The sequence below is a fragment of the Hesperophylax consimilis genome, chromosome 15, assembly GCF_061612785.1.
Source record: "Hesperophylax consimilis isolate HC1 chromosome 15, BYU_Hcon_1.0, whole genome shotgun sequence".
NCBI lineage: Eukaryota > Metazoa > Arthropoda > Insecta > Trichoptera > Limnephilidae > Hesperophylax > Hesperophylax consimilis.
Window position 1 is genome coordinate 36,174,158 of NC_142850.1, and position 576,716 is coordinate 36,750,873.

Genomic DNA, 576,716 nt, shown 5'->3' on the forward strand with positions numbered 1-576,716 from the left:
CACTTGTATCGTGACTTCTGGACTGAACAGACACGCGAAAGCGTTCAGTTTGAGACAAAATTCAGGACATAAGGCTTCTGAAGATGAACAGTGAGATCTGTCCGAAACGTCAGGAATTAAAAAGTCTTTTTAAGGACTGCGTTACGCGGGTAAACCGAGAACATCATTCTACATCTTACACCCGTGAAAACCTTAACCATAACATATAAATATAAGTTATAAATAGTGAATATATGTATTTACTATTTATGACACGTGATCATTAATGGTAAAAAACTTAAAATATTATAATTCTTGCGTTCTCTCCCAGCCGACCTATATTTAGGTTAAATATATGGTAACATTAAAAAGAAAGGTTAAAATTGAATGCCTCCCAGTTTCCCATATAGTTCGGGCCGAGATGGGCGCAGGCAGCAGTCCGAGATAACACGCGAACAAAGTGCCTCAGCCATTTAGTCGCACCGACATTGGCTATAGGGGGCTACAATTTCATTTTAATATTTTTTCATGAAATTTAAAAAAAGTTAATTATTCAAATCAATTTTTCACAATTTAACATATTTTCAGCAGGAGCATAAAGCCAATTGTGAAGACGAGTTTATAGATGCCTAAAGGTGAAAGAAAAATAGCTAAAAACATTTCGATTATTTTATAAATGCATTACTATTTAAATAATTTATTTTAAAGAAAAAATATAATTGGGAGTGCATCAAGAATAAGGAATTATTATCAAAAGATAAAAATAATTAGAGGCGCTCTTCACTCTAAAATAAAATATACTAGGTACGGTGGGTTTGGACGTCTAGGAGGGATAGATTCGTGCGTCCTTCACTCCCGGACACATGATCCCTAGTTTCCTACCTACCCCTCATACTATTTTCCTTCCCAGAACGTCCTCTCCTTCTTTTTCTCTACAAATACCCTCCACACAGCATCCCCAAAGATGATATAGGCCCTGAGGAAAATAATTTCCCCCGAGGCCTCTTTTTTGGGGTTAATGACCAAAAAAAAAAAACCTACGCACGGGTTTGGGGAGGCGGATTTGGAACCATTTATGGGACAAACAACACCTCTGCTATAGGTCATCTAAGCAGCTTGCTATATTTTGTGATTTAGCAGGGGTGAAATATGTTCAGGATGCAGCTGCCCACCAGCTGCGTGGCATGCCAGATCGGAAGAGGCTGTTTTGAGGAGACCCTTTTACCTCTCTAACTGGTCTCTCGACCCATCGCCTTGCGCCGTAGTTGGAGGGATATGTTCATATGTCCGTCTCTCCCGACACACTGATCAATTCAATCAACTTAACAATTGACAAACATAAATATAATATCACACAGTCTTAACCTAACATCAATCACAATAAGGAAATGTAGTTTTATATTTTTTAATCATTAATGACCTTTATCTTAAATAGCAAAAACGTTTTTATCGTTATAATTAGTTTTAATAGTTTATTTTAAATGTTTTTTTCAGCCCTTAAAAATGAAATTTTAAAAAATTGCTGGGAAAGACAACGAAATATAGTACCTACGTTTTCACTTGTATAATCAAGAAAACTCAGAATCCCCGCATTGTTGCCATAAAATGGTTCTCCACCCAAAAACCCAAATCATAAATTTTCCCGCAATTCGGAGAATTCTCCACGAACTGGCAGACCTGATGTGGATATTGTAGGGGTTGTAATGAATCAGCAGATTCAGTCGTACCAACCAAAGGTTGTGTTTAATGTGACGGTGTTTTACGCGTTTTTAAATGACGAATGATAAATTCTATATATAATAAAATGTAATTAAACTTATGTATTAAGAATCAAAGTTTTTTGATTTATATGAATACAAATTTTTTAAGCAATAATATTTTTCACTGGAGTTGCTTATTGCATAAACTAAATATGTAGGCATAGGAATTTTGGTATTAAGGAATAAATTTAGGGTTTTAGGTCGAGACTGTAATTTTTTTTATGTTTTTTTATTATTTATGTGGACTGGAGATGCCATATATCTCTAAGGATATTGATATCGAAGCTAGTGGGCATAAAGCTTGTGGGTGTCTAAATCTAATTCTTTGTGAAAAGGGGTTACAGCGTTCACCCTTAACGTGACTAACGTGTAAGTGATTCATTCATGATAACGCGACTCCTAACTTAAAAGATTCCTTTTACAATCTAAAAATATGTAAATATGTATATAATAATAATAATAATAATAATAAAAACGTTTATTTGACAATAATTTTTTACATGTTTGCATATAGTTTGTACACATACATTTAGATGATTATATTGCCAAAAGGGCAACTGCTCAGCTGTACATTCCGGATTTCTCCGGGAATGTAGCTGGTTTTCAGCAGTGCCTTTAATATAATGTGTTATAAATCGATAAATACAAATTTCTTTAAAATAAAATAAAATATAAATTCAGGATTAAATTTACATAAAATACATAGATAAAATAAAAAAAAATAATAATCACAAGTAGGTGTCCCTTTCATTTTAAATTCGATCAATGATGATGTTGTGCGGTTGACTGTGCTGTCAGCAACCATTCGCTGCAGAGCTTCTTAAAGCACTGCAACGATGTTGTTGTTCGAATAGGCAGTGGTATTTTATTCCAAAGTTTTGACGATGAGTAGCTAAAACTACCCTCAAAAACAGCAGTTTTATGTTTGGGGAGAACAAGTAAATGGTCTCTTTGGCGTGTACTATGTGCATGTGAGTCACGGGACCACTGCAGTCTGTCAAACAGATAGGAAGGAACCTTTGAATTCATCAAGTTGAACAGTTGACACATTTGATGTAACTTCCTTCTGTTCGACATATTCAGTATTCGATGCCGATAGAGGTAAGGCGAGATATGCTCGCGTCTCGGGACATTATAGCAATATCGGACACATGCATTTTGGACTCGTTGTACTTGTTTTTGGGTTTTTTTCAATAAAGATGGACCGTAAACTGAGTCTCCATAGTCCAATATTGAGAGAACAAGACTATCAGTAATAATCTTGCGTAGTTTCACTGATATGTTATCTCTTATATTGTACAATAGACGAAGCCTCGAGTAGCACCACTGTGACCTGTTTTTAACATGTTCATCATACCTCAATCTACCGTCCACCATTATTCCAAGGTTGCGCGCAGCATCAACAAAGGGAACGGTGGTTTCATGTATTTTTACAACATGTCCTCCATTTTTTACGCATGATATTTTTTGCTTAGTTCCCATTAATAAAGCAACAGTTTTTTGAGGATTGAGAAGTAACGCGTGCTCCTTTGCCCAACTGCAAACTCTACGTAGGTCACCATTTACCATATCCACTGCCACATGAGTTTTACTTACGTCAAACGATAAATATAGTTGTGTGTCATCAGCATACATGTGCGAACCACAGTGTTCAATAGATTGCATCATGTCAGCGGTATATATAGCAAAAAGCAATGGCCCTAGTATCGATCCCTGGGGTACCCCTCTTGTTATTATAATGTCAGATGAATATTTTAGAGTCCCATTACTATCCTTGCAAACTGTGCGCTGAGTTCTATCTTTGAAGTAATTTTGAAACCATTTTATTGCTTCATCGTCAAAACCAAAGTAACGCAACTTTGCAATAAGTAATGGAATGCTCAGTAAGTCAAATGCCTTAGAGAAGTCCAGCAGAACTAGTATCGAGGCTTTGCCTGCATCAGTGGAGGCAAGAATATCATCTGTAATACATTGCAGAGCTGTTGTAGTGCTGTGGCCTTTACGAAACCCCGATTGATGACGAGGTATAATCCCGCATGTTTCAGCGTAGACTACTGTTTGCTCAAACACAACTTTTTCGAGTACCTTGGATAATGCTGGTAATATGCTAATCGGTCTGAGATCACTAATACTTGAAATTGGTTTCTTTTTCGGAATTGGTGTGACTAAACCATTTTTCCACAGTGCTGGAACTATACCTGTCCGTAATGATTGGTTAATAATGGTTGTTATAGTGCTGAGTGCATACGGAAGTATGAGTTTAATCATTGAGATACTTATTTTATCGCAACCGATAGCGTTTGATTTGATAGTATGAATGTGTTTTGATATTGTAGTTTCATCAACTATTTGAAGTGAAAATGATTTTGCTATAGAGTGATTTTGTGTATTATAATGGTTGACTAAAATTGGACTATGTTCTAGATTTTGACTGTGATTAATAAAATGATTATTTATGGCTTCTGGGTCATTTAAATGTGTTGGTATATCTCCGACTTTGTCTTTAACATGAAGGCAATTTTCTAAAGATTTCCAGAGTTTTTTTGAGTCATGTACATTATTATTGATGTTATATTCAAAAAATGCTTTTTTTTCTCTTTTCATGGAAGAGGTTACTAGATTTCGTAATTGTTTATAATAAGTGTAGTGTGAGTCTAATTTTGATTTTAGATACCTGATATACGCGCGATCTCGAATTTTCATCATATATTTAATGACATCTGTTATCCAAGGTTTGTGTTTGTCTTTAATGGTTATTGTCTGTTTTGGTGCATGCGTATCGTAGATATTCAATACGTACGCATTGAAGTGTGTGACCATACTGTCAACATCATTCAAAGCGCTTATGTGTTGCCATGGCCCGTTAGCCAAATCGGCATTTAGCCTATTCATGTCTATGTCTTTAGTGTTTCTGTAAGTTATTGTTTTTGGTATATATTTTGGTTTTGAAAATTTTAAGTCGCATATAACTAAACCATGGTCGCTTATAGTTTTATAATGGTAAATTTGTGTACGTGTAACTATTTCAGGTTTATTAGTGAATACCACATCTATAAGTGTCGAGGAAGTACCTGTTACTCTTGTTGGTTCGTTTACAGTTGGCGACATATTAAATGCTTGCAATGCATCTATTAACTTTTTTGCATCCGGTTCCTGTTTGTTTAATAAGTTTATATTTAAATCGCCAAGTAAAAAAAGTGTTTCACACTGAAACATGTGGTCAGATAAGTTATCACTGATACAATCGATTGCGTCATTGACGAGGTTTTTACTAGTTCTGTATGCTGTGCCTAAACATATATCGATATTCGGAGCCTTAATTTTAAGCCACATTTGTTCCAAGTACTTGTTTTCGTGTGGTAGTATAACGCTTGATAATTCACGACGTACATAGAAACCAACACCTCCTCCACGTTTAGGACGAGGGGAAAGATATAAGTTATAACCCGGAATTGCTCTATCAGTTGTACCTCTGCTTGCATCAATCCAAGTTTCGTTCAAGGCTAATGCATCGATTTCGTGTTCTCTAATATAGATACATAGATCATCAAAGCCTGTACCAAGCGATTGTGCATTTAGAAAATATAAATAGATAATACTCAAACAAATCGCAATCGAAATCGCAAAAATGGGCGATTTAGGCAGAAAAGTGGTTTTAATTTATTATGTGAATAATTTTTGGTCACAAGTTTAATAAACTTAGCTATTAAATAATATATCTTTAAAGATCCTTTTTGTATTTTACATTCATATTTTTTAAAATTAAAAACACATTTTTCGTAGTTTGCGTTTATATTTTTTATTGTTGAATTTTAATAAATTCTACTTAAGTGAAACTTATGGAAGAGTTTCAATTTATCGAAAGCATATTTTTGGTATTTGTTAAAAGCATTAACTTTGTGGTTCGTCATAATTTACAATAAAAAAAAACATAAATTTGATTTTGACAACTTTAATTTTATTTAAGCTCTACCGGTTTTGGAAGAAACCTTCCTTCATACTCTACCGAAAGAGTTTAAATATAATTAAAGTGGTCAAAAACTAATTAAAAATTTTCATTTTTTCGGTGTCATAACGAATTAGTAAAGATTTACAAAAAAATGATTTCATCGACAGCTTCACATTAAATGGGTCAAGAAAAAACACAATTAATTAGTATTCCAAATCATAATAATACTTTTAATTTAAAAACATCCTGTATGAAGAACTTTACACAATACTCTTATGTACGCACATTCGCATATATGTTTGTTGGCAACTTTTACAGGGAATGTTTGTAAAATCCGGACCGGGTCAGTATTATACTGAGATGTTGTCTGCGGCCAGCGCATGCGCAGATTGGATATGCGACTGGCCAAAATTATGTAGCATTATGCGCATTTATTAAAGACCCGAATTCCTTCTGCGAGGAATCTCTCCGATAACTCACTAACTCACGGGAGGCAGTGGAACGAACTGTACAGGAGATAAGGTTATTATCATTTCATACCCCATGTTTTATTCTCGAAAATGAAGGAAATTTTTACTCTATTTTTATAACGATTATAGTTTCTGTAACGATCTAAAATAAACCATTTGAATGTAGCGTTGTGACGTCGCACCGGCCAAGCTCGGTGATAGCCATCTTCCCAGCCAGTAGCGTTTTCTACGCCATAAATGACGTTGTAGAAAGTTGGTACTGTTTCGGAATTTGCGGTTTTAGATCATTTCTAAAATCAATAATTATAAAATAAAATTACATATTTTTAATAACTACGATGATCAGAATTAGAAAAAAAACTTTATATCTTCTCCATACTTTTAATTTACATTCACAGTTTATGAAAATAGGCGTTTTTTATACTTACATTAAAGTGTTTGAATGATGTTGATATCTATCAAATCATGCATTGATAATATAGTAGAAATAGCTTGACTAGAAGTCGAGTGGACAAATGCGTCCGGATCCCATCCAGGTGTCGTGGGTTCAATCCTTTGCTAACTAAGTCTTCTACCACACAAGTAAAATATTCCGTTTGTGATGTAATAAGGGGAATTCAAATATTTTTTATTCTCGTAACCCGGGAATAATTTTCGTTTTTTTTTTTAAACGTGGAAATCTAATTCTTGTTTTATATTGTCTTAAGGAGATGATTTTTAGAATTTTTTTTAAAACCACACATTAAATGCGCGTTCAAAGGTGAAAATATTTATTTAGGTAAGTCCATACAAAATAAAATTATTAAGTTGTTATCAGTGATTCTATACGCCCATACCAGATCGTGAAAAAATTCTTATGTTTATACCACACTTTTAGTCTGACGATGCCTATGTTGTCCATCGCTTAGTTAAAATAAAATAATTTACTTACATAAAACAGGCCAATGAAAAGAACGAGTAGACCAAATAGATTTCTAAAAGTAACTATAATGTTAGAAGCACTAAAATGGTTAACAGTGAAACAAATGCTGGGCTTGAATGTGATGATATTTGTACATAAAATAATAAACAACCCATTACAATTTTTTTTTTCAAATAAATTTATATAAAACAGGGACATTCACAGACATAACACAAGGAAGTGGAATGAAATCAGTCTACCAAAAAAGGTTAAAGAGAATACCCAAAATTGTTCAGTACAGAACAGGATCAGATCAGAACAGGATCAGATCAGAACAGGATCAGAACAATATCAGAGTGGAAGATACTACCAGTATCGCCCTGGTGTAAGACCACCATTCAGAATTGAAACGTTGCTCCAAATGGCTTTAGCCGTGTTTAGTGACTAGATCTGAATAGCCAGGTACTTCCCCACCTTCCTCTTTCCCTTCCCCACTTACCTTCAGTCTCACAACATCCCCCAATTGGGGATGCCATAGTCTCACTGGCTCCAGACGGGAGCAGTTGGGACTCTTGTGAGGTCTTTACTATAAAAAAATAAAAAAAAGGATAAAGTAAAAAGTATGCACCAATTGATAGATTCAAAAAGTATTGTAGGAGCCATATTAAGCAGGATAAAATGTAGTATTTAAGTTAAAATTAATTGTTAATTCGTAAAATTTGATCAACAAACTATAATATTAATAAAATAATAAGCGAATAGCACGAGGCGATAATAATAATTAGAAGAAAATAAAATTAATTTTTGATTTTGCTCTACAGATATTTCTGTAATTAATTTAAGCTTTTACTATTATTTTTGTAATGTTTGTAAAAACCCTATGGGCGTTCAGTAAATCAATAAAGTGTGATACAGAGGATCGTTTTCGACCTGGAACGAATTTTAAGAATGCACCTCTCGACAAATGAGTTTAGCGAACTGCTCTGAGGAGGTGAGGGGTGAGTTTTTTTTCTTCGTTTTTCCAAATTGTTGAAGTTCTTGAATATTTAACTTCATTTATTGCGTTTTACTTACTCTCGTTGATTTTTTAATTGGTGACCTTTGGATTTGAAGCTTCATTTGTCAAGTTTAATTCCTTTTCTGTCAGATTCCAAATTTATTTATTGAATTGGATTTAAAGCTTAATTTGTCAAGTTTAATTCCTTTTTTTGTTCAGATTCCAAACTAATTTATTTAAGAATAAATAAAAATAGTTCACGTTTGATTCAAAAGGGTTTTACCTTAACCTGCCTATCGTAATGTCAAACGTAATATATATTACTTTTGAATGTAGCTATAACTTTGTGGTTATCTATTATAAATAAATTAAACAATACTACTTTGTTTGAACCACAATATTTTTAAATCAAAATCGATCGGTTTCAGAACAACCGTTCCTTCTTCAGGGCAAAATATATACTAACATAACTTTACAATATAAATGTTAATGTGGGGGTGGAGGCAGACAGAGGATAAGTGAAGAGTGGGGGGAGGAGATAGAACATATCTAAGATGGGACTCGGCACTTCAACACTTATTAATATATATAGATATGAACATGTTCATCTTTCAATTATTTTGTAATGTAATGTTAGTACATACATATTTGGCACCGAGGAAGGAATGGTTGTTCAGAAACCATTCGTCTTTGATATATACAATGTTTTGGTTCAAATACAGTAATATTGTTTCAATTATCAATATTTAATTTGTTTTTATGTGTGTTACAGATTTAAACAATCCTATTACAATACACATGACATAATCTACATAACTTTTGATATTTGACAATAATATATTTTAGAGTCCTTGCCAAAAATGACTCTTGAAACCTTCGAGGACAATGTTGAAAATGTCAAGAGACCTAGGGATTATAAAACTATATTTGAAACATTTTTAGAATTTGTTCTAATAATGCTATGTATGATTGATGGTATGGGGCCCAAACAACAGAAGCGTATTCTAGTTTTGATAGTATAGTATAGTTGAACGTCGATTATTAAAACTTCTCTCTGATTTCTCTCTTAGTTACGACAATGTCTAATAGAAAAAATAGATCACAACGACCCTCTAAGCGACAGAATCAAAATTGGATCCGTGCTACCAACACTTCAGAACGATGCATCAAATGTGCCTTTGTACCACGGTGCGTAAATGAACACAAGCTATGTAAGATCTGTGATTATACCTTCTACCCATCTTCAGCCACTAGTATATTATAATTTACGCGTTGTGTTGCATTGGTTGGTTGCAGTAGCTAGTTGCGGGTTGTAGCTGCCAGCGTGTCTTGCATTACTTTAACTATATTGTGTATTTATTGCCGGCAACAGCAGGAACAATGGCATGTACCTACAGTGGCTGGAGAGGTGGTGACAGTGCGTTAACGCACAGAACGCAGCGTGGAGAGTGCAAACAACGCGACAGGCAGCTAGGAAACGAACGGATGTAGAAACATGTGCATGTGGCTGGAAACTTTTTTGTAGAAATATTTTGTAGAAATGTGCAGGTGTCTTTTGTACAAATATTCAAACCAATTTTGAAAGTTATTACCCTTGATACGTGAAAATTGCGTCATCGTCATTATCATGGTAGTTTTTTTAAAACTATTTTTTTTATATATGATTTAAGATTTTCACGGCCAAAAGTATTTTTGTATTTTTGTTATTTGTTTTTGGGGTTTTATGCCGTATTGCGCTAACTCCTTCTTTAGCCAATGTTTCGGACAGCATTGCAGTGTCCATCATCAGGGCAGATGTGTTATTAATAATTATTGTTACACTGCAATGCTGTCCAAAACATTGGCTAAAGAAGGAGTTAGCGCAATACGGCATAACACCCCAAAAACAAATAACAAAAATATTTTTTTATAGTTTAAATAAATATATTGCTAGACAGGATCTTGTCAGCTTCAGTTCCCTTAAGCTTCAGACCCTGTCAGTGTCATTCGACCAGCTTCAGATCCAGCAAGTACTAAGCAATGCTATAACTATAGCTTATATCATTTTTTAAATAAATCGTGTCGGTGGGAATGGAACCAAATCCATCCAAAAACTGCTTAAAGGGTTTTTATTTTTCCTTTTTATTTTACTTTTTAGTAGAATCATTTCATCTTAATCAAAAAGCCTGTTCAAATTTTTGAAAATCCGGTAAAAAACGGGATTTCAGGCCGTTTCCTGATAAAATATTAGTAAATAGCACCAGCACTTTCCTTGACAATGTTATGATTTTTATGAAAACGTATTCCAACATTATGATAGTACGTGCGTATTTTACTGAAAGTTTATTAGGAAACCTAATCATTCGTAAAATGCCTGAAATCCCGTTCTCAACCAGATTATGAATAATTTGAAGACATTCCTAGTTAATTAGCAATTGCAAACCCCTGCAATTGAAACCTTCACCAATAACAAGAACAAGAAGAAGAAATCACTAACCGTTTGAACGCTTATTGTGGGTCCCGAGAATCGATCCTTGTGGTCGTCTGCACTGACTTTAGAATTATTTAACAATCTATTTCTGTCTTTGTGGATTGATTGGATTTCTTGACCCAACTGTTCTCAATTGTCTGAAGCCACCGAGACTTTAGCATTTCCAATCGAAGTAGGTTGTGAGGGTAAAGATAGAGGGGAGGGGAAGAAAATCGGGAAGAGGAAGGTGGGGAAATAATCAGATCTGGTCACCGAATACGGCCAAAGCTATTAAGAATAACTTTTAAATTCTGAATAGTTGTCTTACACGGGGCGATACTGAGAGTATCTTCCACTCTGAAAAAAGCCGCAAATATATTATGTATTATGTTAAATGTTTATACTTGAACTGAGGGAAATTGCCTGCTATATGTATCGCTACGTATGTATTGCTAAATTCTTGAATCGATATAATGTGAACTCTGTGCAAACCTATTAAAGGCTGGATCCAAACGAAAGATCATCGCAAAACACAGATTTGCACTATCAGGTTCAAATTCAAAATTCTATTACGTAAAATATTATTTAAAAACTTTTTCGCTTGTTGCAAAATGCTTCTTGAAATAAGTTACCAGACTTACCGCCACCAGTATAACTCAACAACTCTGCCAGGACAGTAACGGATATAGCAACACTATACTAAATCATTGCAATGTCTCCTAAACAATAGAATATGACAGTCGCTTGTGAAATTTAATACCACCGCCGTGAATGAGTTCAGATACCAAACAAGTAAACAATAATAAAATCTAGGAAATTCGCCGTAAATTATTATACTTAGGTGCGCGCTTTACAACGACAATTACTTTACACATTACGCGATAAGAAAACAAATAATAATAACCGTTGATTTATGCGAGTTGTTCCGCAGCCAATAAACTGAAACAATGGCCAAATAAGGATATTGTTTTAACTATGTGGAAAATTATATTTGTTCGAAAGAGTTGTATTAAACTCACGACACGTTGAAAAACGTGAAAACATACTCTTATAAAATTAGTGTCTTAGTTTTTAAGGCGACACAAGACTCTAATAACGGGGGTTCGCTCGAGATTCACATTTTAATCAATTCCGAAGAATTCGTAACAATACTATGCATATTTTTTAGAGAGATCCCTACGGATGTAAGTTATATTTAAGATGAATAAAAACAGTACCTTACAATTATGATATTTTTTTTGTAAAACGGTTTCAATATTTTTTAAAACGTTAAACTATAGTTTTTTTTTTTTTTAATAGTAAAGACCTCACAAGAGTCCCAACTGCTCCCGTCTGGAGCCAGTGAGACTATGGCATCCCCAATTGGGGGATGTTGTGAGACTGAAGGTAAGTGGGGAAGGGAAAGAGGAAGGTGGGGAAGTACCTGGCTATTCAGATCTAGTCACTAAACACGGCTAAAGCCATTTGGAGCAACGTTTCAATTCTGAATGGTGGTCTTACACCAGGGCGATACTGGTAGTATCTTCCACTCTGGAACGTGCCGCAAATATACTATATATTATTTTAATTAATTAATTGTGAAATAACACAAATTAATCAAATAAAATTTATTTGCGCACGCCGGGTTCGAACCCGCGACCTTCGGAATGGCAGTCCAATGCGTTACCACTGGACTATGCCGGCCGTCAATAGTTATATTAGTTGTTATATTAGTTGTTATCACCAGATTTTGTTTATCTAGACGGTGAATTAGTAACTTTCAGAGGGATACATCTGGAAACATCTGATATCTTAGTAATACATTCATCAGAAATAATCATCAATTTTCTAGATCTGCTAGGGCAATTTCGACCAATGTCCGTGCATTACACCGGACCACGCAACGAATATTGTTTAACATGAATGTCGTTGAGATTCCCACATTATTTCAGACATTTTCTAGGGCAAATTCAACCGTAGATCTGTCCAACATACCAGGGCTGTGCATTTACATTTGTGAGCATGGTTTCTTAACTTACGTCGTTAATATTCTGATTAGGTACTTTCCCGTCTTAAGGCGATCCATCTCGGCGTATAAAATTCAAAATTCAGCGAAATTTGTATGAAATTTGTAAATGGAAAACACATGATTTAGCTTTAGGTACATTGTATTGCATCGCTTTATGAGCAAAATATTGCAAGCAATTCTGTATTCCAATTTTTTTTTGGAATAGGTAAATAACAAATAGTCTGATGATGTTTTTGTCTTGACCGAGCGTTGAACGCTTTCGAGTTCCCAAATAGAAGATGGAATTATTAAGATGAAGGTATTCTCTACTTTGGTCCATACTTCATTCAGTATTAAAGACATGTCTTTTTTATTGATTTTACTGTTCTTTCTGAAAATAAACTTCCCTTTCACCTTTCGACAGTCAAGAAAATTATCCCGATTAATAAGGTATATTTTTTCAAGCGTTTTGATGTTGCTCTTTTTAGTAGGCAGGTTAAAATTTTAAGAAAATTATTATTCTATCGGCACTTGAAAATCGAGAAAAATTTTCTCGAAATCGAACAGTTATTTTAGAATAATTAAGATAACCCAATTTTCAGGCGACATCACAAAAAAATGTATATATATCGAAAACTGACGATAGCCTCTTAAGATACAAGCTACAGAAATATTGAAGTTGTAAAAAATTTATTTAATTGCTATTTTAGAGGAGCAACAATACATAAATTTTGGTTTGTTTATTTATTGTTTTAAGATTGTAGGTACCTATATAGACATTTATAAAAATAAAATTTCGAATTGCAAAATTTTTCGATATTTATGTCCAGGTTCTCTACGTTTGGTGACTTAGTAGGGGTGCCCGGGTTCGTGGGGTTAAGTTTGTCAGGGTCTTGGCAGCGGATGCGTCTGCCAAGTAACTGCGTGGCAGGCCAGATCGGGAGAGACTGGTTGAGGGAGATCTTTTGACCTCTCCAAGAGGTCTTTCTCGCAACATCGCCCTGAACCGCAGTGGGAGAAAGTAGGATTCATATGTCCGCCCTGTTACTCCTAGACACACTAACCCCCAGATTCCTACCCACCTCTGATGCATTTTTCTTTCCCAGAACTTCCTCTCCTTTTCCAAAAAAGACCCTCCATACAGCATCCCCAAAGATGATTTAGGCCCTGAGAAGATTTTTCGTGTGGAGCCAATGTAAAGAAAAAAATAAGTACCATTTTTACTGAACATATGGAAGACGTTGCACCTAATTTCATTTAAGTTACTAATTTTAGTTCTAATTCAAGTTACAAAATCATTTAAAAAGTTTTTTATCCGTCCGGCTGCGAAGATTATATAGTACTTAAAAAAGCAAAATGCTTTAATTATGCTCACAACTAGGTCCGGTCAGGTCAGGGTCTTTTATTTAATTATTTTAAATCAGATCTAACCAACTTCTGACTCACGAAATGCCTCATACCAATCGTATAAAGATTTGTCTTTGAAATAAATCTCACTCCTGTTGGGTAACCGAATGCCTAATAAAATATATCTCGTATCGAAATGAAGTACCCTTTGTCACAGACTAAAATTAAACAGCTTGCATCACTTGAGTCGTTTGGCCACCAAAACGCATAAAACAAGTCACTCATATTTAAAGTTGTCAGCAAATGTAACTTTAACCAGATTTCGTTATTCGAGATACATTAATCATATTAATTTATTGATACGATTTATAGACCCGGCGCTGCGTCCGATTCATAGGAATTAGAGAATTGGCAATATACATTGCTTTATAAACGGCTTATAAATCAAATGAATTGTCTTGTTTATTTCATTAAAACTAACATGAAAAAACCTATGTTGAGAAAAATAACGAAAAAGTGTTTCAAAATAAATTACTCTCAGTCCAGAGTGGAAGATACTCTCAGTAACGTACAAAGTGGGCATACGAAGAAAAATGAGAACGGCGTTTTTATCAAATTTTGTTAAAAATGTGACTGATGCGAAAAATCTCATAACATATTCGTGCTTTACTGTTAGTTTGTTTTGAAATTCGTTTATTCATTCGTTATAGGCCCCAGTCCCGTTTTTAACAAGAAACGAATAATTTAATGGTTTATCAAAGACCCATCTATGTTGTATAATTAAAAAGGTAACGGTCCCAATGGTTTATCAAAGACCTATCTATGTTGTAAAATTCAAAAGGTGACGTTCCCAATGGTTTATCAAAGACCCATCTATGTTGTATAATTCAAAAGGTAACGGTCTCAATGGTTTATCAAAGACCCATCTATGTTGTATAATTTAAAAGGTAACGGTTTCAATAGTTTATCAAAGACCCATCTATGTTGTATAATTTAAAAGGTAACGGTTTCAATAGTTTATCAAAGACCCATCTATGTTGTATAATTTAAAAGGTAACGGTTTCAATAGTTTATCAAAGACCCATTTATTTATTTATTTTTCATGTTCTCCGTAAAACGGTTATTCACCAATACATTATGGAGAAGATTACAAATTAGACAAAAAGTATAGCAAAACACATAAAAAGGTCAGTTTCACTACTTTGTGACATACGTCAAAAAATAATTGTTAAACTGCCTGTAGGTTACGTTAAAAATGTCGATGGTCAATGCAGACTCGTTGAGCAGTTCAGTCGCTCTGTTGAGTGGGGCGTTCTGATAGGCAGAAGTCCTCGCTTTTGGAGCATAAAAAAGGGTTGTTGTATAATTCCATCTATGTTGTATAATTTAAAAGGTAACGGTTTCAATATCAAAGATCCATCTATGTTTACAATTCAAAAGGTAACAGTCCCAATAGCTTATTAAAGCCCCAGCAATTTTGTATAATTCAAAATGTAATGGTCCCAATAGTTTACCAAAGACCCATCCTAGTTGTATAATTCGAAAATTGAAGGACGAAATTCATAAAAACGATGAATTAAAAAAAAAAATTATCAACTCTACGCATGAGGCCCCGAGGAAAATAATTACCTTCAGGTTTGTCATTTTTGAGAATGCTCGATGGAGGGTCTTTTTGAGGAGAGGAATGAGTGAACATGGGTCTTGAATAGACCCCTATTGTAGGAGGGAGGAAATACATAAGCCGGCAAATCATTGAACAGCCGAGCTGTTGATCTCAAGAACGAGTCGTATAAATCAGTGCTCCGCAACCGGTGTGCCGTGGCACACTGGTGTGCCGTGAGCCGGACACAGGTGTGCCGTGAGCCGGACACAGGTGTGCCGTGAGCCGGACACAGGTGTGCCGCGGTCAAATTCAATGTATTTGACAATTTACAATATATCATTACGTATTTAATACACAGTGGCAAAATATTTTTCATAATATTTTCTATTTTTGATTGTCTGCCGATACTGTTAAAAGACGTATTCACAATATGTTCGGAACACTGATTAGAAAACTGTTATTGGCTGAAAAATTTGCGCTTCAGATCGATGAAACAACCGATATTAAAAATAGCTATTGTTCGTTTCGTTGACGTGGACTTTATTAAAGAACATTATTTATTTTGTAAGGAGGTTCAAAACGAACTACCGGTAAAGAAATTTTTCAAGTAACCGATGATTTCTTCCAAATATATATAATATTAAATGGAGCAATTGCATTGCTGTTTACACGGATGGCGCTACGGCAATGACGGGTAGTAAAAAGGGTTTTGTCTCTTGTGTAAAACAAAAAAATCCAACGTTACAATTTTCACACTGCTGCATACATCGCGAAGCATTGATGGTCAAAAATTTACCAGAGGAACTTTTGAGCACGATGAATGAATGCATTAAAATCGTAAACATAATTAAATCAAGAGCTCAAAACTCGCGAATCTTTGGAATACTCTGTGCAGAAATGGGAGCCGAATATGAATCCTTATTGTTTTATACTGAAATTCTTTGGCTATCCCGAGGCAAAGTTTTGGCTAGATGGTTTGAGCTTCGTCACGAGGTGCGTGAGTTTCTTTTAAATCAAAATATGCCCGAACTATATCAGCACCTCGATGATAATTACTGGATAGCCAAACTTGCATATATGGCTGATATATTCGAGCATTTGAATGAACTTAATAACGAACTATGGCAGAAAGAGTTGCAAAAAGGATGTTTGGAAATGTACCAAAAGACCAACCATAGTACAATTGAAAACAAACATTTAACTGTGGATCTGGCCCAACAATATTTAAGTATGCTTCAGCAGAAATTTGGTCGGTATTTTTATTCCATTAATACGGAACAATACGATTGGATTCGAAATCCTTTTGCAACCAATGCAATAAATTCTACAGAAGCACTGCCTCTGCAAATTTGAGAGAAATTTACAGATTTAAATAATGACATGACATTAAAACTTCACTTCTCCGAAGATCCATTAGATGTTTTCTGGATTTACGTAAAAAAAGAATATCCTCGCATTTCCGTCAAAGTATTCTTAACACTATTTCCATTTTCAACGAAATATTTATGTGAGCAGAGTTTTTCAACGCTTGTATTCATTAAAAATGATAAGCGGTCATGCTTAAAAGGTTTCGACCAAGAATTTCGACAAAAATCGAGCCGAATATAAAACTTTCGTGTTGATTGAAACAAGCGCAGGTTAATTTAACAATTGATCGCTCATTAATTATTAAGATTGCGTAAAAATAAATATGTTATAGTTATATGTATGTATGTATACTTTTCAAATAAAAAACAAGAAATTTTTGTAAAATTTGTGTATCAATTTAATACCTATATATTTTAGCTTTCGGTGTGCCGCGGAATTTTAGGAAGAAATTTAGTGTGTCGTAGGTGAGAAAAGGTTGCGGAGCACTGGTATAAATGAACCGTTCTCGGTGAGATTTGTTAACTGTGTGCATATGTTTCCTGACTATCTTTTACTCAGAGCATCTTTCATTGTAATACCGGTAGAACAAGATAAGTTTATCAAGATAGGGGAATCTATCAAAACGGCCGGCCGGTGTTGGAATGTAATTACATAAGTGGCAATATATCAGTTGGTAGAGATGAAAGTCCCATTAAGACCAGTGGATCCGAGTTCGAGTCTCAGTTGTAGATATATTTTTTTTATTTTCTGTGTCTTTATCTCATTCATTCTTTTTTGTGTGAATAACGCACAAGAGTCCCAACCGCTCCAAGCAGCTGGAACCAGTGAGTCTATGGCATTCCCAATTGGGGTAGTGGGGAGGAGAAGGATATGGAAAAAAGGAATATCTGGAAGTATTTGGCTATTCGGATCCAGTCACCAAACATGGTAAAGCCATTTATAGCAACGTTTCAATTCTGAACCATTCTTATACCACGGCAATACTGAGAGTATCTTTCACTGTAGAACGTACCGCAGATATTATATAAGTTACAGTGTAATATTATTTTTAATTACTAAATTGTAAAACAACACAAATTAATCAATAAAAAATTGGTTTCCTGATAACTCAATACAATGACAATTTAACACACATTTAAAAAGTGATGTAAAATCATTAAATCGATGATAAAAAGTAACATATAAACCTATCCTGCGATATCTGTTTACCCTAGTTTTTGTTTCAGCACTTTTCACAAGTTTATATCACTTTTTAAAGGAGTTTGTAAAGCTATTCGGTCCTCTTTATTTATGAATTTACTTGCGAACGCCGGGATCTGAACCCGTGACCTCCGGATTGCTAGTAGAGAGCTCTTTCCCTCGATCACGGAGGCCGTCAAAAGAGTTGTTGGGATATAATCTTCTTCAATGATTAAATATTACAATGAAGTTTACAAGCTTAAATAAGTTAACTCTAATAAAATTAATACAAGGACAGTGACGCAAGTCACTGAAATTCTGTAACATTGCGAAATTGCAAAATAGTTTTGGAAATTATACTAATGAGACAAATTTAGTTTTTTTAGTTTATTGGCCAAAATGTAAATTAAGAGTCACCTGAAGCTATTAGTTGGTGCACTTAATCATTAGGATATCACGGAGCGGCTCTTTGAAAAGTATGCTTTCGGTTAGTTATTAAACATATCGCAGTTTAAGAATAACTACTTATGTTTGATTGGTGCTGGTATTTAATGTCGTGGAGTAGCCGGTGATAAAATTAATAATAAAGATCAAAGAAATAAATTAAATTATAGTCGTACTTGCGAATGTAAATTATTAAGGTCCCATAAGCGAATTTCACCAAACACGAATATTTCAAAATCACGTAAAAAAGTTCGAAAACCATTACAAAATTTAATTTCCATATTCTAAAATAGAGGTTGTCCCAAAAGTCAACGTTATCCATTGTAAGGTTAAAAGGCCAACTAATGGCTGACCAGAAAATCAAAAAATGACTAAAGTAAAAAGTCTTTTCGGGATATTGACACTTTTACGAAATTCTTGAAAAAACACCTTAGTTCAGTTTTTCGTGTGCTACGGCTACAAAATTCGATACACTAATATTCTGTTTTTTATTACGAAACCTTTCATAATCCTGCTATTGATAACAGTCTAAAATTGTTGCCTGCCATTAGTTGGCTTATCAGCCTTACAATAGTAATCTACTACTTTTGGGACGTCCTGTGATAAGAGTGTCTGTGTGTTTGTTTTTTATACAAACTTACGATTTATTCTGTGATTTTGCATACTAGACCTTTAAAAAAAGAGAAAGGTTACTTACTGTCTATACGTTATTTTGAGATAGTGAGAAAAATCACACCATCCCTTAAATCAGAATAAAGCCCTAATATGCAATCCGCGTTAGCCGTTTTTGCTCTCAATATGATTTCGAACCCAAACTGAAGCCATATTTTAATTCTAGATGGAAGTCTTTTACCAGAGTAAAGGATACCGAAAGTGTATTTCTCTTTGGAACACATAAATAATTCTACTGTCCATCTAATTTATTTGGAATAAAATCTCATATCCACACATGGAGAAAAATGAGTATTGCTGATTGAAAACGGAATTGCAGGCCGTTTCCTATTAAACTTTTAATACATTCCTAATACATCAGAACACGTGTACCTATATGCTATTGCATTTGTCCTGGCCTGCGATTCTGGAGTTAAACGATCAATCGTTTTCGTATGCGCCGTCTTCGAGTGAAAAACTACTAGTCGTCGCGACTAACTTTTTCGAATGTTTCAATTTTACGTATTCTTGAGCGTCGAACGGTCGAAGTTGGTAGAAGAGATGATTATATTGGCACCCCTGTGAATATTGTCTATGTTCCTGATGTTTTTGGGATTTCTATGGTGTGACTGTCAAACAGACAACAGTTATTCGTTATTCAAAACAGAAATGACTGCGGGACATATTACAAATTGCCAAAAGCAACTCTTAATTGAGCTTGTAAGCTCCGATAAAGACTTAGTAAGTGGGAAATTTTCACCCACTTTTACATTTGTGGAATCCGCGCGGTAAAACAAAAATTGACAGCTAGACTAGATTTTGACAGCCAATTCCATAGAAACGCCAACAACCTACCACTCGCTGCCCTGTTTCTACTGGTTATACCCAGTAGTTGTTTTGTGGAATGACTTTTGACGTTTGGCGTCGAAGTATGTACCTTCGACAAATTTCGGGAATAGCAACGACGACCAACGTACGTACTTTCGACGGCGATTACGAGCGCCCTCGATTCAGGAATAGAGCCCCTGATCGTAACCAATGACAAAATGCAAATATTTTTATAAACAAATGAACCGACATCGCGATAACACATCGTGTTTTACTGAAAGTTTATTAGGAAACCTATCAATTCAGTCGTTAAAGACCTGCAATCCCGTTTTTAAATGGAATACAAATAATTTCAATGGATTCTTAATAAGTTAGCAAAATGTTATATCAGTAAGTTTTCTACGTGTACTTTTGAAAAAATAAGAATGTGAATCCCAAACTTTGACTTCTGATCTGAACTAAGGAACTTACCTTCATAATTTATTAAAATAAGTGGATGTTTTGTCTAGAATTCTGCATTCAAAAGAGCAATTGACTTATTCGTTGATATCGATCAAGCTGCCATCGTCAGTATTTATCACAAATTATTCAAAGCCTTAGTTGCGTCGCGGGTGAAAAATCTTGTCGGTAAAGTGGGCCAGTGCAGCGGAGCAAATGTGCAAATGTGCATAATGTAGGTAATGTGCAAGCTGCTAGGGCAGACGCAGGCATTAGAAGGCTTCTCTGGCTGTGAAGGCCCCACACTCATGGAGCTTCATAGAAAAATGGAGGCTCAGTATTACGGTATCCGCGATGCCAGTCGGACGTCTCCGCCGGCATTCGGCAGGCTCCGCTCGGCTTCGGCTCCTCTCGCCGCCGCGCCGTCCTTATCGAGTTCCGTTTTTAAAAACCGACGCCACAGAACCCAAACGTCAGGGTTTGACGTTTCCTTTTCCCGCGCACGTAAATAACATAATATTATGAGTTGATGCCATGTGATTTATTTTATTTTATTATTATTATTACTGTGAGTGGACGTATTTAACGCGAATAAAGAAATCAATATAAAAAAACAATTAATGTTTTACAAAATTTATAAAATTAACTTTTGTTTTGTTATTGGAGGTTTTTGACAATATTGGAAAATGTATAACTACACGGATGAACAGTAGGTTTTTAAACCATTTTTAAAATATTTTTATATTTATTCAAGATATGCGTTTTATTTTACAGGTCTTTGTTTGTTTTTTTTTTGCAAAACTGAATGGAACAAATATATCAATAAACTCAGAAAGGGTTTAAGAGATTATATATAATGGGTAGGTACTTCTTGAACTTTTAAATACTACCTTAACATAGCCATCAATTAAAATAACGTTGTTTGCCCAAGTTTGAGTGTATTAAATGCACAATTCAATCAGATTCTCAATGAATACAATTGTAACTTAAATAGTCATTAAGTTTTCATTAATATTCAACAGTTTTTAGGGATTCAAATTTAAGAGGTTTTAATTGGGGGGCTGTATTTTAGCATAAATATGTATTTGAAATGATGATTTACATACACACCTAATGTCTATGTTGGTATTTTACCTACATATCCGGAACGACAAATAAAATCTGAAATTACATTCAGTTTCTTTTCTAAGGGTTTTCTTTTTCAGGGATTAAAACAAAATTAACAGATTTATAAGGTAACTTATTATAGTTTAAGCGCGCGGTAAGGCACGAAACCCGTCGGCAATCGATTACTGACTGAGAGCGTAGTTAGTATTTAAAACTCCATTCTCACTCTTACTTTTAGTATCCTCTTAACTCTCCTAAGGCTTTAATCACAAGGAACACCTGGTTTTAAGTGGATACCAACTTTATAATTATACCATCAAAATAATTGATACGGATTACGTTTGAATACACAAATATATATCGTTTTAAATTAATACATTTATTTAAATGGCATCAAATACCAATTCCGAGAACGTTGAACTAATGTAACATTTGACTATAGAACATAACTACTGTAATATTTTTCATGTGTTAAATATTTTAACACCCCTATTTTTATTTATGCGTAGGTACTGATGGTTGTCAGGATTAAATTACATAGTTGAGATTTTCACATAGGTACCTACCAATAATAAGCTGCCAGAATTACACACGGAAGGTACGACAGATGAATAAAAATAAACATACTTAAATTATACTTTCTGAAATTATACACGTAGTAAAAATAACCTGATTAATAAAGGTTTATATTTTAAGGTGTTTGAGTGTGTGCCAAATGAAATTCATATCGAAAAAAAAAAGTTTGTTTAGGTTAGGGTCTTTTGAAATAATTCCAGTTGCAGTAATTTAAGTACCTAGGTAGGTGTAATTCTCTCCATGTTTAATTCTGGCATTGAAATTCCTGCCTCTGTAATTTCGTCCTAATGATATTTTTAACCTACATTTACGTAAATTAAGTAGGTATACAGATAGATAGGTAGACACATAGTATTAGGTAGGACCTTCTACTTTTTAAAAACATAGTTTAAAAAAAAAAATTCAAGATATTTTTTATGATTTTATTTTGAATTTCACGGAAGAGCTAAGCCTTTTTAAATGACGTGTGGTTTCAATTAATTACTCAGCCCTTGTTTTTTATTTTAAATGATTTAAAAAAATTATTAAGCACATACGAAGACTTTTTAAAAAATAGTTACGTTAAATTGTAAAAAAGTTTGTAATTTTTATTATAAATTGGTGTCAATTAACAAAAACCTACCTGCATTAGTACCTGCCAAACTTTCGTAAAAGATATTTCCTTCATGACTACGTATTTGTTATACCTAATGCCCTTCAAATAAAAACATTATATTAAACCTACAAAAGAAGAAACAGTCAGTTATGTTATTTCATCACCACGAGTAGAATTCACATAGCCACATAGAACACACAACATAGAACGGAGTTGTTACATAGTTGGTATCACCACCTCATCCGTCAAGCTGACTGACGAATGACAAGCCGGAATTATTTTGACAAGGGCTATACGTATCGTTACAAAATGACGTAATTTAATTTATTAGATTTGACTTTTCCTTTTTTGATATAACGATGAAAAAAAACATAATTTTTAAATGTAGATTTTTTAATGGATGATTTTGGAAAAAAATCTAAGACTTATGAATTTTTATTATCATTGATATCTACGAGCGGTTTTCTTCAACTATTATCTTGACTTGAGAATAAATTGAAACAAATATTAAAAACATTGTTTATCCTTTTAAATTGCTGTGGAAATCGAACCAACTCTCTTACTCCCAAATCTACTCTCAATATTTAAGGTTGTATACGCTATGGCAGAATATGAAAGCTTTAAGCGTCATAAGTGAGTTAAATACAGATTGATACAAATATTTTGCTTTTCTTAAGCAATAAAGTCGTCTTTTTAAACTTTTATGTAATATTTTTTAATTCACTTTTATAATTATTGTAATACAATGAGCTTTTACTTGATAAACGTGCCCAATTAACTGCGCTCTTTATAATACCCCTGAGAGAGGACAACTGTGACGTCATCTTTCTAGTATCTTCTGTCTTTTTTGAATTCATAAGATTTGAGAGATGAAAGAAGATGATCGTCGATGACGTACGTACGACCTCTTTTTGGGTTACTATATACGAGGGTGGTCTGAAAAGTTTCCGAACTCAATGCAAAGATGGCGGTACTCGTCAATAAAAGCTAGTGAATGTACTTTTGCATCTTTTGACAGTTACTCCTCACAGTTTGGGCATTTTGTATATGTTTTTAAAACAGTTGAAGGCATCGTTATGAAAGTCGAGTCTCTTTATTACTCGAAATTATTTTATTTTAAAAGTAAGGCAATACTTTATTTCAAATCGATTTGCAATTTCTATTCACAATATTGTGGCACCTTCCATTATTGTGCTGCATCCTCTTTGCATTAAAAATATTTATTTATATTTCTACTTATAAAATGAGCGCACAAAATAATTTAAGCAATTCGGAATTCAAGGAATTCTTAGTCAACTGAATGGTCTCATAGTTTCAAATACGCGTTGACTTTGATAGATTTTCCTCCCAAGACCCCCGCTGTATTATAAATATGTCGCGGAGACAAATATTAAAACATTAATTACTCATATTATCTTTAAATACCATCGTATTTTAATATACTAGGTGAGCCGAATTACCTAGTAAGAAATCAAACCAAATTGTGATATATTAAAGATATTTTAATGGAGTAATTAAAAATATCAGTCTTTAAAGTACTATGAATAAGTAGGGACAAAAACAACAAAAACCGAACTGTCTAATTTACTTGGAAAAAAGTGCTTCCATTGAGTAGCAGATAAGTAGAAAAACCTATTCATAAAAACAGGAATTCTTGTCGTATTGAGCAACATAAAAGTACCTTTTATTTTCTTAAATTAAAAAAGTAAGGTCTTTGGTTTATTATAAAATAAAGCATTTTATTTTTAAATGTTGATTAATTCCGACAGTTTTTATCAGAAGGTCGTCGAGGCGGAAGGAATGCGTCATGGGCACGAGAAAGGATGTCGGAAGTGTGAAAAAATTCAATTTTTCAGATTTTTTTTTCCTTTGTTTCCCAGCATCGGTAGGCAGAGAGGTAACAGACCACCAAACAACTCGGTATTGGCACACACTCCTTGCCTCGTTCAAATTCATACATCGTCGCATATACACTCGTATGTTATTCGAACTCTTGACATGGCCTGACTAGAGTATCTGGTTTATTTTACCGTGCCATGTCGTTCTCGGGCATCCCCGACTACTTCTACCATTTGTATTCGCGTCATATATTCTTCTCGCTCTTCTTTTTTTGCTTATTTGCTCTAAACTACCAAACCTTTCTTAATATTACTCATTACGCTTACATCAATACGGGTATGAGTCTAGTATGGTAGTTGAGAAAAATAACAATCGTACGTGGCTTTACCATACATATGCCTCAGTGATCCCATTTATGAAATATTCAGTATACTTTCATACATTTTTGCCAGTTCTTGCCCCACTACCATACATCAGGGAAAGTATTAGTAATCAATTATGGACTGCTAGCTTCGTTTACTAATCCAATGTAATATCTCTTGAGTACCGAAACGCGGTCTGTAACCCTGGTGATACTGGTAGAATCTTATGTTTGTAACAGAAATGCAAAATTATTAATAGTGATCATTAAATATACTACCTACTTTCCAAGTACAGAAACATGAACGCAACTTAAAATCACTTGGCTAGATTTGTGCAATGAGCCACATCACTGTGAATTGATTCCACAACTATTTAAAACATAAACCAAACCTTCGAGGAACCAAAAGTCTGGTTTGAAATATCCCAGACTGTTAATTTTATGAACTGTAGGTACTTCTTTGACAAATCTTGTGTTCACATCGAAAACCATAATGTAACATCTAAATACATTATATTTCCTAATTTAAAAACTCCATCTTCACTTAACGTATTTCACGTATCATTGCTTTTATGTTTTAATTAAAAAGACCTTTAAATCAAATAGCATTTTGACGTTGTTCATGAAAATTATTGATGATGATCATTTTATTTGACGCTTTTATATGTAAAACCAAAGTGTCGTAATGGTTTAAAAGATTATCAAATTCCTGCGATGAGAGTTTATTTAACAATCATCAATTAATTATAAATAATACATTTATTAACTATTATTGATAAATGGTAAACTGCTAACCAGTACAGATCCCTGGTAAATAGTTATTATATTTTATTATGTTCTTTGCGTTTGTTTTGAATTAAAAAGAATGATATAATTTTTTTCAAGAATAACAACATTTTAAAAGTAATGTGCTCGCTTTGTAAAAACAGTGGTCACAATAGCTGCTAAATAGTGTATGTTTTTTAAAGTCATATGATAGGTAAATATCTTTCCGTACAAAGAAGCTTTAACTAGTACTTTTGTGAACAGTAATGTAGGCTACTACGACTTAAAGCTCGGTCGCATCGCTCACGCGCTCTGGTGGAATAAATGATACTATCAAACACGGCTACCATCTTAATATGATTGACGGACACGGAACAAACACACAGAAAAAATGGTTCATAGTGTATGTTTTGGTACAACACTTCACATTTTAATAGAATCAGTTTTCTTTTAAATTTAAGTACAAATGAAAAATTTTATTATTTGATGAAAATCTTTAATCATTATTTAAACAAAAATATATACAATTTTCATGGCTTATTCAATTTGAAAATTTTAGGTTATTTGAACCTTTTTTAGTTCGAAATACCATTTCATTAATTAGTTAGATATACCACTTTTAAGTATATTTTAAACTGTCCACGAGGCATACCGTTAATATATTGAAAAAATAATAATTTGTTAAAATAAATAAACACGAGCGCTGAAGCTTTAACTTAGCCATATTAATATGAACTGGAACTATAATATTTTCTCACATTAAGTTCAAAAACTTATCCTGACAATTATCTAATTAACAACATTAAGAAATAATTAAGACAGTAGGCGAACCAAATCTATCATAAACTAACAAACGGTCCACGCATATTTTTTTAAACATTATGATTACATGCTATTATAAAAAAAACAATTAGAAAGGTTCCTACCTAATTAGATCCAAATCTGGTCTAACCTCTCACCTTACTGTCAAAATGTTGCGAAACACATTCCAGGTCACGCTAACACAACATGAATTAAACCATTCAAGGTACAAGGCTGTAGTATAACCATTCAGTAATCATATAATATTAAACAATCATTTCGTTAAAGTATGACCAACCTCACTGAATTAAATCAATTTGAAATTCCTTACATAAAATGACTCTGTAGTTAAAAATATTCTAGATACTTCCGTCAGGCTAAGACAGAAATTTGTAAATAAATATTTGTGATTAGCTTTATTGGTGACCATTTTATTTTTTTCCTTCTCAATCCTGTCAATACAACCCCAGTCGTGACCAGTTTCATGTTCTAGTTCGTTTGTGCTACACACTTCGTAGACAAAATAATAATAGAACTACATAACCAAGATGTAAAATAGCACATTAAAATACTATATTATTAAATGTAAACAATATACCTTAATATATGACTGATTATTTGACTCATGTTTTGGAGTTTAGAGTAGATAGCAAACTAGTCTACCGCATTTTAGGGAAAAATTAAAAGGAGTTCAACAGTTCGCATAATGCCCAATTTCATAATATTTCTCAATTATACAGTAATACGTTTACATGGGTCATTTTTAGAGGTGTTTTTCTCACTTGAAACTATTCCCACAGTAGTGTTGGCATAATAATATTCCAAGCCGTTTTATAATTATTCTATTAATATTATTACTGATATTAATAATTATCATTGATATAGGAAAGATAATGTAAAAATGATAGTTAAATAAACTAATAAACGAAAGGAAAGAAAAATATTATTATTATTATAAATAAAATCTTATGAACCAAACCGAAGTAATCTCTCAAGTTCGATGTGAGAGAATTTAAAAGTTTTGTTGAGTTCATAACGAGAGAAGATATTAGAGAAAATATGAATAAATAAATTTGTTTTTGACCACTTTATTTCAATTACACTCAACTGGTTTCAGATGTACCCTTTCTTCATCAAGAGAATATTAAAACTGTCAGTTTAATAGCGAGCCAAAAAGTTTATGCTTTTCACATATGTGGAAGATTTTAGAGATTTTCAAATGAATGAAGAAAAGTGTGCAAACATAACAAGATAACACGAAATTAAAGTTTAGATATCAAGGTTAGGTCAAACTTACTTTCAATTAAGCACAATATTTTGGTGTTTATTATTTTAACTAACACTCTAACTAGTTTCGATGCAAATAAGGGCTACAAAATAAAATATATATGGTTATAATTAAAAACTTTAATTCGAATAAAGTTCGTTAAATTTAATAACATTAAGTAGGGAAAAACATTTGACATAATAAGTAGTAGATCAGTAGTGCAAAAGTTTCACGACATGTGAACGAAACACATTGAAATAAAGACAATGCTTTTTTCATAACATCCTTTATTCCCAGCTGTTTTTTGTTGTTTTTTTAATAACCCGTTATTTTTAGGAGTTCCCTGGCAGCCTTAGGCTTGTTTTTATGGTTAAATTGAACTCTGGATCTTTATTTTAGATCCTCGGGTTTTTGCACCGCTGCCAAAAGGGGTGACATTTCAAAAGCTCTAGAGATTGGCAACTTTTTATTTAAGATTTTTTAAGGAATACTTGTAGACTCTCATCTATTGCTACATAAACGCTAATTATCAGTTGAAACTGTGCAAAGTAGATTTATTAACAACATTGTTTTCTTTGTAGCACATTAAACCTTTTTTTATTTATTTAGGAAAAATATATTTAAACATGTGAATTAGTTTTAATTTTAATATGGTGAATATAAAGTAAAGTTCCATTCACAACACTTTTTTTGTGGTTACAGATTAGGAAGCAAGTAGATATTAAAATTAATAATATTACAAAGAAAAAATATTAAAAATAATAGATAAACAATAAAGAAACATACTTAATGCAACATAACAAGTTATAACATAACTTTAGGGAAGAATTTGTTGAAAGATGATATTATTTCTGAATTTGAAATATGAGATCGAAAAATATGGCGTTCGGTAACTAGGTGCAAATTTTCGAGTAGTCAAGACGCTGTCCCGATAATACAAGAGATCCTTGGTTCGATTCTCAGTTGTGACAGTTATTTTTTTTGTTCTGTGACTTGTACTGTTTAATGTTTAGATTTATTAGAATTATCTTCTTCTTCAATAAATATTACATTGGTGGGTGTAACTTTCAAAAAAGTTTTTTCTGAATAAAGATATAATTGTTTTAACTTAAGTACATTGTAAAGTTAATTTAAATTTAAACATTTAAATATATGGTGGAAAATACCAATAAGATTTGCAAATACGCTTGTGTAGAGTTTTATGAGATTTTTGATTTTAAATGTTGTATACAAAATAAGGTATTCGATATGGTATTGCGATCGGGGCAACGAAATGAAATCCTTTCTAATAAAGGTGGTGAGTCAATAATGCAGTTCACACATAGAGAAAAAATAGTATTACTTATTTATTAAGAATCCCTTCAAATTATTCGTAATCTGGTAAAACACGGGATTGTAGGCCGTTTCCTGATAAACTTTTAGTCAATCCGTAATAATATCGGAACACTTGTTCACGCACCTGCGTTTGGCTTGATAACATATAATGAAGAAATGCACAAAGGATTTTTATGAACACGTGTTCCGTCATCGTGACAATACATTGGTAATTTATTAAATGTTTATCAGGAAACCTATTAATGCATTCGATAAGGGCCTGCTATCCCGTTTTAACCAGATTTCGAATAATTTGAAGAGATTCTTAATAAATTCCCAATAAATTTTATCAGTTTTTTCTCCGTGCAATCTTATACTGAAACAGAAGTAATAGGGTACATTTAGTGCTCCTCAGAAATTCCTTTCCAATTTAATACTTAGGATTTATTTAACGGTACGCATCAACATATTATTTGTCAGGGTTATTAATGTTTCGGATAAATGAAAGCTGATAACGCGACGCACCTGTGTTTATCTAATTTCTCTCTTTTTAAGTAGCATTACTGGTTTCAACAACGTTAGGATCAATTTAACCTATCGATCAAATACCAAATCTTTGTACCAAATCTAAAGATAAAATAAAAATTCTCAATACGCAATACACGTAGGATGTTGATATTATTTTAACGAATTAATTAAAAAAGCTTAGAGTATAACACTAATGACTTAATCGCCAATAATTTATGCATTTATTTAATACGAGTGATAAAGTTTATCTTTCTTTAATAATCATAGATAAGTCTTTTCTATTACTTATATAATAATAATAAATTTATAACAACACTAATCATAAGCTACTAGTTTTAAATGATTTCTTAAATGGGTTCTCGTATGAGTTTTCTTTTTAACTCTTTATTTTGTGTTCTTTATTTTAAGAAAAATTTGTTTTGAATGATAAGTTATACTTTTTTCGTTGCAAGCTTATTAGATGTCAGCCTTTGTTGTTTGTGGAATGTCCTTGAAACAATGTTACACTAAAACTGCGCCTTGAAAAACATCACCACAAATCGTCTTAGTAAATTGAATCATTTAGTGGTATTCTTATTCTTAAAACCAGTTTTATAACAGAACAATTCATCAAATTTCAAACATAATATTCAAGTTATGTAAAAGTTCTATTATTATATCAGTTTTGTGAAACTATTAAACCACTATATTATTCCCATAACGGAATATTTACAGAACTAGAATTTAACATTTACAGAACTTTAAAATTAATTAAGAAATTTGACGAATTTTTCAAATTCTGTGTAATTCGTCCTTAGGGTTGTTTCCTAGAATCTGAAAAATTCATCAAATTTCAAAGTTAATTTTTAAGTTCTGTAAAGGTTCTATTGAAGCTATTCTATAATATCATCTCATAGTGAAATAATAACACAAATTGAATATAACCCTTAACAGAACTTAAAATTAACCATGAAATATGAAGATATGTTTAAATTCTGTGAAACAACGTATCCTTTAGTGTTTATAAAAATACCTCGAAAGCGAGGGTCTATTATATTATTAAGTTTTAGAAAGAATTGCCTTCAAGAGCAATTTGAGCAACATCAATATAATATACATATTACGTAAGTATTTTTATAATAGAGTAATACTTTGAGACTTTCGAAACTTTCATTATTTTTACGCTCCCAATGGCAGAGTGGTAAAATCCTGTACCCAGTTTTAAACACAACCAACAGTTAATGCAGTTTTTTTCCTGGTAACAGAGACTTACTCTAAAACTAGATATGATTAGTCAGTTACTTCACAACCACCTTGTTCTTATTCCCATTACTACCTTGGTATTACTAAACTGGGGGTGCCAGAAACAACACTTGTAATATTCATCTAATGCCGAAACTTCAGCCGTAGCTGTCGCCACAACTTGTTTAAGATACCACACGGGAGAACAAATGCTCTAGCATAGCAAAACATGGTAAAAATAATGGTGCTATTAAATGAAATTTCCAAAACAGTAGATATATATTTAAGTACTCTTTATGTAACCTTAAAGACTTTTTGTATAGGTAGGTACTTACTATCCCAAATATCAAAATAAGAAATCTTGTCTTGAAAATGTGTTTTTCAATAATGAAAATACAAACATATTTTCAATAATTGAAAATATGTTTTTCAATAAATAAATTAACGAAATTATTATGCAACCAAAAAATATCTTTTTAGTGTTGCTTGGCAAACGAAAATTATATTTTTTGCTTCGTTAAACTTTAATTTAATTGGGTTTTCAGAATTAGCCCATTTAATGTACCTATCTAATACTATTCATCTTCCAGAATTGGGGTTGCTATAGTATAACCATAGTTGCCATAGTATAACCTCATAAAAAAGAACAAACAAAAGCTGACGTAACAGCGAGACGGATGTTCGTAGAGAAATACGTCGAGGCCACGCTCCCAACATATCCTAACACTATCACCGTCCAACAATAGGAGGAGGCTCGTCCGCCAAACCCAGGGGGCATCTGAATCTTGTATTTACATATCCGGCATTCAATATACCTACATATCACTTACGTTAAACTTTTATATCTATGGATATAGACGTAGATAATAGGTATCTATTATTATATCTATATTCTTCGCGGATAGTGCTATTCTTTATTTTTAACAGAGACCTGAGTTAAGAGTAGTATTGTGATCAAGGTAACCTACATTTTACTGACTTTAGATTTGAATGACGCGCACTTAAAAAGTTTTTTTAGTTTAATAATTAGAATATTATTTGGATTGATTTGTATAGCGCCGTTTTCACGAAAAATCACCTCAAGGGAGCAAATAATTTTTTCAATGTTTTATTACAAATTAAATTTGATTATATTATTTTAGAACAACTGCTGACTCTGTACAAATCGATAATGCTCGCCATTGTTGAATTTGGCAGCCACCTCTGTTCTGGAGCCCCAAAATACCTGAATAAAAACCTCGACTTTGTGCAGAAACAGGCGGTCCGTTTAATAGATTCTCCTCTTTTATTAACAGTCAGAATGCAATTAGGAGGGATGTCCTTGTTCTACTGGTATTGCAGTGAAGGATGCTCCGAAGAACAAGCGTTATTGATCCACATTGTCACACTTGCTTATTTCTACACAAAATATCACACTTTTTTATGTTCGAAAATATAACAAAATTTGACGATTACCAATAATAACATGTGTCGTACACCCCCGAAGAGCAAAAACCAAATTGAATAGAATCAAGCATTTAATAGTGCTTCTGAATATTGAAATATTATCACTTTTTGTCTTATTTTCGCCAATGATTTATGATTTTCGGAAGTTGTCAAAGTCCACTAGCTCCCTGGCAATGTTGAAGGTAGTGAAGATAGGTAGTGCCGGTAGGGGTGAGGTATGGCGCCCACCCGCATGGTCCTGCAGTGGCTCTCACGACCCGCGGCAGCACGACCTCCTCCCGAGTCCTACCCACCACCCCACCCCCTATCCCCTACCACGGCACTGCCTCTCTGCGATCATGCTACCCTGGTAGTCGAGCTGCATGCCACTAGGAGTTGTTTACTAATCTGAATCTGCTACCCTGTTACAGAAGGCAAGAGTTCACATCATTTTAAAATGCTGGTGGTTTCTAGAATCTGATTCTAAGGTATTTCTATCGTTTGGATGTAAGTATCATCTAACGTAATAATTACGGCGTGATTGTTTGAGCTCGTGAAATGTGTCAGTCAAATGTACTAAAGTTTGTTATGAATTAAAATTACAATTGGAAGCACCGAAATATCTAAAAATAATAGTTTATTATTTCGAAAACTTGGAAGTGATTTGTCAAGAATCAAGATTACATACTTTCCAGTCATTTTTCACTACGTCTGTCTGTTAAGCAATGTATTTTTTTTTCACAATTAAAGCAGTGTTTTTTTAAATGAACAAATAAAAAAGAAGAAAATTTCTTTGCCTTTCGTATAAACTTGAATGGTAACAAATTTGCCACTGACTTAGCACCTTTCGGTTCTTCGCCGTTTTAGACTCGGTCGATCTCTTTTCCACTTGCCTGAAATTGTATCCCATTTGAATTTTATAATCATGGTGAAATTTCGTTATGTGGTATGGAAATATAGACCAATATTGGTCTTATATTTGGATCACGAAACACACCCACAAGTCACTTCTTGTGTTATTCTTTATTCTATGTCTCCAAACCATGAAATATTTCGATGTCCAGCCGATTATTGTTAATATCATTCATTTTCAAAGGAAACGAAGTGACTAAATAAAGTATCATATTTCGTATTGTTTTTATTTTAACCGTTTAGTAATTTTATAGGGAAAACACTATGCAATTATTAATTATTACGCTAATCCAACATGCATTAAAAAGCATGTAATTTACACAATATTTTGTTTGAAATATTTGGGCTCCATCCATTCTCAAAGTTTGTAAGAATGTGTTTTTTCGTAAAGTACGTACCTACAAAATGATTTTAGTTTTACACAATTTATTTTTACTTACGTACCTAATTTTCTTTATTCCAAACAAACACTATGAAAATGCACGAAACCTCTTCAACTGAAAACACTAAAAGATTATTTCTACGTAATTTTTAAATACATTATAAAATATTTTCTGTACCTAAACATAGACAAATCAACAATCATTAAATCCGAATAACAAAAAACAAACTAAATACACTCAGTGATAAAGTATAATAGTGAACCGCGCCACGCATTAAACAAAACAAAACATTTTAAATTATTCTAATCCGATTTGTTTTATTGATGGTAAAGTTGAATGGTTGTGAAGTGAATAAAAGTAAGTGATTGTTTTCACGGACATGTGAGCTGGCCATTAATCAAGACATTACTCGTATGTACGTCGGCAGACTGCGAGTGTTACAAAATGTTTACAAGGTAAGTTCTCCACAGTTTCTAGTTGATACATTTTATTTAACATCGGGCCTTCTTTCTATCTTTAACACTGTTTAAGTAATTAGTCAGATATTATATTTTTTCAAAATTTACTTTTTATTTTTTAATTTATATTTTATATTATAGAAACAAACTGTACATGATTTACAGTGATGAAACGATATACAGGATTAAATATTTTATTTTGGGTACCTATAATATGTTTGCTTGTAATATCTGGTGGTGCTTGTAATGAAGTGGTATGCTTATTCCTCAATCATCAGGTTACGTGTGTAGTATATAGGTGTGTGTGTGAAATGTGTGTGTTTGTGAATGAGTCTCTGTGTGTGTGTGTGTGTGTGTTAGGGTGGGTGTGTGTGTGTGTGTGTGTGTGTGTGTGTGTGTGTGTGAGGGTGTGTGTGTGTGTGTATGTATGCGCTTTGAACACTTTATATTACTGACATGATGCCACGTTTGAATTTGGGCAGTGAATCCGAAAAAATAATAATACATGTGATTCATTTCACAGTGGGCATTCGAACTTATTTTGTGTAATGAGAATTTGATATCTCACCACTCCTTGTGCTATTTTCGATGTTAACGTTAACATGTCACCTGTAAATATAATAAAACATTGCTCATGTTTAATAATTATTTTTCATTATCTTTTGCTCGACCGTAGAAGGGTTTTTCTGAAACTTTGTGACAATTGAAATGAAATTATTAGCTTCATTGCAGCTAAAATATAACTTCTTGGTTGTCCTTTTGTAAGGTATTGTAATTATATACAATAGATTTATATGTACATATATTTCGCAATTGAGAAATTATTTCTCGTGTTTGAATTAGGAAGTGGCGCCAATATAGTTTATAAGGTGTTTGAAACAAATTACATTATTTGAAATACAAAATATTAACAAATAATATAAAACCTACATGATAAATTTAAATAAAATAATTAATTAAATGTGTTTAATGGCGTGCTGAACTTATTCTAACAATATAATAAATATCTCAAGGTGAGCAAATTATCCTTTTTTGTTAGTACCTTATTCAAGATTGCGAAACCTTTGGTATCGTTAGTATTGATATACTTTGTCGTGACAAGAAGAAGAATCAAATAAATGGTAGAAAATCAAAAAAAGTCGCAACCTAAATTTTGACACAATCTGGTTTCAGCATTTACAACAAAACCAAGAGACAAACTCCAATAAAATAATTGTTTAACCAGGATCTCTCATTGGTGAATACTTAATTCAATCATATCCACAAAGTTATATTATTTATTCGCAAAAAGCGTATACTTAGTGGTTTCCCATAATCTATTTGTGTATCTGAACAGATCTACATTTTTTTTATTGCGAGATTGATGAAATTTTGCACATTTGACTTTCAAAATAAATAATAAAAAATTTACCTTCATATCATACATAACTGGACTAATAATTTAATAATAACTACTTTTATTATTTAAATTTTTTGGTTTTATTCAATTTAATTTTAGTTCTCAATATTTCGTTTTAATTCGTTTAATTTAACATAATTTCAATACAGTCCATTTTATTTAGATACAATTTGTCACATTCAATTTTAAAATGGGGGTCTCAGTACGAGTAAGCGCCTAGTGTGTCTCACAGTACATTAAAAAAATAGTATTAATAATATTTTTTTAAACGAATGGATATTAGTGTATGCATCTGATTTCGAAAAACTCTATGTGAAGCCTAGATTTCAGCTAATTACAGTAAAAACATATGAATTTGTTTAAAACCACTAAACTTTATTTCGTATTAGAAAGAAGCATTTAGGAACTTTATGGTTTGCTATAATTAAAGTATAAACAAATATGTGTTATTTCGGTTTAACACAAAATTATGTTTTTATACTGTGGCAATAATACAATTTGTCAAATAGTGTGTTAATACTGTATTATGAAGAAGGATATTAGATCTAGAGCTTTAGTAGTAGTGCCTGCCCGCAGCACCCGAACATTACTAAACGGATAATATGACTCACGGGCGTGTGAACCGACAAAAAGCGAGTACAGGCGTACTCATTCAACGGCCTTCCAACTAAGATGAAGGAACTGCAAAGGAATAGTCAACTTATTTGTTTCGTAAAGCAACATTTTATCAGTTTGTTCCATTTTTAAGGAACATGATGAAATGAAAACTAACCATAAATTAAACAATTTATTTTCAGATGTGATATACCTACGTAACATCCTAAAATTTAAAACTACGATAGTACTTAAATTTTCAGAAAATTTATGTCGCCGTTCTTACAATAATTGATTGTTTATATATCGATCAGCGTAATTGCATTTTAAGCAGTTGATCGGGGTTCGATTCCCAACCGTGCTTTTATGTATTTTCTAACTTCATTTAAAAAAAGGATTTTCTTTTGTCTGCGCAGACCTTACGCTGACCGATATATAAACAATCAATTATTGTAAGAACGGCGACATAAATTTACTGAAAATTTAAGTATTATCGTAGTTTTAAATTTTAGAATGTTACGTATATCACATCTGAAAATAAATTGTTTAATTTATGGTTAGTTTTCATTTCATCATGTTCCTTCTGATAAAAAATAAACGAAATTAATACAACTTTTGAGAGAGTAAATATCTCTGCTAACTGAGCTACTCAGCCATTAGTTCTTAAAATAACCCTACTAAACTAAATAGTTTCAAAGATTTTCGAATTATCTCTTGAAGTAGTAATTCTATAATCTTTGATAACAGCGAATGAAGGTTGATTAGGGTTATTTCATTGGTATGTTTGGATTCGCTTGTTTCTCTGTTTGTTGATATAGTAGAAGAGGGGAAAAAAGAATCTGTCATATTCTCTGTTAATACTCTCTCTTCAATAATGTCATCGTTTTATTGCGTGCTCGTCATGTCTATAACCACTAAGTCTTCCTCCTACACCTTTATGTTTGGACTTAGAATCCATTTGTATGTTGTACTAAAGTCACCTCTGTTTCAGAAACCAGTGAAAGAACCTGGTGACAGGTATTAATTATTTTCAAGTCTTGCTTACATAATACGCCTCTTCTATTTATTTTTCTTATTTGATGACATTGTTTGGTGCCAGTGGAATTAAAGCAATCCAACTAGTAAAAGTTTCGAAACTCAATTGAAGATATAATTATTACGAAACCTATCTATGGTTATTTTTGGGTTATCTTAAACTGCACATAAAGGTAAAAAAATATAAAGTAGTTAGTTTAGATATTCGTATTTTTGTTTCGTTATTCTTCTGAAGCGAAACAAATACATAGTTACATGTATACATGGTATCCGGAAACTCGTGGTACAAGCGGAAAACTGGTGAATCTACGTAACACAGAAAACCCAAAAAAATGTTTTTTCCGCAAATAAATGGTTAAAAATCTTTTGAAGACATTAAAAAGTTGATAGTAAACTTTTACCTACAGGCCAATATTTACCTTGGTTGACTTTATTTAAATTTAGCCTAAAAATTATACCATAAAAGATTCACTAGTTTCCCCCTTTACTGCAATCTTCCATTCACCCTGTGTAATATATCTATTTTTCACCGATATAAACAATGTTTTTTTTCTTACCGGGACAACGCCTCAACCAACTCGATCATTGGGGCCTAATTATTTTAGGCAATTTTTTTCGATCTCATATTTCAAATTCAGGAATAACAATATTATCTTCGACTAATTTTTCCCATATTTTATGCTACCATCTTTTTGGGTGATTACAGAGTTCTAAAGAATTTATTTGTAACCTAGGTAGTATGTCAGATAAACACATCCGATATAATTAAATTAAATTTATTTCAATTTACAATCCAAATATATTAACACTGTTTGAAAGGTGAATATGGCTAAGCAATTTAAAACTATTAGGTTTATACCTATTTAATGTGCCACCCTTCAGGCGTAAATATGAGAGGCTGGAGCACTATTTCCTCGTTAGGTTAGCGTAACCAGTTTAATCTCATCCCATTATCTCTAGTGGCAATAATATTGCCCATTGAAAGGCATTGAAATATAATATTTCCATTTTGGATAGAAACGAAAATCCATAAAAAATATTATATTCATCGCACTTAACTTTTATTAGCAAGCTGCCGCAGGGATTTCATTATGAAAACATTTATATTAAGAACTTTCTTGAAAACAATACGATAGCGTTTGTTATGAAGCGGTGTTAAGTCTTATTTAAAAGTAATTATTTAAAACACCTCTTCAGAACAAGTACCATTCATAGCATTAATTTTGATTAAAATTATAGAGAGCACGGTCTGGCAACAAATAGACCGCCGGGCAGTCTATTGTTTGTTTCCGTTTCCTTTCGCTGGGTACTCTGGAATTGTGACACGAGCGGGACGGCCGTGTAATGATCGCACAGTCAATTAGATTATAATTCATTTTTACCCTGGATGGGCGATCGTATTAAAAAAGTGTACATCAGTATTCCTGATGCGGGTTATTCGGTTCTTTTTTACAAAAACCAAGTCGGTGCAGGCTCTATTAAATAAACGTCCGTATAATGGATGACCGTGTGTGTGTTCGTGAAGATCACAAATAATGTTCTACTGAAGTTTATATACGCGATCCCTTGTAAATCGTTATTCCGCGGACTCCGGGAAATGAAGCATTCACCTCAAGTGGCGCGATACAAGCCGTATTTTTCTTAATAAGATACGGATAATAAAATCACAAGCCCGGACGGCACCCGCTCAAGTAATCTGCCGATCAGCTCAATGGATGGATTCGCTCCATTAATGTTACATAAACGATAGACCCGATACGCTCCAGAACCGCTTATCAGCCACCTTGTCGGAGACGCTGGACCCGTCTCCTGGACCAAAGCCCTGATGGTGCCAGCTCGATCTGTCTGGGACAGACCACCGCCGGCCGTATGGAAGCTCCCCGCTCACTTTCCGTAATTAAGTGGTTAATCAGTTTTAGATAGAATTAAGAACCAATTTTTGATCCCTGGGGGTAAGTGCCGAGTCATAATATGTAACATGTTTACTTAAATATATTCTCCATGTTTTATAATGTGCAAAAACAAAACTACTGCTTTCATTTCACTACAATCAGTAGAACCTGTAATCCTTTGTGTGCCCATGCCTTGGCGACAGTTTCATGCTCTGCCCATCCCGAACATTACTCGAGGACCGAGTATTGGCGCGCAGAAAATCTGCAAAGTTCGGGATGGCATTTAATATAAAATATGGCCGGTAACAATTGGCGCCTCAACGTGTTTTGGCTCGTGGTGATTGCATGTTGTGCTGATTTTGGTGAAATGTTTCATGATTAATTGACATAATATTGTATCACATATGTCAAGTGATTTGAATATTGTTTCATAACCTCAAATACACTCAGTATTCTTGTAACGATAATTCATAATTTGCGTTATTCTATGGTAAAATCTTGCGTAAACTTTCATCTTTCATGAAATCTATGATTTATCTATGCTTTTGTAGCTGTCAAATTTTATGTCAACACTAATTGGTAAACAAGATGATTATATGGGAGGTTATGTCAAACTGTCTAATTCATAATTATTTACGATTATTTTACGATGTCATTCACTTGTTTGATCAAGGCATATTTGCGTTTTATAATATTATTAGATTTTTACGCTAATATACATAATATTAAAAACATTTATGTCGGCGTTCTACAATACAAATTGTAAGTCCACATTACAATCGATATGCGTTTTAATTACTCGTAAGTCAACAAACACTCAATATTATTTATATACATACCTACGTCATTTTTTTTCGCCCAAATTAAATGATATCTTTGATTGACAATTACATTAGGCCGACGTTTAATAACGTTTCACAATATAATAGGGTGGTCCATTTTTCGCAATTCTCATTAGGGTGGAGCATATTTTTTTTAACAATTTTTTTTTGTTTTTTTTCACAATTGTACAATAGAAGTTGAGCTAATATTACGTCTAATGATACTACAGCCGTCAATGAAGAGTTTCTTTTGTTTTATAAACAAAAAAAATTAAATATTTATTTTTCTCTTCTTTTACTTCTTTCTTTCTATCTGAACATCAAAGAACGTAATCATGTCTTCACCAATACCAATACCAAATATCAATGGGGCTTCGAAGGAGGTTCTCATTAAAGAACTTAAAGACAGGAATATTGATCCATCGTCGACTTCTCATGAGTTACGTTTACAGGCGCGCGCTTATAATAAAGAGATTAAAATACCTGCTATAAGTGAAGTGAATTCTGAATCATCGGATTCTGAATTAGACGACACAACCATTAAGAAAGCCCACATAATTAAACAAACGAAGATTATTTATAGGGACTCACACTCAAATAACGTAGACGGTTGGAAACTGAAATATGACGGAAAAAGTAGTGTAAGGGAATTCTTACTATTAATTGAGGAGAAATGTAGGACAAAAAATTTTAACCAGGATCATCTTGTACGCGTTTTTCCTGATCTTTTAGAAGGTTTAGCACTCCTGTGGTTCAGGTCTATTTACACTCAGGATTTGAAATGGGACGATCTTTCAAAACTTTTGATAAGACAATTTGAAGCAAACGACCTTCAAACAGATCTTAAGGTAAAACTATTTAACATGACACAACCTAAAGGTATGTCAGTGCTAGAATTCACTCTCAGAATGAAATCATTAAACAATATGCTTGAAGCTAAACTACCGGAATTAGAACTTTTGCGGTTGGCAAAAAAAGCTTTATTGCCTATGTATACAAATTTACTAGTCTCAAGAGATATATCGACATTCGAGCAATTGACTACTCATGCAGGCAACTTGGAATCTTATGCATCACTGTCGGATGATTTCGTATCTTTCAACGTTTCTCAACCAAAAGTAGACTTACCTGTCACTAATAAACCGGAGAAATTTGATAGTACTGCTAGACAAACACCTAATTTTAATAATAATAATATGCATAGACACCAAGGTTATAACCAAAATCAGTACAGAAAACCAAATAACAACAATTATTCCAACAACTATACTAAAGTTAGTCTTGGAAACAGAGATAATAATTATAAATACAATAAACCGTCTTCTTCTACTTCTAACACATATATAAAAACTGAACACGAAAATTCTAGAACGTTTTACAATAAACCATTCTGTTCATATTGTAAACTATCGGGACACGTTATAGAAGATTGCAGGAAGAAAAATTCAAGGTCTAACAATCCTAAAGTGGGAGCTATCAATGACAAAGCTCATAAAAAGTCAAAAAACTAGGTCGGAGTCTCTCTTGCTACAAGCCGTCCTTGGCGCAGAGGAAAAGCGAGTGGGAGAGTTGGCTCCGAATAGTTGATAAATTTCTTTCATCCCCATCAACCGGAACAGTGGGCCCGCTGCCACGGGAGATGGCTATTGAAAATGATAACCGTCCTTATACTTATGTATATATTATAAATAATTTCTACAGTGGAATGCTAGACAGCGGCGCTTCATTGTCATGTCTAGGAGGCAATAGTTATAAAATTTTTAAGGAATTAGGTATTAAGTTAGTTAAAGTTAAGTTTAGTGTTTATACAGCGGACGGTTCAAACCAACCAGTCTTAGGGACAATGTCATTGCCGGTCACGTATAAATCATCCACAAAGGAAATTCTTTTCTACGTCATCCCGACATTGTCGCCTTCAATTATTCTAGGAGTTAACTTTTGGAAGGAGTTCCACATCGCACCGGAACTGTTTTCGAAAGCTACTCTTCCTGTTTCGGAAGGAAATATTAGTGGGTTGCGGGCTATTCGGCCAGCCTCATCCCTAACTATTGAAGAGAACAGGGAACTCTCTAAAATAGTTAAAAAATTCGAGTCAATTTCTTTTGAAAAAAAGGGGTTAGGTCTAACACACTTAGTTAAACACAAAATAATTACAACAGGACCACCCATCAAACAGCGGTATTACCCTCTTTCACCCGCACGGCAGAAACAATTAGAAACAGAAGTTGATGAAATGCTAAAATTAGGGGTTATTCAACCTTCTCGTTCACCATGGTCCAGTCCAGTAATAATTGTAACAAAAAAAGACGGAACAGCTAGATTCTGCCTTGATTCTCGAAAAATTAATAACGTCACGGTACGTGATAGTTACCCTCTTCCCTATATTGCGCGTATCCTAGATAAACTGGGCGGTGCCAGATATGTTTCCTCGATTGACCTCTCCAAGGCATTTTGGCAAATAGCCTTGGACAAAAAATCATGTGAAAAGACAGCATTTGTTGTTCCTGGGCGGGGCCTCTTTGAGTTCACTCGCATGCCGTTTGGTTTGAAAAATGCTCCTAGCGAATTACAACGACTAGCGGATGCATTGTTTGGACCTGATTTCGATGATAATGTTTTTTGCTATTTAGATGACCTTATATTAGTATCGGAAGACTTGAAATCACATTTAAACTTGTTAAATCGGGTGTACGAACGTCTACGAGACGCGGGTCTCACCATTAACTTAAAAAAGTCAGAATTTTGTAAAGCCGAGCTTAAATACTTGGGCTATATGGTGGATTCCCAGGGACTTCGCACTGATCCAAGTAAGATAGATAGTATTAAAGATTTTCCTATACCGAAAAATGCTAAACAAATTCGGGCATTTGTTGGCCTGTGCGGTTACTTTAGACGGTTTATCAAGGGATTTTCAAGCATTGCAGCTCCTTTAACAAGTATTACTGGTTCAAATAAGGGAATTAGTAATTTTAAATGGTCACCGGAAGCTGAATCCGCATTTATTGCACTAAAGCAAGCACTTACTTCTGCCCCAGTCTTAAGTTGTCCAGATTTTTCGAAACCCTTCGCTATACACTGTGACGCAAGCTCCGTAGGCATTGGGGGGGTATTAATTCAAACTATAGATGGACAGGAGCACCCTATTGCTTATTTTTCGAGATGCTTAAACGTTCACGAACGTAATTATGGAATAACTGAGCGCGAACTTTTAGCCGTACTAGACTCCGTTACACACTTTAGACCATACATTGAAGGAACTCATTTTACAGTTGTAACCGACCACTCAAGCCTAAAATGGTTAGGTTCTCTGTCCAACCCCAGCGGTCGTCTCGCGCGTTGGAGTTCACGCCTATCCCAATTCTCGTTTGACGTAATCCATCGTAAAGGTACTCAACACATAGTCCCAGATGTCCTTTCGCGAATGGATCTTGCCGAAATCTCCATTATAGATTCAGGAAATATTCAAGATGAGTGGTATCAAAATATTTGGAAGGGTTGTCAAGAATTTCCCCAACGTTTTCAGAACTTCCAAATTCGGGAAAACGAACTATTTCGTCACACGAAAACTCGTTTAGCACTGTGTGAAGACACTGCGTGGAAAAAAGTAATTCCTCAAGAAAAAAGATTAGACATTTTAAGTAGTGTTCACGAGTCTATTCGATCTTGTCACCCCGGCGTTTTTAAAACTTATAAAAAAGCACAATTACGGTATTTTTGGCCAAATATGTACAGAGACATTAAACAATTTGTAAATCGCTGTACGGTCTGTAAGGCCCACAAAATCAGTACGGCCTCACCTAACGGTATTTCATCACATCCAAAAAAAGTTACACGTCCAATGCAAATGTTATCGTTGGATTTGGTAGGTCCATTACCGAGAAGTTACTCTGGTTTTACCGTTATTTTATCCTGTGTCGATGTTTTTTCAAAGTTTACCTGGCTGTTCCCGTTGCGCAAAGGTACCGCGCGAAGCATTGTGAAGAGTTTAGAAGAAAGTATCTTTCTTGTACATGGCGTACCGCGCACCATTGTTTGTGATAACGGCCGTCAGTTTGTATCCAAAGAATTTAAGGACTTATTAAATAATTATAATATACCTCCTCCGTTTTATAACTCTTATTATACCCCTCAAAATAATGTGGTAGAGAGATATAACCAAACTTTGGGCACCGCATTATCGATATTAGTTGAATCAGACCACCGTAATTGGTCAAAATTTTTACCACAAATACAATCAGCTATGAACAATTCCGTAAATTGCGCTACGGGTTTTACACCTTATTTTCTAATGCATGGTCGGGAGCAAATATTAGACGGTGATTTGCATCGTAACCCTATAGCTGATACGGAATCTAATTCACAAAATTGTACTAGTCAGAGAATCTACGCACAAAAAATTAGAAGAACTGTCATCAGTTTATGAGCAAGTCTCAGATGCTTTACTAAAAGCTTATCAAAAAGGAGCAAACCATTATAACCTGCGGAGAAAACATGTTAGTTTTCAAGTCGGAGACAGGGTTTGGCGTAGAAATTTCGTCCAATCAAACGCTTTAAATTACTTTGCACAGAAACTAGCTCCACGCTTTGTGCAAAATATAGTCGTGAAGAAAAAATCAGACTTAATCTATACATTAGCAGACCTCAAAGGTAAGGAAACTGGTAACTTTCACGTGAAAGACATCGTCAAGTCAGAAAATATACCGGATTAATATGTTTCTGATAGTGCTTTGGTGGGTCTGGCCACCCTACCAAGTACTCTCAATTAATTAATATTTCAAATATTTTTCAATGCACGGGAGCACAAAGCGGCTTGATCACCCGAGTTGGAGCGACCCAGCATTATGACAGTCCTTAGTCCTGTCCTAGTTAATTTTCTTTTAGAAAATATAGAAATTTCGTAAAATGGTTAGTATAATCGGTAAATAATAGAAAGAAACATAATAAATTTAGTATAACACTCTAGTATCCTACTCGAGTTTGTTACACGACAATGATGTTGTTCAGATAAGCTTATAAGACAATAATTAAAAAAAAAAAAAAAAAAAACGACGTGAAATATGGCTTTGACTAAACAAGTGAAAGTTAGGTAGCATGGGATATATAAACTGCCCAAATCTTGGAATGCACGGTGATACTTTCCCACTATCCCCGTATATTCTAGGTTTCTTAATATATACTTATGTGCATATTGTATACGTTCGCCCGTTACTTAGAAAGTGAAGATGTACCGGTCCAGTACATCTTTGTTTTCTAAGCAGTTTTAAAAATTTTATTATTAAGAATTGAATTTTACCAAATATATTTTTGTTTACTTTATTATAATTATCTTGTCATGTTTGGAAATGGTATACTTATGTTAGTACTCTTGATATTTTGTTTAATAATTTCATAGTAATTAATGATACAATTATAAGAGCTGGTTCAGCATATGTCTTTTCCTTAAATTCCTTCTATAACTTTAGTTATATTTAGTAAAAGTAAGTTTTATCTATAAATTAGTACAATAATACAATTTTCTACCAATTGCACCATTTACAACAATGGATGTATACAATTTTCGACCAATGGCTCCATTTACAACAATGGATGTATACAATCTTCGACCAATGACTCCATTTACAACAATGGATGTATACTACTACTAATTGCACCACATCTATAAGATTGGTTGTTGACAGTTCCACTCGATTAAACCACCTTACACACCTGCGTGTGTGTAAAGGTTAAAAGTTTTTTCTACTATTACGAAATAATGCTTTCCAAGGATGATTATTTTGTCTTATTGTATAAATTCTCTTCGAAAGACTTACCCAATAACCAGGTCAGGTAGAGTAGATAGAATTTCTTCGAAGTGTGTTTTATCTCCAACGGAGAAGTAGACTCAGTGAAAAGTGAGGGTTGGTTTACCTCCCTAAAAAAAAAAGTGTTGCCTGAGTGGCTTATCGCCCTATTAAAGGGCCAGTGAAGCTTTAACGCTTAAGTTGTTTAGATGTGTTGAGAAGAACAATAATATTTTTTTATATACCTACAGGTTTACCTACAATTTTGTTTAAGAATATTTTCCGTCACAGATGTAACGCTAACGGCAGTCTTCGACAATCGTCAATTTATCATCACCCGGTATTCCGATACTGTGGGTGCTTGCAGACTCCGTTCACGTAATATCTTCTAAAATTTGTAATTAAGTTACATTAATCTTAAGTTATCTTTAAGTTCTAGAATGGATGAATCGCAGGCTCAACCATCCGGCTGCACGCTCGATGGGTGCGATTGAAGCTGCGGCACACCCATTCATCATAAGTTTTGCTATCCAAATCGTAGATTTTGTCTTATTCCTTACTTATCTTACAAATTATGATGCTCATGTATAATTGTTGATTGTTTTTTTTAGAAACCCAGAGGATCTTTTCAAGCTTAGTTATTGCAGTTGTAGTTTTTTTTAGAGTTGTATTAATGTTTGGGGACAAACATTTGTGTGGCGCGGGGGGTAATGTTATGAAGCGGTGTTAAGTCTTATTTAAAAGTAATTATTTAAAACACCTCTTCAGAACAAGTACCATTCATAGCATTAATTTTGATTAAAATTATAGAGAGCACGGTCTGGCAACAAATAGACCGCCGGGCAGTCTATTGTTTGTTTCCGTTTCCTTTCGCTGGGTACTCTGGAATTGTGACACGAGCGGGACGGCCGTGTAATGATCGCACAGTCAATTAGATTATAATTCATTTTTACCCTGGATGGGCGATCGTATTAAAAAAGTGTACATCAGTATTCCTGATGCGGGTTATTCGGTTCTTTTTTACAAAAACCAAGTCGGTGCAGGCTCTATTAAATAAACGTCCGTATAATGGATGACCGTGTGTGTGTTCGTGAAGATCACAAATAATGTTCTACTGAAGTTTATATACGCGATCCCTTGTAAATCGTTATTCCGCGGACTCCGGGAAATGAAGCATTCACCTCAAGTGGCGCGATACAAGCCGTATTTTTCTTAATAAGATACGGATAATAAAATCACAAGCCCGGACGGCACCCGCTCAAGTAATCTGCCGATCAGCTCAATGGATGGATTCGCTCCATTAATGTTACATAAACGATAGACCCGATACGCTCCAGAACCGCTTATCAGCCACCTTGTCGGAGACGCTGGACCCGTCTCCTGGACCAAAGCCCTGATGGTGCCAGCTCGATCTGTCTGGGACAGACCACCGCCGGCCGTATGGAAGCTCCCCGCTCACTTTCCGTAATTAAGTGGTTAATCAGTTTTAGATAGAATTAAGAACCAATTTTTGATCCCTGGGGGTAAGTGCCGAGTCATAATATGTAACATGTTTACTTAAATATATTCTCCATGTTTTATAATGTGCAAAAACAAAACTACTGCTTTCATTTCACTACAATCAGTAGAACCTGTAATCCTTTGTGTGCCCATGCCTTGGCGACAGTTTCATGCTCTGCCCATCCCGAACATTACTCGAGGACCGAGTATTGGCGCGCAGAAAATCTGCAAAGTTCGGGATGGCATTTAATATAAAATATGGCCGGTAACACGTTGTAACAAATATATGTGAAAAAATCTATGGATGATACTATACATTCAATATCGATTTATAAAAGAAAGGATATACAATAAGCTGGAAATGTAAAAAAATGCAATGTGTACCTAAAGTATCGTGTGTCGATCTTTTTGGTGGTCATTTTGTAAATGGAGACTCAATTACACGTATTTATTTTAAAATAAAACTTTAATTTTATCGTCATATATGATTGAGATTTTCACGGCAAAAATTATTATTGTGATTTGATTATAGGATATTATGCCGTGTTTCGATAGACACTGATGATGGACGCTGTAATGCTGTGAGAAACTTTTGCTAAATAAGACGGTAGCGCAACACGGCATAGTACCCCAAGAATACATCACTAGGGCAGATGTTGGTACAGAATAAACTTTTGAACGTGAACAATATGAACGCCAAACGCGCGCCCAACATTTGTACACAGTTGACACTTGTCACATGAGAACGGGTCGCTTCTACGATTCGTTCTTAAGTTCAACAGCTCGGCTGTGGAACGAACTGCTGGTCTCTGTGTTTCCTCCCTCCTACAACATGGGACTCTTCAAGACCCATGTTCACTCCTTCCTCTCCACAAAAAGACCCTCCACACAGCATCCCCAAAGATGACATAGGCCCTGAGGGAAATTATTTTCTTCAGGGCCTCCTGTGTGGAGTAAATATAAAAAAAAATAAAACGATAAACATGCACACTGTAACTATAAAGGTGAACACTGTAACGTTTTTAAAAACATTAGCTAAAGAAGGAAGAAGCGCAACAGTGCATAACCAAAAAAATAATCATCGGAATACTTTTGGCCGTAAAAATATCAAATCACACCTTACTTTTAAATTGAAGTGTTTTGTTCTTCGTTCAAAAACATGAATTACAATATACTTATGTTTTTATTTCCAAGTATCCCCAGTACTGGAAAAAGCCCTCAGCAAATTTAATGGAAAATTATCATTATTCGACAGCCGGTAGACAGGTGTTTTTAGCAATCGGATGTATATAGTTCCCATCTCACATCATATGGGTACAAAAAAAATAACCCCTTAAATCTTTTTCTGAAGAGAACCTATTCAATTTCAATTGAACTGATTTTCTTTTAATATCCTTAATATAGTGAATAGAATTTATTTAAAACTTATAGCTGACACTGATTTGGATTTAAAAAACTGTCTGCGAAGGAGACATATATATAGTACTAAGCCCAGATTTTGCCATTTTTTGTTTTAAATTTCAATTTTATCTCGCTTTTAACATCGTTTTATAAAAAAATCCTAGAAAACTTTCTTAAAATACTTAATATTTTATGTATAATCACTAATGATAGAAATATGTTAAGCATTATTATAATTAATAAATGAAAAGGAAATACTTAGCTTTAAGTCCCTTTATTATATAAATATACAAACACGAGTATATATTTGTAAGAAAATATATCAATAAAGTGACTTAAAACCAAGTATTTTCGTTTCATTTATTTAAAATGTCAAGTAACAATGTGTTAGCTTCTTTGTAAAAAATATTATAATACCCACGCACAGGCTTTGCCTTTGTGAAATATTTTTTTACACAATTTTTTTAATATTTCCATGAATTTTTCTATATTTTAATTTATTTTATAACTGCCCAATGTAAAAAAATGTTCATCAAAATTGGAAAAAAAAATACCTCTGCACACAGTAAATCTTGTCAGTGCAAACTACTTTAGTTTGTTCTTTTACCAGTCCCTTTTTAAAAAATTGCACAAATTTTGATATTTGTAAACACATTTATTGGCTTTTAAAATAATCCATAGAATGTCCTTGAAATGAATGTTTGTGATATTTCTTTAAGGCGATGCGATGCGAAGTAATCCAAAAATACGCAAAAACACAAAGAAGAAAATATGAATTTATAAACGCCTTTTTGGAAATATTTTTATTGTATAATGTGGAAATTTAAGTCTTTTACAAAATGATCGAAAAACATTTTAATATTTGTGCCTGAACTTCAAAAACTAAAATAATGAATGTCGATCATAACTTAAAAGTTAAGACACTGAGCACTTTAACTTTGCCTTGTTATTCAAATGTACCATCTCATAAAAATACTTTTACCTCACTTTATCTGCAAGAAATTTCGCAATGCAGTTGTACAAATTTGTCTTTAATTATAAATTACTTTCAATTGTCTATTCCTAAATTTTCTTTTGTAACTCCAACAGCTGTTGGAGTTTGAGAGCCTACTTTAAGCCGCAAGAACAAAGGAGTTGTTCAATGATTGATATTTATATATGGCTAAAATACTGGCAATAAGATCTCTTTTGAGTTTTACCAAACCTAAAGCCATCTGTCAAAGTTCAACATTATTATCTACAAGGTTATTTACGCGGATGATCGAAGGAAAGTGTGCGCCATTTGTCTCTCTCGAGTGCCACCGATAATTCGTTACTAACTAGATACTTTCAATATAAATACTTCACATAAAATCCTGTTTTTACTTAGAATAGGTTAAGGATTCATATTTAGATAAATTCATAACAAATTAAAAAGAAAAGAAAAAAATTATCTCCTGCAATATGTACGATTCACTGCAAACAATGTATATTTTTAAGCCCATGGGGTTTAATAAAGACGATAATATATATTTTGCTGCTGATATGAAAAGATTTAACGTAACTTAAAAATATGACTGATTATTTTTTATGCAATCGTAATCTTTTTTAAATGAAAGAAGTGTACATTTTCTCAAATTTTATTCTCTGTAATTTTTTTCATAGGGTAGAATAAAAAATAATAACTAATTAATTTATTAAAAAAGAAAACACGATCCAAAGACATGCGAGTGGAAAAATATTGAATTATCAAAGATAATATTAGCGATCCTTAAGTTTGATTTTTCTGTTTCAAATTCTCGTTGAAGAATCCACTAAAATTGTTTTTAATAGTTAAATAATACAATTTTAGGTTTTACTCACTAAGCTATTCCAAAAAGATATTGTTTTATTGAGCTTATAAAAAACATTGATTGAATATAGGGGCCGTCCCCGGTCTCAAACCTCTTCGTTGCCTTCGGTACGAAACTATATAGTGATAATAAAATAAGTTTATCCAATACACGCCATGAAATAGAATGCTAAGAAAGATACCTACAAGAGATTTAGTTCCGGCTTCAGTGGAGCCAAGGTCATTGCAGTAGCAGTTATACAATTCAAATAATTTACTGTAGACGAAGTATTTCCTCATAAATGGCACATTTGTGTTACATAATAAGTATTCAAAGTTTGAGGTACCTAAGTTGCGTAATTATCAAATTTAATAAGCTCTTAATTAATATGATTTTAAATGGTTGGATGCAGAACCACAGTGAAAATAAAACCAATAAGGTTTGTGAAAACAGTTACTTAAGTATAAAACTAAAACCCGTAGATACTCTCGGGATCGCCCTTGTGAAACACCACCATTTAGAATCGAAACTTTGTTTGAAATTGCTTTAACGTGTTTGGTAACCAAATCTGTATAGCTAGGTATTTCGCCCCACTCTCTTAACCGTCCACTTTTCCTCATTTTTTTCAGACACACAGCGTACCTCCAATTGGGGGCGCCATAGTCCCACTGTCTCCGCTATTAAGGGAGCAGTAAGGATTTTTGTGCCGTATTGACATGAAAAAAATAACTGTCTTTTATTATTCTAAGGTTTATCAAACCCACAATTGTTTTTTCTGTCGTAATATAATAAATATTCATAAAAAACACACACGTACAAATGGACACACTTAAATAAACAGTGCGGTGGCGTGGCTACTAACCGTCTTAATTATTACTATGCGCCGGTTTAGTGTTGGTATTTTAAAAGTGGACTCAAGCCCGGTTGGAGGCCGTTTTGTCCATACATATGTCGTGGTAATAAGTGAAGATTTTCACTGTGCCGATCTTAGGCGCCGCATCATATTTACACGCCGATTATAAGTAAGGAAGGTTGATGTTACAAAAAAATTATGAAAAAACTGTCCATCATGTTCTGGCTGTCTGCATGTAAAACATGTCAAATATGTCAAACATTTCATTCGAGTCCAAATATATATCGCACCCATTAGATGATCGTAAGAATTTAAAAAAAATGTTTATTCACAAAATAAATTCATTCAACAATCTCATGCGAGGATATAAATCAACAAAATGAACTGAATTCATCAATCGAAAAACTCATATTATTATTCAAGTAACTACTTTACTTTGGTAGATAATTAGCGTGCATGAATTTCTCGTAGCAACACCTTTTTGTATCTGCAATCTGAAGAACCACACGGAGATAGATTATTATTGCTGATGTTTTAAAATCCTACCAAAAACGTGATAGGATGCCATCTTATAAACTTGTAGTACTTTCATAATATATTGGAACACGTGTTCATGCACCTGCGTTTGACTTAATAATACACAATGACGAAATGCGAAAATTTTAGAATTTTGAAAACATGTGTTCCGACATCGCCATAACACCTTCGTGTTTTACTGATAGTTTATTAGGAAACCTAGGTCATTCGTTAAAGGCCTGTAGTCCCGTTTTTAACCGGAATATGAATAATTTGCAGAGATTCTTAATAAATTAGAAAGGTATCAGTTAATTTCTCCGTGCACGGATTTTAGAAATGTGTTTCAATTGTTTCTCAGTCCGGGAATTGAATTTTTATTGAAAAAAAAATTTCTAATAATAACGTTTGAAAAATCTTTACTTATTTTTTTTCGGTTTGTTGAATATTTTAAAAGCTCCATAGTTTCTGAAATAAATGATTCTGTAAGCTGACAAAATATGGCTCAAAAATTGAAAAGTGATTAGTTTAAAATTTCGTGACGCCAGAAGTCATCGTTTGAAAGTTTTAATGATTATCTTGAATGTCATATTTTTTATATTTCAGAATTGGACAAATGTACTTAGTTATATCGCAGTGTTTAAATACCGGGTTGAATTTACTAGAGCAAAAAGGTAGCCAAATAATGAACTGCCTTACTGTATCATATCCTATTTGCTTTTATTATCTTGCAAAGCTGATTGCAAGATATAAGTTCAATATAATACACAGTTGATGATGGCATTTAATGATCAATGCTCAATACTCAGTCAATAAACTGGCAAGAAGCGGCCAATTAACTGACTATCGACGTTAATGACATTAATGATCCAAAGCGGGTAATAACGTATTCACGTGTGTGTTTAACGTTACGTTGGTTGGCTGGCGCATTTGAATCAGCAAAGAGTGAATACCAACGCGAAGGTATCAATGAATATAAAAATAATTAATTTAATTCACCAGAATGGGGCTAAGGGAACTGATAGTCCAAGGTCTCGAATTTCGAAATTAAAATAATGTAATGTTTGAAATTAGGCCAAAAAGATCACGTCAAAATGCTTGATAAAAGTTTTTATTCAGTTTGTTATAACGAAGACTTGTTGTTTAAAATGTATTTTTATGATGGCGTTTTGTTAGTGTTGGTGTTTTTGGCTTTTTTTATTTTTTTATGACATTATTTTATTATTTTTTTTTAAATTCTTTTTTTATTGCTTTAACATGTTATTTTCTTCTTTTTTTACAAAGAACACAACAAAATCAAAGTAAAATCAAAAAGAAAATAGAAGACATAATAAAACACAACCTCTTAAACAAAAACAATGTCAAAACGAAATAAAGTCGAAACTAGACACTCCACAATGCAGTTGGAAAAATAGAATGGAAAATTACAAACAAAATTTTCATAATAATATCTTAACTATAACAACAGCCATTTCTATGCAGGATTATGCGCTGACAGGGTGAAATACCATTCAACATTAACTCGATGCTAACGATATATATATATCCGTAATTTTTTTTCATCTTTAGGGATGCTATGTGGAGAATATTTTTACGGAAGGAGTTGAAAAAGAGGAAAATCTGTTAAGGAAGAAGGTATGAGAAGTGGATAGGAATCCCACTGCGGTGCAAGGCGAAGGATTGAGAAAGTCCTCCTGGATCTCACTCCGCCAGTCAAATCCAGCCCACCACAAAGAAGGACAGATGCATCCGCCGCCGAGACCTAGACATAAACCCGGGCACCCCTGATAAGTCAACAAACGTAGCGAACCACTTTGGCTGACCTATGGCAGGGGTGTTAGTTATCCAATGAATGGTGCCCGGGGTAGCGGTACCTATGCCCCTCTCAAAGTAGTTTAGATGACTTCTGATTGATTCCTCGTTTGATACACTCCTTGCTTCATATATATCGATATCCCTTTGTTTACGTAGTGTGAATTTCTAATACCCCTTACTTCATAATAAATCCTATACCTGGAAAATAAATAAATAATAAGACATGACGCGAAGTGAATCAAATAGAGTATTTGTGAAAGCGAATGATGCAATGAGTGTACACAAGGACAGAGTTGTGTGGTTGTCTATCCTCTCTGCCTACCCCTGAGGGAAATGGCTTGATTGCTTAGACAATTAGCCAATACTAATACTGTCCATGTTGTGTCTCAGAAAAAAACTGGTCGTGTTTTACATTGACCGTTTAAAATGTCACCTGTCTGTAAATTTGTTCATGTGTTTCGTTTCCAATTGGATACAACCTTTTCATACGAAATTATTATTTAAAAGTGAATAAAAGAATATATTATGGTTACTAATCTTATGTTTCGTAGGAAATTTTGGTTTTGATCTATTAAAGAAGAAAAACTTACAAACATAATTATTTGGATGTGAGATCTACTGTTCACGGAACTACTAGTTTATTAGGCATTTCGTAAAAAAAAACAATTAAGCTATTAAGTCACTTGAACATATTAAGAAAATTAATGAGATATTCAAGTCATTTTAAAAGCATGTTAACATAATTAATTCAGTCGGTAAACAAGGGTAGAACAAGACCACCTTCTTGTTTACATAAATTTAAATTACGTTAAAATAACAGATATTGTCGGCTGAGCGGCAGATTAACGTCAATCACCGTATTTACAGGTATAGCTAAGGTTGATTGACAATATATAATGAATACCTTTTTGAGATTTGAATCCTAATAAGGTCTGGGGGAATCCATCGTGTATTAAGTGAAGTCATAAAGCTGACTTCAATTTATGTCCTCATACAAACTTACAGGAAACAGTGAATTCTTCAGCTGAGGAATAGAGAGCATCTGACTGCGTTCGAATTGTTATCAACTTCCCACGTATGGAGGCTGTGTTTTGCTGACTGTTTTATTTAGAATCAATGAGAAATAAGGGTTTTCTCTTCCGTAGAACGTTAAAAAATTCCACTTCTACACCCAATTGAATATTTTATCGTTGCGCTGGTAATATTAAGCGACATTATAAAAATCGTTGAAAAGGTCATAAAAAACGGACGTTACTCTTTCAATTTATAAAATTTAAATGCATTTATTTTTTTATATTACATTTAATTTAGGGTAACATTTCATTACTCTGCTCACTTCTAAATGGGTTCGCCCCATAGACTAAATACAACTAGACTAGGTGTAACCAGTGAAAAATAACACCAACTCAATTTTGTTTTGGTTCACGTGCACATTTATGAAAAGGCGCACGCATTGTGTCGCAATGCGAAATGGGCACTGTGCATTGCGTTTTACCTTTTGTTGGTCTAGAGTTAAGCTATTTTGCTGGTCAGCTATGCTGGGCAAGTTCATTTTTTCAATCACAAAAATAACCCAGTTCCAAATATTTTAGATTGTACCTATGACGGACTTTATTTTAGAAAATGTAATCAGCTATCTGAATACAAAAATATATCAGTACCTTACAGATCGATTGAGGGCAGCGTATTAACAAATGTGAAAAATTCAACGAGATTAGATTTATTTCCGGCAAATTTGTGACGTCACATGCATAACACACCTCCAAGTGATTCGACCAATAGGGTGAATCAAGTTAATTATTATCACGTGATGAGAATACGAAAATCACGCAACCTACGCGTGATACTTATGGATGTATTAGTCGTCTAGCGTTGACACGCATTGAGAGGCGCGACAACTCATGTGTATGTGTGATTTATTTGGTCCGTGCGTTTTGCTAATCAGGGTTGTATTAAGTCGTCATTGCCTTTCGGGCTTCGCCTTTTCGATTTTTTGCAGAAGAATTGATAGAAATAAAATTGCGTCATTTAATAACTTCATTTATTTTTTGTGTATTTTCGCTTAGGTTTCCACATAAACCGGAAAAAAATGGAGAAATGGTTAGAAGCAATCCGCATTCAATTATGTGACAATAACTGGGTACCATCAGCAGGAAACCGCGTTTGCTCTAATAATTTTCACGCCAAACATATTTATTCAACTGCAAGCGGCTTCCGATGTGTAGACTGAAAAGCTTTGCCTGTTATTCCGGTAATTATTTGGTTTGATTTTCGTGTGAAAACTTAAGCAAGTTTATTATGTATTGATTGGTTTTAATTTTTAAGTTTTTTTTTTAAACAGGTTTTAATTGATAATGTCGTTGTTTATTGGACAGTTGCTGTCCACCATGGCCACAGGTCCTGCGAAAAGAGATACCGTCATTGTTTCTTCTCGAACAGGACTGGTTCTGGATCCTGCTGAAACTTCTTCTGTAATCGACAAGCCGGTTGTTCCTCTACCAGAATTGCAACAACCGATGTGCGTGAATGCCGTAAATAACACGTTAAAATTCTATTTAACGGGCGTAAATAAATAAATAAGTATGTATTGTAATCATGTAACCTCCACCCCCTCCCCCCTTACCACTCTCCCATACGATCCCTAAAGCTCTGTCCTCATCATTGCTGCTTATTCATTTGCGAACCGGAACGCGAGCCGAACTACGAATTATGGGAAAGGAACGAAGCAATCTTATATTTCTTAATAAGTCGTGGTTCAGCTCGCTTGTGAACACGCAACATTACTCTCTCTTTATGTTAATCTTACATTATGTTTAATGAAAAGTCGTTTAGTACTTAGGTTAGTTTTCAATAATGCTATCTTGAAGAAGGTTGATAAACTAGTTGACACAATGTCTCAATTCTAACAAAGTGGTTGAAGACAAAATAACTTTTAATTGAATGATAGTAGTATGATTATTTAATGCTACATAGTGTTGTTCTAGTCTCTATAATTTTTATGTTACTGTTAAAAGTTTTACTAATATTATTTTATATTCATCAGCTTTAATTATTTTGTATAATTTTCGATAGCTTACTAGATATATTCTGTATTAAAATGCATGCAAAAGCCCGACTGGGAATAAAACCAAAGAAAATAAAATGATGTCAAGTCACAAAGTGATTGCTTTCTTCAATATTTATATACTATTCTATATAAAAACAAAAATAAAAATTAAATAAAATTAAAATTAATGTAAATTAAAAAAAAAAACCTATGCACAGTAATAAAAATATAAACGTTTTTGGTTCTATAGGACCTGTATAAAATTCAAAAACACAAATAAAATAAATTAAAATCATTTTGTGTTTTTTATCAATTCTTTTCCTGATTCAGCCCTTATTCAGCACATAAAATTTGCTGTAAGTGTTAGTTTCTTTTTGGTTTTATGTCAATATTACAACACCTCTGACAACAAATTCTCCGTGCTTTCGCTTACGAGTTTGAACGGTTGTACAAAGAGTTTAAACAGAGTTGGGTTGTTAAGTTCATCTCCATATTTGTGACGTACGCGCTATGTGGGGTCATTTTTAAAATGGATTTAATATAGACAGGGCCAATCTAGTATAATACATCAATGGTTCGCCCAAATTATTAAATAAAACTTAATTTCCACTTGATTAGTACAAGAAACCTACATCTTACCCTATTTATGTCGGGGGAGGTGGAAAAACATACAAAATATTTTATTATGCTCATAGTTTCGGTTATTATAATTTGTCCGTTTTTAGATTGTAACGGAATCTTTCGACTAAAGGAACCTTTCGACAAACGACACATCGTGCTAAAAATAATTGAATTTGAATTTTGATAAAAAATGAAGTAATGCTCCCATCTCTTGACCTAATTGTTTTACTTTAGCTCCACACAGGAGGCCTTGCAGAAAATAATTTCCCTCAAGGCCTATGTCATATTTGAGAATGCTGTGTGAAAGGTATTTTTAAAGAAACGAAGGAGTGGAAGTTCTGTGAAAGATAAAGGTATGAGTGGTGCGTAGGGATCCGGGGGTCCGTGTGTCCAAGAGTGTCGTACATATAAATAGATACCTATGCGATGCAAGGAGATTGGTCGAGAAAGAGTCCTGCAGAAGACATCAAAAGATTTTCCTCAACCAGTCTCTCCCGATCCGGCCATCCACGCAGTAAGTGAGCAACTAGCAGGACCTTAACCTCGCCCCATGAACCGAGGCACCCCATGCATGCATTTACGGATGACGGGAAGACCTACGACAGAGGTTCCCGGGGCGGCGGTAAAAATTTGTTTCTTGTGGTAATTAGCATATTAAGAAAAAAGTGGAGTTCGGAAATTTTACTGAAATTAGTATACACAAAAAATATAACTGAACGATATCGCAATTCTTTATAGAATTTATTCCTCGAAAATAATATTTTGGACATCGTGTCACAAAAGATATTACCGGAGCAACGACGATTAGACAAGTATATTATTCTCTGATCAAAATATAGCAAAAGTCTCTACGTATAGGTGAGAAGAAGGTGAGCTTTGGCATCATTACAATAATTTATAACTTTTTAGCATTAAAATATCCATTTAACAGACACACATGGGAAAGAAGTTTATTGTATTCCATGTGTTTAACTATTTTGTTCAATAAGTAAAAAGATTTTCGATTGTATTACGCGGAGATAAAAAAAATCACCGAACGAAGAAGGTTAGTTTAGCTAGTATCCCATACAACGTGTTGTTACAGTACAGTTCGTTATATTAAATCCCTAAGGCGTGTGTGTGGTTAAGCCATGTATTACTATTTTATGATTGCGGGGGAACAGTGAATGGAAGAAGAGATCGGGGACGCCCCAGGAGGTTACTTGTATCGGGTCATGTCAAGATTTCTAATGACTAATGATAGATAAGTATGTGTGAAACATGAACAGAAATACTTCTCTGGTGTTGCATGGCGGAAGAAAACTAAAATTACGGCACCTATCTAAAGCAATTCAGTGATTCATCTTCCAATACGTACCGTAATATTTTTTAACATCAACTCCACACTGGTGGCTCTGAGAAAAATAATTTTTCTCAGGGCCTATGTCATCTTTGAGGATGCTTTGTGGCGGGCCTTTTAAAGTAAATTAAGGAGAGACATTTTTGGGAGGGAAAAGGTTATGAGGGGTGGGTAGAAATCCAGAGTTCAGTGTGTCCAGAAATAATGTATGTTTCCATCTCTCTCTGGCAAGAAAGGTAGATGGGTCTCCCTCAACCACATTCGCTACAAAACTGGACAAACTTCACCCATGAACCGGGACCCCTGCTAAGTCATCAAATGTATCGAACCGCTGGGGATGACTTATGGCAAAAATGTTGATTATCCAATGAATGGTTTTCGAGGCTGCTTTACTCATTCCCGCTTCCCAATTTCTTTCATCATAAAAACTTTAGGTAAAAAAATTCAAATTTTTAATTCAGCAATAAGACACTGTGTTATGTTGAACTAAAATATAAAACAATTTTAGTAGATCTTTTTGTTTACTTTTATGAATCATATCAGACAACGAACGGAGCGGTCCATCACAGATTAGAGCCGAGATAAAATAATTGTAAAGGAATAAAAAAGCGTTTGTTTCAACTGCAGCGCCGTTCACTCCATCAAATCAAGTTTTTATAATACTTCGTCTATGTCAGTGCACCTGAAACGGTCATCATTACAGTCTAGGTAATATGATAAATTAAAATAATACCAAAAAAATCGTCTGCTTTGGAGTACGCGTTATTTACTGTCCTTTTATAGTCCTTGTGAGTTTTATGTCCAACTGATGGACAGCTATCGCGAGTTGTTAAGTTTTTGTAACAGGTTAACGGAACCTGACAAAACATGGTGAGAAATCTAATAATTGACGAACCATGTGTTTTTTAAATATTTAAAGTAAATAAAAATTAATTATTTATTTATTTAGTTCTCTGCAAGTATTTTAGTTTCGGCAATTCACTCAAATAATTGGTTTTCTAAATATAGGGTTTTCCAATAAGAGGTGTTATTTTGATATTTAATCGTAAAATATCAATGGTTTCGTTGCTTGTGTGGCACGTAGCGCCGTTTTGATGAAATTAAACGTTGTCCAGATCAATATCATCCAATTACGACCATAAAAAAGCATTAATCATCTCTCGATAGCGATCCATTCACCGTAACTGTTGCTCTAGCCTCATTTTCGAAAAAGTAAGGTCCAAAGACTCCGCCAGATCATAAACCGCACCAAACAATCACACGTTGAGGATAGAGAGGCTTTTCATGCGACAATTTTGCTTGTTGACGAAGCCACCGAGGTGGAAATGGGCCTCATCACTCAAGATAATTTTTGCATTTGATTCACTCAAGTGAATTTTAATAATTTCAATGCGTTGTTGAAGTTTGTATCGTTCCATTTTTATTAATGGCGTAGTTTCTACTTTTCAAATGTCAAAAAATGACAGCTTCAAAAGTAACATCTAGCGAAATAGCGGGCTATTCAAAATAACATCTCTTGTTGGAAAACCCTGAATAACGGATTTTACCCAAAATATGAATAAATGTCTGTGAAATAGCGGAAGAGTAAAGAAAATCTATAAATAAGTAGTTTCAGAGTAGCTTAACCACATGTAGACAGTGAAAGATTGATTGAATGCCCAAACAGCTGTCACAATATTAAAATCTCAAATCTTTTATAGTTCAACACAATAACAATGATAAAAATATAGTCGATGTATTGCCTAAGAAGAAAATTATAATAATTCTATAAGAATTAGGGATGAAACTAAAAATGTAATTTTAAATGTATATTATTAATGCACATTAGTCCCGATTATTATCGTATTCAGTGGAGTTGAGAAATCCGCAATTTGATTTGTTATTGGGTTGCAAATTAAGGAAGAGTTGGTTGTAGGATAGAGAGATTGAAAGATTGGGATGACCTTATCATTCAGATCTGGTCACCAAACATGGTTAGCGCCAATTCAAGCACAAATGTGTAGATTCTGAATGGTGGTACCTCTCAGTGGCGACTAGCTCTAATGAGCGTTGGAGCAACGCACTCCCAAAAGTTCATTCTAAAAAAATAATTATCAATTGATAATAATATCATAGAAAATCAAAGCAAATAAGACCAATAAAAGTATTAAGTTAAATTCCACCGGCTCGAGTTTTTGTTCTTTGTATAACGTGTCGTAAGTCACGTGGTGCGAGCGAATTCCATATCGCTCATCGAGAAACGTCACCCGGGAACATCAATTATCTTTACGCGCAGAGCGTGGATGTCGACCACATTATTGAAGTTTCTCCGAAACATGAACGGCGCTCGCCAATGCCTCGTAAACTCTTCGGTGAGATGGCGCCACTTTAGTTTACAGTTCGCATAGTGAACATTCCAGTAGGTAGGGTTAGATTGAAAATATTTTTAGTGCACTACCCATATTTGTGAGTACAAGCCGTCACTGGTAATGACTGGTACCACCAGAGCGATACTGGGAGTAGTCTCTACTCTATCACTATGGAACATTGCAACATCGCGTAAGCAAAAAATTCAAGAATTTCAAGAATAGGATGGTTTTAGGAAGAAATTAATCGAGAGCTAAATCTAGATCTGCAAAACTTTCGTATGATTAGATAGGATTCGAAACTTTGACAGCAAAAGTATTAATCGTTATTAATTTTTGGGTTATTATGCTTTCTCCTTTTTAGTATACGTTTCGGACACTTTATCATCAGGGCAGGCATGTACATTGTATGTTCATGTAGGGCCGTTATTTTATTATAATATTAATTAATGTGATTTTCAGCGTTTGCTTTTAGAGTAGCCGTCAAGCACTGGATTATCCCACCCAAGCGTAGTGTGTTCAATTCCTCGACTGGCTAAGTCCTCCATCACAACAAAAGCAACATTTTCAGCTAACTGTGGTGGTAGTAGGAGATTTTCAAATATTGTCAGGTTATTCGTAACCCGGGAATATTTGTCTTTCTTTTAAAAAAAATAAATATTAATCTTTTTTGATTATTGATCGAATCATGACAATGTACAAACAGATTACTTACGAGTACCTTCAATAAACACACCGTGCCAGACGCAGTTGCTCGATTGTAGTTTTCTGTCCTGTGCATTTCTATTAAGAACTAGCTGTACCCCACCACGCGTTGCTGTAGCTCAGCCTGTCTGTGCAGATAGATAAACAATAGCGCGTGTTTGCTTTTACGTCCAAGAGATGGCGCTGTTTTTCAAAAATGCATCTTTGTCCAACATATGTTACAGGTGACATTACACGCAAAACACACGTGTATTTGAATGCAAAGTTGTGTCAAAATTTCAAAGCAATCAGTGAAGATCTTTCAGAGATTTAAGATTTTTAACAAACGACATTAACATTTTTACTTATATAGATAGATGGATTACCGAAGCACGGACATAATACAGGAATCCTTTAAAGGTAATTCTTCTTATGGGCAACAAAAGTCTGATTATCATCCGATGAATCCTTATTAGAGAGTGCAAGCTTATCATTTTACCTAGAAGGTGTAATTACAAATTTATGGAATCCGTCATCAAAAGTATTATAAATTGGCATTTTTTTATAATAACCATACTAAAAATACGTACCGAGGTAGGTACACTGTGTTGCAAACAGGAAACTTGCGGACCCAATCAATTCATTTAAGTTTAATCTCGCATTAAATGGTGGTATTTTATTTTATTTGATTTTACGCCCATCTAGGCTTTAAAATGGATTATAAAAACAAAAATATATCCTAGTGAGTATCGAAAATTGTACACAAAGTTTTTAATGCTTGAAATAACATCGAACCGACATTAAAAAAAAGTAACAGTGACATAAAATAAAACAGAAACTTAAACAATACTACATATAAGAAAAAATCACTTCAAGTACATTACCAAGGCTAATATAATGTGTAGGATTCAACCAAGTGCTCGTATAGACTATATGAACGTAGTCAGTAAAATTATAAACAGTACCCCCAAACTTTTATCCTAGATCAAGCATCCTATTGGTTAGTGAGTGTGTCAGTTAGTTGGTTGTGTGTATTGCAGAAGAGTGTACATGGAATTAAATAGTGGCTACGATGGCAGGGCTTTCATTTAAGTTGTTAATGACTCTGTGTAAAATACTACCTGGTCTGATATAAATAACATAAAATTGTCAATTATTAGTTATAATTTTTGGGTCCTTAAATTAATTCGAAGGTTTTATATGTTTCTTGACATCGAAATTCTGATCAGCTGCCGTAAACTAACTGAATAATTATCAGTCTTCTCTCCGAAGGGGATGGCAGCGCGGTTGAATCGAAACACAACTTTGTCCTGGAACACGCTTCCTGCTTCATTCACATTTATACACCGTATAATACACACTCATCTGTTATTTTGACACTAAAACATATAAATACGGTTTGAATGAATGAACGAAGTTAACTGATTTTTGTTCATAATGTAACAGGTATTTATCTATTAAGAATGACTTTTGTTCATGATGTAATAGTTATTCATTTATTAGGAATGATTTTTGTTTACGATGTAACAGGTATTCACGTTTTAAGAATGATTTTTGTTCATGATGTAATAGGTATTAATTTTATAAGAACGATTTTTTTTCTTGAATAGTAATACCAAATCTGTATTTTTTTTACAGACTAATAAAATATTTTATCCTTTTGGAAATATAATTTATTTTTGTTATTCTGCAATTCAATTTAGTTCACTCGATAACTTTCTCAAGCATAAGCTTCGGTTTCACAAGTGTTTATGTTCTAATATCCTTGAAGTGATTTTTCACATAAGCAGCGCTGTAAAAATTATCAAATTATTATTACATGTGCGTTTCTTTTTCCATTCTATTTCGATTGCGTCATTTTGCATTTTTACTGATGCCAACAAATATCAAATAATTCTCAGCTGAAATCCAGAAGCTAAAAAACATCTCGAACGGCGAGCTTTTGTATCAATAAATTCGCAGAGAAATTTTTGTCCGTAATTGTTGATTATTAATTTCAATTATTCATTTAATAATTTATTATTTTTTTCTCAATTATTTTCATTTAATTCAGCGTAATTCCTATTATGCAGCTTCGAAATATCTATATTTTAAAACTGTACAAAAAAAAGTTTAATTATTTTTAACTCGTTATAGGTAGGTTACAACGTAGATAACAAATATTTTGAATAAATTGAAAACAACACTATTATATCAGTCAGACTTCATATGTACAACAGTGCCACAAACCCATAGATTATCTACCACCAACGGCGCGAAGTTTTGTTCTGAGATTGTCCCTTTGTTCCGGGAAGCTAGGACCCTATGGGGTTTATTACAGACGTCACAGTTCCTGACAGTCGGAGAAGGGAACCCGACCACTGACCAGGCCGTGAGGAAGATGAATCGATTCATAAACTCGCTCCCAGCCAGTCCCAGGCCCCGAGAGACAATCAACAATCTATTCGATGATTAAATCATACGAGTATGAAGCTGTTTTGTTTGGATGCTGGGTTGTGTTGATCTAGATGGTTAATGAAGGAAAATCTATTTTAAATGACGTTGATCTGTCTAACATTTTAACAGGGACAAACATTATTTACTTATATCCTTGATAGTAACTTAATATATTTGAGTCCACTAATATCATTCATACGCTTTCCTTGTCTAGATTTTCGGGAACAAGACTGATAAGTCTTCAAACGCGATTTACTGCCCCGTTTTGTCATAACACTGCAAAACGCAGTGTCGATACCAGTGCAAACGCGATTTACTCAACTGCCCGGTTTTGTCATAACACTGCAGAATGGAGGGTCAATACCAGTGACAAACGCGATTTACTCAACTTCCCCGTTTTGTCATAACACTGCAGAATGGAGTGCCGATGCCAGTGGCAAACGCGTAATACTGCAAAATTGAGTACCGATACCAGTGGCAAGTAGTCCATAAAGGTTGAAAAGATGGGCCAATATAATGGAATTAATTTTTGATCGACTTCTTATTTTTCCACAAAATGTGGTTTTAAAATTATAACTTCTTACTAGGTAATAAAATAGCCATTTATAAATTACTTGAAAAACTTCACATAGCCTGTGTTTTTTTGGTCTCAATGAGCAATTCATGCCACTGATTGAATCCAACCTGGGTGCATGGAAATGGCAGAGTAAAGGGTACTGAATTCTGTTAATTAATGTTTTATCTAGTGCATATCTATTCTTAAACTACAATAAGAATATTTTATTATCTACGTACTAATATTTTGACTGCATAACATTGAAACAAAACCCACGAAAAACTACGAAAACTAAGACTAAGCAAATTCATTGAAAATAAAACCTTGCTCATAAATTTGTCTTAGAAAACCTAAAATCATTGCAGCTTCTGGTAGGATAGCCATGAACTGTACTATTAATACGACACTTTGGCACGTAGAGCGTTTGAGCAATTGGCTTGAAATGGCTTTAGCCATTTTTGGGGACTGAACAAATAGCCAGGTACTTTCTCACTCTTACTCTTCGCCGCTTTCCTTCTCTCGCATTTCCTTCCCTTCCACACTACCTTCATCCTCACATCCCTCACTGGCCCCAGACGGCTGTGAGCAGTTGGGACTCTTGTGAGGTACTCACATAAAAAAGAGCGGATAAACGAATGAAGGGGTGCAGGTTAAATAAAAGACGTGGAAGTGAATGGTAAAAGAAGTGTTTCGTGGAAGTGAATGGTAACGGGAGCGCCCGACGAATAATCAAATGAGTCGGGTCATGTCAACAGTCGGTATAACAGAAGATTAGTTTATCTATTTATTTATTGATATATTATAAGTTTTAATAGTATTATTTGGTAATGTTAACCTCACTAGGTGCTTTAACCGAGCTCAAGCCCTTATTTTACAATTAATATGTAAATTAAATGGACTGAAATGCATTGAAATTAAATTATATAAAACCTATTAATATGAAATATTTAGAGATAAAATAGAACAAATTAAGTAAATTGAATTTAAAAAATAATTATAACAATTAAGGGAGTTATAAAAATTAAGTAATATGTATATAATTATTGGTCCGGTTGTGTACAGTATGTTATGTATAATATAGTTACCCATTTATAAGACGATGTATGAATGAGAATGAAGCAATCAGTATGTGAGATAAATCGTATCTCAAAACATAGTTATGTGGCGGCCCGTCCTCTCTCTGCCTTTCCTTGCGGAGAAACGGCGTTATAGTTGGTTTGTTAATTACGTTTAATGTATTAAATATCATGTTTTAAGTGTGACTTTAATCCACTAGAAAGAAACAAATAAATTAATAAAGTTAATCCAGTCGCGATGTTTAATAGATAGGTTGGTTATTCCGCACTACTAGCGGCTACTTAATGTCACTCCTAGTTGGCAGTCACTTACAGTCGCAGTTAGCACGTCGCTGATAGTGAGGTATCTCTCGGATAAGCTGATGATCATATTCTAATTCCACAACTGAGGGGTGGATTATTTAGCCAGGGCTATCTAATGATAAATTATTGTAATTCATAATATTTGAAATCTGCGCATTAGGGTTTGAGCCGGGAGGTTGTGGGGTTTATTCCTACGTAGCATAAAATTTTATCGAAATGAGTATTATTATGGTCCGAGTGTAATAATTATGTTCATTACTAAGCATTATAATAGAAAATGTATGTAAATATTTTTCAATAGAAGAATATTTATACATTTACACAACAAAAAAAAACATTTTTTTGAAGTGAAACTTCTTTAGGCGCGTAATGAATTTTCGGGGACGGAGTAAAACCGAGTCACGATCGAAACGAAAATGCGGGTACCCCCACCACCGATTAAAGTTCATTTGATCTAGTCAAAGTTTTGAAGTAACATATAAATGCTTCTTAGCTCATCCCGACAACTGGCGTTGGTGGTGTAATGGTCAGCATAGTTGCCTTCCAAGCAGTTGATCCGAGTTCGATTCTCGGCCATCGCACATTATTTTTTTGTTTTTAACGCCTTTTTCATTCAATATCTTATTTTTTAGTAGGTCAGAACATTTTTTAAAAGAAAATAATATTGCAAAATAATAAAAACACTTATCTCACTGTGATAAAACATTACTCCGCTAGAGCGCGCTTTGCGTTATTGTGTTGGATTAAAATTATTATCTAATCCGTATATTATGATAATTGTATTACATTTATTTAATTAATTTATTTATTTTGATAATATGTAATAATTTTCAAAGTTTTGAAGTAACATATAAATGCTTCTTAGCTCATCCCGACAACTGGCGTTGGTGGTGTAATGGTCAGCATAGTTGCCTTCCAAGCAGTTGATCCGAGTTCGATTCTCGGCCATCGCACATTATTTTTTTGTTTTTAACGCCTTTTTCATTCAATATCTTATTTTTTAGTAGGTCAGAACATTTTTTAAAAGAAAATAATATTGCAAAATAATAAAAACACTTATCTCACTGTGATAAAACATTACTCCGCTAGAGCGCGCTTTGCGTTATTGTGTTGGATTAAAATTATTATCTAATCCGTATATTATGATAATTGTATTACATTTATTTAATTAATTTATTTATTTTGATAATATGTAATAATTTACAGAAAAAAAAATTAAAACTATCTCCCTCTGATAAAATATCCGTTCGCTAGAGCGCACTACGCGATCTTGTGTGGGATTCTATTTCTGTACATTGTACATTATTTTTAAAAATATATTATATTGAAGTGAAACTTCTTTAGGCGCGTAATTCGGGGACGGAGTAAAACCGAGTCAGGATCGACACGAAAATGCGGGTACCCCCACCACCGCTCACCGTTCACTGTCCCTCTCTCACCATATGCGCTTGTTGAGGTGGGGGAGCCGCTCACGAACGTTCTCTCTCTTCTCTTCTTTCCTCTCTCTCAGACACCAGCGAACTGCGCCACGCCAAGCATCAGCTGCTTGGTTAGTATACTGCGTCGTGAGTGTAATACGAGTGAAATACGTAATTGATTGTGGTTCATACGGTTTAACAAAAGAAGTTTCACTTCTGTCTTGCGTAGGCTTGACACACCCACTTTTTTTACCTAAAACCCCCTTAGAACGCTGGAATCTCAATAAAAGTTATTAATCTTTTTTAATGTACATTGTAGTATTTACCGCATTTTACCCCCGGAAACCTTTTATAATGAGTGTAGCATTTTATTAACGTATTTAGTTAAATGTTTCATGTGAAAATTTTGGAAAAAGTATGGTGATTTTGGAATAAAAGGCATTACAATAACGATTAAAAAACTTGTCCTTGTAATGTCTCGTAAATTAATATCTTGGAAATTTAAAAATAAAGTCATAATTACATAATAATATTCACATCAAACATTGGTATTGATTGTTAACTTCGAAAAAAAGTATTCTTGCGTAAGAAAGAGTGAAAAAGATTAATTCATTTTTTAAACCAATTTACCGAAAAGTCTCGATCAATTATTAGCGCTACTTAGATGAAATTATATCATTAACGCTTGATTTTAAAATAATGTATTATACTTTAATAATGATAATCTTTCATAGATTCGGTATTCAGCACCCTGGAGCGCCAGTTTACTTGTGTAAGCCTTTGCTTCTTTCATCGGCGATGAGTCGGCTATTTGTGACCGAAGGCTGTTGTAGTTGCTGAAGGCTGTGTAATACTGTGTACTCTAGGCTCTAGGCTGTAAGGAGCAAGTTTATAAGTTAGTGGATAGACTGTTATTCTTATGTCTGTAAAGCTGCGTTTCTAAACGTGTGGCGCACGCACCACCACCGAATGAGGGGGGGATTTAAACGTTTTAGTAGCAATGGGCAATAAGGCAAATCATAAATTATTTAGATTTTGTAACATTGCTTAGTTGAATTCGTCCAAAATATTTTTTACGTGGGTCTCTTACTACAATTTATGCCGCTATATAAGGGGCCGAAGACCGACAGGTTTCCCGGCGAATCATTAAATATCGTGGAATAATTAATTATGTACAGAAGCAGCCTTAAAGAGTCGGCGATTTATGAATGCGATGCGGTGCAGACAACCGAACATGTGGTCAACGAATGCCCGCTGCATTCATTCCCCGGCGAGGTTGATGAAGTCCACAAGGCGATCTGACTTCTGAGGCCCTAAGCTGGTCACTGACCTAGTTTTTTTTCCCTCTGACCACCCCACCATTCGAAAGAAGAAGAAGAATAGTGAAAAAATTAGCATTTTGCTAATTTACCTCAAACGTTGAATATCTTTTCACCTGCTAAGCATTTTGTCGGGCCCGACTTTCGATAAATTTTAAAGGCTTGCATTAAAAAAAAACTAAAATATTATTATAAAAATCGGCAGCATTGGTATTGGCTAAACTAAGAAAAAATTTCACCTGCGGCGCTTTTTTGTTTACCATATAATTATAATACCCATTATCATTTCAAGCTTTTTGAAATTCTGAAGCGGTGCACGGCATAAATAAGATTGAGAAACACTGCCGTAGAGTGAGTGTATTTAAGTAGTGCGTGACAGCGCTAATTTGTGTGTCACTCGTCAGAGGAGCTTTATTGGAAGTTGCATATTACTTGCTACTAATCTATCACAAAACATGCATGCTTAGTAATTCTTATTAGTTGCAAGGAAAATTCAGATGGTTTACTTCGCGTAATTGGTTTTATTTACTTGAAGATTTGTATTAAATTTAATACCTGTTAACTTCATTTCACTGTCAAATATACGGTATTTTTCTAACTGATGTAGGTACCTTAGGTAGGCTTACTGAAGTAACTTTTTTTAACATTATTTGTTGATCGTCAGTTAGAAATCTAAAGCAAATATAATAGAATTATTCGTACTTAAAAAAAAATCTATAATGTAGTTAGAAAAATTCTAATATCAATCTTAATATGGTACACATTTAACTACCCACAATCTTATTTTTGTAACAACGCGATAAATTGAATTTCAATCCATTGGGATTTTTTTATGATTACCATTTATGTTATGTGCATTTTTTTCTGTGATTTTAAATTCACTCAGAACCTTGTCAAAGTTGGTGCTTACATATTTATAACAATAACAATCAAACATAAAAATTTCGGCTGTCTATACGTGAAATCTGGTTCAATGAAATTTGCTTCGGTTATAAGAGTCATTTTCAAAATTAGAACTGATTGTGTGAAGATTCAGACAAGCGATAGAGAACCTATAATATAAAATTTTGACAGAAAAAATATTTTAAAAATTGCAACACATTTGTCAAGAATTCAGTTTTAGCCATAATATTTGGCTAGTTTATTTAGCGCCGTTTTCGCGAAAAATCACCTCAAGTGCGCTGGTGATTATGATTATCCCCCAGATAATTCAAAAATAAATCTAATCATTAAATACAACATAAGTGATTCCAAAATGAATATTTGAAACTTAAAAAAAATGATTCTCTAAATGCCATCGTATCTTTCTGTTTTTTCTGCTTCAAATTTTCATTTCAAAATTGCTAATATTGGTTTCATTGATAAAATATTACAATTTGAGATTTTACTCATTAAATTATTCCGAAAAAAATTGCGTATGTATGTTTTCTTAACTGTTGAAATAAGCATTAAATTTATATTTAATTATTTGAAAACATAAAAGAAGTAAGTAATAATGTAAAACAAGCAATAATAATTACAAACACCGCACAGATATTGAGAAATGAATAATAATAGAAACAAAATAGCTGGAGCACTCAAGACGCACGGTTCAAGGTGCCCAAAACCGAACCAATCACAAAACACTCCGCTACCACTTCTCAGTAAAGTGCATTAGAATAATTGATTCAATTGCTCCAATGACATAATTATTACAAAAAAATAATCGTAATCATGCATGATAAGGAAAAATTATACGTAAATCCCGAGTAAAGCACTCATGTAAATGTAGGTAGGTTGTCTGTTGTCATTAGGTTGATTGAATGATGCACCTAGTATTGACGTAATTACACGTAAGATTTTTATTATTATTTTAATAAAAACGAATATTTGCCAATTTAATCACAAATCACAGATTGAAAAAAAGCTATTTTCATTGTTTGTATGAAGGTACTATTATCATTGCTTTTGAACAACTGTGTTCGTTATGATTTAATTTCCAGAGTGAGGTACCTACTGAATCTTATATATCTAATCTACCCGATGAATTGTTTTTGAACCGTGTTCAGTCTCCGAGATAGAGGCAAATATACTATATATTATTCAAATTTTCAATTTGGAAGGCATATTTAGGTACCGCTGCCCCGGGAACCATTTGTTAGATAACCAATACCTCGGTCATAGGTCACCCCCAGTAGTGCGCTAAGTTTGGTGATTTAGCAGGGGTGACCGGGTTCATCAAGTGAGCGTGGCGTACCAGATCGGGAGAGGCTGGTTTGAGGAGACCCTTTGACCTCTCCAACTGGTCTCTCGACCCATTGCCTTGCGCTGCAAGGGGAGGGATATATTCTTATGCCCGTCATGCCCGCCGCTCATCGACACAATGATTCCTCACTTCATACCTTTTACCTTCCCAGAACTTTATCTGCTTGAAAAAGACCCCACAGCATCCCAAAAGATGACATAAGCCCTGAGGGAAATTATTTTTCAACCTGCGACATCCGGATTTGTGGCCATCATAACCACTCAACCACGGAGGGCTGACGTAAAATGATGTTCTACGCTTTGTAGGAATTTCACTCGTGAAATCAAAATATTTTTTTTAATGTTTATGTCATTTCTTTAATACCTACCGACTATAGTATTTGTATCAAAAACACTTCTCGGTGATGAAGTCAAAAACCACACTTGATAATCTCATTGAACCAATGACTTATTAAACCATCCCTTACCTGTTCTTCAATCAAATGACAGCGCATAAATGAGATGCCATTTGCTCGATGCGATAATTGAAAGCTATCCACCGGATATACCTTAGCTATCATTACCTACTCTAATCGTCATTCGTCTTGTTGTAAGTGTGTGCTTAGCGTGAAATGGGTTGCATCCGTTACTATGGCACGTGCCAATTGAAAAAATGGTGGAAGTGAGGAATAACAACATCGTTATTACCTAATGGACAGTCATTATATTAGGTTTTCATCCTGTTTAAGGTAATCGATCAATTCTTGCTAGGATAATGTTTAGCAATATAAAGCTAAGCAAATTATAAGCATTTTCCTGTCCCAGAGATTGTAAGCTGTCAATATATATTGTCGTTCTACTATTTTATGTCGTTCTGCTTATTTATTATTTTAAATATGATTTAAGATTTTCACGGCCAAAAGTATTTTTGTTATTTGTTTTTGGGGTATTATGCCGTATTGCGCTAACTCCTTCTTTAGCCAACGTTTCGGATATACCTTATCCGAAACGTTGGCTAAAGAAGGAGTTAGCGCAACACGGCATAATACCCCAAAAAACAAATAACAAAAATATTATTTTAAAGATCATTTAACATAGTGATAAAAACATTAGAGTGTATAAATTATTGGCATAATTTATTAATTATATATAACAATTGGCAGACTGTCAAAAATTTTAACCACCATAAAAGATTGCCAAGTATAGTTGTTCTTCTGTATTGTACTTACATTAAGTGTGATGTTGGAATTTTCTAATATATAAAGAAGTCTGTCTGTTTGTGGCGGGATTCGATTGGTTCTTCGAATTTACAGTTTTGTTTTGAAGTTGATGAAATTTTGCACACTTAATCTTCAAAACAAGAGGAAGGTCACCGACTACAAGAAATTTCAAAAAAATATTTGTGAAGCCTGGAAAACGCCGGAGAATCTAGATAGTTTTTACATATTTAAGGTCCATAAAACACATTCTCCCATTCTCAAAAAAAATAATATTGTTTTGTAATAAACTAAAGGAATTTGGCCACATATCTGCCCTGATGATGGACTTTGAAAACTTTGGAAACCTTGGTTAAAGAAGTAGGCAGCGCAACCCGGCATAATTTCTGAAAAATAATTCACTATATAAGAATTTGGTTTGAATATAAGAGTCATTTTCAAAACTGGAACTGATTATGTGATGAATTCAGATAAGCGATAAACCTGTAAATTATTTTTTCAATTATTTCAAGTGTTATTTTCAAAATTGGAACTGGTCAATAATTCAGACTATCCCGTGATTTTATACAGGTCTGCGCCAATGTTTAGTGTTTCTGGTTTGAAAAGGGTCTTTTTCAAAAAAAAGAAAGATCACTGAACAATCCATATTTTTAGAAGCTTTCGATTGACAAAATCTGAATAGATTACAGCCTTTTACATCAACCAATTTATTTAAACACTAACAAAGTAACTTTTAAAAACCAGTTCCCCCATTAACCCAACTACGTGCGGAAATGTTCAGGAAACGATTCGATTAAAATATGTATGTTTTAATTGAGCGAGTTAATAAAGTTTTGATTGGCGCCATCTCTCCGGTTCTTACTTCAAACCACTTACCTGTTTCATCTCTTCTATATTCCTGCTCGCCTGGCGTTTGGTTCACACATTAATCATATTTCTTTAACGCATCATGAATATTCAAAGAGAGTTTTGAATATTCAATATGTTCGTATTTCTGTAATGTCTCACGCCTGTCAGAACTTGCCTAACCGATGAACTTGGAATTAAAATATTACTCTGAATCATGCTTAAATAAATATGTTTTTATTGGTGATTTAGTGTCGCGCATTCATCTTGTTTAGAAAAATACATTTTACCTTATTAGAAAAACTTTAACAGATGTACATTTTAACCTTTTTAGAGTATTAAAATAAAGTATTCCTCATAACTCTGCATACATACATCTAGAAAGACCTACCGAATCTTTCATAAAATTAACGAAATAATTAGACGCAAAATTCTGTACGTAGGTACAGGTTTAAACTATTTGAAATCATGGAGCAAATAAAATATTTCCACATAAATACGTTAGGTCTGTATTGATTTCTAATCACCTCCTGAAACTAAAAGCTTTATTCGCACAGATATCTTTCTGTAATTCCCAAAGAGGGAAGACAAAAAAACTTTGCAAATTTTATGATGTAGGAACTCATTCCTGGGAAATTTTGTCGTGATAAATCAGATTTGCGTTTAGTGTTTTTTTTACTCCATTTTTTATAAAATTAATGATATTTTTATAATATTAAAAGGTTCTGCAATTTACAAGTTAAAATGGCGTTTGGGTCCCGCCAGGAGTAAGGTGTTCAATTCCTAGGCTGGCTAAGTCCACCATCACAACACAAGTAAAATTTTCCGCTTATGTTCGTCTTTTTAAAAAAAAAACCCACATGATAAATTTAAATAAAATAATATGAGGTTAACTATTTTTTTCCAAAAAACAGAATAGAAATATAATAAACTTCGTTAGGTGACATAATACAAATATCAGCATCAAACAGAAAGGTAATTATAAAACAACAACAACACAAAACAATTAAATAACAAAAATATCATTAGAATAAGAAAGATAATTACCAGCTCAAAATAAAAAATAACTTAAATAATACAATAAGAAACATAATAAATAAAAATAATTGTACTTATTAGGTGGGTACTAATAGAAGGTGGGTCCAAAGACAGAGCTGGCAATATTGTAAGAAATGGGTACATTAGAAATTGCAACAAAAATAAACGCACACTAATAAATACAATCATACATTATTGCTCCCAGTACACAATAGTAATTTTTTTTTTTATAACGTCACGAAAACAAATGGTCAAATTCTTTGAAAGCTAAATGAATGATACCTCAAAGCTGCGTTGTTCGTAATAGGATTACGCTGATAATTACAGAGTTGACATAGAAAAAAAAGATAGAAAAAGCTATAAAAAATATATAACCACCGTACCATACCTACCGTAACTATAGGTTTTATTTCATATTGATATTTAAATTAAGGTGATATACCACTCGTGAAACATTTGTAATCGGGCGCTAACAATAACACTTCTTATGTACTTGGCTATAAGTTTTAAATTCTCGCTTAACACTTACTTTGATTTATGCAATAAAAGTTAGTTTTATTTTATTTTGCCTAGGTTGCAGGTTAGTATACTTCCACTTGTCTGTCAAATTCCATTATTGTAACCCCAGGATTTAAAACACAAAATTACGTGAGCCAGAATCCTTGATGATAATGATAAAAATTGCTAAAAATTATTATGTTAAAACTAAAACATTCCTGAAACTGTATATTATACGTTCGTAAAATTGTATATTCTAATAATAATATATTTTATTTAATATTTTTATGTTGAAACTAAACCTTAAAAACTGTTAGATTATGCCCATGCTAGTATCACACCCACTACTGAAGCACATTAAGTTACCTCCGAACATAGGAATATTAAGTCTATGTATATATTAAAGGTAGGTACTACCTCCATGCTTTTTTCTGATACAATATCACACCATTGATTACTGACCGCGATATGGATAAGTCTAAAACAAAAGAAATATCAATATCTATCGTGCCGTATAACCACTTGTACATTTCTATATAAATCTCCGATTGAAATTTGGTAAAGAGCTCGTCGGTCTCGAAGAGGTCGGTTGGTACATTTAACAGCATCCAGCATCTAACCAAGTCATCTTTGTCAGATGAATCGCCTAGTCATGATCCGTAGTCGATTGATCTGCTTCTCTAGTTGTCAGTGAGATACCTCAATGTCAGTTGTCTGTATTTTAAGAAGACGATACAGACAGACCGAAAAGTTCATTACGTCAGAAGGAGGTCTATTTTTATTTCAATGTCGTAAGTCGCTTTACTACAGAGCTTTAATAAACGCTTTTATTAAAAATGTTATCATTATGAGTTTTGTGCGGAATTTGGATAAAATAATAAGTCAAGTGGCAATTTTTTAATTTTTATTTTTTCATCCGAGTTCCGCACAAGAGTCCTAACTACTCACGACCTCCTGGAGCCAGTGAGACTATGGCATCCCCAATAAGGGTATGTAGTGAGTCTGTAGGTAGTAGAGAGAGAATTATAAGGGGAAGAGTAAGGTGAGGAATTCAGATCTGGTCAACAAAGACGGCCTATCACCGGGGCGATTTTGAGAGTATCTGAAGAAGAAAGGATTTTCAAGAAACGATGGGTCAGGGACTCCCTGGAAGATACGGCACGATTAAGTAATGACCTTCGTGATAGATGAGTGAGGCTCCTGACTGAGAATCTGGAGATTGCGCGTTAAAATCACGGCATGCGCAAATAAATTTTGTATAATTTATTTGTGTTGCTTCAAAGACAATCCGCTAAAATAATATTTATTATTTTTGCGGCATTTTTTTAGTGTCTTAAAGCTTGGAAGATACTCTCATTCTCTCAGTATCGCCTTGGTGAAAGACCACCATTCACAACGTTTGGTGACTAGATCTGAATAGTCAAATACTTCCTCACCTGTATCCTCCTCATCTCCTTACCCTCTTCACTACCTTCAGCCTCATAAAATAACCCAATTAGGGACGCCTTAGTCTCACTGGCTCCGGTGAAAAATTGAATCACTCACTTGTGGTCATGTTGAGAGTTCGTATTACGAAAGAATTGTAATGGTTCTATGAGATGTACTATTGTGAATACAGAAAGGAATGTATTCTGAGATTGAGTTGTGTCGCATTCCATCCTGGAATAGCACATTTTTTAATTAGTTAGTAAAGTTACAGTCTATTACTCTATTCACAATTTCCGAAATATTTTATGATGAATTTCATTAAAATCTAAGTCTCTTTGCATTAAGATCATTCTCACCGTAGTGCCTACCTGTTCATGATATTTTAACCTGCGCCAACAATATTAAGGTACCTGAATAAATTTTACAGGTACGTGTGTCTATCTTTTCGTTGAACAAAAAATATGTTGCGATGTTCCTAATGTAAATATCATTCGTGATGAGTCAACATACTAAAGTGCGAGTTTGGTGTTAATGGATCCATAATGTAAACGCGTTACTTTTGTATGTATGTGCGAATTTAACGATTTATGTGAAGAAGCCTGCATGACCCAATCAGACTACTTTAAAATGTAGATACTATATTTATTAACTGACACTAAATAATCGGACTGTTTATTTAATGTGTTGATTACATATTGAAAAGAATATTAGAAGAGTTCATAGTATTTATCGCCCTGGTGTAAGACCACAATTCAGAAATGAAACGTTTTGTTTTAAATGGCTTTGGGAATGCTATATTCTCACTGCTATTCTCAATGCTATATTGACTGGGAATGCTATATTCTCACTGGCTCCTGACGGTTAGAAGCAGTTGGGACTATTGTGAGGTTTCGAATTTTAGTGGTACACACTAAAATAATGGTTTTTTGTTTGTATTATTACTATAAAAAAATAATATCACAATACTAATAAAAAGTAGTTCATAAATGCTTTAATATATTTTCATCAACACACGTTTACATCAATTTAGTTAAATGTTTAGTTTTAATGTTGCATTGTTTGTTTTGATATTCCATCCGAGGTTGCATTCTCAATCACCCATCTTGCCTTAATCTAAAAGTTACCACAGAAAGTACATAATATTAATTCTCTACAACCTTTTTATTCCAATCTTCCTGCAATGTTCCCTGCACGTACACTTGCCAATATCAAATATCTAGCAATCTCGTGTTTTTACGTAGAATCCCTCCGTAAACTGCAAGGAGCAAGGAGTAAGGAGTAGATTCTGCCAAGGAAACAACAATTGCCCGCTCTGCCGGTTGTAGACGGGAGGAATTTATTTCTTTCGAGGAGTAATTCTTGGTAGTTGCTGCTAATCTATACAAGAAATCCCGTGTACAAGTTGCTCTTATTCGCCCTATCGGAAAACAGAGAAACCATCTTAACCCTTCTTTACACGAACATTTATATTATTATTTGTTTTTTCAGCGAATTAAACTTAACTACCAACTAAAACTGAATTTCAAATTTTGAAACAGTTCATTGCGGAACATGCCAGTTATAAAGTGAAGCTGGTTTGGTCAAAAATAAACAAGTGGAAAAATAATTTACTAAAACAATAATATAACAGTAATCTTCTAGACTGGTAGACTAAAATCGGTAACGGTAAAAATTAGGGTTCAAAAAAAGTTTTTTTACATAAAACCCACATAGAAAGCCATGTGATGAAGGGTGTGTCTACCGCCTCCCGGGAACCATTATTGGATAACCAACACCTCTGCCATAGGGCACCCCAATCGGTTCACTCCTGGACACACTGGCCCCCAGATTCCAACCCACCCGTTTTTCCTTCTGGGAACCTAGTGTCCTTCCTTTCCTTAAACACATCCTCAACATACCAACCCCTAACACGACATAAACCATCAGGGAAATTTATTTTATTTACCTGTGTGGAGCTAATAAAAAGAAATGTAAAACGAATTTATTTCTTGTGGATTTCAATTACCTCTGTAATAAAGCGTGCTTGGTGCGTTTTGGGTCTTTTCCAACAATCTTCAATATGACATCTGCCCTGATGATGGATACTGTAACGCAGTCCGAAACGTCAATTATAGTTTTTTTAAATTTCCAACTTTTCATTAACTTAAGGGTTAAAATGCATTAACCTAAATAAGTGTTAGTAGGTACGCGGGTACAGGCGCCTTATAACCAACTCTTTTTTTAAATGAACAACACACGAGGCTTTGTTTTAATTTTACTCAAACAAGAGGTTTGTTTGAGAGATAATGTACCTTTCTACCTGCTTAGTAAATAAATACGTTATGAATAACTTTCGGAAAAACTTGTAAATTAATAAATAAAACGTAATGTAATAACTAATTATTTGTAAAATACTTGCGATTGATGCATTAAGGCGAAGCACTTCGAAGTAATGCAAAAAGTGTGTTTTTGGTTTTAAAATTTGATCGCTTATAACTATTTAGATGCTTTAATTAAATACCGCAAGTAGAAGTCTTTGTATAAGCCCAGAACGAAATAAAGTATCAGGCCTGCTTCTGCAAAAACTGCTTTAATGTTCAAAATCTCTTATTTACTTTACGAACCTCTTTTCGGATATGATTTTATGGTACAATGTGAAAAATTAAGTTCTTTAGAAAATGATTCTAAACCATTTAAATGTTTGTACCTGAACTTCTCAAAATAAAATAAAACACATTTTATAATGAACTCAGAAAACTGAAGGTATTAGAATGCAATGTAGGTAAATAGGTAATAATGAACTAAGAAAACTGAAGGTATTAGAATGCAATGTAGGGACATAGGTAATAATCAACTAAGAAAACTGAAGGTATTAGAATGCAATGTAGGTACATAGGTAATAGTGAACTAAGAAAACTGAAGGTATTAGAATGCAATGTAGGTACATAGGTAATAATGAACTAAGAAAACTGAAGGTATTAGAATGCAATGTAGGTACATAGATAATAATGAACTAACAAAACTGAAGGTATTAGAATGCAATGTAGGTACATAGATAATAATGAACTAACAAAACTGAAGGCATTGGAATTTAATGTACCTACATGTACCTACATAGGTAATAATGAACTAAGAAAACTGAAGGTATTGGAATGCAATGTAGGTACGGTTCCATGATAACTCAACACAGCGACAATTCAACACACTTTTAAAAAGTGATATAAAGCCATTAGAAACGATTTTTTTTTTAACATAACGTAACGTAACCTAACCTAACCTACTTAACCCAGTTAATAAATTTTTTGTTTCATCACTTTCCATGACTTTATATAACTTTTTAAAGATGTGATGAATTATAATTGTGATGATTTATCCGGTCACCGTGTTTTATATTGGTTTTGAGTGTTACGTGTAGGTTTTATTATTATATGTTGTGAAATTTTTGTAATATTTTTTTTTTGTTCTTTAATCCATTAATCACACTTCGTTTTTTTTTAAATGCCCCTTATATTCAAAACAAAATTCAACTCATTGAACGTGAATAATTTCACGCAGGAATAATGCAAATCACAATTGATGAAGTAAGTATGTTTGACTAGCGCAGACCTGTGGTTTGTTTTGAAACGTATCTAAAACTGTAAGTTGGTGAATTCAGAACTAATAATCGACGTTTTCCTACAAAATTGAACATCCCTATAAATTCCAATAGCCCCTTAAGATTCCCTCGAGGATTCCCTCCCGGACACGGTATTGCTGGATGGAAGGTAATTAGTTCCACGCCTCAAATAGCGACACGGTATGGCAACGGGCTACGAAGGCAAACACCTACAGATTGCAAGTTTTACAACGTAAAGCCAGGGTAGACAATGCCTGCGCTGAACCGGGCCCCTGTAGCACCTCAGGGTAACAGACTGCTCAAATGGACTGGGCATGACCAACTACTGATTTCTCAATTTCCAAACAAAATAAACATTTTTCTTCCCTTATCTCAGACAAATTACAATTATTTAAGTTCCACAATAAAACATTTTAGCTTTGTCGGTAAATGTAAAATAACTTTTAGGCACCATTATTAAATATTAATGTTTTTTTGATTAGCTCCACAAAAGAGACACTGAGAAAAATAATTTCTCTATGTCATCTTTGGGATGCTGTGTGGATGGTCTTATGAAATGAAGTAAAAGAGATTCTGGGAAGGAAAAAGGTAAGGAGGTGGGAATGAATCTAAGGATCAGTGTTTACAATCCATCCTTCCCTTTGCGATGACAGGCGACAGCTGGAGAGAGTCCGGCTGGAGACGTGAAATGGTCTCCCTCAACTGGCCTCTCCCGATTCGGCTCGTCACGCAGTTGGTGGGCAGACGCATCCGCCGCCAAGACTTGGACAAACCTCAACTCATGAAACCCGGGCACCCCTGCTAAGTCACCAAGCGTAGCAAACCTCTTGGGTTGACCTATCGCAGAGGTGATGGTTATCCATTGAATGGTTCCCGGGGCGGCGGTACCCATTCCCGCTCCTCAAATAATTTGGTTTTAACCTCTTTTTTTAATAAATATCAACATGTTTTAGAACCAATGATTCCTTTATCAGGATACGAACTAAACTGGAAATCAAATTACGTATATGTTTAAACAAAACTATAAAAACAAGTGGTGGGAGAAGATATTAATTGAGTGCTATTAATACAAAAAAATATTTTCAAAATAGTTAAAAAAATATTAACAAAAATGAATTCACATAAAACATGTGGATTTATATTTTTAAAATAGTGTTTAAAATATAGTAACTTGTTTTGATTTCATAACCACATTTTTGTTCTTAAAAAAATACCATTCCAATAAATGTTATTCAATATTCACATCACCTCTACAGGTTGTCACGATAGCTTTTTTTGTTTTATATTAACTCCACACAGGAGGCCCTGAAGAAAATAATTTCTAGATGCTGTGTGGTGGGTCTTTTTGTGGAGAGGAAGGAGTGAACATGGGTCTTGAAGAGTCCCATGTTGTAGGAGGGAGGAAACACAGAGGCCGGCAGTTCGTTCCACAGCCGAGCTGTTGAACTTAAGAACGAATCGTAGAAGCGACCCGTTCTCATGTGACAAATGTCAACCGTGTACAAATGTTGGGCGCGCGTTTGGCGTGTATCCCGACTACGCACCGGTGCCGAAGGGATCAATGACGCTAGTTCCTCAGAGCATCTTCCATAGTAATACTGATAGAACAATGACAGCATACCTACCTGACGCCTGTGCTCTAAAGATTGCAGTCCGTTTGTTAAGATTGGGGAATCTATCAAACGGACCGCCCGTTTTTGCACAGAGTCAAGGGTTTTTTCAGGTATTTAGGGGCTCCGGACCAGAGATGGCTGCCAAATTCGACAGTAGGGCGCACTTGCGATTTGTACAGGGTCAGCAGTTGTATAGCTTAAGGGTAATGGCAATCAATTAATATTGTGTGATTTTCGAGCGCTTTTAATTACCTTTTTTTTACATTTACATTGTTTGTTACAAGCACCATAAAAGTTTCCCAAATGCTTTTCCTTTAGTTTTAGAACCTTGGTTTGGACTGTCGAATTTTTGCGAAGTCAGTGTGATATAACACTTTACCTTCAATTTACTTACTATGAATTGGTATTTATAGGAGAAATTAAAAAGAGGTCCAGAAACTGAACTGGTAGAGTAGGTACCTTCTTTCATGGAGTTTCCAGGTTCAAGTACAAACCTCTCCATAATGTTAATAAATTAAGTTCAAACATATTCCAGGTAATGTTTGCGGGTATGAAAAAATATAAATACCCTTAATAGATATCAATGAGCGATATTTTAGTAAATTTTATTTTAGTAATTTGTTTATCGGTTTCTTGGAAACATTAGATACCTTACTAAAGCTCTCAGACGATTTGATGCACAATCTAATGTTCATATAAAAAAGTTATTAATCACCTGATGTGAAATAAAGTACTGTCAGGAGTTTCGATTAATAAAAAAGCGAACAGCCACAAGATGTCGCAGTAAATTTAGCAAACAGACACTTTGACTTTTGGTGTCCTATAATAAAATTTAAGTGTTGAAATGTTAGTGACAGTATTCAGTAGTAAAAGTATGTCAAAGAACGCCATAAAAAGGACAGATAAGAACTAATTTATGGTGTTTTTCTTGATACGGCAAATGCTTACTTGTTCTATTGATGTAAATGCGTGGTAAATTAAAATAGCAAACAGCAAAAATAAGACCTTAATGCGTCGTTTTTTTAATAGTGGGAAGTTCTCACTGCTCTGTTGCAAGTTGCAATCCATTTTTTTATTGGTTTTCCATTAGATTAGCATTTATCTCTTTTATGAATAAAATTAATAAATGATTAATAGAATTTAATACGATTTTTATAACATTAAAACACAACACTTCAAATCCGTCCTCTATCTATACACATTTTGGTTATGTGAACAAGAGTCCCAACTGCTCCCAACCGTCTAGAGTCAGTGATGCCATGGCATACTCGATTGGGGTATGTTGTGAGGCTGAAGAAAGTGGCGAGGGGAAGGAGATGGGATAGATGAAGGTTGAGAGTATCTTGCTATTCAGATATGGTCACCAAACACGGCTAAAGCCACTGCAAGCAACTTTTAAATTTTTAATGGTGTTCTTACACCAGGGCGATACTAAGAGTGCCTTCCAATCTGTAACGTGCCGCTATACCACAAGTTATTTTAAATGAATAATTGTGAAATAACACAAATTCATCAAATAAAATTTACCTCTGCACGCCGGGATTTGAACTCGCGACTTTCGGATTGCTAGTCGAGAGCCTTACCCCTCGCCAACAGAGGCCGTCCAGTGTTCCATTTCACGCGTTCAAACCGTTTAAGAGAAAGTGGCACCCTTTTAAAAACTTATTTATTATAGTGCCGTCTTTTCATAATTTTGTAATTCGTTCGAAAATATTTTACAAACAATAATGTTTTATTTATTTTTATTTAATTAAAATCAAGTATTACGTACCATCTCCAATGTTTGCATTAGTTGTGAATTAAAATGAGGTATATCTATCCACTTTTGGTCAAACAAAACATAAACATGTTACATTAAATCTTCTATGAGAAACTGGGAAACGTTCGGTTCGGCTCGACTTTTTACCGATAGAAAACATTACCACGCTACATATATTAGGCCGACAGTATTATGTAGCAATTGCAAGTAGCCCCACCTCCCAGCACACAGAATACAGTATACAGTACACAGTGTAGTTGAAAAGCAACAAGTCCTGATACTATTACTAGTGGGGTATACCACTAAGTGCGCATACCTGCAGTAACTACAGCATCGAAGTACACGTAAATCGAGCGTGGGAACAAACGATTTTTATCTACCGCTAGTGACTAACTACTCGCGGATACTTCGATACATAGTTACACGGGTTTGTATGGTTAACTGAAATGTTGTAGCGCTACTACTTACTATAATGGTAGAATAACTATCGATTGACTATTTTGCAAATAAAATAATACTTTCCAGAAAAGTTCGTCAATCGGTTTGAAGAAAATTTTATCATTTCTTCATATGAAGCGGTTACTTTGTGATGTGACATTATAATTTAAAATTAAACAATAACTTTGTAAACATCACTTATAGCCTATAAGTTATAGGTAAATACAAAATGCCGACCGGGTTTCGCTACAACCGTAGCTTCATCAGGACAGTATAATACTAAACATCTAAAATATAAATTAACATGTGTTGATATCACGGTAAGTAGACAGTCTGAGCTACAGTGGAAGAGGTAGGGATAGGTGGGAGATTGAGAGAATTTTATCAGTCCAGACATGTATAAATTAACCTAACCTAATGTAACTTTAAAGTTAATTAATCTTTAGTTTCCACAGTGGAAGGTTTCTTACTTACCTAACCTCTCTGACTAGATTTATAAAATGCTGCATGTGTAACATTTTGTAATTTTTAAAAACATTTATTTATTTATTATCCACGATATAAATATACCAGAAACAATAATTGCATGTCACAGAATACAAAAATAACCAAATATTAAAAAATACATATTTTAAAATAGCAATTAACTGTGGCATTGAAACGTTAAATGGTGCAAGTATAACATTAATATAAGCTCTAGAAGGGCATGTAAGTCGGAGTTACAAGTATATACAGATTAAAGTATACAAGTATAAGAGGTCTATGGTTCACTTATGTCGATTGAAAAGATATGATATTATAGCCTTATTGTACCTAAATTCCGTGCAGTCAAATAAATCAGACACAGCGAGTGTTTGAAATGCTCTGTTCTTGTATTGTTACTTTTAAAGTGGATTTGGAAACGAATGGCTCTCGTAGGTATGTGAAATTCAATGAGGTTAATTAAATCGGGGCTGTCTATAATAACAATTACAATTTTGAACATAAATATTTGTGTTATATATTTTTTTTATGTGTCACCTCACAAGAGTGTCCCTGCCTGTGCAGTGTACAGACAGGGGAACTATGTCACCACCCGGTTGGGCGGCGTTGTGAGGCGGAATAAGGTAGGGGCTGTAGGAAGGGATTTGTCAATGCGGGCCTTGAAGAGGCTCGGATTATAGGAGGGAGGAAAAACAGATGCCGGTAGTTCGTTCCACATACGAGCCGACTTACACAAAAACGAGTCGTAAAAACGGCCCGTTCTCATGAAGCCAACGTCAACCGTGAACGGATGTTCAGTTCGTGTCCGTCGAGTTTCGCGCACGTGCACCGGTGCATCAGGAATCAATGCTGCTAGCTCCTTGGAGCAGGCTCCATTGAAATACCTGTAGAACAGACACAGCATGCCTACATTGCGTCTATGCATTAGAGAAGGCAATCGGTCTGTTAACAACGGATTGTCAATCAGACGGATCGCTCTCCTTTGCACAGATTCAAGCAGGTTTATTAAGTATTTTGGGGCACCAGCATTGTAAAAGTATTGCATTGTAAAAGTACCAAATGTGCTTGAATTAAAAAATAAAATATTTGTATATGTTCTGAGGCTGAAGGGAAGGGGAGACGTGAAAGAGGGAGGTTGAGAGGGTTAGTCTCGAAGGTTACCGCGAATTTTCATTGGTTAGACCGTTCATTTGGATATGTAACCTTTTCTTCTTCGTTTTTCCATCATTTGCTTATTGTTTCTATACAGTTCTATAATCCGACTATCTAAATTCCCAACAAATGTGAATAGTAGTATCGTTGCGGTTTAAAATGCCAAACTGCTAAGGTGCCATTAAAGTATTAATGTCTCAAATGTCGAGGATACGAGTGTGTGTTCCTCGCCCGGCCAGAGCAAGGGTAAATGGGAAGTTAATAGAGGCAAACTGGAACGGAAGAAATAACAATTTATGGTTGGTGTAAAACCGTGTTAGAGTAAATGGTGCGGAATATTATAATGATTTATTGTATTGAGTTATTTGTAAAATCTAATGATGGAATAAATTAAACAGAGGTAATCAAATATTAGGCGTAACGTTATGGTATTGCTTTGAGATTAGTAAGGTATTTCGTTAGAGTTGTGAATTAAAATACTTATAGAATTTGTAACTCAATAATTCACCATTTTATTTCTTTTATTCCTTTGACAGAAGAATGATTTATAAAGGTATGTTAAGAAAACTGTTGTCGTCAATTTAAATAATACCTTTCAACTCCTAGGCCCCAGCCGGGCAAATTAATATGCTCAAAAAATTAATTTTATACTAGTAGTTTTGTGAACTGTAGACCTTCGCCCTGATAAATATGTTTCTAATTAAATTTCAAAATTCAAAAAAATATTTACTGCACAAAAATACAGAGTACAAAGGGTATAGCTTATAGGTTACATCCTATTTCTTCCAGCTAACCCAACAAATACACATTATATTACATAACCCAACAATTACATGTTAACAAATGTATGTAAAAAAAAAAAAAAACAGAGGTATTAAAATTTATGTAAGGTATTCATTTAAAGTGTAGTGACATTTGTTTAAAAGATTTTTTTTTAGTTATGATTTAAATTTAACTATGTTGGTTATTTCTTTGATGCTTATTTAATAAATAAAAACCAATTTTTTTAATAAATTAATACCTCCTTAAAAATCATAAGATTTGTAAGGAGGTATTAAAACCCAATATATTTTATGTAAAAAAATAGGGAAATATACAGTTTGATCAAAGAAACCACACTCAATGACAATCCATTTATAAAACTTTTTCCAGGCAGGTATTTAGGTAGGTACTTAGGTACAATATTGAAAAAATCGAATAACTATATAAATAAATTCAAATATAAAATATCTTTTGTACTGAACTATTAAACGGCCACCATCTTGAAACGGAACCGGAACGTACAAACGAAGATCTATAACACTCGTCAATCGGTTAATCTCTTAAGTGAAGTTGAATTACTAATTTTATCGCCAATTAAATAGCAGTAACGTAGTGATGCAGTAATGCTACGTACAAGAGTATGGTGCTGAAGTAAAATTTATTTATTTATTTTAAGGAAAATTAACAGTATTAATTTTATTTTAATTTATAAAGGAGGATGGAAAAGAAACGGACCAATTATAAATTTTCACAGATGTTTGAATTGGTAATCTAATTATTAAGTGAATCCAGACTAAAATATAGAAAGCAGGACTAAGTAACAAATTGAAATTGGGAACAAAAGGTGAAGGTTACAAAGTAGGTACCTATATATTCAAATCTGATTACTAATTACTTTAAAGATTGCTGTCTGTCACCTGGGCGATACTGAAAGTATTTACCATACCGGAACATTGTGTACCCAACATAAAATAGTATTATATATTTATTTATTCGTGAAATCTTCCCACGAACCCTTGACCTTTGTGTCAGGAGACAAGCTTATCGTCCAATGGCTGGAGTTCGTATACCATATAATTTCAAACAAACAAATAATTGTATTAACGGTCTGCACATAATATTATGAGCATCGAAGTACTTCCCTAGTAATGTGTATTTATTGTGAGTATTCCATTACGCATTTAAAGTACATCCCGGACCGTTCTAACTTGAAACAATGCCCTCGGGTAGATGCATATTTTCCAAATGACTATCCGGAGCACATGAGAAGATGGGAGATGGCGTGGAATATGACGGACTATGGAAGTCTAAGAATATAATACTGGGTAGGAATCAATACAGGACATGTTTAACATTTTTCGAGAAGATTTGCTCGATAAAACGCGCTACCAAAGTCTCCGCTAAAAAAATATGAATAAATTAACAGATGGCCCATACCTCCTGGAATGCTATAAGTTATTCGTACCAAACAACTACAGTTATAGACGGCACCATGATTTGCTATGAAAATGCCAATAAATAAATATTTATTTTATTTTTCTACTTTTTTAATGTGTTGTTTATGTTACATGTTCATTGGAAATGGAGAAAAAGTTTGTTGCAAAAAAAAATTGTTTCTTTCATCGTTTATCCTACTAATTTACCATTAATTCCATAACTACGCTGCGCGATGTTCATTGTTCTTTTCTTTTATTTATTTTTTGATCGCTGTAAATCTTTTCAAAATTCACTGATCTGAATTCTTTCTTTTTTTGTGTGATACTACTGACTGCCAGGAGCTACTAGTATTAATACAAATAAGTTTAATAAGTGATTTGGGAATTATTTTGGGAAGTGCTTTGGGAAGTGTTTCGGGAAGTACTTTTTGCAGTGTTTTGGGAAGTGCTTTAGGAAGTTCTTTTTAAAATGCTTTGGGAAGCGCTTTGGGGAGTGTTTCGAGAATTGCTTTAGGAAGTGCATTGTGAAATTCTTTCCAAAGTGCTTTTGGAAATGCTTTGGGAAGTACTTTGCGAAGTGTTTTGGGAAGTGCTTTGTAAAGTGCCATAGGAAGTTTTTTGGGAATTGCTTTGGGAAATGTTTTTTGCAGTTCCATATCAAGATACTGAGTTTCTTCTGCTATCGAATAATGTCACCGTCACAGATGTGCCAACGGAGAACTGATGGATGGACAATGGACAATATTCAGTTAACATAGTTTTCACTTATCCACATTCACCGATTACAAAATTCCTTCGAGTTCATTATTATATTATACATTCATAATAATAATAATACTCGTATGTTAGCACCATGATTTTGCGACATTCCTAACGTTTACATTAGTTAAGAATATTTATACTCGTGGCGAAAATGAAAATCACCCAGGAGAGCAAGACCTGCTCCCTGAAACCCTCTGCATGGAAAAGATTCCATTTCCCATTAGTTTCTATCACACTAATGATCCATTTTGATAGTTCTTGCCATTCGATTTCTCATAAGATATTTACCCGAGCATTTACCCATGGAGAATCGGACCACGGGTATGGTATTAGGTATTATGCAAATGACTTAATAATAGTGGACTTTGCTGAATGATTGTTTGTTGATTTTCGTTGCTTAGATGTTTCATTGCTTTGTTGTTTTGATGTTTCATTGATTTGTTGTTTTGCCATGCGGAAAATTGCTACGGTTTATAAAACTGTTGAGCTAAATATCAATGTTTTTAACTGTGAATAAACGTGAAGAAGGTATTTTAAAGAAACTATTTCAGGAAGGATTCATTTTGTAGGAAGGAGAAAACGCACTTGTTGTCAGGACGTCCGGGAGCCGAGTTTTATTTAATAAGAAAATAATAACATCAAAAACAAAAACCTATAACTCTATCACAAATATGAAAAACTTTTGACTTCAGTAAAATGCTCCAAGAGTTGGTAAATGGGAAAAGTCATACTTTCGTCACACCGTAACTTAATTGTTATTGGGCTTTAAAGTAAATTCTTCAAATGGATGAAAATAATTATTTTATGTAAATATTACTATTATTATTGCTGACTTGCGAAACCATTGAAGGCAAATTATTATCGGTCTATCTATATCATTCCATCTAAAGGCGATTGAATTAAATTATTGTGGAATGGGATTTTCAATTAAAATAATGATTTGCCCTCCTATAACACACCCACTGACGTGATAAATTTATTACACCTTTGTTGCATTAATTGATTGTTTAGAATTAATGGATTTATTCTTATGACCTAGTGAAAGGCTCACATATCTTCTTATGTGCAAAGGTATATAACGAGTTATCAGCTTTATGTTACTCTGAAGTGAGAACTTATGACAGAAGATTTAAAAAATATTACTGTATCGACAAAGTCGGTATACGACAAGTTAAAAAATTAACTATGTTTACTGGGAATATAATATCTTTAACAATTCATTGATTAGTATTACGAAAATAAAATAAAATTTTATTGTTTAAATAATTTTGTTTTCACCAGGTTTAATAATTATTATCAAGATGTTGCAAAACCTATGGTTTCATAAGGATACAAAAACGTACATAAAAAAAATCAAATGTCTTATCTCAAATAGATTGTGCTGAAGTAGACATTTTTGGTGAAATTTATACGGATTCTAAATAAAATTTCTGCAGTAAAGTTACTAAAAAATATATTGCGCTAATTATATTGTGTGTTACTTGTGTCCCTTTTGTCTCTTGCCTCTCTTTGTACAATTTGTCATTTGGGTGAGCATTTACATAATTTTATAATTTTGAATTTGTATTTGTTTTTAAATATTTATTTAGATGTATACAAATGAATAAATCCTATGTCTGAGTAGATTTTTGTAATTGTGTGTGCCTATTTGTGTAATAACTGGATTGTACTGACAAAAGTGAGATCACCAGTAAAAGTCCTTTGCAAATAAAATAGATAAACGTCTTACCTTTCATTAAATTTCAATAATAATCTTAAATAATCACAGTACATACCCCACAGATCATTTAGCCAGTCGTCCTACGGATCGGTAAGTAATCGACATAAACCAAATGCTGCAACCCTGCGCAGAAAAGTTCCCACTGAACTGCGCTGCAGACCGACACCTTACTATAACCAATTTGATTTTCTGAGCAGGGTCTTTGTCGATTGTTTGCTGATCCGTGGGTCGACGGACTAAAATAAATACAAATTAAAAAGCGCTTTTATCAAGGGAGAGAGAGGGATGTTAGAGCAGAGAGAGAGAGAGTGCAAAGGATGGGAGGGGGAAGAAGGCGATTGTTTCGCCTTTCAGTTTGGTAAGAAGTAAGAATATACTATAAAGGTGTAGGTTTACCAACCTTAGTTGACTTCATCACAGCACTTACACAGATGCATAACTTACATACAGCTTGTTTCGTTTAGACTTTAGACCAAAACATTAAATAAATTTATGATTATTTCTCATTTCAGACTTCAAAGCCAAAGCGTGTTGAATGTAAATTTTATTTTGGCAAAATATTGTTTTATTTTATTATCATACTGAAAGTAATTTAAATAGTTTATCTGAATGCGATAATCTTCAGGACTGAATTCGAATGGTTAATGGTAACATATCTATATTAATAGAAATATGCATTTATATTAACTGTTGTATTTATCTTATATTTATTAGTAGTCCTATTAATTATACGAGATAAAAAATAAAATAAACAAGCAGAAAAACCGATACAAATAAATGAATTAATTAATAACAATGCGGACTTAAAATAATGAAAACTAAGATAATTTCAGTGTGTAAATTTTTACTCTCTGTGTTGTGTACATTATAAGTAAAATAAAATTGATTTCCAATGAAGGTAAGCGTGTTTTTTAAGAGAACAATTTTATAACGATACGATTGCATTTAAAAAAATCGTATAAACGAATGTGATCTGATAGTCTTTTGGATATTTTTCCCAGGCGTTTAACCAGTTTAGTAAAAATATAATTAGTACGGTGTTTGTTACCATTAGGTGAGGCACAGTTTATGTGGTGATTAGATAAGGACCGCGATAGATCATGTAAGTCTCGGCTTTACTGGACTGTAAATCATTCGCGAGCCTGCAACTGGACCACTGTAGGTAACAACCGCTCAGGGTTACCAACCAATAAAGAAATCCACGAAAACCACATTTACAAGAGACGACAGGGCTGAGCTTTATATTTTTTGGTCTCGGATACTACACCAAAATTAAACTCCAAAAACCACATTAATTTATCTAATTACTGTACTAAAATCCAGGCCCCAAGAGGATTAACACGCGCGGCATGATCACATAAACGTACATCGCCCAGCGTCACATACACATTACAGCGCCCTTTAAGTAATTTTTCACAAAAACGACGCTATAAAAATTATCCAATTATTATTTTAACACACTCCACCACAATCTCAACGAAACGTTAGCTAAAGAAGGAGGAATCACAAACGGCATAATACCCCAAAAATAAATCAATCGATAAATATTTAATCTTCCGTCACACTCTTCTTACGCATTATTATCTAAAAAAATCGTACTTCCCTTCAATTTAATTACAGTAAGAAAAAAATCAAAAGTACTGGAAATTGAAAATAATATATTTAAATATCAAACAATCCATTAATATTTCAATTTGGAAGGCGGAAATGAGTACCGCCGCCCCGAGAACTCTCTCGACCCATCACTTTGCACCCCAGTGGAAGGGATGGATTCATACGTCCATCACTCCCCCCATATTAACCCCCAGATTCCTACCTGGTCTTGAGAGATTTTATGTCAGTATCATCAATTAGTTGGCAGTACCAACCATCAAATGCATATTTGAAAGTAGGCATTAGTTCTTAAAATATTCAAGATGGCGGCGAACTAGATGTAAAAAAATACCGTATAAATTTGAATAAATTGTTATTTAATCGAATTAATTTATAATTCCGGCAATTTTATATATTTTTCTAATATTCTCCTAAGAAAATATTACTTTGGGATTATTCGTATTCAGAGTATGGCGGAATAGTAAAAAGTTAACATACATATACGGTACTGATGCTAAAATTGTGTTGCCTCCAGAAGAGTTGCTGGAGATTCGCGTGAAACATCTTTGCAGCAAAATCGAAATTTCAAAGAAACTAAATTCTTCGGATGAAGTTACAAAACTATCTATCATCCAAGTTAGTTAACATTAGTTGGTTAATTCGCAAGACTGGATTTTTTTTTACAGTAAGTTGGTAACCCTGGCTTTGTTGGGAACCTAGTCGTCTGTGCTCAGTTCCCAAAGGCCTTAAAATTGTACTGTTTTATAACCGGATCTCGCTCATTTCCAACACAAGAACCATCCATTATAATATGTACAAGTAGGTATATGCCACGACAAGAATAACGGATTTCAGAAAAAGCTACATTACAAATTATAAAACTAATAACACGAAAAACATTTTATTTACTTGCATGAATTTATTTACGTGTGCATTATGAAAAATGAAGCACTCAAAAAGAAGAAGAAATCATATAGATATTTGTGGAAAGTTCGAGACACTATCTAGGTTACAAACCAAATCTTCAGATCTTAGGAATCATAAAAAAAGATAGCTGCCAAAAATATGGTAAAAATTATGATGCAAATTCTGAAATTTGAAATATGAAATCGACAAAAATAACATAAAATAATTAGGTCCCTTTGGTCGAGTGGTTAAATACATTGTTGCGCTAGAGCAGAGGTCCGGATTTCGATTCCTAGTTGAGACCGTTATCATTTTAATTTCCTGTGTCTTGTTCTGTGTCATGTATCGTTTAGATTTATTAATATTATCATCTTCTTCAACGAAGTATGTGAGTCAAATATGATTTAAGATTTTCACGGCCAAAAGTATTTTTGTTTTAAGTTTTAATTTTCGATCACATGAGCTCAGTCCTGATGAAGAAAGGGTTCTTTCGAAATCGTTTTTTTTTTATCTGCATACAGGAGATCCTGAAGATAAATATTCCCTCAGGGCCTATGCCATCTCTGGGGATGCTGTGTGGGGGTCTTTTTGAGGAGAGGACGGAGTGAACATGGGTCATAAAGATACCCATGTTGTGGGAGGGAGGAAACACAGAGGCCTGCAATTCATTCCACAGCCGAGCTGTTGAACTCAAGAACGAATCGTAGAAGCGACCCGTTCTCATGTGACAAATGTCAACCTTGTTGTTTTCCAATTATGCACCGGGGCCGAAGGGATCAATGACGCTAGTCCAGGATGACGATGGGTCCAACAACCAATTTAGTTATCCAAATAGAAGCATTTTTGTTATTTACATAATCAACTGGTGGTCTAGCCCAGTGAAATATATAACTTTATGTATAATATCAGATCGATAGGCATCAATATCAATAATTTTATACCCATTTCCCTTGCACCGCCGCGCTATGGGCAGCCAGACCGATATTGATAACGCAACAAATAATAAACCGACATTTGCCGGCAACACTGGCGCATATCTCCATGAATTGACATTCCTAAACGTCAGACGGTACGTAAAAGTTAAAAATACTAATAAATTAATCCCAAACCGCGCCATCTGACGAATCGATTAATTTTGAATAATTAATAAGGAACATTTTTTATTATTAAACACGGTACTTTCGATTGTGTGTATTTATTTTAAATTAAGTTTTTAATTTAATTTACAAAATATTATCATTGTGTCAAGAATTCAGACAAACGACAAAATACATTTATTTATTTTTCGGAATAACTTTATTGAGTAAAACCTCAAATTGTAATATTTAAATATTGAAGACAATATTAGTGATTTCCAAACGAAAATCTGAAACAGAAAAATCAGAAAAGGATACGGTCACATCTAAGACTCGATCCTGGGTTCGTATTTTTAAAAAATACATTTAATTTTTTTCTCTATTTGAGATGACCATTTATTTTGTATAATTTTCTAATCTTGACAAGTTAAGACAAAGTTCGTGATTTTTATGTGCTTTTTCCATTTTAGAGAAAACGTAATTAACTAAACAACTAGATTTACTAACATAATATCCAGTGATTTTTCACGAGTTTACAACACTCGTTTTAACTCAATTGAATATTGGACATTTTTAATTGGTGATTTCGATTTATGACATCTTTGAATGTGATTAGTTTTACTAAACATTAAGAAAAAAGTTATCTTAGTTTCACAAAAACAAAACATTTATAAATGATTCTAACTAATTTAAATCCAAATAACAAAGAAGTGACACATTGGTTCATTATATCCAAAGACGTAAAGCTTAGCACCACAAACTGATGTTTTTTTTATCAATGAGGATAATCGATGAAAGACGTTATAAAAGTTGGTTTTTATGGCTGAAGTTTTATGTAGTGAAGAGCAAAGGACACCTCCGTTACAGCCAGGTTTTAATGACATAGGTTCATTTAATTTATAATGTATTTGATAAGATATTGTTCCATCTCCCGAGAAGCACCTCATTAACGCTGTTACCCATATTTTACCATAAAATAATAAATGCTTCAACTGCTTTTCCAGATATTCTTGTACCAATAAATTAATGTCTGTTCGTTGAACCATGTTTCGTTACAGTCGTAGTACATACTTACCTGCTGATAATTATTTTATTTCATCCACAGAAATGAGAGACAAGAAGTACAAGTTTGATTACGACAAAACAACTTTAATACAATTCGATTTGAAAATTTTTCTCGTATTTCAATTCTTACACTTTAATGGTGGAACGAAAATTTTTTTTTGTTGAAATTAAAGAACTTTTTTTCGTAAATTGTGAGATGACTGAAAATACACAGGGTGACATAGATAAACCAAAGATCACAGCTCACTGAGAGAAGTGTTTTATTATTGACAAGTGTGTGGACTGCATACTTTCCAAATCAGTCTCTCAGAAGCTGGGCGAACTGTGCAGGGCCCGCAGATACTTTAATAGTATACAATGGCTGAACTTGTACAATTCGCATGTGTGCGCTACTGATCAATTTGGCAGCCACTTCTGGTCTGGGCCCCCAAAATACTCGTATTTGAAGAAAACCCTTGAATTTTTTCAGAAACGTGCGATCCGATTGATAATTTTCCGATTTGCAATCTATAGAGCACAGCTGTCAGTTGAGAATGCTATTTTTGTTCTATCGGTATTCTATCGGTAATGGAAGATATTCCGACGTTAACTAGCGTCATTGATCCCTTCAGAATTAGTGCATATTCGGGAAACAGGCCAACATTTGAACACGCTTAACAATTGTCACATGAAAACTGGTGGTTTCTACGACCCGTTCTTGAGTTCTTCAGCTCGGCTGTGGAATGATTTGCATTTTTCTAAATGAATACTAAATTTGATGTGTTTTTGTTCCCAGGTTCGACACCAATAAATCAACGAAGGGCGCCAGCAAGTTGAGAAGGGACCTCATCAACGCGGAGATCGCCAATCTGCGCGACCTGCTTCCCCTGCCGCCCTCCACGCGCCAGCGACTCTCCCAGCTGCAGCTCATGGCGCTCATATGCGTCTACGTCAGGAAGGCCAACTACTTCCAGCAAGGTAGGTTTCCGTCATCTTGTACTAGCTAGCTGTTGTCTTGGTGTAGCCACTGATAGAGGTGGGTCTTCAATGATTAAATATTATAACTTGAGGTTTTACTCATTGAGTTTTTCCACTATAAGGACAAAAATATGTCTGTGATATAAGTGATTCTTAATAAAGTGAATAGTCATATTCACGTTCAGAATGCTTAATGGTTCATTCACTTCCCCGGCAAGAAAGAGGTCCTGAGTTTAGTTCCTAGATACGACTATATCTTTTGAAGTGAAACTTCTTTAGGCGCGTAATGAATTTTCGGGGACGGAGTAAAACCGAGTCAGGATCGACACGAAAATGCGGGTACCCCCACCACCGCTCACCGTTCACTGTCCCTCTCTCACCATATGCGCTTGTTGAGGTGGGGGAGCCGCTCACGAACGTTCTCTCCCGACACGGGACAACAATCGATGCAGTTTTTGCACGATTCATTAAGGATTTAAGTGCTCATGTATATATCTCGCACTTTAGTTACCATAACCCAATTATCACGACATTAGGAAATGATATTCATGAAATTGACAATGAAAATGGCACATGATTGGTAAATTGTCATTGTAATTTCTTTGTAATTTTTAATTGTAATATTGTTATTTATGTAATATTGTATACTTGTGAATAAATTGAAAATTTTTGGAACTATACATTAATCGAACGTCATTCATCTATAAGAAAATATTAGAAAAAGCAAATCCATGCTTCGTCGTTGAATTATTTAACCTCTAATTTTCAAACTAACCTAAGAGAGAAAATAGAGATGATGAAATGAAAATAGAGAGAGAGGAATACTAGAAGTTTCACTTCTGTCTTGCGTAGGCTTGACACACCCACTTTTTTTTCTCTCTTTTCTGGTTCTTATCTTTCCTTTGAGAGTCGTTAATGTTTTACTATAGTTTTTTATTTTTTATAAGAAAGACAAACGTTCTCGGGTTAATAATCTGACAATATTTGAAAATCTCCTACTACCACCACAGTAAGTGGAAAAAAAGCGGAAAATGCTGCTTGTTATGTAACGGAGGACATAGCCAGACGAGGAAATGAAAACACCAGGCATGGGTGGGCCGCAAACGCGATGTCCACTCAGCCACCGAGCGGCTTGAATATTTTTATGTGATTAAATATACATACCTTAATATATATACCTTATTTTACTTGACGTTTTTATCGGATTTTTTTCTGAACCAGCGACTCTGAAAATTGCTACAAATAATTATACCCTAAGTCATGCGATTTTTCGGTTCCCAGGGATAATCAGTCAATCATGTCAATGATATTGGAAAGAGTAAATAAAATAGTCTCGCATAGCGCATTATTAACTCGAATCTGTGATTAAGGAGTTGAGCATTCTGAAGCGTTTTGTGATTAGCTCCTTCAACTAATGCGCAATGGCACTAAAAGCAGTCATTAAATATAATTTCACAGCGCGATTTTTATGCTCTAACCAATCAATCTTTCAATTTCTTCCGCCTCTTAATTTACATTTCGTAAGTTGTCCACATTTTACTTGTAAGTTTGTGGTCAGCGTAAACACACAGGAAGCAATAAATCGAATTATACATGTTTACACAGTCGATGTTTGCACATACGAATTATTATAATTATAATTTATATAGGTGCCTTTTTGTATACAAGAATAATGCTACACCTGATTTATTTTATTATCATTCTAAGCAAATATTAACGCCTTGTTGGAGTAGTAATTATTATACAAAATCGATAATTTTCTTAGATCGGCGCTGTGAGTGTTGATGAATGTTTTACGTACTGGAAGAAATTCACATTTTATTAAAAGAATCAAATATACCTAATTGCATGATGATTAGAGCTTGATAGATATCATGTTGTAGTAATACGGGTATCGGTTGAGATCCTTGAGGAATTTTGGAATCTTAATTTTATTCCCGAAATGAAATATTCAACATAATATGGAGAAAAAGCACCATTTAGACATCCTATCTTATCTAAATAAATTATATCATTTTGTATTCTCTCAGTTTTGTCCTGGTTTCGGTGTCATAACATTATATCCGAATATTTATATCTTACTTGCTTTCATTATCTAATTATTTCTATTTTCCTCATGTTTTTGTAATCTCGTAAGCATAGTTGGGAGTATTCGATCTGGTCATCACATCAACGAATTTTAATAAACAGATATGTTTTATTGTTTTTACAATTGAAAATAGCTTTCTACTCTAACCTGTGGTTACCCCTTCAAGTTTAAAACCTTTGCGTGACGTGTCTTGTGATATATCATCGTCAAAGGGGGCTACAGTTGGAAGGAGCGGCGAGTTCCCATCGGTTTTGCGAATTCCGCGCGTACATACTAAACACTCGCATTATTCAAATAAGGGCTACCCAAAAGGAACAAGTATGTGTGGGAAATACCAGACAACCTGTAAACCTGTGATGGGAATGAAATGTTTTACGGATTAAAGATTCTATTCGAGTTTGGTCTGTCTACATTTTTGTTTTTGTTTTTGGCGTGACTCGCAAAATGCTATCGACATTATAATTTTTCTGATAAAATATAGATGCTATCCCTTAACATACATTTCGAATGTATATGTTACAAAATAAATTAATATTTATTGCGTGATAAAATTTGCAATGAAAATTTGTATGATCGAAAGTAGAAATACCAGGGGAAAAATAATGGGAAAGGCGTAAAACATTGTCTAAAATTTGGTTCCAAATTGTTAATTTTAGCATCAATTCTTTGTTCCTGTTCACTAAAGTAACTGTAATGTAGTTCTAAGGAATTAGAGCTTTGACCCAGGATATAGGATCAAAATTAAGATGCACTTAAAATGCAAATAATATAATTTCTTATTATATTTATCAATCTGTGCTCAAGGGGGAAGGCTCTCGACTAGCAATCCGAAGGATGCGGGTTCGATTCCTGGCATGCGCAAGTTAATTTTATTTGATGAATTATTGTGTTATTTCACCATTTATTCATTTAAAATAATACAGGGCTTTCCAATAAGAGGTGTTATTTTGATATTCAATCGTAAAATATCAATGGTTTTGTTGCTTGTGTGGCACGAAGCGCCGTCTTGTTGAAAGTAAACGTTGTCCAGATCAATACCATCCAATTCCGGCCATAAAAAATCATTAATCATCTCTCGATAGCGCAATCCATTCACCGTAACTGTTGCTCCGGACTCATTTTCGAAAAAGTAAGGTCTAATGACTCTGCCGGACCATAAACCGCAATAACTCTTGGGTTTTCCAAGCCCCAGATGCGACAATTTTGCTTGTTGACGAAGCCACCGAGATGGAAATGGGCCTCATCACTCAAGAAGATTTACATTTGATTCACTCAAGTGAATTTTAATAATTTCAATGCGTCGTTGAAGAGTGTATTGTTCCATTTTTATCAATGGCGTAGTTTTTGCATGTCAAATGTCAAAAAATGACAGCTTCAAAAGTAACATCTACCGAAATAACGGGCTATTCAAAATAACACCTCTTATTGGAAAACCATGTGCATAGTATACTTGCGGCGCGTTCCAGAGAGGATGATACTCTCACTATTGTACTAGTGTAAGACCACCATTCAGAATTGAAACGTTGTTAGAAATGGCTCTAGCCCACCTTCCTCTTACCTATATCCTTCCCTTCCCCACACTTTCAGCCTCACAACATACCACAAAGGGGATGCCATAGTCTCAGAGCGTGCAGGCAGTTGGGATTCTTGCGCGGTATTCACACAAAACATAATTTTAAAAATATCACATGATCAATGATTATAAACGCCTATTATAATAAATACATAATATAATTATTCTCAGTCATTATTGTCAGAATAAATAGGTTTATTGTGAAATCAAAAGCTCTAAAACAATAAGTGTCTCAATATTGCAAGTACCACTGACGTTTTTGTTGATATCACTTTGAAGATTGCATTTACTGATTGCGAAATAATTGAAGAACAATGGGCTGTCAAGGGTTTATTTATGACATTTAGATTGTTCACCCATAGCCGCCCACAAATGGTTCATAGATCCGTGCAAATAAAGCAACTAATAATGTCCCCATTAGATGTGTATCACAAAATAATAACATTATTTTACCTCAAAACACGTTCATTAATCATGGATCTATTGGGCAATGGGAACGGTTATGCTAAGTGGTTTGGGCTCTTTGGTAAGCTTTGCAGGGCAATGAAGGTGTACTTCTGATAACATCATCACTTTATACTCTTACGACTCCGCAATGAAGAGTTACAGCCTTCTCGGGTGATACCCAATCTTGTTTCTACCAGAACTTGCCGCTATGGAGGTAGGTTCTATATTCTATTTCTGAACAATTATCATCCGCGTTGTTGTTATTTCATATACAGCGCCCTTGAGGTTTTTTTTTGCACAAAAACGGCGCTATAAAAGTCATCCAAGTATTATTATTACTATACTGTGTATAAAATTTAAGCAAATAGTTTGACAAACCTTGCTTATTGCAAGACTTAACAATATTAATGTGCATTTTGCAGTCGCCGTACTGCAAAAAATGAATCATAAATTGCGAAGTGATTTGTTTTGCGGGTATTATGCCGTGTTGCGCTACCTCCTTCTTCAGCCAACGTTTCGGGCAGCATTGCAGTGTCCACCATCAGGGCAGACTTTACACATCTGTCCTTGGCTGAAGAAAGAGGTAGCGCAACACGGCATAATACCCCAAAAACAAATCCCTATAATACTTTTGGCCGTGAAAATCTCAAATCAAACCATAAATGCGAATGTCATTAGTTATAAGTCTTAGATGTGTGTAAGTCACTAATTATACGTCTCAGTAGTTAATTGTTAGCTATAAGTTTTAGTTGTAAGTCATTAGTTATAACTCTTATTATTATGAAATTCAAACATGAATAGTAAAAGTTCGACACCCACATCAAAAGCTGAACACTGGAGATAATTGATACAATTATTATTTTTTCTTTATGTTTATGCTTTAGTGATACAATTATTGCTTAGTTAATCTGCTGACAAACTGCTCTGAATAATGAATACTGAGCAGGCGGATGAGGTTGTGTATTTAGGAAGTATGTTTACGGAAGATGGAAAAGCTGATAAGGATATTAAAAGAAGGGTAAATACAGGTAACTCCATTGATGGAAAACTGAACGCGGTTGGCGCTAACCAAAAACTGTCCAAAGAAGAGAAGCTAGGAGTCCACAATGTGGTGCTGGTACCTGCCCTGATGTATAGAAGTGAGGCATGGAGTTGGAGGAGGAAGGATGCAAGTAGACTGAATGCTGTAGAAATGAGAAGATGTATGAATGTGAATGAGGCAAGGCCAAGTCCGAGTAGTGTGGCGGTCTGTCCGCTTTCTAATAATTAAAAAAAATGTATATCATTAGATCAAAAAAACTGTTTTCTTTTGAAGTAGGTACCGGCAGAACAAACAGCATTCATTTAGGAAAGAAATGCGTAATTTTAACAGAATTTAATTTTTTTTATTCAAACTAGTGCAAGCATTATTTAAACCATTTAAACCAGTGCAAGCATTATTTAAACCATTTAAACCAGTGCAAGCATTATTTTAACCATTTAAACCAGTGCAAGCATTATTTAAACCATTCAAACCAGTGCAAGCATTATTTAAACCATTTAAACCAGTGCAAGCATTATTCAAACCATTTAAACCAGCGCAAGCATTATTTAAACCATTTAAACCAGTGCAAGCATTATTTAAACCATTCAAACCAGTGCAAGCATTATTTAAACCAGAGGTTCCCAAACTTTTTTGTGTCGTAGACACCTTGCCATGTTTTTCTGATTTTGGTAGACCCCCTACTTACCTGATATTGATTTTTTGTAAATTTCTAACTGTAGTGAAGTTTAGTGTTAAAAACTTAAAGTAAAAACACATGTTCAGTTTAATACATTTATTAATTGAATTTAAATTAAAACTACTCAAAATAAAATTTTGTATCTGTTATATAAAATAAACGTAGAATAAAATAAACTAAGCAATAAGTAAATGTTTTTAGTGGGAAGGATGAACCTGATGCTTTAATAATAAATTATCAACATTTGGCGTCAATTTTGTAAGGTTTAATCTTAAGTCTCCTCGGCTAATGATGTCCAGTCTGTTTCTTTTTTTCGTTAGGAGATTGGTAACAGCGCTGAACCCCTTTTCCACTAGGTATGACGATGGAAAGGAAATAATACGGGATAAGTAACGGGTACGTTTTTTTTGTAGCCAGAAGTGCTGATATCCGTGCTTAAACTGAACCTTAAGTTCTTCTTTTGTACTTATTTCAGTCAGTTCCTCTTGTTTTATGACATTCGTTTCTTCTAGGTCACCATATGGGTTAATTATCCACGGTGGTATTACCATAGTCAAAACATCCTCAAACCTAGTTTCAAAATCTGAATAGAGGGCATTTAAATGTTGAACGTAGGTTGAAACTTCGTCTTCCTGGCAGTTTGTCTGTGACAAATTGGGGAACTGGGAAAATTCGCCCCGTCCAATATTTTGCTTCATTAGTTTAACTCTAGCAAGAAACGCTAATAAGATGGACTTTGTTTTAATCAAATTTAGACTGTCGCCTTGTAACTGCAAATTAACCATATTAAATTTTGTAAACAAATCTGTTAAATAGACGATGTCTGTTTTCCACTTCATTAAATTGTCTTTTAAAATTTTATCTTTAGTATCCAGAAATTCTAAAATAGTCTCAAAAAGTGCACAAAAATCTTGTCAAACATAAGCCTTTCGACAGCCAGCGTACTTCAGTGTGAAGGAGTAATTGATGAAAGTGTTCGTCATTTTCTTCACAAAACTGCGCAAATAACCGCGTATTCAACGCGTTGCTTCGGATTCGGTTTACTGCATCAATGACTAATTGAAGAGATTCATGTAATCTAACACTCAAATTTTTAGCAACTAAATGTTTTCGATGGATGACACAATGTATTGCTAACACCCCTGGCACATTTTGTTTTAAATAGCTTATAAATCCACGATAATGTCCAACCATGGCAGGTGCTCCATATGTAACATTATATTTGATAAAGAGATTGCTTTTTCAATGAAGTAATCCTTCAAAACATGAAATATTGATTCACCTTTAGTGTCGGTTAAGTGTAAGTAAATAGGTACTATCAGTGTGTGTTGAGATCCACTATCGTGGACCCCCATTTTCATTTCATGGACCCCCATTTTTTTTTTTTCGCTGACGTAGACCCCTTGCAGGTTGTCATAGACCCCTGGGGGGTCGATATAGACCACTTTGGGAATCACTGATTTAAACCATTTAAACCAGTGCAAGCATTATTTAAACCATTCAAACCAGTGCAAGCATTATTTAAACCATTCAAACCAGTGCAAGCATTATTTAAACCATTCAAACCAGTGCAAGCATTATTGAAACCATTCAAACCAGTGCAAGCATTATTGAAACCATTCAAACCAGTGCAAGCATTATTTAAACCATTCAAACCAGTGCAAGCATTATTGAAACCATTTAAACCAGTGCAAGCATTATTGAAACCATTCAAACCAGTGCAAGCAATTTCCATTTATGAAGTGTTGTTTCGGGCCATGTCAAGAGTCAGAATACTAGAAGAGTATGTATGAGACGATGTATGAATGTGAATGAGGCAAGAAGTGTGCCTATCCCCGTTACGTTAGTTAGTTAAGTATTTATTTAAACCCTTTAAACCAGTGCAAGCAATTTCCATTTATTAAGTATTGTTTTATTTAGATCTTTGTGATTTTTTTACGGTTTCAACCAAAAATGTATCTTTCTCAATGGTGAAATATAAACGCCTTGGTTCTTTTTAATCCTTAGTTTGTCTTGTTCGCCTGAATATTTTTATCGTTTACCTGTTGAACAACGTTTCCTAACTGAAGTTTACAACAAGTGATTTGATCTTGATTATACACCGTTGTCACTGTGCATCTAATGATCACAAACCGCTGAATCTTTTGATTATCTTTAATAATATGTATTATATTAATTCGGTATTACTGCTTTGAGTCAGTGGCTCTCAAGGCTCGGTGTAGAAGGGGCCGTCCCGCGAGGAATGATGGCCCGGGGCCGCCGGGGGCCCGCTGCCCTAACTACTTATTTACCCGCAACACCGGTAGCCGTAGCCGGTAGCCAGTTCCCAGGCTGATCAAATCTGGCCAGAGGTTTGCAATTGGTCTGTAATTGGACACTAGAAAAAATGAATAAATTATTTATTTGAGTATCTATACCCTGTATGTAATATGCGCGAGTCGGTAGCTAAAATACAAATTATGACGTACTCTATTCAATGAAGTGCCGTGGTTGCCTCCAGGAGGTCTAGCACGGACGATCGATAAACTTCTGTCAATACGATATTGATGAAATCCGTCATCTATTGTCAGTTGTCGATATTTGCGAACACGGTCAGAATATAATTCCGGAAGTCAATTGACAAAAGCCGCTACTTTTAGTACGGCCTCCAAGGTGTCAGATAAGCTGTCAATATGCACAAATTCTTGGATAACGTCGCTTTTATGCAAAATAATTGGCTTATTAATTAATGGGAGTGAACTCACTAAGCTCTTAGAACTGAAAGAAATCGTAAACACGATTCATAGAATTTATTAATTCACTAAGACGCGATTAATTGATTCCGTTCCAGCTTAGCAAAACAAAAGTTGTAAGTTATGACTATGAGTGTTATGACTAATTATTTAACCTCATGAAGTAATTAACTCCCTTTTCAGTATCAAAACGTACTCGCGGACTGCCATTATCTGACTGGATTTGTCGAGAAGTTTGGAATATAGTTTACTAAGTATAAATCTACGCAAAAACATAATACTGGTGTCAAAATGCCGTGATTTCTTTCCAACACAGAAAATCGTAAAACTTTTATTTAAAGCTCATATAAAAGTGTAATTTGATTTGTGAATTCCACTCAAGAGCTCAGGACATTGAAAAGTCCTGTCGTGATCCGCGTTCCACTGGCACGAAGTCCAAAGCCCTTATGATCCCTTCTCTGAGATAGAGGGGAAATTGCTACCAACTTAGCACAAATTGCTCGCCCCGAGCCTCGGACCGCTTAGGCGACTGACAATCGTGTCCAGCCGAAATGGGGAACTAAAATCATGGATATTTGAGTTTTTCTCATTTTTTGAAGCCATCATTCCTAGCGATGCTGTATCTCAAAATAACGCCCGTCGGTCATGTTTTTGGTTGGTTAACTGAATTATCAAATTAAGGAGTTTTCAGACCAGTTTCAGGTTGATTCATATAGCCGGCGGTGATTTTGGCACCTTCACCTTTTCGGCATTCTTAATGCTTTGAAATCTGTTTTGTAAATGACCATGTATTTACGGAATTCTTAATGATTTGAAATCTGTTTTGTAAATGACCATGTATTTACGGAATTTTTAATGATTTGAAATCTGTTTTGTAAATGACTATGTATTTACGGAATTCTTAACGATTTGAAATCTGTTTTGTAAATGACCGTGTATTTACGGAATTCTTAATGCTTTGAAATCTGTTTTGTAAATGACTACGTATTTACGCTTCTGAGCTTTCAATGATAATGTACTTATATGATTTAAATGACTCTTCTAGTGAGATTTCTCTTAGATTATTTGAGTTGATTTCGCAGATCATACTTTTATTAACGAGTCTTGTTCATTTGTAAAGTTTTTTTTTAGTTGGTCAACTAATAATTGTATGTTTAGAAAATATAAAGCCAGTTTCACAAAAAAAGAGAATATTGAAAATTTCTCACACATCTTTGTCACAACTATAGCAATGTTGCGAATCATTGCTTTAATTGTGACCAAGTTATTAAAGCAATGTCGTAAATAGCTTAGTCACAATTAAAGCAATGTTACGAATCATTTTTTTCAACGTTGGATGCTATAAATTGTTACTTAGTGGTTGAAATCACTGTTATAAGTCCACGTTGAAACAAATGCTTTGATGAGGTACCTACTGTTTATAAGACTAGGCACCTTTCCGATGCAGAAAAACAGAATGACTTTCAATAAATCTCTGGGCGAGTGCTTTTTTTCAGCTTGATCAAACAATGCATAAAATCCTTCCGTTAATTGATTTAATTACCCGCCTGAGCTAATCGATTGTTAAATATACAATGCAACTAATTCAGGCAGCGATTGTTACAAGATCTGATTATAATAATTAGATCTGCGCGGCTCAGATCGCCCGCGGATTATATCCTGATATTAAATTGAAGTTGTAAACAGGATCCAATATCTGCACACTGTACAGCTGTTGAAAGGTTTAATTGTATTAATTATACTGTCAATTGATTAATGGGTCCTAGTATCATTAAGGCGTCGCGTCGCCTTCACAAAGTAACCGATATTACCGTGGTAAAGCACAGGTCTAGATTGAGACAATATGGTTTATGTTTCGTCTTGCTATGCGGTGCATTTGTAAATTATAGACTTCTGATGAACTTCATATCGTGAGCCTAACAGTAACGGAAGACTGTTGGAAGACTAAACTGTGGTTATTGTTAATTTTCCAAAGACACCTGAACTTTTAGCTTTGTTACCCAGCTTTATCCTAGAATCGACAATTTAATTTTCAAGAAATTCTGAGGCATCAGTTTTCTCAAACAGCTCAGCTGAAACCTGCGTTTCGGATCATATTCGGCTTTACTCTGTCGCATGTGCACGCGTATAGAATAACTATTTTAAATGGAGCTTATTATTATGAAATTTGTTTTAAAATTCGAAGATTTAAAATTTGTAATTTAAAAATATTATTTATTTTTGTTAAAGTTTATCGTTTAGTAATATTCGTTATTTTATTGCTATTTCAAACCATAAAGACTATTAAAGACTGGACTGATTTGTTTACTTTAGTCAGTGGTTCTAAGATCGTTTGTAATTTTTTAATTCCTTTAAATATTGCATACAGCTTGAAGAACTGTTAGATAAAAACAAACTAAAAACGCTACTAGTAAACCACTTTTCTCCTTTATTATTCATATATTTTATTTTATTGAACATTTTATTTAACACTAACTACTCGTATAATAAACTCTCGCATTTTTATCAATGAGAAAAGAAATTTCGGGGTAAAGAGGATAATTTTTTACTTTCTTAAATAAGTTTCAGATTTGGACAAAACTAGAACAAAAGCCGAAATTCGGTTCCGGTTTTTTACTATTTATTTCTTCTCACGCCTTCACCCGCTAACTAACCCCTTCACAACAGCCCCATCCTCAGCCTGCCTATTACCATGGTATCTTAGACAGCCCTGATTTACTCAGCCTAATTATCTTCAATAAATTAAGTAGAACTACTCCGTCAAAAATTATTTTTATTAAATTGATTTTGCAACAAGAATATCAGGACTGGGTCATGAAGATACTCGCTTTTACCCAGAATGCATGCAGTTAGCAATACATTCACAGATATACTAGATGTGTTCAACTGCACCAGATATGGTTACAAGAAGGCTATAATAATGTTTCTTAATAATAATTAGTATTTTAATAATCTTCTGCATGGGTCTTATAATATAATTTAATTGAATTTTACTTCGAACTTTACTTAACTAACGATTACGCCGTTTCCCCGAAGAAGTAGACTCGGTAAAACAAGTAAACAACTCGGTCTTGGCAGACACTTCTCGCTTCATCCGCATTCATAATTTCTGTTCCATTAAATTATTATATACATCATATGTTTGTAAAAGCCAACAATGACGAATAATATAAATACATAATTAATAAAATCACCCCAAACGGGCGATAAGACGAAAACAAAATCAAAAGAGAGGTGAGCTCTTACGAGATGCCACGTACAAGAAAAACATTATTTTATGATGGAAGAAAATAAAAATGGTAAATGCAAACTTATAATCAATAAAATAATTAATTAAGTGTATCTGTATTTGAGATTTGAATTCATGAATAAACATTGAAATAAAATAATGCAACGGAATTTGAAGATAAAATCAGTCACAAAGGTGGTCCAGTCTGTGAGTTCTCCAGCGAATGCCTCCCCTTGCGAGTATCTCGGGCATGCACAAATAAGTACTCCAATAAAGTGCCGAGATAAATTTTCCCACTGATCTGATTGATAATTGATAAGATAAGATCGTTAAATATTTATGTCCCGAGAAACACACGGATATGAAACATTAACAATCACTCGACACGATCCAAATTAATTAAACCATTAATGCTGACAAAACTATACGATTCATTTGCATAATACATTCTTTCTTAAATCATTAATCTCAATATTTTTACTGGCGATCAAATAATGTCAGTTCAAAAATAAAAGGCAGCGTTCAAATTAAGCAACCAAACACCGTTCTGTGTGTGAATATTTAAGAGCTAAATTTACAAGAGATTTGACAGTTAAAACGTAATAAAGGATTTATTGAGTTAACCTGAATAAAACCAATATTTCTGTGAACAGTAGACCTTGCCACAAAAAGACAGTTTTTAAAACAGCCACCATCTTAAACCGGAAAATGAACGTGCAAACAAATTAAAAGACAGATGAAATGGAAAACAGTCGAGTTAAACAGGACTTCGCTTCGCTGAATCAATTATTTACCTGAAATGAGACCTTGTGCTCTACAAAAAAGTCTACTTATACGTTTAACGTTGTAACTAACTAAATAACCATAGCGCCGTTTCCCCGCAGGGGTAGGCAGGTACGGTTTATATTTACACTTGCAGTATCGGCGAATATAAATGCCGATTGAATGATGATAATACGACAGAATTGTTTGACGAATGCCTTCAATCAAGAAATTTAAAAAGCTCTCAACTCTGTTTTATTGATCCACATATCCTAACGGACTAAATTTAATCTTTTAATCCAGATGTCCAGTTGGAATGCTGTGTTCGTTAGATCGATATCTCGATAGAAGGGGTGACTGACGAAGTAGTTTTTATTAAGATGTACATTGTACAAGTAAGTGTTTCTCAATTATTGAATATTTCACTTTTCTGTTCATTTCCCAAGAATGCATAATGTTTTATGCGCCATATTCTCACCAGCAGTGCACTATCTGGCCGACCTATAATCAATATGCAGCCATAATAACACGGCCGCTGTTGCGGGGTGAAAAAACAATAAAGTCTTGCTCCCAAGGCCTTAGGCCAGCAAGGGGCATCTGCGTCCTTGCGCTTTATAATTTTATGTACATTTTATACATCACCACAAAAGCTGCTGCTCAAGTATCTATACCCCACAAAGCATTTTGATGGATTAGAATTTTACTTTAATCGTCTTTATTTTATTTTATTACGGATATTTTTCTGATCATTTTAAATATATAATAACGTTAAAAATAATAATAACGTTATGCGTACCAAATTGTAAAACGAGACTTCCATAGTTATGTTATGAAATACATTAATATTTATTTTACATATTTTTCCTCTTTTTTACAAGATAGCTACTTGGAGAAATCAAATAGGATAGATTAAATATTTTAAAATATATAAGTACAACATCAGGTAAGAACATATTTTTGTAAAAAAAACGGCGATTGACTCTTTCCCCTGGCATTCCAAGGGTTTACCAGACAAATGTCCAACGTCCAAAGACAGTCTGTAGTATGTGCCGAAAATGATTGTACAGTTTGTATCCAAAATTATTGTCCAGTTTGTTCAGTAAATTGTCCATCAGTTACGCTCGTATTGTCAAGGGAGTTTATCGGCCAGTCGTGGACGCGTGCCCGACGCTCCGGTGTCGAATCCAAACCGGTTTCTCAACCGGGCGCCCATAAAGTGGTAATTTACCTGCGAGATTACGATCGAAATATTGTTACTCTAAGTGAGTGAGACCACTTCAAATTGATATCGAATTATTCAAATGTATTCTGATCAGTTCATTCATTTCAATAAAAAAGTGTTTTATTAATATTTTATAATTCAATCGGAATCATTGGTTTGTTGGACACATACGTGGGAAGTGTGAACAAGGTAGTGATAGAGAACTTTATGGGTTTTTTAAATTGTTGTTATTTATACTCTTTTATGTAAAATAAATTTGTGATTTTATTACCTTTTTTTGGTTTGATTCCGCATAATAGTGTCCACAAATCTTCCCAGAGTCAGTGGAACTATGTTATCCACTATTTTGGAAATGTTTTTAGAATTTGTTTGACCCGTCAATGACTGAGTTGGCATCACGTCTGGGTCCCACTCAGGCGGCGTGAGTCTTAATTCCTCGGCTGGCTAGGTACTCCAACACTTATCTATTAAATAATTAATGCCTAGTACCTACTTTTGCGGTAAATTCCAGAGGGGTAGAGGTTGTCAGTATTGACCTAGTGAAAGACAAACATTCACAATCGAAAAGTTACTTGGAATGGCTTTAGTCGTGTTTGGTGTCCATATATGAATAGCCAGTTCCTTCCTCTTACCCATCTCCCAAGTAAATATTAAATAGACAAGGCGAAACTCTGTTATTATCTCATCGTTATTATGCTGTAACAAATAAAACCGTATCACAAGTAGGAATTTAATGTCTCACGCATGGCAATAATTCAGCAATGAGAGAGGATAATTAATAACTCACGTGATGAAAAATCACGATGTCATTATATAAAGACATAATAAAAAGATAACCTGTGTTATCTTCCATTTGGCTATTTCCTTTTCCGTAAACTACAATAAATAACCCATAGCCGGGTGCATTTGAATAATTTATCCATTTAAAACAAAGCTACTTGTCGCATTGACACTATAATTTTGTTACCGCGGCTGCTAGAACCCACGATATTTATAAAAGGCCTGTGCAGATGGAAATTTTCTACTTGATACATGACATGCTCAGCTACAAAGAATGCCATAAAACATGGCATGCGAATAATATATGTCACTTACTTCATGAAATACATTAACATTTGACTGGAACAAAATACTTCCAATATGTTTGTCCCTGGTATTTACAGTTTTATACAAATGACATATGATGCACACGGTGGCATATAGTACATAAAGGCAGAAAAGCTGTGCCTACTCTAATATAAACGAACCAAAAAAAATGTTTTTTATAATATATATGTTTTTTACTAAAAGATGTATTTAAAAAATGGTTTGACCGAGAATTGAACCTTCCCCCTCGGAGACTGGAGTCGACCGCGCTAACAACTGAGCCAAATCCCATTTGGGTATGTCGAAAAGGGGGTTTATTTCGATTTCCAAGATTTCACTTCATTTCTACATTAAGTCATGAAAACAATGGTGAAATTCAAATGGATATATTTAAAATACATTCAAGAAAATTTGAAAAATGCAACAAATTAATAATAAATAAATTTTCTGATAAAAATTGGGGTTTTCCGTTAATTTTCTTTGTTTATTCTGTTGGTCATATAGTCAATGAAGTATGATTAAAAAATGGCCATTTTCAAATATCCAATGCGCAATAAATTCATACCTCAATTTCAAAAACTATATCAATAGAAAACACATACAGCATTTCCACCTAAATACACTCCAATGATTTCTCTTTTAATGATTACTGGTTGTTTTTGCTAAAAAGTATATATGTTATTTGTCAATTTTTTAGGGCGTCAAAGTTCAAACCCGCGAGACTTTTATTTCAAAATTATTAATTTTATTTATATAAATATATATACATGTTTTTTGTATAAAACTTTTAAATTATTATGGACTATCAGACTAGGTAAATGTCGGTATTACAGTAATCAAAAATTGATGTATTTTATGTGAGTAAATGCACGTTATACTCGTATATCATAAATATGTTATATACGCGTTATAAATATAAAGGTAAAGAGATAATAGAAAGATAAATAATATATAATAATAAATAATTTATTAATTTCTAAATGTACTTATTGTCTATACTGGTCTCTTTTTAAATCGTTAATTGTCACTATCCTGTCATTGGATTTGAAATATGTCGATTATTATTAATTAAAAGTGGTGTATACAAAGTATTTAATTTTCATCGAGGGCGCAATAAGGTTTTTGGGTTGTTGTGGATTCAATAGAATGCCAAGCACTGGTCTCCTAAGTTTTTATCAGTGTACATAATAATAATAGGTCAATGAAAGGCTTGAAAAACTCATGCCTAACAAATTAACAAAACTACAGTATTTAACAACGTCCTAATTACTTGTACAATACCATATGTAGAAGTATAGTATATCAAGTACATAATATTATGTATTATACAATTGAACTATTAAACCAGACTTTGAAAGAACGAAAGGCAGGGTGTTTAAATTATTTAGTGTTTTTATTTGTTACGGTACCGTAGTATTGCGTAACAATGCTTTTTGGAGAATCCATAGTGAGTTGATCCAGATATGATATAAAAATGATCTCAACTCTGCGGTAGGTAAGATGGTATCGGTGAATGCTGCAATACAATGAAGATCGAATACAAAAGGTATTTATATCATTGCGTTACCTCAAATCGGTTAATCAATCGATGAAGGATGATTTATTGCATGTTTTTCTGAGACTATCTAACGTCAAAATTAAAGAAACCTTTTTTTACCGCCAAAACAATAGCTTTAGTTGCCACTGATTTCTCAAACAATCATGATGCTACTACGTAAGTAATGTAGGTAATTTGTGTTTGGTCCAGTCACGGAGAATTCCGTTGTAACTATCTCTCTGTGATGAGTCGTTTATGTGTTACATTGATTATTTGTTAAATAGAAATATTTTTGCTATTTGTTTTTGGGGTGTTATACCGTGTTGCGCCAACTCCTTCTTTAGCCAACGTTTAAACGAAGAAAACTTAAAATAATAAAAAATTATACGTCAATGTTAGCTCAGAGGGTTGTAGCTAGCAACACGGTATCACAACCTCATACATAAGCTCACATTTTAACACAACCTCAAATAACACATCTGCCCTGATGATGGACACTGCAATGCTGTCCGAAACGTTGGCTAAAGAAGGAGTTAGCGCAATACGGCATAACACCCATAAACAAATAACAAAAATACTTTTGGCCGTGAAAATCTTAAATCATAGATAGAAATAGGTTACAGACATAGGAATTGATAGACGAGAAGATAATGGCGAGGGGTAAAATCAACTGTTGAAGAACGAAGGGCGTAAGACTGACTGTGATTCGTCAATAAATCAATCTGACAGTAAATAGGCATCTCGCATTATAATATCACCATTTAGTTCTTAAAAGTAAAATCTGCTTTTGAATGAATAGACATTTTTACATGGGAGCGCAAATTACTCGCCACGTTAAGAACTAATTTGCGAAGTCCAAATTCGGCAAAAAAAATCGGTTCTATTTTCAGAGTCGAATATTTCGTTTACGTATTTAGTTAAGACACTTTTATAAATGTTCATAATTTACTTCCCAGCAACCAACCAGCTTTGTGTTTCGCGTCCAGACGTTTCTCGATGTGATAGTAACAACTGATTCATATTATACGATGTGAATATGCTTAAAATAATGCTTATATATGGAATGTAATACGACAATTGGGTTTATTCTCTTTTTCACATCCATTTTTACAAGTTTTCATAGTACAAGTCAACATTTTGCCGTGTTATTTCCGTCCAAATTAAGTCCAAATTCGGCAAAGTAAATTTCCTCTGTTTGCAGAGTCGTAGTTAGTTTCAGAGTATTTAGTTAAGACACTTTTACAAATGTTTCATAATTTACTTACCCCAGTAAACAACGATGAGCACACTTGAGAATCGCTACATTGTGATGTGATAGTATATGTTTCAAAAACTGATCCATATAATACGGTGTGAATAAGCTTAAAATAAAGTAAAATAATGCTTACTTATGGAATGTAATACGACAATTGGGTTTATTCTCTTTTTCACATCTATTTTTACAAGTTTTCATATCACAAGTCAACATTTTGCCGTGTTATTTCGTAAAATGAACCGATGATGCCTCGACCATAGTTCGCACAAGAATGATGACGTCACGTTTTCAAATTTCACTTGAGGCCATACGCGAGCCCAGCCGGCTCCAATGGAACCGGTATGGGGAGTGGGGATAATACGCTTTTAATCACTTAGGGCAGGTCTACTAATATTCATATGTCTATGGTTACAAAATAATTACTCTTACTTTAAAGTTTACTTTATAAAACTTTTTTGGATCCATTGAGGCAATAATTGAAAGATTTTTTTAAAATTGCCTCAGGATCAATCTCTCCTCTTTTCAAAAACGTTCAGAAATTTACATTTCTATTGAACACAGTTAGTAACTAACTAACCATCACGCCGTTTCCCCGCAGGGGTAGGCAGAGAGGACGGACCGCCAAACAACTCGGTCTTCGGGGTTATTACTAACACAGTTAGTAATATTGTAAAATTACAACATCTATCAAAAAATTTAACAAAAGAAATACTCATTCCAAATACAGAATTATTAATAAAAATACATAAAAAATAGCATCCAATAAAAATTTGCGTTGAGAAAAATGAAGATATTGTAATTAATTCTTATTCGAAGTATAATGCAGTTAAATATGAATTAAAGAAATAGATTACCATTTAGTGGCGGCTCGTGATTTTTGGGTGTTCTAGAGTGCTAATATTAAAAAAAATGCCATTTTTATTAATTATTTTATCCTCCGCTGCTCATCTCACCAGGAAATTTCTGTGTCAAGATGGGTAGCTTTACAAAAAATATTATTTGTTATTTACAATAATTACTTATTTGATTGAATAATTATATTCAATCAAATATGACCGTATCTTTTTCTATTTCAAATTACGTTTAAAAATCGCTAATATTATCTTCATAATTTAACTTTGTCGCTTGTCTGAACATGTTCCGACATTCAGTGCCAACTTTGAAAATCAAAGTAAATACCAGTTCTAAAGGTCATTGAACCGGAGTTACACAGAGACACATAACCAAAATTGTTTTTTTTTTTAATTGTGGTTTTTTTTACATTGACGCAGGAGGCCCTGAGGAAAATATTTCTCTAAATTAATACTATAATTATCATCCTTGAAGATGCCTATATTGTAGGAGGGAAGAAATTGTTGAACTCAAGAACGAGGCGTAAAAATGACCTGTTCTCCTGTGCCAAATGTAAACTGTGTACAAAGGTTAAGCGCGCTTTTGGAGTGTTCCCGACTGCGAAGAAGTTTCTAAGAAGGAATAAACAAGTTATTATTATTGTGACTATTGCAGCGCCCTTGAGTTGATTTCTCACGAAAACGGCGCTTTATAAATTAGCAAATATTATTAAGTGATAAAAGTACCGAATATTTAGTTTTACCACATTCACCAACAGCTTTTATCTTTTTTCCAGAATTGAAGATATTCTCAGTATCGCCCTGGTTTAAGACCACCATTCAAAATTGAATCGTTGCTTGAAATGGCTTTAGCCGTGTTTGGTGACCAGATCTGAATATCCAGGTATCCAACCTTCCTATTCCCTATCTCCTTCCCCTCCCCGCTACCTTCAGCCTCACAATATACCCTTATTGGGGATGCCATAGCCTCACTTGCTCCCGACGGTCGGGAACGGTTTCACATTAAAAAAAATTACAGGCATAATATTTTGAAAAAAAATTATTCGAGTTGATTAAAATCCGTAACAGAATGAAACTACGTTATGTAATATAAACAATTTCACACTTCGGACGATTGCAAAAAATGATTACATACATTATTTTTGGCCACGTTACAGATGACACCGTTTCGGACATTAGCAACTTGTAAAAGCGGGTTTCCACTACTTAATTACGAAGCACCTACTCTATAAACATATAATTATATTATATCAACCGAATGATTCTACTATTCTAAGTCGGCTTTCCACCGATATCATAAATCAACTTCATTAGATGCTCTCCGAGAATGGAACTAATTAAATATTTCGTTTCTGTGCGGTCCGGCTCATTGGGCAACAACATGGACCTAGAAAAAAGGACGTCGCTTACCGTAAAACACTTTTTTTCAATATGTTATTATCTAATGTTATTGTCTTATCTACAACTTTATATCTAGTATAGTAATGTTTTTTAATTTTCATTAAACTGATTCGCATCGCATGGTTTTTAAAGATTTCTGGTCAGATCAAAACTTTAGCTAACGGAAAACTGTTAAATTGCAATATAATTTTTTATCCGTTTTGTACGTTACCTGAAGAAGGCATCAATTTTTTTTCACAATGACTCCACACGACGACAATAATTTACTTCACTGACTTTGTCATCCTAAGGGGTGATTTGTGTTAGTTCTTTTTATGGAAAGGAAGGAGAGGCAGTTCTGGGAAGGAAAATTTTATAAATGTAACTTATAAATCTGTGGGTCAGGTTCAGTTGGAGAAATGGTAAGAACCCATTGCGACGGGACGAGAGGGTCCGGCTGTAGAGGTCAAAAGGCATCCCTCATCCAGTCTCTCTTGATCCGGCCTTGCCACGCAGTAGGTGGGCAGATTCATCTGCCGCCGAGATCGACAAACTTCAAATAATCAACCCAGGCACCCTTGCTAAGACACCAAATGAGCGAATTATAAGACGTGACCTATGACAGAGGTGTTGCTTATTCAATAAATGGTTCCCGGGGAGGCGCCGGCAAAATGAATATGCGTGAAGACGGCATCGTGTCCGTAACACGTTGTTCTCAAACCCAAATAAAGTGGTGCTTGAAATAAAAACGGTTTTCTTTGTTCTTTGAAAATTGGTTCTCGTGGGTTGGTTTTCTTCCGTTGATTTATTTTGACACTCACCAGTTTCGATAAATCTAAAAATATATCAATGCTGACTCTTGGTGTTAAAAAATACCAATAAACATAGTAAATCTCAAAGTCCTTGTACTTAAAACTTCTTAGGTATTTTCGTGGCTAATTTTGAGTATAGAGTGTGGCGATTCTTCAATCTATAGCTTTAGTATTCGTCATCATGGCATCACAGGTGGTGCATTATGCGTACGTATGTAGATGTGAAACTTTAATGCAAGCGTTAATCCTCTTAACTTTGGTATAGCCGTCTAATACGTAATCATGCGTGCTCGATGCGTTTTGGGCCTTTACAGCACTTATAGCATACATCCAAAAATAGCCGGTTTTTGTTAAGTTCTCAGCAATTTTCGATTTGTATTTGCATGCTCGAAAATGTATTGACATCCTTTTGGAGATGTTCCGTTTGTCTGGCCATCTCAACTTGTCTCAAGAGAAAACTTTGTTTTTGTATACCTCAGAAGGTCTTGGATTTTCGTCGTTGTTCCGAAGGTAGTTAATTTGGTAGGTACGTATTAAGTATTTTTTACCGTTAGTCAAATTGTCTGCCTGGATGGTCACAATATTAGCCTAATGATTGCCAGTCAACCTATAAGAGTTCACCAACAGAAGATGAATAAGCTATAATGTTCAAAGACGACTTTTTACTTCTTTTTTTCAGCGGCTACCTGACGACTTCCATTAATTCTGACCTCCGGGACCAAGAAGCAACCAAATGCACGCAATTATAATTAACCGTTTAGTTCTCTATCCATCACTTAAAACATTCACGGATTTATCAATCAGCATTGACTTATTTATTTTCTTCGTGAATTCTATTCATTATGCCTTGTTGATTCTTTAATTGCACAACTTTTAAAATGTATTTTATCTGGGAAAAAATGATTCGTGCAAAGAATAAAAGTTGTACAAATACTAGATTCTTCACAGCTAGTTTTCCAATGCTGTAGGTACGGGAAAGTAATCTTGACTACGACAAGAATGCAAAAGATGTTCTCTCGAACGATGGGCTCCGGTATCATGAAAACTGCTTTTTACTTCCATCAAGTATTATGGATAGCGGTGATAGAAGCCCTGAGAAAAATAATTTCCATGTGGTCTTTGGGGATGCTGTGAGGAGGGTTATTTTAAGTAAAGGATGACGAAGAAGTTCTGGGAAAGAAAAAAGGTATGAGGAGTGGGTAGGAACCTGAGGGTCAGTGTGTCTAGGAGTGACGCATCAAACATTAATTATGGTTTAAATATTTTTACAATAAACTGTGAAATTGCCCATCTGGTAAAACATCTAATACTTATTTTTTTCATTAATTTTTGAACATTTTGTGTTTGTGTGTAGAATCACTTAGGACGAGTTGTTTCGGGGAATTTGAACAATTCATCAAATTTCAACGTTCATTTTCGGGTTCTGTGAAAGACTTATTCAAGTTCTGTTATTATATCATTGTAGGCTAGTTGCTTGCCAAAACTGAAATAAAACAGAACTTGAAAAAATCTTTCACAGAACTTGAAAATGAACGTTGAAATTCGATGAATTGTTCAAATTCTCCGAAACAACCCGTCCTTAATGTTTGTGATTACTCTTTTGTTTGCTTCACTCAAATGTAAATTGTTAACCTCGATACAGGCATAGTCCTAGTGAGGTTGATTTTTATGTGAAAAATAAAACGTGTTTTATGTATAGTGAGATGCAATAAATAAAGAAACCATCGCTCCCACTGCGGTGTAAGGTGTTGAGTCGAGAGAGTCTGGTTAGAGAGGTCAAATTTTCTCCCTCAACTAATCTCTCCCGATCCGATCCGCCACGCAGCTGGTGAATAGACGCACCTACCACCAAGACCGGGTCCAACCTCACTCAGTGAACGCCGAAACCCCTGCTAAGTCACCAAACGTTGCAAACCGCTTGGGGTGACCCATGGCTTAGGAATGATTCCAGCGCGGCAGTAGTATAGTTTGTTTTATAATTTTTATGTAATATTTTTATGTAATATTTTTATGTAATATTTTTATGTAATATTTTTATCTAATATATTTATTTTTTGTTGTTTCAGTTTTCAAAAGATTTGATATCAGTCACCAGGCGCCTACACCAAACATTGGATTTTCTAAGGTAATTTTACGTTTTGTAAATTTTACATCTCTTCTCTTCTTCATCGCGACATCTGTTTGAAATGTATATTACATTATGTACATCTTAAAACGTCAAAATTATGTTAGTAATTGAACGAAAAAATAGAAAATGCTCAATCCGTCAAAACCATGATAGTTTTCTATCTAGTTAGGCAGTCGAACATCGATACCAGATGTTCCGGTACCTTCATAAAGTATTGTACCTCTGAACTAAAGACCCTGAACTCTCCATCGCAGTGTGTGTCATTCAGCAGCCTTATAAGGACAGCCATCACTTCTCTTAGGCAGTCCATCAATCATAGGGAGCTCCACGAAGAATTAGGTTGATGCCGTTGATGGCCAACATGTTAAATGCTTTTTGAATGGTAATAATGTGACAAAAAGGGATAATACGAAATAGAATAAGACACAAAAAATAAAAAGGTTATGGTCTTGCAAAGGGGGCGGTCCGTCTCATTGACAATCCGTTGTTAATGGGCCGCTTACCATATCTGATGCACAGGCGCAATATAAGCATGCTGAGTCTGTTCCTTAGGTATTTTAATGGAGCGTGCTCTAAGGAGCTAGCGGCGTTGATCCTCCGTGCACCAATGAGCCAACATTAATAAATCCCTTCCAACAGCCCCTTCCTTAACCCGACTGGCGAGAAAGTTCCCCTGTCTGTATACTGCACAGACAGAAGCGCTGTTGTGAGGTGTATCATGTAGCTATGGCCCTGTATATCAGTCAGATCGTATCCTCGCCATGTACATTCCTCGCTCAAATTTAAGCCGGCTAAATCTACCGCTCAAGCGTTGATAAAATAGTACCTTTTACTATATCATCATAATTTACGTAAATTGCCTAATTTTAGCAGTATGAACAATGAGCAATGAGAAATGTTAACGCTATTAATGAATAATCAATCTAAAAAAGTCTGGTAAAGTATAATAAGAATGATTTGAAAAGTTTGAAGGTCAAAACAGTGTTATTAGTTCGTCGTAATTTCATGAAAAGTGCACTACTACAGCAAGTTTCATCGCATATGTCACCATATATTAATTGTAATATAATATATAATATCATCTCTGACCTTGTACTTTTAAATAAAATTATTATTAATTCCATTGACAACCCTGAAATTCTTGCCAAAATAAAATTTTACGTACCGACTAGAAATACGAGGCAAAGTGCTACATTTTTCTGTGACAATTTTAAAACCAACTATGAAGCTCAGACACCTATAAATAGACTACATCATTTTGGCAATAAATTTGGGAATATTGTAGACATGTTTAAAGATTCCGTATTAGTTATAAAACGAAATCTTTTTAATAATTTTACTGAGATGTATGAATTCACAACTCCGTAGTGAATACACTTTTGTTTTTATTTTATAGTGAATACACTTATGTTCCTTAATACATATTTAGCTTTACGTAATCCACACAATTAATTTGAATTTACCTTAATTTAATCAAAAATCATAATTTATTGTAAATTATGTAACACAACTGTATTACTTGTTAACTACTTTTGTAAAAGCCCATTAGGGCGTAAATAAATAAATAAATAAATATGGTGCCATATGCCCGCATAATAAACCCGCCAGAAAAAACAACGCCGTCTTTGGCATTTTGAATGTTCGCGATATTGCGATGACATTAGGGCGGATATATATACCACTCACGTAGACTTCAGTTTGGTTTTAGAATGAAAATTACACATGTTCCTCTATTAAAATCATAGATAATATATTTAATATTGATGACATATATGACTTACGTCCTATAAACAGATTATATTCGAAGCCGTGCTAAGCTCAACATTCCAACCAAGCCGAGCTTAAAATTCAACTGATACACCGGGCCTAAGACTCAAGTTTTTTTCAGGTACCTTCTAGAGGCCTCAAACCAGAGGTGCCTATTTAATTTATATATATAGCTACGTGCATGCCTACACTATTCACGTGGCTAATTAAAAAGTATAATTGTTTTGTCTGTTAATCCCTAAAGGCCTCATTCCTGAGAACACAGTGCTTAATAAGGTGCATTTCTTGTTGTTTACCATTTGCCATAGAATTATACTTATCCCGTCTGGCACAATTAAATCCCAACGGCCAGCGCCAGTATCGCACCTCGACAATAGATGGCACTGCCCTCGACCAACCAACAATATGGCCGCCGTTCAAAAGGTGTGTGAAATGTAAAATTGTTTTAACACACAATCCAATTAAAATTTAAATAGAGTACATCGCCTTATAGGAGATGCGGGAGAGTTGTGAGCGGACCCGGGCTCCGTACCAACTGCCCGGGCCTCGGAACACGAGGGCCCAAGGCGTAAATCACGCCGAGCGGGATTTCGACACGCGCAGGCGCATTGTAGGCTCACACTTTCCCGCGCTTTTTGCCACCTCGTTGCGACCGATATGTCAAAAAAAATTAGGCGGGAAAAATTGCATTATTCATGACATCATTTCGAATCTTTTTAAAATTTACCAACACGTTTTTCGGACTTGTTCCATAGGACGGGTTGTTTCACAGAATTTGAACAATTCTTCAAATTTGGAAGTTAAAATTCAAGTTCTGAGAAAGTTTCATCATGTGCCAGTTGTTTCACAGTACTTGGATAGCAACAGAACTTGAACAGTAGACTGTCAAAATATATTGACTGTTTTAAAAAAACATATTGTTCTGTTACAGTAAAACATTTACACCACACGGAGAAAAAATAGTGTTGCTAATTTATTAACAACCCCTTCAAATTATTCGTAATCCGGTTAAAAACGGGATTGCAGGCCTGAAGGAATGAATTGATAGGATATCATAAACTTTTAGTAAAATACGAATGTATTATCACGATATCGGAACACGTGTTCGTAAAAATGCTAATATTTTCGCATTTCGTCCTTATGTAATATTAAGACAAAAGCAGGTACATGAACTCATGTTGCGATTTATAAGGAATTCGGCTAAAAGTTTATCGGGAAACAACCTCCAATCCAGATTACGTAAAATTTGGAGAGATTTTTAATAAATCTGCAATACTCACTTGACTCCGTGCGTTCTATAGATATGAACAAATTCTCATAGTTTCTTTAAATACTATTTAACTCAAATGTAATTCTCATAGTTTCTTTAAATACTACTTAATTCAAATGTAATTTTAAATTAGTCATGTTTTTTCAAATATTTTTACAACACCCCTTATACTCTTTAATCATAAGCGTTTCTTTATAGTAGTGCGCTCTCCGTTTATTATCTTCAAACCACCTTCAGTAATCTTCTTCTTCTTTTTAATGCGTATAATAGAGCCTTAAAAATAGATAACCAGAAAAGACGAATTATTATTTCCACTGAATGATATCCATGCCTAAAGTAAGACTTTGTAATAAGACCACCGATCATTATTATAAAATCGCATTTAGGTCCTTCTAGTGACAACCCTTTCTTATTTTTTTGGTAATGTTTAAGACAAGACTTTTAATGCATAGCACAAATGGTAACAATTATTTTATAAGCAATAATTATTAGCCTGAAAAACTCATCCACATTGAAAAATCTCCTGATAAAAGATACATGTCCCGTTGGCGTCATATATCTTTTATCAGGAGATTTTTCAATGTGGATGAGTGTTTCAGGCTAATAATTATTGCTTATAAAATAATTACAACCCTTTCTATTCAATTTAATTCCCGTGTTTAAGTTTCCTATAGTGGATACTGTGAAAAAAGGTTTTTTACATTTTTTTATCAATAAAATTATTTATTTTATATTTATGGAATATTTTATAATTTTTTTTAATTCATTCTTATCATTACTTTTCTTTTGTTTCGAAGCAAACTATCAGTTTTCAGATGCACCGAAAGGGTTTTTTTTATTTTAAGGAATTAATAATATTTGGTGCGAAATTGAATCGATTGAATAAATTTCAATTCGCAATAATTGAAGAATATGGAAAATTGGGACGATGGCGATGTATGTATGAAGCCAGGAGTTTGAATGCGTCGAGATATAGTTCTGCGGCAGTTCTTTATATATATCTTTCCTCAGCGTTAGCATTACATAATATAGTATTAGTTATCAGATTTTGATGATAAAAATAAAGCATTAACTAATTTTATGATACCAGCCGAAATAGATTTAAGCTAACCCATAATATTATCGGAAGTTACTTTTGTTCTGGACCTAGAAAACGTGAACTAAATGTTTTCTATTGCTATAAGCTGTTGTGGAGTCCATAAATATATTAGCTGACAGTGGAGTGTAACAAATCGCACAGATCGTCCATCAGTGTAACGGACTGTAAATTGCAGTCACCTGACATCTTGCCATCTCATAAATTCTCCTCAAACGTTTTCTTCGCAAGAATTCTAAATGAAAGCGCTTTATATTATTAATTGTAAAATTCCTCAGAAATTGAAGCGCATCGACAAAACACAGAAAAAATTAAAACTTTTCCAAAATAAATTTGTTTGAACACACTAATTTACTAAATATAAATATGTATTTTTTAATTCAGTTTATTTATTAAAACAGTAGGTACGTTCCGTTAAAATAATAGTAATGGAACCTTAAAAACAGCATTCAAACACAAAATGGACACATTGATTTAATATTATATCATAAGAAGGTATTACACTAAATCCAAACGAAACAAATCAAAAAAAGACACGAAAATAAAAAATGTAATGTATACCGGGGATCGAACCCAGGACCTCTGTCTTACCTTGTCAACACTCAAACCGCTATTTTGTGTAATTTTTGTCAATGAAACCATGATAACTCAACACAGTGACAATTCAACACACTTTTAAAAAGTGATATAAAGTCATTAGAAACGATGATTTTTTTAACATAACCTAACCTAACCTACTTAACCCAGTTAATAAAGTTTTTGTTTCATCACTTTCCATGACTTTATTTAACTTTTTAAAGATGTGATGAATTATCATTGTGATGATTTATCCGGTCACCGTATTGGATACGTTTATCCGAGACAATTTCCTGGATGCAAACAAATTCTTTAGAACTTTGTTATCATTAAAAAATATAGCAGCCTAAAATATGTTAGAAATTAGATGAAAGATAATATTGTTAGTTCTGAATTTTAAATATGAAAACGATAAAAATTCTATAAAAATAATAAGGTCTCAATGGTCGAGTGGTTAGACGCGCTGTCCCTGTAAGACCGTTAGCCGTTGATTTGGATTCGATTCCCAGTTTCTATGTCATGTTCTGTTTCACGATTCGTTTAGATATATTAGTATTATCTTCTTCTTCAAACAAATAGATATTTAAAAAATTTGAGAATGGTCATCGAAAAAATAATTATTTAGTGTTTCCCTAAATTAAAGTGTTTAATGTTACGTATGTTGTACAATGTTAAACTTGAAAAAACATACATCATTATAAAACGTATTTGCTTTAACACTATTAAGTTAATCTATTTGGAGATAGTTTATTCCCAAATAGGTACGTACTTGATTCCTAGAACAAAATCCACCTTTGGAATTTTAATTCATTTTGTGCCGTTAACACAAAGCCTTTGAAATAGAAATTCCAAGATAACCAGTGCATTATTATACCGAGCAATATTCCATGTATATATTTTGGTGGGACTGGCCATTTTTTCTCAGGGGTCAGCCTGCCCCATAATTATCAAGTGTCGAGAACTATTTATTCTTCGAAGCCTTCAACAGCCTACTCTAAGGCTTCACCGGCGATCGCAGATAAGGCTGGGTATTATACCAATAATTGATTTCGAATTTGAAACCGGCAAACACCATCGTTAAAATGTATTATACTTGCTCATATTTTCACACCGCATGCTAAACAAATTGACGTTAAAGATAATTATAAATTTAAATTTAATTAAAACATAATTAGCTTTCTACTACTAGGACGCTGGTGGTGTGTAAACTTTTCCCAATACAAACTAGCCGAAAAATGAAATCAGAATGCCACACCAGATTTTCTTCCCCGATATTATTGGCAGAATAAATAACTCAAAATAAAGGTGCATGTGTGAATGGGGAGACCTAAAAGAAGGCTTAGCTAGTCATTTTTATAATTAGAAAAGAGACGCTTACATTATTTGGACAATCAAGTATAAGATATGCACGAAGAAACTACGATCTGGAGAACAATATGAGTGGTTTATTATGCAAGTTGATGGTAAAAGCATTCGTGGACGCCCAAGGAAGACAATTTGAACGTACATGTCATGTCAAGAGTCTAAATAATAGAACAAATATTACGGTGTGTGATACTATATACGATGTAAGAATTCTGTGCCAACAGAAGAGTTGTGTGTTCGGCAATCCATTCTGCCTACATTGCGGAGAATTCGCATCACAAATATTAAACGGAGAAACTAAATTCGAATTCGGAGATCTTATTAGATCGGAGATTTTTAATGCTATAAAATAAAGATTTCATGATAATTAGATATAGTGCATTACATAATTATTACAAAATACAATTAAAGCTTCGCTTTGATGTAAAATCTGGATCGTTAAACTTTATGTAAATTAGAACATGTAGTTTACTCATAGAAATAAATCAAATATGCAGGTATACGCAAAGCTTCCTTACCCTCATCTGTGTGGATGGTAGCTTATTGAAAGTGCATGCTACGCACTGCGAAAAAACGCATTCACATGCAGCAGTCGCACTGCACCGATCATCCAATTAATGCAGTAGTTTTATCCAGCAAAGATAATGCAGCCCGCAGTGCAGCCATACACCATATTGTCACTTCCTATCGTTGCCATTGGTAGCGGGAACGGTGTAGCCCCATATAAGCAGCTACGATTAACACGCTCTCAATGGCTGTTGGCTGTCTCCCGGCGTTGCCCGTACCAAGTATAGATGACTCTAATCAAGCCGTAAGTAGTTGCAGCAGCATCCATTCAATTCAGCAGCAATTAATTCACATATATACGGTGATTGTGGGCTCGGCGTTTCGTCACCCGGAGATTTATGGCGTTCGAGACACTATCATCTCTCACGCGTTGCATCTACCGATGAAACTGTTCGCTGTGTAATTATTCTCAGATGTGGCGTGCATATTTTGAGAGTGGAGAATAAAGATATCAATTTAAAGGCTCAGTGGAAGTGTGAATATGGAAGTTTTGGAATGAATCGTGACCTTATGAAATTTAAATGATAGGTTTCTGTGATTATATCTCTGCACATTTCTACATTAAAACTGCTGGAATGTGATCTACTTAATACATATTTGCAATAATTCGTGCTTTAATACAGGCTTAATAAGAACAACACGAATGGTTAGTTTTTCTATTTGCCATGAAGTGGGAATCATTTAAATTTACTGAATTTAACTCTACTGTCAAAGTAACTGTACTGATGATGTCAAAGAGGGACGAGCGTTACTATTTCATCACCGTTCTAATAATTTTTCAGCTTGGGTTGGTTAAAAAACTACTTATTAATAATTTACGGCCTTACCCAAAAATGTGGTGTATATATTACGCGGCGCGTAAGTTCAGAACAATGAAAAACTTGACTTACCATGGCGTTAGGTAGGTTAAAACGGTCTTAAACCATGCTCGATGCCGGTTTTACCACATTACCGTTGAACGGGTGTGTACGAATCAATTAATAAGAAAAGAGTACGTGATTAATTAATTAACAAAGTACATGTCGTATCACACTATTTTTCTTAAGAACCCCATGTCTATGTCATTCATGTTCGAAATTTTAATCGGTTCTGATATCCCTGTAGGTAGTCAAATACCAGAGATTCTTTAAAATAAACAAAATAACACCTGGTAAAGAATTTAGTACTTTCAAGAAGCTACGCGTAGGGCATTTCTAAGCAAACGTTGTCTGACAAATTCTTTTTAAGTGATTTAGTTACAAAATCTTTTCCTAGGGAACACATTATCACTATGCATATAACATTACGGAGTACAATGTTTACAGAATGGGTCAAAAGTCATGCTCCATATTTAGAATCAATTTTAACGTGTTCAGACTAGGGCGAATATTTACTGATAGTTAGGGAAGTAGATAAAATCAATTGATTTTTTTAGGCAGAATTTTGTAATCATTTAAAAAAGGCCAAACGCGGGAATTAATTATGGATAATCTTAGTAATTCTTAAACTTAAAAATGTGAGGTTGATAAAAATTACCGATTTAATAAAGTATAAATAGCTCAATTAGAGACGCCAGTTCCGTTAAGACTACACGGAGAAAAATGAGTATTGCTAATTTATTAAGAATCTCTTCAAATTATTCGTTATCCTGTTAAAAATGGGATTGCAGGCCTTTAACTAATGAATTGATAGGTTCCCTGTTAAATTATTTTTAAAACAGGAATGTACGAGTATTATCACGTCGATTTGTATTGTATTATCACGTTGTCGTGTTATGTTATCATGGCAAATATATTATCATGGCAAATACAGATTCATAAACACGTGTTGCGGTGTATTAGGAATTATTAAAAGTTTTTATAAAACGGCCTGCAATCCCGTTTTTAACCGGATTACGAATAATTTGAAGAAACTTTTGATAAATTAGCACAGTAGTGGATTTGGGTTCAAGTCCCAGTTTCGATCGTTTCCTTTCTGTCTTTATCTCTTTCATATTTTCATGGAGAGTTTTTGATATTATCTTCTTCGATGATTATTTCTAGCTGCTACTAAAATGTTTTATTTACTCTGATTCCGATATTTATTCTTTAATTGCGTTAATACCGTAGTGTTGCCACGTTGAATGGCCGAGCAGCAAAGTTGGCGCTGGCAACACCGGATTTTACACTTGCACCCCCATTGAATTCCGTCTTTAGCCACGCAAGTGATAAAAAGCCAGCGAGCCCCGTAATTGACTGCGAGTTTGGTTCCGAGCCTTCCAAGGAGGAATTAGTTGGCCCAGCCACCCATTCATAGTGCCAATGAATTTTAGATTTTCTGATTCCGATAAGGATATTGCACATTTGATAATGATGCTTAAATAATGTTTTTGTAAGGATTTGGCCAAATAATTGGATTCGAGGTCAAACATGTATGTCATATTAGGTACCAAGTAATGTTTTTCTAAGGATTCGACCAAATAATTGGATTCGAGGTTAAACATGTACGTCATATTAGATTCCAAATAATTGGATTCGAGGTCAAGCATGTACGTCACATTAGATACCAAATATTGGATTCCAGGTCAAACACACATTGAGTACCAAATGACCTTCACATTGAGTACCAAATGATTTTAACTCTCTTCTCCATCTGTTATTTTTTTGATTTAGTGATTTCGGCCATTTTATTTTTAATTTTATAATTTTCTGAAAAACTAATAGTTTACAAAGTCAATTACTATGTCTTTCTTGAGACAGCGTTGCTGAAAAAGAAATCATTACGTATTTTTTTTAAAAGTAACTCTTCAAAGCCTATGTATTTTGGAATGGGAAGACGGTGTAATAGATTAGGCTCCTTGAGAACTCGGGATAGTGTCAAATAAACACACTTTGTTAAACTTACTATAAAGTCATAAAAAGTGATGAAAAGGACTAACCTGTGAACCTAACCCAAAGTAGCAAAAATAAACACGTTTCTTTTTTCACCACTGAATTTATTTCACTCTTGTGTGCTGATTTGTTATTGTCCTGGGTTATCCGGTTGCCAAAATATTGATAATAATTAATGATTCCTAAAATTTACTTTGTACATACTATCGAAAGAGCGACACAAAGTAATTTTGATGACGTAAAATATATTTTTGAGACTTAAGGAGTCGAGTTGAAATCGACAAACTCATCCACAACTGCGGGAAAAATTTTTGTTGGTTTAGTAACAAGAATCATTTTCTAGACTCAAATGTTAACAATTAATCTCACTAATTTATTTACTTTATGCCATTAAAAACATAAATGATAATCGACAAATATATTTATGTGAAACCGACTTTAGATTTAGTGTGTGCCAATTCATAAGACACAACTTTTCTGTTATTTTATTTGTTAATTTAGGAATTTAGTAGACATTTGGCTTTCATCACATAATAATTGTTGCATATTCTACATCAAATGAAATTATATACTATTGAAGATTATTGTTCGGGCGACAGATATTATTACATGATCAATTGTTTCATCTCCCGGTGCATAATAACATGAATTTATTATAAATCTTGCAAGGTTTGAGATTTGCAATATGTATCTGTTGCAATAGCAGATATTTATTATAATTCTCTCACCTTAACGAAAGAGGATTTCATGGTACAACAAATGTAAGATTAACGAGTTTCACTTTTGCCCTTAAACGACGTAAGCAAGAAGTGATGTTTTGCGGACAGTGTAATAAGGTGACAAGTCTTCTATCACGTACATTATGTAGGACAGCAAACCTATATATTATTTTTATGAGATTCATAAAAAATACTAATTTCGGTTGTTTGTGATGTTAAGTATTCTGGCGTGAATTAATCACGTGAAAAATTATTTACATTCAATGTACTCAAATTCGCTTTCAATTTAGATGTCTACATGTAATCAGAACATTATTTCATTTTAATTAATTTATAAAAAATACATATTTGAAATGTGTATATCTTTTGTTTAAATTATTGACAGATTTTAAAGTTTTTTTAAAATAGTGTTCATTTGAAAGGCAAATTTCAGATTCACTCTCTAATCTGTCGACGAAAAATGTATTATGAAGAATTTTGACAATATTATTTGTTCCTGAAGTAAATATTTTATAAATACTTTCAGCTTCACAAATCCTACAATTATAATGTCCCAGGTCTGCGGTAGTAATATAATAATTTGATACGTATAATACTAAATAGATTTTCCAAGACGTTATTCTAATTCGTGTTGCGTAATTTTTCAATTCTCGTACATAAAATGTAATTTAACCGAAACATTTATTTCTAAGGAAATAATGATTTAATGACGTAGTTAACTGAGCGGGCTAACCAAAAGCTCCGAACGTGTTACCTACTTAAAAGTTCTACGTAAAGTCTTAGAGGCCATGTTACATTGACCGCTGGTTATGGAGATCGTTGGAGAAGTTATTACAACTATTAAGGATATTTTAATAAATGTATGTTATTATTTCTAAAGTAATAACTTAAATAATATACAAGTCTCTTTGAGAGATCATGTGTGACATCATCGTTCTATTATCTAGTCTTTTTCGTTTTTATGCAAGAAAGAGGACGAACGTCGAGCTCTCACTGGGAGTAGTTTATACATTTATTATGTATTTACACTCCCAATGGGATGTGTTGGAATGTACTAACTTTACGCAATCCGGAATAAAGAACTTAAAAAAACTTAAAGAACTTAAACTTTAACTTAACTTAAACTTAACTTAACTTAATAAACAACTATTTTATTATTATTAGAGCCATAAATAAGACAAATATTTTAAACATTTAATACTGGCTATTTCAAAGAACTTACATTTTAATGTATTTGTATACAGCGATGGTATTAAAATCGTACGTCAAATTGCTTCTAACTAATATAACTTTTTATTAAAAGAAATAATATTATATTGGAATTCCACCAATCAAATTCATGGAAAATGGTTAGAACTATTTTTTTAACTCCGGCCCGCAGTCCCCTCTTACCCTTCAGTAGTTTTACGATACACTTCACCACTACATAATTATATTTAAAATGATTTACTTATACCTAAAATGAATAAAAACACTCAAAAATCAACAGATAAGAGCAGGTGATTTTAAAGTTACTATTTGATTTATTGTAATCAACTATTGTACATCTAAGAATACTGGAGAAAAATGTGTTTAAACATCTTGTTTTTCCCAAATGGAGGTAATTAAGCCGCACAAAATATGGTTATTTTGAGAAATTTTCATACAGTAATTATTGTTGTTGCACTGCCAAGATTATTGACTACCTGTTTCAAGTCAACTCAGAACAGTGGCAATTCAACACATTTTTGAAAGGTAAATAAAGTCATTACAAGTGATGAAAAAAGACTCATACTTAACCTAGTTTTTTTAACAACTTTTCATGACTTTTCAAGAGTGTATTCAATTGCCACTTGCCACTGGGTTGTTTTACATAATTCGGACAAATCAAAAATTTTCACAACTTATTTTCAAGTTCTGTGAACGTTCTATTCAAGTTCTGTTATTACATCATTATGGGCCAGTTATTACACAGAAATTAAATAATAACAGAATTTTAATAACTTTAAATTGTTAACACCTAGCTAGTATACTTAAATACTTAAGCTATCGCATCCTCTACAGTTAAATATTCCTAAGTTACTTACATTTTATAGGCGCCATAGAGGTCCTAAATATTATTATTTTACACGGCCGTACACTTTATTACAACGGCTTGTTCCGACCATTATGGTTAGCTCCAACAACCAAAAAAACCCCATCTTATTAATTATCTAGAACGGGTGATCATCTTGTGTTGTGCTTTAAACTTTACAAGCAATGATATTAAATATACTAGGTGAGTCCACCACTAATGAGTTTAAATTATTAATTTGGGTACAAACTATTGTAAATATTAAATAAATGATATAATGCGGTCGAGTCATCGACAGAATATGCTTCTATTTGTAATGTGTATATACATGTTTTGGTAAAAATCCTTAAAAATGTTAATCGAATTAGATTTACGATCTAAATTCATTACCATAAAAGATTAATTACTTGCTATTCGATTATTTATTTGAAAGAAACAAAGCGCTTATACAATACAAAGATCTATAGGTACACCTGTTAATTAAAGTTAAGCAAAAAAAAATCTTATGCTAAAGTTGGCAAGAGTTACGAGTTTTATTGTGTTTTAAAACTAATTATTACGTAAAGGGGAGAAGAAGAGGAATATAGGATAAGGATAAGGATGATTCTGATACATTCCAAACTCACGTTTTAATTTATTGTCGTACACGTTACTTCTTTTTGATATTTCTGAAGGTTTATTTTATGATTATCTACGTTGTGAAATTTTATGTTTCACTGCACACATGTACATTACATCTATATTACAAGTTAGTGTAACGTCATAAACATGTGAAATTAAAAATTGATATTTAAATTGGTGGGTACCTAACTTAAACGTAAATACTGATTGAATAACATTTGTAGGTTGGAAATAGTTACATTTACCTCAAAATTGTGAACCGTAATTTACTTTAAATTTAACTATGCCACCGTTTAGCACACACGGATATTTTGATTTAAAGAAGTTTTAAAATAAATTCGGAAGGACTGTGACCATTACATTAACCTCTCGTGCTTAACACAACAGATATCATTAAAAATTTCCTTATTCTTGACATTAAATTACAAATAGATTCGCCGTTTTGGAATATATTCCTCAATTAACAAACCTTTTTTAATAGCAGATGAAAGACTCTTTCTGATTTTAATTTTACATACGAACATGTGTAATTTAAAATATTAAAATTTTGAACGCAAACAAAATAAGATTTTTTTAAATCGCTTACCGGTGGTTTTCTTTTAATAAACTGTATTTACCACCATCACGCCTTTTCCCCGCTGAGATAGGCAGAGATGACGGACCGCCCAACAACTCGGTCTTGGCACACACTCCTTGCCTCATTCACATTCATACATCGTCTCTTACAAACTCTTCAATTATTCTGACTCTTGACATGGACCGACTCAAGTATCTGATTCACTTGGTCGTCTCATGTCTTCTTCGGGCGTCCCCGACTTCTGCTACTATTCACATTTGCATCTATATACATTCAATAAGACAAAAGTATTATATAGGTTATTTAACTTTTTTTCGTTTTCTGTTTTATAGAATTATTTCATCTTATATTGGAATATGTATGATAAATGTTTAAATGCAAAAAGAAAGATTAGTGTTCTTTCTTTCTAAATCTGTTTATATTATTTGTCTAACTATAATGGTAAAGGAAATAGACCGTGATTAATGAGAAGTGTCATTTGGTGACTGCGTGGCCCGAGTAGTACACAAGTAAGTGATACGTGTTCTGACAATTTCTAATTAGTTAAATAATTATTTAGCAGTCGAAAAAGGCCAATCTAGTATAACGTTTTACATAATATTGTACATCAATGGAAGGTTATGTAAAACGTTAAGTTTCTTCAAAATCAGTGTGGGAACAACGATAGTTTAAAAATCGAAGCACACACTAACATATTTACAGGAAACTATAGCGACGCTGAATAAGATATGTAAACTCTTAATCAGATCATAAAATGTAGTGCATTTTATACTGTGCAAGATAATGAATAAGGTAATATTGTAATTATTATCAAACTGATCCATTCAACTGAGGTTTCAATAAAGTCAGATTGCATTATTTTTTAATCAATAATATTTGTTAATCCTTGGACAATGCAGGATTTATCTCTCTTCTGTCTGAAAAATTTAATGAATGATAGAATTATAATTTGCCTCAATGCCGATGCCATTTTTGGAAATGCTGCGTGGGGGTCTTTTGGAGGACAGGAACGAGTACACCTGGAATGAGAAATGAGGAATGAGTGAACCCTTGTTGTAGGAGGGAGGAAACTCAGAAACCACCAAACCATTCCAAAGCCGAGCTATTGAGCCCATTCTCACATGGCGAAGCATAGCTTTGTCCAGACTACAAGAGCTAGACAAGTGCGAACAGGTATCAAGCAATAGTTGAACACTAATATCCGAATATATAATTATGGTCACAAATGATTTCAAACACTTCATGTTGCCCCATTCACTGCGTAATTATTTATTTGCTAGTTGGGAACGCGTGACTTGCGTTATGTGGACTTATTGAACGATGCTACTCGTATACAAATGCTGGGGGTGAGCTTTGTATTTTTCTTGACTGTCCACCGGTTTCGAAATGATCAATTACGCAAATTCCTCGGAGCATCTTTTATTGAAATACAAGTAGAACAAATACAGAATTTTCCCCTGACATCAGTGCTATAAGACAACTGTTTGATTACGACAGGGAGTCTCAAACAGACCGCCCTTTATTGAAAAGAGTGAAGTGCAGTCAGAAAAAAAAGAACAAAAATACAATTAAATAAATTAAACGAAAATAGTCACTTTATTGATATATTTTATTGTCTAACGGTTTCGGTACCTCTGTACAATATCAGGAGTGTTATAAAAAAGTTATAACAATCCCAATGATGGTACGGAGGTACTGAAACCGATAGATAATAAAAATTATCAATAAAGTGACTTAAAACCAAGTATTTTCGTTTAATTTATTTAAAATGTCAAGTCACGTTGCTTCTTTTGAAAAAAAAATACAATTAGTCGTATAGGTAGGAAGTTAATATATTCAATAAAGTTGCAGAATTCAGCACCACGCTTGACTATGCAAACTTTTTTTAATTACTCGGTTTCAGCTTCATTACTTTCGACTATTTATTTCGGGCGAGATGTAAAATATGTATTAAAGTTCATTTTTCTTCAATCAACATTCAAAATTCCATATGTTTCGCATGGTTTCTTCACCATTATTTTCTTCTTGGTTAAACATTCGGACGTTTAATATGTTACGTTTGAACGTTAGGAAATACGGATACATTATTTAAATAATCCAAACTAAGAACCTAATAACATATTTGCGAATGTTTTTCCATCTCCCAGCGGCGTAAACAATTGTTTCTCGTGTAGTAATAAAGTTGAAACGAGGTGATATTTTATAAGCGATTATTCTGAAACTTCATCAAATATTCAAACTTGCATTTAGGTATTCTCGTAAGTGTTGAACACTGGACGTAATTTTATAACGTGGTAACGAAGCCTTCGTTGCGGATAAAGTGGATACGGTAGGGTAACGTGCCAGAGCGTTTGGTACGTCTTCTCCAACCGCTCCACAGGTCATAAACCAGCTTTGGGAGGCACCAATTTAATGAATTATTCCAACTCAATTATCCTGCAGGTTATACTTAGGCCATATACCTCGGCGGACTATCGATCAGGCGGGCTGATTACAGTTATCAGCTGCGACTGAAAAAACGCGTATTAATTTGAGGTAAACTTGCGTCCGACAGGGTGAGACACATCGGTTCTACATATCCTAGTACTTAATACATCTAGTTACAGCTAAGAAGTCCAGTCTAATTAAATAAATACACACATGTAAAAGGGGCTTCAATTCCCGAGAAACGGGTGATAAAATTAAATTGAAATATAAAAATGTTTGAAAAATATTACAAACATTAAGTTGAAATATTTTAATTAGAAGAGGAAGACATTAATTATCTGAGCCAGCTTTGCAGTTGTACTAAAGTTTATTATAACTATTTTTCAAAAATATGTTAATTATTTTACAAATTGTGTAAATTGCTCGTCCATCACAGTACGGGCAAATTAGTTTAAAGAGGTCGCATTTGAATGTACGAGCACAGCGATAGTCTCGAAAGTGTTAAAAAAAGTTTTTCGAACAAGTTTAGATCCCCCGTCTGCAGTCTTACCTCGAAAATGCCCAAAGATGCTGGGTGCGTAGCGTCGATCATCAATTAATTCCGTTTAAAATTCGACTGGTGATTCGGACTCGGAATAATTTTAAGAACATGACCATGAATACTATATTACCGTTTTTAAGTTTGCTTTAGTAAAGCGCACTTGAAGTGAAATGACACTAAACTGTGCTATATAAATTCTATATTATTATTATTATTAGACCATGCTATTTTTGTGTTTTTTATGTTTCAAGACTTCATGTCAAGGAGAATTTTTATCTGAATCAACACTCAGAAAAGTTTTTTTTATATAATTTATCGATTGACTGAAGCCTTTAAAGAAGTTAAGCCGTCCTCCACAGGGACTGGCTCTTAACTGTTGTGAACTTTTAAAAACTTGAAAAAAAGATTGAACCTTCCACGTCAGGGACCTCAAACTGATCAAATACTGAAACAAAAATTATTTCCTTAATAAAATTCAATAAAATTAAGCACTCAGTTAAAATTGTTTACTGTTAATATAAATAAACAGAGGCTAAAGTCAAATTCACCATTCATTTATCAGAAGCCATATATTTATTGTGTGAAAAAATATTAAAACTCTTAAAATTACATAATATTTTATTTTAATTTCACCTTAGAAGCATGGAGAATTGATATCTAGAAAGAAGCATACAAAGCTTACAAAGCTTTTTTCACAGAAATAATAACCGATACGTAAGATTAAAAATAGGCGTTATATCGTTGCGAATGGTAATTTTAAACTCTTCCATGTAAAATCTTACATACTTCTCGTTACCAAAGCTAATGTCTGACTCAATTATAATAAGAAACAAGTTTTTTTGTTATTTTTCATAAAGAACAAGTTTACGTAATGATTAAAGGCGGTATTTTGCCCACCCCTGGATGGGAGGATGTTTAGAGGCTGCATGGTCCATATTACATGGTTCTCACGGAACAACTGTAGCCAGGGCGGTCCGGCTACACCCCTTGAATAAGGCCAACCCCCAAAGAGGAGCACAGATTAAGTTGGACTTGTTTTAGGGGGATGCTAAGGTCATTAGTCATTAGCAACCCCTTTGTTTGGTGTTGGCTGAACATGCTTACCACTTAACTTACTAAGGGTGCAGTATTGGTGTATTATTAATTTTGATTAAAAATATCTGTCGTAGGAAGAAAGAGATTTTATTATTTTTTTAAATACGGTGCTTTAAGGTTACCCATCTTTGTTTTAAATTAAACACCCCTCTATGTTATTGATACCTCCAACAGTTTATTTTTTAAGAATGATCTTAAACAAAATAATACATCTTCCCAATTTTTTTTTGACTGATCGTAGTGAAGTCTTTTTTTAACTCAACCGTCTGGTTTTCATCTGTCTGTAAATTTGTTTGTGCGTTCCGTTTCCGTTTTCTAAAATCTGCTGCATCCACTTTAATATTCAAGCGAGCTTTACTTTGACTAGATGGCTAACTTTGAAATGTGAAAACTTTCCGCAAACTCGCATTTTTTCAATAGGTACTATGGAGCCTACTGCTTGGATAAAGTTTGAAAAATAATTGTCATTGAGATAGTTTTTGGAAAAACTTTATAATTAATTATTTGAACAAAAAAATGTAACATTAAATATATGGATTATAGGTATAGGTTGATTTCAGACTAGATAGTAGATTTTGGTTTTGATTTATTTAATAAAGGAATATTAGAAACATTTTTTTTGTTTGCGAGGTCTACACTATTCACAGAACTACTAGCAATTAAATCTCCCTACATAACATTGCACGACACACCCAAACACCGTCTATAAATATGTCTTGGTAAAATAATAAACTCCCTTTTAATAAAAACCTTCTCTTGTATTGAAGGTTTCTAATCATTTATTGGTTTTATTACATTAAAACAAAATAGGGGTTAAGGTCGACCCGCGCGGTCAGTTCCCACGGCCCGTTACGGATGCTACGGTGTGCGGTACACCTGTTTTTGTGAAAAAATGGACTGTTCATAAAATGTTATCCCGTGTAATCATCTGACCACGGCAGGTAAGGAGGATGGTGTTTATGTTTATATGAGCTATGGACCGAGAAAAGAGCCCGCCAAATAATAATGTTATAATGTGTGGGTACATCGGATGCGGGGTATGACGTCGTCTTAAAGGGTTGAGTGATTGTTTTAAAGTGTAATTTAGTTTTTGTTATTTAAAAAATATAAATGTTATTTTAAAATTATTGTACGGCTAATTAACGCTTAGATTGCTAGGTGTAAAATGACTAGGCTGGCTATGTTCGTAAAAACTTACTTGTTTTTTGCAAAATTATGTTTTTGTAAACTGTACCGTCTTACCGGGTGATATTTTTATGCAATTATTTAAAAAAAAATTATCTCTTCTGCTAAGTTGCCCCAGAATAGCTACTTATATTCTGATAAATGATTTTTTTCTCTCTAACGTGATAAAACCCAAATTGAAATTTCTTCACTTATTCAAATGATGATTGGACATTGTTCGGTTACTTCTCACCTTTTTAAAATGCATGTGCTTAACTTCTCAGATTTTACACTTTGTAGTCTAGATGAGGGAAATTTAGATCACATATTTTTAGTTGTCACTCTCTAAAGAAATTGAGGTATAATTCTAAGCTGATGGTAGTGGGGAGGGCAAGGGAATGGGAAAGAGGAAAGTGAAAAAGTGCCTGGCTATTTAATTCTGGTCACCAAACACAGCTAAAGCCGTTCCAAGCGACATTTCGTGGTCTTTCACCAGGGCAATATTGAGTTTACTCCGCTGTCAAAAAATACTGTTTTTGAGAATAAGGCTGAGTGATCTTAAAATTTTCGTCTTGAAAATCAATCTATTATTTTATTCACTGAATTCAGATTGCTAAACTTACTTATTATATTGTGATATAAACAGTTACACCAATTTAAGAATTACACAACTGAAATGAAAAACATTCCATGCCTATTTAAGAATTACATTAGATAAATAATCTTCAGAAAGGCGGGCCCGAAATACATACCGTATTTTGTACTTTATGAGTTAGAAACAAGAATACAGCTCAGCCAAATATTCGATTAAGATTTTAGACTAGGTATCATTTTCTTAATTAATGTGTTCATTTTTTTAAAGTTACTAAATGTGATTATTTAATGAATGGGTTTTAGTTGCTGAGGTATTGTTTGGCGTTCGACGGGATAGATTTAGAAACGCGATATCCATGGTTTAATGTGGAGAATTTATTGTTTTATAATTACAATCTCTTTGATCGTAAACCGCCTTCAGGCTGCGAACAACGCGTATTTAATGTTACATTTTATAATTTGAAGCAAGAATATTGTGGACTGATTTCAAATAAATATGACTTGATTTTCATCACTAGATAGTGTCAGTTTTTAGTGATTAATTCACCTAGTTCGCGGAACTATCAATAGTGGTTTCTATATGATCAAATATGTGGTGTTCTTTAGTGTTATACTGCACAAGAGTTCCAATTGCTTGGACCATGGGACTATGGCATAGCAACTCCGAGACTGAAGTAAGTGGAGAGGGGAAGAAGGAAGTTGGGAAGAAGCTGGCGTAATCAACGTAGGTCGTAGACTATATAATAATCAGGAACATAAATCTCTGATATGAAAGCAGAGTACAAAAGGCGTGAACGCACTTTATAGAATTGTATTCTATTCTAACGACAGTTCCTTTAAATGTATTTTATATTATTGTACCAGAACCAATACGAAACACCAAACATCATACCTCGGTATTTAGATCTCGTCACTCAACATACTAAATCCGTTTTAAGTTTAAGCAACATTTTGAATCTCAACCGTGGTTTTTCACCAGCTAAGGGTATTTCTCACTTTGAGTGGAGTACAATAGTGTGATTTATAAAAATACTTAAAAAAAATAATTATTTAATATTGTCATATTTAATTTGCAAAACTACATTTTAAATTTAAGTTTTCATTTCAAATATTCAATAATATTTGTATTAAATTTACAAAAAAAAACATTTCTGAACAATAGCTGTTTCACCTTAGAAGGCGATCAAGTGTAATAGTAATTACACAGCAAAACTTTTTAACAAGTAAAATGTTTTTTTGTAAAATGAATTATTGAATATATAAAAGAAAAACTTATGATATTGTGATTTGAATCTTAACTAGAGAGAAAAATATGTGTGAGGAAGTTATATACCTATCTACTTGGTGGGCGCATGATTTTTCGGTTCCTCGTTTCCTTCAAAGCTGTAGTGCTTTGTAAATTCAATATTTACCTGTAAAAAAATGAGACAGGACACCAATTTATTATGTTTTAGAAAGAAAAGTAAAATTCTTTGGCACTCTGGGTACCTTATACATTAGAATATAAAACGAAAACAGAGCTTTCTGCAAAAGCCTTCAAAATGAGGCAATTCTCTCCAAAGCTCGAGCTGAAATTCCCTTTATATATTGTTGATAATTAATATTTTAAATAACGAGTTTTTTTTTTGAATTACAAAACGAAGAACCGTAATAACATGCACATTGCTTACGTATTATGTAACATCCTTTCAGAATGTCTTTTTAATTATACATTCGAAGTTCTGCTAATATAATTTCTACTGCTTATTACATTCTCACAGTGTGTTAATGCCATGGCTCCATCTGAGGAGGTTCATTAAAACCCCGGCGAGTAAAACATGTGATTTGATTTGGACCAAAACATCCGGGAGGAGGGGCGGATTCGCACAACTCCAATACGTGGAATATATCCAGCTAATTTACGAACAAAAAAACACCATGGAACTGGTTTCTTGGGTCACTGGGGAAGCCATTGCACGAAATAAGGAACAGTTCGTATTATTATTGGTGAGTCAAAAACCTCCCGGCGTTTGTTTTTAGTTTTATAGTCTGAACTCTCTTGCTCGATCTCTTAGAAATAAGAATTAAAAAGCATGGTTAACGCTATGTCGCGGAGTGCGAGACGCATAACCGTTCCAATGGGATGTATCTCGCAACAAGACATATTCGACTGGTGAGGGTTAAAAATGTGTCGCAAATATTTTTAATTAGTTGTAAGAGTGTATATAATTTTTATCCGACAACATCTATCAACAATTTTGTGTAACTAAGTTTTATTTTTCAATAAATAAACTGTATTATATGCACCGTTGTTATAGTTTGATCTATTGTCATCGCTATATACTGTGTATATTTGTGTTATATTATTGATTTGAATTGGGTAAGACGCACTGTATGAGTAATCTTAAGAACTTGACCTTAAGTTTGTTATAGTAATGCACACTTGAAGCGAAATAACACAAAATTGAGCCATTTAAATGTTATGTTATTGTTATTATTACATGACATTTGTAAGGATACATGGGATGTGTTACAATATCGGATCGATAGGCGTAACTACCGATGATTTTATACCAATTTCCCGATCACGGTCTCACTGTTCATATTCAGACCAACGATGATAACGTCACAAATCAGAATTCAACAAAAGCTGGCAACACTCTTTGAATCGATATTCTTAAACGTCAGATAGCTACATAAACGCTGAAAGTTAAAAATACTAATCAATTGAAAATATCGAATTGAAACATTAACTTTAATATAAATTGGCAGTCTGTTTGTACTTTTGACACAAAAATGGAGTTAATTAGTTCATGAGGACATTAGTAATAACTTTTTCTTTCTCGATGCTGGAATAGAATCAATTGATAAATTATCTAAGTATGTGGATCGTGTATACGATTTCCATCAGTTCTAAAAGCTTAGTTAGTTCACCCCCAGCCAGTTAATAAGCCAGTTATTTTGCAAAACGAACGAAATTATCCACGAATTTATGCATATTGACAGCTTATCCAACCTCTTGGAAGCCGCGCTAAAAGTTGCGACTTTTGTCTGCCGACTGTCTGAAACATATTCTGACCGGTTCCATGATAACTCAACACAGTGACTATTCAACACACCTTTAAAAAGTGATATAAAGTCATTAAATACGATGAAAAAAAAATATTTAAACCTAACCTAACCTAACCTAACCTACTTAATCAGTTAATAAAATTTTGTTTCATCACTTTCCATGACTTTATATAACTTTTTAAAGATGTGATGAATTTTCATTTTGATGATTTATCCGGTCACCATTCTGACCGTGCTCGCAAATATCGGTATCTGACCATAAATGACAGATTTGATCATTATAGTATTGGTATAGGACTTTTATGATAGTCCGTGCTAGTAATTTAATATGAATACATATACATTGGCTAATCATGGCTGATATAAAGATTGCCTCGATAGTTCAATGGTTTACAGCAATTTAAAGCCTTTGAATTGAAGTGTTTGGTTTGAAGTGGTTGGTTCCTGAAAAATGTTTTTCCTTTGTTATATAATTACAAGATCTTAGATTCAATAAGATCTAACATAGTTTTCATAATGTTGTACTAATGGGTAACTAATGATCATATAAATGTGCAATTCCCAAAAACGAGGTTAATTTTTTTATTTCTTATATTATAAAAAAATTTAATGAACTGTTCCAGATTACATTCAAAATTCATTTATTGTCAAACTGAATCATTTTGTGCAAAATAGTCCACTGAGATTAATGAAATCTTCACAAAAAATCATGTAATTTAAGTAATAGCTGTGGTCATATTAAACGACTTATATTTGTTTATTTTTTACTTTGCAGGCCTTGAGTGGATTTCTAATGATGATGACGCAGAACGGAAAACTCCTTTATATTTCGGATAATGCAGCCGAGTACCTTGGACACTCTATGGTAAGCACTTTTATACAACTTTCAATAGGCAATAACAGGTATATTTAAATATTATTTATGTGTGTTATAAGCACGATTAAGTGAATAAAATAATACTTCAGTCGGGTTGTGTCAAAAATCAAAATAAAATATGTGAGTGTATAAATATGAATTAAGCAAATAGTATGTTGATATACAAAGTTTTGTGGCGATTTATCCTCTCTACATGTGGAACAGCTGATGGTTCGTTAACTATAATTTCCACAAACCACAATTTATATCCCGTTTAATACGTGTTTTCTTTTCTAATCGAGCAGCCTTTTCGCGTTACTAAAAATTATTGTTCAATCAAGGTTCCTTAGTATGTATTATTTTAATAATCATACTACGGTTTCAGGCTACAATTCTGTTATAAATAGATTTCACACCACTGGTAACTCGTATGTTATGTTAACTGATGTTTTTAATATGCCTTTGTCGAAATATAAATCTGTACTCATTAAAAATTTTGGCAGTGCTTATATTAATTAATAAGATCTTGGCATAACATGTTTTTTTTGTTTTTGTTTCCTCTTTATATATTTTAATAATTTCCTCTTATTGCGAATTATTTTATAATTATACTATATTATTTTATCTTTTTAACTTATTTAATCTTATAATTTATCCCTTTTTCCATATTTTACTATGACTGTCAATAACTTTCATGTATATAAATGTCACTTGTGCCGATAATTCCAAATAAATTAATAAATTATTGACATATATTTCGATGGCTGTAATTAAATAATTAATTCAATTGCTACATCTAGAATCTAGACTAAGGACGGGTTGTTTCGGAGTATTTGAACAATTCATCAAATTTCAACGTTCATTTTCAAGTTCTGTGAAAGATTTTTTCAAGTTCTGTTTTTATTTCAGCTTTGTCAAGCAACTAGCCTATAATGATATAATAACAGAACTTGAATTAGACTTTCACAGATCCCAGAAATGAACGTTGAAATTTGATGAATTGTTCAAATACCAAGAAACAACCCTTCCTAAGCTTCACAGCGCACCAAGCCGCTCACAAATAATAGCAAATCCAAAATTAAGCATTCAAAAGGCAAAATAAAGTGTTTGATAGAATTATTGTCACTAAAATAGTATATTCGGACCTTATTATCAAAGAATTTTAACAATATTGCTCAGTTTTAAGATAGCTACGTTAATAATACAAGTATATTCCATGCGCCCAGCAATTACTTGCGCATTGATAAAACAGAAAAAAATTATTAAAAGCACTTACCATAATTAATTTTCTATATTATTTAATTGTATGCCTTACATTACATACCACACCAGATGTAACCTGTTCTTAAGTAGGTGACAGGAATGTATAGTAAAAATATTATTGGCAGATTTAGGAAATGGAATGTTATTAGTGGAGAATATTTAATAATATTTGTCGTGTGTAAAAGAAAAACAAAAAATTTTATACATGTGTTTCAAAATACAACGATTAGGTAATATAAAAATAAATAAAATGAATTATTATCGCATATTTTGAAGAAAGATACCTACTAATATTTCGCACTTTCCAAAAGGTTTGCGGCGATCCACGGAGAGCGGCTCGCGATTACATAGTTTGTATTAAAAGAGTTAACATAACCAAAGCAAATAGAAGTATAGCACCCATAACAAGAAATAAATTAAAGTAACTTGGCTATTCAGATATAGTAACTAACCGTGCCGGAAGCCAATTTAAGTGGTGCAATTTAAAGCAATGCACTGCAAAAAAAACGTCTCCAAAATGTATTATTTAATTTACACGACTAAACCATCAGAACAATAATCAATGGTTACTACAAAGTAGCTTCACTACATACCACGTCAGCTCAAAGACAATTTTTCTTCCTAGCTCCTAAAATCTTTAACCTTATCCCTGAAAACCTAAAAACCGTGAGTCAACCCCATTCCTTTAAAAAACAAATTACGAAATGGATCCTTAAACACGGAATACATTATAACTACAATACCCATTCATTCTACACTCTATCAATTTAATCGCCTTTCAGGAAAGACATCATATATATAAATATATATTTTTTTTTTAAATTTCTTTATTTAATATTAAATTTACAGTTATATGTTATCACATTACATTTAGTTTGTTTTCTTTTTATTACAGTACATCGTGATTCACCTTTTTTTAGAGCAAATGCTCGTGTTAAAAAGGCGGAGAAACGCGTGTAAATAATAATTTAACATAGTTTTTCAGAGAGTGTAAAGATAGTGAAAAGAATTTTTATTTTTTAATATATAAAAATAAAAATTTTATATATAACAAAATTATATCAAATAGAAAAGAGAAAATGATGTAAAAGAAGGAAAGAGATAAGAATAAGAAAAAAGAGAAAAGGATTTCAATATAATAATAATTGAGAGATTATATTGTATTTTTAAGTATAAACGATTTATTGTATAATCCTTATTCCCTAACTTAGCGGTATAGTATGTAAATAATTAATTAGTGTGATCTATTTACATGCTAAATTTCAAATCCAATTTTTTTATGTTCTTGTAATTCTCTAACTTCTCCATCCTTTTCTTGCAACCCAAACTAGCTATTCATCATTTTTCTTATTTTTTTCTTTTTTATATTAAAGTAATGTATAGATTCTATGTCCGCAAACTGTAAAATTCACCCGCCATAACACAGGGTCATCCCTAGCATGGAGGGTGAAATATCACAAAAAACCACATGTACTCCCTAAATCATGTATCAATAAAATTAATAAATTTATGTTGGAAAAGTAAAATTTAAAAACAATTTTGAATCTTTTTCTTAAGAACTTAATTTTCCACATTACACAATAAAACCTTATTCTTAAAGGGGTTCTTAAATAGGAGATTTTGCATTATACGCAGTTTTTATGGGCCTGATCATAGACATATGAATATTAGTAGACCTGCCCTAAGTGATTAAAAGCGTATTATCCCCACTCCCCATACCGGTTCCATTGGAGCCGGCTGTGCTCGCGTATGGCCTCAAGTGAAATTTGAAAACGTGACGTCATCATTCTTGTGCGAACTATGGTCGAGGCATCATCGGTTCATTTTACGAAATAACACGGCAAAATGTTGACTTGTACTATGAAAACTTGTAAAAATAGATGTGAAAAAGAGAATAAACCCAATTGTCGTATTACATTCCATATATAAGAATTATTTTACTTTATTTTAAGCATATTCACATCGTATAATATGAATCAGTTGTTACTATCACATCGAGAAACGTCTGGACGCGAAACACAAAGCTGGTTGGTTGCTGGGAAGTAAATTATGAACATTTATAAAAGTGTCTTAGCTAAATACTTAAACGAAATATTCGACTCTGAAAATAGAACCGAATTTTTTTGCCGAATTTGGACTTCGCAAATTTGTCCATAACGTGGCGAGTAATTTGCGCTCCCATGTAAAAATGTCTATTCATTCAAAAGCAGATTTTACTTTTAAGAAGTAAATGGTGATATTATAATGCGAGATGCCTATTTACTGTCAGATTGATTTATTGACGAATCACAGTCAGCTTCACTCCCTTCGTTCTTCAACAGTTGATTTTACCTCTCGCCATTATCTTCTCGTCTATTAATTCCTATGTCTGTGGGCCTGATACTTTGTTTCTGCCTAGATGTGTTCTGCTTGCATTATTTAATAAAATCATCTGTAATATTTCTAAGCGACCAAATTTTCAAACCAAAAACATATCACAGTACAAACATATTTTGATCTACTCCTGTCAAAATTAGACATTTAAACTAATTACAGTGAATTATCACACATAAATATTATCGAATATAAACAAGCAGCACTTATTTACTAACATAACAGTATTTAGCATTGGAAGAACTTGTGTACTGTGTCAACAAAAGCAAAAATAAATCATCGACTCCCAACAGTGATAAGCAGTGAATAGTGAATTTTTAAACGTTTCACAATGGATGTGCAAAATTTCATCTCCAAAGCAGAAATAGCTGTCAATGCCTTAAATAAAGTACTTTTTGATCCGGCCAACAAATTTAACAAGGATCAAATCTCTAAAATTTCACCAATTGCATGTGAAATTTTAAGTGCCATAAGTACCATGTCTTCAGCTGTAGCATCCAAAACTGCTAGTTTAGAAGGTGAACTGCATACAAGGATATTAGAGCAAATCCTTCGCAAAACAACTTTAATATTTGCGAGGCAATTTCGGAAATGAATGAACAACAAGTGCGATCTAAAAATATTATTATTTGCAATGTGCCCGAAAGCATTAAAGCGACAGAAGCTGGCAGGATCTCGGATGACCAGGCAGCTGTCACCAGTATAATCGGTGTAATCGACAATTCAGCAAATGAAAATATTTCTAAATTTTATAGGGTTGGAAAATTATTAAATGACAAGCCTAGACCAATAAAAATAGAACTACAAAATTCAACACAATCCAGAAATATTCTAAGCAAACGAAGTCTTCTCAAGAACAATGTCAGAATTTACCCCGACTCAACAGCGGCGCAACAAAAATTTCTGAGCGATCTGAGGGTTCAGCTGGAAAAAAGGAAAAAAAAATGGTGAAGATGTCACCATAAAATACATTAACTCCACCCCCCGAATCGTGCCGAATCGACCAAAAAACTAGGAAGTTACAAAAATATTCAAGAAATCCCACCTAACCTAACCAGAACTATAAAAATCTATTATCAAAACATCCGCGGACTGCGATCAAAACTCGATGACCTACAAGCAACTCTACCTTCTCATCATCATGACATCATTATACTTACGGAAACCTGGCTAAACTCGGAAATCAAATCGACTGAACTTGGTCTTACTAACTACAAAGTATTTCGTTGCGACAGAAACGTCAGATCAAGTTTGTCAGCAAGAAAATTAACCACGAAACACAATAACATCGAACATATTTTTGTGCAAATAACGACTCCTCTCGAGAAAATTATATTTGGAACTGCCTATCTACCCACCACTTTCTGACCCTCAGTCATATAGAAACCACTGTCATGACATCGAAACAATTTCATCAAAATATCCTCACTCAAAAATTGTTATTCTTGGGGATTATAACTTACCAAACTTAATATGGAAAGCAAATAACTGTGGTCTCATCATAAACGAAAGTGAAAACGATCGTGCACGTGAAATTTTGGACATGGTAAACTTTCTAAACTTTCATCAACATAATTTTATATATAACAGTAACAATCGCTTATTAGACTTAGCTTTATCAAACTATCCTGAAATGTCTGTTGAACTCTCAAATGATCCACTTCTACTTATAGATAATCATCATCCTCCCCTATACATTAAATTAAATATGACATGTGATAATGAAAGGAAACCTTCACAAAGCGTCCTAAACTTTAAACCAGCCAACTTCGACTCAATTAACTCCCATTTCTCAAATACAGACTGGTCTTTTTTATCCGATGAAAGCGTTTATGAATCGTTAGATAAACTTTATTTATATTTTTCTAATACTATTGAATCTTATGTACCTTTTTACACACCAAGAAGCTATACCTACCCGGTTTGGTTTTCATCAGAGCTTACAGCCTCTCTTCAGCAAAAAAAGAGTCAACACAAAAAATTCAAACAAAGTAAATCCATAAATGATTATATAATCTTTAGCGAAACTAGGAAAAAATGTAAAGATCTTTCCAAACAATGTTACAAAATGCACATAACCTCTATCGAGGACACTGTCTTTAAATCCAAAAACCTTTGGAAATTTCTTTAAAAAATGAACAATGAAAACACAGACTACCCGCCAATATGAATAGAATCAGTGCAAACAATACACAGGATATTGTAAACCTTTTTTCGGACTTCTTCAAAAATGTATATGATGAAGACACTCCAGATGATAAAATACCCGAATACAAATTTAATATGACCACAAACTTAACAAACTGCCAAATCACACAAAAGTGTTGCGAACAAAAATTACTTTCCTTAGACACTGACAAATCCGCTGGCCCAGACAACATTCCACCAATATTCCTCAAAACATGCTCTAATACATTATCTAAACCACTTACATTACTGTTTAACCGTCTCTTGTCCCTTGGACATTTTCCTGACCGCTGGAAATCTAGCTTCATTACACCGATCTACAAAAAAGGAGACGATACTGACATAGCTAATTATTGCCCCATTTGTATACATTCAGTACTGCCAAAGCTTTTTGAATCATTGGTCCTTGATGAAATCTATCCCAAATTAATAAAATTAATTAATCAAAAACAGCACGGTTTTATCAAAGGAAGATCCACCGCAACTAACTTAACGGTATTTCAAAACTTCATTACACAATCATTTGCAGAAAATAAACAAGTCGACTGTATATATACAGACTTTTCGAAGGCATTCGACAATGTATCCCATAAACTACTAATCCAAAAACTATTTGCTCTAGGAATAAGGGATAACATGCTAAAATGGTTTAGTAGCTATTTGTCAAATCGTAAACTGTTCGTTAAAATAAAATCTTGGATGTCGAAAGCTTTCCGGGCTACCAGTGGCCTACCGCAAGGTAGTCACCTTGGCCCGGTTTTGTTCCTCATTTTCATCAATGATATAACCAATTGCTTCAACGATGTCGAGGTATTGCTCTTTGCAGATGACGTCAAACTATACGAGAAAATAACTGATATAAATCATTGCCATATACTACAGTCAAATATTAGTAAGTTTAGAGATTGGTGCGTTCAAAATAATTTATTTTTAAATGTAGTAAAGTGCAAAACCTTGACTTTCTTCAAAAACAAAAATCCTGTTTTATTCGAATATTCCATCAATAACATAGCTTTAGAAAGAGTCACGGAAATGAGAGATCTTGGAATTATTTTGGACGAAAAACTAAGTTTCACCAATCATATCCATCAAATTGTGAACAAAGGTATGAAAACACTAGGCTTCGTATTAAGAACAACTAAAAACTTTAATTCTTTGCAAGCCATTAAACTATTATACGTATCTATTATCTATATCTATATTATATGCAAGTCTCCCTAAATGTCAAATCAACAAATTACAATCCGTTTTCAACGCCGCGGCAAGGCTTATCACCGGAGTATCTAAATACTCCCACATTTCAGAGCATCTCAAAAATCTGCACTGGCTCAAATGTCCTGAAAGAATCCAGTTCAAGGTATGCTGGATGGTATTTAAGTCACTTAACGGAATGGCTCCAGCTTATTTATCAGAATTGTGTATTCCAGAAGATTCCAACTCCCGACAGTCAACCCTTAGGTCAGCAACGTCATCAGCTATCGGAAGGTTGAAGGAACCAAAGCGCACACCAGATACTAAGTTCGGTGAGCGTGCTTTTGCCGTGTCAGGACCTAAAGCCTGGAATGGACTGCCACATGATTTGAGAATGATCGCAGACTCGACAGAATTTAGGTCTAAACTTAAAACGCACCTTTTCAGACAGTCGTATCCATAATTTCAGAAACCTCCACTTTCACAGTTGACGGCAATTTAAATTTAAATTAACAAAATGTAAAAAATACTAAAAATAAAATAAAATAAATAAAAATAATAATTAAAAATAAATAAATAAAAATGATAACAACTAACAATTTGTAGGCTTTTAAGACAGTTAAAATACATTTAAATTAAAATAAAAACTATAGCAGACTTAAGATCATGCGACGACCAGTGTTTTTTGATATAGTGTCCTCTGCGTGCAGTTCTATCTTTTATAAGCATAAACTTTTTAATATAAGTGTGTTTGTTGGAAGTGACTTGCCAGGTAAGTATGTTTTGGTATCATTTCTAAATAACAAATGTAGATCCTAGGAAATAAATTGTACAGCGCCCTTGAGGTGATTTTTCACAAAAACGGCGCTCTACAAATTATCCAATTATTATTATTATTATTATTATTACTCTAGTAAGAAGTCTAATTGAATATAGTAGTTTGGTCTCCATCTTATACAATTCACATTAACAACATTGAGCGAATACAAAGAAAATTTCTACGTTTTATAAATTTTAAATGAAATATCCCTGTCGAAGACTTAAAATACAATTTCTTATTAAATACTCTAAAAATACATACATTAGAAGATAGACGTAAAATAAACGATTTAACGTTCTTATTCAAAATACTTAACTCTAAATTCGACTGTTGTGAACTCCTGCAACTTATAAACATACATACACCCACAGTAACAACACGACAAAATACAATATTCTACAGCAGCACACATAAGCGTAACTACATTGCCCACTCTCCGATACAACGACTTCACACCATGGGAAATCATTACTTGGGTGATGTTGACATATTCAATACCAACTTGGCAAGTTTTGTGGATCATTTAAAACATTTATTTCAACAATACTCCTAAACACATCATGTAAACCAACAAATAGCTGTAATTTTCTGTTTTTGTTTCTTGTGTTTGTATAACTTGTTACATAGCTTTTATCAAATGTAATTTTATTCTTATTTTTTATGTTTGAAAGTATTTGTCAAATTAAAATTATACTACCAACCATGTAAAAGCCCTCTGGGCGTTAAATAAATAAATAAAATAAAATAAAAATATGATTTTGGATTACTTCGCAGAGTAAGTTTTATAAAAAAGATTATAGAACTTAACACACCTTTTTAGGATTTTAAATCTATGACCTAGTCAAATCTCTTACCGCTCTGTGGTAATATTTCTACGAACATTTAATTTTCAATGAAATTGTTATTAAAAATGCCATTAGAACAAAAGCGCCGCCGAAAGATTTATTTTTGTAATCGGCCATTAGCCTAACCCACTGCATCACTCAGTAAAAAAACTCGGTTCAGTGTGAATTAATTAATGTATTTAAGTAAGCATGACTTAAGACGTCGTTTGGGGTTCAAAAGTGCCAAGTTCATACACATGTTATGAAAGATTTCTGCTGAAATAAATGCTCGTAAACTGTAGTTAATACTTTCGTGTAATTTGACGAATTGTCACTAATGTACCATGAGGATTCATTAAATAACATAAAATACTAATTTCGTAATTTCTAAATTAAAAATAATGGTACACCAACCAAATGATTTCGTAATAATTGTGAATAATGCCAGAGGATATACAATAAACATTAAAGCTCTACAAAACTAAATATTGCTAAAATAAGTTTTAAGCAAAGAAATAACTACTTACAAAATACCAAATATATATGTATTACCAAACGGCAGAACATATGTTCTAGCACAGCGTAGCATGACAAGAGGAATCGTGCTTTTAGGAGGGTATGGTATGTGTACCGCCGCAACGCAAACCGTTTATTGGATAACCAACACTTTTACTGTAGGTTCGCCTAAGTAGTTCGCTACGTTTGACGACTTAGCAAGGGTGCCCGGGTTCATCAGGTGTATTCAGGTCTTGGCGGCGGAAGGATCTCTCAAGCTGGACTCTCTCGACCCATCGTCTTGCACCGCAGTGGGGGGGATGGATTCGTACGTCCGTTACTCCTGATCACACTAAAACACTCACCATTCATACTTTTTTCGTTCGCAGAACTTTTCTCCTTCCTTTCCTTAAAAAGACCCTCTACACAGCATCCACAAATATATCATATACTGATGAAATATATTTACCTCGAGAACCTTCAATGTGGGATATTTTTTTTTAAATACAGAATTTTTGAACAGTGAAAATTTATATTTTCTCTTTAATTTACTTAAGTATTTTTTATTCACCTATCTTCCCAAATGTTAAAGGTGTTCCAATAAGAAATCTTGTGTGGTAAATAAATGATGAATCCGTCACCCAAATATATATTTTTTTAAATGTATACATTATATTAGACAAAATAAAAATATAAGCATGTCAATTGCTTTGGACTCTTCGATATAAAACTTATGTTGATGTTTAACTTTACGATTCTGAACAGGAAAACAGATTTTTTCTAATATACATAAACCGTTTTATTAACGTCTACTTATATATTATGGTTATGTTTTTAGAGACTTATATTTACATAAAGCATTATATTATGAGAACCAATCGATTTACCTGCATAATAACAATATTATTACACCAATTTAAATGTAAATTATGAGGTTAGCCGTAACATTTGGGCAATTTGGTGCGAGCCGATCCGGTTTTCTGCATATTTTAGGATTTTTTACCTCGCGAGTGTAAAGAGAATGATTGAATATGAACGTTTGGTAAATAAACCCCAGGCGACAATTTGATAAAGATTAAGATCACTGTGGAGATAAAGGGACGGACCCCCGGGAGATGAAAGATGAGAGAAATAGAGATCAGTCTCTAAACGGTGGGGCGTTGGTCCAATTTGAATATTTTTAACATTACCAGCCACGCCTTGCTTTTTATTAATAAGATAAGATTATTACTGGGAATTGATTTCGTAATAAAAAAATATGTTCTTTATAATTGTTACTAGTAGAACTATTAGTTTTTTTAGCAAGAACCAGAAACAAGTTTCATGGACAATATATTATCTCTAAGAAATAAATAATAATTTATCATAGACGATAAATCCATATAATAACGCTGCGTTGATTTTGCAACCTCGTAGTACCGACATAACTGTAATAACTTCAAATTATTATTATTATTTTTTAATATTATATTAGTAGCTCTGATACACTGCTTTAACATGTGACAGCCATTTCGCCTTTCGATGGCATTATAAAACTCAGGCATGACCTAATTCAGGGAGTGTAATTCATTGATTTATTATTCTTTATATTTAGTCGTGTAATTTATTGAAAACTAGCGCAAACCCGTAGAAATCAAGGGACAATCTGAATTCTTTACACATCAGTTCCATTTTTTTGAAAATAGGGATAAAAATAATGTTTATTAATCTTGTGGCTCGCCATAAATGACAATTTAAATAAATACCTTTACCTGACCTCTTTATTTTAATTACACTCAACCGGTTTCAGAAGTACCCTTCCTACATCAGGAGAATATTAAAACGTTTTAATATTCTTAGAATTAAGTGGTCAAATACTAATTTAGATGTTTATATTGTAAAATAATTTTAGTTTAAAAAAACTCCCACTTTTATATTCAATCAACAAATTAATTTAAGTGAATAATACTGTTTTGTAATGTATTTACGTGTGATATGAAAATTTAATTTTCTTTCATCTAGAATAAAAGCTTTAAAAAAAAATACTGCACATGGTTTTCCATTGTGCATTTATCAATGACCTAAAAAATACTGCACATGGTTTACCATTGTGCATTTATCAATGACCTAAAAAATACTGCACATGGTTTACCATTGTGCATTTATCAATGACCTAAAAAATACTGCACATGGTTTACCATTGTGCATTTATCAATGACCTAAAAAATACTGCACGTGGTTTACCATTGTGCATTTATCAATGACCTAAAAAATACTGCACATGGTTTACCATTGTGCATTTATCAATGACCTAAAAATACTGCACGTGGTTTACCATTGTGCATTTATCAATGACCTAAAAAATACTCCACATGGTTTACCATTGTGCATTTATCAATGACCTAAAAAATACTGCACATGGTTTACCATTGTGCATTTATCAATGACCTAAAAAATACTCCACATGGTTTACCATTGTGCATTTATCAATGACCTAAAAAATACTGCACATGGTTTACCATTGTGCATTTATCAATGACCTAAAAAATACTCCACATGGTTTACCATTGTGCATTTATCAATGACCTAAAAAATACTCCACATGGTTTACCATTGTGCATTTATCAATGACCTAAAAAATACTGCACATGGTTTACCATTGTGCATTTATCAATGACCTAAAAAATACTGAACATGGTTTTAACATTTTGCATTTATCAATGACCTAAAAATACTGCATATGGTTTACCATTGTGCATTTATCAATGACCTAAAAAATACTGCACATGGTTTACCATTGTGCATTTATCAATGACCTAAAAAATACTGCACATGGTTTACCATTGTGCATTTATCAATGATCTAAAAAAAACAAAAAGCATGTAGGTAATAGGTATCCACCTGTATTTTAGTTATATTAAATATTAATGATTTGATATGTGAAATGATCGTAGCATTTTTGAAAGCCTTCTCAGAATGTCTGAGATTGGAGCACTTTTATATAAATTCTAAACGAATGCATGCTTAGAGCACACTCCTAATGCATAGGTATATACGGACAATGGCATTATGAGATTTTTTGTGTTTGTCTTTATAGACGAGCATTCATATAAACTGAGCTCTTCTCTACAGGGTCACTAGAAGCTGTCTTATGTTTTTTTTTGTTTATTACAGAATTAGATATGTTCATATGAAACAGATTCAATTTGATGTGAAATTATAATATAAAATAAAACAATAACTTTTTTACCATATTTATTTTTTACTAGCTGTCCCCAAACCACGAGTTGCTGTGCAGATAGAGAAAAATGGCGAAATAGAAAAATATTTTGCTATTAGGTCCAATAGATGGCGCGGTTATTCAAAAGGGATGTTTTTACCTGTCACAGGTGGTCACACATATATAAATATATATAATTTATTTATTTGTAATTTAGGAATATAGATACTTAATGCCAAATTAATGGTTGCTGTTTAGTATTGAAACAGTTTGGAATAATACCTACCATTTTTACCATCATATACTATCATACCTAGTATCGATTTCCTTCCTTAAAAACAGCCTTACCCACATTGGGAAGAAGAGGATGATTTTTTTTTCACTGTAAATGCAAAAATAAAAAAAATTCGTTACAAACGATAATGTCAATACTAATTCGTTTATAGACTCTTATACTACGCATACACAGTTTCTTAGGTAACCAATTTGAAGAAGAAGTAGATTTTTTTTAATAGCACAGTTTGATAATGACTTCAGTGGGCGAAACTTGTAAATAATAAATAGAATATTAATATTACTGAATACATAAAAACTTTTTTTTAAATGTAATAAAGTTCTACAAATTAAACTTGATACTAAAATAGCACCGAAGAGATGTTTATTACACTGTATAATTATTTTCTAATCTTTTATAAAACAATGTTTTATTATGTGTTTTAAAGGTATCTACTTGTACCGTGATAAATATTTTTTATATAGTGGATCTGTCACTATATGAGAGATTGTAACTCATTAAACTCGGCTTTGTTTTGAATTTAAGTGTCCTTTTAAAAATTGGAACTGGTGTGTAAAGAATTCATACTATTCCTTGATTTTCCACAGTAGTGCCCAAGTTATTAATAAATACAACGCAAAAAATGAGTGCAATTATTCATTTTTATGTGCAGTTTCAATTTAAAAAATACATACATAAATAATGAACATATATATAATGAAGTTATGCCTGTTAGTTCGATCATCTCCAGAAAAGTTCCCACAAAAAAACTCAACACATAAACACGCTACAAGGTTTACAGAAAACTTATTAATCCCAAAAGCAAACAAAACTATATTTCAAAAAGGACCACACTACGTGGCCATTAAAGTATTTAACAACCTTGCACGTAGCATCAAACAAATAACCGACATACTCAAATTTAAATTATCACTGAAAAAATTTCTTTTAAACAAATGTCACTACACCTTTAATGAATACCTTACATAAATTAAATACCACTGTTTTTGTTATTTTTTATTTATATACATTTGTTAACATGTAATTGTATATGGGTTATGTAAAATAATGTTTATTTGTTGAGTTAGCTGGAAGAAATAGGATGTAACCTATAAGCTATACGCTTTGTACTCTGTATTTTTGTGCAATAAATGTTTTTTGATTTTTTTTAATCTGATTTCAATATCTTCAAACGGTTCGTGATTTTCTGAACCCCTTATACCTACGAACATTGAGTCATTCTAGCGCATTAAGCCTTGATGGTGTACGAGAGAAAAAAAACTACTCTTCCGACCTGTGGTCTCCTGTGCTTCTCTGTGAGCTACCGAAGTAATGTTGGCCCAGCGTCATCCCATAGTTTAATACTGGTCCAGAATCAAGCATGACGATGGTCTTTTACATCAAAGAAAACATTAATCATAATTTTCTAAACTCTAAACAGTACATACAACAGTAGCGGCAGACGTCTACTTAAGTGATTTTTTCCTAATGGACTCAACGCTTTGACGACCAGACTCGCCGCTTTTTTGGTAAGCCTAAAATTGTTTTTCTGAAACCACTCACCACAAAAAACAGAAAACAATTGCAAGCAGCATTTTTGTTCACTACATTATTGTTGTATGATCTTATTTTTAACGGGAGGTTGCTGCCATTTTTCAGAATGTTATTTGTTTGTTTTTTTTTTAAATTCAGAAGTGGTAATTTTAAACAATCTTGTCTGACTGTTTTCAGACTAGATAAAGGCGGTATGTGTTATGGAATGTATGAGTTATTGCTAGATACATATATTTTCATACACACAATAACCACTCAATCGATTGGTGTCATACATGGAACTAGGATTCAATCATACTCTTTGGTGTCATATATGTGCATTTACCATATTATTGATTTAATATCATTTCTCAAAATACTATTATGGAAACATATAAAACTGCTTACTGAGGTTCAAAGCCAATAAATTCACCTATATTTCAGCATTTATCCCATATTTTTAGGTTATACAAATTTGGCACATTATGGTAAGCGATCGCTAAAACGTTTTTGCAAACTTGGCATTATATAAGTGGATAACACGTGTTATATTCACTAACTGATGATGGGATATCATGGCTGAAGTTATTCCTATTTCAACGATATTATTTGTTTTATTGCAAACAATAATTCAACAAAATTTTCGTGAGTATCTATTTTCTTTTAGGCAGCAAGACTACTACATACATAATGAACATGAATTTACGATCTAAAAATCATTTGGTTACGTTCTAAATTTAAGACAATTTTTTTATATAATATGGTGACCTCAAAGTAATTTTTTGTAGTATAGTTAAGCATCGTATTCGCGTAGGTAATGTAGTTTAGGTTATTTGTCTTATTATGGTTATAGTTTATATTTGAATTTACGTTACCGTTACATGTTTCACTAATAATATATAATTTCAGTTTTACATTACAGCACGCTTTAAAAACTTTTTGTGTAATTTTCGGTAGTTCGATATATTCTGTTCGTATAATCTATGTCATTTACCATATCTATAGCCCAGCTGGGCGTTAACCCGAATAATAATACAAAATATACATTTTTAAACGGTGTTCCATTTACTTGTGTTAGAAGTACCTACCCACTAAGTTTCATTTCGTCATTTTTAGTTTTACTAAATGACTTTTGAAGCTCATACGTACGCATCAATTTAATATTTATTAATTGAAGAAAAATGTAATATTTATAATTTAAACGAAACATAAAAAAAAATAAAAAAACAGTCAGTAAAAAGGTAACTGACTCAACTGGGAATTGAACCCAGATTCTTTGTATCATCTAGAATCTAGACAACACTCTCCCAATCAAGCTATTGAGACCCAATTATGTATATTCGGTCATTTTTTAACGGTCACATATTTCAAAATTAATAAGTACAAACATAGAAATTTTAGTAAATTTTATACATAAGTAGTTTGGTAGTCAATTAATTAGAGATTTTACAAATAATTGAATTATGAGATCGTTAAAAATGACTTTGAAAAACTGTGTCTCAGTAGCTCAACAATTAGTAGAGCATCTATGTGTCTTTTTCTGTTTCTTTGAGATTTGTTGACATTATCTTCTTCTTAAATAATATTTTTTGCCAAGCTTTTGTATCAGCAATTCAGATTTTGGTAAACTTGTAAAGCACAGAAAACGATCTTAAAGGTAATACTCAAAAAACATAGACTGACTGATACAGACCAAATATTCAACAGCTGTGACCTACTAGATATACGCCAATTATACGTTAAAACACTACTAAACTACATTTTTGACAAAAAAAAAAAATTTCAACATACACAAAATAGCACTGACAGACCAGTTAGACAAGCGTACAAAGAAAACATAAAAACTCCGACAGTAAATTCAAGCTTTGGACAAAGACACTACCAATACCATGCTATAAAAGCTTTCAACAGTTTAAAACTTGAAATTAAAATTGAGGAAAGTAAAAATAAATTCACACACAAAATTACAAAATGGATTAAAGAACAAAAAAGACAATATTACCAAAATGTCATAGCATAAAATAAAAATAAAACCTACACGTAACGCACAAAACCAACATAAACACACATCACTCACAAACACACAAGATTATTTTCATTGTATTATTTTTTAATTTTAAATGTATTATTATGTATTTCGTATTTTTAATTTTAAATTTATTATTTTCTTTTCAAATTTATTATCTTCTCTTTAAATGTAATACCTATGTAGATTAGATTTTCATATTATAAAATGAAGGCCTCAGCACGGGCAAGCCACCCAGTGAGGCCTACATTACTGGAAAACATAAATTGTAACAAAATAATGTACCAAATAAAAAAATAAAAAATAAAAATAAAAAAGACTCTTCAAAAACATAACACTTGATTTCAACTTAAATATCTAATGGAGATAACTTTATAAGTCGAAGATTTAAGTAAAAGTGCATAAAATAGATTTTCAGGGTTTATTTTGGGATTTTTTAAGAATTAATGCATATTTCTTTACCTTCAAACTTTACTTTGATTGATAAAAATGGAACTTTAATGCATATTTTACCATCTCCATCCACAATCATAGTTATTTTTTGTAGAAATTAACTCGAAACCAAGTGTTATATATACTTTTTTTTACGTACTAAGCGTGCCACGGAATTCAACAAGTTTAATCAGATTTTATAATTGGATAATTTAAATTTCAAGATTTATACTACTCTAACATTAGAAGCGTTAGCTTGTGGATTTATGCATATCGACTGTGGCTTGGTTAAACCCTTCAAGCCACAAAATTAAAATTTTACAGAAGACGGATAGAAGATTAATATCTACAAATTCATAAAACTAATCATGAAGTTTATATGAAAGTGTTTTATTATTATTTTTTTATCTAAAGCGTTACATTGTATTTATAATCATGAGAGATTTGAAGGTTTAGTAATTTCATATACGGTTTACTGGAAATAACTTTAAAATTTTGTCCTTATAAATGAAGTTTTTAGTAGATATTGAAAATGCCATAATTAACAAAATTTACTTAACCGTGTTGTATTTAGAAAACTACTGAAAAGTAACATTCCCAAAAAATGTGGTTTGAAGGCTTTTAGTAAAACACAGTCGAAATGTTTAATTTCGTTCAAATAAATTAAGTCGAGATATTTTTTGTTGAATTGAATTCAAATGTTCTTGACGGTGTTCTTTAAAAAATAACTAATAATGGTAAAAAAATTAACATGGGATAAATCCGATATAAAAACGTCCTCATTGTGTCGAGCATCTAATGTGTTATCATTTTGACAATAGACAAAGCCTCTTATTCCCTTTGTCCGAGTAATTGTCTCCACTGGATAGACGTTAGACGAACAGCCACATTTAGTAACTACCGCCAGCCACTTCATGGATGGTGTTAGTGCTCTTAAACCTTGGAAATTCCATCTTTTTTACTAAGGTATATAATTATCTTATTTTTTAGACGTAATTAGATTATGAATTGAAAGCCGGTCAATGATGACAGGGAAAAATTAGAATTATGCACACACATGTATACAGCACTTATAACTGATTTTCTGTTTTTTTAATTAATTAGTTTGTGTAAATGAATATCAAACAAATTATCAAGCTCGATAATATGTGTGAGGAGGTCAATTAACGAGTTTTGGTGTACATGCACTATTGTTGCATTGATGAAGAGCTGTGCAGCTGACGAAGAGGTCGAGTTCAACAAAGAGCGATGGAGTTTAGACCAGATTCTATGACATAATATTGAGTTTAAAAGGAGAAATCTCGTCAACGGTAGTGGCGGAATGGGGCGTAATTTTAGCTCATGTTATTCAGCAGTTAAACAGTTGATTTTATTCGGTTAATATGTACAGTATGTACACTCTATGTAATCGACGTTTTATTATTTCTCTACGCCCCAAAAATGTTTACGCGTTAGCCAACCGGCTTTTGACGTCAGCATAATAAGTCATTTTGCCAAAAGAGAAGAAAGGGAGGAATTCAATGCAAACACTTCTTGCTTCATTAACCTTCCGACATACTATTCTATTATTTCAACAATTTGATTCACTCGATCGTTCCATGTCAGCCTAGGTTATCTCCGACGTCTTCTTCAGTCCACTTATACAGCAGACACTCCTTTTTCCTTCCATCCAGTAATTATATCCAATCCATGTATGATTGCATTATTTATATAGCGCCTTTTATTAAGAAAATCACCCAATTGATCTAACTTATCAATTAGACCTTTGACTTACAACTAATAACTTACAGCTAAGATGTATTTATAATAGTGACTTACAACTAAGACTTATAGATAGCAACTAAGTACTGTAAGTAAGTATATATACTCGTATAAATAAAACTAGTGACTTACAACTTAAACTTGTAACTAGGGACTTAAACTAATAGAAATTTATGACCAAGTGGGTATTAATATATAATACTATAATAAGACTTATTATTTGCATTAGGTTTTATATAATATTGTTTCCTTTCACATATTAACGCCAAAGGATATAATTTGATACAGCACTCAGTCAACCTACGTCCTTATTCTGCCAGTTCTATATTATACACCACGTTTTTTAAGCAAACTTCCGTGCCTTGGCCTAAAAGCACTTATAATTAACGCAAACCATAAATTATAATTTAAAATACAAGTTTTTAGATAATCAAACGCGGATTAACTTGCATTAATTAACATTGAAATAACAAAAAATTGCGTGCATATCTTTATGCACCGGACTTGCATTACCTTCTTAAATATGCAGTTAACATGCACGCTGACAGTACATTAATCTCTCCAACTTACATTAATAAAAAACCTTTGACATTTATCCATTGAATGAATAATAAATGACTAGATAATGGTAAAGGCAGCAACGTAAATAAAATTAAAAACTGACATATCTCAAACGCTGAAAAAAGATAGAAAATAATTAAGTGCATGGATTTTTTTATATCTAATTAGCTGAAAATTGAATACCCATTGATGAAGAGAATAATGGATGTATGGCAAGAAGATTATTTATTAAATTAAGTATTGAAAGATTAAAAAAAGGTTATAGTACCCATAATAATATAATAAGTGATTTGAACTAATTAACACGGGTATTTCTGGCGGTGTGTTTTTTAGTTACTTCTGTATCACAATGTATTTATACGTAGAATAATCATCTTGATTGAGAATGAATTCATGATTATGAAATCATTTAAGTTGCTTCTGTTGGATGTGAAGTTTAGTTATGGTTTCATATTAAGGCCACGGCCAACGGTTTATGCGGAATATATGTGCTTTTATTATTTCAATCCAATTGAACATTAAGCTATTCATGAAGGTTTTCTTAATTATAAATTTTATATAATATCTTTTTTTAAATATAAAGCGACCTTACTGGCAGAGTGGTAAGCTACATGGCTGTGGTTAAAGAGGTCACAGTTTAATTTACCTGCTTATCAAATTAACTCAATCAATTAACCATCGATATATTTATATAGGCTATACACACATGAATATTCCGTAAATCCACGGGAACAAATATTGCTTACAACGCATTTTTTGCCGCCAGCCCGCAATAAAAGATACTTAAATTAGTATAAGATATGTACTCAACTTGCAACTTCCTACACAATTCTGAACATCTACGTTTGCAAAATACATTTTTTATGGAACTGGTTGCAATCCTCCTAATTATGCAGGTGTATTTTTTCCATATTATTTTATATCATAAATATTATTTGTGTTGAAATGAGTTTAAATTACTTTCTAAATTAGTTTAAGTCTTTTCATAAAATTAAAAATACTTTCCACAAAACAATTAATGTACTCCTAGCATGGAGGACATTACACATTCTCTTGAATAATTCAAACAAGTCAATAAAAAAATTAGCAGCATATTCAATAGTGATATTAGTCTTTCTGAATTTTTGTTTTTTATATATCAGCATTCGGGAAGTAATGCTTGTAGGAAACAATATTTCACCCATATTTATATATGTACCACGAACTCCCATTCCAGAAACTTAATACCACAATCAGCCCTTAAATTACCACAGAGCCTTCAACCTTCAAAGGTTTCAGTCCTATATTTTGTGATATCGTTAAGGCCCCAGGGCGATCTGCAATCTGTCCACCCTCGCCCCCGCCCCCACCCTTGCCACCGCCCCCCAGTCAAATCCCGCCCTGCGCAGAACTGGCATAAGTGACCCTCCCACGCGTATTCAGACATAATAATATACTCACGTAAGCGATGCTTGAATTCAATTCGCGGTGCATATTTGCGAAGATAATCTTTTAAAAATGCTCCAGTATACAAAAATTCTGATACTGCAAGTAAGAATCACGAAACATGAGATATGGTATCTAATGGAGAAATGATACGCCTGTTAATGTAGTGCATTTACAGTGCCTACATTTTTAAAAAGTGTATCAGTCCGCATTGAATTTCTGATACAAGCTCTGGCAGAAGATGTAAGACCGAAAGCATTGGAAACAAATACAATATTGGATTAAATCACCGATACAACATTGTATCTGTATACCTTTCTTGAAAGAATTGAGTTTGTATATTTAATGTAGGACTAACTAATTCATTAAACAGCAAAACAAACACCAGTTAACTACCTTTAATCCCTTATTATTAAGTATATGTACCTACCTATTAAAGCTGATACATCCACATTTTGACTGCCCTAAAACAGGAAATACTCGTAGTTGTCAAAATATATTATAAATGTATAAATATTTATATCATCCTGTACTAAATAAATTAAATAAATATCTTGCATCATATAAGGATTGTTTACTATTGCAATTTTCAATTAAAATTGTGCAAAGCGTTAAAATTCATTATAAAGAAATTTTAATTAACTTTCATGTTCCATTTTCATTTGAAAACTGCAAACACAAAAAGTCATGTACCTGCCTTGTAGATTATCTTGTCACTATACAAATCATGTTCGTTTATTTATAAAATTAAGATACAAAAAATGACAATATTTTTTCCTGTCCAGTATTAACAAAAGGCTTCAGTTGATGAACATTTAAAGTTGCTTCAATTAAGTTTAATTAACTTCAAATACAAAAGGTTGCCTTCTTTATAAAAACCACGAACAAAGCGTTCATAATTCACCGGACAATTTTAATTAGTGTAAATTCAATTACAGTTTTATGAAGGTTTTCTAAATGTCGTTCTTTGCACAAAAAATGTCGTAATTATTTATGAAATTTAATTTAGCATGAATTAAGTGGTGACCGGATAAATTTTCAAAACGGTAATTCATCACATCTTTAAAAAGTTATATAAAGTCATGGAAAGTGATGAAACAAAAACTTTATTAACTGGGTTAAGTAAGTTAGGTTAGGTTAGGTTTAATTTTTTTTCGTCGTTTCTGATGATTTTATATCACTCTTTAAAGGTATGTTGAATTGTCACTGTGTTGAGTTATCATGGAACCGAATTAAGAAAGTGTCTTATATCAAAATCCGTCAAACTAAGAAAACAGAATTTGAAGTTTTACATTTTTATTTTGTGGACATATTATATTTCTGTATGCATACCTACATGATGAACCTCGACACAAGTTAATCCTAGTGAGGTTAAAACTTAAAATTTAATTAATTAATTTACTATTTGAAGAAACAATAAAAAAATGGGTCTTACTAATAAACGTGTTTTTAATTTTATAAACAAACATTGATTTATATCCATTAAAGTAATGTATAATGGATATATATCAATAAAAATGTGAATGGTTGTTTATCACTTGTTTGAGTTGGATGAATTGAATTGAAAACATTTTTACTAGGGAGGGAGGATAATTAGTAAATAATACATTTAGCCTGATGAAGAAACCATTGGCTATGAAATATGCCGATCCTTTTTTAATAAATAGTGATGAATACAAGGTTATTTATTTTATTTAAATATATCGAATAAATAATATTTTCCAGCTTTAAAAAATGAAATGACTATGTACTATACCTCTTTACCAGAATTCATAAAAAGGTGCGTGTAAATATTCTTATGGTCACCATGTTACTTTGAGATTTTTCATTTTTAATGGGTGTTATTTCAAAGGTTTTTTTTAAAATGTAAATACCGTACAAGAGTATCAACTGCTTCCAACCATCCGGAAATCCAGTCCATCCAGTGTAACTATGGCAACCCCAATTGTGATATATTGTGAGGCTGATGGTAAAATAAAGAGGAATAAGTTGGTCACGAGGAAATTGGGAAAGAACCTGATTATTCAGATGTGGATAATAAATACGGCTAGAGCCATTTCAAGCAAATTCCAATTCTTAATATTTTAATAAGGGTTTTTCACCTTGACGATACTACGAACGATCTTCCACTCAGGCTGTGTATGTATCATACTTATGGATAATATTTGACTGTTTTATTTCTTAATACTTTACATTAATTTAATATTTAATCATCCGACTGTGTATACGACTAGAATTTACAAATCTTGCAACTTCCGCAGGATTGCGGCATCGAATTTAAAATTCCTGCTGGATTCCGGGGATTTGCGGGATTTTTTTCATTTAATTGAAATAATTCCAATATTTCGATTATTATTTGGTATCAATTATCTTTGATACTAGTATATTAAAAAAGTCATTAAACAGGTAACATAGTAAGTCATTTAAGATGACTTTTCGTGTGAATCTTCTTCTTGGGTTTGGTATTATTAATGAAAAAAAAATATTGAAAAGGTAACATACCTAATAAGTATTTCAAGACGTTGATAAAAAATTAATTAATTAATTAATTAATGATTGTAACTTTTTTTAAATTTACTCACATAGAAGACCCTGAGGAGAATAATTTTACACGGGTCTATGTCGAACATGGGGATGCTGTGAGGAGTGTATTTTTAAGGAAAAGAAGGAAAGGAAATTCTGGGAGCGAATAAGGTATGATGGGTGGGTATAAATCTAGAGATCAGGGTGTCCAGGAGTGAAGGATGAATGAATATACACCGATTGCTACGACGCAAGCCCACTGGATCGAGAGACCAGTTCGGGAGGTAAAAGAGTCTCCTCAAACCAGCCTCTCCCGATCTGGCACACCTCCCTGCCGATGGGCAGGCGCATCCTGAACACACCTCACCCTATGAACCCGGGAACCCCTGCCAAATCATCATGCGTAGCGAACCACTATGCCGCAGGTGTTGGTTATCATATAAATGGTTCCGGGAGCGTAGGTACCCAAGCCGGCCTTCCGAATTGACTCTTACAGTACAGAACTCTCAGCAGTCATTAAGGATCTATCTTATTTGGTATTAGTAGTATTTTAAAACTACGTTCGAAAAAGTAACGTGATGATTATATTAAGAAGATTTTGTTAAAAATGTGATCGTTAAAACTTTGTGGGAAATGTTTTCTGTGCATTCTTGCTTTTGCATATTACTTGATTCTATTCGCAAGCGCGTGCAGATTAGATTGCGTTGTTTTTGGTATAAAATCCCACTTCACCGCAAATTCCACAATGCCGCCAATCCCACAATCACCCATGAAAATCCCGTAAATCCACGGGAGCAAATATTGCTAAAATCAAAACGTTTTCGACAGCAAATAATATCGAATGTAGTTGTAAGATCAATTACTGTCTTTGGCAATATATAATATATAAATCAATTATAAAAAATATCATAATCAGTATGCGTCATAAAAATGATTTAGTTCTTACCATACTTCACTGAAATTAATTTCATTTCAGTTCAGGAGTGAAAGGTCCAATGAAAATAAGTAAAATTAGCATATTGTCCGGAGGGAAAATAAATTCAAATTAACATAATATTTGCGTTGAATATATTTGACAGCAGTTCTGTGCGGAAAGAAATCATTCCTGACATAAGTAACAGCATATGATTAATGCAACGTCCAAGGCGAATTATGACATAAGGCTCAACTTGATTGGCATTACGCTGGAAAAACTATATGCTTATTTTCACGAAAGATTGTATAAGTGTAGTGGTTATGAAATAAATTAGAAATATCACTGAGAATATTTGTAGATTTTCCCCATCTGCCCTGATAATGGATAATGTGATGCTGTCCGAAATGTTGGCTAAAGATGGGGGTAGCTTAACACGGCATAATAATAATCTTAGATTAAATATCAATAAAGTTGGATAGAACAATGTATTTATTCATATATTTATTTTCAAAAACAGTAAAAACCGGTACATTGCAAATTCGGTAATTACAAAAAAGTGAATAACAAATACATTTACAGGTGGGACAAAAAAAAATTTCAAATGCAGGTTTACAATGTTAAGTTTTGAATAATAATATTTCACGTTTAAATACGTTGAAGGACATGTGGAAAATATACACATTTTCTGCGAGGCCGTTAATTAACCTAGTGATTCTTCCCAAGGGCATCACCATTGGTAAGTTAGTTCTGCACCTAGGAAGAATCAAAAGCCTGTGTTGTGTTGTATTGATACTAAACCGTTTAGAAGCTTATACGTCATCAGGAGTAATGCAACATACCTTCTGGAACTAAGGCTGCATACATCCAGCATTCCCGAGATACATTTTGTTGGAAACAGCCATCTGTAAAAACCAAACTCTCTCGTGTAGAGGTATCGTAAAAACTTTTTTTGTATGTTCTCGACCATTAGTACATAGACAGTGTCCTCTGGCCCCCATACCTGAGATCCACTCTCGAGAATGCTACGCACTAAGCTATAGTAAAGCAGCCTTATAACTGCGAAGTTGGTCAAGTATTTAGAATTGTATATGACAAAACCCAACATCTTAGTGGCTGATTTACAGATCTTTTCAATATGAACGTTAAATGTTAAGCGAATGTCGTACACAATTCCCAAGTCCTTGCAAGTTACCATGTATTTCAGTGACGTATCTTTCATTTTGTAATTAAAATATATGGTCTTGTGTGCCCTTGTAAAGCATATGACTAAACATTTTTGGAAGTTGAACCCAAGATTGTTTTCAATACTCTAGTCAATAATTGCATCGATATCTTCCTGGAGCTTTCTACAGTCTTCTAACTACCTTATTCTCAGAAAGAGTTTAATGTCATCGGCGAAAAGTAGATAACGTATTCATACACACGACGCCCGGACGACGCACTTCGCCGCTCCAAACTAGCTATTATATAATGAAATTAAGCAGTCACAAGGACAAAATCAATCGTGACTATAATAGTGCACTAGGGACTTCCCATTAAAGGTTCAACTCTTGACGGGATCACTCAGTTTCTCATGGGGTACGTTGTGAGGCTGAATGGGGTGAGGAAGTGAAGGATATGCGAAAGAGGAAGGTTGGGAATTGACAATTAAGAGTAAATACTGGATAAATATCCACCCGAAATTGATAAAATAGGGATAAGGTCAAAAAAATTAAATGGAAAATAGTCGTTGGTAATATTGGTACTAGAGGATATTTATATAATAATTTTAACCCAACCTTGAGTATTGTTCAGACATTGTCTTCCTGATGCATGTTTTGGGGGGTTCCAAGGCAATTCAGGACAGCACCGATTTAAAAAAGTGATATAAAGTCATTAAAAGTGATCAATAAAGAATGGCTTGCAAATCTTACCTAATATAACCTATTTAACCTAGTTTTTTTCTCTCCACTTTTCAAGAGTGTGTAAAGGGCATTGAATTTTTACGGTCCTGAGTTGCCCTGTTACCGTTTTTTGCAATTTGTCATTTTTATATTCAAGCAAAGTTAATTATTGAAAGCTTACCTGTGTTATCATTGAATTACTCGAAAAGTCTGTAAACTATTGTAATAATAGGTACATTAATAAATAACACAAATTCGCCATATTTAAAGATAGCTTATAGAAAAATGTCACTGATATTAGTGTTCTAAATATAGCTTAAAATAGACAATAAAATCGTTTAGTGTGGAAGGTAACGTACTACTTTCATAATGTATTTATTATCAATAAACGCCGGCAATGAATACATATTTCATAGTATGTAAAAGATCGCCACCTCTATGTTTTCATCATCATCGCTATTTAAATATTACTCGATATATTAAAGTCATAATTAGTGCTGCATCAATGTATATATAGCATCAAGTGTAAGCCACCCAGAAGAGCGAGGATTGTAGAGAAGCAGGCAGGATTCAGCATGCAGCATGCTGCATCCTGGGTTGTACCCGCTGCAGACGTCCAAATTTGATGGTAATAATGTATAATTATTTCTTCATTCCGTTTGCGTCTGCGAGGTGGAAGGCAGAAGAGTTCGCTGCGGGAGTACACGAATGTTTACATTCCTGGCAGATGAAAGCTCTTCATAAAGCTTTCAAATTACAGCCTAATGAAATGTGCATTTACTTCATGAATTTATACTCGTACCCATTTCAGGTTCATGTTACTACTAGTTGAAGCTCCCGGCGTTGCCCGGACCGAACACAAAGAGAACATAAACAGTGACCTTCCTCTTGTATTGAAGTTCAAGTGTGGAAATTTTCATCAGTCTCGGAATAAAACTGTAGATTCTGTAGAACTATAGGTTGGATTTTAGAGTTTCAATGCTATTACAGTGTTTAATTAATGAGTTTTGAAGATACCATTTGCATTTTTGTTCACAGGAAGACCTGTTGATCCACGGAGACAGCGTTTACGACATAATAGATAAACAGGACCACCAAGGGGTGCAAGGAGAGCTGTGCAGGACCCCGGCCGACGGGGAAGACCGCGTCTTCCTCTGCAGGATGAACGTCTCCAGGAACGCCAGGAGGCAAATGAGATTTGGAGATCAGAAGGTACAGTAAATTTTGCTTTCAATTAATTATTTTATCTTAATATTCCCCGAAAAAGTTTGGACTTACGCATCCAATTTGATCTTAAGGGATAAAGATGAATTGGGAAAAATTGTGAGACCATTGTAAGGTTCTGTAGACTCCAAAGACTAAGATGGGCTGGTCATGTGAAAATAATGCACGATGATAGATGGCCAAAAGTTTTGACCAATTGAGCGCTCTATGAAAAGTGACCCAGAGGGATGCCAAGAGATATTTGGGTTATTTATATTACCTACCCATAAATATTAGGAAAAACATAAAACATTTGACAAATGCAATAACAAAAAATCTAAATTTTAAGATAGGACTGAAATATAATTAGGTTTGGAACGCTTACGTCAAGTTATTATTTTTTTCATTTCTCAATAATTAAAAAGAACAATCAATATTCCCGAGTAAACCACAACTGAATAAAAATTGTTATATAGAAGTTTGAAGCAATAGGCATCTAAATATGACGGCCTCCGTGGTTGAGGGCTAAGGCTGTCAACTAGCAATCCGGAGATCGGGAGTTCGAATCCCAGCATGCACATTTAAATTTTATTCGATTAATAGGTTAATTATTAAAAAAAAATCATATAAAAAAACATAGTGGAGTGAGGGACACTGTCAGTATCGCTCTGGAGAAAAACCACCAAACGGATTTGAAAATGGCTTAAGCCGTATTTGGTGACGAGGTCCGAATAGCCTAATTTGTTTCCACTATTCCCTTCAGTACTTACCCCAATTGGGGAGTGCCTTAGTTTCGGACGGTTGGAAGCAATTGGAGCAGTGATGTATTCACTTAAAAAGGAAACAGATTATCAGCTTTATAAAATTTTATTGCAATTTATTAGATATGCGGTATAAGGATTAGATTCATTAAAATACATATACATATACATATATTTAATATTGTTGAGGAATTCTTAACGCATAATTATTTCCACGAATTGAACATAAAGTACACATTAAATCCGTGCATTAATCTGACTGTTATTGTGGCAGTAATTACAGTAAACATCATGAAGATGCCTTCTATGAAAATGGCAGATATCAAATTGGCTTATTTTATAGTCCATAAACGGTGCAATTGCTGCGATGAATTGTAAAACCGATCGTAATCTGAGACATGTGGAAAGGTTTATGAATTATCAATTCGCATCAATAATATTGTAAATAGTACGAACATAAGATACTTACCTATACTTGTGTATAGATGGGTATGTCTTTTATATGAATAATGAGAACCTCAATACATAATCAGAACCTGTACGCACTCGCATATAATATTATGTTTAAATAAGCAACATTTATAAACATATGCATTTCTCGATTTTTGTCTGTTTCATTATTATGCCGTATATTTGCAATGAAATGAGATAAGTTGTTGAATCAGAGAATATAATATCGTTTTTTTTTTTAATAATATCAATGTGGTAAACTTATTGGAACTTGACCTGTGAATCAGCGGAGGCCGCAATATTATATATTAAAAAAAAACTAAATTTACTGAGAAAAATAACAATTTTAAGGCGAAGCTTAGTGCTGAATCACTATTTTGATTAATCTTTATAACGAATTGGTGTACATTATGAATACCAAAAAATATGCTTCAGATAAATTGAAGGTTTTCCTATAGTTTTGCTTGAGTAGAATACAAATAAATAAAATATTACTCAATAAAAAATATAAATGTAAACAATTATTTTTATAAGCAATAATTGTTCGCCTGAAACACTCATCCACATTGAAAAAATAATGTGCTATGTGCTATGCATATGTAAATAAAATTGTGCTATGCATAAATAAAATCTTGTCTTTAAAACATTAATTTATCAAAAAAAATAATAAATAAATGTAAACAACTAAAAAAACATTTTTCAATAGAAATGTATGAACGCGTAAAGAAAACAACTTTGAAAAATAACAGTTTTATAGCTAAGATTATCTGTGACAGTTTCACTTGATTGACTTTTTTGCTTTCTTATAAAATTATTTACAAATTAAATAAAAGCTAGTTTTGTGCTTTGAATCGAACGTTTCTAGACTCCGTTTGTCAAGCGATTTAAATGCCTATTACCTACAATATAAGGTATACCAAGAATATACACATTTTTGTCTTGTAGCTTTCTCTTAATTGGCTCAGTTGCAACTTGCAACACGTTCAAATTTCGAACGAATATTGCGATACGTTCCAATATTAGTCTGATGCTCTTTGCTTTGAAATGTTCTACAAAGTTTCGTGTAAAAAATAGACGTTTATTCTAGGACAAGAGACAAGGAACTTAAAATACATAAGATTGCAAGAAAAAAATAACTTTTGTTCAGGTTCACGCGTCATTCAAGTCATGGTTGGTGAGAAAATCTGTAGGTACTATGAACATTTTTATTATGATGGATTATTTCTTTTTTGATGTAATTTTTATAATATCTTTACGTTATTCCATCAAAGAACTTCAAATTACAAAGCTAACCTTACGTGTATTTTATATTTATTGTGAGAATGGCTGTTGCAGTAGTTATATTACTACAGTGTTTTTATCGATAATAAAAATATTACATTTATGGATTTTTATTTACGATGCGTCAAAGAGAGAGGAAAAAAAGGAGAATGAGGAAAGTGATCGACGGTTATAACTTTATTTTATTTCTTGATACAATATTTTTTCTCGCGACTTTTCATAACCTACAGTCAACGGCTTAAAAATTCCACAGGATTATAAAAAAAATTTAGTAAATCAATCTTAGCTACATATTTTTAATAAATGCTACTATTGATAATAATATTATTTATTTTTTAAAAGAAATACAAAACATTATCGGGTTACCAATAAAACCATACCACAGTAAGCTAAAATTTTGCTTATGTTGTGATGGAGGACTTAGCCAGTCGAGGAATTGAATACACTACGCCTGGGTGGGATCCAAACGCGATGCAAACTCAGTCACTGACCGGTATTGTTCTGCGATGTTTCATTTATAATTCAACAGTTAGGTGTAATATTATAAATTCCCGAACGTGTGATTCGTCGTTTGCCTTAAGCCATTATAATACCAAGAAAAATTCTACCTGAAAAATTCAGGTTTCAGTGAGTAATTTTAACTCTCGAACGGTGAGTTCTGGCGTCAAGAAATGTATGCTGTTTTTTTTTCTGTCTAGAGTTCTCAGATCCATCACGGTCAAAAAATAAGACACAAAACGCCATTAATTTTTCGTAATATTTAATTGTTTAATCAGAAGAGTGTTATGCTTATGTCATGTTAATGTTAATTGAATATTTTGTATAGCGCCGTTTGCGTGAAAAATTACCGTAAAGGCGCTTTGTACCTCTTCTATAAGTACTGATTTTGTATTTTTCCATTTTATTAAAGAATTAAAAAAGTAGGTAGGTAATTACTTACTTTTACGAAAATTATTTATACATACATATGTAAAAGGAAATCTTAAATAAAGTGTGATATTCAGGTGGGTACTTATTATGAAACTGCTCCAGATGATATCTTTGGGCGGGCCCATGAATAAGCCATGTAGTGGATTCTGCGAACCAAGGGCTGCACCTCTGGGAGGCTGTGTGTGCATTGTGCAGGCTGCATTATCTAGGCTGTGTGAAGCCAGCGGGTGTTCTGTGCTCTTAATTAACGTGGCGAGTGACGTACTGAAGCTAATAATATTGATTCAAGTCGCAGAATTATAATGAACACATAGGTTTCGAGTTCCTATAACCTACTAAGGTAAAATAAAAGGCCTCCACGACGTAGAGGTCACGTTCACTGCCTTCGGGAGAAAGATTTTAGAAACAAATCCTTTAAAAATACTGAACTGCGTTATAAGTATGTCATTTTAAATTAGCGCCATCATGGGCTCGCAACGGATTTTGAAGAGTCTCGTGATCAAGTCAGTGCCATCGAGCAACGACATTTTGAAAATGACGGCGATTTTTGTTGATGCTCGTCGTTTCTGCTGATTTGTGTGATGTTTTACCGCAAGTATAGAAAATGAAAATAAAGAGTGATTAGACTATTTTCAACAGAGAAGTTAAACATTTACTATTAAACTTATTTTATCTTTATTTTTATTTTTTATTGTTTCACATACATACAAAACAGTGGATATATTTTATTGTTTGTAATGCTTTGTATGCTAATTCACTTGTTAAGATGTCTTCTTTAAGAACTAGTATATACCTTATTTTTTCTGTTATTTTAAAACTCTTACATATTTCATGCTTTAAGTTCTTGTATTGCATCTGTACAGTAACTCTTTTAAAATAACTTAAATTTATATTTGATATTGTATCTCCACTTAAACCATGGAAATAAGATAAAAATATGTATACATAATACCCACATTCAGGCTTCGCCTTCGTGGGATGTTTTATATTACGTACATTTATTACAATATTTTTATACCGTTTTCAATATTTTATGTAACTATCCACGTATGTTTAAAAAAATTCAATAATAAAAAATAAATAAAAAAATCTGACTGTAGAATAAACAGAATAAACTATCAAACGGTGAACGTTAGCATCGTGAAATTTGTACAGCTCCTAGTAGATATGTATTAGTTGTTTTGGTTACCACAACCACCTGTTTTGCTTTAAACGCAATTTCTGTCATGAGCTTTGGAGATTCAAAATAACTAAATATCAATGAGTATATATTCCATCCAATGCATGGTCCTTGGCATTATGTGCTATGGAGCTTTGAAACATCCTTTAAAAAATCAACAAATATGTCACAACTACCTTTTGTTATTTCAATATTGTTCAATTAGAAAAATATTTTGTTTAATTTTGGTCGAAACTAGCACGAAGCCGGGTAGTAAAACTAGTTAATGGATGGTGAATATGATAAGAATTTGAACGCGGCCAACTCTAGCAACACCATGACATCATAGCTCACTACTTAATTTAATAAAGCCACAATGACCATTGTATGAAAACATAAATTGTATGTAAACGACATCGCGATAAATTCTGAGATCAAATTACAAATGACTCTATTAAAGATTCTGGGACAATGCGTTGGCGTGAATAATGGAGCCGGTGTCAAAGCTCAGTGAAAATAAATCATCAATTCCGCGATTACCATTATTCTGGTGATTGCTAACGACTTAATAATGAACAACAGATAGGTAATCGGAAAAATCAACCACTAAATAATATTGCCATCGACTTAATAATTCGTGGAAATGGGAAAGTTTCTTCTAACCATGCTGCTCTAACCATTAAGCTACGTCTATTTATTATAAACCCGCTAAATATTTCAATACGTAGTAGTCTTTTTCATTCAACAATTAATGATTATTACATACATATTAAAACAATTATCTTTATTTTTGTAGGAAAGGGTTTGTTAGTGCTAAATTCTATATTATTTTAATGAAAAATAATAGTTCCGGTACGGGCTGTGGGCTCAATTCCCGTCGGGGGTATTTATTTTTTCTCGGAAGATTTTTCTCAATATATATATGGGTTTTTCAGGTAAATAATTATAGTTTTTAATAATGTGTTATCCTGCATTAAAACCTTGTCTTATAAACATTAGTTTATCATTGAAAACAATAATTCAATCATTGAAGTAGTAGATAATACTGGCAAATCTAAATGAAACATTAAACAGAACAAGACATAGAAAAATGAGAAGGTAACGGTCTCAACTAGGATCGAATCCGAACCAGAATCTCTGTCTTAAAACCAGTGCAACGCCTCTAATCACTCACTCAGTGGTTGATCTAATAATTTTATTTCATGTGATAATAATTTAATCACTAAACAAATCAAACTTAATCTCCATTCTCTACGGTTTTGTGATAGCACTGGTTAATTTCAAAATAAAGCTATTGGGAAATGTAACTTATGATGACAGTAATAATCAATACAGATTTATCTTATTGACAGCACAGCTAACACTTCACACTGGAAACTATGGAAATTCCAACTAAAATCCTCAAACACGTATTATCATGTCCGAAGCTTAATCGGACAAGATCAATAAATATTTACTTCTTAAAATATGGGAAAATTATTTACAACATGGGATGATTCACGAATTAACACGCCTCTAACCACTTGGTCATTGGAACTTTATTTTACGTCATTATTTTCGACATCATATTTCAAAGGAATTTATTTGTAACCTAGATAGTGTCTCGGATGAACATTTCTATAGGGCTGATATTTTATATTTTCCAAGGGGTATGGTGGATGTTTCCTCGATAATTCGGGTTTTTAGCTCTTCTTTGGTATGGGGGCGATGATTGAAAACTTTCTCCCTCAAATAACCTCACAGAAAAAATTCGCACATGCTTAGATCTGGCCATCAAGTCACGCATCAGAGACACAAGTCGAGCAGAGAAAATTTGTCTCAATTTAGCCATAGAAATTCGAGCTGTATGATCCCCATCTTGTTGAAACCTAAGATCTCCAAGATTAGTTTCTTCAATCGAGTGTTGCAATTTGTTGCTGCAAGAAAATCAGCCAAAAACTTCAGATGTGTACAAGTGTGTTGCTGCTAAAGGCCGCCATCTTGCTGAAGTGTTCTTTAAAAGTTAATAAAAATAGATATTATATATAAATCACAATAAGTTTTCTTTATACCTTCTCAAAACCGGGTCATTACTTATTTCCCATCCTGTAAATTAAGTATAATATTTGTTTTAACATGTATTTTTAACCATCTCAGTGTTAGCTGGATTGAAGTTGCTACATATTTAGTTTCACGACGTTTGGTCCACATAGGGTGTAGCCTGCCGGGCCGTGCGGCACCGCGGTGGCCATTTACATAATGAAGTCCTCACACCGCGCTAACAATGACGCTGACACCGAGGAATATCGACATAAATCACGCGCTATCGACAGCTTTCAGGGACTCGCCGCTGCGGTGGAGAAGCGACGCCAATGAGACAATCAGCCACGCTGTGAGACGAAATAATGACAAAAAATAAATCGAGAAACAATCAATTATTTTTTTTATGATGACCGTCCATTACCTCACAACATACCTCAATTGGGAATGCCTTTGTCCCCAGATGGTTGGGGCCTGTTGGGACTCTTGTGCGGTATTCACTTTTTTAATATTTTAAATAATATGATTTTTTAATGTGAATGTGGCACGAAGTGTTTGCCAAGACCGAGTTGGTTGGCGGTCCGTTCTCTCTGCCTACTCTGTGGAGAACCGGTATGATGGTTAATTAGTTAGATATGATTGTTTCTTCTCTTGTGGTACGAGAACTGATGAAATGCAGGAAAACCCTTAATTTTTTTCGCCTTTCAATTAATTAGGACTTAACAACAGTTTAAGAATTAGTGACAGGTCTCCTTAGAATTTATATAAAATTATTTGATTGATTAATTGATATAAAAGGGGCTATATTTTTTTTTCGATTAGCAATCATGCAAGGCCGACGCGTAACTGATTGTTAAATGTCACGTGATCAAGTCAGTGCCATCGAGAAACGACAGAATGGCAATAGTTGTTAATAATTTTACTCCTGAATAAACAGAGTGATTACACTATTATAATAGTTAAATTTACTTACGACAGAACTGACTTCTTAACCGGTTCAGTGCAAATCAATATCATGAACGAACCAATCATATGTTATTTTAATGGTAACAATAGCTCCTGGCAGTGAATGTCTAGTCTGTCTTGGCAATCGTAGAAAAGAAAAGTACGTACGTTTAGGGAATTTAGCTCCACAAAAACTATGTTTTTTTTAAGATTTCTTAAATCGTACTGGGTATGCGAAAATCTATCATCACACGTATTTTTTACTAGCACAAGCAGCATTTAAAATATTATTACGGAACGTCTACGAAAATTAGCATATTTAAGTCATTTAATATAGGTAATATTATGTCATGTAGATATAGGCATTTGATGTACGATGCAGCTATCTTCGCAATTCGTCATCACAGACTGCTGACATATTATAATATGTTATATTTTCAAGCGGAATATGCATGATATTTACAGAAATCATCATGATCAAACTCGCTCCGTACAAATACTAGGTAAACATGTACATATTTTGTTATAAGTTATTATTATCATTTCGGAATGCAGTCGCATGACTGTGACGACAGAATAATTGTTTATCTATTATTGGCAAACTTTGATTTTAAAATTAGCACTTTAGTATTATTTATAACATAACCAACACTTCAATGATTCTTATCTAGTTCAATGAAATGTATGACGTAGTTGAACAGTATTTTTTGTAAGTTTGACAAAGATTCCATGCAAGGTCAAAAGTTCGATATTTGGTGGCATACTTAAATTTTTTTTAACATAAATTCATATTTAATTATTGATTTTCACAAGTAAAACTTTATGTTTTAATCATCGGCACTTACACACTGAGAAAACTTACTGATATTATTACGAATCTCTTCAAATTATTCGTTATCCGGTTAGAAACGATATTGCAGGCCATTAATGAATTAAATGATGAATGAAAAATGACAATGTTTGGTCACAACATATCATTACGAATTTACTAAAAGTTTATCAGGAAACGGCCTGCAGTCCCATTTTAAACCGGAATTCCAATAATTTAAAGAGATTTTTAATAAATCAGCATACTCCCTTTTCTCTGTACATCATAATCATTGATCACCAGTGCCAAATTCTTTTCTGTGAATAAAAAATTTAAAAAAAAATTCTCACCTATTTTTATCGTCCAACGGTACGATGACTTTTGTAATTTTATTTGAAGTCAGTGCATTACATATAAGTGAAGCGTGATAGATTGAAGGTGATTTTTAAGCTACAGGTGTATCAGTACGCTTTCGACATGTGCTCAAACAATATGCTAATGAATTATCTAATCGTTGAGGTGGAAATATTTTATCTCATGAAAGGTTGAACATGTTTTTGATCTCCCCTGCCGGGGCAAGATTTTAACGTTTGTAATTGTTGACGGTAGAAAATAATTTACTTTTTATTGCTTTTTTCAGAACCACACTGATGTATGCCAAGTTGACGGCATGAATCGAATTCGCATGTCCAAGAAAAATAAAATTTTCAGTTAACTTAAATAGGCTTTATCACTTTACATTATTTATGTAGGTATATTAAATTGACTACATGTCAAGAGACATCTTAGGTCGGATAAGCAACAAACCCAGGCTACTAAAGCGCAAGAGATCGACACAATTCGCAATACGAGTAGATGCTTACATTGTATCTACGTTACTGGCGTACCAGCTACCTCTCAATGCGATTTCAGATATTGGAATTCAAAATTGATGCAAATTTATTCTCATCGCTAGAGGTGGTAGCCGTAGAAAAGTTCAGGGCTTCAAACTATGTTATGGTAGGTATTGTTCGATGCATACTCAATGTGAATTATGTACGTGGTTCTCAAATTATTATTTCCAACTAAATTAAAGCTAATTCTTGAGTACTTTTGTAAAGAAATTTTATAGCCTACATTAGGAATCGACTTAAACATGGTGTTTTTATTCCCACTCTCCCATCCATAACAAACAATCATCATTAAACAATTCTTAAGTTAATCTCATATATCCATCTATGGCGACTGCTAACTGTAAAAAATGCTGTCATTATTTCATAGGATTATTGAACAAGTCTAAATGGTTCTAGAATCGATATATCTGGTAGTCTGTTATGCCAAATCTCTTGTTTAGGAGGGCATCTGTGGTTGATGGTTACGATCCTTTGCAACGAATCCGGAGGTTGTGGGTTCATATCCCGGCGTGAATTTTATTTGATGAGTTTGTGCTATTTGTTTGTGCTATTTGTATTGTGCTATCGTATTTTGTACCAGCACAAAACACGATCACAAAATCAAATACATTTATCGTCATCTACTTACACGACCAAATTTGGAATTAACTCCTTACAATACATTGCACATAAACAATATAACGCATTACCTAGTAATTTAAAACTTCCGGCAAATAACAAAAAAACATTGACAAAAGCTCTTAAAAGATATTTTCTTAGTAGTTTCGTTAATGACTAACACAATCTTTCTCTGGTACTCCATAATAACATCTGTGTTTATTTATTTTAATGTATTTTATTTATTTGCCTTGTCCTTTCTAATGTTGTCTTTCCCGAAATGAGTTTTATAAACTCATTGGGAATAATACATTATTATCATTTTATAATGTATTATCTTGTAATAAATTTCGCAATTTATTAATCTAAAATAATTACTATATTTGCGGCAAGCTCCAGAGTGGTAGACAGTTTCTGTAATGCTCTTGTGAAAGATCTTCATTCATAATTGAAACATTTCTTAAAACGGCTTTAGCCACATGACCATCCCTGAATAGATGGGTACTTCCCCACCTTCCTCTCTCCTCTCTCCTCTCTCCTCTCTCCTCTCTCCTCTCTCCTCTCTCCTCTCTCCTCTCTCCTCTCTACTCTCTCCTCTCTCCTCTCTCCTCTCTCCTCTCTCCTCTCTCCTCTCTCCTCTCCATCCCCTCCCACTTTTTTCAATCTCACAACATACCTTGGGGATGCCATAGTCTTCAGACGGCTGGAGATGGAGTTGGGACTCCTGGGCGGTACTCACATTAAAAAAAAATGTAAAACATCTTCCCTTCAAATATTTGAACTCCATTGACGAATTTTTGAATGACAAAAAATCCTTATAACCTTTAATAAAAAACAAGTTTTCCAGAGAGTTTTGGAGGCTTTAGCACTTTTTGTTAAGATTAGAATTTAGTCAAAGCAGAATAATTTAACATGGATACCAACCGAACATCGTCACTGAAATTTCATCCACTTTCTTTCCGTTCCCGACTTCCAAAGACTCTGAAACAAAGAGTCGAAGCAAATGTGTGTTAAAATATCATTATTTTCCAAATTATATGATATTGCATGAAACCAACTATATCCAATATGCTAACTGGATAAATCTAGGCAACGATGGAGTTTTAATAATGTCGGGGAAGAAAAAAATAATTTTCGTTTTTTCGCCCTTTAAATACAATAAAAAAATTACCTTAACATTATTTAACACCTAGGTAATCATTTAATACCTAGGTAATCATTTAATGCCTTGGTAATAATTTAATACCTAGGTAATCAATTAATGCCTAGGCAATTATACAATACCGAGATAATCATTTAACACTTATTTCATACTCATCAAGTATAAACTTGTTTTACCATCCATTTTCTTAAAAACTGTCGTCCAATGATTGATAGACTATATGAGATAAGTATAAAAATTAGTTTCTTGGGTCATATATATATCCTGTACAAAAATATGAGAAAAAATGGAGGAAAATAATGTTTTTCAACAATCAAACTTATTTAGTATATTGTAACTGTATTTAGTAAATTATATATAACTTTTTATATGGGAAAAAAATCGAGAAAATTTGAAAATATGATAAAGGAGCATATGAAGTGTACAGTAATAGTATATCGAAGTTTTATTTTTATTTATTTATTTATTTTTTAATTTAATTAAAATCAAATTTAATACTATAATTATTAAGTTCTGTAAATATTTTTTGGTTTTTGTTATTGTTACAGCTGTTTCGGCTTTCAAGGCCATTTTCAAACTGTCCAGTTTGTAGAGAACTTAATAATTATATTATTAAATTTGATTTTAATTAAATTAAAAAAAAATTAAAAGGAGTTCTATAAATTTAACACAAAAACAATAAATATATCGAAGTTTACTTTTTTATGTGAATGTCTGGAGCCAGTGAGACTATAGCATCCCAATTGGGGTATGTTGTGAAGCTAAAGGTAGTGGGGAGGGGATGGAGATGTGAAGAGAGTGTACCTGGCTATTCTGATCTGGTCACCAAACACAGCTAAAGATATTTCAAGCAATGTTTCAATTCTGAATGATAGTCTTACACCAGGGCGATAGTAAGAATATCTTCTAGTGAGTACACTATATATTTTTTAAATTAATAAATTGTGAAATAACATAGATTAATATAGTAAATTTTACTTCTAGATTTGAACCCGCGACTTTCGGCTTGCTAGTGGAGAGTCTTACCCCTGGACCATAGTATCCATTTATATAAACTTTTCATTTTAGAAAATAGAAAAAAAAGTGTTTAAATATTATCAATTTCATTTGTCACAATCATAGTTTACGCCCCCTTTTTACCTCCCTTCTAGCCCCACCTATCATTTTACATCTCTAAGTCTATATTTGAAATTAAGTTTTAAGTTATCCCTAAAGAACTGGTTTTTTGGACAATAAGGGTGGTTAGAACTAAGTGTTGATTAGTTTTCTTATAAATAAGAACTTAAAACGATGCCATGAAATAAGTTGCTATGTAAAGAAGAAATACTAATATGATTCTTATTAAATAGTTAATTCACACTACAGTACTACTAATAAGTGCCTCTTACGTCCTACTATTTCTACTTACTTATGTTTATGTTAATTGCAAACATATTTTTTATGTTAATGCCGCACAAGATTCCCAACTGTATCCTGCAAATCGGAGTCAGTGAGACTATGGCATCCCAATTGGGGTATATTTTGAGGCTAATAATGAAGAATATGGAGAAGAGGAAAGTAGGAAAATAATGGTTATTCAGATATAGTTATCAAACACAGCTAAAATCATTTAAAGCAACGTTTCGTTTCTAAATGGTGGTCTTTTACAAGAGCGATAGTGGGAGTATCTACCACTCTGAAACATGTCACAAGTATATTATATATCAGTGGCGTGCAGTCCACAAAAACGCCTACCTTGAAAAACAAACCGATAAGAAAATAAAATTGTGGACTAAAACTTCAATAGTCTTCGTGGTAGGTTATTAGTCTTTTACTACTCGCCAAGACAAATACGCAAGCTCGCTCAGTTTTAATCTAGATTGGATACGGTAGTCTTCTGTTTCAGACGTCAGCAAAAGCATCTATATATAAATTCATTTTACCCGGTATAAAATAAGTATACCAGGAAAAGATGAATATAACGATTGCAAATACTATGTGATATTATACAGTTTTGCCATTTGAGTATCCTCTGGCTTTATCCATCTGTGGTAATCTGCAGTCACTGACTGAGGGCAGCGCTGTGCCTGTATTGTATAAACGGTTGTGTTGATTTACATAAATATGAGCGGAGCTAACTTGCCTGAGAACTCAGAGCCTAGAAGTAGGTATCGCAGGACTGCAGGCCATTCACAAGCTGGAGATTATTTAGAATTCGGGGAAACATCTTGTATACAGAAGGTTATTTAGAGTTTAATTTATCTATATGGATGAACTTTCGTAATACCTAGGCAACCCATCGCAATTCAAGATTTTAAAATGTGAAATTTACTTAGCGACAGCACCGACGTCGTAATTTGGCTTTCACTCTCCCAGGCCTGTACTCTAGTCGGCCACGACGTAGTTCTTTGGCGTTACCTGACGAATTTATTTATTACTTCGATATTATTTACCGGTCAGTAGTCGAATTGGCATCGTGTTTGGGTCCCACCCAGGATTAGACCTTGGCTGGCTAAGTCCTCCATCACCACACAAGTAACATTTTCTGCTTACTGTGGTGGTAGTAGGAGATTTTCAAATATTGTCATCAGGTTATTCGTAACCCAGGAATGTTTGTGTTTTATTCGAAAACTTGTCCATTTTCAAACGTTTTTGACGTTTTTTAACGCCTTCTGAAGATTTTTTATGTGTTTTGACTTCATTTGACGTAATTTTAAGTTTTTGACTATTTTGACGCGAGTTCAAAAGAAGTATATGGATAAATATTAAAATGATGTGAGTTTACACCTCGTTCCAGAACATAAAATTCTTCCAGTATCGCACCATTCAAAACCTAAACTTTTATTGAAATTCGTCCCATCCTTTCAAAGTGCCTTTAAACACATTCGTCAAATTCAGAATCCAATCCACTTCGTATCCGCACTTATTGACTGTGAAATAAACATTTTAAATGAATTGTAGACTTCTTTAGCTCCATTAAATGTGTTCCTAGTGGCCATAGCAACACACCATCCGAAGTTTTATTATCACCGTTCGGTAGTTAGTAGTTAGCAAAACAGTAATAAACCATTGCTAGTAGAAATATGTTCCAGATTCTAGCGCCAATGAAGTGTCGTTCTGAGCACACATTTAGTTCAGAGCGCACTGCTTTCAATAGCTGGTATTCCATTCATTTTGGTTAACCCCTCAAGTCTTATAAGGACATTTCAAGCCACAATATCATATTTCATTAGAGCCTCTGATTGACAGATCTTACCGGGGCGTCCATACATTATAAAAGTATTATTTATCGATGTGGAGATATTTGATTTGTTCTTCTTTTGAAAAGGATATTAACCCTTCATATTTTGTCTAAAATATTTATACGTGATTTCATGGATAAAATAAAAAAAAATTGTCAAAGGATATTTGTAATTTGATAATTTGTAATATTTGGATTATTACAAATTGGCGGGAGTTTTTCGTTGGCAGTTGAAAGTTAAAAAAAATATTAATATTTTTTTAATTGTATAAACGGCTTAAAAAATTAAGTGGCAATTTCCTTATTAATTCCCTGCCTTAGAGGAATGTGTTCTCTAAATATCGAATTCTTTCAAAAATATTAGTCAAAAATTTAGGTTGCATTCACATATTTAATATTAAAATTATATTATTTAGAAACATCTCAAAGATAATTTTATCTATTTATTGTTAATACAGCTTCAAAAATAATAAATATATGGCATATTTAAAATAATTTGGAAGCACAGCGAAATTCCATGAAAGTTCACCGTTTCGTTTCGTAGGAAAAAGAAGAAAAAAAAGCATTATCATTAGGTGTTCATACAAAAATGATTTAATGACGACTGTGAATTAAACCCCTCACCGTGAAAGAGGTTTTGCACTTTATAGTAACATTCACAGAAAAGTATTCACCTTTCTGTAAGTATAAAATTATTGTAGAAGTCAGTATAAATAGCAAGCTTTCGATCCGGCATGAAAAGAATAGACGTTTTATTTATGCTTTTTTCGTATTTAATCCATATTTCATATGGATTTGGGATAAAAAAAGACGTATTCTATTTTGGTATCAATGTTTGTACAGTTGGCGGACCTTATTTGATAATATTTTCTTATATATGTCGTCTGTAGTCGTTTTATGTGATTATATTATGTGGAAATGTTGCATGTTCATTCTGTTTCATATTTTAAATAGTGATAAAGTCTAGCTAGCTTTGCAAGAGCTTTTTACAGAGTTTTTAGAAATCATTTGTAGACAAGAATTTTCCTCTTAATTTGAACGTTAAATGTTCAAAAATTCTCCAAGAAGTATCAAAATTCTGCTTTAAGGGGGTGGAGTAGTTTTTAGAAATCTTGAAATAAAACTGTGAATTTTTTATACAACAAACTACACCGAGACACTCATAATAAATATAAATTAAATTTTTAATATTAAATCATATAATATAAATTTTTATATATTATTCTCAATGTATTGTAAACTCTGATCACCGGGATTCATGTAACCATTTTTAAAAAATCTTAAACTTCTGACAGTGACGGACATATATATATATAATGGAATTATGCCTGTTAGTACGATCATCTCCTGAAAAGTTCCCACAAAAAAACTTAACACATAAACACGCTACAAGGTTCATAAGGTACATAAATTCAATACCTCTGTTTTTTTTATTTACATTCATTTTTTAACGTGGAATTGTTGGGTTATGTAATATAATGTATATTTGTTGGGTTAGCTGGAAAAAATATGATGTAACCTATAAGCTATACCATTTGTACTCTTTTTGTGCAATAAATATTTTTTTGAATTTGAATTATGTTATAGATTTTTACATATAAATTATATAAAGACAGATTGAGAAAGTATAGGTATTACTGTTTAGTATTGTAAATTTTGCATGTATTATTGATGATTTGTTAACGAAAAAGTAAAAGGCAAATGACAGATTTTTTTAAATAATTAGTTGTTAAATTAAATTAACACAGAAATTCTCAGGCGGGCTAGAGCAGAGAGAGAACTGCTTAGATTAATAAAAATCAGGAAAATTTCATATCTGGGTCATGTACTTCGAGGGGAGAAGTATCACTTGCTCCAGTTAATATTGAAAGGCAAGATAGAGGGTCGCAGAGGGCCTGGTAGGAGACAAATGTCTTGGCTGCGAAATATACGAGAGTGGACCGGCATTAGAAGTGTGGAGGAGCTATTCCGGGCAGCGCAAGACAAAGAGACATTTTCAAGAGTGATCGCCAACGTCGGGGGGACCTGATACTTCACATAAAGAAGAAGAAGTTGTTAATACATATCAACAAACAAGTCCTGCTAAGCCAATTGAATTGGCTTGTCAACAGGTGCTTAACGTTTATTTACATATACATTTTTATAAGTTATAATTTACGTCTTATATCTACAGAATCAACATTTTTTCATACAAATTTTCATACATATTAAAGTAAAAATTTTTTCCGATAGCCGATTTTTCACCATATATTTAAGCTTATTCATTATTGCTTTATAGTGTAAGGTAATAAATTAAATATCTTCGGTATGTTGTATTCAAACGTTTTCTGTCCGTATTTATTATTAAATTTCGGAACTATTAACCCGTCATTGCGCGTGAATCTAGTACTGTATTTATGTTCTAATTTTTTTTTATGCTGTGGGGTAAATATATGCTGAATTCTTGATGCTTTGTGATGTGGTCTATGGCTTGGTTCAAGGTGCGATTTTTTACTATTTAGTACCGTCCCAAAATATTATTTCTTCTATGACGGTAACTATCTGTATGAAATCTTAAGTATAAAAATAATAATCGTGTAATCAAAAAAAAAATCATATTTGTCCCTAGTCCAGACGTAGTTTCATCATGCGAATCGGTATAAAAAAAGGTATCAAACTATTTATCACAGGAAATGTTTCATACTGAATATGATCTATTTAAAATTAAACACCATAATAGCAAATTAATACTACAATATATTAAATTAACACGATTTTGTTACAACATGCAAATGCAGCATCATTCAGGTGAATCAGAAGAATAAAAACAATTGCGTAATACACTTGCTCACATGTTCCAATTACCTAATTACACTTATTACGTGTCTTAATGATCTAATTTAATTATTAATCCTAACGTGAACGTAAGAGGCTTAACTTATACTCTGAGCTATTTCCATGACTAATCTACAGCTTTACAGACTGTATGGTATTTGTGGATGTAGCCTTGCACAGTAAGGCTTTACCGGATCTTCCATTCACTGAGAACAATTTTCCCATGGACCAACCGAGGCAGTGTTACGAATTCCAACAAGGTTGATTGTTTGTTATTGTGAGCCATCCTTATTTGGAGAATTCATTCTTCATCTTTGTAGATTTGTAGCATATTGTCAAACGCACAAATAAAATATTATGAGAACTTAAAGTCGGTACGATAAATAATATAATTCCATTACAAATGGCAGCTGTAATTTTCCGAAGTCATGCTATTACAACATAAGTTGGGTCCATTATTGTATTGTTGATTCAAGTGAGTCGTTAGTATATATAAATTGACTATGATTGATAGTTGATAGCCGGTTTGATAGAACATTTTTAAACAATCGAAATAGTTTTAAGTTAAGACCTTCGGAATTATTCAGTGAGAAAGAAATAGGATTGTTTGATTATTTTATTTGATCGAATCTAGAAAAGCCGAAGGCCGAATCACCAAAAACGGGAATTCCGATAATAACTTTTATATTTTCCATCCAGATTAACATTGTGGTTTACTACCATTTAGCGCAGAAGATCTTACCAAAAGTATAGTTAAAATATGGTCTTCTAGAAGTAAGTTAATTTTCCCCCTAAATAATTTAATTAATCTCTTTGAGGCCAAATAATCGGAAGGTCTTATGTTATTTGGCAACAACAACTTTCTTTCAAATCTGTTTAGAATACATTTCTAGGAATACAATTTTTTACAAGTGTCATTTAAGAATGTACTAACAATGAAAGTTTTGTGAAATAAATTGTTTTGTGGGTTTTAATTTTCTGCTTTTTCATTTACAATTTTTGTTTTTGTTTTAGTGATATTAAGCAGCACTTGAAAATATGTAGTATTTTGCCGTCACTCAATTACGTACTAAATTCCCATTAAAGTCTAAATTTAACACGATCTTAAGCAAATTACTTTTAAACAAAACTAATCAAATTATTATTTTAAATAATTAAATTAAATTTCCCCAATTCGCCTATGTAGCGATCGAGTGGTGGAAGTTTATAAGGTAAAGGAAATGAGGAATTTGAATGCTGGAAAGTACATGACTATTAAAACGTAGTATTTCAAACAATGCTTGGTTCTTGGTATACGGTTACACCAAAACTAAACGCCGAAAACCACATTAATTTCACGTTATATTATACTGATATACCGGTACTAAGAATATTAACGCACGCAATACGGTATCACTTATACACACATAAATCAATCTACACATCTGCCCCGATGATGGAAACAGTAACGCTGTTTAAATAAAGAAGGGGGAAGTACAACATGACATGATAACTCATTTTAAGTAACGTTTCGATTCCGAATGGTTGTCTTTCACCAGGGCGGTACTGAGACTGTCTCGGATCACTCGGAGAATTAATATTCGCCTCAAAATCTTCAAATATTGGACAGACCATTGTTCCACTAGTTTTGACGGTTGGCTTTCTTGTGTGGTCATTACATCTCAAAGTCAAATTATGATAATGAATTACCAATAATCTCTCATCAGTCAATTCATCAATTACTTTGTATGGATGTCACATATGAGTATCTCACTGTACAAAGTGCTTCTTATTATTTTCATATCGACTATGAACACACAGAAGGGAATACCTCAAAAAATTTGTTTATTGTAAATTAACAGTTTAACTCAATGGATATTGTCTGCCGACCAAAAAAAAAATAATTTGTGAAAAAAATCCCGTTAGAAACGGGATTGCAGTCCCTTGACTAATAATTAACACGTGTTCCGACATCGTGATAATGTATTCGAAATTCACTAAAAGTTTATCAGGAAACCTGTTAACTGGATAACCAATAATTTGAAAAGATTCTTAATAAATTAGCAATATTCATTTTTCTCCGTGCAGCAACAAATTTTGAACGAATTATTTTTCAAATTTTTACCTTAGACCGTTTCCGAAACACGATATGTTTTCTTTTACATCTTCTTAACCCCTCTGTTTTTTATGAAGCAACAAACTTTAACATACGAAAATTTAAGAAATGAGAAAATCGCACATCTTTTTCGCTCTAGTGTATAAGGATTGAGATCAAAATGAGCTTTAAGATCAATTAATCACTGACAAGACGCCACATTGTCATATATTAAACTTGTACATGAGGAAACATGTTTATTTTGAACTCTCAGAAGCAAGGCATGCAATTGGTTGTTGCAACAAGTGGGTATGTTTCCTTCTATCGTTTCACCGTAGGCATTGTTATAACGCTGGGTTCCTTTATACATACTTAATGAGTTCTTAATTCGACCACCCAAACATTTTAACGTATTTTTCTCTTATTTTACATGGTGAATTTCACATTCTTACCTGATAACACAAAGTGGGTATATATAATTTATCATGGTTTTTTATAGTCCTGTTAATTAATTTAGCTTCTGCGCTGACTTTCGGCAATATTTGAACAGGACAAGTAATCCTGCCTAACAAGATGTTAAACAGGTAATAAATCAAAGCATTTACAAATCAGGAACACAAATAATAATAATACAGTGTTGCTTGTGTGAAAAATTAACACCTCACGAATTCATAAAAAATATTTTTTGGTTTGTGGCAATATTAAGATTTAGTAGCTTTCGTATGAGTGTGGTTGATTTTACCGTTGTACAAATTTTCAACTTTTTATGATATATCTTTCAAGTGATTCTTAAATAAATGATTGAATGAAGTAGGAGAAGGGAAGAAAAAGGTTTCGAAGGGGCTTCAGCACGAGTAAAGCACCCAGAGAGGCCTACATTATAAAAAATGAGGTAAAATAATATTCTTTGAAATTTTTATTTATTAAATAGGCTTGCTTCTTCAAATCTCGTATTAAACTTAGATAAAACTTTTTCTAGTAACTAATTACATTGAGCAGAATACAAAAGTCTAAGTTTGAAACTATTAACTTTGCGATGAAAAGGTTGTACTTCAAAAACTCGTCCAAAACAATTTGTGTACATCACTATTTCATGTTTTTTTTTTAATTTTTCATTTGCTTGTCTAATGAAAATGTTATGATAATATGTAAAAAAAGTAAATGCTTTTCAATATAAATTAAAAAATCAATTATCATTGACCCGTGAAATAAACACAGAAAATTAAAAAATATACATATTAAATTAATAAAAGTGAAAAAAAAAAAAATATACAATTTAATTTTAAAATTTCATAAAATCCACGGCCGAGAATTGAACCCCGATCAACTGCTCGGAAGGCAATTATGCTAACTATTTAATTAAATAATAATGCATACGGGTCGAAAATGGGTAAAGTAACTTAACTAAGACTAAATAATTAACTACTTTCAAAATCTTAAAAAACTAAGGACGGGTTGTTTCACAGAATTTGAAAAATTACCTAATTTCATAGTTAATTTTTAATTTCTATGAATGTTCTAATAAAGTTCTGCACTAACTGGAATAAAAACATAACATGAATAGAACCTTCACAGAACTTGAAAATCTACTTTTAAATCTGATGAATGGTTCAAATTCTGTGAAACAAACCGTCCTTAGTCGTGGGTGCCAGTGGCTGTCAGTGCTTTTTTGTTAAGTTAGAGTACTACGATCGAAAAATATTACATTATTGATGTAGTTGCAGCAATATTTTTTTAATTTATTTTAGTATAAAAATTTTCAGGATTCGTTCAGTTTCGGGAATCGCAACATACCCAGATAGAAAAAAAACTAAGTTTATTTAAGGTTAAATTATCAGTCTCACCAAAAAAATACAAGTACTGCGGTGAAAAAAAACTTTGTCTTTCACGGATTGATTTTTTCAATCTTACCACTCTAGCTCACTGAAATGTCACAGACCGCCACTGTTAAGAATCTACATACTACTAAAATCGCCTATATTTTTGAGAGTGTAATAAATCCCAAGTAAATGAAAAAATAAAATCACTCCTTTTTAAGGAGAGTCAGAATCTCTTCCCGGCTTTGGTAGGAATATTTCAAAATATGTTTTTGCATAACCTCTCAGAATCAAGTCACTGTATTTGAAAGCCGATCACTTCGGGACAAACCCCGATGCAAAATAAAAAGACTTGTGAGTCCGGAGTCTGAATTTATTTATGAAATGTAAATGAAGCTGATTGTAATAGCAAAACATACCGGCACATACTACTATACTACTATACTACGAGTATACTACTATACTATACCACTACTCGTATTGAGATGTTACATTTACATATTGGAAACACTTGTCGTTAATGCATTCCTTAACTCGAATGTCGTACGATTCTCCAACTTTTCTTGGTGATAAAATTACCAATAACAAAATAAATACTTCAGGAGTCGTAGAACGACACTCAAAATAAGATTGGCCTTGGAACTCCGAAACAATATAAATATACATAAAGACTAACTAATTAAAAACCAAATAAGCTCAAATTCAATTATTTCGGACATATTATATTTTAATTGACTGTTGCCGCGTGAATTTAATAAGTGTTCTATTAAGGTGATGTGTAATAACGTAAATGTGAAGCTAAATACATATCCTGGAAATCATATGGCCGTGAAATGTCGGTCTCTATTAATAAGGTTTGTACATACAAATGTATAAAATATTCACTACGTTTATTATATACAAGCACTAACTAAGTCCGCATTTTAAAAGCCGGAATCTTTTGCCATAAAATATGGTGTGGCCAACAGAGTAACTGCTGAAGTTATCGAGTTTGTGACATGCTTCAAACTTGCTCAACACTACTATAATCGGTTAGTAGTTTTTCTATAAGCTTTTCACCATGATTACACTATTTTGATTTCTAAATATGTCGCGCGCCCAGGCCTGTACTGTAGTCGGCCTTGTTCGTCACATATAAAATCGATTCTTACTCGATACAGTTTAATAAGCACCTGTTATCGTCCTCTAATATACCTAGTACCCGCAGGCAGCAGTGGAAATTACCCAGAACACAGAACGCAAGTGCAGCGCGCAATATGGACCAATGGATGTCTGTTCAATAATTCATCAGATGATGCTTGCTGACTCTAAATGCATACTGTTACAGGGATCCACGATTTTGGATATCAGTGAGAACTGCGGGAAATTCAAGATACTTGTATAAAATACCGTTTTTCTCCCAATATCGCTTAGTGACCATAAATTATGTGAGTTTATTAACTTTTAACAGAAACGTAAATAAATATATATTTTTATATATGAAATGCTAATTCAATGCAGAAAAGGATATCTATTATTGGCGTTAATAGTGATGTTTACTGATTTATGTAAATTTTTTGAACTGAAGAAATAAGGGAGGAGAAAAATTTTGGGTTTTTTCATAAACAAATCAGTTCATACAGGTAGGGAGTCGATTCAATCTGATTCCACTGAATTATCAAAAAAATCACACATGCAAATATTACCACTGTTCGGAATTATAAATGTAAATAAAATTATTTGAATTTTATTAGTTTTTTCATAGTTTTCGACTCGTTTCCTGACCGATTTCAGATATTTCACATTTAGGAATTGATCTGGGTAAGGAGTTTGCGATACTTTCTCTAAGCGCTGCATAGTTTTTTTTGTAAAATATACCTAGTGAAAAGAGGAACACGAAAGCAGAAATAGTCAACGGTCCTCACCATTGTTTCCTGGGATTTTTATCTTCCGCCGAAACAAGAGTCATCAATTTATGATACGGTGGTGTAGTTTTTCAATAGCGACCCAGTCATTTTAATTTCAATTAGATCAGAAATTCTAAATATGACAATGGAATGTTGAATCGGATAGCTCGCTATGCGGGTGGTTTATTCCTTTCCCGTGATTCGTAGTTCAGTTCGCAAGTATATACGCAGCATTACGTATCGTAATGATTTAAGTTCTGGATGTTTATTGTGATTGAATTAATTCGTAGTACCACTTTTTTATTTTATCATATTTTTAAACAAATAAAATTTGATAATTTTTTACCTAAAAACATGCTATGTGGTTTAAAATTAAATAGGTAGATATTTAAATACCTTCCTAGAAATCTTTTACTGCTTTAAATTAGAGAAAATTAGACACCTACTTTTTTGGACTAGGCCTAATAGTATTGGCCACAGAACTACTAGATTAGTTGGAAAGGGGAAAAAATGACTAACTAATCATAACGCCATTTCCCCACAGGGGTATGCAGAGAGCATCTCATGCATATTCTTCTATTATTCTGACTCTTGATATGGCCCGAATCAAGTATCTGATTCACTTGATCGTGCCATGTCTTTTTCGGGCGTCCCCCACTTCTTCTACCATTTACGTTTGCGTCTTATATTCTCCTTACACTCCTTTCTTCGTTCATTCGGTCTACATGCCCAAACTATCTAAGCATCCCTTTCTTAATGTTACTCATTACACTTACACCAGTCTTGCACCCTTTGCAATTATGAACATTCTTCACAGATGGAGAAAAATGTTTATTGCAAATTTATTATTAATACTTTCAAATTATTCGTAATCCGGTTTAAAACGGGATTGCAGGCCCTTAACGAATGTATTGATAGGTCTTTTGATAAACTTTTCGTAAAATACCAATATATTATTACGATGTCGGAACATGTGTTCATAAAAATCCTAAGATTGTTGCATTTCATATCTTTATTTATTGAACAATTTGTATAGCGCCGCTTTTGTGAGATATCACCTCAGGGGAGCCTTATAGTTGATGCAGGTATTACAAAAAATATCCTTATATATTATATCTTACATCTTACATATGATATCATTATATATTATCAAGAGAAATGCAGGTGCATGAACACATGTTCCGATAGATTAAGAACTTAATAAAAGTTTAACAAGAAACGGCCTGCAATCCCGCTTTAACCGGATTACCAATATTCATTTTTCTCCGTAGACGATCATACATGGTTATATCACACAAACGCCTCATGGATCTCATTCCACGTGAACGTGAACAATTTCGAAAATACTTTTTGCTGTGAATTATTAAAGCGTATAGCAAAAAATTTAAGAATTTAAAAAAATGTTTTTATTGATGAATATTGCCATAGGATTAAACAAATGCTCCCCGTGTCGGATGTGCGTCAAGCGTAAGCTTTTGTAATCTAGAGCGAAGACAAGTCTGTTATTTCTCAAGTTGGTCGGGTGATCTATTGTTCTGGCCTAATGCTGTGTACAGTACCGTGTAGGTATAGTCTGTAAGTCTTATCTCCTCTGGTCTCTGGTCTCTGGTCTCCCGCGATGTTGAAACTGATGAAACGTCAGCGCCCCGAATAGGGTCGAAGGCTAATGCTAATCGATGGCGACCAAGCGGTCATGTGAACCTTTTGTAGTGGGTACCTTCTAAGTTCCGAGGTAGACTCAATGGGACCCTTATGAAAATTATTATATCGAGGTAAAGAGGCTGTTAAGTGTTCAATCATTCTTTAAATCTTTATAAAGATAAGAAAAATTAAAATGCACATTTTCAGGGTAACAACAGCACTACAATGTGGATGGGTGCATCATGACTAACTTTGGCCCACTCTGCAGATCTTCATTCCTTCTGCCAAGAAGAATTTATAAGCTGGGTTCAATTCATAGATGTGACAGCATCTTTTTCTTATTTTTTAATGTTAAACTAATGTTTATAAGACAAGGTTTTTACGCAAAACACAAAATATAATTAGCAGTAATTGTTGATTGAAGTACTAGTACATATTTAATTATTTGGCGTGTTGGAAATAAGCCGACGTGGCTCAGTGGTCCAGAGCACCTGACCGGACATCAGAAGGCGCGGGTTCAATTCCCGTCGGCGGCATTTATTTTTACTCGGGAGGTATTTTCAATTTGTATTGAAATTACAGGCGACTAATTATTGCTTATAATAATTTAGTATCTTTTTCTGTTTCAAATTTACGTTTAAGAATCGTTAATATTGCCTTCAATAAATAATTATTACTAATCGTGTAGCCACAATGCAAAGAAAATAATTTCCGCTGGCGTATTTAATACAATTTATTAATTATTGTTACTTAATTTTTCTTAATGCTTTGAAGTTATTTGGTTCGAGGCGATTATTAATCGGATTGACCTCATGACAAGCTAAATGTGCCTGATCCCATTAAAAGCAGATCGGTTTTGGCGATATCTATATTCCCATTTTTCACATAATGTGTTATGCTCACGAGTTTTCTCGAGAACATTAATTATGTTATTATTACTTACTGCCTTAAATATTGCACGCTTAAGACAAACGTTGAAATCATATTTGTTGTGTCATTCAACTAGCATTAAGGAATGTTTAAGGAAACTTTAATACATAAAAATGGGTTTTAATTTTTGAACAACTTTTCGAATTTTTGTCCCCATTCGATTCTCTGGAATATCATTCGACTATCAAAATTATTCCATACTTTTGTATGTTGGTGTATTAAATTGTGTATTATGGTGGATTAAAATTTCTTGCATTAACCTTCGTCATGCCAAGATGAGAAAGAAAACTAGGGTTTTGATGGGGGGGTGAGTCTGTTAACCCACGCGTTTTATCATTAACTGAGCGTAGCAAAGTCTTGCCTTAAACCGACTTTTTTTGCTTTCCTCTGGGTATTAATTCGTTTGTTTTCGTAACAAGATGGTGACCATTTCAATGGTAAAGTAAAGATCATTTTCAAATCTTAAATCGTCGCGTTTTTTTCAACTTTCTCGTTCGCAGCTTTTCAATATAATAGTACCAACCTGTCGGAAGAAAGTTTGCAAATAGAATTGGCATTGTGATAGTGTCTTTGACAGTGGTAGGAATCAAGCGCACAAGAAAAATTATTCGTGACAAGGAATGATAAATACTTTTTTTTAAAGTCTTCACTTGGGAAAAAAATAACTGGTTCTTTAGTTTATTTTTTATGGTAGATTGTGTGTTAATAGGTTATGAAAGAATGCAAAAAATACTAAAACTATAAGGTCTTGCTTAATTACTTATCGGTTTTATCTTTTGTCAGGTGGTGCTAGTTAGAGGACATTTCCTGTCCTTCCTGCCGCTGTGCAGCCGCAACGAGCCCGTGTTCCTGGCGGCCTGCTCGCCCGTGGCCATGCCGGAGACCAGGGAGTGCGTGGTGCAGGGCGCCACTAACGTCTTCACCACCATACACTCCATGGACATGAAGATCAAACACATCGATAAGAAGTAAGTACTTTCCACTCACTAAGTCCTTCCTGCCACTTGGTGTGCAGCCGCAACGAGCCCGTGTTCCTGGCGGCCTGCTCGCCCGTGGCCATGCCGGAGACCAAGGAGTGCGTGGTGCAGGGCGCCACTAACGTCTTCACCACCATACACTCCATGGACATGAAGATCAAACACATCGATAAGAAGTAAGTACTTTCAACTCACTAAGTCCTTCCTGCCACTTGGTGTGCAGCCACAACGAGCCCGTGTTCCTGGCGGCCTGCTCGCCCGTGGTCATACCAGAGACCAGGGAGTGCGTGGTGCAGGGCGCCACTAACGTCTTCACCACCATACACTCCATGGACATGAAGATCAAACACATCGATAAGAAGTAAGTACTTTCAACTCACTAAGTCCTTCCTGCCACTTGGTGTGCAGCCGCAACGAGCCCGTGTTCCTGGCGGCCTGCTCGCCCGTGGCCATTCCGGAGACCAGGGAGTGCGTGGTGCAGGGCGCCACTAACGTCTTCACCACCATACACTCCATGGACATGAAGATCAAACACATCGATAAGAAGTAAGTACTTTCAACTCACTAAGTCCTTCCTGCCACTTGGTGTGCAGCCGCAACGAGCCCGTGTTCCTGGCGGCCTGCTCGCCCGTGGCCATTCCGGAGACCAGGGAGTGCGTGGTGCAGGGCGCCACTAACGTCTTCACCACCATACACTCCATGGACATGAAGATCAAACACATCGATAAGAAGTAAGTACTTTCAACTCACTAAGTCCTTCCTGCCACTTGGTGTGCAGCCGCAACGAGCCCGTGTTCCTGGCGGCCTGCTCGCCCGTGGCCATGCCGCAGACCAGGGAGTGCGTGGTGCAGGGCGCCACTAACGTCTTCACCACCATACACTCCATGGACATGAAGATAAAACACATCGATAAGAAGTAAGTACTTTCAACTCACTAAGTCCTTCCTGCCACTTGGTGTGCAGCCGCAACGAGCCCGTGTTCCTGGCGGCCTGCTCGCCCGTGGCCATGCCGGAGACCAGGGAGTGCGTGGTGCAGGGCGCCACTAACGTCTTCACCACCATACACTCCATGGACATGAAGATCAAACACATCGATAAGAAGTAAGTACTTTCCACTCACTAAGTCCTTCCTGCCACTTGGTGTGCAGCCGCAACGAGCCCGTGTTCCTGGCTGCCTGCTCGCCCGTGGCCATGCCGAAGACCAAGGAGTGCGTGGTGCAGGGCGCCACTAACGTCTTCACCACCATACACTCTATGGACATGAAGATCAAACACATCGATAAGAAGTAAGTACTTTCAACTCACTAAGTCCTTCCTGCCACTTGGTGTGCAGCCACAACGAGCCCGTGTTCCTGGCGGCCTGCTCGCCCGTGGTCATACCAGAGACCAGGGAGTGCGTGGTGCAGGGCGCCACTAACGTCTTCACCACCATACACTCCATGGACATGAAGATCAAACACATCGATAAGAAGTAAGTACTTTCAACTCACTAAGTCCTTCCTGCCACTTGGTGTGCAGCCGCAACGAGCCCGTGTTCCTGGCGGCCTGCTCGCCCGTGGCCATTCCGGAGACCAGGGAGTGCGTGGTGCAGGGCGCCACTAACGTCTTCACCACCATACACTCCATGGACATGAAGATCAAACACATCGATAAGAAGTAAGTACTTTCAACTCACTAAGTCCTTCCTGCCACTTGGTGTGCAGCCGCAACGAGCCCGTGTTCCTGGCGGCCTGCTCGCCCGTGGCCATGCCGCAGACCAGGGAGTGCGTGGTGCAGGGCGCCACTAACGTCTTCACCACCATACACTCCATGGACATGAAGATAAAACACATCGATAAGAAGTAAGTACTTTCAACTCACTAAGTCCTTCCTGCCACTTGGTGTGCAGCCGCAACGAGCCCGTGTTCCTGGCGGCCTGCTCGCCCATGGCCATGCCGGAGACCAGGGAGTGCGTGGTGCAGGGCGCCACTAACGTCTTCACCACCATACACTCCATGGACATGAAGATCAAACACATCGATAAGAAGTAAGTACTTTCAACTCACTAAGTCCTTCCTGCCACTTGGTGTGCAGCCGCAACGAGCCCGTGTTCCTGGCGGCCTGCTCGCCCGTGGCCATGCCGGAGACCAGGGAGTGCGTGGTGCAGGGCGCCACTAACGTCTTCACCACCATACACTCCATGGACATGAAGATCAAACACATCGATAAGAAGTAAGTACTTTCAACTCACTAAGTCCTTCCTGCCACTTGGTGTGCAGCCGCAACGAGCCCGTGTTCCTGGCGGCCTGCTCGCCCGTGGCCATGCCGGAGACCAAGGAGTGCGTGGTGCAGGGCGCCACTAACGTCTTCACCACCATACACTCCATGGACATGAAGATCAAACACATCGACAAGAAGTAAGTACTTACCACTCACTCAGTCACTTCCTGTCCTTTCTGCCACTGGATATGCAGCCGCAACGAGCTCGTGTTCCTGGCCTGCTCGTCCGTGACCACACTCGTTCTGCTGCGGAAAAAGCGATGTCTAGAGTAATGTTTTAAGTAAATTATTGGGAAGAAAAAGAAAATGGTTTGAAAGGGAGATATATAATTTCGAATATTAGAGGGAGTGTGTATATTTAAAAAAATATATAATTGAATATTTAATAAAACATGGTTTATTTAAAATAGGGCAAATATCTTTAATGGATAGAAAGCTACTTAACAGAGAGACCTCAAATTGTCAAATTGAACCAAACTTTTAGTACACCATTAACAAGTACATTTGGCATTCCTCAAGGCACGGTCCTCGGACCATTACTATTTCTAATGTATGTAAATGACATTTTCCAACAGAAAATCAAAGGTGAATTAATCTCTTATACTGATGATACTGTATTATTAATAAAAGGTCGAACATGGGAACTAGTTAACAAACTTGCAAATTAATGTACTTATACCTTAAAATCATGGTTTGATAATAACCTACTCACACTTAATGCCAAAAAAAACATATGTATTATTCTCACTACAAAAAATACCTAAACACAAAGTAAATATCATAATCCATGATAAAAATTGTGACAATGTCAACTGTAAACTACTTAATCCTATTTGTACCGTAATCAACTCTTCTTCTGAAATTAAATATCTTGGTGTGATCATCGATGAAAATCTGAAATGGAAAAGCCATATTACGGAGTTGGTAAAGAGAATAAGGAAATGTATATATATATTTGTTAGGTTAGGAAATATTTTAAATGTGAAAATACTAAAAAATGTGTATTATGCTCTTGTCCACTCCCTGCTTATCTACGGAATCATAGGTTGGGGAAGATCTTATAAAAACAACCTAAACTCAGTAAAAGTCTCGCAAAAAATTATTATAAAGTTAATACTTAAAAAAACTCTACTTTTCCAACAAAATTGCTTTTTAAATTGTTTCCAGTACCAAATATTGATGATATATTTAAGCAAAATTCCATTATAAAAATGTGTAAAGAAAAAAATAACCCAGAATATCAAGAATTTTACAAACTGATGAGAAATGGAAATCAATTTATTACGCCAATCTTTAAAACAACTCAAATGCAAAACCATTATATTTACCAAGCCATAAAAAACTACAATAATCTCCCTTCCGAATTGTGCTGTATTACGAACCAACAAGAACAAATAAATAAAATCAAACTTTTTTTCCAAAAAAACTTAAGTAAAAAAATATATTTATAGTTTACACATAACATAATATTATAACATAGAATCTAAGTAAGAATCGTGGCTCCCTTATCAGGCACAAGAACTCCTCTTTTTTGATAAGGTATACATGACCAATTATGAACCTAAATATTATATTTTGCAAAATATGTATGTATTAATGTAACCCATATGATCTATATTAAAATAATAAAAAAATCTCTTTAAAAAATGTCTAGATTAGTAATGTTAAAAGAACGAAATGTGTTTTTTAAAAATTTTCATAGTGTTCTTTTTATTTTTTTTATTGAATTTCAAATAATTGCTTTTTCAAATCGGCAGATGTATAGAGATTATCTAAATAATTTATTTTTTTTAAATTAAAAACTGATCTTCTTGTGTTCGTGGGTTATTTGTAGTCAACCGATCTACATCTAATTAAACAGCATAGAAGCATAGGAGCATGGAAGACGACAAATTAAGGTTGTATCTAAAACGATTTACTGAAAAATAGACTACCTACGTCAAGTAGAAAAACTTTTAATAAAATCAATTATGTTTGTAGGTACGGACCTAACAAATTCTTTAAAAGCACTTTAGGAAGGTAGGTTATTTGCGGTTTGTTCGGAGTTATTGATTAAAAAAATGCTTTCGGAGCACCACACTGGACGGAACATTTATCCATTTCCATGTGGTAAAGAGCAAAAAATGTATTTTAACACCGCTCAAGAGCCAGGAGTGATATATGAGGGCATTAAAACAACATTAGTGAATGTTTTACTCGTTATCAAAACACTGTCAAATGAGGTCTCGGAACCCGCGCACTGCGCACTGTCTTCTCACTTCTTTCGTTGACGTCTCTTTAGAAGCATCTAACACATAATTATAATTACGTTATCAAATATAAAAATGTTTTTAATTTGAAATTTTGTTTGTTTTTTCATCACAGAAAATTGTCACTTATACATTCAAAAGTGTTTTTATAATTCGTTCCAGACTACCCACCGTTGATGGTTATGGCGATACTAAGCAACGCGATGGTTAATAACATGACGATTTCTAACCATTTTCTCCCACATCTTCTTCTTATTATTGCTTTACTTTACCTGAACACATTCCCTAAATAAATTGGAGATCAACTAAGTGGAATTCCCTTTGGCTCCAGCACTTAAAAAAAATTTGCCCTGCGAAATCGATTATAAAAACGCACGATATTTCTTTGTTTGTCAACGCAGATGTGAGACTTTATAAAGAAAAAACAACTTCCAAAAAGGGTATTTACATTCGTATACATTCACATCTCGATAAAAAGCATGCAAACATTTTCCGAAAACATTCGCGGAGTCGCTAAGTAATTCGGAGGAACTGTATTAAGGGAAATATTCAAAAGTGTCACATACCTGGCTTTGCATACAATGGAGAAAGACTGCGCGATGACTGTATGCTGCTTACATGACTTTTGTCATTATTATTTAAGCGTATTTATTTATGCAAAGTGTGTCAACTTATACATTTTATACGAGGTTGGTGAAAAGCCCGGTCCTTCTCCGGCTCGTGCTGGCTGTTATTTATGTGCGCTACCTTATTTCGCGGGTTTACCTTTCGTGTTAGCAAAAAGGTGGCCGTATCCGATGGGAAAAGAACACTAAAAACGGCTGATGGTTTATTTAGTGAGCAATAATCCAATGTTTGACACAAATAAATGATCTCAATTACTTTATTAACTGTAATGAACGCATGTCCAAATATATGAAAGAGAAATTCGTCTACGAATGAGACAACATGATTTGAAGACGTATAAATGGGTATGTCTACTTTCGCATTATGCATTTTTTACCAGTAGGCTTCCTTCAAGTAACTTGTACAATTAGTGCGATGACAAAAAGGTTTAATAGTGTACCCACACTCCGCTATTATTAAGTACTCATCCTGAACATAACTCGCTAAATTTATACCAGAATTACCTCACTAAAGTTCATAAACTGGAACCAGTGCATCATAAATTGGTCATAAAAAAGATCAGCACATTAACAATGTATATAATATACTTTATAAATATTATTTTTTTTTACTCTCATTATATTATTTTACAGTCTGTCATTAAATACTTTTCATTATTAAATTCTACCACTTATAATTATGTAAAAGCTTCCCCCTTAACCGCGAGCTTCAGAGATCGGTATGTAAACAACGGATTCTTCAACAAAAATATTCTCAAACTGTTTTGATGGAATATAGAGCAATAAAATGTGTTATTTTTTACAGCGGAGAGTGGCACTTGGGATGGGATAAGTCTGATCTTCAAGGAGTCTCCTGGTATCACCTACTGCACTGGGAGTGCCTGAGAGAAGCACAGTCTAAACACCGATTAAGTGAGTACAACTTTTTTTAAATATTATAAACATATCATTTCCAAATATATTTCATTTCTTGAAATATATTTTAATCATTCGTTTTCTAGATAAATACATAAATGAATTTTCTTGCTAACTTAATATTTAAAAAGCCAAGCATTTATTTTCTTCTTATTGTTCGCCAGGAGGTTCTGCAGCAAAATTTTAGCGGAACGTAATAATGATGAAATTAATTTAATTTTTGTTTAAAATCGAGTTAATGATTCTCACAATTGTTATCAGTTTGTTGGCATACTGACGTAAGTTCCCCTGACTTGAAGTTAATTTATCGAATGGAAATCATTGATTGAAAAGCGTAAATAATTAATTATTTTAAGCAATTATTACTAGCCTTAAGCACATATACAAATTTAAAAAATATTTCGAGAAAAATAAATCCCGCTAACGGGAACTAAACCCGCACCGTCAGGCGCACGGAATTACTGTACTGCGTCGGCTTATTTTTAATCGCTAAATAATTCAATAAATACTAGTATTTTATTAAAAAATTATTGCTTTTTGATTTTTTTAATGATTGCTTATACTAATATTTTAACATTTGTGCTTTGGATAAAACCGTAAAAATAACGTTAATCATAATGCACACACAAACGGGTATTCAATAAAAATTTGGGTGACCTCGGCTGTTGTAAAAAATGCACATGAAAAATGATGGTCGATAAAAAGTTTTACAGGTGAAAATTAGTTTTACAGGTGAAAGGTGATTACATTTGAGAGGGTAATATGTGTCTTGCGATGATTTTTTTCTTCCAATATCACAAATTGGCTAGACAAATCACCGTACAAGCTGAGATTAAGAAAATTCTCCAAAAACTTCGTTCATGGTAAAGTGATGAAAGATTTGATATACGAGAAGCTTTATAAAAGCTAGTCAACTAATCAAACAAAGTAATTAACATGTTTACGAATTAAAAACTTTAAGACAAAACCTTGATATTGATGATTAATTCAATCGTCGTTAAATTACCATGGCTCTAATTAAACTGGTTTAAACAACACATCACAAAGAAGCATTTATTCCAGCTATTTTTAATGTTTTACAAATGATGTTAACTATCTTAAAAACGAAAAAAAAACTATTTGTAAAATCGTTAACAAGTTCCTGAATCTACTTAGACATTTAGTCATCAAAAATCAAAACATTTTTCATCCACATAAAAAAACGCGATACGGCCAAACACGAATTTTAGAGAAATCCATTAAAATTGTTTAATTGATTTACACGTCTAAGGTCAATTAAAAAAATACTTTATTTTAAAAAAAAATTCTGGCGCGCATTAACCACTACTATGCCACTTAACTGCGGTAAATATTCGATGTTTTAAAATCGTTCACAATAAATGTGAATTTTTTCGATTAGATTTTCATAACTTGAGTTACACAATATTATACCATGTTATTATTTCACTTATTTGCTTATATACGTGATGTTATAGTATTTCACTTATTGGGTGGGGTTTATTTTGAGGACGGTGAAAAATTTTAAATGATTGAATTCCTTTAATTTGCTAGTTACTGGGTTGGTAAGATGCAATCTAAAGTATAATTCTATCTGGACTCCATTTTATCAAATTCATCAATCAATGACTAAGATAGTGCAGCATAATGTTATGAAATTTTTAATAATTATTAATTAGGAATTCCAATCGAAGAACTTTTTAATAGATTTGCCAAAGTTTAACGACTGTCATCAAGGCGCCTAATGCCTGATTTAGTTTGTCTTTTCAAAATAGCGAATGAGATATATAACTAGAGGCTACATAGACTTGGTAATAAGTACAGTTCAATCGATGTTTACCGTCACCACTCAGTTTCCTAACTATAGTTCAATCTTTTAAAATATTTGTAACACATAACAAAAAATCATACTCACTTTATCTTTATACAAGCTGACGTGTACCCGGAGTTGAAGGGGGTTATCCCTAGGAGATATACACACACTTCTGTTGTCAACTTTTTTGTAGGTCTTTTTAACTTATACAATTTCTTAAAATAATATTTTGATGTATCTCATAAGGTTTTGCCAGCGTTAGCAATGAAAGCGTGCCAAAATATTTTTTTACTACTAAAATACAAACTACTTTCTTTATTTACAAATTTTTCTCTATTTTGAGTATAATATGCATGTATTATATGTATATAAACCTTCCGGAAAAAAATCGCTAAATGATAGTGAAAAATTTATTACAATCCGTTTCGTATTTTAGAAGAACTGAGCGCAAAAACAGTCATACGCAAATAGCGACTTTATTTTATACTATTTAGAGATTGGCCTTGGGATCACATTATTTTTCAAAAATAAATGTTGCCAATTTTCTTTATAATCCTAACTAATATTATAAATTCGAAAGTATTTTTGTTTGTTTGTTTGTCACTCTTTCACGTCGCAATGGAGCAATCTACATAAGTATAAAAGGCATGTATTATATATATAAACCTTTGGAGAGAAATTTTCTAAATAAGAGTAAAAAATTTAACAAAATTAGTTGCGTACTTTAGAAGAACTAAGCGCACAAACAGACAGACGCGGATAGAAACATTTATTTTATGGATTTACTGATGATTTTGCAGGTTTTATTCTGGTTTAGATATATAACTGCATTTTTATATATTATGTCAGCATAAAACTCATTTTTTATGAACTGAGAATACATTTTTCTACTTGATTAAAAAAACGCTCTCCGCGAAATAACCGTGAAATACAAAAAAGTCATTAACGTTTTTCGGGTTTCGTTCAGAAGATATTTATGCGCGTTGCTGTCTAATTATGAAATTACTGGCAAATCATCGACTCGTTCGGGAACTTAAAAGCTTGGCGCCATGCGTATGAGATCATCATATAATATTCAGATACATTTCTTACATTTTGCCACTTACGTGTCTATTTCTAGTGCACGTTAGTCATTCGTCGGTATTCAAAAACAATCAAAAAACCACTCTAAGTAATACCCTTATAAAAGCTTCGAAAAAAGACTTTTAAAGTTTACTTCATATAGTTATACTAAGTACATCACTGAAAATATTGAATATGCTGACTTTATAGGTATTTTTATTTAATTATAATGCCTACATTGACTCACCGAACATTAAAAATGAGTCTTATTAGCGTTTTTACTACTTAATTTCCTCTCCTTCATTTCCGTGAAAAAGACCTTCCGCACAGCATCCCAAAAGATTACATAGGCCCTGAGGGAAAAAAATTTTCCTCAGAGCGTCCTGTGTGAGATATTTTTTTTATTAAATCTACTCCTAATGCAATATAAGTGACTTTCAGTGTTTTTTTCTGGCATTGATTTTTAGATTTTTTTTTTAAATCCGACTTCGTCTGTGAATTCCATTGTACGTGAAAAAAATAATCTAGAAAAGTAAATTTCAGTTTCTAAGATATCATAGAGTTTCTAATGATATAAAACGGAATTTTTTAAAATAAAACCAAAGCGAAAAAAATCTTTAATATGTTCGTAAGAAATATCACTAACTATTCGGCCTTTCTAGGGGCATTCAATAACACTAAAACTTTTCTACGTTTAACTCACTAATAATTATAACAAATAATAAATTATAATTTTAAAACGTATCGACAAATAATAGAAAAAACTTATTTTTTATCAGTCATCTCAAAAAATTTTAACTTTTCAAACGGAATGTTACGATGAAAAAAAATCACTATCAATAAATATCAAGTAACGGGAGGTAGGTAGTGGGTACCTACTCCAAAAATGAACATTAAAAAAGCCTTTGAAGGCATTAAATAAATAAATGAAATCAAATTTTGAATTTTTTAATGATTCAATCTTTCATTTTCGAGTAAATGAAGTTGTTGGAATTTTTCAGGTCTTATTTGGAGAAAAAAATCTTTTAGCTGTCAATTAACTTTTAAAATCCTTCAATGCGTGGAACCGACTACAAAAATTATTAGTTGCCGAAAATAAAAATAATAAACAAAATGCTCTGATTGAAAAGGGGGGACGAGTTTTTTTTACATAGATTTACCATGACCAATTCCCCATTGTATCACTATTGATTTGAGAGATTTCGAATCTGTTGGCGGATTTATTTCTTTAATTCTATAGAAATAAAGGACCTGAGAGAATTGTCACTACAGTAAGCTGGTAATAATAGTTCCATCTTATATCAATGTTTCTTGATAATTTATTAAATAAGTCAAGGGATGGACGATGGATGTGTGTTTACTGATAATCCGTTCCCAATGCAATTATTTTGACTAGGAGGCACCACACATTGTATTATAGTCGTATGGTACAGCGTGCAGTACCGAATTAAACGTAATTTCTCCGCCTAATAACATGGCATTAAGCGGCTATCATTTAAATTGGGTAATGACCATCTTTATTGCTCGAGTCCATGGCCGCGCCGGCGCATTACCTGCTCCGGGAAGTAGTCGTATCGAGGCTTAATTCATCCTCGTCTTCTTATTCCCTATGATCCCGTCAGACTTCCTACATATTTGTAAGTGTGCGTGTGCTGGAAAGTATGTGCGTTATTAGTTTCAACCTTTATTGGTATTGATATTGCATTATCTGAGATGTTTCTATGATTGGATTATATAATTGAGGAAGACGCAGCAGAAAATATTAGGCACATATTTTGATGATATTGTATACATTTATTGGAATAATTTTTGCGGGTACATCACATCACAGCATTATATTTAGGTAATCATTGAAGTAGAATATAATGTAAATCTAATTGATACATGAAACAGAAAAAAATACAAAAAAAATTAAAAAGGTAACTATTATTTTTATAAGCAATAATTATTAGCCTGAAACACTCATCCACATTGAAAAATCTCCTGATAAAAGATACATGACGCCAACGGGACTTGAACCCGTGTCCTTTCGATCTTGTCTTAAACATTAGTTTACCATAAAAAATAATAATTAATATTTCACAAGTTCAAGTATCTTCACCAAAAAATGTAGACAATTTGTCTCGACGCCATCTAGTGAGGGTGTTAACACTTACAATTCCTTTCTCATATAAAATAAAGTTGGTTGTTTTCGGGTGAAAAAAATGTAATAAGCAGTAATTGTTCAATGAAACACTAGTATATATTGAATTATTTCGCGGATAAGAGACCTGACTCTGACCACTGAGCGCCATAGCTCAGTGGTTAGAGCTGTCGACCGGCAATCGAAAGGACACGGGTTCAAGTCCCGTTGGCGTCATGTATCTTTTATCAGGAAATTTTTCAATGTGGATGAGTGTTTCAGGCTAATAATTATCGCTTATAAAAATAATTGTTACCCTTTGTGCTATGCATAAAAAATCTTATCTTAAACATAAGTTTACCATAAAAAATAAAAAAAAGGTAACTGTTGCAACTGAGTAACAAACGATGGAGATAATGATTTTTATTCGGCTTATTATTTTTTTAATTTCTTTACGCAGTTTATTCACATGTATGTATCTACCTTAATTGGTTTTTTTAAACAAATCTTAATTTTTTTTTAAAACGTTAAGTGGCTGAGTTGGCAAATGCGTCGGGTTGCAACCCGAGCGTTGTGATTTCCACGACTGAATAAGCCCTCTGTTAATAAAATTTTGTAAGGTTATGTTATAAGTGTTCGATTTTCTTTACAAACAAATTTACATCTCGACTTTGATAAGGTCTGTAAAAAATATTGTTAACATTGTTTTTTTTTTAATTATATTAGATTTTTGTATTTGTGCAGTCATTCATAGCAAAATTAATATCATTCACAAAAAACAAGTCACAGTTTGTTACCAAAATCTAACTTGTAACAAAATTAACTAAAACCCAAAGTACAGGATCGATCTTCCTCCATATTTGTTTCATCATTTGCTCTATGTGATTTACCGCCGCAATCAAACCACCCAAGGGAAGACTTATGGGAACATTTCTTGAGAAATTAACCATTGATGTAAGCACCTATTATTTCCTCTAAGTATGATCAATACTCCACCCAAAGACGCGTATTAAAAAGCACACAGCCTTACCAAAAGAACCAACCACCCTTTCAAATATCAGTTGAAACTCGTACGCTATACATTACATTTCATAAGTTACTTTCATATATTTTAATTATATACACAGCAACACGTATGAATTAAATAACACAGTATTAAAATTCTACAGCAAAAAATGTGTGTACGTATTCATATCACTTGTAGACAGCTTTTGATTAAAGGTTTCCTGTCTCACCTAACGGAGAGATCTTTCAATACGAGAATGACTTCGACTACTCATAATAATTAAGTACGTAAGATTGAGTATCTTTTTTATTGAACTTAATGTTTGGATAAACACGTTAGTGAATTGTAGAGTGTATGAGATGAAATCATGAGAGGAATATTTATATGCGAACCTGTTATAACCTTACACTGTCGGGTACGTATCGATAATGCACACCTGACATTAAAACATTCTCTAGAATAAGACATGTAAAAATCGTTTTGGAAAGGCGTTATTTTTTGTGACCACTACGTAAGTGTCCCAGCTGCCCAAAGCAAATTGAATTATGAAAACCTCGATCGAGATTTAAAGGCGTGGAGGGAAAGGAGATTGGGCAGGAGATGGTTAGGTTAGGTTATGTTCTGGAACACATGACGCTATTGATCGTTAACAAGTAATTAGATGTGAAAATAGCGTGAGATAACACAATTTAATTGAATAATTTTTTTTGATACATTTGCCAACGAAGTTCTGATGTCCCCTTGATGGGCACTTTTCCATTCTCGCCTCGAATATGGTAAGATGGGAATCTGCAACATCAAATAATATGAAGCAGTTATCTAAAATCCAAAAGAGTACTATAAAAACCATTCAAGAAGGTTACCAATTTAAATAAATTACCTGCATTATTTAATCTCGACATAATATATCTTTATAATGTATCGAACATCTATTATAGACGGAGAGCATTCCATAAGAGGCAAACATCGGTATTGGCTCCATTATATTAAAGGCTGGGATGTTGTGCAGAGATTTCTCCCAGAATATTCTCGATAATGATCAGTAATTAACATTAGACTAAATTTCTCGATCCACTTAAGTGATATGATTTTATACTTGTAATTAATATTTTACTCTGGAATCTACTTAGGCAACATAATTTATGATGGCAAATACTTATTTCTGCTTCAACTGGTTATTCTTAATTTTAAACAGGATATTAGATGTAAAGGGCCAATGTAAAAAGTCAAACGTTTTATTGCAAAACATGTTTTAAGTGCCTGGATAAAGCCGTTTCTGTTGTGTTGGTTAAGTAATAAAATGTTTGAAGTATTTTACATTTATTGATAGAAAAATAACGTTCTGTGTTCAACAATAATCCGGAAACTAAAGGAACCTAGCCAATAAAAGATATTATATAATATGTATGCATTTTAGAATACGATACAATCAGAGAAACCAAAAAATCTATGATCTGAGCATTTAAGTTTTTTTTAACTTTTTTCATGTTTTCGGCTTCTAGAGGGTTAAAAAAACTTTTGCAGCCGTGTCTACGCTTCGACGAATTTGAAAGACATTAAACACTGATATTAATCTTCAAATAAGACTTTAAAAAATCTAATTTCCGACACGATTTACCCGAAAACTATAGCCCAGATCAAAAAAAGTTATACCACAAAATCTGCTCCAAATATGATTAACTAGTTTCCAGTTTTTACCTAAAGTTCCTGGACACCGTTTTACATGTCGCTATATCATTGATCAAATAAACTTTGAATGTTAACAACTTAATACGTATGAATTAAAATTACGTCATTTTACCATTGAACCATAAGTTAAGGTCTTATTATGTGTAGAATTATCATTAATATTGGAAATGTTTGTAACTATGTTTTAATAAACTACCCGAATGATAGCTGTAATTACAATCCCGTTATGGACGTAAATCAATATGATTATATAGTAATAATATTCAGTACCCGCCTAAAAAATGTGGTGACTTCACACCATATTTCGAGGCTTAATACTATAATTAAATTGTAGAAAGGGATTTGAAAAATAACAAGTTCTGATTTTTTATTGTGTAATCAGAGATTAGGATCCAAACAGAACATGTTCTCCTAAATAAGAACGATAAAACACTGTTGTCTTCTTTGTGTCTACTGTTTTTATTGTGTTTAAGAAGTTCCACATACAATCATTTTACAACTAGAAATGCCAAAATCGTAACTGTAAATCTATTTCCTGGTCTCCTGAAGCCAAGTTCTCTAAGGTAAGCCTTTGCTTAGCGCCAAGAAATTATCACCAAATTTCAGTGTGGAATACAGAAACAACTCATAATATTTGCATCTCGCAATGTAATTTTTATAATTCAATAATTTAAATAGTCTGGAAATAAGATATATAGCCGAGCCATTAAACTGGAATGAAAATTAAAATTTATATAGTTTGTATTTACAAAATTTACTTTTAAAATATCTGCATATTTTCGTCGGCCTCCGTGGTCGAGGTGTAAGGCTCTCGACTAGCAATACGAAGACGTAAGACTACCATTCAGAATTAGAACGTTATTTGAATTGGTTTTTGCCGTGTTTGGTAACCAGATTTGAAAAGCTAGGTACTCTTTAACTTCCTCTACTATCTCCTTCCCTTCTCCACTACCTTCAGCCTCACAACATACCCCAATTGGGGATGCCATAGTCTCACTGGCTCCAACAGTTGGGATTCTTGTGCGGTGTTCATATAATATAAACTATCTTTACTATTTTTCCACCGTTTCTCTGCAGGGTAAGCAGAGAGGGTAGCAGGTACTACGCTGTTTATAAGCCAAATCCTGATATGACAAATACAAGGTGTTGATTGTTTCGTGTATATTTCTGAAGCGACCCTTTGACTTTGATATTTTCTATTTCTAAGGCTTTGTGACAACAAAAAGTGCGGTTATGTTTAGTAACATTTATTTCCACTGTTTATCAAAATATTCAATAATTTAACATATCTACCAATATATTATATTGTACCAAAGAAAATCATTTCTACTACGATGGTTTTAATTTCGTCCTTCGTCTGTCAATTCCTTGCATTACTGCGATTACTGCCATACATCAGGATCGATATCTGATCAGCACCATGAAAGTTGTTAATTAGCTATAACGATTTCTAAAAACTGACGCTGTTTTGAATACTTCATCAAATGATATAATATTATGCAAATACCTCTAATGCATACAGATGCATCAACATAATGAGATATCACGACGGCCCATAAATACTGCTGCCACCACATAAATTACAAACGAAAACGACAAATACGATATGTATTTATCTAAATTATTAGCACATGAACATCATGAGATAATTATTTGCAAATGTTGCCTCAGATTGAAAAGTGATCCAGAACAAGTAATACTGCACAAAAACACAGTGGCGGTTCGTGGTATTTTTCAATTGGGGTTCAATCTGAAATTAAGATCGATAAAACTCTATATCAATATGATATTGGTGAAATCAGTCATTTACGCTTAGTTAGCGATAATACAATACCATTCGTTATGCAAAATAAATGGCTTATTTACAAATGGAGGTGAACTAACGAAGTTTGAAATTTTTGAAAAAAAAAATTATTGAAAGAAATTGTATACGCGATACATATACTTAATTAATTAATCTATGACGCTGTCAATTGATTCCGTTACAGCCTAGAGAAACAAAGGTTGTTGGTTGTGATTAAAGCCCTCATTAACTAAATAACCCCTTATTTAGTGTCAAAAAGTACATGCGGACTTAAAATGTATTTTAAAGTAAATATTTCAATTTGAAATTGTGAATTGATTTGTATTTTTAACTTTTACGTAGACGTTTGATTTAAATAATGTCAATAGGAACGGCCTCCAGTGTTGCCCACGTATGTCAATTTCTTATTCATTGCATCATCAACCTGTCTATCAACAGCGCGGCCGTGCTCGGGAACTCGGTATAAAACCAACGGTAGTTGTTGCGCCTATTACGAAAATTCACTACCAACTATACAAAGTTAAGTACCATTTATCTTTATCGTCCAATGGTGTCACAACAATGAGATGTCTTGGCTAAGGGACTGTGACGCTTTGTTTTATTTCGTATGCAATATTTGCTTATGATAGTGAATCCATATGTGCTGATTCAATAACGCACTTACGGGAATATCGGGATCCTCTTCGAACATTTGGTCGATCGCGTAGAATTTAAAATAGGAATTTGAGTGGCGCGTTATTTTAAATATGGTTTATGCCTAAATGCTCGAAAGTATAAGTTTTAGATGTAGTGTAAAGTGTGCCTAAATGTCATAGTAATAAGTTTGTTAGTAGTTAGTAAAGGTTTATACTAGATATAGAAATGTAATTAATAACTTAATATAAATGTATTAATAACTTACTAAAAATAGAAGTTTGTATTATATTTTTAATAGAAGTTTACACAAACACTTAATAGAAAACCGCCACTGCAAAAGCATAAATATAAGTATCGGGAGCACATAATAGCGGTGGGGTGATTGATTACTCTGTCTTAGTACAGTCTTTCACGTCTCTGCACAGGGGGTCATTTAATGCACTTGTATAATCAAAGGGGTGTATACTATCAGTGATCGTAGCTAATCAGTGATATATGAAGGCTTTGTCACTAATATGATATAATATTCCTTTGTGATTTACAACACAGAGAACACTGCCTTGATTTTGCCTTTGTCTTTCATAAAACACTAATTATACCTTGTGTTGTATATACATTCTAAGTGCAGACATTGTTAGATTAATATATTATAACTGTGTTTGGGTAATTATGTCTTTGTTTGCTCACGTTTCGGACAGCGTGGAAAACGTTGTCATTAATTATTATTGAATGTTTAATTAATTTATATTCTGTCACTTTTTTTTGATAGAACCGGGTATCATCGATTCTCAAATTCAGGCCACTCGCATTCGCCGTCGAAAGTACATACATTTTTCGATGTTCTTATTTATGTGTCTCTTCGTTTTTAGGTACATACGCCAAACGTCGAACAACGAGTGGGTCAAACTACTCGACATTCGAGTGGAATGACCTTGTCGAGAATCAAGACCCTGCACTGATTCTGCAATTCGTTATGCTCAAAGTGATCGAAATAGAAGAACAAAAGAAAATACGTTTTTAACCAATGTGTAATTGGCACGATGTTGACACCTACAGAAACATACAATTTTCAACTAATAGAACATCCCTACTTGTATGGAGAAGAAAACAATGATCCCTATTACATTTGATATAGTTTCAATGTTCCGCTTCCTACGTAAAAAAAGTGTATGTACCTGCAACAATTCGCTAGGGCCAAACGGCGATAGATAGGTATCTGGTGGCAAAAGGAATGACAGAGAGAGGGAGAAAGAAGATATGGAGTATTGTTCGGCACTGTTACCTGGTAGTTTCAGATATTCCTAAGCATGTACATAATATATATGATTTATTTTAAATCATTTAATCAATTCATAACTAAAATTAAAAGTTGTTAAAACAAAGTACAAAGTTTTTTTCCCAGCAACTCTTCTTCTACTCCTTTATCAATTCTTCTGCTGATTTGGGTTTCCCCCCCCCCACCCTATCCCCCTCTCCGAATGTTTAAATATATTTAATTTTAGTATATGACTCATCTTCATGAAGAGAAATTATTCCCGAAATATGTAGAATTTGTTCCCAACAAAGTGGTTTGACCTCAATTTATTAATTATGTCATCACAAAGTGATCGGTGTTCTTATACGTCGATCCTGATACTAAATTAAAGGCACGCGACAAATACTGCTCATTGATATTGTTAAAGATAATAAAAAGTGGGTGTGTCAAGCCTACGCAAGACAGAAGTGAAACTTCTAGTATTCCTCTCTCTCTATTTTCATTTCATCATCTCTATTTTCTCTCTTAGGTTAGTTTGAAAATTAGAGGTTAAATAATTCAACGACGAAGCATGGATTTGCTTTTTCTAATATTTTCTTATAGATGAATGACGTTCGATTAATGTATAGTTCCAAAAATTTTCAATTTATTCACAAGTATACAATATTACATAAATAACAATATTACAATTAAAAATTACAAAGAAATTACAATGACAATTTACCAATCATGTGCCATTTTCATTGTCAATTTCATGAATATCATTTCCTAATGTCGTGATAATTGGGTTATGGTAACTAAAGTGCGAGATATATACATTCCAACAATACTACTATATTGTGAAATATTTATCAACTCTTATAGGTTATATTTACCTTATGTTAATGTCATCACTGTGTGAATCAGACTCTCCTCTTCTTTGGTGATTCTCAGGGGATATTTCCTCTTGTGCCACTGATGTGTTCATCACCTCTATCTCGTCACTACTCATTTTTAACACTGAAATTCTGTACCAAACCGTATGAACCACAATCAATTACGTATTTCACTCGTATTACACTCACGACGCAGTATACTAACCAAGCAGCTGATGCTTGGCGTGGCGCAGTTCGCTGGTGTCTGAGAGAGAGGAAAGAAGAGAAGAGAGAGAACGTTCGTGAGCGGCTCCCCCACCTCAACAAGCGCATATGGTGAGAGAGGGACAGTGAACGGTGAGCGGTGGTGGGGGTACCCGCATTTTCGTGTCGATCCTAACTCGGTTTTACTCCGTCCCCGAAAATCCATTACGCGCCTAAAGAAGTTTCACTTCAATAATATCCTCTCCACAATTCTCGATAGCCTGAAAACGGAGCTCTAATGAATAAATTTAAAAAAAAAAACTGTTAAATCCTAAGTTATGTAAGCAAAATAATAATGTAGTCTATTGTTTAATAACTGTAAAAATATGATGAATTATTATATTTCTTTAACTTTGTATACTTTGTTTGTTTTAACTGTCCGGTGGAATGTCAGCACAGCGCCAAGCGGCTGATCCATTAAGCTGCAGATGGAGCCACGGAAAATCTGACAAATCAAATGTTTTATATTGTTCTCTTACCGCAATGCTCTTATTGATAAATATTTCACAACAAAACCCCATTTAATATCGGAAATCTTGTTTCAGTAACCCAGTCCGAGCAAGATAGATCCTGTATCATGCTGCTACGGGTGCAGCGGAGATCGGGAGACTGGATGTTCCTTCACAGCGTACTGCAGGTCAAGGACAATATGGAGAACAGTCAGCAGCCTGTCATCGTCTGCACTAACCAAGTACTGAGGTACGAAATATTTATCAATTTTTTTGGCGTTTAGTTTTGGTGTAGCCATCTGATACGAATACCGAAAACCGTCCATTAATTTGGATTTGTTCCTAAAGTGATGGGAAGGCCAAAACGCATCGAGAGCGCCTAATTACAGTGAGATTTGAAATACACAAGACCCCGAAAAAGTAAAGTATTATAATAGGGATAATCTAGGGTCATCCTAAATTATACCTCTTGATAGATTTTCAGTACATCGAGGAGGTAAAATTTGACTTATTCCCGGGTTTTTCAATGATTAGTCGAGGGCAAAAATATCATTAAGGCAATTATGGGCTTCCAAATTAACGTCTGGGGCTCTAACTAACCAACTAACCATATCGTCATTTGGGTAGAGAAGACGAACTCGGTCTTGGCACAACACACTCCTTTTCTCATTCACATTAAAACATCATCTCTTACATACTCTTCAATTATTCTGACTCTTGACATTCGCATTTGCGTCACATGTTCTCCTTACACTCCTTTCTTCGTTCATTCGCTCTACTTGCTCAAACCATCTATGCGTCCCTTTTTTAATCTTACCCATCAAACATATATCAACCATGCATCTTTACGGATCTCCACATTTCTCACACAATCATAGATGGTTTTACCATACATACGCCTCAGGGATCTCATTTCTTCTGCATTCAGTCTACTTTCATCCTTCCTCTGCCAGTTCAATGCCTCACTGCCATACATCAGGGTAGGTACCAGCACTCTATTGTTGACTGATAGCTTCACTTCTTACGACATTTTTTTGTTAGCGCCAAATGCGTTCAGTCCCCCATTAATGGCGTTACTGCCATTTACCATTCTTTCAATACCTCTGTCAGCCTTCCCATATCTCGTATACATATTTCCTTAATACACAACCTCATCTACTTGCTCCAAGTGGTCATCATTCCCAACTATATTGCAATTGTTTTCGTACTCACTCTCTCTCTCAAATACCATGACTTTAGACTTACTTACATTCATCACCGTCTTGGGCTCAATTCTCCAATAGCGTTCAAGAGTTATTCATTATGCGCCATCTGCAAAAGTATAATTACCCGTCGTATCGACGAACTTTGTTGGATGTTTTATTTATACCTATTCTTGAACGTCGAAGATTGGAAGAAATGATTATATTGGCAGCCCTGTGAATATTTTCCATGTTTATGATGTTTTTGACTTTTCTATGGAGATAATTTGAAATTTCAAAAACAAAACGTCACCACGTCATTTCTGTACTCATCGAAGTGTTATCTTAATCTTCAACATCTAGAGTTGAAGAACGGAATATGGTAGTTTTGGTTTGGAAACACAATGACCACAAGTTGACGTACTAAGGCTTTATCGCAATCCAACTTTTTTCGAAATTGGATTACGATTGGCCTGGATTTCAGAATTGGTCCCGCGTGTAATTTTTTAAAGAAATTTTAACATTCATGGGTCTTAAATAACCTGAACATAATTAAATTAACCTTATAGAGATGAATAAATCCGGGAAAATTCAATTGTGTACTGATGGAGACCTTAGCTGGCAAGAAAACGAATCCACTACGCGGCACCTGGGAGGGAACTTGCCGCACTTGTAAACTCAATTATTAATCTAGAATCATCGCATTAAGCCTCATCATTCGAATACGAGGAAAAAAAATTTGTATGTGGTGAGACATAAAAATGGCTTCTTTGAAGAAGAGTAAAATTCAAATACCTTTAAAATATTTTTTATCTATTATCTGATTTATTTGCAATACTGAATACTGTGATGTTGTTTTCTTACTAATTGGCGCTAAAACATAAGCCATAGTTTTTTCATCATTATTACATAGTATAGACTTTCTCTTTCATCAATAATTTTTTTCCCTTATTGAAGATAGTAGTTGAAGATGTTATCAAATAGTTGTTATTATTATGATGAAACAATGGTCACGCTTCCCAGTGCAATACTTGGAAACAGAAGTGTCCTTGTATGTAAAACAAAGCTTTTAATACAAAAGAAATAATCATACCATACAAGCGATGTCACACTAAAAAGTTTCTTAGAAACAGTGATGGGGATATGTCGACGTTCTCGAGTAATCCGTCTCGAAACAATCGATTGAAAAAATGTGTAATTCATTATTAATAAGTGGTTAGTTCAATGCAATGGCTTCCAAATTCTTCCAAATTATGAAGAATAATAAAAATTAACCAAAACATATAAGTAAAGTTGAATGTAATAATTTAGATCCTCGAGAACCAATCAAGTGTGACTCTATTCGGACAGCCACATAACATAGAACAAAACAAGTACGACTCCATTCGTTTCGTGTTCGGTTTTCGATTTAATTAATGTAATTCCTCAAAATATTAATAGTGAAACATATGAACACTGTTTATTGTAACACAATAAATCCACCTGGATTGCACCGTTTATCCCATTTTTTTTAATTCTTTTAATTTGGCACATTATGGTAAGCAATCGCTTAAACTTCGCATAATTTGCCAAAAATCGTTTTAGTTTTTTTATATTCACTAATAAAAAAATATTCCACAAACGCTATAAAAATAAAAATTGTTCGAAATTTCTTTTTTTTCGATGTGAAGAATCTCGATAAAATAAATCTCTAATGTTTCGAGTGCAATGTCACCCTATAAGTTTTACCACTTCTATCCCTGCTCCCGAGATAAAAATAGAATAATTTATAGTAATTATTTCTTCAAGAAACACGATAAATCGGAATTAACAAATACATAGTACCAATGTTCTGTTTGAAATTCTTCGAATCGGTTACGCACATCACTAGCCAGAAGTAAAATTATTCCCAAGACATAAAATTATCGATTGTCTTTTCATTTGGTTTCATCACAAACGTGTTTCTATATCACGCATATAAAGGCAAGATGTTTAATTACTTCAACCGACAGCAAATAAGTTCAGCTAAAACAGATGTGGTGAAACTTCAGAAGTTAGAAGGTAGTTATTATCATGGTTACGAATTAGGTCAATTTTAGTCAGGGTGCAGCGGACATTAAATCATGAACAGCCAAAACCGTCATCCGCCATGATTAATACAATGCGGATTGTTAATGGGAAACAATATCTGAATATAGGTAATGCATGATTTATGACATTCACAGCGGAATCAATTTTATATTTTATGTAGATCACATTAATAACTATTATTTATGAATACGGTCCTATTCGATAACTTATAGAAGTGTGAGTGTTTGGTATGAAACCATTTATTTTTCCTGTATCGTGTAATTAATTAATAACAATAATGACCTACATACTAAGTTAGGTTATTAATATAGTACTACTGTGCCTTTATGAGATTACAAACAACTAAAGTCGGACCGACCATGACCCCGACTATTGTGTCTAGAGTGGTTGGAATTTTTACGCAACCTCTAAATAGTTTAAAATATAGTCGCTTTCCGGGTCTGTCTATCTGTGCACTTATTTCTTCTAAACTACGAAATGGATTTTGATAGGGTTCGCACTATCGTTTAGAGAATTTCATTCGAAATGTTTATATATATAATACTTGCATATTATATTTACAGAAAGTAGAGAAATGAAAATGTTTATCCTAGAATTCACAACCTCAAACTTTACTCTAAATCATTACAACCCCGAGCGAAGGCCGGTTACACGTCAGCTAGTTTTAAATAAAAGAAAGATATGATATCCTTGGTATTAATGTAAAAGCTTTCCCATAGATGTCACTAGTCTAACGCCATATATGGTTCCCCATAAATGGCGTTAGCTTTCGATTATTGTAGATACAGATAGGATAATAAATAATTGGGGAAACTGAAGGTCGGGGTCCTTATAATTTTAACTGACTGTTAATTAAGATATCAAATTAAAAGTTCAAGTATTTTGTTGACACAACACAACAAAGATTAAATTATTATATACAATACACAACAAAGATTATAATACATTCACAATTTTTACGCTGTATATTCAAACAGGCACAGTAAAAAAGTGTAAACCCTGCTCTTATTATGTTCCCAATAGAGATACACATATGGAGTACATAAAATAATAATATTTTGTGTGCATTATGACGGATTTAATATTTTTTGCATTCTATGTGTATTAACAAAACATTGTTTATTTTAACATACGTTGGAGGTACCACACCACCAAGTACCAAGTGTTCAAGCGACACCGCTTCTTATTTTCCGGAGTGAATTTAAGAAATATGGCTCAGATGAACGATGTTATTTTTTTAAGAGGAAGAATTTGATCATTAAAAAGCGTACAAAATAAAGAAACTACATCGCAAGTACGTAGTAATTAGTAATTATGTAGAATAAGTAAGGTTTGAGTACAGTGAGCAGGGAGCACTGTGGAGTGCATTTGCCGACCACACGACAATCAAGCACGTCAATGAATTACTCCCTGTGTCTCTACAGTCTGTACGCTGCCACCACTAATTACGGCTTTGATCTCCGGTACCGCTCTCGGCTCATATTGTACCGGTATCTGTTATGTACCTGCCTGCCTCTCCCCGCTCTCTTCCGCCTCTCCCCTTCATCTCTCACCTTCTCCCTACACTCTTCCTCCCTACGCTGATGATGAAATAGTGAAGGTTTTGACGTGTTGATGTCCAAAGATTGTCGGCGCCTGGTTTTTCGCCACCAGATAAGCATATTTGCTCACAACGAAATTTGAACAATCTACGATTAAGGCTCCGCTATTTGATTTCCGATGTAGATGACCGAGAGAAAAATATATCTAGAACATCACATTTACTTGCTTTCGTGATACAATTTATTGATATGTGTATTGTTACCTGCATGCAGAATTATTTTGTTTGTGTCCCAAAACATTATATTACATTCATACTATACACTAAAATTAAAATTGTAATGGGACTACCTACACCCGGTCTCAAATACTAAAATAAAATTTCTCAACTGAGATGGTTAGTATTAAAAAAAAAACAAATAGCTTCTAATCATTGCACGTTATTCTAAATAAATAAATCAACACAAAAATATTCCATTTTCGAACAAACATTCTCATAAACGTTAAAATTGGTGGTGTCCGTTTTACGCACTTTTTACAGAATATCTATGCCCGAATGTATAAGAATGTGTCTGTGAGTTTGGTACGCCAAATGCTTTCTATAGTTAAAATGTCATAAAAAGCTTTGTTGAATACCTACATCACTAGATTTGAATTTTAAAACTAACTTTTACCGGCACAATCATGTGTTCGTATGTTGATGATTACTCAGTAAGACGGACCTTATAACAATTTATTGGTAGATCGTGAAGATGATACCTAACATTCTGATTATCATGAGTTTGGTATCATCAATTCAACGTGCTTGACGTACTAGATATAGCGCATATTTGTAAATTCACTATTTAAACTCATTTTTGAACAACAAAAAAATCAACTAAAACTCCGACAAGTACAAGCTTTAGAAAATGATACAATGATATGTAATTGTTATAGTGTTAGTAGCCTATTCCAAGTACTCAGATAGAGGTGTATATATTGTTTATATGCGTGAGGATGCGTCATATGGGTGTATATATACATGTGTTGTTATATGTATATAGGTATGTCTGCTGCTATATACACATGTGTGCTTGCATGCACACATATTAAAAATTATATATATAATAATGTACATTTTTACAATCTAATGCTAATTTACTTTTTTCTCCTTTCTAATTTCTATATTCTACTTTTTATTACAATTTTTCCAAAATTTTAGCTTCATCTATAGTTACTAATTTCATATGTTTACACTAGATTTCATATTTCATACAAAGTAATTACACTCAATTGGTCACCATGAAACAAGCAGCCGCCTAGTATGGTGATTCATTATAGCTACTTTATGTAAATTTCAAAACAATGTAACATGTATTAAATAAATAAAAATAAATAAAAAAATTGATTGATAGATAGATAATTAAAAGAATGCCACAAAGTAATTTTAAAGTAATTTAAGAATTTTTAAATGTTTTTTTCTGTTTCTGGCTTTCACCATTCAAGAAAAGGCAAATTTAAATATTAATTTTAATTAAATGGCCAAATTTCATAATTATATGGTAGATTGAGCTCGAGTTCAGACCGAGACTTCAGAGATGAGACGTTGAACGAAAGGGGTGCAACTTTAGGTAAGGCATGATAGAAGAGAGGATATTTGTTTAGAGAGGGACAGCCAAAAAATATGAGATCTGAGTTCCCACTTCTAGACCACATTTCTTATGCTCTTCATTAGAAAAAAAGTGATTTTAAAAAAAATTGGAAATGAAATCGAAAATAGAAAATCATTTAATATATTAAATTGAAGACAAAATATGGAATTATTGTTTTTTGTAAATATACACGGAGAAAACTGACTGATACGAAATATTGTGAATTTATTAAGAATCTGGTCGAATTACTCGTTTTCCTGTTGAAAATAGGACTAATTTTATTTATTTATTTATTTCTATACATATCAGTGTCTACCATATATTTACATTTGAATATAATACATAAATTTAAAACTGTTAATATGGTTTTTTTTTATGCAAGCCTATATCTATATATATATTTTTGACTGGAAGCCCATAACGAATGATTTGATAAATTTCATAACAAACTGTCAGTAAAGCACGAATATGTTATGAGGAAGTCGTAACATATTATGTTCTTATAAATAATAATATTGTCTCATCTCGTCCATTAAATTTATTCGGACAAGGATACGTGTTCAGATATATTCTGAATGACTAATATTTTATTAGGAAGTGGTCATACAGTCACATTTTTACAGTATATTGATACAAAAGCCGTACTCATTTTTGTCCTTGTATCTTCATCTGTTATAATATCGTCGACATGTTGGCAGCCTCCCCTCCCTCGGGAGAGACCGACCGCCGACACGTAATGACGGAGGAGTCTCCGCGGCAGAGTGGTTCGCTGATGGAGTACGAATAACAAAAGAAACTTGCGCCGGCGCTTAGCCACCCACCCGGACCCATTACCTACCCACAGTACCCCACTACAGGGCTCTTCAACCCAGCCATACTGAAACTTCAATTATGTCATGCCGGTTTCATTCATCCTCGGTTGGATTTCAGACTGAACTAAATGGACCAACCATCCAAAAACATTTTTTTATTTAAAATTAGATAAATATTGTAAAATCACTGCATATCACTGCGATTCAAAAATAAAACAAAACTGGTAGTCATCTACTACGGTTAAGACATGTGGTACCCAACTCAACGAGAAGAAACTAAAATAACAGTCTTAGAACTAGATACATATTCAGAGATGTGCTTTATTTCAAATAAATCCATTTCAAATGGAAATGCAAAATGGGTATTTTGTTTCTCAATGCATTTTCCATTCTAAATGCTTTTTTGCAACATTCTTCCTACTATCTCCACCCATCTTTTTTTCATAAGCACAAAATATCAGTCGGTCCTCAACCTCACTACGGGAGATAATTTACATTTGTCAAGTTGCTCCCTGGTAGGAGCCCTGGCAATTGAGTGATACCATTACAAAAAATACTGATTCAAATACTGAACATGGGGCCATGACGCTGTAATATTAAATGTTAGATAGCAGTTTCTATGTTTTTACGTTGGCAACATTAGTCTCGCGCAATTTTTTTGTGGTTTCATAATCTGTAGTCGTGGTGTTTTTGGATTTACCATCATGTAATATGTTTGTTCTACATTGATGTCCATTATTAAATGACAAAATTGTTTTAAAATTTTATAATTATTTTAATTGTTTGACCTGAGAAACCATTTTGCATTTTCAATGCATTTTGAAAATAGGTATTTTGCATTTTGCATTTGAAATGCTTTTCTAAAAACCATTTTGCATTTTGCATTTTCAAATGGAAATGTTTTGACCCATTTCCATTTTGCATTTCAAATGGTTTTGGGTACCCATTTTGCACATCTCTGTACATATTATATCATACGAAGTCCGGGTTTAGCACAACAGTTTTGCATTTGATGGTGGACATTTTAACGGTTCGGTAAAGATTAATTTAAGTGTGTAATCGTCGCGTTTATTTGAACTTTCGTATTCGCATTTTTTTCCAATATTATGATACCTTTCTGCCTATGACGTTTCTTTGGATAAATTGTGAGTTCAATTCCTTATTTGAAACTTGAAAATATATGAATTAGTAAAAAAGAGAAAAATAGAAACTTATTTTTTTGATCGCGAGGTCTACTATTTGCAGAACTACTAGTATTTTTAAGCCATGTTAACCTACGATAAGGAATGAAACCAATTGTACTTATTTACATGGCACATGAACTCGAGGTTCTAAATGCACGTGAGCCATGTCAGACTCTCTACATTTCGATAACTGCAGTAGGCTAACTATGCAGATAGTATTATACTAGATGACAAGATACAAAAATTGTAACCAAGTGAGTATCTCAAGGTCAAAATTGTAACCAAGTACTCTCAAGGTCGCTTTTTTAGGCTGCAGCTATGTCACACTTTAAACTATGCATTGCCTAAATTTCATCTAAAAATATTGGTAAATGACCCATGTTTAGATTGAGACAACGATATGCGAGACATCCTATTTAAAGGATAACGTGGTCTCACTCACGTTCTCTTAGCATTAGAATTTAGAAGTAGTTAGCAGTATTCGTTTCTTTAGTTGCATTTTCCAATAATAACACTTATAAAAGTATCCTTCTTTTACAACCATTATTAATATTTCAATCGGACCATTGGAGAAATATTGGCTCAGCCGGTAAGAATTTCTTAATATCCTCTTCCGTATTTATCTGAACAACTATCAAATCCTTAGTTTCACGGTTGTATACCCCTTGAAGACAAAGCTGCACAGTGCTCCGTGCGTACCCGAGTGTAAACACTAAACTGCAACACAACAACAGCAGCGAGCATTGAGCAGTGCGGACTGCGGTTTAGCCCGAGTGTGAAACTTAACCGCAGCATCCGCAGAGGCTAAACGTTCCCGTGTTCACCGCCGCACCAGAGAGATGCCACTCTGAGCAGAAGACTGATTCGTAATTAAGAATGAAGAGGCTTTTTTAATACTGTACCGTTATTTGAAAGACAGAAAAATATAAAATGGTTCCGGACGAAGGTTCTCGCAATAATTTAGGATACATAAAACAATTTGTTTTATAAAACATTCATCGCATTTGCGCCAAGATTGAGCCAGCTAACATTATACCGACAAGATAAAATACAAATAATCTAAAAAATATTTTTAAATTCTGGAGACTAATTTCGGAAATTAAAATACTTGTTTAATTGGTGAAGATAATTTCTCTCGAACGAAAAACGTGAAACTGAAAAATGAGAAAAAGGTCCGGTCGCATCTAGGAATTGAACCCAGGACCTTAGACTTACCGGGGGTTGGCTCTACCACTAAGCTAACAATTAAATATTATTTATTGTTTTTGTGTTCAATTCGTAGAACTCCATTTAATTTATTTTTTTAATTTAATTTAAATCAAATTTAATAAAATAATTATTAAATTCTGCAAGTAATTTTTGGTTTTTGTTATTGTTACAGCTGTTTCGACTTTCAAGACCATTTTCAAACTGTGGTTTTAACCACGTTTAGACGACTTATTAACATGATTCTATTTTACCCCCTCCCAATTAAAAATAATTTATTACCGGCTAAACCAATTCGAATATGCAATCTATTGTCACAGTTATTTTATCTTTGAATTGGTAGTGAAGTAGAGCTAGAATTTTTGACAGAGCACTAGATTCATGGTTTATATTTTTATCTGATCGATCTGTTTGAACTTGGGCTGCTCAGTTACTATCATATAAAATATGGCGCCTCCACTATTGTTCCACGTCTACTTAAAACAATTTCCTAGATTTATCGCCGTTTGTTGTTTGCTCGCTGCGGACTATGAGCCATTAAAGAATTATGCCCGGAACAAACTAAAATACCGACAAGTCCGATACATCTCAATTGTGATACAGGAAACCAGTAAATCTCCGCAATGCACAGCGGTCCGAAAAACATCTTAAGCTGGACAAATAGATATTTGTGAGAAAAAATGGGAATACTTACCAATTTAACATAGTATTTGATTGTGGTTTTTAACCAAACATAAATATTATACAAAATATGTAATTTCAAGTTTTTTATAAAAATCCGTAGTCGTATCATTGAAGTTTTTTCAGGGGATAAGAGTTAACATAATAATGAGAAAGTTAAATCGAAGTCCCATTTTTTCACATTACAAAAACACATTCATTGGAAAAAATCTGCGATTGGCAATACACGTCTCAAAAACAAACTTTTTCTGTAAAACAACGTTCAAATTTTGTGGATCAAATAATGGGAAAAAATGTCAATGTAAGGCTCGAGACTTTTAACGTTGCAGTCACTATTGCACCGATAGTGGAGAATGGATAAAAATACAAGATTTATTACTACTTACTTTGTTCTTCTATTAAAGTCAACCTGTATCTTAATGAATACGTAAAAAATATCATACCAGCTAAATAGGACCAAAATTGCAAGCGGTTGTTTCCGACGCGACGGCTGGGCAGTGGAGACGTTTCGACATGTTTTTAGTTTCGCTATTTCATGCTACGAGGTGTGCTCTTTCATATGTATTTGTAGGTACGTGCAATATTTAATTATCGTGCTATCAATAAAAAAACAAAATTATTTTCATGAAATTTTACATCTTTCGCTATCACATTTTTGGCCAACTAAAGTTAAGGTTCGTGACCTTTGTGCATTGGAGCAATCTTTTCATATATTCGATAAAACATTGTAATTTCAGTGGTACAAACACAATATCGCAAATTGATGCTAACGTTTATTTAGGAATACAAAATTATTTATAATAATGTTGAATTCGCCCGAGGCGGGGGGCAGGGCTCGGGTTCGAGCAATTATTGCAACAAAGACGTTTGAATATTTTATTCAATCTTGACAGCATCGCCTGTTTATGTGATTTGGAGAACAGTTGTGATGTTCTCTAAAAGGTCACTTCTCACAATCTCCAGTTTATAGTGGAAATGATATCGTATACCTCGAATTGCATTGCACATTCCAAGTTTCTTAGGAGATCTGACTGAAGTTTTTTACGCACGTTTTTTGTATCTAATATTTGTTTTAATTTTAAAGATTTTGTGATCATTTCTAAAATAAAAAAAGTTCATCATAATCGTTCAACCTGCAACCTCAAATTAATTAGCTTCTTATTTAAATAATACGCTTTAAATCTAAATACGTAATGCTTATGTACGATATTTACTTCTCAAGTGAAATCTCAATGATACGTATTTTTTAATATAACTATAGTGTTGGCAAATATTTGTAGTTTCAATACGAAAACAGATGTTTATCGAATAATATTAAAATACTGAGATTTAATTCATTGTAAATTTTATTGTACTGTTTAGATACAATTTTAAATTAATTGTCAAAAATTGTAATAATTAACCGTGGAAGTTAATGTTGGGGTAATATGATGTATTATTTATTCAACGTTTTGGACAGAATTACAGTATGCATCATCAAGGCAGTTGTGTCCTGTCCTGCCCTGACCGAAACGTTGGCTTAAGATGGCGGTGGTGCAACACGGCATAATACTTAAAAAATAAATCACTTTAACACTTTTAAACGTGAAAATCTCAAATCATATCGAAATAATAATTAAAGTACTTTTACCGATTGGAAAAATCTTGAAAATTTTGTTTTTTCACATTTTTACTGTTTCTACCTGTGGTTTTCATTGTTCTACCTACTTTATGACACCCGGTTTTAACATGACATTGATTTGATATATTTCAATATCCTATCTTTGATACGTACTATAATATATATTGACCAAATGAAACGGATACTCAAATAACGTATTATATTTTGCTATCAATTATCTCAGTACTATTTTCACACAACCAAGAATATAGTGGTTTTGAAATATCTCACTTGGATGCATTAATCACTATCCGAGTCTACAAATTGCAAGTTGCGGCTGTAATACACATACAATTAGACATCCCCTAGAACTGAGTGTTCGATAGTCCTCTGCAAGTCCGATACCCACTCTGTAGGGACTTTTCATACAAACTGATCTAGATAATATGTATACACGGGCGTTGATTTATTATTCTGCACCAGAGATTCCAAAACTTATTATCACCGCGCACCCCTCCATTATAATATATCATTGGAATTGAATTTTTCGAGAAAAACAATATTTTCACAGAAACACGTGTACATGTGTTCAACTGCACGGAATATAGTAGAATATTATATCAATTCGGGAGGCGGGCTTGGGTGCCGCCGCCCCGGAAACCATTTATTGGATAACAAACACCTCGGCCATAGGTCACCCCAATTGGTTCGCTACGTTTAATGATTTAGAAGGTGTGCCCGGGTTCATCGGGGAGGTGTGTTCAGGATACGCCTATCTGGCTTGCCAGATCGGGAGAGGTTGATTTGGGGAAAAGCTTTGATCTCTCCAACTGGTCCTTCGACCTATCCCCCATGGCAGGGATATAGTCCGTCCGTCACTCCTAGACACACTGATCCCTACATAACTCTCATACCCTTTACCTTCCCAGAACTTCATTTATTTATTTTCCATAAAAAGACCCTTCACACAGCATCCCAAAAGAAGACATATCCTCTTCAGGAAAAAAACACAGAGTCAAAAGTCATTGATGTACGGAGCGTTGAAGATATTTGGAGAGCTACCAGAAGAAATAAAATCAGAAGAAAACATAAAAACATTTAAAATTAAATTAAGAAAATATGTGATTGATTCATTTTAAATGTGTTACCATAATTATATGTATATTTATATGTATATAAGGATTGTATTAGGACATAGATAACTATGTACCTACTTAAAATACCACAATAAACAATTAAGGCCTCCTGTGTTGGGTTAATGTTAAAAAATAAAGCCTTAAAAACATATCTCATATATATAATAACAATTAAGGTTAGCATAGTACTTTTCTTCCGCATGAGTTCTGTATCGTAATAAAATATTTTACTTTTGATAATTGTTCCACTGAATATTATGTACGTATTATAATATAATAATGTATAATATATGTATATATATTATGTATAATATATTTATAAAAAAGTTTATATATTTCACAAAAAAAATTTCATACAAATTTTACATATATTTATAAATATTTTTACTCTTGACTCTGTGCAGAAAGGGGCAGTCCGGTTGATGCCTTGTTTTGAGGAACTATCGTAATCGATCTCTTCCACACCGGTGCATAGTCGAAAAATATCCTAAACGCGGACCCAAATTTCGTAAACTGCTGGCGTTTGTCACATTAGAACGGGTCGTTTCTACGATTCGTTCAATAGCTCGACTGTCGATTGATTTGCCAGCCTATTTGTTTACTTTCTCCCACTACATACGTGTCTTCAAGACCCATGTTTATTGCTCCTTATCCTTGCGAATTTTCTGTATTTAAGTGGAGAATGCAAAAAAATATATGTTGAAATAATATGTCAAGTTATTTTTTAAAAATTTGAATAAATGCATTGCCCCTGAACCATCACTGTCCCTTAGATATCTCACTTTGAGAATCACTGCTCTTTACCTTCATTTCACTTTACAATCGAAAAATCGATCTCGCCTCGCCTCGGCTCAATATAATAATAATAATAAATAAATATAATACACAACAACACACAAACAGATAAATAAAACAAAAATGATCGTGCCCGATTCGAGAAGCCGATTGTGATGTTTGAACGTCTAATAAAGGTTTAAAGGATATTTATTATAATTTATGGACGCCAGATAACACTTCACTTGTGGTGTTGGTACATTTGTTCTTTGTTGCTGCGATCTGTTATTACGCCTCGGCCGGCCGACACAGGACCCGAGCACAGAGAAGATGCGCTCTAATATGTTATTTAGGAGTAGTGACGTGATATGCAAATATGAGAATGCGCTCATATTTATAATGGCAGGAATGCGATTAATGTCGGTTTGTGATGGGAAAGTTCACACTTGCTTATTTATTAGAAACACAAAATATTTGTGTGAGATTCTGTTCACTTCTAAGCTGTCAAAAATACTAATTTCGGTTGTGCGTCTGTCTGTGGTTGTAACTCTGGTTAAATGAACTCGGATCCGTAACATTTTAATCGTTGAGAGGAAATTTGTAAGGAGAGATAACTACAACATTACCCACATTAGGTAAAAAAATAGTATGTATATCCTCCAAAATTTTAAAGCAAAATTACATTAATTGTCATTTTCAAAATTGGAACTGATGTGTCTAGAATTCAGGCAATTCAATCTTACCTGTAATATTTATATTTTTACCAGCAACTTATATAAATTATATTCTGAATTTCAGAGGCTTAGGATCACATGGGCCTAACTACAAAAGCTTGGTTTCGTTAATGTCATAATCTCAATTACATCTATTTTTCAACCACTTTTTAATTTAAATCACGATGAAAGAGAAAGGGCCTTTTTGGCCTGGAGCTCCGTATGTCTTTATTTCAAAAAGTGCCATAATCTCATTTATTAGTGACATTACTATCTCGTACATACAAATGTTTAAGAGATACAGATAGACTCATCAGTTGGGTATACAGTTGGGTATATGAGCATTCCAATCTTTCTTTGAGTTTATCACAAAACTATATTTTTGTAGATAGGTCCCTGTGATCCCAAGCCCAAGATTTGTAATGTGTATTTGTTTAAATTTCTCATAGTTGATCTTTACAAGAAAAGTAAGATTTCATAATTTTTCATCTTTTCCATTTTTAAGAAAGCGTCTTTACTTAACATAATATTCCGTGATTTTTCACGGGTCTGCGCTAGTCCCTTTAATAATTGCTATCAAAGTATTTTTTATTTGTTATTGATCTGTGAGTTTTTATCGTTATTGATAAAGGTGCTGCCACACGCAAAGCTCACATCAAAAGTTAATGTACAGCGCATCATCTTTTCTACCGACACACGACGCTATCAAATATTTCTTCCTATGGTAGGAGAGGGGGTCAGTTGAATTCGAGAGCGGCCGAGGAACATAATTTCATCTGTCAAAGTGACAACTTTACTTACTGACAGCTTGAGCACGTTTTAGAAATGGATGATACTTGTCGCCTATTGCTGGATCTGTTGGACAGCTCATCCTCAGATGATGATGCCGCCAACTATATAATTATAAATGCTATTTTTAAACTTTTTAGATTTTAAACAATCTGCGCGTAAATAGCGCATTTTCACATAACCTGACATAACCTCTCCGTCGAATCAGGAAATTCGCAGTTCGCACGCCCATCGACGAAAGCGACATATAATAAATTATTGTAAAATAAGCTCACGTCGATTTCCAAAAATGTCGAAGGCAAAGGCGGCAAGGACCAACACCAGGGCAGGGAACGAGAAGAGAGTACGAGAGCTGACGAGAGCAAACCAGATTACCCAGGAAAACAATTGAAAACAATCAACAAACGAACAAACTAGAAGCTTCTCTATGTAGGTATCAGGCCGTCCAACTTTATCAAAAAACCGAATGATATTACCATATAAACATACTGAGTTAAAAATATGATTAATTTTGAAAGGGCGAAAATTTGTTTACTTCAAATTCAAATATTGATTATATTTATATTTTAAATATATGTTAAGTATGTTTGCCAAATAAGGTTTTTTTATGTTTCTAAATTTACTAGCACACATGACGATATGAGCTAACATAATAAATAAGAAATGCATTATTAGGCTGCTTATGTCATGGCTGTCAAAGGGAACACGGAACTTAGTTGGTAGCTCCGTAATTAAAATGACCCCCCCCCCTTTTTACGACGGAGAGGGGGACGCATAACTTTTCAAATATCGCGTCGGGAGCGGTTACGTAAAATAAATTCGGTTAGCGAAGTTCAGAACCACACTTATAGCGTGTTATTTTTTACTTGTGTCGGGTATGTATGGGATTGTATGGCGAGCGCTATTGTGCTTTATATTATCTGTTGATGTGAACTTTGCGTGTGGCAGCACCTTAATTAAGTGCTGGGCTATATTTTTTTCGTACAAATTTGTATCGAAGGAACTTCTAGTTATCTTTTTTATTATGTTGGGCAACTAATTAATTTAAATACCTCGAATTATTAATATTTTCTAATGCGTGATACCTATTTAAGTTTTTGACAAATTATGCCTCTCCTTAGGCATTTGGCTGATGCATTAACATGTCCTGCGGGGTTTTTTCTTTCATTATTTGCATATCACGGAAATCAATGTAAACAAATAAATTAAAATAATGGCCATGTGGGATGTAAAATTGAAAAACATAATAAGTTTATACATCACCCGATGAGAAGTAAATAAATTAATTGATGAGAAAAAGGTATAAAAAAATCCAAAGAAACACAACAAACAAATGTCAAGGGGCGGGACGCAGGCAAGTCGGTAATTTAAAAATGACTCATTGAAGTTTTTTTCTCACTATAAATTCTCTTTAATTATAGATTTTAGCTCCATTGGCAAGAATTGTTATCATTTGTGATAAAATCGCTTTAATTTTTAAAATATCTTATAATCATTTTACAATATTTAATTTTTCTAAAAAAAAAATAATTTCTGACAGTTTTTTGTTTGTTTTATTATAGTGAGACCGTTTCATCCTTCAAATCCATTTTTAATCTGTCGCATGGCATTTAATTTAAAAAAAATAACAAAAAAATTAAAATGAAATAAAAATAAAATAACAATAAATAATTTATAAAATCGCGTCGTAGTGAACCATTTGTTGGTGATTGTAGCACCATTAACACAAGGAACACAGGGAATGCGAGTGTCATGTCGTCTTGTTGTAGATATACATTTACATTACGTGGGGAAGAACCGTCAGACAGACTCCCCGATGGAGTAGGCAGGGATGGATAACTACGACGAATCGTACCTGGAATAATAAGCTTCCATTATTAAGGAACATCTTGAGACATTTTTATGAAGACGAAGATTGAAAGTATATTTAAAAGTGACAGAGCTCATGATGGTAGAAATCATCACAAATAGTTCAGATCTAAATGTCACAGACAGATAATTTCACAGTGAAATTTTGAATCAAAGCACTAATCATAATTTGAGAGCTTTTTGTGCAACACATCGACAGATTTTGTGCGTTTAATTTGTTCCCTGTTTAGACCGGAGGATAATATATCGATGGCCTAGTATTGAACTGCAACAAACCCAAATCTGTTATTTGCAGATAATCAATATTGTGTTTTAGCGCATGTCTAAATATTTATGCAAAATTATCAACTTTCAGCAGTTTTCAGTGAAGTTTATACACATTAATTAAATTCACGGACACAATCGTCAGTTTCAAGTGGAAATAATTCGAAAGAGATGTGTATGAAACTGGGTAAGTACATCTAAAGATTCTCTTAAGAAGTTATTTCTATTGATTTTTTGCTGTTTAAAACTGGGAACTGTTTTGGCGAATTTTTGATACTCATATCATCCCTGCCACTGCGGCGCAAGACGATATGTCAAGAGACCAGTTGGAGAGGTCAAAGAGTCTCCCCAATTGGGGTGACCTACGGCGGAGGTGTTGGTTGTCCAATAAATCCAATAAAAGGCAAGGGGTACCCAAACCCACCATCCAAATTAATTCAAAATTTCATTAATCAAGAGTAAGAGCTTAGGTTCGGGTTTATCTGGTTTCTGGTTTCCCTTTTTTGTAAAATCTGTGCAAATATTTCACGTATTTAATAGCTATTATTTTATCAAATTCATATATTTTATACACTGCCACGCTAGTGATCATACAGACATTCATCATTTCTTCCGCATTCCCATAAACAACTTATGATGATACCAGCTTACTGCCTAAACGTGTGAGAATTACACCCGAACACTAGTTTAAAAATAATCATAGATGTTGTAATCGATTGTTGTAAAAACATAAATATCGTATATTAGACCTGTCCCGTGGTTATAAAGAATTATCACGTGAAGAACTCGTTTACCCGATTGTAATCCAAGACGTTCTCACTATTTAACTCGTGGCCTCTCACCCATATTATATTAACATGTATTTTAATTCGAATAAATAATGCTGGCTGTATATTTATCATTTGAAATAGATAAGAAGTGTGATTCGGGTGTTTATATTCACCTTTGATAACCCAATTCGAGCGAATGAAAGGTAAAAAAACGCAGCTCAACACCATTTATGTAGAGATACCTTGATGCTGTGTGGAAATTATGTATGTTCAAAAACGCACTAAAACATTAATCTAAATATAAACTTTTGTACATCCACCGAAGCGATTTTTGGCATATTCTGCCAAGTTGGAAAAACCTTTTGAGCGATCGCTTGTCATAAGGTGCCATACTTTTAATCTAAAAACATGGGATATGATTAACGCATAGGCGATAACTACTCGAAACCAGTGGGATATGGAATATGGCATCCCCAGACGGGTTATTTTGGAAGTGCACGGAGAAAAATGAGTATTGCTTATTTGTTAAAAATCTCTTCAAATTATTGGTAATCCGGTTTTGGTAAAACGGTTTTCTCCAAAGATTTCTAATATCTTTGGTTTTCTCCGTGTGGGAATGAATAAGTTCTCCATATGGGAATGAAGAAGTTCGGGAACTAACTTAAAAGTTTCGATTCTGAATTGTTGTCTCTCAATATGCTTATATTATTTGACTAGCATAAGCCCTTGAAAAATCACGGGATATTATAATTCCAATTTTGATAAGGTCGATTAAAATAATTTTGCGTTAAAATATTATACCATAGGTAGGTATCTATTTTATTTTAGTCTCAATAATTCTTCACACAAGCCGTTCCAATTTTGAAAATTACACTTACCTAAATGCAATGCAAATTTGGTTCCAGTGTTCATTAAACCAGAGTTATCGCAGATCGGACGCAAAATTGAAATTAATGGTTTTCATGATGATTGATATTTGAAATATGAATATATGTATGTAATCCCATTACAAATGTCTATTTGTATATGAATAGATACAGCTAGTCCCAAGTAGACCACTGGTATAAGGAGAAAAAAGTGACTGACTCGTAAGAGAAATGAATTGATTGAAAATATTGTTAAAAGTTTTTCACTCCACATATGGGCGGGCAGTGTAGTCTAAGAGTTGTCGTGTTATTCATGTTTATATTTGATTTACCTTACAAAAGTTGTTTTCAATCTGTCGTAAGTAACATTCATAAATAAATCATCATTTGGAAAATATACTTTTTTGAATCATTCCATGTCCTAGATAATAATGTAAAGCCTTCGGAATCATTAGCTTTAGCGATTGATTTATGTCTTATGTTTGGCTAAACAAACGGGAAATGTCAGACTATTTTGATATTCATGCGATAAGAAGATTCGGCAGAGCGGTCAGCTATGGCTTGCACTCTGTAGACTGTTTGTAGCTGTCGACTCTCTCTACTGGTGTAGTGACTAGTGACTCCACTGTGACTGTGTTCCGTGTATGGACAAACATGCAAGATGGATTAGCTCTCGGCGGAGCTTTAAGCCCACGTATCGTCAAGTTGGACGATTGGACGCGCTTTCGCCACGTTGTTTATTTCATTTGTCAAAGCAACATCGAAGTTTTGCTTAATCGAACATTTACCTACATGAACTTATTGTAATCTATATTTATTTTATATACTGTACTAGTATATTATTTAAAAATCCGTGTGGTATTTTTTTTCTTCATTTTATTGGAATAAATTCTGAAGGTAATAGGTACCCATCAACCAAATATGTATATGACCGAGTGGTTAGGGGCGTTGTTCCGGTATGACAGAGACTCTGGGTTTGATTACCATTTGCGACAATTACCTTTTTTAATTTTTTGTTCTTGCCTCGTTTAGATTTATAAGTAGGTATTATCTTCTAATGCAATGAAAAAAAAATTATATTCAAACATATGTAAGGTATATGGCGTGTAGTTTTATAGTAAGCGATTATTTTAAGCTTACATAAGTACCTATCTAACGAAAATATGGTTGATTGTTAAATAAAAATTCTTTAAATCGTAACTACTTGAAACATTACCTTAACACAAGTTTTTCTAAGCTGTAAATTTTCGATTATTAGCAGCTCGACTCTGCTTGAAGAAACGCTATGATTACAAGAAAACATTTTATCAAAGTTACCTTTAAAGAATACAACAATAATGGTTTCCTCTCTAGATAAAAGCAGTTTCAAACTGTTTCCAATCGAAATAAGTGTAGTTCCATACGCAAAGAACTTTTATTTGGAACTAGCGCAGACCGGTGAAATTCATGGGATAGTTTATAGGGTTTCAGTTTCAATTTGAAAAATGATATAAACAATTTTCTGTTATAAGTTTATATTACAGGAAGCTACCAGGTATTCCATCGCTTTTATTTTTTTACATTAGCTCCACACAGGAGGCTCCGAGGAAAAAAATATCTCAGGGCATGTCATCTTTGGGTATGCTGTGTGGACGGTTTTTTAGGTAAAGGAATGAGAGAAAGTTCTGGGAATTAAAAAGATGGGGAGAAGTCTGGGGTTCAATGTGTCCAGGAGTGAAGGACGCATGAATCCATTCCTCCTACGGCGGTGCAATGCGATGGGTCGAGTGTCCGGCTGGAGAGGTCAAAATGTCTCCGTCAACCAGCCTCTCCCGATACGACCCGCCACGAAGCTGGTGGGTAGGCGTATCCTGAACACACATCCCCCGATGAACCCGGGTACCCCTGCTAAACCACTAAACCTACCGAAGCACTTGGGGTGACCTATGGCAGGGGTTTTGGTTATCCAATAAATGGTTGCGGTACCCATACCCGCCTCCCAATTGAAGCTCCTCCTCCAACTGAACTCTTCACACAATCAGTCCCGATTTTCAAATTGACACTAAAATTCAAAGCAATTTTGACTTCATTAAACCAGAATTATGCAGGATACACTGAAAACAGAAATTAAGATTTTTATGTGATTATTTTACGAAAATCAGGTTGTTTGGGTGGCATTTTTTTCAAAAGTACATTCATTATTGACAAGCTTACAACACGCAAGGTATCCCTTATAGATTTAAAGACTCTATATACGTCACACATAAGCCAGTACCATACGGTCCAGCATCCTCCACATCTCCAGCCAGTCTCCCACGCCCAGAGATATATTGACAGCGGCCCTAACATACGACTTCATCCTGCCGCTGTAATAACACCCATAAACCAATCATCGCATAATTCCGCAATAAATATTCCCAGGAGAGATATTATAATAATTCGACGCTTTTCTAGTGTTCTTTTACATTTATAATTTATTTATTTTTGTAAAGGATCTCCGTTTCATCGCCTGTATACGGAGAATACTTACTGAGTATTGCTAATTTATTAAAAAATGTGGTCAAATTACTCGAATTCCTGTTAACAACGGGACTGCAGGCCTTAAACGAATGAATTGACAGGTTTTTCTAAAAAACTGTCGCTAAAACACGTATGTATTATTAGGATGTCGAAACACTTTTTCATAAAAATTCTAGTTTTGTAGCATTTCGTCATTCAAATCAATTCAATCAAAGGACTCCTGCATGAGCACGTATTACGATATGTTCTGAATGGACTATTTTATTAGGAAATGGATTGCAATCACGTTTTTCACAGGATTTCAATGTCTCAGCCAGACGCATTTTTCTCCGTGTTAGAGCTCTTGCTTATTAGCTAATGCTAATTTTGTGGTTTTAAATTAATACTTCTTGCTATATCCACTCGAGCGAATTTTTGCACATTTTGGCAAGCTTACAAAAAAGCTTTGAGCGATCGCTTGTCGTAATATGCCAAACTTATAGAACCTACAAATATGGGATAAACAGAGAAATTTAGTTGGATTCATTGGCTTTAAACAATAAAATGTAAAAATGTTGACAGGTTTTCTCGTTAGATTTAAAGTTCAGCTTGCTGAATATTTTTTTTAAGCCGGACAAGAGTCCCAACTGACGGTAAGAATATGGTACTATGGACTACGTCCACAATTGGGGTATGTTGGGAGGCCGAAGGTAGTGGAAATGGGAAGAGGAAGGTTGGAGAGTACCTGGCTATTCAGATCTGGTCACCAAAGCCATTCCAGGCATCGTTTCAATTTTGAATTTGTACCTGAGTATCTTGGACTGAACTATGTAAATGTGCTGCATACATATAACTTCATACATATTTATAAGCGTGCGCCGGGATTTGAATTTGCGATCTCCGGATTCATAATCGAAAGTCTTAGGTACACGTTGACCACGGAGGCCGTCATTATATTTTGAAGAAACCCTTAACCCATATTAAAATCATTAATTTGATTGTTCCTTTTTGTCCCCAGCGACCGAGAGGCCACCATAATGCGCGCCAACCTCTGGCTCTACCACTATTACACCGCCCAGAGCAAGTTGCAGTTCGGTTTGGCCTACAACGAGCCTGGGGCACTGGGAGAGCCTCCGCCTCCCGGGGGCGCCCCGGCCTCCGCCCCCCTGCTAGCGCCCCCTATGACCTCCAGCACGACCACCATACTACCCCCTAGGTCTCCGCACATCATACTGCAACAGACCCCGCAGCATCTCGCGCACTTGGGGTTTACTTACGAGAGGATGGATGCGGGACCTGTGGATTATTCGGTGCATACAATTGATGAAAGGTAAGTGATGAATTGATTCGAACAACTCATAACTTGCATTTTTCCCGTAATAAACATTTAACCTCTCCGGTCACGTTGTACTGTATCTGTCACCAAATTAAATGAGTCGTCTTCAAAAATCTCGTTCTATCTAATTGTTATTGATATGAACAGATTTAGAAAGAGACAAACTCATAGCTTTCTCTTTGTATTTAAAAGTTTACCATATAATTTGAAATAGTTCTACAAAACTGGTGAAGATTTGCCAATTTTATAAATGATTATTTTTATGCAAAACGAAAAAAAGTGAAGTTACAACAACCCATACATAAAATTCATTTGTATGACTAAACGTGTTTTTTAAGCTTCGTATAAAATGGTATAAAAAGTATACAAGGGAAAACCGTCGCTAAGCGATTTTAAAAACGTAAGCTAAGTTTGCGTTCAAAACTGTCAACTTTTCATTTGCATTAAGTCTGTTTGTAATATCTGAAAGAGTCTTTCATCTATCTGCTTTGTGAATACCTTGATTATATGATATTTGTGTCTAGATCAGAGGGGTTAACATTGCAATAAATACAATAACACTCACAGTACCACCCATTCTAACATAGACCTCCTCGTTACAGGTTCTCCTATCGCGGTGTAACGAAACATAAACTTTAAAATTTTCCCGCACGTATAGGTACAGATGTTTCATTCGCAACCTTATTGTCTATAGCAGATTATTTATTTATACATATAATTATATACGCTGGTACGGCATTCACCAACATTTGACATACATGTTAAGTAGCAACAGTAATCAAGAAATAAAAGTTTGCTTTTAGTTATATAGAAATTCAATGCAGTAAAATAGTATTATGCTTAGCTTAGTTATTGATATTGTTGATGGGTGTTATTATAGCCTACTTGTAACTATATTCCATGCAGTTTAACACATCTACAATTTCTGCGAAATCATTACCAACTGCATGTAATCTAGGTACAAGAGAGTATCTAAGTGACTAGGTCCTGATATAGTTGTTGTAATTAATAATAATTTTTGATCGAATAGTTCTAGTTGGTATGTTGAAGGTGAAGGCTTAAAAAATCAGGGCTGTCTACAAATCAATTAACAATTTTAAAAATAAAAGTCAAATCGACTACGACTTTTTTTATCTGAGAGTTTTAATAATATAGTTTCTATTGGTAGACCGAGCTAAAAGTCAAAATAACTTAGAAATTTGTCTGAAATTTGTCTTTGAATAGTGTCTGCCATTACGGAGAATAAAGCCAAGCATTTTTTATCCTTTATTTGTCACTGTATTGATGTGAAAAAAAAACAATTTGGAATAAAAAGAAATCAATAATTTCATTTTCAGAGGTGAGTGAAGAATAATAATTTTATATTGAAAGTTGAAAGGTTGATTTATTCTAAAAAATCGTATTATGTTGCATTTACTAATATTTAAATAGAATTTGAAATACATACAATTCAAAGATAGAAATATACGCCAATCTTGTAATTTATTTAAATGTGAACAAGTTTAAACAGCTTTACATCGTCGGCGAAAAGTAACACTTTGACATTGTTATCACATACAGTAACGGTATTATTAATACAAAGTATCGGACCTTAATGCGACCCTTGAGGTACACCACTTGTGACCTTCAATTTGTATGACAGATTATAATTATTTCTTACTTTTAGAATTCTATTAGTTAAGTAGATCTTTATCCATTCCAATAGTGTATCCTTTATTCCGATTTTGCTATTTATCCGAAGTTTATTGAGTATTTTATTGAGTTAACAATGTCATTAGGGTCACTACCACTTTTTCCTTCGAAATACATTTTTGTAAGTAGGCAGGGTTTATTTTTTCTTAGTGAATTTATGAGTTTAAAAAAAGTTTGTGACATTTTGAGGAATAGACTTTACCGTGTTAAGTATGTGTGTTTGATTTAATTAACTGCCGAGTATTTTACAGTCAGTTCTATATTTCATTTTTTTGTGCCAGATTATGTTGTTTTTTTATTAAGTGTTTTAAGTTATTATTAAACCATTTGGGATACTTTGATGGATTGATTTGAGTTGAGGGTACGTATCTATCGATAGCCGTGTTCATTATGGAGTAAAAAGATTCAAGATTATGGTAGGAATAGCGTTAGAGTGTGGGGACTATTGATTTACGTAATTTTACTGAATGATCGCTGCTAAAGCGTTGTCTGAAATGTGATGATTAGAATTAACTACCTTTTTAATTTGACTAAGTCCTAGGAAATTTGACATATTTATAATTTGATGAGCATTAGCAGAGCTATTAAAATGTATTGTTGGATTATTAATTTGGGTAATGCAGTCTATATTTTGAATATTTTAGTCACGGATTAGGAGCTTTCTACCTTCTGGATATTTCTGCTTGTGGGCTTCGAGATCTTCAATGCGGTTTTCGTATATTTGTATAATGGTCTAGTAATAAACACAACCAAGCATAATTTTTCCCAAGTTCGTCTTGAGCAGGACGAAAGGTTGTTCAATGTTTTTATGTTTGCATTTTAGCCAAGACAAAGATTTGGTAACAGATATTATTACACCCCCTTTTCATGATTTTGTGCTGGTATTTGTACTTCTATGTGGTAGTGGTATGTGTTATGAGAAGTGAAGACTAATTCCTCTGTATTTAAAGACGGATCAAACCATGTTTCAGTCATGAACTATATATTTCATGTGTACATAAGACTTAACCTGTCCCTCGAGGATCCCAACTTTGACGCCGACATCCAACGTGGTGCCAGAGAGGTTGGAAAGTTTATTGAGTAATTTAGCCATCTGATCTTTAGTTAGCTTTAGTGCTGGATTTGCTGGTACTATGAAATGCACTGATTTCTTACTTGGCCTAGTTTATATATGATAGTGCATCGGTGGCACTCATCTTGCAACTTAAAAATTTTGTAAACATTATTATATATTTGTAGGCGAGGAAACAACCCCGTTATTGAGTTTTCTGTGCAGGGAGGTAACCAAATAAGATAGAATCTTCGAATTTAGTTTTGTGATTGGTATATCTATGGCAGTAGTAGTGACTTCCTTCTATTTGACATGTGTAAGTGTCGCTACTACACTCTGATGACAATTGTGAAATTCAGTTAAATAACAAAGAATTACCGTACTTTTGGATTGGCAACTGCAATTTCTTACTCGAAAGTTACTTTAGATTTAGGTTGAATAAAAAAATAACTGATAAGAGTTTTAAAATAGGTTTTTACTGTTATATTTTGTGGAACAAAAAATATGTGATCACTGTGACACTTTTTATTGTTGTATTATTTAGCTAGCATTCGTGTTACAATCTTTCTTGATATAAAATGCTACGTTCGTTTTGGTAAAAAAAGCTTCCAGCTTCTTTTCAAGTCAAAGAAATGTCACCAATGGTTTCCAGCGTGTTACATTTTTTAAACTTCCAATACGAACAGCAGAACAGGATTTGAGGACCCATCATTGGGTTTGGTGTGATTACGATAGAGAAATTCTCGAAAATACCTAAACTACAAGTATGTTTTCTTCTTTAGATACCATCACTTGCCGCCGATGGAAGACGTGCGACGCACCCAGATACAAACTAACTCCAAAAGAAAAGCACGGCCTTTGAACGACTCAACTGAATCAAAATTGCAACTATTGGCATCAACATCGCCTTGTCCATCCCCGGCCATCATAGATACTGGGGGAGGAACTCTGATGTCTCTGACACACTCAACTTCAACGCGGAGATATAAAACTAGCGCTAATAACAATAATGTTAATAAGACGTCAGAACCAGCAGATTTCATAGATCAATGGAATCCAAGCCCTCCGTGGTCTGAGACAACTCTTCAAAAGGTTCCTGATATATCTCATCAGGAATTGAGTCCTTACGTGACTACTACACCTCCTACACCTAGTGGAACTCCTTTGGGGATATACAGTCATGGGCAAGGACATGCCTCGTTCAGCTTTGATTGGTCTCCGGAACAGTACGTGCCTCACGGACAGTACGCCGTTGGCGTTGGGGTGGCTGATGATGTGCAAACTGTCGGGTCTCATTGGCCAGACCATAGGTTGTTTCCTTTGCAGCCTCCGCCCTCGTCGAGGCTGCTACTTCCTCTGCATCTCGCAGAGAGGATAGATGGTGAAGTGCAGCCAATAGGTAAGTAACAAGATTTAGTGACGAAACTAGCTACCAGCATTACATTTTATTGTAGGAAATACTTAAATTTAATATTTTTTCCAAAAAAAAAGTACTATAATATAATATTGATAACTTACTAGTCCACAAACACCTTTACATGTTAAGCGATGTAAAGTCTCCCTATCTTTGTCCTCCCAGAACAATGATAGTTACGAACCAGCAATAGGGTATAAACGTCCTGTCGGCGAATGCCTTGATTATGAAAGCCTATGTCATCCGAACCTAACCTTATTAGCAGTAAATTCCGTTATTGTATAAAATTCACATTTCAGTTCTTATTTATACGATAATATCGATTTTCATTTAGTCGATTTCGTGACATGTCTACAATAACCGTCGGATTGGGATACACTCTTGCGAAATCCCAACACAACTGTTTCACTCGTGGGCGTATAACCAAAACCTTCCTACACAAATACACAGAAACTGAAAGCCCTCTAGCTGCAAATGAACATGTGTCCAATCGGATCGGATTCGTACCTTTTGATATCGTTACGTATTATAAACCAACGAAGTCAATTTTCAGATTTAGCTTTTATAGTATTAGGGCTAGTTAAACTAAATAAATAAACACCCAACAGCGTAAGAAATTGTGTAATATCGCCGGCCATCTTGGATATCAGTATTGAGTTTTTTTGAGTTTTGTTAAAACACACATGATGGTCTTTTATTATGTTCCGGAATCGCAAATATTGTATCCCAAATAATATCTGACATGTTAGGGTAGCTGTGGTTAACAGTTAGAAATGGAAAGGGATTCTGATTTACCCTTGGTGTTTGGTGTATGTCTTGTTGCAAATCGATATTATGGCCTCGAGGGACACTGCCAGGTCCACTGCAAAAGCTTCCGTAATTGAATCAAATAAAATGCACTGCGGCAGTACTAAACATGTTCACTGCACAGGTGTTCTTAACAGACAACATGTTCGTTTGTACGACAGACTTTAATAAGCGATTCCTTTGGAGTAGAAATTGTTGATGACATTTCAGTCTCCGATGACAAAAATTAAATAAACATTATTTTTCCTAGAACCGTCGTCTGCAAGAACGCCTGAGGACGGAACCACCCCAGCGTAGTCGTTATGAAGAAGATCTTCAAATCTCTGGACCAATCTGTGATGAATTTTATACTAGAAAAGCTGTCAATCATGCAATTAATACATATAATTCGAATGGCATTATTTTTGTAATCTGCTGTAGTGTAGAAAATTTTAAACTTAATTCTGTTGTTATAAATTTTACAGTTTAAGTTTTATAGAGAAAATGTTCTGCCGTAAATTATTTAGATATGTTATATTTATAATTTATTGCTAAGTTTTGTATCAAGTGCAATTTGGTAGTTTGTCTAATGTTAATTAGGTATTATTATTTTTTAAATTGAGATTCGTGCATAAAATGCCCAGTGAAAACTTTTTGTGTTAAATATTCTTGTATGTCAAGTGTACATAGATATTTAAAAAAAAATAAAAATTAATTGTAAATTCTGACTTTAAATCGTGCTGGAATTTTTTTTTAATATTTACCAGCTATTTAATTTATAAAATTTTGTATTATTTATTTTTAAAGGCTTTATGCTCAAGCACTATATTAATCATTGTGGTGGACTGGTTCCACGCGGAATAAAATGAGTATTGCCGATTTATTAAAATTCGGTTGAATACGGGATTGCAGGCCGCTTCCTAATAAACTTTTAGTGCATTCCTAATATAACGGAGGACGTGTTCATGCACCTACTTTTGCCTTAATAATATACAATGAAGAAATATTCTGATTTTAATGTACACGTGTTTCGATATCGTGATTATGCTAAAAGTTTATTAGGAATCCCATCAATTCATTTCAGGGCCTGCAGTCCCGTTTTTAACCGGATTACAAATAATTCCGAAGAGATTCTTAATAAATTAGCAATATTTTATATCGGTGAGTTTTGTTCGTGCAATTTGCAGTACCTTAATGTTTACTTTTTCTTTAGAGGCTTGGTGGATAGTGACCTTTGAGTCTTATAACGATGGGTAGAATTAGAATAATAGAGTGTAAGTACACTGTTTATTGTCGCACTAATTGTACAAGGTGCTTAAAGGAAGGTTACTTGTAAAAAGATACAATGAAAAAGCAGACATACCCATTTACACCTCGTCGTTATAATGATACCTCTTTCATTCATTTGGACGTACGTTCATTAAAATAATTATTGAAGCAATATTAATAACATTCAAATAGTGAAATAGAAATACACACATATTATATGAAATAGTAGGTTTACATGATTTAATTTAAAAAATATAATTTGTTCGTAATAGAGAAATACCTATTATCGGTTGGAAAAGAGGTGACGTCGTGTAATTGTGATGAAAACTTTTTTTATGTGAGTAGGTACCGCACAAGAGTCCCAACTGCTTACAGCCGTCTGGAGCCTGTGCAACTATGGCATCCCCGATTGGGGTATAGGATATGGGCTGAAGGAAGTGGGGAGAAGGCGATGGGGAGGAGGAAGGTGGTCAGGTACCTCGCTATTCAGATCGGGTCAAAAAAGGCTAAAGCCATTTTAGGCAAGGTTTCAATTCTGTATGGTGGTATTTTACCAGGGCAACACTGGAAGTATCTACCACCCAAATGGTGACCGGGTATATCATCAAAATGACAATTCAACACACCTACAAAAACTAGTGTAAAGTCATGAAATGTGATGAAACAAAAACTAGGTTATATATGTAACTATTAAACCTAGTTTTTGTTTCATTACTTTTAATTACAATATATTACTTTTTAAAAGTGTGTTGAATTTTCATTTTGATGAAATATCAAGGAACCATACCCACTCAAATAAACTAGGTACATATTATTTAAATTAAATATTTTGAAATAATACTAATTATTCAAATAAAATTTACTTGCAAATGCCGGGATTTTAACCCGCGACCTCCGTATTCGTAGCCAAGAAGAGTAACCACTCAACCACGGAGGCTGTCAAAATGAGTTTTTGATGGAATATAATTTTTAAATTGTTTAGAATTCCTAACATCCCATGAAGACGTCGTATTTTACATAAAATTATTTATGTTTCCTGGCAAATTTCTAATGCATCCTATTTACATCGTATTTAGATAGGTTTATAGAAAATATTTAAATAATCAACCCGCAAAAAACAAAGTTTCTTTACTACAGTAAATCTATTGTAAAACATAAAAATATATTTAGACTGACAATTATTTCGCATATTAACTGCTGTAATGTCATCCGATATCAGATAAATGGGTACATGTCAGCGTGTGTAGGTACATGATTGCCACCAAAAGTTGCATTGCCATCGACAACGAATCTTCAAGATTTGCATTCATTAATTTCCGAAAATAAAAGTGAAATTGAAATAGCTGTATTAAAGAATGTTTTATTTGAATTATTTCGCTCGGCAACTGTATAGTGATTTATGTTAGTAATAATAATTATATTTAGTAAATTAACATGTAAAAAGTTTTATTGAGAGAAAGTACAGAAAAAAAGTGTTCCTTTAGAAATATAAGCTTTTTCAGTAGAAACCTTAACGGACAATATAATATATTTTTACTATACATATTTTGTTTTAACTATGCATATAAAATGTACACAGTATTAAAAGAAAATGTTCTATTTTGTATGAATTATTTAATTGGATGATGTAAATTATTACAAATGAGAAAATAAATATTTATACCTTTAACATACGTTTTTCAGTTATTGCACACAAGTAGGTACCCATTATACTATGAAATATGAAGTTATTACACACAAGTAGGTACCCATTATACAATGAAATATGAAGTTATTGCACGCAAGTAGGTACCCATTATACTATGAAATATGGAGTTATTGCACACAAGTAGGTACCCATTATACTATGAAATATGTTGGGTGATTTTCTCACGAAAACGGCGCTATATAAATAATCCAATTATTATTAAAAATTATAACGGTGATTGTGAAATGACATAAGAATATTAATCTGTGGGAAATAGTTAGGATGCGAATTCTCCAAATAATGTTTTTTACAGTCTTGTTTATAACTGTCTGTAATCTGTGTTTTCTCCGATAGAAAAATAAATAATAATAATATAGGTAAGTACAACATACATCCAAAAGTACTCTCGTATATAATACTAGCTGACGTGTACTTGGCGTTGCTAATAATAATCCTGTATTTAAAGATATAATCCTGTATATAAGATCAACTTGTATTTCAATTTGTGTATTATGATTACTTGATACATAGTCTACCAGCATTTCAACCTTAGATATCAACAAAACAATAGAAAATCAACCAAGCACTTTTTTCATTCTCATGCTTTTAAATTTCACATAAAATATACATATTTTTAAAAATCAGACTTAATTTCTATCTACCTTAAAAAGGAAAATAGAAAGTCATCTAGTATTACAAAATAATGTATTAAATTAGTGCTTCATTAGTTAAGAACCATCTACTTTTGAATGGAGACCCCCTTCGACGCCATGGTGAAAGTTTTCAAAATGCTGTGCCAACATAATACAGGTATGAACGTATGACATCTTTATATTAAAAATGCCGTATCTTGTGTGGTATGGTATAAAAAAATGTATCTTAAAATTTGTAAACCACCGAAGAGATATACCTATAGAAGTGTTTTGTAGGCGTGTCAGTATGCCCAAAGAGAGTTTAATTTATCCTTACATCTGGTAAAATTGCTCAAACATTTGCAAACATAGCACAGAAATATTTTCTTGTTTTTTACATTAGCTCCACACAGGAGACCCTGGGCAAAAAAAAGTCCATAAGGGCCTATGTCATCTTTGAGGATGCTGTGTATAGGGTTTTTTTTTAAGGAAAGGACGGAGAGGAAGATCAGGGAAGGAAAAAGGTATGAGGGTGGTTAGGAATCTGGGGGTTATTGTGTGCAGAAGTGACAGAGGTTTGAATTCATCCCTCCCACTGTGGTGCAAGGCGATGGGTCGAGAGAGTCCTGTTGGAGAGGTAAAAAGATCTCCCTCAACCAGTCTCTCCAAATCTGGCTAAGACCTAAACAACCCTCACCCTGTGAACCTGGGCATCCCTGCTAAGTCACCAAACTTCCTGAGGTAACCTATGGCAGAGGTGTAGCACATTATCCTATGAATTGTTCCCGGGTTAACCATGCCCGCCTCCCAAATTGCAATTCTTGAAAAGATGATAATTTTTTGGCCCGTCTCATTCTGGAAGTCGAAAGATCTTATATAAATAATCAGTTTTCTTTGAAATCAGTATCACTTCTAGGAATTTTCTATTCAGTGGACGAAGTAATAAAACATTTTTAATGTAAATTGACATTTATTCGTTTCAATAGATTTCCAAAATAATAATTTTGCTGTAAATTAATTAACATTTCCATTCCATCATCTTCACAATATTGATACTTATCTTATTTATAACTAAAAACAGGGAGAAAAAAAATTAAATAACAAATGCGTCAAACATTTTAATACAGTTCAAATACACACATATTTTAAAGGACATTAAGGTTATTGCAGATTAGTTGTACTTTTATTAGAATTATCTATTTTTGAGATGATAGATCAATTCACCAATAATACTACCATTTTTGGACAATATTTTATAGTCGACGAAAAATACTGTAGATATATTTAGAAATATGTACATACATAAAAAATGGGTCTGAAATATAAAATCTATTTCAAGCGAGTTAACAGCCTTATAAATCTTAATATTTACTTAGAAATAATAAAACACAAAACTCCAAGAACAATATATCGTCACCTTACGATTAAAAACTACTCATAAGTATGTTTGTGGAAAATGTAGACTGAAGAAAAATATGTTCAAAAGGGTTTTATGTTCCTCTCAAACACAGTTGTTAATAGTAAGGCAACAATTTCAATAAACATAATTTTAAAACTAATGTGAATTTCCTAACATCATAATGATAAATAATGATCAATTTGGCCTAAGCTGCATATTTCTCAACATGCACAAGTCTCGTGCAGTAGATTTCCTGCCACCCAACGTCCCGATATCATAAAGTCTAAGCAATAAACCGGTTGAGAATAGTTCAGGAAGGGACTTGACCAGAGTGGCCACGAGGTCACTGGGCATCCCTTGGAGAACTACCCGAGCTCTGTCCCTACCACACTGCACCATAAACACGAGGAACTGAAATATGAAGTGAGTTTGAGGAGAGATTTCTCCATCTCGACCGACAAGCTGAGAAAACGTCTTAAATAAGTCTTGCAAAGCAGATTGTAAAGGCTCTTTCAAAATGATAGTCTTTTGGTTGTATCCTAGGCTGGGTAAAGTGCTGGCAAATAGCGTACTGCTTTCCGCCGTGTTATCGTTCAGTCTTCTTACTTTGTTGGTGGGACACAAGGCTTCGATATCCTCTGCATCTTCATATCGACCGCGCTTTTTGGTTGTTATAGCGCTCGGGTTAGAGTGGCTGAACTCAAGAGCAGCGTAAATGCAGTAAACACACAACTTGGCTAGTACCGAGGCTTGCGGCTCAACGAGCTCCTCGCTCTGTTGACTATTGTATAAGTACTGAGGTAAGACTTGTAACAGCAAGGCTTGGGTGCATTGCTCTATATTAAGATGAAATAAGGCGAAAGCTAAGTCGACGGCCCTATCAAGGCCTTCCTGATACCTAAATTTCAGAATTTCTTTAACCAAGTTAGTCACAAACCAAACAGGACCTCCAGTGTTTAGAAGGCTCTCAAAGATGTGAGTGGCTTCGATATGCAACCACCCTCGGTCTTTCACATCCTCCCACACATCCTGGAGTTGCTCCGCTATGGGCTGCTTTGAAATGATGCTATGACTAAGAGACAGAACCTTTGTTTTAGAGGCAGTGGGAGGATGAACATCGTACTGCATCTTCCTGATGATCTGAAACATGAGCACAGATCTCTCCTTGAAGTTATCACTTTGATCAAGCTCTACTTCACTAAGCGGGGTCAAGAACTGTTGCACCATGTTCATTGGTTTTAAAAGAGCGTCATGATGAACGATATGCATGTAGGAACACAACCAGGCGGAAGCGCAGACAGCGAGAGACGCCATCTTCTGTTTCAGAGCATCCAAAATACGTTTAACATCGGTAGCAGATAATGAACCTTGCTCCCAAGCGAAGAGCACTTCCTTTATTGCACCACACACATTAATACATAAATCGTGGCACTTCATTTGACTGTTCTTGAAATCAAAATCAGAGGAATTAAGCTGCCTGATAAGGAGATCAACCTTTGAGGGTTCACATTTCTGGAGCATTTGATCGGGTGATTTAGGAACTCCTTTTTCCACCATACAATCCCGTACCCACTGCTCGAAGAAGGACTCTCCTCCTTCCTCCAGAACCGCTTCAGCGCCGTAATGTTGGACGATTGAGCAAAGAATCAAAAATGAAATATCAAAGAGTAACGCCCTTTGCGGCGCTTTCCCTATATCTCCACTGACTTGCAGTGAACACTCGTTGAACTTTATCAGTTTGGAAACAAACTGTTTTAATTTGCCTTCCACCGTTGCCACAGCGAGGATAACTTCTAAACTTTTACCACTAAGCACTTGACAAAGCATGCTATAAAGCGCGTCTTGAATTTTTACGAAATCAGCACTCATTGTCTTGAGAATTCCAGCGAGAGTTGGTTCAGCTCTCATGATGAAGGTAGGAATGGATCCTTGAAGGCCGGTGGGTTCCAACTTCTGAAGTCTCGTTGATGTGATCTCTCTCTTCTGGCTGAAGTAAGTCAAATGTTGTTCTGATACGAGGTTTAATTTAAGAAGTCCCTCTAACAAGGATTGTACGCAGTTGCAGGAGCATTTTGAATCCAGGATATCGAGCAATGGAGTCGCCTGCAGCAATAATTCAAAAGACTCAATAATCTCCGGGCTGTATTCCATCTTCTCATCAGGTGTTCGCACAGCGCCATGTAGTTGATGAATTATTTGAGGAACCTTTAGGAAGGTGAAAGCTCCCCAGATGGACTGTTTAGACGGGCTCCCGCTGACGTCGTTGAGCGATATAAGACAAGCTCTCATCAGTTCGTAATACAGCCGACCCATTGTGTATCCCTTTATCCTTTTCACCATCAGAAGCTCATTCACAAACACCTGTGTATCTGCGTTGGGATTGGCTAACAATTCAATAGCCAGAAGAGCTTGTAAACAGAATGTTACTGGTTCCGTATTATCATTCAATGGGGAAAATTTATCCAACTCAAGGAAACCCAACTTTTTCAACGATTGTTCAATGGGTACAACGGCTTTGAACTGTGTGTTCATCATTATCAGTGAAGATATCTCCCCGCATTTTTTAATCACATCAGCATATTGATCTTGGTCATCGAGCCTCGCTAGATACAGCATTGAAATAAGGAAGTCTGAGTTGATAATAATATTCAAAAGTGAGGCAGGTCTATCAAACAACTCAATGTAAGGGGAATGAGTCGGAATTGATGATGGATACTTGCTTATAGCGTAGTGGTATACTTGAAGAAGCCAATGCACTAGAGATAGAACTGAAGCAGCCAGGATGCCTTCTTCCAACTTCCCTTTGCAAGTAACACCGTCAAGAACACCTTCCACGAAATCTAGAAGGCTCACAACACAGTGGGGTTTATGAAAAGCGTCAAATTTGGCGATTCTTTGCAAAACTGCAGCGTGGGAGACCAACTGAGCGCTTAGCGAATGCTTCAGGTACGAAATGACGAGTTGATTGGCCCCGCAGCCCACCATAGCCTGTTGCAAGATGCAATCTGCCAGGTTGTACACATCTCCACTGACTCCTCTCGGCAGAACTGTCTTTATATTTATTCCCCACTGCAGATCCGTCCAGCGTTCACGCCAAGCCTTCAGAAGCAAGGCTTTAAGCGAACTGGTTTTACTCGTAGTCTTCGAGGCTTCCATTGTCAAAAATACAAACGGCTTACGCATCGTTCGGCATGAAAATGAGAACACACATCAAATTATGGTAAAGTCACTTAACTTAATGTTTAACATCCATTACGTGAGACGCACGAAACTTCCACATTAATATAATAAAACAGTTCCTATCGCGTTAAACGAACGAACAGAGTTATTCGGAAAGAGCACAAATACAAGAATGCAGGAAGCCAATTTATTGCAAACGTCAAGCTTTGAAATTTAGGTTAGGTTTGCTTGGGTTTGCTCACGAAACAAAATCGACCAATGGAGTATTTTCAAATTCAGCCGCCAGAGCGAAACACTAGCATTAAAATGTTGTTTTCAAATTTTGACGTTTGACGTTTCTCATGTTTTGTTTTCACGTTTCGCGCACGTGAGATGTCAAAAGAATTCGTAGTTTAACTCTGTAGTTTTATGTATTACTTTGACATCAAATCAATTAGTTAATAAATAATATATCGTAATAATTAATAGTGGAGTTGTGTTACCTGTGCTTTTCGTGTTCCGGCTACTTTGAAAGTGAACTTAATAAATTGAGGTTATAATATCAAAACAATATGAGTTTCTGCAATTATAAGTCGGTAATCGAGGAAGGAGACACTGTAATCTTGTATATGAGTAATACAATGCACGCAATCGATGTATTTCCTGAAATCAAGAACAAAAAGGATATTCTGGTTGAGAATGTTTTTCAAACTATGTTTGGCGCCCTCAAAGTACGCACCTTGATTGGGAAGAAATATGGAGACAAAGTGAGTATGAAAATCTATACTTCCTTTCCTACCTTTCCTTAAAAATACCCTCTACTTAGCATCCCTAAAGATGTCTCGAGGGAAATTATTCTCCTTAGGGCCTCTTATCTGGGTTTATGTGAAAAAATATATATATAAAGAATCTATTAAATAGATCACTGAGAACATACTTTCATGCCATTGAACGCACAATAGAAATAGACCTACAATATCGAGGCAACTTTAACGTATCGACCATAGAATAGTGCAAGTTTAAACAAAGAGAAATAGAGCAAGACGTGTGGATGTGCAAAAATTCTCTTTCCATTTTCAAATGGTTCATTCTATGAATAGATCACACGATAGATCAGGTGGGAGATGGGAGGAGGGAGGAGGCAGGTGGGATCCCACTTCAGTAATAGAACTCGATTAGTAAAATTACCAATTATTTATTAAATCATTGAAGTTAATATTATTAATAACTCTCAAACGAAAAATGTGAAACAGAAAATCGGAAAAAGATTCGATCTAATCTAGGAATTTGAGGATTTACTGAATAAGTTGTTCCACTATAAAAAAATATTGAATTATTTGGAGTTATCGAACAGGTTAGATTAGGTTAGGTTGGGAATAGAAGCGGATTATAAAAATCACCATTTATTTTTGTTTTATTTCTCAGGTAGAGCTATCAAAGGGTTGGGCCCATACCCTGCAGCCGACCCCGGAGCTATGGACCATCACCCTCCCCCACAGGACTCAGATCATCTACACCCCGGACATCAGCATGATCCTCTTCCAGCTGGAGATTTGCCCCGGAAGTATTGTTGTGGAAGCTGGTAAACATTTTATTTTAGACAAGCACTAAGCATCTGTGATCATTTTCCATTTTAATAGTTTTTCCGTTGCATCTGTGAGAATCTCAGTCGACAAGAAAAGAACAACCATAAAGAGCAATTTCTCTGACTGTTCTTTAGTATAACGAATTTTTGTGAAACGAATTTATTTTATTTTTTAAAATATTTTATTACAATAAAGTACTTACCGTTAAACTGCTAGACAGTAGTTTGTAACTGGGTTCTTTAACAATTTAAATATTTACATTTAGGTTCGGTACATTGCCTCATATATGGACATATAATATTACATTATTATTTTAATTGTAGACAAAATATGTACAGAAAAAAGTCACAAATAATAAATATAGAATCAGAAATAACTGCATTCAAAGAATATTTAGGAAAAGATCAGAACAAAAATCTTTTTCACACAATTTTTTCAGCATTAAATTTCTGAAAATTAGACTATATTTTATTGAAAAAAATTTTGTTCATTCACTTCATATGTCATCTTTGGTGATGTTGTGTGGAGGATCTTTCTATGGAAAGGAGGTAGTGAACCTGAGTATTAAAGAGACCCGTGTTGTAGGAGGGAGAAAACACATAGGACAAGAAATGAAAAAAATTGTGTGGTAAATTTTTTAAATTTAAACCATATTTATTTTGATATCTGGGAATGCCGTGAACACCGTTTACAGTTCGTCTTGTGTTTTGAGTGTGTATTACTATTTTTTTTACATTTAGATTAAGAACATCTGAATATGCCTGCATTTGTTTTTTTGAAATGTAGTCATAATGATATGAATAATGTTACTTAATTAAAGACATAAACATCTTGCAACTACCTAATTTATTATACTTCGAATCACTGATTTAATGGTGCCTCCATAACATAAGAAATAACAACTAACACATATATTGGAAATTCTAGATCTCAGGCTCAAAAACATATCCAACAAGCAACTGCAAATACAACATTTTGGCAAAAAAGCTTCCTATTTTATGGTACTAAACTTTACAACAGAATCTCACTCTCATTCAAAAATCACAACTATATTATATCATTCAAATTTCAAATAAAAAGCTGGAGACAAAACATAGGGAGATCAGAAAAAGAAAATATAATTACACCAAATATGTACTGAAATCGAAACCATTCAACTGAACAAAAAAACACCAAATGTAATATACAGGGTGTATCGGCACGTACCCGACAACCTTTAACCAGCTATTCCTTAGAATATTTGGAGTAAAAAATCTTATGTGCACTTTGCTGTCCGGTAACGTTTTTTTTTTTAATAAAAAAATTTTAATCCTATTTTCACCACATGTCACCACTGTTTTATCCTTTGTCAAAGTTTGAAAACCCACCTGGCAATATTTTATTCGAATTCTGTTGAATAATGCATGTGTGTACCTATATTGGCACACTTTTACAATCACAATGAAATGGCACGGCACCATTCGTCTCATTTTTAACTATATTATTATTTAGTGTGTGCGAAAGAGCGAAGACGCTTTTCGACATACTTGCTTATAACAGCTGTTGAACACGAAAAGCAATGCCAATGACAGTGATGTAGTGTGGAAATTTTTAATTTTTTTGTTTTTAATTGAAAAAAAAATGCTACCAGACAGCAAAGTGCCCATAACATTTTTTACTCCAAATGTGCTAAGAAATAGCTGGTTAAAGTTTGTCGGGTTAGTGCCGATACACCCTGCATAGATATAATTATTTCAGAAAAAAAACACAATTTAAAATATTTATAATTACTTTATATTATCCATACTGCAAATTTTTTATAATATATAAATGAAATCCTCAGCACTGGAGATCCTAGTGAGGATATCATTATCTCTATTTGTTACAAAAATACAAAGGTATTAACTCTTATTATTATCAAGGAGAAATTTTCTTGTGTAGGTATGTATTTAATTGAAGTTATTTTTATTGATATTCAATACAGTTCAAATTTGAGACTGAAAATTGAGAATTATTTTTTTAATGAGAAGTGTGTTTTTTTTTTTAAATTGTTTTGTCTATCAATCCAAAGACTTATTACACTTTCTTCCTTTTATAACAATCTCAGGCGAAATTACATAATGATATTTTATGGACATAGGTAATCGGTATTACAACTATGTAATAATGAAAAATATCCTTAACTGTATCTTATTGTACTGTGTATGTCTTAATAAATAAATACTTTAGTGATGTTTCAAACTGAGTCACTTTGGCAGGATTATGCTCAAGAATAGAAAATTTAAAAAAAAAAGTAATACTGTAAAAAAAATAATTAATTTATTGTTGAACGCAGGAACCGGAAGTGGCTCCCTATCCCATGGCTTCATCAGAGCCCTGAAGCCCTCAGGACACCTGTACACCTTTGACTTCCACGAGAACAGGACAGTTTTGGCCAACGAGGAGTTCAAGCGCCATGGCCTGGGTGATTTTGTGACCGTCAGTTAATTATTTTATTAATTTTTTGATTGATTAACAACACAATCTCCTTTTCTATCTAACCAAATAATCATCACGCCTTTTACTGCAGGGGTAGGCAGAGAGGATGGACCACTAAACAACTCGGTCATAACACACTCCTTCATATTCATACATCGTCTTATACATACTCTCCTATTATTCTGACTATATGGCCCGACTCAAGTATCTGATTCACATGAGACAAGTAAAAAATTATTTTTATTCTATTGTAGAAGTGTGTACTTCTTTTGTTTACATTTCTTAAAGTTAATCTTGACAAGTAAAGTCAGATTTCATGATCTTTCAAGGGCCTGCACCGTTGTCCAAGTAAATCTGTATATCGATGGTCTGCACTTGTTCCATTTTTAAGAAAACATTCATCATCATCATCACTTTTGGCTCTACAACCCCTGGTGGGTCTTGGCCTCCTCAAGAGTCTTCCTCCACTCATCTCGGTCCCGCGCCAGCTCTCTCCAGTTTCGAAGCTCCAAGGCAGACAAATCTTTGAGGACGTTGTCGCTCCATCTTAACCTTGGCCTTCCCAGGCTCCTTCTCCCTATCGGTCTTGAGCTCAGCAGGGACTTTGGTTCTTGATGCTCGCTCATTCTCTGCACATGACCTAGCCACCGAAGTCTTCCCAGTTTTATGAACTTTGTGACGTTTAGCTCCTTAAACAGAGTATAGAGCTCATTGTTATAACGAAAACATTATTTACTAATTAAGAAAACATTATTTACTAATTAACTAAGATTTATTAACATAATATCCTATGATTTTTTTACAGGTCTGCGGTAGTAATATTATAATTTGAAGGAAATGGGGTAATATTGGGTAATACTACATTATGTTCTTATTCCTCCAGGCCCAGCATCGTGACGTATGTCTGTCAGGTTTTGGGGACGAGATCAATGGTAAAGTGGATGCTGTATTTCTGGACCTCCCCGGGCCGTGGGTCGGGGTGCCTCACGCTGTCAAGGCCTTTAAGAACGGGGGTAAGCTATTTTATTTACTTGATTTAAGAATTTGGAATCTATTAATGTTTATTTAAGGTGGTCGCTAAGGTGTGTTAATTTCTGATACATCCATTGAATCTTAACATGTGCGCTGAGTTACTTCCTTTTCAACATGAGTCAAAGAAATAATGTTGTACATATGTCATCAAATGTCTTGTATGAAAACTAAAGACAGAAAACACTAGAATGAAAACGTCACACATGATCTCTCTCTGGGATTACTATTTGTACTGTGAATCAGTTGTACGACAAATAGTAGTAATATTAAATCATTTTCCTTTTTTTGAGAATTTTTTTATTAGAGTGTGAAGAAAAGTTTTTTTTGTGATTAAACATGCTTCTTTTCAGTTATATTTAAGTGTTTTTGTAATCGTATATATAGGTTAGCACATCTGACGGCCTCCGTGGTCAAGGGGTAACGCTCTCGACTAGAATTCCGAAGGTCGCGGGTTCAAATCCAAATAAATTAATTTTTTTTTTTTCCTTTTTTTACCACTTATTTATTTTAAAGAATACATAATATATTTGAGTCATGTTCCAGAGTTGAATAAACTCTCAATATCGCCCTGATGTAAGACCACCATTCAGAATTGAAACTTTGCTTGAAATGGCCTTAGCCATATTTGGTGACCAAATCTGAATCGCCAGGTATTTCCCCACCTTCTTCTACCCCATCTCCTTCCACTCCCCGCCACATCCAGCCTCACAACATACCCAAATTAGTCCTTCTGGCTCCATATAGGTAAGAGCAATTGGGGCTCTTGTGCGGTATTCACTTACCTGTTAACTTTCTTCGTCTTGTATTTCATGTCCATTAGCTTAAATTTTTTTTTATTATTTTACATTACGTTTCATTTGCATTTTCTCAACCAATGTACTAGGGCACTAGGCTCATGCCCGTATCTGTAAATAAAAAAAATCACCAATTAGTACAACTAGGACAACATGTATGCAAAATTTATTGTTGTTGTTATTTATGAACATTCTTCTTCTTGTCTAATTATTTATATTATTTATTTATTTGTCAATGAATGCCCTTTTTTGGGGCTTTTACATATCAATATTAAGAAATATACATTATTTATTGTACATAACTGAATTGCTTCATTAATAGCGTTTTATATCTGTTTAAAGATAAATTGAAGATGTTCACTGACTTGGTATAATTGTTTCCCTCCATTAGTATTCCGGTCAAAGAGGAATACATATGATAGTTAGTCCCAGAACTTCTGTTATAGTTTAGGAAATAAAAAATATACCTAATTAGTCCTACCTACGAAAAGTCATGGAATCCAGCTAGAAAAATAGTAACATATATTTTGTATTGTATTAAATGCATCTATTTAGAAATAAAAAATAAAAATAAATATTCCAGCAATATATATTAAAATCATCGTTTTCTAATTGTGATAATTACATATTTCTTAGTTTTCTTTTCAAGTGTAAAGTATTTGTACTTAATTTTTCACTAAAAAATCATGACATTTTTTTAATTGAACAAGTTTTAATTTTTTTACTTTGTGTTTATTAGCTTCATTCTACAGAACGAAATTCAATCTCTCGTATTATTAACTGCTTGAGGTAAAATCGGAATTAACCCACAACATTGAAATTCGTAGATTAATTTTCTATGTGTCCGGCAGATAAATGAATCGATTATTAAAATCAACTGCTAAATCTGACGTCTCGCGTAATGCTGTTGGCACGAGGATTATCCGTCAGTAATTTAAATATTATTTTCAATGGCGGAGACTTATGGCTGCGGAAATAATAATGTTGGATTTATTGTGATCTCCAGCTTATAGTAATTGTACAACCTAAGTGCAAACGGTACATGGGTGGCGATTCTGGTACAAGAATTCGCTGGAGGTAAAACATAACCATTGTTAAAATTGCTGAAACGCTTTTTGGTACTCTTCTAAACCTATTTTCGCTATTTTAGCCTTTCCTTCCCATTTTTAATGCTTCTTTTTCTCTGTCGCAATTAAAATAAATGTTTAGTTGACGCTTGCAGAAAAGAAGGAAATATTATGTACCCCGGCACCTTTAGCAGCGATTTATTTATTTATATATAATTTGTACATTTATTTATAACAATTACAGGTAATAAAGCCTAAGACGTTATAATTGTACCATTTATGCAGTGTATATGCAATGCCAAAAATCTCGCAAATGCGCTATAGGACACAAAAAATAAATTATTGATTATTTATAATACTTGCTGAAGTCCCCGGTGTTGAGTGTACATTAGATGCAGACAGCAATTTCCCTCTTATTTTGAACGTCAAGTGTGCAAAATTTAATCAACAAGTATCAAAATTCTGTTTTATGGGTTGGGAAAAGGGGATCGGTTGGTTTTTCGAAATCTCGTGCAGACAGGGCCTTCCTCTTGTTTTGAAGGTCATGTGTTGAAAATTTCATCAATCTCAGAATGAAACTGTAGATGTAGAATGAAATTGTATACAAATCAAATCTACTCACCAAAAACATTATCGTTTATATAAATAAATGGTAGGAGGAAAAAAAATGATAATGATTTCTTGACTGGTCTCAAGTCGATAAAACGAAACTTCGAATGTAATAATAGGAATCGATTTTTCGGATCTGGCGGGTTGGTTAACCCTTGGAATGCCAGGGGTAAAATACAAATCGCCCGCCGTACGCCGGCTGACACTACTTTCGTAATAACTCACTTGTTTTTTGCAAAATGGTGTAATTGTATATTGTACCGTCTTACACAGATAATGTGTTTTGTTGTTTGTTATATATTTATAAAAATTCTATATATTTAATCTTTGTAGTTTTCCCAGGAAAGCTACTTATGTTTAGAGAAATGTATTTTTTTCTCTCTAATGTTTACAATGTATACAATGAAGACCTACGAAAATATTCTTGACAGTAAAAATAAGTAATTTGCGGTTTTCCTGTAAATAAATAAAGTGATGAAACGACTAGCTAAAATAATATAAATATACATAATTTCCCTGTCAAGCGAATAAAATACATTTTAGAATGCTAGGAGCATTTTTTAGTGTTCGCAATAACATAAAATCGAGTCGGTGAACTACTAGCAAATCCACGGCGGATTTCTTGGCATACTAGGGGTTAAAGGTTGCATTAAGGCGGAAGGTCCTAGACGAACATGTGTTATCCAACGTTTGCAATGAAAAGAAGTCATGTCAATTCGCACATGTATCTACATAATGTATTCGTTTTCCTATGGGTTTTTAAAAAACCCTTTTCATATAGGAGTGAATAAAATCACCCGTCTTTTTCTAGCTAGTGACAACTGATTCGACGGTTTTTACGTTTGAAAAAGACACCGTGAAGATTTTGATTTTCAATTTTAATTACACGTGCTCTTGACTAAATTATTTGTGCAGATAATATTTCTTCGTGAATTGCCTCCCTGTTAATAAATACGTATCCCATTACTGCTTTGCCAAAGGTTGAAATAACTGTTGGCATTTAAACAAAATGTGCACAATTCAGCAGGATAGGTGTCCGCTGCAGTCGCAGGGGAATTATAAACACGAAACTTCCATAAAACAAATCATCGCGGAGACTTTCCCAACCATTTCTCCCGGAATAACAATTATTATTTAATTTATGTATTTGCCTTTCGAAACTGGCTACAATGGTGTTTATGTTAACACTTTGCTTAAATCGGTACATATCGAAATTATTTGTCAAGTACCGGTTTAGGAAATTTGTGATTTTGATAACTCAATATGTATCTAATATACTTTTGTGTCTCAGCATACGAGTACCTTCAGTAATAGACCACGGTCAATGTGTTTACACTGGTCACGCTTGTCAAGATGAGTATGTTTCAAACGGTGAATCGGTCCATACGGTCCTAGGATTCTATCGACCCATCGCCCTGCCCCACAATGAGAGAAATTTATACTTCCGTCACTTCTGGACACTCTGAGGGAATCTGGGGAAATTATTTTCCTCAGGGTGTTCTGCGTGGAGCTAATGTAAAAAAATGCTTTTGTGAAATTCCTTTAAAATATCCTAATATATGACGCAAGTATGAATAGCAGAAGAAGTCGTGAACGCCCGAGGAAGACATGGCACGATCAAGTGAGACAGCATTTGAGTCAGGCCATGTCAAGAGTCAGAATAATAGAAGAATAAGTATGAGACGATGTATAAATATGAATGGGGCAAGGAGTGTGTGCCAAGACCGAGTTGTTTGGCGGTCCGTCCTCTCTGCCTACCCCTGCGGGGAAACGGCGTGAGGGTTAGTTATCAGATGCGTCCTCATGCTACTCATTTAATATTTCATTTTACTAGCAGAAGAAATGAAACAATTGAAGGTAATTATTTATTTGCAATCCTCGATAGTCCAAATAAACCATGTCGTAAGCTTGTCGAAGCTGTGGAGACATTGGAAACCCGACTCTTCAAGCTCCAGATTACGAATAACGTATCCCCAAGTTGGGGAACTTTGTGAGGCTGAGGAAAGTTTGTTGTAGAATGGGGAAGAGTAGGGAGGAAAATTAGATAAATAAGTAAAATAAATTACTGTCTCTTTATATCCGGTTACTGAATACAACTATAGCCATTTCAAAGAACGTTTTGAACGATGGACTCTCACCAGGGCAATACTGGTAGTGGTACACACATCAAACACATTAATTTATTAATCTTCCTTGAGCAAAATACCTAGTTCCTTAATTACTCATCAAGCAGTTTGGATCTCTTGTGCGATAACACATAAATATCTAAAGCAGGCGACGAACTACACATTCCTTCACACACATGCAACTTACACTTTATCCAGAAGAACTCAATCGTTTTAAATCTCCAAAGAATCTCAATAATCCGCCAACATTTTGTCGCTGGCTCATTACTCGCCTTTATCCCTCATGATGGTAAAAAGAGGTATACGGAAGAAGTAAGGCCGCACAACAATGGCCCGCCTGACGGCTGACGGGTGCCGGTGTGACTCCGCCACCGCAGCGCCCGTCACAGCCGCTCCATCAGGCCATCGGGCGGCCGTTGTGAAGCGGGCGGCCGTTGTGAAGCGGGCGGACGGCCTTTGTACCGACCAAAGTCTCCTGACGATACCCTCAATTTCCAGACCATTTATGCCAGACTAATGGTGGAAATAATGCACGCCCCGTCAGCGAGATTAAATATGTGCAGTGGATGCTGTTTAGGTGAAGCTCAACAAAGTTGATGCAATAAACCAACAACTATTTTTTTTAATATATTTTTTTTAATATTATAGAAACAGTACATGATTTACAGTGATAAAACAATATAAAGGAATTAGATATATCATGTTGGGTACCTATGATATGTTTCTTTGTAATGTCTGCTAAGTGGTATGTTTATTCCTCAATTACCAGGTTTGTGTGTGTATCTATATGTATGCGAATTGAATAGTTTATATTATTGGCGTAATGCCACTTTTGAACACCAACCGTCTGGAGCCGGTGAGACTATGGCATCCCCAATTGGGGCCAATGTTCCGAGGCTGAAGGTAGTGTGGAGGGGAAGGAGACGTGAAAGAGGAAGGTGGGGGAAATACCTGGCTATTCAGATCTGGTCACCAAACATGGCCAACGCCATTTCTAACGACGTTTCAATTCTGAATGATGGTCTTACACCAGGGTGATACTGAAAGTATTTTCCATTCTGGAACGTGTTACAAGTATCTATGCTATATATTATTTAAAATGAATAAATTGTGAAATAACACAAAATTAATCGAATAAAATATGCACCCTGGGATTTGAAACTGCGACTTTCGGCTTGCTAGTCGAGAGCCTTATCCCTCGACCAGGGAGGCCGTCAATAAACGTATATCGGAGAACATACAATATTGCTGGTTTTATGAGAAGCTGTACCGAATACATCTCACTCAAGAAGCCACTGTCCGCCAATACGTTGATTTATAGAATTCATTGAGTGACGACTGGCGGCTATCACACAGGTTGAGGGATTTCACGAGATTACGAACTTGTATTACTAATCAGTATTGTGAATTTCGACTGTATTTTCGACTGTATTTTTTGACGACAACGGAAAATGACAAATGATTTCATGTTACCATTTTTTGAGGATTTAGCACCCTCCCAAAATCTTATTTTTTCATTTACGGAGATATCAATATGAAATCATAAATACGAAAATAGGGATTGTGTAAAGCAAGATTTATCATAATGTGTCCCGATACACGGTTTCTATACGGAAATCGGTATGAAAAATACCGTCGTGTGAAACGCCCACTAACCGATCCTGGAGGCTTCTTGCTGAAGTGATGCGTCCCCAAACCGACTAGGACAAGAAGGATCTGAGAAGATGATTTTGATGATGTTGATAATCAACCATCTTAGCGCTGCATCCATAAATGTGTGTGCCCATCTGGCAGTAAGCAGCAAGTACCTACGGGTAATGAAGTCTCGCCACTCGCATCCTCTTCCTCAATGCCCCTGATGCGTAACGAGCCGCACTGCTTTGATTTGAATAAAGTGTCAAACGGAATTCCCCCGCCTTTTCGTACCTGTAACCTGTTGTAGGTACCTATCGGTATTCTTTTGTTTGCCCTGTTCCATTTTTGAAGTGCACCTGATTATTGAAAATCCCTTTTGGATGCATTTCGAACAATGAATGTATAACTTTCAAATCACTTGAATGCAGTCGCTTTAAGTTTTTTTATCAATATTCCTTATAAGGTTTTTTAAAAATGGATTGTTACTAAGCTAATGACGGATAGTACCTACTCAATAGACAGTGTTTAATTTATGTTGTTATTGTTTTTTTATGGTCATTAGTCATTTCATTACAAACGATGGAAAATTACAACGAGTACCTATCCAATTACAAGCAATATAAAAATAACGTAATAGGTAAAAACGCAAACATAAATATTATCATAATATGCTATCTGCACAGTAGTTTGTTAGTTATATCCTAAGAAGAGTATGGTATAAAGTTCCACGGTTCTATCCAAAGATATTAAAGTTCTTCCAATATCTTTGGTTCTATCTATACACGTTTTGATACTTTTATAAAGGCTGTACCAGGACTGAAGTTATAATTTTTTTATTTTTTTATATATATGTATAAATTACAAACAATACAAAACAAAATGAACCTTTGTCTGTCCAACTGGGAAGGATTCCCGTTTCAGGACAGCCAAATTGTGTATTTAGTACATAATATTCTTACAATGGAATGGCGATGCTGTCAAAACAAATTTAGAAAACATTGTTGATTGCATTCGAAGTGACAGGATGGATTCTTTATCCTTGAAAGAATCGCAAAGATGTATGTAATTTATTACCAGGGTCAATTTGGATAACATTAGTAATTGAATTCAGAACAGAGTAATGGTTTCTTTCGGGACATCACAAGTCTGAGATTCCTTCCACATACACGGATAAATCTATTGAAAGTAATTCTAAATTGTGGACTTACAGCAGGGCGATACTGAAAGTAGGTATCCTGGAACGTGCCACAAATGGACTATTTATTATTTTTAATTAATAACTTGTGAAACAACACAAATTAATCAAATGTAATTTACTGACAATTGTTTGGTTAAACCATTTATGATCGTGAGAATGAGAAATGTGGAGATCTTCTATTAACGCAAGGCTGATGTAACCGTAGTGAGTAAGATTAAGAAAGGGACGCTTAGATGGTTTGGGCATGAAGAGCGAATTAGTGAAGAAAGGAGTGTAAGGAGAATATATGACGCAAATAATAGTAATAGTAGTAGGACGCCCGAGGAAGACATGGCACGATCAAATAAATCAGATACTCGAGTCGGGCCATGTCAACAGTCACAATAATAGGAGAATATGTATGAGACGATGTATGAATGTGAATGATGCAAGAAGTGTGTGCCAAGACCGAGTTGTTTGGCGATCCGTCCTCTCTACCTACCCCTGCGGGGAATGGGCGTGATGGTTAGTTAGTTAGAAATTTACCTGCACACAGTACAAAAAATAAAATTTTCCAAGTACAGTGGTACCTCGACATACGAGTTTAATTCGTTCCGCAACCTTGCTCGTATCTTGAATTACTCGTATATCGATGCAGATTTCCCCATACAAAACAATTAGACTACCATTAATCCGTTCCAACCCCCAAAATGTCACCCCAGTTATTTTTGTTACGTGGTTTTGAATAATAAAAACGAATTTATAAATGACAAATATTTATTGTACAAAAACAAAAAAGAGAATGTAAATAAATAAATTAGATATCCTTACTGGTCTTTGCCTTTTCGCTACTTTTTTCTCGCTTTCACCTGTAGGCCGTTTAGAAAAAAAACATGTCCAAGGAGGTTTGTTTCTTCCTCCCTCTCAGAATGTTCCGGAAATGAGTTAGGCAAGTGTCATTAAAAAGATCAGATGCACGACCTGTTGCAACTTTTTCTGGGTGTTTCTTTTCCACAAACTGTGAAACTCTCTCCCACATTCCTAAGATCTACTTTATCTCACTTGTAGAAATAACCTCCTCCTCCTCTGACTCCTCGAAACCAATTTGTTGCATAACATCCGTATGCTGCTGTGACTGTAACTCTTGTATCTCCTCAGTCGTCAGTTCCTGGGTGTGCTCCTCAACGAGTTGGTTCACGTCTCTCTCTTCCACCTCTAGACCCATGGATTTCCCCAGAGACACAATCTCCTCCTCTACTGACATACCGCGTTCCAATTCTTCGTAGATCCTACCTACCGGCCGACCTGCTAAACCGAACTCGTATCTCGAATTTCGCTGGTAACTCAAAGCAAAAAATCACTCGCTCGCCGGCTCGATCTCGAAAAACTCGTATGTTGGAGCACTCGTATGTCGAGGTACCACTGTAATGTGAAATTTTTGTTTTCTCTTGTTATCATAATTATTTTTTAATTGTTGTAGGTATACAACCTACCTTCTAAATATTCCAGCATAATATTATGCACACGGAGACAAGCGAGTATTGCTAATTTATTAAGAATCTCTTCAAATTATTGGTAATCCGATTAAAAACGTGATTGCAGGCCTTTTCCTGAAAACCTTATAGTAAATTCGTAATAATATCGAAACACGTGTTTATGCACCTTCGTTTGTCTTGATAGTAAATACTGCTGAAATGCAAAAATGTTAGTATTTTTATGAACACGTGTTCCGCATCGTGACTATGTATTGGTAGGTATTTTACTAAAATTTTATCAGGAAACCTAAAAATTCATTCGTTATTTGGATTACAAATTTGAAGAGATTCTTACGACGGGTTGTTTCGGAGAATTTGAACAATTCTTCAAATTTCAAAGTTCTTTTCAAGATCTGTTATTATTTCAGTTCTATCGAGTAACTGGCCTATAATGATATAATAACAGAGCTTGAATAGGACATTAACAGAACTCGCAAATCAACGTTGAAATTTGATGAATTGTTCAAATTCTATGAAACAACCCATTCTTAATAAATTAGCAATATTTTTTATCGGTAATTTATCTCCGTGTAGTTAGATACCTAAGTATGTTTGAATGTGGTTGAGTTGTAGTTAAACTTATTATCGAATTGAACCCATAATTATTCTTCTACTCCTTTGCTTAACTTTTGATAATTTTGATAGGTATAACATTAAGATCTGAACTTAACGCGCTGTCTTTCTCCAATATGCAATCTGTATACAGGGTGTATCGGCACGTACCCGACAAACTTTAACCAGCTATTCCTTAGCATATTTGGAGTAAAAAATCTTATGTGCACTTTGCTGACCGGTAACGTTTTTTTTTAATAAAAAAATTATTATTCATATTTTCACCACATGTCACCACTGTTTTATCCTTTGTCAAAGTTTGAAAACCCATCTGGCAATATTTTATTCGAATTCCGTTGAATAATGTACGTGTGTACCTATATTGGCGCGCTTTTACAATCACAACGAAATGGCACGGCACCATTCGTCTCATTTTTAATTATTATTATTTAGTGTGTGCGAAAGAGCGAAGACGCTTTTCGACATACTTGCTTATAACAGCTGTTGAACACGAAAAGCAATGCCAATGACAGTGATGGAGTGTGGAAATTTTTAATTTTTTTGTTTTTAATTGAAAAAAAAAATGCTACCGGACAGCAAAGTGCCCATAACATTTTTTACTCCAAATGTGCTAAGGAATAGCTGGTTAAAGTTTATCGGGTTAGTGCCGATACACCCTGTATAATATTTATAACCCATCATTTCAATATTTCTAACGCTTTAATTCTGTACCGGTAACATTTTTGTAATATCGTTAATCAAAAGATGCAAGTCAGAAAGTGCCAACATCAAAGGATTCCATCTCCACACCCTTTAAATATTCTATATCAATAATCAAACCAGCTCGATCTTTTCAATCACAATAATATTATTTATCATTTGACATCTCGAACGCGACTGTCACGGTGGACCTCTCGAGAGCAATCCATATCGGGCGTTAGTTTAGAATTCGAAGCTGAAAATTATCATCGGACGTCAATTATTGGCTGTTCCGGGTTCAACTCCTCGAAGACTGAGATCTGTGTGTCAGATACTGGGCACACTCGACCATTGCTTGTCCTGGACCATGGAGCTCTGCAGAACGCAGAATGGTTATGAGGGAATTCAGAAAAATAAAAATCTACTCCCTTCCGTTTATATTATTTGTTTTTCTTCCTTCATCTTTATTCTCTTCGAGGCCAACATTAATGAAGCCCTTTCTACAGCCTCTACCTTAACCTGCCTCACAAGGCTGCTCAATCGGATGGCGACGTAGTTCCCCTGCCTTTACACTGTACAAGTGTACAGACCGGGGCGCTCTAGGTTCGAGATACTATGATATGATATCTATCGTGATGTATTAAACGAAAGTGGAAGTGATATCTTTTCTTTCTTCCACTATCCTTGAAGAATCTGTCTGTTCACCAATTTGGTCATTTTACATAATTTTGTAAAAGATATTTAAATAATTATTGGATCAAATCCAATATTGCTTTAATACCTACACCATGCCAATACCATGTTTGGATGGGGGTTATTTTTGTATTTTTTTGTGTTTCACCTAACAATAGCGCCCCTACCTGTACCCCTGGGGATGCAATAGTCTCACTGGCAGACGGTTGGGAGCAGTTGTGACTCTTGGGCGGTATTCCTACAAAAATAAATACAAAAAGCCGGTTTTCTGTTTGATGGTTAATTATAAAATAGCCTGTTAACCAAAAATGGGACCCCATTGAATATTAGTCTCTTGAAACAGTTATCCTGGTGTCCAGCGTCTCTTCTTCTTCCCAACTTCTCTTCTTCTATGACAGTTCCTGCCTGTTGTTGTACTCCCACGCATCTCTCTCGCGGGCGGATTTCATCTCCCGAGGTGAAACGGCCCCACAATGAAATACTGCCACACGTGTTGTTATAGTGGGTACATTTAGATTAGATAGCTCGATAGCCGCGCTGGCTCTGTGCCGTTATATTGGGCGTATATTTGCACGTGTCCTGATGTGTTGGCCTGTAACTACATTTGGTTTACATCTTCCTAGAGCCTTAAGTGACAGTTGTCTCTGTCTACTTCTGCTGTTTTTGTATTTTGAAAGATTATCTAGCATCCATTAGGCGAGGTACTGTGTCTGTTTTCGTTTGGACATGCTTTATTAATTTTTAATTTCATTTCAATCTCAATATCGTGCATTTCTGTTTGAGGACCTTAATTTATTTTATTACACAACATAACATCGTATTAACAACAAACTAAAAAGAATGAATGATTAGTAGCGCCCAAGAATAAACAGTTTAATGACCATCGGTGGGATTATAAGAAGAAAACTGGAGTATGCGAATGGTGTATGGACTTTGCACCAAATTAAATATGTAAGTACAAATCCAGAAAAAGTCGTCAGGTATGTTTATTAGCGGATGCATGAAACTTCTCCGAGGTTCATTCACCATATATATTCACCATATTACCTGAGGCAACAAATAGATTTACTAATTCTTGCTTTACTTATTTTAATTTAATTGTAATGAGTTGAAGAAATTTAGGAAGACCTTCATCCAGTGGAGGACGGAAACTGAAGAAGGGTGTAAGAAGGATGTTAGAAGAAATCGAAGACACCCCTAGAAGACACGGCACGACCAAGCGAAACAAATACTTAAAAAGTAAACTTTTCAATAATATTATTCGCCAAGTTTTCAGGTACTCTAGAATTCACAATCTCAAAACTTTTCTTAAAACCATTCATAAAACCGATCAACGCCGGGTACACGTCAGCTGTAGTAAATAAACCCGACACACCTTAACACCTCGACCTCCTAATGCAACAACCCCTCTCTCCCTCTATAGTATATCTACCCATTTTAAATACGTGAAGATGGTCATTGCATCTTCAGGTGTGATGTTAATTGATTAAGTGAAAACAGAACCAACAATCTCAAGTATGATAATCTTCTAATCTCGATAATCTCTCAAGGCACATTCAAGCTAAACAAATAATCACAGATAGAAATCTAGTGTTTGAAATAAAAATCTCTTCAGACAAATATCTTCCCGTGATAAGGATCTCTGTATCTTGTACACAGACGCAAGACAAAGTCAAGAATATAAACATATAATGCTTGAGAGGAAAACGAGTCGCTTTCAAACACCTTGGCAATTTAAACACTTGCAGTATTAACACTGTTAGTTTACGCCAAATAATGGCTAATTGTCGTTTCATAGTTTATGGCAATGAATTTTGTTCATGAACCCCGTTTTCCTCTCCTTCATACCTCTCCTCTTTGTCCGGGGGTCAGTCAAAAACCAACAGCCGTGACGCGAGGTGAACATTATTACCCAAAACGCATCGCATAGCAATAAAAATCGTCTTAACGCATCGCAATAAATAAAGTTTTGCTAATACCACAACTACAGTGGAATCCAAGTGCATCCCAACAAGTGAATGTTCCTCCACCTCTGTAAGTACCCGTATGCCTTTATAAAACTCGTTGCCAAAGAATAATTGATTATGTTATAAAAGGTCCACAGCTTAAACACTGTTAACCCCTGGGATTGTGATAAAATTGGGGAAATGGATGAAAAAAAAGGTAGAGAATGGTTAGGAAGAATTTCTGTATGTTAATGTGACAACTAATATAGGCAGTCATTTCGAGGAACGTTTAAAGTTTTTTAAGCGATGTTTTCTCAACTCATGTACATTTTCCACACGAATACCAAATATTATGTTCTTACCTGAAAATCAAGTGTAAATTTTGTGAGTAGAACTGTATAGCCATTTAACCCACTTTCTTCCTAATCAATCAGTGACAGGAATAATAATTGCTATTTTTGTTTCGAATTAACTGATTTTATCCTCCGCCAAAGAAGACAAAACAGCTAATGACATTATAAATTAAACATCTTCAAGCTTCTTTTTTAGTCTAGAAACTCTTATAATTCGGACCGAATGTGTAGGATGGCCTGCAGGCCAAAGTCCTCTTTGTTTTTCTCTCAAAATCCCTACGTTGGTAGAAACTTAATTGCTATCTCACCTCGGTTCTGAAACTGTAGGGGCGATTTTGTATACTAGAGACATCTCTCGGAGAACTCTATAAACTTTATCAGCTACTAGCACTAGAGGCACCTATGCTGCGTCGCTCGAACTATCATGATTTCGAAAGCGATTTCTGGAGGGTTTGATTAATTTAAGTTTTGTATATTATGTTTGTCACTTATTGAAAAAAACATGATTCATTTTGACGAAGCGTAGTGGCTTTTCAAATCATATTTGAGCTTATTATTGTTTACTTATTTTTTAATGTTTTCTGATCTGAACTTATCTCTTACTGGTCCGCAGCCGTACGGTTCACCCCGATACGGTGGTACTGTGCGGCAATCGCGCCTTGTGATCGCAGATAATAAACAGTTCATTTGATATTTACCCTTGGCATTCCCCCTGTCGACTAGGCCCTGGCTAGCCGGGATGCCCGAGGAATGTCGCCGCGGCCGACTTCTCGTTGTATCTCGGAGTCAAATGCCACATTGTGGGTACCAACTACCAAAGGACCAGCGTTACAGTCAGACCATTGATGCAATTATGCAAGATGGTTTTTAATGAATAAATGATTTAACATAAAAAATATGATTTAAGAGGAAGGTCTGCCTTGAAAACTAAATGAATGGAACTGGATTGGAGGCCAAAATACTTAGCCATACTAAATTTGTTTTATTTTAGATCAAAAGATATACTTAGTAAATATCTAGAATGGATGTGAGCTATTTTTTTGTGTTTTAAGTTTTAAAATATTGGTCATTTAAGAATTCCATTTTTCACGATTTTGGAGACAACTTTGGAAATTATTTGCGAGATAATGATAATTATTGTAAAATAATATTTTAGTTATTGGTATGAAGCAGATACTTTGAGATGTGACATTATAATTTAAAATAAAACAATAACTTTTTAAATAATACTTTTATTTTTTTATATCTAATGCCGACTAGGTTCCGCTAAAATCGAATAAAAAATAAAATGTTTAATAAAGCATTTTGACAGGCTTAAATTTAAATTACAAACGAACGATTTACATTTGAACAGAAATTTATCGTATGTTAATTTCGAGGCAAAAACGCTTTTTATGGTAATTTATTTGATTTATTTGGTATTCACATAAAAAGGAAGAAAAAAGTGTCATTATTTAACAATACTCCCTCTACCCAAGTCAATTGACCATTTGGTTATTATTAGACCGATGGTTTGCAGGTTTTAATGTATTTGTAGTTGCATTGCGTATGTAGGTAGTTCTCATCTAGTGTGTTGAATATCGCTGAAGAACAGAACAGTGTCCCGGCCAAGAAAGCCTAATTACAGTCGCAATCAGCACAAAGTTGAGGCATTTGCTTAATTAATTGAATAATTGCGAGCGGAGACTTTCGCGTTGCCGATTCGTTAGATGTGTCCGAGTTGAAATTTTGATTCGTTGTTCCCTGTCGCTGCACGCGGCGTAATGAGAGTTTACTTCATTAATACAAGACAGACTGAACATTGAACATTGCTTAACGTATCTAGAAATTATATCTACCGTTGTAGATTCTGTAGCGGTTGACAAGCGCCCACTGCTAACTATAAAATAATAATGTTGCTTGGATATTTAAATTACGGAAATGTTATCGTTATCTTTTTTTTTGCTCTTCATATAAGCACCCAGGAATAAGTCAACAGGTCAATTTCACAATACTACTCGTTCTTATAAAACTAAAGCACACATATATAAAACATTTCAAGTAACTACAATACAAAGTCATAAAATACATAGACAAATAGATATAACACAGTCAACACAAGTTTTGAGTTCAGTGGTGCAATTTGATTCGATTTTTATATCTATTGGCATCTTATTAATAAAGGTACAAGATAAGTGAATGTTCGTTCCCCGTCGTATTTATTATTAATTTTTGGAATGGACATACCTTCGTTTTGACTGAATCTTTGTGATCAACTTTTTCTTTACATATGGAATCCTACAATATCTTTTGGCATGCAATTTTAAACCATAATATCCTTTGAACAGGTAATATATTAACTGATATAATTGCAATAACCTTTCTAGTGTCTCCAATAATCTATTGATATTGAGGATCTCATTTTAGTCTTTGGACCAGAGGTCGCCGGATGAACCTCTACAAAAAAATCATCATTTCAATTGTGTAGGTCCGTTACATTCAGAAATTAATTAGAATTATATTAATAAAAAACAAGTAATCTTTAAGTACAAATCGTTGTGAAAATCGTCATTCAGTTATTTCCGCTCCCCATTACCTTCATCCGCACAACATATCTTAATCGAGGATGCCATAGTCTCACTTGATCCAGGTGGTTTGGGCAGTTGTGACTCTTGTGCGCTATGCAGGCTCGTAATCAATAATCTAACCTAACCACAAGTCATTTTACAAACTACTCTTTCTAATAATTGATCGTTTCCAAGTGGAGATCTCCGTTACACCCATCACTACTGGCCGAGTATAATCAGAGGCAGTCAGCTTTAATATTATTATAGACTATAATACAACTAGTAAATACATAATATTCTAGGAGCTTTCTTCTCCTACCGATTGAGCAATTATTATTGTGGCAAATTATCGGTATAACGCTTCGTGTAATGGCGTTAAGGGTTATCTGATATTATTATGAATTTCTCGCGGATTTCTAAGTAAACGTACTGGAGTGATTGTTTCCCCTCCGCGCACGAAGCGGACGACGCGACGGATGAGATGTGACGAAGTTCCTCTCCGATGCAGCGCACGTCGCACACTTGAAGTAATTGTATCTCTATATAGGTAGGTAATTTGTGTTGGATGTTTGTTGCTGTTATTCGCCGGCTCGATCGGATTCCTTCACCATATCTTCTCTCGGCGATGGTAGATTAATTATTTCATCCATTCCGATCATTCATCAATACGTGTATTACTCTCCCGGCTAACGATTCGGCTTCCCTACTGCTATGTGCTGCTGCCATTATTGCCGCGGCTGACTTTGATCTCTGCCATGGGACACCAAGATGCTCCGCGCAGCATCCGATTGATGGGATGCCTTCTAATGAATGAGCCGTGCCTTGGTCTATTTCAGTGCTTTCCAAAGTGGGTGGGGGCTGTGTAACCTCAGGGGCAGGAAAGTCGTTGGAGTGCTGCGAGGGAAATTAAATAAAATTGAACGCGTAAATTGAGTGAGAATTAAGTATCATGAGGATTTCCATTTTTAATTTCTCCTCATTGACTTAAAATACGTCGTTATTTCAAGAAACAATTGTCTACCGTACATCGCATCCCTGTGAGAATCCCGAGTCGGCAACGGCGAATTGAACTGAGTTGCGAGGTATTACACTCAGAAGGCGCTGAACAAAATTGGTCTCGATATTTTATTAAAGCATTTTTCCTCTTAACTATAGTCATTCATTATCGCGAGAATCTTAAATACGCCTTCATAATGTAAATATGTTTCAACATGCTTTATTTGAGGAATCGTTCGCAATATAATATTTTCATTCTCTTTTCATATGGCACTTCTCCTCTTTCCTCCTTCCTCTTAAATTTGCTCTTGATAATGTAGTATTGTGTTATCGTTTATTTTATTAAATGGCTTTCAGTTTCAACGTCCTTTGCACCATTGTCAATGTTAGTGTTAAAAATCGAAGAAAAATAAGTTGGTGAAGGTGACGCTGAGCCAAGTAGGTTTGGGAAAGTCTGGTCTATCCGCGGACTTACACTGAAAATGCTGCCTAATGCTGATGCCGCGAACCAATTAAAATTAGATTTATATATGCACGGAACGCATCAGAATGGATTTCTCTCTCTTTGTACTACCTTTGTATGTACATTGGGAAGTTGTCAGAGGAACGCATATTAAAGAGGCTTGCACTTCGCGAATGAACCGGATCATTGTTTCCGCCTGAAACCTACTAGAGACGGTTGATTGTCTACTTTTGTTATGGTGGTTGAAGTAATTTACTGCTAGCCATCAATTCAATGGCCTATGCGCCCAACAGAACGAAAGCAATGTGTTGAACTCCAGCCATTGTTTCAGGACCTCGCTGATTTCTTTAGATGGATATTGAATTGAAAGGTTAATCGGCGGTCCATGCTGCGGCGAGCAATCTAAATGAACCTATTTACGGCCTGTTCTATGAACTTTATAACTTTCAATTTATGTATTTGAATTATTGTGTTTTTCGAATTGAAGTCAATCGAATATAATTGCACATGTAATGGGTTCTACAACTTGAGTTATTGTAGATCATAAATCATTGTAAATTTTCCCCTCCCGTACCTTCCCCGAAATGATTTAGATTCCTACAATACGAATGAAATTAATCGACGGAAATAATTGCGCGCTGTTCGTTTGACATTAACCGCTTAATTTAAGTAATACTGATATAGTAACCTACACTTCACTGCTTGTATTATTTATTAAATGCAATCGAATTGTCTTCGGTAATTAAAACACGGATTGTACTAGTGCCAACTAGGTACAATCTTCCGACCATATAAATAACGTTTCTCAGTCTGTCATCACCGCTGTGATACATTTTCCAACGCTCGCAGCGATCCCTCGAGCTCGTTACTTAGATTTTCCATCAGCTAAATTATTCCTCGAGGCCTGCCCGTTGCTCGTCTTCTCAATCTAAATGATTACCTCTCGGACTTCTGTTACCCGCTAGGTGATATGCGCTCCTGGTATCTCAGCAGTCACAATGAGGCAGCAGCTCATGAAACCGTCACGTATGATCCGGAGCTTTAAGCCCCGTATCTGTTTCTGCTTCCCTGGTCCTCCATCATCCTCTCTTGGCTCGCAAATCTCTCGCTTCTCTTGGCTTGCAAATCTCTCGCTCCTCTGGCCTTATCTCGAACGCCATCGGATGGAAGCCCTGAGCCCTTCACCATAAATACCCGCCAGCTTTTGCCTGGCCTCCGGGAGATTTTATGATACAGATATCTTATTCTAGTTTGATGATGCTGCTGCCACTGAGAGCTGAGGATATTTAAGAACGGAGACGTCAGATGAACCTCGTCGGTTGCTGATTTATTCAGCAGATATCCAATTCAATATTATTTCCACGTGAGTGTTTATCAATCCTTTCATAATGACGCTACTGCTTTCGAACAAAACTCTCATATATTAGTAAAATATAGGCACATATCTCGACAATACATAATATTGAACCAATATCTGTACCTTCTTTCATAATAATTCCTTTAAGTCTGCTAAATAGAAAATAAATGTGCTTTGAAACACCTCGGTATGGTTCCTACTGATTAAGTTTTAACGATATATAAGAAAAATACCAATATATGGTCATTCATTCACACACTCTTCAAACTCCACAACCGACAGCATTTATTCTAATCATTATAGTAAACAGTTTTTATGACCTTTTTTACATTAGCTCCACAAAGGAGGCCCTGGGGAAAAGTATAATATAATAATATTAGGAACCTAGGCCCCCTTTTGCCTAAGAATCTATGCTATATTTTAGGGAAAGGAAGGAGAAGAAGTTCTGGGATAGAAAAAGATATGAGGGTGTGTAGGAATCTGGAGGTCAATATGTCTAGGAGTGACGGACGTATGAATCCATCCCTCCCACTGTGGTGCAAGGCGATGGGTCGAGAGCGTCCGGCTGGATAAGTCAAAAGGTCTCACTCAACCAGTCTCTCCCGATCCGGGTCGCCACCCTGTAAGTTGGCAAATGCATCCGCCGCCAAGACCTAGACAAACCTCACCCCATAAACCCGGACACCCCTGCTAAGTCACCAAACGTAGCAAACCATTCGGATGACCTATGGCAGGGGTGTTGGTTATCCAATAAATGGTTTCCGGGGCGGCGGTACCCACACCGCCTCCCAAATTTTATAAATAATTAACTTTAAAACTTTCCCCTAGAGAGTTTTAAACTTGTGAACTTTTGCTGTCCAGACAAATACGTTAATGGTTTCTATTGAAAGCATAACAAAGCTGTCGACCATTATTATTTGAGGCTTTTGAAATATTGGCTAGATGGAACACTTAATATATTTTGTTTTCTGCATTATTATCATTTATCTCAATAATAGTTAGATTTCTTTCAGTTGACTCCCAACATGACAATCCATATTCATGACCGGTCAGTGGTTGAGTGGGCATAGCGCTTGGGTCTCACCCGAGCGTCGCGTGTTCGATTCCTCGGCTGGCTAAGTCCTCCATCACAACACAAGCAACATTTTCGGCTTTCTGTGGTGGTAGTAGGAGATTTTCAAACATTGTTGGGTTATTCGTAACCTAGGAATGTTTGTCTTTCTTTTAAAAAAAAATAATATGGTATTGGATTCAATTAGTTGTAGTTTATCACGTATTAAATAGGAACGTACATTATGGACCCATTTTCCCTTCGATATATCGTTTTAAAACATATTGAAACGGCCCCATTGTGCCCGGCTTCAACTAACGTGACAAATGCAACACAGATGGCGTTTTCTATCCCATGTCATAAAGAGCCATGGCGGAATATCGTCAGAAGAGCAAAGCTGAATGCAAAATGGGGCAATAGCTTTTAATAGACCCGCCTTAGTTATAATGTCGCTTTGTCGTTAAGGCTATTCAAAAGCTTTTGTTTTAGTTGGGAAACAGATTGAAAAATTCTGCATTGTTGTACATGCTCGACCAAGTAGGGAAAATTTATGATTATTTGTCTGGAAATTTCTCAAAAGAAAAATCCTATCCCATCCTTTGTGATTCAATTTCCTTTGTCTGAATATTGGTTCTACCTACTTTTAGTAATGTTTTTCAAATAATAATCACCTTCATTTATTATACAAATAATCATCCGGCAGATTTACTGATATAAACTATTGTCAATCTATTAAAAATCTGTTCGATTTATTCGTATTCCTGTTAGAAACTGGACCTTCGACGAATGAATTTACCGATTTTCTAACAAACTTTCCATAGATACTAATATGTTATTAGTATGTCGGAACACGTATTCACAAAAATTCTAATATTGTAACATTTCGTCAACATATAATATTTTATTAGGAAATGGATTCCAATCACGTTTTTAATAGGATTTAAATAATACTCATTTTTTCTCCGCGTTTTCTTTGTCAAGAGATACGAAAAAACATGTCCCGCCACATTTATTTAAAAAAAATTTATGCATTCCGCCGAGCTGATAATTTTTTTATGGTCGGCGCGGTGTGTTTGTTTTTGGATCAAATTTTGTCGGAAATAATTTTTTTTAGTAGGACATAAGGAGAATGTCTTGGAAATATTTAAAGAAATTTCATTACAATTAAGAAATCTATAGAATATTTTTTATCGTTTTAAAAATTTATGTTAGTCAAATTAATAAATATTATAAAATTTGATTTCTAGCGAATTTCTTTATTGGGTTTGTAAAACCTAGTTAATAATAAATATTCCTTAAGACAACTGTTTGTCGAAACGTAAGATCCATCAGTGGTAACTAATTATGTTATTACATTATTTCGTGACGGGAATATAACGCTTTACCTCCCCTTTATATAACACCCGCCGGCAGTCCCCTCATTCCCTGCAAGATACTGGATGCGTAGCAATTCCGTTTAAATTTAGACTCACGATTCAATGTTATTTTGTTTTATTTTACAGATTCCTAGCGAAAACTAAATTATTTATCAAATGAACTATTTTTTATCCTACCAGTACGCCACTACACTGGCAAGGGTTTCTTGAATATAATTTATCTGTGTTTAGGTATGTATACTTACCACCACTCTATGCAGATATAATATTGTAATTATTTTCCGTCACCTAAACTCTGATTGTTCATAAATCTGCAGACAAAGAACGCTGTAGGAACAGTAAATAATGTTTTCCCCGTAAATCTAAACAATGCAGAATATGGTAGGTTGGGTAAACTGAGGTAACCAGGTGATATGATGTAAATTGGTGCTGTCGTAACTAGGTGAACGATTTTTTTTGGGAAAGAATTACAAAAGTCCATGAACTATTGTTCTTAAAATAAAACCAAGAATATGAGATATAAAACAAAAAAATCGTAAACTCCCTAACTTGGTGATACATTTATTTTACACATGAACAATTATGTCAATACACTTAGGAAATCGGCCACTTTTCTATGATTCCACTGCCATAAAAACTGAATAATGATTTTTCAATTAAAAAATGAAACACTAATGCTATTACCAATAAACTACTATATTTCTTAAGAATTATTCCAAAAATAATGGGTGGATTTCCACTGTCAGCATCTGAGAGAAGTGTCAAATCGGTTCATGTAATGGTTCTAACCAACCTGACCCCGTAGAAAATTTTCAAAAACTCCTAATTATACTAAAAAAAATCCACCAGACTCCCTTACCGGACGCGTATTCGAAGAATTCATTTAAAGACTTATTTGTGAAAAACTCAATTATTGAAAATATAACAAAAAGATAAATACTCATCAATAACTGAAAATCGTACTAGATAATACGATTATATAATTAATAATACTAGATAATACGAATAAATATTTGCATGCCCTAAACTATACACTTATTTTGCCCGAGAACATTATACTCGCAAAGAAAAATATGTATTTATTTAAAAATTACCAGAAAAATTAATGATAAATTATGAATATTGATTATTTTAGGGAAATAAAAAAAAACTATTTCCACCATTAAATATCACACCTAAAAATAGTATTCTATTTATCCTCCATAATTACTCTAAATACATAAAAATGTCTGCAAATCCAAGTATGGAAAAGTCCTCGCAACAGTTCCCTTAAAGATATAATACACAGCAGGGGTAGAGGGTTCGTAATTAATAATTTGATGTAGTTTTTCAGTACATTTTGTAAATTGACCTGAGGACAAATGAAAAATATCGTCGTCTGAAAAGATATTATTGTATTTTCTACACTTCCTTATGAAACATAAATATTGTTTGTAGTTAGTTTTTTAGTGTAGGATATGGAATAGTTGGTTTGTGTTTCGTACTGGAAATAAGTATATTACAATCAAGAAAGAATTATTGCCCCTCTCACATATATGGCGTTGAAAGCAAAATGAAATGGAGGTTACCCGGTTTTAGACAACAAACAAACTATCGCCAAGTAAGGTACTGTATCAAGTTATCACAGTTTACCCTATATCGTTTTGGTACGCTGTAACATCAACGCACGGTAAGACACGAACCTCACATTTCACCTGAAATCTCGTTAATCCAGTATCATATATATTTTTGTCGTTATAAATAACAACACCGATGTTGTCCGACATTCGTTACGGTTTCGCTGGCGGCCGATTTGAATAATGACATTGTACCTTCTACAATACAACACATACCGCTCGTTTGTGGCTACTAACCGGTCCGGGCTGACGTCGCAAATTATTATTATTTGTGGATTCAAACCTCAGTCCAGCCTTTGGATTAATATCGCATTAGCTGAGATCATTGTTAAATGTCTCGTGCTATTCGGACCAAGCCAGGGTGACCACTGACCGGGAAAACACCGAGTTATCGGGAAATTCTTACTGTTTTTTCATTTTCTTTATTCTTATTTACCATGAAGTGGGAAGCATTTAAATTTACTGAATTTAACTCTTTATAAATAAGAACAGCGTTCTTTGTGCCTCCCAATTTTTATTGCATATTATTAGTATTGCTTTGATTAAATATTATTATCTATTACTAACACTGAGACTCTGGCCCAAATCAATTTATTTGTACCAGAGTCTCACTATCGAGGACTTCACTATAACATCATTTGTTCATGAACTCACCCGTGGGGAAGAACCTCATACTTTCTGAAAGCAGTTGATGAAAATATCGATGTCATGTCATGTCATGTCCTATAACGCACTTAAAAGATTTTTGAAACTGCAAATACGTTGTTTAAACTGTACAATTATAAAATTATAAGCACACCAAATCTCTATATTGAAGGAGTAAATAATTTCCTATCTAAATATATGATCTGTCGGGGATTCAACACAGTTTACCAATGCTTTAGGAAGGCTAAAAATCTGTTACGGGCTATACATGAATATGCTTTCCAGATCTTTAAGAACCATTTTGGGTTTGATATGAAACTTGGTAATAATCTATATCTGTCTGGTAATTTAAAACCGTCCTGAAAATTTGAAATTATCAGGGCCCTGTTCACGAGTATATGTATAATGCAAGGAATCTTATTTCATTCAAGACTACCACATATCAGATATCCAGGTACTCACTTACAACCATGAGCGATTAACACCGCATATGTGTTGGTCATAAATCATTCTCGGGACGTTTACATTTCCCAGGTGTACGTTCATCGCGTTTTACACATTCGCGTGATGTTAATGCTAAGCGCCTTGCCTCCTGGGCTACAGTTATTTAATTTTGCGGTTCAGGTGAAGGTACGACAGAAGGAAAATATTCTTCTCTGGGGTTCTTCACTTACCTGAGGATCGATTGGTTTGGAGAATTCTGATCCGCGAAGTGAAATGTCCTGGAGATTGGGACCCACAATCAGGAGAAAGACAACATCAGAGGATTTTGATATCCTATTTTATTGCCCATTCATCTGTCATTTTTTTGACACTCTGGTTGAAATCATAAATATCGTGTCCAATAACCCCAATGCGGTAAGGACTACTTTGAATCAACCGTTTTTATGCTTTACTAGATGCTTCAATAGTTTTAGATTCACAGTCAATAACTCCTGCATTCTCTTCCGCACCTTTCAACTGATATAGGTAATTAATTCCAAGACGCTTGATCCCCGGGATAGTTGATCCCTCTGCAGGAGTATGAAAAAGAGGATATGCCCCAGCATTACAAAGTAAGACATACTTGTAAGTGTTTCGCTTAAAGAAAATACGATATACCTAACTACATATAAAATAACTAAATGTTCCCGAAGGCGTATGCCGATACAAGAGAATGCCAAAAAATCAAAAGTCGACATACACATATACTTACATAGTATATACCTACGTGCAGTCTTATTGCGGGCTTATAGAAAATACGCTATACCTACCAACATATATCGAGGATCGAGAGTTGGGTTACCATCTGATACCTTCGTTTTTCTAGATTGAATTTCAAGATATTTTACGCCTATATATAATATATCTGATATCGTAAATGGACTATTTTTTTAAATTTTAAATGAATCTTTTTACGTAATGAACCTTTTTACTTAACTTAAGCATTTAAATATATAGGTCGTTATACCTAAAATTGAATTAAAAGTACGAGCTCAATCCCACATCACAATCAGCACATACCTCCGTGAACCCCAACGAATCACATCCATTATTCACTCAATCACCATCTCACAGCGGAATAATGCCGCAGTGTAGGCCTATGCTGTACGGTAGGATGGGCCGTCAATATGTTCATGTTCATTGTTGAGATATCGTTCTTTGAGTGGTTACAAAGTTGCGTATGACTATTTTACTTAAAACCGTTATATTTTCAGATCTCTTAGTCGTCAACCTAGGCTTGAAATTGGGAAATTCACTTGTTTCTTTTTGCGAATGATCTTTAAATTTAATCGTTTAATAATTTTTAAAAATGCATACTTAATGTTCTCGATTTAAAAGTTTCCACAAAACTGCTATCAAAAGTAACATTTACAAGTGGTTTTTAATGTTGGTACTTACTCAAAAACAAACTCACTCTTTTTTTAAATTAACTCCACACAGGAGGCCCTGAAGAAAATTATTTCGCTCATGGTCTATGTCATCTTCGAACATGCTTTGTGGAGGGTATTTTTGAGGAAAGGAAGGTGTGAACATGGATCTTGAAGAGCCTCTTGTTCATATTTAAGGAAGGGAAGTATACAGAGGCCGGCAAAAGGTTCCATAGCCGTGCTGAATATGTATATAAATGTCAACCGTGTGAACACCGCACAACAGTATCAACTGCCGGAACCGTTGTGATTATGGCATCCCCAATTATGATGCGTTGTGAGGAGATGAGGAGGCGTAAGTTTGGGAAGTATCTGGCCACCAAAAAAATACTTAAATCAACATTTAAATGCATGTTTTGTAAATTTTCATCCTAATTCGCAAAAAACGGTCTGATGACCCACCCTAGTGTAGTGACCAGTGCGCAATTCCAATAGAGCCACGCACCGTGATAAATTCATATCGCCGACTTGCTTCCTCGTTGGACAACTTCATTGTGGCGCGTTACAATATTTCATATCTGCCGCAAATCTCACTACAATTGCCAGACCTGTTTTGGATTGGCTTTCTGCCGTTTGAGAGCTTTTGAGTTGTGCCATTTGTCCGGCTTTGAGCTGTTTGTCTGGCCATCATTCTTCTCTCATCTCTGGATGATTAATCCCTCTTATATTACTGAATCTTAAACCAATTTTACTGTTTATCTTTGTACTATTTTACTGTAAATACTTTCAAAGTTTCATGTTGGTTTATCTTTAAGATTAGATCTGTTGCAGAGCGAAACGCTCCACGGCTCTGGAGTCACAAGTCACTGGTTCCAATGAAATCCCGGCGTGGATAAATAAAACATTTTTTACAATTATTAAAATATTTGCACTCTTGTTGCAGAGTGGGAGATTCTCTTGATGTTGCGATGTTGAGCCAGTCACCGGTCAGAATAAAACGTTGCTAAAAAAATAAGATTTGTGACTAAATATTTGCTGATCCAAGTAATTTCCAACCTTCACCCTCTATATCCTTTCCCCCATTTCCTTCTGTCTCAGGTGATTTGTTGAGAAAATGGGAGTGCCTTTGTTTCACTGACACCGGGCAAATCGAATTTTTCTACGGCATCACTTAAAAAATCTCTTTATTTGGACATTAGACCGCAAAATTAACTACATTGACGGGGCTAAAGTTCTTGGTATTTGGTATTGACAGCTACGCCAAAACTAAACTCAGAAAATCGCATTAAGAGCTTGCAACACAGTATCAGTTTTACTTGCATAAACACGCGCTTCACTACAATCTACACATCTGATGTTGATGACGGACACTGTAACGCTATCCGAAACGTTGGATAAAGGAGGAAGCTAATAGGTATAATTCCCCAAAAATCAATAACGATAACGCTTTTGGCCGTAAAAATCTAAAACCATATTTGCACAATTAACGGATATCGGATATCGAAAAGTAGTCCTGATCCATTCACCACTAAGTTAATTAAAAATCAATCAATTACGCCATCCATTTATTTCTGTACGCATGTTTCCGAATCCTTTTATTTTCCAACCGGGTACCAGCCACATTTAAAGTAAAGCGAAAATCCACGAGACAAGTATTGAGGGACAGATCTCAGAAGTGGAAAGAAGCAATCTTCCGCGTCAATCGTTTTGAAACAATTACCTCCATTGACATGCCACCCGGCTACCTTAACAACTGAACCCGGGAAGAAATCGGGTAGTTGAGCTTTCGACAGCACAAGAGCTTTATTTGTGATTGAATTTCGTCTTCCTTCTGATTTATTGTGGCCTGTAAGTATTATCGAAACGGTAAAATTAATGGTCCCAACATCTATGGTTCTGTTACGCGGTTGCAAAGACAAGTTTTAGGGGTGTATTTAATTCACACACCAGTCAGTAACCTTCAGCTGACTATATTAACGTCAAAATATTTGGCCATTGGGAAAACGAAGGATTATGGAACGAGGGCTTATGCGAAAATTTCTACTATAAGTGCTTTAAATAGAAGTGTTGGCTTTTCAAACCTCTCAAGAAGTGACAAAAGTGTAGCTTATTATTCCATCCGAACGAGCCATTCCATCAGCTTTCCCCATAACGTGGACTGAAGACGAAAGTCTATATTTGTTTTTAATATTCGAAATATAGACTTCAATTTGGAAAGTTGAAATAGATTTTTTTTTATTTTTTTTTTTTTTTATTTAATATTTGTATGTTTTTTACAATAAATATACAATTATACATATTATACAGTGTTATCAAGGTAAATGATAATAGCTTTTCCTCACCATAAAGAGACGAGGCTCTTGTGTTTGGTGAGTGAATCCTAGCTCAATTATATGGAATCATGTAAGTAAGTAAATAATATATTTGCAAAACCAAAGGGATAAGTAAGAAATAGGCAAGATTTATCAATAATACAGTTTCAAGATTTGAAGGAAATAATAATAAGAGTAAGATATGGACTTTTATAGTAGTTTTAGGTAATTTTTTAATTTTATTTTAAATTCCTGAATATCTTCAATATTTTTTAGATATAATGGAAGGATGTTAAAATATGTTATACCTAGATAGAGATACCTCCCTCATTCGATCGATTGCTTCGATTCGCGCCTTGTTTCTCCGGTGCGTTAGTTCTTAACTGAGGTCTCAAACCAGTTGACAATGAGTGACCGGTACGGCATAAATCACGTCATCCTACTATAACAATAATAATTGTTACTCCGGCAGCCTCGGGCTACCGGCCACTATGAAACTCAAGAACAACAAAGAAGTTTGTATGGAAGTAATTGTTTATCCTATATTCACAACAGTCCAATTGTATTAAGCTGCCTCTGGGCGATGGTGGAATATTTGTGGGGGATATGTAATAATGGACCAATGGAAAATTAAATCACAACACTTCGCAATATCTAAAGCATTCATCTGAATTCTATATTTAAATTTATAAATTTTTAATTCAATTGTGTTAACACCATCACGGGATTAGGCCTCCTCCGGATTTTTTTCTGTGTTTTTTTTACTGTTTCTGTTAGGATGCTTAGAACGCACTTGGAACCGGATTTAATGTAAGTTAGATCATTTTCCATCACCACAGGCTGAGTTATAAATTTTCTTAAAAGGGCATTTTTAATGAAGAAGTTTTTAAAACATATACATTATTAAGATAAACGGTTTTTCCTAGTTTTTTTGCTCATCATTCAAAACTGTTGAATTTTCACAGTGATATATTTAGTTTTGTTTATACGTATAAATAAAAGTGGTCCAAGATTCGAGCCTTGTGGCACTCCATAAAATATGTGATTTTTCCTAGACCGCTCGGTATCTCTCCGATTTCGATCAAATAAAATCCGGCTAGATAGCTTCGAAGGGTAATATATAGTTTAGTATATATCTTGTCAAGAGTATACTTTGTTTAAACTCCTTACATTCCTTACCTAACCTTACAATGAATGCACAATTTAACCTTCATTCTGAGCTATGTACTTCTTGTACGTTCTTACATAAAATACCGTAATACTTAACTAGTAATATTATTGCATACTGAAGACAATTTTGAATTATCTAATCATCGCAGTACGGATTCGCTACATTTAAATAGTCTATGGCCCTTGGGTCCTACAAATAGCAAGCGGTGTTTAATATTAAATACATTTGCGTTATCTCAACACCGCGATAAGAACTGTATCATTTAATTTATGATTGCTCTAAACTCGTTTGAACACAATGGCTCCCTCTGTGATTTAGGCGTGTTAATGAAAACAGACCTAAACAATGTGAATGGTGCTGTTGGAACAACCGGACAAGAGAACAGCCCAACTGTCGGGTGGGTTTTGCTTCATCGTCGATTTCCCGTGGCGATTTTGTGTTTCTTGTTTGGGAGGTGCTGTGGGTTGTGTTTGGTGGTTGTTGGTAATTAGTTACCGAACACTTGATTGCTAATTTAAATTACGCGGAAATATAGGTTGAAAATTTACTGGTTCAACTGGTTTGGCACTTTTCATTCAGATTCATATTTGGGGCATGAACTATGAACATTGAAATTGATGAATTCACTCGGATTTTCCAATAAAATGTTTATCTGACCTTTCATAGTTTTCATCGTAGTTTTTCTTCTAGTTAGTATCTTTTAATGCTTAGCCTTATAATATTATTTTTTGTCAAATGATTTTAATTTTCCAGTCTAAATGGAATATGTATTTTGGTTTCTCGGACATTATGACGTAATTTTCCAAAAACATTCATTGATCTGTCTAGTCAATTAATTCTAACAAATTTTAAATAATTATTTAGGTATGAAGTAGGTACCTAGACACCTTTTATGTTTTTTCAACACCAAAAGATTTCCAAAACAGTTTTCATTTTTTCAGCAAAAAAACGAATACTATAATAAAAATCGCAATTAACGGTCGTTTTCAACACAACATACAAGGGATCATATTTCTGGATTTTCACAGCAGAACAACCAGTGTACTTCAGTAACTTCTCATCGCTAAAGTGGCAAATACAAAAGTACAGAACATGTCAACATATTTTGACAATTATGTTTATAATTATTATATCATATCACATAAATGGTTCTATTAATATTATCGAACGTGTGGGATTAACTCGTTTATGTACCAATGGATACACTTTCAAGTAATGAAGGAATTTAAAAATGCTTAAATTTTAACCGAGCCAATTTTCAAGTTATTTATTTGTCTACAAGGGTGTTGTAACTTAATTCCTATGTTAAATACATCAATTAGGCGTGTCGTTGGTCGTTAACCAATATACGGCGCTGTATATTAACGAAGTGACCTGGAGTTGTTCCATATACCCAGTAATGGGAGTCACCACTAAATTATGAGAACGTGTTATTTAAATTACTAACTACCTAATGCTAATGTTTTCTATTCATTCGCACCCATTTTAAGACAATTGGTCGTTGGTACAGCAGATTCCTGAAGTTTTTCAACTGCCTGATGGCATTACTATATCTATTCAGCACGTCGTTTTTCTGTAGAGTGAGACAAAGGTAATGGAACACCGCACAACTCTGATCTGACATACACTCTTCGTTTTTTCAACATTCATATGTTATTTGTCAACATGATATTCTACTGGTGCTCTCTTCTCCGTACATATCTTCATGTCCAAGCTTTCTCAGCGTCCCTTTCTTTATTTTGTCCATTACGCTTCCATTGGTCTTGCATTCTGTTCGAAACTCCTCAGGCGCATTTCTGCCATACATGGTTTTACCACTTACGCATCTGCACTTTTATTTCTACTGTGTTCAGTATACGTATGTCCCTCCTCTGTCAGATCTATGCCTCACCGCCACGTGTCACAGCTATTATCAAAATTCCCTTTCTCCTGGTATTTTATTCCTATCGACAAGGATCACGTTTTGACATTTATTGTATTTATAAAATTCCCATCGCAGATCCGTGATGAACTCCTAGTTTCGCTTCCTTTGGCAACTTTGAAGTAGCTAGCGATGAAGCATTATATAACAAAAGCTCTGCGTTTCAATTTCGCCCATCACTATTTCAAACTTAAATCAGTCCGATCAAATTTTACTTCCACTCGTATCTTGCGTAGTCCACATCTATATAGGCGTGCACAACTGTGAGTACAGTTGGTCGAATGTGCTTTTATTGTTACACATTTAAACCTCGCAATAGCCACAACAACTGTTAGTTGTTCGCGCTGACCTTTGTGGCCGTTGCGCAACTGGCATACCTGGTCGTGAACCCGACTTGCGCAAATTATAATATACTAATCAAGTTTGATATGACGTCACAATTAGTGGTAATAATTGGAACGATTGCCATATTACTCATTTAGTATTTAGAGCACGTCAGATCTAAGTACGGCGCGGTTATAGATCTGTCCCTGTTTCGTAATTAGGGTATATCATAAAGTAGTCAGGTTTTTATATTGCCTTTGTTGGATTTTGTTTTTTATAATGTTGATTGTTTCAAATTATGTTTTTTATTCTATGTATCCTGATACCTGGATACATATGTACCATATTATACTTATTAAAGTTATTACACTTATTAAATTGATTTTAAACTAATTGAACCAACTTTATTATATTCTGCGAAAAATGTATCAAAAACAGAATCTTATAGAATTATAATCTTATCGTTACATTGTACACCAACAGTGGTTATGTTCCAGGAAGTACATGGCTAGTTCAAGTTATATTAGGGAACATAGATTAGTTTGCACAAATATGTAAGAATGTGGATGAAGTAATGGATAGGTGTTTTTGTTTCCTTATGGTTTTTTAAGTTTCGACACTGTTTATATTGTTTTAGTATTAAAACTTAACCGGAGTTGACATCGCGTTTGGGTCCCACACAGGCGAAGTGAGTTCAATTCCTCGATTGGCCAAGTCCCCCATCACAACACAAGCAACATTTTCCGCTTACTGTGGTGGTAGTAGGAGATTTTCAAATATTTTCAGGTTATTCGTAAACCGGGAAAGTTTGTCTTTCTTTAAAAAATATAAATAACTAAAATACTTTACTGGTGTATAATATGGGTCAAAATAGACCCGGAGAAACTTTTGATCAACTGTAATTCAACAATTGTTGGATGTTCACTGTTCACTAACCCCGTGGCCCATATTCCTTAGTCGCACAGAATGCCACAGAACCATTGATTTAGTCTATGCACAGAACACTTTCAGAGTTACGTTCTGTGTCTGTCAGATTGACCCATGTATATAACCTTATGTGTAACTTTTTTTCTTCAAAAAAATCCTCACGAAATTTGAAATATTATGTTAAGTTCAGTTCAGTATGCTTGTAACATGCAAAATTTGTTTGTAACTTCTATATTTTAAGTTTGGGCTCATGTTTAATTAATGTTTCCACATATAATATGAAAAAAATCATAAAAAGGATATGATTTGAGATTTTAACGGCCAAAAGTATTATACTGATTTATTTTTGGGGTATTATGCCGTGTTGTTATTAATTTGTTATAATTTTATTTTAGAGAAGTTATTTTAAGTTTAAACGATTTTATTACAAGAAAAATAAATTAATAAATGTGAACAAAGTGCGTCTTTATGAATTCGTGTTTCTTCGTCTTAATAACTTTATTATTGAATAATTTTACCACTTGATATAAATTGTAATTTAACAATAATTTTTTTTTAATTTCCAAAAAATACCTAATACTATATGTTTACACTAAATAATTGAATTCGGGTTAAATTAGACCCATGTTCCGTTAACGTAATTGTAAATATGTATCCCAATTAAGTTTTCAAATCTCATAATGTTTATAAATCCTATTTTATTTGTACATATTTCTTTAAAAACATTTTTACACACAAGTCCTGGGCTATGAATTTATTTTAGCACTGGATAATAAGAATAACATTCAGAGAAGTACTTAATATTATATTAGATTTAATAAATAGACTAAACCAGCGTGATAATAAAACTTCTTGATTTATGGGCGATTATACGAATAATTAATACGTAGGTATTTCATTTTGTGTCCAATCCCTTGGAGAATTTACGGTGCTAATATACTTCAATCAGTTTCTGCGGATTATCGGGGGAATGCTTCAAAACAATTCATATGACCGTTAGATTAAAAGATTAATTATTTAATCCTCTCAGATAATATTATGTTGTGTGTTGATAGTACCTAATAACTATGAAGAAGTATTTTATTTAAGTACCTACCTCTTAAGTTTTAAATCAATGATAAATAATAAGCTGTACGTACTAATTGGATGCTTAATTTATTTATTAATTGGCCTCCTTGGTGAATGGAAAGGTATGCTCTCAACTATAAATCCGGAGGTTGCTGGTTCAAGTTCTGGCGTGCGCAAGTAAATTTTATTTAATTAATTTTTAAAGTTGCACAATTTATTAATTTCAAATGTAAGATACACTCAGTATCGCCCTGGTATAAGACCACCATTCAGAATTTTAATAAAAAAATGGTTGTTTGAAATGGCTTTAGCCATGTTTGATGACCAGATCTGAATAGCCAGGTACTTCCCAACTCTCCTCTTTCCATGCTCACTACCTTCAGCCTTACTGCATACCCAAATTGGTGATGCCATAGTCTCACTGGCTTCAGACAATTGGGAGCAGTTGGCACTATTGTACGGTATTCGTATAAAAAAGTTGCTGAGATTCGATTATAAGGATAAGTATATATCAATATTGTCAATAATTCGGTTAATTTTCATATCATCTGTAAACATTTACGGAATCTTACCAACATAATCCTAACATTTGTGATATATCTGACCAGTCCTACTACCAGCTTCTATGATGGTGTTCCAGCACTTAAGTAAATGCGTGTAGGCTTTGCTCGCAGTCGAGAAGTACTCCATATGTAGCTGTGGATGGTTATATCTGCTCCTCTCATACGGTCATGTTCCCCTAATAACGGGCCTTATAGACTTATAGTTCGCTCTTTGGCTCTGATTACAAGACATGGCTAGTTTATCTCGTGGCAGGTGACTAAGAATACTAGAGGATGTGACTATTGTCATTCACTTTTGGGTTTTTTATGCCGTGTTGCGGCTTCATAAATCTTAAAGGAACTAAAGTGGCTAACGGTAAAACAGATAAATAATAAACGAAATAATTACCAAAGAAATTATATACATCAAGGGCATTCACAAACATAATACAAGAACGTGCAACGAAATTAGGCTACCAAAAAAGGACAAAACCAATAAAGTTACCATAACATGGGCATTAGCCTAGTATGGTAGTTGAAAAAATTAAAAAAAAAAAAAAATACACAACATAGTTTACTGTATAAAGGAATACTATATTACAATGCCCCGTGGGAAATTATAAAGTCTGCACTAATTGATAGACTGGATTGTAGGAGCCATATTACTAATACTATAAATAATAAAAATTTATCTATGTAATTAATAATAAATTAGATATATGTCAACTTTGATGTGCAAATATCTAAAATAAAATTAAAATTCTAAATAAAAATTCCTCCTTCTGTAGCCGACTTTTCGGACAGCGTTACATTGTCTATCATCAGGGCAGATGTGCTTATTTTGGTGTCACTTTTTTAGTCTTTTAATTGCTTATGTCATCTTTAGGGATATTGTGCAGATATTATTTTCAAGGATTGAACGTTGTTCCACAGAAACATATTATTATATTTTTTCAGATCACAATAACCTGGCGTTTTTAATAACGATTTTTTTTTCTGTTCCAAAGCAGCAAATATCACACGTGTACGAATTTTGACGAAAGGAGTTAATTTCGTTATCTCTTCTGTGCATCTACGTCGATATACCGGTAGAACAAACACATCTTTCCCACCTTTCGTCTCCGATCAAAAGATTGCAATGCGTTGACAGATTATTATTTAAAGCGTTTACTTACGCTGTTTTCATAAAATTATTTCCTCATCTTCATGTTTTCTTAGGCTTATTTTGATGTTGTCTTTTAAAATTTTTTATCTACAAGGTATTTTTGTACTTATCTTGTATTCGCAAATTGATAGCTCCATCTCTATAACAACCGATAGTGGTGGCTACTAAACATGACGAGCCACCAATTATAGATGAACATTCTAAATAGATATATTAAGTTTTTTTAAACTATTTCACTCAGACATGTGTACAGGTTTTTTTATAAATAAACTGTTCATATTCTAAAAAGCTTTAGAAATTATGAAATCCCTTAACAGTGTTGAGCCTATCACTAACAAACAAAAAAATTGGTACTATCTTGAAGCTTCATCTTAGATATGTTCCCATTCTCCGTCCATTGTATCTCCACCCCCATCCTTCACTAATTCCTATTCACGCCTCTACCCCCACTTCAATACCCAATATTTTTTCACCCATAATAATTTTGTAATGTTAAGTTAGTATATATTTTAGTGGTGGGCGTTTTTGTTCTTTTTAAAAAACGAAAACGAACTGTTATTTGTAAAACGTCAACTGTTTGCCCAAACTGTTGAAAAAAAACGAGCCGTTTTTGAGGTAATTTGTGTGAATTAGTAATGGGTTAGTAGCGTAACTGTAAGTTACAGTCCATAACAATAAAAGTAATAAAACCCTGCTATCTATAGGGGCGAGATAGCTAGGTATCATTAAAATTAAGTTATATTCACAAAACCAAGAATTCGTCGTTCAGAAAATAAACAACTTTACACTATCAACACTCTGAGTATACGAGCCGTTTGGTGAGGTCTGTTCGTTTTTCTCGTTACTCTCGTTCTCGTTTTGTAATAATAAACAACTGAATGGAAAACAGAAAACAGCCCCATATTTATGTGATTTCAATTTCAACCCGTTTTAAAAATAACAGGATTGCCTTCTCACTCTTTGCCCGTAATGGGTGTTAAGTGCGAAACGTTAAGATAGTGTTTTTTCCTGGAAAAAACAGCTAAACAGGGTGCCTTACAGAAAACAGCCCTTACCTGTTGTGGATTGCCTTCTCGCTCTTTACCCGTAATGGGCCTTAAGTGTGAAACGTTAAGATAGTGTTTTTTCCCGGAAAAAACAGGTACTGTTTTTCGCTTGCAACAGACCTATCTCACTCTTACATATTAATACGACGTTAGTGCGAGAGAGTAATATAATGTTATTCGTTTGGAATAGTTCTTTTTCATTCATTCTCGTGCTTTCTTGATAAAAGTTAGAAGAGTCGACAAAACGGACAAACTGTTTGTGCGGATTATAAATAACAGTTTGGGCATTTTTTTACTCCAAACATGTTGTGCAAACGTGTTTGTCGTTTTTTGACCCACCACTAATATATTTTACCCTGAGGAAGAAACGGTTGTTCCTAAACCGTTCAGCGTTAATATAATAAAATCATCCCGTAAAATACAAAGCTTTTTTACTAAAATACATCTTGTAGCGGTACGCCACTACTTCATTTGAACGGAATTCCAGAAGTTTCGATATTTTCCAAACAAGATTCTTGGATGTTCTTTTATTATTTTTCATTTTTGTTTGGCAAATTATACATAGCAACCAAATTGTTCTAGAATCTTTAACTTATAAAAGCGGCAGCGTGAAGGAACTCGCCAGGATTCCGTCTCCAAACCGCCAGCCAAGTTGACCTAAATATCGCTAGCATTTTATTGTGAATAATAAACTAGATTTTTATTTTGTACACTAAGATAACTACAATCTATTTTAAAACTAAAGAAAATGGTATGACTGAGAATTGAACCTTCCTACCCAGGAACTGTAGCGAATACCGATCAGTTAGGACCGACATCTGCTGTAATATTATCCGATTTCAGAGAAATCGACAACGAGTATATCTGCAGAGTTAATTTCCGCTTCTAAGATTTGCATTCACTCATTACCGAAATTCAAAAAGATGTATTTAAAATAAAATATGGGCTTAAAATAAAGTCATTTTGTTTTAAAATCGATTGAATCTTCAGTCACGTGCTTTCCAGTTCTATAACCAAAGCTCCTCCTACCTCAGTTAGGCTCCTACTTGCTTTGTCTATTGGCATTTAGATGGCCTGGGAAATGGCCTACAACAACACCAGTCGCTACTTGAATTACTGTTTATTTGCTACTCATAAAGGTTTTGACCACCCTTTGAACTTTATAATAATGAACATCCGGCATTTTGCAACTCCTGCTTTAATAGTCAATAAGGTTTATTACGAATATAAATTAATAATTTTCAATGAAACTGATTGTTTGGTTTTGAAATTGAGAATATTCCTAAATCCTACATTTATCTAATTCCTACCTATCCCCAACCATCACCTTGTTTGAAAAGTATTTTATATTTGGAACAACGGCAAGAACATAATCCGAATTCGAGTGCATTTGTTTTTAAAACCGAAGAAAGGATTGAACTACTGAAAGTAAGCTGTTGGTGTTTTTCGTGCACATAATTTCGTTGAAAAGCTAAAAATAGGAAATTGACTATCTAGGAAGTGCTTAATATCGTTTAAGTACTCATTCGTTTTGTTGTGATTATATATTATGATTGTGATTGTGTTGTGGGCTCCTTCATAGAAATACAGTGGTAAGTGATTGGTCTTCCTGTTTTCCTTTTTTCTAAACCTTGTTCATTCCTACACAAACTATCATCCAATTCCAACAACCACCCTTTAATTTCGTTTCGTTTAAATTATTTACAGTCCACTTTCATGTTAATCTGAAGCTGTAATTCGTAAGCAGTTTTTGGATGCAACACTGATAAAACGTACAATTTATCCCACTTTGATCGGGATTGTCTAGGTTTAATGGTACCCTCATCAGTTTGTCTTCCGTTTAAAATTAATATGCCCTGTTTCATTATCTCTTAGGAGTTGTGACATACGTGATCTTCCTCTTATTAACGTTAATAATTAATTATTTATGTATTTACGTCCGATAAAGGCTTTTACATATACATTTTCATAGTATACTCATAAACAGCACAGTAGATAAGTATGATTGATACAAAATTAGGTATTTAAAATAGATAACTAATATTTATTTATTTGTGGCATTAAAGCCGTTCGTCTTTAACATATTATAACTAATAGTTGAAGACATACACTATAACATGAAAAATTACATGTAATAAAGAGACCTTATGAGCGTGTATAACAGCAAATAATAGAAAATAGAAGTGGAGAACAAGTTGTGTAAATAACAAAGCAAACAATGATATTCTGTAATTAATACAATATTGCAATGATAAAAAAATATATGAATACATTTATTTTACGTGTATATCTACTAACTTTATGGGTATCATAAAGATGAGGTATGTAGTAAATGCTTACGGATATTTGGGTATATAATAAGTAAAATATATTTCAAGTTGAGAAGATGTCTACATATTACAACAAAACATAAAAATTGACATAATCATGAACATTTAAAATACCGAAGATAAAATTAAAAATATCTTCTGTAAATAGCAAAGCAAGAATAGACCCTTTTGTGGGTAGGTAGGTATCTATATTAGATTTTGAACTGACGATAAGAGGAAAAAAACCGTTATCAAAACAAATTAATAATATTACATATTGTAAGGGTTCATATTTTTTTTAAATTCGTACATTTAATTACTAAAATACATTATGTGACTTCTTTCTTCCTCCTTGCGGAGTATCCATATCAGCCGTAGGTAAACGAGTTTCGCAGTACATTTATCTGTATTGTATCAGCGATATATTCAATAAGTAATATAAAAAATATATCAATTTAATTTGACTCTCTGTTTTATCGAACCATCGTTCATTTACTCAGCCAGAGTTAAATAGTTTCATCAAAGAAATTAGCTCTCCTAGATAAAATGTGCTAAAGTATGCTTATATTGGTTCCCATTGTAGTTAACATTAGCATACTAAATATATCACCAACATCGGAGTGTTTGTTTCCCAAATTTTGAATCCATCTCGTAGGAGTATTTATAATAGTGAGACGTTGAAGTAGAATTGTCACAATAATATGGTAGGTACTGTCTTGTAACATACTGTCCCAGGAAGATTGAAAGAAATTAGCAATTCAGTGGTATACAACATTGAATAAATATAATAATCACACAAACGCCGCAAGGTTCTAATTGCTGCTGCATTCGGGCATATTTCGTCCTTCCTCTGCCGTCCCACGTCACTACCCGACATCAGGGTTGCCATCAGAACTGGATTGCAGGATCTATGCTGGTATAAAAATCCTACAATATGCGGATTGCGGATGTCTCGCAGAGCTATTTCCGTCAGTGTTCAGCTCAGACGAAGCACAGACGCCTCTCACAACAATTAATTAACTCCCTTCCCCGGCTCGCCAGCGATACGACGTCCTTTGTTCCTTTTGTTACCGGCGCTGATCTCGACGATAACTGGGCGTATTACGAATTGCCGGACGCGAGACGGTCTCGCAGTGCCCGCGGCTGGACACATGGCATGGCCTGGTACCCTGGTACCGATATCGTACAGGCTACGGCTACAGGCCCCGTCTCCGGGCCTTGCGGAACGCTCGGTGGGTGGCGTGCGCTATGGCATTGTGCCGATCAAATGCGACAGTTCGCATTGTCCCTGAATGCGACATTTTGATCAATGTCAAAAAATACGTATTTCGATTTGTTACTCTTTTATGTGGCTATACGACACCCAACATTTCTACTCATTTAATTTACCAGGAACGATTATTCTCTTTAAATCGCAATAAATTTGTTTGTTAGCAAAATCGGAAATATATATGTTGGCTGAAAATCTGCGTCTTCGCTCGGTAATGGTTAATGGTGGTATTATGAAATTTGGACATCCTTTTCTGTCTGAATTTTTTAGGTCATTAAAACTATTTTCAGGGTTCAACTTTACTTCCATCATCAGCTAATTAATTTGAAATATCAATTGTTAGAAGATGAGACAAGGTGCCATGTTTCTAATAAAATAACGTAATCTGAAGAAAATGCTGAAGTTTATCTCACTTATACCTATTTTCAATCTGTTAACTATATGTAGTACCTACTTGACGACATCATGAGGAAATGGAACAATATCGTTAACTTTCAGTTTAGCGATAGCCCCCAGAACTTTACTAAATTTCTCGAATCTCTTGTTCTCACTTAACTTCACTTGGTCCAAACTTTATTGTCTTTTGTTGTTTCGTATGCTTATTGTTTCATTATTACTGTTCTTGTTCACCGTTAGTCTTTGTTCTTTTTATTTCGTTGAAATTTATGGTATTTTTGTATTGTAATCAAACTACATTAAAGGTTATGCTGAAGTATAATAATGCTTTATTTGACATGTGTGTTTCGAAATTCGTGACATTTATAGAGTACAAATAACAACATTTCAATAGGTGAAGAACTGTGGATGACATTTGAAATACCCGCTATTATCCTTTTAGTAAACTAAACACTGTGCTGGTCGGCCTCTGAAGCAATGTTCATTTATTGTTACTTGTCACTCCTGCCGCTTCGACGATTAGATCGTGAAGAAGATCGAACAAAGGAATCGTACTACGTCTCCCTTTGTGGCCGTTTGACATAAAAATATGACGTTCGCTAAACGAAACATTAATATTTTAAAAGGAATTTGTCTGCTCGCTTGAATTTGCATTCCATCAGTTTTGTGGTAAGAAGCCTTGTGTGAGCATTTGTGTTTCTGATTTATTTTTCTACGCTTTAGTGGGCTTTTACATGGAATTAATGTGAGTGATATAGTTTTAACTATTTTTTTAACATTAAGTCCGCGCAGGAGGCCCTGAGGAAAATAATTTCCCTCAGGGGCAACGCCATCTTTGGGGATGCTGTGTGGAGGGTCTTTGTGAGGCGAGGAAGAAGTGAACATGGATTTTGAAGAGTTGTAGGAGGGAGGAAACACTGGCTGGTAAATCGTTCCACAGCCAAGCTGTTGTCGAGCCGAGACGTAGAAGCGACCCGTTCTCATGTGATACGATGCCGAAGGGATCAATGACGCTAGTTCATTTGAGCATCTTCCATTGTAATACTGTTAGAACAAGAACAGCATATCTACCTGACGCCTGTGCACGAAAGATTGCAATCAGTTTTTTAAGATAGGGAGGACCGTCCGTTTCCGTACAGAGTTAATGGTTTTTTCAGCTATTTTGGGGCTCCAGCCTCCAGCGGGGCGCACTTGCGATTTGTACAGGGTCAGCAGTTGTGTACTATTAAAGTATCTGCGGGCCCCCCTGTACAGTACACCCAGCTTCTGAGAGGCTAACCTGACTCTTCGATGGAGCCCCCGTGCCTGAGCTGGTCACTTAGAGTTACACCAAGCATATCAATGGAAGGCATGTTGGGTAGATTGCTTACATTGAAAGAGACTAGATTCTCATTTGTTGTACATAATAACAATGGTAGAGCAAGTATTCAATAATAAAATAAATAAAGACGCAAAACACGCATAAACACTTGCTAAATAATATAGAAAAAGCACTTCTGTAAAATAGTAAATTAGATTATCAAATTAAAGTAAATATGCAATCATTATATAAAATTAAAAATAATAAAAGTAGAGAACCATAGAAAAACTACGGAGTGGTAAACTCGCATATTTCAAATAAACCGTAAATAATAATATTAATATTTGATGGTTTGTATAGCGCCTTTTTTGTGCAAAATCACCTCAGGGCGCTGTACAAATATATGATACATTTCTACAATTATATATCTTATTACTAACTATTGACTAGTCAAACTGTTATTAATTCTTGACTTACAGATGCATCTACCAGTTCTTCAATCACCAACACAAAGCTAAATGTACAATGCATTTGATTGATGAACGTGATGCTAGAATTTACATATTTTTATTTTATTTTTATTTTTATTTTATTTGGAAAACCAACAGTTATAATTATTACAAGGTATGGTGTAGTAAGTGTTACTAAGGTATGTTATTATTATTATTATTTATTTACATTTTATACAGGCAGATAATATAGAGTACCATACTCACCTGGTAGGTCACTTGGGATTAACACTGTTTATTGTTTATTAGAAAAATCTAGATTCGGTTCGAACGAATATGACATAATTTAAAAATTTGACATAATTGGACTTTTCAGTATTTATTTCAATAATATGTATTTATTCATTGCAATAGCGGTAATTAAAAATTACAAAAAAAGTGAAAAAAAATACATTTACAAGTGGGACAAAAGAAAAAAAAAGGTTTCAAATGTAGATTTACAATGTTAAATCTTGAATAGTAATATTTCACGTTTAAATACGTTGGAGGACATGTGGAAAATATCCACATTTCCTGCGAGGCAGTTAATTAACCTAGTGATCCTTCACAAGGGCATCACCATTGGTAAGTTAGTTCTGCACCTAGGAAGAATCAAAAGCCTTTGTTTGCGGCCTCGCCCAAAATTATCCGCGACATAGAATCCTATTTTAGCAAGAATATCTAGTATTGAGACTAAACCGTTTAGAAGCTTATACGCCATTAAGAGTAATTCAACATCCTTATGTTCTTTATATAGTCCAGTCAAGATGTACATCCGTGCTTGCAAAAGGTCCAGTCATTCTGAATTTTTTATATGTTGTTAGGACCTAAACCAGTATTAAAAAAAAAATTTGCAACTTTGAAAGTGCTGTGCGAGCGGCGGTGGACCTAAAAAACCAGGAAATGTTCGGATTTTTTTCAGTTTTTGCTCCATATCTCAGTAAAGGAAGGGTCTGGCCGGTATAGTTTGTATACATACTTTTAAAGTAGACTAAATTTGCTATAATTTGAGACCAAAGCAAGCTATATAAAGCCATTGGTTTTCAAGATACAGTTCTTCAAAAATAGGCAATTTTTTCCAAAAAGTGAATTTTTTTTGAAATGGTCACTTATTTTGTAAAACAATTTCTAAAATACGCACCCCACGTCAAATATTGTGTGAAATAAAGTTGTTGTAAATTTATTAAGCTTTTATTTGAAACTAGATTGATATCTATAGACTAAACGGTTCTCTCAAAAATGGCAGATAACCAAAAACAGTCATAAGTGGGTTTTGGGTGAAATGCAAATAAACTGTTCTCGCGTCTTTTTATGGTTTTATTGTGCTGTGAAGTAAATCCATTAATCATCGTGGGTTTATCCTAGGGTTATAATATTATTACGACTATTTACGGTCTCTCACTATATCAGCAGAAGAAATTGATACCTACCAAATACTAAAGGCAAAATTTAAAAGTGCCTTGGAGAAAATTGAAGCGAATGGTCCAACATCACAGTTGTGGGTCCAATACTTTCGTATGACCACTTTGATAAAACTATTCATCCAGGCAGAGCGTGCTGGTGATTGGAACCTTCATCTGTACACTGTCCACAAGATGCTCCCTTTTTTCCACGCAGCTGGACATTTTTTGTATGCTAAGAGCGCGCACCTCTACCTTCAGGATATGATGGCTCTACAAGATCGGATGGATAAAAGTGAATACGACATGTTCACAAAAGGATCCTTCACCATTCGCCGGTCTGACAAGTTTTGGTATGGGTTGTGGTCAGACCTAACAATTGAGCAGAAGCTGATGCGATCCATGAAAACCTACGGTGGGTTGACCCAAGGAAGGGGAATCTCCGAAAGTCTTCTGGCAAGGTGGACAACAGGAATGGTGTTTATGTTGAACATTTGTGAAGAACTGGAAAGTTTTTGCAGCTTATCATGTCCTACTGGAGAGCAGCATGTAGACATGAGACCTTCTTGAATCATCCGAGATAATAGCGATGTGAAAAAACTAAAAAACTGGTTTGCTCTCCACCCTCCATTTCCCAAAACTGACAGTTTAATTTCTATCAGTAGTGGTTTACTGGCAGGTCCCGAAATTAATTGCCACACAGCCCAGAGAGTTGGAACGGAAGGAGTGATGAAAATTCTGGGGAAAATGTACGACAAGGTAGTAATAAAACGGAAAAATAAAGTTACCACGCTGGCATCGATCACCTCAACCGTTAAACTGCCGGACAAAAACAGAAGAGTGGCTGTAGATCCGCTCACAATTTTTCAGCGAGTGTGTATTGCAAAGAAATCTGAACAGGATTTACAGGATGACTTCAAGTATGAGTTGGCCCCGTTCCCGATGTCTCTGTTCAATGAACAAGGGATACGCAAGGGCACAAAATCTACTCTGTACTCTGCCTTCACTCCTCTTTCCAGCCACACGCCGATAGATGCCAGCACTCACGTCATTTTGGATGGTGGCTACCTCTTGCACATGGTCGTGTGGCAGCGGAAGAGCACGGTTCGAGCAATTTTGGCACGTTATACCACCTACGTCCGAAACCACTTTGGGAAGAACGTCTCCGTCGTTTTTGACGGCTACCCCGAAGATGCTACAAAAAAAAAACACCAAAACAGCGCACATAGATAGATTTCAATGATTTAGGCGGCCAAAATTATTTTTGGGGTTATTTTAGTTCTAAGTTCAATTAAAATAAAGGAAAGGTATATATTTATAAAAACATACATATATTTGTCAGGTTATAAAGAACAGTAATATATAACAGAGCTAAATTCACTAAAAAATACAAATGAATGGAAACAGAATTTAACAAGTTTTCTTTAAATATAAAATTACATTAAAAATCGTTATCTTCAGGTCCAGATGTCTCTACTGACTCTGTGTTTGGGTCACCAGGTAATAAAAGTTTAACCGTTTCAGGTAGAAATGCGTTACGTGAAGGTTTTCTTATTTGTCTCAAGCAACTAATGAAGGGATCTGAACTTAACAAAAGCCTATAATATACATCTAAGTTACATTCTTCCCTAGAAAACTTTCTGGCAAAGTTTAGCCGGTACGATCGGAAATGCTTGTTCCGGGCTTCTGCAGCTTCTTCCGATAGCTGTCCAATTGGAAGGAGCCCCGAACTTTTTATGATTTGGCTTCCATGTACCAATATCTTGTGCATAGTTGGCGTCATTGGGTCCCAACCATACTGTTCTACGTACAATTTTGCTGTGTCGTACGCATACTTATCATATTTTTCAGCATCAATTTTATGGCCACTAGAAATAGTTTCTAAAATAACCTTGAATCTGTAAATCAGTTCAAAGTTAATACCTGTGATGGCTGAAGCCAATTCGGGGTTTTCAAAAAACCTCCGGCTTGTGTTGCCATCATTGGTGTTGCCAAAGTTGGCCTTTGGCATGTCAATAAGCAAACCGGTTTCATTTCGAAACCTCTCCTGAATTTCCAACTTCTTTTGGGCTTCTAATGCCTTGTCTTCTTCGGTTTTTCTTTCCCTGTATTTTTTTACTGGCAGTTTATACGAAAGGTGTATAATGCTTTCGAAAATGCGGATCCGGGCGTGTAATACTGACAAGCCGAATTCCAAAGCTTGAGGGTTTACACTATTTTTCTTCGATAGATCATTAAAGGTTTTCGAAGTAGCTCCACAGATGTAGCACTGGGATGTTGACTTTGTGTCTGTGGCTGCGTTACACACCTTTCCGTCAATCATAGTCATTTTGAGTTGGTGCCCAAACGAAAACTCCTCTTCATTCAACGTAACAACTGTTTTGTTCAGTTGCTTAATGGACTCCTGCACACATTTTATCTCTTCTTTAGTTATGTCCGTTGTTTCTTTTACAAATCGGAATCGAATCGGACGGCAAAACCTTGACGAAGAAGGAGTTGGATTCTGCCAAACAATTTTACTGCCTTCTTTTCCACAAACAATGCGCAAAGGCACAAAGGAACTCATAAAAATGTTGGCATCGGAATCAGTCTCATTATCGTAAATTTGTTTAAATTTGGATTGCTGAGAACCGTCACAACACCATTTGCAGATTATCATTAACGACTTCCTTTCTTGCTCGTTAAGCCGGATTATCACATCTTCTAGGTATTTTGATAATCGTGTTACGGTTAGATCCATTAAGCACTGTAGATTACTTTCCGCGCAAGTAGCCGTAATTCTTAGGGATTCTTTCGGCGGATAGCACTCTTGTTTTGCTTTCAAAACAAGATCATAGCAAGGAAAATGTTGTGGATTTGTTGCCCTTACTATCTCATACTGTCGTCTCGTAAAATCAGCTTCAACGAACATCTTAAGTGCTTGCAGAGGCGTCAATTGAGGTACCTCATCGTTGTTGGTAACTCTACTGTAGGCTTTTCTATATTTACTAGCCCGTGTTGGGGAGTTCGTAATATCTTTAAGCACTTTCGAGGCGGTCCTATGTCCCGTTGTCTGCAACACAGATGTAGCAGCGTGAACAATAACTTCATCACCTGCGGAGGCCCTTATTTCTTCCGTTTTTCTTCTTTTACTACGCTCACTTAGTTCTCCAAAAGACTTGGGTGGTCGACCTTGCGAGGAGGCTGATTCAATGGGAATCTCGAATGTTCCCTCTAACCATGATTGGTTTATTTTCAGGAAAACATCTTGGTGTTTATTTGCCTTTACCCATCGTTGCTTAATTTGTGATTTTACATAAGAAAATCTTTTTTTAAAGTCTTCTTTAGCCTCTTTGTTGTGCCCATAGCGCATAAGGAGAAAATTCTCATAATAGTCAAGTTTTTCATTTAAAGTTGGTAAATTTTGACTCTGTAGTTGGTCAAATATGTATTGACGAGTCACTACTTTAGTACCCGAGGTAGTAGGTAGACCTGAAACAAATATAAAAACAATTTTAATACAAAATATCGCACACTCAATATTTCCTATATTTGACAAAGAGCCTTTCAAAAGGGCTTAGCTCAAAAAAGCGCGATTTTGCGCGGCTATTTCTTATGGAATTAGTTAGTTACATATATGCACTATATAGTATAATGAAAATTAATACAGGGACGGACTCATAAGTACATTAAAAAGGCACTCGAATTTAAATATATTAAAAAAAAAAAAAATTTGACAGAGTGATGTTTGTCGTTTTAAAAATGAATGACAGAGAATGTTAATTAAATTTTTCTGTAACGAAAACAAATTGTTCTTACCTGTATTATCGCAATCCATCACAGTTAAAACGGAAATATTAGCTTGAAATGAATAATGCACGTTTGGAAAGTTATAAGTTTAGGAGAGCGCCGAGACCCGACACGTACACACTTGTTCACTATCGAATTCCGACTGATCAAAGTCGACTCCCGCTCTTCCAAGGAGGGGGGAGGGGATGTTATATTGTACATAGAACTGTTGACTCGCCAATTAAATAGATACCTTACCATTATATTGATTTAAAAAAAAATACTTTTGGCCGTCTAAATCATTAAAATCTACGTATGTGCAGCGGAACGACTCCGGCGCTACGCAGCTCATTCCAGCTACGAATTGACGTTCGATGAATCCACAGTAATTCAAATTGCTCAAGAGCATGTATTGGGCAATGAAAACAATAAGAGACGCCTTATAATAATAATAAATTCTTTATTCCAGGATGTGGGGAGGTTAGTGCAATCCCACACATCCCACAGAGGATATAAGTACAAAACAATAACAATAACTCTTCTCTGTGACGCCTTTCAGAAGGAGGTAGTAGAAGTGGCTGTTGCCGAAGAAGATGCTGATCGAGAGATCGTCATGATGGCGTTATCAAAAAGAGCAGATGCCGATCGGGTCGTCATAGTGGGAGAATATGTCGACCTGCTCGTTCTTCTCAATGGTTTAGGCGCTGAAGAGACAAACGTCTATCTTCAGAAGAGCACGAAGGGTGAAGCTGGTTGCTGTCACTACTCTACGACCTCCTACAACAACCAGGACTCCCGACAATTACCAGGAACGGTACTATTTACCCACGCATTTGCCGGGTGCGATACCACCTCAGCACCGTTTGGCCAAGGAAAGACCAAAATCAGCACACTTCTGAGCAAGAGTGAACCACTTGCTGAGCAAGTGGAGGTCTTCCTTCGGCCAGACTCTACCCCACAAGCCGTGAGTGAAGCAGGCATCAAGTTCTTCGTGGCTCTATATGGGGGTGACATCGCGAGGGATACTTTGGATTTCCTGAGGTATAAGACGTATGTCACTTCAACAAACATAAACCTCGCCCGTTTGCCACCGACGAAAGATGTTGCAGGCCACCATGCAGCAAGGTGCTACCTCCAAGTGCAGAAGTGGCGGGGAGTCAACTTGAATCCCACTGAATGGGGTGGAAGCTGTCTTCTCAAGGACTCACCCCCATCCCCACCACGATGGATCCCGCACCTCCTGCCCTTTTGCGAAAATTTTCATGTAAATGCAAGAAAGGATGCTCTGGGAGCTGCTCGTGTAGAAAGGCTGGGCTCCACTGCTCAGTCCTCTGTCAGTCATGCGGTGGCAAATTTTGCATTAACGTCCCGGATGTGGAGCTGAAATGCTCGGACGATGAAGATGACCCGACTAAAGACTGGGCGCCTCTCCCAGCTAAGATAAAAAGAAAGACATGATTTGGCAACCAAGACACAATACCTACATGATTTATATTAGTTTTATTTTTTGTGTACATGTAATTTGTCCATATAGTAGGTACCATGATGTTGGTACAAGCATTTTAGTATGTAGGTATATAAAACAATGTTTGAAGATGACGTAATTCCCGATAGATGTAATATCTTTTCTTTTTTTCATAAAAAATGTGTTAACTGTTTGATAAATAAAACCATAAAAAGACGTGAGAACAGTTTATTTGCATTTCACCCAAAATCCACTTATGACTGTTTTTGGTTATCTGCCATTTTTGAGAGAACCGTTATCGTTAAAATTAATCTAGTCTCAAATGAAAGCTAATTAAATTTACAAAAACTTTATATCCTATAATATTTGACGTGGGATGCGTATTTTAGAAATTATTTTACAAAATAAGTGACCATTTCGAAAAAATTTCACTTTTTGGAAAAAATTGCCTATTTTTGAAGAACTGTATCTTGAAAACCAATGGCTTTATATAGCTTGCTTTGGTCTCAAATTATAGCAAATTTAGTCTACTTTAAAAGTATGTATACAAACTATACCGGCCAGACCCTTCCTTTACTGAGATATGGAGCAAAAACTGAAAAACATCCGAAAATTTCCTGGTTTTTTAGGTCCACCGCCGCTTGCACAGCACTTTCAAAGTTGCAAAATATTTTTTTTAATACTGGTTTAGGTCCTAACAACATATAAAAAATTCAGAATAACTGGACTAATAGGCGTGTTTAGGAAAGGAAACGCAAACTTTATGCCGGACGGTAGCACAGGCTAGGTTTTGATCAAAATTCATCTTCCTAAATGTGATCCGTGCCTCGTTATAAGACAGATTTCGAATAATATAATTTTTTTTATTTTTTTTTTATAGTGAATACCTCACAAGAGTCCCAACTGCTCCCGTCTGGAGCCAGTGAGACTATGGCATCCCCAATTGGGGGATGTTGTGAGGCTGAAGGTAAGTGGGGAAGGGAAAGAGGAAGGTGGGGAAGTACCTGGCTATTCAGATCTAGTCACTAAACACGGCTAAAGCCATTTGGAGCAACGTTTCAATTCTGAATGGTGGTCTTACACCAGGGCGATACTGGTAGTATCTTCCACTCTGGAACGTGCCGCAAATATACTATATATTATTTTAATTAATTAATTGTGAAATAACACAAATCAATCAAATAAAATTTATTTGCGCACGCCGGGTTCGAACCCGCGACCTTCGGAATGGCAGTCCAATGCGTTACCACTGGACTATGCCGGCCGTCAAATAAATCCAATAAGAAAAGTGTGATAAGGATGTATTATAGGCAATACAAGAATGCTACTCTCAGGAGGTATATTTAATTTATGGGTATGAGAGCTTAGCGTACCTATGTATTTTCTGCGATTTAAGGAAGTGGGGGAGAACCTTGAGTGGGATGGAGATTAGGAAGGTTGATGTAAGGATATTCGAATGTGGTCACAAAACACGGCTAAAGCCATTTCAATCAAAGTTTCGATTTTGAATGGTAGTCTTTCACCAGGGTGGCACTGTGAGTAGGTACCTATATACCACTGGATAAACGGGTGAATCCATTGTTGTCTTTTTAAGTTTTTTTAATTTTTATTTATGTTGTGGTTTAGATGTATTGTGCCTATGTGGTTTCCTTATATCAAAAGGGATTTTAAAACCCCCAAGCCAAAGATCCCAGCTAAATCCATAGAATCACGTCATTATTTTGAAAATCACCTATTCGTAATACATTTCATCTCCCATCCAAGTGGCTGGAACATCTGTGTTATCCTTCCTTCATAAAGCCAATAATTTTAAGGGGATCTAAATACTATTATTATTCTTCGGCACAACAGATAAGTAGATACTTACCATTTATTTTGCGTTATCGGATCTACTATCTTCGGAATAATATCTCTTGCCCATAGATTATTTAAATGTAGAGAATGAACGATTAGTTAAAATGTAAAGGCAATAATATGTGCGTTGCTATAATTCAAATTCTCTGCACGCCTTTGGCATGAACTTCAATGTGAAGCCAATGCTTTTGCATCTACAGGCTGAACTTACTTCCTTCCTCTAATTAAAATCAAATTTAATAATATAATTATTAAGTTCTGAAAGTATTTTTTTGTTTTTGTTATTATTACAGCTGTTTCGGCTTTCAAGGCCATTTTCAAACTGTTTGAAAATGGCCTTGAAAGCCGAAACAGCTGTAACAATAACAAAAACCAAAAAATACTTGCAGAACTTAATAATTATATTATTAAATTTGATTTTAATTCAATTTAAAAAAAAAATAAATGAAGTTCTACGAACTAAACACAAAAACAATAAATACGTTTTTCTGAATTATTTTCTTACACATGGGCTTCTGGTAGTGTTTTCAGGGAACATCTCAAGTAATCCTTCGTTAAGAATCTCGACAATAAGACGCCCTAGCCCAAAAGCATGTGTATCATGTGCCTTCTGCGATTTATAATTCTGAACTGATCAATTAGGTTGTTCAAATTTTTCATTTCTTAAAAATTGTAAGCTCCTGCATTCTCAATAATTGTTAAAATTATTGCAAACTACATTTTACCTTATGACTAATTCTACAACACTTCACTCTTTACCCACATATCCTCTGTCCATATTTCCTCACAGCTCTAACTCTGCAATGTAATTCTATTATGCTCTAGAAGTGACCCACCAGCCAAGATCAATAAACAATCCATATCTCCGATGAATTTACATTCGCCAACAACAATAGCGGTCGGAACGCCCCAGTTGTGTCAATCCTTCGGCGGCTCCGGCCCGATCCCTGTGGGGCACTCACCCGCAGCGCACAGAAGATATATCGCAATACTTGGGATTACTAAATAAAAGATAAATGACACGTGATTTCTCGGTGTTGATTCGATGGATTGGAATTCTTCGGCGCTGTGACAGGGCCAGCAGCGATTGTCAACGTTAAGTATTGGTTTGTTTGTTTCTTTTCGTTCGGGCTCTGGTTTGAGTTCTTGGTTTGTTTCTTTTCACTCGTGCTTTGGTTTAAGTTCTTGGTTTGTTTCTGCTGGAATTTTTTGGTCTTCTGATACTTGGTTCATATCTACATTCTTGCGATTAGTTTAAACGAGATATTTTAAGAACAGTAATGTTAAAATTTCATACGGCTGGCCGTATTAGTAAACAAAACATTTATGTTGATGTATGTGTAGAGCAAAATTTCTCGAAAGATTTAGTAGGTCTTGCAGTTATTCAGATTAGTATTGTCCAATATTATTATTATAACGCAATGATTTTTTCAATCATCGTCATCTTACGTACACAACTTTTTACTTCTTCATTGTGTGTGGAACCATTAATTTTTATTGTTGTTGATAAGTTCACTCACTCTCTTGCTGCAATTTTCATTAGTATTTTTTTTCATTTTAGTCATTATAAATGATACAACTGCTCCTAACTTTCACTTGCCACACACTTCTTTGAGAATTTTTGCCTCCTTGGTGACAACAACAAGTCCGTCACCCCTGGACACACTGATCCATAGATTTAGAACCTACCCATCCCTCATACCTTTTTCCTTCCCAGAGCTTCCTTTCCTTAAAAATACCCTCTACATGGCTTCCCCAAAGATGACATAGGCCCTGCGGGAAATTCTTTCCCTCATAGCCTCAACAGAGCCAGGTCAACATAAAAAATGCTGCTAATTATGAAGTGTTAATAGGTTAAAGAATGCATTTCATTTTATTAATCCGGTGTCTCCACCTTCCTTCCGCAAAATATCTTGCATAAACGATAAGGTTACGTTAGAATCAAACTACCTAGTGTAAACACGAATTAAATCCCAGGAGTCCATAAGAGATTATGGATAAATTTTAGCCTTGGGTATTTAGTTGTTTTTCCCACAGAGTCCACATGCACTGTCGAGGGTGTCGGAGAAAGAATTATCGCCAGAACACGAAGTACGGACTGGCGTGTTATTGCTTTATATGGCAGATCAATGGGCGCTTCCGACCCCGTTGAATCGTTTAACAAATCTGCCAACTGGCACCTTCTGAATGGACCGTCAGTGGCGATTACCCACTTATCTGATTGGGTAGAAATATTGGTGATTTTAAGGGTTATTTATTAATTTCTGATTTTAAGTAATATTTTCCGTACATCTGTGATGAAATTCAAGAACCTACTGAAAGAATTTTTTGTTTACAAGAAACTAGCGTGTAGTATTTGTAGAGACTTATTCGTTTTCAAGGCGCTATAATATTTAACAGTAAAGAAGAATTGCCTTGGGTGTACTAAGGAGCACGTCGCAAACAATATAAGAATCGTGATATAGTGTTTCTCTATGTTATGAAGGGAGATATGAGAATGAATGAAACGATTCCCATTGACTACCAGACTACCGGATGAAATGAAAAACGAGAACTTTTTGTTGCCCCTCACGATTCTATTCATAATTTAGACATCGGTAAGGTGAGATTCATGTTTATAATTAAACACTGCTTAAATAAGCGTGTCAATACTATTTCTGCTGAACAAGGTGAGGAATTCATAAAATGTGATGAGTGATTTCTTTCGCTTGTCCAATATCTTTGATGAAATTAAATTTAAGTATTGGTCAAGTTCACTACAAATTAAAATATTGTAGCGATATTCCCATTTAACACATTCTTTGCGGGAAACGAGAAAACTCGTCATACTCCTTTTTACAGTAAGACGCGGGAGACTAGTTTACTCGTTTTGTTGCGCAAAGCGGTAAGGAGCGGGAAACTTGTAAACAAGGGGTTCTAAATGGGTGCGGGGTCATGTGTTTTCTATTGTCGGCGGTACCCGATCTATCTACCTGTCAATACAATGAGTTTGTAACACAACAAAAAAAAAAATCGTTTTCGCGTATGTTCCGCTCACAACCTACGCAGTGAAACGCGGTACATGTGCAAGTGTTGCAATGTGCCCCTGCATAAAGGAAAGTGTTTCGAACGCTATCACACATTGAAGCACTATTAGGTTATAGTTTTTTTTATATGTATTGAAAATTTCTAAATAATGTTGTAATTTTGTATGAATAAATTTCGATACGTTATTTCGATTGTGAAATACTGTTTTTTCTATGATTCCCAAAAAAGTAGAAAGTTTTTGTTCATAAAAAAGCAATTACACATACATTGCTAAATAAATAGATAGAGACATCTTTTCAAAGTAAAACACTGAAAGTTTCATCGAAAAATATCAAACAGATCATAAGATATGAATATGTCTGCTTTTTTGTTTATTTTTTATATATTCAATAATATTGTTATTGGGTTTATAAAAACAGTTTATTTTTAAACAAGTTCTGCTGTGTAATTATTATTACGCGTGACAGCTGTTTCGCTTTGAAGGCATTATAAAATTTCTGCTTTTGACCGGTCGGTGGCCGAGTTGACATCGCGTTTGGGTCCCACCCAGGCGTAGTGTGTTCAATTCCTCGGCTGGCTAAGTCCTCCATCACAACACAAGCAACATTTTCCGCTTACTGTGGTGGTAGTAAAAGATTTTCAAATATAGTCAGGTTATTCGTAACCCGGGAATGTTTGTCTTTCTTAAAAAAAAAAAAATGTTGCGGAAAGTCTAATTTTAGCGCAAAAATTTAAAAAAACACCCGCGCTTCGCCCCCAATTTGGCGGTAAAATGCCCGACCATATAGTGTTAAGAGGAATGGAAAAAGGATTTGATGCCAAAATACTCATCCATGCTGATTAAATATTGTTTTAAATCAAAAGGTATAAAAAATATTTAAACTTTAGTAAATTTTTAAAATATTAAATAATGGCCGTTAAAGAATTATAGTGATTTGTTTTTGGGGTATAATGCCGTGTTGTGCTACCTCCTTATTTCGCCAACGTTTCGGACACCATTGCAGTGTCCATTATCAGGACAGATGTGTAATCACATAACACATATCACATTACACCATCATGCATCTGTCCGAAACGTTGGCTAAAGAAGGAGGTAGCTCAACACGGCATAATACCCTAAAAACAAATCACTATAATACTTTTGGCCGTGAAAATCTCAAATCGTGCCATTAACCTTACTAGGACAAGCCTGTGTTGAGGTTTATAATTTTACAAAATAAAAAAATAGCACAAAGATTATATATTAAGAGAACTATATTGTTACATTAACTTTTCTACGATTTGAGTACCTACATGGTACCTATTAATCTAATTACAACATTACAGTATAATATAATATATGATATTAAATTGCAAGAAAAAATATAATAAAATGTTATTTTTAAAAGAAGAGAAGAAAGAAAGCGAATGAAAATTACATTATATAAGAAAAGGATGAACGACACATGTGCACAGAGACATGTGAACTTATGAAACCTCTGTATCCAGGAATGGTATAGCATCCTGGTAATCCTGCGGTAAATTTATTTTTTTATTAATCCCACACTATATCATCTCTGAGGGTACTCAAGAGGAAGTTCTGGGAAGGAAAAGGTATGAGGGATGGGTAGGAATCTAGGGGTCGACACCGCCAAGACACCTCACCCCATGAACCCGGGCACCCCTGCTAAGTCACGTAGCAAACCACTTGGGGTGACCTATCACAGAGGTGTTGGTTATCCAATAAATGGTTCCGTGGCGGTTTGTAACGGTATCCATACCCGCCTCCCAGATTGATACATAATCTGTACATACAATTTGTGCAATAGAAAAGTCACTTATCTGCTGTTGTTTTTTTGGTCTGTTGTTTGTATTGGTATTGTATTTACCAAAATATGCATAAAACCGCATTGAGTGTGCCGGCACGCTTAATATTTTTGTCATAGTACCTACTACCTACATTTTTAACTGCAAGTAATTAATTTTGTTATCAAACTTAAATGTCAGAATACTTTCATTAAATTCTCATAAATTACGTACTATTTTAATTTACGGTATGTAAAAAACAATTTAATTGCCAATAAATATTTATTTTTTCCAATATAAATCACTTCGTTTCCATACGATAGCCCGCACGTGTTTTGATTTGCGACAGCCGGAACTGTGGACGTAGACGGTTGTTGAAAATAATTTAAGATTTCCGGCGTCGCCGAACAGAAACTTGTGGAAAGATAGCGATAAGCGATAACGATGCATAATAATATCACTTAAAGTAACATAGCATAGTTCGGTTAATTGGTTGAAAAAATATATTGGGTTACTTTAATTTTTTTTTACGTCAAGTGTTGCCATCTAAATAAATTTAAAGTTTTATATTGATTAAAGCACTTGCTTTGATATTATTAAAAATTAGCACAGACCCGTAAAAAAATCACGGGCTAGTATAACTCTAGATACTAACCTTTGAAAAATCACTTGACATTACATGTCAAAATTAACCTTGGGAAATTTAAGCAAAATAAATACCCGTTTCAATTATATAATTAATATTCAACATAGTAGGTAGGTACCTACTAAAAAAGAAATTAGAAATTTATGCAAAAGAATTCTGGAAAAAATATTATGTTACGGGTTAGGTAGGAAGTTCCTTATCGATTAATGGCTTTATTATAATCAGTTCCAATTTTGAAAATGATGCTCAAATTTAAAGTACATTTGATTTCATTTAACACACAACCGAAATTAATATTTTTGATGGTGGTTTTGTATTGGGCCGTTTCATCATCCGATTGCAAATATGATTTAAGATTTTCACGGCCAAAAGTATTTTCGGCCGTGAAAATCTTTATATTTGTGTTATTTAAATAACACATCTGCCCTGATGATGGACACTGAAATGCTGTCCGAAACGATGGCTAAAGAAGGAGTTAGCGCAACACGGCATAATACCCCAAAAACAAATAACAAAAATCCGATTGCAACTTTAATAGAGCATTTCGGGAATTTACTAGCTTGCATCGGGATTTGGCCGCTTTATGCCTCAATAAACACGGCTAAAGCCATTTCTAGCAATATTACGACGGTTTCGACCCTGAGTGTTCTTTCACTAGAGAGACTGTTCATGATTAATATTTCTAAGACTGCTGTCATGAAAAGTCACCTTTTTCTATCTACACTTAACTTATCCCTTCATAGATCTATGTTTACTTCTAAAACCGTCGAATTGCATCACGCCGTCAAAACCGTCAACATCGATCCAACAGTTTTTCCCCGGTCTATTCTATTCTTATCTCGCCTCCGCGTCCGCTGCGGTTAATAGACGTACATGGCGCATTATCGCCGGCAAGTTTTTTTGCCACACGTCCCGACGAGGTGTGAAGTGTGAACGCGCCACGGACGGGGTTCGGTTCTGGTCAGGTGGGCAGGCTCCCTTTGCGGCCGCCGCTGTCCGCGCTGTCACGTACCCGCGCGACATGGAAGCGCCAACAAAACAGGTGTTTTTTCTCTCGAGCGACTCGGGCGGTGCGACGGACAAGGCGGATTTATTCCCTAAAAAAACTTCTGCGGTAGACACCGGCGGAGTAAATCGATAGAATTGTGTTATGGGCGTGTCCGTATTGGAGAATTAACGGACTTCTGCTTCTGCACATGCGAAAGTTCTGCATACTTTTGTTGTTGCTTCCCTTACAGAAGTTTGACGGAACTTTGGGAACGGTGACGGAACGCGTTCGCCTTGAGAGTGGGGAGCGGGTAGCAGGGCAACCATGATCCTCCGAGCACAGCGTTAAAAGTGAGCAACTGTTCAGTGGAGTTGGCTTGATATATGAGGAACACGTAAACAAATTGAGTGAAAAATCTAGAATAATTTCTTTTTGCTAAATAAATCTTGGCATTTTTTTAATTTTGAATCTTGAAATAAAAATACATATAACACACTTTCATAGACTTTTCATATCACCCACCCTAGTTGAATTTCTAATCCCAATTACATTGCAGCATTCGCAAATAAAAATAAAGGAATATCCGCTTGGTTTCGACTTCGTTACATCACTAGTTCGTATCCCTAAAGTAAGCTCATTTTTTCCTTACTTCAGCTCAAGAAACTGAATGAAACATTTCAAATAGCTATCACGTACCTGGGACATGGAATCATGGACATGGTGTTTTTTTTGGTGGTTCCACAGACAAGGCGGGTTTTCTTTCCCTAAAAACACTTCAGGCGATGTCAACGAATAAATGAGCCCATAGAAGTGAGGTAAACTTCCTCTTATTTCTGCTGAAAATGATGAAACATTCATATATCGAAATTCATTCTTGAACAGATAAACTTTTATGTTGTCCTGTGTGGAGCCTAGGAGTCGAAACGTCTTATTTATAAAGGCAATGTTTTCTTCTAAATCGGCTTGGATTACACGTCTAGGGATTATCGGAATTCTGTTCAGTGGAAGAATTTCTGTAAAGGCTGATGATTTTATGTACATTTTAACTTGTTCGTTGTGATTTTATACCTTTTAAGGTAATATTCGCGCAAGGCGATTTTCTGGCACCCTTAGTTTATGTTGTTTACTTATATCATCAAGTTCACACCGTGTTGAGTAAATTAATGCATTTTTTCTCGCTAAATTAAAACCGTTTTATCGTTTACTAACGCGCAATGTTTTTTGCATTCTGTTAAGGTTGTATTTCTAATTAATTACGTGATATGCATTTTATACCCATTTCTTCTCCTTGCTCGATAAGGCTTTATCTTTATATGTAGTGGTATGTATCTCTTTTTTTATTTGCCAGCATGCGAATAAAAATAAGTGTTACGTGTTTGTGTGATATCATACAAGAACTCCACTGGTCAAAGCCAATGGGACCATGACACTTTTGTATGAGAATGCTGTGATACGTTGTAATGATTTATCGAAGATGTAGGTACGGCGTAAATTATAGGTACATGTATTATTTTTTTTTTTATTAATTTGTGTGAGGGTAGTTATAAATGGGACATTTACATAGTACCACCATTGAGAAACGAAACTTTGCTTGAAATAGCTTTAGACGTATTTGGTGAATAGTCTTCGTAGTTGCTACTTGTGTTTTCGTTTAGGAACGAAACGGTTGTGTGGCAGCGTAAAAAATATTTATTCTGACTTTTGTACAGTTGTCTTAGAACTTTGTTTTATTATTATGATTTTTAATGTAGCGTTAACTAAAATCTTCTCCATGTACTCAAAATACTGTTTGATGGTAGTTTTGAAAGCCGAAACAGCTGTCACAATAGGAAAAAACTTGGAAATTTGCAGAACTTAGTAATTCAATTCAATTCAACTAGTTTATTCCTTTAAAAACATTACAAAATTACATTTTATATCGTTTTTAAGTACATTTGTAAAATGGTATTACATAATAAGTGGTGTATAAACTATACCAGCACCAATAGAGCTTGCCTTTTAAAGGCAGCTTCACCGATGCTAAATATGTCGATATCCGAATTAATTCTGTTCAACAGCAAGACTGCTCTCCCCACCGGCATGACCATTTTTTTTTTTTTTTTTTTTTTTTTTTTATTATTCAGTAAATTTTATGTATTACAATTTTTGTATACTTAATAACTCCCACACTAGGCTTATGCCCGTGTTGTGGTAGTTATAGGTAATTCTATAAATTCAAAATATATGTTTTTTATAAATATATATATACATATATATATACATATATATATATATTGACCTCTTCCCGTAGTATGTTGATCCAGTAAGAAGTTGTTAGACTATGTTGATCCACCTTTAACACCATATAACTCGGCTATTGTGGAATACATCTGAATGAATTGACAACAGTGGTACAATAATTATCAATGTTGCCAGTTTGCCAGAAAAACCATTTGATATACTGTTCATAAAATTTTCTAAATTTGTATGGAAATCGGATGCATAATTTATGTTGATCTACCTAAATTGGCATACTTATGTTGATCTCATATATATTGATCTATTCCCGTAGTATGTTGATCCAGGTAAGAAGTTATTGGACAAAGTTGATCTGTGTCCCTATATATGGTTTTACTAAATGAACCAATCAAGAGCAATCGGTGGACTGTTCATCACAAGGTTTTATCTGATTCCGTAATCTTTTGTGATATTGAACTCAAAGTATTAGTCTCTAGAGTCGGATATCGCATGAAATGACTGTGAGATGGTACCGTTTCAAATCAAAATGACGTGTTCATTCGACTGTTTGTTGCTTGAATTGTTTATAAGAAATGTATGCGTATTTAGATTGAAACGAAACTTTCGCAAAAATCAAATCCATTAAAAAAATACCTACTGCGTGGCGGGCCGGATCGAAAGAGACTGGTTGAGGGATACCTTTTGACCATCAAAATCCAAAATGGCGGCAAAAGGCATAATGTTATATGGGAAATATTGAACTTGCATCTATTACCATCTCTCCTGATTACGCTTCGTGACTTAGTAGGGGTGGCCGGGTTCTTGGTTATAATGGGTAATTAATGGATGATTGGACGAGGTTGGAGCTAAGAAAAAACTGTCCAAAGAAGCGAAGCTAGCAGTCCACAATGGAGTGCTGGTACCTACCCTAATATATGGAAGTGAGGCATGGAACTGGCAGAAGAAGGCTGAAAGTAGACTGAATACTGTAGAAATGAGATCCCTGAGGCATATGTACGGTAAAATCATGTATGACGAAATGTGCGTATGCTGTGTCTATTCTACAGATATTTTATTAGAGCCTGTTAAAAGGAGCTAGCAGCATTGATCCCCAGTGCACCGTGCACGTGCTTGATACTCGACAACTGCTTGATACTCGACAACTCGACGGACACGAGCGGATTGATGTTATCGATACATATATGAACGGGTCGTTTCTCCGACTCGTTTTATCGTAAGTCGGCTCGTATGTGGAACGAGCTATCGGCATCTGTTTTTCTTCCTCAATATAATCCGGGCCTCTTTAAGACCCGCATTAATAAATTCATTCCTACAGACCCTATCTTAATCCGCCCCATAACGCTGCCCAACTGGGTGGAGACATAGTTTCTATGTATTTAACGTATAAAGACAAGGGCACTCTTGTGAGAGGTGTCACATAAAAAAGTCATACCTCCGAATTTGAATATAGAGACATACAAAATGATCTATATTATAAGCAATGAATCCACCCATCTTTTATCGATTATCACATTATTTTAGAATTTAAAAAAACTCGTAAGCTTAATAATCGCAGAACTCAACTCAACTTCAAATATTAATATTCTGTATAAACGATTGTTACATCTTACCGGAGATGACCAGATAAATCATCAAAATGATAATTCATCACATCTTTAAAAAGTTATGTAAAGTCATGGAAAGTGATGAAACAAAAACATTATTAACTGGGTTAAGTAGGTTAGGTTCGGTTAGGTTTAAATTTTTTATTCATCGTTTCTAATGACTTTACATCACTTTTTAAAGGTGTGTTGAATTGTCACTGTGTTGAGTTATCATGGAACCCTTACCGGAAATGTTTATATTTTAAAGTTCTCTAAATAAAATGAAATGCTCTTAAAAGAAACATCTCATATTTAATATTATACAACAATATGACCGGAAGTCGGCATCTTTCTTTGAAATAAATAAATCATAAACTAAAAAACAGCTACAAGGTGGTTACAAATGCAATTATATTTAATCAATTTGTTCGATTATATTTTATATGAAGTTTTTTTTACAGTGGGCCAAATGAATTCTATATGTGGCCAATTGAACCAATTCAACCAAAGTTGTCCAATTTTAATAACTTCGACGAGGAAAAGAAGTTTTTTAATTAGTTGAATAATAATTTTTCAAAATTTCAATTATGTTTAACGTAATACACTATCTGGCATCAAAAAAATCAGTCTAGTCACGAACCGTAACTATTTAGTGTAATAAAATAAAAAAATAAAATTATGTTTATATCATAGTTTGCTTTAATCTCAATAAAAAAGAAGGAAAAAAGTTTTTTTTTATGAATGAGATAAAACTTTCCCCCAAACAACGTGTATATTTAACTAACTAACTAATTAACGATCACGCCGTTTCCCCGCAGGGGTAGACAGAGAGGACGGACCGCCAAACAACTCGGTCTTGGCACACACTTCTTGCCTCATTCACATTCATACATCGTCTCATAATACTCTTCTATTATTCTGACTCTTGACATGACCCGACTCGAGTATCTGATTCACTTGATCGTGCCATGTCTTCCTCGGGCTTCCCCGACTTCTGCTACCATTCACATTTGCATCATATATCCTCTTTACACACTCCTATCTTCGCTCATTCGCTCTACATGCCCAAACCATCTAAGCGTCCCTTTCTTAATCTTAACCACACATACGCCTCAGGGATCTCATTTATGAATTAAAATTAAAATAGCAACTTCACATTAGGAACGAACAAATAAGTACATTGACTAAGTGTTACGGACGGACATGCACTTGAGCAAGACTTGGGAGCTGTATTCACAGAAACTTTAAAAAAATAACTGACGTTTAGTTGTAGTACTGGGTCAATTGTTCTGGTATCCCCCGAAAACATAAAAACATAAACAATATAAACTAATTTTTGAAAAGAAAGACAAACATTCCCGGGTTAAGAATAACCTGGCAATATTTGAAAATCTCCTACTACCACCACAGTCAGCTGAAAATGTTGCTTGTGTTGTGATGGGGGACTTAGCCAGCCCAGGAATTGAACACACTATGCCTGGGTGGGACCCAAACGCGATGTCAACTCGGCCACCGACCGGTCTAAAATATGGCAGAAATCCTCCAGTGGATAAATAATAAAATGTAGTTTATAGGCACTTTATAAAAAAAAATCGTCTAAAGAAACAGAAAATTTTTTAAAACAGTAATAAATAAAATACATTCTGGAATCGTTAATAAGTCGTTATGAAATATTTAGCCGTGTTAAGTAATCAATAGTATCGCGGTGGCAAAACGTGGAATTCCATAGCCGTTTTTAATTTATTAAAAATATTTATGATATCAAAGACAAAACAATTAAATGTATTCTAATCAGGGTGTCGTTATATCCCGGCCGGCGGCTAGAGACGGACGCTTCGAGTCCTTTGACTCGGGCGCATTTACCGACAACAATCGGAAGTCGGGCGACGCGAAGCGAAGATGCCCGAAGCGAAGCGAAGTTCGTGCCCACACTATCGTATTAGGTCAACTTCGATCAATTGTTTATAAGAAATGTATGCGTATTTAGATTGAAACGAAAATTTCGCAAAAACAAAATCCATAAAAAAATCATAACTTAGCAGGGGTACACGGGTTCATAGGGTGAGGTTTGTCTAGGTCCTGGCGGCGGATGCGTTTGCCCATCTACTGCGTGGCGGGCCGGATCGAAAGAAACTGGTTGAGGGATACCTTTCGACCATAAAAATCCGAAATGGCGGCAAAAGGAATAATGTTATGTAGGAAATTTTGAACCTGTATCTTTTACCATCTCCCCTGATTACGCTTCGTGACTTAGTAGGGGAGGCCGGGTTCTTGATTATAATGGGTAATTAATGGATGATTGGACGAGGTTGGAGCTAAGAAAAAACTGTCCAAAGAAGCGAAGCTAGCAGTCCACAATGGAGTGCTGGTACCTACCCTAATATATGGAAGTGAGGCATGGAACTGGCAGAAGAAGGCTGAAAGTAGACTGAATACTGTAGAAATGAGATCCCTGAGGCATATGTGCAGTAAAATCATGTATGACGAAATGTGCGTATGCTGTGTCTATTCTACAGATATTTTATTAGAGCCTGTTAAAAGGAGCTAGCAGCATTGATCCCCGTTGCACTGTGCACGTGCTTGATACTCGACGGTCCGAGCGGAATACACGTTCACAGTTAAGTTGATGTTATCTATACATATATGAACGGGTCGTTTCTCCGACTCGTTTTACCGTAAGTCGGCTCGCATGTGGAACGAGCTATCAGCATCTGTTTTTCCTCCTCCATATAATTCGCGCCTATTTAAGACCAGCATTAATAAATTCATTCCTACAGCCCCTACCTTAACCTGCCTCATAACGCTGCCCAACCGGTTGGCGACATAGTTTCTCTGTATTTAACGTGTAAAGATAGGGGCGCTCTATCGAGAGGTGTCACATAAAAAAATCATACCGCCGAATTTGAATATGGAATAATTTCCTTTTGCCGCCATTTTAGATTTTTATGGCCAAAAGGTATCCCTCAACCAGTCTCTTTCGATCCGGCCCGCCACGTAGTAGCTGAGCAAACGCAACAGTGTACCCCTGCTAAGTTATGATTTTTTTATGGATTTGATTTTTGCGAATGTTTCGAATAGCTCTAAAGATGATTCTTTTAAAATCATCCCATATTTAATATTATAAAACAATATGACCGGAAATCAGCTGAACTAAAAAAACAGCTACAAGGTGGTTACAAATACTATTATATTAAATCAATTTTGTCATTTAATTCCCAAACAATGTGTATATATATATTCCTTTAAATTAAAATAGCAACTTCACATTAGAAAAGAGAGGACAACGAACAAATAAGTACATTGACTAAGTGTTACGGACGGACATGCACTTGAGTTTATAAAACTTGGGAGCTGTACTCACAGAAACTGGAGTTTAGTTGTAATACGGGGTCAATTGTACCGGTATAATCATCCCCCAAAAACATTAACACAGAAACCATATAAACTACTAAATGCGGTTTAAAGCTAACGAATCCACCTAGATTTAATCAATAATCCCATATTTCTAGATTCCATAAGTACCCACTCTATTGTGTACCTAGAGGTAAAACTAAGATATTGCACAATATTGGCAAAATATGGCAGAAATCGCTCCAGTGGATAAGTAATAAAACGAAGTTTATAGGCACTTTATAAAAAAAAATGTCTAAAGAAACAGATAAATTTTTAAAACAATTATGAATAAAGTACATTCTGGAATCGTTAATAAGTCATTTTGAAATATTTCGCCGTGTTTAGTAATCAATAGTATCGGGAAACGCGGTGGCAAGACGTAGAATTCCATAGCCGTTGATTATCAAAGACAAAACAATTAAATATATGAAATTCTCTGTATGAAATTAGTTTTCATACAGAGAATATCCAAATAACCCTTTTTTGTGTATAAAAACATATCGGCTTTTTGGTTAAGATGTGGTGTGATATGATTTGTATTTTTTTATGAAACACTAATATGAGGCATGAAGGAATTACAAAATTTAAATAAAATATATTGAAGTGCTTTTAGTTGGTATTACTATAAACTGCACGTGTTAGTTCATCTTCTGCCATGTTTGTGCTAAAAATACTTTATTCAACTTCTCGAAGCAAGCTGTAGCTTTTTGTAGGAAATATGATATCTGATTATAATATTGTCAATATTTCTTTTTTCATTTTTTACAAATAAAAACTTGTGTGAATACCGCACCAGAGTCATACAGTCCTAACCGCTCCCGTCTGGAGCCAGTGAGACTATGGCATCCTCAAAGGAGACCTCAAAGGAGATGACGAGGAGGAAGGTGGGAGAGTACCTAGCTATTCAGATATAACCAAACACTAATTGTAAAATAGTGCAAATTAATTTTAGTAAAATTTATTTGAACCCGCGACCTTCGGATTGCTAGTCGAGAGCCACCTCAAGTAGTTTGATATGTTTGGTGACTTAGCAGGAGTGCCCGGGTTTATGGGGTGAGGTTTGTTCGGTTCTTGGCGGCGGATGCGCTTGCCTACCAAATGCGTGGTGGGCCGGATCGATTAATCCTCTTTCAACGCATCGCCTTGCAACGCAGTAGGAGACTTGGATTCTTATGTTTATCACTCGAACACACTGACCCCCAGATTACTACCCACCCATCATACCTATTTCCTTCCCAGAACTCACTCATTCCTTTCTTTCAAAATACCCCCAACACAGCATTCACAAAGATGACATAGGCCTTGAGGGTTACGATTTTCCTTAGGGCCTCCTGTGTGGAGACGATGTAAAAAAATACAAAAAATAAACAACTTTCTCGCTAAATCGTTGGCGGTGACTAATGGTAGGGGTATTGGTTATCTAATAAATGGTTCCCGGGGCGGCGGTACACATAATTGTAATAGTTCTCGAGGGCTCTGATGTACAGACATTATGGCTCCTGTTGATTGACGAACATATACTAAAACATCGTTGGTTGGAATCGGTGCTTGAAATGACTTTAGCCATGTTTAGTAAAAAACAAATTGGAATTAATTTTTCAGCAATTTCAATTTAAAATTTGAAAGATTAAATTCTCACCAATCTAATCGCCGCAATTTTAATAGGCACATATTATGGATATTACGCTTTGTTTCAACTTAATCATTACAAGAAACTTACGTCGGGAGAGATGGTAAAAGATACATTATGATAAAATTTGATTCAATCAATGTTCAAAACTTCTCTTATAAAATGACTTACACAAATCTCACCCCATGAACCCGGGCACCCCTGCTAAGTCACGAAACGTAGTAAATGATGCATTAAAGTTACATTTTTGTTTAATCAAGTTCAAAAGGTTTTTTAAGCATGGATTTGACGTTTGCGAAAGTTCCATTTCAATATAAATACGCGTGAGGCAGTCTATCCTCTTTAAGTACAGAGTCATTTTCATAGAATATGGATGTTCTAACGGAATCTAAAAAGTACCACAACGCGCGCGAAATTGGCGGTTACAAGTTACATCACATACAAGCGGTCAAGTTTGTCTGAAATATATAGATCAACAAAATAAATCGTGTAAAATGTATATGCGACCGAAAAATGGGCGTGGCTTACAGCTAAATCTCGATGACACAAGTTGATCTGTAGGGATTTACATATGTATGCCAGCTTGGGTAATGGATCAACATATCCGGGGTGGATCAACAAATGCAAACGGATCAACATATACCTGGCGTACCGTCGCGCGAGATCAACATAGTACGAGAGGGGATAAATACACATACATACACATATATACACATATACATATATATATATATACATACATACAATCTATGTATATATATGCATACATGCATATACACAGACATGCACACATATACATACATACACAGACACACATAAATGCATATATAAATACATACACAGACATACATAAATGCATATATAAATACATTCATATACATCTATATATGAACACACACAAACGTAATGTGTATTCACATATATACATACATATATAGATACATGGTTAATTTTATTATAATGGTTTAAAAGTTAGGAACTCATTGGCAAGTTAGTCCTGCAGGCCGGGAGATAAAACAGTCTATGCTGTCGGTGACGGAGATAACCATCAGGAACATAGAGACTAATACTCTCCATGATAGTCGGATTTACTAACCATCCACGAATCAGTTTGAAGAAGTGTGATACAATATGCACATCTCTTCTGACCCGTAGATGGTTCATACCGAGCATGCCCAAGAGAAAGTCAGTAGGATAGAGCCACGGGTAGTAGCCATACTCCCTCAGGTAGAGGAATCTCAGAAATTTCTTCTGCACTCTCTCCAACATGAGGGAATACTTCACCTGATGTGGGCTCCAAACCACCGACCACTCTCAAGCCTACTCCTAACCAACGCAATGTATAGCACTTGAAGAACCCGGGTGTCTCTAAAATTCATCGCAGTGCGTAGGACGAAGCCCAGCATTTTCAGTGAAGCACTACACGTCATTTCGATATGAGTATGAAATGTCAGCCTACTATCAAACATGATGCCAAGATCTTTCATAGTGGAGACACGTTTTAAACTTCGGGCATTCATGGTATACCGGTAAAACCAAGTATGACGTGCCCTTGTGAAAGAAAGAATGAAACATTTAGAAACATTGAATTCGATCCGATTCCGTTTACTCCAGTCAACAATTCTATTAATGTCCGATTGGAGTCGAATGCAGTCTTCTAAAGTTTTAATTTCCAAGAATAGTTTTAGGTCATCAGCAAAAAGAAGTGACCTGGAATGCAGAATATTTTCTGTAATATCGTTAATAAAAATTAGAAAGAGGAGCGGTCCTAAATTAGAGCCCTGTGGAACGCCTGAGAGTACAAGGAATAATTTTGACATGAATATTCCATGAGATACAAATTGCTTTCTTCCAGTAAAATAGCTTGCAAAGAATATGAGAAACCGTAAAGAAAAACCTATAGTTGACAATTTATTCAATAATATGTCATGGTTTACGGTATCAAATGCCTTCGAGAAATCATTATATGAGCAATCTACTTGGTAGCCCTTATCTAAAGATTTGGAAACATAATCTGTGAGTACCAGTAGGTTAGTATCTGTTGATCGACCTTTTCTAAACCCATGCTGTTCCGATATTAAGAAAGGCTCTACTTGAAACAGCACATGTTTATGAATTATCGATTCGAATAACTTAGCCGGGGTGGAAAGTATTGCCACTGGCCTGAAATTTTCGACAGATGTCTTTGATCCACTTTTGAAAATGGGACAAATTTTTGAGACTTTCCAGGAATCAGGAAATACATCAGTATCTAAAGATAGGTTGAATATAAAACTTAGTGGCATTTTTAAAAATGCAACACATCCTTTTAAAAAAAATACTGGAAGAAAGTCTGGCCCAAGTGAATGTGTATGTTTCATGTTATTAATTGAAGATTTAACATCTGATTCGTCAATATGACTTATATCAATGTTTTGGGCTCCCTTCACATTCATCTTGGAAGCAGAAATGGGATTTAGTAATGGAGGCTCATTACTGTACACTGATTGGAAATGAGTTGCAAATGCATTGGCTACATCCGCTCCTCTAACTTCCCGATCAACATGCATCATGATGTCTGTTATACCACCATCTTTGCGCAGTGATTTTACGTAGTCCCAAAATGCCTTGGGATCATGCTTGATATCACTCTCTATTGAGTCGACATACGTTCGGAATGCTATATGAACATTTCTTCTAACAACTGCTCTGAGGTTACTGAACATTTCATACTCATTTTGGTCACCAGTAGCTTTCCATTTTTTATGGTGAGCATGTTTTATCTCAATGCTCCTTATGGTATCTCTAGTGAACCACTTCGGATATCTACTCTAATAACCTTATCGGTTGTGTTTTATGCATAGTATATGACAATTTTGAATAAATGAAGTTATTAGTGACAATATGGCATTTATTTCTAGTGAATATCAACAAAAAAGTAAACATTTTCAATGAAAAGAACTATGAAAACTATGGTAAAATAAATCAAATTGTTTGAGAAAATAAACATTAAATTTGTTTTGGTCAGTTACGTGGGTAAAGGATTTTTTTAAATATTGAAGACAATATTAGTGATTTCTAAACGAAAATCTGAAACAGAAAAATCAGAAAAGGAAACGGTCACATCTGGGACTCGAACCCAGGACCCTTGTCTTTCCGGGTTTACTCAATAAAGTTATTCCGAAAAATAAATATTCATTCTAGACTTGCAGAAAAGTCAACAGATGTCGCACATTAAAAATAAAAAAAATAAGATAAGTTTATCTAAAAAGACGCTGTCTGGATTGCATTTAGTTCGGGTTGAATCTTGCGATCATACATAAAGATAGTTTCCAATAAAAATGTGCGGTGAAAAAATGAAGACAATGTTAGTAGTTCTTATTCGAAGTATAATACAGTTAAAAGTGACCGAGGGGAATAGGGTCCCATTAGCTCAGTCGGTAGAGCACTGTCCCGGAAAGACAAGGGTCCTGGGTTCGAGTCCCAGATGTGACCGTTTCCTTTTCTGATTTTTCTGTTTCAGATTTTCGTTTAGAAATCACTAATATTGTCTTCAATATTTAAATATTACAATTTGAGGTTTTACTCAATAAAGTTATTCCGAAAAATAAAGATTTTTTTTAAATTTTAGCTTTACATTGTTCTTAATCATACCAACATATGATGGAATTCTAACCAAAGGACTCACTTTTTTGTATGTTTTTATTTCGTTATAAAAAAATTAAATTTTTACATCATGACATTAGGGACATTTTACAATACATCTAAAACTTATTCTCTATTGTATTTAGGCATAACCCACTAAAAGCAGCAAGGCTTTTAGGTTCTTTAACATCTGTTGGTAATTCATTAAAAATCTTAGATTCTTTAAAATAGAGATTATTTTGGGTTGCCGACAAATTTGTTTTTGGAATTCTAAAATCTCCACAATTTCTCGAGAGGTAGCCATGTATTGCGAAATTAAATTTTACATTCTTAAACATGTATTTCGGGAGCATCGTATTTTTAGCTTAAACATAAATATTAGGGTATCGTAAATTATTCGCTGTCTCACACTTAACATTCCTAGTTTTTTCTGCATAGTAATTATCTGCATATTACTAATTAATTAATTTTGAAAAACGTGAATGTAATCTTTTTACAATGGTGTGGATTTAAGAATACCATTCCATAGTATAAATTGAGGTATTAGACTAAACAGTTACCTCTTGTTAAAATAAAATAATAATTTCTTAATAAAGTACGTATTGGATTCTTGGTTTTGGGAAGTAAAGTGACTAAACTAATGCACAGTTTAATTTCAAGCAATTTATCGTCTGTTCATAATGTTATAATTTCTCACGGACCCGTCTGGTTTTCCTATGGAATTCACACTTCCAAGGAATTATTCCCATCGACGTTTGCTAAACAGTTCGATTAACAACTTGATAATGCCTTTGAAGGGCAAACAGTTGTCACGCGAAGAAAAAAGCAGAATATTTAATAAGATTTTTTTTTTTTTAAAAGAAAGACAAACATTCCCGGGTTACGAATAACCTGACAATATTTGAAAATCTCCTACTACCACCACAGTAAGCCGAAAATGTTGCTTGTGTTGTGATGGAGGACTTAGCCAGCCGAGGAATTGAACACACTACGCCCGAGTGGGACCCAAGCGCGATGTGTGTTTTTTTTAAACAGTATATATATATATACTAGATATGTATTTTATTTTTATTTACATTACCCGATTGAAAATAAACTTTTTACAAATCTATGATATATTTTTGAATTAAATTAAAATAAATGTACCTACATGTTTCACTTCCTTAATTAAACAATCTTAATATGATTGTTTACTACCTAAGGAATAAATAACATACTATGCTCATAAAAGTTCCTTTTGATTTTGCTCACTAATCTTATGATTAGGCTAGGCGACACATTATGCTATACGCCTTACGGCTTGGCTTATTTCAGCATATCACTCACCACACACTACCAATAGGAATGTATGGCGAACGATATGCTGAAATAGGCTAAGCTGCGATGCGTATAGCGCGCTTATAGCGTGGTTTGTCACAAGCTTAAACCAATTTTTCGTTCATCCTATTCTCTGTTTTCATGCTATCGGGAAGGATATTGTAAATGTGTTATGTTTACAGTGTACACCCTAATGGCCTATGCTTCTTTTTTCTCTTTCAGTCTTTATTGAATTTGTATATAATTAATTATGTTGTCTTTTGTAGTGTTCGTGTACTTGTGATGTTTTTTATTAGTGTTGTGTTTTCATGTATAAATTCTTGTGTATGTATAATTTTTTTTTATTTATTTTTTTATTCTTAAATATATTTGTATTACAATGGTATAGTATATTGTCCTCCACGCTAGGAGTTCACCTGTGTTGTGGAGGACTTTTTCAATTGTAAAGTTATATAATACTAAAACAATACAGTGGAGTTGGTTACACAGAGAAACAATAAAAATTAATATATAAAATCGATTTTTCCATAGTTATAACAAAAAAGAAAGTGAAATATAAAAAAATTAAATATTAAAAGGATTGTAGCCACTTCCATATGTGTTTTTTGTATTCTGTAAGATTAGATGTTTTATATTAAAACGATGTTTTATATTATAAAAAAACGCATTCCTACGTAATATTATGTGCACATAATATTACTTAGGAATGCGTTTATTACAAAAATTAATATATTATTATGGATAATATACTAGGAAATCATATAAAATATTTTATTACTTGCTACAGTGAGATGATGCAATTACAGTTATTTACGGCGTGGTAGATATTTTGAATATCGCCCTGGTAAAATATGGGTTAAGCCGTGTTTCGTGACTAAATCTGGATAGTGAGTTAGGTACTTCCCAACCTCCCTCTTCCTCGTTTCCTTCGTTTCCTCACTTCCTTCAGCCTCACAACATACCGCAACTGGGGATGTCATAGTCCTACTGGTTCCGGACAGTTGGGTGCTGCATTCGAATAAAAATGTAATTGTGGTTCAATTATGTTGTTTTAAGTGCAGTTTTTTTTATTTATTATTGGCTATTTTAACTCCACCGATTTGCATTTCGTCTGTCTGTAAATTTGTTTGTACGTTCACTTTCAAGATATAATGGTTCATTAAAGATTCCTTTTTTAAATGTGTAATCGTTATTTTTGTTTAAATTGTTATTAAGACAGTGACGTTGAGAAAAAATTCATAGTAAGTAGGTAAGTATTTTAGTACTTGTGATTTCAGAGGAAATATTTCTTTCGATTTATTAAATAAGAGAAAATTAGAAACATACTTACCTAAACTTATAGGCACCTTCGACGCATGTTTTAGCAAAATTATCACTAACGAATTGTATCATTTTTTAAAACAGTTCGTTTTACAGCGAATTTATATATGATAATGAATATTGACTATACACATTTCTGATTAGTCAAATATAAAAAAATGTTTTTGACAGCGGTGGGATTCGAACCCACGCCCTTTCGGACTGGTGCCTAAAACCAGCGCCTTAGACCGCTCGGCCACGCTGCCTGTGAGAACGGTTGTCTAATTTTGTTATCTGCTACGGCCATAGTATTTTCCTCAAGTTGTTCATTTTACATGAAATGTGAATTGCATTCTGACAATTTGGAATTACCATTGGTATGTATTGAGATTGTGTACTATAATATTTTTTTAATCAGTGACATAGTAGTGTGTGAGTAGCATAGTAGTGTCTCCTGATTGATATGCGCATTATTATTATTATTTTGGAATAAACTGTACATAATTATAAATAGATATAAAAATAACTAAAACTAATCCATAAATTTTTTTCACACATATCATACGATCTTAAGGGCTCTCATACGTTGTTTGCTGTCGAATTTCGAAGCCAATGCGATTTTTTCAGATAGCAACCTTATATCTTTTCTCACTTGAAATTTGAAATATCCATTTGTCTATTTAAAAATTACAAAAAGAAACCATTGCTTGCGCAAGTTTTTTCCATTTATTCAGTTTCAAATTTTTTTTATTATAATGGTAGGTACATATATGTACAATCGTTACACATGTGCTAATATAAAGCAATTTACAAACTACGATCGTTAAACTTTACAAATACAAGAATTTAAAAAATTGCGTTACACGTACCTATTTCTTTCATTTGAATATGTTTTCTTATTCTTTTATATTGGTCGCTATTTCTTTGAATATCTTCACAGCTCAGGGCGTTAATGGACGTACTTAACTTACTTTGCCAGTGATTCCTGACATTACATGGAGTAAAAAATGTAACTGAAGTTTGGCCTTTTATTTTGTTTAGCTAAAACATTCAAAATCAGTAAATATTTTGATTTATTTCTAAAATGTAATCTTATATAATTTTTTCTTCTTGTAGAGTGATTATGTTTGTGCTGATGTTTATTAAGTTTTCGTACAAATTCAAACACTGTTGGCCGTAAAACATTTAAGTACACAATTCCCCCATAAAGAAACCCACTTTGCAATATTCCCGTACAATTGAAAAATAAAAAAAATAAAATTCTTACGCTTTCGATGTTTTAAAATGGGCATTTCAACAATTTTGTTGAACTGCAACACTCTTTTAAATTATCTGAATATGCTTAAACTGTCAGACAGGTAGATTTGCACTGACTTTTGCTGTATAAAATTCTAAATGATGAATTTGATCTACCAGAATTGCTACTATCGCTACGTGATAGTACAAATCGGGATTTATTTTGATGCAGAGATTCTAGGACTAACTACCACATGTACTCATCATTGCTCAGATTACCAATAGAGGACTAATCAGTCAGTTAATTCCTATGTTTAAGTCCCTAAAAAGGGTCTTAATAATTGAATGAATTTGTTTTGGTTTAGAACACGTGAAGATCGAAAATCTGAAAGTCTATCAAAATCTTTCCGAAATATGTACTTTAAATTGAAAATGAATCATCGATTGTTCATTCGAGTATGGACTTTTATCAACTGATCGAGCAGGCTCTATGTATGTGGTCCCCGGTCCATCAGGCAGCATCCTCTCTTGGCTAATTTACCACCGCAATTCTATCAGGCTGTTCGCATCTGCGCCAAACTGGGCGCATCTCGTGATTCATCCGCGGCTCTATCGCGTGTGAATCTTCCCTATTTATCTTGTCGGCGGCGATAAATAACGGTTACCGCTGTCCGCTTTCTGGGCCCCTCTTACCTGTTACCTGTTACCTGTTACCTGTTACCTGTTACCTGGTACCTACTCGAACTGAGCCCGAGCTTTCCCTAGAGGAGAATTCGCAGTGCCTACTTACTCAAGAAATGAATTAATTTTTTTTCAATCATTTAATCAGTATGGAAACAAATCTACTGTAGTATTGACTAGTAACGTCATTTACGATTATACTAATTCAACAAGCTTGTAGTGCAGTCATCAAGTATTTAGTTACGTAGTCCCCAACGCGTCATTTTTCTGTCCAAATATATTGGCGATTCAAAATATAAGTTATTATTTCAATTGGATATATAATTCAAATCAAATAAACTATTGTGACCAGGTAGTGAGATATACATAGTTCGATACTTAATGTGAATAATTAGGAGTAGGTATTCATGAAAAGGGAAAACCCCACCCTTACACGGCAGCAAATAAACATGCCCTCTGGAAAATCAAAAGAAATGTATATCGACAAAGTAAGTCAAAAACAAATCGTTGAAACTCGATTAATGATCAAATCGTTTGTCTGTAATCTACGAGTTCGATTTGGGTACATTTAAAAAAAATAACCAATTACTTAAACACGAATATTACTTTTATTTCTACATTTCTTTATGCTGTTCTATTTCTTTGAATGTTTAAATTGATTCACTCCCCGCTCGATCGTTTTTTTCTGAAACAACATGAAACACTACGTTGTTGATTGCATCGATTTAATTTCTCTGCAAACATGTGTCTTACTTTTGTATAGTTAGTAGAATTCATATAATTTTGTATAAATACAAGCCGGTCTTATTTACTGTAATTAAGTGGTCATTAATTAATTATTAGTTTTTTCAGACGCGCATTCAGAAGGCAACACCAAATTAATTACCTCCCCAAAGCGCCTGCCGAGTTTATAGCAGTTATTAAAAGCGCTTACGGATTTTATAGCAATTAGCGATTACTTTTGGCCCCTACTAATGATGAAGTTGTGTAACTCTGTCTTTAATCCAATGGCAATGTTTTGATTAACCGTGGAATTTCACTAAATTACGCTTTATTAATGCTGTGCGTGTGTAAAGCCCATAAAATGGCGACGGGACCTTATAAATACGTATTGATTGAATGTGCTTTACGAATTGTAGCCGTAGATTGGAAATATATCTGATTTTATGTGAAGCAAGGCTGTGTCGAATATTAATTATGTAGTTCCTTATCTTCTAAATGAATTTTACACGTTTAGACTTGATGGCAGGTAGATTGTGTTTTATATAGGATTAATGATTGGTTTCGCGGGCTCACAACTGACCCCTCTCAATCATGTAAAATAATAACATTTTATTTTCGTAGAAAGTCAGCACTTTCTTGGTGTGTGACTATATAGCTGAAAGAAATAACAGTCAGTTTATTTTAACACCACAATTTATTAAAATTTTTAGACTCCTGCCTGATTTCGCTACGCACTTACCTAAACAAGCTTTATCACACAAACTAACTGGGTTAAGGTTAAACGCAACGCTCGTTGTATTCTACGTGTTCACAGATGGCGTTAATTAATTAATTTTGTTTAAATACGCTTTTGCAAGGTATTGCTTTACAATATTAAGACAAATCATTTGTTTGCGCCCGTATATACGCAATATGAATATGAATCAATAGTTTTGTTCGTTTAAAGACTTAATTCTTTCGAGAAAGGCACACAAATACAATATTTTACCGATGATTCAATCCAATATTGTATTTGTATGCGTTTCTCGATAGAATTGAGTTTTTATATGGACAAAACTATTTATTCATATTCATATTGCGTATATGAGGGCGCAAACAAATAATTTGTCTTAATACTGTAAAGCAATACCTTGCAAAAGCGTATTTAAACAAAATTAACTAATTAACGCCATCTGTGAACACGTAGAATACAACGAGCGTTGCGTTTAACCTTAATATTGATTAAGTTACCGTTATGCGTAAATTTATTAGATTTATGGGTTATGATACAATTCAGCGTGCCGTTCAGTTATTATTATTAAATTTATATTAGCTTTATGTTAAAACGTTATTAAATAAAACCCAAACATTTGTCTACCTACATCTTTTAAATTGTCACGCCAACTACTTTCGGACACGAGCGTTGTTATAGTGCCCCGATGAAGACACGGATTATTTCGGCACTAGTTAAAGTGTTTATTTTAAAGCGGTGTACACAAAGTTATTGTGTTATTCATTTATTTTAATTTTAACGACTACATCAAATATTGTACATTCAAAATATTACGATGAATTTAAGTATAGTAATTCAAAATTCAAAACAATGTTTGTTGCACAAAAATACAGAGTACAAATAGTATAGCTTATAGGTTACATTCTATTTCTTCCAGCTAACCCAACAAATACACATTATATTACATAACCCAACAATTACTTGTTAACAAATGTACGTAAATAAAAAATAAAAAAGCAGAGGTATTTAATTTATGTAAGGTATTCATTGATGGTATTTCTTAGTCCTCCTCACTGGGATATCCTGTGCTGAGGCGGGCTACAGTTAATTAATTCTGGTTCATTTGTCTTCTATGTAGTTTTTAGAGGTTTTTTTAGTATATCTCTCAGCCAAATTCTATTCTTGATTTGTACCCAATGTTTAACTGTTCTATTCGTTTTATATCTGGTGGAAAGATGTTGTGAGTTTTTTGCAAAAATAAACGCAGTTTCCTTTTCTAAATGATGTTTTATAACATAGAATGTTTTTTTATTTAATTTTATTCGATCCGCGGATCCTTGATGTATACGCGGTCTGGTAGAGGATTCCGTATTTTTTAATAGTTGGATTAGTATATTTTTGGCATGTATGTACATTTGGTAAGTCAAAACTATTGAAAATTTCAATCGAAGGCATTCTTATGGGTTTTTGAATCGTATTTAGATGTAGCAGATTTAATTCAATTTACAATTATCCTTTAATTTAATAGTACTGAAAGACATCATTACTAATGTTTTAAATAATAATACGTTCATGAATGCATTATTTTTCACCAAAAACAGTTATCTTTGGTCTCTTCTTATGATAAACGTTATCGTTTAAGTAAAAAAAATCTTCTATTCACTAAGACCAATAGTTTTCCGTCTGCTTTATTTTAGATAGTCCAATAGAAGCAAAGATCCGTGCAGATGCAAATCAGCACAAATAATTAGTTTAATTCTTATCTCTTACATGAAAAATTCCATCATGTTTTTATACTTCCTATTATCCGGGTTGCGACTAGACGATTGATGTCTAATCGCCTCGAACTCTTGGGAAACCACAGCTATTACAATGGCCAGATAGCAAGTCTTCTGAAAATAACAATAATAATATGTAGTATCCCACAAGTTGGTCGTATCGTTTAAACAATAAGTCCATCGATGGTATCGATATGAGGCCAAGGCGCCTGATGGCATGTTACAACACGGGCACCCTGTAGCTGCGCGGAGGAACTATTAATTACCAACAATATCTGTTCTGTTCTGCGCACGGGGTGTTTGGAGCACCTCATAGCTTTCACCGACCTGATATAGAATACATTAGATGAGCTCTCTACTCTAATAATGATGCTAAACAATGACTTAGGACGCGTTGTTTCGAAGAACTTGAACAATTCTTCAAATTTCAAAGTTGATTTTCAAGTTCTGTGAAAGATATTTTTAAGTTCTGTTTTTATTTCAGTTCTGTCAAGCAACTAGCCTATGATGATATAATAACAGAATTTGAATAGGACTTTCACAGAACCCGTAAATGAACGTTGAAATTTGATGAATTGTTCAAATTCTCCGAAACAACCCGTCCTTAACACTGACCTGAACTATAAAGTGTGCATTCATAATTACTTAGATGTTAGAACAGAAATTCATTTTAAACACATGTCAGCTCTTCATTGTTTTTGTGTTTTGTTTCTTATTATATGTTTTCTGTATTTTTATACATTTCGTATGTGAACTGTTCACCTGTGAACCCTGTACTGTTCGATGTTCCTCTGTCTGACACAGATTATCAAAGGATTTTGCGATTGCCAAATTAGACAGCTGCCATTGTTATATTAAATAATATGTATACATGTGGTATTAACTTTATTTTAGTCATTTTTTATTACGAATTTTTCAATCACTTTAAAAGTGAAGTAAATGAGTTTGAGTGAAATGATGAATATGATCATTAATATGGAAAATGGGCGTAATTAAAATAACATTTAAATCTAAAATAAAAAGATTTTGAAAAAAAATATTATAGCATTAAATTTGAATATTTAAATAATATCCTCATCACAAGAGATCCCATTGAAGATATCATTATCTCTAGTTATTACAAAAAATGAATAATAATAATAAGTGTTTTATTATCTTTTTTGTAATAAATGGATACAATGATATCATCACTAGGGTTTCCCGTGCTGAGGGTTTCATTTACATATGATTAAAATTTATTAGTATTAGTAGTGGATAATATAAAGTAATTATAAATATATTGAATAGTGTTTTTCTGAAATAATTAAAAATATATTACAAGGTGTTTTTTATTCAGTTGAGTGATATAATAAAACATGTATTATTATTGTAGTAAAGTTTATAAAAATAATTCGTTGGTAGAAAAAAATAATATGGGTACTTATTAAAAATATCAAAATTCAAAAAAATATTTATTGCAAAAAAAGAGTACAAATGGTATAGCTTATAGGTTACATCCTATTTCTTCCAGCTAACCCAACAAATACACATTATATTACATAACCCAACAATTACATGTTAACAAATAAATCAAAATAAATAACAGTAAATAAAAAATAAAAAGCAGAGGTATTTAATTCATGTAATGTATTCATTTAGGGTGTAGTGACATTTGTTTAAAAGAAATGTTTTTTATATTGATTTAAATTTAAGTATGTCGGTTATTTGTTTGATGCTACGTGGAAGGTTGTTATATACTTTAATGGCCATGTAGTGTGGTCCTTTTTGAAAAATAATTTTGTTTGCTTTTGGGATTAATAGGTTTTCTGTGAACCTTGCAGCGTGTTTATGTGTTGAGTTTTTTTGTGGGAACTTTTCTGGAGATGATCGAATTAGATTTATTAAATTTAGATAGATTTGGTATTTATATATACGTTGGTTAATACATATTCATTATACTCAAATAAAGTTGTATTCAAACTGAGTCATTTTATTCCAATTACCATTTACGTCGTTGAATCCAACTTCACATTAAAGGAATTAATTACGACTATGGATCCGTTGGGTTGCTTTTGTTGTGCTACGCATTGGTTGACGTTGCTTTTCTTGGAACTTAAACCAGTAGATAATAGTGTGGTTTTTGTGCCAATCAGATCTGTTATCCGTGATAGTATTTTTGTGACTGCAAACACCAATCTCGCCCATCCTATATCGTTGATTAGCAGCACCTTATAAGCTCTGTGGGATAACAGTTTTTGTTCATATTAGGTTCGATTCTCTGCTTATTTTTCCGTCTCCACAGCGTGTAAACCCGAGGTAATGCGAGAGCACATATAGATAAAGATAAGTTGGTGGCGTGTTTGAGATTAGACGGGAATTATTTACATGATTCGATAAATCTGGCAGCGACCCGCTTTATTCTGCAGCAGATGTGAAACTCGCGTGATGCCGTTGTGTAAATGCGTCATTACAGATTATTATTCGATACACTTTTATCTACATTTTAACAAATTGATTATTAGTTTTAATTTATTGAAGACATGTTTGTACAGCGCTGAATACACAACGTCGTTATCGATATACATTTTTTGCTAATCTCGATTTATTAGTGTAAAATTTAGAAATAACCCCATTCATTAGTTAAGATATATGATGATAAGTATCATCTTCATTAGCTTCAGTACCTATACACTCTGCTAGATGAAGGCTATTCAACAACTTTCGCTCTTCTGGGTTACTTGCTTTACGTTGCTGTTTGTATAAAATATTTTAGTACGGTCTTGAGACCCGTCGGTTCCTGGGGTTGACTGAATGACGTGAATTATCCATGGTTTATCCGTCCTCCAATTTTCTTCGATGATTCTAGATCATTGCCATCCGCTTTTTAGCGTGTTTAATTATGCATTTTTGATGTGAAACGTCTTTTGGCGTGCCTGGGGCTAGGGGGACAAAACCGACTCTTTCGCATGGAAGGACGCTTCATTCGGCCAGCCTCGTGATTCGTCAGATCTTTCCACCCGGCCGCTAAAACTCTGTGCGGGAGGCCGATTCTTGTGTGGCGTGACGGAACGACTTATACAACTTAACCGCTTTGTATAAATGTTTTTTTTTGTTATTTGTAATATTTGTAAAATTTATATTATATATTTGAATTATGATAAAATCATTTTTTTATTATAAAAGTATAAAGACTTGTTTGCTTACCTTTATTTTCACTTCCTTCAATAAAAAATCGATGTTTCACATCAGCCAAGCGTCCCGTGACTGCTATATTGTTTATTGTGTTCTCCAATGACCACTGTCTCATATTATGCGTATTACCATTCCACATTGCGTCACATTCAGTTTACCCCTGCATTAAAATATCAATGTTTCGCATCCATACATTGTTAGTTGGTACTCAGATACTCGGTGGCAGATTTATTTTTTAATCTGAATAATGGCAGACCGCTTGTAGAAAATTTTGCAGTGTCCCAAATAACTCGATCGCAGCTTTGCTCTGCATACAATTTCGTCAAACACACTTCCATTAATGGATACTTGCTGTTAAAGATAAGTGAAATCGCTGACGTTCTCTTGCTGAATACCATAGGAGAGGTTATATTTTGAATGTAGTTCACCGTCACTTTTGCTTCTATCTTCCTTTTTATGATTTTTCTGATATTCGCCAATCAATGTTAATGTTAAAGCGTTCCTTGAAATGACTTATTTATTTACATAATTATATTTACACCCATATGGGCTTTCACAAACATGAGATAATATGTAGTTAATAATTCATTGAACAGTAATCGGAAGTAAATTTTATTTTAAAATTATATGGAACCCTTGCAGAATAACAGTATTATGCTAACCTTAACTGTTATTATTACTGAGGTACGTTATTATAGCCTTCTTGTAAATATATTCCGTGCAGTTGAACAAATCTACAATTTCTGCGAAAGTATTGCCAACTGCATGCAATCTAGGTACAAGCGAGTATTTAAAGGACTCAATCCTGATATTATTGTTGCAATTAACAAAAGAATTTTCGATCGAGTAGTTCGAGTTTGTATGTTGAAGATGATTAGACCCAATAAATCACGACTGTTAATAATTCCATTAATATTTTATAAAGTCGGAAACAGTCTTCCGAGAGTTTTAATAATTTTAGTTAATTTATCAAGTGGATGTAATTTATATTTGGTGTTGACCGAGTTTACAGCTATTATATCTTTAAAAAATATGTACAAATATTAATATTGATCAGATGTAAATAGCCGAGTGCTTCCCAACCGTCCTGTCACCTTCACCTTTTCTTCCACAACTCACAATCAGCCTCACAATAATTCTCAAGGTACCTATTTCAAAGTTCTTCTGGCTTCGAGTCAACGCTTCGAATTCCTGATGTACCGTTTTATTTTATTAGTTCTCAGCACAGCCGTAAATATGTGATATTCATCTTATTCAGCTCTTTTTATCAAACTTTACTATGTGATTTATTATTATTTATTTAAAATTGGTTTTTATTTCCGCCTTTAAAGTGAAAGAAAGTGGCCACCTCAAAAATTTTCAAACATCTTATTTATCTTAATTAATCGTTACGGTTTATTGATAAGACATAAATCTATTTTTTAAAGTTGTTTGTGCTTTGCCATGAGAAGTAATTTTTTTTACTTGGAGTAGTACTTTTGTAAATGTAATTGTGGAAGAAGAAACAGCGCAACTAATCTAAATGGCAACAAAAAAGCTGTGCAATTAATATTCCTTATCTCTCAAATTTTATACGACTGTACCTCATTGATGAACCTGAATTAAAACGGTTTCCTTTAATTTATTAGCCCAAAAATAACGCTACAAAAATGAAGAAAATAATTTAATTATCATTACTTCGTCTTTAGTAATATTTTTATGTTCCCATTGCTGTTGTATATCGCAATCTTCATAACACGTCCAATTAATCACAAAATCACGTAGGAATATAAAAAATCAATTTATCAAATTCATTAACCGGCCGGATTAATTAATTTTAATATCCCAATAATGAATTGCTAGGTCAAAATATCTGAACATTTAGCCAAAACTAATTGTTGATCGATTATTATTTTTTTATAAAAATATCTACCTCCAAACTTTAGTCTTGATCTTCAAACAATAATGGACGGTATTTTTACAACAATATATTTTATTAGTTTTGCGTCTGACTGCTGTTTTGCCTTGCAAAGGCATTGTCAAACTGTGATAAAGTCATTGACCAAAGAATGTATTTGTCAGCATTGCTGTCAGCTCCCGCGTGTGGTAATTGAGAAGTTATTGCGTGTTCTCACTAGTGAAGTGTTTTCATTCACAAAACTCTCAAACGAGGTTTTAAAAGAGGGAACAATAGTTACCTATTACGAAGTGATACATCTCGTTCCATATGCATCAAATAAATTTGTCAGCATAGTTCTCAGCCCACCCTTTACAAGAGCGCCCCCATCTGTATGCTTTATGCACGGGGGAACTATGTCGCTTCCCTGTTGTGCAACAATGTGAGGCGGATTGTAGTTTTGTGAAGTTATCGCATGTTCTAACAGTTATATTTTCTTTTGCAAAACTTTATCGCTACCAAACGAGGTTGCCGAAAAGGGAAGCTGGTACTGCGGCGTGATATACCTCGTCCCGTAACCAGAATCGCTACCAGCCTAACCTTGTGTTATTGGTGAGGTTATTGCGTGCTAAATTATTAAATAGTGTCCTCACTATCCTAGTTGACTCCATTCTTCTTGTCCGCACGGCCATTACGGCTATCTTAATTGTCCCTTGTAAAACTCGTGTTGTGCTATCGGGTATGAGGGGCTATTTCACACATTATTTGCGTTAGGCAAGAGATATGACCACTGCGTTGGGTGGCTATTATTGCTACAGTCATGTTAACACCCTTCGAAAGAGTTTACCACGTGTTTTTTGCAACCTTGTGAGGGCCCGTTCCCACTTCCGTTTTCAAATCGGAGGCGGGTCCCGTTTTAAAAACGGACGGCCAATGGCCCTGTTCACACTACCGTTTTAAAAACGGATCCGTTTTAAAAACGGACCATACTCTACGAAAAAAAATAATTGTCGATTCAACAAAAACATGTTATTTGCTCATTATTCAGTAATGGTGCGCAATGGACGACGATGAAGCTCTTGTTGTCATGTGGTACTTATTAAATAGAAGGAAAAAAGTGAAAAGAAAATTTTGAGTACACCCAATCATAGCCGAATGATTTTCTGTAGGAATTTTCCAAGTGTTAATTGGTGAGTTAAGAAGTGATGAACTAAAGTTCTTTAATTATTTTAGAATAATAATGAATGGATTATTTATATAGCGCCGTTTTCACCATGAAAAATCACCCCAAGGGCGCTTAATGGCTTAAGAGAATGTCTATCACTTCCTTTAACCATCTACTGGAATGAGTTTCAGAGAGCTTAACATATCAAAATACAAAATTGAGAAAGTGCATTTGTCCTGAAGAAAGGCTATCGATATTTTAAAGTAAGAAAACAATAAACACTCAAATATTTTTTATTATGTGTTTATTTAACTAATACGCTCTTCCGTGCATCTCATTAAAGCTTTAAAATTAAAAAAAAAGTAAACTTAAATAAAATAAAATAAAAATTTTGATGTACAAAAGTTGTGTACACCAAGTGTTTTGTTTTTATTTAGTTAAAGATAAAATATTACCATACTCTTTCTTCGACCAGTGGTATTAAATTTTCGGGATTTATTTCCTTATCCATTATTGTAGTTTTGATTTATTTACTTAACCCTTAACTATGGACGTGAACAAAAAATCACACTCCCATGGACGTCGGGTCACACAGACCCCTTCATAAAATTCTTCTAATTTTCAAACCTGGACCAATCTGACTTTAGCAAGAAGTTTATTTGTATAAAGTATTTATAAATAAAAGATCGAGTAATAAAAATAATCAACTTTTATTCATATTTTAATAATTATCTCCAAATTTAACAAAACTAGTCAGTTTTCAGTCTTATTTGACTTGAGATCATATTAAGGCTCCTTAATTATAGTAGGTATTACAAAAATCAAAACCAATAATTTTTCCTAGCTAATAAAAGAAACAGTAACAAAAAGTCATAAAAAAAACTTCTGAAAGAAATAAAATAAAAATTCTCACAAGGATCAAACTTATGTAAAATTACTGGCACTCAGAACATAGAGGCTTGGAACACTGAAGACAAACTGGCTTCATTTACAAACATTACTTTACGCCTGCAATGTTCATTTGTTGGTTGGGCACCACGTTTCACAGCTGATGTAGTTGGCTCACTACTGTCCGCCATTTTGTTTTTAAATCTAGAACAAATTAAAAAAGATTATAATACTAAAATGTAAGAAAATTATAGTAGACGGGTCACATAGACCCGAGTATATTTGTATGGAAATTATAGTCAACGGGTCTCCCAGGCCCTGATCAAATTTTAAATGATTATTACTCACGTAATAAGTGCCGGATGACGCGATCTTCTCCCTCCTTGGTCATAACACAACTAAAACTGAAGCTACTGAGACGCGCGGGGATGGCACGCGCGGGGAAGGTGTTTATTCCGAGAAATTGAAGAAGGGGTTGGGCCTCTGAGACCCGACGTCCATAGTTAAAGGTTAACAAAATAACCAAATACAAGCACGCAGCGTGCCTGCTTCCTTGCGACAGGGAGCGGGCGGGGAGGGGTCGGGGTTTGGCGGGGACTCTGCCGGAACGACTGGACGACAAGTGTGAACAGCTCCATACAACACTATGAGCGAGCGTGTGCCGACACGATTTGAAAACGGACGCGCTGCGTAGGCGAGCCATCCGACAAAAAATGTCGGATCCGTTTTCAAATCGTGTCGGACAAGTGTGAACAGCTCCATACATCCACTACAGCCACTAGGGCATCCGATTTTAAAACGGGACCCGCCCCCGATTTGAAAACGGAAGTGGGAACGGGCCCTGAGGGCCCGTTTTCAAATCGGGGGCGGGTCCCGTTTTAAAATCGGATGCCCTAGTGGCTGTAGTGGATGTATGGAGCTGTTCACACTTGTCCGACACGATTTGAAAACGGATCCGACATTTTTTGTCGGATGGCTCGCCTACGCAGCGCGTCCGTTTTCAAATCGTGTCGGAACACGCTCGCTCATAGTGTTGTATGGAGCTGTTCACACTTGCCGTCCAGTCGTTCCGGCAGAGTCCCCGCCAAACCCCGACCCCTCCCCGCCCGCTCCCTGTCGCAAGGAAGCAGGCACGCTGCGTGCTTGTATTTGGTTATTTTGTTAAGTAAATAAATCAAAACTACAATAATGGATAAGGAAAAAAATCCCGAAAATTTAATACCACTGGTCGAAGAAAGAGTATGGTAATATTTTATCTTTAACTAAATAAAAACAAAACACTCGGTGTACACAACTTTTGTACATCAAAATTTTTATTTTTATTTTTTTAAGTTTACTTTTTTAAAATTTTAAATCTTTAATGAGATGCACGGAAGAGCGTATTAGTTTAATAAACACATAATAAAAAATATTTGAGTTGTTATTGTTTTCTTACTTTAAAATATCGATAGCCTTTCTTCGGGACAAATGCACTTTCTCAATTTTGTATTTTGATATGTTAAGCTCTCTGAAACTCATTCCAGTAGATGGTTAAAGGAAGTGATAGACATTCTCTTAAGCCATTAAGCGCCCTTGAGGTGATTTTTCATGGTGAAAACGGCGCTATATAAATAATCCAATCATTATTATTCTAAAATAATTAAAGAACTTTAGTTCATCACTTCTCAACTCACCAATTAACACTTGGAAAATTCCTACAGAAAATCATTCGGCTATGATTGGGTGTACCCAAAATTTTCTTTTCACTTTTTTTCCTTCTTTTTAATAAGTACAACATGACAACAAGAGCTTCATCGTCGTCCATTGCGCACCATTACTGAAGAATGAGCAAATAACATGTTTTTGTTGAATCGACAATTATTTTTTTTCGTAGAGTATGGTCCGTTTTTAAAACGGTAGTGTGAACAGGGCCATTGGCCATCCGTTTTTAAAACGGGACCCGCCCCCGATTTGAAAACGGAAGTGGGAACGGGCCCTGAGGCGTATTATTCGTATGTGAGGTTAAATGAGTTGTTTGCGTGTTGTGTGAATCTCACTTATCGTAACCCCATTAGCATTATTCGCACGGACAATCTATTTTCCACATTCACTTTACTCCATACTAAGTTAGTTTCCATGTATTTTCTGTCAAATGTACTCTTTAGGGTCGATCACAATGTGTATTCTAAATTAAATAAATAGCTTTGTAAAGACCACTATTTAATCAAAAAGGATCGACATGTTCCAAAACCAATGGTTTCTCTCTCAGGATAAACGGATTGACGATGCAATCATTGATTTTTAAACATGTTAATCCTTTTTGAATAATTTGGGGTTTTTATTATTTATTTATTTTAAATTAAAATGACGCCACACAAAGTTCAATTATTACTGAAACAATATTTATTATTACTGAATGCGCTCCTCTGGCTATCTCTAATATTAATTATAATAATAATATTTGGCTAATTTCTGTAGCGCCGTTTTCATGAAAAATCACCTCAAAGGCGCTCTAACTGTTCTCATTTGTATAAACTAACTAGTGGACCCCGTTAACTTACTTACCATTCAAACTATAAACGATCTTGGAACTAATAAGAACAAACGTTAAAATTTTCAGCGATATTGGTAGACTACTTTTCGAGTTTTGCGAGCATAAACATACGCAGGCTAAATTTTTATGACATCGTTTGCCTCGTAATATTTAGGTTGGAATAAATCAATTATTATTCAATAATCCTCCGTTTTTGATCGTCACAACCAATTCAAATCAAATGCTAAATTTTTAGTATAACTTCGTGCTTTGTGTGTGGTCGATTTGTAAACGTTATTTTTTAGAATTATCCTACCTCCAGTCATAATAATTATACCCTAACATCACCAACATTATTGTCTATGCATAAAAAATTGCGAAGAACGAAAGTTGTCTTTGTTTCCCGCGAAACTAGAGCAAGCCATAGACAGAATACATAATTTAAAATTCGCCGCACTTGGTCCAATTTAAAGTTGAGTGCGGTGATGGCAACACCGCGTCGTATTATTATTATTATATTTGTAACATTAATTCCCTTCACGTTAATCGCAACATCTTAATCAATTCTCACATACTTGGGTGTTATTATTGTTATTGATATAAATAACACGATCAAATTGGCTCGCATAAAATAAAGATGGTGCATAATAACACGGCTAATAAAAGCAGCTTTGAAATGCAGCGACCATCTCTTTGGCAATTTAACACTCTCAGCGCCGATATTCGTGATTATTTAAATAAATATACATACAGGGTGTTAAGAGACGTACATATCTTGGTAACAATGATTCCCGACATTATTTGGAGTTAAAAGTGTTATGAAATGTCACCGGTGATTTTTTTTTTTTTAAAGAAAACCATATTTTTTCTTTCACATGTAGTCACAAGACACCGGTTTATCGTGGGAAAAAAATCACCGGAGACAAAAATGTAACTTATATTTTTTACTCCAAATAACCTCAAATTCACTGGTTAAAATAAGTCAGTTATACTTCTCTTAGCATCCTGTAAAAAAAATCTAAAAAGGAGAGTCTAATCGTAAAAAATATTCTTGTTCTGTGTAGAATTTCTACGCCATGGTACTGCATGGCAACATCTTCAGCTCGAAATGTAATTTTTCAGTGCCGAAGCAGGTTCTTATAACTTAAAGTAACTACCAAATACTTTCAAAATGCTCTTCTTTTCAATATTTACATATACACCTTTCTAAATTCACTGTCGAGCCCATAGACATATGAATATTAGTAGACCTGCCCTAAGTGATTAAAAGCGTATTATTCCCCACTCCCCATACCGGTTCCATTGGAGCCGGCTGGGCTCGCGTATGGCTTTCCGTGAATCTTGAGAATGTGACGTCATCATTCTTGTTCGAACTAGCGTCGAGCTATGGTCGAGGCATTTTATGAAATAACACGGCAAAATAGTGGCTTGTGATATGAAAACTTGTAAAATAGATGTGAAAAAGAGAATAAACCCAATTGTCGTATTACATTCCATATGTAAGCATCATTTTAAGCTTATTCACGTCGTATAATATGAATCAGTTGTAGAAACATATACTATCACATCGAACTGGGAAGTAAATTATGAACACTTATAAAAGTGTATTAACTAAATACGTAAACAAAATATTCGACTCTGAAAATAGAAGAAATTTTTTTTGCCGAATTTGGACTTCGCAAATTTGTTCATAACGTGGCGAGTAATTTGCGCTCCCATGTAAAAAATGTCTATTCATTCAAAGGCAGATTTTACTTTTAAGAACTAAATGGTGATATTATAATGCGAGATGCCTATATACTGTCAGATTGATTTATTGACGAATCACAGTCAGCTTTACCCCATTCGTTCTTCAACAGTTGATTTTACCCCTCACCTTTAATTTCTAGTCTATATATATTCATATGTCTGTGGTCGAGCCACATTTTTATAATACCGTTGAAAACCAAAATTTCTTCAAAGTAGATAATTTTCGACTCTTTGAAAAATAAAAAGCGTCCATTAAGATGTCATTACTTATATTAGCATTTATTCGTGGCCTTTTCATAATATTAAAATGCAATTTTTGATGTGAGAGTTTGTTTTGCGAAATCTCTTTCGCACATTCTTAAACTTATCGTGTTTAAATAATCTTGTTACCAACGCTGGATTCATCAAACTAAACCTGCCTAATCTTTGCAATCATTTCTGTTCGTCTGTTTTTTTTACTTAATTAAAACGTCCTTTGCAAAAGGTTTTTGCCGTATTCTTTATTAATTTATTTTCTGTTGAAAACTTTTCTCAAGAGCATTTTTTTGGTTTTAAAATGAGAATACGCATAGGTCCTACTGGAATGTCACTGGTGTAGTTCCTACCTATTCCTAACCATCACCTTGCTGGAAAAGTATATCAAATTTGGAACAATAGCAAGAACACAGTACAAATTCGAGTGCATTTGTTTTGTAAAAAAAAACAGAAGAAAAATTGAACTACTGGAAACAAGTTGTTGTGTTTCATTGTGTACGTAATCTTTGAAAAGAAGGAAGTTGACTTTATTAAAATACTTAATATCGTTTAAGTATTCGTTCATTGTGTTGTGGCGATAATTACCTCGAGGCATCGTGGTGGAACTCATTATAATGCGATTGTGTTGTGTTTGATCTCACTATATTGTGATTGTGTTTGTAGAGACCTTATTTCATTCCTACACATACTATCACCTAATTCCAACAAACACCATTTAATTCCGTATCTCTTTAATTCAATTACAGTCCACAATTCATGTTCATTTGAAGCTGTAATTCATTACAGCATTATTTATTTTATTTTTGTTTGTCAAACGGCGGAGTCTCGCGGGTTAAATGCTTAATACTTAATAGCGTCGGTCATCAGCGGCTGAATCTAACAAGTGTTAAGTGCCCGCGGTCCCGCCCAGCGGAGAGCCGCCCAACGACCAGCCGAGGGCCGCCCAGCCGCCCAGCCGCCCATGCCGAGGGGCGGAGGTCCCGTTAATATTAAATATTTACCATACAATTAATGTCCTTACGAACCCGTACTCTGAGGTCAGAGGCCAAACGACGGAGATATTACATTTAAAAATATGTATTTATTTATTTTTGCTGAACTCCCGGAATAATTAAAATATTTTTCTCGTGTGACACACCACAACACCTCCCATAGTAGAACTACAATCTATTATCGCAGAGCCGTGAAAATTCATATAAAATTAAAAAATGTGATATTTTTCGTTATGTTTTTACTAACCACGGTCACTGAGGCAAAATTGTTCATATTAATAACGAAATGGAAATACCCGATTACATTTTTGCTCTCCTGGTATTTTTTTCTTGTCGGTAGGTTCCCATTTATTTGTTTATGTATATTGGAAACCCGTGAAAAATAATGGGATATTATAATTCCAATTTTGAAAAAGTAATTAAAATAATTTTCTGTTGAAATATTATATTGTGTAGGTAGATACTATATTACACTTTTCTAAATTTTTCCTGTAATAAATTCCAATTTTAAAATGAAATTACACATAAATTCGAACCAAATCCGAGTTCTAGAGTTCATTGATGCAAAGTTGATTGATGCGGACACAACCTAAATTAGTATTTTTGATTACATCATTATGTATTTTCTTTGCTCAATTTTTTTATATACCTACCTGCTTACGTCATTTTTATTTATTTTGTTTTTAAGAATCTATTTATCAATCACATTTTTGTAAAACACTTGATTACGATCCTAGGACGGATTGTTTCAGAGAATTTAAACAATTCTTCAAATTTCAAAGTTCCTTTTTAAGTAATTGTAAAAAGCATTCACTTTGTGGCTCATCATAATTTAAAATAAAAACACATAAATTTGTTTTTGACCACGATAGTTTTATTTTCACTCTACCGGTTTCGGAAGATCCCTTCCTTCGTCAGGAGAATATTTACAGTTTTAAATATTCTCCTGACGAAGGAAGGGATCTTCCGAAACCGGTAGAGTGAAAATAAAACTATAGTGGTCAAAAACAAATTTATGTGTTTTTATTATTCTTTTTTAAGTTTCACGAAAGATTTTTTTAAAGTTCTGTTATTATTTCAATTCTATAATGATATTATTACATAAATTGAATAGGACTTTCGCAGAACCCGAAAATGTACGTTTAAATATAATGAATTGTTAAATTCTATGAAACAACCCGTCCTTATGGTACGTTTTTGAGGGGAATATTGGCTCTTGTCAGATTGTAAGCAGTGCAATTTTATGATTCGTTTAGATTCGATTGTAGGTATTTTATTTAAGAATCAACTCGAGTAGATTTATAGCATGACTTATCCATATTTAACGTGTATGTTCATCATTATGTTACATTTTTTTATCATAAAGTTAAAATTTACGATTATTATTAGGTTACACTCTCCCGTAAAAAAAAAATTACCTCGTTTAGCCTTTTACATTGTTTGTGCTTCCATACATTAGTCGGTGTGGATATTTGTGTGTATTTATAATATTTTATAAAGTTTTTGTACATTTCAAACGTTCATTGCTTATAAATAAATGACATTGCGAGCTGAAAATTGTTCCGTTGACCTGGAAATCAAGCTTGAGAGCTTATTTTGCTTAAAAATTAATAATACATCTACAGGGTGTATTAGTACATACCCGAAACACTTTAACAAGCGATTCCTGATTTGAAGTTAAAATGTACGTATGTAGTTTTGCTGTCAGATTTTCAAATAAAATATAGTAAATTCTACCATTGTCGCCATTGATACACGTCGCTGAAAGGATCACGCGATTGACTTGCTGTTGGACGAAACGGGGTGCGTATCACGTGATGCGTTGCGTTGTACCCAGTGGCGTTTTACTCTAAATGTGCTCAGTAATCACTAGTAGATAAACCCTGTATATTATGTATTATATCCAGTGGGGGCTCGTGATTTTTGGGTGTATTTTGAGTTTCATTTTTTTGTTTAAATCACTACTTAATGATGTCGTTACAGCCAAAAACTTTTCGGTGCAGTGCACTGCCAAACTGAAATTTCCTGAAAATCTTCATACTAAACAAGTTCAATAGTTTCGAATTTAGCACTCTATCACACTCAAAAGTCACGAGCCGCCACTGATTATACCATTCGATTCGGTATGGTGGTTTACCACTTTCACTTAAAAGGATGACCAACCATTCGATTGTGTACACTGTTTAAATATTATAATAAATTTAACATTAGGTAGGTACTTAAATTTAATTACGTACACTTAAAGCAAGAGTTATCATCTTCTCTGCTAAAACATTGGTACAAGATTAATGAGTACTTCATTCTTCACTTGTAGGTATAATTTTCCCATTAACGATTCAATAAAGGCAATAATCGTTAAAGCAGATCATTATACTACAGTATATAATCGTACCTACATCGGTAACACCAAACTACGGATCTCTAACCGATGGCAGTTCATAAAAAGCTACGCTATATGTATTTTACAGCCACAAAACACAACTCTAATCACACGAGATCCAGAGACAGAATCATAAATAATAATAACTTTATCTGGTTAACAACACTAAAATAGAAATGGTACACTGAGTCGGTTTTTGATCTATGAGAAATGACCCCGTATTCGATAGTTTACTAAGCATACCTGTCAGACTTCTACGTCACTATTACGAGTAGTGAGGTCTTTTTTTCGTAAGACATTATCGTTGACAAATTTATGTTCGGGTATGATTGCAACTCTGGTTCAATGAATTCAGATTTATTTTCAATCTAAGTGTCATGTTCAAAATTGTGCTTAACTATATTTTTTTAACTCCACTAATGGAGAACTGTACGCAGTTGGCGCTTACAAAAAATTGCCCAAAGAAGCGAAGCTAGCAGTCCACAATGGAGTGCTGGTACCTACCCTGATGTACGGTTGTGAGGTATGGAACTGGCAGAGAAAGGTTGAAAGTATACTGAATGCTGTAAAATGAAATCCCTGAAGCGTATGTGTGGTAAAACCATGTATTATCATGTGAGAAATATGGAGACCCGCAAAGAGTGCAAGGTTGATGTAAGCGTAATGAGTAAGATCAAGAAAAGGACGCTTAGATGGTTTGGGCATGTAGCGAATAAGCGAAGAAAAGAGTGTAAGGAGAATATACGATGCAAATGTGAATGGTAACAGAATTCGGAGACGCCCGAGGAAGACATGGCACGACCAAGTGAATCAGATACTCGAGTTGGGCCATGTCAAAAGTCAGAATAATAGAAGAGTATGTATGAGACGATGTATGATTGTGAATGAGGCAAGGAGTGTGTGCCAAGACCGAGTTGTTTGGCGGTTCGTCCTCTCTGCCTACCCCTTCGGGGAAACGGCGTGATGGTTTGTTAGTCAGATATTTTTTTCTTCTCATTCTGCACCGATTGTCCTTGTTTTGATGTATTATTTACATAAACTCTCAGCTGGGCAAATCGTGCTATAATAATATCCCGCGGTCTGCACTAATTATCTATAATACCAGTACATATACAGGGTGTATCGGCAACGTACCCGACAAACTTTAACCAGCTATTCCTTAGCATATTTGGAGTAAAAAATCTTATGTGCACTTTGCTGTCCGGTAACGTTTTTTTTTAATAAAAAATTTACTATTCATATTTTCACCACATGTCACCACTGTTTTATCCTTTGACAAAGTTTGAAAACCCATCTGGCAAATATTTTATTCGAATTCCGTTGAATAATGCACGTGTGTACCTATATTGGCGCACGTTTACAGTCACAACGAAATAGCACGGCACCATTCGTCTCATTTTTAACTATTATTATTTAGTGTGTGCGAAAGAGCGAAGACGCTTTTTGACACACTTGCTTATAACAGCTGTTTAACACGAAACGCAATGCCAATGACAGTGATGTAGTGTGGAAATTTTAAATTTTTCTGTTTTTAATTGAAAAAAAAATGCTACCGGACAGCAAAGTGCCCATAACATTTTTTACTCCAAATGTGCTAAGGAATAGCTGGTTAAAGTTTGTCGGGTTAGTGCCGATACACCCTGTATGTAAAAAAAATCGGAATGGAAATCAATGCTTGTTTTTTGTCATAAATATTTTCTAAGCAAGTGTGTTTAATAGCCATATCCAGTGATGGTATATTCTCTTTTCATTTTTGAATCATCTTGTGCTTTCTACTTTTTCAACGATACGTTCTAGAAGATGCGTATGACGTTTGGTATTTTGAAGCTTTCATAAAAAGTGTTATCTAATAGTACCCAATTTCAACCGGTATCTCCATAGGGGCTAATCTAGTTTATATCGTACCATCGAGTTCACAGACAGCGGAGTTCATCAGAAATTAGTTAAACTCGTTAATAATATGCTGAGATAATTTTTATTGGCCTTGTAAATTTATGTTCGGAATAATAAAGCTTGTAGATCGTTAGGAGAGATGCTGCGTCGCGCTATCTGTTGTTTATATGGTAATTAATTATGGTCTAATCATTACATCTGATGGTTGTTCAATGTTCAATGTACCAGGGGATATATTCTTCGCGGGCATTCCCAGGATAGCGGAGATGGGAGATGGTTAATGGTGGAAGTCGTACGGCGGTGATCTCACCGTGGCATTCTACGAGTAAAATGGAAACGCTGCCAGATGTCTGGATCTAACAGGGAAAACAACCCATGAACAAAAGTATCGATCTTTTACGAGGCTAGAACTTAGTCCAATGAAGCTATATTTCTTGTAATATTATTAACTAGCTGTACGCTGTTACTGTCACAGGTGAAATATATTTACGGCCGCTGTTCCCAACTTTTTAATCGTTATCTAAGTTCAAATCTTTGTTTTTGCTCAGCCAAGCGATTTTTAAGCATTTTGTAGGGAACGTTCGATTTGCGTTGTTCCCAATCATTTTGTCTTTGAAAATCTTAAGTAGCCCCACACACTACCGCACATTACCATAGACAATAAAATGACATCAAATTAAAATCTTTCTATGTTAAATTAATATTAAAGAGTTGATTATTGTAGCTCTTATTAATACACATTACTTCTTTTAAATACCGTTATTCACAAACTGGTATTTCATATTTTTTAAACTAACGTATATAATATATTAAAAATAAAGTGACAACTTGAACGTGATGCCACAATCGGGACTTCCCATTTGATTTGGCAGATAGAAGTAAGTTTTTTCTCCGTGCGACAGCAAAACAAACCCAAACAAACCTTAAAATGGAGATCAAAGCAAAGCGTGCGAAGAACTTCACACAAAATGATAATGACAAATGCAACACAAAAAACTGAAAGGAGCGTGACTGTCGAATGTCAGAGTGACATTTGATCATTGATTCGCGGTATTTTTTCACTCTGTCGACACTTTGTGTAACTAGTTTTTTCCTTACATATTGCTTATGGCTAATCCAACATTCCGGCTGGCTTAGACTGAGCGGCTTGCTTAAGCAATTATTGTGTGTTGGAATTACGTAGTGCAGTGGTGATTCGCGTAGAATTTGATTATTAGGATTGGGAACAGCGGCCGTTAATGTAATAAATATATATAAACACATGCGTATTCGAATGCAAAGTTGTGTCAAAATTCAATGCAAACTGTCGGAAATTTAAGATTTTGAACAGACGAATATTTTTTATTTATAATTCGAATATTATATATATTGGGCAGTGGAGTATTCAGATATATATATTTTTATTTTAAATAAAATATTTTTAATTTTAAGTTTTTGTACATTGTAGACTTGGAAGTTTTTAAATAGTTTTTCTGTCAAAGTTCTAACAGGAACTTTTAGAATTCTCTTTAGTACTGCTTTTTGGGCTATGTTGAGCCGCTCTGTGTGAGTGCTCAAGGCAGACCCCCAACCAGTTATCCCCTACTCTATTAGTGATTGCCACAAAGCGTAGTACACTATTTTAATGTCGTTTATGTTGTATATAGTACGGATGTTTCTGAAGAAGTATATGTAATAATAATAATAATAATGATTGGATTGTTTGTAAGGCGCCGTTTTCGTGATAAATCACCTCAAGAAACCATCGCCGTATTTTAACCTTTAAATGGCGATACCATTATTCTAACGGAAATGTACCTGCAACATTTTGTAAGTAATTTTATTTTTAAGAAAATATTTCCGCGTTACTAATAATAAGTTATAAACGGAAGATGTTGCTTGCGAAATGATATTTGCTAAGATCAGGTTCACATTAGGTCGCACGGACACTTTTGTCGTTGGTCGTGTGGTCGGCTCTAGCTGTTGACATTAAGCAGGGTACTCACCAAGAGTGTAGCATGTAATGTATCTGATACTGTGTCAATCTGCAAGTGGGTACGGCTCGTCCACGGTAACCGCGTATCCCCGGATCCGCCTTTAGTGCTCGCTATGGTACTCGCAGTGAAACAGGGTCACTGCGAGCACACTGCGCTCCACCCGCGAGCGGCTCGCAGTAGACTCGTGTCTACGTACTCCCTTGATACAGTATCAGATACGTTACAGGTTACACGGTTAGGTGAGTACCCTGCTTTATGGAGTCTTTTATCGGATCCCATTTGTCCTGGGAGGGATGTTGCATTACTGCTGATAGAAATTATAAGCTTCAGGACAGTTTATTACCAATACCAGATATTCTGTCCAAAATTGGATTATATGTACACGAGTTTTAGACTCTTGTAAAGGTAAACATGTTAATTTTTATTGAAATATGTTCTTACCATGTAAATTTAAATAATTATACTGTATTTTATAAAATAAATAAAAATATTAAAATAAAAAATAAAAAAATGTCCCGGTTATTTTCACGCGAGACCGCCTTCACAGGATTTTGATTCTTCGCAGGTGCGGAACTAACTTACCAATGGTGAAGCTCCTGGGAGGACTTATCGATTAGGTTAATTAGCTGGAAATGTGAAAATTTTCCACAAGTCCTTCAACGAATTTAAGTACGAAGTATTATTCAATCTTTAGAAGTGTATACCTACGTGTAACCATTTTTTCCCACAAATATGTTTATAAAAATTATTTTTTTATATACCATTTTTTTTGTAATTTTCTTTATCGCTTTTGCCATGTATTGGTTTCTACACTGTTTTTGCAAAACAAATTAGTAAAATTATTTTTAAAAAAACTGTGCTATTTAAATACAATCGCCAATATACGTGCGACACATTTTTCGGCCAGATAAATTTGCCGGTCTGACCTGATGTGAACCTGCTCTAAGGGGTCCGCAGGCGATCAGGTCAATGTGCTTAAGGCGTTGACTATGTTCATTGAAGTGCTGGAAAATCGATCCGTCAATATATTCGCCCCAGTTACTTTCAATGACGTCTGTGGAAACATTGGGCGAATCCTACTCTGAACAATCGCGATGTAATGCAATTACAACTAAAACATATCTCATTCCGCAATGAAACTGAATTCCAAAGGACTCCGTCGATTGAATGAACGATTGTCAATCGTACAACGACAGCACATCATTCCCGACGTCGATGGCAAGTCAAATTATTGCCAATCGCTTCAATTCCGCTTCGACGCATTTTAAAAGACATTAAACAGCTGATATTAACCCTCTAGCGACCGTTTTTCAAATTCGACCTGAAAAATCATAAATTTGTACTCGTTTTTCCGAAAACGAAATCAAAAAAGTTATTCGACAAAATTGACTCCGAATGTGATGTAGATTCACAAATTTCCTGCTTCTACTAGTTGTAGGACACCGTGTATCTTAATTTAATCGTGAAATTATGAATGTGGAGCAAAATCTCTGTGTCAAGATCCAGTTGTTTGGCAGTCCTTCCCTTTTCTGCCTATTCCTGCGGGGAAACGTCGTGATAGTTAGTTAATTAGAAATTAGCTATTTAAGGCCCTTCAACCGAAAGGTCCTATTTAAATTTTCTTTTTATTGCGTGCGTCGTTTATGAGAAATAGGGAGATCAATATTAAAAAGCATAAGGCATAGGTACCTTTATTCAATTACAAATACTAGCAGAGCAGAAAACCAATACTGTCCGATACGAAGTGATTCTGATTGAATCGTGAGTGCATTATTTCCTATTGACATTATCGTCCAAATCATGTATTTTCAAATTTTCCCATGACAGTCTCCTCGTGTCTTTTTGATTATTAAAAATCGGCCATGACAATCTTTCTAACGGATATAGGTTGGTACCTACTGTGATCTTTTAGCTATTTTCGTGCATACATTTTTTGAATAATTGAAAAATCCGTGTTTGAGTCTGTGGTTGAGGGGTAAGGCTCTCGACTAGCAAGCCGGAGGTCGCGGTTTCAAATCCCGGCGCGCACAATTAAATTTTATTTTATTGATTTGTATTTTTTAACAATTTACTCATTTAAAACAATATATAGTATATATGCGGCACGTTCCAGAGTGGAAGATACTCTCAGTATCGCCCTGGTTCATGACCTCCATTCAGAATTGAAACGTTACTTGAAATGGCTTCGGCCGTGTTCGTGGACGAGATCTGTACAACTAGGTACTTCCGCAACTTCCTCTTCCCCATCTCCTTTTCCTCCCCACTACCTTCATCCTCACAACATACATGAATTGGAAATGCTATAGTCTCGCTGGCTCAAGACTGTTGGAAGCAGTTGGGACTCTTGTGCGGTTTCACATTTTTCAAAAAAGATTTTTATGTATTGGAGATTGAAGTGGTTTTGAAGTGGTCAATTGAAGTACTTCACTCCTGGGCCCTAGACAAGCCAAATGCGTTGTTTATCTGCTCACTGGAGAATATCAGCATTTGAAAATGTGTAATGAATTGTTACAGCAGAAGTAAGGAAAATCTTTGCCTACTTCTGTCAGTCAACACTGATTCAACTGAATCAACACAAATTCTGTTGTACGCCAATTTCTCGGAGCTTAGAGCTTTAAAATGTTCGTTTAGATTGTCATTTGAGACAATACGTCATTCTTCTGCCATATTTTAAGTTGTTCAATATTGAAAAAAGAGTCTTGAAAGTCGGGCGTTGCCGGTCATTAAGTATTAACCCCTCGGGCTTATAGATATTATTCTGGACGTACCTACCGCAAACTAAAAACTTTTTTTGAAAAGTGATGAAATATGCTTTCAAATATTCTTATTAGAAATAAACATATAATAAAATTTAAAGGCTGAAATGAATAAGTAAAAATTCATCTTATGTTTTTTCTTAAATAAAAATTCCAAAAACCAAAAAACCTCAATTTTTTAGTCAAATGTATTATAAGCATTCCTCTCACCTTACTTTTTTGTCGTTTAATAGTAAAATAATTCATAAAAATTGCACTTTTTTAATACTTCGTTGGATTATTCGGTTTTCTAAAGCTATACATTTTATTTTTTTATTGTTAATTTCTGTATTTTTAATATAAAGCTTGTTGTTTTCTCTTTCTAACACCGTTTAGCTCATATTTCTAAATAAGAAAGTAATGGAGACACAACGATTCCTATGAGACCATATGAGCTGTTTCCAAAAACGAACAAATTGTCTCTACTGGTCAAAACTGTTTGTTCCCAAAACCGAACAAATTAGCCTGACGGGTTAATATATTATTCTCTTGTATTTTTAACTCGCTTATCTTTATTTATTTTATTTATTTATTTATACGCCCATTGGGCTTTTACATACATAGTAAATAAAAAACATAATATTCTGAAGATTGTAAGTTCACAAAAGTAACAGTAAAAATACATAAAATCATATCCATTTGACATATTATAACAGCAAGTAAATAGTACAAAAATAAGAATATTCCTACTCCTAAGTTATGCAGACTTAAATTAGTTAATAAGAAATGTATGTATTTAGTATGGGATTTATTCTAGAATTGATTAATATAATTTAATTATTACCATTAATCATGTTTTATTAATACTAATACATTTTGAAAACTCTTAAATTTTGTTAAAAAATATGCTTTGTAGGTATATATATATATGAAGTTTCATAATAATTTTTCTCTTCATTGGTCTATGTCGAAATAGTACCTGCGCTTATTTTGTTATCACGTTTAATTTACAACTAACATAATTAATTAAAAAAATTATCTTGGGTGGGCTAAACGGAGCATGAACGTAAAATTTTAATGTTTTATTTTTTATGTTTACACGAGATTTATCCACATCATCGATAGAAATCTTTATTTATCTAGATAACTTTTAATCACTGGAGTTTTGTAAAAGATGTGCGGTGCACGAAGTTTTTATTGTGATGAAAATAAAGCTCTCTATCGATGGTCATAATCAAATGAACTTTTGTACTAGTATCGACCAAGTTCTCATGTTATTGTTTATCACTTTATTTGCATGTTTTTTTAACAGTTTCTAATACGACCTTTGAGAGCGTTAAGGGTCTTTGCTCGGGATCGAGGTTCATATTACTGCGTGGGAAAACAATTTTTTGTTCACTATATGTTTTTTTAGCATACCTGTCAAATTTTATTACATTATGTTTATTTGCCCCACTACGAGACCGGAAAATACTTAGATTCTCGGATAGTAAGTATCTGTACCGCTTTGACGAGAGACCGCAATTTAGAATTACTGAAATTTATTTCTGCCTTTATCTGTGTTAAGAGATTATATCTGAAGTGTTGGGCTTTCTCAACCTTCCCCGTTTTGTTTCTCTTTACCCCGTTGCTCCGAAGAACAAGCATCATTATCATTTTCGGCACGAGTTGCGCCAAACGCGCGTACTTCATTCTTACATGTTTGAAATTTTTCAGTTCAGAACGGGTAACCTTTTCGCCATATTTTTTTATCTCGCCTGTGGAACAACTTGCTAGATGTTGTGTTGCCTCCCCACTGTTACTACAACAAGGTTACTACTATCCCTCAAAACCTTCCGCAAAAGCGTAGCACTTAGGTATTTCCCCACCTTCCTCTTACCCATCGCCTTTCCCTACTCACTACCTTTAGCCTGACAACATTCCCCAGTTGAGGATGCCATGGTCTCACTGGATTCCAAAGGTTTGAGAACAGTCGGGGCTTTGTAGAAATAGGATTCCCAAAAACAGCATTTGCCCTGACCAAAACTTTAGCACCCGCTGAGTTATTTTTATTAATTATATATTCAAGTGAGGCTAGGACATCTTAACAATAATGATTGAATCATTTCTATAACGCCGTTTTCTTGAGGAAATGACCTTAAGGGCGCTCAAGGGACGTCCTTTGTGCAACATCATTAATTTTTGTGTGCCTCATATAACGTGAAATCTGCAGACGCATTAGTCTAATGACGAATTTTAACAGTATTTGAACATTCCATCAAATTACAAATTTAAGTTCTGTGAAAGTTCCATTCAAGTCCTGTTATTATTTCACCATGGGCTGGTTTATTCACAGTACTTGGATAGTAAAATAACTTGAGTAAATCGTTCACAGGACTTGAACATCAACATTTTAATTTGATGAATTGTTCAAATTCTGTGAAAGAACCCGTCCTATGTCTAGGAACATTTATATTCATTATTAACACCTTTTGTTTTGTAATACAAGCTTGTTTTATAAATATCCTGTTTGTGTCTCTAAGTAAAAATGAAATCCCAAATTGCAGGGTATGTTGGGAAGATCTCGTCTATTCAGATCTGGTCATTAAACACAGCTAAATCCATTCGAAGCAACGCCAACGTTTCAAATTCGAACGTTGGTCTTCCTCCAGGGCGATTCCTTAAGTATTTGCCAACATGCTATGATATATTGAAGATTGAGACATCAGGAGAGTGGCAATGCTCTGCATCTACAGTATTATTTTAGCTGTCATACCCTGTTTTGTTTCGGGCTGTTTTGCCTACTTCATAAATAATATGTCGCGGTTTCTTGCAGCGCAGCGCGTTGCTGTAAAGCTCGACTAATGCTATCAAAAGCGCGCTGTCGTGTTTGCATTGAGTCACCGGCCGTTTTGCAATTTGGCCATGTTTTCACGGTACAATCTCGTATGATTTACAATGTGGCCGTTTTGCCTGGCACATGCGGCACACTCTGTACTGTGTGCACAGCGCTATGATGGTTTAAGGCTGTGAGTGCTAGGGTAAACCGTGGCTGCTTCGTGAAGGGAAACCAATCCGTTTGTCACGGATAATTTCGTCTTAGCTTATGCAATCTTTAATTCCATATATTGAGGAATTCAGGGCTTAATGCTTTATTCCTTCATAACCTAACCTGATGTGGTGCTATTTATCCTGTACTTAGACTGTTATAGCAGTGAAAGCTCTGGTGGTTTTTGGTTAATTACTGCGCTGCTATATTTTAAAACAGGTGTCGTGTGACACAAAAAGGCTACAATCAAAACTTAGGTATTTATTTTGCACTTTGTTCCAAGCGGAATGTATTCTAAAGTAATGCCCTGGTGAAAGACATCCATTCTGAATTTAAACGTTTCTAGAAACTAGTGATCAGTAGACTTCGCGTCTTACTAACTTTCTGTTATTTAACATACCAAAACGAAAATTTCCTCTAGGATCAGAGCTACACATATATCTAATGTACTTAAATACCTTTCTTAATGATAAATAATAATAATAATAATATTGGACAATTTGTACAGCGCCCCGCTTTTGTGAGATATCACCTCAGGGGCGCTTATTCTTTATGTAATTTTTATATTTTTTATTTCAAATTAGTAATTGTAAAATTAATGTGTTAAGTATCTCAGTGACAATTCTTTCTTCAAGCAGGTAGGTACCATAATACTGACAATTCAGATTTGACAGTTCGTAGAAGGGGGCTCATGCAAACTCTGGCTCAGTAACTAACACGTTCACAGCACCTACAAGCAAATTTGCCGATCAGTCAATGGCTTTAGATAATTTCTAATATCTGAAATGCCATATTCTCTTCCGCGTTCATGTTGTCCTTCCCTCACTTCCTGCAGCATTACAAAATTCCCCTAACGAGGATGACATAGTTCCACCGCCCATCCCTCACCTCCAGTTGTAACTCTCGGCCCTTAGGGCGTGAGCACACAGAGAGCGGTCAGAGTTCTGCGTTCTAGTGACCGTTGACCGCTCAAGAGTTCCAACGCACACAAGCGGCGTTCAAATTCTCGCGTTCTAGTTTCGTTTGGGTCTTTGCATATGCAACATGTCACTAGAAAGTTCATCATCCGTGAAAATATATTGCTTTTGTGGAGCTTAACAGCTTCTAAAAAGAAAAGAAAGTATTGGGTGCACCCAATCAACACAACGCGAGAAGAACAAGGCGAATTTACTAATAATAAAATTTACTTAAAATTTAAATTTACTAGTAGCAATTTCAAACCAAGCTTCTACTTTTTTTTCGCGTTTTTTATAATTTACATCACTTAAATCGTATAACAAACTCCTTTCCCTAACCAATTCAATTAACTTTTCTGTGTTTGTAACCTCAAACATCGCGGCGTTCTGGCGTTCTCTGCCTCGGCGGCAAAAGAACTCTTAGAACGCGGCGTTCCGTTTTGACCGCCGCGGTCTGACTGCCCGCTGTGTGCGTTGTTGTTATAGTATCAGTACATTCTAATGAACGCCGAACGCGGAACTCGGAACTCGGAACTCCTGACCGCTCTCTGTGTGCTCACGCTCTTATACTCTAAAAAATAAATTTAAAAACATGTTTTTACACATCAACTATTTATTTATATTATTTAATAGTTCAAATAATAATCTTTTATTTTAAATATGTAGATACCGTAAATGATTTGTATATTAGGTATAATGTTTCGTGAACACCTCACGAGCAGAACCTGTGTTGAAGTGTTTACATGTTTTTGATTTAGATATAGACAATAATTATAATAATTAATGTTACTGTGTAACGCTTTACTTACTGTTGTTGGTTATGAAGAAATTTTGTACCTTTTGTTTTTATCCAGACCGAAACCTTTTATTTGAAGTATTCGTGTATTGTGCAATGCTATGCGATTGACGTTTCAACTTTTCATATTTGATTCCACACTATTTAGAAAGAAGTACGAGAAATACAAGAGCTCCCTCCAATTTCATTCTAATGACGTTAAATTCGGTGATCTTCCATACTTAAATACAGGGTTTTCCAATAAGAAGTGTTATTTTGAATAGCCCGCTATTTCGGTAGATGTTACTTTTGAAGCTGTCATTTTTTAACATTAATTTGACAAGTAGAAACTACGCCATTAATAAAAATAGAACGACACACGCTTCAACAACGCATTGAAATTATTAAAATTCACTTGAGTGAATCAAATGCAAATCATCTTGAGTGATGAGGCCCATTTCCACCTTTGTGGCTTCGTCAACAAGCAAAATTGTCGCATCTGGGGCTCGGAAAACCCAAGAGTTATTGTTGAAAAGCCTCTCTATCCTCAACGTGTGACTGTTTGGTGAGGTTTATGGTCCGGCAGAGTCATTGAACCTTACTTTTTCGAAAATGAGGTTGGAGCAACAGTTACGGTGAATGGATTGCGCTATCGAGAGATGATTAATGATTTTTTATGGCTGAAATTGGATGATATTGATCTGGACAGCTTTTACTTTCAACAAGACGGCGCTACGTGCCACACAAGCAACGAAACCATTGATCTTTTACGATTGAATATCATAATAACACCTCTTATTGGAAAACCCTGTATTTTGCTTTGGAATCCTTGTGTTTTTCCCTTGTGCATATATTTTTTTCCTACATTTTCAATGTGCGGCCTCATTGTCTAGGTGTCATCTACTAAGCAAAAAGTTCCTCGTCATCAGATAATATTATATCCAAAACTTATGTAATAATGCTTGATCTTTTCAATCGCCTTCATTGCTGTCAAGTCGGTCATTATTATTTTAATACCAGTATTATACAATCTTGGAGGACGAAGTGAAAGGTGGAAAATATTGTCAATATAGTGCCCTTGAGGTTATTTTTCACAAAAACGGCTCTAGGCAAATATTATTAGTCATAATACAAGTGAGGCTAATAATTTACCAATCTATCCTGATTTTTGGTTCGTAGAGGTAGGATGAAGTGCAGTAGACATGCAATCCTTGATGCTAAACCCGATACATATTATGATATTGAACAAGATTAGGGAAGAAACCCTTAGATAGTTTGGAATTTAGAACGCCAAACGCACGTGCAACATTGACAACCGTTGACATTTTTCATGTAAGAACGGGTCACTTCTACGACTTGTTGTGGAACAATTTTGCCGGGATTTCCTCAATCCTACAATATGGGTCTATTCAAGACCCAGGTTCACTCCTTCATTCCTCAAAAATACCCTCCACACAGCATCCCCAAAGACGACATTAGCTCTGAGGAAAATTATTTCCCTCAAGGCCTCCTGTGTGGAGTTAAAGTAAAATGACAATATTCTAAAATTGGAAATCTGATGGTCTGGGAAAATATTGGCGCACAATTAGATAGTTAGAGAAGTTTTATATGGACAACGCTGCTCGATTAAGCTTAGCGAAGAAATTAAATGAGTTTTATGAGACGTATTATGGGTTGGTGCGAAGCAATAAGTGTGTGCTAGAACTGGTTATGATGGTTTTTTCTCTGAGTTGCGTTGGAGACTAATTTGGTAGGCGGCGATACGAAGAATGATGAATTTGAGTTATATATATATATATAACTCAAATCTGATAAATTACTGAGCAAACTATGTAATTAAAATAAATAGAGACGTCTCTTCTCCTAGCAGCCAATTTCAGTTGTTCTTTCATCAATGTTTTGATAAACTCACAATGGCGGTATGTGCTGCGATTTTCGTGCCCTCGAGTCGCGATGGGCGGCGGTAATTATATAAATTACAGACACGCTGATGATGATGATGATACTGCGGAGACTGACAGCTGACAGCCGCCTTATTGACCATTCCACGGATAGCGTCAGATTGACAAGAGGTGCCTTGTCGGAAGATTTCTTACATCAAAGAAAAATAGTTGCTTAAATCTCTGTGATGAAATATTTATTTTGTGACTTATTTATACACAATGTTGACGGCTCTTTATCGGGTGACTTGTGAACTAGTGTCCAACGGTTTGACGCGTCTGCGTTTACTCCTTTCTACAAAATGGATTTCCTCGAAACCCAGATTCACTTCTTCTTAAAAAAGCACTCCCAGAGAATTCCATACAAGACAAAAGTTCTGCGGTTTCCTTCAGGGTCTATGTTTAGGGCTTACTTAAAATAATCGTTAGTATGTAGCATTAGTATAACCTTAGGAGTTTTTGCCAACTATTGACTTAATATTTCTATATTTTTGATTTTGTTATTTTTATTCTAACTACCCACTGGAGACATCCCAAGTCTTTCACCCTAGGGCCTATATCATCTTTGGGATATGTGTAGTTACTTAGGCGCATTTTAAAGAAGTACAAATTGTTTCCTAACTAACCGTAATGCAATTTCCCCACAAAGAAGATGGAACGCAACACTACTCTGTGTTGACGCAAGTTCCTGATTTCATCCACATTATATATGAACAACTGAAACGGAGACATTCCGATGTTCTTGTTCTTATGACCCGACTCTAGTATTTGATTCAACTAATATTCCTGTGGTGTCCCTGATTCTCTCGTCTCCCTACTCCCATCCACTAATCATCTTTCACAATCTTTTTTTTTCACTGCTTTTGATTTTATAATGTAAATCATTTCGGTTGTGAGTCTGTCTCTTAGTGTTTGTATCTCCGGTTCAATTCAAGTCAAATTTGTTTTGAATGTAAGTGTCTTTTTCAATTTTTAAGACGTAATTTGATAACTTACCTGCTCAACTAATACGAAAAATCTTGTTATTAAAGAGTTGCTGCTGAAAATCTTTTTTTTATCACTCGCAGCAATTGTCCTTGTTCAGATGTGTTCTTTACGTAAACTTTTAGCTTCAAATATCCCGCGATTTTTCACGTGTCTGCGCTAGTTTATTTCTGACACTACTTTCACTGTGATTTTTTTTGGTTTCGTCTTTTAAAAGTTGATGTTTTCAAAACAGTTTCAATTTGTTGAGTGAAAAATGCTGCAAAGAGGCTCTACGATTACTTCTCAGCGAAGTGCGGACACGACGCCGACGGGAAGATGGACCATCGCCCCTGACAATCACCGTGGCACCATTGATGGCCCACTATAATAGCCGCGTCACTCAACTCACTCAAGCGGCCGGCCTTGCATTCAATCACTTATCCACCGTGTAATTATTCCCCGGGGGCGATCAAAAAATTCCAACTCAAGGCCTTTTTTGTTCCCTCTTTGCCACGCGCGAGTCCCGACCTTCTTCTGTCAAAAACCACGTAAAGCATCTTGGCACATCACCTAAATATCATCTCATTAACATGATAGCTATTTTTGTCCCGTACAAATTAAAATACCTTTTGATTTTATTTAATGGTGTTTTTGATTCCGAGCTGTCGCGCAACTCAATCGGTCGCTAACTAACTTGTTTGGTGAGTAATTTTGGTACTTTATTAAAAGTATATTAATTAATGTGTTACCTCTTATTAAATGTGTTACTTTTTTTTTGTTCACGCACTTTTTATCATACCTCTACTTACAGACATAATTAGGCAATAATAGTTTCAATTACTGCGGTGAAAGGTGGGTAGTAACTTGGTGGGATTGTTTCCAAATCAATAATGTGATTGGATTGATTACCGCATAAAGTGACTGTCAATTTTTCAATCGATCAAATATTATCCAGCTACAATACCCAACTAAACTAGTTATTAAATATTTTATATTTTTACCTTCCTGGACACTTACAGAAATATGTCTAACTTGAATAATAAAGAGCAAAAAATTCGCTTGAATATAGCAAGGTGCTGCTATGTTATATACAGGGTGTCCGGAAACTCGTAGTACAAGCGGGAAACTGGTGAATCTACATCACATTTGGAGTCGATTTTGTAGTATATTTTTTTTGATTTGAGCTTTCGTTATCGAGTAAATCGAGTTAGAAGTTGATTTTTTTTTTTTTTTTAATCAAATTCTTATAAATTATTACTGAAGATCAAAGTACCCAACTAATTAAAACTATTTGAAAGTAAAACAAATGAAGAAACTCGGATTTGAAGCATTATTTTGAAATCACCCTTCATTTAATCTGGTGTAATCATAAAATATTTCTGCTCTGCAGGGTTAAAACATCTGTTGTTCAACCCTTAACACCAGAAAAAACTTTAACCCTAAAATAGCCGAAAAATATTTTTTTTTGTTCTTTTTTTTTTTTGTGAAAATGCTCAAATCAAAAAACTTTATGTTTATTTGGGTTCCCCATGTGGTGTAGATTCTCCAGTTTCCCGCTTGTACTACGAGTTTCCGGACACCGTGTATAATGAACATAGAAAATAATGAATCAAAGAAGCAAACTGCTGATATACAAAACTTTCAAAAAGTTACAGTTACTCAGGAGGCACCGAGGAATTTCCCTCCGGGCCTATATCATCTTTGGGAATGCTGTGTGGAGGTTCTCCAGTTTCCCGCTTGTACTACGAGTTTCCGGACACCGTGTATAATGAACATAGAAAATAATGAATCAAAGAAGCAAACTGCTGATATACAAAACTTTCAAAAAGTTACAGTTACTCAGGAGGCACCGAGAAATTTCCCTCCGGGCCTATATCATCTTTGGGAATGCTGTGTGGAGGTTCTCCAGTTTCCCGCTTGTACTACGAGTTTCCGGACACCGTGTATAATGAACATAGAAAATAATGAATCAAAGAAGCAAACTGCTGATATACAAAACTTTCAAAAAGTTACAGTTACTCAGGAGGCACCGAGGAATTTCCCTCCGGGCCTATATCATCTTTGGGAATGCTGTGTGGAGGGTTTTTTCACCGAAAAGAAGGAGAGGAAGTGCAGGGAAGGAAAAGTGTACGAGGGGTGGGTAGGAATCGGCTGTCAGTGGGTCGGGGTTGTATGAATCCACCCCTCCCACTGGCGATGGGCCGAGAGATTCCCTCCCGGTCCGGCCCGCCACGCAGTAAATTGGCAGACGCATCCGCCGCCAAGACCTATAAAAACTTCACCCCATGAACCCGGTCACCTTTGCTAAGTCACCAAACGTAGCGAACCACTTGGCGACCTATGGTAGAGGTGTTGGTTATTCAATAAATGGTTCCCGGGGCGTCGGTACCTGTACCCCATAGATAAGAAAAGTGATCTCTGATCCACATTGAGGACTCCAATCATGTATTTTAACTAAAGGTAATTTTTTAACCCAATTTTACTTGTTACAATATGGAATCAACGGATTTGAAATGACCCACGAACTGAAGAAACTCATTGAGCATATTAAATTATTTAGGTCCCAAAGAAGAGTAATGGTTATGTGAAAAGAATACTTGATGACATGATACTGAAGATAATGATCAAGAGTGAATATCAATGGAAGCGACCTAAAGATGATGTAAGATTAGAAAGATAAGTCCTACCCCAGAATGTAGCGCTCTGATGAATGAACAAGTTATGGAAGGAAGGAAAACGAGATGACCAATCACTGTTTGTACACCAATGTATCTCTGTGAAGGAGCACACATCACAATATAATATAGTTGGTTCCACCGCTATTCGCGTTAATAAGGTAATTATCGCCACAAATAACGAATGATCACTTGAACAATATTACGCACCTCCAAGATAGACAACTTACTTATTTTTACTTTTAAAAACACCAACGACTCCCCATTCTTCATCTTACTTTTCAACGAGATTATGTACACTCAGAAGACAAACAAGTTGTTTGGTGATGGTTCGAATCCTTTTTCTGTTTTCAGAAACAATCGCACTCGAGTTTACACTATTTATTTTCAATTGTCATGTTCCATCATTCGTTTTTCACCAAGGTGATGGTTATGGAGACGTAGGAACTGGATAAAGGACATTGCGGTGGGAACAAAGCACATTCTCATTTCAAGGCCGAACAAAGCCTTTTTTTCCAACTGCGTTTCTCAAATCGGTCTTAATTTTGTGTTCTAATTGGATAAATCACCTTTTTTTATTTTAAGTATGCTTTTCTATAGCGGCTGTAAACCACCCTGGTGCCTCCACAGTCCACACAGTGCCCCATCGATGACCCATCATTTTGGTTTTTGATGAATTGCTTGACCGAGGCTTTCAGCCCCTTTTAACTGATAATGAACGAGGATGGTAGACATTATTTAATTTTAACCGTTTCCCCACAAAATTTGACCATTAAAGTCAACACAGTGATTTTTATTGCTCATTGCATTTCAACGTGTTTAAATTTTAACGATTTAGCCACAGTTAGGTACCAACTAATCAGAGATGCTACGGAAAGTCTTTTAAATTATATTTTCAACCGTAAATTGTAATTACAATTTTTTTAAATATGCATTCTTGTTTAGTGGATTCCAATCGCTTTTCATTTTCCACAAGTTCGCCAACCATTCCAAATTCGTGTCGTAAAAAAGTGTTCCCAGAAATTCGTATCGATCCCTCTCCAATACAGCACGAAAATTCCGCATGATTATGACAGATCAAAACGTGCTCCCTTTCGGATACCGACGTTCACGGTGTAATTGCTCATCATTCACTGTTAATTTACGTTACTTTTCACGGAATCTTGCCGGCGTTTAAAGTACACAAACACGGGTAGGTGTACGCTCGGAAAAAATAAACACCTCATTCAAAATGCTTTGGTCAATCTTAAAATGTGAAGCATTTATGTATGTAAGTATTCTTTAGGCGTAAACTCAAAAAGCTATAGGCTTTTTGTCAAACAATTACCTTTTTGTATCGTCGCCTTTGATGTGGTTTTATTTTCTTATTTAAAATGTGTTTAAACTATCTTTGATCAAAATTGGAACAGGGTTTACGGAATTTCTTTGAAATGTGTTTTGTTATACTTTTTTATCGTACGATGGCTAGGTGCCATTGGAACTGGAGTCCGTATCTGGAGTGCCAAGAAGTTAGCCTTCTCGCCGCTTGGAGATCTTTTTCTGTTCGTCCTCGTGTTAGGAAACATAATATATAGACAAATATTAATAGACACAGAAAATAAAAAGGTTACAATCGCAACTGGGGATCGAACCCAGCACCGAAACGTCTTACCAGGACAATACTCTAACCACTGAGCTTTTGAGACCTGACTATTTTTCTTATTTTCATCGATCTCATGTTAACTCTAAGAATGAACAATATTGTCCTCAATTAATTCCCTCCTAACTAAATATGCTAGCACAGACCAGTGAAAAATCACGGGATATTATAATTGTAGAATTGCCTCAGGATCATTGCCTATAAAAAATATTTAGTTACTTTTCGAATGAACACCGTTAGTATACTCTAAAAATCATTAGTGTTTCATACTTAAATATGTCAGTAGTTGACAGTTCAGTGATGGGATTAACAAATCTTACATTTAAAATATCAGTGATTCTCCACGGGTCTGCGCTAGTATATTTATTTATTATTTATTAACGCCCTATTAAGCTTTTACATAGTAAATTGACAGTATATGTATGTAAGTGTAACATAATACATGGAAAAAATAGCTAAATATAATTTACTGATAAGGTAATTAGAAAATAAATTTATGTAATATAATGATATGTATTATAAAACAAATGTTTTAAAAAAAGAAGAAGAAAAATAATGTCTGTTATATCTATAGAGAAAGAAAAACTAATAAGTAATGGCAAAATACCAACGTCGTAATTAATATTGAATTTAAATAATAGTACTTGAAATGGTAAAGTAAACCAAAGTATAATGCCTATGAGTCCAAAAAAATAAATAACAAATAAACTAAGGAATATGTGAGTTAAACGTTGAAAGGTATAGAGACAAGACCTTTTTTAAAAGCTAATAAATAATACAAGTTAATAACTAGCAAATAGTTCTGAAATTAGTTGCCTTTTGAAACTCACAAAGTTAAACACCAAATATATCAATAAGTTCACAGTATTTGTTTGCAAGGTGATGAATTCTTGGAATTGTTGAATACATAGAGTAGTTAGTATTGAGGTTATTGTTACATTTAAACGTGTCTTTGCTTCGAGTTTGTCTGGCAGGTACATTCATATAAATTAATTCCAATAATTCAGGGCTGTCAATGAGAGATTTGATAATTTTGAATAAAAATAATATATCAGTTAGAATTTTTCTATCTGATAGTTTGAGAAGTCTGGTTTCGGCACGCAAGTTATTATTATTTATAAATTAGATGGAAATATTCATTTTAAAATTGATGTACCGAAGAAATTTATTTTGTACCTTTTCTAAGGCTAGAGAATGGACTTTGTAGAACGGTGATCATTATGTTGAATTATATTCTAATTTACTTCGTACTAATGAGCAATATAGATGTTTTAAAGTTAACACATTTTTAAACTTGCCTCCATTCTCAAAATAAAATCGAGCATTCTCATTGCATCGCTTGTAGTTTCATCGATGTGTAAGTTAAACTGTAGACTTTCGTGGAATAAGACAGCGAGATCTAGAAACCTGTGAAAAAAAAATCCACAATATGTGAAACTCGAAGAATATTAGCGCCATTAATGAAATGAGAAAAATGATGAGAATTTTTACCTTTGTAAAAACTAATAATCTGGCATTTACTAATATTTAGATGCAAATCATTTTCTGAACACCAAGCAAATAGTTTATTCAGATTCGACTGCAAAATAGTGCGATCATTATCATCTTTAATTATTATGTAGATATTCAGATCATCGGCAAATAACAGAACTTTGACTTTGCTAAAAATATTTACTATGTCATTGATGAACAAACAAAATAATATTGGGCCCAGATGAGATCCTTGCGGTACTCCATTTGATGCCGCAAATTTGTAAGAAGTGAATGAATCCACCTTTACCGCTAAGTACCTTCCTAACAGATAACTCTTAAACTATTCAAACATGCTCCCTCTCACTCCCAACAATTTTAATTTACGTATTGAGATTCTGTGGTTCACTTTATCAAATGCTTTACTGAAGTCAGTATATATTGAGTCAGTTTGATATGATGTGATAAAGCCATTAACGATATCATTAGTGTATAATATTAAATTGGAAAGCGTTGATCTTCCTTGTAATCCATGTTGAATTGGTGAGATTACTCGTTTAAATTGAGATATCAACTTGTCCAGTACTAAGCTTTCGAAAAGTTTGGGTAAAGACATTATGCATATTTTCCTATAATTCGTTACTTCGCTCTTATTTCCTTTTTTGAAAATAGGCGTCATATGACTAAACTTCCAAAGGTCAGGAAACTTCATAAATAACTTATGTATGGGATGTGACAATGAATGCATACAATTAACTAGGAATCTAGGTGGAACTTTATCGGGTCCTGCGGATTTGCGGGAATCGAGACTCTTCATTTAATTATAAGAATAATTGAGGATAATATTTTTAATTAATTCTTAAATAAAATATGCGATCGACAAAAATGACTCAGGTCTCAATAGTTTAGTGGTAAGATCGTTGTCCCGGGAAGACAGAGGTCCTAGTTTCGATCCCCAGTTGCGACCGTTACCTTTTTTATATTCTATGTCTTGTTCTGTTTCATGTTTCTTTTAAATTTATAAATCCATAATATTATCTTCTACTTCAAAATATTACATTGATGTATATAACCTTCAAAATTGTCTACGATCAAATTTATACAACAATTGTTCGCAACATAAAATAATACTAAAATTTTGTTTATTTTTGTCTACCGGTCTCGAAACGTCCGTGTCATAAACTTTTCTTTTTTTGTTTAAATTTAATTTAATGTTGTTATTATTTTAAATTTACATATATGTATTTTTTAAAATGATATTATTGTAAAGCTGCACATCTTGATACAGGAATGCCCTAGTTAGATGTGCAGAGTATGCTTTTTATGTAAAAACTGTTTTTTGAATTAATTAAATAAATAAATAAAATAAATAACATACAAAACCAACAACACGGATTTCTACAAAAAAGATCGGTACTAACAAATTTGGTAAATTTCACGGAATATTTAACGAGCAATATGGACAATAGAAACCAAGTAGATGTAATCTACACTGATTACTCTAAGGCCTTCGATAAAGTTAACCATTTCATTTTAATTAAAAAATTAAGTCAAATAGGCATCCATGGTGACTTACTTCGGTGGCTCACTTTATACCTTCGGAGCAGACTTCAATGTGTATCAGTTGCGGGAACTAAGTCCAGTTTCTTTTCCGTGCCCTCCGGTGTACCTTAAGGTTCTCATTTAGGGCCATTATTATTTAATGTGTATATTTATGATATTCACAAATGTTTTTTACACGCCAATTACCTAGCATATGCAGACGATAAAAAAATCTACTTAGTTATCAAATCAATCGAAGATTGCATTAAACTTCAAGAGGATCTCAATCGTCTTTTTAACTACTGTGAATCAAATAAACTTGTAGTAAATACCTCAAAGTGCAATAAATTATCATTTACACGTAACAAAAATAAAATTTCCTTTGATTATACATTAAACGGGACACATATCAAAGAAGTAGATTCTATCAGAGACCTTGGGGTAATACTGGATGTGAAATTAAACTTCATTCAACATACTGATGCAATCATCAACAAAGCCAACAAAATGCTAGGATTTATAATACGTTTAACGAAACCCTTCCGCAACCTTAAGACTCTATATTCCCTTTACACAGCGTTCATCCGTCCCCACCTAGAACACTGCACACCGATCTGGACTCCTTTTTACCAAGCTCACATTGAAAGAATCGAAAGAATTCAAAAAAAAAATTTTAAACACATTAATTATAAACAAAACTTACATTTCTCAAATTACGCCGATTCTATTAATTACCACAACTTCAACACACTTCATACACGACGTTTGATTTTTGACCAAATCTTATTATTTAAAATTCTTAACAATGGCCTCGACTCACCAAAGCTAATGAATTTAATAAATATTCATATTCCAACAAGATCAACACGGCAATCCCATTTGTTTCATTTACCTACATATAGAACTAACTTTAGAAAAAATTCACCAATTCCACGTATATGTGCCCAATTTATTACTAAATTTCAAAACATAGACATTTTTAGCAATACACTTCACAAATATCGATTAGAAGTAACTCGTACGATCGAAAATTAATACAATAGTATGGAATGTATCCAGAGCATCTCCTATCCTCATCCTAAATTCCTATTCCTCCCCTCCTCACCTAAAATATTTATATATATATATTTTTTTTATGCAATAAAACTTCATCTCCAATCAACTTTAATATAGGAGACTTTTTTGGCTTGACTGTTTTTAACATGTATATATTTATATTTTATGTATAAGCTGTTTGTCTCTTACCTTTACCAATAAATAAATAAAATTTATTCCAATAAATTGAAATGTATATTCCTTTATTTAAATTTCGGAGAAATGTGGTTTAATTAACCATTTTCACAATTATCATAGTAATTCTCCACAAAATTCCGAGTAACCTCATCAGCTTCAGTTGTAACCATAACGCACGCAAAAATGTATTACAGAAAAGAAAACTTTTATGTATTTTGTTGGAGTAATCTGTTTTATAGAGACCGTGATGAATGAATAAATAGAACATAGCGCTAAAAAAACGGGAATGATTACCAACGTGAGAACGAATGAAAAAAAACCCAACGTAACGTTAGTAACTTTAAAAAACTAATTTTACATACGCACATGTCTAATCGTCGAAGAATATTCCTATTACGTTCTATGTCGCATCTCAGACGTGACAAAACGGTTCCCCAGGGATAACATTACTCCCAAAGTGTTCAGGAATCCTTAAATATTTGACAATGGCGTCGTGTTCCAAAATTTACCTCACAGATTTGCTCCATTCACACTTTTTCCCATATGGGAAGCCATCGCTGGTTTGTTTGCCGCCAAAAAAGAAGCCGCTTTTCTTCAAGATCTTTCAGCAGTAGTGGCTCGTGACTTGTTTCTTGTTAAATTATTGAAAATGCTACCTACGAGTACTTAGATCTCAAATTTTTGGAGAAGAATTTTGTTATTTCTCAACCAAAACCTTCAAAATTGTTGAAATTTCTGCAAATTTCTAGCGACTCAAAAAATTACCACATTGCCTTGGATGTTTAAAAGCATGAATAGAATGTGTACAGTGAATTGTGTATAAAATCCTTGTAATTCAGATTGCCTATTTTTTTTAAACTCTTGACTCATATTCTTATGGTTCCTGTAAAAATAGTAGGACGGGTCATTCTTCCTACTATTTTTACACAAACCTCATCATATAAACTATTTCGGTTGTCTGGGCACTAGTTATTCCCGGGTGAAATTATTGTGGAATATATTACCTACTCGTATTTCACAACAACAGCTTCGTGGTTAATTCTGTTAAAGAGAGAATACTTAGACCCGGCAATGAACTAATCAATACTAGATGTCGCTGGTTTTTTATTTAAATTTTGTCACATCCTAGATTCAGCACTTTTTGGTTATTGTCAACAACGGTTATCATTATTTGCTTAAGCTTATGCATTCACAATATCTTTTTAAAATTTTTATCTTATAATACTCAAGTGTATAAATTTCAAGCGTTCCTTAAAGTCAGTGAGATAATCATTTAACCAGTAGAGGCTAGCTCTAATGAGCGTTGGAGCAACGCACTCCCAAAATTTCAGTCAATCTAAAAATAATAATTATCAACCGATAATAATATCATCGAAAATCAAAGCAAATAACAGTGATAACATTAATACTACAAAAGTATTAAGTTAAATTCAACCGGCTCGAATTTTCATTATTTGTATCACGTGTCATAAGTCACGTGGTGTGAGCGAATTCCATCGAGAAACGTCACCCGGGAACATCATATAACTATAGGCTCAGAGCGTGGATGTCGACCGTAGTATTGAAATTTCTCCGAAACCTGAACGGCGCGCGCTCGCCAATGCTTCGTAAACTCTTCGGTCAGATGGCGCCACTTTAGTTAACAATTCGCCCACCGATCATTCCAGTAGATCGGTACGATGGGTACGACCATCAAAATTGCTAGTATCTTTCACCGCTGAAGATTTACTTCACCTGGCGTAGATTATTAGCAATATTTTTAGCGCACTAACCATTTTAGAGAATACAAGCCGTTAGTGCTTTTAACAAGTGTATTACTATTTTAATTTTTAAATTTATGTTATCCTGTTGTTTTCAATTTAATTTATAATCGCTATGCAAAAGCTCAGATAGGGCTTTAATAGACAATAAATAAAGACTTCAAAATAATCATAATAATTTCAAATAAAAATATACTGAGGTTTTCTACCTGGAAAAAGTCTTTAAATAAAAGGTAACTAGCCGCCACTGCAGAAAAGATGTCGGTTACCCTAGCTGTTGTAGAATGTCGATGTCGATGCGCCATTCATGTTCACAAACTTCACGGGTATTTGGTAAATGTTGTCCTATTATTATATGGAAAACGTCTTAATTCGCGCTCTCGACCGGCCTGGCAGCACCGGAACTCATTGGCGGCCATCTTGTGAACCAGAGGGGATTCAACTTATACTTATTAAACTTTTTTTGTAATTATTATATATTTCTCTTAAAATAGATCATATACTATGTGCCAATGGCAATGCCAAATACACAAATTCCAAAAAAAAATTCTTTTTATTCATCTTTATTTTTTTATATCATATTTTATTTTTGAGACTCCCAACCATCTGGTGCCAGTGAGACTATTGCATCCCCAATTGGAGTATGTTGCGAGGATCTTCCACCCTGGAACTTCACGCGTTGTTGTGGCTCCTTCCAGAACTTTTAAGACCATTCTCGAACTTTCCGGAACTTTCTATACTCACCCACTCCCACCCACGCTCTGCCACCCCCACCAAACCCTATTACTTTTGAAATTGTGACAACAAGGGCTATCTACCACCATAACCACCGGGGGCGACAGTAGCTGGTTGTGAACAAAATAAGACAGGTAAGGAGACACGGGTTTCTTTGTATAATATACACTAGATTAATAAATTGTTAAATAATACAAATTAATTAAATAAAAAAATTTAACACACGCCGGGATTTGAACCCGCCACCGAGACCGCGACGGATTGCTACTCGAGAGCCTTATTACCTCGACTGTTTGTTTTTGAAAGGCAATGAGATTTACAAATTCTACAATTTTAATATCACATGATTTTACAAGGGGTTCTCTGCTAGTTTTTCAAGTAAATGAGACCATTTATATCCTCTTTTTATTGGTTTTACTCCTCGGCTACTCGTAAACTGTAAATTTAAAAAATGTTTTTAATAGCAATTTATAATTCCAATGATCATTATAACATCTCCAATGGAACACGCTGGCCACCCTCACACGCAACAAAACCAAGAGCGTAATAAATTGTAAATGTCTTCATTTTATGTAAATTTGCGGCATGATGATGATAATAATATTATTATTATTGGTGGCGTATTAATAATGGCATCGGGTCCTCCCTCGCATATTGCACGGGCCCCGGGGCCAAGGGAGCCCTGCGCGCTGATGCTATCCTGGGATCTGCGCAGATGCTAATCTGGGGAGCAGCCAGGGAGGGGCTGCAAGACTCCTCGGGGCACGGGGGCCGATAGGGGAGATATGGATATGGCTCAATTTACAGTTTGATGGTAAAGAGATTATATTGGATTTGCCTTAGTATTATATAGATTCCATGATATAAATACACTTGAGAATTTCAAAATGTGTCTAATTTATAATATTTTTCAGTTTTTTTAAAAAGATTTTTTTTTTATTTGTAGGAAACAAATAGCATTTATAGTACAAAGATAAATAAAATACGAGGTTAAGCCAAAAAAGTTTTTTGTGTTAATGTTAGTTACACACATGAATTTAATTTTGTCTTAAAACTAATTAGAAGGCAACGGGAAGAGGAAGAAAATAAAGGATCAGGATAAGAGATGCTCTTGATCCAATTTTATGAAGGTACTGTTTGGTATAATTATAAAAACTATTACAGAAACTTTTAGTATGTAGAAGGCACATGCCTCGATATTGATTTCCATTCAAAAATACTAAACAAAGTTTCGGACCCCAAATCGAGAATCTTGTGTTACAGAAGTCAATAGAAGCGATGGGAAAAGTAAAAAGATGGAAAATATCTAGCTATTCAAATGTTGTTATCGCCAAAGACACGTAATATTTCATTTAATTTTTTAAAAGATTGAATATAAATCAAATAATAATATTATTCAATTTGTTTTCTCCGTATGTTTTGCTGATGTTATGTCGTTTTCGTGTTTTTTTCTCTCAAAATAAAACACTTTATAAAACCATTAGTAAAATTATTACTACTAGCGCGGTCACGTGAAAAATCACGAAATAATTTGAATTCTCGACAAATCATTTCCAATTTTGAAAGGGACAATTAAAATAATTTTCTGTTAAAATATTATATTATAGGTAAGAACTTAATGGCTGATTTCTCAACACAATCAATTCAAATTTCAAAATTTTCACTTCAAAGCGAATCCGAGTTCATTGAACCAGAATTATGCAGGACACGCAGACAACCGAAATTATTATTTGTGATTATTATATATATTTTACATTTGGACATGAATGAATTGGTTCAGAAGGAACAAAGATGGTAAATATCAAAAACTAAAAACAAATAAAAAGATTCTGGCATCCCTGTTGAATATTTGCAGCCTTATCGCATGCCTTGGGGTAGAATCTGAGATCGGTGTGGTATCGCCGATTATCTGTGACATCTGCAGGGGCGTGTCTTTGGGTTAAGGTTGTAAAGATGTCGGTTAGCTTGAAGGATGTTCTGTTCAATGCACTTGTGTCTTAGCAAGCACAAGCCATAAGGATTTGTCTCCAAGGAGTTCTTCAATATTACCGATGTAGGATTTTGATAGGTACCTGCAGTCCTGTTAATCATTTTCTATTTGTTTATTACTACTTTTAACTTAATTAATAAAACCTCTAATTGTAATACAAAGACAAAATTTGCGACTCTCAAACGAAAATTTGAAACAGTAAAATCGGAAAAAGATTCAGTTGCATCTAGGAATTGAACCCAGCCCTTTGCTCTACCACTGAAGCGAATTTCGCCAATTTTGTTTGATGTTTCTGTTTTCTCCACCTTCGAATCTTTTCTTTATTAGCCTCTTAACGTCCACAACTTAATAGATTTTTTATAGCTTACCTATTGATGTCACTGTTCCCTTCAGACTGTTCGCCCATCTTCCCTGAGGAAGATATCTGTGTTTCAATCTGAGTCAGGCTTTCGCAAAGCCATGTCTAATTTGACAAATTACGTTGTTTTTGTTTGCCCGCGGAGAAAACATACCGATAACAAAATTTTGCTAATGTATTAAGAATCTCTTCAAATTAGTCGTAATCCGGGTAAAAACGGGATCGCAGACCCTTAGCGAATGAATCGATAGGTTTCCTGATAAACTTTTAGTAAAATACCAAAATATTGTCACGATCAGAACACATGTGTTCATAAAAATCCTAACATTTTCGGATGTCTTGATTATATATTATCAAGACGAATGAATGCACGTGCATAAACAGGTGTTCCGATATTATTACGAATTCTCTAAAAGTTTATTAGGAAACGGCTTGCAGCCCCGTTTAACCACATTACCAATAATTTGAAGAGGTCTTAATAAATTAGCAAGTCAACCACAAAATCTACATGTTTCGAAAAAATAAATATTTTCATCATCTTTTGAGTCGTTTACTAAAGTTAGTAGATTAACATTGGGAGAGGGCTTAGAGGACAGGGGGGGGGGGCATACCTAAATCGGCAGAAGAATTGATGATTGTTTGGAAGGGGGTAGAAGTGAGACAAGTTCATTTTAGGAATGTAGTGGTCGTTGGAACGGGGAAATGTTTAATGCGGAAAATATTCAACAGAACATTGTTTATATATTTTTTTTAATCAATATTATAGTAGTTATGTGGAATAACTTTTTTTAAGTAGTTTGAGGGGAAGATCTTATAGAAAGAGAAATTTCAAATCTGAATTTTTTCATATCAGATTAGTTCAGTGGAAGAGCAAATAGTCCAAACGATTCGTTCTCATGCCTATCTTTCACGGGTTCCGGTCTATGAATATTAATATCGCTTGTGCAATAGGGCACCCGCCATAGAAATACCAATAAAGCAGACACATAATAAATGTGAGCTTTCGTCGTGCATATTTTGTTTGATGGGATAAAAATATGTCAATTTGTAAATGAGTCCTTATCCAAAGTACCTACCTGCTTCGTATTAATTTAATTATATGAACATGTTTCATGTATACGCCTACCTTATCTATTTTAATATCATATTGTATTTACAAGTACGCATTGTCGTTATTTCGTCATTTTTAAATATATAGAATTGATTAATTCCCTATTGTTTTCTCCGTAGGCCACCAGATGTTACTCTTATCAGATTCATCTTAATTACCAGATGAATCTGTAAATATTAAAACTTACTATGAATATTTTAAACTCTTTCAAAATAAGATACCGATGACTTGACTATGTTGTGCAGAGGTGATATATTTCATTATTATTATTTTTCTAATCAAACTGTTTGAAAATGGCACATTTTATAGCACTATATTACCCAATTAAGCAACTTTTTTAGACGGGTTGAGGAAGCTAGAAGGCCAGCGTTAAATAAAGCCGATAGTTTATTCCACATAGAATCACCTTTACAACATTCAGATATAATAGCGCTGACGACACATACTACTCCTAGTTCATTTGAGCAGGTTCCATTGTAATTTCTGCATAACAGACTAAATAAACTATCTATTTTTCTATTCAATAGATGCCAATCGATCAGTTTATAATGGATTGTACCTATGTTGGTTCATTACACTCAACCTCACAAACATATGCACTTTTCTTCGTTATTATAAAGTACCACACCGTCCATATCCCAGCGTCTTCTCTCCTTCTTTTTTTCTTTTGATCTTCGTAAAAGCATATTCTTCCCACGAGTTTTCAAACTTTGCAACCCAACGTATCAAATTTATTTTCCATGTCGTCTTTATTGTATTTCACCTTACCCCAGCATCTTAAGAATTTTCCATTTTTTTTGTTTATCCCCACCAAGGAATATTCTTCCCTCGGGCTCCCAAAATTTCCCACAGTCCGTATTTTTCTTCCCACTTCGTCACCCAATTTCCATTTCCCCACTAATCAAGCGCCGGGTACATCGATATCCCTATAGCGGTGTATAGTCTGTTGGTGCGGTGACGCCTATAAATAATAATTATTTGGACCGGGCCGCGGGGCGCTATAAAGGCTGACAAGGCTCACCCGGGGCCAAAGACAAGGACAAACGGACTTGTCAAAGCAGGGGTACGAAATTATCGATTTATGGGATCCCCAAAATACCGTTATTGATTTTGTTTCATGTGCTTTCATATTTCAGGCACAGTTTAGTCATTTGAACTATTTTTCTTAATGTTGGTAAGTTCTTTCGTACACTATTGTTTCATCCTTATTACGGTTTACGAATACCAACCTAATGTATAGTTTTCAATATTTTTAGGGAAATAATTAAAATCTATTTTACATTGAAGATAACGTATTTAGGTTGGTTTTTCTTTAACATTATAATGCATGGTGTTCACACGTCACATTGAAAGTCGACATTGTGGTATGAATTTGTTTGATTTATTCTTTCGTTTCGGTCGATTTGTTTTAACCTTTTAGTCATAAAATAAAGAATAACACAAAAAGTGCCTTGTGAGCTTGTTTCATGATTCAAATATTTGCCTAATCGAGGCTTAAATTTCCAATAGAAAGCTGTGCTTACGAAATTCAAATGGGATGGAGATCTACGATGTCAGACGATGTAATTGAGATGGGTCTATTGGGCTAAATGGAACATTTATTTCCCACTTATATAAACGAATACATAAAAAAATGAAATGCTCAGATTGAAAAAAGGTTCACCTATGTGATGTAGAATGACCAGTTTCCCGCTTGTACCACTAAATTCCGAACTCGGTTTATGTATCTACAGGCTAATTTGTTCGCTTTGAAATATATTTTTTGGGAAGAATTCGCCAAAAACTGTACGAAAAAACTGCAATCACCATTTATAACTCCTTTATTGCTCCACATTTTAACTACTGCTCAACTATCCTTTCCCTGTGTAACGACCGAGAGCAAAATAAATTTCAAATTCTCCAAAATAGGGCAAAGAGAACAATACTCAGACGAAATAGATATTCAAAAGTAAATAAAATGTTAAAGGAACTAAATTGGCTAACTGTGAAACAGATGTTGAACACGATGCTATTTGTACACAAAATAGTAAACAACCTGCTACCCAAATATTTTTCAAATAAAATTGTATACAACATGGACATACACAAACATAAAACAAGAACGTACAATGTAATCAGGCTACCAAAAAAGGACAAGGCGAATACTCAGAATAGTATACTAAATAAAGGGATGAAATACTATAATGCGCTGCCGGAAAAGCTAAAGTCTGCCCCAATTGGAAAGTTCAAGATGTTGTGTAGGAGCCATATTAAGCAAGAAAAAATATAGTATATGTAACAAATTAAATAGTAATTTGTAAACTTAAATGTACAAATTACTATAATAAATTAACAAATAAATAAAAAATAAATAAAAAAATAAATTCTCATAGAAATCGTTGTATCTCCCTTACTGTCATGGTGATAAATATGATCTAAATCTGGTGATAAATATGATGAAAAGAATTGTGAACGTGAATTATTTTTTATATGAAACGACAAAAAAGCGAGGTGACAATAACGTTTGTAATAAATACACTTGTCTAGTAAAATGCATGTGTTTTTATTATTTTTTCGTTACGAGTAATTTTAGTTACAAAAAACTTTAAGTGAGCCATTTAAAAAAATATATGTTCGCATTAAAAAAATTAATATCTCAACAATTATATTTTTTTATTTTATTTTTTTTTTTTTTTTATTTAGCTGTACCCCGCCTCGCGTTGCGTTGGGTCAGTCTGTCTATTCAGATAGAGAAACAATAGCGCGTGTTGCTTTTTTGTCCAACAGATGGCGCTGTTTTTCCTATTTGTCCAACATAGTGTGCTGTTTTTAAAAAAAAAATCATGTTTTTACCTATCACAGGTAACATCTTTATAATAGGTACATAGAAAAACGCGTATTCGAATGCAACGTTATGTCAAAATTTCAGAACAATCATTGAAGATTTAAAATTTTGAACAAACAAACATTTACGCTTTTATTTATATAGATAATAAAATTTGATGACGTATTTATCTTTCGAAAGCGGTTTATAGTTTTCGGGTACGTTCAGAAATATTCTTTTTGGATTTTATTGCGAAGCAGAAATACTCCGACCTTCTGTCAAAATATGCCAGAGGCCTGAGGAGTTAAAATGATTATGAAAGTAATCCTAGTTAGTGTTCCATTATAAAATTGTCTCCGTTCAGCTTACATAACCAATCGTTATTAGTCAGCCGACTCTCACGCTGCTACTTGCAGGGTTTAGTGTTCATCAATTCATGGTGGTTTTTGAAGGGTTGATGGGTCAAGGAACGTATTTCATTGTTGCTCCTGTTTTTCCATGTTTCATCTTCGATTTGTACGAAAAGAGAAATCCTTCTCGATAATATGGTTTTGAACTGCGTTTAAAGTAAAGTACGTCGACCATTGCAATCGCCCCACGGAAGCAGTTCAACTTATTAAGGAAATCGATTGGATACATCCACGATATGCCTACGCAGCGCAGTGCGCATCAATGTCCTTCACCCATTAAAGGCAATTATTATCGGTGAATCCTTTTTTTCAGTAAAAAATAAGCTGATCTCACGGGGTCATTCACAATGTATGATCATGGTTTTCGATTTGGGTGTTGGGAGATTTCTCATTCTGGGACCTTCTGCCACATTCCTAACTGAAGGCATTTCTGATTCACGGACGCGCAAGAATGTGATGGTTGCAGGTAGTGTCATGCACCCGGGTATATTTCTCAACCTAATATACATTCCCTAAAGTTGGAATTTATTTTTTAGTAAAATTTTTTTCTGAATTAGGCCTCCTATATTTTTTATAATATGTACATGAAAATGTATTATTTTTTAAAGGGTTTATAACGACAAGGAAAATTGATGTCTCTAAAAATGACGAATGAAGAATTAAGAGTTTTCAAAGTGTCCATTTGTGAAAGTAAACACACGCAGTAAAATTCATGGTAGAAATGGTATTGCTGCAGTGCAGTACTGCCGCGCGTGATCCGTGATGTCGCACGCTTTTCGGTACTATTGGGTATTTTCCAAAAATTCAAAAAGTTCTGTCCGCAGTATGCTCTAATTAATATGGTAAATTTGTAACAAAATTAAATTTTGCTGTAGGAGACAACATCCTCGGTTAGTCTGGGTATTTCACCATTTAGATGAAAATTGTGGCAATATTTCCCGTTTCGGGATTATTCCCAAAAATGAATTCTCTGGAATTTACCCATCACTAATTGCAGGTATTTCCTTGTCGAGATGAAATTCTTTTCATTTTGAAGATGTGTTATATTACGCCACTTAGGTAAAATTGCTATCTGCGTGTGTTCGTACCTTGAAATGATCAGTGTCTTATACACATTGGTATGTGGAACAGATCGGGTATGACTAATTTTTTTGTCTTCGATCATTATAATATATCGTGGGGTTGCTGCCAAAAGTTGGTAACTACTTTTTTTGGTTTTTTGAGTTAGCGATGATTTTAGTGTTTATGTATTATAATCTCTGTCTGGCACTGCCATCTCAGGAGACACATGCAGATATTGGGAGTGGAAAACACCAACAGATGCAGGAAATGTGAAGAGGATAAAGAGACTCCAATTCACCTATGGTGCCAATGTCCTGCCCTGGTGGGAACTAGGCTCAGATATCTGGGGAGACAGACAGTAGAACCAGAAGACATAGCCACATACCCAATAACAACCCTGGTGACCTTTATTAAAGGGACTGGGTTGTTGTTAAAGGATTGAGGTAAAAAGGGAGATAGCACAATGGGCCTATGGCCTAAGTGCTTATGGGAACTACGTGTAAACCGTCTCCGCCCTTAAAAAAATAAAAAATCTGTCTGGAATGAGTTCGGGTCCCCTTTTATGTCATTACCTAGGTTTAAGCCGTAGCTTTTTTATAAAAAAATTTTTTTGTAATTAATAATCAAGAAAAATATTGTAAAAGCACTTACAAAAATAAACCTGTTTGTTTAAGTAACAACGCTCTAATGATTTTTTTTCAAATTAACATTAACATTATTTCCCAAAACCCTGACCTTCATGATGAAGAACAAACTTTATAATTAAGTTTACTCCGAAACATGTTTTTGTTAGTTGCCAACTTTTGGCAGTAACCCCATGAAATATCGGTTTGCTGGTTTCAGAATCCATTTCTTTGCACGTATTGCATGATTGTTTTTATTACAGGACTTTTTTGTCTACGTACAGAAAAAATCTGAAGTTTATCTGAAAATCAAGATTCATAAATTTGAAATTATTGCTAACAAATAAAACGACTCGTCACGGCAATGCTTTCTTTTATCCGATTTATATATTTATAAATATAATTTATTTTATAAATATGTATACTTACCCCGCTCCGACTTTTAAGCATGTTATCATATATTATTAACCTTGTAATTGTAACCTGTCATGACGTATTTCTAACTGCATTTTGTTTTGAGTAAAGGTTGAAAAATCCTCCAGAAGGAATAATCAGCTTTTTTCCAAATCTTATTGGGATCTCGTTTATATTGACAGAGACCGGTTTCAAGACTGAATAAATCTTTCTCCGTATTTGGGGCAACTGGTACAGGGTCCTTGCTTTGTGAATAAAGTGAATTCTAAGTGGAATGCGTATAAAGAAATTGGAATTCGATTTAACTTATTCAGCGTCTTTTACACCCAGAACGTGGATAAAGGCATTATTTTTTTAGTACTTCCATGAATAACCTTTGGCGCAGCAAATCTCATCCTTAGGTTTTATATTACATAAAAATTTTAATTTCTACGTTTTAACCCCTCCGGTATTTTGAGATTTATTTAGAAATCTCCCGGATGACATAAATTTTAAAATAAATTTACCGTTGTATAATATGTATACCAAAGTACAATACTGTTGTTGAACGCATATGAAAGACTCTCAGATTTAATTTGCATTTCAATGTGCAATTAAAAATAATAAAATTCTTATTTCAAAAGTGAAGGAAATATTTTAAAATTGTTTTGTCGGTTACCGATTGTTTTTTTTTCTCGCACAGTGAAAAATGCCATTTAATTCTACGAATATTTTTTTCGTTTCACATAAAAATAATGAATCAAAAATTTACATGTTTTGGACAAATCTTTCACAACCTGCAAAATTTTACGGTCGATGGCTTTTTGAAAATATTGAAATTATTTGAAAGTGTATTGTAAACTTTTACATGCCAATGCAAGGCGTGCTGTTGCCTCTCTCTAACACTGCTTAATCATATATCTCACCTTAATAGAAAATGAGATAGTTGTCGTCTCAGTTTGAACCGTAAAGTACATAAAAATAACCGAGGGGTAAAAAAATCGATTGATTTATCTTAAAATAATAACATTTTTTAAATACGTAGTATTTCGATTAGATCGATCCATTCGCTCGACTGTATGTACAGTGAGACATTTCCAACATTTCCTTTTGTCCATGTTGTCACAGTCTGTAATCCCAATTCCTCCATGTAGGCTACAGGCGCCTTAATCCCACACAATATTAAACGATAAGTTATAAAATATGATATTTATGCGTCATTGCATACAGATCATTTTGTAAATATTCTCTTCTATTGTTCTCGCCGTAAATCCTACCACTTGTGGGCAGTCCACACATGTTAATCTGCTCCGGAGGAATTACAGATGTCCCATCCTCTAATTTATATGACCCTACGTTATTGCCGTCATACTGACCATATATGACCCGGTTAGGACCGCCTACCGCCTTCGTAGTTTGCAGTGGACCTTCTAGTAACCCTTTGCGTGTCACAGCTCGTCATGAGAGTAAAATGCCCGACTAACATGTTTATTTAAAGTAACTCCTGCGTTTTGTCGATTTCAATATGTCGCTATGCGTACAATATTCCACAGCTCGAACGCTTGTGACAATCTCCCGCTTACAATCGGAAAGCGAATGAACTTTAACGATTGGCAAAATAAATAAAATAGATTTGGCAAACATTGCGATGGGTTAGACCATGGAACTAGGATTCTACTAATACTCTTCGGGTTAGACGTTGGAAAGGATGACAAATGACGATACCGAAAATCATGAACATATAAAACGGGTCTGACTGTATGGAAGAGGATTCTAGCAGGATGGGAAATCCTGAGGATTGGAATCGAATGGAGGAAGCCAAATTTCAAATTGATTTTATTCCTACATTACCAAGTGCCAGTGTAATAAGTGCCAGGCTTTATCCCTCGTGCCCCTTTATCCCTCGTATCATTCGTTCCTCGTTATGTCAAATTCTATTTATAATAAAATTAATGTTAAATTTTCCTTTTATTACAAAAAATCTTTACGACTTATTCTATTGAAAACGATAACAAATCTGTTAATTTTTATTTTCAATATAGCTTACGTAGAAGGGTTAATTAACATATGCCAAGGAATCTAGCTAGAGGGCATGTAATTCATTGAATGAAGATTGTACCGAGTTATAAAGATGCTCACGTGTACCTTACTGACATGCTGTGTTCATGTAATTAATTTAGCTCTCGGTAATCGCGCGTTATTTCCAGTATAAATTTCATCCTTATTGACATTAATCTTGTGGACGTCAGCAATTATCATTATGCATTTTATTTAGGTTTTACGTACTGATCTGCATAATGAATGGGTCTGATTTAACTATATAACTATTGTGTTGATTATTGCGCATTGTTGTTTTGTACTTGCAATGGGAGAACAACATTATATATCATTTTAAAAATTAGTACTAATTTCTACGTTATCGAACAATTATGAAAGTAGTAAAGTCACGTTCTAATATATAAGCTACTTGATGAGTACCAACCGCAATGTGGGGTGTACCCCAACTGTCTCATTGATCTTATCTAATTTAATTTTTTTATATATTTGTTTTTTAATGTTGATCTTTCTGGGGAGAATCATAAACTAGGTGGTGAAAATGATAGAAAGCTACTCAGTATATTTAGTTTCTCTTCAGATGTGGACAGAGAAGTTAAAACAGCACACGGCTCTGTTTAAATACATATCTTCTCTTTGTTGCATTTTCGCGAACTATATTTCAGACTTTGACTTAAACTAAATAATATTTTTATTTTACATGATCGTTGCATGACTTTCTGATTTTTTTTACTTGCGTGTTTTATTATCCAGGCAACCACTTCTCCGTTCATCTGCTCTATGTGAAAAACATCTTAGGGTCTCTTTTTAATCGTTTCCTTGTTCGTAATTCTATGATACTTAATTATTATTTTTTTGGTAAACTAATGTTTAAGACAAGATTTTTTATGCATAACACAAAGGGTAACAATTATTTTACAAGCAATAATTATTAGCCTGAAACACTCATCCACATTGAAAAATCACCTGATAAAAGATACGATAAGATGGTGTCATGTATCTTTTATCAGGAGATTTTTCAATGTGGATGAGTGTTTCAGGCTAATAATTATTGCTTGTAAAATAATCTATGATACTTGGTTTTATCACTCATTTTATTATTTCTACTGCATTTTGTCTACTTTTGTCCTTTCTCTGATTGTGTGTTTATACCAGCATGTATCAGTTTTATTGTCAGAGTTACTCCAAATCAATGTTGAATTGAATATTCTATAATTCTTGGTTTCATCACTCATTTTATTATTTCTACTGCATTCTCTTTACTTTTGTCCTTCCTCTGATTGTGTGTTTATACCAGTATGTTTCAGGTTTGTTGTCAGAGTTACTCCAAATCAATGTTGAATTGAAAATTCATAAAATATCCTTCTTTTTCATTCTCCAAAATTTCAGTTCAATTAATCATTTTATTGTAAAACACAATTCGTCGTCAATACATCACCATTTAATTAAATTATCTCCTGTCAGCGATAATGTTATTTGAATTATTAATGAGGTGTCGTTTTATGTGTTCATAATTTATACTTTTTTTTTTAATTATTCTTATTTCTATAAATTATGCAATCGATGTGCTCATGTTTTGATTACAATGCAATATTTATATGACCTCTTAACTTTTCTCGTGTTAACCGTTTTTGATACTCGTTATTAATTAGGATTTTATTCGGATTTGATATTTCAAGGATGCAATGGATAAAAATAAGACAAGATTAATCATCGCTGGTCATTATGTATTACCACTAGATGAAGCTGCTTCTCGTCTCATTATATAAATATTTATTATGTGAATACCGAGTCCCAACTGCTCCCAACAGTCAGAAGCCAGTGGGACTCTGTCATCCCTAATTGGACTGTGTGAAAAAAAGGGAGCGGGAAGTGAAAGAGGAAGGTTGGGAAGTACCTAACTATTCATATCTGATTATCGAACCCGACTAAAGCTCTTTCGGCCAAATTTTTGGATTCTAAATGGTGGTCTTTCTCAAAGGGGGTAGGCATCTGCCGCTCTGAAAATAGTCTTAATTGGCCTTTTCCATTTCTATTTGTTTATTTTCTGATTTTCTACTTTCTGTTTTCCAATGGATTTCAAATTAACACGAACACTTTTTTCTTTTTTTATGTAATTATTGTAAACTAATAAATATACTAATTTCAATTGTGTTAAAATTATTTTTTACCAAGAATTTTTTTTACTCTTATATTCTTGTTTAAATTTTTTACTGTTAAATTATTATTTACCTACTTACCTATGTAACGATCCTCGGCCACCACAATAAGGACGATGTGGAGACGGAGAAAACATTAAGTTATTGTAAAGGTCAAATTAAATTTTGTCATGTAAAATCAGATTTCGTGACTTCAAGGGTTTGCGCTTTTTAGCTAATGTGCCATTATCAATCCTTCAATTATAATATCAGTTGTTTTTTCACGGGTCTATACTAGTTAATTTGTGCCGTCATCGTTAACGTTATTTTATTTCTATTTTCAATGTAGGTAATGTTCCTATTCGTGAATAATAACTTTTAAAAATCTTTGTAAAGATTATGTAATGCAAATCTCACGATAACAACGGCATCAGTTAAGTGCACACGACCAGTTAACGGATACTCCGCGTTATTAGATTATCGTCAAATTAATTGCGGGTTATGGACTCATTTAATAACTCGTGTGGAGAAAGTATAACAAATCGTCGTTGCCCTTTGCGAAGTGGAGACGCCGCCGTCATTAGGCGTCTAACAATAGAAGTAATGCCTCGATATTTATTACTCGACAAGGCAGGCAGATAAGGCGTCGATTAATCAAAACGGAATTTCCATATTATATCGGAGAAACAATATCATCTGCTGTCCGGAAATTGCGAAATTACTGTGTCGTGCAAACTTCTGATGTTCTGGTACATTTTGAGTGAATCTCTTATAATATTAATGATAACATCCAAATAATAAACACTGTGAAAAAATATTTTAAAGACAAACTTACAAAAAATAAAAATGTTTCCAATTGAATTAATCTTAAGAATAACTCACTTCAAATAAGTTTAAAATCATTTAATTTTTAATTACTTACTTATTGTAATAAAACAATGTACACTCCTCTTCCAGCCACAAGCTAATGCTTCTATGGAAGAGGGGTCCTGAAATATTGATCATATAAAAAAAAAAAATTAGTGCCAGAACTACTATAAGGCTGTGACAATTCTCTTCATGGTATTTTTTCTATTTTTATTTAACTGACTAACTAACCACCATCGTTTGGTCTTGAAATATTTATTGTGAATGTAATTTATTTGGTATACTACTCAGATAATGGAACATATTATTGCTAGAAAATTGTGCAAGAGTGTTTTTGTTTTGTACCAAGAAGAAGGATTTGGACCATTATTGAAGCAAGTTGTTGGTGTTTTCGATGTAATCTCGGATTTTAGAACCGAATCCGTTCGTTATCGCTATTTTGTGATTTTGTTGACATTGTCTACCTTTTTTGCAGATATGTTACAGTGGTAGATCATTTTCTCTTCCACATATTTTGTTTTATCTGCTTTATAATTCTTATGCAGTTTCGGATGAAACAGCCATGTTGTAAAAGGTTCTCTCAGTGTAGCCTTGTGAGATATTATCATGCTTAACCTACCACTTCTCCTTACTCTCTCTTTTAGTCTCAAAACCATCCCCAAATGAGAATGACATGGTTTCTCACTATCCAGGCAGTCGGAACTCTTTTGCAGTAATTACAAAAGCAAATAAATTAAACTGTTTTTAATGTGAGTCTTAACACCATTTTTCAGAATGGATAATGGAACAAAACGGTCTTGACACACACTCTGTGCACGGCTTAGGATTTTTTTTTATTGCCACGTAGCAATATCCGAATAAGAGTTACAAAACTCACGTGGTCTGAGGAATTTACAAAACATAAGTGGAAGGTTATTCAATTCTAGATATTATAAGGCTAATCAAAATTGTAAATTTCATGTCACGTGCACTCTGCAGTACAAAAATAAAGACAAGATGTAATAAATGTAAAGAAAAGATACACACTTAAATATTAAATACAGCGCCCTTGAGGTGATTTTGTACAAAAAAGGCGCAATATAAATCATCCAAAAATTATTATTTTTATAGAAACAACAAGGAGGAAATTATAAAAAAAATACAAATACACAATATAATAATAACAAAAATTGTGAAAAACTTATTTAATACTTAATGTTTACTTGAGGTTTTACTCAATAAAGTTATTCCGAAAAATAAATATTTAATATTTGCCTATTGTTGATTCACGAGCGTTTCTTTCTTGATTTTGTTATTTATGCTAATATCGATCTGCTATTGTCATTTTTGTATTATTAAAAGAATCCCATACAGCAAAAAATCATCCACCTAAGGTTCCATAGTAAGCTTTAAAAAAAAGTTGGTTTTAAATGGAATTATACAGGGTGTATCGGCACGTACCCGACAAACTTTAACCAGCTATTCCTTAGCATATTTGGAGTAAAAAATCTTATGTGAACATTGCTGTCCGGTAACGTTTTTTTTTAATAAAAATTTTATTATTCATATTTTCACCACATGTCACCACTGTTTTATCCTTTGACAAAGTTTGAAAACCCATCTGGCAAATATTTTATTCGAATTCCGTTGAATAATGCACGTGTGTACCTATATTGGCGCACGTTTACAGTCACAACGAAATAGCACGGCACCATTCGTCTCATTTTTAACTATTATTATTTAGTGTGTGCGAAAGAGCGAAGACGCTTTTTGACAACTTGCTTATAACAGCTGTTTAACACGAAAAGCAATGCCAATGACAGTGATGTAGTGTGGAAATTTTAAATTTTTTTGTTTTTAATTGAAAAAAAAATGCTACCGGACAGCAAAGTGCCCATAACATTTTTTACTCCAAATGTGCTAAGGAATAGCTGGTTAAAGTTTGTCGGGTTAGTGCCGATACACCCTGTATACAAATACCAATGTTGAAAAACCATTGTATTTAATATGCAAAAGCGAAAATATTTAATAAAGTATGAATTTTTAAAAATGGAGAAAAAATCTCTTTCGCAAAATGTCTTAAGTGGCATTTCAAGACACTGTGAATTTTCCTTACCTATAACAACCAGATTTTTTAAATAATTTTAAGCATTCTTCGCTATTTTTTAAATATTTTTTCAACTCAACAAATGTATAGAGATTGTCTTCAAAAACAACATTTATTTTTTAAGTGTTCAAGGTAAGTATGTAATAATGCGGGGTCTTAAAAACATGTGGGTCTTAAAATTTACACGCTCAAGAATCGGACTCGCAAAGTCAATTGCGTGAAAATCTTTTCTATGTGTTCCGTCAAATGTTAATGTTTTTATAATGATCGCCCTTTAATGTTGCATTTCAGCTATTTAATAATATAATATTATAATGCTGATTTATCCACCGATAATCCCGTCGTCCCCACAGCCCCGAGAGGCTCGCGTTCCTTCACACTGCGACCGGTCGCATTAATAACCTGTAATTATTGTAGTGAATTGTACGGATTATGCAATTATGCGGACTAGTGCAAATATTCCTGCCTGTTTATATTTCAATTAGATGAAAGTCGCGGCGGACAGATATTAACCCCATGCTCATTATTTTCACCTTAGGAGTTGTGCGGCTTGCATTGCCTCACGGGCTCATGCGATTCTGTTGATAAATAGTGAATTTGTTCTCTTTTGCGAGAATAATGGATTATTTTACAGGTAAAGTTATACCTTACAACCAGAGATGTGAAAATTTTACGTTTGCAATAACGCGAATTTTCAAGCGAAATACGCAAATTTAGCCAATTTCACTAGAATACCGTGAAATTCACAATGTTTGGCAAATACTGCAAATATTCGCATATATAATATAATATTCGATTTTCATAAATATTCGATTTTCTGTTCTTTTAAAATAAGAAATTAATTTTGTTCTCTCTAAATATTTTTTTGTCTGTGGTATTGATGAGCTTGAATAGCCATGAAATTGAACACAATTTTTTCCCAATCATAAATGCCACGTACTGGCATTCATAAAATTATATAATTATATTTCGAAAATACATAAGCTGTGGACGTTACATATTTCACTACCATCAAGTACCTAAAAGTGGAAATAATGTAACTTTAGTTGCAAAATCCCATCGCTTTTGCTGAAAAATATCACCGCTTTCCCAAAATGTACGAAGATCACGCGAATTTCGCCGAAAAATCGAGCGAATTCTTCATGTCCCTACTTATGACTTATTTCATTCTATACTCACGCCTTTTTCATAAAAAGTCGCAATTCTGTAAGATATAAAGAAATTTTCTACACGCGAATAGTGGAAAGGACACCCACTTAATTCAATTCTAATTTTGAAACTGTTAAATCCTTGGAGGAATAGTAGAATACATTTTAATGAGTTTTAAGATAACTTTTTTAATAGACTAGTGGAAAAGGTTATTATAATTGTTTTTTTTTACTAATAATGCAGTCAAATTAATTTAGATGTATTATACCACTGTATTTTACTCTGATTTATGTAGGTACCTACCTATTATAATACACTTTTGCCCTCTTAAAACCATGGTTAATAACTCTGATGAGAAGTTAATAGTAAAATTAAATATGAACATGATAAAATTTAGAATTCTGCTTTTTATTACTATTAATAATCCATTAAAATAAAAAATTTAACACGTCTGACATCGTGATTATATATTTGTAATTTACTAAAAGGATACTTGTTAATTCATTCGTTATTCCTGCAATCCCGTTTTTAATCGGATTACCAATAATTTGAAGAGTTTGTTAGTAAATTGGCATCACTTATGTTTCTTCGTATAGAGTTTAGTACCATACTTTTTTTTTGTCCGAATTTTGTATTCGCAGTTGCTTGTCAGATATGTTTTAACCCTGAGATCTAATGTTCCTAATATGCGTGTCAGTTATTCTTATTATTATTAGGTTTATGAGAAACCACTTTGGAACTGTAAATCTTACTAAGGTTCTCAAACATAAAATCCATGTTCAAAATTTAAGTCAATGAATCTGAAGTCCGACTAAAAATACGCTTTAAATGAGAATGGTGAAACCAATTTAAAAGTTTACGCAAACAACTTTCTTAACCTGGCATAGCACACTCCCTCAGCCTGCTAATAACTAATCAAGAGAGTAACTTCTCGCTTAAATGTGTGAGAAAGGCGTGTTTTTTAATGAACACTTACATCCATCATTGCGGCAAGTAGGCATTTATCTGTGAGGTAGTTGTAGTTGGCTGGTTAGTTGGGAAAGAAACGGAAACGATAGCGTGCGTTCAACCGGTAAGACTTCTTCATTTGGAGCGATCCCTCTTCGTCTCCTGACGGATCGTGAGCACGCGCACTGCGCAGCCTCATGTGTTATGATCATCTGTTTTACTCTTACTTCCGTGGGATTAAATACTGACTTGTTGGTATTAGTGGCTTCATTTGCATACAATGTTCGCTTCTAATTTATGGGCATCAACTCTATCGTAAACTTACTCCTGTTAAGGAGCTACTTTAAAGTTACAACTCTACCCTTTCTAAATTAAGCTTTTTCCCGAAGGCCTGCGATTGTATACATTCATTTCGTCGATCATAATCTATGTACATATATACAACATATATACAAAAAACGAGTATCCTGATGTGGGTTTGTTTTTTAAACAAATCTATTGGTGAGATTCATGTAAATTTGCATACTTGAATTTGAAAACAGGAGGAAAGTCTCCTTCTACATGATATTTTTCCCAACCTACCGCGTGAATATAATGAGATATAAATAAATAAAAATAAAACACTGTAAAAAAAAGCGTTTGTGTCAGAATTTTAAATTTATATACGACAAATTTGCGTACCAATGTAAATCGGTCTTTGAAAATCAAATATCAACCCATCCAAATAGTTTTTTTATTATAATTCCTAATTTTTATTTTATATTTCATTATATTTGTATGGTAAAAAAGTAGCATATATCCGTACTAGATTTTCGCTACACCCTTCAATAAAAAAATCGGTTTGGTTGGGTGTTTTGGTCTATAATCCAAATTTGATATTTGTATGAAATAGGCCGCACAACCGTTCCCATTAAGGTTCCAGTTTTATTTTCCTATCATTGTAATTTTCTCATTCATTCATTTCTCCGTGATATATTGGTGTTTAATCAAAATATTAAGTACTAGTGTAACCAAGATAGTGTCTCGAAGACATTTCTGTGGAACTTTGTCATCATTTAAATATATGGCAAAAATAGTTGCCAGATAATATTCTTAATTCTGCATTTGTTATATGATATCGACAAGAATGACGTATAATGGCCGAGTGGTTAAAGGCCTTGTCCCGCTCAGATAGAATTTCTGGGTTCGATTTCCAGTTGAGACCATTACCTTTTTATTTATCTGTGTCTTGTTCTGTTCCATGTTTCGCTAAGATTTATTAGTATTATCTTCTAATCACATTGACGGTTATCAAAATGTATTTGAATAAAAGTTAGACTCTAATAAATATTAAATTATTATACTTTTTTTCCAAAATATCCTCTGTTAAGCAGACGTGGTTGATATTAAAACCAACGGAGGTGCAATGAATGAATGTGGCATTCATAAATCGGCTAAAGCCACATCTTCTCGTGCGGTCAATAAGAACTACACCTGTCAATTTTTTTATTATTTTAAATTTCTAGAAATTCACGTCGGCGAATCCGGTTAATTATTTTCCTTTCAAAACACGGACATGTGAGTTCGTTTATCACCTCACTGCACGATTGTACATCTCGAAGAGCTTATACTCAACACACATGTTTTTCATTTAAGTAATTTGTAATTAGTTACTCAAATAGGATTACAATAAATTAAGTCAATATTTTTAAATTATGCTCGCTCATCAGTATTATGGTTGCCAGCATTGTATAGCTTTACTTAGTCAACTGCACAGACATAGGAATTAATAGACGAGAAGATAATGGCGAGGGGTAAAATCAACTGTTGAAGAACGAAGGGAGTGAAGCTGACTGTGATTCGTCAATAAATCAATCTGACAGTAAATAGGCATCTCGCATTATAATATCACCATTTACTTCTTAAAAGTAAAATCTACTTTTGAATGAATAGACATTTTTACATGGGAGCGCAAATTACTCGCCACGTTATGAACAAATTTGCGAAGTCCAAATTCGGCAAAAAAATTCGGTTCTATTTTCAGAGTCGAATATTTCGTTTAAGTATTTAGTTAAGACACTTTTATAAATGTTCATAATTTACTTCCCAGCAACCAACCAGCTTTGTGTTTCACGTCCAGACGTTTCTCGATGTGATAGTAACAACTGATTCATATTATACGATGTAAATATGCTTAAAATAAAGTAAAATAATGCTTATATATGGAATGTAATACGACAATTGGGTTTATTCTCTTTTTCACATCTATTTTTACAAGTTTTCATAGTACAAGTCAACATTTTGCCGTGTTATTTCGTAAAATGAACCGATGATGCCTCGACCATAGTTCACACAAGAATGATGACGTCACGTTTTCAAATTTCGCTTGAGACCATACGCGAGCACAGCCGGCTCCAATGGAACCGGTATGGGGAGTGGGGATAATACGCTTTTAATCACTTAGGGCAGGTCTACTAATATTCATATGTCTATGGTCAACTGTGTACTAGGTACACTATTTTGTAAATATTTCAACCAATGCTCATGCTCATTCCCCAATCACTAAAGACTGAATATTGTCATATAATCTCGATGCTTTCAACTCTATTATTCAGAAATAATAGAGTTGAAAATACTTAGGTTATTTACCTACAAGAATAAAACAAAACTATTCTGCTTTGCTTTCTCTCCAATATTTTATGCATATACTATTATTCTACATGATGTATCCCTTTCTGCGTCTTCGTGTGACAAAACTACTTTACATTCGCATTTATTTTTCACTCATTTGCCAGAGGTAAATAACATGCTCCTAAATATCTGCAGTTATGCAATTATGTTCCTCCGAAAAAGTTCTCAAAACTAAAGTTACATGCACAAAACAGCGTGTTTTATAAAGGACAACAACTTTATAATAACATATCAAAAGCCATAAAAGAAGCCACAAGTCTTGGCACTTTCCGTAGGATATATAATAGTTCTATATCATATGTTATTTTTTATGTATTTATATATTTGTATTTTTTCCTACTAGATATTATATATAGATATAATATTACAAAAAATGGCTTAACTCTAACTTATTAACTTTAAATGTAGATAAGACTAAACTCATAACCTTTAGCATAAACTCGAGAGGCCAATCCTCCAAAAACATCTACCTTAAAATACATTACTGTCACTCAGCGAGCACCCCATGCAATTGTCCTCCAATCACACAAACCGAAAATATCAAATATCTTGGTGTATACTTCGACCGTTATTTAAAATGGGACAGACATATTGTGTCGGTTAAAGGAAAGCTAAACAAGTTGATTTACTTTTTCAAAAACGTGAGAAATATACCAAACATATTTGATATAAAGAATATATACCTCGCAATAACACAATCTATAATGGAATACGGCATTTTTTCCTGGGGCTATGCCAGTAAAAATACATAGACACACTGTATAAAGCTCAGAAAACCTTAATAAAAGTAATACTTAAAGTACCAATACCAACACCCACTTCAACCATATTCAAAAAATTCCCAGTGTTGAAGATTCAAAAATTATATTCAAAACAAATACTTACTTTCCTTTACAAGAACCTAAACACATTTAAAACTTCACAAACTTCTCGCAATACTAGACATGCACACCAACTACAAATAGGTACCAAAAACCAACACATCCTTTGGACAAAAACACTACAGATTCCAGGCTATAAAACTCTACAATTCACTTCCAACACAATATAAAACATCTAATCTTACAGAATACAAAAAACACATATGGAACTGGCTACAATCCTTTTAATATTTAATTTTTTATATTTCATTTTTTTTTTGTTATAACTATGGAAAAAGCGATTTTATATTTTAATTTTTATTGTTTCTCTGTGTAACCAACTCCACTATATTGTTTTAGTATTATATAACTTTACAAAAAAGTCCTCCACAACACAGGTGAACTCCTAGCGTGGAGGACAATATACTATATCATTATACAAATATATTTAAGAATAAATAAAAAAAGATGTATGAAATTGCATTCTTTTAAATCAACATTTTTAAAACACAAAACAGGAAAATAAATTTAAGATTAGAGCAATAGAACACCTTCCACGAATAAGATTCATACCGAGATTCATTAAAAAATTAACTACCAAAAAGCATAGGTACATAAGTTAACATTTTTTAATTTTAATTTTTGATTAAATAATGATTCTGTCTCCGGAGGCAATCAAAGACCAAATTTTTTTTAAACCATAATAGTATATATTTATTTAACTTAAAACAGTACGTATATGTTCAAATGTACAATGGTTACTTACATATATGTACCAATATATTACTATAACTTATTTAACAAACTGAACATATATGAACAATTATAAAACTGAGCTTCACATATTTCGTTACTTCTTAATTAAATTTAAACACATTTTCCTCTTTTATATTATATTAATTTTCTCTTATAATATTACTTAATTATGTTTTGTTTTAGTCTCTTCTTCTAATAACAAATACTCTTGTATCATGATATTTTCGTAATGTTTCAAATAAAAAATTGCATGAGGTATTGAATTGTATATATTAATTGTTTTTACTTTTATTTTATTGGTAGGAAAGGGTGTCGTGGCAAAATAAAATAAATATACAAATAAATCTTACCTCGGTGATTATGAAGTGTTTTCGCGTGATATTGCGCAATGTACACGTTTGTCCATATGCGAGCCATCTCGGCAGATCTGAGCTTGTTTAAGCAAACGTCTGAGTATATCTCAGCCATCTGAGCCATATCAAGGGATAGGTGTGTTATCCCGTTTAAAGTTATTAAGCCATATAAATCAAGAAGGAGCGTGTGAGCCTTTTTTCTCCTCTAGTTTAATCCAGTTCATTTGAACGACGTGTGCGAGTTATGGATTCAATGTTACGGAACAAATTGCACGAGTGAAGTGATCAGAGTGATCGATGGCCTGATTTATTGGATGAACATTTTTATAGAGATGATGATGGTTGGGTAATTTCCGTTTTTGATTATTTGTTTTGTTGACGTTTCCTTCGTAAATCAATGCGTTTCTCTTTAAGCTGCAGACGATTGTTGTTTATGATGTCTGATCAATTTATTTATAGCTTTAAAATAGATACATAGTTACTTATGTCCTAAAGCATTTTAAAATTAAAATATTGAAGACAATATTAGTGATTTCTAAACGAAAATCTGAAACAGAAAAATCAGAAAAGGAAACGGTCACATCTGGGACTCGAACCCAGGACCCTTGTCTTTACGTGACAGTGCTCTACCAACTGAGCTAATGGGACCCTATTCCCCTCGGTCACTTTTAACTGTATCATACTTCGAATAAGAACTACTAACATTGTCTTCATTTTTTCAATTTTTTCATAAAAATGTGCGGTGAAAAAATGAAGACAATGTTAGTAGTTCTTATTCGAAGTATGATACAGTTAAAAGTGACTGAGGGGAATAGGGTCCCATTAGCTCAGTTGGTAGAGCACTGTCACGTAAAGACAAGAGTTATGGGTTCGAGTCCCAGATGTGACCGTTTCCTTTTCTGATTTTTCTGTTTCAGATTTTCGTTTAGAAATCACTAATATTGTCTTCAATATTTAAATATTACAATTTGAGGTTTTACTCAATAAAGTTATTCCGAAAAATAAATATTTTAAAATTAATAACATATTTTAGTAACTTTAATTAAAATTTGTTTATATTACCTTCCAAATTGCATTTCCTCTGCTGAATTGTACTATCTTAGTTAGTTCCTCGTCATCCTCTCGTGAGTATGTATATTTGAGCTGCAGATTTTCATTTTTTCTCATGATGATAAATTCTGGTGTTTTGTACCTGACCTTTTGACCTGTTTTGAATCTGAAAAATTTTCTTGTCTCAATCAAAGGAAACTCTCGGTTACCTCTGGCTTCGAGGAATTTTGATAGTTTTTTTTTTCTTATCTGGAATTTCAACTAGCAATGTAATTTCTTCGATGATCTTTCAAAAACCTATTTAACTGTCAAAAATAAGGCAAGATTGACATGGTACTGACAGCTTTGTGCTACAAATTCAATTGTCCTACCTATTAGGAAACTACTTTTTCGAAAACAGACTATAGAATTAAACTGAATCACGATAACTGACTGTTGTTTCAGCTTTTTCTTTCTATGAAAGCCTTATTTCTAATAAATAATATATTAACAAAATATATTCAACAATCCAAATCACAGGCGATTAGAGAGAAAGACGATCACAAAGTCAGTCACCGCGGTTAACCAATTATACAAACACAGTATTTATTTATTATTTATTTATTACAAGCCCTAGTGGGCTTTTCTTTAAAAAAGAATACAAGCATTTTGTATCAGAGTAAACACTTAAAAATTAATACAATAAAGAAGAATGTAAACATAATGGCAAAAATGAATCCTCACGCATATAATTGAGTTTAAAAGATTCGACAAAACAAAATAGTAGAAGCGGAGAAGTTATATGGGTACATCGGTCTATTTGTGTCTAGAAGAATAAAAGTGATATACAACATTTATACTGATTAGTTTTTAAATAAAATATATCACCCAGATCAGAATATTTGTTTCCGAGATTGTGAAGTCTCGGAATCGGAGAATTTTGGTAAGCTAGTGTCCTGGTGTTATTGAAGTAAAAAGGTAAGAAATGTCGGCATGATTTTTTGGGAACATGGATATTGATACATTGAAGTAATTCGGGACAGTCAATTTTAAAATGTACTATTCTTTGTAACAGTATTAAATCTGTGCTTATTCTTCTTTCTGAAAGTTTCAATAGAGACATTTTATCCAAGAGGTAATTGTCATTTATGTTTTGTATAGGAATATGCAATTTATAATTTATAAACCTTAGAAACTTCCGTTGAATCTTTTCAATGTTATCTGAATGAATATTGAAAAATGGAGACCATAACGTAGAGTTATACTCAAGTTGGCATCTTACAAGGGTTTTATATAACATAATAAATGTTCCTAAATTATTGAAATCTTTTGTAGCTCTCAAAACAAAGCCAAGAGTCTAAAATAATAATAAATAATCTAGAGTATAATGTTTTCAAAATGTACAGTGGTGGCAATGCGTATTCGGAAAATACGCCAAAAGGGCGCCCAACATATGTACATGATTGACATTTGTCACGTGAGAACGGGTCGCTTCTACTACTCGTTCTTGTGTTCATCAGCTCGACTGTGGGATGATTTGCCGGCCTTTGTGTTTTTTTCTCTCCGACAATAAGATATCTTCAAGACCCATGTTAACTCCTTCCACTCCTCATAATGACATAGGCCCTAAAGTTAATTATTTTCTCTCCTCAAAAAGACCCTTCTCACAGCATCCCCAAAGATGACATAGGCCCTGATGAAAATAATTTTCCTCATGTGGAGTTAATGTAAAAAAATGAAGAACCAGTCTAAATACCCACACAATCATCTTGAATCTCCTTGAAACACCTTGCAGGTCATCAATGTGATAGATGCTTAGTGATTACATTATGGACATATTTCTGATATCAGAACCTCCAGAACGTGAAAGTATCCTGCAATTCGATGCACTATTATGGTCATATTTCTGATATCAGAACCTCCATAACGTGAGAGTACCCTGCAATTCGATACACCGTTATGGACATATTTCTGATATCAGAACCTCCAGAACGTGAAAGTACCCTGCAATTCGATGCACTGTTATGGACATATTTCTGATATCAGAACCTCCAGAACGTGAAAGTACCCTGCAATTCGATACACCGTTATGGACATATTTCTGATATCAGAACCTCCAGAACGTGAAAGTACCCTGCAATTCGATACACCGTTATGGACATATTTCTGATATCAGAACCTCCAGAACGTGAAAGTATCCTGCAATTCGATGCACTATTATGAACATATTTCTGATATCAGAACCTCCAGAACGTGAAAGTACCCTGCAATTCGATACACCGTTATGGACATATTTCTGATATCAGAACCTCCAGAACGTGAAAGTACCCTGCAATTCGATGCACTATTATGGACATATTTCTGATATCAGAACCTCCAGAACGTGAAAGTACCCTGCAATTCGATGCACTATTATGGACATATTTCTGATATCAGAACCTCCAGAACGTGAAAGTACCCTGCAATTCGATGTACTATTATGGACATATTTCTGATATCAGAACCTCCAGAACGTGAAAGTACCCTGCAATTCGATGCACTATTATGGACATATTTCTGATATCAGAACCTCCAAAACGTGAAAGTACCCTTCAATTCGATGCACCATTAACTTTCAGGTGGATTAATTAGTGAAGTATTTGGAGGTAGGTCCGTGGGAGCTCGTATGATTTCGCCAATATTTGAACTTATCGTGACCAGGCAGCCGCACGTATGGACAGATTCACGATCTTTATATAATACTTTTATTTATCCTTTTCTATCGGCAATAAAATCGTGGCCTCCGATTTGGAACCCCGGCTACTTGCAGTTGGGAAACGTTTGTTTATCTATCACCGTATATGTTATATGTTACTTTCACGACCTTGACTTGTCAGCATACCGTGTGTATATTAATTATTATATCAACTATGAATACATAAATGAATATCCCTAGCATTTGGGAAGATTTAGATTATTTGTTTTTTAAATCAATTTGTTGCTCCTTGGCTTATTCACCGTATTAATATATATAAACGACGAAATGGGTGAAAAGAAAATCATTTAACTGACTTATCGGACTCCAGTTTTGTCATTTTAATTTATGAAAACGCCTTTGACAACTTGATTCCGGTGCGGTGAAAAATAAAGAATTTAAGTATTTTTATAACTAAATTTTAACTTTTATTTAAAATAAAACATTGACTTTGTCAACATCACTTTTAAAAACACTAATAGTTAAGACATTAACAAATAAATAAACCTAAATAAACTACTTTGAAGATTAAATTTAAATGTGCGAAGATTTATATCATATAGTAAAAAAATCTTTTACCTAGATGTCACAAAAAATTCTAGATACCTGAATATTTTTTATAAATTACACTATTTTTATATTTTGTTTTATTTGAATATGTGTAGGAAACATACAGTTAGTTATACGTGTGAATTAATTTTATATTTAATAAGTTCAATAGAAAATAAACCAGTTAGGTTCCATTTACAATCTTTTTATGGTTACAGACTAGGAAGCAAGTAGATATTAAAAAATGTAGGTAAAAAAATGAACGAAAAGAATGGAGGAACAATAAAGAGATATATGTTTATTATTTAAGTGCATTGTAAAGTTAATTTGATGTTAAGTGTTTTAGCGGTACCTTCAGTGGAAAATATCAATATCTCTTTGGGTATTTTGGAAGATTTGCAGATACATCTGAGTAAGACTTCTGTGCGTATTTTCAAATGTTGTATATAAAATAAGGTATTTTATCATACGTGCATATTATGTATAAGTTTTGTGAAATACAACCTCAAGGACCATGTAGTAAGCTGAAAAATTGCCTGATAGTTATGTACTTTAGGAACCATCCGTAGAAATATCTACATAGGTATAAATATGTATTGACTGATATTTACTTATCTATTTACTAATTTTGTCCATCTAATAATGTCAATAACTGGCATTAATCAACACACATAATGGAGTAAAGTTTGCCAGTAAAGTCAACAATAAACAAATATGTACAGCAACAAGTAATCAGTTACGGAGTCGTACATATTAAATTTGAGGTCTAATGCTTGTTCTACAGCGAGTGTTGCCAATGTTAAGCAACGTGCAATTAAAGCGCATTATTTAGCTCGAAATTACCTAATCCTCGATATATTCATTATTGGTGCGCGCGCGTAAATCTGTTTAATTGGACGAAATATTTCAGACTCCGAGAGCGTTTTATCTGCCGCGCGTTTTCATCTTATTCAGTATGACAGTTTAATAACGAGAGTATGCACGAGGAACAGTTGCAAAGTTCCGGCGTTATTTTTATCTCAACTTGAGATAAAAATAACGCCTTAAAATTAACGCCATTTACATACATGGTATTTGTTGGACAGTCGTAGCACAATCTAGGAAGAATAAAGAAATTAAAGTATAAGATTATATAAGTAAACTGAAAAAATAATATACATTGCACAAAGTTAGTGAAAGAAATGTACAAGAAACCTGTTATACAACGACCTCGTAAAATATTTGATGCTGAAATGTTTAATTATTACAGCTTTATATTTCAATCGATGCATTATTAAAAACAATAGTTAGCATAGCATAAGAGTTAATCTATTGTGTAATCTATTTGTAAATATATTGTGCGTACTTTTTTACACAGAATTACGCTCATTGATGATACATTGTTCATAAATGTATAGTTTTATGCTATTTACTGATGAGCTGGGGGATGCAATCTGTCAAATTATAAGTTATTATAATAAATTATCTATAGTATGTTACTCTTGGAAACAATAATATTTTAAATTTTAAAATTGTACAGCGCTCTTGAAGGATTTTTCAAAAAAAAACGCTGTACTAATCATCCAAATATATATTTAATATATTATTTCTGGAAATTATCAATAAATTATAAATTTTCTAACTCATATTACTAGCCACGATAAAATAAGGTTTCCATCCGCTTTAGGTATATTCAGTCAGATCATCAGTGTTTATGTTAATATAAATAATTCGGAAACCATTTTGGTTTTAGCATTTCTTTGGCAAAAATAGTGTGTGTCTGCCTCTCATAAAATTGGGTATAGTATCTCATTATTACGATATTAAAAAATACATTCCCGAAACTTTGTAACTGCTTTTTGCGTAATGGAGCCCATTCGACGATTTTGTTACATTTTGCATGCAAAGTAAATCTGAACGTTCGCCGTGTGAGTCTGTGAGTCTGCGAGTAGTGTAAGTACCGAGTGCCAAGCACTGAGCAGTTCGAGCAATGAGCACTGCTAACATTTTCTTGCCATAATTAAACGCAGGAGATGGATATTTGCATCCAATTTAGCGGCGTTTGTATCAGAATGTAGTTAATCTCTATTTAATCCCTGGTTACCACGCAACTGGTGGATACTTCGTGATATGTGCTCGTACTTCTTGTGAGCGTTTTCCTACCTGATTATTCCATCGTCCCTAGGAATTATTATTGACAATTGCATAATTGTTATTCGCTCGTCATTACCAATTAATACAATTTAATCGGAATGCACTTAGTCAATCATTCTACTCTCTTTAATCGTGTCTACGTAATAAGATAAGTCCTTGTTACTTGTCATTCATCATAATCAGCTTTTGCCTACCCACTGCTTGCTGAAGGCTCCCTAAAAGCTGCTTTTTAATTTCTCTTTGGTAATTTATCCTCTGAACCATGTGACCTACGCATTTCCCATTTGTGTCCTTATCCATTTGTGTATTTGTCAATCTCTTCAATGGAGTGTTTTCACAAACTATGAATACCGTTAAAAATATATGTAAGATTTAAAGTTCATTTTTCAGATTTTGACTATCGCACTAAAAATATGTAATTTAAAAGTTTTCTTTCGTAATTTTTATTTATTTAAAAACGATCTAAAACTGCACATTTCGAAACGGTTCCAACTAGCTATAACGTTATTATATTAATAACTTGTTATGACATAAAACGCCAATGCCTGGTAAGACGGCTATCACCAACGTTGTCCGGCGTTAAACGCCGCCGAATTCACGAATAAAAACGAACGTGTCATTTTGGCGGCAAATAAAAAATGGCACATTTCAAGTTATTTTTTTGTTTTCGTAATTTTTTGAAAAGAATAAAAAAGAGAAAAAATCCTATTGGTGCTTGTTGCGTTATTGGCAGTCAGTGTCAAAAGAACTTCGCCGTAAATGCAATTAATTCTACCGCTTTAGATAAAATTTATTCTCCCTGCAACTAACTAACCATCATGCATATTCTCCCTGCATGTAACCATAACTAACTAACCATCATGCATATTCTCCCTGCATGTAACCATAACTAACTAACCATCATGCATATTCTCCCTGCATGTAACCATAACTAACTAACCATCATGCATATTCTCCCTGCATGTAACCATAACTAACTAACCATCATGCATATTCTCCCTGCATGTAACCATAACTAACTAACCATCATGCATATTCTCCCTGCATGTAACCATAACTAACTAACCATCATGCATATTCTCCCTGCATGTAACCATAACTAACTAACCATCATGCATATTCTCCCTGCATGTAACCATAACTAACTAACCATCATGCATATTCTCCCTGCATGCAACCATAACTAACTAACCATTATGCATATTCTCCCTGCATGTAACCATAACTAACTAACCATCATGCATATTCTCCCTGCATGTAACCATAACTAACTAACCATCATGCATATTCTCCCTGCATGTAACCATAACTAACTAACCATCATGCATATTGTCCCTGCATGTAACCATTACTAACTAACCATCATGCATATTCACTGAAAGGGTAGTCAGATATCATAGAAAAACAACACAACTCTATCCTGGCGCACAGGTCTTGCTTCTTCGTCATTAATACATCGTCTAATGCCGACCAGTACAGGCCAATACCCGTTGTTACTGCTGATTTGTGTGTTGTTTTACCGCAAACATATTAAATAGATAGAGTGATTAGACTATCTTAAAATATTATGAAGTTTACTTAGCGACAGCACTGACTTCGTAATTTTAGCCTGTAATACTATTCTGTTGACATGGCCCGACTCAAATATTTGATTTACTTTACCCATTTCTTCCTGATACATCCACAATTTCTTCTTCTATCCGTTTCTGCATCATAGACATTCTCCTGACACTCCTCTCTCCTATAGGAAATTATGGAAGAAAAGACGAACTCAACTGAACCTAAGCATTTCGCATAAGCTATACAAAACATTCAATGCTATAAAAAGCATCGTAAAATCATCCTACATTGCTTAATAAAAAGGTATGTTTATTTTCATAGGTAACTTTTGCGATTCGAATTGAGTATTTATATATTCAAAGGCCTATGTGCCACAAGACGTATTCATGTGAATTACTTGCCCATATAATTATCTTTATTACCGAGTCTTCTTATCTACGGCCTTGTCCCCGATCGGGATAATAGTAATTCCTCAGGTTGGTTGGTTGGTTCAGTTGGCTGGCGTTAGGGCCCGAGTCCCCACCGCAAACACTCAAAGTGAATACCTTCGGATTGACTGAATTGAAATATTCAAAGGCGGTCAAAAGGTCAGGCCTTACAAGCAAGTAATAATGGCAACGTGAAATTGGCTAGTTATGATTGTTTGTTGATTTGTTATTATGATGTTTGGTTTTACTCAATTACGTCGGTAATGTTATTCTTGATTTTAGTAGTTCCTTGGAATACGATATAGTCAGGGCCGCCGCGAGAGAACTGACGCCCTAACTTAGATAATAGTATGTGAGTCTACAATAAATATTATTTTCCTCCTATAATATGCAACCAGAGGTGACCCAGTTGACGCAGGTTTTAATTTGAAAGAGATTTTAAGGAAGTACAGTGGTACTCGTATGCAACGCATATTCATTATGTTCGTGTGCAGAGAGAAATAATGCTAGCCCATGATTCTTGATTTTTTCCCACACATTATCGTGAACTTTAATTTTCCGATTGAAAAACTACACCTAATCGGATTAAAGAAGTATTAATTAATAAATCAGTGATCTGAAAAATTGGCTTTTGCGATAACATGAATTTTTACGCGGTATGCGTTTTTTTATAATCGAAATGTTTATACCAAAAACGCAAATTCTGCCATTTTCTCTCTAATATTCGCAATTTCCGGCCAAATAATGCGATTTTTCACACGAATTTTCGTTTATTTAAAAATAAGTAGGTAAAACTCTACAATCAAGATTTTTCTTTGTAGTTTTTACATGCTTTAATAGCCATACAACAGACCCCAGCTAATTTCACCTTGGAAACGCTGCGTAGCTACTGTCATCCATTTTTCAGCGTCATGCAAAATGCCATATTTTTAACATTTGCCAATACCACTCTTTCTGAAAAATAACACGGCTTTTCCCGGAAGATAACTTTAAACTCACCAAAATTCACGCCATATTGTCATGTTCCTAGTTATTTTGTATTGTTTTAATAAATATATCAATATATGTCATGTATTGGATCTTTTACCACGCAAATAATAACTATATAACTCTATTACTTGTTATTATTGTGAAAGATTATGAAAAATGTCTTATTCCTTTACCGTTACTCAACACTCCTAAATTTCTAAATTTTGTTTTCACACACAATTTCATTCGTGTACAATTATTTCATATATGGTTTTTGCACGCACTGCAAAGTTTACACTCATTTTCGTTAATATGCATTCGATCCTTTTTACTCATATTTATCACGAGCAAATATGATCAAAACCCCCAAACCAAATAGTAACTCGTGCAGATTTATAAAAGGAAGAGACAAATTGAAGTAGCTCCCCTTCATTCGGGCGCCCGTTTGTGTTGCACGCGTAGCAAATGAGAATGCAACGCCTCTGTTATAACTATTATCCGGGCGAGGTACCTACTCGTACATATCTGACTTTATCTAAGTCTTGTTATTATTTTACATAATTTATATTTATACAAAACTGGATACAATTTATGCAGATTATTGCCTGTTCTGTAAGTCAATTGGAATTGTGATCGAATCCGTTACAACTATTTGCCTTTTTAAATTTGCGCTGGAAATGTACAATTATGGTAGAGAGTCTCCGTTTATGCTATTTGTTTTATTAAATTCATAAAATATTGGCGAAATTGCTTTCAAGTTATTATTTTTAAAATGCGTTTAATACGTTACGCATAACGTATATTTAAAGTGTGATAACTAAGGTTTTCTCTCCACACTGTATTCACAAAGATGACAAATAATATAATAATGGATGGATAGAATAAGGATTTGATAAGTGCCTTCAGTTCATTTACAAGGTTTTTAGCGTTACGTACACACCACATCAACAGATTACAGTAAAACTGTATAATTACTAAGCTTTTTTTAAAAGATAGGTATGTAGGTAATAATAAAACCTATTTGCACAAATCGATGGAAAAAATAAAACTTATTTTTTCTAAGAACAGATCTTCTTACGGTAGGTTTTTTTGATGACATAATTAAAGTTCTCGACATCAGGATAGGTCATGTAGGTACTAAAGTTGAATATGGAAGGAGGGGTTAGTTTTCGCTACTTACTTCGGTCGGTGAAGTCATTACTTCTGATTACACTGAGATAGGTGGCAATGATTTCTAAGAGGTTTTCTGTTATTTCCACTTGCGAGGTCACAGGCTATTAAATTCACTCGCCCTTGTATTATATTATGATATCCTAACAATGTCGGTTTTTCTATGCCACTTTATATTCTTTTTTGTTCCTATCATATGTTTGCATGACTGACACTTCTCCTTTCCCTTTAGGTGGCAGATTCTGCAGCTTCAGCCCGTGCATCGAGCAGGTGCAGAAGACGTGCCTGGTGCTGGCTGCCTATGGTTTCATGGAGATTAAGACCCTGGAGGTTCTGCAGACCGAGCTGAAAGTGGCCAGCAGGATGCTTCAGGTTAGGAACTTGGACTTCGTCAAACACAAGGTAGGATCATTTTCCTAAATTATTGATTTCATTAAATTATTAAAAAATTATTGCTATCTTCACAAATTTTTTTTGTAGTCTCAGCGACAATAAAATTGAATAGACATCAATGTGTATACTATTTTTTGTATATTTTATTTAGCTACAACATTTTACATTTTAAATCTAATGTACATTCGATTACATAGCTAGAATTATCAGGGACTGCATTTGGTACAGTTTCGGCGATATTGACAGAAACGCAGAAACGTTTTCTATATCCATTGCTAATTTTATATTTATTGTAACCCAAGAACTAACAAATATTTTTATTTACCTATTTCCGGATAAGAGTCCCAACTGCCCCCTGCTAGCCGCTTATAACACTTAAACAGATTCAAGCTGTTTAACTATTAGAGTACAAGTATAATCCGTAAAACTCAAAGTTTTTTTGCTAAAATACATCTATTTTAAAATGTCTTTTAAACCTTCCAAAAAATATTGGTTTGACTCTTGAAGGATTGTCCTTCCTTCCCATGGACTGAAGTCAACCGCCCTAACGACCTCACAAACATGTTGGTTTACTCTTGAAGGATTGTACCTTCCTTCCCATGGACTGAAGTCAACCACCCTAACGACCTTACAAAACATATTGGTTTGACTCTTGAAGGATTGTACCTTCCTTCTCATGGACTGAAGTCAACCGCCCTAACGACCTCACAAAACATATTGTTTTGACTCTTGAAGGATTGTACCTTCCTTCCCATGGACTGAAGTCAACCACCCTAACGACCCCACAAAACATATTGTTTTGACTCTTGAAGGATTGTATCTTCCTTCCCATAGACTGAAGTCAACCACCCTAACGACCTCACAAAACGCCAATGGGTTAGAACCGACATTTATTTCGTGTTGCTGCAATGTCATCAAATTTCATAGAAATGCGTATATTTTCGCGTGTGTTTATGATTGCCACAAATTTGCACAAATTATTAAACATTGTCATCGACAACGAATCTATCTGCCGAGTTTTAGCTCGATCGGATATCGGGAAGTGTAAACGGTTACGGTTAAATTCCGCTCCAAGATTTGCACTCTTTCATTCCTGAAAACAAAGTGAAATTCAAATGGATGTATTTAATAATAATATAAGTTACAGTTTATGTATTTGGTAATAAAACCGATTATACAATCGAATAAAGTGATTTAATTAAATTATCTTTAATCAAATTGTTTCCAATCACTCAACAAATCATCGCGATTACTAATGACACAGATTAACTACACCTGTTTTTCGCTTACGCACCAAGTTTCTTTATTCGTCTCCGTAGTAATTAATAATCGTAATATTATGATAATGGATTTTTTACAAAATTTAATAGAGTCATAACATTTAAGCATTAAACATGGCCGTATACAGAAACAAGTTCCACTTCTAATTGAACTGTTATAGTTTATCCTGTTTAATTAAGTCAGACGAAATGATGTTTGCTATCTGGGCTTGTCGTACGCGTGTAACGTAAGCTTTCATTCGGATGAAAAACATGGACAAGGTGCACAGTGTAAAGGAGCTAAAGTGCAATAATAATATTTTTCAGTTGTCAAATTTTATTCCGTTCTTTGTTCATTAACATAATTTTATCTATACCCTTTGTAGCTGCAAGACATGCTTTTGAATGTTTTAGTGTTCCGGTTTTGCAAGTTTGTAAAATCTTTTCTTCAAAAGTAAAACTGCAGAATTGTGTTTTTATTTTATTTATTTGATTACCGCACAAGAGTCCCAATTGCTCCCAACCATCTGGAGCCAGTGAGACTATGGCATCCCCGAATGGGGTATGTTGCGAGGCTGAAGGTAGTGGGGATGAAAAGGACATGGGGAAGAGAAAGGTGGGGGAGTAATTTTCTATTCAGATCTTGTCACCAAACACAGCTAGAGCTATTTCAAGCAACGTTTCAATTCTGAATGGTGGTTTTACAGCATGGTGATACTGAGAGTATCTTCCACACTGGGACGTGCCGCAAGTATACTATATATTATTTTTAATTAATAAATTGTGAAATAACACAAAAAATTGCATATTTTGTAGATTGTTAAGGTTTGTTTTGCCTACAAAGAAAGAAAAAAATCGGGTTTCGAATAACCCAACAATATTTGAAAAATTCCTACTACCACCATTATAAGCTGAAATATTGCCTTTGCAATGATGGTGGACGTAGCTAACACATCAATTAAACCGACTGAACCCGACCCATTTGTGAACTCACCTACTAACCCGTCAATTCGCTTTAGTGAAATCAATAATCAATAATAATAGTTTTGACTTTCACTGTTGTAATTCAGATGGCAAATTATCATACCATATTATTAAACTATATCTTTAAAATTATCATAGTTTTGGTATAAATAAAATAGGCCACTTGCACTCGTTTTATAATGACTTGAAAAAATCATGTGGATAGTCCTTCCTACTAAGATTACGAATTTTTTTCTAAAAAAATTGAAATTTACAGTTTTTTAATAATTAATTAAATTAATCCGTTTTTTCCTTGTGATGTCATTATATAAAAATTATCCGTCTTTATATTTATATTTTTTTAATTTCACAATGATTTTATTTTTAAATATATCAAAACTATATTCCGTTGCTTTTGACATCTACGTACATATGTTTGACATTTGACATTACATGACATGCATTACAAAAGGATAGTAATTTATGAACGCCCATAAGATATTTTTACTATGTTTCTGTGAGTAGTTATAATATGGACATGTTGATAAAACGGAAATTCTTTATTTCGCCACTGAGGTATCCAACGTATATCGCTCGATTTTGATAAACTTATCGAATTACGCTGAATGCAAAGGCTATTTAAAGGCACTTGATTTCAACTTAAATATCTAACGGAGATAACTATTTAAGTCGGGGGTTTAAGTGAACATTCACAAAATAGGTTTATAAGGTTTAGTTTCAGTTATTTAAATCATTTTTGCGAATTTCCTAACCTTCAAACATAACTTTGAGAAAAAATGGAACTTTAATTCATTTTTTTTAAATCATAAACTAATGTTTGTAAGACAAAGTTTTATATGCATAGCACAAAGGATAACAAATTATTATAAGCAATAATTAGTCGCCTGAAATATCAATTCAAATTTAAAACATCTCCCGAGTAAAAATAAATGGAAGTTGGTGGTTCACAGATGAAAAAATATAGTAAGCAGTAATTGTTGATTGATGTAATTGTACATATTTTATTATTTGGCTTGTTGGAAATAAGCCGACGTAGCTCAGTGGTCCAGAGCAGCTGACCGGACATCAGAAGGTGCGGGTTCAATTCCCGTCGGCGGCATTTTTTTTTACTCGGCAGATTGATTGTAATATTTTTTTAATTCATCTTTTGGCATCTCCCACTACATAATTTTTAATTTTGTTTTGTTAGTTATTTCTTGCAGTAGTTAAGTTGGTTTTGTCGTATTCCGCTGCATGCAAAGGCTCTTTTAAAAAAATCAACACTTAATTATCAAATGGAGACAACTTTTTTAATGTTTTCAAAAAAATTCCATAAAAAGTACCAAAAATACGATTAAAAAAACGCACAATGTCTTGGAATTTTTGCCTCAACCGATATTATCAATTGTTGAACCAGTATGCAATTGTTGAACGCTTTTGAGGAGATACTTTTTACTAAAAGGCACTTAAAACGCGTTAACGCAGATTTTTTTTACAACATTTTAGGTAAAAATTGCCTTGAGGAAGGTTAGAAAATTTTTGGAGATATAATGCAACTAGATATTTATGTCAATGTGCAAAGGTCGACTTCGGAATGTGGCATTTCAACCTTGAGTTCCTTGTGGCTTCACTAATAAGGTTCTTTCTTGATTACTTTTTAATTTTGTTTCAATTCATACCACAAAGGTTGAGGTTTTTCCTTTTAAAATATCTAGTACCAAAAAAGAGCACTACCAATTTTAATACCACCCTTTTCACTCTTTAACCGGAATTCATTGGGCCAAATTTTTCATCTCATTCTAATTTGACATATACATAACATTTTTAACGCATTCAATAATGGCACTTATGACCCTCGCCGACATGGATACAATCCGTTTATGCGTTCGATTGGTTGGCCGGGAGCTGTCAACTCTTCGGTCCTGCCAGTGTCGATAAACTTGACATTTGATTTCCGTCGTTTAATTGATTTTGAATTAACGTCCCCGTTCACATGCTGGTGGCGTTGTTGTTCCGTTTGCCTGTACTAGATAAGGTTTAGTCCCATCCGAAGTTTGTTTGCCGCTCCACTTGGGTTTAGTTTTGTTTCGTTTGACTGTGCGTTTATGCGGCGCTTTTTCTTTTATCTGTGAACGTGCATTACAGAAAATATTAATAATAATTGGATAATTCTTAAAGCCCTATTTTTGTGAAAAATCACTTCAAGGGCGCAAGAGGGCAAGATGTTCATACTTACCCGTAAAAACGGCCAAGAGAGGAACAAATACGTGAAATAACTACATATTTCTTGAATTCATATGTTTTTTGTATCCACAATAATTATCTTTATCGTTTGCACAGTTATGTTTTTCGATCTCCTAACTTCAAAGAAGAGAGAGGTAATGATACCCATCAGTGAAAAATTACGAGATAAACTTAAATCTAAAACGCGCAGACTTTTCCCGAAATCCAACTACAAGATTAACCCTAAAAAATGTAAAGGAATAGAAATGCACATTACAAGTTCAGAATTAAAATAAGTTTGTTTAAAAAATAATATACCATAGGTAGGTACATTATCGCTTGCTTATTTTCTTGAAAAATTAGAACAATCAGTTCCAATTTTGAAAATAACGCTTAAATTCAAAACAAATCGGAGTTCATGAACCAGAAATACGAGTAAAATCACTCACAGACTGATTTGTACACGAAGGTACGAGTACTTACCAATATTATTTAGTCACTTTAAACCAATTTAACTCTATTTTTTCATTCAATATTTTTATTTCGTATTTTCAATATTTTTTTACCACATGTATTGAAAAAATTACATAGGTACATCTAAATAAAGGTTCAAACAAACACAAACACGACAGACCTACAGCCAAAATTAGTATGTTTGATTATATGCCGCGTTATTGAATGGAAGTAGTCAGGGGCGCTCAAAAAGACAAGGCACGATCAAGTGAATCAAATAATTGGCTTTGAGTCATGTTGAGACAGAAAACCCGAAGAGTATGTTGTACTATCATAGTTGAAGCAATAGATGTGTACCAGAACAGAGTTTTGTATCTCTTTATTGTGCCTAATCTGCAAAATTACTATGTTTCCTACTGATAATTAATAATTTGCTACACCTACCCAACAGTTATATGCCCTGACTGTTTCAATAAACACCCGGGTTGCCGGCAATAAAAAAATAAAACAATTTACCTGATTTCGTCAATTTCTCAGAACAATCTTTTTTTCGTTACTATTGACCGGTCGGTGGCCGAGTTGACATCGCGCTTGGGTCCCACTCAGGCGTAGTGTGTTCAATTCCTCGGCTGGCTAAGTCCTCCATCACAGCACAAGCAAAATTTTCAGCTTACTGTGGTGGTAGTAGGAGATTTTCAAACATTGTCAGGTTATTCGTAACCCTGGAATGTTTGTCTTTCTTTAAAAAAAAAAAAAAAATTATTTGTCTGAAAATGTTTTATTTGTGTTTTAATATTTTGCCTTTTCCTTAACCGACATCATTAAACGTACTTGTCCAGCATTTTGTGTTATGTAATGTCAACATTAATCAGTATTTTGTATTTACAAGAAATTCCATTATAATAGAAACATTATCTTTAAAACGGCCACAAGTCTATATTTGGCAAACACTAATCTGCACATAAATTATTTCAATATGAATACATTATACGATGTAAATTCTTGTATTGCCCAGCAGAATTTTCAGTCCATGTTTGCTTTGAGCTTTTCACTACAAAAATCCACACACCATACAATATAGTCGGTTAAATAAACATTAAATCATCAGTCCTACATCATTTCTGTCTTATTTTTATCTATTAAATTTCATGCCATCTTCCCTTTCCGATTTGTTTCATTCTACGCGTGTTATTAATATTATTCCTTGGCTTGGTCTTGCCAAAACCGAAACGGACAGTTGGCATAATGATAATGATCTGTACTCATCGATGGCCCCATAAATCACGTGCCAGTCCGGTCCTATCATTAATCATCCACCTTGATCTACCCATGGGCTATAGATATAATACCATGTATTTAGAAAGAGGTACCGTATTGGTATTATGGGTAAACCATGTTTACATTCGTTTGAAATATTGCTGAAGTACATCACGTGTGAACCAAACCATTTTTTTGGGGAATTTGTGATAAATAATATATTACAATAAATTCTATGAATATATCTTAAATTTAATTGCCTGTGCTAAAGTATTTCATTTTTATTAGTTTACTAGCGGAGACCCTTAAAAATCACGAAATTTGACTTCGTTTGTCAAGATTAACCCTAAGAAATTTAAACTAAAAAGGGTGCACATTTCAAATAAAGAATTTTCTTGTAAAAAATGTACTTACATATTATTTACAGTACAGTAGCTCAATTTTTTATTATTATTTCACCCACCATGATAGGGATGTCCATATGTTATGGCGGGTGAAGTTTACAAGATTTTAATGATATTTTTCATGATATATATATATAATAATTGTTATTAAGTTATGCAATTCAGATTTGACCGGTCAGTGGCTGCGTTGGCATCGCGTTTGGGTTCCACCCAGGCTTCGTGTGTTCAATTCCTCGGCTGGCTAAGTCCTCCATCACAACATTAGCAACATTGTCCGCTTACTGTGGTGGTAGTAGGAGATATTCAAATATTATCAGGTTATTTGTAACCCGGGATTGTTTGTCATTCTTTAAAAAAAAGTTAAATTTATTAAAAAAATATTTTGTATGGATAAGGAATGTGAGATACGCATGAAGCGAAATTACGTAGTTAAAGTGTAAAATGTATGAGTATTATGTTTGAAATATATTGTAGCTGTAAGGATCCATGGCGTTATTAGTGTTTTGAAAGTATTGAGTTTGGTTTCGGATTTTAAGTGGTCAGGAAGAAGGTTAAAGATTTGAGGAACTAGGTAGATGAATTGTCTTTGTGCTGATGTAGTATGAAGTTAAGGTACATTGTGATGTCGGTTGGTTATACTTCTGGTAGTGTGATTGTGTTGTGAGTATTTTTTCGTATTTTTACAAGAAATTTATAAACTTTTAATTTTTTTTAATTCAGTGCACTGTTTATTAATTGAGAATGATTTACATTGAGAATGTTTAGACTACCAAGAGGGGCACTTGCCTGCGTTGTTGTAGTTGATTATATATAAAGTACATAAAAAGAATATATCAAGTACGAACTATCGAATAAATTAAAATAAATTTAGAAAGTATACAATGTAAAAGAAAATAAGAAGTATAGAATTCAAGAGAATATAAGTATGTATTTTAGAAATTACACGTGTTAAATGTAATTTAGAAATAACATGTATTAAATAATAAATATAGGCGGGTACTTTATCGCTCATCTGAATTCTTGACACAATCAGTTCCAATTTTAAAAATGACACAAATTTCTAAACAAATCCGAGTTCATTGAACCAGAGTTACGATCACAGATAGAACCACAACCGAAACTAGTATTTTTGATGACGATGTGTAGATACCTTAATAACTTATTTTAAAAGTTTTTTGTGGTTATTTTGATTTAGCATGACGGGTCTTTTATTTGGTGGACAAATGATCTACCAAACCAAACAATCCAATGAAATCGTGATTTTCAATATAGGAAAATATCTTTTTTTTTTTTTTTTTTTTTTTTTTTTTTTTTTTTTTTTTTTTTTTTTTTTTTTTTTTTTTTTTTTTTTTTTTTTTTTTATAAATTTAATTTAGATTAAATTTGATAATATTATTATTAAGTTCTGCAAGTGTTTTAGTTTTTTATTATTGTGACAGCTGTTTCGGCTTACAAGGCCATTTTCAAACTGTATTGTAAGCCGAAACAGCTGTCACAATAATAAAAAACTAAAACACTTGCAGAACTTAATAATAATATTATCAAATTTAATCTAAATTAAATTTATAAAAAAATTAAATGGAGTTCTACGAATTAAACACAAAAACAATAAAAAAAAAAAAAAAAAAAAGGAAAATATCTTGTTTGTACCGTATCACATTTTAGCACGAATTGACTGAATTGTGGTCTTCAGTGTAAATATATAACAGAAAATTGGTGCTTCTCTCCCAAACAAGAACTCTCAAACAGTATAGGTATAGGCAGGTATATTATCTACTCCGGTTAGAAATATATTATCTACTCCGGTAAAATTCACATTATATGACCAGGTTGATGGGTTGATACTGACGTTTTTAGCTTATGTGACGTTATTATTTCGTTGGACACAAAAGTGCTTACACAGCAATAAGATAAATATGTTCAATGAGTTCCTCCGTGCCCATGATTTGCCTAAGAATGTTGTAGTTGCCGAAGTATCAAACTAACTACCCACAATGCCCTAAATAGAATGATGACTTCTAAGTGCGGCTTTAATGAAGACACACCGTCTGACCAGCTCAGAGTCCGAGCCCCGATACGGCTGAATTCCAGGACGGGTCTCGTGCGTGGAGGCGCGTCACTCGGCCGGCCTCTGCGGTCTCTGGTCGCCTGATGGCCTCTCGGCTTGATGGGCGGCAGGGCTGGAGATGGATCGGACGTCGGACCAGTGACACGTGCTCGGGTGACGTTGCTAATGCGACCGCTGGGCATCAATCATTGGTGGAGGTCGCTAGATGTTTGAGAATACAGAGAATATTATATATAAGAGTATGGATATATAGATACAATCCTAGTTCCATGCATAACATTGAATTTATGCGGTTTTCCTGCTTTTGAGGTGATACAGAACTTCAATTATTGTAGGTAATAATGTTAGAGATTTGTAGATGTTTGGACTGTAAAACTAAATTATGGTTTTCTGCTTAACCGCGCGTTCAATAGTGTGATTAATCGAGCAGATATAGCTTTAGAGACCCTGCAACTATTCCATGACATCCATAGCCATTACTAATTATAAATATACATAATATTATCACTATTTATAAATTTGACGGCCGGCATAGTCCAGTGGTAACGCATTGGACTGCCATTCCGAAGGTCGCGGGTTCGAACCCGGCGTGCGCAAATAAATTTTATTTGATTAATTTGTGTTATTTCACAATTAATTAATTAAAATAATATATAGTATATTTGCGGCACGTTCCAGAGTGGAAGATACTACCAGTATCGCCCTGGTGTAAGACCACCATTCAGAATTGAAACGTTGCTCCAAATGGCTTTAGCCGTGTTTAGTGACTAGATCTGAATAGCCAGGTACTTCCCCACCTTCCTCTTTCCCTTCCCCACTTACCTTCAGCCTCACAACATCCCCCAATTGGGGATGCCATAGTCTCACTGGCTCCAGACGGAAGCAGTTGGGACTCTTGTGAGGTATTCACTATAAAAAAAAAAAAAAAAAAAAACATAATATTATTACTAGTTATAAATATACATAATATTATTACTAATTATAAAGATTAAGAAAGGGACGCTTAGATGGTTTGGGCATGTAGAGCGAATGAGCGAAAATAGTGATAATAGAATGAGTGTAGGTAAGGAGGATATATGATGCAAATGCGAATGGTAGCAGATGTCGGGGACGCCCGAGGAACGATCAAACGAATCAAATACTCGAGTCGGGCCATGTCAAATAATAGAAGAATATGTATGAGACGATGTATGAATTGGAATGAGGCAAGAAGTGTGTGCCAAGAGCGAGTTGTTTGGCGGTCCGTCCTCTCTGCCTACCCCTGCGGGGAAACGGCGTGATGGTTAGTTAGTTAGTTAGTTAGTTACATTATATTATTATAATTGTAAATATACATAATACTGTTAATAACTATAAATATATTAATAGAATTACTAGGAACCAGTGCAAGTGTCGCATCCTTAATTATTGGAGTAAGTTGTGAGGCTGAAGGAGGTGGGGAGGGAGAAAGTAGATGGTAGTAGGAAAGTACCTACCTGGCTGTTTAGATTTGGTCACCAAACACGGATAAAACCAATTCACGCAATGTTTCAGTTTTGAATGGTGGCCTTTCACCAAGGCGATACTGAGAGTATCTTCCCCTCTGATACCTTTGAGGTGATTTTTCAATTTTAAAAAACGGTATAATGCAAATTATCCTATTTTTATTTTTAATCTCATTATGTCCTCCAATGTAGATTCCACCAGTTAATGTGCGTATCCATGCATGTAAGCTTGGCTGAAATGATTACGAAGATGACGATATAAAAGCAATATTAACTAACCATTACGCCAGAAACGATGGACCACCAAACAACTCGGTTTCGGCACACACTCCTTGCGTTATTTACATTCCTACATCGTCTCATGAATACATACCTTTCTGTTATTTTGACTCTTGACATGGCCCGACTCAAGTATTTGGTTCATTTGATTGTACCATGTCTTCCTCGAGCGTCCCTTGTCGTCTTGTACAATAATTTCCCAAAGAAGTGAAGGCAGCAGGCCACCATGGAATGCTGGTACCTATCCTTATTTATGTCAGCAAGACTTGGAACTGGCAGAGAAAGAATGAAAGTTGGCTAAATGTAATAGACATGAGATCCCCGATGCGTATATTTGATATGCACGATCATACATACATTGTAAATCATTTATGATCGTGCGAGAAATGTAGAGATTAAAAGCGTATTGAGAAGGAATAAGAAATGGGCGCTTAAAAACATTGGGCATATATCTAGAGCGAATGAACCAAGAAAGGAGTGGAAGTAGAAATATGACGAGAATGTGAATTATATAAGTTTTTATCCATTAAAAATAATTTTCCGATTTCTAAGAAGCTATTGCATACTAATATCTCGTCGAAACTTGTTCCACTATTAGAACGCGATAAGCGGTGGGCGTAGACCGGATTCGGTAGTTTTAGTTAGAGCGTTGGGAGAGTTGGAGGCCAGTTGGAGGTGAAACAGCGGGATCTATTTTTTTGCTCCATGTCTCATCTACCTATAATACATCAATGTGTGTAGGTAGGTGGTGGAAACTTGTAAGGGTGGTGATTTTTCTAATGGACCTTGCAGTTAGTTACACTAACTAACTGTAAAATACCTTTCGTAAAGAGCATTAACCAAGAGTTAATGAAAGTAACGTGTTTGTCAATGATGGGTAAATTTGATATATATTTTTTTTTTTAATATTTTTATTTATTTTATAAAATACAGTATAATGTTTAAATATACATAGTAAGAACATATTTCAATAAAAATTAACATGTTTACCTTTACAAGAGTCTAAAACTCGTGTGTAAAGGGAAAATAATAAAAACTTAACATACATATGTAAATAGAAGAAAAAAAGAATCATAAAAACATATAAAGTGAAGAGATTTTAGTTTTTTTATACAATAATTTATAAAAAAATATAGTGAGATATCATCGTCATTCTAATTCGTTAAATTATTTATTGTAGTGAAGTTAATTTTATTTTTAAATTTATTAAAATCCGGTTCTAATCTCATCTCAGTCGTTAATTTATTAAACCATACCACTCCAGTGTACGTGTAATAGTGTTGTGCAAAACTGGTATGCATTAATGGAGTCCATAAGCGACCCATTGTATTTTGCCTATTGCTCTCGACACGAACCATGGCATGGTGTGACTTCTTATACAGATCTTTGTGGATTTGAAGTAGCGTATTTTTCGTATATGTATTTTTTAGTGATGGGACTTGAAAATCTTGGAAAAGTTGTAAGGTTGGGTAGTCTGATGGTTTTTTTATTAAAATTTTTATTAACAGCCTTTGAGTGATTTCCAGCGGTAAAAGTGATGATTTGTAAGCTCCCCCCACGCAACGATACCATACTGTATTATTGAATGGGCTAGAGCGTAGTAAATATTTTTAAGAATTTTTAAGTTAAGTATATTTCATAGACTAATAAATATGTAAATGAGTTTTCTTAATCTATTTATGATATTGTTTATGTGAGTTTTCCACTTAAGTTGACTATCTATTATTACACCTAAATATTTAATTTCATTTTTATTTCCTATGGATAAACAGTCATTATTTTGGCAAGTAGATTTTTTTGATATGCATTTTTTTGAATGTATTTTAATATTTAATGTAATAAAAGGGTTTATTTTGTTTATACTAAAAATTATATAATATGTTTTTTCAATATTTAATGTTAATAATTTTTTATCAAACCATTCTTTTAACGTATTGATATCATTGTTAGCAACTATTTCAAGTTCATTCAATGAATTCGCTTGAAATATAATTGCAGTATCATCTGCATATGAAATGAGTTTTCCTGTTAATGGTAATTTAAAGATATTATTAACATATAATATGAATAGAAGAGGGCCCAATATGGTGCCTTGTGGTATTCCAAAGTCACTTGTGTTCGGTTCACTGAGAGTGTTATTTATTTTTACATATTGACTTCTAGAGTTCAGGAAACTTTCTATCCACATTTTGGCATTATCTATAATTCCTATTTTGTTAAGCTTGTAGAGTAATTTTTTGTGACTTATGCTGTCGAAGGCTTTCTTTAGGTCTATGAATATTGCAAGAGATTTTTTGCCTTTGTCTAGTGCTTGATGTATTTTTGTTGTTAAATCTATGATTGCGTCCTGTGTGCTTATTTTTTCGCGAAATCCAAATTGTTGGTCACTCAATATATTATTAGTTTCAATAAATTTTAGCAGTTGCTTTTTTGCTACCTTTTCAAAAATTTTTGAGATATTTGATAATACTGATATAGGTCGGTAGTTATTAATTTCTTTAGTATCACCTGATTTAAAAATCGGTTTTAAAGACGCATCTCACAGCGCTCCGGCAAATGGCATTGTTATCCTTATTACATATGGCAGAGAAACAAGAAAACAGATGACCGAGGAATGTGAAAAGTTGTACAACTTCATTTCCATTTGTCCAACTCACATTTCATGTCACCGGACAGCTGAATGCCGCCATTAATTACCAACTGGAAACTCGGTCGGAACGTCTCTATAAAGGCTACCAGCTGTTTGGTACATAATGTTTGTCTGTTGATGTTTTTAATGTATTTTGTAAGTTATAATTAATCAACCAGTTACCAGTGATTTAGTGCCCCTTATTCATATTACTAATGGTTTAGTTACTTAAGTTAAGTTATAAAAGGCTTCCGTTCAAGTATTATGCTGTGAACAATCATCAATTAATTATTATGGTAAGGGTCTTACTATATAGTGGTGGTATGAAGTTGATACTTCAGTATGAATCGATTCATTCTTGTATATATTTCTGCGGGCGACCAAAAATAACATTGTTCAACCGATTTTATCTCTAAAAAACAAGAGTAGGTATTGATGCAATTTTATTCAGACCTGAATACAAATTAATGCAGGCTAGATTTATTTTTTTCAATATTTTCTTTTTTTACTCCAATCCATTTTTCATCTAAGTACGAAGAATTATTAATATCAAACTATTGTTAGGACTCTCTTAGTTCTCGTAAATTTTTCGCCTTAATTATTCCAAAAATATTGTGCTTAATTTACCAACTTACTTTTAGTTTTGTTTGAAGTAGGTACATTTAAAAGTACTTTGTTTCTTCGGGTTTTTAAAGGTACTTACCTTTATAAACTTTATATACAGAATGTTATGACAGATTAACCATTTTCTTGACACGAATTATAGGTAATGTTTGGAATATAGAGAAGAGTATCCGGTGTGGGTTTGTTTTTATACATATCTAGAGTTTTATTCCGAGATTGGTGAAATTTTACGTACTTGACCTTCAAAAGAAGAGAAAGGTCACGGTATACATGAGATTTCAAGAAACCGCCCCATCCCCTTTTCTCACTTCTTGAATTCCGGGCAACGCCGGGGATCTCAGCTGGTTTTTGATAAATAATAAAGTAGGTAGGATTTAAAGCTAATAGAGCTAGGTTTCGCTTCCTTCTTCAGCTAAAGTTTCGCACAGCCTTGTACTCTTCATCATCAGAACAGATATCACATAATGAAGTACTCTGTAAGATTGTCGGAAACCTGGCTCAAAAAGGAAGAAGAACCACAACTCACACCTCAACACTTCAAATATTAAATCATAATATCTGTGCAACTTGCAAAGATATCAAAACAATAACTATTTGTGCTATTACAAGATGCTATACATTGTCTTACATGAGTATATTAGTAACCCTTTCAGAAACGCACTTTTTGTTTCCACATAATAAACAACTCTATACAAGGTGGAATGCATGGTGTGAAACGCACTTTTGTTCAACATAATATACGGCACATGTTATGCTTGATAACACCACAGATATTTAATTTGAAGATTTTCGTTGTAATTTTATTTTTTTTATTTTTATTTTAGGTCTCAAAGGGTAATTTTTTAATAATGCCTCTTGAAACACAGAACCTTATTTTATATTTTTTTAATCGTTTACAGTGTAACTTGAATAAAATTGACAGCCTTTGTGGTCGAGGGGTAACGCTCTCGACTACTTATCCAAAAGTCGAGGGTTCAATTCACGGCCTGTGCAAATCTGATAAATTTGTGTTAATTCATTCAATTTATTTGTTTAAAATTATATGTAGTACAGTTGCGGCACGAGTTGCAGGGTGGTGGATACTCTCAGTATCGCTCTGGTGTAAGACTACCATTCAGAATTTAAACGTTGCCTAAAATATGTTTAGCCGTGTTTTGTGATCAGATATAAATAGCCAGGTACAACCCCACCCTACTCTTCTCCATCTCCTTCCCCTCCCCTCTACATTCAGCCTCACAATTTACTCCAATTGTGGATGCCGTAGTCTCACTGGCTCCAGACGGTTGAGAGCAGTTGGGACTCTTGTGCGGTATTCACATTAAAAATATATAAAGATTACATATTTATGAATCTCAGATTAAACAAGACTACCGGCTACATTTGCGGTATTTGTCGCTGGAATAAGGACTCTAACTATGATGAATATATTTAAAATCGATTCGAAAAAATTGGGTTTATTCATTTCACAAAATCAAGAGATATTATTTATTTTCTTCATGTTCCTGAGGAAGAAAACCGGAACGGAAAGGATTAAAGGCTTGTTGCTCCTATTTCCTACTAAATCACAACAATACTCTTTACTACTATGACTTTACATTCTCCGTTCACATACAGCTGCAAAAGCAGGTTCTTTTTGACTAAATATCATTTAAACAAAGCATTTAATTTTATTGTATTCGCAGTGTCGTAACCCGCTATCATGCTCATGTTTGTTCACAGAATGTGGGAAGCACGTTTATTTAGTTGTTATTCTAAGTGTAACAATGCCTGACAGTTTACACGAATACTTATTACAGCTGCTACTGTCAACAGCAACACTGTGTTACAGTAAAAGCCAGAATTTTGGTATGGCTTCATTTCTGTTATTTTAAATTTGATAATGGAACGTTTTATAAATTGTGTTACTCGTAATTTAACTAACGTCTCTATTTAACCTAGCGTTAACTCTAACGTCGTTACTGTTAACCGTACCTGACCTAACCTTACATAACACATCCTAACCTAACTCGACCAGAACCCACATAACCTTACCTAGTTTAGGTTTTTTTAATCAATCTAACTTCTCCATTTAATCTATAAATAGATGTCTCTACCGTTACGGTTAACCCTACCTAACCTCAACTTACTTAAGATAGCCTAACCTAACTAAAATAAAGCTTAATCTAGCTATCCTAGCCCAACCCAAATGGTTAATTAAGGTAAGGTTACGCTGGTTTGGTTAGGTTAGGTTATGTTAAATATTTCGAGCCTCTACACAATCGTTTCCGTAAATAACTGAATTTCATGTTATTATTGCTACTTTTACCGTTAATAAGTCCACACTACCAGAGCCAACGGGACTATTTCAACCCTATTTCGGTATGTATTGTGTTTACATTGAGTTTTTTTTTAACAAAATCGATAAACGCTTCTGTTTCGGACGCTAACAAATCCATTTATTTTTCAATACTTTTGTAATTTTCTTGTAAATGTTAGGATCTACGGGTAAATACGTTTAACGGGCTAAGAATTTCTAACTTTTACAGTAACATCTCTGTTCGTATCGAGTACTTGACTAACGTGGGAAAACAACGTATTCTGCAATAGTAATGTTCTATTTACCATTTAGAATAATATTGTAGTTGGACTTGGTTTGAAGCGGATCAGATTATTTATTTATTTATTTATGGAGATGGTCGAAGTAGGTTGTGTCAACAATGGTTTGCGGCTATCTGAACAACAATCTATCATCTTTAGCACAATAAAGTATTTATTTATGTAACACTTTATGCTATACTAGCTTTGCAACCAGGCTATACTCTGGTTTAAACAGTTTTTTTTTCGAAATCATACTGAACAAATGAAAATGATATTACGAGGTGAACAATTTTGCGTTGTCTTTCACATTGCAGACAGAGAAGGTTGTTCACATTTCGTGATACCACGTCTCAATGTTCGTGATGTTTGCTGTTTTTTTTTTCATAATTTCTACTATTTTATCATTTATTCGTTTGGAATACTTACATTAAAGTTTAATAAAAAACGTTCTAAAAATATCCTAGTTCTTCGTAACAGATTTGCAGAAAGGGTGTTTTTTATGTGAGTTCCACACAAGAGTCTTAATTGCTTCAAATCGTCTAGTGAGACTATAGCATCCCAAAATGTTGTGAGGATGAAGTTATTGGAGAAGGAGATGGGCGAGAAAAAAGTGGGGAAGTTTCTGGCTATTCTGGCGAATTGGTGGTCTTTCACAATGGCAATACTGAAAGTATTACTCCTTTTGAACTTAATATGATTTAAAATATTACAGTTAATAAAGAACTCGATGTTCATTTACAAACAAGAAATCTCGATTGCGTCATTCCTACCGCAAAGCTTTTGACTTGAATTCCTGTGTCGTTTTTTAAACCCATCTCGTAGAATTTACAAGACCCAAGAGAACCCATCGATCATTTCCTTTTCCGTACGGTATTGCGCAACTTGTGTGAGACAAACAATTCTGTCTCAATTGAAGTTATTATTATATTATTTATCAAGCTATGTATTTTTTTTGTTTGACGGATTCTTTAAATTTCATGTCTTATGTAGGTGTATCACTTGGAATTGTTGAAATGAATTGTTCGAAACAAATCTCCAGTACCTACCTACTATTAAGTTATACGATAGACTAGATTATACAACTGGAGATATTAACAAAAATTATATACCTCGGAGTTATATTTGACGAAAAACTAGAATTTATACACCAAACAGGGCCCGCAGATACTTTAATAGTACACAACTGCTCACCCTGTACAAATCGCAAGTGCGCCCTACTGTCGAATTTGGCAGCCATCTCTGGTCTGGAGCCCCAAAATACCTGAAAAAAACCCTTGACTCTGTGCAGAAACGGGCGGTCCGTTTGATAGATTCCCCAATCTTAACAAACGGACTGCAATCTTTAGAGCACAGGCGTCAGGTAGGTATGCTGTCCTTGTTCTATCGGTATTACAATGGAAGATGCTCTGAGGAACTAGCGTCATTGATCCCTTCGGCACCGGTGCGTAGTCGGGATACACGCCAAACGCGCGCCCAACATTTGTACACAGTTGACACTTGTCACATGAGAACGGGTCGCTTCTACGATTCGTTCTTAAGTTCAACAGCTCGGCTGTGGAACGAACTGCCGGCCTCTGTGTTTCCTCCCTCCTACAACATGGGACTCTTCAAGACCCATGTTCACTCCTTCCTCTCCAAAAAAAGACCCTCCACACAGCATCCCCAAAGATGACATAGGCCCCGAGGGAAATTATTTTCTTCAGGGCCTCCTGTGTGGAGTAAATATAAAAAAAATAAAAAAATAAAAAAATTTAATTTTTCGTACAAACATTATTTTAATTTCATTTTTTTATTTCGAAAAAGTATTTTCACAATTTATTCTTTTAAAGTACATAACATAAAAGTACATTTATAATATTTTTTCAAAAATACATGTTGAATGGCATAAGAACAAAATTGTGAAAAAATATGTTTTTTAGTATTTCTACACCAATGAAGAGAACTAGCTCTTGAGTTTGGTGGTGTAGTAAAAAGTAATATCATAGAGTGTATCATAAATAGTACAGGATGTTATAACATTATAAAATATAAATATGGTTCGTAATATTTACTACATTTTGTTAATGATGTTACTTTTTTCTTGAATAATACCAAATCTGGTATCAAATGTGTATGTTTTTAATTCAAACGAAGTATTGAATTCCGTTAGTCTTTAATTTAATTTGTTTATTTCTATACATACAGACAGTGTCTACCAAATATTTACATTTGTATATAATACATAAATTTAGAACTGTTGTTAATATGGTGTTTTTTTTTTTTTTTTTTATGCTGGGTGTGAGGTAGGTTTGAGTAGGTGACACTGTGGTGGGTAGTGTTATATGTTTCGTGAACACCTCACTGGGAGAACCTGTGCTGAGGTGTTCACGTGGTTATGATTAAATGGTACATGTATTTATGTGTATTGGTTAAATTTTCTTGTATAAATGTAAGTTGGTATTTTAAAGTTTTTTTTAATGGTTATTTTACATTGTTATTTAAAGATAAGGAAAAAAATATTTCTTTATATGCACATATACATACACCCTTGTACACACATACATACATAAATACACACAACTAAAGTCTAAACTTAAACTTTAGGATGCACAGTTTACACCCGCGCTGTGCAAGCGGGTTCCCCACAGAGCATCGGACCATCCCTGCGAGACGGTCGATGTCACTCCGCAGTAGGTTTTTCATCTCTGGTTTTCACCATTGAAGTAATAATCATGTATTGTTTCATAGTGCTTTCACACAAACGAAGTATTGAATTCCGTAAGTCTTTAGGGTGCACAGTTTACACCCGCGCTGTGCAAGCGGGTTCCCCACAGAGCATCGGACCATCCCTGCGAGACGGTCGATGTCACTCCGCAGTAGGTTTTTCATCTCTGGTTTTCACCATTGAAGTAATAATCATGTATTGTTTCATAGTGCTTTCACACAAACGAAGTATTGAATTCCGTAAGTCTTTAGGGTGCACAGTTTACACCCGCGCTGTGCAAGCGGGTTCCCCACAGAGCATCGGACCATCCCTGCGAGACGGTCGATGTCACTCCGCAGTAGGTTTTTCATCTCTGGTTTTCACCATTGAAGTAATAATCATGTATTGTTTCATAGTGCTTTCACACAAACGAAGTATTGAATTCCGTAAGTCTTTAGGGTGCACAGTTTACACCCGCGCTGTGCAAGCGGGTTCCCCACAGAGCATCGGACCATCCCTGCGAGACGGTCGATGTCACTCCGCAGTAGGTTTTTCATCTCTGGTTTTCACCATTGAAGTAATAATCATGTATTGTTTCATAGTGCTTTCACACAAACGAAGTATTGAATTCCGTAAGTCTTTAGGGTGCACAGTTTACACCCGCGCTGTGCAAGCGGGTTCCCCACAGAGCATCGGACAATCCCCTCAACAATTCTTCGGAAATACTATTAAAATATTTGATCCCTTCATAATATAATTGTTGTGTAGAAAATAAAGGAATTTGGATGTTATATTTATGTCTTAATGATGAATTGAGTTTTAATTGTTTCAATTTTTTTTCTTCGAATACTTGTAATATTGAGTCTTTTTTATAAAATTCTTGGCACTTTTTGAGCAAATTAAGATAAGAAAATGGACAAACGCTTACATCTGTGTTGATGTTTTTGGAATTTTTCTTAAATCTTTCATTCTTGTTTTTGGAACTCGATACGGTTATTCATTGTTTCTATGATTCTTCATTTTTGTTACTCGTATTGTCATTCATTGTATTAATACAAATATGCCTTATGAATTTAATTTCTATTTTTTTGTACCGAACTGCTCCCACATATCCAGTGAGACTACGGCATCCACAATTGGAGTATGTTGTGATGCTGAATGTAGTGGAGGGGTAGGAGATGGAGAAGAGTGAGGTGGGGAGTATCTGGCTTTTTATATTTGGTCACCAAACACGGCTAAAGAGATTTTAAGCAAATTTTCAATTTGAATGGTTGTCTTACACCAGGGCGATACTGAGAGTATCCTCCACTCTAGAAGTGTCGCAAATATACTATATAATATTTTAAAGAATAAATGGTGAAATAACACAAATTAATCAAATAAAATTAACTTATGCACACCGGGATTTGAACCCGCGACCTCCGAATTGCTAGTCGACAGTCTTACCCTTCTTCTGCCAGTTTGTTGTATTGTTACCATGGCTTGCTTTGAGGGGCATTTTGGAGATTGTAAGAAAGGATATTTCAATGTTAGTTGGTCAATTTCACACCAGAAAATCGCTTGTCTTAAAACAAAACCTTTCTAAAAAAGGCAATTACTTCGGCCTCGTAAAATTTAGAAAACTGACATTGGCTCTTTAGAAGCGAGCCACAAGTATACGATTAGGTAGTTATCACCAAATTATTGTCAACTGATTTTGAAATTTGTTAGTGATTTTACTTACTACAACAACTGGGCCCACATTATTTGGATTTCCTACACTCACTCTTATACCAACGTCCTTATCAACTTTTACGTGGGTAGGGACTTATATTTTTTTATTTGAACTAAACGTCACAATTTTCCGACATTGCCAAGACGGACATAATCTCAAAGCTTAAGGTTTTCAAATGTAATATGCCCTTGCCCAGTACCATGGCAATTGCTACACTCCCTATCTATAAACCATAAACCTCCCCAGTTCTCTTACCTAGTACAATGGAAGTACGTATTACTGACCCGGGGAATGTAACAAGTAACAATGTCAATAAACGCATGTAAAACTATCGTAATTCGATCGGGCACAATAGTTACCGATCAGACCGCACTGATTTATACCTTAATCTCATGTTTGAGCCTTCTAAATTGCATGTTGGTTTAGTATTATCTTGGATTTTATAACTGTAGAACATAAATTAGGTGATATTATGAATAACTCCGAAAACGCGGTGATAACCTCTGATTTTATTCCTTCTTAAACAATCACCTGATAGCTGATGAGTGACATAGACTGACAAAAGCCTTTCATTTAAGTTCTTCGAGAACGTATATATGTAGGTCTTGTAAAAGTAACGGGAAGCAGTGAAGACTCCGAAGGTATTCTGGAATGTTTGACAGCCATAGTCGTACTATATTCAAAATGTAAGCATCGAAAGAAAAAAGGTTGTGAAAAGAATATTATTTCGAGTGCGGTATAATCGCTTGAAACTTAATTTTTTTTTCATCGAGGTTTAATGCATATGTAATCGGTACCAACGTGAAATTCCAGTTTCGGGCTTTCTTCATTTGTCTTTCAGCGAACTAAATCTGTACCCGAGAAGCATACGGAGGCAACTTCAAAACGTGAAATAATACCAAATCTCTCGTTTTTGCCACAAATATTAAATCTATAACCGAGAAGCATATGGATGCAACTTCAAAACGTGAAATAATACCAAATCTCTCGTTATTGCCACAAATATTAAATCTGTACCCGAGAAGCATACGGATGCAACTTCTAAACGTGAAATAACCAAATCTCTCGTTATTGCCACTAATATTATGATTGATATTTGAAAATAAAACAATATTTGTGAAAATAACGAGAGATTTGCTAAAAACACATAGGTTTCCAGCTCTCCAGAACATTCCTCGTTTTGGAGCTGCATCCATATGCTTCTCGGGTACGGAAATGTTCTGTGAAAGTTTTATTGAATTTGACCTATGACGTCACTATGCCCATAAACAAGTCCGACTGTCGTACAGGTCTGGTCGCGCCACCGCCAAATTAAGAAGTCAGTGCTGTCGCTAAGTAAATCACACTGTTTATTTAATACCCTTGCGGAAAAACAATACAGAAATCGTCAGTAACAACGAGTATCAACGACATGGCACTTCAAAATGCATCGCGCACCAAGCCCGTATTGTGTCGGCCTTGACTGCAATATGACATTTCTCTCTTTATTCGGATATCTATTTCGTTTCCCGTTTGCTTTACTTTTGTTGGTTTCCCCGTGGACGATCGCAACAGAACCTTTATAATTCTGTGATCACCGTGGCATAGTATCGGCCCAGGGAACCTAAGTGCCGGGGTAATCTCCCATCGATACATCAATGCATTTTTATACAGCCTTCGTAACTTATTACGGGCATTCTTGGTAATTTCTTTCCAACGCGAGTCGAAGGACTGAGTGATGCGCGCAATCGGATATTGAGAGGGATGCTTGCTTTGCTTGCCACTTGAGGTATCACTATGTTTATAATTCATTGAGTTATCTTCTCTTTGTGAGCAATAATTGCCTACACTTAAACCATCATAGGATATAATTTATGCATGGTATTACGAGACCTACCTGACTTCTCTAACCAGCGATATCTATTGTTATTTGGAATAAAAAACATAGGTGACATTTTCGTCTCTGGTTAATTTTAAGTTAATTCAAGCATCGTCGTGTGTGTTATTAACATTATTTGGTAAACATATTCATACATATTTTATCACCAGTAAAACTTCGATATTTGAGGTAGACATACTTTCTTAATTCCTTTTCAAAATTAATCTTATTTACAATCTCAGTAATTTCATTCGGGATTTAGTTGTAAAGTTGGACGGCCGTACATTACGAGATTTCTGGGCGCTTCATTTCTTCCTTGTTGGCAATCTAATTTGCGATGCGTTTCTCGTCTCGTGTCCGTGTATCTCGTGATTGTAATTTATTTTCCTGTTAATGTTATGTATGTCGTGTAAATAAATGTGTCAAATAAAAAATGTATGCATTGGATAGTCAGGGTAGGTATGGGGGCTGGGCAATTACTCGGCTAAGTTAACACAGACAACACGTGAAAGAAAAAAAATGCTCCAAATTATATCGGGAATCACAGTCCCTGTCAAGGCGCTTCCTCAAAATGCACTGCATAGATAAAGTAGTTTATTTAGAAGTTATTTAAAGACAAAATTTTCAAGTTGTGAAAAGAAGAAAACTCAAATATTTCAGGTCACATCATAAGGAGTGATTTCCCAACTGATTATCCTGTGGAGATTTATTGTACACGGGTTAATTTGTTTTTTATTATATATTTTTAATCATAAAGGTGTTTTGTAACTAACATCTGTCCAACAGATGGCGCTGATTATCAAAAAGTCATGTTTTTTGCCTGCCACGGGTGATATAATATAGGTATTTAAAAACACACGCGTATTCGAATGCAACGTTGTCGAAATTTCAAAGCAATCGGTGAAAAACTAGAACTAACTCGGAGATTTAAGATTTTGAACAAACGAACATTTACGTTTGTATTGACATAGATAGAAGATAATTTTTAATGCTAACTTTCACGTTGCCATTTGAATACTAATTATGTTTTCTTCCGTTTAAAGTTCAGCTTATTCTGCCAGTCTCCAATCGTGTGATCTCCCGCTTTTTAATCACGTGAATCAAAATACCGTTTATGGATCCGTTGTAACCTTTCCTTCTTTCTCATAATTGATGCGTGTGTCTGAAAGAGATGTTGCGATGTAGCTCTCGGCGGCAGGACCCTACTTTTGTTATGTTTGCACGACGAGCGTCACGGTTTCTGGGGTACGTTGTCAACTATAGTATCAACACCTCGACGCCATCTTGGATCCATGAATGTTGAAAATACGTCGTAATGCCCCTAATAATTATTAGATCACGCAGGAGTAGAACCTTGCAGGTCGCATTGTCGAAATGCAACGACACGAAATTGCACGAATAAAAACTAAATGCTTACAGACATATTTTTATTAAATTTACAAATGAACAAAAGTTCTTTATATACAACCACTTTATTTTATTTACACACGTCGACCGGTTTCGGTTGATCTGAACCTTCATCAGGACAATAAACATATTATAAACTATATTACAGTACTGAGGAATATTCTGTACTGTAATTTAGTTTTTTTTTTTCATTGTCCTTATCAAGATTGAGATCAACTGAGACCGGTGGATGTTTATAAATAAACAAAGTAATTTTAGACGGAGAAAAAAAATCATTTGTATAATGGCAAGGCACAAATTACTTTTCTTTCTTCGATAATTATTAAATTTGATTTACTTTAAGATTAATAAAACTGTAAAAATTATCTATATCAGATCTTTTAATAATTAATTTCAACATGTATACGGTTAGTGCAGGCGGCCTCCGCGGTCGAGGGGTAAGTTGTCGACTAGCAATCTGAAAGTCGCGGGTTCAAATCCCGGCGTGCGAAAGTAAATTGCATGTGATTAATTTGTGTTATTTCACAACTTATTTATTTAAAATAATAAATTAATTGTATACACAAATTATTAATAGTAAATTTTTGTGACCTCTTTTGTTTCATTTATTTTTATGATAACTTCATCTCATACAAAAATGGCCCACCAAGCTAATGAAACCAAAGAATTTACTTTTTAGTTTTTAATTTATATTGAAACTTGATAGTTTTTATTGCATTTAAAGACAAAAACGGCCGTCAACAGCAGAACTTAACAATTTAAGTAAGTAAGTTTTCGATATCCTTATCTTCATAGGTCCGTCGTCATATTGCAATATGAGCTTTTCCCATCCACCGTGTCGCTCCCAATAAATATTATAGATTTTTTTCATTTATAAATTAAAACGCCCATAAAGTCCGCGACAAGTTAACTGGCAACACGGCGCCGCAGAATACACATGAAATTTGTTTCGTGATTTGTTATTATTTGTTACACGCCAAGCTTTCACGTCTTAATATTGCATTCCCTTGAGTTACGCCCGCGAGCTTTATTTGATACGCCTCTACGTTTTGGAAGAAAACAAAGAGCGCGAGGGGCAAGCACCAACTTCACGCTCTTGCAAGTAAAATGATGCGTGTCATTGCTTTTCTCGATGCTCCCGGAGTGTGCGGACTGCTTGGCTGGCTTTTGACAACTCTATTATGACCGTTGTTGTGTTTAGACTTTCCGAATCGTTATTTTATTCGTCAGTCAATTGGGAGCTTACGGGTCAGCTGGGTCACGTGATCCGGATGTTTGTAACTAGCGGAGGCACGATTAGGTGTTGTTTTTAATAGACCTGGCAATGTCATACGCTTTTAGTTTTCGTCCATCGTCAATGTTTAACTTCGCACGCTTTTTTATAATAACTTCACATCTTTTGACGTACTGCACTGAAGTTCTTGCTAAGGAAACCACCTCATGTTTCAAAGAATACAAACCGTCAAACGGATTGACCGTTTTTGCAAAGATACGAAAGCTTGATGTTCCACTCTTATTGAAGATTGGTCAATATTATTTACACCTTTTTACATATGTTAATCCCAACTGCTCCCAAGTCTGGAGTCATTGGGACTATGGCTTCCCCAATGGGGTATCTTGTGAAGCTGAAGGCAGCTCGCATTCTGCCAGAATATATAGGCGAGATTGTATAGAGGAACGGCTGCGCGTCCTTTTTTATACAAAACTAAAAATTTGGATTAAAGGGTAAAATATTTTACCGAAATCATATACTTTTTAAAATTTATTTGTGTTTAAATTTTTAATTTATTACTTTATCAACGCCCTTTTTAGGGGCTTTTACATATGAATGGTAAAATTTATATAATAATACTTTATTTATTATTATTAAACATAAGGTCAGTGGCTGAGTTTAAATCGCGTTTGGGCGTAGTGTTCAATTCCTCGGCTGGCTAAGTCCTCCATCGCAAAACAAGCAATATTTTCCGCTTACTGTAGTGGTAGTAAGAGATTTTTAAATATTGTCAAGTTATTCATAACCCTGGAATGTTTGTTTTTCTTTAATAAAAACAATACGACATTGAAGAGTTTAATTTTTACATTTTTTGCGAATTTACTGTAATTGTGATAAAAAAATAATCTTTTCCAATGTAAAAATATAAAATAAAACGTCTTACAAAAATCGTTTTTGGGCCAAAATATTATATTTATAAACTACAAAATTGTGTTCCAACGTAAATCGGTCGTTTATACCTAAGTTAAATTTTAGCCAAAAAAAGCTTTTTAAATCAATATTTTTTTTTTAATTTTATTATATTTGCATTGTTGGTTATGCAAAAACAAATTGTTATCTAAAATATCTTCTTCCTCTAGTATCTTATATTATTGAAGGTAAGCTATCACGGAGGTCATCTTCATCTGGCGGACTTATATCACCTTGCTCTATATCCAAACTTACTAAAATCCATTGTCATTTGATTATTTTGTGGTTGTTTCTAAGATTAAGAGCATAATACCCGCATGAGTAACTTACGAAATTGACTTTCTCAACATTCCGATGGGTAGGTACCTACTGTACAATTGTGATGATTGTGAAATTGTATGCCATGCAATAAGGTTATCAACGCCTAATATGGATGAGGTCTGTGATCAACGTTCTATTTAAATTGTATTTTAGAAAAATAAATGAAATTTTACAGTATCATACCTATCGTTTATTTATGACATGGTTTTTAGATGTTAGATTTTTTTATAGGTAGATATTGTATATAAATGGAGCACCAAAATATTTGATGGAATTTTGTTTGTTTTCATTAGAAACCTGCTAAGGGCGTTGAATAACAAGAATACACGTGATGAGAAATCCTCAACCAACAACAAAAGGCTAAAAACACTTTTCGTTATACAATCCTATGCAATTCCGAGACGCGAATCACGAATAGTTTATGCAGTAATTTTTTTTATAAATAAAGCGTTTTTTTTGTAATATTTCTGGCTTTCACTTTTCAAAGGTGTTCTAGGCCATCATTTAAAATTATGGAGAGAGATAAGGTGATTAATGATGCGTTGTGATATCATAAATGCGTAACAAATATTTCAGTACTGTGGATCAAATGTTAATGATATTATTTTTATTTATTCAATTGTTCTTTACGATACCAAGAACTATGCAAAATCGTTGTGATGTTGCTACTAAAAACATTATCCAATTTTGAGAATAATTAGTAGTTCTGTGAACAGCAGACCTCGCGTCAAAAAAAATGTTTCTAATTTATTATTATTTAATAAAGCACAATCAAAATTTCCTCTGTATTCGTACTATTTGTTAGTAGGTACTTAAATACCTAGCTATTTAATTATAAAGCGTGTTGTTATTTTATGTACCATTTTTTAATTTCTAAAAAGGAATTATACAATTTGTCCCATAAAACGTTACTGACCGTGACCATTCTTTTTTCAAACTTTCTTTAGGCTAGTAGGTACCATAATATTTAAAATAAATCGATTCCACATTTGAAAAAAGAATCTTTGGTGCACCATTAAAACTTCCACCATCTTGAACCGGAAACCGTACGTACAAACAGACGAAATGCAAAACGGTGCAAATTCAGATTATTCATAAATATCTATAATCTGACTAAAATCTACTCTAGGCCGCAGATAACAAAGGTCGGCATTAACCTATCTAACCTTGTTAGCGCATTCCTTCTTTCCTCCTACCTTTATCGAGCTTTGTTAACATTTGAATCCATCTTTCACTTTCATTCTTAAACGGCAAAACCGGATAGCGTGACATTTAATAATATTATAATTACCAGTTTGTTTAATTGTTTACCATTTGCCACATTAAAATGGCGAACTGACTTTTCCCCACCCCCATAACCAGGGCCAAACTTATAACGTTTTTATTTATTTTTATTTATTTATATTAATTTATTAAAACACTTAAAATTTACATAATTAGTCGATAATCGTTACTTCATTATTAGAATTTAATAATATTCACGTGTAAACTGTTAACCCTATACACTTTTCAAATACGCCCAAAAATTGAGTTTGGGAGCCACCTCTGGGCTAGAACCCCACAATACTTGATTCTGTGCAATAGAGGGCGGTCCGTCTAATTGACAATCCATTGTTACAGACCGATTCCCATCTCTAATGAACAGACGCAATGTGGGCGTGCTGAGCCTGTTCGACAGTTATTTTAATGAAACCAGTTGTATTATGCAGTTTTGCGCCATCTCCTTATTTTGTCAACTTTTCGGACATCATTACAGTGTCCTTCATCAGGGTAGATTTGTGTTACTAATCCGTAAATAATCGTTTTTATCTTTTCCTCTTAAGTTTTTTATTTTCTGGTTTGAAGGGTTTAACCAAATCGTAGTCGATGTGTCGTTTATGAGAAAGAATGGGTCGTTTCAAGACGCTACCAGTAGTTATTCCTTTACTTACGTAAAGAGAGCTTTTAACAATTAGCGCCCTGGTTTTGCATCCGATCTAAACCTGCTGTAGGTCCGGCACTGCATTGATCTCCTGACCCAAAATCGGGTTAGATTCAGAAATAATATCTCACTGTTAATAGTCAACGCTCAGATCTCCTTCGTCCTTTATGCTGGGCCTGTTACAGATCCTCTGATAACAGGCCTGACGACAATAGATCACGCCAGTGGTAGCGAACTACCTATCAGTAAGGCCTCAATCTTTAAAACACTGTATACACTAATATTAGGTTCGTTTTCAGGGATATTATATTTCATGTTTAATCTGTTTGTTTCATTGTTTTTACTCCCATATAACAAAAAAATTGTCTTGTAATATATATTATTTGTCCATCGTATTAAAATATTAGCTTGGTGCTACTAATTTTCTTGCGGGACAAATGTAAATTAATTTTAGGCTTTTTACCGCCGTGTATTTACTTTTATTTTTAGTGTGTAATTGTTTGGCATGACAATCATTTTAACCTCGGAAGGCATATCAAACTAAAAACACTGTTGTAAAAAAATTTCAAGATAATATCAATGCATTATAAACTGTTATCATCATGATACTATTGAACTGTTCAAAATGAACAGTTTAAATTTTTATATTTATAATTTTTGTTAAATATGATTTAAGATTTTCACGGCCAAAAGTATTTTAAAATAACACATCTGCCCTGATGATGGACACTGCAATGTTGTCCGAAACGTTGGCTAAAGAAGGATCACAACACGGCATAACACCCCAAAAACAAATAACAAAAATTATAATTTTTGTGTTTAATTCGTAGAACTCCATTTTTTTTTTTTTAAATTTAATCAAAATCAAATTTAATTATTAAGTTCTGTAAGTATTTTTTGGTTTTTGTTATTTTTACAGCTGTTTCGGCTTTCAAGGCCATTTTCAAACTGTGGTTAAAAAAATCTGTTTCTGAAAAAGTTCAGCTGGGTTATAATTTATCATTATTTTTTTTTTTTTTTTTTTTTACAGTATTACCGCACAAGAGTCCCAACTGCTCCCGTCTGGAGCCAGTGAGACTATGGCATCCCCAATTGGGGTATGTTGTGAGGCTGAGGGTATTGGGGAGGGGAGGGAGATGGGGAAGAAGAAGGTGGGGAAGTACCTGGCTATTCAGATCTGGTCACCAAACACGGCTAAAGCCATTTCAAGCAACGTTTCAATTTTGAATGGTGGTCTTACACCAGGGCGATACTGAGAGTATCTTCCACTCTGGAACGTGCCGCAAATATACTATATATTATTTTAAATTAATTTTTAAATTAATTAATTGTGAAATAACACAAATTAATCAAATAAAATTTATTTGCGCACGCCGGGTTCGAACCCGCGACCTTCGGATCTGTAGTCAAAAGCGTATACCACTAGACCACGCCGGCCGTCCTATGAGACAAATTAAGAGACAAATAAGTTTATTTACTCGCGTACCCCTTGTCTCGCCTCGTTTGTCGTCCGAAGGCATTTTCAAACTGTAACCCGTAATAATAATGATTACACAGCAGATTTATTAATTAAATAATGATAATTTAGAAAAAAAAAATGAATTAAAAAATCTTTCAACTATTATATTTTTCACATTAACTCCACACAGCAGGCCCTGAGGAAATTAATTTCCCTCTGGGTCTGTCGTCTTATCGGATGTTGTGTGAAGGGTATTTTTGGGTAGAGGAAAGAGTGAACATGGGTCATTTATGTAACGAATAAAGTTATTACCAGAAAAATTAATTCCTCGTTCTTGTTAGGAATCTGCTACCTGGATATTAAAACATTGAAGTGACCCACCGCTGTCCCACCCCGGTATAGGTGACTTATGGTCACCCCTTCGGAGTTCTCGCAAGAATCTAATTTTTTTTTAATAAACGGCTCTACAATATATAAAAGTGAAGTTAGACCTTCAATGTCCCCGCATACAGTGTTAGGAAGCGGTATGCAAGCGCTTTCAGATAAGTAACTACAGTAGGTGTTATGATCAAATAATACTTCTGAACTAAAAACAAATAACTAATAAGGCATAGAAAAAAAACAGGACATTATTACAAAACATGGAATTTGCAATCATTTGACGGGACTAGAAAAGAAAGAAGAGAGCATAAATTACAGATATGTCAGCAACCTAAAAAATAAAAAAGGAGAAGAGAAGTATATAATAGTAGAAAACAAAGAAAGTATCGTGTGGTCGCTGAATTCAGAAGAGCTGTAAGCATAAAGAGAAAACAAAAGGAAGGTGGTTCAAAGCCTCGCAACTGGCTGTCCTGAGGATGGATTGGTGGTGGTTGGGAAGACAAATGCAGGTCTAAATACCGCGCCCCTAAGCCAACCTCGTGGTGGTGCCCAGAAGAGAGTAAATGGGATGATAGGGATTAACCCTAAAGACCCTAGGGGAGAAAAGCGTCAGGAGGTCGGAGGCAGGGCGGAAGGTGCTCAGATCCGCACAGACTTCCCTCTGACCCACAACCACCCTCAGAGGTGGCACAGATGTCTGGCAGAGTCCCAAAATTATTGGAGCTTCAGTGAGCGTATGCGGGGACTAGGTCCGTGATCCAACCCCTTATGGGGACAAACAAAAAGAAATCAAAAAAAATATAAACAACACAAAATAAACAAACAACGGAGTTCAGTTAAAGCCTGAAATACATATTAAAACTGATATTAAAACAGTATTTATTATGTACATGTAGTAGGTAAGTATGACTGAGGCTTGTCGCTTGTCCAGCTTGCGAATGAATACGAGTGTATAAATCAACCGGCGTGTTGTGCTGCGAAATCTGTTCCCAGTTCCCAGTAGGTATAATAATGTTATAATAATTATCATCTGTCAACTCTAGTTTGTTTGTTGCCTTTGGTGTAGAAATAAACTACGCCAATTTTACTTTTGCAGCCTCATTTAGCCATTCATAATGTCCCGGCATTAAATTATTAAAATATCAAACGGCTCGTGACTAGAAATAATATTATTTTCAGTCCGTTTCATTCATGCCCGGTCTGCGATATATTTAGCCTGTGACGACAGTTGCGAGCGTTGCTTGTACAAATAATTATCAGATTGATGCCATACGTCATAAATATCCGACGCACCGAGGCGACCGCGTAGGACGCTCCAGCGTCAAACAATTCATCTCTTGTTTATGTTTCGTAACCTCTTGACAAACTAAATTTCAATTTGAGTGAAACCAAACACCTTACTAACAGTCTTTCTTTTTTATTACTTTTTCTAATCCATTTGGCGACCCATTAGTCAGATGGATCAGTCCAAAGCTGTCAACCTAGTCGGGAGCGAGCAACTGGATGACTTTCCTTTGAAATATCCGCCAATATGTTTAGCGGATGTGACTTTACTGACATCCTTAACACCTCATCCGTTACTTTTCTATAAAGATCTTCGAGTATTGTCTATATTCTCTGCACTTCTCACTCCAATCCATTTAGTGACTCCTTTAATCAAAATGTTGTCAGCTTAATAAAGGCTGAAAGCACTCGCAGGCATTGTTCCCCACAAGTCACAAGATTTATTTCATAATTTATTAACCTTCTTTTTAAGGGCTTTTATCTATGAATAGTAAAAATTATATATGAATATAGTATATAATTACTATACTTAACTAAACTGTCAATAACAATCTTTTGTATCTGTTAAACGATACATTAAAGGTCCACAGAGTAGGTTTTAATTATTTCCCTTCAAAAGCTCTTAAGATCAGCGAGCAAAATTATAATGTATTTATGTAAGTTCGGTAGTAAACAATAAAATATAGATTTTTATTTTTAATGTGTACTTTTAAGTTAAGAAAGTGATATTTCTTTTAACTTAAAAATATATATTTTTTAAATGTATTCTGGACATACATATAGTACATATGGTAGTAAGTCCCAGAATTTATACACTGAAATGAAATGAAAATCCCGTCTATTAGTATTACGTAGTGGAATCCGAAAGCTTATCAATGCAAGCAATTCTGGACCATCAAATGCATCATTTATAATTTTATATAGAAAAACTAAGTCAGTGAAAATCCTTCTTTCCGACAATTTAAGCATATTAATTTATTTTTTCATAGGAAGCAATTACTTTGTGGTTAGACATTATATTATAAAATAAAACACAGTTATTATTATATCCTGAAGAAGCTTGGTCGAAGTGAAACCGGTCGATATATGAAATAATAAATTCGTGGTTAAATACAAAGTGTTTGTGTTTTATTTTATAACATATTAATTTAATTTAAAAGAGAGATATTGTTCAACAAAATTACTAGAGTACCCATTTAAAAACTTAGAAAACGTAAGAATTTATTTTGTATTCTTCAGATCATGTAGCCAGTTTGCCGATGTTAGACTGACGGCCAAGTAACCCAGGCTTTCTGCACAAACAATTATCAGATTGATCCGTACGTCATAAATATCCGACGCACTGAGACGTGGGATGCTCTCTCGCCACCAAACAACTCATCGCTAACGCAGTTCCGTCGGTGTTTTTCGCAATTTTCACACATTCATCACAGCCGCGCAATTTAGCCGCCACAAAAACGCTCGCAGACGTCCACAGTCAATAAATCTTTATTAACGAAACGTCTCGTACGGGCACAGAAAAGGACAAGTATAATGGCCAATGGGGTACGGACTGCGGGGCAATGGCATCCCAGCGCGTGGGCTTTTTATTTCGAACCCTTCGCGTTGGGCTTGCTGCTAAATATGTAATCAGCGCGCGCGGATCAGCTTGCGGTATGTTTATGGACTAATTAGCGGTATGTATCGGCTATCGACACACTGCCGTATGTGTGTTGTGTGTTAGAGGCGGGCGCTTATCTCGGGACAACTTTTTTTATCGCCCGCCGGGTGGCTCTAGTGTTTTTCTTGACATTCTAACGATACCGTAAATGAGAAAGCATTTCACGAAAATATCCGGGAGTGTTTAAAGGCCGCTCTTTGCTTAATGCTGTGTGAATGTCGGTGGGATTGGCATCCGAGGAAGCTTGCCGACCTTTCTGTCTTCTGTGACTACCCACACTGCTTGCTGTTTACCGTCACCTTCTAACGCTGGGCTGCTTTGATATATCCGCAAAACATAATCACACAAATTAAATGTTGTCATTTTGACAACTCACTTCGCTTGAACTTTGCGCAATAAAGGCGTTTCTTTTGACGATCTATGTCCTATCCATAGAATTACTATTTGAGGTGCTTCTGCATACTAATATCTCGTTGAAACTTCCACTTACTAGAACGCGATAAGCGGTGCGCGTAGGTCTAATTCGGTATTTTTAGTTAGAGCTTTGGGAGAGTTCATGTCTCATCTAAATATAATACATCAATGGTCCTATCACAGTACCTATCAAAGATCGCGGTAATATGAACATATCCGCAGACAACTGTAGTGAAGTGATTTATCAATTATTATTTTCCATGTGCCTATTTGAAAAAATATATCTTAGGTTAGGTTAGGTTCATTCAAATAACCAACTCAAGGGCACTATTTAATAATTTTAAAAGTTAATGCCAAAAAAACAATGTATCACTTATAATGCAATCTTTATTGTTTTATTGTCTTGAGGTAAGCATTTGTGACGTTGTGAACCTTGCATTATTTTCTGCTTGGTAATTTAATGGCAATACAATTATATCAAATAAGTTAGAAAAGTTTATTATTTTCAAATCAATAAGTATTTCCTTGAAGCCTTGTACTATTTTGTTTGTTCCACATCTTTCAATTAGAAGAACATAATATTACACATTACGACCAAAACCAAATAATATTTTGTAACAAATTGTGTCTGCTGGCGCAATAAGTAGTGATCATTTGATTATTAATTACATTTATTACAATAATAATCAAAAGGTCAACGAAATATTGTTTACTCGACAATTCCAACAGTAAATTTTCCACTGTAGTCATTTATAACTTCTTGTTCAATGCGATTGATCAAATAATTGTATTCTAGGTCGTTTATTATGATCGTTCTTTTAGTGTAACAGGCCCGCTCATCTGGAATAGACTTCCCTCAGCTCTTACTAATCTCCAGAATTTGGCTGAATTTAAACGGGCTTTAAAAACAAAATTATTTAAAAAATCTTACCATTCATAAATTTTAACTTCTTTTCAATATTTTATAAGCCATATTCTAAAACCTCCGGTAATTGTTTGGATTCGGTTGTCTCATTATTGTACCTTTTTAAAGTGTCTGCTCATAAAATTCTCATTTCTGAGCACAAACTGCCTCCTGTTTTATATTATGTTTTAGTTTTAATATTCTTGTTTTGTCCTGTCCTGCTGTTATTGTTATTCTAAGTTTTGTCATCACTTTGTATAAACAGTGTATTTATTGTTATAATATTAGATCTGTATCGGGTAAGGCACGCTGTAGGAATACTTTTAAGAACCACTAATACTGAATTACCATTTTTAAAGTTTGTTATACGAGTAGTTAAGCGCACTTGAAGTGAAATGACACTAAACTGCGCTATATAAATTTATTTATTTATTTATACTGGGTTTTACAGATGATCACACTTACGTGAGAACAATCCACTTATAAAAACTCAGTTATTGTACAATTACAAAAATCTACAATTAAATAAAGATACAATAAATTAAATACAGATACATACAATTAAATACAGATACATGCAATTAGAAAACAAAAACATCAAAAAATAAAAATAAAATACACAATCATATACAAGCTCGCTCAAGTAACACATTACATTATACATTATTACAAGTGGTAAGAGGCATAAGAAATACGAGAGGTATGCATAGAGAGAAAATTGACACAATGAATTAGCTAATATTTTTTAATAGCGCCAGAACTTTTTTTCTGAATCCGTACAAATTATCGACGAAAATATCTATTTCAGCACACTCTATCTTGTTATATAGTCGACACATCTGGGTCAGAGGGCTAAAGTAGGCGATATTATTTATAAATGTATTCAGGTGAAAAATATTATGGCGCCTTAAACAATGCGAATTGGGAACAATCGAAATGCCATGTTATTATTATTATTATAAAGTCAAATAATATTATCTACCAAAAAATATGCCAATACTAATTATAGGTATGTCTCTTTGTATATAACGTTGTTTGACTTTCAGCCCTCGAATTATTAAGATAAGGTTGTTTATCATTAAGCCCCCGAGTTGGCGCCCAACCCAACCTTCTCCATCTTCCTCATAAATGACGCATGAATCAGAAATAGGGAAATATTACAAAAGAGCTCACAGCAGAAGGACTATAGGACATCATGGCTTTGGAGTACAGACTAGTAACTTCTGGATCGATCGCAGCCCGACTTCTAACAAAATTGTATTTCGTATTATTTAAATAAAATGTGCTCTTTGATTGTTTGTTTGGCAACGTATCAGTGCCCGGGCAGCATAAGCGCCAGGCGGCTGCTCCCGGCTCCCATGTGTGTCGTGTGTTCCACTCACCTTCGCCTCCGAATAAGGCTAACTCTTTCGACACTTTGACCCGGTCCATTCTCTGATCCCCTGGTATCTGACATTGCGCATGCTGTTCTTGCGGCCCCGGCCGGGCAATTGCGACCACGCGCTTAGGTACCACTTTTAAATGGCCACGCATTTTGAAATCTATCCTTGTAGGGTGATTTTATTGGACTAAAGATATGACAAAGAGCTGTCTTGTAAGTAATTCGTACCAATAAATTCTAACAATAATAACATAATTTTTGCAGTGCCGTATTTGTGAAATATCACCTTGGGGTGGCGGTGGTCAAATGCTTTAAAATTACCTACTATAGTAAATTTACCTTTAAAAATATATTTATTCACATAAAAGGTTAAATAAACGACACCTAGTATTAACATACTAACAGATGGCCTGTAGAAATAATCAGATGTGTAGGTTAAACTTTTTAATTTTTAAAAAATATTTCTTTAATCTGTGCTTTGTTTACTACAGTCGTTGAGAATGTTTAGACCACCAATCTAGGCACATGCTCGTGTTTTTGTGGTTGATTATATACAAAGTACATTAGAAGAATATATCGAGTATGAAATATACAAGAAATCAAAAAAAATATATAGAAAGTATACAATATAAAAGATAATAAGTACAGAGTTTACGAGAATATAAGAAGCATAAGCTGTTCTTAAATTCTGATTTTCCTCTTATTTTATTATTATTATTTTTACTATAATATATATATATATATTTTTACCACTTATTTGTTTTTATGTAATTAGAAATTGTTAGTTACCAGCCTCAGAACAGACTTTGTCTAGTGAGGAGGGTAAGGAGAAAAATCATGTATGTACATAACTAATAATAAATAAACGCCCGGGTTGCCGGCACTGAAATTGAAATATAATTTAGAAAACATATATAAATTCAATTTACTAAATCAATGTAAGTACTAATAAGAAAAAAATAAAACTTATGATATTTTATATGTGCAAGTTAGTGTTTATGTGAAGTACCTAGGTACATTAAAATAATTTGAAAGAATATATCAAAAGATTGAAATATAGTGGAATTTAAAAAGAACAAGAAAAGAATAGAATATAAAACATAATAAGGTGTACAAAATTTTAAAAAAATATATAAAAAAAATTTAAAATTATATATTATTATTAATTATATATGTGTAGCATCAATGTGAGCATGTATTATTAGATAAGCAAATAAGAAAAATATGCTAAACTGTTGATATTTAGTATGTGCTAGTTACAGTGATATATGTGGTACATTATTCTTCAGCATGTTGTTATATAGATTCTTGTTTGAACTCCGGCTAATACTAGAGTGAAGTAGAGTAGAGTCACAATATTGTTCTCAACAAATACTGAAGCGACTCTAAAGTACATTAAACTATTGTCATTGAACAAAATTAATAGTTACTCACATTCAAATATGTAAAATAGTACGAAGCAAATACAATTTTACCGACTTAATGTACTATTGGATAGCTTTGAAAATTCTTTATTGCTATATCACACATACGTCTCAGGCATCTCTTCGTTCTCTATGTTATTCAGGGTTGCTATCAGAAATCCTTTATGGAGTGTGAAAATATGTATTTGAATGGTGTACCCCTTTTATTGTCAGGTTATTCGTTACCCAGTAATTTTCTTATTTCTAAAAATAATTTTAACTCACCAGGTAGGTATTTAGGTACTGTGGGAGTGTGAAAAAGTTTTTAACAAAATTAACTTAAATGTTTTGAGCACTAAGCTTCTCCTAGTTATCACGAAAATCTTAAGATATTGCAACTATTAGTTTTAATGGTGATATTTAAACATTATAACAGTCAATAAATTAGCAATGGAATTGTATCGAATAAAAATTAACGCATACCTTTTGATTATCAGGCGACAAATCCGACTGTTTGAAACTTCAACAATTTAAATTTCCTTCAGATTCTTCCCATCTTAATAAGAGCATTCTTAAAATGTCGATGCAGAGATAGATAAGATGTCCGTTGAATTTGAAACATTTGTTAAATAATATTATGCTTATCTGGGATTCAGGCCGACATTACTGCAATGGGAACCGTAAATTTCACCAGGTGTAAGTATTGCTCGGATTATAAAACGGTTGGACGATGAAAACGACTAAATATCAGAGTTGAACAATTCTCCGTGCCAGCTTACTACTATTAATTGTTTTTTCTTTCTTATTTTGATCCGTGACATTACCGACTTGACATATTTGAAGGGTATTGTTGATACTCTAATAGAGACTACGTCTATTTTGAAGTGCAAAAGATATTCCAGAAAAGGTGATGATAAGTAACTTTCGTATAAGTTTACTTTTCTTTCGAATTGTACTTGGTACTCCTAGTAATAAATCATAATGAAATCCTTACGTCTATTCTAACTAAAACGATATGCTTACAATTTTTTTTCTAGTAATTGTCGGGATTTTTAGACTTGTTAAAACAACTTTAAACTGTGTTATTTTTTAATACTAAAAAAACTCCAAACTATATTAGATCTAATACACTAAATCTGATTACACTTTCGGATTCTGCATGACAAAATTAGCCAAAAACAGTTTTCAAATGGCAAACCCGCAGGCACCAAAATATGAGTTGGCTAGGGTGATAATTGCATTTTTATGCCTAAGTAAAAAATGTTGATGCTAACAGTTTTTAGATTTTGTCACAATGTTGCTTTCCCATATTACATCCTTTATTACGAACTTCATACTTTGGCCATGGCACTTGATGAACTATTCTAGTTCCGCGCGGCGTCCCACAGTGGTCCACAAGCGAACCAACAGAACATAAAGTTCAACGATGCAACCATTTCTATGGTTTTTAAATCCTATGTAGTTATTTCGTCGTTGGTATATTATTATTATCGGAAATATTCATCACCTTTTGGCCAATCTGATGGGGCGGCTGTCATTTAGCTTGGATTTATTGGTACGCAATCGAGGCCAGTCATCGGAATCACACCCATTCTCTGGGCGTTCTGGTCGAGGTGTTGTTTATGCCTTTGGACCAGCGCGCGATAGCTAAGGGACTAGCTAGAGGTAATTATTCATATTTTTAATCGATTTTGCAAGCTCAAAGTTTAAAATAACAGCGATCACGGAGTATTGGGTTCTTTGTTCAGTTATGTGCATAGCTTATGGACATTTTTTGTACAGTTGTCTATTTGTGCCCTAGACCTTAATTTGTGAAATAATCTCCATTCTGCCCATCATCTCATTTCTATATATAAAATATTACTGTCCTAAAAACGTGTAACTTCATTGTTTGGCAGTCAAAAACGTTCGTCAAATATATTCTTTGTACTAAATAAATACGTACCTACTTAATACCATTCTACCTTCTACTACATTTAACTCGTTCTGATTTCCATAGATTTTAATCAAAATAGTTATCAGTTTAAATTCGTAAGTAGGTCTTGAATTTATATTGGAATATTTTTTTATTGACTTAATTCTAATATGACGCCTCTTAGCGAAAGCCTGTTAATTAGTTATTGTTGTTGTAAGCTTTTTTTCAAATTCTTTCTTCAATATCTTGTCTCTCGCCACATTTCAGATGCATCAATACTCTTATGTTGTATTGCATAACTCGGAATATCAAAAGAAAATGCTATCGCAATCAACATCTGTGTCACAATGCTCTACGAATCTCACTTCAAACTTGGCCCTGACATTTCGTACTATCGCCTTCGTATTTTAAATCAGCAGTACCCAACTAGAAACTAGTTCATAGTGTAGTTCCAACGTAGCTACTTAAAATATTTGAAATGCACTATGTTACCAAAGGTCATTATGGTATTATCAAAGTAACCATCTCGTTACACCTTCATTTCTCCTCTAGTCTCGTGTTTTCCTTTTACAAGTCTTATTGTACGGAGAAAACTTGATTAAGTATATACATAAAGCTTGGGCTGATATGCCTTGCAGTGAACCAATCGATACCCGGAAAACAGAAAGTCAATGGGGTATGTTAAACATATTGTTGTATGAATTTATATTTGTATTTGTTCAATGTCCAATTCTATGACTAATATGCCGCGACCAGCGCGCAGAATTTCAGTCATTACGACGCCAGACCTACCGGTTTTGTACCAGTTTTGAAGCACCATTATTGAATTCATTATTCACTACTTCACTCTTTATGATGAAGCAGAAACATAGGTCTCAATATATATTTTTTTAAATTTACACTTTAAGAAGAAAGATTGAATTATTTTTACTTCTTTTGAAATATGGGTTGGTTGGAAGAAATTGCCATCTTTATAAACTATGAACATGAATTATTCATGAACCCATCTTTATTAACCATGAATATAAGTGCACGGAGAAAAATGATAATCTCGTAAAATTATTTATTTGTAATCCGGTTAAACACGGGACTGAATGAATTAACGAGTCGGAACACGTGTTCATGAACATCTGAATATTTTCACATTTCATCGTGATATATTATCAAGGCAAGTGCACGTGCATTTGCTTTGATAATGTATCATGACGAAATGCGAAAATATTAGGATTTTCATGAACACGTGTTCTGCAATCCTGATAATATTAGTTAGTAAGGTTTACTTACATGAAAAGATGGCGTTAAGATTTAAGAAATCTTGTGTTTAAGGATCCATTGCGTAGCGACTGCATTTATCTGAAAACGTGTTGAAGTAATCAATAAATACATAGTTATGAAAATGAGTTTTCATTATATATTTTATGTACGGTGTCCGGAAACTGGTGGTACAAGCCGGAAACTGGTAAATTTACACATTTGGAGTCGATTTTTTAGTATATAACTTTTTTGGATAGAGCTTTCGTTTTCGGGTAAATCGAGTCTAAAGTTGGAATTTTTTAGTACAAATTTGAAAAAAACCGATCGTGAGAAAATAAATTATGAGCTAGCTGTCCAACAACTACCGATATTCTAGCCTTTTGTAGAAAGAAAAAAAATAAGAAGTCACCAGAGACCAAAATCTAATTTACATATTTTACTCCAAATAATGTCAGGCATCACTGGTTAAACTAAGCCAAGTGCTTCCTTTCCAACCTGTATTCATGATATAGATTCACCAGATTGTATTACGAGTTTCTGGATACCGTTTATAACGATATACGCATCATATCTATTTCGGCACATCGATCGCCATACACTACGATATGCTGAAATAGGCCAAGCCACGAAAATATAGCGCGCTTATAGCTTGGTCTGTCACAGGCTTGAAGGTTATTTTCAATGTTTTTGCTACAGTGAAAAAATTAAATCTTTCACATAAAATGTCGTATAATATTACACAGGTGTAACTATATAAAAAGAGGAAGAAAAGTGGAAGAAAGTTAGTGTTAGAATTTCTCAAAGCCAAGATAATTTTGTTGTTTCATAGAAATAAATTAATATTATTTTCAAGCATTTGGTTATTTCTTCTGTTTATCTTATAAGCGCACATTATTTTCCTACTCTGTCCAAATAAATTGAATCAACAACACCACAATAAAACCAATCCTACTATCTTCGCTTATCAGATCTTCCGGTAGGTGTCCCCTTGTTCCGTGTTTGACGGCTGACAGCTGTCAGGTCGGGCCATGTGCGTTATCAGCTGTTATCAGCTGCGTCACTTTCCCGGCGGCACATTGCGCACAACGACACGCGCACCACGCCCTGGGAACTGGGACTGCGGACCGGTCTAACGCGCCACCCACGTGCGCAATCATGTACTTTATGACATTTCATTAATGATTAAACTTGCCTAGTGAAATGCTGATTTATTGTCTGTGAAAGAATATAAGTTACTTACTGATATTAATATTTTCGTCGTGAAACAGAAGATTTCTTTAGAACACAATAATAAAATTGTCAGATTAAAAATCAATCGGTATCAGAAGTTAATATTTTTAATGTTCTAATTTGTGCTAGTATTATTTTACGCGATGGTCGTTGCACCCTCGAAAACCTTTTAAAACTGCAGATTAGCAATCTTTGAAGCAGACTTTTTTTTAATAATTTTAATAGTGAGTAAAACCTCCTACAACATGGGACTCTTCAAGACCCATGTTCACTCCTTCCTCTCCACAAAAAGACCCTCCATACAGCATCCCCAAAGATGACATAGGCCCTGAGGGAAATTATTTTCTTCAGGGCCTCCTGTGTGGAGTTAATATAAAAAAGAAGAAAAAAACCTGAAATTGTAATTTTTAATTATTTAACTTAATATTTACTCATTAAGTTATTCAAAAAAATAATTGTCCTTAAATAAGCCGATAGATGTTGCAATTTTTAATAAAGATCGATATATTTATCCGAGACACTATATAAATTGCATTTACTTCGAATTGAATCTTGCGATCATACATAAAGACAGCAGCCAGTAAAATGTGCGGTGAGAAAATGAAGATAATGTTGGTAGTTCTTATTCGAAGTATGATACAGTTAAATATGACCGAAGGAAATAGGGTCCCATTAACTCAGTTGGTAGAGCAGGTCCTGGGTTCAAGTTCTAGATGCGACCGTTTCTTTCTCCGATTTTTCTGTTTTAATTTTATTTTTAAAATAAAGAATTTTGTATATTTGACTACAATCTCTCGTGTTATGAAATTTGCACCTTCAGAAATTTCAATGATCGATTTTGCCAAGTTGCCTGTTAGTTGTATATTTTTCAATAAGAAAAAAAGTGTTGAAATTTCAGGTGAAGTCGGGCAATAAATCTAGTTAATCAATTTAATTCATATAAATATTTTGACAACTTTGATATAAGTACTGTTAACCAGTGGCGGCTCGTGACTTTTCCGTGTGTTAAAGTGCTATGTTTGAAAAATTCAACATTTTTGATGTTGTTTAGTCCAAAATGATATTTGATTTTTTTCCGAAATTTCGATTCTTTGTATGAATATTTTACTTAAATAATTTAATTTTTCACTTGTAGCAAACACTTTGTGGGTATACATAATTATAATAATTAAAATAAAATTACTTTATTTGAATACCACTTTATTGTATATATTTATAACCAACCGGTTTCAGTTCAACCCGAACCTTCATCAGGGTTAATAAAAACATATTAAAACAGGGTTAGTAAAAACATACTAAGTCTTCCACCCCCACCAAAGTTGATGTTCTCTCTCCCTCTTCCAGCTTAACTATAAGTACCCATACACCTCTGTAATTAATTTAATATGTTTTTATTAACCCTGATGAAGGTTCGGGTTGAACTGAAACCGGTTGGTTATAAATATATACAATAAAGTGGTATTCAAACAAAGTAATTTTATTTACTTAAATAGTTGTCAGCTACAACAATACCAATAATGCCATTTTTTGTAATATTATCACTCTAGTACACCCCAGATTCACGAGCCGCCACTGCTCTTAACCATGGTTCAATATCAAAATATTTTTTTTCATATCATAAATTTTATTGTGTTTGTTTTTCCCTAATTATACGCCTGACATGGAAATGATTGTATAACATGGGAATTGAACCCTCAACCTCCCATTTTCAAGTTACCTGGACCATTATGCTACCCAACGCAAGGCGCGGGCATTTTTTTTCTGAAAAGTTGAAAGAATAGTATGTTTCAGTTATTTACCTTCGTTTTAGTTAGGTTCGTAATATGTCGATGAATTTAATGTTAGGTTTTATCCTTAACACAATTTATCGGAAAATTTCACTTCTTGTATTAGATAAAACATTTATATCATTTTAAAATAACTTAATTTTGTAACACTAAATTTAATTTTTGTCCTGATAAATAAATTACATCCAATTTATTTCATCAGTCCTAACTTTGGAACGTGGAACTGAAAATATGTATACTACTGCCATCTATGTTTTCTGTGGTTAATTAACGCTTTCCTAAAACATATTTTATTCGTCAAAGAATACTGTCGAAGTGGAAAAAAATTGAAGTCCGAATAAAAAATCTAAATGGAAAGAATATTGTGGAAAAAAATATTCCCAAAATCATACAATGTCTAAAAATCGATAAATGAATGTCAAATTGAAAAGGTTCATACGTGGATAAATCACCCGAATGGGAGTCCAATGCATAAATATCAAAATAACCAAAATTTTGCCCAGATGGAAAAATCTCAAAGACGCGCTAACCAGCAAATGTTAAATGTATTTCTGTATATGGTTGGTGGTTTTGATACAAAATATTCGCTGCCAAGTGCTTACGCTGGTTACGGTATCTGTCCGTACTTCGCAATACGTAATCTCATTCAGCAGGTGCCGCTGCTTTTCGAGAAGAGATGGCGCCACTTCCGTTCGCAGATCGCATAGAGAGTTTTTCAGCTTTTTGATTTAGGCCGCGGAAAACGTATCCAAGTTGTCATCAATAGGGTCTTAATTGACCAATTGAAAGCGAATGATGAGCTTGGGATATGAATTCGTGATTCTAATCCACTTGTTCCAGTCCGCGTCCAAACGGGCTGGTTCAACGAGGCTGACGCTTTATTGATGACCTCATTAGAGGTGAGTCGTACTAGCTCTTCTTGGTACTCGGAACAATTGGTACAAGTATGAATAAATACCTAGTCCAAATACCTGTTCCCTAGTATTTCACTTGCTCATTACATGGGGGGGGGGGGATTGTTAGAGAATTTCTAAAAAAGTAATTCCCACAAAAAAATGTGATTCCCACAACGACTTTTCAAATCCATTATGGGGGGGGGGGGTTGCTAGAGGTTTTCAATTTCAATGGACTTTCCGAACGAACCGGTTTCGGAGATTCTCATCTTACCTAACCTAATTAATTTGATAAATGAGTCTTAGCACGGAAAACTTGCTACCTAAATAAGAGGCCCCAAGAAGTTAAATTATTAAATGACTCATCCCATACAACGAAAGCGAATTTTCATTTTATAATAAAAATTAGAATGTAAAAATTTAAATTTCCCAAATGCAGATTGCCTTTTATAGTAATTAAGGTGAAACAAAAGGACGACACAGTGCTACTAATAAACATGGACGGAAATAAACAACATGGCCAACACAGATACATCAATGAATTAAAAGAAGTGGTTTGACATAAATTTACTACTTAACACTATGTTTAAAAAAAATTATTATATACAGTTCTGCATAAAAAACAAGGAACACTAAAGAAAAATAAATTATAATCTACTCTAAGCAAATACACAACAACATATCTGCAATATCTTGTGTTTAGTGATAGAAAGCCAAACAGAAATAAAATACCTATACATTACAGTAGACAAATTAATGGATAATCAAAGACAGAGTGAGGAAACTAAGATACATCATAGATTCAAAAAAAAAAATAATTAAAAAAATAATTCCACTTAAATCATATAGGTACATATTCATCAGAACTTCTGTTTAAAGAATTTAAAGTCAGAAAACTAAATGCATTATTTTTATATCACGTAATTTTACAAATTTACAAAGAAAATAGTCTAAATAAAACTGCACCTTTTAAAATAATAGAAAACCCAGATAAACATCAACTCTCACAACTCGAAAAAGTAATTAAAAAAACAGTGCAATTCAACTATAAATATCTTGGAGTGAAATTTTTTTAATACATTATCAGAAAGTATTAGAAATAACAATAAACATTTTAAATACCACCATAAAAATACACTGAAAATATAAACAGAATACTCATAGTAAAAATAACGAACATAATATTACAACCCCACATACACAAGCCAAGCTTTATTATGGTGGTGCATCTCAACAACAAAGATTTTAAATGCCAACAAAGAACACAGTGAAAATATTTTTTTATAAAGCCCTAATATTTTATTTCTAGATGGTGCTACCTTCGTTCGCAGTTCGCACAAGATAGCTTCCAATTTTCGAAAGCGAGAAATAATACATTAGCCGTGCACTAATTATTATGTGCACTAGGTAGGAAGCGCCCGACCGGACCTCGTCTCCGGCGATGCTTTTGTACTCTTGCTAAAACCCTTTTTAACTGGTGGACGCATACTGTCGGAATTTATTGACAATACCAGTCGAGATCGCGCTGATCGCGATCTACTAAATTCAGTATCATATCCTTTCTCGCTTACTCACCTACATAAGAAGAGTGTTTCCCTAATATTCAAAGATTAGGGAAACACTCTTCTTATGTAAGCGAGTAACGAGATGCCTATACATATGCCCCGCCCTCGGTATGAATTAGAGGTGAGTCGTACTAGCTCTTCTTGGTACTTGGAACAATTGGTACAAGTATGAATAAATACCTAGTCCAAATACCTGTTCCCTAGTATTTCACTTGCTCATTACCTGATTACATGGGGGGGGGGGGGATTGTTAGAGAATTTCTAAAAAAGTAATTCCCGCAAAAAAATGTGATTCCCACAACGACTTTTCAAATCCATTATGGGGGGGGGGGGTTGCTAGAGGATTTCAATTTCAATGGAGCAAAAAAAAAATTTTTGAAAACTTTATTTATTTCTCTCCGAACGAACCAGTTTCGGAGATTCTCATCTTACCTAACCTAATCAATTTGATAAATTAGTCTTAGCACGGAAAACTTGCTACCTAAATAAGAGACCCCAAGAATTTAATTATTAAATGACTGTCATCCCATACAACGAAAGCGAATTTTCATTTTAGAATGTTAAAATTTAAATTTCCCAAATGCAGATTGCCTTTTACAGTAATTAAGGTGAAACAAAAGGACGACACAGTGCTACTAATAAACATGGACGGAAATAAACAACATGGCCAACACAGATACATCAATGAACTAAAAGAAGTGGTTTGACATAAATTTAGTACTTAACACTATGTTTAAAAAAAAAATATTTTATACAATTATGCATAAAAAACAAGGAACACTAAAGAAAAATAAATTATAATCTACTCTAAGCAAATACACAACAACATAATAATATCTGCAATATCTTGTGTTTAGTGATAGAAAGCCAAACAGAAATAAAATACCTATACATTACAGTAGTAGACAAATTAATGGATAAAATCGTCCACACACATTAACGTACTCAAAGACAGAGTGAGGAAACTAAGATACATCATAGATTCAAAAAAATAATAATTAAAAAATAATTCCACTTAAATCATATAGGGACATATTCATCAGAACTTCTGTTTAAAGAATTTAAAGTCAGAAAACTAAATGCATTATTTTTATATCACATAATTTAACAAATTTACAAAGAAAATAGTCTAAATAAAACTGCACCTTTTAAAATAATAGAAAACCCAGATAAACATCAACTCTCACAACTCGAAAAAGTAATTAAAAAACAGTGCAATTCAACTATAAATATCTTGGAGTGAATTTTTTTTAATACATTATCAGAAAGTATTAGAAATAACAATAAACATTTTAAATACCACCTTAAAAATACACTGAAAATATAAACAGAATACTCATAGGAAAAATAACGAACATAATAGGTATTACACCCCCACATACACAAGCCAAGCTTTATTATGGTGGTGCATCTTAACAACAAAGATTTTAAATGCCAACAAAGAACACAGTGAAAATATTTTTTTATAAAGCCCTAATATTTTATTTCTAGATGGCGCCACTTTCGTTCACAGTTCGCACAAGATAGCTTCCAATTTTCGAAAGCGAGAAATAATACATTAGCCGTGCACTAATTATGTGCACTAGGTAGAAAGCGCCCGGCCGGACCTCGACTCCGGCGATGCTTTTGTACTCTTGCTAAAACCTTTTTTTAACTGGTGGACGCATACTGTCGGAATTTATTGACAATACCAGTCGAGATCGCGCTGATCGCGATCTACTAAATTCAGTATCATATCCTTTCTCGCTTACTCACCTACATAAGAAGAGTGTTTCCCTAATATTCAAAGATTAGGGAAACACTCTTCTTATGTAAGCGAGTAACGAGATGCCTATACATATGCCCCGCCCTCGGTATGAATACGCGAGACGCGCAAGACTAGCAAGACGCGTAAGACGTCCAATACTCGCAAGACGTGCAATACTTGCAAGACTCGCAAGACGTCCAATACTCGCAAGACGTGCAATACTCGCAAGACGTACAATACTCGCAAGACTCGCAAGACGTGCAATACTCGCAAGACGCGCAAGACTCGCAAGACGCGCAATACTTAAGAACAAATACTAAGTACGAAAGTCTCTTTGAAATATCTGTTCCAAACATCTGTTCTAGTAAATACGCTTCACCTCTAGACCTCATCATTTTTGACCGATTTTCCTCTCGAAGAAAATCTTTTAATTATTAATTTGCGCTAGAGGTGAGTTTGAGTTCTGTGTGTACTTTCCGATATTGGGTACAATGGGTACACGTACAAAAAAATACCCGGTACAAAATACTTCCAAATATTTTATACTTTGAGTAACTGGGGACTAGAGGTGAGTCTTACTAGCTCTTCTTGATACTCTGAACAATTGGTACAAGTATGAATAAATACTTAGTCCAAATACCTGTTCCCTAGTATTTCACTTGCTCATTACATGGGGGGGGGGGGGGGGTTGTTAGAGAATTTCTAAAAAATGTCATATATGTGATTCCCAGTTTCCCACAACGATTTTTCACATCGGGGGTTGCTAGAGGATTTCAATTTCAATTTCAATGAAGCAAAATAAAATAAATTTTTAAAACTATACACGGTGTCCGGAAACTCGTAGTACAAGCGGGAAACTGGAGAATCTACACAACATGGGGAACCCAAAAAAACAGAAAGTTTTTTGATTTGAGCATTTTCAAAAAAAAAAAATATATATATATATTTTTCGGCTATTTTAGGGTTAAAGTTTTTTCTGGTGTTTAGGGTTGAATAACAGATGTTTTAACCCTGCAGAGCAGAAATATTTTATGATTACACCGGGTTAAATGAAGGGTGATTTCAAAATAATGCTTCAAATCCGAGTTTCTTCATTTTTTTTACTTTCAAATAGTTTTAATTAGTTGGGTACTTTGATCTTCAGTAATAATTTATAAGAATTTGATTAAAAAAAAAAAAAATCAACTTCAAACTCGATTTACTCGATAACGAAAGCTCAAATAAAAAAAAAAAAATACTACAAAATCGACTCCAAATGTGATGTAGATTCACCAGTTTCCTGCTTGTACTACGAGTTTCCGGACACCCTGTATTTATGGAGATTCTCATCTTACCTAACCTAATTAATTTGATAAATGAGTCATAGCACGGAAAACTTGCTACCTAAATAAGAGGCCCCAAGAAGTTAAATTATTAAATGGCTGTCATCCCATACAACGAAAGGGAATTTTCATTTTATTTAAATGAAAATTAGAAAGTTAAAATTTAAATTTCCCAGATGCAGATTGCCTTTTATAGTAATTAAGGTGAAACAAAAGGACGACACAGTGCTACTAATAAACATGGACGGTAATAAACAACATGGCCAACACAGATACATCAATGAACTAAAAGAAGTGGTTTGACATAAATTTACTACTTAACACTATGTTTAAAAAAAACTTGTTATATACCATTATGCATAAAAAAAACATTACGCCCCACGCGGACGACACAGTGCTACTAATAAAAGCTAATAAACATAGATGGAAATAAACAACATGGCCAACACAGATATATCAATGAACTAAAGAAGTGGTTTGACATAAATTTACTACTTAACTCTATGTTTAAAAAAAATTATTATACACAATTCTGCATAAAAAACAAGGAACACTAAAGAAAAATAAATTATAATCCACTCTAAGCAAATACACAACAACATAACTGCAATATCTCGTGTTTAGTGATAGAAAGCCAAACCGACATAAAATACCTATACATTACAGTAGACAAATTAATGCATAAAATCGTCCACACACATTAACGTACTCAAAGACAGAGTGAGGAAACTAAGATACATCATAGATTCAAAAAAATAATAATTAACAAATAATTCCACTTAAATCATATAGGTACATACCTATTCATCAGAACTTCTGTTTAAAGAATTTAAAGTCAGAAAACTAAATGCATTCTTTTTATATCACGTAATTTTACAAATTTACAAAGAAAATAGTCCAAATAAAACTGCACCTTTTAAAATAATAGAAAACCCAGACAAACATCAACTCTCACAACTCGAAAAAGTAATTAAAAAACAGTGCAATTCAACTATAAATATCTTGGAGTGAAATTTTTTTAATACATTATCAGAAAGTATTAGAAATAACAATAAACATTTTAAATACCACCATAAAAATACACTGAAAATATAAACAGAATACTCATAGTAAAAATAACGAACATAATATTACACCCCCACATACACAAGCCAAGCTTTATTATGGTGGTGCATCTCAACAACAAAGATTTTAAATGCCAACAAAGAACATAGTGAAAATATTTTTTTATAAAGCCCTAATATTTTATTTCTAGATGGCGCTACTTTCGTTCGCAGTTCGCACAAGATAGCTTCCAATTTTCGAAAGCGAGAAATAATACATTAGCCGTGCACTAATTATGTGCACTAGGTAGGAAGCGCCCGGCCGGACCTCGTCTCCGGCGATGCTTTTGTACTCTTGCTAAAACCCTTTTTAACTGGTGGACGCATACTGTCGGAATTTATTGACAATACCAGTCGAGATCGCGCTGGCTTTTAACAGTCAGTAATTCTCCAACTTTACGCATTACTGATTCATTTAAGTACACAGTTTGTTTTTAAATGCTGTATTTAATTTTTTTGTAGATATATTTGTAAAAATATCTTAAAAGGGAATTATTAACACAGAATATATAATAAAAATAACATAGCATTTATATAGCGCAGTTCAGTGTCATTTCACTTCAAGTGCGCTTTACTATACAAACTTAAAAACGGTAATTTAGTATTGGTGGACATGTTCTTAAAATTATTCCTACAAGGTGCCTTACCCAATACAGATCTAATATTATAACACTACCGTTACATAACTTTTACCGTTTTTAAGTTTGTCATAGTAAAACGCATTTGAAGTGAAATGACACTAAACTGGGCTATATAAATGCCATGTTGTTATTATAACTAAATACACTGTTTATACAAAGTGATGACAAAACTTAGAATAACAATAACAGCAGGACAGAACAAAACAAGAACATTAAAACTAAAACACAATATAAAACAGGATTCAGTTTGTGCTCAGAAATAAGAATCTTCTGAGCAGACAATTAAAGAAGGTACAATATGTAGGCGACCGAAACCAAAAATATATTAATAATGTTTAATTATCTCATAGAATTTGAAACAACTCTTCAAATCCTTGTGTTTTGTGTGTAAGAATATTTCATCAAAAGGAAACTTCATATAAACCCGTAAAACGGGTAACACATCTTTCCACTTGTCGCTCCGGAGATGCGGAAATTTTGTTTGTTTTGTAATGCTCTGTTCGAAAATGAAAAAAAGTGAGTAAACTATATACATTTCTACACATTAAACATTGCTAAATGGCTAAACACTGACTTAAAATTTAGTTTATGGAGTCGTATGACATAAGTAGGCTTATTTTCAGATAATAGTTGGGATATGGTGAGATCTATATACAATATTTCAATAAAATATATGTATTATTTTAAAGAAATAGCCGTTTAAACAAAATCCATTTCCTCGAATGGGACCCTTGTACCTGAACTGTGTTATTATACATTATTAACACATAATATATATTATTATTATTATTTTTTTTTTGATAAATTAATGTTTTAAAGACAAGATTTTATTTATGCATAGCACAAAGGATAACAATTATTTTGAGTCCCGTTGGCGTCATGTATTTTTTATCAGGAGATTTTTTCAATGTGGATGAGTGTTTCAGGCGAACAATTATTACTTATAAACATAATATATAAATATTTATATATTTACATGTATATAATATGTGTGTTAATAATGCTCTGTTAAGATATTTTTTAATGATTATGAAAATTAATATATCTACAAAAAAATTTAAATACGGCACTTAAAAAAAACTGTTTAATTATGTTAAACAGTAATCACCAAAGTTGGAGAATTAGTGGCTGTTAAAATCCAGCGCGAACTCGGCTGCTATTGTCAATAAAACTCCGGTAGTATGCGTCCACCAGTTAAAAAAGGTTTTAGCAAGCGTACAAAAGCATTGACGGAAAGGAGGTCCGGCCGGGCGCTTCCTACCTAGTGCAGGTTCGTAATGCATGGCTTAGTGTAAGTACCTCGTCTTCATTTTTTCAGTATTTGGATTAGGGAAATACTCTTCTTTCGTGGGAGAGTAAGCGAGAAAGAGTACCGAGATTTTTTCTACTAAATTCAGTATCATATCCTTTCTCGCTTACTCACCTATATAAGAAGAGTGTTTCCCTAATATTCAAAGATTAGGGAAACACTCTTCTTACGTAAGCGAGTAACGAGATGCCTATACATATGCCCCGCCCTCGGTATGAATACGCGAGACGCGCAAGACTAGCAAGACGCGTGAGACGTCCAATACTCGCAAGACGTGCAATACTCGCAAGACTAGCAAGACGCGTAAGACGTCCAATACTCGCAAGACGTGCAATACTCGCAAGACTCGCAAGACGCGCAATACTTAAGAACAAATACTAAGTACGAAAGTATCTTTGAAATATCTGTTCCAAACATCTGTTCTAGTAAATACGCTTCACCTCTACTGGGGACGGAGAGTGACGGGGACCCGAGGCGTGCGGAGGTTCTTAAATATTCTTAAGTTACGAAACGGCACAACAAATTAAAAAAAGTATATATTTTATACTTACTTTGAGTAACTGGAGACGGAGAGTGACGGGGACCCGAGGCGTGCGGAGGTAAATATTCTTAAATATATTTTGTACCTACCGTGGGTATCTGGGGACGGCGAGTCACGGGGACCTAAGGCGTGCTGGGCACTGAGAAGGGAAGTTGAGGGGAAGGGAGGGGAGTAGAGGTGAGTCGTACTAGCTCTTCTTGGTACTCGGAACAATTGGTACAAGTATGAATAAATACCTAGTCCAAATACCTGTTCCCTAGTATTTCACTTGCTCATTACATGGGGGGGGGGGGATTGTTAGAGAATTTCTAAAAAAGTAATTCCCACAAAAAAATGTGATTCCCACAACGACTTTTCAAATCCATTATGGGGGGGGGGGGGGTTGCTAGAGCATTTCAATTTGAACGGAGCAAAATAAAATAAATTTTTAAAACTTTATTTATTTCTCTCCGAACGAACCGGTTTCAGAGATTCTCATCTTACCTAACCTAATTAATTTGATAAATGAGTCTTAGTACGGAAAACTTACTACCTAAATAAGAGGCCCCAAGAAGTTAAATTATTAAATGACTGTCATCCCATACAACGAAAGCGAATTTTCATTTTATAATGAAAATTAGGATGTTAAAATTTAAATTTCCCAGATGCAGATTGCCTTTTATAGTAATTGAGGTGAAACAAAAGGACGACACAGTGCTACTAATAAACATGGACGGAAATAAACAACATGGCCAACACAGATACATCAATGAACTAAAATAAGTGGTTTGACATAAATTTACTACTTAACACTGTTTTAAAAAAAATTATTATAAGTATACAATTCTGCATAAAAAACAAGGAACGCTAAAGAAAAATAAATTATAATATACTCTAAGCAAATACACAACAACATATCTGCAATATCTTGTGTTTAGTGATAGAAAGCCAAACAGAAATAAAATACCTATACATTACAGTAGACAAATTAATGGATAAAATCGTCCACACACATTAACGTACTCAAAGACAGAGTGAGGAAACTAAGATACATCATAGATTCAAAAAAATAATAATTAAAAAATAATTCCACTTAAATCATATAGGTACATATTCATCAGAACTTCTGTTTAAAGAATTTTAAGTCAGAAAACTAAATGCATTATTTTTATATCACGTAATTTTACAAATTTACAAAGAAAATAGTCTAAATAAAACTGCACCTTTTAAAATAATAGAAAACCCAGATAAACATCAACTCTCACAACTCGAAAAAGTAATTAAAAAAACAGTGCAATTCAACTATAAATATCTTGGAGTGAATTTTTTTTAATACATTATCAGAAAGTATTAGAAATAACAATAAACATTTTAAATACCACCTTAAAAATACACTGAAAATATAAACAGAATACTCATAGTAAAAATAACGAACATAATATTACACCCCCACATACACAAGCCAAGCTTTATTATGGTGGTGCATCTCAACAACAAAGATTTTAAATGCCAACAAAGAACACAGTGAAAATATTTTTTTATAAAGCCCTAATATTTTATTTCTAGATGGCGCCACTTTCGTTCACAGTTCGCACAAGATAGCTTCCAATTTTCGAAAGCGAGAAATAATACATTAGCCGTGCACTAGGTAGGAAGCGCCCGGCCGGACCTCGTCTCCGGCGATGCTTTTGTACTCTTGCTAAAACTTTTTTTAACTGGTGGACGCATACTGTCGGAATTTATTGACAATACCAGTCGAGATCGCGCTGATCGCGATCTACTAAATTCAGTATCATATCCTTTCTCGCTTACTCACCTACATAAGAAGAGTGTTTCCCTCTAGCGTGTAACGAGATGCCTATACATATGCCCCGCCCTCGGTATGAATACGCGAGACGCGCAAGACTAGCAAGACGCGTTAGACGTGCAATACTCGCAAGACTCGCAAAACGTCCAATACTCGCAAGACGTGCAATACTCGCAAGACGTACAATATTCGCAAGACTCGCAAGACGTGCAATACTCGCAAGACGCGCAAGACTCGCAAGACGCGCAATACTTAAGAACAAATACTAAGTACGAAAGTCTCATTGAAATATCTGTTCCAAACATCTGTTCTAGTAAATACGCTTCACCTCTAGAGGGGAGGAACAAGAAGGAATAATATTACTTACAGGTGTTAAATAAATAATGTTTGAGAATTTTTTATATGATTTTTATTTTTTGTACATTCGTAGCGTAATGTTGTAAGGCGTATTACACTGCCTAGAAATTATTTTTTAAGCATGAAACAGTAACATCATTTTAACAAAACATATATTATATGGTCATGAAATTAAATTGACACGTTTTCCTACATTGCTGTCTGTAATATCATCTCTACAGGTAACTTCCTGTTAACTCAAAACCTGTTTAAAACGCCTCGACATCGGCAGCAGAATTTGGATTTTCTGGTTCATTCCAATCAACGCTAATACTCATTCCTATTCTTCCTGAAAGCATTAAAGCAGTGGATTAATATATTTATTGGTTTGGCCAATGTTTTCGTTTCAATTGATCGATATGATTATAACACTTTTTCAACACAGTCATTTGGCCGGTGACATTGTTGATGAATTACATGTAAAATAACAAGTCTTCTCTTCTACTGACCATTTTGCGTTGCCCTGAATACATCTTCGTAAAGATGGTAGACCCTGATGTGGGATTTGATCAGAGTAAGTGCGCAAAAGTAGTCAGCAATACCTAGGAAATTACCAGATTTTTTTAACACATCATAACCTCACAAAGATCTGTATTTTATTTTCAAGACATAAGATTCTTGTTATTGAATGTTTATGTTGAATTTTTACCTGATAAATTCAATGCAGGAGCCTTTCCGTCACCTCGACCGCCGTATTATTCCTGGAATACTACGGAAGGTTCATTAAAAGTCAACTATTTCGTGACTTTATCTTCGAATGCGCTGAAAGCAAACCGTAATCTGCGAAGTATTTTTCAATAGTGGAGTTCGGCCACCCTCCACTATCTTGTAGCGGATGTGGAAGATCCCAGTGGTACAAAGCCATCTCGCTAATATCGGATAAACAATTTATTAAAATCTGCCAATAAAATCCCCACAACGGCGCATTAACTACACAAAGTTCAGGATGTGAAGATGTCAAACACCATAAATAAACCATTCTATCAAACACCATGCCATAGACACTCAGCTGTCAACAGTTTTACCATAGACATTCACCATCAGACAATGGAAATTACCGTGGCTAAACTGTCCTTTTTCCTCGTACACCTTTCTAATAGGAAAGAGCGAAAAGGCATCTGTATTTTACAGTGACGAAAGCAAAAATATTTCTTTGTCCCTTTTCCTCATATAACTTTCTAACCGACGAGAGTGAGAAGTAAGTAATATTTTAAAGTACGAAGTACTTCAAGACCTGTGATACAAATATTAAACCAAGTATTTTGGAACCAGGTATTTTGGAGATTTGTCACAAGTACAAAGTACGGCATGAATATACCCGGTACTTTTACTGGGTACGATAAATACGCCTCTCCTCTATTCTAAACTGCACTCACACAAATTCTACCCACATATATCCAATAAATTTTCTACGTTTCTGTTGTTCCCGTGATGTGATTCCCCACAATAATTTTTCGAAATCCATGGGGGGGGGGTGACGAAAAATTCCCCACATTTTTCCGATCAAAAATAAAAAGTGCCCATTCAAAATACCTATCAGAAATACCTGGTAAATGTACCTATTAAAAATATTTAGTCCCAGTATAAAATACTTGTGAGTGTTTTGGAACCAGGTATTTTGGGGAATTGTCACAAGTTACTTTAGCTTAGTGCGTAGCATTCTCGAGAATGGATCTCAGGTATGGGGGCCAGAGGACACTGTCTATGTACTAATGGTCGAGAAGATACAAAAAAAGTTTTTACGATACCTCTACATGAGAGAGTTTGGTTATTACCCATGGCTGTTTCCAACAGCATTTATCTCGGGAATGCTGGGTATATGCAGCCTTAGTTCCAGAAGGGATGTTGCATTACTCCTGATGGCGTATAAGCTACTAAACGGTTTAGTATCAATACCAGACATTCTGGCTAAAATAGGATTTTATGTCCCGGATAATTTCGCGCGAGGCCGCCAACACAGGCTTTTGATTCTTCCTAGGTGCAGAACTAACTTACCAATGGTGATGCCCTTGGGAAGAATCACTAGGTTAATTAACTGCCTCGCAGGAAATGTGGATATTTTCCACATGTCCTACAACGTATTTAAACGTGAAATATTATTATTCAATACTTAAAATTGTAAATCTAAATTTGAAACTTTTTTCTTTGTCCCACTTGTAAATGTACCTATTTGTTATTCGCTTTTTTGTAAATGTTAATTATCGATATTGCAATGTTCTGGTTCATACTGTTTTTGCAAATAAACAATAAATAAAGTCCAAGTACCGCATGAAAATATCCGGTACTTTTACTGGGAATAAAATAAATATCTGGGCACAGGGGACCCAAGGTGTGCTGAATTTCCACGAGCCAGGCCGCGAATTTTGGGAAAGGAACGAAGTTTTTCCGGAAAAAAAGACTAGGAAAATTCCGAGTGAATAGACAAAATTAAAAATATTTTTGGGCCAGTTCAAAAAATAGCCGGTTCCAGTGACAGCAAAGGAATCGTGAGAGGAAAATCAACCATCTATGTACAGTACAAGGTGACTCTCTGAAACACATTCCTTTCCCGCTAAGAGGGTAAAAATAGTGATCTTGTTGCTAAAATCTTGCCCAACATATTATTACGTAATTATTGTGGGTAACATGTATCTTTTTTCAACATCTTGAATCCCGCTTGAAGTGCCACAATCTGAAGAAGAGTTTATTAATTTATTTGATTTTACATATCTAATTTTTACAATGTTTTAAAAATACAGTCCGACACTTCTGGCTCGCGGGGTGACATTTGAAGTAACGTGACTTTCAGGTTTCCAAGTCAGAAAGGTCACCCTTTGTTCAATTATTGTCTAAGTAGGTACAATCATTTATACTTTTGAGTGTCGCCAGTTGATAACAGTGCTCAAAATATTGATTTCCTTTAATTTTGTTGTGTTAACTTTTTTTAAATTTGTTGTGCCGTTTCGTAACTTCTTCGGGAAATTTAAAAGTAACATAGTTTTTAACACAAACTATTATTGTATAATTTTGGTACTTGTACTGAATTGAAATGGGATATTTCTATTACTGTGGTCGTTTAGTTTGAATAAGCTTAATTTTCGATATGATTTTTTTTTAGTTTCGCTTAAATATAATGATAAAATAAAGTATTTTAGATACCTTTTTGAGATTGGCGATAGCCAAGCGGCTAAGATGTCTGACAAGCAGTCGGACGAATCGAGTTCGAAACCCACAGAGGGACTAACTTGCTTCCTTAGTCTTAGTATTAAATTATCATTAATTCTTAATAATTATAGCGTGTTGAAGTCAAATATTTTGTTGGTGGGTATGTCGTAGGTACTGAATAATATTCTGTGATATTTTATTACACTTTAACAATAATGATAATATATTCACTTAATTGATGTTATTTTTGTGAAATATCTCTTGAAGGACTTACAATATTGTTTTCGATATATATTTAAGTACAGAAGCATTTGTTTGCGTTATTTGTTACACTTTTTTAGAAGTGCTCTTATCCTTTTTGTTATTTGTTTTTGGGGTGTTATGCCGTGTTGCGCTAACTCCTTCTTTAGCCAGCGTTTCGGACAGCATTGCAGTGTCCATCATCAGGGCAGATATGTAGAGATGGCAAAATTTCGTTTTAACTAAAAACGCGAAAAAATATTTATGTTTCGAAAATAGGCCATTTATAAGTTTTCTTTGCGTTGCAAGACATTTGAAAGTGTTTCCAGTGATTTCTATTTCGCGAATTAACGCGAAAAACGTGATTTTGGCCGTATTTCAGCTAAATTATTCTATTTAGCGAAATAGGCGCGAATTTCCCGAAAATACCGGGTATTAAAATAATATATGAGAATTTCAAAAAATCGATATTTACATTACGATTTTTTATAATTTTGTTACTATTTTATGTGTAAATATTTAATATTTTTGTACTGTAGGCTAAAATTGCTTTTTGACATTACACAAATTGTGCGAAATAAATTACGCCTATTGATGTTAATCGCAATCTACATTTGTTGTGTTTTTGTTCGACCCGTACTTAGAGTTTCCTTCCTTATTAATTTAATATTCAAATTAATTATTTATAATCTTTCACATGAAAATACTTGCAAATGAAGGTTAAACATAAACAATACTTAAAATATGCGCTAAAAACATTCAGGAAATACATTTTTTTCTATTTTGCTACAAAACGCTAAATTATGCCTCAAAATGCTATAAAACGCTAAATTTCCAATTGTTAATGCTAAAAAATCTGAAAATGAATGCTAAATTTTGCAATCTTTACAGATATGTTATCTGAGATAGCAAAAATACTTTTGGCCGTGAAAATCTTAAATCATATGTGCTCTTATCCCGCCGTCTCGAGACAACGGGCTTAGATTTATACGTACTTTAGATATTATGTAATTGAAAATTCCACATATTATTTTATGCAATGGAAACTACACCAGGTTCATCACAAATTACAGTTTTATTAATCCACATGATGAATTATTTTGGCGAATCTGAGACTCTAAAACCATCTACAGATACAGACCGATTCTTTCGGAATGTTGAACTCGCGCTCCTTTTAAAATACAATTAGTTTTACAATATGTATAATGTATATCCATCGAGGTCTAGAGTCCCGATGCAGCACGTTCGAATAGCACGTGTTACCTTTGGAGATAGTTGGAAGGTATTGATAAATGACATTCCTTAAAATGTTGATAGCCGCGCCGGCAAACATAAACCGGTGCATGATGGTATCAAAAGTACTTAAAGATTTTATAGGTCTCAGATTTGTACTAATCAACCTATTATGGTTTGTGATTTGTCAGCCATTCTATACCGAGTGACCTACTTTTAATTGTAGTCAAAACCATGGGTATATATATCTCCGTGGTGAGTAAATACACTTTTTAAATTCCTTGAAAGTCAAAATGTCACCCCATGAACCAGGGCACCCCTGTTACGTCACCAAACGTAGCGAACCACTCGGGGTAACCTGTGGCAGGGGGGTTGGTTATCCAATAAATGGTTCCCTAGGCGGTGGTACCCATACCCGCCTCTCAAATTGTACTTGCAATAAGCCTAAAACTGATTTTTTAAGTCAAGGGACAATTTTATTATTAATTAGCTCAAGTCCCCGGCGTTACTCGGGCTTTAAGCAAAGGTTTTATTAATAAAATATAGGTGGTAACTTTCCTCTTAATCTGAACGTTAAGTGTTCAAATTTTCATCAAGAAGCATCTTCTAATCTGCTTTAAAGGTTGGGAAATGGTATGGGGATGGTTTTTCTAAATCTCATGTAGACCTTTCTCTTGTTTTGAAGGTCAATAGTGCAAAAATTCCTCAATCTCGGAATAAAACTGTAGATTTGTATAAATATAAAATCCACTCCGCCCGCCACAGGCATTCTTCTCAATGGTTTACGTCAAATAAATAAATAATCCGTACTCGCTGTGAACTGTTGTTTTTTTCGTTGCCGATCTGCAGTCATGCTCGATGACAAGTTACCCACATCTTTGATAAAACATTTATCGGTCGACCGGGCTAGAACCCCTGTTGCATATTTGTGTTGAAAAATATATGTTTTCAAAACATTTCAGTCGTTTCGATAAAGGTTACTGTAGTTGATAAAATTATACTGAAATAGATTAGCAATGTATTTTAACACTCGCGCACCGAACAGGGGTAACACTGGTACACAAAAGAGTGTTTTATGTTTTATCTCAGTTGTTTTTTACACCACATACTCTTTAATTTAGGTAATCCTAGAAAAACTATTCAGTTATCGATCTACATTTGAAAAAAACATATCGCATTTATATTTCTTTAGATATTAAATAATTTACAACAAATTCTGGAAATTTACTCCCCCTTCCGTCTCACTTCAGCTCAGTAACATTGCTGTAGTTGCCCCGCTCGTATCCCTTCCATTAAAAATATTCGCCGAGCTATGCAGGTGGCGAGATCCCGCGAGATACGAACTCGACCGTAAAAGTTGCATTTTAATAGAAAGGGCGGTGTCGTAATATTTGAGTCACGTTTGCTTTCCTACCATTACTTTTTACCTTTTTGCATTACTTAAATGATTGACCACTAGTTGAAATATGGGCGTCGGCATAAATGGACAATACTAACTGTAGCTACTAATTTCGAAGTTATACAGAAAGGGCTAAATTCCGGTCGCTTACACTGCATATTTCGTATGTCCTTTTGCTATACTAAGATGTTCTTTTGCCGGGCCAAGATGTCGGCCTGTCTGGAATACATCCGGTGTGTGTCACAAATTTTATGAACAAGATTAAAATTATATCTGTCTCTATTTCTCACATGAAAAACACATGGACCAGACAAAGACATTTATTTTATATACAAATTTTGAAGGAAAGTGTAAACAAGGAGTTTGAAAAAAGTACAGTATGGTTTTAAAAAGTTTATCGCAAACGTGTGTTAGCAATAATTGTGTTTTAGTTTATGATTCCTAACTTTATCGTAAATAATTATAATCTGTGAGACCGAACCAGTTTCTCTCTGTTACATCTTCAGACTGGTAAGTACATTTTAAACTTTGGCAATGGTGTTTTTTAAATACTCTTAAAGGGGTGTAAAACATTTATTCTATACGAAATTAAATTTGAATGAGGAATGTGGAGATCCGTAAAGAGTGCAAGGCTGATGTAAGCGTAATGAGTAAGATTAAGAAAGGGACGCTTAGATGGTTTGGGCATGTAGAGCGAATGAGTGAAGATCGAAGTGTAAGGAGGATATATGATGCAAATGCGAATGGTACCAGAAGTCGGGGACGCTCGAGGAAGACATGGTATGATCAAGTGAATCAGATACTCGAGTCGGGACATGTCAAGAGTCAAAATAATAGAAGAGTATGTATGAGACGATGTATGAATGTGAATGAGGCAAGAAGTGTGTACCAAGACCGAGTTTTTTTGGCGATCCGTCCTCTCTGCCTACCCCTGCGGGGAAACGGCGTGATTAGTTAGATATTAAATTTTGCAATTTAGTCGTTTGATTTTATTAATGAAATAAGGGTCGGAATTTCCATCTCGGTATCTAACTGCATATTTTCGCAGCTTATTATGGCATCTTTACATAAGTTGTAAATTTGGTTCGAGATTCATATTTATTTCATGAAATGATTAGATACAGATTATGATTTCCTTTATTCATATCAATAAAGTACATTTACTTTTTTAAGGCATTTTTATTTGGTGTGCCGCGGAACAAATCACATTCATGGTTAGGAGCAGTTGGGACTCTTGTGGGATATTCACACAAAAAACATCAAAAACAGGTATTTCTGAGGTTACAATAAAATATAACTATAACAGTTTTAAAATACCTTGTTTTTTCACTGTTTTAATCCGTTTTATTTCGAACCTTGACAGAAGGACGCGTTCCCAGATGATCGCGTTGATTTGATGTCATCTGCGGTTCAAAACCGTTCACCGTTAAAAATATAAGTGTCCTAAAATGAAAAACTTTTAACTGAATATATAAATATGTATATATATATTTTTTTAATTATCAATTTTACGCCCGTAATATACCTTCAAACGAACCCATCATTTATCGTAAGGTAAACACTACGATTTGATCCTAAATGTAAATATAATATATCAAATCATAAATTAGGAGAATAAAGAATTTAATACCTTCATTAATATCTAAATATGCTATAATATTCGCAATAACATCCGTAACCAGTTTAGTAGTGGTAGATTTGTTTAAAAAATATATAATAAAAAAATATATTCATCATTTACAGACCATCCTATGCAAGAAACTAGCCACCCACGTCGACGCTTAATCGCCAATCGGCAGTCGAGATTCGGAAACGAGGCGCGATGCTTGCTACGTACCCGCCTTCTCTGTTTTCTTTGAAAACATATGCGTTATGGTCTAAATTCATTAGAACATTAATTATGACTTTATTTATGAAACGATTTTGATAATGACTACTGAAATATGTAATATATACTTCCCTCTAATTATAACCAAAACAAATTTCATCGAATTATGTCATTAACACCTTTTAATAAGCAAAACAAATTGGGGGACTGAGTGACCCCGCTTCGGATCCAATGTGATTTTTTTCTTTCCGGGACGAAAGGGTTAAACGATCAAATGTTTGAGATTCTTGAAATAAATTGCAAAAAATAAAGAAATCTGAATTTGCTTTGTGGTACTTGCAAACATTATTTTTCACAAAAGCTTTGAAGGACTACTCATTATATTTATGCATAGTGATATTTTTTCAAGGTTCTCTTAACATGTTAACATTAAAACGATCCAAGATCTTATTGTAAGTTTGAGAAACTCCCTCCAAACATTCATCGAATTCCGACAGAATACATAACAGATCGGACATGATAATGCCAGGAGACAAGCAGAGGTAAATGACTCACCGTCCAATAGATGTCCAGCCCGCACCAATAGCATTGCACTACTTGATCTTGACATATTGACTGGAAAGCCATGTTCGTGTCCCACCAGGCACACATCCACAACATCTACATGTCCGGCCCTGCGTTGTCTTGTTACAATATGAATCAAAACGGGACAAGTTTTTTTGTACATCTCGACGTTAAAAATCTATTGTACGTTATAAGTTTGTAAGGCAGTATTATAATCGATTATATTAGGTGGGCCCCTGCAGTGTACACACGTCTTATCTGTTTTTGAGCTAGTCAAGAAGTTCACTAAAAAAGTAAAGCTTGTTTATTTAATTTTTATATAGTCAGTTAAGTTGAGGTTTTTTGCATAGTAGATTCAATTGTTACGATTTTGAAGCGTGGTATCCGAAAAATAAAAGAAATTTGATGGTTACACTAATAATAATGGTCTGTGCAAATATGTAATATACGATTTATCGGTAGAATTATTTTTAATGATTTTCAAATCTCTAATTTTCAATAACTAACTAACTAATCATCTTGGCACACACTTCTTGTCTCATTCACATTCATGCATCGTCTCATACATACTCTTCTATTATTCTTTACATGGCCCGACTCGAGTATCTGATTCACTTGATCGCGCCATCTCTTCCTCGGGCGTCCCCGACTTCTGCTACCATTCGCATTCGCATCATATTTTCTGCTTACACTCCTTTCTTAGCTCATTCGCTCTACATGCCCAAACCATCTTAACGTTGCTTTCTTAATCTTACTCATTACTCTTACATCAGCCTTGCACTCTTTGCGGATCTCCACATTTCTCACACAACCATACATACGCCTCAGGGATCTTATTTCAACAGCATTCAGTCTACTTTCATCCTTTCTCTGACAGTTCCATGCCTCACTTCCATACATCAGGGTAGGTACCAGCACTCCATTGTGGACTGCTAACTTCGCTTCTTTGGACATTTTTTTGTTAGCGCCAACTGCGTTCAGTCCTACATTAATGGAGTTACCTGCATTTACCCTTCAATATCTCATAAAATTTTATAATTTAATAATAAATGTTCTTTTTAGGTGTCTAACAGCCATACAATGGTGCGTATACATTTGCGAACCGAAACGCGAACGGAACGAAGCAACTGCAAGCTGCGTTTCGCGCCATTTGCGGTTTCTTAGTTTCTTTCCAATAAGTTGAGGTTCAGTTCGGCATTTCGGCTCGCGTATGTATACGTAGCATAAGATATAATATGAATACACGATATCCGGAATCTTGTAGTACAAGCGGGTGGGCTACTGGTGAATCCACATCATATTTTGAGTAGATTTAGAGGTATATTTGTTTTATAAAAGCTATCGTTTTCGAGCGTATCGTGTCGCAAGTTAGAATAAGGATAGAATAAGAAATTTGGAAAAAAAATTGTGGTTATTGGGTTAATATCAGCTGATATTTTAAAATCCGTCGAAGCATAACATAAGTTGCATGCTTGACCTAGCAGTGGAAATAGCAACAAACCGACAAGGAACTTTAAGCAGCTCGTCTATAAATATTTTTTACAAAACATAAAAAGGTAATAACTTTTCAACAGAAAAAAACTTTGTAAAGGTTTCCATTGAACGGACTCTCCATTCATAAGTTTTTTTAATTCAACACAAAAAATTTATTCATAAACCATTTAGTCATAAATATAGGAAGCCGGTTATATAAGAGATATAATAATGGAAGCCTTTTATGACCGTTTTACCATGATGTGAAAAAATCCGGATGAGCATAGCATGACTTTTTTCGTTCATTGCATTGCATTTTCCCTCGAGTCATGCAAATAAATACGTAATGCCAATCGTGCATCACCAATTTTCTCGGATGAAAATGTCCGTTTTCCCGTCCGCCGTGACGGACGTCTCTACGCCATAAAGAATGTTACATATCGACCATTGATGATTTGAATGGTTCAGGAGCGTAATGGGACAAGTCTTGACAAGAAGCATAATGGTTACGCATTTGAATTTTAATTGTTTGTTTTTATGCCTTCCCCCAAAAAATACCTCACCTCCCTTCAACGTCAACGGTTTTTGCTTTTGATATGATGATTAAAATACTATGCAGCTTTCGTCTCATATTAACTGTTTATTTGTATAGGCAAAAAATACTGATCAGTATAATTCATTACCTAATAAGCTCAAACGTTGCAAATATGCAGGTGCCTGTTTGTATGCCATTTAAATGAAAGTTATTTATTACTTATGGTTGTTTAATTTGTAGAATTCCATCTTTAATACTTTATTTTTATTGACTGGGATCAATATGGGACCTGTTTATAAATAAACCGTCCTTTTGAATTTCAAGGAACGACATGTTTCAAAAACAACGGTTTCGTCGTCGAGGTAAATGTTCAATGAAAATTTAAGAATAGGCAAATAAGTATTTACTGTAAAATTATGTAAGTGTGACAATATAGAATAGGCAAATAAGTATTTACTGTAAAATTATGTAAGTGTGACAGTATAAGTGATGTTATTACAAGATATATCGAGATGAGTGGGGGGATACAGGTTTAGGACAAAGAGACGAAGGATGAGAGAAATAGATGGGAAGGTAGATAGAGTGGTCTAGTTTTAGCGTGACTGCGTAATGATTTTTCGTCCCGTAGAGTCGAATTGAGTTAAAGATGTCAGTTAATGTCATGTAACGTAATTTAAGTTAAATTAATGTGTAGATATACATAAAAAATATAAATTAATACAACGGAATCTTAAAAATACAGGAATTTTTAAAATTTCCATGAACAACAGGTAATTTATATACTCTAACTAAAGGCATGATTCTTTCTACGTTATAAATATCATATATTTTGTAGAAGGAAGAAGCTGTAGGCAGACTGAGAGAACCTAAGCGCAAGCCAAATACTAAGTTTGGTGATCGCGCTTTTGCAGTATCTGGGCCGAAGGCTTGGAATAAACTCCCTCCGGAACTAAGATCCATAACTAGTCCAACAGAATTCAAGTCTAAACTAAAAACTTACCTTTTTAAGCTGTCGTACCCTTAAATTAAGTATACCATTCCTAAGAGAAAGTTCAGTTATATTAAATTTTCCAATTATGTCCTTAATCCTGTATCTAAATTTCGCTAATAAACAATTAGATAATGTTAATTAAGTGTTAATCTCAAGTGACCTACCAGGTAAGTATTTTACTGTATATTATCTCCATAAATAGTTAAGTTATAACATAGATCACTGTAGAAATGTATTATAAGTTTGTACAGCGCCCTTGAGGTGATTTTGCACAAAAACGGCGCTATACAAGTCATCCAATTATTATTATTATTATTATTATTTTAAGGACGACCAAGCTATGTTTTTTTTTTAAATTAGGCATCTAACTAGGGATATGTACAACAGTTTAAATCCCAATGTTTTCAACGACTTAGTTCATTGACTTCACCCATTATAATCAACAACCTCCATTTGTTAGAGCTATATGAAAGCAATAACGAGGAGCTATCGGGTAATGTACAAATAATTTGATATGGGAAAACGGTCAAAGATCGCCGCCCCCTTCAGTAGTAGGTACTCTGTAGCTTTATGGCCAGCTCGGAAGTAGCCCTCCTAATATGTGACACACGAATGTCAGAATTCGGGGATTATTGACGCATTCCTCAATGGAGTGGCCCCACCTTGGAATGTGAACTGGGAATAATATGTGAACTAAAGACTTTTGTGGAATGTATTTTATAGATTGTTTTGCTTTTTTAAGAATGTGGTGGTTTTAAAATCATTAGTTTCGTTCTGGAGAAAAATTACAGAAAAGTAAAAAATATGTTTCGTTGTGTTCATCGCATTCACTATAATAACAATGTTAATTTTGATTTTCATTCTTAATTTTTTTCAATAGAGATCTTCAAATAACAATTAAAAATGCATTCATGTTATATTTCTATTTTTGAATAATTACTTTGTGGTCCAGAATTTCATCTGAAGCAAATCTTAGTGAGCAGAATGTCCAATTTACAATCTGCAAAACGAAATCAGATATTACAAAAATTGTCGAAGCAAAATTACAAATTGTGTTCCTTTTTTAGATTTTTAGGATACCACACAAAAAAAATAAATTGAATAGTATGACCTACTACTTTGGAGTAAAAATTCGCTGATATGTATTTTTTACATTAACTCCACAAAGGGAGACCCTAAGGAAAATAACTTTCCTCGAGACCTATGTCATCTTTGGGGATGCTGTCTGGAGGGGATTTTTAGGAAAGGAAGGGGAAGAAGTTCTTGGAAGAAAAAAGGTATGTGAGGTGGGTAGGAATCTGGGGTTCAATGTGTCCAGGAATGACGGATGTATGGATCCATCCCTCCCACTGCGGTGCGAGGTGATCTTCTGAGAGAGTCCTGCTGGAGAGGTCAAAGGGTCTCCCTCAACCGGCCTCTCCTGATCCGGCCTGCCACGCACTTGGTGGGCAGACGCATCTGTCGTCAATACCCGGACAAACCTCTCCCCATTAACCCGGGCACCCCTGCTAAGTCACCAAGCGTAGCGAAATACTTGGGGTGACCTATGGCAGAGGTGTTGGTTATCCAATAAATGGTTCCCGGGGCGGCGGTACCCATACCAGCCTCCCAAATTACAAACTTACGTACCTCCATTTATATTTTAAACCTTTTTACAGAGACACTCCTTGTCTCTGTTTGGTTTTCGTGTTGACAAGCCTTTCTCTGCAAAACAGAATGTCGTTCGACTATGGTGCTGTAATAAGTAGTTTTACATCTTTCAATAGTTATAGGATATCTGTCTGATTAACTTGGTGATCTTGACGTCGGTATTCCAGATTTTGTAACATCTTTCCAAATTGAACTTCCTCGGTTACTTTCGGCTCCATTCTATTCAAATAGATCTAAAGCCAGCCGGACTGATCGCTTTTCTGAAGTCGTGTCGTGTCGTATCTTTTTCACTTAATTCTCCAGCATTCAAACACATCAACAGGAATCAAGAGCGGTATTGGCCGCTCGAGATGTCACATGTTTTTTTGAAAAGCTTTTTTTTCAACGATGTCGTATTCAATAATCAGTTTCATTCACGAAACCGCGGATTCACATAGATTTGGACAATAGCTTCGTGATATTCCCAAATTACGTCTCACTCCGGTGACGCATTGTGCGGCATTCTTGCCTTCGGGTTAAATTGTGTTACTGTAAACATCAAAGTGATCTTCTTTGATGCCTGACTGCTGTGACGAAACTGTGATGGGGTCAAAGGCAAAGCTGAATAAAGAATTTGATGGACCGATTCCTGACAATCGATCCAAACGATTTGACAGACATGAAAAGCGAACAAGGGACGATAAAAACTGTCCACATTTTTTCGCATGACATCTGATCACGTTTATCTTCTAATTCGTCAGTTCACCGATGGTTTAATAGTGTATATAATGAATTTGAGCACTCGTTAAACGAATAATTTGGTTGACAGCCAAGCTTTTTTAAGGATGTCTTTTTGCTTCCTAATGCTGTTGAATTGATCGCCGTTCCCTGACTTGTATGTAGCTAGCTACTAGCCTTAGTGAATTGATTGCGGATCGTCGACATCATCGATGTAAATTGCACATATTTATCTTAATTACTTTATTTGTACCGACAAACGGTGCCTCGGGCAGGTATTTGATCTGTTCAAGTGATGGCGCCAGTTTCTATCCTTTCACTTACATGCAGTGGCGGTTTTCTCCAAGGAACGTATGTGCAGTGAACTCTCAAACAGTAGCAAATACTTATTACTACTTTTTAATCAGCGCCCCATTCACAAATCCGCAATCTCGCACCTGTGTGAAAATCCGTTCGTAGGAGCGTAATCCAGAACGCACCTACGGACTGATAATTCCTTTGGAATATTTCATACGAACAATATTCTCTCTCGTGTAGTGACATGTACATACCTCTCTATCTCAAGTACCCAAATATTCGTATTTTGTCGCAGTGCACCTTCCACTAGCATTTACCATACATTGCGCAGGTGACGTGCGGGCTTTTATAAAATTTGCTAAGATGTCACTTTCAAATACTGTCGAATTTGTGTGCGTCTCATGCACAAACGATTTCTTTGTATCGTTGTTGTTCAGTAACAAATATTTTTATTTTTTTTATTTTTCGGAATGACTTTATTGAGTAAAACCTCAAATTGTAATTGTAATATTTAAATATTGAAGACAATATTAGTGATTTCTAAACGAAAATCTCAAACAGAAAAATCAGAAGCTGTCTGGATTGCATTTAGTTCGGGTTGAATCTTGCGATCATACATAAAGATAGTTGCCAATAAAAATGTGCGGTGAAAAAATGAAGACAATGTTAGTAGTTCTTATTCGAAGTATGATTCGGTTAAAAATGACCGAGGGGAATAGGGTCCCATTAGCTCAGTTGGTAGAACACTGTCACGGAAAGACAAGGGTCGTGGGTTCGAGTCCCAGATGTGACCGTTTCCTTTTCTGATTTTTCTGTTTCAGATTTTCGTTTAGAAATCACTAATATTGTCTTCAATATTTGAAATAAATATTTTTTTGTTTTTTTATTATTTTTTCAACATTTTTACAAATATTTGACGCTTTTACAAATTTAATAGGTTTTTATGTAAACGGAGATTTAATTTGTTTCCTCTCTAAACTTTGATTGGACCCCTATTGAGAGTGATCACGAACCGCCACTAAGTCGCACAAGTCCCAGCTGAGTATGTCTGTTGGTTGGTAACAGTTTCCAGCTTGACGGACCTGAATGCGAATGGCTAATGAGCTTCCAATGAAAATGCTTATTTGCGTTCGTCGGTGTTTGTTGCAATGTACGTGTATATGCGGAATGTATTTTGTTTTGAGATCTCTTCTTCATTAGCGCATATTTTAAGAGATCACATCAATTCCTACGTTTATTTTTTCACTCCCGACTTGACTCGAATCTGCCGCATTATACGGCATAACATGTAGGATACTTAGCGAATGCTATTACTTCTTATAAAACGTACCTACGTCAATATTCTTACTTGGGCTTGATTAGATTATTTTATGTAGGTATGAAAAGGTACAAAATTTCACTTTTTTCAGCTCTAATTTTGTCTATGCTTTAATTATTTTCTTAATAAAGACAATTATAGTTTCGTCGTTTACTGTGGATTTTTTTGTAAATGCTTACTTTTTATTTTATTTTTACTATTTGAAAATATAGACCACACCTCCGGTATACCTGAGGTGAGGTCTCCATATTACATTAATTTTGTTTCATTATTATACTATAAACGAAGATTAGATCTTTATCTTCACTTGCGCGAAAGGCACTCAAAATCCTGATTTTTTCACAAATGTTGAAAGGAATGTGACCTTACTAAGTGAATGGTTTAGTGTGTGAATTGTAAATTAAGTTTTAAGTATGTATAGTTTTTTTAGTAAGTGTGTTTTTTTAAGTAAGTTTTTGTAAGTGTTCTAAAATATTACAAGATGAAAATTATAGACAATCTCTAGAAGAAAAACATAACAATGCATTAATATTTGTAGGGTTACTACATTGTATTAATTAAAACATATATTCTATTAAACATATTTGGTAGTCGCTATTATCTCAGATACGAGAAACATTATAGACAACAACATGAAAATACTCGTATATCATTTGAGTCACCTCCAAGATCTAAAGTTCTTGTTTTGTGTATTATGAGATATGGGGCATTTATCCCTTTGTCTCACTGTCCACTGTTCACAGGTCACTACTTGTTTACCGGTAATCCCCAGAGAAAGGTTCTCAAACGATGGCTCCTGGAAATGTAACCCTTTTGCTTTACAATTGTTTTCAAAGTCCTCCAACCGTTGTCAGACTGATAAAACAGCGCTTTGGCTCCTTTTGACGTTTTTATGAGACGATGGTGTCCTGTATTTATTGCAGTTTAGTTTTTATTACATTATGAGTACAACGTCTATTAAATGCAGAGCGTAAAAATCTTAAAATAGCTTTGTCGATTTCTAGTGCTTTTAATTCTGTTACTCTATTTTTTTTTAAAGTTTTACATGCAAAGTAATTAATACGTACGACGCAATGACCAAATAATAAATACCTTTAATAAAAAATACGATTGTGAGTCCTTCAAACTGAAGGCTGACCGCGAACACTATGATACCTTTAAAATTAATCCAAACTGTTAAATTAACGGGTTGTAATTTACTGATCTTTAAGAATTATAATTTTTTTCGTTGGATTTACTCGTGTTTTATAATATAGCAAGAGAGTCGAACATTTCGCTTGGTAGTTATTTTTTTTATTATAACGCATGATACAATTATGGTTTTAGCTTCACTGGCCTATATGTAATCTATCGGTATAGTTGTTGTTACGGCTGTCGGGTGGTCCGTCCTCTCATGACGTCCGAGGACCCCCCGACATCACAGGGTTAAGATAAGGACTCACTGATCCCACGTACGCAACGTAAGCAAAGCATTAAGATATCCGGACAACTTGCAATCCATACATTTTCTATGAATATAGATGCTTTAGAAACACACTTGTCACACGCAACGCAATCCTCCGCTAACGCCGAACTTTACTGTCCAGATCGGTGCGGGGCATGTGAAAGAAAGATGGCGGTGGTGAACGGCCTTCCAAAGAATTGATTAGACGTTTGAGGATAGCATTTTGTTTACGGTTGGCGTTTATGATATTTATTGTTCGGGTTGTTGTTAAAATGAACAAGCACTAAAAGATTTGGTAAGACTTTACAAAGTGATTTATAACGTGAACTTTTGAATCCATTGCCTGAGAACGTAGTATTGGACACGTTGCGTACGTGGGCTCAGTGTGTCTTACCTTTATACGGAGCAACAACAACTGGCAGCGGCATCACCGCCGCGCCGTACCGTATACAGCCTGGACCGAGGACTGTGCAGTGTGCACCAGGCTGGCTAATGGACAGGCCCGATGTATCAGGATAACAGACTGGAGAGGAGGTGACACCGCCAGCCCGACTAAACACTAAGTGGGCTTGTATTAGGCGATTGTTTGGGGATTTAATGAGTGATGAATTTACTAATGTAAAGGGGTTTGATTGGTTAGTTGTTGGTTGTTTGAAGGATTGGGTTAAGCTCTTTAAATGCATTTTGATTGGGATCAAGGATGAATATAAGATAGGTTGTCATAATCAAGGTTTTACTATATTTGGTTCACAATGGTATTTATATTTACTATCCATTATCTTTTCTTTTCATTCGTTATAACAAATTCCTAAATTCATTTTGTTTCTTTCCTATTTGTTTATGTTTTGTTGTTTGCTCTAATGCCATTGTGAATAACATTGCATTGTACAATAGGATGGAGCGACATTGCAAAAATCAAATCTCGGTATTGTAATAGCTGCCAAAAGATGCTTCATGTCATTCATATTCTCGTAAAAATACTTAAAAAAATCTAAACTTATGTCTTCATTCAACAACCTAGCGATTTCGTAACGTAAAAAACGTAAATTTAGCCTTTTTTTCCCAAAATCTGAGTACAGTCTCAAAAATATAAAATAATATCCATTACTTTCAATTGCATTTACCTTATTGAACATTACATGTTTTATAAAAAAAAAACACTGCACAAATTGCTGTTAAACTAGTGAGTTTGTGAGCGCTGTGGAGGTGGGGGGGATAATTTCGCTCCTATTGTTTCGTCGCAGAAACTAGATGCGACTTGCATCTAGTTTCGTTTCGGCTACCGCTGACCATAGACGTGTTAGAATCCTTGTCCGATTAAATTTTAACACATATAATTGTTGTGAAAATGAATGCAAATTACACGAGAAGCAAAATTTAATGTCCAATATTCGGGGCACCAACTAATTTGTTCTTACGATATGAGCGTAATCTTAACTCAAAAAAAACCGTCAGTATTCGACATAAAAAGTGTATTTCTGCAATTGTTGAAGGAATTTGGAAGCGCGCTTCTATTCCCATTGTTTCACACAATCAAGTGATGAAACTGATCCAAGATCATTATAACGAATACTTAAAACTTAAAAATTGGCCAAAAAAAAAGTGTGCATTATTATGTTAAGTTAAATTCTTATAAAATCAAAATGAATAAACTTTTCGATATTGCTTCATGCAAATGTTACAATCTGAATATCTGTTCCTGCGAAAAGACGCGCAAGGTACCCACCAAAGAACAAGCATTCCTTCAAGACCAAAGATCCTCGAGAAAAATGATGCTGGGAGCAATAGACACCGACACAACAAAAAAATTACATCGGAAAATGAGGATGCAAGCTCGTTTATCTGAACTTGCTTCGAAGGTCAGCTCATCTACAGCATCAGCGACAAAACCACGTCAACCCTTTTTTGATGAAAATCAATCATTTTCTTCACATTCTTCGCAACCTCCAGAAAATTTCCGTATGATGTTAAAACTCCCCACTTTGGCCAGAATCTGCGATCAGTTTGGTTTGTCAGACAGGTCGGCATCAGCTGTTGCAAGTGCTACATTACAAGATTTTGGCATAGTAACCGAAGACGACTCTAAAATGGTGATTGATAGGAGCAAACTCAGACGAGCTAGACAAACGTGTCGCACTTCTTTAATAAAAACATGGCAGATGTCATCGGAGTCAACAAAAATTCGAGGTCTATATTTCGATGGAAGGAAGGATAAAACACTGTCTCAGGAAAAAATAGGGGATAGATATCATCGGAGAACGATTTCAGAAGAACATTATTCCATTTCATCTGAGCCGGGGTCTCAATATGTTGGACATGTTACACCATCATCAGGAACTGGCAAAAACATCGCAAAGAGCATGTTACACCATTTAAAAATGAACGGTTTTAATTTGAATGATTTATCAGCGATTGGATGTGATGGGACTGCTGTCAATACAGGCAAAAAAATGGAACTATTAGATTCATGGAATTGGAATTAGGTCATCCGTTACAATGGTTTATCTGTCAGCTGCATGCAAACGAACTTCCCCTTCGCCACTTGTTTCAACACTTAGATGGTGCTACAACAGGACCTAAAGAGTTTTCAGGACCTATTGGAAAACTTCTTTCAACTAACTAACTAACTAACTAACCATCACGCCGTTTCCCCGCAGGGGTAGGCAGAGAGGACGGACCGCCAAACAACTCGGTCTTGGCACACACTCCTTGCCTCATTCACATTCATACATCGTCTCATACATACTCTTCTATTATTCTGACTCTTGACATGGCCCGACTCGAGTATCTGATTCACTTGATCGTGCCATGTCTTCCTCGGGCGTCCCCGACTTCTGCTACCATTCACATTTGCATCATATATCCTCCTTACACTCCTATCTTCGCTCATTCGCTCTACATGCCCAAACCATCTAAGCGTCCCTTTCTTAATCTTACTCATTACGCTTACATCAGCCTTGCACTCTTTGCGGATCTCCACATTCCTCACACGATCAAACATGGTTTTACCACACATACGCCTCAGGGATCTCATTTCAACAGCATTTAATCTACTTTCATCCTTTCTTTGCCAGTTCCATGCCTCACTTCCATACATCAAGGTAGGTACCAGCACTCCGTTGTGGACTGCTAACTTCGCTTCTTTGGACAATTTTTTGTTAGCGCCTACGGCGTTTAGTCCTCCATTAACGGAATTACCTGCATTTACCCTTCTTTCGATATCTCTGTCAGCCTTCCCATCTCTCGTAAACATACTTCCTAAATACACAAACTCATCCACCTGCTCCAAGTATTCCCCATTCACAATTATATTGCACACTGTTTTCGTACTCTCTCTTTCAAACACCATTACTTTAGACTTACTTACATTCATCATTAACTCATTCTTCATGCATACTTCGTTCATCCTAGACACGAGAGACTGTAGATCATCTATACTATTAGCAATCAGCACCGCATCATCAGCATACAACAGGCAACATACTTTCAAATTATTCAAATTCGCGCCCAATCCCACCTCTTTCAATTCTTGCATACAATTATCCATGTATAGATTGAATAACCACGGTGACATTACGCAGCCTTGTTTAACACCTTTTGTGATATCAAACCACCCCGTAAAACCACCGTTTACCCTAACACATGCAACGCTTCCCTCATACAGAGACGCAATTGCCTGAATCAGATTCGTATTCACTCCATACTTGGACAACACCTTCCATAGCTTTTTCCTGTCGACTCGGTCGTATGCTTTTTGTAAATCTACAAAGGCACAGAAAAGTTTCTGGTTTTTTGCCAGAAACTTCTCAGTGAGCATACGCAATGAGAAGATCTGGTCCATGCACCCCCTTCCACTCATGAAAGCACCTTGCACATCCCATATTTTATCCTTTGTTTCCTTTCTTACTCTTTCAATCAAAATTCTACCATACAGCTTGCCAACTGAACTAAGCAGGCTAATAGCCCTATGATTCCCACATTCCATACGTGACCCTTTACCTTTGTATAATGGCATGATCACAGCCCTTCTCCAATCTAAAGGCGTGTAACCTTCCTTTAAACATTGGTTAAAAAGATTGCACAACCATGTGAGAATTACACGGCTACCTCCTTTAAAATATTCAGCAGCAATATTGTCAAACCCAACAGCCTTACCATTTTTCATACATTTAATCGAGCTTTCTATCTCATCCATGCTAATTTCGGTAACATTCACTCCATCGTCATTCATATCTGATTCGCCACTGGAATCACTGTCATTCACTTCGCTTTCGAAGACTTCCTCGAAATAATTCATCCATCTCTCTTTTATTTTTTCCTCATTCGTCAACATTTTTCCATCTTTTGATTTTATCACTTTCATGCTTCCGTTTTCTGGGCCACTCCGGGACCTTTTGACTTCTTTCCAAAACAACTTAATGTTTTCTTGGAAATGGTTTGTCATTTTCATTCCTTCTTCCTCTTCCAGGCGTTTCTTTCGTTCTTTCACTCCAACTCTTACTTTTTTCTTACATTCCTTATATACTTCTTTCGCTCGATACTTCTCTTCGCTGGAAGCACTGCCAGCCGCAATCAGACACAACCATGCTTTCTTCTTTTCTGAGACCAGTGCTTTAATCTCATCATCCCACCATGCATCACCTTTCTTCCTACCTTGCGTACTTATTCCACAAACCTCCCTAGCAGATTCACAAAGACACACTTTTATGTGGTTCCATGTTTCGTCTATGCTTAGACCATCCATTTCCTTCGCATTCAATCTTATCTCTGCACAATTCACATACTTACTTCTCACATTATCGTTTTGCAGTTTTTCTATTTTGACTCTTGTCGGAGCTGGTACCGTTTTCACTTTAGAGCGCCAACCGCGAAAGAGGTTTACTCTCGACACTACAAGAAAGTGGTCAGTTTCGACCTCAGCCCCTCTGAAAACTCTTGTGTCCTCGGTAACAGCTCTCAACCTAGAGTCAATTACTACAAAATCAATAATTGACCTCTCATTTCCTCTTTCCCACGTATATTGGTGGATACCTTTATGATCGAAGAAAGTATTCGACACAAACAAGTTCCACTCTAAACATACTTCAAGCATTCTGTTCCCGTTGTCATTCGTTCTTTTATCCCCAAACATACCTAAGACCGAATCAAATCCGTCACGTCTAATTCCCGCCCACCCATTCAAATCGCCTGCCATTATAATCCTTTCGTTCATATTTTTTAGTCTCATTACAACATTCACACCAGTCCAAAAATCATCTTTCACTTCATCGCTTTCAGAATTAACAGGGGCGTAGCAAATAACAAGAAACACCCTTGTCAAACCGATTTTAAATCTGATCCACATTATTCTCGGACTTACACATTCATACTGCAACATACATTCAATCATTCTGGGAGACAGTAGCGCTGCAACACCTTGACAAGCCCTCTCCGTATCTGGTCTCCCAGACCAAATGACGAGCCTATCATTATGCTGCATTGTACCGCTACCTTTTTTCATACTCTCTGTTATACAAAGTACGTCCAAACATTTGCTCACCATAGTATCACACAGTTCGTTCATCTTTCTTTCCATTCCTCCTCTAATGTTCCATGTACCAATTCGACATTGATCACGTTCCGTCCTCCTCTTTGCGCCACCGAAGGGTTGGCGATGTGATGGATAGCGAACCTCATCGACATCTTTGTCGGCCATTCCCTTCCAAGTACTACTTAAACATCTTAATTATACAACTTATCATATCGTTACACACATAAAACAAATAATACATATTTATACGCTTAATATAACATTTAACTTAACAAATAAACTACCACTAAAAATAGTTATTTTATCACTATATAATTGTTTTAAAACACTCCATGTAGACAGCAAACCAAAGAGCGCGGGTTCATTCCGATTTCATCCTTCATTTCCGATGTCATTATTCCACGCGCGGAAGGGCACGAGCGGTGGGGAGCGGAGGTTGCGGCAGGGGTTGCATGAGTCGCCAAATGACTCTTTTCTTGTGCGGGTTCAGGGTAGATTCCGAGAAACGATGATTCTGTGGCCTAAGCAATGTCATATGGCCCACATTCTATAACGGCACTGAATAAGCACTGTATGCGTCGGACAGCGGGGTTTGCAGTATTGGTGCGGGTGGACGAGGGGCAAGGGGCAAGGGCCGAAGGGATGATCACATCTGGTGAATGTTCAAAGCACTGATCTCGTATTATAGGCACAGGAATTCACACATCTTAGGATTAACAATATTATTTGTCACCTTTTCTTAAAGTCGTTATACGTCCACACTGGTCACAGTAAAATTAGTTTTTAGTACACTTAAGCAACTTAAATACAGTAAGGAACATTTATTGACACTTTTAAGGGCGGAATATATGAAATTTCACTTGTAATTGTCGAAGAAAGACGAGACCGACCAAAACGCGTCAGGCTGCTCCGAGAGCCCGACCGTGTTTTAGCCCGACCGAACACCGTTATAAATTATTCCAAAATACACTTTGAGATGCACAAACTCAACGCAGAGGAATTGAAAAATTTGAGCACGGACCAAAAATACTTGTACGAAATATGTTTGGCAGTTACAACAGGTCACTGCCCACCAAATTTAGCAAACCGTCATCCAGGTAGTATTTGTCACTCACGCTGGTTGACGACAGCAAACTCAATACTTCGATTATATATAAGAACAACTAACCCTTCAGTGAACCTAAAAATTCTTGCTGAATATGTTGTTAAAGCATATGCTCCGACATGGTTTGAGATAAAGAGGCACCCGTCGTGTAAAGATGGGGCATTACATGTTTTTACTATAATAAAACTCACCCGATATTTGAGCACCGATCTACGAGATATAATTAACCAGTGATTCAAAGAAACGCCTATTTTTGCGACCCGGAAAATCTGCTACTATCCATGATAATGGATGACAACCTTATTTTAAGCGAATTGGGTTTGAGACGAATATTAAAGGCGCGAGATAGATGTCCGAGTCCATCTGTTGTTAGACACTTTATTATTCCAACAATAAACTTTTCAGCAAGTAAATATAACGATATTATCAACTGGCAGGAATGCGAAGTTACACCGCCACCGATACTATCCGAAATCAGTAATGACGACCTAGTCGAAATGATAAATAATTTCGGTGAAGAAAAGGACAGTATTGAATTTCCCAGATTTCCCTGCCACACTCAAGCAGTCGAGAGGTGCATCAAATTAGTTACCCAGGCATCGTTGTCTACAGTTGGGCCTGAAGCAAGAGATGGATTCATTCGGGCGACAATAAAATCTAGGCATATAATGCCCGAATTTCACACCAAAACTCATTTCAAAACACGATAAATATTATAAACCTTCGATAATGTTTAAAAAAATTCTCTTTGTTAAAGTATTTTATTTAATAAAAAAACATGTTTCTCAAAAACACGAAAAAAACAATAAAAAATCAATAATCCTCTTCAAAAAACCAAAAATAGACCCCGCCTTGAAACTATGGTAATTTTATTTTTATTTTCACATGTGTTATGCACCTTATTAGCTATAAAAACCCTAATAAAATTGTATTTTTGGTATGAATATCGCTTGTTTATAATGCTTGGCAGAGTTTTCAGCGACTTTTTTCATACAATTTTTTTCTAAATATAAATGTGCTGGTTGTTGAATAAAGGAATGTTTCGATCGAGTTGATTTTTTTAGACGAAAGAGGTGTTATATAAAGGCAACTTTTTTTTGCTATTACAGTACTGGCATCTTTAAAAAAAAAAGTCCCATACAACGTCACTCCACCCTATTGTACAATGCACATCCACATCCCATGCATGTAGCTGGTAATAAAACCATGTATTTTTATGTAAAATTTTACATACAACTACAATAATAAATAAATACGCTACTTGTAATGAACACTGAACCTTTTTTATGTTTTTTAGTATCACCCCTCGAAGGGCGTGTTTAAATTAATAAATATTTTATTTTAAATAAAATTAATAATTTTTTTAAACATCACTATTTCATCAAAAAGGATCGTGCAATAATTACTTATTTTATGATAATTTTAAGTATTTTATATATTTATTTTACTTAGTTATTTGTCTATACTCGTTTGTCTCTTTTTAAATGTATTAATTTTAATTATACGTTCATCTTGACGAAGAAACCATTGGTTTTGAAACATGTCGATCCTTATTGATTAAATAGTGACGTTTACAAAGTTATTTATTCTATTTTAATTGAATTGACGCAAACTGGTTTTGCAATTATTGAAAATATGCCTTATTTTTTGTACTTATTTGACCATTTTTTTCATACTTTCTAAATCATTTTTTGGTTTGCCTTTGTGTTATTGTTCATCTTATTATTAACTTCAATGTACAAAGTCTTAAGTATCTATCTGAAAATTCGGTGTTTTCTTTTCTCAGGTTTATTGTCTTTGAAGATTTTGCTTTATGTTCATTTATTATTTTAGTCTGACTTCTAAATGTCAAAAATTATTGTATTAATAAGTTCAATAAAATTTGCATGGTCTATTAAGGGTTACATGACTTTAATTAGTATATATATGAAGTATGTAGGCAACTATTTTATTACCCTACGTAAAAATATACCGGTAACAAAGCAGAGAAAAGAGTCGTAAGGACAGTCGCTGAATTTAATCGGATTTGCTCTTCTCGAAAATAGTCAGATGTTAAAAGATACAATATTATTACTAAAGAATTTAAAATCTTACGGTGACACGAACAGATTGATCTTATTCGTGCATTTATCACATAACATTATATTGATTAATACATCGCCATCAGTTACTCGGCGCTTTCTCCGGCGATCAACGAGCAACGAGCAACCCATCAGCGCCGCCGTCAATAGTCGTTGCATTAACGTTATTAATAATAATTAGCTTCGCATCCCTAATTACCCCTCCGGATTAATCGCCACCATTACTTGTGGTACACTCCCATGGCGACCCCTATAAATAATGGCATGATATGCGGTGATGGCAGGACACCTTTTTACAAAGCCTTTTAGATTGAGGAACTTTTATTAAAATTACCGTCAGTTTCACGCATGAAAATATTTCATTACTTACTCACCATAACGCCAATTCCCCGCAAAGGTGGATGAAGAGGATAGAACGTCATACATTCATGTCCTGGTACGCGCCTTAATTCGTTTAACGAGTTGCTTTGCCGGTCCGCACGCAGAAAACTTGCTGATGTAAAATATTGCTTTTTTTAAATCTGGTCAAATTATTCATATTCTTGTTAATAACGGGACTGCAAGCCTTTAACAGATTTTCTGATAAATTATCAAACATGAATTTGTATAAGGATGTCGGAACAGGTGTTCATAAAATTAGTAATATTTTCCAATTTTGTCATTATAATAACACAGGAAAAGCGCAACTGCATGAACACGTTTTCCGAAATATTAGAAACAACCAATAGTTTGTTAAGAAATGGAATGCTATCACCTTTCTGATATTGTAAACAATAAAAATAGTTTACTAATTTATACAGCGCCGTTTTTGTGATAAAACTACTTCGAAGTAACTTGACAACCATGTGCCTACAGTATGCTAATAAGATATTTTCACAAACTATCGATGCTGTTAAAAATGCGTGGAAGATTTAAAGTTTATTTTTCTGATTTTTATCATCGCTCAAAATAATTACATATTTTAAAAACGATTTAAAACCGCACATTTTTAAACGGTTCTAACTGGCTACAACGTCATTATGATGTATTAGATGCTATTGGTTGGTAAGACGGCTGCCACATCTACGAACAAAAACTAACGTGTCGTTTTGGCGGCAAATCGGTAATGTTATATGTTAAATCGTTGTGGAGAATTTATTCAACAAATAAATAATATAAAAATGCCATCATTGTCTTAACGTTTTCTTTTTTTTCGACAGTGTAAAAATAACATGAAAATAGTATTTTTTTGACTGAAAGCAATAACAAATAATACTGCAGCCTGTTACAAATTCCAGTATACTTTCTAAAGTGCTCCTCCAAAAGTGAGCCAAGTTTCCTGAGGAGTGAGATTAGCAGACGGGAGCAGGACGGGGGGCTTATCATCGAGACATAAAATAAACTTGTAACGGACATCAAAATTATCCGGCCCCAACACCCGTCACCCGGCGGGCCCTAAAAGCCACTTAACCCATTATTTCTGTATTTAAAAATTCTGTTATTCCGTTGGGTGCCCGATTCAAAAAACCTTACACCTTCAGTATATTTTAAATTATAGGTACGAGTATTACAAAAGGAGAACCGCCTGCTAATAATGCACCACGAAATTACTAAAACATTAAATATTTTATTTTCTTACAATTTTTTTAATGTAAATGTATGTTTTTATTTATTTATTATTATAAATTTAAAAAAAATTTAAGTTACATACAAATACTTTTTGTTGGTTTTTGTTTTCGATACAATTGAACTTTTTTTAAATTTTCCGCAATTTGCAACCTGATTCAATTTCTTTGGTGCCAAAGTCACAAATGAATAAAATTGTGTAATATATCCTATGTGTATGTTTTAGAAATAAAATATGATTGCTATCAATTTAGATAAGGAGAATGTGTTTTATCCGTTTTGTTTAAATTCTTAAATTGAGATCGACAACAATGACGGAAAAGAATTAGGTCAGATTGGTGGTTAGAGCGTTTTCCCAATAAGACAAAGGTACTGGGTTCGATCCCAGTTGTGACCGTTACCTTTTTTATTTTCTGTGTCTTGTTCTATGCAATGTTTCGCTTAGATTTATTAGTGTTTATTCTTCAACAACAACAGCTCACATATATATTTTTTTTTCTGAATTTACTATTGTTATTTTTTATGGGAATTTATTTTAAGGGGTGTTGAAACTCGAGCAAAGCGGGTAAATAAGTCTAGTTTAATATTATTTACAACCATTTTCTTTATCAGTGACTTACAATAATATCTAAATATTAAGTGACAACTGAAAAATATGGAAATACGCTAAGGATAAATTCGTGATTTTAACAGGTTCTTGATTCTGCCTTTAACTCTTTGATTTATTACGTTTTACTTATGTTTCTCATGATATTTTAGCTTTCGTATCATTGCACCTTCCACTGGGAATTTTCTGGTTGCAGAACGTAAATACCCCAAAAATACCTGAATTTGTCGCGTGCTTGAGGTACAAAAAAATACCCGTCGACAGCCAGGGACAACCGCAGTCGTGTCCCGAGATACTGTGACAAATAATCCCCGAGAGGAGTGGCAGATAGGACCCGGTCGCGGTGTTCGGGACCCAGCGAATGCGTCCACAAATCTCTTGTTCCGTCGTCGATAAATCAACTAAAGGAGATGGTGCGTTACTTCGACTGTCGTGAACGATATGTTTGTTATTTGACCTTTACTGTTTTGGAAGTGACGGTATTTTAAGCGTTTTGAAGAGGTCTCTGGGGCACATCATGCAATACATTTTAGTTTGTGCTCACTTGGATTTATGTTCGCCTTGCAGTGCTTGCTGCGGATATATGCAATGGTTTTGTGCACAAACTACATTTTTAACGCGGCTTTATTAAAATTCGCATTGCAATTGCACTTGTTTACGCACATTCGTCTCATTTCGATCTACTTAAAACTCATATTCCTACTTTACCATTTCCTTTCCTAATTTCCGGGGTTGTATATCAAAATTCCCCTGGGTAAAGGCGATTTTGATTCAACTGAGGAACACATTTGTCTAAATGATGTATAAGCGGGTTAAAACCTGCCTAGTGGTATAATTTTAGTAAAGTTTTTCATTTTTTCAAAGGGCCTATTGAACAGATGATGGTAAGTATGTAATTGAAGAGAATAAGCCAAAAAGTGTTCATTAAAGTTAAATGTTTTCTTTGCAGTACCCTTGAGGTATTTTTTAACAAAAACATAATTTAATCGAGGCGCTATATAATTTTTTATTATTATTAATAAACAATAATCGTTCGTACGGTAAAGTGCTACTGCTACATTGTCTATATCATTCTGCTATGTAAAACGAAATCTTCAGCAATGTTATAATTTGGTGGCCTTTGAAATATTGACCTTTTGGAGAATGCTAAAAGTGTCCGGATGAAGAACAATGATCGTGTGAAAGTACATTATGAAATATGTGCACACATACTGAAAAGGAAAATAATCCACACTTCTCCTCATCTACACTGGGTCGGATGCTGAGGCGGGCTGTTTTTTTTTATTGTAAAAATCATTTAATTTTTAATATGAACATGTTTCTGTACGTCTTCTGTGCAATCATTATTAAATCGCTTTCAATTACGTATTTTAGTCATCTTCTTACCCGGTCGAAGGTGTATTATTTTTTTTGTTTTTATCTAAATTTCATTCATAATTTTTAACGTCGACTTCCGCTAGGAAATGAAAATAATGAATTTTTGTTTAAAAAATCTTATTTTATTGATTTTTTTTCTTCAATTCAAGTGATTTCATCAATTCAACCCTTATATTTATGAAAACATCTCAATTTAACATTAAATTTGACACAATACCTAACGGTTCGTTAGAAACTTCGTTTCCACAATCGCCACACAAAGTGCAAAATCAATGGTATGCCCACGTTATAAGTTACCAAATCCCCCGTTACAAGAGCCGCCCCTTCGCAGACCACAGAACATACATAAAAGAAGTATGTACGTATATTACCTATATAAAACCGTATACCCCGTAACGTTCCTCTGGCCCGGGGCAGGTTGTAACACATTATCGCCACACTCCCCGGAGACAATACGCGGCGGCCTTTGGGAGATTGCACAAGGATCGAGATGTTTACCAACCACTTTTATAACCCGATCTGTTTGTTAATTTTACGAAAACGATATAAAACGAATTAAATTCATGGTACATTCTGCTGATATTGAGGCACTTTGTAAAGTCCTTGACGTAATCACCAATAATCTTATTACAACTTACATTACTCTCACTTTTGTTGGGGTATAATTCACGCAATTATGTGTCCATTTGTCAATGGATTCATTCATTGAAATTTATGAACATGTAGTGAACTGTACGCATTATTGTATTTTATTGCAAAATATAAGCATACGTAGGTGGAACTTCCATTGTACTAACCAAACAATACCTTACAGTAAAACACGTGCATATCCTAATACACTTGTAACAGTATAATATACTTTTTTACTTTACTAAGCGAATCATCAAAAAAACTTCTGTTTCATTTCTGTCTTTAACTCTAGTTCAATGAACTTTAGAAATCCGATTTGCGTTGAATAAATGTCAGACAGTGGAAGATGGATGGATGGATGTATATCTTATTTACTGTTTTTTTTTGCTAATTTAACATTTTTAGTAAGTTTTTTTTTATTTTTCACGACATAAATTCGTGTTGCTTTAAAATTGTGTTTTGCTTTTACATATTATTATGTTATAGTTTTATTTTAGCTGACTATCAGTAAATTATTTGAAACGCTTCAAAATGGCAACTTACACAACAGCCCGTTCATTCGTCGCCACGTCTTTATCATTGAAAACCACCAAGTGGATATTCATCCGCTGTTATAGTGTGAATATCAATTTAATAAATGAATATTGTTATTTGATAAAATGGATGTTATTATTGTATCGATGGACCGCTGTAACCACACCGCAATGGGAATTCAATCTAAAGGCACCACTTGTGAAATGAAGTGCCTCGTATCCAAGATTAACTATTTTTATTTATTTATTGCGGTGTGTTAGAATGCTAGTGGTCGCGCGTGCCTCTTTGTGTGTGACTTGGATTAGATCGATATTTCTTTACGCTACCGATTGATACTTTTTTCACACGTTTTATTCTCTCGTGAGATACGTACAATGACATTCTTCATTCAAACTTTCATTCCATTTCTCCATAGAGTTATTTCACTATCTTAATCTCGAAAGACATCAATTCAGCATATTTGATATAAAAATCGAAAAACCACATTTAAAAAAATCTTTCAAGAGCCGATGGTGGCCACCTCGGTGCCAAATAAAGTATTTTGGAAAATAATCCCCTTTAAATTTAGATTGCCCTAGACATCTCCATTTACTTAAGGCGATGCACTACGTCGTGTAATATTTTAAATTGAGCCGCTATCATTAACACCATCCGCCTGTTTTGATTTATGCAAGAAAAAAACATGGCCAAAAAGTGCCTTTTATTTTATTTTGTGGATGTTCAGGCATAAATATAATTTTTTTTTCGATCATTTTATAAATAACTTAATTTTCCACATTATACAATAAAATCATAACCGAAAATGGGTTCGTAAGTAAGAGATTTTGAACTTTAAAGAAGTTTTCATAGGCCTTTACACTATTTTTTTCTGGGCTTATAAAAATACTTATCTAAAAAATACTCGATTATTTCAAAGGCCAAGTATCTGAAACATTTCTAGGCGACTAAATTTTCAAACCAAAAACACATGATTTTGCATTACTACGTATGGCATCGCCTTAACATTAGTGATCTTACTGACCTTTACTTGTGTAGGGGTGTATTGAATTGTTAAAAAAAAAATCATTTTTTGTGTGTGAGAAAAGCACAAGAATAAAATACAAAAACATAAAATGAACATTGTCTAATTCATGCATCGCATCGCGAGTCTAAATTTAGACGGTAAGTATAAACGTCGCTGCGCATACGGAGAAAACTTATATAGCTAATTTATTTTTAAAAAATCTTCAAATTATTCGTATTCCAGCTAAAAACTGGATTGCAGGCCTTTAACGAATGAATTGATAGGTTTCCTAATAAACTTTCAGTAAAACGCGAACATTTCGTCAATATACATTATTACAAAAAACACAGCTGCATGAACACGTGTTCCGATATATTATGAAAGTACTAAAAGTTTATCAGAAAGCGACCTGCAGCGACGTTTTTAAGAGGACTTTAATAAATAAGCAATACGTCTAATCTTTCTCCATGCATCTGAGTATTTTGAAAACTGACTTTTTTTCAAAAAAAAAATTCGATTCTATCGGTGTGCACAAATGCCTACACTCAAACGATTCCTCTTTAAAAGGATTTGCCTGTATTACCCATCTTCCCAGTTCTCTTTCTTTCCCTCCTGAACTTCGTTAATTCTCACTCCTTTCCCAAATGGGGATGCCATTTGTTTCACTGATTCTGTACAGATATGTTCACAAATGGGTTCACAATTCTCACGTGGAAAAATGAGTATTGCTGATTTATTAAAAATCTCTTCAAATGATTGCAGGCCGTTTCCTGTTAATCTTTTAGTACATTCCTAATATATCGGAACACATGTTCGTGCACCTGCACCATGCCTTGATAATAGAATATTAAGACGAAATGCGAAAATATTATTATATTTATGAACACGTGTTCCGACATCTTGATAATACATTTCTCTCTTACTAAGAGTTTAACAGAAAACCTATGAATTAATTGGTTAAGGGCCTGCAGTCCCGTTTTTAACCTAATAACGAATGATTTGAAGAGATTCTTAATAAATGAGCACTATTTTTTGCAGTTAGTTTACTCCGTGCTCTTTGATGGTACTTTTTGCATCTTGAATGACTGCAACTTGAATGCAACCTTTTTCCTACTTTTAGATTGAAATTTTATACAGTTCGCATCTCTGCAAAAAATCTGCACACAAAACTCAGTTCCTGACCGAAAATCAAAAGCCGATTGTATTTGCTTTCCTTCGAAAAAAATTGATCGATTATTCATTGTATCGGGTCTGATTACGTTCATATAATGGCTTCAAAATTAACTTTTTTACTAAAAATAACTTCAAAGCTTATACTTATAAAAGAGGCCTGGCGTTCGTCGCTGAAGCGTAGAATGACCATTTAAAAAGCGGCCAATGGGGATTTCTTTCGTTTTCCATTGGCTGGAGACGATTCTGACAACCATTCAGAAGATTTGTCCCTGCCAGTAAAATGAGAAAAATGTCGGCAGAAAGAAAAAAAATACATTGACGAAAACTGTCCAATCGTTTTATCTATAGTGACAACGTTTACAAAGCTTGTGCAGGTGAGATGTATTATTTAAATGTTGAAAAAGTTAATCGTTTACCATAAGTAATATAATGCCGATCTATTCAGTATACATCTTATCTTGGTTTTATTAATTTAAAAACCGGAAGGTTTTATTCGATTAATTCGCTAAAGTCTGAAATGGATTTATTTATTTCCGCTTTTTAAGTTCCTTGCATTAAAGTCTATCATAGCTAATTAATTATTAATCATTTGTGACAACTTCTTTATTGCAATTGGTCAAACTATCCACTGCGTGTTTAAATTAATGTTTTTAAAGGTTTGAGTAATTATTACTTTCGACAGTGTATATTTCAATAACTCTTGAAAGCGTTACATTATTGGTAACGAATTATTTTCGCATTTTAATAAAACTGCTTACGGCATGATTTTCGCTTTAATTACATTATCGATGAAGAAATTATGGTTATACGGATAAACGACAAACTTGAAACATATAATCATTTATAATTAAGTTTGCTGTTTTGCCATTCCAGGGATCTTTAAAATTGACGCTCTAATAAAATAAAATTTATATTGATGACCCATACCTAACGTAATTTCTACAAATCTATAACTTTACAGGAGAGAAGTATTGTCAAGTTATACAGAATCATTGATAAAACAATTATAAAATAATATTTCGTTTAATAATGAAATAGAAAGCGTTAGTAAATATTGACCTGGGAAAACTGATTAGGTTTGTTATCATAAATGAAAATTTATCAGTTTCTTCTATGCCACAGATTTGTGCAGATAAATACCATGTTGGTACTAGTTTAGTAATGATAGTTGGCGGCAAGAAGAAAGAGGAAAGAGGCGTTTGGCCTCCCCCACCGCCGGGCGCTGGATAGTCCCACCGGACCACGCCTCTGGGAAATAAATTATATAATTCAGTCACTTGCTGATTTATTAACTGTCATCTCGTATCGCGTCATCCATTGATGGCCGCTATCTGAAATCGTAAAAGGCATCAGACACATTACCTCAAAGCATCGAGAGATTGATAACTATTGCCGCTTTTATTTTATAGACCAAGAGAAGATTATCAATAATCATCATCTTTCATTAATAACCACCACCAATTATACAGTTATAAAAGCCATTTTTTCGTTTTTTGTCAGTCGGTCGTTCAACAGACAGAAAAGTCTCTGAAAATCCCAACCCACGAGTCGTTATCACAACAATTACCAAAATCCCAACCCACGAGTCGTTATCACAACAATTACCAACTTAAATCTAATTTCTTTAAAAATATTTAAATCTGACAATCACGGGTTGTTTTAAAAGTCGTATATTTTTATTACATCGTATCAGATGTCATCCCATATACCGTGTATCGTTGATCCCTGAAATAATCGTCATAGGCATCAGACAAATTATTATCTGTAATTATATACTGAAGAATCAGCTATAATCGCCTTTTTGTAAATATTCAATGACTGTATAAATAAATACTAAAAGACTTGAGAGATGCTGATTTATTAAGTGCCGTCTCTTTTCGCGACATTCGATTGATGGCCGCAATCTGAAATCGCTGAAGGAATCGGACAAATTATCTGAAATTACATACTTGGGAGACAACCATTATCGAGTTTGTTTTGTAAATATGCAAGCCTGTGCAATCAAAAACCAAGGAAGGTGAATGCTACGTGTTTTTCTTGAAAAGCATTTTTTCCTATGTACGAAAATAATACCACTATTCACCTTTGAGCTGTAATTACGTAAAAAGCAATCATTTTTGCAGGCAATGCGCTGCAAACCGCAATTATCAATTCCCTCTGCCGCCATTGATTCCAGTATGCACAAATTATTTATTTTTATGTTTTAAAATGCCGCCAAGAGAAGATATTTCTGTAATAATTTCTATAGATAAGGTCATCGTTTGAGCAACTATCAACAATGGTGATGATTAATTGAAGTCGGTTTTATGAATTTTATCGCAAATACAATAATACAATGTATGCTTTTTTACTAAAAACAGGAGCTATGAGTCAAAGTCTTCTGGATATAATTGTATCTATTTTATGTCCCCAATTTTTACTCTGCTACCAAAATGTGTGCTTTGGGCTGCATAACCCAAAATAGCCGTTTCCATTTATATTTGGTTTTATCTGAAGAATTGAGGCGTCGGATGGCGCTAAAACCATTTTTGCATATGGAGAAAACAACTGACGGTATTCCAAAACACCTATTAAAAGCTCGGTTTCAAGGTGATGGCATGTACGCCGTTTTATGTTGTTTCTGTTTGTTATTAAATTTTGATGTTTTCTGCTCTCTTCCCAACAGCATCCAAGTAATCTCCTTTAAAAACTACACCGCCGATAATTGACTTGACCAGATGTTCAAAAAACTGGCAAAACATTAGGAACCAATCGCAAACAAAATATTATGGAAGAATGCATTATTTAAAAAAACTCTCAACCCAATTCGCCATCGGCAACTCTGGTATTATTTCTTCTTAAATTCACCTTCTTAGGTGGTCGAATAATCGTATATCGTGCCTTATATTCAATACGAACACACTAGACATTATATCAATCACTACACGGTCATCAAACAAAATTTAAAACTTTACTTCGAGTCATAAACGTTTAAAATTTTCGTACTTTAAATTCTGAAATCCGGCTCGAAGGACCAAATTACTTTTTTATGGCTCTGATCTCTGACTGATTCATTGAATGAAATTCACAGTAATCATTATTTTATTGACAGCGTTTTCCCACAGCGAAGAGACATTGCGAAAAAAATCTTAAACGTAGTTTGTTAACACCCATCGACAGAATGATTAACGCCGCCATTGAAGATGTTATTATTAGGTATATTATTATTATTGTAGGTTTATTATTATTTTTCTCGTCGCTTCGTATCGGCCGAGTGTCCCTGAAGCTAATAATAGTGATTTTGTAATAGTCGGTAGTTTATACCTGATAGTAGAGGTACTGCGAGAGGTATTACTGGCAATTACCGATGACGAGATTCGTCTCCAACAGGTGTATTAGGCTTTGTATGCAGGTGGGTGTGGGTAGCCTTCATTTAATGCTTAAATAACCAAAGAGGATGAATATTGTGGCGATGGTATTTTTTTCAATGGTTGCTATAGAGATGAGTTCCTCTTACATGTTTTCTTTAGTTAGGTACCATCCGACTTCACCCGAGTTCCTACAATTTTTTTGTTTGTTTTATTGATGAAAGCATTCCTAGCTCATAGCTCATAGCTCATAGCTCAATCACGTTGTGAACTTAAAAATGATCCAGAAATTTCATACAAAATAATGTGTGCAAAATTTCGTAACGTCGTTTGACAGTTTTTAAGGTTGATACGGAATTTCGAATTTGGTACATTTAGTTGTGTTGGAACTATAAAAATATTTATTGCTTATCCTTTCATATCTTAAACACTTAAGAATTTCATAAATTTTACCTAATTAAATTTTTAAGGGCGTTTGAATCAAACATGTTTAATTAACAATTGATTGCATGTACACGGTGTCCGGAAACTCGGAGTATAAGCGGGAAACTGGTGAAACTCCATCAAATTTGGAATTGATTTTGTTTTATATCTTTTCTAGAATTAAGCTTACGTTTTCGAGTAAATCTAGTTCGAAGTTGGAATACATTAGATCAATTTAAAAAATGGTGGTTAGAGGTTTATATCAGCTGCTTAATGTTTTTTTAAATGAGTCTAAGCGTAGACCCGGCTTCAAACCCTTTAGGTGGTTGTAATTACTTAAAATTACTTAATTACGACAAAATGTTCGTAATTACTTATCTTCTATTACATTACCACCCTTTCCCTTCCGGGTACTTTTATATTAAATACATAGTGTGAAGAGATTTGTATCCTCCCAAGTTCTATAGTATAAACTGAGACTGGGGGCTCAGAAGAATTACATGTTATATTCTATCCGTGTGTCAGCGTATACCAGTCCAACATGTCAAAGGTCAGCGTGTTTGATGTGCCTAAACCAAGAGCGACTGCCACAAACAACGACTTACCCAGAGAATTAAACAACACTCCACTTTACTCCACGAGTAAAGTATGGCCACGTCTCAGTTAGCGTTTCCCAAATGACGCTTTAATTGCTACCTCATCAATATTAGTGTCATCTCTCTGCGGTTTTCTTCGTGGGAGATTTTGCTAAATCAATTGAAATTCCTGTTCATACTTAAGAAGAGCGGTTGCTTCTTGTGTCTGTACCGAAAGGTCGCTGATGCAAATCCCGACGTAGGCATATAAATATTTTTACTTGAGAATTTCTATGCCCTATCCTTCTGGTGATATGCCATCGCTACATTCAGAATCTAAACGTTCTGTTCAATGGTTTAGAGTGTTTAGACTATGTTTACCTTATTGTTCCCTCCTCCTTCCCGGTTTGTAAGAATCGAAATAATTAAAGCTTGCATAATGCATTCATTGAAACACTACGTAATAATAAATATGATATGTATTATACATATTATGTACTAAGTTTCAAGTGACCTACGAGGTAAGTGTTGTACGGTATATTATCTCCATATACACGGTGTCCGGAAACTCGTAGTACAAGCGGGAAACTGGAGAATCTACACCACATGGGGAACCCAAAAAAACATAAAGTTTTTTGATTTGAGCATTTTCAAAAAAAAAAAAAAAAAACCAAAAAAAAATATTTTTCGGCTATTTTAGGGTTAAAGTTTTTTCTGGTGTTTAGGGTTGAATAACAGATGTTTTAACCCTGCAGAGCAGAAATATTTTATGAATACACCGGGTTAAATGAAGGGTGATTTCAAAATAATGCTTCAAATCCGAGTTTCTTCATTTGTTTTACTTTCAAATAGTTTTAATTAGTTGGGTACTTTGATCTTCAGTAATAATTTATAAGAATTTGATTAAAAAAAAAAAAAAAAAAAAAAAAAAAATCAACTTCAAACTCGATTTACTCGATAACGAAAGCTCAAATAAAAAAAATATACTACAAAATCGACTCCAAATGTGATGTAGATTCACCAGTTTCCCGCTTGTACTACGAGTTTCCGGACACCCTGTATAGTTGGTAATAACATAGATCATTGTAGAAATGTATTATATATTTGTACAGCGCCCTTGAGGTGATTTTGCACAAAAACGGCGCTATAAAAATCATCTAAATATTATTATTATAAGTATTACACGATGTTGCCATAAAAATAAACCCTACAAATTGATCTTATGGAGGAAAACACTAAATAGGTAACATTACATTTACTACAAATAAAAACAAAATCATCTATCCATACAACTTGAATAACAAACCTTTACAACCTATGTCTACGTGTAAAGATCTAGGTGTTTACTTAGATAGCAAATTAATTTTTGACAAGCACATTGAACATATTATTTCAAAATCCTACAGAATGCTAGGTTTCTTATTAAGAATATGCAAAGTTTTCAAAAGTGCTAAGACTCTGAAAATGTTGTTTTGTTCATTGGTCAGAAGTCCACTGGAGTATGCTTCCACAATATGGAATCCTCAATATAAGGTATACATAGATTTAGTAGAAAGTATACAGAATAAATTTTCGAAACATTTACTCAAGAAATACAACAATACTACAAATAATATGTTAACTTTACAAAAAAGACGCACATTGTCAGACCTGTTGTTTCTACATAATCTGCTAAATAATAAAATAGATAGGTAGTCCCGAATTGCTATCCGTCATTGGTTTAAATGTTCGAACGAGGCGTACCAGGCACACTACACTATTTCATATTGAAGCCAACAATACCAATGCAGCAAACAATTCAGTTATTACTCGCGCAATCACTACATACACCCATTACGAAAAATTACTACATTTAGACATCTTTCATGATTCCTTTCTAACATACAAAACTAACTTATTAAATTTCTTAGCATGACATATTTCAAAAATATTTTCACATCATTTTTCAAAACTCCTATTTATTAACAGTCAATTACAATTCGTGAGCTTATTATAATTCTTGTTTTCAATTCATTTATTATTTTTATTATTATCCACACACTTCCTTCCTTTTATAACAATCTCAGGCGAAATTACGTAATGATATTTTATGGACATACGTAATAGGTACTACAACTATGTAATAAGTAATAACTAAACATATCTAATTGTACTGTGTATGTCTTAACAAATAAATAAATAAACGGCGCTATACAAATCATCCAAATATTATTATTGATTAATTTAACATGTTTTAATGATTGTAATTACAATAGTATCATTCTATATGGATACATCTCAAAATTCACATATTCCTAAAAATGGCCTTTGAGATTTTTTTCGTAGTGCAAATCTCTCCAAGTGAATATACAAATTATTTTTTACCACAGATTTTACGTTATTTCATAATTATACACATTATATGCTTTCTCTGCCAAACTAGACAATATTTGATTTGTTTCTCTTTTGAAAAAGGAGCAGAGCACAATTATTCATAATGAAAGGGCATCGCCAACTCAAAATCATTGTCTTATATCCCTAGTTGGCGAATGAATGTACATTTGCAAAATATACCAAAAACAACTTGAATTGCGTTAAACTCCCAAGGATATTACAGTCATCGCCAATCAAACTCAATGAAAAATAACCATCCTTTTTACAACAGACAGCTAATTAAAAGCAGTTAGCCTTATCCTTGACGCCACTTCTGGTGTGGATATCTAATTGTACCGAAATTGGGCACATTTAATAATGGATGACGCTTTGACGATGATGCTGTTAAGTATATTATATTATAATCCATTCAATTTCATCTGGCTAACATTTCAAAGCGTTTTTTGTTCTTCTGACATTGACTGTTGAGTAGTTTAATGATCTTATGCAATGATTGAGCTAAGATACGACCAGATAAGAAATGGTTATCCATTTGCTATGCCATTCATTATTTTTTAAACTTTATTTAACATCCCATTTATCAGCTCGTATCACGTGTCATGTTTTCTTGAAAGTTTGTAAACAGTGCTATCATTCAGCAGATTTCTTTGGGTTTCCACAGACCTTTTGTTAAAAACGTGCACGGTAAAAAGTTTTTGGGTCTCAGTGGCAATCTGGATCTTCGATGATCATTTAATATTAATATTAAACTATTGGAGTATTTCTCTAGCGCTGTTTTTTGTCGGAAAATCACCTAAATGTGCTTTGCAATTTAATTTATTTAATCTCTAACTTATCCCTTTGACGTATAACTATTAAAACTTGTAACTAATAATATACAGCTGAGATTTCTTATGGTGACTTACAAGTAAGACTTGAATTTGCAACTAACCACTCACTACCTCTGAAACAACTTGATCGAAACCATTTCAAATGATAATGATATCTACGTTTAATAATACCTTTGTTATAATGAGACCGTTTCAGATTTCAAAGTTTAATAAAAAAGGTATTTTTCATTTAAAATTTTATAATTTTTTCTCGCTTTTCAGTGGGTGTTGGTAATTACTACATAAATTGGTAGATTTTTTTGTTACAACATTGGTTGATTACTCCACGACTTGAAATTTACGGTTTACGTACATTGTTACATTTTTTTAAATATATAATAGTCACATTTGTAAAGACAGGGGAAATATGTCGACCCTCGGTTGGGTAGCATTGTTTGGGTAGGGGCTGCGTTGGGCAGCAGGTTAGGATAGGTGCTGTAGGAAGGGATTTATTAGTGCTAGTCTTGGAGAGGCCCGTATTATACGAAGGATGAAAACAGACGCCGGTAGCTCGTTCCACATGCGAGCCGACTTACACAAAAAGAGTCGAAGAAACGTTTCATTCTTATGAAGCCAACATCAATTATGAACGGCTGTTCTGCTCTTGTCCGTCGAATTTCAGGCTCGTGCACCGGGAATCGATGCTGCCAGCTCTTTAGAGCACACGGAGAATACTTACTGAAATACATTGATGTATTATATTTAGAAGAGACATGAAACGAAAAAATAGGTTCCGCTTTTTTACCTCCAACTGACCTCAAACTCTCAAAAACGTTTTAACTAAAACTACCGAATCCGGTCTACGCGTACCGTTTATCGCGTTTTAGTAGTGAAACAAGTTTCTTAGAGATATTAGTATGCAGTAGGGCCTCCAATTTTGGCTCTATGATGAAATATTGCTAATTTATTAAAAATCTCTTCAGAATATTCTTTATCTTGTTGAAGGACTGCAGGCCCTAAACGAATGATTTGATAGGTTTCATGTTAAACTTTTAGTAAAAAAGAAATGTATCTATTAACGTGACGTCGGTACATGTGTTCATAAAAACAATAATAATTGGATAACTTGTATAACGCCGTTTTTGTGAAAAATCACCTCAAGCGCTCTGTACAATTTATTACGAATTTCTAGTTTCTATCTATTTTTTTTATTTACAAAGAGATTCTGAAAATCATATATATTATTTACTAACAGATACAGAAAAACATACTTACCTTACTTAAAAATTAGGAATTTACACACAGAGGACACTGTAGTAAAAACACTGGACATTGGTTTTAGATTGGCTATTTTACCCTCCATTGATATTACATTTATTAGAAGATTAGTGACAAGAGTAGAGTTGATATTACTTTTAAAAGACTGGAGAATTTAGGACTCTTTAGGACTGGAGAATTTTAATAAAATGACCTTAAAAAGCTTACAAAAAATATTCACATTTTTTACACATTTAGTTATTTACAATGTCGCGTGAAGGTGAAAAGTTTCTGACTTCATGGAAATGACTAAAAATGTGATTTCTGAGTTTAGCTCTAAACACTGTCAATGCATTTCATCATTATATATTGACAGGGCAAACGCAGGTGCATAAACACGTGTTCCGATATTCATAAAGTAATAATATTTGATTAGGAAGCAGCTTGCTGTCCCGCCTTTAACAGGATTTTAATAAATTATTTTTCTCCATGCAGGCTCAATTAAAATATGACTCTTCTCGATTGATAAAATAGTTTCCTTATACCTAGTCGTTGTGGCGACAGTACACCTTACTTAGCCAGTTCAAATTTATTTTATCGTATCGGGGTTTTAGTTAGGTCATGTTAAGGTAGGCGACAAACTACGCTATACTCGTCATGGCTTAGTCTATTTCAGTATATCGCTCGCCATACACTACCAATGGGAATGTATGGCGAGCGATATGTTGAAATAGGCCAAGCCACGAAAATATAGCGCGCTTATATCGTGTTCTGTCGCAGGCTTAATGTGACATCAAGTAATACTAAATTACATCTAACCCCGCCTTTAGTGGGCTACAGCCTTCAGGCATTATTATTGATCATGAGAAGATTGCTAATAATTATCCTGGGTAACTAATAAATAGTCTAAGCACTCTACGCAATGTAAATTAACTAAATTTCCGTTAAATAAAAGTACTTAGGCATCGCGGTCACATGTTTTCTTCTAGATTTTACACAATTTTTTTCACGTCTACTAAAAATTTGATTGAAAATCTTAACCTTTTGTTCCTATGAAACAGATACTTTGTGATGTGACATTACAATCTTAATATATAAATAGGCAGCCTGCGCATGTTTGTGCTCGCAAAACTCGAAAAGTAGTCTACTGATATCGCTGAAAAATTCAAACTTTGTTCTAATTAGTGCCAGGAGTTTTGAACTTTGTTCTAATAGTGGTAGAAGAAGTCGGGGACGTCCGAGGAATACTTGTAGCAATATCTCTGCACTGGAAAGAGATACGGAGTCGAATTGAAGTCGATGTAATGTAGTTTTTTAACAGTAACATTATGGTATACAGTAGTTAATGGTGGAGGAAGTCGGAGACGCCCGAAAAAGACATTACCAATAGCGAAGCATTGCGGGGTCCACTAGTTTAAAATAAAACAACAACTTAGTAATCACCACATTTATTTTTTATAATTAATGCCGACCGCGTTTCACTACACCCGCAGCTTCTTCAGGGCAGTACAATACTCCACTAAAATCTTAAAATAATATGTCTTACCCACAGACATAGGAATTAATAGACGAGAAGATAATGGCGAGGGGTAAAATCAACTGTTGAAGAACGAAGGGCGTTAGGCTGACTGTGATTCGTCAATAAATCAATCTGACAGTAAATAGGCATCTCGCATTATAATATCACCATTTACTTCTTAAAAGTAAAATCTGCTTTTGAATGAATAGACATTTTTACATGGGAGCGCAAATTACTCGCCACGTTATGAACTAATTTGCGAAGTCCAAATTCGGCAAAGTAAATTTCTTCTATTTGCAGAGTCGTAGTTAGTTTCAGAGTATTTAGTTAAGACACTTTTACAAATGTTTCATAATTTACTTACCCCAGTAAACAACGATGAGCACACTTGAGAATCGCTACATTGTGATGTGATAGTATATGTTTCTAAAACTGATCCATATAATACGGTGTGAATAAGCTTAAAATAAAGTAAAATAATGCTTACTTATGGCATGTAATACGACAATTGGGTTTATTCTCTTTTTCACATCTATTTTTACAAGTTTTCATAGTACAAGTCAACATTTTGCCGTGTTATTTCGTAAAATGAACCGATGATGCCTCGACCATAGTTCGCACAAGAATGATGACGTCACGTTTTCAAATTTCACTTGAGGCCATACGCGAGCACAGCCGGCTCCAATGGAACCGGTATGGGGAGTGGGGATAGTACGCTTTTAATCACTTAGGGCAGGTCTACTAATATTCATATGTCTATGGTCTTACCAATATATTAATATTTATTAATTAAGCTTTCACATAGGGTAGTGGAGTAAGTACTAGGAGTAGTTCGGAAGAGAGTGCTCTTTATCAGTAGGGAACAACCTAAGTATCGGACATTTATATAGGTTGATTTTAGTAAGATACCGCCAGTACTGCCCTGAAGAAACTACGGTTTTAGGGAAACCCGGTCGGCATTAATTATAAAAAAATGTGTATTAAGTTATTGATTTATTTGCAATCTTAACTGTTAACATTTAGCTGAAAATCTGTGTCCAATAATACGACAAGTTACTGAATTGTTTATTCTGTATTTTCCATTTAAAAATAGTGTTGAAACTCGGGCAAGGCAAGTAGCACTAGTTCATGTTCACGGCGTCTTCTGTCAGATCGATAGGTAAGTACCTACTGAGTATATTTTACTCAAATGTAATAAATGCAATCATTAAATGCAAATTTATTTATTATCAGAATAACCCAACCGTCCTCTAGGCCCTACTCTACTGACCGTTTGGAAACTGTTATTGCAATATAACTTAAATCCATCATCAAAAATAGATATGTGAGTTTTCGTCTCAAACTTGCAATATGACTTAAATAACATTCTTGGTAAAATGCCTCGGTGGTGAATCGATCATCCTACATGTCACGTTACATACCGCCTGCACTAAATTAGGCATCTCTCGGAAGAGTAAGCAGCATCATTCAGGTCAAACCGTATATGGAATCTATCGCCTATTTCCTTTGCACCCATCATCGTTAGTGTTAAATGTCGTAAAGCCAGTATTACACCGTGAACCCTGAACCTCTGCCGACAATGTCTCTATGAGAACGCTGTGAAAAGCTAGCCGTTAGTTGCGTTAATGGTCTCCCGTAAAGGCCTTGGACTATATATCATGCAAATGCCCAATTTTGATTTAAAACCAAGGAAGGCTTGATAACAGTGCAGTACATGAATGTAAGTCGTTCGTACGTGCACAAATTACAAGCTCAAAAAACGACTAGTTATTCGTTCATTTAGAAAAATGCCACCGCTTGAGAAATATTTATTCTATTTTACTTATTTATTCATTTCTATTCTCTTACATGTGGTTTATTTAATAAGTACCAGTTATACAAAGCAAATGGCGGGCAATGGCAAAGACCTAGACAAACCTCACCCCATGAACCCGGGCACCCCTGCTAAGTCACTAAACATAGCGAACCACTTTGGGTTGACCTGTGGTAGAGGTGTTTTATCCAACAAATGGTTCCTGGGGCGGTGGTACCCATACCCGCCGTCCCAATTGAGAGTAGTAAGAATAATGAAGCTAGTTTAATTATTGTTTTGTGAAACTGAATTTAATCTTTCCTGAAATTTATCTGCAAATAATGGAAAAGTGTACCTATACTGTACGATTAATTTTCTTACATTCATTCGTTTACTAAATTTTTACGTACGTTTTTCTTGGGGCATACACAGCTTTTTAGTCTGTGTGTAAGTATCTACTGCACACCACTGTAAGCTTATTATTATTTATCTTTACAGTCATCCTACATACTCTCCGTAAAAGATCTTGACTGTTGACCTGATAAGCCTTGAATATCTGCAATATCTCACGGTGAGATAACTTATGTTCAACCGTTCGACTTGTACTGTCCATCATCAGAGTTAGTAAACTCGGGAAAGAAGAATTAAGAAGAAGAAATAGCCACTTAATAACCCATAATCTATGAGCATTGGCTTCTAGAATCTCTTCGTCTGTTTCTTGACCGCGGTCAAATATCTTTATTATTTCTAACATCGTGGCTTTCCGAGCAGCTTTCGCAAATGCCATTTATAATTAAATCGGCATCTCCACAATTCCGAAACAACAACATAATTACAATAAGCACACTTGATTTGTGGCTTCCCTGGCTTAACCCTTCTTCTCACTTCTCACATGTCGCGGCCATCAAACTGGCGGCATCTAACGGCGCTTCCTTGAATCATTAGAAGATGGATTCTCCTCTACACAGAGGTCTGAAAAGCAACTAAAGCAGGCCAAAACTACCTGGGAAAAATATCATGAAGATGCTAATATACTTTTATTTTATAATACTTAGTTGTGTTCGTGATAACTTCATGTGACGGCCCCAGTTGGGAGGTTACGATCCTTGATTACGTATTCGGAGAAATCCCGGCTTGCGTAAAAGTATATATTAATTTGTGTTATTTCACATTTTATTCATATTAAATAATATATACCTAGTATGTTTGTGGCCATTTCCAGAGTGGTAGATTCTCTTATTATTTTATTTGGAAAACCAACAGTTAGAGTATTTTACAATGTTCAATGAAATATGTGTAATTATTAAAGCAAGAAGAGGTTTTCACCGATGTGACTAGGGTTGGGATGGTTGGAGGGAGGAATATGGGATGGATCTAGTCTGTGTTGATTAATATGTATTGCGTGAATATTATTTATTGATTTTAGGTTTGAAAAACTCTCATCGTATCAGCCCGGTGTAATTCAGAAGTGAAACGTTGCTTGAAATGACTTTAACCGTGACCAGATCTACATAACCATGTACTTCCACACCTTCGGAGCCAAGTCTCGAAAACAACTTGATATTTTTTCTGGGAAACGGGAGTTTTAAAAATATTGTTTATAATATGTATATTGCAAAGATCGTTATCGATATATCAATAATATATTAAAAGATGGTCGATAGGCCGTAGATAGGACGCCCTTCTTGCAGGTTACTCCCTTTCAACAAAAGTTATGTCTCAAAGATCTCGAGGCTTGCAGCTCATTTCTGTGTTAAATACCTGGCGTTTTTAATAATACATATTTGTCTTTGGACAGAAACGCATTTTTGCCCATCATAATGTAACGTTTCAGAGCTTTGTGCTGCGGTGGAGTACGGAGTATGCAGTATGTAGCGGGTCGGCATTAGATTATTAGCTGCTAGCATGCAGGAGATCGGAGGTATGTAATTAGTTCTACTAGAAGAGATAGCACACCTGTTAACGATAATGTCGGGCGCAAAGTGGCCGTAATGCGGCTCTGATTAACTGCAATTCGATTGGTATCGCCTGCGCAGCGACTATTATATTGAGTGAATAATTTACCGTGACGTCAATCAAAATACATTATAATCCACTGCATGTGTAAACTGTTCCACATAATTTGTGTTTAATATTTTAATAGCTATGGATGCCAGTGAGGTTACCTTTGAAATCTTAATAATTAACTTGTATCCGCGTTCTTACTTTCTGAAAAAATAAGTAATCGTCTAGTATCTAAATACTCGTAGTTTTAAGTAAGTTAAACTCTTGATACTGTCGATGTACACAAATACATTGAAATGTTGCCTGTACCTGCATAGTATTAATAAGTAGTGTGGAGACAGAATGGAGATGTCTACGACTTATTTTATGAAATCCCTTCGCATTCAACAAGTTGATAAAGTGTGTTATAAAATCTCTTCGCATTCGACAAGTTGATAAAGTGTGTTATGAAATCTCTTCGCGTACGTTAAGTGGATAAATTTTTTTATGAAATCCCTTCGCATTCGACAACTTGACAAGTGTTTTATTAAATTCCTTCGCGTACGTTAAGTGGATAAATTGTTTTATGAAATCCCTTCGCATTCGACTACTTGACAGGTGTTTTATTAAATCCCTTCGCGTACGTTAAGTAGATAAATTGTTTTATGAAATCCCTTCGCATTCGACAAGTTGACAAGTGTTTTATTAAATCCCTTCGCGTACGTTAAGTGGATAAATTTTTTTATGAAATCCCTTCGCATTCGACAAGTTGACAAGTGTTTCATTAAATCCTTTCGCGTACGTTAAGTGGATAAAGTGTTTTATTAAATCCCTTTGCATAAATGTTTTTTTGTCGAAGAGAAAGCGACTGAATGTCCAAAGTAACAATGTTGTATTCTGCATTTTTTAAATTAATTTATTTAACCATCAATTATATTATTACGATTTTTTTATCTGGTGCCACGGGAATATGGTAACGTTAATTCAAAAACATATTTTGTTTTCCGTTTATTTGTTCATTTCCGTATATTGAGGCTTCAAAGGGTAAACGCAGCATTTTTACTAAACATTACGCTCTGCTAATAATTTTTGGAGGATTCTTTAATTGATTGACCCACTGTTGTACTGCAATATGGAAGTATTTATATAAATATATTTTTTAATCTGTACCACCATAGGTGATATCAGATACTAACAAATCAAATATTTACCAAATACATACATAACATAGTTAGAAAACCTCGCATACCAACGTTCAATAATATACAAAATTCAACGATAGATACCTATTTCTCTGTACGGTCGCCCGTGACACGGTTACGTACAGAGTTACATCAAATAATTGCCTGTCGATTTTTTCTCTCATTCCGAACATCATCTCTTCGAGAACCGATTTATATAGCCGAAGGACGCCGTACTTACACGTCATGCCCTAAAAAAGCACGTATCTACGACTAACAACTGACCGATGGCTGAGCACACATGCTATTTTCAATGATTTATGGTAATTATTGAGATGTTATGACGCCTTGAATCAAAGACCAAGTCGTCTGTTCCCAGGGTACGTCACTGGCAGTCAGGGCCGGATAAGGGTATGGGCAAATGTCGGCTCTAAGCAAATCTTTGATTAGATCGAATGATTTTTGAAACTGTTGTTTGATTGGTTGGTTAAATGAAAAATGATTTAATAGAAATAGATTCAACATTCACGATTCAGAACTTACAAACATGCGACAGCAACAGTATGAGAAAAGATGAAAAGGTTGTTGCGAACAATCAACATTGCTGGGGGATGAATTTAAATGTACCATAAAATTTTTATTATAAGGTACACACACTCAATTAAGAAGAATACAAAAATACGATGTGGGCGTGTTATTATGAAATTTTATTTCCAATCAAATAGATTGGCAATATACGATTGTCAGGCAATGTAAGAGAGACAAAGCGCGGTCTAAATAGGATGTAACCAAAAGGTGATAATAAATGACATGTACAATATGTACATGACAAAATAATCGAAATTTCCAAGGCAAAATAATCGACATATTATCATTTAAATATGATTTAAGATTTTCACGGCAAAAAGTATTTTTGTTATTTGTTTTTGGGGTGTTATGCCGTGTTGCGCTAACTCCTTCTTTAGCCTATAGCCTATATTATCATTTGTTTCGAAACATCTCGATTATTTTGATTAAGTGGTGGATTATACAAAGTTATTTATGTTCATTGAAATAATATTAAATCATTAAGTATTACATTAGGGGTGTGCGAGATTGCACATCCCTCTCCACATACCGGAATAAAAAATGGAGAAAGAAAACTAACTAACCTACACGCCGTTTCCTCGCAGGGTGGACAGAGAGAATAGACCGACACACCACACTCTCTCGACACACACTCCTTGCTTCGTTCACATTCATATATCGTTTCATACACAGGGTAGTCTTCTGTTATTCTGACTATTGACTCTGACATGATAAAATTAAAAGTTGGTGTGTAATAAGTCTGTAAGACCTTTGGCTCTGGGCTCAGAGGTGGAGTGCTAAGTGCGCTTACTTCATGTAAAAAATATATATTTTTGGATGGTTAAAAGATTTTTTGTAGATAAACGCGTTAACGTGGAAGGAACGTAGCTCGATAAGGAAACGACATTTAATGTCGAAAATTGAAAATTGCGCTGATTTACAGATTGCGCCGACTTACAGATTGCGCTAACTTACAGATTGCGCTGACTTACAGATTTCGTTGAGTTACAGTTTGCAATGACTTACAGATTGCGCTAACTTACAGATTGCGCTGACTTACAGATAGACCGCGTTGAGTAAAGATTAAATATCGCCAGACAAAAAATAAGTATGGTTTGATTCTGTTGTCAAAATTTTCATTTGAAAAACCTTATTTCGACCCTGATACCAACCTTTTTAATCTTATTGATCATGCTGCATTTGCACCACGCTACAAGCAAGCAGGCACTTGTTATTGCTTGTATAGCAATTTGTTTCTTCGTGTAATTATAACAATTATTTTTTTTTACTGCCTACTCTTATGTAAGTCAACACGTTACAATCCCGCGGCGTTTTTATAAACGGATTTAGGACAGATTAATCCATAACAATCGATAAGACTACGCTTATAATGTACCGGTATTTTCATAATATTAGACGCTATTGCAAGAGGTTAAATAAATATATGTGTTTCAAGTTTTTGTAGTATATGTAATGAACATGTTTATGTTTGCTTTTATTATTTGCAAGGACTGAAAGGATGCAATATTATATTGGTTGTCATTTTTAAATGAGCAGTCGTCCGATAGAACGTTGATGTCTATTTAGTGTGATGACACGTTATATTTTACTTAAATTATTCCATGATACAGAACAAGACATAAAAATGTTTAAAAAATATATATTATCTTCTTCAGTGATATTAGTGGGTCTAACCTTCAAAATTTATTCCAATAAAATTGATTAATGTAAATATCTATATATACATATGTGTACGTAGATTTAGTGAAATGGTATATCAATGTAAGAATGATGTATACTGTAAAACACTTGGATAACCCGTAATGAGATGATTCAACCAATGTAACAAATGTAACAGATGTGAACTATTGATTAATATTTACCCTGATAAGGATATGGTTTTCCCGAAACCGGTTGGTGTGCTCGCAAATTATGTAAAAATAATTACAATGTTTCATGTTTTACTCGGTCCATACATAAAGTAACACTTCTGCCTTATGTCACCCCAAGTGGCGCTAGGTTTGGTAACTTTTTGAGCACTGAGCAGGGGTGTCCGGTTTATGTGGTTAGGTTTGTATAGATCTCTTTACTCCTTACACCGCAGTGTGAGGGACAGCTTCATACGTCACTCCTCTACGCACTCACCCCAGATTCCTACCCACCCCTCATACCAGATTCCTACCCACCCCTCATACCTTTTTCCTTACCAAAACATCCTCATAAAAAGACCCTCCACACAGAATCTCCAAATATAGGCCCTTATGTAAATTATTTTCTTCGAGGTAGATTTTATGTAAAAAAAATCAGAATGTCAGGCACTGATAATAGCTGCGGTGTTCCTCTTTCTCTAAAATGGAACTCTCTGCGACAAGAGCGTAGTAAAATTTTCGCTGTATCCACCGGCTTATAGTGAACATTGCCACTCAATTTCACTTTATATCGCCTTATTAAAGCCGTGGCAGTAAGCTTTCCTATCAACTCTGATGGACACCTCAATGTGCTCCAAGAGAACAATATAGTGCCCAATTCCCTCCTTAAACAATCATCCTTCACTTCATTAAACCATCCATTAGGCGTCCATTACCTGCAAATAATAACCCAGATCAGCAGCGGGCTTTATTCTTGCGGCCTTTGGAACAGACTGTCAAACCCTTGGGCAGGTGGCGCCGAGGCTACACGGCCTCTTATTATCTATTGACGTCTTATCCGCCCGGATCTGTCCGATCCCGTCTCTGATACGTCGCCAAAGGGGAGTGGGGCTGAATATCCCAAGGATTGAAGAGCTGCTGAAGATGCAAACAAGATATGAAACGGTGAAGCTTAACTTAACTCATTTTTGATGCAGGATTCACAGGTGTGATATACACATTAGCATTTGTTTTGACGGGAGATTTCCAGACTAATTTGGGACTATACCTGCTGTCAACGTTGCACAACTTTTAGATAAACTTTGGAACTCCAATATCATCGGATGGAGTTCTTGGTATTAAAAAATAAACCTCACGGATAATATGGACTGAGAGCCTTATAAATACTGCAAAATCCGAATGTGTGGGAGGAATCAAGAATCAGCAAAATGGAGACAATTAATAGCTGAACCTTGGAAGGCTTATAAGAAAGATTAAAAATGATAGATATGTAGGAAAGTATACATTTAAACGTAGATGATGTTTAAATATACACTGAAATCAAAGGTGTTTGTTCGCCTCGGTGGTGTAATACCCAATTGTTTTGAAAGCCTTAAAAACACGTTTTCTGATACGACATTAATAAGCACGGAACCGAAATGAAAAATTCTTTACTCTTTGATTGAAATAGTTGGAAATGTAACAAATCCACTTCGGTTCTTTGAGGATTGGATAGCGTGGTGCCTGATGTCAGCTGCCAGACATCCTATTGTCACTGGCTCTCCTAAAATGGGATGAGGCCTGTGACCGGCTGGAGTGGCCTGCAGTCTGTGCTCTGTGGTCTGCGGCCAAGTCGCCTCGGTGGCTCATTGGCTCATTAGGACCCCAGAGACGAAAGTAAATCAAAAATGACATGTGACGCCATCTCGGAACAGTACCGGCTTTCGCAAATAACTTTACTTCTCGAGGAGACAGTCTTGCAAACCTGAGATTTCGTGTTAGTTTTATCCATTCTTTCTAATTTCATACCTATCAATTTAAAAAAAAATAACAGTGTCTTTAGGTAATTACATTCTTACAGCTTTCTCATTAGTGTTAATAAGCATGTTTTCTATGATCTGCTTAAAATGCAAATAATATTTTTATTGCAACAAATCTTACTGATGCACTTTTATTTGACGTTTTAACCTTAAAAATCACCAAAACATTTTCTTCCCAAAACTGGTTTTACGATATATATATATTTTAATTGGGACTGTTTCTACGTACCTCTGTTTTGTTTGAAAACCTTTAGTCCTTTAGTTTTCGTCTGTTCCCAGTGACTTTTTATGATTTTTGGTTTTTCACTATTGTCTTGATAATGCAATACGCTACCGGCGCCCTTTATTGTTTCTTCAGCGTGTATAATTCCCGATCCAACCCTGCGCCAGAAGAGAGATAGTTTCTACAATGTGGATTTTGAGATCATACCGGTGTATTGCGTGTCATGTTGCTCCATTGTCCCCTAAGTCCTAACGAGCTGTCATATTGATATTAGAAGAGTGCAACATTAGAAATAGTCCGGACCAGCTTGAGTTTGATTTATAGTACGAATCTGCGCACAGTTTTATTCTACTGTTACCCGGAACAAAGGTTTACACGCGAGGATCATTTTAAATTGACTGCAGTGAGCCATCAGTGAGCATTGCAGAGTAAATAGGTACTTCATACATGACCTGGTTAGATTCCTACTGAGATCAAATTTAAGGCCACTTTAATGCGAGATTTCGGAAAGGCAGCAATCGAATAATTCATTGTTGTGCGTATTTATGAAATAATTTTAAGTTTAAACGAATTTAACTTCACATAACAATACTGAGATCAATTTAGTACTTATTCACATTGTACTACTTCGGGAGATGCCAGAGGGAATAGGGAATTTTTACTGTTTTTTTTTACTCGAAAAAATTACGATTGTGAAGGTATTTCATTTTTATTTTTATGTTGTCCAATATATTTTCTATAAAATTTTAAAATGTGCTATTTAGCGTTAACGTCACGCCGGGTGATGTTGGTGACAGCCATTGACGGTTTCTATACTCTAATGTTTCTATGTCATATTGTAGCCAGTTGGAACCGTTTCGGAATATGCGGTTTTAGGTCGTTTTTAATCAATAATTATGAATGAAAACAATAAATAAAAAAAATTAGCATATCTATAGTACGATGATCATGATCAGAAAAATAAACTTTCCACACATTTTTAGTTTGTGAAAATGCCCCATTGTAAGTAACTGAAGTAGTTGAAGGCAGCCATGTTTTATCGCTACTTTGGTTTGACAAGGTTGTAACTGACATTTTGTACCGTAACGACAGCTCATATCTACATCCAACATAATTTTGAAGTCCTTCAGTTGAGTATTAACAAAGTTATTAATGTGCCAAAGTTCTAACATCATAAAACTTTTCATTTTCATTTATTCAACGTTCCTTCGAACCTTATTCAACTTATATTTTGTTCCTAATTTACAGTTTGAAACAATATTTGTTTGGATTTAAACGGTGCATTGTCTTTTTGTTTTGTTCTCAATAAAATCCAAATTAATGGGATATTTCTATACATTTCCAAAAATTAAAAACTGTTTTTAAAAAGGAAATTATACTTTCAAATTTTACTATTGGAAATTAACACATAATTTTTTATTATTGTAGAAAGCAATCACTTTGTGGTTTGACATATTTAATAAAATAAAATACTTTTTTGTTTAAAATATCGTGGTTTTAAAACAAAAAAGTATTTTATTTTACATAATTTTTTAACTGTTTAAAATTCTAGAAACAAACATTAAAATGGCTTATCTATCGTTTTTCTTCTCTAAACACTAAACTAAAATTACTGATAACGAAATAAAAAACCACATGTTTTATTAGACAAATGTACAATAAACATTATAGCCACTTCACTTTTTGTCGTTTCATATAAAAATAACTTAATAAAAATTTCACAAAGTTTCATATATTTTTCTCAAATTATGGTCGGAAACTTTGGTTTCATAAAGGTGTTCTTATTTTGCGTGGTTATTTTTTTAATATAAAGCTTGGTGTTTTCTCTTTCTAACACCGTTTAGTTCATATTTCTAAATATGACGGTAAGGGACATACAACGATTTATATCAAACCAATGCAACGTTATTCAAAGGTTGGAAAAGGGTAAATAGGTGTCCCTTACCAGCTAGTGATGTTATGAATATGTCAACAGTTGCATCCATCGTTTCATTTCAGCTGCACAACGTTTCATAGAAATCTCTAATCGCTTTCACTAAACGGGACGTGTTGTACATAATTTAAAAAGCCGCCCTCCTCGTGTCATCTTTTCACTTGGGATTCAGCGCGCACACATCTCCGCGCACAATCGCCCGTAAATAACGTCGGCTGTCATCGGTCCCTTGAGCTCTTCCCGCCCGGCCGCGTCACGTGTCACAAATCGCGCGGGAAATCGACGAGCGCACACGATGGCATCTGTGGACCCTTTTTTCATTACTACAATTTCTGATACAAAAGGATCTTTGTTAGGTTCCGAATGAATTATTACCAACAAATCTTTTTGATGGCTTGATTGATAACTTCCTTTATATTTGTAATTTACAACTCCTGACTATTATATAAATCGACTAGATTGCTTTCTGGCCTAAAAATAGATGCATTTTTAATATGTATAGTGTATACACGATGATTGAAAACTCATTGTAGAAGCAGGGAACTATTGAATCTATGTCACATTTGGAGTAGATTTTATGATACAACTTTTTATTTATTTGATATTTCGTTATCGAATAAATCGAGTCTGTTAGATATGTTTGGGTAAAATTTAAAAAAAAACTGTTGCCAGGGGATTATCAGCTGTTTTTTGTCTTTTAAAATGCATCGAAGCGTAGACTTGATTCCAAAACTTTATTTACGCACTTAGTTGCCGAAAAAAATTTAAAAAAAGTCTCTTGGGTTCTTTCAATTCAATCAATTTCCAAGTTTCTCTCATCGGGCGTTGTAGAATGTTTCTCTAGCTCTATAAACACCCATCAATATATAGGATTTTAATAATTTATTTTTGCTTTACGTCGGGTTTTGAGTACACGACCTCTGGGTCTACAACGGAGGTCATCCATATTTAAGAAAATCGCTTCACACCTGTTGAATTCATAAAATTGAAAAAGTGATAAAATACTCGTACATGTTTTCTTGTTTAACGATCAAAATAAAATATTATTTTGTTTGGAATTCGTCGTTGATTGGACCAGCGCTCTCATAGAATGGTAGAATAATAGAATTCCAAGCGATTTGTCCCGAGTGCTTTTATATGGCTTTTAAATGGTGCACCATATCGATGGATGCACCAATGGATTCGTACGATAATAAACTAAACCCTTAAATGATTCGTTTTTATTAAAGTATGAACATATATAACACCGTAAATACAAGAGATATTATTTTTTCTGTAAAAGCACGCGAAATACTTTTAAGGTGTAAAATAGTATGATTTTCATATATTATTGTTATCTATTTTAGATGATGGAATAAAATTTCTTTAACGTTGGTGAAATTCTATTATACTTTATGCAAAGCTTCAAATAAACACTTATTTCAAATGTGTATCCTTTGTCTACGAGTGCATCCGTTCAAGTAACGCATCGAAACGTCAAACGGCTATCAAATAGCTTGTTCAAAATTCTAAATAATGTAATCATAAAAAATGGTGTTTAGACAGTGGCCATTGAATTAGTGTCCTTCTCAGTTGTATATTTCTAGAACATGGAATATTTTCCTTCCTTCAATGAATTGTAGAATACATAAATGAATCTCTTGTAAGTCTGCTATGGAGCCTCCCCCACTTTTCCCGTTGAAGACCTGATCAGACAATTATACTAACCGCTTGGAGATAATAGTGTTAATGGCTCCACTTCAAAGTGGATGGTACATCCAAAAGCAATAGACACATAATGTAACATTATAGCACAATGCGTCATGACTCATGACCTACCGACTGAGAGAAGTCGTGACTCCAGTGACCCGATCACGTGTTGGGGATCTTCAGTTCCCCGCTGCAGTAAATGCAACTGAATGTTATCGTCCATCACACACTGAGTCTTAAATACATTAAACTGTTAACAAATTGACATTGATTATACTCGTAGGACTGTCTTACCATTCGAACACAGAAATTGTCAACGTTTTCGAATTTACACGGTATTAATCGTACACATAGGATGCGTTTGATGTTCCATAAGTAGGTGGCTAGTTTGATGGTTATGGTTTCGATTTTAGTCAATCGTATGTGCAAAATTGTATTGATAAGTGGTCTTATCCTCACTTTGGTAAGAGTATTATGTCATTTTCGATTATTTTTAGTTGCTTTGAAAAGCACGATACACACAGAGGCGGATTTGCCCTTAGGCCCATGTAGGCCTGGGCCTAGGGCGGCCAGATATTAGGGGCGGCCAATCGTGACAAAAAAGTCAATGTGTGTGTGTGTACTCCCGCCAGGAACTGTTCTGGAGAAAGATCATTTTCTTGTTTACGACGTGTAAACAATTATTTTCGCACAACAATGGCGGAGCAAAGGCTGAACAATCTTTCTTTGCTTAACATAGAAGCAGATTTTTTAAGGACATTGGATTGCGAAATAATTAATGATTTTGCTGCACTTAAGTGCAGACGAGAATTGTAACTGCCAGATTTTTGTTTTGAGTTCAGTTTTTTTTATGTTAGATAATGCTTTACGTAAATTTTTTTACCAACGTTTTAATTTGTATTTTAAGTTTAGTTATTATATTCGAATATGTACCTTAAGTTGATTTTTATTTAAAAGAGGTGCTGATTTCTTTTATTTGTTTGGATACTTAATAATAACTTTTTATCCAGCCCGTATCTGGCAACCCTAATTGTAACTGTGAAACACTTATAAATTATTGTATGAGAATAAACCTGAAACTAGTTAAATAAATTAAACCTAAAACTGTTTTAAATGTTTTATTCAAATCCTTGAAACCTTAGAAAGTATTACAAACTAGCAGCTATTATAGTTAACTAAATTTCTGAATCGATTTCGATAAAAGTTGTCAATAAAGTAAATTCATTATGTAGTCTATAGTCTATATCAGGGGTCTCCAAACAACGGCCCGCCAATGTCATCAATCCGGCCTGCGACAATCGACAATTATACAGTAATTGAACTAGCGAATTTAGCAAGCGTATTTTTTTACATTAATTCCACACAGGAGGCTTTGAGGAAAATATTTTTTCTTATGTCATCTTAGGTGATGCTGTGTGGAGGGTCTTTTTAAGGAAGGGAGGGATAGGAAGTTCTAAAAAGGAAAATGTATGAGGGGTGGGTAGGAATCTGGGGATTAGTGTGTCCAGGAGTGACGGGACGTATGAATACATCCCTCCAACTGCGGTGCAAGGCGATGGGTCAAGATAGCCCGGCTGGAAATGTCAAAAGGCCTCCCTCACCCAGTCTCTCTCGATCCGGCCCGCCACGCAGCAGGTGGGCAAACGTATCCGCCTCCAAGACCTGGATAAATCTCACCCCATGAACCATGAATGATAATGGCAGGAAAATTAAAACGGTTTTGACCCTAGGAACTTACTGAAAAGTTTGGATACTCCTGGTCAATATGATGGGTACTGAGAAAGGGGCGGCTACATGGTCTGGGGCCTAGGGCGGCCAAGACTGCAAATCCGCCTCTGGATACACACACAATTATACACGGTGTCCGGAAACTCGTAGTACAAGCGGGAAACTGGAGAATCTACACCACATGGGGAACCTAAAAAAACATAAAGTTTTTTGATTTGAGCATTTTCAAAAAAAAAAAAAAAAAACCAAAAAAAAATATTTTTCGGCTATTTTAGGGTTAAAGTTTTTTCTGGTGTTTAGGGTTGAATAACAGATGTTTTAACTCTGCAGAGCAGAAATATTTTATGATTACACCGGGTTAAATGAAGGGTGATTTCAAAATAATGCTTCAAATCCGAGTTTCTTCATTTGTTTTACTTTCAAATAGTTTTAATTAGTTGGGTACTTTGATCTTCAGTAATAATTTATAAGAATTTGATTAAAAAAAAAAAAAAATCAACTTCAAACTCGATTTACTCGATAACGAAAGCTCAAATAAAAAAAAAATATACTACAAAATCGACTCCAAATGTGATGTAGATTCACCAGTTTCCCGCTTGTACTACGAGTTTCCGGACACCCTGTATATGGAAATATTAATAATTAAAATTTATTATTTATATCTCGCACCACAGCAATCACGAGCTACAGAGCTATACAACCCACTTTGGGCGGGAGGAATTTACAAAACATTAGTGGGAAGTAATACATTTTTTACATATTTTAAGAGAAATAAAATTATAAATTTTAAATGCACAATTCGGTAAAAAATAAAGAAGGGAAGATAATTATTATAAACTAACTTTAGTAGAAATAAATAACAATAAAAAGCCCAAAGTAGAATTTAACGATAAATAAACGAAACTCGTTGAAAAGCATAATACGTATTATATATAATATTATCGATATACTGATTTTTTATTTTTATTAGTAGCAGAAAAAGTGTTATATTATAATTTTACTGGTCTTCCATTAAAAGCCTTAGCTTGTGGATGGAAGAAGAGTTAACATTTCACATATTATGTACAAATAAAGTCACGTGTACAGTTAATACAATGCAGTTGATACAGTTAATACATTTTATATAATTACAATTACTATTTACTATAATCATGTATTTCAATATATATGTATGTGTAGGTAATATAGACACATGGCAATCAGACCCGTTAACTAAAATATGTAAACATATATGTATTCAGTAAGAAGAAAAACAAGTAAGATTTTTAGTGTGACATTCTCTAAAATACTTTTTGATGGAGTTCAACAATTGAATTTTGTTCCTAATGCTTCTGATTTCTATTGGTAGGTTATTGAAAAAGAATTTTCCTTGGTGAGTATAATGGTGTTGTGCAAAAGAAGTGTTTAATTTGGGGCACACAAATACATGTTTAAGTCTAGTACGATTTTCAGTTATGAATGCGTATTTATCTTTTTCTTTTATAATTTGTATAATTGAATTTTTTATAAATAAGTTTTTAAATGTTGTGTGATGATTATGTGTTTCGAATAAATAGAGTAGCAAGACTGGTAGAAGTAAAGTTTATCAGAATTGTATTATTTCTTCTTCTGGTGCCCTCTCCTGTGAAGGTTGGCTGTCATTAACGAATTGTAAATCCAACATTGCTTTTGCAATCTTTAAATTTAATTTCTAATATGTATAACATAAATGGTGTTCTTTGGTCAAATAATCAAGATAATTAGCACCTTGCCGCTTCTTAAAGAAATGTCCCGGTTGCGCGCGCATCTCATCGGGATAGGTTTCCGCCAAGCTACGCATTTAGTAGCGCTAAACTTGGTGATTTACAGGGAATATTATTTATTATTAAATACCAATATAATAATGTACCTGGCGTTGCTCTGGGACTTAATATTGAGGTTGTGAGTTCTCGAGTAGGTACTTGACAACTGGGTCCATTTGTAAGGTGGAAATAATATCTTTGCGTTGTAATAAATGTTCGTTCCACGTCTTCCTCGAGCGTCCTCGACCTCTTCAACATAAATCCTGTAGTTGAGAAAATCACTAAAATTGTATTATTTTAAAATTCATAAAATAAAAAGCTTATGTTAGGCTGGTTTCTTTGAATTACAAATAATGTTGAGTATTCCCGTGATTTAAGAATGTATCGTATAGTTCAAAGTTTTAATTACCCATAAAAGCGTGCAAAGTAATGATTTATTGATAGACCCTATCATGACATATCAATAGTCAATAATAATTTATAATTGACCTCCACCATTATACACAACTTCACCTGTTGGGTCATCTTCAATTCAACTTAACCTATTTCATTAACCTACTCGTGTACAATACGCTAATACGATATTAATTATGTGTTATGTTTATATAGTTAAGTTACCTAACTTTATTTCGTAATGCTAAAATTATTTCAATGAGATTTCAAATTTGTTACTTTATAATAATTAATTCTGAATAGGATGACGTATCCAATTATTTACTTTTAGCACGGAATTATTAGAATAAACTTAATATTAAAAATATGTTCATATCTCATTGCTGACGAAGATAATGCATAGTAATTCATCTAAACGAAACAAGAAACAGAACAAGACACAGAGAAATATCATATCTTAAATTCAGAATTAACAATAATAATGTGTCTTGTTCTGTTTCGTGTTTCGTTTGGATTTATTAATATTATCTTCTTCTTCAATGATACATTACATTGATGGTTATAACCTTAAAAAGTTATTTGAATATGTTATTATTATTTTTAAATATTTTCTTTCGTTTACCAATTTTATTTTGTATACCTACCCCAATTTTTAATTAAATTTATAAGTTTTATTTTATTGATATCTATTGAGCCAATGCTCTTATTTTTATTGAAGTATAAAGATAAAGATAAAGAGCCACTGCTCTTATTTTTATTGAAGTCTAAAGAGCCACTGTTCTTATTTTTATTGAAGTCTAAAGAACCACTGTTCTTATTTTTATTGAAGTCTAAAAAAGAGCCACTGTTCTTATTTTTATTGAAGTCTATGGAGCCACTGTTCTTATTTTTCCTATTTTCTAAAACTAATGTTGATCCTTATGTGTAGATTTTTATTATTTATTATGTTATTTATTCATATTTTTGTAAGGAAAAATCAATCGAAAGATTTAGTTTCCAGGAAGTATTTAAATGATTGGTTTCTATACACCGTAGATTTGTAAGTTCTATAAATATATATGTATGTATTTTCTACACAATATTTTGGTTGTAATTAACTCTATTGTCTTAGCAACATTTCATTACCCTTTTTATAACATAACCTCACTCTTTGTACAAATGAAATATTACGGCTTCATATTATTGATATTTGGCTACTTTATGGTAACTTCCATCTGTTTTTTTATAATTTTCGAGGGGTGGGGGCTTACTTTTATAATTGACCTTCAATGCATTTCCTATCGGTTCAAAAAGTTTTTTTTTGTAAATCAGGATGCATTTTTATTGATTACTCTTCAACGTGGCTATTCACATAATGCTGGCCTCTTCTACATCTATGTACAATTGCACTTTAATTTGGAAATTACAATACGCGTAGGTTTTAACAAAAGTTTGTAGTGCCAATTTAATCAAATTCCGTATTTGTTTATACTAACACAAATAATAAAAAATTACAAACTTTGATGAATGTTCAAAACATGTATATTATTACATACATTGCTAAAAATATAAATGTTTTATATTTGCCTACATATATATACAGGGTGTATCGGCAAGTACCCGACAAACTTTAACCAGCTATTCTTCAGCACATTTGGAGTAAAAAATGTTATCGGCGCTTTGCTGTCCGGTAACATTTTTTTCCATTAAAAGCAAAAAATAAATAAAAAATCCACACTCCGTCACTGTCATTTGCATTGAATATCGTGTTCAACAGCTGTTATTAGCAAGTGTGTCAAAAAGTGTCCTCGCTCTTTCGTACACACTAAATAATAATAGTTAAAAATGAGACGAATGGTGCCGTGCCATTTCGTTGTGATTGTAAAAGTGCGCCAACGTAGGTACGTACGTACATTATTCAACGAAACTCGAACAAAATATTGCCAGATGGGTTTTCAAATTTTGACAAAGGATAAAACATTGGTGACATGTGGTGAAAATATGAATAGTAAATTTTTTATTAAAAAAAATGCTACCGGACAGCAAAGTGCCCATAACATTTTTTTACTCCAAATATGCTAAGGAATAGCTGGTTAAAGTTTGTCGGGTACGTGCCGATACATCCTGTATATATAAGATGTGTACTACCTCATCGCCTGTTCGGTAGCCTTCAAATTCTACGGCAGGTAGTATTATTGTGTAATTGAAGCAACGTATTTTAATAATAATATTCACAAGGCGAATTATTATAATATTATTGACATCGTTCATGTTCACTTGTCGTCGATAATTTATCTTTACCATCGCTACTTCCTACCACAATGCCTGTCAATCCTATTTAAATATTACTAATCTGGCCATTTATGATATTGTATATTATTAACTGCTATTATTTCTGTTAAATTAATAGTGAATTATTGTCTGTCATATTTGATCAGCTTGATCTGTTGGATAAAGCATTTACTAGTAAAGTTATTGTTTTGTCTTTTGGCGCGCCAAGGGGGGGGTAAAACCGACTCTTACATAGCAATCGTGGCAAGACGGGACGACGCTCTTGCACGGAATGAAGATTCATTCGGCCAGCCTATTGACTCGTCGGCTCTTTTCGCCCGGCTCTTTCCGCCAAAACTCTGTACGGTATATTTGCTACTAATCTCGCTAAAATTGCCGATGGATCTATTGTTAGTTATGAAGAATTTTAAAATTTGTAATATATTTTTTTGACCCACAAAAATATATTTTTTTTTTTTGTAATTTTGGTTTTATGCCATCCAATTTAAGATAAATGTGTATGTGTCCGCGTGTGTATATATGATAGCCACCAAAAGTATAGAATGCATTGTCATCGACAACGAGTCTATCTGCCGTGTTTCAGTTCGATCAGATGACGGGAAGTAAGTTCAATATCACTTCCAAGATTTTCATTAATTCTTCCATGAAAACAAAATCTAAATTCAATTAGATTATTTATTTATTTATTTATTAGCGGACATCGTCCAAATTACAAAATAATAAAACGAAAACAATAAAATAAAAAATACAGGATTAGACAAAGGTACATGAAAGCAAAGACATAAGGCAGATATAATATAAGAAAATAAAGTGACAAGTCGAATCAAGTCAAGACTACGCCGTGGGTCAGGACCACGGGACACTTATAATATTCCGTCACTTGTTTAGCGACCGGCAAAAATCATTCAGACTTATTCCAAAGAAGTTAAGGTTTTGACTTGAGTTGACCAGTCTACACATTCTGGACAATGGTGAATAATATCCAAAATTTGTCGAATGATGGTTGAGGAAGAGCAGTTCATTATTTCTGAGCTGTGCGAGGGGAAATTGAAGGGAATGAGTTGCAGTAGAGTAGGTGAATCAATAATACCATTTATAATTTTGAAAAAGCAAATGAGCTCATTTCTTTCCCGACGGACTTCCAAAGGAGAGAGGTTTAGAGTTAGTTCAATTTCATCATATGGGTATTTGCCTTTTTCTAATCCTAGCCTCCTAGCAATCCCTCTTAAGAACCGATTAAATTAAATTAAATTAAAATACGTTGAAAAAATAATGCTTCTGGGCCGAACCCAGAAAATTAAATAGTATACAGATTGTTTGATCAGGTACCAGATTTAAGATAGGTAGAAATCCATAGAAGAAGGTACTTATCTAAAATTTGAGGTAATTTCGGTCGTTAATGCGCCAATACAGAATCGTTGGGAAATGTTCAACCGTGACCTCCGGGGTCAAATGCAGATGTTATTATGTATGTAGAATAGTTGGTAAGTCGGTTTGCTGGATGCCTCCTTATGTTTGATCCGTTACGTAGCGGAGGTCAAGTGCCCGCTGCCCTGGTCCAGGTCCGGGTCCTGGTTGCCTCTAGCCTTGTGTAATTAATTTTTTACTTGTCCCAAAGACAAAGATCCCGTCGGCATTGTCTCAATTGATTAAATGCTAAATTAATAATAATTACGTGCCTTTTTATTTTTATCTTATGGTTATCAATTACTTATTTACTCGTTCATTTTATTTTAATACATTTATATTTATTTTATGTGAGTAAGCATTACTGATTTCTCCCACGTTTCGCCGTATTCCTTTGACAGCTACTCATTCCCTTCATAAAGTTACCGCTACCCCGAGACCCATTTACTGGTTCATCACCTCTGCCACAAATCACCCCGAGTGGTTCATTACGTTTGATGATTTAGTAGGGGTGCCCGGGTTCATCAAGTGAGGTGTGTTCAGGATGCGCCTGCCCGCCAGCTGCGTGGCGTGCCAGATCGGGAGAGTCACTCCACTGATCCCTCATACCTACATTAACATTTCTATTATTTACATTTATTTTACCTACTGTTTATACAGGGTGTATCGGCACTAACCCGACAAACTTTAGCCAGCTATTCCTTAGCACATTTGGAGTAAAAAATGTTATGGGCACTTTGCTGTCCGGTAGCATTTTTTTTTCAATTAAAAACCAAAAATATATTAATTTCCACACTATATCACTGTCATTGGCATTGCTTTTCGTGTTCATTATTTTTTATTTAGCTGTTATAAGCAAGTATGTCGAAAAGCGTCTTCGCTCTTTCGCACACACTAAATAATAATAGTTAAAAATGAGACGAATGGTGCCGTGCCATTTCGTTGTGATGTAAAAGTGCGCCAATATAGGTACACACGTGCATTATTGAATGGAATTCGAATAAAATATTGTCAGATGGGTTTTCAAACTTTGACAAAGTATAAAACAGTGGTGACATGTGGTGAAAATATGAGTAGTAAATTTTTTATTAAAAAAAACGTTACCGGGCAACAAAGTGCACATAAGATTTTTTACTCCAAATATGCTAAGGAATAGCTGGTTAAAGTTTATCGGGTAGGTACCGATACACCCTGTATATTACTTTCCGTTGATAAAATTATATACTCATCTAATTTATAAACCAATGTACACAAAACAGTCTTTCATGTATTTCTATAGTTATAGTTTGAAAATTTGTCACAATATTATATTATTATTATTATATTACCTTTTACATACCTAGAACTTCCTTTTTCTTTTCCTTAAAAATACCCTCCACGCAGCATCCCGATATATGATATAGGCCCTGAGGGAAATTATTTTCCTCAGGGCTTCCTGTGTTTTGTTTTGGTCACTATGCCGTGTTGCGCGCCTTTCTTCTTTAACCAACAACGTTTCGAACAAATCGGGGCAAATATTGGACGTGATGATAAACACTGTAACGCTATCGGAAGCGCAATAGGGCATGACAACCCAAGAAATAAATACGATTATATTACGTGAAAATCTTAAATCAAATCTTATTAGTGTTATTTGCTTTGTCTCCTGTTTATACAACATGGCACTACTGAAATCTGAATCTTCTTCCTTAGATGAATATTAGCACCGTAGATGAATATTCTGCATATCTTCACATGTCTGCAGCCACCGTCGGAAGTCAATATAAATACCTACACAGTTTTATGTAATTGATTTAGTCTAAGTATCGTCCAGGTGATACAACACCATACAGAATCGTTAGGTTGTTTGAAATGGCATTTGACCAGATGTGAATAGCCAAATACTTACAGACTTCCCAAAGTTAATAACAAATTTTAAATCCAGAAAATTTAATTAGTGGAACAAGTTCTGTTAAAAGTCCACTGTACACCTCGCGTCCAAAAAAGTAGTTTTTTTTTTTAATATTTCAAAACCAAAATTCCTCTGAAATCATAAGATTTATAAGAAGGTACTTACTAATTATAAACCATATATTTTATGTAACAGTTTTGAAATTCAAATAAAGATTTTGATAATTTGTACAAAGAAACGTATGATATCTAAATGACAATTCTTTTTTCAATATTTATTCAAGCAGGTAGGTACCATAATATTGGAAATGCGAATAATAAATTCCAAATAAACTAAACTTTTTATCATTTTAAAATCTTTACTGACTCATTATGCCAAATGAAGTTAGCCACCTAGTGAAAGAAAGTCTTGCTTGAATAATAAAGTGGATGCTTCAGATTTTACAGACAGAAGAAATGCCAAACGGTCAAGTTAAAACAGGACTCCGATACGCTCAGTCAATTACTTTGCGATGATGACTGAGTTTGTACAAAGCGCGAGCCAAATTTAACAAAGCGATCGCACAGTCTGATTAGTGAAAACGGCCATTAATTTTTAATTAATGATTTTATGGTACTCATTATCATTTTGTTATCTTGTTGTCATATTGGTAAGTAATTCTATTATGTTCCCAGTTAGCTCGCTAACGCCATTGCTGATAGTAAAAATTGCATCGTCTAAGCCTTAAGATAGCGATTTCCCGAGAGTTTTTCGTTTCGAGACAATGCATAAATTCTCGCCAGCTCCCTTCTGGTAACTCTACTCAGGGGTTAAAAAACAACAGGGGATGTGTTACATGGTCACTACAACAAGTGAGAGACACGGACGAATTACCTCTTTCTTAATAATTCGATCGAATTAATGCCAATTCAAATGTCGACATCGTGTTTTAATGATATTTGTGGTTAAACTGTGCGTTTTTTTTGTTATTTTTTTATTTAATACTCCGCGCGATCGGTTTCAAATAGTTAGATGGGTTGAAAGGGAGATATGTAAATACGAATGGTAGAGGGAGCGCGCTAATATTAAAAAAAACGATAATAATCTCTCGATAAATGTTTTAGTTGCACTTAAAGATACCCTGTGATTTTTTCATACCTATAAATGTTAATTATCAGAACAAAACGTGTTTTTAATTTTTTTTTTCTATCGAGGGAATTTCATGTAAATACCGTTTCGGCTTTACAAATGTATAGATATTATCTTAAAAAATAACATATATTTTTTAAGAATAACATCTTAAAGTGTTCAAGAGAAATACGATATAAATCGGCAGAAATTCGAAATGCTTCAAATTCGAATTTCATGGCGAAAAGGAAGCGACAATTTTCATACAATCTCTTGACATGCCCCACTCGAAAACAGCAGATATTATTTTATTTATTATAGTAATTAAAAATGATGTTTTCGCAAATTGTTGTTATATCACGTTTAATAATCGAGTAATTACGTTTGCAAAAGTATTTATTTTTCATCCGGTTTATGTATGTGTCAGTGACTCTCTGAATCATATGAATGTTAAGAAGCATAACATGTTAAAAATTTATTATTTTTTTGGTAAACTAATGTCTAAGACAAGATTTTTTATGCATAGCACAAAGGGTAACAATTATTTTACAAGCAATAATTATTAGCCTGAAACACTCATCCACATTGAAAAATCTCCTGATAAAAGATACATGACGCCAACGGCGTCAGGCTAATAATTATTGCTTGTAAAATAAATGTTAAAAAGTGTTTTATTCTACAGTATTGAAAATAACGCCATCTATCGGTGTGGAGTTTCTAAATATATTTTAATTCGCTCTTGACTCAATGTAAGTTAAACAACAACCTTACGTATCGGCTACTCTCTATAGGACGTCCCTGCGAAACATGAGAATACCAATGACGTTACAATACATATGACTTTTTACTGTCTTAAAATAACCAAATAGGTGGCAATAGTATCCATACTCTTTGGTGGCAAGTAAGAAACAGTAAATTCTTAAATGAAACGTTGTTCACGTATGACAAAGATAGAAATTCAAAAAATGTATTGTGTGAACGAAATAAACTACAGGACCGGGCAGCGTTTTCGTATTCTAAAGTTGCGTCGAATACTACCTCAAGGCCGGCTAGAGTACAGGCCTGGGCGGCTGATGGATTTTGAGGTGTCAAGTGTTCGAGTCAATGCCCTGCCATAATAGAGCAACCACAGTTTGCAAATAGCGGCGATTGTTGTTGATACTCGTTGTTACTGCAGTTTAGTACTTTGTTTAACCGCGAGTATATCCATAAACAGAGTGATTAGACTATTTTGAACCGTGAAGTTTACTTATCGACAGCAGTGACTTGTACTCCAGTCGGCCTTACATTTTATACAACGACGCATAACATTTTCGGGCGCTAAACAAATGTATTGATAATAAGAAGTAATTTGCATATTTACAAATGAAATATTATCTGATAATATTATTACTCCAGCGTCTGGACGGTGTAGGCCCTGTGATTGGTCAAATTCAAATTTTGTTTAAATAAGACTTTAAAGATTAAGACACGATTTCATACTGAAATAGAATCGCCACATGTAATACGATATTTCTTAAAAAATATCGTTTCTGCTCATACAATTTTTGGATAATATCGAAGAAAATATGTCTTAGAAAGTTCATAATCCATTGGATTAATTACATTACAGTGAAAATTATCCACAATTACGTGATTACGTTTGACGTTTGACGAAAAAAGCAAGCGTTAATTCAATATGGCCGATACCCGATACGCATCGTGGCTATAGGTGGCCGACAGAGCGCCCCTCTGGCGGTGAAGAAACGAATCAAATGACTGGCGCGTATATTTAAATATGCAAAATTACTTGAACATCATGCTTGATAAATGCTAATAATAAGATTTCTTCTGGAAGTTTAGTTCAACTTTGCAATGGCATTTTTCATTATTATTTATAATTTTTTTTTGCTTATTAATTACATCTGATTTAATTTAATAATAAGATTTCTTCTGGAAGTTTAGTTCAACTTTGCAATGGCATTATTCATTATTATTTATAATTTTTTTTTGCTTATTAATTACATCTGATTTTATATTGACATGTTTTCTAATTTCTAAAATTTCTAAATTATTTATTTGCGATGCTTTAATCCTGAGTGAAGTATTTTAAGACCTGAATTTTTATCGAAAGTGTGATTCAAAAGATGATTTGCAAACTCATATTCACTATTTCCATTTAGAACCCTGAGATGTTTTTTAGTTCTGACTTCAAAGTTTCTATTGGTTCTACCTTTGTAAAATAAATTACAATCCAGCCCAATTGAGTTTATAAACTCCTGATTTTTTTGTTTGATTTTCGCAATCTTTATTATTAAGAATATATTTATTCATTCTGTTATTAGTGTAAAACGCCGGTTGAATAGTACCAGGAATGTTTATAAATATAATTTTAGAAGTGTCGTTATCCACAAACAGAATTCTACGCCATTGTTTATTTATATCTTAAGAACCAGGGTAAAAATACCGTTTGAAGATAATATGTTTAATTATTTTATTTAGTATTTCAACTATCAATTTATTAGAATAACCGTTATTAAATGTTATTTGTCTTATGAATATATTGTTTTATGGTTATATGCAAAAAAAATTTCAGGTCTTAAAATACTTCACACAGGATATAAAGCATCACAAATAAATAATTTCGAAATTTTAGAAATAAGAGAACATGTTTATAAAAGTAGATGTAATTAACAAGAATTTTTTTTTATAAACTCTCTTTTAAATATTTTCCCACTTAACTGGTCTTTCATATTGTAATTCCTAATTCTTATAAACCCAGCCTACTCTTAACCCTCCCCCCTCCTTCCACTTCTTTTTTCCAATTGTAATCTATATTTAATTTTTGACTTCGGTGTATACTTCGTTCATGAAACATGTTTTGGTTGTATATAATAAAGTGAAGTTAAAAAAGTTATTTGTTTTTTAATAAAATAAAGTTTAATCGGATAACATTATTTTATCTATTTCCATTGTATATCAATGCATACGTACATAATAAAATGTAAATATTATATTTATTTATTAATTGGACAATTTGCATGGCGCCGCTTTTGTGAGATATCACCTCAGGGGCGCTATATTGTAATAATCTACCTTTATATATAGATTTTTACTCTCCTGATGAAGGTGTATATATAATCTAACTTTAAACTTTATTAGATACAGTAACAGTTTTAGGTAAAGAATTACCACCAGTTGGAGTAAAATTCACACCTTTTAATTAAACCGACTGCTAATCACATTGCACAATTACCCTCCTTTTATCCATAAACACGGGTACAATTAATCAATATGTAATAATGTATTATTTCAGTCAACTTTGTTGTAACTATCTTTAATTGTTGTGACAAACTATACGATATTGATTCAACTTATAGACATTGACGGTTGTAACACATATTTAAGCACTGCAAGTCTCCTATGAGCAAATTATATTAGGTACCATATCAGTTAATATCAGTTGTAGACATGTAGTCAATAATAGTGTTTCATTTGAAATAATCCATCACAAATACGTAAAATTTCATTTATTCAAACAACTGTCATTCTTATTATGCCTAAATCGAGCATGTTATTATTCATTAACTCCTTCCTGTTCCGTGTTTTAACAATATATACTCACCCTCTCTCTGTGAATGACCTAATATCTATCTATTAAATGTAACTGTTGTTAGTATCACTTAAACTGGGCGCAGCCCAACCAAGTGCCGCCCGCAGGGCCTAGCAGCTAAAACCCGAGGAGCGGGTTTTTAACTGCTAGTTACCATTGTTTGCCGAGTAATAAAAACACTTTCTCATTCATTACATACGAGGTCATTTTGGTATCTTTTAAGGCAATTTACCTAAAAGTAGCACACGACCTTACTCGATGCTTGGTAGTTTAGTACTAAAACTACTAAATATAAAGCACTACAATTGACGTACTTTTTGCTCGCAACTTTGAGATTTCTACACCGTGCCTATATACATAATATATTGTAACGCCACTCTACAATTAATACTTGAGTAGATGTAGACATTTCAACTGTACCTCATTTTTACTGTTTTGTTTGTAATGTAGTATGTATAAACATTAATTAATGGAACTTATTTCACTGTGTAATTATCATTTTATAACCGTTTAATTCCTTAGTATATGTACATAATAAAAGTCCATTTGTATAATCATCGTCCCCACCTGAGATAAAGCTCCACCAGCCTATTGGCGTATCAAGCATCGTGGCCTCGACTATCAGCAGCTCTGTGTCGCACATGCACACGCAGATCTCTATCTCCGGAATGGTTAATGCACTATCCGTGTAACACCGGGAGGGGAGATCTCTACACTCTACCACTGCACTATAATATACTATAACATAACCTCCTGTAACCTGGTTATGGTAGGTAAGTAGTGTTGTACTTCCTTAGATATCCAATCTAAACATCCTGTTGTTAAGTTATCCGCTACCACAGTGCTTGAGGTGATTAGATTATTCTTAGGTGTGTTGCTGTACATTGTACTGACTGTACACTGTACAGCCCTGCTAACGACAATGGAGTAAAGAAGACAAGGAGCAAATAAGTGTGAATTGGTGTGAGATGAATGGGAACGCTTACATAATAGAGATGTATTTATTGTATTGTGTTTATTTCTATTTTATTTATTAATTGGCTAACGCCTGTTCAAAAGACTTTCACACAAGAGTCCCAAATGCTCCCAACCATCTGGATCCAGTGAGACTTGTGGTATGTTGTGAGGCTGAAAGTGGTGGAGAGGGGAAGGAGATGGGGAAGAGGAATGTGGGGAATTAGCTGGCCATTCAGATCAGGTCATCAAACACGGCTAAATCCATTTCAAGTAACTTTAAATTCTGAATGGTGTTCTTACACCACGGCGATACTGAGAGTAGCTACCTGTTCATCTATTTTCCGAGAGCAAATACAGCTTCTTAAAATAATTATTGAAACATTTGAACCGTTAGTACCTAAGTAGGTACATAAATAAAATTTGTAAATAAATTAGGTTTTTCATTCTAACGACTTCACCACTCAATAATACAAAAGGGATTTATAAAAACGCACAAACTATCGAAAAACATGAACTTAAGTTAGTAGGTACCTATATTTTTTATTAGAAATATTCACGTTTTGTCCGAGATTGATATGAGTATAAATTTTAAGCATGAACCGAAAAACCGTCAAATCCTTTGAAGGCGTAAGTATTATTAATACCTACAACAAATTTCAATGTACGACATATATCGATCAAAAACTATGCACTTATCGCCATAGGGGTCGCGCCATAGAAAGCTTTCGATAAAAAAATCGCATTTTAAACTCTTTGTCTTTTATCGAGATGTCATAACTCACTGCGGGTTAAATTTATGCGCAAGCGATGATAAATATTTGGACGTCTGTGATAAATTTTGGCACTCAGAAAAGTTGTCACAAATCTCCGGCGCATTGTGATAGGCGCCTAATGGAACCTTTTAAGTCAATAAACATATCGTTGGTATCAATCAGAGGCGACATTCAGAGGAATTTCCGGCCTCCATAAAGGTCGGATCGGTCTCAGACGCATTAAAAGACAGTTTCGGTCCTGTGCCTGATCCCCATATATTTTTATTATTTTGAATAGTAAATAAGCTTCAGATGTATGTCACCCAATTTGATGACTTAAAATGCGTCATTGAGCTTAATCCAAAGTGTTTTTGTTTGTTTTTAAAATGGAATCTTTAAATTTGCTTTACTCCATAAAATTCTACTTTTCGGACAGCGTTAGTGTTCATCATCAGGGCAGATAACGTTGGCTAAAGAAGGTGGAAGCACAGCATGGCAAAATAACCAAAAAAAATATCACAATAATCCCAATTTTTTTTCAATACTCGATTTGCACTATTTTGTTTTACTTGAAACTTAGCTTTTATTTATAGACAGCACCCAAGACTTATTCTTACATTACAGAATATTTGATTCAAATGTACACAGCATTAAAAAGGTTAAATAATAAATATTATGTGCTATGGATGGGATTCCCACAAAACCATATCCTTGGCTTTAGTCTTCCTTTCACGACCATTATTCGGAAACTTGATTGTATTTCGTTGGAACTTATGTTGACCTACTACTACATATGTTCATATTATTAAAATAATAGGTAGCTACACACTTACTATATATACAGGGTGGATCAGCACGTTTCCGAAAGATTTTAACCAGCGAATCTTGAGCATTAATACAGGTGTATCAGCGCGTTCCCGAAAAATTTTAATTAACGATGACATTTTTTCTATTTAAAAAACAAAATTTTCATTCTTCAGCTTACAAACACAAAGTGATTATTAAATTAAATATGTTTTTTGGTCCATCACTTCACCGCTAGGCGAGCAAGGATCTATTTTATATGATTTACCGGTACATCAATATTTTGTATTCTCACGGCCGGTCCTGAGCGGAACGGCGCTAGTAAAAACCTCAAGGGCGCTGTATTAGGTGTTTTGTATTATCAGTGTCTTTTATTTTCTTTTTATTTAAGTAGTTATAAAAAAAATAAAAAAATAATATTTAGTATTATAAACATCTAAAACATATTTTTACAGCATTTAGGCATAATCTTTGTTTTGCCATTTCTTTGGCTTATTATTATTATTTACTTGTATTCTCTATGTAGGTACTCACACGTCATTGTTTTGTATTTCACTTACATTGTTTTTTAGTAAAAACAGTTCTCACCATGTAATGTCAAGTTTGTATGTTGTACCTATGCAATAAATAACGTTCAAATACTCCCCGCGAATTTGCAAAAAAATACGTGTTAAGACATTTAAAAAATGTCATTGTAACCAATTGTTACATTTTCCGCCTTTCATTTCGCGGCCAAGAGTAATAAATAATTTAGAGTCTTTGAATTCAGCCATTGTTGGGGCGACCACCCATCGCTTAAGTAATGACAGAACGGCCAACATGGCGGCCGAGTGACACGCCGCGATCTGTCAAACGTGGCATCACTTTTGTTTATTAACCGTTTGGTCAATTCCATCCAACCCATACATCATGGCGTGCGCCTTCATCAGTTAGTGTCCCCTGGTTGAGGGGTGCCCAAACTGTAATCATTAAAAAAATGTAACGCCATTAAGATGACTCTCCCCCCAGCACCAAAAAATCGATGAAGATTTTATAGATTTTTCCGGTAACTTGTTTACGCTCTCGAACACGACTGCAAATCGCCAACGAAGAAAAAACAGTTAACACCGAATAAATTAAGCATGCTTGTTTGAGTTACTGACAAAATCGATAAAACCTTTATCGGTTTGTTCGTGCTAGGGACTAGAGCCCGAACGAGATGTTTTGGTAATAAAAGTGGGTCGATCGATTATTCTAAACGACCTACTGCCGAAGTGATACGGTCGAGAATACCCGCTCCTTGATCGGGTATTTACACACGAAAAAATGCCATAGAGTAGTGAAGAGAGACCATTGCGCGTGCCGCCCTGTAAGTACCCTAGACCCGGGTACCCGTCACCCAATCTTGGATCGGATTCTTTCGTTTGACGCAGGTAGTAGGTAAATGATAGCCCATTTAAGATTTCAGATATTATCCATCTGTATTTTTGCCTGTCGCGAGAGCGATATTCAAGATGCTCAGTCTACAAAATCCATCTATAGTCGTTCGTCTCGCCAGAATCCATCACCGGACACGGGTGCTTACGATAGATTTTTTTAAAAGTAACCTGATCGCTCATTGGTGGTTCGTGGGCGGGTTACAATGATCGGGTAGTTCACGATCTACCCAAGACTACTTGGTACATAATACAGGAGAACATTCTTAAATCTAAGTTCTTTGGGGAACGGGTTTTGTTTTATTTATTTTTTTTTTTTCTGTTTTGTTTTCCCCTCAGTACATATGTACTTTAATTTACACAGTTAGAAAATATCTTCGTAAGCAAAAAGTTCTGTTATGGAGAAAATTGAAAAAAATAGTGCTAATTTGTTTTAATAAGTACGGTTAAATTGAAATAAAATTTAATTAGGCTCATTTAATTAAATCCTTGTTCCGACTGCTGAATACAACTACGTAGGTAGGTAAGGTACGTTTTTTCAAGAACCGCCAGAATTTATAGTTTGAGACCGCTGTTCTAGAATTCTAGAATAATGACAATAACCTATAAAACTCGACTGTAAGCCAGGGGTAGGCAAGGGGATATTTGATCACGCCTTCGTGAACTTTTGCACTTTTCATTGAGTGGTTCAAAACGTTAACTGATCCCTGTATTATATTATGCACCCTGGTTCTCAGATGATGTTATAGCCTTTCTCCATTTCCGAGCGAAACAACCATTCATTTGTCTATTATGTCTTTATCGTCCAACAACTGTATTGTTCGGTTATTATTATGAATTGTTGTTCTTTGATTAACTTGCCTTTTATTAATCCATGTGAAAGGGGAACGCTCTTGTAATAAAGAACTGTTCCAATGAGTAATTGATATATAATTAATGTGTATTGTCATAAGAATACTCCTTGAAGTAGTTCAAGAACAATTCATTATTAGTAAGTTTAAAGTAATGGCGTTTGAAAGAGAGAATACGAAAACAGTGTGCAATATAGTTGTGAATAATTAACACATGGAGCAGGTGGATAAGTTTGCAATAAGTATGTTTACGAGAGATGGGAAGGCTGACGGAGATATTGAAAGAAGGGTAAATTCAGGTAACTCCATTAATGGAGAACTGAACGCAGTTGGCGCTAACATAAGATTGTTCAAAGAAGCTAAGCTAGCAATCCACAATGGAGTGCTGGTACCTACCCTGATGTATGGCAGTGCACCATGGAACTGACAGAGAAAGGATGAAAGTAGACTGCATGCTATAGATATGAGATTCCTGAGGCGTATGTGTGTAAAACCATATATGATCGTGTGAGAAATGTGGAGATTAGCAAAGAATGCAATGCTGATGTATTCGTAATGAGTAAAATTAAGAAATGAGCGAAGAAAGGAGTGTAAGAAGAATATGTGACGCAAATTTGAATGGTAGCAGAAGTCGGGGAAGCCCGAGGAAGACATGGTACGATCAAGTGAATCAGATACTTGAGTCGGGCCACTTCAAGAGTCAGAATAATAAAAGAGTATGTATGAGACGATGTATGAATGTGTATGAGGCAAGAAGTGTTTGCCAAGACGGAGTTGTTTGGCGGTCCGTCCTCTCTGCCTACTCCTGCGGGGAAACGGCGTGATGGCTAGATAGTTAGTTATCTTTTACTGAAGTGAGAAACAAAATCTGTTGAAATTTTGAAAACTTTATTTAAGTTAAAGCCGAAGTCCCCGGCGTTGCCAGAGCTTTAAACAGAAGAGAGTTTTTCGAAATGTATAAATGTTTTCAGATGTAGACGGTAATTTTCCTTATTTTTGAACATCAAGTTTAGTGTGCAAAATTTCATCAAGAAGCATCTAAATTCTGCTGGGGGTTGGAAAAGGAGGTGGGTTGGATTTTCAAAATCTATACAAGACAGTTACCTTCTTCCTGTTTTGAACGAGAGGTGTGAAAAATCTCATAAATCTCGTAATACAACTATAGATTTGTTTAAAAATAAACCCAACCCAGTTCTATATGTATTTGTATATTTTTTCTTTAAACATTATTTTTTTACATTTGTCGTGATTTTGCAGTGTACATTACTATATTCTTTTCTGATGTAAGCTGGTCCTCGTGTTTTTGGAAAGGATTGCTCGTTAATATAAGAAAAAAACTTTATTACAGTGTTAACAAATTACGTGAAATAGTGTGTTATAAACAATATTTATGTCATGATGCAAATATCGCAAAGGAAATCTTAGGTGCATAGTAGTTATATTATTTGATCGGTGCATGTGACATAATCATAGTTTATAATTTATAAAATCCAGTAAAGAACACATTTAACATATTAATTTAAACACAAGAATAATAAAATATAATTTGCCACTACGCTATGAATTCCTGTGTGTTTTAAAAATAGGTTTTTTTCTTGAAAATTGCTTAATTTTTTTTCTGGTAATTATAATTATATATCATTGAATATTTCTGTCATAAGATCATTGAATATTTTTATACCCATATAATCAAAATGATGTAAAATATGTAGATGATATAATAATAATATTTGGCTAATTTATATAGCGCCGTTTTTGTGAAAAATCACCTCAAGGGCGTTGTGCAAAATATATTTATTAAATAATAAATACCAAAACTAGTGACTTACATAGATTGCTCCCCACCGATTTCCAGATTACAGCTAAATCTGCAAGCGACAACGACAAAGTTATTGAGACATTTTCCGTCATTTTTGTCAATATCTGGTTTCCATGTCTTCTGGTTTAGTTTAGATTTATTAATATTATCTTCTTTTTATAATGATTAAATAAAACATTTATGTTAATTATTCCAATACGTTGAGTAATTAATTAATCAGTACTGGAAACATGAAGTGTTCATGTTCCTAATCTGTGTTCTCTTAGTTTCTGTTCTACCAAGATGACTTATATTGGTAGACAGATTTATAATTTATATTCAATTTGTATAAATATTTTCCAAGCATAATGTTTTGCCCTTTGCGTAAAAATTAAGGCCAATCACTATTTGCATGCCTTCCTCCTTAGACATAGGTAAAGGTCACTGCTATATACAAATTATTTCAAAAGTTTTCATGTTGTGTTGAATTAATGTTAATTATTTATGCTAGGAGAATGCATACAACTAATGGCTTACCTAATGAATGATGGATTTTTTATTATATAATTTGTCCATAATAAATAATGTGCAATTTATGAAGTCATGTAATATATTGACCATGCTTTTTGCGATATTATTAATGTGCCTAATTAATTATTTCGTAATAACATTTTAAGTTTTATAAACAATTAAACAATATCAAAAATAAAAAAAATTTAAAAAAAACTAAAGTTAGTTGAGTGCAGTTTCGTAAGTTTACGAATAAAATTGGTCGAAACCAGTAATGATTAATTTATGTTGTACCAAAAATAAGCATAAATATTTCAATGTCTTTCACTTACTATTACTTTATCGCTTATATTTTATTATTTGACTTATTTTCATTAGATTTGATTAGAATAATGTTTTCCATCTGTTTTTTTATTTTTTTTTATGTGACACCTCACAAGAGTGTCCCTGCCTGTGCAGTGTACATACAGGGGAACTATGTCACCACCCGGTTGGGCGGCGTTGTGAGGCGGAATAAGGTAGGGGCTGTAGGAAGGGATTTGTTAATGCGGGCCTTGAAGAGGCTCGGATTATAGGAGGGAGGAAAAACAAATGCCGGTAGCTCGTTCCACATACGAGCCGACTTACACAAAAACGAGTCGTAAAAACGGCCCGTTCCCATGAAGCCAACGTCAACCGTGAACGGGTGTTCAGTTCATGTCCGTCGAGTTTCGCGCACGTGCACCGGTGCATCAGGAATCAATGCTGCCAGCACTTTGGAGCAGGCTCTATTGAAATACCTGTAGAACAGACACAGCATGCCTACATTGCGTCTATGCATTAGAGAAGGCAATCGGTCTGTTAACAACGGATTGTCAAACAGACGGATCGCTCTCCCTTGCACAGATTCAAGCAGGTTTATCAAGTATTTTGGGGCACCAGCCCAAAGGTGGCTCCCAAATTCAATAGTTGGGCGGACTTGAGACTTGTACAGGGTCAGCAGCTGGTCACTGCTGAAGAATCTCCTAGCCCTGTACAAAACGCCCAACTTTTTGGAGGCCTGATTTACTCGGGCTTCTATGGATCCCCGATACTTGAGCTGGTCTGATATAGTAACTCCAAGCATTTCAATGGAGTCTTTATTGGGGAGAGTGCTCCCATCAAATTGCACCAGACAGTCATTGATCTCCCTCTTTGCCGAAATCAGACACGCTTGGGTTTATGTGTCAGACTTCTGTATTAATTATCTATTGGATTCCTTCCGATTTGAAACTAAATTAATTCACTTTAAATCATCCTAACAGTCTCCAAATGTTGTAGTAGAAATCCAGGTTAGCACATTCACGTTGCAAACTTGCATTTTGTCGCTACTTTAACACCAAGTCTAAGCAACCGTTTGTATTGTATTCCAGCGATCTGACGACGTGGAGGAAAACCCTAAGGATAAAGATAAGGAGGTGCAGTGCTTCACTGGGTCCGCCCCCACCAGCATGCCTGGGCACACCGGCTACGTCACCTTCGCCACCCTCCCACCCGTCTGGGCCCGGCCCGCTGGCACTGCCAACTTGCAAATTAAGGACATTATTAAAGGTAAATCATTATGTTGCATTTACAGTAATAACATCACCCCAATTCCAAAGCATGTCTTAAATAACCCATATTTAAATCGATAATCTCTCTCACAACAGACATTGTCTAGTGGGGCAGGTCACATTCATGTAAAATATCATAGAATATCCCGAAATATAATAATTGCCTGGGTTGCCGGCAATGATATCAAATATAAATTTTCATCAGGCGCATTTGATCTGGCAAGCACAGCACGGCCACTTTGTCACCTCGCCCCGCGTTGTTTCCCTGCGCTCCCAGTAACTGCCTCTTTTAACGTGCTCTATGCAAGTTTAGGTTTTGTTTAGTTCTGCTCATTGTAACTTTACTTTATTTACAGTATTTGATAGAGTAAATCATAAAATTTGTGTTTTTCAAATGCATTAAAAAGTTTATTACAGATACTTTTATATTTTTTTCTAATTTTGATAGTGATGAACACTTGGCAGTTGTATAACTGAGTGCCCATCGAGCACATTGCGCCCAAGCTCAGTGGTCACCCTATCGCACCCGACAGAAGGTTGAAAGTATCATAGCTATTCTGAGGGGGCTTGCTCTAATGTTCCAAGCCAACAGACGGCAGTCGAGAGCACCCACCACATTCCAAAACCATTTTATGAAGCAGATGGGTCCGTTACTAATTGATGATTCTAGATGCCCCCGACTGTCCCTGCATAGCACAATTTAAAGCAAGCCAACAGAAAACAATGTATGATTTTAATAATATACAGCTTTATCTGTAGTTAGATGTTACCAGAACGTAGCAAGCACTACCGCTCCCTCAGGTTTTACAAACTGTTAGTCTTATGAAGAGGAGAACTGAGAGAGACCCAATTGTTCCTTTAATAGTTAGTATGTAGTTGTCAGCTTATATGGAAATGCATTTTATCTGATGTCTACTTTTGATATTACTCATCTTCTTCTTCTTCTTCAATGGCGCTACAGCCCATTTCGAGCCTTGGCCTCCTTTAACATGAGCCTCCACCGCCCTCTGTCCTCGGCCGTCGTCTTCCAATCTGCAACATGGAGTAGTCCTCTGGCATCTTTCCTGACATCGTCCTCCCATCTCAGCCTAGGTCTGCCCGCCTTTCGTTTGCCTCCCGGGTGTCCTGTTAGAACCTTAATATTACTCATATGAACATTAATTAATTCCGCTTTTTTTCTTTCCAGATTCAAAACCGGAGGAAGCTGTTCCTACGGAAAATTAAAAACATTTGTTTTAGCTAAACTAACTGATAATATGTTTACAACATTAAGTGGAAATGGCAAATAAATTGATTTTTTAATAATTTCTTGATACAAAATGTTTTATTGTCTTACTTAAAGTTGTTGTTTAACTGTTTTTTAACTAGGAGGACGGTTTTGCATCTTTGATTTCTATAAAGGATGTTTTCTAAATTATTGGATTACATAGTTGTGTATCTCAAAGCCAATGTGCTGTATATCCAAGACAAATTTTACACACCTTATTCGGGCTTACCAACGATAGTTCCCTTGTAACTTCTACCTCTTTTTTAGGAATGTATGTTATACAAGGAGATGTTACATTGAAGCTCTCAGTGGCAGGATTATAACCAAAGTACAACAGTTTTAGGTAAAATTACAGATTTAGGTTTTAACATTTCGATTTATTTTTACATTAACTCCATACAAAAGGTTCTAAGGAAAATAATTTCCCTCAGGGCCTATGTCATCTTTGCTGTGTGGGGGGTCTTTTTGAAGAGAGGTGGGAGTGAATTAAGAGACCCATGTTGTAGGAGGGAGGAAACACAGAGGCTGACAATTCATTTAAGGTGTTGATTAAAGAACACACCGTAGAAACGACCCTTTCTCACGTGACAAATGTAAACCGTGTACAATTGATGGGGTCGCGTCTGGCGTGTTTCCCAACTATGCACCGGTGCCAAAAGGATTTTAACAGTAAAGGGTTTTTCAAGTATTTTGGGGCTCCAAACCAGAAGTGGCAGTACCTACTTACAGCTTCTGAAAGGCTAGTTTGACTCATCTTCAAATCATTTTTCTCATTTGGCGGTGGGAAGTATGCGTGACAAAAGTATGGAAAAATGCTTCTGCACGTACCATTCTTTAGCCGGGGATTTCAAAATTCTTGACTCATTTGATTCAGTAACTTTTATTTTTACCTGACAATTGAAGAATTTTTCAATATCTATAACCTAACCTAAACCAACCAATTATGTAATATGTAATATGTGTTGCACTTCTGTTTTAATCGAGAATTTTAGTTCTAATTCAGAGAATTGCTTAATAAATTCAACGAATAATACAAAAATTTTGTCATGAAATATATTAATATTTATTGTTGACAAATTTTAATTAACTTTATTTAATAATTTTAAAAGGGAAAGACAAACATTTCCGAGTTACACATAATCAGGCCGTAATTTCTTCTACTTCCATTCAGTTTTTTCTACGTGCAGTGAACTCTTGAACAATAGTAATAAAGATCAATGTCGGCCAAATTTTTTTACTTCACGGCAACACTTGCAAATGAGATTTATTCCGCGGCACACCAAATAAAAATGCCTTTAAAAAGTAAATGTTCTGTATTCACATGAATAAAGGAATTCCATGGTATAGATAACATTTTTTTATTATTTTATCAACATATACATAAGTGGTAATAATTGTATGAGTTGGGTGCAATTGATTTTTAGAAAGAATTCTGTCAAAATGTGGCTTTAAATTAGATAAACAAACACGTAACTTTTCATCTACCATCTGTAACAGTTCTCTTTATTGTATTTTATTTCCACAACCACTGAAAACCTAATTCGCAAAGATTCAACGATCCAAACGGTAACAGAGACTTATTTGCTTTTTTAGACAATCGAGGATATTGATTCCAAAGCGTTATTCAAAATGCTGACAACCGTAACTCTGGCTCTGAGACTTTTAGAGCAGGGTCGTTTTTTAAATCTATTAAATAATCCTCTGTTAGTGTCAGGTGTGTACCGTCGAATCTTGAGAATGGATTGATGATCATGATGATACCCACTGGTACATCATGATCAAGTTATGGAAAATGATGCAGAAAGAAGTTCTAATGCACTTTTGGCAATTTTTTTAATTTGTTTGAGTAAGCGTCTACACCTGGTAATCAATCAAGCTGTGAGCTTTAACTTTTCTGATCCACAGTGAAAGATTTAAATTTTCCTGTAATTGTAATGATATTTTCGTTCGCTCTTCGCAGGCTTAAATTTTAAATGTTTCACTTCTCATGATCATTAAGAAACATTACTTCCAGCCACCCATCGTCGTTGTGAAGAAAATCATATCGGAAGAAGAACTTTTAAATGAGTTGAAATTATTTAAAATTAAAAATTTTGAGATTTCTTCTTCGCGGCATACTACCTAATTTGAGATTTCTTGCGGCACACTAGCGTGCCGCGGCACACAGTTTGAATGACACTGACATAGATCAACAAAAGCTGAATATGTAACTTTTATTGTAAATAATATGTAGAATTTATAAATCGTCATTTAAAAACGATTAAAACACACCGTTTTTTTTTTTTTTTTTTTTTATAGTGAATCCCTCACAAGAGTCCCAACTGCTCCCGTCTGGAGCCAGTGAGACTATGGCATCCCCAATTGGGGGATGTTGTGAGGCTGAAGGTAAGTGGGGAAGGGAAAGAGGAAGGTGGGGAAGTACCTGGCTATTCAGATCTAGTCACTAAACACGGCTAAAGCCATTTGGAGCAACGTTTCAATTCTGAATGGTGGTCTTACACCAGGGCGATACTGGTAGTATCTTCCACTCTGTTTGGTTGGTACGACTGTATCTGCAGTTTCGTTAGAACCACCTTATATATTTATGATCTAAAACAGGGGTTCTCTAGACCACGAGCCAAATTAATTTTTTTCTGTCGACCCCTGCCTTCCGAATATTGAATTTTCCTAAAGCTAATTAACGTCAAATATGATTATCATTTCTATTTTTCCCGAGAAGATTCCCTTCCCATGCCTGCCCAATAAGCGAATGGCGATGTAGTTCCTCTGTCTTTACACCGTGCAGACAGAGGCGCCCTTGTAAGGTGTTACACAAAATAAAAATGAAGTCCATAAAGCAGGATAAGCAATGGAAATTTCTTTCTAAAGCTAGAACTGTTCTTCGTTGAAGTTCTTCATTAGTGCTTATTCCAATCAGTTCTTCTTATTTCTTCAGATTCTTCAATGCTCCATTTCCATAGTCAAAACGTCCTCATACCTAGTTTTTAAGTCTGTGTGAAGTACATTTATTTTTGGGGTATTATGCCGTGTTGCGCTACACACAGCATTACACAGTATTTATCTGGCCGCGGTTCCAGGACGTCGTGAACTCGGGGAAGACAAGAACCACTCCATGAGCCAACACGATTACGAACAAGGATGACGACACCGTTTTGTGGTTTTACCTTTGGTCATCCTGGTCTCTTCATTTAAATAACAGCGATGCATAACCGCATCGCTTGGCGCCCGTTATTACATTCATCAGGTTAGTTTATTATAAATGCCACCCAATTGTCGCTTTCAATGCAATATTTAAAATAACCAATCGTGCTTTCATCCTTCGGATGTAGCACACGCCTGAGATAAATGTCACTAAATAAAGAGTTCTCATGTTATTTAAAGGTTAATGATGTGATGTAGAAATAAATTTTGTATCATGGAATTCATTTCCCTTTCTTTTATTTAATACACTTTTGTTACATCCATTCCTGAGGCACTCATGCCCTACACCTTTATAATTTTGTTTCAACACCGCCCAATGTGGCAATAACCTCCGTTTTAATGGCGCCTTCCAGTGCGCCTTCCAATGTGCAGTGTTTTACTTCAATATATTAAATCTGTCAAGGAAAGGAACGTGAACGTTTACTAAATATCGTCATTTCAATGTCTATTATTAGTATTATGTAAACAATGTTATCTGTATTATTTAAGAAACTTCTGAATGTTGATGACGACTATGTAAATGGGGGACTGCTCGTGTATACCCCCATTTCTTGTGGAATAGCGAATCTCGTGGACCCCCAAATTTTTTCTCTCTGGCATGGACCCCCAGCAAGCCGAAATCGACCCCCGAGTGTCAATGTAGGATTTATATATTCACTTTGGGAACCTCTGGTCTAAAAAATCCACATTAGGGTCTCCACTTGGCGGAGAATTCCTCAAAATTGCGGGGAAATTGTAAGATTTTCAAGTGTTTGGTTTTTTGTGAGAACATTTTTGTGGGAAAAATGCGGGGATCTGGGCATTTCTTGATTATCTAACCATGTCGAAAAAGAAAATTTACATAATTGTGAGATTGTTCCATATTTCGTTTTCGTTTGTGGCAATTTTCCAAAAACGTCTATTTTTAAAGAGAAAATCCGAAAATGACCAAATAATAAAAATGCTAATTACGAATTTTATTTAATTTTTGAGGTAAAGAAACTTGTCAGGATCTATTAAGGAATTTGAAAATCTCTTCATCTTTTCTGGGAATTTTAGAACATATGCATTGGCAACTTTGGTCCACATTCATATGAACCAATGAAAATATTTTAATGCAATATGGTAAATTGGTCATGAGGTCGATCATGAGTGCATTTTAGCACTTTGATTCAATACAATAACATTAGTGATGATATGCCATCATTTTACCTGGTGTTCTTCGATGTTAAAAGCGGGTATTCTAAATGGAAAAAAACTAATTCTGTTTGAGACTGGTCATTAGTGATGTTACGGGTCAGTTCGATCCTTTTTTTTTGGACACCCGAAAAATTAAAAAGTTATTTTTGCTATCAAAACTTAATAATAACAATAAAAAAATATACAGATATTTAAATTAGAAGTTCATTAGTTATTATTGATTTTAAAAAAAGACTAGAGTTTTATACGTGTTCAAAAACACCCTACATTGTAGTACCTACCAATCAATGATTCTCATCCTCAAACCCATCAGCCTAAATTTTTAAATGATTAAGTTGCCTGCCTTGCCGCCGCCATGCTTTGTGACGCAAACTTAACTCCGTTCAGCTGTCAGATTCGCAGCCGGGTGTATTTTTTATTACAGTCAATATTGTTTGAAATCCTTTTCTGAGGAATATTCTAATAGTGTTAGAGCAAATATTAATTAAAATGGAACCTAAAGAATGTCCCGATATGGCGGAGGAGGTTTGTTGCGATATATATAATATACATTTTTTATGACAGGCGGAATCTCGGACTCTTTTCCTATGTTTATTCATAATGTGTTTAATTCGATTAATCGATAATTATTTCAGAATCAATTCGTGGTGGATGACGTTAGTAAAATTATCAAGGAAGCAATTGAAAACACCATAGGGGGAACAGCATATCAACACAACAAAGTCAATCAATGGACTTCCACCGTTGTTGAAGCTTGCCTCGGTGCCCTTACGAAACTTCAAAAACCCTACAAATACATAGGTAACCGCTACATTTCTTCATGAAATTCTATTTAAATTACTAATAAATAACGTTCATTCATATCCATTTCTGTGCCAATGTAATATTTATGCTAAAATGTCAAGTATGATGATAATAATGCCATTAATCAAAATTTGAATTAGTCTGCGCCATATCCTACCTAGTATGAGAGATTCATATTTAGTGACCTAATAATACCAATTTATCTTTCGCAGTAATTAATTTGGGACAGAAAAATGTCATGTAAAACCACTTTTTCAATATTTTTCCTCGTGTCCTCTGTTTATCGAGATATGATTATCTATAAATAGACCTAACTTTTTTAAACTATTACCTGCTTTAACGGTTGAATTTGGCTCCAAACCCTACGAATATATTTCCAAAACTTTCTAAGAGATCAGTGTAAAGAAGCAAATTTAATGGTGTGATTCAAAATCATGAATATGTAAATTGCTTATGCGTTGTGTAATTAAATAGTGTAATTTAGCTGCTTGAGAATGACTCCCATAAAACAAGCAGTTTTCTAATCATTTGTCGTTTGCGTGCATGAATAACAGATGAAATTGAATTTAAAAAACTATTGTCCTCGATGGATAGACAATCAGAAGTCGCCAACAAATGTTATATACTAGTGACCTTATGAAAACTGCCGGTTTGGATGGTTATAAGTCGGCAAGAATCATTGGCCAAACTTGAACAGATGACCTCCAGAAAGCTTATTAAGAAGAAATATTAATCTTGTTGAATTCCGCTGCACGCTTAATATGCAAAAAAAATTATAAAAAGCACTTGGTTTCACCTTAATTACTACAAGAAATAACTATTTATGTGGTGGGAGATGGTAAAAGATGCGTTAAAGTTCCATTTTTTCTCAATCTCATGGCATAAATTATTCAAATAACCCAAATTAAACCCTAAAAAGCTATTTTGTGCATGTTTACCTAAACCCCCAACCTAAATAGTTGTCTCCATTCTGTATTTAAGTTGAAATCAAGTGTTGTTTTTTTAAAAGTTTACGGAATAAATATATAAAGACATACTGTTGATAGCTCCAACATTTCCTCTTCCTCATAACTGATGCATGTAACTGAACGGAGGGTTGCAACAGAATCTCAGCTGCAGATCCATATTTATTTGTTATATTTAAAAATTCGTTTCCCTGTGCTGATATGTTTTATAATGAAACTCAAGCTACCAACGGTCTAGACATTGCTAACCTTTCTTCTAAACACTTCTATGTCTATTCTGCTGATACTTCGTCTAACTTTCTCCACTTAACTATTCCGATACTATTAATTTTAATGATTGCCAAATCTCAATTGCAAATGTTTTCCAATACTTAAAGAATTTATCTATTAAGAAATGTGTTAGACCTGACCGTCCCAAGTTGTTACTGAAAGAATATAAATGTTTTGTCTACACCAATTTGTATGTTATATAACTTATGTCTTTCATCTGGCACATTTCCTGATTCTTGGAAAATTTCTTATATCAGACCTATTTTCAAATCAGGAAACAAGTCAAACATTGGAAACTACGAACCGATATTGATTATATCTGATATTCCCAAAATTTTAGAGTCTTATCATTACAAAGAAAATCAATCCTGCTTACTACCTCACTCCTACTCCTGTTTTCAAAAATGTTCTGAATGAGAAACAGCATGGATTTAGATCTGCTAAATCTGCCACAACTACATATTTTATTTTCCTTTACTAACACCATTGTCAAAGCTCTCGAAGATAGATGGTAGATGTTCTTTACACTGACTTTTCTAAAGCCTTTGGATAAAGTTGACCACTCAATACTTATGGCCAAACTACATGCCATCGGTATAAGAAATCCATTATTATCCTTCTTTTATTCTTACTTCGGTGAAAGGAAGCAAAAAGGTTTTTTTTTTTAAATATTTATTCACAAAAAAATAATGTGCCATAGAGGAAATATAGTAATTATTTCATCAAATTTTGAACATAAGATGTACCCAGAGATGTGCAAAATGGGTACCCAAAACCATTTGAAATGCAAAATGGAAATGGGTCAAAATTTTTCCATTTGAAAATGCAAAATGCAAAATGGTTTTTAGAAAAGCATTTCAAATGCAAAATGCAAAATACCTATTTTCAAAATGCATTGAAAATGCAAAATGGTTTCTCAGGTCAAACAATTAAAATAATTATAGAATTTTTAAACAATTTTGTCATTTAATAATGGACATCAATGTAGAACAAACATATTACATGTTGGTAAATCCAAAAACACCACGACTTCAGATTATGAAACCACAAATAATTTGCGCGGGACTAATGTTGACATTTTGACTATGTTTTCTATATTATATTATTTAATATTACAGCGTCATGGCCCCATGTTCAGTATTTGAATCAGTATTCTTTGTAATGGTATCACTCAATTGCCAGGGCTCCTACCAGGGAGCAACTTGATAAATGTAAATTATCTCTCATAGCGAGGTTGAGGACCGACTGATATTTGGGGCTTATGAAAAAAAGATGAGTGGAGATAGTAGGAAGAATGTTGCAAAAAAGCATTTAAAATGGAAAATGCATTGAGAAAAGCATTTAAAATGCAAAATGGTTTTTAGAAAAGCATTTAAAATGCAAAATACCCATTTTGCATTTCCATTTGAAATGGATTTATTTGAAATAAAGCACATCTCTGGATGTACCACTATAATAAAGCTAGGCTTGTGTGTATGGGGGATGTGTCATTTTGTTAATTATTTTTTAAGTAATATGCTATGGTATTCATATAATATCCATATTCATATACATAATATCGATGTAACATCTGGTGCCCAAAGGGGCTCATCTAGCTCCGCTTCTTTTCAACTATATTATTGGTGTTTTTCTCACACCTATTTTTGGCTCTTCGCAGATGATAATAAGATCCTCAAAATAATAAAATCCTACCAGGTTTTTGTTTTCTTTTTCAATTAGATATTAACTCATTTAATGATTGGTGTAAAATCAAACTGCTTGGAGCTAAATGTTGACAAATGCAAAATCATGTCATTTTATCATGCGAAGAAACCAATTATTTTTGATTATAAATAACATGATCTTTGCTTTCTACTGCGCAGTCTATCAAGGACCTTGGTGTAACTTTGGATTACAAGCTATCTTTTCGTAAACATATTAATAACGTGGTTAATAAATCTCTTAAGCTACTTGTCTTCATCAATAGAATTACCTCTGACTTCAATAATATAATTACCCTAAAAACTCTTTACTGTTCGTTGGATAGCCTTATTCTAGAATATGCCTGCGTTATTTGGTCTCCATTCTACGATGTTCACATTAATCATATCGAATCAGTACAGCATCGCTTCTTAAGGGGAAATGCTCGGAGGTTATGGCTAGAAAGGGACGATGACTTATACGATGAACTTGTAATAAAATTAAATCTTTCTTCTTTAGAAAAACGTAGGAAGGACTTTGATCTCATCTGCACTTTCAAAATTATTAACAGTGTAATTGACTCACCTACTTTCCAACTAATTATCCCTTCCCGGAGACTTGAATGATTTGCTTTTCCTCAATCAACGCTCCACAAATTATGGATACCATTCACCAATGTCCAGAATGGCAAGACTTGTCAACGCAAGTTAACCTCTCAGACAAAGACATTTATATACTATGTGTTCCTTTGAGAACTGTCAAAACGTGATAATTTTTGTGTTATTTACGAGTTTTGCTAAAAGCATCATAACTCACGTCTTGGGAAACGTAGCCTCATTCTAAAAAATGTTTTGGAAAGATTATGAAATCCACTATCGAATTGTGTTGTTATAAGTAAATATTTGCGTTTCTAAATATATATTTTATGAAAACGTCAGAAATATGTAAGAATCGATAACCATTATTTCAAAGCCGTGAAAAATGTACTTTTTTCTGAGTATCATAAAGAAATAACACTTTATATATTGAAGAAATATAATTAAAAACTATTAGTCACCTCAAAATATTAACCGTCCAAACTAAAATATTTTTAATAAATTATTTTGAAACGCAATAAATTATGAACAAACAAGATGACAGATTCAATCGGCTTAGATAATGCAGTTCTACGTTCCATAGATATTGTTGAATACAGACGCGTAGCGTTATTCATTATCGACACTCTTATTGATGTGGCAGAAGTCGTGAACTTGCTTTTTTTTATAAACTTGATATAATTTTTATTGTTTATGTTTATGTGTCCTATTTTTATCATAGCAGTAATTTTTTAAAATATCCTGTATTGTAACATTTCTCCTTGTATTAACTTCGTGTAATATGTAATGTGTTGTAATTGGACATGGTCTGTTAGTAAATAAATAAATAAATGAAATGTATTTTCGTCTTTTTCCAGTAACTTGCACGATAATGCAGAAAAACGGTGCCGGTCTTCACACGGCGTCTTCGTGCTTCTGGGATAACAACACAGATGGCAGCTGCACCGTGCGTTGGGAGAACAAGACCATGTACTGCATCGTGTCGGTCTTTGGACTCTCGCTGTAAACCACCGGCCACGTCGTCTGAAGTGATAAAGTGAAAAAACTATGATGAAACGGAGACGCGATTGAAAGAAATTTTAACTACTCATCCATTAAACGAACGGCTTAGGATTCAGTAATTTCGACCTATCTCTAGCACTGTACATGTAGATGTAATAAAGTTATTGAACTCTTTGTTTCTAAGTTTCTAACATTAATATAGATTGAACTTATTGTCCCTGGCGTCTCAATAAACCTGCTGGTATGACTTGTATTAAAACTGCCAATAATTCTTCACCAGTATTTGCCTTTGACAGTTTATTAACTTTTATCCAAGTGTCCTGTGACGATTCTATATTAATAGTTTCTACTGATAAATCCTTTTATGCTTTTCAATTTTGTGGTAAATTGTAGTCATGTAACTTCAACAATCGCTTAACTCAAAATATTACATGTGTTGTGGTTTTATTAACAGTTTCATTTAAATAATTAATGTTAAATGCATAATGCTGTTTGCTGATGCAATTAACTCTACTCTTGCATTGTTGATTTTTTTTAAACAGATCTTCTTCGCCTGTGTGTTTTTAAACTATCTTTTTAATTGCACAGATTTTAATATGGAAACTTTGCATAAACACATAAATTGAGAATTACCATTATTTAATTGATCATTATTATTGTCTTGAAGCTATTGAAACCTTTATTTTTATTCAATTCTTCTGTCTTATGAGAGAAAGTCTGGGTGGTCTGAAGCCAATTATTGTTAAAACATCTTCTGATAGTTCCATAATAAGTTTTCATGCTAAGTTGTTTTCTAAACCTTAACTTAAAGGTTGATTTTAAAAATGATCCCAATCTAACCTGCTTATAAGGTTTTTCCAATCCCTAAAAAAACCTTATAAGAGAGTTCCACTGTAATCTGTTTGTGGTGAATGGATAGTCATCCCACTGCAGGTACAGATACAAAAAGTATCCATTTCAATTTTTTTCTGTGTACATCATCATTAACTGCCTTTTTAAAAATCATCTATTATGGAGTGTCTTGAAACCTCTAACAGTTATTCACACATATTCTGCATTGTCCGCACTATATTATACTATAATGCTGGTGACAAATTGCATATTCTCACCTGCGCAGACAACAGGAAACTGTCTTATAATTAATTTACTATGAAATTCATTACAAAGTTTTAGAAGAGGAAAATAAACTAAATTAAATGAGTACATATTTACTTAGAGCAATTGTTAACTCAATGCCATAATAATGAATGTAGAAAATAACAATATTTTATGTGAACAAAATTCTTTCTCTGGTGCATGATAATATTATTTTATTTAAAACATGATACATATAAACTTTTTTGTCCCCTTACAATGTCAAATTTTACCATAACAAATCTAATAAGATAATGACAAATAGCTTACATCTTTGTAAGTTTTATCTTCCACAGGTAGCTAAAAACTTATTTTTCTTTTACCTTGAATTTTTTTTATAAAAGAGTAATAAAATGATTTAAATTCTGAAATTGGTTTTTGTAATTTGATTTTAATAAAATACAACTAACTTTCTATTGGTATAGAAAAATATAAACATCAGTATTTACATAGTCATCCAAATTGATATTCCAGCCCATCAGGTAAAGGGGAACAAACCAAGTGCGTGGAGCGGGGAGGCGACTTAACCGTCTCCCTTTCAGTGATTTGTCAATAAATTAATCTGACAGTATACAGGCAACTCACAATTGTAATATCACTATTTATAAATATAATCTGCTTACAAATAATTATTAGTCTTTTTACAATGGCATGCAAATCGCTGGCTGTATAAAAAACTTTAAAAATTTAATCGGATAAACAAAAGTTCGGTCTTGTTTCCAAAATTGAATATTTTGTTACAATATTTAGACACGTTTACACATACGATACAATTAATCACCTCACTCGTTTTTAGCTTCGCTACGCTAGACAGTTCCGTTAAAAGCGAGCATTCAGATCCTGCGCAGAAAAGTCCCACAATGGACTGCGCTGCAAACCGTTGCCATACTTTACCAAGCTTTATTTTCTGCGCGGGGTCTGATTATTTCGAAGTGTGATCTTCGGCGGTCAATGTACGACTGATGTCGAAGTTTATTCAAAGCATTATCGATCCTCCTAGTGCAAAAAATATGGTCACATGGATTTATTTATTTAAAAAAAATTTATTTACCCTTTTTATACGCTTTTACATTTTTTTTAGTTCGCCTCCAGCTGTTTGAAATGATACCTAGATTTTACGTTATGGCAAGTCTTATCAATTTGGATGTCTATGGGCATTCACCAACATCATTAATTATTAGTTAACCTTAATAGTTTTCTGATTAACATTTCTAATACCTTTTCTTTACTTATACATTCAAAGTACCGAGTTTACTAATTTTAAATACATAATTCATATGTGCAATGATCGCATGTGATTCTGCCCCACATGAGGTCTATTTACATAGTGTGTTTGAGATTGCTGCAGGGAAAGAATTAAATCTTAAATATGTACATATTTGCAAAAAGGATATTTACAAGTACACATTGAAAGTAATGCAAAAGGTCAAAATAAAAAATGCTAAAGCTACATTTTTAGAACATTGTTTTTATACCCCGAATTGTAGGTTGTATTAAATGAATATATTTGAATATACTCTGTTTAACGGGGATAAAGGAAAGTGCCTAGATCTTAGTAATTAGTCTGAAAGAGAAAATTGTTACTTAATGCAGTTATCTTATCACCAACTAAAATTCATATCCCTTTTTAATTTTTTGGCGCCAGACTCGCAATCATTGCAAAACATTTGAATAGCGCCATGAGTTTATACAGGCATCAGTAATACTATGTAAAAGCCCCGAAAAAGGGCGTTAATAAATTAATAAATAAAATCAGTAAAGTTAATTTGAATCATCTAACAGTTTAATCCCAGGAAACAATAGGGGTAACTGAGTAACCCCACCATTAAAATTATTCTAATTAACTATTAATTTAATATGCATACATGTATGGGGTATCTCAGTATACATATACACACTTGTTTTCCTTTCACAATAATGTCATTAACACACTGAAAAGGTTAAAAAAATGTTATTATTGAACCATCTGTATCACGCTTAACCCAAAAGCTTTTGCTAATACCATTTGTGTGATTCTTACACAAGTATGTGACAAGCATGTGTGAGTTTTAGGCAACCTAAGACACAAAAGAAATCAAAATTAGGCCGGGCAGAAGGGATGTCAGACCTGCATTTATTAGCTATAGATGTCAGACCTGCATTTATTAGCTATAGATGTCAGACCTGCATTTATTAGCTATAGATGTCAGACCTGCATTTATTAGCTATAGATGTCAGACCTGCATTTATTAGCTATAGATGTCAGACCTGCATTTATTAGCTATAAATGTCAGACCTGCATTTATTAGCTATAGATGTCAGACCTGCATTTATTAGCTATAAATGGGTTAAATGTCAAAAAAATATTGATAATAAAGTTTTTCATTGATTGTCTAATAAAAGGATAGGCCTAATGTGGATGGTTGACTTGAGATGTGGAGCGGAGATTTAGTGGAAATATTAATCTATCGGAAAGTATTTCACTAATTGTGATAAAAAGAGAATTGGGAAAGATTTGGAGACGTTATCATTTCATTGTTTGAATACAGGATTTCAGTTTTGGCCGTGTGATTTTAATTGTTATTGAGATTACATGATGCAATATAATCTGAAATGATTCTAGTCTTATTTTATGTTTGTAACATGTCATATTTCTATTGAATAAAATAAGACCTATTTGATAATTGTACTGGGTTTGTAACGCACATGGGTTGGATTGGTAGAAAATTGCTATCAAATTCTTCTTGACAGTGATAAAACCAGGTGGCCAATGATTGGCAAGGATTCATTTTTTATAAACTATATTTCTTGGCATATTTAAGCAATATATACTTTATTGTAGGGTAAATTTGAATTCCTTGGTTATTGCTGACGCCATATTTCTTTAAAATGCATTTTTCAAAAACATTCCTTTGGTCCATCGATATATCAACCTTTGGTCGCATAACATGTATTATTCAAACAATTATGTATGCACAAAATTTGCTTGATTTTCTCAGTGAGTATTTTCGTTTCTGATTTCCGTGCAGGCTTCGTGTGTTAAGTTTTCAAAATCAACTGCTATATTTGTTTACAGAAAGTTAGGAAATATTCAAACAATTAGGTAGCAAGCAATAAATGTAATATGCTTGCTGGTTAAGATAAAAGCTAATTTTATCTGTAAACTGATCAACTTTTCAAAATTAATTAAGTAATGCAAATCAACCTAAGTATTCAAAAATTAAATTTGATATGCCGATTGGTTAAAAGTGTTTCTTTTGCTCAATATAATCTGTTAGTTGTTTCATCTGTGGTATACTTCAAGTGTTTGTCAAACATGACCGTAGGTTCTAACCATCCCTTTAATTGTGCCATGGACGAAACAACAAAGACTTAGTGTAGCACTATTTAAAAAAAGAATGGACTATTTTGGAAAGATTTTAAGGAAATACCTTCGGTGCAAATTTGTCTCAGTCCGAGTTATATTTGGCCTCTTTCCAAGAAAGATGTAAATATCTGGTAGCGTTTTCGGCATTTAGAGGAATTGGAGATTTGTGGTGAGATGATTATTTTTGTAGGAAATTGGAAAAATCTGATTTTATTAATGTGGTGATAAATTTGCAGCGATGGTGTTTTCAATAAATTGTAAAATTAGGTTCAGTAAACTCTATATTTTTAAATTCCATTAGAATTTAAGTCTTCATATTGTTACGTAAATACAAATAATAATAATAAAAAAAATCATTTAAATTATAGCTTCTCAGTAAAACATAACTTACACAGCTTTTATAAGTATGTGTTAATCAAATAAAAATAAAAGATTTTATGGTTTCTTTAAATTGTAAAATTAGTAAAAAAAATAACAAATTATGAAAAAATTGGTAAACTATCATGCACAATATATTATAAATTATATAAAATTATTATGTATTTGTTTGTAACTATCACTTTTTGTATTGATGAAATACAAAAAAAAAACGTATTTAACCCATCTTAACATTATCATTCATTCTAGTATTTTGTTTGCTCGATCTTAATATATATATATGTATGTATTTAATTTATAGATGTATAATTTTATTTTAATAAAAGTCTTTTGAAAATACATTTTCTCTCATTTCTTTCTACTCTTAATCTCATTAATCAATATGTTAAACAATGACTGGTACTCGATGCTTAGCAAACCTATAGCTCAAGGAGTGGAAACACAGCAACACTTGGAAAACGCGCAAAAACCATAAAATATTGAAACATCTCTCGTGGCCTCTTAACCAGCACGCGGAGCTCTGCTATGGTGGACCTTCTATCTCCCTAGATATTCCCTAGAACCTAGGGGAGAGGATAGCTTAGAGCTTAGGTGGACTCCTGAAGCCTTCGGGAACTATGGAGGAGTGAAGAAAAGAGCTGAGACACCTCGATGAACCGAGGAACTCGAGGAACCCAAACACAGGTTACAACTTTAGAATCCTCCAGGGGATCCATATGCTGGAAAACAGGGACCCTCACAGGACCTGGGAACAAACTTAAAGGAAATTAGGTGGCACAATGGGCCCATTGTGCTGTCTCCCATTGCTCGACTTTTCTCTACTTTCTATAAACATAATATGTAGTTTAAAAGAACTAAGTGCACAGACAGACGTTATTTTAGTATAATAGAGATGCTATATAATTTCATTTGTTCATCTTACTAATTTCTCATTTAAAAAGTGAGTTTTCTATCTTATTACGCAAGTGCTTATGTTATGTTACTTTACTTATTTTATAAATCAAAACTATGTACTTGCTATAGCATTCACTATGTACAACAAACAATTAACACAACCGCATCAATTATATTTTTCATGTAAAAGCCCACGAGGCCGTAAATAAATAAATGAATAAAAATACTAATTTCGACTGTGCCGATGACCGGCCCTGAGCCAAATGGCTTGTGCCTCATGTCTGGTAATGGCTTGTGCCTCATGTCTGGTAATGGCTTGTGCCTCATGTCTGGTAATGTCTTGTGCCTCATGTCTGGTAATGGCTTGTGCCTCATGTCTGGTAATGTCTTGTGCCTCATGTCTGGTAATGGCTTGTGCCTCTGTCTGCAACTCCGGTTCACTGAATTTTCAAACATTTGCTTTGAATTATTTTCTAAATTGGAATTGTTTGTTTTGAAAATCCAGGCAAGCAAAAAAGTACCTTTATTTTTACATTATCCCCACACAGGAGGCCCTGAGGAAAACCATTTCCCTCTGGGCCTATGTCATATTTTAGGATGCTGTGTAGAGGGTCTTTTTTAAGGAAAGGAAGTGTGTCCAGGAGTGACAGACATATGAATATATCCCTCCCAGTCGAGAGATAAGTTGGCGAGGTCAAAGGGTCTACCGATAATATAATATTTTTAACAGAAAATTATTTTGATTGTCATTTTCAAAATTAGAACTGAATTGTTGAGTGAGTTCAGACAATGTCCATTGATGTATTATATTTAGATGAGACACAAAACGAAAAAAATCCGTTCCACTTTTTTACCTCCAATTAGTCCAATTTGAACTGTAACGCCGAACGACCGGAAACTACAAAATCCAGTCACCGCTCCCTGCTACTCACGTAATTACAAATTTAATACGTTTCGGCGAGATATTAGTACGCCTCTATGACTTTCCCGTGAATTTTCACGGATCGGCGAGAGTAGATAATAGATGCATAGGTACATAAATTGCCCTGACACTAAATATTGTTAAGTTTTGTCCTTGCACTTTTTTTGTTAATTTCGCCAAAACGTTTTACTGTTTATTTTTGTCTTTTTTTGTCAGAATCTCTAATGAAGATGTACATTGTTCATGAATCCCAATTTTGTCCATCTCAAAAAATAAATAAATTAGTCGATTTCCAATAAAAATCGGAACAATAATGCAGCGAAATTTTATTTTTCGCTTCTAGCGATCTTGCTTTAAGGTTAAACGCAACGCTCGTTGTATTCTACGTGTTCACAGATGGCGTTAATTAATTAATTTTGTTTAAATACGCTTTTGCAAGGTATTGCTTTACAACATTAAGACAAATCATTTGTTTGCGCCCGTATATACGCAATATGAATATGAATCAATAGTTTTGTTCGTTTAAAGACTTAATTCTTTCGAGAAAGGCACAGTTCTACGTTCCATAGATATTGTTGAATACAGACGCGTAGCGTTATTCATTATCGACACTCTTATTGATGTGGCAGAAGTCGTGAACTTGCTTTTTTTTATAAACTTGATATAATTTTTATTGTTTATGTTTATGTGTCCTATTTTTATCATAGCAGTAATTTTTTAAAATATCCTGTATTGTAACATTTCTCCTTGTATTAACTTCGTGTAATATGTAATGTGTTGTAATTGGACATGGTCTGTTAGTAAATAAATAAATAAATGAAATGTATTTTCGTCTTTTTCCAGTAACTTGCACGATAATGCAGAAAAACGGTGCCGGTCTTCACACGGCGTCTTCGTGCTTCTGGGATAACAACACAGATGGCAGCTGCACCGTGCGTTGGGAGAACAAGACCATGTACTGCATCGTGTCGGTCTTTGGACTCTCGCTGTAAACCACCGGCCACGTCGTCTGAAGTGATAAAGTGAAAAAACTATGATGAAACGGAGACGCGATTGAAAGAAATTTTAACTACTCATCCATTAAACGAACGGCTTAGGATTCAGTAATTTCGACCTATCTCTAGCACTGTACATGTAGATGTAATAAAGTTATTGAACTCTTTGTTTCTAAGTTTCTAACATTAATATAGATTGAACTTATTGTCCCTGGCGTCTCAATAAACCTGCTGGTATGACTTGTATTAAAACTGCCAATAATTCTTCACCAGTATTTGCCTTTGACAGTTTATTAACTTTTATCCAAGTGTCCTGTGACGATTCTATATTAATAGTTTCTACTGATAAATCCTTTTATGCTTTTCAATTTTGTGGTAAATTGTAGTCATGTAACTTCAACAATCGCTTAACTCAAAATATTACATGTGTTGTGGTTTTATTAACAGTTTCATTTAAATAATTAATGTTAAATGCATAATGCTGTTTGCTGATGCAATTAACTCTACTCTTGCATTGTTGATTTTTTTTAAACAGATCTTCTTCGCCTGTGTGTTTTTAAACTATCTTTTTAATTGCACAGATTTTAATATGGAAACTTTGCATAAACACATAAATTGAGAATTACCATTATTTAATTGATCATTATTATTGTCTTGAAGCTATTGAAACCTTTATTTTTATTCAATTCTTCTGTCTTATGAGAGAAAGTCTGGGTGGTCTGAAGCCAATTATTGTTAAAACATCTTCTGATAGTTCCATAATAAGTTTTCATGCTAAGTTGTTTTCTAAACCTTAACTTAAAGGTTGATTTTAAAAATGATCCCAATCTAACCTGCTTATAAGGTTTTTCCAATCCCTAAAAAAACCTTATAAGAGAGTTCCACTGTAATCTGTTTGTGGTGAATGGATAGTCATCCCACTGCAGGTACAGATACAAAAAGTATCCATTTCAATTTTTTTCTGTGTACATCATCATTAACTGCCTTTTTAAAAATCATCTATTATGGAGTGTCTTGAAACCTCTAACAGTTATTCACACATATTCTGCATTGTCCGCACTATATTATACTATAATGCTGGTGACAAATTGCATATTCTCACCTGCGCAGACAACAGGAAACTGTCTTATAATTAATTTACTATGAAATTCATTACAAAGTTTTAGAAGAGGAAAATAAACTAAATTAAATGAGTACATATTTACTTAGAGCAATTGTTAACTCAATGCCATAATAATGAATGTAGAAAATAACAATATTTTATGTGAACAAAATTCTTTCTCTGGTGCATGATAATATTATTTTATTTAAAACATGATACATATAAACTTTTTTGTCCCCTTACAATGTCAAATTTTACCATAACAAATCTAATAAGATAATGACAAGTAGCTTACATCTTTGTAAGTTTTATCTTCCACAGGTAGCTAAAAACTTATTTTTCTTTTACCTTGAATTTTTTTTATAAAAGAGTAATAAAATGATTTAAATTCTGAAATTGGTTTTTGTAATTTGATTTTAATAAAATACAACTAACTTTCTATTGGTATAGAAAAATATAAACATCAGTATTTACATAGTCATCCAAATTGATATTCCAGCCCATCAGGTAAAGGGGAACAAACCAAGTGCGTGGAGCGGGGAGGCGACTTAACCGTCTCCCTTTCAGTGATTTGTCAATAAATTAATCTGACAGTATACAGGCAACTCACAATTGTAATATCACTATTTATAAATATAATCTGCTTACAAATAATTATTAGTCTTTTTACAATGGCATGCAAATCGCTGGCTGTATAAAAAACTTTAAAAATTTAATCGGATAAACAAAAGTTCGGTCTTGTTTCCAAAATTGAATATTTTGTTACAATATTTAGACACGTTTACACATACGATACAATTAATCACCTCACTCGTTTTTAGCTTCGCTACGCTAGACAGTTCCGTTAAAAGCGAGCATTCAGATCCTGCGCAGAAAAGTCCCACAATGGACTGCGCTGCAAACCGTTGCCATACTTTACCAAGCTTTATTTTCTGCGCGGGGTCTGATTATTTCGAAGTGTGATCTTCGGCGGTCAATGTACGACTGATGTCGAAGTTTATTCAAAGCATTATCGATCCTCCTAGTGCAAAAAATATGGTCACATGGATTTATTTATTTAAAAAAAATTTATTTACCCTTTTTATACGCTTTTACATTTTTTTTAGTTCGCCTCCAGCTGTTTGAAATGATACCTAGATTTTACGTTATGGCAAGTCTTATCAATTTGGATGTCTATGGGCATTCACCAACATCATTAATTATTAGTTAACCTTAATAGTTTTCTGATTAACATTTCTAATACCTTTTCTTTACTTATACATTCAAAGTACCGAGTTTACTAATTTTAAATACATAATTCATATGTGCAATGATCGCATGTGATTCTGCCCCACATGAGGTCTATTTACATAGTGTGTTTGAGATTGCTGCAGGGAAAGAATTAAATCTTAAATATGTACATATTTGCAAAAAGGATATTTACAAGTACACATTGAAAGTAATGCAAAAGGTCAAAATAAAAAATGCTAAAGCTACATTTTTAGAACATTGTTTTTATACCCCGAATTGTAGGTTGTATTAAATGAATATATTTGAATATACTCTGTTTAACGGGGATAAAGGAAAGTGCCTAGATCTTAGTAATTAGTCTGAAAGAGAAAATTGTTACTTAATGCAGTTATCTTATCACCAACTAAAATTCATATCCCTTTTTAATTTTTTGGCGCCAGACTCGCAATCATTGCAAAACATTTGAATAGCGCCATGAGTTTATACAGGCATCAGTAATACTATGTAAAAGCCCCGAAAAAGGGCGTTAATAAATTAATAAATAAAATCAGTAAAGTTAATTTGAATCATCTAACAGTTTAATCCCAGGAAACAATAGGGGTAACTGAGTAACCCCACCATTAAAATTATTCTAATTAACTATTAATTTAATATGCATACATGTATGGGGTATCTCAGTATACATATACACACTTGTTTTCCTTTCACAATAATGTCATTAACACACTGAAAAGGTTAAAAAAATGTTATTATTGAACCATCTGTATCACGCTTAACCCAAAAGCTTTTGCTAATACCATTTGTGTGATTCTTACACAAGTATGTGACAAGCATGTGTGAGTTTTAGGCAACCTAAGACACAAAAGAAATCAAAATTAGGCCGGGCAGAAGGGATGTCAGACCTGCATTTATTAGCTATAGATGTCAGACCTGCATTTATTAGCTATAGATGTCAGACCTGCATTTATTAGCTATAGATGTCAGACCTGCATTTATTAGCTATAGATGTCAGACCTGCATTTATTAGCTATAGATGTCAGACCTGCATTTATTAGCTATAAATGTCAGACCTGCATTTATTAGCTATAGATGTCAGACCTGCATTTATTAGCTATAAATGGGTTAAATGTCAAAAAAATATTGATAATAAAGTTTTTCATTGATTGTCTAATAAAAGGATAGGCCTAATGTGGATGGTTGACTTGAGATGTGGAGCGGAGATTTAGTGGAAATATTAATCTATCGGAAAGTATTTCACTAATTGTGATAAAAAGAGAATTGGGAAAGATTTGGAGACGTTATCATTTCATTGTTTGAATACAGGATTTCAGTTTTGGCCGTGTGATTTTAATTGTTATTGAGATTACATGATGCAATATAATCTGAAATGATTCTAGTCTTATTTTATGTTTGTAACATGTCATATTTCTATTGAATAAAATAAGACCTATTTGATAATTGTACTGGGTTTGTAACGCACATGGGTTGGATTGGTAGAAAATTGCTATCAAATTCTTCTTGACAGTGATAAAACCAGGTGGCCAATGATTGGCAAGGATTCATTTTTTATAAACTATATTTCTTGGCATATTTAAGCAATATATACTTTATTGTAGGGTAAATTTGAATTCCTTGGTTATTGCTGACGCCATATTTCTTTAAAATGCATTTTTCAAAAACATTCCTTTGGTCCATCGATATATCAACCTTTGGTCGCATAACATGTATTATTCAAACAATTATGTATGCACAAAATTTGCTTGATTTTCTCAGTGAGTATTTTCGTTTCTGATTTCCGTGCAGGCTTCGTGTGTTAAGTTTTCAAAATCAACTGCTATATTTGTTTACAGAAAGTTAGGAAATATTCAAACAATTAGGTAGCAAGCAATAAATGTAATATGCTTGCTGGTTAAGATAAAAGCTAATTTTATCTGTAAACTGATCAACTTTTCAAAATTAATTAAGTAATGCAAATCAACCTAAGTATTCAAAAATTAAATTTGATATGCCGATTGGTTAAAAGTGTTTCTTTTGCTCAATATAATCTGTTAGTTGTTTCATCTGTGGTATACTTCAAGTGTTTGTCAAACATGACCGTAGGTTCTAACCATCCCTTTAATTGTGCCATGGACGAAACAACAAAGACTTAGTGTAGCACTATTTAAAAAAAGAATGGACTATTTTGGAAAGATTTTAAGGAAATACCTTCGGTGCAAATTTGTCTCAGTCCGAGTTATATTTGGCCTCTTTCCAAGAAAGATGTAAATATCTGGTAGCGTTTTCGGCATTTAGAGGAATTGGAGATTTGTGGTGAGATGATTATTTTTGTAGGAAATTGGAAAAATCTGATTTTATTAATGTGGTGATAAATTTGCAGCGATGGTGTTTTCAATAAATTGTAAAATTAGGTTCAGTAAACTCTATATTTTTAAATTCCATTAGAATTTAAGTCTTCATATTGTTACGTAAATACAAATAATAATAATAAAAAAAATCATTTAAATTATAGCTTCTCAGTAAAACATAACTTACACAGCTTTTATAAGTATGTGTTAATCAAATAAAAATAAAAGATTTTATGGTTTCTTTAAATTGTAAAATTAGTAAAAAAAATAACAAATTATGAAAAAATTGGTAAACTATCATGCACAATATATTATAAATTATATAAAATTATTATGTATTTGTTTGTAACTATCACTTTTTGTATTGATGAAATACAAAAAAAAAACGTATTTAACCCATCTTAACATTATCATTCATTCTAGTATTTTGTTTGCTCGATCTTAATATATATATATGTATGTATTTAATTTATAGATGTATAATTTTATTTTAATAAAAGTCTTTTGAAAATACATTTTCTCTCATTTCTTTCTACTCTTAATCTCATTAATCAATATGTTAAACAATGACTGGTACTCGATGCTTAGCAAACCTATAGCTCAAGGAGTGGAAACACAGCAACACTTGGAAAACGCGCAAAAACCATAAAATATTGAAACATCTCTCGTGGCCTCTTAACCAGCACGCGGAGCTCTGCTATGGTGGACCTTCTATCTCCCTAGATATTCCCTAGAACCTAGGGGAGAGGATAGCTTAGAGCTTAGGTGGACTCCTGAAGCCTTCGGGAACTATGGAGGAGTGAAGAAAAGAGCTGAGACACCTCGATGAACCGAGGAACTCGAGGAACCCAAACACAGGTTACAACTTTAGAATCCTCCAGGGGATCCATATGCTGGAAAACAGGGACCCTCACAGGACCTGGGAACAAACTTAAAGGAAATTAGGTGGCACAATGGGCCCATTGTGCTGTCTCCCATTGCTCGACTTTTCTCTACTTTCTATAAACATAATATGTAGTTTAAAAGAACTAAGTGCACAGACAGACGTTATTTTAGTATAATAGAGATGCTATATAATTTCATTTGTTCATCTTACTAATTTCTCATTTAAAAAGTGAGTTTTCTATCTTATTACGCAAGTGCTTATGTTATGTTACTTTACTTATTTTATAAATCAAAACTATGTACTTGCTATAGCATTCACTATGTACAACAAACAATTAACACAACCGCATCAATTATATTTTTCATGTAAAAGCCCACGAGGCCGTAAATAAATAAATGAATAAAAATACTAATTTCGACTGTGCCGATGACCGGCCCTGAGCCAAATGGCTTGTGCCTCATGTCTGGTAATGGCTTGTGCCTCATGTCTGGTAATGGCTTGTGCCTCATGTCTGGTAATGTCTTGTGCCTCATGTCTGGTAATGGCTTGTGCCTCATGTCTGGTAATGTCTTGTGCCTCATGTCTGGTAATGGCTTGTGCCTCTGTCTGCAACTCCGGTTCACTGAATTTTCAAACATTTGCTTTGAATTATTTTCTAAATTGGAATTGTTTGTTTTGAAAATCCAGGCAAGCAAAAAAGTACCTTTATTTTTACATTATCCCCACACAGGAGGCCCTGAGGAAAACCATTTCCCTCTGGGCCTATGTCATATTTTAGGATGCTGTGTAGAGGGTCTTTTTTAAGGAAAGGAAGTGTGTCCAGGAGTGACAGACATATGAATATATCCCTCCCAGTCGAGAGATAAGTTGGCGAGGTCAAAGGGTCTACCGATAATATAATATTTTTAACAGAAAATTATTTTGATTGTCATTTTCAAAATTAGAACTGAATTGTTGAGTGAGTTCAGACAATGTCCATTGATGTATTATATTTAGATGAGACACAAAACGAAAAAAATCCGTTCCACTTTTTTACCTCCAATTAGTCCAATTTGAACTGTAACGCCGAACGACCGGAAACTACAAAATCCAGTCACCGCTCCCTGCTACTCACGTAATTACAAATTTAATACGTTTCGGCGAGATATTAGTACGCCTCTATGACTTTCCCGTGAATTTTCACGGATCGGCGAGAGTAGATAATAGATGCATAGGTACATAAATTGCCCTGACACTAAATATTGTTAAGTTTTGTCCTTGCACTTTTTTTGTTAATTTCGCCAAAACGTTTTACTGTTTATTTTTGTCTTTTTTTGTCAGAATCTCTAATGAAGATGTACATTGTTCATGAATCCCAATTTTGTCCATCTCAAAAAATAAATAAATTAGTCGATTTCCAATAAAAATCGGAACAATAATGCAGCGAAATTTTATTTTTCGCTTCTAGCGATCTTGCTTTAAGGTTAAACGCAACGCTCGTTGTATTCTACGTGTTCACAGATGGCGTTAATTAATTAATTTTGTTTAAATACGCTTTTGCAAGGTATTGCTTTACAACATTAAGACAAATCATTTGTTTGCGCCCGTATATACGCAATATGAATATGAATCAATAGTTTTGTTCGTTTAAAGACTTAATTCTTTCGAGAAAGGCACACAAATACAATATTTTACCGATGATTCAATCCAATATTGTATTTGTATGCCTTTCTCGATAGAATTGAGTTTTTATATGGACAAAACTATTTATTCATATTCATATTGCGTATATGAGGGCGCAAACAAATAATTTGTCTTAATACTGTAAAGCAATACCTTGCAAAAGCGTATTTAAACAAAATTAATTAATTAACGCCATCTGTGAACACGTAGAATACAACGAGCGTTGCGTTTAACCTTAATGTATTTATGTCAATTTGAATCAGCTGCAGCTGTCTAAAAGTCCACCCGTGTGCACGATGGATGTACTGTACGATACCGTAGGTAAGTTAGTTTAGTAGTTTGTTGTTGCAGGGGCGGTTAATTATCCGGTAGCGATGCGGTGCGGTGCGGTGCGGTACGGCGCGGTGCGGTGCGGTGCGGTGCGGCGCGGTGTCCGTCGCAATACCATGTTATGAATAATGCAATATTGCCAATATCCACATGGAATTGGAGTGATCACATTGTAGATTGAAATGGAATCCAATATCCGATATTGCAAGTAAGTCGCGAATGCAGTATTGCAGCGGCGGCGTGAGAACTCTAATACTTTTGATAGCTTTTGTTTTATGAACTATTTATAAATACATACAATACAATGGAAGTGGAAATGTACTCATTTCCCGACATCCCGGCAGAGAAAGTCGTTGTCGATGACACGCATTCTTTCAACTACGGATAATTATAAATATTCTATGGCGGCACCTATGCACACATACACTTTTCGGAATTTGGATGACATTATATAAAAAAATCATAATTTAATATACGAAATACATGTCGGTAATATCCACATAGGATTTGACTTAGGTGTTAGCGGTGTTAACTTCAGTCCCTGGGGGAGGCAGGTTCAATCCTCAGTTAAACCAATAAACAAAAACTTTGAAGTTGGCTACTATCCGGCCCAAGAGATGGCTCAAGTAGGTCGAAATATGAAAACGGCGTTACAGTAAACAAAATGTTTTAGCGTAATTACTATAGAAAAATAAAAAAGTCTCTAATAATCATTTTTACAAAACGAATACGTATTCATAAATAAACCTAGGAACAGCTTTTCAATTATCCACGGAATTTTATTATTAAATTTTTTCAGGTTATCTACAAAATAGGAATGTTTATTTATGAAAATCGTTAAAATAAACAAAACATATCACGGTAACCTGAATTTTATTTTATTTAGAGGTTTTCCATTTGATTGTGAATTTTAAAGACTTAAAATTATAGAAGTCGTGTGAACAATGAACAATGGACCGGTCGGTGGCCGAGTTGACATCGGGCTTGGGTCCCATCCAGGCGTAGTGTGTTCAACTTCTCGGCTGGCTAAGTCCTTCATCACAACATAAGCAACATTTTAAACTTACTGTGGTGGTAGTAGGAGATTTTCAAATATTGTCAGGTTAATCGTAACCAGGGAATATTTGTCTTTCTTTAGAAAAAAACAAATTTAAAAGCTTATTGAGTGCATCTAAGAAAAATGTACCAACCTTCATATATTCAGTAATCAGAAGTGTTTGAAGACTACGATGAAGAGTTTTCTTTATCTGCCTAGAAATTCTAGAACTCGGTCGCAACTCTTTGAAAATATTATTTTAAAAATGACTGAAAAAACCAAAATGTAATTTTTATTTATTATATTTTATTTTATTACAGAAGATAAAAAAATAAACAATAATAGAGAAAATCTTTTTAATACATTATTCAATAAAACAGAATTTAAAAGAGTAAACAGTTAAATAACATTCAAGTTAATGAATATATCTGCAAGATATCATGAATAATATAAAATTTCCCTAATAGAACACCATTTAGGAATAATTTTCTTCAGTATTTTAGTAATTTACTAATAACTTCCATTATCTAAAAAAAGGAAATATATTTATGAATTTCATCATTTCAAAATGACCTAAAACTACCACAAGTAGATTTTTTTCTGTTTTCCACAAATGTTTAGTTTTCTTTAGTTACTTTAACGATGTACCTACATCTAGGTACATTGACTTACAGATTACAAGAAAACACAAAAATTTTTTTTTTCATAATCTAAATACCGTTTTTTCTTAATTTAATGAAGATGAACTTTTTACCTTGTCACCAGTGCCGTGAATAAAACCAGGTCAGTGCTATAAAAACTCTCGAATAAGGTCTCAACAGAAAATTGGCATTATTCCCAAAAATGGAGACTCCCGCGCCACATTGTGGATTATTTTTTACAGGCGTTATCAGGTATTTCACGTGGTAATATTTTCTTTTCTTTTTGACTGACAAAGAACTCGCATTTCGATAAGCGAAAAAATCACATCAAAATGAGTGTGGTTACACTTTCACTGTTCGTTGCCAGAAAAATACTTTTTTTAATAAAATATATATTTAGAACAAAAGGGAATAGGAATGAGATAAGGCAATATACCTACGGAAGAACTTTGAAAATAAAACATAATTTTTACGACTTTATAGATGGGTATAATAATTTAATTTATTACTTTTCAACATTATTAATATATATTTTTTAATTAGTCACGTTTTTCTTCTAGGTTTTTTAATTCCCAAGAGATCATTAACGGAAAATTTCCGTTTAATTTAAAGTGAGTTCTTTGATGTAGGTACCTTATAGCAACAAAATAATCATTATCGAAGTAGTAGGTGGATACAGTATAGGCCTGGTTGGTGAAAGACTACGTATTCGAATCGTAGCTTGAGGTGGGTTCATTGGTTCAGACACAGAATAAAGAAGAACTTAAGAAATGTCACGTGGGTGTGTTCCGTGATCCAAAAGTGTGAAGATTCTCTGCATTCATTTCATTTGGACAACTGTGTTTTTCCGTCGTTGTGAAATACAAAAGGGATGGCGATATACGATGTCAGGAAAGTGTAAGAGAGAGAGAGAGATAGACAGAGAGATGCGTTATGAATGGGCTAGAACCAAAATGTAGTAAATCAGTGGCAACATTGGCGTCCATTAAAATCTATATGGAAGGTATTTCTAGTGTTATTCTTATTTCCATGACTTAGTAACAACATAAAAATAAGCAGACAATTCATATTACCATATCCTTCCCCTCCCCATTCCATCTAGCCTCACAATATACCCTCATTTGGGGTTGTCATTCGGGCAGTTTGGACTCTTGTGCAGTACATACATTTAAAAATATTACATCTGGATTTTTCAATGTAGCAATACAATTCATTAATTATTAATTTTTATTAATTTTGTATGATACATTTACCTCTCGTATTTTGTCGAGAACCCATCGCTTACATAATGTATTCCTACAATTGCTTGAAGTAAAATCAAAGTGCCAAATCTAGGCCATAAATTTTAGTGACACCTACTCGCACCTCTTTGTGAACGCGTTGTCACAACTTTACGTAGGCAATAATGTTATCAAGTGGATATTTAGAAGACTTATAAGTTATAAGCATTTGCATTGTGTATAGGTTCCTACTGCGTAAGCCAAATCGCAGGACGGTAGATTTTCGCTTTTTGGGTAAATTTTTGAGCGCAGCCTCCGTTCAAGATCTTCAATAAGTTAGGGATTGTGCCTATAAAAACTCTCGTTAGAATTAATGCACGTTGTTCGATTTTTAAAAATTTATTCTGGAGGCGGGTATGGCGGTATTTATACCGCCGCCTCAGGAACCTATTATTGGATAACCAACAACTGTGTCATAGGTCACTCCAAGTGATCCGCTACGTTTGGTGAATTAGCAGGGGTGCCCGGGTTCATGTGGTGATGATTGTCTTCTGTGTGGCGGGCCGAATTTGGAGAGACTTGTGGAGGGGGATCTTCTTACTTCTCCAGCAGGACTCTCTCGACCCATCGCCTTGCACCGCAGTGGGAGGGAAGAAATTCAAACGTCCGTCAAACTGTCCTGGACACACTGACCCGCAGATTCCTATCCACCCCTCATACTCTTTTCCTTCCCAGATCTTCCTCTCGTTTTTACTTTTACTTTTAAAAAAACCTCCACACAGCATACCCAGAGATGAAATAGGCCCCGATGGAAGTTATTTTACACAGGGCCTCCTGTGTGAAGCTAGTTCTTCTCCATAAAAACAATCAAATCGCCTTCTTCCCTCCGCACTAATGCCAGAATCACACCAGGACAATATAGAAGACAATACAATAGTGTTCTGTCTCAGCTCCGTAATATACCTAATTGTTCTCTCTCTCCCCGGCCGCGCAAAGCAAGACAATGGAACAATACAACAATTATAACGATTACACGACGACGCGCGGTACGAGCGAGTTCCCGAAAAATATCTTTCTATCGGTCACCATGTATTTTGCAGTCTTCCTATTATTACAAGATCCGAGTGCCGAGAGCAGAGATACATACGCGCGGAACGATTGGCTATTGTCCTAGTGTTTTGTCAAAAGGCGTTTACACGGGGACAATTGGGCCGGGCGCGGTGGTGGGGGTAAGACACTGTCCCAGAGAAGCTAAGCCGCCTATCTCTGGGAAAGTGTCTAGGTTCATGGTTCTGTCTTCCAAACTACTGTACGCACTAGGACAGCGGGTTCGGAGCTGAGACAAATTAGTGTTGCACTGTCCTCGTGTGATCGCTGCATAGAATCGATTGGCTAAAAAAACACCTCCAATGAAAAATATCAAATAAATTCCGAAAATATTTTTCGTTACTATTTTTGTCAACAACTGCTCAACTACGTATGGAGTGAACTATTTTTTGAGGTTTATTTATTCACTGAGGGTAGCGAAGTCCAGTTTTTTGTCCGTAAATTTGTTTGCACGTTCCGTCGCCGTTTCAAGAGGGTGGCCGTTTAAATGGTTTCTTATTAGCATATTTCAATACTATGATACATACGCTATCAGGAAAGTTTGAACATATAATTGTCAATGAGGTAGTGAAGTTTCTTTTGACTAATTGTATAATTTCTTATAATTTGAAATAAAAAAAATGTTACAGAAACAACATGGCTAAAATTAAGTAGGTAAGCATGTAAGTACTTACTTACAAATCTTATGATTTCAGAAGAAACTTTGGTTTTGATTTATTAAATAAGGGCAAATTAGAAACATATTTTTTTGACGCGAGGTCTACAGCAACTGTTCACAGAACAACTAGTTATATAACTACCTAATATGAAAAGAAATGTAGCTTGGATATGGAGCCATTACTTCATTAGGGATCGTAATCAATCTTAGCGAGAACCGAGAACACGGCTGTAGTATCCGGGGCCGACCTACTTATGCCGGTAGCTCCTGTCTGCTGGCTGCTAGTTACTATCTGCTACTTGCTGCTATCGGCTACTTGCTGCTATCGGCTACTACATATCGGCAAATCCTCAGTCAATTTCAGACGAACAAATCAGCAACGAAGACAAATGGCTTTTCTTCCCCTAAAGATACTCTTCTGATGTGCTTCTCTGGCGCAGAAGTGATAAACCATTTTATTATATACTAATGTATGTCTCAACTTTTGCTTCCTGCTTTGTGATATTTCATTAAAATGGATTTTTTCAATTCCATTCATTTAAATAAATGAATAAAACATCAACAACAAAAATCAGACAAAAATCTGTAAAAAATGTATGTCGATTTGAAATTATGTTAAATGGAGATATTTTAATTTATTTTTAAATGGTTTTTCGCACAGCGTGGTTTTTACATGGGTTATATGAACAGAATACACCTAGTGAGCTATCAAAAATTATAGACAAAGTTTTTAAAGCATGAAATAATATCAAACTTATAAACTAAATATGAAATAATAATAGGATTTAACAAAAGTGCTGGTCCAGATTGTGCTTAATTCTAGAAATGGACTCACTCCCAAATATACTCCCAAACTTGATGCCTAGATCATGCATCCTATTGGTTAATGGGCGTGTCTGATAGTTGGTTGCGTATATATCGCAGAAGAATGTTACATTTTGTCTTGTGTTTCTAGTTGGTAAACGGAATTTCATGGTGGCGACGATGGCAAGGCTGCCAATTAAGTTGATAATGACTCTATGTAATACGACCAGGTCTGACATAATTCTCCTGTTGTTATAACATGCAATTAATTCATCAAACTGACATAAATAATGTATTTAATTAAGCTTTAAATTTATGTACCCAAGAAATTTGTGCTGAACTCGTTCTATATTGTTAGAGTTAATTTTATGCATACGGGACCAAATAGGTGGAGTATGTTCCACTTGACTTTTAATTAAATAAATATGAATAAAGAAAGGAATTAAAATCAATTATAGTTCTGCAAAGAAGCAAGCAACTTAAAATGAATAAATGGTGAACTTTATTATTAAAGTATAAAGTATAAAAAAAAGTATATAATCATATAATGTACAGTTCGAAACTTTAGCCGGAAAAATCAATACAAGATATGGGAAAAATACAGTATCTACTAACTTGAAATTCATAAAGGCGAGAAGAAACGTAATGTTAATGTAGATATTATCATGTTTAATGTATTCCTGAAAACCTTACCTTCAGACAACTGAAAAAATATAACGTAGGTACCTAATAAACATTAATTCACTTAAGAGAAGGCTAATACGTTTGGCGCCGGCAGTCATAAAGCCAGAACGAGTAGGTACTTAGTTCCTCCAACAGTACCGGCTTCCTACAGGAGTAGCTACCGTCTAATGGAAAACAAACACACTGCTTTCAATATGTTCCCACTTTTGATATGGCTTTCCATTTAAACAACGACCTCGTCTCGTGCAAAGATTTGTTTTCTTTAAATTGGAAAAGAACAGAAATGAGACTTTTATTAGAAATTGCGGATTGCAAAACCAGTTTATTTAACGTGATTTACTTTCGGGGTATCAAGCCGTGTTGCGCTTCTCCCTTCTTTAAGGCGAAGCTTAATGCCAAATCACTATTTTGATTAATCTTTAAAACGAATTGGTGTACATTATGAATACCAAAAAATATGCTTTAGATAAATTGAAGGTTTTCCTATCGCTTCGCTTGAGTGGAATACAAATAAAAGAATAAATTACTCAATAAAAAATATAAATGCAAACTATTAAAAAAAACTTTTTTTTCAATAGGAATGTATGAACGCATAAAGGAAACAACTTTTAAAAAATATAGTATTATAGCTAAGATTATCTGTAACAAATTTCACTTGATTAATTTTTTAACTTTATTATAAAATTATTTACAAAATAAATAAAAACCAGTTTTTTGCTTGAAATCGAACGTTACTAGACTCCGTTTGTCAAGCGATTTTAATGTCTATTACTTACAATATAAGGAATACCAAGAATATACACATTTTTGGCTTGTAGCTTCCTCTTAATTGATCCTCTTAATAAAACCGAGATTGGTAAAATTTTGCACACTCGACCTTTAAACAAGAGGAAAATGACTGTCTTCATGAGATTTCTAAAATCCACCCCATCCCCTTTTCCCACCCCCTTATCCCACCCCCTTATCCCACCCCCTTAAAGCAGAATACTTCTTGATGAAATTTTTCACACTTGAAATTAAAAATAAAAGGAAAATTTCTGTCTACATCTGATTTTCACCAACTCCGCGTAAAGCCCGATTTCAGCTAGAGTTGTAAAGTAAATTAGTCTGTCTGTGTAAGTCTGAAGATGCCGTAACAGGGTGAAACCGGCCCAGTTCAAAAAGTGTTTGATTTTCATATTGAAATATGATCACATTTTAAAATGTTTTGTTTCGAAACGAAACTCCCGTCGATTGGACACCCTAGAAGATATGTCACGATTAATTAATGAATACATTCTAAAAGATATGCCACGATTAATTAATGAATGGCACGGATTGTGTCTAGAGTGTATTCTAGGGCAGATGGCGTGGCGTTAGATCCTCTCTCTGTGCCATTTTCAGGAAATTGCATTTTGGTTGATTAGTTAACTAGAAAACTATCCACGTAGGTTTATCATAAAACAAGATTTCAAAGATGGGGGAGTTGGAACAGGAACTACTCGTAGAATTCAAATACGAGTATATGGAATTTGTTGTAAACCCATCTCTAAAACGTCGTTACCTGTGAATTTGAATAGCTAGTTAATCGGGCAGGTAAGTTCCCGCTGACAATCTCTGCCCGAAGCCGCTTTTAAAGGCTTTATCACGTATTAAAAGTTGGTCCTGATTTAGCTCGCAGAGTGCAGAGCAAGTTTCCCTTTAGAACTATCTGAGGTAACTTCATTTAAGTTAATTAAAAAAGCACAAAGTTGAATTGCTGCAAAAGTTCCACCGGATTAGAACTCAGAAAATCACATGTGATTAAAATTGAACGGCAAAGCCTGACTTCGCCAGGAAGTAAGATATTTTTTTCGGAAGCATTTTAATTAATTAACAATTTACATTCAATTTGTAAAAAAGGGGAGCTGAAGGAACACTGAAGGGATAAACAGATGAGTAAGTAGGAACATATTCTTTACAAACTTGATTAAACCTTTTCAAAAATAGAAATTTTCATACAGACATGGCTTCAGGTCACGGGTTCAAATCCCGGCGTGCGCAAGTAAATTTTATTAAATTATTGTGTTATTTCACAATTTACTCATTTAAAATCATCTGCGGCACGTTCTGTAGAAGATCATCTGCGGCACGTTCTGTAGAAGATCATCTGCGGCAGGTTCTGTAGAAGATCATCTGCGGCACGTTCTGTAGAAGATCATCTGCGGCACGTTCTGTAGAAGATACTCTCTGAGGATATCGCCCGGTGTAGGACCACCATTCAGAATTATAACGTTGCTTGAAATGGCTTTGGCACTGTTTGGTGACCAGATCTGAATAGCTACGTATTACCCCACCATCTCCGTCTCTCCCCACTACCTTTAGCCTCACAACATACCCCGATTGGGAATGCCATAGTCTCACTGGCTCCAGACGGTTGGGAGCTGTTGGAACTCTTGTGTGGTTTCACATGTGGTCCAAACACCTTATGAACACAGGCGACATCAGTTTTCTTTCGAATAGCACATCGTCACTTTTCTGATGATTTTATGAATTAAATATATATACATAAAGTGAATAATGAAATGACACTATGACAAAATCGTCCAAACACAAGTGCTTATCAATGAGAACTTAACTTCAATATGTACTTAAATTAGGTAGAGTTTTTAAAGATATTTTAAAGCTTCACTCAGCGCTCTTATATAACTATATAGAAGAGTGTCTGTGGTAGTGGCATGGTTTTGTTATTATACAAATCTATAAAGTTTTATTACGATTATTATTGATCAAATTTTGCACACTTGATCTTCAAAACAAGAAAAAAATTATCTGTCTTCATGAGATTTCCAAAAACAACCCCATCCCTTTTTTCCACCTCTTAATGTAGAATTTTAATGACACTTGATGTTCGAAATAATAGGAATATTACTGCCAACATCTGATTTCGAAAAACTCTTTGTTAACGCCAGGGACTACAGCTATTTTGAATCATTGCAATGAACACTTAAAAAAAAAATCGTTTAAGTATTTATTTATGAAAACCAACAGATTTTTTTAACATAAAGTATAATAATAAACTTATAAATAAAACAAATAAAATATAATGCCAGATTTTCACATAAACGTCCAATTATAACAGAAAATTAAATACCCGTGGGCTAAAATATATACAGAAATTCAAAATTATAAATATTAAATGAATAATAAAATAATACAAATAAATCACCATATATAAAAATAAATTATCCTTACTAGACTAACAACAGCAATAATCACAAATACACACCTACAACTAAATTGAATAAATGTTTATAAAATGAATGGTGTGCAACTGAACAGGATTTACAGCAAAAACATGATTGAAAATTATAAATATTAGCTAGGATATATTTTTTAAATGTTCTTGAATTAAAATATCATTAAAAATCTAATAAAGTAAGTTACAAGCTCTGATTATAAAAGCGTTTTGTCTGTTATTAGTAGAGCATTTATAAAGATGAAAAATTGACTGTAAAATTAATGTCAGACAAAAGGGGCGAAAAATCGAGATATTTTATATCTGCGGAGTCTCTTCTAGTGTTTAGTGGATTTAGTCCATAAGCTGTTTTTGTCATGTTTACCGATATTAATCTTGATAATAATGCATATTAATTTAATTGATGGAATAATTTTCTTTGGATGGCTTCAACGCGCTTTATGTAAATATTGTATTGAGGATTCCACGTGGGAGAGGCAAATTCAAGATGACTGCAAACATAAGAAAAATAAAATATTTTACGTGTTTGAATATTATTGAATACTTTTCCAAAACAGAATAAGAATCGTAACATTCTAAGGGCTTTCTTCACAATCATTTCAATATGCTCCTCAAATGTAAATGCACTGTCAAGCAGAACATCTAGGTCACGAATCTGTGTAAATTTTTTAAGTAATTGGCTGGCAATTTGATATTTATGGTCAACTTTAATTTTGTTTCTAGTGAAGGTAATCACATAACATTTAGAGGTGTTCATATTGAGATGATTGATGATACAGTAGTCATTTAGTCTGTACAGATCTTCTTGTAATTTATAGCAGTCAAAATAGAATTAATAGGAAGGTATATTTTCATATCATCAGCGAAAAGTATAACATTTGTGTTATTTACAGACTTGGTGGTACTCAATAATAGAACGCGTGTGCGGATTGAACGTTTATTAACAATATAGAAGTGATTGTCTGCTACTATCTTCTTAGCTGTCGGTTGGGAAAAGAGAGCGAGCAGATGCATCCATCATCTTTTATACATCGATCTGTCATCTCGCTCTTACACATTCAAAAAGCAGGCGTACCACCTAAAACCTTTCTTAGAATTTGTAAAGGTAAATCATTTTATAATGTCATTAATGAAAATTATAAATGTCCCGGAAGAGATCCTCGGGGCACACCTGAAGGTATATTTACAATCTCGGATATGAACCCATTAATTATTACTCTTTAAGTGCGCCTATTAAGATTGGAGACTAGCCATCGATACAGATCCCCGTGAATTCCTAGAGCTAGTAGTTTGGATAAAAGAAGACTCAGATCAATTTTATCAAAAGCTTTCGAGAAGTCTGAATAGATTACGTCAACATGGATTTGATCATCCACTGGTTTAGAAATATTTTCAGTGAAACTACAAGCAGAGACAAACGATCGTTTTTCATGAAGTCATGTTGGTTCGCATTTTTTTCAGACTGAATTCAGTCATTTAATTGTTCATGAATCATTTTTCTAAATATCTTACTGAAGATTGGTAATTTAGATATTGGACGATGGTTCTGGACATCATTTTTAGCCCCAGACTTAAATACCGGTGTGATAAGAGGACACTTCCATCGATCGAGAAAAACACCTTCTTTCAAAGAGATACAGAAGAGATATTAACTTCATTGTCTGCATGATAGTTGGTAGAGTGTACTTCGGAAATAGTGTTGTGATTAATGGTGAAAATTAAGATATGCTGTGAGAACAGGTTGCATATTGCGAAAGTATTTACAGCAGTTATGTCTAACTGTTTCATGGTACGCGATAAACCTGAATTACTTTTTTTTTTTAATTCTTAGGGATTGATCAGAAATTTTTAGGGATATATTGACATTTTCTTTTGCATTGATTGAAGGACACAGAATTCACGGTAGTCCAAAGGATGGGACCACTTTTCACATTTTGAAACTTTTTTTTCCACCTTTTTTGTTTAGTCAGTTTTATCAGAGTTGGACTGAACCAATAAGGATAAGAGTTGTTACTATGAACTTCCTTTGATGGGACGTTTAAGCGAATGATGTAAAATATCATAAAAACGGTCAAAAGCTTTATTACTACATAGGTTTAAAAATTCAGCATCCCAAAAAATACTACCGAGGATGTTATTTATTGATTCAAAATTAGCTTCTCTAAAAAGATTGATTGTCCATTTGTTGTCCACCATGGGAGTTTCCAGATCTATATTTAATGGTTTTATGGTGTTTACATTCAGGGATCAGATACTGGTCAGTGTTTGACACATTTACAGGGTTCAAACTAAAAACAAGGCCTAGGAATATATGATTACTTTTCGGAAAGGTACAATACTGCAAGAGATCAGTAATTGAAAGGGTGTCAGACAATTTGGAATAATTTCAGATTGATAACCATGCATAATTTGCATTGAGTTGTAGGTATGTCGTAGTAATTTGTTAAGGCGATGCCATACGTAGTAATGCAAAATCTTGTGTTTTTGGTTTGAAAATTTGGTCGCCTAGAAATGTTTCAAATGCTTTAATTAAATACTGCGAGTAGAATACATCTTGACCTTTGAAATAATCGAGTATTTTTTATATAAGTCTTTTTATAAGCCCAGAAAAAAATAATGAATAGGCCTATGAAAACTGCTTTAATGTTCAAAATCTCCCACTTGTGAACCCATTTTCGGTTATGATTTTATTGTATTATGTGGCAAGTTAAGTTATTTATAAAATTATCGGAAAAAAATTTAATATTTATGCCTGAACATCCACAAAATAAAATAAAAGGCACTTTTTGGCCATGTTTCTTTCTTGCATAAATCAAAACAGGTGTTAAGCGGGAATTTAAACCTTATCGCCATCTACGTAAGGGTTGTCATTGATAGCGGCTCAACTTAAAATATTACACGACGTAGCGCATCGCATTAATATTAGAATGGTGATGTTGCAAAGCAATAAAACTAATTGGAGGATAATTTTGATTAACGTTGGTAGTGTTAAAAGAGATGATTGTTGAGGCTATACAAATAAAGCGAAAAGAACACTGGATGATATTTTTAAATAGGGTAATTAAGAAAATGAATTGATTTTAACTAAAAACCACACGAAAC

General features: G+C 34.2%; 4 protein-coding genes and 2 non-coding genes across 6 annotated transcripts; 4 read left to right on the forward strand and 2 right to left on the reverse strand.

Moving 5' to 3' along the window:
* Positions 1 to 33,692: 33,692 nt before the first annotated feature.
* Positions 33,693 to 241,604, forward strand: LOC149417704 (PAS domain-containing protein cky-1-like). Its single transcript, XM_089640144.1, has 11 exons — positions 33,693 to 33,899; positions 94,845 to 95,026; positions 117,789 to 117,847; positions 140,958 to 141,047; positions 167,763 to 167,936; positions 194,098 to 194,282; positions 200,231 to 200,337; positions 213,388 to 213,541; positions 235,873 to 236,184; positions 239,716 to 240,332; positions 241,405 to 241,604. The coding sequence occupies exons 1-11, from the start codon at positions 33,889 to 33,891 to the stop codon at positions 241,449 to 241,451; spliced, it is 1,938 nt and encodes a 645-aa protein (XP_089496270.1). The 5' UTR covers positions 33,693 to 33,888; the 3' UTR covers positions 241,452 to 241,604.
* Positions 205,499 to 205,571, forward strand: TRNAA-GGC (transfer RNA alanine (anticodon GGC)). Its single transcript has one exon. It is a non-coding gene; the product is annotated as a tRNA-Ala (tRNA).
* Positions 241,605 to 246,001: 4,397 nt separating the features above from the next.
* On the reverse strand, positions 246,002 to 249,541 carry MED24 (mediator complex subunit 24). Its single transcript, XM_089640523.1, has one exon. It carries the CDS (start codon positions 249,301 to 249,303, stop codon positions 246,316 to 246,318), a length of 2,988 nt encoding a protein of 995 aa, XP_089496649.1. The 5' UTR covers positions 249,304 to 249,541; the 3' UTR covers positions 246,002 to 246,315.
* A 98-nt stretch (positions 249,542 to 249,639) lies between these two features.
* On the forward strand, positions 249,640 to 404,761 carry Trmt61 (tRNA methyltransferase 61). The gene is made up of 5 exons (XM_089640148.1): positions 249,640 to 250,046; positions 250,705 to 250,861; positions 253,180 to 253,322; positions 254,206 to 254,335; positions 404,574 to 404,761. Exons 1-5 carry the CDS (start codon positions 249,852 to 249,854, stop codon positions 404,759 to 404,761), a joined length of 813 nt encoding a protein of 270 aa, XP_089496274.1. The 5' UTR covers positions 249,640 to 249,851.
* On the reverse strand, positions 325,883 to 325,962 carry TRNAL-UAG (transfer RNA leucine (anticodon UAG)). The gene has a single exon. It is a non-coding gene; the product is annotated as a tRNA-Leu (tRNA).
* A 139,305-nt stretch (positions 404,762 to 544,066) lies between the features above and the next one.
* Positions 544,067 to 550,387, forward strand: Dlc90F (dynein light chain 90F). The gene is made up of 3 exons (XM_089640145.1): positions 544,067 to 544,231; positions 544,342 to 544,507; positions 548,879 to 550,387. Exons 1-3 carry the CDS (start codon positions 544,196 to 544,198, stop codon positions 549,025 to 549,027), a joined length of 351 nt encoding a protein of 116 aa, XP_089496271.1. The 5' UTR covers positions 544,067 to 544,195; the 3' UTR covers positions 549,028 to 550,387.
* The last annotated feature ends 26,329 nt before the right edge of the window (positions 550,388 to 576,716 follow it).

Coding starts and splice junctions, on each gene's coding strand:
- LOC149417704 (XM_089640144.1), top strand. Junction 95,027..117,788: donor GGCCAACTACTTCCAGCAAG/GTAGGTTTCCGT, acceptor TTGTTGTTTCAG/TTTTCAAAAGATTTGATATC. Junction 240,333..241,404: donor TGGTGAAGTGCAGCCAATAG/GTAAGTAACAAG, acceptor TATTTTTCCTAG/AACCGTCGTCTGCAAGAACG.
- MED24 (XM_089640523.1), bottom strand. CDS start 249,303: ATGCGTAAGCCGTTTGTATTTTTGACAATGGAAGCCTCGAAGACTACG.
- Trmt61 (XM_089640148.1), top strand. CDS start 249,852: ATGAGTTTCTGCAATTATAAGTCGGTAATCGAGGAAGGAGACACTGTA. Junction 250,047..250,704: donor GGAAGAAATATGGAGACAAA/GTGAGTATGAAA, acceptor TTTATTTCTCAG/GTAGAGCTATCAAAGGGTTG. Junction 253,323..254,205: donor GCCTGGGTGATTTTGTGACC/GTCAGTTAATTA, acceptor TTATTCCTCCAG/GCCCAGCATCGTGACGTATG.
- Dlc90F (XM_089640145.1), top strand. CDS start 544,196: ATGGAACCTAAAGAATGTCCCGATATGGCGGAGGAG. Junction 544,232..544,341: donor GTCCCGATATGGCGGAGGAG/GTTTGTTGCGAT, acceptor TAATTATTTCAG/AATCAATTCGTGGTGGATGA. Junction 544,508..548,878: donor AAAACCCTACAAATACATAG/GTAACCGCTACA, acceptor GTCTTTTTCCAG/TAACTTGCACGATAATGCAG.